The 576,716-nt window shown below is 38.9% G+C and overlaps 5 protein-coding genes, 1 non-coding gene and 1 pseudogene across 43 annotated transcripts; 2 read left to right on the top strand and 5 right to left on the bottom strand.

Moving 5' to 3' along the window:
- Window positions 1-53,068: 53,068 nt before the first annotated feature.
- Window positions 53,069-112,588, bottom strand: TTC8 (tetratricopeptide repeat domain 8). 6 transcript variants are annotated; one of them, XM_034937990.3, is made up of 16 exons: window positions 106,234-112,588; window positions 97,321-97,350; window positions 91,456-91,576; window positions 90,101-90,164; window positions 89,833-89,992; window positions 89,515-89,604; window positions 87,182-87,226; window positions 84,369-84,446; window positions 77,998-78,083; window positions 73,771-73,858; window positions 69,719-69,829; window positions 60,870-61,009; window positions 59,332-59,506; window positions 58,603-58,725; window positions 55,946-56,029; window positions 53,069-53,763 (listed from the first exon to the last, which is right to left on the bottom strand). In XM_034937990.3, exons 1-16 carry the CDS (start codon window positions 106,345-106,347, stop codon window positions 53,647-53,649), a joined length of 1,626 nt encoding a protein of 541 aa, XP_034793881.1. In that variant the 5' UTR covers window positions 106,348-112,588; the 3' UTR covers window positions 53,069-53,646. The 6 variants fall into 6 exon arrangements, with proteins under 6 accessions (XP_034793881.1, XP_034793879.1, XP_063452430.1 ...); XM_034937988.3 differs by lacking the exon at window positions 84,369-84,446; XM_063596360.1 differs by lacking the exons at window positions 84,369-84,446; window positions 97,321-97,350 and adding an exon at window positions 93,964-94,122.
- LOC112437138 (U4 spliceosomal RNA) lies at window positions 110,640-110,775 on the bottom strand. Its single transcript, XR_003025788.1, has one exon. It is a non-coding gene; the product is annotated as a U4 spliceosomal RNA (small nuclear RNA).
- Window positions 112,589-137,265: 24,677 nt separating the features above from the next.
- EML5 (EMAP like 5) lies at window positions 137,266-318,069 on the top strand. Of its 6 annotated transcripts, XM_063596357.1 has the most exons (43): window positions 137,266-137,912; window positions 174,621-174,780; window positions 182,998-183,096; window positions 185,183-185,251; window positions 188,719-188,904; window positions 190,283-190,418; window positions 192,730-192,931; window positions 202,599-202,736; window positions 214,072-214,328; window positions 216,809-217,021; window positions 224,249-224,416; window positions 225,087-225,193; window positions 225,697-225,815; window positions 228,049-228,235; window positions 233,712-233,817; window positions 235,226-235,319; window positions 236,266-236,366; window positions 242,191-242,393; window positions 243,338-243,449; window positions 245,522-245,649; window positions 251,021-251,162; window positions 267,594-267,746; window positions 268,459-268,590; window positions 269,969-270,057; window positions 271,241-271,417; window positions 274,694-274,895; window positions 275,580-275,706; window positions 283,181-283,195; window positions 288,604-288,682; window positions 290,092-290,221; window positions 294,216-294,314; window positions 298,634-298,654; window positions 305,289-305,462; window positions 306,062-306,270; window positions 307,983-308,140; window positions 310,401-310,515; window positions 311,814-312,002; window positions 312,183-312,355; window positions 314,295-314,457; window positions 314,771-314,874; window positions 316,227-316,380; window positions 316,861-316,961; window positions 317,249-318,069. In XM_063596357.1, the coding sequence occupies exons 1-43, from the start codon at window positions 137,716-137,718 to the stop codon at window positions 317,283-317,285; spliced, it is 5,925 nt and encodes a 1,974-aa protein (XP_063452427.1). In that variant the 5' UTR covers window positions 137,266-137,715; the 3' UTR covers window positions 317,286-318,069. The 6 variants fall into 6 exon arrangements, 4 of the variants coding, with proteins under 4 accessions (XP_063452427.1, XP_014203174.2, XP_054953909.1 ...); XM_014347688.4 differs by lacking the exon at window positions 283,181-283,195; XR_010109831.1 differs by lacking the exon at window positions 283,181-283,195 and having other exon boundaries at window positions 137,294-137,912; window positions 242,305-242,393; window positions 316,227-316,961; window positions 317,249-317,271.
- Window positions 318,070-319,581: 1,512 nt separating this feature from the next.
- Window positions 319,582-370,588, bottom strand: ZC3H14 (zinc finger CCCH-type containing 14). 16 transcript variants are annotated; one of them, XM_003832746.6, is made up of 17 exons: window positions 370,330-370,584; window positions 369,812-369,854; window positions 365,339-365,453; window positions 362,366-362,406; window positions 361,258-361,453; window positions 360,476-360,905; window positions 358,629-358,789; window positions 357,541-357,641; window positions 355,346-355,501; window positions 336,687-336,761; window positions 331,406-331,565; window positions 330,430-330,662; window positions 326,129-326,249; window positions 323,740-323,876; window positions 323,340-323,431; window positions 322,174-322,280; window positions 319,582-321,356 (listed from the first exon to the last, which is right to left on the bottom strand). In XM_003832746.6, the coding sequence occupies exons 1-17, from the start codon at window positions 370,363-370,365 to the stop codon at window positions 321,350-321,352; spliced, it is 2,211 nt and encodes a 736-aa protein (XP_003832794.1). In that variant the 5' UTR covers window positions 370,366-370,584; the 3' UTR covers window positions 319,582-321,349. The 16 variants fall into 16 exon arrangements, with proteins under 16 accessions (XP_003832794.1, XP_008956412.1, XP_034793867.1 ...); XM_008958164.4 differs by having other exon boundaries at window positions 323,340-323,428; XM_034937976.2 differs by having other exon boundaries at window positions 330,445-330,662.
- Window positions 370,589-373,778: 3,190 nt separating this feature from the next.
- PTPN21 (protein tyrosine phosphatase non-receptor type 21) lies at window positions 373,779-467,913 on the top strand. 4 transcript variants are annotated; one of them, XM_034937967.3, is made up of 19 exons: window positions 373,779-379,180; window positions 383,212-383,593; window positions 416,566-416,735; window positions 425,811-425,908; window positions 428,484-428,551; window positions 429,363-429,433; window positions 432,502-432,589; window positions 432,999-433,087; window positions 436,458-436,545; window positions 437,251-437,330; window positions 447,854-447,914; window positions 448,535-448,619; window positions 453,345-454,777; window positions 459,904-460,041; window positions 461,237-461,458; window positions 463,650-463,778; window positions 463,967-464,201; window positions 464,624-464,784; window positions 465,435-467,913. In XM_034937967.3, the coding sequence occupies exons 2-19, from the start codon at window positions 383,414-383,416 to the stop codon at window positions 465,561-465,563; spliced, it is 3,525 nt and encodes a 1,174-aa protein (XP_034793858.1). In that variant the 5' UTR covers window positions 373,779-379,180; window positions 383,212-383,413; the 3' UTR covers window positions 465,564-467,913. The 4 variants fall into 4 exon arrangements, with proteins under 4 accessions (XP_034793858.1, XP_008956407.1, XP_003832791.1 ...); XM_008958159.4 differs by lacking the exon at window positions 373,779-379,180 and adding an exon at window positions 379,277-382,514; XM_003832743.6 differs by lacking the exon at window positions 373,779-379,180 and adding an exon at window positions 379,277-382,594.
- LOC129393927 (U4 spliceosomal RNA) lies at window positions 420,218-420,332 on the bottom strand (annotated as a pseudogene).
- Window positions 467,914-497,572: 29,659 nt separating the features above from the next.
- SPATA7 (spermatogenesis associated 7) lies at window positions 497,573-551,101 on the bottom strand. 10 transcript variants are annotated; one of them, XM_055097924.2, is made up of 13 exons: window positions 550,897-551,058; window positions 550,122-550,560; window positions 544,493-544,567; window positions 542,472-542,567; window positions 539,753-539,800; window positions 519,057-519,190; window positions 509,359-509,831; window positions 508,364-508,430; window positions 506,598-506,713; window positions 504,822-504,875; window positions 502,835-502,912; window positions 498,436-498,490; window positions 497,573-498,195 (listed from the first exon to the last, which is right to left on the bottom strand). In XM_055097924.2, exons 2-13 carry the CDS (start codon window positions 550,549-550,551, stop codon window positions 497,611-497,613), a joined length of 2,211 nt encoding a protein of 736 aa, XP_054953899.1. In that variant the 5' UTR covers window positions 550,552-550,560; window positions 550,897-551,058; the 3' UTR covers window positions 497,573-497,610. The 10 variants fall into 10 exon arrangements, with proteins under 10 accessions (XP_054953899.1, XP_034793857.1, XP_054953902.1 ...); XM_034937966.3 differs by lacking the exon at window positions 542,472-542,567 and having other exon boundaries at window positions 550,897-551,101; XM_055097927.2 differs by lacking the exon at window positions 542,472-542,567 and having other exon boundaries at window positions 550,122-550,510; window positions 550,897-551,096.
- Between the last annotated feature and the right edge of the window lie 25,615 nt (window positions 551,102-576,716).

Below are 576,716 nucleotides of genomic sequence, written 5' to 3'. Positions count from 1 at the left end.
CATCCTTACTGTGGCCAGCCTGCTCCTTGACAATCTGAGCTTCTCCATTACATCTGTGATAATGAAAAAGACATGCTCTTCCCTACCAAGTCAAGTGGCCAACGCAGGAGTGGGAAGCATGACTTTGGCTCATACCAGCTTGTGTTTGGGGCACAGTGTATCTAACGGGAGTCTTAAAATTTGCCCACTACACATACTATGGGGCTAGAAGTCATTATTTTCTTTCTCTCCCTCTTGCAATTTCAAGTCTTCTCCACAATTCTTTCCTACTGTAATGTTGTTCACTTGGATGGTGGCCCTTTGGCACAGCTAATGTGGAGCCCGAGCTCTGTGGTGTTTTACGGAAGGAATGTCACTTGCTGTGACCTCGACTGTGTGCTGCGGCTGGGGGTCAGGCTGGACTTGATGGGTCAGCAAGTTGGGACTGAAAACAGATAATTAAGAATTGGTCCTTGGTACCAGGCTGAGTCAAGAAGCCCAGGGCAGCTCTTGGAGTCCAGAGCCCCATCTTCAGATGGACAAGTTGCTCACAGAAAAGGGTGAGCTGGGGGGTAGAAGCACTGCCCAGTTCTGCCACAAGGAGGAGAAAGTCCAAGGATGAGATTGCGCTGCTGGAGGATGGGCAACCAGCAAAGAAGAAGGAAGGCACCCGCTCTGACCATTTCCCTGTGGGCCTCATGGTCTGAGCCCTAAAGGCTCAATCACATACCGATTAGACTAGTCTGAGCTTTCACAACACTTTCTTTGAGGTTTTTTTCATCATAGGCTTAGTAATTTCGACATTATTATCTAATCTTAAAAGCACTTGTTGACCAAAAGAGTAGAAAGCAGGGTCTTGAAGAGACATTTGCACACCCATGTTCATAGCATCATTATTCACAGTAGCCAAAAGGTAAAGGAACCCAAGTGACCATTGACAGATGAATGAATAAACAAAATGTGGTATATCCATACAGTGGAATATTATTCAGCCTTAAAAAGAAAGACAATTCTGGTATACACTACAATATGGATGAACCTGGGGGATAATATACTAAGTGAAATAAACCAGTCACAAAAAGACAAATACTGTACTTTATAATTCCACTTCTATAAGGTACCTAGAATAGTTGAAATCATAAAGACAGAAAGTAGAAGGATGATTGCCAGGGACTTAGGGAAGGGGAGAATGGGTGAGTTCTTGTTTAATGTATATAGAGTTTCAGTTCTGCAAGATGAAAAGAATTCTGGAGGTTGGTTGTACAACAGTGTAAATGTACTCAACACTACTAAACTCTACACTTAAAAATGGTTAAGGGCCGGGTGTGGTGGCTCACGCCTGTAATCCCAGCACTTTGGGAGGCCAAGGAGGGCAGATCACAAGGTCAGGAGTTTGAGACCAGCCTGGCCAATATCGTGAAACCCCGTCTCTACTAAAAATACAAAAGTTACCCAGTTGTGGTGGTGGGCACTTGCAGTCCCAGCTACTCAGGAGGCTGAGGCAGGAGAATCACTTGAACTCAGGAGGCAGAGGTTGCAGTGAGCCAAGATTGTGCCACTGCACTCCAGCCTGGGTGACAGAGCAAGCTCTGTCTCAAAAAAAAAAAAAAAAGGTTAAGATGGTAAATTTTATGTTATATATATTTTACTACAATATTGAAAACAAACAAATAAGCACCTGCTGAATGAGTCCCCTTTGTTTTTCCTGCTATTCTACTGAGATTCATTGAAGACATGGGTCCTCATCCCAGGACTGTCACTCACAAATTGCGTGACCCTGGGCAATTCACAAAAGCTTTCTGCACATAACTTTCTTCATGGATAATTGGGAATAATAATAGTGACTTTGGAGGATAGGGTGGGAAAGGATTTATGAATTAAAATGGACAATATATAAGGGCTATTGGAGATTACAAATCCATTATATCCCTAAGGACACTGACACCGAGGTCTTGCATCTATCAAGGACTCAATGAATGGATGGATCCAGAAATGTGCCTTAGCCAGCAAGTGACTGACAGAACAGTAAAGTCAGTGAAATTGGCCTTCAGGCCCACCACCAAGTTGGGTATCTTCCTGCCCTCCTGAGTCCTCCATGCTTGCATTCTTCCCTTCCCAGAAAGCTGGATGATATGGTTTGGCTGTGTCCCCACCCAAATCTCATCTTGAATTGTAGCTCCCATAATCCCTGCATGTCATGGGAGGGACCCATTGAAAGGTCATTGAATTATGGTGGCAAGTCTTCCCTGTGCTGTTCTCATGATAGTGAATAATTCTCACAAGATCCGATGGTTTATAAAGGGCAGCTCCCTTGCACACAAGCTCTCTTGTCTGCCACCATGTAAGACATCCCTTTGCTCTTCCTTTGTCTTCCACCATGATTGTGAGGCCTCCCCAGCCATGTGGAACTGTTACTGTGAGTCTTTTAAACCTCTTTTTCTTTATAAATTACGCAGTCTCAGGTATGTCTTTTTTTAGCAGCATGAGAACAGACTAATACACTGGGTGAAGTCTTACACTCAGACATTGGTTCACAGACATCTTGCGAAGGTGTCCACACTTTTATAAGAAATGTTGGGAAAGCAGGGCACTTAACCCAAAAGAATAAATTTCAATGGTGGAAGTTCAGACATTAGCAATAGTGCCTTACAGAAGCTGAGTTGGGGGCAGGGACAGATGGGGAGGGGAAAGTCTTCTTGGCAATCTGTCCATCACAGCATGCAGTGAGAAAAGCCAAGGTCCTCAGCTTGGGAGTCATGCTGCCATTTTGGTGAGAAGCAGCATCATAGCTTAGTGTTAAGAGCAAGGACTCAGGAACCTGACAATCTGCATTTGAACTCTGGCTCTGCCACTGAACAGCTGTGTAGCCTTTCATGTGTATTTAACCTCTCTGTGCTCCAGTCTCCTCAACTTTAAAGTGAGGATGATAATAGCATCCACATTGTAGGTTTGCTGTAAGGAATTAAATCAATCCTTCATACAGTGAGTACTTAGACAGTGCTTGGCACATAGAAAGTGCTATATAAATATTTGTCAAATAAAATCTAGAAAAATGTGCAACACCCATATCTATTCCCTGGCTTCTACATTGGATCTTTTCCTCCCCATTGCTACTATCATCCTGATTTCCTGCATGGAAAATATATTCCCCACCCATGCCCTGGCCACAAACAGATAAGTCTTTGAGACCAGATTCCTGGCTGCTAATAAAACTGGCTTTCAGACCCCATTTTCTAGTTAGTTGCCTAATTTAGAGACCTTGTCAATTTGCATTACATAGAAATAATGCAATAAGACTTCAAAGCCACTTAGAACCATGCCCTACAGCCCGTCTCTGAAACTTCCAAAGTGGGTTGGAGCAATTTTAAATTATTTGACAGCATGAAACTTCTCCCTTGCAATTTTCCTGTGATGACAGGGGTAGGACAGTATTGGGGGTAATCACGTAGAAACTAAGTGGCCAAAAATGTGCTATGTTCTACTCATAAATGGAAGCTGAGTGAAATAAACCTTTTCATCATAATGGTTTAGATTATTCTGTTGCTGTTGCTGCTTTTGTTTATTTCTTTCCTTTCTCTTACTTCTTTTGTTTGTAATCTAATAAATTCCTGTTCAAGTTTAGATGAAATAGTTAGAATGCACAAATGAAACCCGCACCCTGATTTTTTAAAAAACAAGAACATTATGAGTGCCCTAGAAACCCTATAGCCATGATGCTTTCTAGTCACTACTCTCCCACCTCCAAGCATACATAACCTTACTTTTAAGGGCATTGAATAGTCTTGACTGTTTCTGTACTTCACATGAATGGAATTTTACAGAACCTATGGTTTTGCGTCTGTTTTCACCCAACATCATATTTATGAGATTCATCCATTTTATCACATATAGTTGTAGTTTGTTCACTCTCATTGCTGTGCCATATGCCTGCATTAGTCTGTTCTCATGTTTCTAATAAAGACATGCCCAAGGCTGAGTAATTTATAAAAGAAAGAGGTTTAATGGACTCACAGTTCCACATGGCTGGGGAGGCCTCACGGTCATGGCAGAAGGTGAATGAGGAGCAAAGTCACATCTTACATGGTGGCAGGCAAGAGGGCTCGTGCAGAAGAACTCCCATTTATAAAATCATCAGATCTCGTGAGACTTACTGAATCTCAAGAGAACAGTGTGGGGGAAACGGCCTCCATGATTCCATTATCTCCACCTGGCCCCGCCCTTGACATGTGGGGATTATTACAATTCAAGGTGAGATTTAGGTGGGGACACAGAGCCAAACCATGTCAATGCCATTGTGTGATTAGACCACAGTTGATTTATCCATCACATTGGATGGACATTTGTGTAGTTTCCAGTTTCAGTAGATTTTGAATAGTGCTGCTAGGAACCTTCTTGTACATCTTTTGGTGAATGTGTGAAATCTATTTTGTTTTGTACAAACTGTTTATCTCCCCTCTTTCTAACAAGCCTCCCTCCCCTTATCCAAGTCAGGCAGGGTAATCCAAGAGTGGGTGATTGGAAGGGAAAAGAATTCCAGCTGCCCAACTTCTGGCTCCTATCTTCCTTCCTCCCTAAGCAACTTCCTTCACCCTCCTCCCTCAGGACCTGGGATTCATCCATCCCAACCTGGGGCTGCCTTTCCTACTGCCTCCTGATGTGCTTTCCTGTGACTTCCCCCTGGAGCTCCAGCTCCTCTGCCTCAAGACTGCCACACCCTCTTTCACCCACCTGCAGGCCAGAATTCTTGTGACCTCAGGCAAGCCTTCTGAATGCCGATTCCTAGCCTCAGCTAACAGCTCTGGCCTGTTGCTGTCTTTGTTAGATGCTGTGATACACCCGCTCTGCCAGACTTCTTTCCTTCACTGAACACTGTGTCTCCTGGGCTTTCATCACCCCAGCTAACTTGCCTTAACTATTTGTACTAGTTATGAGTGTGGAATTTGAGATCAGGAAACCTAGATTTGAACTTCAGTTCTAGGTTTTAGTTGTGTGGTGCTGACAAGTGCTTTGATCTCTCTAAGCCTTAACTTCCTCATCTGTAGTAAGCTGCTTCCAGAATGTATATGAAGACGAGATTCAAGTGCACAAAGGTGAACTGTGGGGGCCACTGTTGTAGTACATATATATATATATATGTACTACATATAGTTGTAGTAGATTCAATATACCCTGAACTCATAATATGGCTGCAGAGTTATAAGAGATAATGTGCTTATTATTATTGGGGTTGTTGTTATTACATATGCCCTGCATTATATATGCTGCTTTTTGCCTTCTAAAGATAAATCACTTTGGGTTTTTTTTTTATTCAAAGTCAACAGTTTTTACCATAAAATAACATTGAGGAATGCTATCTAGAAAGAATCACAATTAGCCTAATTCCTTTGCCCTTCTTTAAATATACTGAAAAGAAGTTGGGAAATATTCACAATATATTATTAAGGGTTTCTTCTTTTTTTTTTAAAAAAAAAAGAGGTAAGACACTCAATTATATATACATATATGTAGTTTTTGTTTTAGAAAAATCAAAGAAACATATCGAGAAAGAGATGGCAAAGAAAGATTAAAAGGTTAATAGTATTTTCCTCTGGTTGGTGGGATTCTGGGTGCTTTCTATGGTAGTCCTATTTTCCTATAGCTTCTGATATATATACATACACACATATATCCTTTTATACACATATACATACAATTTAGGCTTTTAAAATAAGCCTAGAGTTTAAAGTCCTGCCTAGAACAATCAGACAAGAGAAGAAATAAATGGCATCTAAATTGGAAAGGAATAAGTCAAAGTATCCTTGTTAGTAGGTGATATGATCTTATACTTGGAAAAAACTAAAGGCTCAATGAAAAAAAAACCTATTAGAGTTGATAAACAAATTCAGCAAAGTTGCAGGATACAAAATTAACATACAAATCAGTAGCATTTCTATATGTCAACAATCAACAATCTGAAAAAGAAATCCCATTTATGATAGCCACAAATAAAATTAAACATCTATGAATTAACTTAACCAAAGAAGTAAAGAATCTCTATAACAAAAACTATAAAACAATGATGAAAGAAATTGAAAAGGAAACTCAAAAATGGAAAGATGTTCCATGTTAGTGGTCTGGAAGAATCAATATTGTTAAAATGTCCATACTGTCCAAAGCAATCTACAGATTTAATGAAATCCCAATCAAAATACCAATGACATTTTTCACAGAAATAGAAAAAATAATCCTAAAATGTATATGGAACACAAAAGACCCAGAATAGCCAAAGCTATCCTAAACAAAAAGAACAAAACTGGAAGAATCACATTACTGACTTTAAATTATACTACAGAGCTATAGCAACCAAAACAGCCTGGCACTGGCATAAAAACAGATACAAAAACCATTGGAACATAATAGAGAACCCAGAAACAAATCCACACACATATAGTGAACTCATTTTCAACAAAGGTGCCAAGAACATGCACTGGGGAAAAGACAATCTCTTCAATAAACTGTGCTAGGAAAACTGGATATTCATATGCAGAAGAATGAAACCAGACCCCTATCTGCCACCATATAAAAAAATCAAATCAAAATGAATTAAAGACTTAAATCTAAGACTTCAAACTATGAAACTACTACAAGTAAACATTGGGGAAACTCTCCAGGACATTGGTGTGGGCAAAAATTTCACGCACAGGTAACCAAAGCAAAAATGAACAAATGGGATAACATCAATTTTAAGTTTCTGCACAGCAAGGGAAACAATCAACAAAGTGAACAGACAGCCCACAAGAATAGAAGAAAATATTTGCAAACAACCCCTCTGACAAGGGATTGATAACCAGAATCTATCTGGGTGCAGTGACTCACATCTGTAATCCCAGCACTTTGGGAGGCCGAGGCGGGTGGATTGCCTGAGGTCTGGAGTTCGAGACCAGCCTGGGCAACGTTGTGAAAACCTGTCTCTACTGAAAATACAAAAATTAGCCAGGCATGGTGGCACGTGCCTGTAGTCCCAGCTACTCAGGAGGCTGAGGCAGGAGAATCTCTTGAACCCAAGAGGCAGAGTTGCAGTGAGCCAAGATTGTGCCACCGCACTGCAGCCTGGGTGACAGAGTGAGATTTCATCTAAAAAAAACAAAACAAACAAACAAACAAAAGGGAATCTATAAGGAGCTCAAACAACTCTTTAGGAAAAAATCTAATAATTTGATCAAAAAATGGACAAAAGATTTGAATAGACATTTCTCCAAAAAAGACATACAAATCGCAAATAGGCATATGAAAAGGTACTCAACATCATTGATCAGCAGAGAAACGTAAATCAAAACTACAATGAAATACCATCTCATCCCTGTAAAAAGCTTATATCCAAAAGACAGGCAATAACAAATGCTGGTGAGGATGTGGAGAAAAGGGAACTCTTGTACGCTGTTGGTGGAAATGTAAATTAGTAAAACTACTAAGGAGAACAATTTGGAGGTTCTTCAAAAAACTAAAAATAGAGCTGCCATATGATCCATCAATCTCATTGTTGGGTATATACCCAAAAGAAAGGACATAAGTATATTGAAGAGATATTTGTATTCCCATGTTTATTGCAGCATTGTCACAATAGCCAAGATTTGGAAACAACCTAAGTGTCCATCAACACATGAATTGATAAAGAAAATGTTGTACATATACACAATGAAGTACTATTCAGTCACAAAAAAGAATGAGATCCAGTCATTTGAAAGAACATGGGTGGAAGTGGAGGTCATTATGTTAAGTGAAATAAGCCAGGCACAGAAAGATAAACATTGTATATTCTCATTTATTTGTGGAATCTACAAATCAAAACAATTGAATTCATGGAGATAGTAGAGGATGGTTACCAGAGGCTGGGGAGGTTAGTAGGGGAGTAGGGGGAGGTGGGAATGGTTAATGGGTACAAAAAAATAGAAATAATGAATAAGACCTACTATTTGATAGCACAACAGGGTGACTATAGTCAATAATAATAATTTAATTGTACATTTTAAAATAACTAAGAGAGTATAACTGGATTGTAACACAAAAGATAAATGCTTGAGGGGATGGATGCCCCATTCTCCATGATGTGATTATTACACATTGCATGCCTGCATCAAAACATCTCATGTACCCCTTAAATTTATATACCTACTATATAACCACAAAAATTAAAAATAAAAAAATTAAATAAACCCAGTTTGGACAATGGAAAGGAAATTAAATTAATAGACTGGTGACCTGACGGTGAAGTCAGGAAAGAGTCTAGTATTAGCTTCCTGGTTATCACTTGTTTCTTTCTATGCAAAACTGACTTGGGCTTTTGTCATGCAATGGAGTCAAGGAGGAGTATGTTTGGCACCCAGGTGATCCACTTGGGTCCCTCTTGGTACATGCACCATTTTGACAATAAGTGCACAAGTGCAGGAAGCCCAACCTCAGAAGGGCATGGTGACCAGGGCACAGACCCCTCAGGGATACAAGTCTGGGTCACTCCACCAGCTTAACCATCAAGATCTGCAGAGGTTCTGGCTGAGGGTGAGAGGAATTGAGGATGGATGGTAGAGGAGAGAGATTATAAATATCAATTCTGATTTTAAGACCAGTTGCAGCATCAGGGGCTCAAACTTGTCTTACTGATACACTGCTTCTAGGTTCCCCCCAAGAGGCAGAAGAAGCTGCTTCCAGAATGTATATGAAGACGAGATTCAAGTGCACAAAGGTGAACTGTGGGGGCCACTGTGATACTCCATTGAGATCCTCTTTCAGAAAGGGCTTTTTTCCCCAGGTGCCTGGAGTGCTGTTGGTGACTACCTTCAGCTGTAAGTCCTTCAAGGCAGAGAAGAGACATAATTTAGAAAGATTTATCTGCCAGCTGTTAAAGGGAATGAACTAGATCTGTACACATCCACATGGGTAGATACCCCAAACAAATCTTCAGTGTAAAAAATCAAGATGTAGAGAATGCAATTATTTGGGTCGACTTGGAACACCCATTGAGCAAAACTATATATTGCTTATGGTTACACATATGTATATCAAAATATACAAAATAAACACCATACATATGTATTCTCTAGAGGGACAGAACTAGTAGGATATATGTATATATAAAAAGGAATTTATTTATTAAGGAGAATTGACTTGCACAGTCACAAGATGAAGTCCCACAATAGGCTGTCTGCAAGTTAAGAAGCAAGGAAGCCAGTAGCATCTCAGTCCAAGTCTCAAAACCTCAAAAGTAGGGAAGCCAACAGTGCAGCCTTCAGTCTGTGGCCAAAGTCCCGAAAGCCCCTCACCAACCACTGGTGTAAGACCAAGAGTCCAAAAGCCAGAGAACTTGGAGTCTGCCGTCCGAGGGCAGGAAGCATCCAGCGCGGGAGAAAGATGAAGGCAAGAAAGACTCAGCACGTCTGCTTCTACCACCTTCTTCTGCCTACTTTTTCTAGCCACCCTGGCAGCTGATTGGATGGTGCCCACCAACATTGTGGGTGGGTCTTCCTGAGAGTGGGTCTTCCTCTCCCAGTCCACTGACTCAAATGTTAATATTTTCTGGCAACACCCAGAAACACCCAGATACACCAGAAACAATACTTTGCATCTTTCAATCCAATCAAGTTGACATTTAATATTAACCATTACAAGAAATATTTGTGCACATTTTGTAAGCCTTCACATGCATAAATATTTTGACTTAGTCAGCCTTTGCTGTGTAACAAATAGCTCCGGGATCTTAATGGGTTACAATAACAAACATTTGCTTTTATTCACATTACAGGAGGGCTGTTGTTTCTCAATGTCCCTCTTCAACTCTGTCAGACTCTGTTGGACTCTGGTGGGTTTAGCTGGGCTCAGCTGGGCTCAGCATCATGTGGCTTCTCACTCTGCTACCCCAGCTGGAGGAGCAGCTCCTATCTGGAATCTGCTGTAACCATGGCAGAGGACAAGAATTCAAGAAGGGCAATATTAAATCATGAGAGTACATTTAAAGCAAGATCAGATCTGGCATGCTTCATTTTCCTTTGGCCAAAGAAAGCCACAGGACCAAGCCCAAAGTCTTTGGGGAAGTGTGTTCTGCCTTCAGGGAAGCATAACAGGGTAAGGAGGCAATAAATTATTGGGAACAAATAACATGATCTACCATACACTACAAACTCATGGTGGTGACTGCCAGGGGAGGAGCTGGAAGGGCAATGGAAAGAGGAGTCAGTGAATGAAGAGGATGTTATCTAGAACTGTAATATAATTTTATAAAAGACTTGATACAATATGACAATTCTGATAATGAAATACAGATATTTGTCTAATTATGCTTGGTATTTTGCTTTCTGTTTTCACAGAAATTATGAATTGATGAGGGGGGAGATTAAAAATGGAGTTGGAAGGGAGTAGTTAAGAGGCAATTGCAGAATTCCAGGTAAAATGATAAAGACCTGAATTATTACCCTAGCAGGAGAAATGATGTAATGGAGTTATTGAAAAACTAGAATTGACCAGATTTTCAACATCATTAGCAATTTTCATGTGTTTATTTAACACTTGTATATCCTCTTCTCTGAAATGACTCTTCATGTATTTTGCCCACTATGTACTTGGATTGTTTATTTTTTTAACTATTAGAGTTTGATAACTCTTCATATATTTTAGATACTAGTCCTTTGCTGTATGTGTAGTTTGCAAATATTTTTCCACTCAGTAGGTTTATTTCATCATCTTAACTCTGTGTTTCAGTGACCTAAAGTTTTTCAAATATTGATTAAAGTTTTCACATAAATTTTTTTTATTTCAACCATTTTACGTGGACCATTCCATGGCATTAATTATGTTTACAATGTCATTAAACCATAACCACAATATGCAATTTCTTTCATCATTCCAAATACAAACTCTGCGTCTATTAAGCAATAACCCACATTTCCACCACCACCCCAGTACCTGCTCCCTTCAATCTATTGTCTGTCTCAATTCATTTTTCCTGTTCTAAATATTCTGTAGAAGTAGAATCATACATATTTGTCCTGTTAATTTCTGTCATAATTCACTTGCAATGTGTTTAAGGTTTGTCAATGTTGCAACTTGTATCAAACTTTCATTCCTTTTTATGGTGGAATAAAGTTTTATTGTTTGTATACCCTTAAAAAACAAGATCAGATTTGATGATCAATTCAATGTGAAGGGTGGGAGAGAGGAATGAGTCAAGAATGCAAGCATGCCTTCAGAGATGAACCAAGAGTGACTGCAATGGCAGGGATGCCAGCTCAGGTGCCCGGGTGGAGGAGTAACTGCTCTCCCTGCCAGAGAACAGAGGTCACAGGGTGGCTGGGCCAGGAGGAGGTGAGGCCTGTTATTTCACGGCTTTGCTGATAACTCTGAATCTATTATTTTGCTTTTCCTTCTGTCTTTGTTTACCTATTTATTCCTTTGCTTGTTCTTTCTCACTGCTGGTTTGCAAACCAGGAGTACATACACCTAACTTGAACTGATATTATTATTTTTGGTAACAAGTCCTTTCACTTGAGAGTTTTAATTCTACAAGGGTAGGGCCAATGAAATAGTGTAGGCTGGCTAGCAACAGGTTGCTCTGGGGAAGAAAGTGTTCCCAGTGAAAACTTGGTGACTGAAAAGCACATACTCATTGCAGACTTCTTAACGTTGCTTGAGGGATTCATTTGCCATAATTAAATACATGTATTAATTTATTCAATATGAATCTGGAGCTTGCTATAAACAGATGTCTCCACGGAAGGCTGCTGGAGAGCAAACCAGGTCTTATAATTTGTAGTCTGAGTCCTTGTGACCTTTTTTTGATTTGGGGTTCATGTTGAAAGCCACCGTTCATTTCTCTGTCATTGTATCTCATCTTCAGTCATTATAGAGGGAACCACATCCTCACCCCTGGGACTTCTCGAAGGGAATTGTTCATTAAGCCAGTCAAATTTAATCTCCATATTGTTAAAAATCTCCCCAACCCTTTTATATGATGCAATAACAAACAAATGAAAAGCAGCTAGAACTTGTATGCATATAAGTAGATCTCGAACAACAAAAGGACCAGTTTTTCTGGCTAAAAGCAAGCCTGCCATTACATTGAGGCCATGCCTTCATTCCTACTCACTCAATTATACTTGAGGAAGAGATGGGAAGCTAATTCTCTACCTGCCCCACAAAACTATTCCATTTCACAACCCATCTACACTATCACTTACATCGATAGCTCATGTTGCTGGCAGTAAAGTGCTGTGATCTTATTCCATTTTAAAACAGTCCTGGAATAAATGGTGCTGAAATTGCTCAGATCTAGCCTGCTATCTTCTACCCCAGCATACAGAGAGAGAACAGAACAGATGAAGTGCTGGGCTTGCCGACCCCGTCTCTCCTTTCCACTTCGTGGTCTTAAGAAAATCACATAATCAGAAGTTCAATTACCTTCTCTATAAAATAGGAAGAAAAGGCCGGGTGCAGTGGCTCACGCCTGTAATCTCAGCATTTTGGGAGGCCAAGGCGGGTGGATCACTTGAGGTCAGGAGTTCGAGATCAGCCTGGCCAAAATGGCGAAACCCCATCTCTACTAAAAATACAAAAAAAAAAAAAAAAATTAGCTGGGCGTGGTGGCAAGTGCCTGTAATCCCAGCTAATCAGAAGGCTGAGGCAGGAGAACCTCTTGAACCCAGGAGGTGGAGGTTGCAGCAAACCGAGATCACACCATTGCACTCCAGCCTGGGCAACAAGAGCAAAACTCTGTTTCAAAATAAATAAATAAATAAAAATAAAATAAATAAAATAAATAAAATGGGAAGAATGATATCCTCAATGTAGATTTTTAAATGAGGATCACACAAAAGAAAGTAGGTGAAAGTGCCGACGTTTGTTAGAGCAGAGCATTTCAGACTTTGACGTGTGTATGACCGTGTGGGAATGGGATACAGGTTCTGGCTTTGTAGCTCAGTGGTGGAGCCTGAAATTCTGAGTTTCTAACAAGCTCCCAGATGATGCCAATGCTGCTAGGCCATAGACCATAACTGGAGTAGCAAAGTGATTACTGTGTTGTCCAGTGTGGTAGATGCTGGCCACAGGTGTTCATTTAAGTTTAAATTAATTAAAATGAAATAAAATTTAAAATCCAGTTTGTTAATTGCAGTAGCCAAATGTTTAGATGTCCACAGCCACCTGTGACTAGTGGCTACCACTACATTGGACAACACAGACGTAGAACATTTCCACCACTGCAGAAAGTTCCACTGGACTGTGCTGTGTTAAGCACCATGGTGATGTTTAAAAAGCTATTCGATAACATTCAAACAGTGTTTACTGATCATCTTTGTATTTGTCAGGGTTCTCTAGAGGCACAGAACTAATAGGATAGATGTATATATGAAGGGGAGTTTATTAGGAGAATTGGCTCACATGATCACAAGGTGAAGTCCCACAATAGGCCATCTGCAAGCTGAGAAGCCAGGAAGCCAGTCCGAGTCCCAAAACCTCAAAAGTAGGGAAGCTGACTGTGCAGCCTTCAGTCTGTGGCCTAAGACCCAAGAGGCCCTGGCAAACCACTGGTATAAGTCTAAGAGTTCAAAGCTGAAGAACCTGGAGTCTGATGTTCAAGGGCAGGAAACATCCATCACGGGAGAAAGACGGAGGCCAGAAGACTAAACTAGTCTAGTCTTTCCCTGATTCCTGCCTGCTTTTATTATGGCCGCACTGGCAGCTGATTAAATTATGTCCACCAGGATTGAGGGTCAGTCTGCCCTTCCCAGTTCACTGACTCAAATGTTAATCTCCTTTGGCAACACCCTCACAGACACATCCAGGAACAGTGCTTTGTATTCTTCAATGAAGTTGACACTCAAGATTAGCTATCACAATCTTCCACGTATATTTCTAGACACTAATGAGATAGCAGTGAGCAAAACAAAGTCCTTGCCCTTGTGGAGCTTACCTTCTGATTTGAATAAATAAGAGATTGTAACTAAATGGTCTTGGATACAGCAGCTCTCTCATAAGCAGACTCAGCTTTATCCTACAACAGCCTCACAGCAGAATTCATCACTTCCTCACAGCCCCTGAAGCAAAAGCCACTCAAATAACCATAAGTGAAGAATTAGTCTGAAGATTTTACTGAAGATTTCTTAAAGGATGCTACAGGGAAGTCTACATTGCATAGCCCAGAATACTGTTTAATATTGTTTTTCTTTTTCCTTTTAAAATTACACAATTAATACATGTCAAATAGGATTTTTACCTGCTTTCCACTCCCAACACCCAAAACGCCCTGTCTGATACTTCTTCCTAAGTCTCTCTGTTTTGGGTCACCGAAGAGATCTTCCCAATATTCTTATTTTGCAGAGAAATTAACCTCTGCCCAGTTCCTCAAGCCTTGCATGCCTGTTACTTCTATACCTTTTACTTCTTTGAGTTCTACCGCAGCTTTCATTCGAGATGAAATCCACCTGCCCTCACATTGTTGACCATGAAACATTGGTGGTAATCACCAGCTCACAAAAGCCAATGGTGCTTTTATCTTCCCAACTTTGTGTTCAGTGACCTCATATTAGAAAGCTTGAAATTCATCTGAGTGGTAGTATTTACACCATAGAAATTGGCATATGCTACAAACTAGGTCTTTTTTTTTCCCCAGAGAACCAACTGTTAAACATGTGGTAGCACACCACTGGGTGTAGAGAACATGTAGAGATGACATGGTGCCCAGTGTCATTTAGAGCTTATTGAGAGGACTCTGTTTCATTTTGTAGCCCCAGATGCTTCTTCCTCTTTGTTTTCTACTGTGGGGTCTGAAAGCTGTCTCACTCCTCTGAGGGGGACCCTCCCTTGCAAGACAGAGGAGAAGCAGCCACTCTGGCAATTCAAAGAACATCATCCCATGGCTTAAAACAGAGTGGTCCTCTGGGCCGGGAGAGACATCAGGGAGAAAATAAGAATGAACCACATCCCTCCACTCCATTCATTGATAGGAAACTTACAGACAGCACCTGATACTCACCTGCCTTCAGGTGTGCTTTCTTTGGTTTATCGTGAAACCAGCCAAATTCATTTTTCTCTGTAACTGTTAAATTGAAAATCAGTGACATAAAGAGGTGATAAAGGAAAACTGGGTTTGACTTCCGGTATCTCACAACTGCCCTTAGTGGACTGCAACCACCGTGGTAACACTCTAGAAGTATGGAACAAAAACTAGTTTACAGTCACCTCTGCTCAGAGGGGGGGTGGGGGAGATGGAGGAGTTAAATGCAATGATGTGAAAATCATTTGGGGGATTTGCAAGAAGCTCTGGCTAAGGCAGCCCCCCTGGGCAAGCTTCTCTTCAGCTCCTATTTTCTGTTTGCTGTGGCTTGAGCCAGCTCTACACTATAGCTCTGGGCACTGCCTCATAAGAGACTCTTGCCTCCCTCCTATCATTTTTGCACTGCTCTTTTCTGTTTCTTCTCAAGTCTGACTTGACATTCAGTGAAGCCTCTTTTGCTTTGGATGAAAATCCTGGAAGTGGTGAGGGAGGTGGGGTAGGAGAGGTTCCCACTATGATTTAGCCTGGGTTTCAACAGGGCCCCAGGCTCACCCCACTCACGGCAACACTGGATGTTAGGTTCTGCCCTAACCCTTCCACCCCTGCACCCTAAGGCTTTAGTGGAGAGGCCACAATGAGAGAGGCTGCTGCCACCAGCAGAGAAGATAGGAAAAGAAGGAAAAGAAGCATTCATGTGAGGAAAGCCTCCGTGGATGGTACACCTGTCCCCTTGGCCCTTGACTCATTCTTCTGTTCCTTAATGCCATCTGGATCAGCTGTGGGCTCTCTTGCCTAATTATAGTTCATAAGGGCCAATTTTGTAATGACTTGGCACCTAAATTGAGCCTGCACCTTTTTCACACTGCAGTTTGGGCTTTAATAGCTTGATTAAGTAGGACAGCCAACTCGGGTAAATCACCTTGCTTGTAAAGAGGTATTTAGGGCTATATGAGGGAAAAAATGCCTTTACAAGGTGGATGGCTTAAAGGTAGATCCAAATGCAGCATCTCGACTAGAAATTTCAAGGCAGATAGGCTGGGTTTAAAAATATGGGGCAGGGGTCCAAGCTGCAGCCCATGTTTTGTGGTATCTCCTCCCTTCTCCTCACTCTCAGCTGATGGCCTTATTTCACTGGAACAATAGGAGCAATTAGAAGAATGTCACCTGCCCCCAAGGAGACATCTTTCCGGGTAGCAGTGCCTATATCTTTATACTCTTGTCTTTCATCCTGTTGCTATGGGCAGAGCTGTCTACACTTCTATTTAAAACCAAACCCAACACTGGAAGGCTTCCCCTCTTACCTTCTGCAATAACCCTCTCTTGCTTGCATCGCCAAGTTTCTCCCCTGCAAGACAGTTCTCTGAGTGACCTTGAACCAACCCAATTTTCCCTCCCCCTTTTTTGCATGTAGTCTCAAGAATAAGAGTAGAATGTGCTGGAATGCAATATCCTGAGAAAAAGCTCAGGCTTTATTCCTCTCTCCCCTAGAAGGAAGATGTCCTTCAAAGCTTTGCCCAGGGAGTCCTGTTTCTCCCAGGGTATGAAACCCAGGGCAGGCTGCCTTTTGAGGGTCCTCAGCTGTGATACAAAATGGGACACAGGCAGTCAAGACCACGTTCACCTTGGGCAGTTTTCTTGAGCCTTGAGGGATGAGCTCACAATGGATCCAAGACTTCTGTCCCTTACTGCTATCTATAAAAAATAAACCTGCTTTACATAACTTGTGTGTATGTTCTGTCTCACTGGACTCAGACAAATAGATAACCAGTATGAGGTGGACTTAACAGTAGCCTAGGATGTCTCGGGCATAAGTACATGGACTCCTGGTTTCTGGTGCTTGGCATAATGACATTCTCTGCAATTCTATACGCAGTGGGAGTCTCTCTTGAGATTGATGATTAGTGAGCCTGCTCCATGCCCCTCTCTGCTGGATCATTTCTATCAGCATATAAACACGTCGTACACTGCCTATCTAGAAACAAAACACAATCAAAACACAGAAATAAAAACCTCCTTTGACCTAACGTCTACAATCCAGGTGCTGCCAATCCCTCCCTCCCTTTTACAGAAAAATACCTTGAAAGGGTTGGTTATCTACTTTTACGGGCTCAACTTCTCTCTTTTTGGTCTTTCTTGATCCTCTCACATAAGCTTTTCATGCCTAACACTCCAGTGAAAGAGCTCTATATCCAATGGTCAAATTTAAGTTCTCCTCGAACCCTATCAACAGATTCATGTGACCCTGTTGAGCACCTTCCTTCTTGAAACACACTTCACTGGACCTCCAGCCCTCCACTTCCTCTCTTGGTTCCCTTCTTACTCACTGGCCACTCCTCAGCCTGTTTTACATACTCCTCAGCCTCTTTTGCTGCATCCTCCTGATTTTCCCCATCTCCAAAGTTTGGAGGATACAGTCATTGGACAGCTTATCTTCTCTATCCGCATTTCTTTCCTAGGTAATGTCATCCAGCCTAATGGCTTTAAATACCATCTTGTCATTGACAATTCCCAAATGTGCCAGCCTGGACATGTCTTCCGAATCCCAGCTCTTGAATCCAGCTGCCTCCTGTACAGCTCCATTGGGATAGGAATTTCAAGCTGAATTTTAACTCCTTTTTTTTTGAGACAGGGAAGTCTCACTCTGTTGCACAGGCTGGAGTGCAGTGGCACAATCACTGTAGCCTTGACCTCCCACACTCAAGCAATCCTCCCACCCCAGCTTCCTGAGTAGCTGGGACTACAGGTGCACACCACCACACCCAGCTAATTTTATTATTTTTTGTAGAGCCAGGACCTCACTATGTTGCCTAGGCTGGTCTTGAACTCCTATCCTCAAGTAATCCTCCCACCTTGGCTTCCAAAGTGCTGGGATTACAGGCATGAGCCACTGAACTGAGTGAATTTTAACTCTTGATTTCTCCCTCCATCAACTCTTTCAGTTGCTCAGGCCAAAAAGCCATGGAGGCATCTGTAACTCCTTTCTTTCTCACACATTCGACAGCCAATCCATCAGCAAATCCCTGGCAGGTCCACTTCTAAATCATACCCAGAATCTGCTCACCCCTCCCTGACTCCACTGCCACCACCCAAGCCAAGCCACCATCCTCTCTCACCTGGATCATTGTGGTCCACTCTATGTTTCTACCCTTGACATCCCAACGGCCAGAATGATGCTTTAAAAATCAGGTCAGGTATGTCATTCCTTTTCTCAGAACCCTCACATCCTTTTCTACCTCTCCCAGATAGAATCCAAAGCCCTTACCACCACCTGCAAAGCTCTACACAACCTGGATCCTGAGGCCTCTGGCCTCACCTCACTGCACCCTGTCCCTGCTGCCTAACTCAGTTTAGGCTGCCAGAACAAAATGCCACATACTGGGTGGGGGGAGGGGTCTTAACTCATAAACATTTATTTAATCACAGTTTTAGGGGCTGGAAGTCCAAGATCAAAACGTCAACAGGTTTGGTTTCTTCTGAGGCCTCTCTCCTTGGCTTCTAGATGACTGCCTTCTTGCTGTGCCTTTCCTCTGTGCATGCACGTGCCTGTGTCCAAATTCCTCTTCTTGTAAGGGCATCAGTTACATCTGATTAGGGCCTACCCTAAAGATCTTATTTTAATGTAATTACCTCTTTAAAGACCTTATCTCCAAATATGATTACGTTCTGAGATGCTGGGGATTAGGACATCAACATAGAAATTTTAGGGGTACACAATTCCACCCATAACATCGCCATCACTCTGCTCCAGGCACACTGGTCTCCCTATTGTTCCCGCATCATGAAATGGACATAGTAATAGTACTTTCCTCATGGAATCAGTATAAGGATTAAATTAGGTCACATATACAAAGCATTTAGAACAGTGTCTGGCACGTAACAGATGCTCAAAATATGTTAGCTGTTGGGGTTGGGGTTGTTATGGTTGTTGTGGTTGCGTAATACTCTGTTTGACCAGGGGGATATTGTGCCCCTGAAAATTGGCTGCTGGAACGTCACTGCAATGATTAAATGGGGACAGAGATGGTGCAGATGGCCACATCCAATAGATAGAAAGAAAAGCTCAAATGTCCCTTTATCAGGGAGGTCTTCCCTAACCCCCACTAAAATATCAAACACACACACACACACACACACACACACACACACACACACACACGTTACTCTCTATCTTCCCTATTCTGATATGGCATTTATTACCCCATGATAGGTTATAAATTACTAGTTTCCTTATGATCTGCCTTCACTGTCAATCTTCTACCTGACAATAAGCTCCACGAGGGCCAGAACTTTGCCTGCTTTATTTTTAGAGCCTAGAATGGGAGCTGGCAATACTAGGACTCAATAAACATTTGTTGACCAAATGAATGAGTGGTGAATGAACAGGTGTGCTCTTCCAGGCCTAGGCTCCCAAGGTCCCATCCCTAGAAAAAGGCAAGTGGTGAACTTAAGAAACAAAACAGACCGAAAGAGCCCTTTTTCTTTTTCTTTTTTTCCCAACTTTTATTTTAGATTCAGAGGGTATGTGTGTAGGTCTGTTACCTGGATATGCTGCATGATGCTGAGATTTGGGGTACAAACAATTCCGTCATCCAGGTACTGAGCAAAGTGCCCAATAGTTAGTTTTTCAACCCTTGCTCTTCTCCCTTCCTCCCCTCTCTAGTAGTCTCCATTGTCTATTGTTGCCATCTTTATGTCCATGATTACCCAATGTTTAGCTCTCACTTGTAAGTGAGAACATGTAGTATTTGTTTTTTTGTTCCTGCATTAGTTCACTTACAATAATGGCCTCCAGTTGCATCCATGTTGCAAAGAACATGATTTCGTTCTTCTTTATGGTTGCATAGTATTCCCTGGTGTATATGTACCACATTCTGTTTATCCAGTTTACCACTGATGGACACCTAGGTTGATTCCATGTCTTTGCTATTGTGAATAGTGCTGTGATGAACCTGCGAGTCCATGTGTCTTTTTGTTAGAATGATTTGTTTTCTTTTGGATATATACCCAGTCATGGGATTGCTGGGCCAAGTGGTAGTTCTATTTTAAGTAAAGGAGCACTTTTTCAAATGAATGCTCTGTAACCTGTTGGGAACAAGGTCACGTGCAGCAGTAAGTTTGGGGCAATGAGCAAAGACTTCTCCAGAATACATCAGTGGGGTGTGGTATGGGTACAACGCCCCTTCAGCAACATCCACAGAGTGTGATGATGGAACCAACAACAGTGGCTGCACCAGATGGCAACTTGGCATGGTGATAGCACACAGACTCAGCACTTGGCAGAGGCGGTACCTTGTGGGGACAGGCTGTGGCTCAGGCAGCCTTGGTGGCTGATGCTGTCATCTTCAACTGGCATACCATGGAGGAACCGACAGCTCCCGGGGATGGTGGTGGCAGTGCCCTGGATGGCAGGCACAACCACGTCATGACGGCATCTGGAGCTTTCTAGTGGGTGCCAGACCCTTTCGCAGCAGGGCTGGCGGGAAAGCCGTGGGAGAGCATGCTCTTGGCACTCAGGGCAGGCACCAGCCCCAAAACTCCTCAGGCAGCAGACACCATCCAGCGGGGCTCCAGAAATGAAGACCCCAACAGCTGACACATGGAACCCAAGAGTGGTGCTCTTACTGGCACTCGAGGACAGTCTAGAGGACCCATAGAAATCATAGGATGCTATCTTACAGAGAACAGAAGCCCCCCGTAACTGTGGAAGGGGAAAGTGGCCAGAAAAATATTGTTTGTTTTTGTTAATAAGACTCTAGTGTGGACAGAGAAAACTTGGATTAAACACTGTGCTGGGCATCATCTGTGGTCCTTACCACGGTCCCACCTTGGCATGCTCTCTCCAGCAAAGCAGGGGAGGAAGCCTGAAGACCCCATTAGTTTCCGCCACAAGAAGCACTCACTATGGTTTCTGGGAAGCACTCACTCAGAAGGTGGGAAGAAACTGGAAGCTAGTTTTCTTCCTCCGCCAGTAGAATGCAGGGACCTGGACCCCTGCAGGGATGTTAGCAGCTTTCTGCATTTTCTGGGCTCTGGATAACATCATCCCTCCCTGCTTTTTGTTCTCAACAGCCCTTCCAATAATCTTGTGGCTTAATTCCTATATTAAATTCCCCTCTGCCTAAATACCTACAGCAATTTGTGTCTTCCAACTGATAACTCTAACTAATGCAAATAGGTATTAGGTTGGTGAAAAGTCAAGAATTTTGCACCAACCTAAAATATTTTCCATTTTTATTATGGTTTATGATGTCTAAAAAGCTTTTGAATTATCTAAATTCTAGAACATCACTTTCCTGAGTCTCAGTTTCTTCATCTACAAAGTAGGAGCAGGCCTGGCATGGTGGCTCACACCTGTAATCCCAACACTTTGGAAGGGTGAGGCAGGAGGATTACTTGAGGCCAGGAGCCTGGGCAACATAGAGAGATTTCCCTCTACAATTTTTTTTTTTTAATTAGCTGGGCAAGGTAGCATACTCCTGTAGCCCAGCTACTCGGGAGTCTGAGATAGGAAGATCACTTGAGCCCAGGGAGTCAAAGCTGCAATGAGCTGTGATTGTGCCACTGTTCTCAGCCTGGGCAACAGAGCAAGACCCCATCTCAAAAAACAAAACAAAACAAAAAAAGAAGCTATAAGACCTCACTTGCAGGGTTATTGACAGAATTCAGTAGGATTAATTCTAGCTCAGAATTTAGCCCGGAGTTGGTGCTAACTTTTAGCCCTGGAACCCAGCTGACAGAACTAGATCATATCTAGTACTATGATTACATTAAAAATGAAAAACAAGACTATGAAAATAGCCCAGGAGAAATAAAACTGAACTGTTTACAATACAGGAATATCAACTCAACCAAATAGTTCAAAATCTCCCCTTCAGTTGCCAGGAATTCAATGTAGAAACACTCAAGTGGCATTCTATATGCCTTGGGGATCTGAGGGTGAATGGAAAACAGCTCATATTGGAAGGGGATGTAATAACATCAAGCAGTGTGCCAGTATAAGGGTGAGAAAGTAGCCTTATTTTAAATGTCCATGTGCCATCCCACTAGGGTACTTTATAGTCAAAATATCTTGACAAGCTTCTAGTTGCCAAATACCCGCCTTCCATTTTAAAGCATGCTATTTCAGTAGTGTTGCTCTCCGAGAGGTTGTAAGCAAACTGAGATTTTCTAAATCTACTATCATGCCCCTACTGACTTAAATTATAACTTGCAGAGGTTTTGTTTCTAATTCCTGATTCTTTTCAACTCTAACACTTAGCTGAAATATCCCTGCTTTCTCTACCCAGCTTGCGCCAGTCAGAGTTCTTAGTTGAGAAAAATAGAAGGCATTTTAGCAGTGTACCCGGAAAAGGAATTTATTAAAGGACACGAGATCATTTACTGAAATTCCTGGAGGACTAGAGTCAGGTTGAGAGTCCATGCAACATGCAAGCCATGCTGCAGGGCAGCTCCAGGAAAGACATTTCTCATCAGTGGATATAGAACTGCAGCTCACACCAGAAGCTGACCCCACATTCTGGTTGCCAGACCTCTCTTTCTTCTGTTCTTGAAGGCTGGATGCCTCACTAACCCCTGCCATCTGAAAACTGGATTCTGGGATCCAGCTGTTTCCTACTATTGTTTTCTTCCAAATTAAAGTGTCCCGTGGGTGAGTTTGATTAGAGAAATCAAGATCACATGTCTGTTCCCTACCTGCAAGAAAGGCTGGAAAGGAAGATAACTTCTATCTTGGGAAGTAGGGTAGGCGACTTACATCTTGGGAAATTCATAAACTCCAACAATTATCATCTTTACACAATCCTTCTGTCAGTGTAAGCAAAGATCTTCAAGGTGGAATTAATTAATTAGAGATAAAGAAGTACCTGCCATGAAACCAGAAATGTGTTTGGTTCTTTACGGAAGTTTACATGTGCAGAAAAAGCCATTTTATACGCAGCTTCAAGGAGCTTATAATTTAATTGAAGAAATAGGCAACCAGCTGATACCTATGTGCTACGGTTTGAATGTGTCCTCTGCAAAATTCATGTTGAAATACCCTGCTGTAATGGTATTATTACTGGTGGAGTCGTCCAGATTCTTGGGCATTTTGAACAAAGAGTTGGACAAAAGGCACAAACAAAGCAATGAAAGACTGAAGCAACGAAAGCAAAGATTTATTGAAATGAAAGTACACTCCACAGAGTGGGAGTGGGCTTGAGCAAAAAGCCCAAGGGCTCTGGTTAAAGAATTTTCTGGGGTTCAAATACCCTCTAGAGGTTTATCATTGGTTACTTGGTTACACCCTATGTAAATAAAGACTTGGCCCTCGACCAGTCTGATTGGTTGTGGGAGGGGACCAGTCAGAGGTACTTTCCATTTTTCTTCTGCCCCACAGTTAAAAGGGTGGGAGTTGCAAAGGGAGTAGCCTCTGACCCTTTTGTTAATTGCACATGGAGGGGTGGGGTTTTCCTTTTGATTCAGGTCTAGGAAATCAGTGTGAATTGGCCTTAGGTTCCCTGCCTCCAGACCCTATTCTCCTGTTTCTGTATTAAGAAGTTGGGCCTTTGGGGAAGGGAGGAAGTCACTAATGTCTAGAGTGCCTTATAAAATGTCTAGAGGGCCGGGCGCGGTGGCTCACGCCTGTAATCCCAACACTTTGGGAGGCTGAGGCGGGCGGATCACGAGGTCAGGAGATTGAGACCATCCTGGCTAACACAGTGAAACCCCATCTCTACTAAAAGTACAAAAAAATTAGCCGGGCGTGGTGGTGGGCGCCTGTAGTCCCAGCTACTCGGGAGGCTGAGGCAGGAGAATGGCGTGAACCCGGGAGGCGGAGCTTGCAGTGAGCCGAGATCACGCCACTGTGCACTCCAGCCTGGGCGACAAAGCAAGACTCTGTCTCAAAAAATAAATAAATAAATAAATAATAAATTAAAAGGTCTAGAGGTAACTAGCCTAGGGCCTTTTAGCTCTTCCGCTCTTCCACCATATGAGGACATAGCAGTTGTCCCTCTCCAGAGGATGCAACAACAAGGCACCCTCTTGGAAGCAGAGAGCAGCTCTCACCAGACAATGAACCTACTGGTGGCTTAATCTTGGACTTCCTAGCCTTCAAAATTGTGAGAGAGAGAAAAAAATCTTTTCTTCATAAATCACCCAGTCTCAGGTATTTTGTTATAGCAGTAGGAACGGGCTAAGCCACTGGGGCTGGTAATTCACAGTAGCATAGACTTTGGACATTTAGGAGGTTGATATCTGTAGACCTTTGGGGTCTCCAAATTTATAAATATGGATAATATGATCACTGAAAATCACATGATTCCTGAATGTATCCTTATTGCCTTTTCAACTTTCACTTACGTTTTCTCTTTAATTTGGTGCTATTTTAAAACAAATGGAGTTTCATTTTTGAAGAATACATGAAACAAATGACCAGAGATCCACAAAGACCAGTTGAGATGAGAATGATGGGTGGTCAGATGGGCTTAGTAGTAATTTCCTCAGGATCAAATAACTGCTTAAAAGGTTAATGAGAAGAGGTCAGGGAAGGTTCAAAAGAGGAAGCAAAAATTCCAAACTTCTTTCTATGGACTAGAACAGTGGTCTCCAATCCCTGGGTTGCACACTGGTTTTATCAATGTCCAACATGCATTTATTGAGCACCTACCTAGTACTGTGAGGCAAAGGGGATATAGCAGGGAACCAGACAATGCCCCTGCATTTCTGGGGCTTCTATCCTAGTTGAGGAGAAAACACACACTAAATATTTATTTGGTTCCATGTGATAGGTCTGCAAAGGGGAAACACGGGCCATGATGAGAATTGGACAGCAGGATTTAACCTTACCAGTAGGTTCTGCTCAGGCTTTCATGAGAGTGATATTAAAGCAGGCCTCTGAGTATTCATGTCTTTACATGGAATCAACCTAAATGCCCATCAACAGTAGACTGGCTAAAGAAAATGTGACACATATACACCATGGACTACTACGCAGCCATGAAAATGGATGATCCTTTGCAGCAACATGGATAGAGCTGGAGGCCATTATCCTAAGCAAACAAACACAGGAACAAAAAACCAAATACCACATGGCCCCATTTATAATTGGGAGTACAAATGGACGCAAAGAGGGGAACAACACGGTGGGAACTACTTGAGGGTGGAGGGTGGGAGGAGGGTGAAGGTCAAAAAACTACCTATCAGGTACTGTGCTGGATGACACATCCAGCATGATATCAGGTATTGCCTAGATGACGAGATAATCTGTACACCAAACCCCTGTGACATGAAATGCACTTATATAACAAACCTGCACAAGTACCCCTGAACCTGAAATACAAGTTAAAACAATAATAAAGCAGGCATCAGAACAGCAAGGAGGAATTGGTGGGAAGGAGAAGCAGAAAGATTCCAGTAAGTGGAAACGACACGTGCTAGGGTCCAAGTTGCTTTACCTCTGTGGACTTTTAGATTTGAACGATTAAAGTAGGGACAATAGTACCTACTTTGCAGGATGATGTGAAGATAAATGACCTAAGTACCTGAAGTGAACATTTGTCACTGTTGCCACCCATCATCCAGGCAACTCTTCTATCTGGGGGGCATCCTAAGTCAGGTGGAAGCCACAGCCCACCTACCATTACGGAGGCCAGAGGAAGTAAAAAGATCCTCTCCCAGCTCCCTGACAGGTACTGCCTGGGCCTGTTATCCAGGCTGGGCCAATCAGATGCTCCTGTCCAACCTTTGAATCTGGAGGTAAAGAAGCAAAGATGAAGGATTAGAGAGATTATTTGTAACGGCTTCAGAGATGACGCAAGTCCAGCCACACAGCAGAGAAAGTCCTAGGAGCAGAAACCAAGCATAGCAGGAACCACAATGATGCTGGGTGATGCTGGAGGCAGCGTCCTGGGCAGATCCTCCCTGTGGTGTGGCCTCGACCATCCCTTTCCTCCCCTGCAATCCACTTGTCCTTTGAGTCTGGTTATCCAGACATTTCGTCATTTCTGTGGTCTAGCTCACATTCTTTTGATATATTCATTTTTCCACTCAGGTTAGCCAGACCGGATTTCTATTGTTTGCAGCCAGAAACCATGATCTCAGCACCTAAAAAACTAAAGAGATTAAAAAATGAAACCTAAAACAAAATATTTAAGATATTTAGTTGTTGCTGGAAGAATCTGATGTAGTAGTAGAAATAAGAGGTAAGCTTTCTTCCAAGTAGACAGCAATTGCAACTACATTTTAAATGGCTCTTGGGCAAAAAAAAAAAAAAAAAAAAAAAAAGTCTATATTCAGGATGAATGTTAATAAAAAGCAGCTAGAATAATAGTAAGATGCCAGGCCCTCCACACCCCTTTCTGGTTCCAATATTCCTGTAGTTTAAACCAGAGCACAATAGCCAGGTCATTGGATAGAATGAATGTTAATATATGCCCAGGAAATAGCTGAGCTTTAATTCAAAAGTCATAGGTTGCTCTGAGACATACAAGCTGGACTGCCATGTAGCAGTTAGGAGAGACAAATGGCTACAGAACTTAGATGTAAATTTTTTTAAGTGCTTAATTGGTGCAGCATGTGATGGGACATGTACTCCAGGATTTAATAAAGTATAGATTATCTGGATCAAATTGAGGCCATTTGCAAAATCGAGTTACTAGATAGCCATTTTTTAAACGACTCGTGCTACCAGGAAGGGCTATTGCACAAATGATTGTCTGCATTATCCCTGAAGGGTGCTCTGCTTGTCATGAAGCAGAGCTCCTGGAAAACCTGTCACATGTTATAAAACCCGGGTTTGTGACAACTGACTTTAGCAGTAGGGAAAAGAAGAAACTTAACCAACATAATCAAAAAGCAGGTAGAGGACAGTTATCACCCTTAACCTTGGCATCTGGCCGCTTCTTACCACTTCCAGATCTATCTCTCATCTGAGTTGCTGCAATGGTTTTCTGACTTGTTTCTGGTTAAGAAAAATAAAAACAGAGACCACCTTTTAGATATACCCCAAGGCCAACCACCTGCAGCTGCATAGCCAAAACAAGTCATTCTGATTACCCTGAAACCCTTCCTCTAGTCATAAACACAAAACCTTGCCTTTGCATCCTTGTCAGCATGATTCTTTGAAATTAAACCAATCAACTATAGACAAATCAGCGTAAAGAGCTTTGTTTGTCCTAAAAAGAATGATAATGTACAACGGCCAATCACAGGAAAGATCAAAATACCTCTCTTCTTATGCTTTACAAACTGTGCTGTCTGCCATAAGGCCAGCTTCTTACCACCTGGTTCCAAGTCTCCTGCATTGCGATCTGTAATTTTTTTTTGTATAACAGTAAACTTTTAAAAATTTTAGTTTGATCTGGTCTTATCTTTGACATCTCCGTATTTCCACTCTTCTCCCTTATGGTCTATTTCTCATCACAGCAGCCAGAGTGATCCCTTTTTTTTTTTTTTTTTTTTTTTTTTTTTTTTTTTTTTTTGAGATGTAGTCTCACTCTGTCATCCAGGCTGGAATGCAGTGGCATGATATTGGCTCACAGCAACCTCTGCCTCCTGGGTTCAAACAATTCTGCTGCCTCAGCTTCCCGAGTAGCTGGGATTACAGGCATGTGCCACCACACCCGGCTAATTTTTCTATTTTTAGTAGAGACAGGATTTCACGATGTTGGTCAGGCTGGTCTCAAACTCCTGACCTCGTGATTCGCCCACCTCAGCCTCCCAAAGTGCTGGGTTTACAGGCGTGAGCCACCGCACCTGGCCCAGAGTGATCCTTTTAAAACCTGAGTCAGATTATGTTCCTAATCACAACTCTCCAGTGCTTCCCCATCTCAAAACAGGAAATAATCAAAGTCCTTACAGTGGCTTACAAGACCCTAATGATCTGTCAATACCCACCCCCACCCATACACACTCTCTCACACACCCACACACACACTCTCACACACTCATGCACACACTATCAAACACCTCCCCCCACACACATCTCTGACATCATCTTGTACCACTCTCCCCTTCACTCAACTCCAGCCATTCTGGTCTGCTTGCTACTCCTAGAAGAATCCCAAGCTCCAAAACATGCTCCTGTCTTAGGGCATTTGCTTCAGCTGTTCCCACTGCCTGGAACTGTCTTGCCCAAGATACCCCCTTAGCTCACTCCCTCCACCTTCTGTAAGTCTGTGCTAGAATGTCTCCTCATGAGACCTGCCTTAGACTCTCTATTTAAAATTGCAACTCACAGCTCCCTCTGCATGCTCCTGAGCTGTTTTTCCCTATCATGTACCCTAGCATGTATCTTAGCATGTACCCTAGGATGTATCTTAGCATGTACCCTGCATGCCTTCTCTGCTAGTGCACTCTCTGCTTTACTTATTATCACATTTATGGATGGTTTTATGTCTCCCTCCTAGAATATAAGCCCTATAATCACAAGGATTTTTGTGTATTTTGTCCACTGTTGTATCTCCCTAACCTATAAGAGTATTTAGCATTTAGTAGATGCTCAATAAATATGTGCTGAATAAATAAGTGACTGTCTCAGGGGAGAAATAAAGCAGACCAGAAAATAGAGAAAGTCTTTCTGAGTTTCTAAAACTCTAAGCCTCTGAGCAACAGAAAGGGTAGGGTGTAGACAAAATGCTTGGGAGAAACATGAAAGAGAGGATTTTCCTTCTACCTACACACTAGAAAAATATTTGAGGGGGTTGAAGGAAAGTGACAAAAGCAGAGAGTTTGGTGAGTCCTGGAGAGTGACATTTATGCTCCATGGACAGAACCCCAGGGAAGCCTCAAGACCCGTGAGTGGGGATGCCTCACTGATGCCTCTATTCAGAGAGGACCAGAAACAGCTTCTCAGGGAGGTGCACACCCCAAGAGGGAGCAGAGCAGCAGAGAGAGACACAGGGCCAAATATGGCCACCTGTACAGAAAGGAGAGCAGTCTCAGTGGGCATCCGTGTACCCAGGCTGTCTCTCCAAAAAGCTTGTCAGTGTGTAACCCATCTCCCCTGCCAAACCTTCACACAGCTCTGAGAAAGTAGAGTGAGCCAAGCACAGTGGCTCACACCTGTAATTTCAGCACTTTGGGAGGCCGAGGTGGAGGATCACTTGAGCCCAAGAGTTTGAGACCAGTCTGGGGAATATAGTGAGACCCTGCCTCTACAAAAAAATTTAAAAATTAACCAGGCATGCAGGCATGGTGGCACATGCCTAAAGTCCCAGCTACTCAGGAAGCTGAGGCAGGAGGATTGCTTGAGCCTGGGAGGTGGAGGTTGCAGTGAGCCAAAATTGTGCCACTGCACTTCAGCCTGGGCGACAAAGCAAGATCCTGTCTCAAAAAAAAAAAAAAATAGTACAGTGATCTCTAAAGACTAACTTAACTCCCCACTATCCCATTGGAATAAAGGGAGAAATCATAAGTTATGCAAAAATGAAATTACATTTTCGGCACACCAGAGTTCAAATTTACCTCATTTTATGTTAAAAACAATCACTAATATTTTAAGGGATGGAATAAATTTTAAAGAAATGTTGGTCATGTGCCAGGCAGAGTACAACTTGGTTCCCAGGAGCCTGGGATGAGCATTTCGTATCCTCTGCTGACCTTGAGTGTGCGTCTGTAGGAAAATTAGAGACACGTGAGGCTGCTGCACACAGCTGAGTAATTGCCATGGCAACTAAAGGCCCATCACCTGAGCTTTATTCCAAACTGAGTTATCAAGAGCAAATTGCAGACAGTCTCAGAAAATAGAAAATGGAAAATTCACCTTCTCTCCCTTCTCCTTCTTTCTCATGATATTGGAGTTCTAAAAGTATCCCATCCCTCTTCCTAAAATTATTCCGAATGCCTTTTTTTTCTTTCTCGGATTTGCTGTCTGATTCATATATCCTTGTGCTTGATGGGGTGAGGGATTGGGATAAAATTAGCTCACTGCAGTTCCCTTAGCAGGGTCACCCCACATATCTCACATTGGCAAGGCTGGCAGAATGACAGAGTGTCCCCAATGAGGCCACTTTGGGACAAGCACATCTCTGGTCTGTTGAAGGAGATCCATGACCTCATCACTCTTGTCTGGAAGGGATCATAACTGAGATAGAAAAGTTGTCATGTCAGGCTGCTTCTGGACCTGAGGTTGTGTTAATGAATAAATGATGACTTTCTGACCAGATCTTTATAGTTTTTTTCTATCATTTAAAGTAGAAGATGGTACACATAAAATGATTTGGAATATGCTTCAGGTGATGGGTTCGTTAGTTGCCATGGTGATTACTCAGCCATGAGTCAATGTTCCTTCTTTAAACAGTTCCAACATCTTAATAAGCATAAAAATCAACTGCAGCCAGGTGCAGTGGCTCATGCCTGTAATCCCAGCACTTTGGGAGGCCAAGGTGGGAGGATCACTTGGAGCTGGGAGTTTAAGACCAGCCTGGGCAATAAAGGGAGATCCCGTCTCTATAAAAATATTTATTTAAAATACTGGCAGAGCATGGTTGTGCATGCCTGCAGTCCCAGCTACTTGGGAGGTTGAGGTGTGAGGATCGCTTGAGCCCAGGAGTGTGAAGTTACAGTGAGTATGATGATTGCACCACTGTACTCCAACCTGGGTGACAGAGCAAGACCCTGTCTCTTAAAAAAAAAATCAACTACAGAGTGTGTCTAAAATATTTATTCCTGGGACCCTTCTTCAGGATCTGATTCAGTAGGGCTGGGTATGGGCCCCGGGAATTTGTGTTTTTAACAAACACCCTGTCTTAGTCTATTTTACCTTCCTACAAAGGAATACCTGAGGCTGAGTAATTCATAAAGAAAAAAAGCCTGGATGCAGTGGCTCACGCCTGTAATGCCAGCACTTTGGGAGGCCGAGGCAGGCAGATAACTTGAGGTCAGGAGTTCGAGAGCAGCCTGGCCAACATGGTGAAATCCTGTTTCTATTAAAAATACAACAATTATCTGGGCATGGTGGTGTGCACCTGTAATCTCAGCTACTCGGGAGGCTGAGGCATAAGAATTTCTTGAACCCAGGAGGCTGAGGTTGCAGTGAGCTGAGATCATGCAGAGACTCCGTCTCAAAAAAGAAAAAAAAGAAGTTTATTTGGCTTATGGCTCTGCAGATTGTAAAAAGCATGGTACCAGCATCTGTTTTTGGTGAGGGCTTCAGGAAGCTTCCACTCATGGTGGAAGGGGAAGGGCAGCTGATGTGTGCAGATCACATGATGAGAGAGAAACAAGACAGAGCCGGGAAGGAGATGCCAGGCTCTTTTTAACAATCAGATCCTGAGTGAATTCATAGAACAAGAAGTCCCTCATTACCGTAGAGGCGGACACCAAGCTGATCCTGAGGGATCCGCCCCCATGACCCAAACACAACCCACCAGGTCCCACCTCTCACACTGGGGCTCAAATTACAACATGAGATTTGGAAGGGATAAATATCCAAACCATATCACACTCTCGCCCCAGGAAGATTCTCATTCAGGTGATCTTCACACCACACTGTGAGAAATACAGCACACTCAAAGGCTTTCCTGAGTAAGGTTAGTGAAATGTCACCAGTTTGTAACTAATAATGTCACAGATTTGGCAAAATGTCAATGAGTAACAGCTGACTTTGGGGTGGGAGGACCTCACTGCAGTAGAGTCTTTCTACCTGAGCTATGTGCCCTTGGGCTAGTTCCATGACCTCGGTTTTCTCATCTGTATTTCCTTTATGCAGAGGATACCTAAAATGTGTGGAAATGAATAACTGATACAAAATTACAAACCCCTGAATATCAAGTACACACACAGGTTGGCAAAAAAGAGTTAATTCCAGACTGTTTCACATTAAAATAGACATTACTTTTTTTTTTTTTTTTGAAACAGAGTCTAGCTTTTTCACTCAGGCTGGAGTGCAGTGGCACGATCTCAGCTCACTGCTACCTCTGCCTCCCAGGCTCAAGCGATTCTCCTGCCTCGGCCTCCCTGGTAGCTGGGACTACAGGTGCATGCCACCATACATATTTTGTATTTTTACAAAAACACAAAAATTTTTGTATTTTTAGTAGAGATGGGGTTTTACCATGTTGACCAGGCTGGTCCCAAACTCCTGACCTCAAGTGATCCACCTGCCTCAGCCTCCCAAAGTGCTGGGATTACAGGTGTGAGCCACCATGCCCAGCCCAAAATAGACATTACTTTTTTAGAACACTTAGAGTAATTATTTTAGGGAACACACTCCCGTTCTCCTTTGAAAGAAAAGCCCAATCTCCTACCTCGATTTTGAGATTTTATTTGGACTTTGTATCTCCTAGCCTCTAGAGATGTGGTCATAAAAAGTAATGTACGTTTTATAAAAAGTTTTCTCACTTTGCCTTAAATGTATATGCATACACATTTTCGTGTAGAAGACTTAAAATATTACACATATGGTTATACTGGACTGCAAAGAAGTGAATGGAATTGAACTAACTGTTGGAATTGAATTAAATCTGTTTCTAATTTTCCCTTGAAAAAGAGCAACCTCATGGGTCAGTTATACCTTATAGACAAAATTATGGTTTTTAAATGACAAAAATACTGAATCATGGAATTTTAGGCTGATCTAGGAGGTCCTCCATTGCTATCACTTACATTCATAGATTTTGACCATTACACCTAAGCAAAATTCTCAGAACTGTCCAAATTGTTTTGTTGTGTTGGAGTTTTATCATGTTTATTAAAATTTGAAATAGGTTCACTGGGATTCAAATATCTTTGTCATTCAGGTTTGTTGTGTTTGCTGGTTTCTTTGATTTTTAGTATCTGGATTTGACTTCTGTAAGTGCTTCAAACTAGATTTGGTTTTTTATTTGTTTTTTTGTTTTGTTTTGTTTTGTTTTGTTTTGTTTTGTTTTGTTTTAGGGGATTGATATGGTTTGGATCTGTGTTCTCACAAAGTCTCATGTGAATTGTAATCCCCAGTGTTGAGGGAGGTGCCTGGTGGGTGGTGATTGGATCATGGGGCAGATCCCTCATGAATGGTTTAGCTCCATCCCCTGGGTGCTGTTCTCCTGATAGTGAGTGAGTGAGTGATCATGAGATCTGGTTGTTTTAAAAGTGTGTGGCATCACCCCGCTCTCTGTCTTGCTTCTGCTCCAGCCATGTAAGATGTGACTGCTTCCCCTTCTGCCATGATTGTAAGTTTCCTGAGGCCTCCCCAGGAGCCAAGCAGATGCCAGCATCATGCTTCCGGTAAAGCCTGTGGAACCGTGAGCCAATTAAACCTCTTTTTTTAAATAAATTGCCCAGTCTCAGGTATTTCCTTATAGCCATGCTAGAACAAGCAAATACAGAAAATGGATTAGGTGGAGGGAGTTGTTTGAAATTATAGCAAAATAAACTGATAAGAGGACTTTAACCAAAAGGCATTTTTAAAGGAATAATCACAAGTGATTATTGCAGTCTACATTAAAACCAGTATTTCTATGTTGACTGTTCTGTGTGGTTATTCTTTTCACTAGAATGACCACCCCAAGGTCCTAAAAGAGGCACATTTATCAAATAAGTATCTAACTACATATTCACTCTTCTACTCACTAATAGAATGAATTAATAATACATATTAGAAATGTCAGCTTTTAAAGGTGACATAATTTTCTTGTTCATTCTTCCTTAACTAGAAAATGCAATTCCCTTTCATTCTATTCTAAGAATTATAGTACTTGAAGTTTACCTTTGTCTTTTGTTTGTTTGTTTTTTGAGACAGGGTCTCACCCTGTTACCCAGGCTGGAGTGCAGTGGCATGACCATGTCTCACTGCAGCCTCAACCTCCCAGGATCAGGTGATCCTCCCACCCCAGCCTTCTGAGTGGGAAGGGACTAAAGCCATGTGCCACCGTGCCTGGCTAATCTTTGTATTTTTGGGGGTAGAGACAGAGTTTCGCCATGTTACCCAGGCTGGTCTCCAACTCCTGACCTCAGGTGATCCGCCCGCCTCAGCCTCCCAAAGTGCTGAGATTACAGGAGTGAGCCACTGTGCCCAGGTTGAAGTTTAACTTTCTTTTTTTTTTTCTTTTTCTTTTTTTTTTTTGAGACAGAGTCTCACTCTGTCACCCAGGCTGGAGTGCAATGGCACAATCTCGGCTTGCTGCAACCTCCTCCTCCTGGGTTCCAGTGAGTCTCATGCCTCACCCTCCCAAGTAGCTGTGATTACAGGTGCTTGCCACCATGCCTGGCTAAGTTTTGTATTTTTAGTAGAGACAGGGTTTTACCATGTTGTCCAGGCTGGTCTTGAACTCCTGACCTCAAGCAACCCACCCGCCTCAGCCTCCCAAAGTGCTGGGATTACGGGTGTGAGCCACCATGCCCGGCCTGAAATTTAACTTTTTGTTTGTTTAGAAATGAACTCTTAGAATTCTTATTTTGGTTGTTTATACCACCTAGGGATTAGGACAAATGTCACTGCCTTGAAATTCTTTTAAATGCTCCTTTTACTTTACATGGCTCCTTCTCTTTTCATTGTCTTACTTGCTTCCCGATTCATTATCATGCTTCAGAACAATCCCAAACCAGGAGGTAAAAGGCCCTTCCAAAGGTCCAAGGGGCTCAGGCCAGGCTGTAGCTGTTCCATCCCAGGATATGCCCAGGGGTGAGGGCACAGAAGTGGCAAAATGGCCTTGTAGAAAAGTATCAGACGTGGCTCAGAAAACCTGGTTCCCCTGGCCACCAGTGGTCTTGAGCCAGGCCTTTTGGTATTCTGGGCATTTTCCTCAGCTGAAAAATAAAGGGGAAAGATGAAATGTTCTGTGCAAGCTCTTCTGGTCCCAAAATATTATGACTTTCCAGTCAGCTTGTGCTTTGCTCCTGTGGTCACCCCAAAAACATGGCCAAATGAATAGATTCTACCAGGTACCTAGGAAGAGAAAGAAACCCCCTGGCCTCTTTGAGCTTCCCTGGCCTTTTATCGAAGAAGACATTTTTGAGATGAGAGAAACATCCATGTTACCTAGCAACTTGTTCAGAAGCACAACTATTGAGATTAATGTGTAAAACTGTCGTAGTGGAAGATGTTTCCACTTTTGTCCTTTTATGAGTTGTTTTTTACATAAACCCAATAAGCAACACCTATTCCTGAATATCTGACAAAGTGTACTGTTTCTTTTCTCTTGATCTTTCCACAACACCTAATTTGACCCTGGCTGAGGAATCATCTTAGATTAGTAGATTTAACTACCATCTTTCCTAGACTTCATCCTGATCTTATCTGACTCTGAGCCTCACACAAACCCTGACATGTTCCATTTCACTCCAGGCACAATGCCTCATTATTTCATATCAACTTCCCACGCTTTAGTTAACTCAGTGCTTAAAGCTTTGCTACGTTATCCTCACATGAGCTTACTCACATTTTTTGAGTAAATAACCATAAAATATTATGCCTATATATGATATATGAGTTATATTAAAGGAGAGATACACAGTCTAATACAGTGCCTGCCACACAGTGGGTAGGCCTTCAGTAAGTGTTTGTTGAATGAATAAATGTCACTTAAATATTCTTCCCAAGACAATCCCTTCTGCTGTGCCTGGTAACATCCCTTCGCTTGCCAGCCATCCCTGCCACAGAACTTTGAGCCTATATGTTCAACATAGACCAAGACAATAGGCCCCAACTCTACAATAATTCTGTCATATGTATAATAGCCCTTATTATTAACACAATTTAAAAACAACCCACAAAAGCCTCCCAGCAGGTTTTTGTTACTCCCATGTGGACTTCAGTGTAAACATAGTCCCTGACTGGCAGCATATTCTTCCTTTGAGTCAGAGCTGTTTACCAAGAACATAAAAAAGAGGGTGAGGAGGAGGTTCATTTTTCCGGGGCTCTGCAGGGTGTACAGCCAGTACCTTTCCAATTTTCACAAACGAACTTCCGTCTCTTTTATTGAAATACCTTTTCCATCAAGGCTCACTATGCCCAAAGCCGCATTCTACACTATAACATCTACTAAGATCTTTTGCTCCCAAATTTTCCTTAAAATCCCCTTTCGGGAATTACTGACATCATTAAAAGCGATGGGGAGTGACAGACTTCATTCAGACAATTAGACCACCACACCCCTGCACATATCACCCCCTGTGGTGGAATGAATAGTGTCCCCCAAATATTCATGTTTACCTGGGACCTCTGAATATAATTTTATGTGAAAATAGCACCTTTGCAGATATAATTACTTAAATCAAGATGAGACAATACTGCAGTAGGGTGGGCCCTAAATCCAATGACTGGTGTTCTTATGGTGGTGTGCACCTGTAGTCCCAGCTACTACAGGCAGGCTGAGGTGGGAGGATTGCTTGAGCCCAGGAGTTCAGGTTGCAGTGAGCTGTGATCACACCACTGCACTCCAGCCTGGGTGACAAAATGAGACCCTGTCTCTAAAAACAAAAACAAAAAAAAGAAGGAGGAGAAGAGAGGGCACATACAGACACACAGGGGAGGGAGCCATCTGATGACAGAGGCAGAGACTGGAGTGATACAGCTATAAGCTAAGGAACACTAAGAATTGCCAGCAACCTGGGAAAAGGTGAAGAAAGATTCCCTTCTAGAGCCTTCAGAGGGAGGACAGCCTTGCTGATACCTTGATTTCAGACTGTGGGATCCCCCAAGTAAAACTGTATTAAGGTAAGAAAGTATTGCTCTGGATTTTGTACCATGACACTATAGAATGGGAGGTCATCAAAGGCTTGGGCCATTATGAGGGGAGAGAAGAGAGGATTAAGCACAAAAGCCCTGAGCTAAAGGTTTTACATGTACACACACATAATTTTATTTACTACTCAAATCAAAATGCTGTGAGATAGTGTATCAATAACGATGCTTTCGGAATCTGACAAATTTCATAGACAAAAAGGCAGTAAAGACACAAATACATTGAATAATAAAATAAATGAAATAGATAAAGCAACTTGTATGTTACAGAAAGAGAAAAGATTTGGTATCTGTCATATGGAAAACCTGCCTTTTTATTTGTCCATGGATCACATACCAAATGTAAGATAAATCTCCCGGAGAATTCATAATAAGATGTGATATGGTTTGGTTCTGTGTCCCCACTCAAATTTCCCCTCTAACTGTAATAATCCACACATGTTGTGGGAGGGACCTGGTGGGAGGTAATTGAATCACGGGGGCAGGTTTTTGCCATGCTGATCTCATGATAGTGAATAAGTCTCATGAGATCTGATGGTTTTATAAAGGTGAGCTTCCCTGCACATGCCCTCTTGCTACCACCATGTAAGACATGACTTTGCTCCTCCTTTGTCTTCCACCATGATTATGAGGCCTTCCCAGCCTTGTGGATCTGTAAGTCAATTGAACCTGTTTCCTTTATAAATTACCCAGTCTCGGGTATGTCCTTATTAGCAGCCTGAAAACAGACTCATACAAGATGTGACTAGTCTCAAGAAGGAAGTGAACAAAGACATTGGTAATCATATAGGTAAATCTAAACAATCATTAGCAACAATAGTGACAAGTGACTGCTTTGAGGGATACAGAAACAAGGTGAAATTAAAGCCCTGGGCATGTAACAGTCAGCACCTACAATTGGAGGGTTTTGAATTATGCAGGAAGAAGATGGAAATATTAAATATAGATTTAAATTGAATATACCTCTTAAATATTAAGAAAAACTACTAAAAAGACACAGAAAGAGATTGTCAAACTTCCAAATCAGTAGAGAGATGCTAAAAGCAACGCTCTTCAACTCTTCTCCAGGCCACCCTGACTCACCTCTGCCTTTCAGTTCTAGTGCACACCATCATGCTGCAGAATCAGGTTAGTGCTGAGCGACGGTGAGACCCTGTCTTAAAAAAACTGAGAGAGAGAAAGAGAGAGGACACATACAGACACACAGGGGAGGAGGCCACCTGTGTGTCTGTGACAGATGCAGAGACTGGAGTGATGCAGCCGCAAGCTGAGGAATAGCAACGATTACCAGCAACCTGGGAAGAGGCAAGGAATGATTTGAATTTGCTACTCCTCGACATTGAATTTGCTACTCCTGGTCCCATTAGCTGTGGCTGGAGGGATAGCAGCAGGGACATGATGAAACAGTGTCTGTAGTTAGGAAACAGGTATTTCCAAGACAGTGCAGGGGCTCTGCTAGCACCGCAAAAGTATGTCTATTCTATGTGGTAGATTGAGGCCTCATGATTATATTACTATATTAAAAGCAAATCAAAGATTTTTATTTCCCAAGTGTCATCTACATAGCAACTTTCAGAATCTTTAGATTAACTTGCAAACAGACAAAAAAAAGAATATGATCTCCCTCTCCATACATACACCTACACGTGCTCGTGTGCATACACACGGATACACAAAGAAAGCACCCGACAGAACCCCAAAGGTATAATCTGTGTGGCACCATGTGGGCAGAAATGGATGCATGAGCAAAGCCAGAGCAGAAAGCGTCTCCAAACACTTACGCATCCTCCCACTGTCTTCCAAGAACATTGTGTTGAGTTTACAGCTTTAAAAATGTAATTAACACTTTTACTCAAGGGAGAGTAGGTCCTGAGAGTTTTAACAGGACACAGTAGAAGCAGATTCAAACCTCAGTGAGCAATGGTTTTCTCAAAGGGTAAATCAAGTACTACAGCCATTATTTTCTGGTCTCCTAGGAACCTGGAGACCAATATGAACTAGATCCACGTTTCTTAGAAGTCCACTGTCATTGTTGTCATATCCCCCCCATCAGATTTGCAAATTAAACCCTATCCAGTACAGCTCTAAAAGCAGCCCTATGATGAAAGCCTGGAAAAGCAATTTGAATAAATAGGATCTAAAACGTTATGGCTTTCTGCTACGATAACGTCACCAAATGCTCCACTGACTTTGGAGCTTGCAAGAGCAGTGTCCCTGCCGAGGCAGTTGGTGTCATGGGGTGAGTTGAGGGATGCTGCAAGGTTTGTCTTGCCTCAAAATATCTCACATATAATTCTGCCACATTGCCTGAAGCCCCATGTGAAAATACAAGTCTTTTACTTAGGAGGGAGAATTAGATGGTGATTTGGCATAATCATGAGGAGAGACAGAATTGACACATGTCGGTGAGAGGAGACGAGGCTCTGGAACAGGACATGCTGCTCACAGGGTGGGGGAGCACCCTGAGCCCAGTGCAGGGGAAAGGAGGCTGGAGAAGTCACGGGGGCAGGTAAGGAGAGGAAGGCGCAAAACAAAGCAAGCTTCACCCACTTAATTCTTCCACCTAGAGCTGAGAAGAGACTAAGTGTGGGGACTATTGGAGAGAAACTCCCAGCTAAAATACACACCTTTGTTCTGGAACAGCTGCTTTATGTGAAGATACCATGACCACATTATTTTTACATTAAAATAAATTCAGATTTGCTTTGCAGTTAATTCACATGGCTATTTTAAAGGGGGGAAAAACAGAAGGCTATTACTTCAAATTTCATGCTAACAGTGGACCTCTTAAACAGTGTCCCAAACATCTCAGATTTTCTCAGCTCTGTCCCTTCACCTGCATCTGCTGGTGAATGTCACTGTACACTGGGAAGAGCTGCTTGCATGAGCTTCAAGGATATAAAAGCAAGGAGCCTTGTTCTGGGGAATCGGTATCAAAAAGAGGACTGTAGTCCTAAGAACACGTGTTATTTTCAATCAAAGTCTTTGAGAAATTTTTTTGCAGTTGAAACCCTATTAGGGACTATAAAACCAAAATAAGCCTGCTGTAAGCTCAGACAGGTCAGAATACAGAGATATCAACGCAGCACATTTCCATCCTGCCAGTCAGGATCTTCTCCTGCTTCAACTGATGGACACGCTCAATGTGTCTAAGAGGTGTTCAGTGCTGTTGGAGGAGACTCTGTTTCCAATTAAAGGTCTCCCTTTACTGGCAAGTTTAATTAATTCAGCTTTGCCTTTCAGTTGGTCTCTATATTATTAACAGGCTGTGGTGTGGTTGGGAAAGTGGAAAGGTACTGGTATGGTTGGGAACAGAAGATCTGTATTTAATTCCCCAGTCTGTCTCTTACCAGTTGTGTGACCGTGAGTGGATCATTTTATCTCTCTGATGTTTGTTTTTCTCATCTGTAAGAGGGGGATTCAAATTGCTGGGCTGCTAGTCCCACAGGTTGCTGAAAGGATCAGAGAAGCTTGTGAAAGCACACTGTGGCCCATAGAACTTGTGGAGCTACCAGGACCCATTCTGATGGGAGACATTGGATCATTTGTGAACCATTTATTCCCTGTGACATCTCAATGTTTATCAGACATGTGGAGAGCTGCCACCTCATCTTCTGCTTTTACCATGGTTGATCTTTTCTCAATAGGCTGAAAGAAGACAGGATGCCAAGATGCTGAGATTCCCACTATGCCTTTACCATCTCTGTAAATTAGGACAAGTTACATACCCTTTGTGAGGTTATCACCAGGAAAATTAGGATCATGATAGATAACTTGTGGAGTTGTGAAGATTACATGCAACAGGCATCTAATACATAATAATTTCTATTATGATGTTTTCTCTCTCTTCATCTGTTCACAAGTGTTTTATGGAAGTCCCAAAAGGTGGCCTGGATCATTTGGTTTAAAGCCCTCTTAAAGGATCCTGGAGCACCTCCCATTGGAGCTGTATCAGATATCTCCCACTGGAGTATTAATAGGTAGATAATAGATATAGGGCTATTTAGGTTATCTGTTTCTTCTTGAGGAAGCTTCAATCATTTGCATCTTTTGAGGAATTTAGTGGGGAGAGTGCTCTTAGAAGCCATCTAGCAAAGTGGTTCTCTAACTGTAAGGTATGTCAGAATCACCGCAGCTCTAGACACTAATTCAAACGTTGTAACAAATATTACAATGGATAAAATTGTAACCTGAGGTAACTGTTACTTCCCCACAATTCCCGTTTGCTAAAATATAAAACTGCCATATAACTAGTAGTCCTGCATTTATAAAAAGACAGCAATCTTGTTAAGAAAACTATTAGTTGCAAACTAATTAATGAAGCACCATCTGTGAGATTCAGTGTTCTTTGCATGAGCTGTGACTAGTCATCTAGGCAAATTTTTATGCTTTTTATCACAGATGGGAAAGAGAAAAGGGTGTAACCTTTGTGTGAATTATCCTATTAGATGCATATGCTACACGGTTTAGAAAATTTTATTTATTATCTGGTATAAACATATTCATTTTCATACTCTTCCTAGAAAACCTGATTTAATCTATATCTAACTTTGTATTCTCCAACTTATCCCAAATATTGTCTCCAGATCAGTGTTTACAAAATACCTGCCTCCTTTTCTATCTTCAGTTAAAACTTAAACTCTTTAGCTTGGGATTCAAAACCTACACTCCAATCCTTCCCCGTCTCACCAAACTTAGCTCTCATGACCAACCTACTCTCACTGTTATTGCTCGACTCCCTTACAGCCAAATTCATATTCTAGTGGCTCCCAAATCTGTTCACCCATTAGCTTTGCCTGGAATGCCACTCTATGGCCTCTTCCTCCTCTCTGGTTGTCAAAATCCTACTTATTCTTCAAGGTAAGGCACTTCATCCAGTGATTTCTCCCATATGCTCTCAATGCTTATTCATTTAAAAAAGACTTATGGCCGGTCATGGTAGCTCATGCCTATAATCCCAGCACTTTGGAAGGCCAAGGCGGGAGGATCACTTGAAGCCAGGAGTTCAAGACTAGCCCTGGCAACACAGTGAGACCCTGTCTCTATGAAAGATTTAAAAACATGTTTTCTTTAAATTAGCTGGGCTTGATGGCATGCACGGGTAGTCCTAGCTACTCAGGAGGCTGAGGTTGGGGGATCACTTGAGCCCAGGAGTTTGAGGCTGCAGTGAGCTATGATTGTGCCACTGAACTCCAGCCTGGGTGACAGACCCTGACTCAAAAATTTTTTTAATAACAGTTAACAATAATTTATTATATATTTCAAAATAGCTAGAAGAGAAGATTTGGAATGCTCCCAACACAAGGAAATGACAAATGTTTGAGGCAATGAATATCCTAATAACCCAGATTTGATCATTATGCATTGCATGCTTGTGTCAAAATATTATATGTGCCCCATAAATAGGTACAACTATTGTATATGCATAAAAATAAAAATCAAAACATGTTTACAGAGCTTTTAAAATTTTATTGCAGTTACACAGTCTGTAAAAAATAACATGGCATTTTAGTTAACTGGAATGTTTCTATTTTAAAAATTAGTTCTATTGAGGTATAATCAACATAGAGTAAAACTTTCACTAAGGTGCAGAGTTCTATGAGTTATTTTTTTAAAAAAACAGTTTTATTGAGGTGTAATGAATATACATGCATATATTTAAAGTGTAAAATGTGGTAAGATTGACATATGTATACATTGGTGAAGCCATTACCCTGTCCCCAGGCAACCACTGATCTGCTTTCTGACAATATAGTTTACATTTTCTAAAATTTTCTATAAATGGAGTAATACAGTATGCATTTCTTTTTGCTTAGCTTCTTTTACTCACCATAATTATTTGGAGATTCATCTATATTGTTATGTATTATCAATAGTTCATTCCTTTTTATTCCCAAATAGTATTCCATTATGTGTACATACCACAGTTTATTTATCCATTTATCTGTGACAGACATGTGAATTGTTTCCAGTTAGGAACTTTACAAATAAAGTTGCTATGAACACTCATGTCCAAGTCTTTTCTTGATTATATGATTTCCAAGTTTCATTTGTTCCACGTGCTAACCAACTCGTGATATGGGCCATCTCTTTAATTGTAGACAACCTAATTTAATCTTAATTTACATTTTTAAATAACTAATGGTGTTAGATATCTTTTCATGTGCTAATTTGCCATTTATATAGCTTCTTTGAAATGTTCGTTTAAATTATTTGCCCACTTTATAATTGCATTGTTTTCATATTGTTTTGAGAGTTGTTTACATATTCTGGATGCAAATCCTTTATCAGATATAATATTTGCAAATATTTTCTCACAGCTTGTGGCTTTTCTTTCCATTCTCTTAACAATGTCCATAGAAGCACAAAGTTTAATTTTCATGAAGTCAAATTTATCCATTTTTCTTTTTTAAATTGTGCTTTTGGTGTAACTAGGAAATCTTTGTGTAACCCAAACTAACAAAGATTTTCTCTTATGTTTTCTTCTAAAAGTTTTATACTTATAGGTAAGTATAAAATTTAACTCATCCATTGCGAGTTAAATTTTTTATATGGTGCAGGCTACAAGCCAAAGTTGATTTTTTGCGTGTGATATCTAATTGTTTCATCACACTGAAAAAATTACCCTTTGTCTTTGCACCTTCGTCAAAAATCAGTTTTCCACACATGTGAGGCTCTATTTCTGACTCTTTAGATCTGTTCCATCAATCTATTTGTCTATGTTGAGAAGAAACCCACACTGTACTGATTATGGTAGCTTTAAAATAAGCCTTGAAATTAGATAGTGTTAGTCCCAAATTTGTTCTTCTTTTTTAACAGTGTTTGGATTATTACTGGATCTTTGCATTTCTATATTAATTTTAGACCTAGCCTGTGAATTCCTACCAAAAACAAGCTAGGATTTGGATTGGGACTGTGTTGAATATGTAGATTAATCTGGGAGAAAATAACATCTTAACAGTATGGAGTCTTCCAACCCATTAACATAGTACAGTTCATCATTTATTTAAGACTTTAAAAATTTCTTTCAGTAATATTTTGTAGAAGTCTTGTATATATTTTGTCAAATGTATCCCCAAGTGTATATCATATTCTTCATATTGCTGTAAATGGTATTGATTTTATAATTTCAGTTTCCAACTCTTCACTGTGAATATGTGGAAATACAGTTGACTTTTGTATGTTGATACTCTATCCTGCAACCTTGCTAAACTCACTTTTTAGTCCTAGTATTTTTTGTAGACTACATGGGATTTTTCTACATAATCATGTCATCTATGAATAAAGGCCATTTTGTATCTTTCTTTCCAGCCTAAATGTATTTTATTTATTTATTGCTTTATCTCACTGGTTAGAACATCCAGTACAACATTAATTAATGTAGAGAAAGCCAGCAACCTTGCATTTTTCTTAATTATAGGGGAAAGTGTGTTCTTTTTCAGTCTCTCGCCTTTGAGTACGACATTAGCTAGCTACAGGCTATTTGTAGGTGCCTTTACCAAATTGAGGAAGTTCTCTTCTATTCCTAGTTTGCTGAGTGTTATTTTTTTCAATCAAAAATGCGTGTGAAATTTTGTCAAATGCTTTTTCTCAGTTTATTGAGATGATTGTATGGCTTTTTCTTTCTTGTTAATATAGTGAATTATTTTAATTGACTACTGTATATTAAAATATTCTTGCATTCCTAGAATAAACTGTACTTGCTCAGGATGTATCACTGTTTTTTATACATTCTTAAATTTGATTTGCTGACCTTTTGTTAATAATTTTTAAAATGTATGTTCTTAAGGGATATTGGTGTGTCTATAGTTGTATTTTTTGTATTATCTGTGTCTGGATTTTGGTACCAGGGTAATGCTGGCTTTATAGAATGAGTTGAAAAGTACTTGTCCTGTCCTTTTTCAATTTTTATGGAAGAGTTTGTGTAGAATTTATATTATTTATTTATTGAATGTTTAGTAGAATCAACCAGTAAAATTATCTGCGCCTGGGAAGGTTTTTGACTACAAATTCAATTTCTTTAATAGATATGGGACTATTTGGGTTATTCATTTCTTCTTGAAGAAGCTTTGACAGTTTGTGTCTTTCAAGGAATTTCTCCATTTTATCTAAATTGTTGAACATATTGCCATAAAGTTGTTTATAAATGTCTTTATTAGCCTTTTAATATTTGTAAAATTCTGGAGTAATATTTCTCTCATGCCTGATATTGGAAATTTGTGTGTTCTTTCTTCCTTATCATTCTGACTAGAGGCTTATCAACTTTATTGCTTTCTTCAAAGAATCAGCTTTTGATTTCACTAACGTTCTCTATTTCTTTTCTATTTCATAGATTTCCACTCTAATATTTGTTATTTCTTTTATTATGCTTATTTTGAGATTAATTTGGTCTTCTTTTTCTATGTTTTTATGGGCAACTTGTTGATTTGTGTATTTCTCCTTGCATTTCTATCCATTCTTTCTTCAGGTATTTTGAAGTTCTGCTATTAGGTACAGGAACATTTAGGATTCTTATGTCCTTTTGAGGAATTCACTCCCTTAAGCATTGTTAAATGGCCTTTATTTATTTCTAGTAATGTTGTTTGCTTTGAACTCTACTTGGCCTTATATTAATATAGCATTCAGCTTTTCTTTTGTTTTAGTATAATATATCTTTTCCTATACTTTTACTTTAATCCAAATGACAGATAATAACAAATGCTCATGAGAATGTGGAGAAATTTAAACTCTCATACACTGATGGTGGGAATGAAAAATGATGCAGCCACTTTGGAACTCTGGCAGTTCCTCAAAAGGTTAAGTATATAGATACCATATGACCCAGTAATTCTACTTCTAGGTATCTGTCCAAGAGAAAAACACATCCACAGAAAAACTTGTATGTAAATGTTTACAGGAGCAATACTAATAATAGCCATAAAGTAGAAACAATCTAAATATCCATCATCTAATGAGTGGATAGATAAAATGTGGTATATCCATATGATGTAATGTTATTTGTCAATAAAAAGGAAATAAATATTGATACATGCTACAATGTGAATGACATATGAAAACATTATGCTAAGGGAGAAAAGTCAGTCCCAAAAGACCTCATATTATATCATACAATTTATATGAAATATCCAGAATAGGTAGATGATATGGTTTGGCTCTGTGTCCCCACCCAAATCTCACCTTGAATTGTAATAACATCCACGTGTCAAGGGCAGGACCAGGTGGAGAAAATTGAATCATGGGGGCAGTCTCCCCTATGCTGTTCTCCTGATAGTGAGTTCCCATGAGAGTTGATGGTTTTATAAGGGGCTTCCCCCTTCACTCAGCACTGATTCTCTCCTGATGCCCTGTGATAAAGTTCCTCCTACCATGATTGTAAGTTTCCTGAGGCCTCCTCAGCCATGTGAAACTGTGAGTCAATTAAACCTCTTTTCTTTATAAATTACCCAGTCTCAGGTAGTTCTTCATGGCAGTGTGAGAATAGACTAATATAGTATGTTGGTACCACAGACAGTGGAGTGCTCCTATAAAGATACCCAAAAGTGTGGAAGAGACTTTGCAACTGGGTAACAGGCAGAGGTTGGAACAGTTTGGAGGGCTCAGAGGAAGACAGAAAAATGTGGGAATGTTTGGAACTTCCTAGAGACTTGTTGAAAGGCTTTGACCTAAAAGCTGATAATGATATGGACAATGAAGTCCAGGCTAAGGTGGTCTTGGATGGAAATGAAGAACTTATTGGGAACTGGAGCAAAGGTCACTCTTGCTATGCTTTAGCAAAGAGACTGGCAGCATTCTACCCCTGCCCTGGAGACCTGTGGAACTTTGAACTTGAGAGAGGTGATTTAGGGTATCTGGTGGAAGAAATTTCTAAGCAGCAAAGCATTCAAGAGGAGGCAGAGCATAAAAGTTTAGAAAATTTGCAGCCTGACAATGTGATAGAAAACAAAAACCCATATTCTGAGGAGAAATTCAAGCCTGCTGCAGAAATTGGCATAAGTAACAAGGAACCAAATATTAATCACCAAGACAATGGGGAAAATGTCTCCAGGGCATGTCAGAGAACTTTGAGGCATCCCCTCTCATCACAGACCTGGAGGCCTAGGAGGGAAAAATGGTTCCATGGGCTGGGTCCATGGTCCCTCTGCTGTGTGTAGCTCCAGACTTGGTGCCATGTGTCTCAGCCGCTCCAGCCATGGCTAAAAGAGGCCAAGGTACAGCTTAGGCCATTGCTTCAGAGGGTGCAAGCCCCAATCCTTGGCAGCTTCCACATGGCGTTGGTTTGCAGGTGTGCAGAAGACAAAAATTGAGGTTTCGGAACCTCCACCTAGATTTCAGAGGATGTATGGAAAAGTGTGGCAGACTTGTAACAGTTACTACTTGAGAGCATCACTATGACCATTACTACTGTTACTACTTGAGACCGTCATTACAACCGTTATTACTGTTCCTACTTGAGACTGTCATTACAAGGCTGAATGAAGCGGGACAAACGCAGAAATGAAAACTTAAAACAAAAGAAACTGTTTTAAAGGAAGGGGCCAGGGGAAGAAGAAGAGAGCTCCCTGCTTCTAGTGAGCAAAGGCAGCCGTCCTGAGCTTCTACAGCCCTTCATATTTATTGGGTAGAAAGAGCAGGGAGGAGGAAGTAATGATTGGTCAGCTGCTTGATTGATCACAGGTTCACATTATTGCTAACAGGTTTCAGATGTGCCTAATCACAAGAAACACTGTGCTTTGGGCATGACTGCCCTCAGCATTCCTTCTGGGCAGCAGACGCAGTTTGTCAGTTTGCTAACAACCTGCTTTCATGAGAACAGTTTGCTATTTACTCATATAGCCGCCAGTGGTATACTGAGTTCATCAAGGGGCCCTCATAGAGAACCTCTGCTAGGGCAGCGTGGAAGGGAAATGTGGGGTTGTAGCCCCCATACAGAGTCCCCTCTGGGGCATTGCTTAGAAGAGCTGTGAGAAGACGGCCACCATGCTCCAGACCCCAGAATGGTAGATCCACCAGCTTGCATCGTGTGCCTGGAAAAGCCACAGACACTCAATGCCAGCCCATGAAAGCAGCTGGGAGGGGGGCTGTATCCTGCAAAGCCACAGGGGTGAAGCTGCTGCCCAAGGCCTTGGGAGCCCATCTCTTGTATCAGCATGACCTGAATGTGAAACATGGAGTCAAAAAAGATTATTTAGGAGCTTTAAGGTTTAATTCCTGCCTTATTGGATTTTGGACTTACATGGGGACTGTGGCCCCTTTGTTTCGGCCAATTTCTCTCACTTGCAATGGGTGTATTTACCCAATGCCTGTACCTCCATTTTATCTAGGAAGTAACTAACTTGGTTTTGATTTTACAGGCTCACAGGTGGAAGAGACTTGCTTTGTCTCAGGTAAGACTTTGGACTTGGATTTTTAGGTTCACGCTGGAATGAGGTAAGACTTTGGGGGACTATTGAAAGATCATGATTATGTTTTGAAACATGAGGACATGAGATTTGGGAGGGGCCAGGGGCAGAATGATATGGCCTGGCTGTGTCTTCACCCAAATCTCAACTTGTGTCAAAGGCAGGACCAGGTGGAAATGATTGAATCCTGGGGGCAGTTTCCATCATGCTGTTCTCGTGATAGTGAGTTCTCCTGAGAGCTGATGGTTTTATAAGGGGCTTTCCCCTTTGCTTGGCACTCATTCTCTCTCCTGACGCCCTGTGAAGAGGTGCCTTCCACCATAATTGTAAGTTTCCTGAGGCCTTCCCAGCCATGCTGAAGTCAATTAAACCTCTTTTCTTTATAAGTTACTAAGTCTTGGGTATTTCTTCATAGCAGTGTGAGAACGGACTAATACAGTATATTTATAGAGAAGCAAAGTAGATTAGTGGTTGCCCAGGGCTACAGTCAGGGATAGGGATGGGATTGTGGGGCTATGGAAAGTGACTATTAATGGGTATGAGATTCCTTTGGGGGATGATGAGAAAAAAAATTTTTTGAGACAGGATCTTGCTCTGTAATCCATGCTGGAATGCAGTGGTGCGAACATTGCATTGTAGCCTTGACCTCCTGAGCTCAAGTGATCCTTCTACCTCAGACTCCTGAGTAGCTGGGACCACAGGCATGCACCACTGTGCCAGGCCAATTTTTTAATTTTTTGTATTAGCCTGTTCTCACACTACTAACAAAGACATACCTGAGACTGAATAATTTATAAAGTTAAGAGGCTTAATTCACTCACACTTCCATGTGGCTGGGGAGGCCTCACAATCATGGCAGAAGGTGAATGAGGAGCAAAGTCATGTCTTACATGGAAGCAGGCAAGAGAGAGCATGTGCAGAAACCATCAGATCTCATGAGACTTATTCACTACCATGAGAACAGCATGGGAAAGAACCACCCCCATGATTTGATTGCCTCCCACCAGGTCCCTCCCAAAACACAGGGGACTTATGGGAGCTATAATTTGAGATTTGGGTGGGGACACAGCTAAACCATATCAGATGGGATCTCACTATGTTGCCCAGGCTGGTCTCAAACTCCTGGGCTCAAGCGATTCTCCTGCCTTGGCCTCCCAAAGTGTTGGGATTACAGGCATGAGACACTGTACCCAACCTGAAAGTGTCTTAAAATTGATTGTAATGATGATTGCTTAACTGTGAATATATTAAAAACCACTGGGTATACTTTTTTTTAAAAAAGAGGAGTCATATAGTACATGAACAATATCTCAAAAAAGTCATGTTAAAAAAGCGACCTCTGGGTTGGGAGCTACTGGTGACCTCAGTGAAAGCAGTTTCTAGAGTGGTAGAAGTAGACTCCAGATTAAAGAGGTTGAGGAATGAATGAAAGATGAGGAAGTAGGTAACAGAAGTCATCTAGCCTTTCAAGACCTGTGACAAAGGAGATAGGGTGGTACTAGAAAAGGGGGCAGGTTTTATCAAGGATAGACTGGATGAAGAAAATGTGGTACGTATACACCATGGAATACTCTGCAGCCATAAAATGGAAAGAGATCATGTACTTTGCAGGGACATGGATGGAGCTGGAAGCCATTATCCTCAGTAAACTAATGCAGGAAGAGAAAACCAAACACCACATGTTCTCACTTATAAGTGGGAGCTGAACAATGAGAACACATGGACACATGGTGGGGAACAACACACACTGGGGCCTGTTGTGGGGACAGTAGAGGTAGGGAGAACATCAGGAAGAATAGCTAATGGATGCTGGGCTTAATACCTAGGTGATGGGTTGATCTGTGCAGCAAACCACCATGGCACACATTTACCTATGTAACAAACCTGCACATCCTGCACATACACCCTGGAACTTAAAAGTGGAAGAAAACAAAAACACACAAGAGAAATGGAAGGAATTTAATAAAATTTGCCACACTACTCTCAAGATTGTAACGATATATATGCCCATCAGTGAATTTTGACAGTACCTTCACCTCATATATAATAAACATTTCAAATCTTTGTTCTCTGAAGAGGTTAAAAATGTATCTTTTTCTTGAATTAATTTCATTCTGTTATCAAATTTTTTTTGTTACATATGTTTATCAACCATTTTAATTTCTTTTATGAGTTTCGTTTTCAGGTTATTTGCTTTTTCTTCCTTTATTTTAATAAACAGTTATATTGTCTATTTTTAAAAAGGGAGGCAGGCTTAAAGGAAATGTGATTTTTAAAAAAGACATAATCCAGTAGAGAGAAATAAATTGAAGCTATTAGACCAGAAGAGGGGTGGGGTTTGGGGGCGGTGACAGTTGCAAGGTGCTGGAGTCCATAAAAACTTGAGTTTCAAATATTGGAAGAGGGTCTCTCTTTCTGATTTAAAAAGAAAACAAAATTCTTCCTAAAATCTGTTTAGGTCTAGCCTCTTCTCCAAGATAACATGGTTGCTTTCACCAAGAGTTCCCGTTGTTTTCACTTAACAATCCACTTTCCCTTATTAGTCAGAATTAGATTCAGGTAAAGAAAAGGATCACATTGCAAGAAACATAGTTCCCAAGGATTATAACAACATGTCTATTCTTTCATTTCAAGGACTGGCTTTGACATCAAAGAAGTGAAATAATAGTCTCTCTCAAAAATGTTGTTTTTATTTAGCTAAAAATAGGACGAATGCCATCCATATGGACAGATATGAAAGTGCAGTTATTTTCAAATTGCTAAATAAATGTTTCCCCCTCAAATCTGAGCCTAGATGACCATTTTGGAACTCTGCAAGGAACATAAACGTGGAACATTCCAATTTCTCTATTTCCTAGAATACAAAATTATCTGGTGATGGCTTTTTTTCCTACACTTGTTTTCTGGGTTATTTTCTAAGGTTTAGTCCTGCCAGTCTCTCTAAAATATTTGTTTTCTGAATGCTTAAATTCAATCCCAGCTGAAAGACCCTGACAGAAATCCCTCATTGTAGTAAAGAGTTGGTGGTGGAAACTAAAAGTGTAGAGACGCTGGGTGCAGTGGCTCACACCTGTAATCCTAGCACTTTGGGAGGCCATGGCGGGTGGACCACTTGAGGCCAGGAGTTTGAGACCAGCCTGAGCAACATGGTGAAACCCCGTCTCTACTAAAAATACAAAAATTAGCTGGGTGTGGTGGCGCATGCCTGTAATCCCAGCTGCTTGGGAGGCTGAGGCACGAAAATTGCTTGAACCCGGGAGGCAGAGGTTGCAGTGAGCCAAGATCATGCCACTGCACTTCAGCCTGGGCGACCGAGCAAGACTCTGTCTTAATAATAATAATAATAATAATAATAATAATAATAATGATGATGATGTAGTGACACATTACCTTTATTAATTTTCTTATCTGCAGGCCATAAATTGTATCCTGATAGATAATCTGAGCCTGGGAAAAAGCACTCAGAAATGCAATGGAAGAGTTATCACTATGGGGACTGGCTCAGCCATGACACATTTGTAAAAAAGGAAGAACTTCTAACCTCAGTAATGTTTCAGCACAGGAAGCCTTCTTGCCAGATCTCATTTTCATCAGTTGGAAGTAAGTTCGATGATGTGAATTTTGGTTAAACAATTTGTATTTATGGATTGAGCACCTCTTTAGCCACAATGGAAAACTGGAAAACAATTATTAGTATTTTTTGTGTTCTTTCTAGAGAAATGTTGGCACAGAAGCCAGAAGTTACACAGTCCATAGGAAATGTTGTTACAAAGACATCCTGAATGTCGCTTCTGATACAGTCATCCACGGTGCTATGTCATCATTCTGCCCTGAGCCACTGTGACTCATTCTTTGCCTTCGTGCTCACACTGAATTCACATAAATTCAAGACAAAATCCCTCCAGATCACCTTAGGAAAATGGAATCATTTATTTTTTGCTGTGTTAATATTCCCTTATTATTCAATTTTCCTGACGCACACAATGTTCATTTTAAATGGGAGTAGATTTATTTACAGCAGAAACAGAGAGAGGTGATTTGACCTAGTGATTAAGAGCACACACTCAAGAGGCCACACTGCCTAAACCTGAATCTTTGGCACTTACTACTAGTTCAATAAGCTTTTTACTATGCCTCAGTATTCTCATAAGTAAAATGGAATAACAGCCTGCATAGGACCACGGTGGGAATGAAATGAATTCATTCCCATAAAGAGCTCAGAACAGTGGGCATATTTAACATCCTCAGTAAATGTTCAGCCATTCTTATTAGCTCTTAAATTAAGAAAATGATTCACATTATACCATTTGAATCTAAATATTGACTACGATATTAGGAAATGTGATAGTACCTGAGGAAATTCTCAAGGGCTAAATAAACACTAACACATCACAGAGAACCAAGAAAGGTTCAAGTCTAAGGTGCAGGAACAAGACCTTGGGCTGCAGCTATGGATGTGACGCGGGGCCTTGCTGTCTTGTCTGTAGTGAATGCTAGCCTTGAGCAAGCTATCATTCCTTGAATTCAGTTTTTTTGTTCTCTCAGCTGAGTATACAATTTATACAAATCTGAACAGAATAGAAGTATCTATCAAATAGTTTTCATGAAGTTAAAAAAAATGAAAAATAACATGGAGGTCCCAAAGTCCAAAGTATGAGTTTGAGTGGTCCTGTCCCATTAACACATTTCCTTGTGTGAACACTTTAATGAGAGTTCCACTAAATAAGGCAGAGAAAAGTTCAAGAGCCTTTCTAAGGCTGCTATGCCATGCATGGTACTGGAATATTGCTGACTTCCGTGCTGTGGCTGACCAGAAGTGGGACTCCTGGCCTGTGACTCTATTTCTAATCTGAATATTCTTATTATTAAAAATGTGACATCCCATAAATCACTTTTTAGGAAAAAACAGAATTGGTGGTATATCATTTGAAATAAAATTAAAATAATGATGATTTCTAAGATTACTGGACTTCTGTAAAACCTGTTTCACCTGAGATGACTAAAATAAAAACTCATTAAAAAATAATGAAATGATGGTGTTTTACACAATGATTTATTTTAAAGCTTAATAGGAAATCACAAAGTATTTAATAAAAAATAGTTTTAAATACATTTTTAAAGTCTTAAGGAAAGTCTCTATTTATAATCCTCCCACCTCCACCTCCCAAGTAGCTGGGACTATAGGCACATGCTACCACACCTGGCTTAAAGGTGCAGTTTTAATGGCAGATTTCAGACTCCTTAAGCTACATGATGGCTAAGAGTCAGCTTAAGGACTTAAAAAATGTACATTTATAAAACATTGAGGAAATTCACCAAAATGTTTTGTAAACATTATAAACAAACATCTACTATATAATGTGAGAGACAGTTTCAGGATCTATTTAGAAAGGTTTAAATCCTGTATTTTATAATGTTATTTTATAAAGTTACTATTACTATGAAATTTGCATTACACATTCTGTGTCACCCTTATGTGTCACCTTAACTAATATCAAGGACAGGTTTGTTAAAATATACGTATTACACTATATACATACATACACAGACATAGTACTTTTTTCCCCTTGCATAATGCTGCTTCATAAGAACATATGTGGTCTAAGGAACAATCAGAGCATAGCAAAATGCTGCCTTAATTGTTTAATTAAATGTTGTGTGTCCACATGGTCTGGAAATGCTGCTTCAGACTTCTGCGCAGCAACATAGCTTCTCTGCAGATCTCCAATCTGCAAAAAATACAAGAATAAGACCGTGGAATGAGATCAGAAAAAAATGAGTAAGGAAGTAAAAAAGAAAATAAGACATAGTATCTGCATGCTGTAGAAATTCAAAGGGTTCTTTTCTTTTTTTTAACAAACCCACAACTAACATCATAACTCAAAGGGTTCTTAAAGGCAAATTGCTTAATTATGCTACTTTGATTTTAGAATTCTAGATTATAATTCAATCTTGAAAAATACGTGAGAAAGATAAAATAACCAATTATATAAATAATTTCCAGCTGTCTGGTAATGAATTTAGAAACCTATGTTTTCTTTTCCTGTCACTGATGATAGTATTATAAACGTAAAGTGATATTTACATGCTGAAACAGCCAGCTCTAGATAGCTCAGAAAACTTAGAGAAAACTATCTGTAAGGTACCACAAACAAAAATATATTTTGATTAGAGTTGTTACCTTTTAGACAGAAAATTTAAGCAAAAACTGCTGTATTTAAGGCATAATAACATGTTTTGAGAGGTTTTAAGTGGTGCTGGCACAATAATGTTGGGAAAATATCTGGTTTTAAAAGTTTATAAAGGATGTCTCTGATTTTCAATGAACTTTATATTAATTCCCAAAGAAAAACACATATACTGTCTGAATGTATCCTTTTTATTGATACATAATAACATATTAATGAGGTACATGCAATATTTTTATACAAGCATACAAGGTATAATGACCAAATCAGGGTAACTGGGGTATCCGTCACCTCAAACATTTATAATTTCTTTGTGTTGGGAATATTTCAAATCTTCTAGCTATTTTGGGATATACAATAAATTATTAATTACAGTTGAGTATATCTTGATTCATGGATACGTTCTAAAAAGGAAGAGGCTTTTTCATGTATACACTCAAAAAATCTAGATAAATTCTGGTAGATTTCTGGTAACAATACATACATATTAAAACAGAAATTAAGTTTCCTTTTTTAAATCATAGCACTTCTTTTTAATATACTGCTTTCTGTTATGGAAGTGCAGCCTTTTGCTTAAAGAAGATATCTCATTTGAGTTATATATTATTAAAATGTGGTGCTATTCCCGAAGGTAAGCCAGCCCTCTTGGGGGTTTAATTAACTAAGCAGTAGCACAGTACAGTGGGAAACACATGGACATCACTGGGATCTGGGTGTGAATCTGAAATCTGCCACTGCCAAGGGACGCAGAAGTCTTTTAACCTCTTTAAGCCTTGGGTTCCATTAGAAATTAAGCTGCTTGAGGTACAGGTTTTTGTCTTTTACTCATCATTACATCCTCTGTGCCAAAAACAGGGCCTGGTATATAGCAAAGGCTCAATAAATAGAACATCAGTCATGAAAAAAATGAGTGAGGAAGGCGGGGTAGTTGGGAGAATTAGAGAAAGTATTTAAAGCACCTAGAACAGTGGCTGGTACTTACAGGTGCTCAATAATTACAACTCACGAATGACAGTTTATTTTATTTTCAATACAGAAATGACAGTGTAGATGACTTCATATTTATGCTATGAAGAATAACATCTTTATAAATATCTTATGGTCTATCAAGACCCTAATTTATATCACAAATATTTTTAGCCATTTCCTTATTCTCAAAACAGACTCACCTTCCAAGTACAAGCTAGTTATTAGATGTCTTTTGCTTGTTTTCTTATTGTTAAAAATGGCACGTGGTTCCTTTTAGCTTTCGGATACTAACTGACTTGCAACACAGTATTATTTCCCCCATATTCTTCACAGCTAAGATAGTTTTCACATTAGAATATCACTAATTTTACAGCAATTGTACCAGAAACTTGGTGGCAATATGATCTACAAATAATGCACAGGATTTTGTTGCTGTAAAAGCCAATAACTAAACATTTCCCAAACCAGGAGTTATTAAGTGAGTATTTCTTCAATGACTAAATGCCATATTTCAAAACATAAAATAATTCTATAATCTATAATGGAGTTTAGTCAATATTCAGCAATAAATTAAAAGTTTTAAATGCTGTCCCTTGAAGTAAAGATGTATAAATAAGTACAGTAATTAAGAGTTTTAAAAAGTCATTTCTTTCAGGAAGATGAGGTTAGAATTTCCTCATTTATTTGTACTTTTTTTAAAACAAAGAAAAAAAAAGAACAGATCAGATGATAAATTAATGAAGAAAGAGAATACCTTATCAGAGATTGTTGCAAAATTAAAATGCGGTTCATACATATGGGGTGCTAATGATGATGCAGTTTGTAATAGTGCCCTTGCCTGTGTATAAAAATAAAGAAAAGAAAAACCAAAGGCGTATGAACATATATCAGCACCATATTTGTGATTTTTTTTTTGGTAAAAGAATTCTTTACCTATGACAGGACTTTAATAACACGAGCCTGTGATAAATACAGACAACATTCCTCATGAAATACAATGACTTCATGAAATACAATTAACTACCGATACCTTGCCAAAATTATGTTAATAATAAATGCTTCATAAGACACAGAAAATAAGAGAACTGAAAATTCAGAGTACATTTAAAGTTATTTGGGAACCAATGTTCTCATAAAGGTTATATTTCAATATGACATACAATCTGAAATACAATCTTCTCAATACTACAACATTCTCCTTAATCTAGTTTTTACTGCTGTTGATTGACTAAGCAGGCTCTAATTACCTTTTCTTTAATGTAATAACAACCAAAAAAACCATTGTAAATTTCAAAGCCCAAAATTCTGTGCTGGATGACAGTGAGCAAGTATTTAATATAGTGCTGATCAGTTTTGTTAGTGAGACAGCAATTGAATATGACAAGCTTTCTGTTCTCTAAGATACTCAAAATATAACATTCACATTTTTTTGTGTGATCATAGGATCATCAATGCAGAGACCACTGAGCAGCATGAGATGCTTATACATTCATTAAGACCACAAATTCAACATTACAAACTGCTAACAACCCCTCAACTTGTAGCTACATCTAAAACTTCTATCCATGACCCTGAAGACAAATTTGTATAACTTTTTTAATGGAAAACAAAATGATATCAAGCTAATATAGAATGAAAGATATAATTTTTAATAAAATGAAGTTCATATTATGAAATCTTTCACCAAAACATTTCAAGTCAATTGCATGCTAGAGAAACTACAGTAAGTAAGAGGAAAAGAAAATTACCAATATGGGAACAGAGAAAAATCACAAAAATCACTTGTTTCATCATATGAATACAGGCAAAGTTCCTGACAAAACAAGTGTCCATTTTAGAACAGTCTGTAAACTACAAATCTATCTTCCTTACTTTGGGAGAATTTATGCAATAAAGGTAACATCCAATGACCTTTCTTTCCTTGTTGTGGTTAAAAGTTTATCATTGTGCTTAGAAGACCAGGCTAATGTACTGGCATGCTGTTCGCCATGTCTGTGACCTCGGGTAAAGTTACTCACCCTTCTCAAGCCTCCATTTCTTTATCTCCAAAGTGGGGAATGTAATAATATTTGCCCTTGATGGCTGCTAACATTGTATGAACATATTTAGTATTTTAAACTTTTTCTTTTACATATATCATTATAATAATACAATTTATTAAGCATCTATCATGTGCTCCATACTATGCTTCTACTATGCCAAGTGCATGATCTAACACTCACAAACAATCCCTTCAAATCACTACTGTTACACTCTATTTTATGTATCATCCATTCGTTCCACAAATATTGACTGAGCATCTACCATACGGCAGGTACTGTTTCTGATGCTGGGAATATAACAGTTACATGACAGATATGGTCACTCTTTTCATACAGCTGACATTCTACATCCTACACATATATATGAAAATATCTGATAAAGTGGTAAATACTGTGAAGAAAAAAAGTAAGAGATGTGATAACACCTAAGGGCTCTTTTAGACTGATGGGGGAGATGACCTTTCTAAGGAGGTGGCATTTAATCTAAGACCTGAATGACAAGAAAGAAATTTGTCATTGCAAGATCTGAAGGAAGAACACTCCAAAGGCCCTAAAGGAAGACAGAGCACTGTCTGTCTGCAGAGCAGCAAGACAGCGATGTGTCTGCAAGTCAGTGGGAAAGAAGGAGTGGCAAAAGATGTGGTCTGAGCAGGAGCCGGAGGCCAGGTCACGTGGGGCCTCAAAGGCCATAGTCACGGTTTCAAGTCCAGATTTTATTCCAAGTTGAAGGAGAAGGCACTAGAGCATTTTAAACAAAGTAGTATTAAACAGTCTTGGTTTTAAAAAAAATCTCTCAGGTTGTTCTGAGAAGAGTGTATCACAGAGTGCACTGACTTGCTGATGTAAGTGGAAACAAAAAGACCAGCTAGGAGGCTCTCATAGTAGTCCATGCAAGAGATGAGAGCAGTCTGAAGAAGGGTCATGGGAATGGAGAAAGGTGGCCGGGCTCAGAATGTGATGGGACTCTGAGGTCAGAATGACAGGGCTTGCTGAATATGATGTGGGCGCAAGTGTGGCAGGGGGAAGCAATAAAAAGAGAGAAGTTTCGGGGTGGCTCCAAGGATTTTGGCTTGAGCAGTTATGTAGTAGACAGGGGATGGTGACTGGTAGAACACTTCACTAAGATAGGGTAGACTGGGGAGGCTCAGATTTGTCCTAATAAAATCAAACATTCTATTTTGGACTCAGAATGGTTAAGTAACTTGTCCCAAGGTCACACAGCTAATACACAACAGAGCTGGGATTCAAATCCACGCCTGTCAGATTCTAGAGCTCATTTTAAAATAACATACGCTGTAATGCTACCACACATGACAGCTTTTCTCTGAAGAAAGCAGACTGCCCAGCATGCCGCTGCCAGTTCACTGACCTGTTCAACGTGGCCCTTCCGCATCTCCAGCACAGCCAGGTTGTTGTAGGCCTCGGCGTGGTTGTTGTTGTTGACCAGAGCCAGCCTGAAGCACTGATGGGCCAAATTTGTATCTCCTATTCCCTACAGAAGAAAGCCCATGTTCACACCCATGGGTCCATTTACTTCCTCCTCCTTTCTTTCCTCATAGGTATCTCTTCTGCTACCAGACAAAAAGCATCAAGTACCATACAATTACAGAAGTCAATGTGAATTCTACGTAAGTGGATTTAACCTGAGAATATAAAATGAGCCACAATGACTCCCAGAAACTTCTAAATTGCCCCGTAAGACTACTGCCAAACCTGGATTTAGGATAATTCCTGAAAATTTCTTCAAACTAACTTTTTTGTTTGTTTTGAGACAGGGTCTCACACTTTGTCACCCAGGCTGGAGTGCAGTGCTACGATCACAGCTCACTGCAGCCTTGACCTTCTAGGCCCAAGTGATCTTCCTGCCTCAGCCCTCAGAGTAGCTGGGACTACAGATGTGCACTACCACACCCAGCTAATTTTTAAATTTTTTGTAGAGACAGAGTCCCACTATGTTGCCCAGGGTGGTCTCAAACTCCTGGGCTCAAGCAATCCTCCTGCTTCAGCCTCCCAAAATGCTGGAATTATAGGCATGAACCACTGTGTCTGGCTCAAACCAACTTTCTATAACGGAAATTATATCAGTAAGACAACATACCACAGCTACATGTCCCAAGTTGTACCAGACATCAGCTGCCTCTTCTTCATTTTCAGCCAAAGAAAGGGCACGTTCAAATGAGGTCAGAGTCATATCATACTGCTGGGCATAGAAGCAACACAGCCCCAGATTGTTAAAAAGCTGGCCGTTATAAATGCCCATCTGCAGCAGCCGCCTTTTCAAAAAAGAACACACAAATTTTGGTGTCAGACCAACTTTGTAAGTTTTAAGACATATATATATATATATATTTTTTTTTTTTACACAGTTAAAAATGAATTCATCTTGTGATTTTTGATACTCCTTAAGAATATAAATACGTGTTATAGTAAATGAAAAAATGTTTAAAGCAAATACAAACACCTCTCTTTCATAATGGTACTAGTCATGGGGAATGTGTCTAGAGACAAAGACAAACAACTGATCTAAGTTTTCTCCCCAAATGCTTTGTTAGAGAACCAAAATAAGAAATAGTCACAAAAAGTAAAGCCCACACACTTCAGCTTTATAAAGCTTTGCTGCCCATAGGGTAAATTCCTAAAACCTAATCTAATTTGAGGACTGCGTTTAGCATTAACCTCTACGTTTTCAGCTGAGTTGGATCCCGTTTTTGGCTCGCTGTACTTTGTGCTTCAGCTGTGTCTACTGAACTCCAATGAGCTTCCACTGAGGAAGACAAGACCATCAGTGGATCCTTACATTATCCACTTAGCTTTCACACTGCAGCTCAAGAGCCCCATTTGCTTCTATGCATAATTAATCCCATGGGACAAAGGACAAGTGAGTTCATGTAAGCAAATGAAAATCCAGCCCAGCTGCCGTGAGAAACCCATGACCCACTTTGGGGGTTGGGGAGTAGAGTCAGCTGCAGGTGCACAGAATAGTGTTATTATTATTACATTTTATGCCTCCAACACATATTTGGAAAGAACCCTTGTCAGCTGCCAGTCATCTCTTTCTATATTACCCAAGGGCTAAAGAGGAAATCATAATTTAAAAATTAATTTCAGAAGTCATATGTAGGATGAAATAAGTACTTAAAAGAGAATCAGTGAATATAATTTATTTAGACTGAACAAATATTGGGACAAGAACCGACAATGCTGCACAAAACAGGTGATTCTGTTTCAGGTCCTCATCAAGGTTCAGAACATGAGGCCAAATGCTCTTTGCAAATCTTTTCACCTTTCAATTTCAGTGTCTTTATGTTTAACGGTATTAACGGAGGCGATGATGATGATAAGTTTTAAGTAACTATTCAACTTATTGGTTGATGACAAAATGGCTAACACATACAATGACAATGAGGTTTAAAACTCAGTCAGTTGTCCAGTGTGTTTCTGCAAGATGCCAGACATCTGCATGTTTCCAAATTATTGGATGTCACTTCAATGCTCATTATATATCTCAGTGTTGACATTTTAGTTTCATAAAGACATGGCCTATACCTTATTTCTCTATACTTTCATTCCATCTTTCTTATTATTTTATCAATATTTCACAGGAAAGTGGTTCTACGAATTGGATGTGAAGTGCACCTGTAAAACCGGAGAGCTATTTCTGGCTGATCAGAATAGAAGTGGTTGCTTCCAATGCATGCGATGGCTTCCACATGAGTATTGTCTTGTTTCAAAACTTCTTTGTAGTATTCGGCTGCTGATGACATATTGTTCATTTCCTATTCTCCATCAAGAGAGAAGAGCAATATTTTATTAATATTGGACAAGAAATTTTTTTTTTTGACTAAGTCCATTCATTCAATAAGTATTTATTGAGAGGCTACCATGTGCCAGACTCCATTCTAGACCCTGGGGATACAATATGAACAAAAAGAGAAAGTCACTGTCCTCAGGGAGGTGACATCTGGTATGAAAGGCAAACAAATATGTAATATAAGAGAAGGTTAAGTGCTGTGAAGAGAAACAGAGCAGGAGAGAGAGAGCAGGGAGAGTGTGCTTCAGAAGGGGTGGCGGAAGGGGCCACTTTGGAGGAGGTGCTATTTGAAAAGACCTGAGTGAAGTCAAGGATCAAGCCCTGAGCATATCTGGGGGAAGCTCACTCTGGGCAGAGGGAAGAGCAAATGTATGAGCCTGAGAGGGGAACGTGCTTGTCACATATGAAGAACCACATGAAGGTAAATGAGGCTGGGAAGAGGGAAAGTGGCACAAAAGGAGATGAGAGGCAGCCAGGGCCTTTGTAAGCCATGGTGAGAACTTCAGATTTTTTTTTTTCTAGTTGAGAGAAATCCATTAGGAGAGGAATAACAATCATATTTGCATTTTGAAAGAATAACTTGACTGCTGCATGCTAGACATACCAAAACAGGAAAGAGTGGTAGCAGGAAGATCAAGAGTCCAGGAAAGAAAAGACAGCAACCAAGACCAAGCTTAGAAATACATACAAAGTGAAAAACTAAATAAACCTTCTACAGTTATTATATATTCTTTCTAAAATACTGATAATCATAAATGTATGTATCTAATGTTATCAATGAATGTTATATTTCCCAAGTCCACCTTCAAGGCCCTGTTCAGGCTCCACATCCTTCATGAAGATTTCCCTAATGCCTTCATTTCACACAGCTGTCTTCTACCTCTCAACTTACATGGTGTTTATTATGTGAACTTGTTCTCATTAGAGAAGGACTCATACGTTTCTTTAAATCTTAATCATATCAAATATGAGACTCTACTGATTGTAAGAAGCACCATGCAGTGCTTTTTTTAAACAGAATTTTTATTTGATCCTCACTGATATTTAGACATACTCATACACAGATTGCGTCACAGATCACTCTTTTGCATACTTTGTGGTAAGAACATTTAAAATCCACTTTTAATATTTCTTAAAAGTGCTCCACTATTGTCTCCAAGATTTTCTTCCAACCTATGGACAGTCATTCTGCTATGCTGATACCTGTGTTTTCTTGATTTTCTTGATCTTACCAGCAGGTGTCAACAAAAGCTTTCAGGCAACAACCAGTAATAGTTACCAGGTTCACCATGCTCCCAAGAGTAATTACCCAAGTTTCCATATAAACAGACTATGACAACTACATGGCAACTGCCACTTGGCCATAAAAAGATGCTATCCATTTTAAGATGTATCTCAAGTTCAGAGATGTTAAAATGTGAAAAAAAATGTCTTTTTAGAGTCCATGAAATATGGTAAATTCCTTTAGAGCAAGATCGTATGTGCCATTTCTTAGCACAAAATTTAGTGTTCTAGAAACTGAAAAATTAATAAACAAGAATTAAACAACTCCAAAAAATGTTCTTAGCTTCCCATGTTTCCATTAGAACAGAGGTTCTCAAACGTTTTGGTCTAAGATTCCTTTTAAACTGTTAAAAATTGCTGAGAAGAAGTTTTGTTTATGTAAGTTATATAGATTAATATTAGAAATTGCAACTGAGCTATCTTTAAACATTTACTTATTAATTCATTCTAAATAACACACAATAAACCTATTACATGTTCACATACATAACATTTTTATGAAGAATAATAAGCTCTTCTGAGTGGAGAAAGTCTGTAGGTTGTACAACTATGTTTGTGACAGGGTAGATTAGTCTGTTTAACCCAGAGAGAGAAGGTTGTTAAGTCCTTTTGAGCATAGGTCTAAAGCCAAAAGCTCCACTTCTGCTTTTATCTGTAATCAAGCTAATGGTTTGACCTCTATTTGTCGAAATCTTGTATCTCTCTCTCTCAGTTGGTTCTCAACATGGAGAACAGGGATGTAACTTATCAGTCCCGTAAAACCCTAACAAAACATTCAACAGTTGACCCAAATCTATGCTTTATATATATTTCTTCATGTGCTTTATGTTTGAAATTCTTTTTCAAAGCCAACAGCATCCCACAGTGCTAGGCTTCAGTGTTACAGCTTCCAAAGGTGGCAATGCCCAACGCAAAGAAGGCTCAAGCCTCAGTAAGCCAGTTGGTTCAAGACTTTGGGTTCTATAAAATTACTTTTGAATACTTGTATACTTAATTAATGGACACAGAAATTAATTTATGTAATCTCGAGGAATTTTGGACTGAAACACCTATTGTACTGACAACCTCGTATGTAGGTCTTCAATTAAGTTTTATAAACTTATAAAATACGTGCTTATACTAAATAAATGTAAACCTTACAAAACGGTACAAAATTAAAAGTAAATGCCCCATCCCCAAATTGCAGTAGGCAGAGGCTCTGTTAATAGCTTCTTGAGTATTGTTCAGGAAATTTTGTTCATACATAAGCATACATATGGGTGTGCATATTTTAACCATAAACAGAATCATTCTATACATTCTAATATACAGTTTATTTTTTCACTCTCAGTGTCTTGACTCTTTCCATATCAAAACCAAAAGCTTTACTTCATATTTTTAAATAATACTTCTGCATAGTGTTCCATCAATACAGAGACCATAATTTATTAAACCAGTCCCTTTTTGTTCAAGCATATGTTTCCTTTTTTTAACCAAAAAACATGCTATAAAAACATCATTGCACAGATCTTTGTGCACTTGTATGAAAATATCCTTAAGGAAAATTCCTAGAAGTAATATGGCCAGGTCAAAGAGCATGCACATTTTAAAATATCATCAATAATTGCAAACAACTTCCAAATGTTCATACATGGAGCTTGTTTCTCTACACCCTTGGCAACCCTAGATAACATAGAACTTCTTCATCTTTGCTGATCTGATTGAGTGAAAAATGGCTTATCACTGTTGTTTTAGTTTTTTATATCTTTAATTATGACAGAGGTTAGGCATTTAACACATCAGATATTATTTATATTTCTCTTTCAGTGAACTGCCAATTCATATTTTTTGTCTGTTCTTCTATCCTATCCTATCTTTTGTCCCTCCACGATTGTGTGTATGGGAGTCTTGGGTGGAACACTGCCCTCCTGGACACAGGAGAGCTGGAGGCTGAGGTGTGGCTCAAGAATCCCTGGGCACTGACTGTGTTCTATTCCAGATGAAAAGAGCCCGTGTTGATGTTGACCATAGTTCAAAAACACAGGAAGGCTCAGTGTTTATAAACATTCTCTTCAGAGGAAAAGTATAGATGGCTTAATTAAGTTCTTCCAAATAGGTGTCACCAAGCCCTAAGTACTAAAGGGGGCGGTATAGTCAATGCAGCTGGAACTTGGTTGTTGTCTCATCTCTGTGGTGATTTTACTTTCATGGAGAGGGTCAATGGCCACTGTGTAGGCTGAAAGGAAACAAGAGCCTAAGGAAAAGCCACACCATGACATGGAAATACCTCGTTTCCATGTTTACATTCTTGACTAAATAGATGAGAATTTGTGTGTGCGTGTGCGTGTGTGTGTGTGTTTAAATCTCCCATTTTCAGCAATTTTTAAGCAATGTGTAGTTCGAGGAAATCAAAAGCAGTCTTTTGTCTGTCCCAGGTATGCCAACTATTTTCCCTGTTTGATATTTTTATCTTTTGCTTTGTTGTATATGGGTTTGGTTTCTATTTTTTGTTTTTGCCACTTAGAAAATTTAACTTTTACATTCTCAAATTTATCAATCTTTGCTATTATGGCTTTCTGACTTTGTGTCATGATTAGAAAAATCTTCCTCATTCCAATTTATACATATAATTCATCTGTGTTTTCTTCTGGAACTTTCAGGGTATCATTTTTTGAAGTTTTAAATTTTTAAAGTTTTAAATCTGGCAGTAATTAATAGTATAAATCATTACTCATCCAGCTCTATTTTTAAACTATTTATTAAATAACCAAGTAATGCAATTGGCTTAATAGGCTATCTTTATCACATCTTAAATTTTCATATATATGAACACACATTGACTCTATTTTGTTTCTTTATTCCTTTATCAGATTTGTTTAAATTTTACTAGTTCTAGAATAGATTTTATTAATGTAGACTTAAAATTACATTTTCAAGTATATAAATGCCATTTCAAGTATATAATAAATTTGGTATCAAGTGATTTTTAGTGGTTATTTTTGATCCAATTCACAAAATGTAGACACAAAATCTATAATTAGATTTTTAAATTATTATTATTATTATTTTTATTTTTGAGATGGAGTTTCACTCTTGTTGCCCAGACTGGAGTGCAATGGCACAATCTTGGCTTACCGCAACCTCTGCCTCCTGGGTTCAATCAATTCTCCTGCCTCAGCCTCCTGAGTAGCTAGGATTACAGGCATGCGCCACCAAGCCAGGCTAATTTTGTATTTTTAGTAGAGACAAGGTTTCTCCATATTGGTCAGGCTGGTCTCGAACTCCAGACCTCAGGTGATCTGCCCACCTCTGCATCCCAAAGTTCTGGGATTAAAATAAAATTAAATAACTGCAGAAAATGAACGCTGCAGTAGTTTTCAAATTTTGTTCTGCAACAAAATCAATCACCTAGTGGGCTTGCTAAAAATCCAGATGCCTGAGTCCCACCTTCCAGGACTTCTGATTCGGAGGAAGAGGATGGGTCATACTTCCCATCCACTCCCAAGGTAATTTCATACACAGTAAAGTTTGAAGACCCCTAGAATAACATTTCCAGGGTAAGGTTTTTAATTGCAAATGCCTTTCAACAAAGAATGGCTAAAATTAAGACCTGTCTTTGAAATGAATAAACAAAATACCTCAAGAAAAACTGAAACCACCAACAAAGAAACCTGGCAAGGATAAATCATTTTAAACAATGAACAATAAGCAGTTCAACATATTCATCCTAAAATAGACAATATTTAAAAGATATCTTCAACAATGAAAGATAGAAAAAAGAAGAGAACATAAAGGAATGGAATCCCTCCAGCCAGGGCCAAGCATGATGTATGTAACAAAAACCCTAAAGGCACACACAGTGCAGGCTGCGGTGCTAAAACCAATTTACTGATTAACTGGACATCTATTGTCACATGAAGAGAAAAAGAATACACTGGAAATCTGACTTTGGTGTGGTAAACCTTTACATAACGGAAATTAGCTATGCAAATTGAAGGCAAAAGACAGAAATACTGCCACCAACTATTTCAAGTCTGTGCTTAGTCCTTGATCACTCTATTTGTGCATGATTGTCCCTACAGCTAAGATGCTTTCCTCTCCACTCCTTTCTTCCTTCAAGTATACAGTCAACTTAGAGCAGGGAAAGGTTGAGAAAAGGAATCCACTCCAGAGCTACTCCGTATCACAGCCACAGCAACAGTGACTGTAACAGAGGCTTGGAAGGAATTCTCCCCACCAGCAACCATGCAATAAAGATGTGATAGTTCTCTAGCTCTTTCTGCTAGCACTTCCTGTCTAAGAAGAGAAGGGCAAAAGGGCTGAAATGAGCAGAAGGCAAGGGCCTAAAGGTCAGAGCTCCAACTGCACTGGCATAGTCACCATCGGAACAAGCATGAATTCCACTAGTTAAGGTTGTTGGTCAAAGTTTTATTCATACTCAATTTAGAGTCCAGAATATTTTCATTGATTGATCAAAGGCTTCTATTTATACATTTATAAAAATTACATTTCAAAAGGAAATCATAGTTTTTCTAGACAATGTTAAAATACTTTTATTTTGAAAGTAATACATGTTTATTATGGAAAATCTAGAAAATACAGAAAGTATAAAAAAAATTCATATACTATCACCTAGGTATAGAAGCTATTAATATATTCCATTCTTTTCTAACAAAATGATTTCAAAATATCATACCTAGCATTTTCAAGGAATTTCAAGAAAACAGAGATATGTCTGTTCAATATTATATTGGAAGCCCTAAGCAGTAAGACATATTTTTAAAAGTGGTAAAATAATTGAAAGGAAGAGATGAAACCATCTGTATTTGCAAATGATGATTGTTTTATTTACTTAGAATATCCAAGAGGACCTATGAACAAGATCTTACAATTTAAAGAGTTGCTAGTATCAAAAAAAGTTTTAAAAAGTAATACATTCCTATCTGCCAGAAGTAATCAAATAGAAAATAGAAGAGAAAAAATTAAGGATTCCATTCATACTTATACGTAGGAATACACCTGCATAGAAAAAAGTTAACATAGCAGGCCTGAGACCACTATTCTTAGAAAGGCCTGTATCTGGGAATTTGGCTGGTTCTCTACATTGATATGAAATTTCCCCAAATGATAAGCGTAGCTTGCTACACCTAACCTGTTTGCGTAAACAGTGTGGTTTGTGCTGAATGCCTGTTTACTTCTGGGAGTCTTTGCTGTGTGATAAACAGTGTGTGATTATATGACCAGCACCCAATAGTAACCATGGATACAGAGTCTCTAATGAGCTTCCCTGGTAGACATCACTTCTCATGAGTTGTCACAACTTGCTGCTGGAAGAATTAAGTGTGTCCTGTGTGACTCCACTGGGAGGGAGCCCTTGGAAGCTTGTACCTGGTTTCCTCTGAACTTTGCCCCAAGAGCTGTTTCCTTTTACTAATTTTGCTTTGTATCCTTTTGCTGAAATAAATCATAGCAGTGAGTACAACTGCCGGCTGAGTGCTATGAGTCCCAGTAAATCACTGAATCTCAGCGTGGTTTGGGGGACCCTCAACACACCATCTTTCTGGAGATAATTACAAAATATTTGCTGAAGAACAAAAAAAGACCTAGGTAAATGGAGAGTTATATCTTGATGGAGAATGGGAAGAAAGGCGGCCCACCCACCCACTCCCCATCATTCACACACTCAATGTAATTCCAATCAATATGCTTCCAGGGATTTTTATGGCTCTTGATAGGCCAATCCTACAATAAATATGGAAGAGCAAAGGGCCAGGAAAACCAACTGTAAACAAGAAGAAAAAGGTGGTAGAATTTGCCCAACCTGATATCATGAATTATTGTAAAACTACAATAATTAGATAGCAGGGAAGATATCTCAATGGGACTTTTCATAGAATTTGACGACATGACTCTAAAATTTATAAGCCTGATGCCAGAAGTTCGAGACCAGCCTGATCAACAAAGTAAGATCCCATTTCTGCAAAAAGTAAAAAAAATTAGCTGGACATGGGGGCACAAGCCTGTAGTCCCAGCTACCCAGGAGGCTGACGTAGGATCACTGGAGCCTAGGAATTTGGAGGCTGCAGTGAGTTATGATTACGCCACTGCGATCCAGCCTGGGCAACAGAGTGAGAACCCATCTCTAAATATATATATATATATATATATATATATATATATATATATATATATATATATGGAGAGAGAGAGAGAGAGAATGGAATGTAATGTCAGTATCAATTTTTGTCCATTTGTGGAAGATACATTTTGGGGCTTTCTATTCTGTTCCAGTGGATTGTTTGTCCATTCTTATACCAATGTTATAGCAATGCAAGAATCACCTAATACACCATCCAAGAAAGGATTAATTATCAGAATATAGAACTCAAATAACTCAACAAGAAAACAAGCAATCCAATTTAAATATGGACAAAAGACTTGAATAGACATTTCTCAAAAGAAGACATACAAATGGCCAACAGGTATATGAACACATGCTCAACATTACTAATCATCAGGGAAGTGTAAATCAAAACCACAGTGAAATATCATCTCACCCCAGTTAGAATGGCTATCATCAAAAAGACAAAAAAAATAACAAATGCTGGCAAGGATGTGAAGGCAGGGGAATGAATGCTCATACACTGTTGATGGGAATGCAAAGTAGTATAGTTGTTATGGAAAACAGTATGGAGGTTCCACAAAAAAACTCAAAATAGACCTACCATACGATCCAGCAATCCCACTGCTGAATATATACCCAAAAGAAAGGAAATCTGTATATCAAAGAGATATCCCATGTTTATTGTGGCATTATTCACAATAGCCAAGATGTGGAATCAACCTGAGTGTCCATCAGTGGATGAATGGATAAAGAAAATGTGGTATATAGACACAATAAAGCAATATTGAGCCATAAAAAAGGATGAAATCCTGTCATTTGTAGGAACATGAATGAATTGGAAGTCATTATGTTAAGTGAAATAAGCCAGGCACAGAAAGAAAAGTGCCGCATGTTCTCACTCATGCAGTAGCTAAAAAAGTGGATCTAACGGAGGTAAAAGGTAAAATTATGGTTACCAGAGGCTAGGAAGGGTGTGGGGAGACTGGAGGGTGAAGAGAAGTTGGTTAAGGGGTACAAAAATATTTAGACAGAAAGAATAAGTTCTATTTGATAGTACAGTAGGGAAATTATGGTTAACAATAATTTATTGTATATTTCAAAATAGCTAGGAAAGAATTGTAATGTTCCCAAAACAAAGAAAAGATAAATGTTTGAGGTGATAGATAACTCAATTACCCTGATTTGATCATTACACATTGTATACAGGAATTAAAATAGCATATGTACCACAAAAATATGTAAAACTATTGTGTATCAATAAAAAAAAAAAATAATAACATGAATTACCTCATAGATTCTTGCAATTCCACAGAGCAGGGTTACTTCTCCTGGAAACTTATCTAAGCCTTGTTTGAAAAGATTTAAAGCAGTCACAGGTTGATCCAATGAGACATAAACCTAAAAACAAGATACATTTCAATAAAAGTATAGGTTCTTAAAATTAATATTTGTTATGACATTTATAATTATTGATTAGTAACAAATTATCTCCTAGATATTACAGTAAAGAATTTTTAGCCAGGTGTGGTGGCTCACACCTGTATTCCCAGCATTTTGGGAGGCTGAGGTGGGTGGACCACTTGAGACCAGGAGTTCGAGACCAGCCTGGGCAACACAGTGAAACCCCATCTCTACAAAAAATACAAAAATTAGCTGGGCATGCTGGCATGTGCCTGTAGTTCCAGCTACTTGGGAGGCTGAGATGGGAGGATCACTAGAGCCTGGGAGGTCAAGGCCGCAGTGAGCTGTGATCGCACTGCACTCCAGCCTGGGCAACAGAGTGAAACCCTGTCTTCAAAAAAAAAAAAAAAAAAGAAGAAGAAGAAAGAATCTTCAAAAATGTGCAGGATTAATTTTCAATAATGACATTATAGTTTTATCTCCACATGTTATACATAAAGCATTCATTCATTTATTCTCTAACAAATGCCTACTGTGAGTTTACTATTGCCAGAGACTGGCAATAGTAACTAGACAAGAAAGAATCAAGGGAAAATCTTTTTAGGATAGAACAGGTATGATTATGTCTATAGGCTGGCATTAAGAAACCAATTAGGCGACTGAGGTTAAAGATGCTGAATAAAGAGGAGATGACCCATGGAACAAGGCCTGAGAGAGATAGGCAGTGGACAGGCCTTTCCAAAACAAGAGAGGACACAGGTTTGTGAGGTCAGGGAGTAAAGCAAGTTAGCACTTAATGGCTTCCACTTCATTAGCAATTAGAACATTAGCATGAGTAAACCATATACTTAATAGGAATTTCTAAAACAGTATTATTATTTTATGTATGGCAACATAAGATTATGACACTTTTTTTCCATGATTTTCGGATCCACTTTCTAAACAGTAAGGGTGTGCTTTGAGAAAAAATCCAAAGGAATACAATAGAAAACTAAAGTATTTATCATTAAAGTTTGAGATGAGAGAGAGAGGTATGGATAATAACTTTTCAGTTTTTACCTTATACACTATTGACTGTACAAGTTCTATATTTTAAAAATATAACAAATAATATATAATTAGTATTTACATAATCTAAAAGGTTTAATTTTTAAATTAACAATTAAGAACTTTAAAAAGCAATGTTCCTAAAATCTGCTTGATCTCTTTCCTTTACACATATACAACATATGTAAATATATATTTTATAAAAATATTTATATTATATTACTACATAGTATACATTATAACAAACATGCTATATAGTTATTATATTTATATTATATTATATATTTATTATATAATATATTTATATTATATATGATTATATATTTATATTATTTTTATATATTTATAATTATATAATCTTATATATTTTTATATAAATTAAATATGTATTGAATTTCATATATATATATTTTTTTAGAGATGAGTCTCACTATGTTGTCCAGACTGGTCTCGAACTCCAGGACTCAAGCAATCCTCCAGCCTCAGCCTCCCAAAGTGCTGGGATTACAGGCATGAGCCACCAGGGTACATGTGCAGGTTTGTTATATAGGTAAACTCATATCATGGGGAGTTTGTTGTACAGATTATTTCATCACCCAGGAATTAAGCCTACTACCTATTAGTTATTTTTTCTGCTCCTCTCCCTCCTTACACCCTCTCGGAGGCCCCAGTGTCTGCTGCTCCCCTCTATGTGTCCATGTGTTCTCATCAGTTAGCTCCCACTTATAGTGAGAACATGAGGTATGTGGTTTTCTGTTCCTGCGTTAGTTTGCTGAGGATAATGGCCTCCAGCTCCATCCATGTTCCTGCAAAGGACATGCTCTCATTCTTTTTTATGGCTGCATAGTATTCCATAGTGTATATGTACCACATTTTCATTATCTGGTCTACCACTGATGGGCATTTAGGTTAATTCCATGTCTTTGCTACTGTGAATAGTGCTGCAATGAACATATGCATGCATGTGTCATTGTGATAGAACAAAAATCTGCTTGATCTCTATTACATAATAACCATCCAGTCATACATTAAAGAAAAACTGTATATTCTACCTCTATATAGTTGTGTAGGGAATAATAAACAAATCAATTTATGGAAAAACAGGTGAAGCCATGTATTTAACAAGAGTTAAATAAAAAGCATATTTTTTCAACAATATAGTGATTATCAATTAAGATGATAGTCAAATAGTGTGACTTGAGCCTTAATTTCAAGCTCTTTCCAAAAAGTTTACTATGATGCACAGAAACTTCTTTAAGACTTTAAGCGTAAGCTGGGCATGATGGCTCACACCTGTAATCCTAGCACTTTGGTAGGCTGAGGCCAGAGGATCGCTTGAGGCCAGGAGTTTGAGACCAGCCTGTCAACACAGCAAGAATCCATCTCTACCAAAAAAAAAAAAAAAAAAATTATCCAGGCATGGTGGCCTGTGGTCCCAGCTACTCAGGAGGCTGAGAGGAGAGGATCGCCTGAGCCTGGGAAGTCAAGGCTGCAGTGAGCCGTGATAATGGCAGTGCACTCCAGCCTGGGTGACAGAGTGACACCCCTACTCAGAAAAAAAAAAATTGTTTAAGTTGAATATATCACATATAGAAGATAAAGTTAGATACCAGATAGTTTCAAACATTTTTGAAAGTCATTAAAACATACTAAGACTAGCACAGTAAATTTATATAACTTTCATTTTGCTTCTTTTTCATATGTTAATTTTTATTCCCATATTTAGGAACTAGTAGCACTTCCTTTTATATCTCATCTTCTTTTGAATCTCCTTTACCACATTTTTTAATTTAAGAAACTCTAACAGATAAAGCAAAATCATGTCATCACCACCACTTGTGTTTTTCTTTCAAAGTAGCCTTGGTGAGGGTCAAGAAGTAACTTTACTCCACTATTGAAAATTCTGGCCAGGCATGGTGGCTCCCACCTGTAACCCCAGCACTTTAAGGAGGCTGAGGCGGGAGGATCACTTGAGGCCGGCAGCTCAAGACCAGCCTGGCCAACATGGTGAAACCCCATCTCTACTAAAAATACAAAAATTAGCTAGGCATGGTGGTGTGCATCTGTAATCCCAGCTACTTGGGAGGCTGAGACAGGAGAATCACTCGAATCTAGGAGGCAGAGGTTGTAGTGAGCTGAGATCATGCCACTGCACTCCAGCCTGGGCAACAGAGCAAGACTCCATCTCAAAAAAAAAAAAAAAATGAAAGAAAGAAAATTCTAGGTGGCCCCATCATTTCTGCTGTGGCTGCAGGTGGCACTGCAGCAGTGACTAGGTCTGGAGTCAGAAAGACCTGGATCTGAATGCTAACTCCTAACCACCAAGGGACCCTGAAAAACTTACCCCTCTTTAAATTTAATTTTCCTTAAGAGTATAAAGGAAATGATAAAACTCACCTTTGCAGGGTTATCATGAGGGTTAAACTGTATATATAATGAACATGATAAAATGTTTTACACTGAGTAGGTGATCAATAAAGGTGAAGTATTATTTTTATTATTATGCCTCAGCCGAGTAACTAGGAACCTAAGTAAACACAGTCCCTGTTCTCTACTACCTGCCCAAGTGGGATACAAAGGTACTGTAGAAAATAAGGCCTCATTAGGGCCTGTTACCTATGCGAGTAGTGAGCCTATGGTATTTTCTCCTGTCCTAATGGGTAATCTTTCAAATGGGTCTTCTTATTTTTCATGGCAATCAATTTCTTATGAGACAGTTACCCTCTATATGTTCTCATTTTTTCCCTTGCTGTAAAGAAAAACAAGTTAAATCTAAACATAGTAACTTGCCAAATATTCCTGAAGAAGCTGTTTACTCTCCCCATGCAATGGCCAGAATTTAAACATTTATTCTGAGAAGGCAGATTTCACTCAAATTAAGATTTACTTACTTTTGCCAAGTACAGAAATGTATCTACCATTTCCTGCTGCTTCAGGGCTGATTTAAACTGTTTTTCTGCTTCACGATACATTCCCAACCTACAAATAGCAATTTTAAGAATTAGACATTCAACTTAAAAATAAACACTACATCATACCCTGAGGATGAATAGAGACAAATTATAAGAGGAAGCACATACCAAGGAAGGTAATGTTGCACATACACATAAATTAACATGTTTATTTATACAGCTTAGCAATAAGTTGCCTATCTCCCATATTCACTGGCTTCTAACCCCCAAATGGTATGTAAAGAGTCTGTCTGAAGCCTAGTCACAGCAGGACTAAGATAATAGCTTCTAGTAAGCCAGGTCACATCAGTTCACCACCCAAAGAGCTTATGATCAGCTGGACATATGGCAAGTGACCTGAATAAATGCTTAGAGTCTCCATATTACTGGAAGAGCTGAAGGATGACATTTATTTGAAAATCTCTTCTGCTCTGAGACAAAAGCACATTTTAAAAAGCTATCTTTAAAAGCTATTCTGATGTAAGTAATAATTAGCACTTGGGTAATATAGTTATACCATTTTATTATTCTAGAAATCTTGCTTTCCCTTATTAGATATCTGATACTGATTGTCCTAGTCTATGAATCTGAGATTTGCTCCTTGCCTAAATATGACTGTCCTGATGTAAGTAGTGCCTACCTCTTACACCCAGGAAAGAATCTGTTGCCACTAATTCAATCATTAAAACACACACAACTTTCAACAGGTCTATTCATTCATGTCCTTAATAGACCTGTTAGGCTTACTCATAACCACTCATTTTTTAGCTATCTGAGAGCTACTCAGATACGATAATGTTTTATTTTGTGAAATCAAATCAAAATGATATACAGTATGCTCCATTGTGCTACTTTCATTTAAAGGCTTGAAAGAAGACCTTTGATCATTTTTCATAACCTTAAACCTTAAGCATTGGTGTGGCTGATGCCCAAATAGCTATTGGAGGCCTTGGGATTAAAGTGGTTAAAGGCTAAAGTGAGAAGATGTGGGACATGGCAGAAGCCCCTACCTCTTCAAAGGTCCCACAGTTTCACAGGGAGTATTTATAAAATGTTATCAAAGAACTCTAAAGTTCTGAAAAACAACATATATATGTACACAACATCAACTGAACATGCAAATCTTTTTCTTTCTTTTGAGATAGAGTCTCTGTCGCCCAGGCTGGAGGGCAATGGTGGGATCACAGCTCACCGCAGCCTTGCCCTCTGGGGCTCAAGCAATCCTCTGTCTTAGCCTCCCAAGTAGCTGGGATTACTGACATGTACCACTATGCCCGGCTAACTTTTCTATTTTGTTTTGGTAAAGACAGGATCTCACCTTGTTGCCAAGGCTGGCTGCCAACTCCTGGGCTCAAGCTATCCTCCCACCTTGGCCTCCCAAAGTGCTGGGATTACAGGCATGAGCCACCGCACCTGGCCATGCATGCAAGTCTTAAACACGTGACTGAAATACAGTCACTAAATTCCATGAATTTAAATTATCCATGTGAGTCTGTGTATTTTTATCTAACTTGTTTCTTTCCAAAAATGATTTAAAAGGGATTACAATAAAAAGATACATATAAAACAAGAATATGAAAACAGAAATAGACTATTTTAAAAACAATGGAGATAGATAAATTTTAAAAATAAAAATATAATCAGAAATATTACACTGCATGAAAGCCAAAGAACCATGTTCTTTATTACTACAGCCTTAAGAGAGAACTTAATCTAATACTATCAAAAAGGAATCCACCACATGAATTCTTGTGCAAAGAAAATGGAACATGCCATGTTCAAAGAAAGTCAAGGCATAAAACATCAGTCAAGTTTATAAACACCGGCCAGTATCAAAGAGTCAGAGTCCAGCTGCCAACTTTTTCTCTCCAACTTAAATTTAACAAAACTGTAAAGTGTCAACTGCGTGCTTATTTCGTGATGGTAAGGAGATGAAAAATGAAGAAGGTAACAACCATGTCCTTAAAGCAATGATAATCAAAGAATGAAACAAAACATGTTCACAAATAAATGTAATCATATTATGGTCAATCAGGAAAAAAGTGCTTTGAGAGCACAGAGGAGGTTCAGGGAGATAGCAAACAGGCAAGATTTCAACAGCCAGATGTGGAGGGAAGAGCAACATTTCCAAAATAAAATTAAACCATGAACGTAAGTACATAGGCAGTAAAGTAAACAGCATGTTAGGGAATGCTGAATTTGGTTTCATTGAAAAGGACATAATAATGGGAGTATGGCAGGATTCAGTGGCTAATGCCTATAATCCCAGCACCTTAGGATGCCAAGGCGGGAGGATGGTATGAGTCCAGGGGTTCAAGACCACCTTGGGCAACATAGCAAGAACCTGTCTCTATAAAAAAGAAAGCTTTAAAAAATTAGCCGGGCATGGTGGCATGTGCCTGTAATCCCAGCTTGGGAGACTGAAGCAGGATGGCTTAAGCCCAGGAGATTGAGGCTGCAGTGAGCCACAATCATATAACTACACTCCAGCCTGGGTGAAAGAGCAAGATCCCATCTCTAAAAAATATAATAAAATAAAATATTATACAAAATTACCTTCAGGCTATGTGTATAAGGTTTATATGAAACATATATGAATTTCATCTTTAAACCTGGGTCCCATCCCCAAGATATCTCGTTAAATATATTCAAATATTGCAAAATCTGAAACACTTCTGTTCCCAAGCATTTCAGATAAGAAATACTTAACCCGTAATTATTTACTGTCCTCTCTCCTCCATTCTATTGTAAACCACTTGAAAGAAGGGACAATCTAATCTTTTGTACTCCCAGTTCCTGGCAGAGTAGCTGCCCATTAAATATTTTACTGAGTGAATGAATGAATGTATAAATGAAAGAATACTGAATATGTCATAAAGATGGGCAGGTATTAAAGAACAGAAAAGAAGGATAATTTAATATGACAAGGTACACTCATTTAAATGCCATCATATATGGATGGCAAAAGGAATCAGAGTTTTGCTTTCCTTTAATTATCAAGCATTTCTGAAGGTTTTGCTTGGCAGCTCAAGATTTCAAGACTGTCTCCAGGAATTACATTCATAAGAGTTTAATGATATAATGGTCTAAAATTACCTTTTAGCAGAAAACACTTTCTCCATCTAGCAGCAGGAAAAAACACTTTAGAGTTTTATGTGAAATATCTAAATGGAAAGTAGTCTTAATTTCAACGGCAGAACAATAAACATGCTTTTTATACCATTTATAGTCTTCTTTTTTCTCACAGTACTTGAATGACAACTGAAGCTTATAAATATTGAAGTGTGCTCATAGTAACTGAAGTCTACCCTATTTTAATAATAAAAGATATTTATACTTAAAAATAGAATTGTTCATTTGTTTCTATTTTTCCAAATGTTCTATATGCATTTCAATATCAGCAACAAGTTTCAGATCTTATTTACTAGTTGCTATATAAATATTCATAAAATTCATTACGACTCTTCTGATCTCTCAGTTAATTTGCTTTAAAATACATTGAAACATTAAGAGAATATAAAAATATTCAGGTCCTACAGAAACAATATGGAATTGTGGAAACAGCAAGAGAATTGGCGTCAGAAAGGGAGCTCAAATTCTTGTTCTGCCACTTACTGGTTACGTGAATTTGGACAAATCACTTTAACTTTGTGAGGCTCAATTTTTTTCATCTGGGAAAAGGACTAACAATAGCCACTACCTCCAAGGTTCTGTGAGACTTAAGTGAAATGGTATAATGTAGGAACAAAGTATCTCTTAACTATGAAGTGTTTTACAGATGTGAGGCATCAGTGTAAATAAAAAGATTTGATTACCAAGAGAACAGAACTAGAAATCAGCAGACTTGGTTCTAGTCCCTGGTCTGTTACTCACTAGCTCCTGATGCAAATTACAGCCACTGTCTTGGCCTCAGCTTCCTCATGTGAAAAGGAGAGTTGGGCCTGATGGTCTCAAAGCTTCCCTCTCCCAGCTCAAAAGTTTTATTATTCTAAAGGTATTAATTCTTATTGCTACCCTGTGATTGTTAAGTAAATGCTTTATCAAGTAAGTCAAAGACACAGTTCTCATTTCTTCATGGGAAAATCTGCCCCCCCCTCAAAAAGTATCAGATTTGAGACCCTAAAATACGTGGCCACTTCTAAGCCCTTCACAAATAATGAAATTTACCTGTAGTAACATTTTCCAATCTGTACTTTCCACCACCAGTCCTTGTACTGAGAATGCTCTGTGGAGAGGGCAGCCAGATCCAAAGCCTTTGAAAACAATTCATTTTAGATTAGTATTTTCTTTTCTAACAATAAGCAGTCAGGAAAATAAATAATGAAATAGACCATATAATTAGCACCAATCAAAACGTGCATTAGAAATCAGACAGAAACTCAAGTTGCTCATGTTTCCAGATGGCCCCACCAATTTTCGCTAATCAGTTCCAGACCAGAGGGCTAATAGCAGATGAGATAAAAACACTCATCAAAGGGAAGCAGATGTATAATATATTTGAATATAATTTTAATATACAAGACACAAAATTGATATTAAAAAATGCCTAAGTTTTTACCCACTCCCCCTGATTTATCTACTGTATAATGATTCAAAATGCCTCCAAACTCCGTGGCAGTCAAGTCTTCGGTGTGTAAGCCAGATCCAGTGGCAGTGCCCACTTTCAAGACAGATGTAGAGAAATAAAGATTAAGTAAGCAGGTAGAGAAAAGGCTTGGAAAATGGGATCATGAAGAAGAGTGAAAGGAGCTGGAGTATTTGGATAACTGTTGTCTTTAACAACCATCATTTCACTTTTCTGACATCATCTTACATCCCAGTAAATTCTAAGGAGCAGACTGCCCTTTGTCGCAAACTGAAAAAGATCTTCTCTTCAATTGTTTTCATATTTTACATTTGTTTACCCCATATCTTTAATACCCTCGAGTTTGTTCCCTCTATTGTTTATTCAAGATTAGACAAGAGGTGACTTAAAAAGAATTAGAATTTTATATAGAGGAAGTGGAAACCATTTTTGACAAAGGGAAAGCAAATCAGTCTTTGTAGAAATTTGAAGCTCAGATAAAGATGTGAATAATAGAAGCTGGGGCTACTAGTTAAGAGAGAATTCTGATTTTTTGTAATACGATTTTTCTCTCAAGGCTGAAAGTTTTTTATTCTTTAGCCAGTGTTAACATAATCATGATATCCAAGAGCTCAGTTAAAGTACCTCTTAGATTTTCAGTTCTATTACCTCAAAACACATCCCAGATTACTGTCCACTTCTTAATACCAACTCTTTTCTGAAATGAATGCGAGTTCCTTAATCTTACTGTATAATTAATTATTTTTCCTTGTGTTCCCCATCTTCTCTTGCTCCAGGGGAGATCTTTAAATATGCAAACTACTTATAAAGAAATGGTGACACCATGCTGAGCCTCTAATGGACTTGAAAAATCAGCATCTCTACTTGAAAGCTATGAAAATTAAAAACAAGCCACACAGTACTTTCATATGCTTATTTTTCTCCCCCACCACCCTGCCCCCAGCCAGAAATAAAAATGAAACCAAAAAAAATGAGGAGAAAAGTATAACTACAATTAGCATTATTTTCAGATATACTAGAAAAATATATTTTCAGCCAGCTTAATTCAGGCATACATGGTAAATATCTAAACATTTTAAGTTGATCTTTATAAAGACCTTTTTCCAGCAAACAGACCATAGTCCTTCTCATGCTTTGTATAAACAGACCTTCTATTTTTTAGAAAAAGATGTCATGCAAAAATTTTTTATGTCTTCTAACTTCCCAAGGTTAGATTCAGTGCTTCTTACAGGTTGCTGGTTTTGCTTGCATAGTTGGTCCTAAAACAACTGGTCCTATGGAGAACCCATATCTTTGTGCTAATCCAATTAAGGATATTAATATAAATTATTGATACAGAATAAAAATGGCAAAAAGAAATTATAATGATGAAGACTCAGGCTGCTAAGGACTGAACTCTGACCTTTTTTTCTCTTGCCCCAAATCCTTTCTAAGCAGACCCTACAAACCATAAAATCTCATTAAACAGTTTTTTAAAACTAACCTGGTATAATGCAGACTATTTTCCAATCTGACTCTAGTATAGCATCACAAGAGAGATGACAGACACCCCCTGATCTTAAACATCCTTATGTACTGACTTCAAGTCTTTAGACAAAGATTACCTTTCAACCAATTGCCAACTAAAGAATCCCTAAAACCCACCAATGACTTGTAAGCCATGGCTTCGAGATGTACAGAATTTTCAGGCCCAATCACTGTATACCTTCCATGTACTGATTTATGATTTTACCTGCAATTCCCATACTTTCCTGAAATGTACAAAGCCAAACTGTAACCCAGTTGCCTTGGGCACACTTTCTCAGGACCTTTTGAGACTGTGTATCCCCAGACCGAGGTCACGCATATTGACTCAGAATAAACCTCTTTAAATATTTTGACAGAATTTGGTTTTTCTGTCCTCACTGGCACTAAAGAAAAACATTTGTGACAATTTCTTTCCTTTCTTTTTTGATACAGTCTTGCTCTGTTGCCCAGGCTGGATGGAGTGCAGTGGCACAATCTCGACTCCTCCACCTCCCAGGCTCAAGCAATCTTCATGCCTCAGCCTCCTGAGTAGCTGGGATTACAGGTATGTGCCACCCTGCCCAGCTAATGTTTTATGTTTTTAGTGGAGACACGGTTTCACCCCATGTTAGCCAGGCTAGTCTCGAACTCTTGACCTCAAGTTGATCCGCCTGCCTCAGCCTCCCAAAGTGCTGGGATTACAGGTGTGAGCCACCATTCCTGGCCCATCTGGGACAATTTTAAGTGGCTGGCAAGCTCTCTGAGGACAGATAATCCTCTTTTACATCTCTGCTGTTGTTCTGGAATATTGCTGTGCACAGAAGAGGTACTCAAGAACTATCTGTTGACTGAATTAATTATAATCTTTGTTTCTGACGTCTGTTGACAACACCTTAAAAACCAAACAAAATTGTCATAGTAATAAGATTCATAATTAAAAGCTATTAACCTTAAAATTTTTAAGTAGTGACAGACCTATATTTCTTTAATCATTCCCAAATTTTTAAAATAAATAAGACTTTAATGATTTTTGGATGATTTAGTAAAACCAATATCTAGATATTAATAAAAGCTCAGAATGCCATTTTTTTTAAAGCAGTAAGTTTATAAAAGTCCAAAAGTAGGAGGAATTTTGGCAGATCTAAGTTTAAAAAAAGTCATCCTTTCACTGTTGTTATAGTTGTAACAACTTCAGGATGATGAAATTAAAGAGCATGTGGAAACAAAGATTGCAGAATCACCAACCCACATGCCACTTTAGTTTTGTCGATACCAACAATATTGTCCAAAAAGGGAAAGGTGGGGAAAGGGAGTTATTAAATACTCAAAGGCAGAAATAGTTTTCCATATATAACTTTACTTTTTCCTAACATTTAAATACCACTGCATGGCGTTCTCTGTCTCTACAGTATTCTTCCTATTAGTCTGTAGATAAACACAGAATCACCAGCCCACGTGTCACCTGAGTTTCGTTGATACTGCCCACCCCCACAACATGAGAAAAGCACTAAAAGCTCAAAGACAGAAAAATCGTTTTCCATGGACAATCAATTTTATACTTTCTTAATATTTAAACACCATTTCAAGGTATTTCTTATATTTGTCTATAATATTCTCTGTATTTGTGTTAAATACTTAATTTAAAGAGAAATTTGGAGGCCACCCAAGGTATCTAAATACGAAAACACCTCTGATTTCTTAACATGTTAAAAAACAGAATTCCTGTTTTCTTTTTCCAGCTAAAGTTACAAAATATATGTAAGATATAAAAATACATGCTTTATACTTATTATCTAAATCCTTCTTCCATTCAGAAAATAACATTTCTGGTAAAAGCAAGAATGACATTTTAATGGAACAATCTGATCCACAACAGCACTATAATGTGGCAAGACCGTACCAGAGTGAGAAACAGAACAAGACATCTGTCCAACTCAGCACCCCTAGCACCCATCAAAGTACCAATATATACAACCCAATCATTACTATTTAAAGAATAAACTAATCAACACATATATCAATATACGAATTAGTAAATAAAATGGAAAACAAAGGAACAATTTGTGTTTCTCACTAAATAAGAACAAAACAAATTGCTCCATTTTATGTTCTACAAAAAATGTATGTATATTGGGGGTAAGCAGATGAAAATAACAAGCAGAGTACAAATTGGCAGCATTTTAATATATTATTGCCCCTAATTTATAATTCATTTTACTATAACATTATTGTTGAAAAATTTTAAAACAAAGGTAAAGTTAGACTTAATCTCCGTTAGTACCATGAGGTACAACATAGGCATTCAACAAATATTTGTGGAATGAATACATCTTAACCTCAAAATACTACCACTTTAATGTTTAAGTAATACCTTCTAGTATCTGTCATAAATGCATATTTTTAGAGTTATACTTCTATTTAACATACTAAATGGTATACTTTTGGCTTAACATTATAAAATAAACACTTTCCATGTTTCTGCCTAGTGTTTATAATTATGGTTTTTAATGGCTACATAAGATTCCATCATGCTATTTATTATAATTTACCAAACTCATTCCCTATTGTTAAACAATTAGGTTAGATATAGTTTTGCCACTATATCTAAAGTTACAATGAATACCATTGCAAATACAGCACTTTAGTTTTTCCTGCAATCTCCTGAGAAGTGAAATTACAGAAACAAATTGAGGAACTATCTTTAAGGCTATCTGCTCTATATTATCATATTGTTTTCCAAATTGTGGTACCATGTGTAATATCACCTATAATGTATGACAACTAACTGTACTCTCCCTCAGGATTTTTTTTCTAATTTCATAAATATAAAACTCAAAGTCCAAAGCCTCTTTATTTTATATTTTTGTTGTTATTAAAAAAGTACACCTCTAATGTGCTATTTACCAGCATTTTTTCTAATGTAAATTTTCTGTTTTGGGGTCATTTCTATTTTCATAAAAATTTTTCAAAAATTAAGATCAGCTTTTTTTTTTTTTTTTTTGAGACAGAGTTTCGCTCTTGTCGCCCAGGCTGAAATGCAGTGGCGCGATCTGGGCTCACAGCAACCTCTGCCTCCCGGGTTCAAGCGATTCTCCTGCCTCAGCCTCCTGAGTAGCTGGGATTACAGGCACCCGCCATTACGCCTAGCTAATTTTTGTATTTTTAGTACAGACAGAGTTTCACCATGTTGTCCAGGCTTGTCTCGAACTCCTGACCTCAGGTGATCCACCCACCTTGGCCTCCCAAAGTGCTGGGATTACAGTTGTGAGCCACTGCACCCAGCCAAGATCAGCTTTTTTATACATGATAAATACCAATATTTCAAAATCATGCTTCATGTACATAATTCCCCCTTCTATTGCCCTTTTACTTCTGATTTTGTTTCTGTCCACTAGATAGAGATTACACATATGCATCAGTAAGTCTTTTTCCTTTGTGATTGTTTCACAAATCCAACCAACTTTATGAAATACCCTAATGTTTGCTAGTTTCAATTTTTTTATTCTTCATTGATTAAATATCTAAAATAAAGTTCCCAGACAAATTTTCTCAAGTGTCATTTAATGAATTATAAAGATAAAAGAGTCAACGATTTTGTTCAATATTGCTTGGTTTTGGTGTTTTAAGAGAGTCACTGTTACCAAGAATAAAAATATATAATTTATAAATGGGGACTCCAGTTCTCAATAGTTTTTACTATCACCTCCGTGTTAATGAGATATATTTGAGTCATGTTTGCTGTCTCTTTTCTCTTCATTTGCTGATTTCTTTCATTGAGACAGGTAACGCACCTCCTCTTGTTTTGTTTGCTATAGGGAGCTCTGGTTTTTGAGTTCTGCTAATATTCCCCAGGTCTATTTTACTACACAGGAACACCTGGCATTACACCCGTCTATTAACCATTGGTTTTTAAACTACTATATTCTAAGGCAGTATTTTCCAATCCTGCCTGAAAATTAGCATTGCCTGCGGAGCTTTTATTAACAACAGATTCGCCACACCTACCCTTGAGGATTCTGACTCAGAAAGTCTAGCACAGATCCAGAAGTCCTTATTTAATAATTCCCCAGGTAATTTAGAAGCAGAGCCCAATATAGGAACTACCCAACAGCCCCAATATTTGAGGGGCAGAAGATCATGGGGTGGGACGAGCAAGGAGGAGGCTGATGGATATGTTCTAAGTTTGCTAGCCCTGCTATAATTCAAGTAGCCCACCTTTTGTCTGTTTTACATATTAGGGTCTCGATAAGATTTCACTTGAAGAAAAGGATTTTGCTGCTTAAAATAAAAAGTTTAAATGTTACTACTCTATCTGTTTAAAATCAAAAATTTTTAAGTTCATATGCATGAAGAACTATGATACTAACATAATATGTAAAAATTACAGTCGGCTAATCCTTAGAATCTTTAGAATATTAAGTGCAGTAGTGCAGGGAATAAATCTTACATTTTTTTCAATGTGATTTTTATTCCTCAATAAGAATGGGTAAATTCCAAGATGTAGAACTACATCTTCAAGATGAATCTATTAATAAAAAACATTGTCACCATGACCTACAAATGGCTTATGATCTGCCTAGCTTCTAAACTCATCACCAACAACTCTTCCCCCTCACAGGCCTCACTCAGCCACACTGGCCTTCTTACTGTTCCTTAAACAACCCAAGCATGCTTCTACTCAGGACCTTTACAGTTAAAGCTCTTTGAAAATGCTCTTCCTACACATAATGATGTGGTTCCTGTCCCCCTTCATTGAGGTGTCTGTTAGAATGTTTTCTTTTCTTTTCTTTTTTTTGAGACAGAGTCTCACCCTGTCACCCAAACTGGAGTGCAGTGGCATGATCATGGCTCACTGCAGCCTCAACCTCCCTGGGTTCAGGTGATCCTCCCAGAGTAGCTGGGACTACAGCTCTATCCCTCTAGAGTAGCTGGGACTACAAGCACGTGCCACCATGCCTGGCTAATTTTTGTATTTTTTGCAGAGACAGGGTTTCGCCACGTTGCCTAGGCTGGTCTCGAACCCCTGGGCTCCAGTGATACACCTGCCTCAGCCTCCCAAAGTGCTGGGATTCAGCCACTGAGCCACATATTTTCTGTTCAGAGAGACTTCAATGACCACTCCCCACTCCATCCAAAACAGCATCCTCCCCCACGTCATTATTTATTCCCTTATCTGCTTTCCTGCTTCTTTGTTGTTACAGTACTCATTAGCCCATAAGACTTCATACATTTTAAAGTTTATTTCTATTCCTTGCCCAACCAGAATATTATCTCTAAAAGAGCAGAGACTTTGTCTGTCTGTTTCACTGTGTGATCTCAGGGCTGGAACTGTGGTTCAAACATACATTGGATGAAAGAATAGATGCCCCTGATATGCATTAATCTTCCAAATACAAGAGTATCACTTTATGATACTCTAGTAATTTGAGATTTACTAATTTATGAAATGGAATAGCATTCTAATGCTTTTTAATTACAGTTTGACCATTTAATTTTATATATCATCAGGCTGAAAGCCTCTCACCAGCTTTTTATGAAGTTAAAATGGCTGACTTTTATTTACAGAAGTGTGCATGGTTTCTCAGCTGTCCCAACCTTCATTTTTTCTTTTCCCTACATAACCACATCTACGAACACCACATTCTATATATGTGGCCCCTACATTTCAATGTCACATCTCCCAACGCATGCAATGGTATCTCCACTTAGATAGCCTTTTGTCATTTCAAGCTCAAAACGCCTTCAAGTCACTTAGTCAGCTTCTTTACAAACTGACTTCCTTCCCTAATTATCCCATTTCTGCCAATAAAACTATCACTCTTCTCACAGCATCTCTAGGAGGCAAATTTGACCTGTCTGTCTTTCCTTTGTCCCTAGCATCAAATCTATCATCAAGTTCTGTCACTTCCTTCTTTAAAATGTCTCTGTGGAACTCCCATTTTCTAGGATGAGGACGATTTAGTGATCATTCCATATCTCGTTCTTGTTTTTGCCCTTTCTTTACATTTCTTTTTCCTCCTTTCCATACATTCTACTTACTTCATGGATCTTTACTAATATCATCCCTTCTGAATTTTTCCCTTTCCTACTTGGTAACAACTTCACAGTTTGACAATGACCTCTTTAACTATTTCATTTATGTCCATTTTATTTCTTCAGCTAGATTACATGGCTTGTAGAGGCAGGAAAAAGTATCATATTTTTTATTAGTTCTCCTAGTGTATAGCTAGTGGTTGACACATAGAAAACACAATTAAGGGGATGGCTATGGTGGCTCACACCTGTAATCCCAGCACTTTGGGAAGCTGAGGCAGGAGGATCACTTAAGGCCAGGAATTCAAGACCAGCCTGGGAAACATAGGGAGAGCATGTCTGTACAGATAATTAAAAAAAAAAAAATCAGCTGGGCATGGTGGCACACGCCTATGGTCCCAGCTACTTGGGAGGCTGAGATGGGAGGATCGCCTGAGCCTGGGAAGTCAAGGCTGCAGTGAGCCGTGATAATACCACTGCATTCCAGCCTGGGTGACAGAGTGAGACTCTGTCTCAAAAAAAAAAGAAGAAAAAAAGAAAACACAATTAAGGAAAACATTTTTATTTTCCTAAATGCTTAATGTATGGACATAAAGCCTTTTTCCTGGAACTAATAGGAAAATGAGAAAACATGCAATCAGACACTGTAGAATGAACTGCATTTGATTTGACCAAAGTTGTCCCATTATTGCTCATTTGCATATAAGTATGCAAAAATCAAAACAATTTGAGAAGTCATACGCATATAACTGTAAAATTCTCTGTTAAGAGGCTATGAAGACGATTCCGTCTACTTTTGTATGTTTGAAATCTTTGATCATAAAACGTTAATGATGGGGAAAAGGACACACCACAAAAATAACAGAAATATGCGTGTTAGTAAACCTATAATATACTATATGGACTAAGGAAATAAACAGATCAACAACACCATTAGCGTAAAAACTATAACTTTAACACAAGCATGTTATGCAGTATTCTCAATAACCTGTATCTTCCCATTTATTGGAGATCTACATACTCTATGAACCAAGCATAGTTCTTATCACTTGTATATTTATACACATTTTCCCATGGAAACTGAGGGTGGATTTTAAAGTATTAGTAATTCTCCAATCTTTAATAATTTCATCTGTTTATAAGGTCAGAAATAGAATATTTCAGAATCTAAACTTCCAAAGTCAGAAAAATTACAATAAAAGAAAATAGCATGAATTCAAAACTTACAGTCTTAACATCATTTTCATGATGAAAGATATACTCAAACAAAGCCTGTGAAGAAAAAAGTGTCAAAAATACGTTAGATTTTTTTTTTTAATTTGCTGTTAACAAAAGTACTCTAAAGCCCTGGATTTATAGATAAAAGGGCCTATCCATCTTTTGTTACAATCACTCATTTTAAAATATTACTATTTATAACTGATTCTGGTTTTAACAGAATACAAACTGGAATGCACAAAGAATTAAACTTTTTTTGGTATATATATTTTATTAGAAAGACAATTGAAAAATTTATTTCTTAAAGACCAACTTCAGAATTGTCGTAAAACAGATGCACACAATTCTTTATATTCTCTACATATATTATACAGTGATTATGATATTAATAATGACAATTTAGACATAAAAAAACTGGAAGTTTCTACTGAAACAAAGTAGAGTACAAGGGTAAAGCAGGGTGTTTTTTGCTTAATTTTTAAAGCTATTTTTCCTTATATGGTATTCATAGTAACTCTATGATTCAGGATATTCAGGTTTCTTTAGCAGGGTGCTACTCAGCCAAGCTGGACATTGGAATCACCTGGCGGTGGGGCACATATCAGACCACTTAAATTAAATCAGAGTTGGGGGGATGGCAAAGCCCTGACCTTATATTTTTTAAAGCCCTCAGATAACTCTCATGTACAGCCAGGGCTAAGAACAATTATTTCCAATATTTCACTCAACTCCTCTAAACAAATAAGCATTTACTCTTATTGGTACTACCTTTTTCCATAATACCATCATGTTACACTTGCAAAGAGGCTAACAGCCCTGGAAAATATCAAGGTTACTAACAAAGAAGACTTGGAGGCAACCAATTTTTTAAAAAAATCAAGACAAGGCCTTTCTTTAAAAAAAAAACAAACCTATAACAATCCCTCCATTTGTTCTGTTATAAAGAAACAAAAGTTAAGAGTGCAATTGGTGCTATTACTGCCATGAAAATGACGTTACAGCACCAAAGACAGTGTCATAGAGTCACCCTAGACACCCCAAGCAATATGCCTTTATTAAAAATGACTCCTTTTGGGTCAAGGCAAGCTGGGGGCCAAAGACAGAAAAACCTGGCATTATTTCTACAACACACTAAAAAAGCACAAAATCTAGTTCAGGCTAAATCTAGTAACAGACCAGATCTGTCCTGGATGCATCTTAATTTAATTGAGAAAAATGCTTCCACTGACTGACTCTCTGGTCAAAAAATAGCAATGGTATCAACTAGCCAGACAGTCCCTTCAAGTAAGCGACCTTAAAGGGTAGGGAACCAGATATTCCATATGAGTTGCTTTCACTACTCCACTCTCATAAAAGAAAGGGAAGGAAGGATAGCTTTACAATTTCACTAAATGAAGTCAACAGGATTGCTGCTGAACAAGAATTTAAGAAAAAAATCAGCAGCAATTATTACTGGCTAATACCCTGTCTACCAAATGGCATCTTTTTTTCAGACTTAAACTTAAGTCTGTACAGCTAGTGTCCATTTTAATTTTCTCTAGAGTGTTTGGTATTTAGTAAACACATACGTTAAACACCATTAGAACTGAGATTAGGAATGAGCTCAGCACTTATGCTCAGAGATTTCAGCTAAAAACCTGAGCAAGGCTTAAATTAGTTTCTGGAAGATAAGTGCTCCTGTCTCTGAATTATTGCAAGCTCACCCTCAAGGTTTATATACTGAAAAGGTCATGGACACCTTCCTTTATTTTTCTTTTTCTCTTTCTCTCCCTCTGCCTCTCTTTCCCTTTCTCCCTCTCCTTCTGCTTCTCATTTTCTCTTTAATTTAAAGGAGCATTTAATCTTTGAGTAGTGATAATTACTAATGTGGCTGGCATGCCACTATGTGGTTTGAGTAATCCTTTTTGAGATGCCTGATAAATTACTAATTAGGAGTACATAATTTTTATCATCCTTTGACAGTCCTAAAAACCTACAAGGATAGAAAATTATTTCTCTGAGAATAGTCCAAGCTAAAAAGGAAAAAAATACGTACATATACAGATGACTTCTTAAGCTTCATTCTACAAAGATGATGCTGCATACGTGCTTTCTTTGTTACAAATTACTACTCTTTATCAAGGGAAAAGAATTTCCTATAATAATGGTATATGTACTTTATTTCTGACTGACCTTCCTTAACTCAATTAACTCAAAGACTAAGAGTAATTTTACATATAAAACATTTCCACTTCAATAAAGACATGGCCTTTCCTTCACAAGTTTTTATTCATTTTCTAATTTGTCATTATCATCATACGTGTAATATTACTTCAAAACTCAAAATCATTTGAAGTACATACCTTTGCCAACTTAGGTTTCTGGGAATACTTTGTTAAATTCAGCCTAGATAAATTTATAAATGGTCCATCAGGACTTGTAAGCATGGAAGCCTACAGAGGAAAAACAATAGAACAAGAGATCTGAAACTTTCTTTTGAAACATAAACAAGATTAATATGCATAAAAATATAAAGGCAACATAAATAAAAATAATCACCTTCAAAAATCTTCCATATAATTCTCCACTATAACAACAGGGGAAAATGATATACCATAATATAAAGCTACTTTGGTAATACCAAAGTAATACAAGGCTATGGGAAAGCTGATAGAATTTACCGTTCCCAGCCTGACAAATCTTCCGGAGGAGCTGGTGATAGGGCGGGCTGTGTAGGCGGTTCTGGGTGTTCTGATAGCCTGTTCCATAGTGCCTGGCCTTCCACTCTGTGTGCTGGGCCTGAGGAAACCTGTAATGGGTCTTCCAGCTTGTGTGATTGGCCTGTGAAGATTATAAATTGTTATAATACAAAGAAGATCATTTGAGGAAAGACTCTCATACAGTCCGATCAATATTTAGTGGCAGAGGATATGAAGCAGAAGTACATACCTAACGGCCTGACTAGGCCCTCCTGTCTGATTAGTTCCAGGGAGTTTCAAAGACGTTCCAGGGCCTAGGAGACAAGATGGCTAATTCAATTTATATATTATCTATTAATCTGTAAAAACTGTAAGCTAATACAATTTTCAGAATTGCGCTGGCCTGGTGAAAAAGACATTAATAGCAAGAAATGTATTTTAGGGAGATGTGTTTTAGACTAATATTTAATAAGTACCTATCATGTTACTTATGTCATCACATTTAATCATCACATTAAGTCTGTAAAGTAGGTAGTATTAACCCATTTAACAAAGGTTCACAGAATTAAGTAAACAGGTCAACCTATTAGTAGGGCTGGGATTTAAACTCAAGACTAACAGGCTCCAAAGTTCAAAATAATGGTTCTATCCTCATAGTTGAATTATTTCTCATACAAACTTCTCCCAATAAAAGATAATTTACCCACAATATCTAGAATTTAGATATTTTTAACTCTAAAAGAACAAAATAATGGTAAAGAAAGATATATTAACATAAAAATATGTATTTTTTCTCAATTTCTATTTGAAGGTTTAAAATAGCTATTACCTTCCAAAAGATATAAATGACTGAGAACTATAATTACCAGCAAGACCACCATATGTCCTGGTTATAATTCAATACCATTTTTTTTTTAAGGCTAGTCAAGTAAAGCAGTGGGAGTGGAGAAGGAACAAAGAAATCTGTAATGGGTTGTGATCAATTAGTTGTAAACACCTCTCTCAGATCAGCCATTATCCAATACCATTTGTACCACCACATCTCCAAGCTGGGTACTGTGCCTCTGTGACAATCCCAACAGACACTCACAGCCCAGCATATCACCTCATTACCTCACATTATGACTTAGAGCAAATCATGTTCGATTATAAGAATAAAGTGATGTTTTCAAACGACCTTTTTTTAAAGTGCTCTTAGAACACCTCTGTTGTTTGGATACTTCCCAGATAAACAATATTCTGATATATTAGACAAGTAGTTCAAATAGAATGTACTTTTATAAATTTTTCCCATATGATCAGCAGTTGAACATAGGTATAAATTATTTCTAAAATGCATAATATAGCTTGTATTAGAAAATTGTTATACATTGATCTCATACCTTAAGTTTAAGATAACTGAATTGTGGGGAAAAAGCCTTTGTACTATAAGGCAGAACAGAAACCATTTACTTAAAGTAATGGTTTTTTCATCATTTTTGTTTCATGTCTATAATGTTTATATATATAAAGTGTAGAAATACATAGGCATATATATTCCTCTTATACACAGTATTCTTCCTCTTAATGGTATTTCATTAACTTAACTGAAAACCCAATACTTACGTGGAACTTGAGCAATAGCATTTTCATCCAGCATCATTTCTGCAATTCCTTCCTGATCTATATCAATTTCATCTATGTATACCATTTCTGTTAGTGCTCTTGCTTTTAAGATCCAAGCTGCCTAAAAACCATGGATAAATAAAACATATATTAAAATAGCATTAGAAATACTACACAGCTTATAGAAATAGCCATCCTTCATTGTTGTTATTTCATTTTATATTAAACATGTTTACCTCTTAACACATTATTTTAATTTAAAGGGCCATGTCAAAAACTAATACAAGAAGCCATCATTATTAATCAAGAAACAACCAATGTATCAATTACATAGTAAATAAAAGTGAGGTAATTACCTGGTAGTCTTCTAACACTCCTTTTTATAAATAAAAAGATAGATCTTTAGAGAAAATTTTACTAAAATAATAATTTGAAAACAAATGAATAAAGCTACAACCACATTGTTCTTTCTGCCTTCCTCCTTCAAGGTCAAGTCCTTTATTATAAAGCCTTCCCTGATTTTCCAGTTCTAAACCTATTACACACTCTTGTCTTTCTTACAGAGACTTCTCTTTATGCCTCTATTATTACACACTTAACCACATTTGAAAAACACTCTAGCAAGCTTTTATATCTTGTTCACTTTGGAATTTTCCATAATATCTATGGTTTTTGTAGACAGTAGGTATTCAAGAAATGTTGGTTGAACTGAACTAAGATCAATTTATCCAATTCCAATAACGAAACAACACTGGTTGCTTTGTGATCTAGTCAGTAGAAAACCTGCTAGATAATGAAAAAAAGGGAAAAGGTAATCAAGAAATCTAAACTGGAAAATATTTTATCAGCTTTGCTTTACCTTGAAAAATTCAATGTAAACATGTACACAATTAAATTTCTTATTAAACATATGAAATTGTTTTATCTGAAATTTCTACCTTTCCTTTACTACAGAATAGAGGCAGAAAACAATAAAGCTTGGTGTGCTGTGGAGGATTTGAAAAGAAGGCAACTCTTGAAGCTGCAGCATATTAGTGACTCTAGAGCCTAGAGGAAGTAGCAGCAAGGGAAATTTGGGGAGGGATTAGGCTCAGTATACTAGGAATATATGGCTGTGAAGCAGGCTCAATGAAGGCCAAGGGACTGCGAAAGGAACAGGTGAGAGCTACAGGAAGTCCAGAAAGTCCCCACGTAAAGAACTCAAGATGCATTCAGTATATATATTCATTGAGCACCCCCTAATTAAATACCATCAGGCTAGGTTCTGATAAGGAAACATGAGAAGACTAAAACACGGATCCTAATTTCCCTGAATACATCACCTACTGGGTGAAATATGACAGGTGACAAGTGTGTGGTTTTATAGATGTTGGAAAGCAAAGATCCTTTTGTGAGCTCAAGTAATTGGAATGCATTCTATGAACATTTTTTTAAAAACAAAAAAAAAGAATAACATCATGCGTTCATTTTAATGGGAATAAAGATGGCTGCCTCTACAACATATTTAGGTTCCCAAAGTGAAAATACATTTGGTTAGATGATTGGCTTTTGGCTTGCACTTTTCTGGTTGAGGTTTACTGGATTATTTAAAAATTTAGAACAAACTGTTTTGAATGTTATGTATGAATTTAACACAATTAGATGAGTAGAATATAGACTCAAAAAACTTATTTGTAAAAAAATTTAAAAAAAAACAATTCCTATTGGAACTCCAATTGGAACTGTGAGAGCCAACAAAGTATAGAAAAAAAATCTCAGGTTTTCACTCATCAAAGATCAGGAACAATACCATATCTATACAACTGTTCCCAGGGATCAGGGAAGTCCTCAATGGCTTGAGCTAATGTTCTAATTTAACTTCAAAGATGGAAATAGGCAATACTGATTTATATTAAATCTCTACAGGTCATACTGCCCTGCCAGTATCTGACAGCTTTGATTTTTCAAAAGAGCATTCTTTGCTCAGCACTCTCTGATGGACAGGAAGGACTACAGCATTTTCTGTTGGAACAGCAAAGCACAACATGGGCTCTGCTTGTTCATTCCCATATTACTAGGGGGCACCTACTGTATGCTACATCCTGAGTATACAAAGAGGAGTAAATCATAGTCCTAGTTCTAACTGGAAAGAATTTCCATGTAATGAGAAAAATGTAATAACAAAAATGAAAAACAAAAAGAAGTGTGTGATAGAACAGAGGAAATGTGTCCAGCTACCTGGGAGTGGAAGGAAGGGTAGAAGTGAAGAATTGGGCCCAGTGGACAGGCAAAGTGGACAATAGGCAGGCTAGCTAGAGAGCCTATGGCATGTTTGGAAACTCTAGGAGAATTGAGTGTAGGTGAAGAATGAGGGAAGAGGTTGGAGAAAAAGTCAGGAGCCAGGTGATGGATCCTGTATGCCGCAGTGAGGTATGTAAATTTTTATCCTGATGAGAAGCTAATGAGGCTTCAGAACTATGATTTGGAGTCCTACCTAAATCAAGTTTATTTATTTATTTATTCATTTACTTTTTGAGATGGAGTTTTGCTCTTGTTGCCCAAGCTGGAGTACAATGGCGTGATCTCGGCTCGCTGCAACCTCCGCTTCCTGGGTTCAAGCGATTCTCCTGCCTCAGCCTCCCAAGTAGCTGGGATTACAGGCACGTGCCACCACGCCCAGCTAATTTTCTGTATTTTTAGTAGAGATGGGGTTTCACCATGTTGGTTAGGCTTGTCTCGAACTCCTGACCTCAGGTGATCCACCCTCCTTGGCCTCCCAAAGTGCTGAGATTACAGGCGTGAGCCACCATGCCTGGCCTTAAGTTTTAAACATCAAGTTTTATCATTATAGCAGCATTTATATAGTTGGTTATTAATATATTTTACTTTTAACTATTTTCAAGTTCATACTGTTATTTCATAGTCCAATTTATCATGATTCTTGACATCCATCCCCCAACTGATGTCTTAAATATTAAAGAGTTACACATTTTTTATATTAGGCTAAGCAAAATATAGAAAAGAAAATCCACTCTTCCTTCCCTGCAATATGAATAAATACTTCCGAAGTCGAAGTCAAATAGGAACTTTTTTTTTTTTTTTTTTTTTTTTTTTTTTTAAGACAGGCTCTCACCCTGTCTGCCAGGCTGGAATGTAGTGGTGCAGCCTCAACCTCCAGAGTTCAGGTGATCCTTCCACCTCCCACCTCAGGTCTCAGGTTCCAGAGTAGCTAGGACTACAGGTGTGTACTACCACACCCAGCTTTGTTTGTTTGTTTGTTTGTTTGCAGAGATGGGATCTCGCTTTGTTGCCCTGGCTGGTCTTGAACTCCTGGCCTCAAGTGATCCTCCTGCTTTGGCCTCCTAAAGTGCTGAGTTTACAGGTGTGAGCCACTGCACCAAGGCTAGGAATATCTTTTTAAAATTTTTATTCCATAAGAATCCACTTTTTCAAAAAGATAGAAAAATGTTAATTTCTAAAATATAATTCTTAAGAAACAATGGTATGAATTTTTGATATTTACAGCTCTAAAATAAAATCTACTCAGACTTATTCAATTTTAAATTTTATCAGTGTTTGAGAAAATTAATCTTCCTGAGTTCTCTTCTGTCCTAACAAAAATGACCTTGAAAATCACATATCACGGCTTGATTAAACATCAGACTGTTTTCAAAGAACTGCTCCTGGCAATGTGAACAATTCTTGAGATTTTAATGAAAACAGCAGAAGGAGCTTTGGCTTTAAAAAAATAATAATTTTTTTTTTTACTTTGGAAACAAGCCAAGTATGTTTTACAGCCCTAAAATCCTCTGCCTGTTTTAAAAAAACAAACCAAAAAAAAGTTTAAAACTAATCAGTGATTAAAATAAAATGAATAACAAAGCACACACAGTAATCCCAAACTACCCCTTAAAACTAAATAAAAATATAAATTTGCCTTATCAGATATGTTTACTTATTAACAAATGGGAGGGTCACACAGTTTAAAAAAATAGTTTATGTAAATTTATTTAAATATTTATGTACTAGAAGTACCATAATATCAATAAAAATAAGAATTGATGCTTTTGGAACTTTGTTTTTTAAGGGAAAAGCATAGATTCTCCCAAACCAAATGAATAATCATATCAATTTTTCCCTTTTTATCTGTGAAACACAATCCCATCTCACTCACCAACTGAGTTAGTCTATAGGACATTACTCCTGAGGCAGATACTTGCCAGCAAACATCAGGAAAATATTGACTCACTCATTCCATCCACTGTGACACTAGTTCAGTTTTAGTTATAAAAATGAACATATGAAGGGGTTAAAACTCTGCTGACTGAGCAAAGCATGTTTAAATTATTCTGTTACTCTTAATACAGAATGCAAGGCCAGTAGTTTAAAGCATGTAAGAAACAATTTTAGGTTATTATTAGAATAAGGCTATGAAAGGAACAGTCTGTCTGACCTGATTTAGACATCATAAGACTCAGTAACTATGGACACTCTGCCTACTCTATGAAAATGAAAACTTATGCACAAGATACTGAATTGTTATTGTATATAGCCTCATTCCTTTTGAAGTTGTAACAGTGTGCAAAAATAAGAAATTCCAAAAGTGGAAATAGTAAGGCCAAAAGAATCTAGTCAGCCTTGTTCCCTTTTGTATCATTATCCAGTGAATAATTAAGTCTATACAAACAGAACAGGAAAATAATGCCAAATACAGATTTTTCAGGAGTCCTTGTGCTAGTTTAAAGCTCTTAAATGCCATTTATAGTTTTAAAACCATTTCTACAATGCAAATTATTGATGTTTTAAATTTTAATCAAAACCTTCCAAATTTCCTGAGAACAAAATCCACAGTATTTATAACTTTGATCCTTCTTGAATGACTTGTACCCATATTATGCAAAAAAAAAAAAAATAGTTTTGCCCCATCTATCAGTTTGTAAATCAAGATTATGAACATTCAAAAGACAAATGTCAGCCTTTTAAAGAACACAGTGCCACATTTTAACCTATTTACAGTGTGTTTAATACTACACAAGCCTCCATAAGAGTACTTTGTAAATTGCTTTTTATTCTAAAAGGTTTGCTAATTACACATATGGACCCCTAATAAGGTTCAAGTCTTTTATTTACCTAAAAAAACCGCTGTTAACATTCCATCTCACTTGGTAGGGCAAACACCTGGCAACATTTAAGCTCTCTGATTTATAACTCTGCACAACTTCTCTCCTTAGTCCCAGACTCACTGGCAACTCTCCTGGACTAAAAGTATCACTGGCCAGGTGTCCCCCTCCTCTCTCCCAGGGTTTCCTCCCAATTCATTCTCTTGTGTTTTATCCAGTTAGCAAGGCTCTAGCTGCCTCCTATCCTTATCCAAATTGATTTGGTCGATGTGACTGTCTGGCCAGTGTCCCTTCCTTCCTCCATCACTGTGGCAGCCTCCTCCCTCTTAGAGCCACCAGGTCAGTTAAAACCAAGACCTTCCCAAGCACAGTCCACTCTTGACTCAAGATATGCCATCCCATCCATCACAGTCTTTCAGACATTTGTCATTCCGCTGACTCTCCCACTCCCTTTCTAAGCCCTTGGTTCCCCTCACCTCCTTCTTTATTTTTCATATCCTTCTAATGCATCTTGGTCATTTCCATTTAAGCTCCAAGTCCCAATGAGTAGACTGCATTATTAGTTCTACAAGGCTATCAATATACACAAAAGTATTGAAAATATAATCATTTATTTACATAAGAAGGCACAGAATGTCTGACAGATATGGCTAATTTTATAAACCCACAGGAAGATATGCAGCAAATTTTCTAATCTATAGCAACAACTAAGCAATAGCATTAAAGAATTCTCTAAACTAAAGGTTGCAGCTAAACCTTTCTTTACCTGATGCACTGGCAATTCAGGATCTGGTTCCTGGAAAGCATTAAGAAGGCAGTAAACAGTTTTAAGAAATACAGTTTCTAAAATAAAAAGTCTTAAGGAGCAACCAAGTATTTGTATTTGTAGGTGAACTCTAACTCATTCAATAAAAATCAAAAAAATTAACTTTAGTCTTCCTACAGAAGTGTTCTCAAGAGTTGTGTAAAATGAATATACATTGAAGAATGCTAAATTTTCAATGATCAGAAAATTCTAATTAATCTAACCTCATTCAAAGTGCAAAGAGAAGATAACTACTTGTTTAATGAACACACAATATATCAGAAATTGAGAATAATTCCATAACTATACCAAGGAAATATTTCCTTTTATTCAAAAATAAGTTCACGGTGGTTAAAACATTCAGACTTTAATCACTTAAGGAGAAGAAGGAAAATCCACATAATACAAACCCTTCAGATAAACTCAGCATCTGGGTTTTTCTGTACAAATTAAATAGAAACCCACTGGTTAAAAAAATCAGACTTATAACAAATTTATTTATAAAACATCTACACTTACATGTCTGTCTAGTCAGCAATGTCTGTTGAGCACTCAATCTGTTTTACTGGGGAAAGTACTAAGAAACAAAAAAAGGAAAAAAGATCCTTGCTTTCTACAGCTCTAAATCCAAAAAGAACACCTCAAATATTTTTTAAGAATATATTCTTGGTACAAGCAATGTGCAAACCATATGGTCACCATGCAAGGACAGGCAATTTATTTAACATGACGCATGGTAGGAACATGAGAAGAAAAGGTTAAGTTAGGCTAGAAAATGAGGGCCCCAAAGGATGGAAGTTACAGAAGATGTGGCAATCAACTGAACCGAAAACAAAACAGCAACTAGAGAACACATAGCAATTGGAGGTTTTCAACTCCAGTGCACCTACCAAGGATGTGGAAAAAGTATAGATTTCCTAAATACAGTCCAAACTTAAGGAAACACACCAATCCAGGGAATGACATGCCAGATGAAAGAAGTAACACATTCTATTCTTTCTTTCTTCTGTTTACTTGTATACATATCTCTATAGCCCATTATCTCATTTGAGTCTCATAACAACCATCTGAGGAAAGCAGGTAAGTATTATTATCTACTTTACAGATAAGGAAACAAATTCAGAGATGTTAAGTAATTTGTTTAAGGTCACACAAACGGTTGAGGGAATCAAATGCTCCTTCTTGCCAGTGCCTCTTGGAGATTAAAAAAAAAAGAGTTGGACATAGTAAGGCAGGAATGAAAGGTAAAGTTTAGGAGAGATACAAGATAAATCCAATATATTATAGAAAACTGGGGGAGAAAGTTTACTAGAGGTGATTGTAGACAATGCTTGAAAAGGAAAAAACAGCTAAAGGAGACAGAAGCCACTGATACTGGATGCTGTGATTTGCCAAGGGCAGGTAGATTCCTCCAGTGACACAAAATGAAACCACCAGTTCAGCCTCAGAGGATTTCTGCTCACTGAGGAAAGTCTCCGTGATCTCTCTGTCTTGTTCCTCTGCCCTTCAGGGATACATTTAGGGCTGATCATGTGGATGAAGAGTGTGTAGGGAAATTACGGGAAATCATCTATGTGCAGGTCAGAGGAGAAAATGAGAGGCCTAATGAGTAGGGAGGTTCAGAGACAGGTGAAGGATTGCATTGATGGAAAATGGAGACCAGGCCTAAGTGGGTATGAGGCCAAGAACACATTAATTCCACAACATTCTAGAGGGGGAGGCACCTAAATTACAATACAATGTGTCAAATACTATACTCACATTGTGGTCAAATTATAGATGACTTAGGTGAACAAAAGAAAAGCAGAAGACATGGAAGATAAGAGAGTCAGAGAAGGGGGAGATTATTCTGGAAATTATTGAGTGCCAATGATTTATGAACTATATTCAACATCCTTTCACCATCCATTTCACCGGACATCTTCCTCACAAATGCTTTCAGATTCCCAGCAATCATTTAAGAAAAATATAGATGATAGAATCCTGCATGCAAATATCTGTAGGTATACAGACAACAGCAGCTAACATTTTTTATCACTTACCACATGTTCATGAGCCTTATAACAACCCTCTGAGTTATAGGTATACTATCATCACCATTTACAGATGAGAACACTCAGAGCAAGATGTTACAGGACCTGTGAGCCCCCAAATTGGGGCTTAGCCCAGGAGGGTTCTTGGCTCTGCCAAGGAAATAATTCCAGGGTGAGTCAGTGGTATTAGACAGCAATCCTTTATTGGCTGGTACTGCTCCTTGCAGAGGAGGGCTAACTCATAGGCAGTGTAGCCAGAATCAGCAACTATGGGCTCTTGGCAACTGTATTTATACTCATGAAAACCCACTTTCAATTACATGCAAATTAAGGGGTGGGCCAATGCAAATTAGGGAACAAGTTATTTAGAACTTTCTAGGAAAGCGGCAGTAACTTATAGGTTGTTGCCATGGAAAGAGGTGGTAACTTCTGGGTCATTGCCATGGCACTTTTAAACTGTCATGGCAGCTGGTGGGAGGGTGTTCTACTGATGAGCAGTGAGGGCAGCGAGGGGTCGCTTTCCTTGCCATCTGCTGGTTTCTTTACTTTATCCTGTCTAGACTAGATCCTGTTTTGGTCAGCCGTGTTGTGACCAGAAAACAAGTCCTGTTGGTCTCTTACCTCAAAGGTATAGAGGCAGTATTTGAACCCAGACACTCTGGGCCCAGAGCAGGACTCTGCTGAGTATGTGGGATGACAGCAAGGATGGAACACAGACTACCATAGGATGTGGAGAGACCAAGGACAGGCATGGCTTTGTGGAGATCCATCAGGAGCAGGACTATGAAGGAAGAGTTGGAATGTTTTAATTAGGAGATAGGGGAAAACTCTTTTTTAAAAATCACTGAGCCTTTCCTCTTTGGGTCGCTCTCAGTTGTAGTTCTGCGATTTAAATTAATCCACCCGTGCAGCTTCACTTAGTCTAGCAAACTATTTCTACAGGTATCGGCGCAGTTGAGCAGAAAGCTCCAGGCTTTGCCCTAGAGTCAGAAGACGTGGGCTAGGCTTGATCCTCAGGGAGCCACTTAGCTGCATGACCTTGAACAAGTCATATAATCTACATTACCTTCTCAAATTAAAGCAATAGTACCTACCTCATAGGAGAATCTTAAGGACTAATAATAAAACCTTGCATTTTTAAGAAAACTTCACAACTTTTAGAGTTCTTTCACATATATTATCATACTTATTCAAGTATAAGCTTAACAGAAGCACCAAACCATCTATTACTCCCCCTTTCAGAACTCAGAACTGACTCCCAGTGATGGAAGATCAAATTAAAACTTCCTCTGAATCTCCCTCAAAGTGGGTAACAGGACATGGAAAGTAGAGTGCCACTTCCTAGAACCAGAAAATACCCATTAGCATCAACTTCAAGTCACATCTGTTTGCTTCCTTCCTTCCACCCTAGGGTTCAGCATTTTCTTAGCTTGTTTCTGTTACTTTAGGGAATTAAATCTCCAGATAATTCTGAATGCAACTTTCTAATTACCATCAATACTTATGCTGGCTAATGAGTCTCCTCAGCTTAAACTGCCGAGTCATTGTTCAAAATTTAGTAATAAAAGAAGGGGGAAAAAGTTTAAGAGAATAGAGGAATTGATGGATTTCAGAAGGTTAGAGAGATCTAGTGACCACGCAGCCAAGTGGGAGTGTAATCTGTGTAATTCAGCAGGAATACAAATTCATAAAATGACCTGCCCCACAGCGTGTAGAATCAAAGGATTAAGTCTGGCTAAGTCTCCATGGCCCCAAAGAGGAAACCAATTAGATAATCACACGATATGTTCTTTGGCTTGGATCACCAGATCACTGTCTCAACCAACTACTAACATACAGCTCATTGGGGAGCCCTGGTTTCATGTCTTTCATCTAAGCCAGTCATTTTCAGCCATTTCTCCTCCTTCAAACCATTTACAATAATAACCCCCTCCTCTCTGTAACATCTCTCATTATAAGCAGAGATTGGGGCAAAACGAGAATGTAAGTTAGAAAAAAGTCTTTCTCCCATTCTGATACACAGCTAATGGGTCCCACCCTCAGAATCACCGATTTTAATAATCTGAAAATCTACCAGACACCTACCCCATTAATGAAAGCATATTGTCTTTTAAAAATCCCACTGCCTGAAAAACCTTCACGTTTTATTAACTGTTTAATTATAATGGAGCTAAAAATCAGGACTGGTTTTAAAGCCATGAATCTGACATATGGAACACAAAGAACAGTAAACAGATTAAGCAACTAATCAGGATGATCAACATGAGCTGCAGAAGCAAACATTCTCTCTAGGTCACAGTGCTGTACGGAGAGGACTGTTTTGCATTTCCTCTTTTTATATCTTACAACTTTTAACCACTTTTTCAGTCACGATTTAAAGAACACTTTGAAAAAGATAATGCTTCTCTATGAATTGGTTATTCCTATTATATTTAATCAAAAAAGGGAAATTATAATAAGTTAATCAGTTATCTTTCTTTCTTTATTCTTAACAGATCTGAACTTTAATACTCTTCATGCTTACAGACCCCGGCTGGCCTCTGTCCCTCACCATTCTGTGTCTAGAAAAAGCAGTTGAGAACTCATATTCTTCAAGAACCCTTCCCCATTACCAAACACCGTATTATTATATTTAATCTACCCTTCAGTTCTTTTGTAGCCAAATTAAAATGTATTACTCTGAAGAAACATGCTGTTGCATAGTACATCATACCTCTCTGGCTAGCCTGACTATCAAAAATAAAATCCAGAAATCCTAATAGAAAATACAAGGCAATAATTAAAGACTTTTGATGATTCTACACCAAAATAGTATCCCTTAAAGGCGAAATAAATGCATATAAATAGTCTTAGAGGTGGCCTTCATCTCAATAAGCTAATGTATCAGGACCAAAATGTTATCTTTTTGAAGCTCCCTGGACCAGCTTATAAAAAGATTAACAAATAACAAATCATTTTTGAGAGGTTTTTCTCATCTGGGAGAAAAATAAGCAAAACCAAAAGTGAAAAATGACATTATTAAAAACAAAAACTATCTTTTGTAATGGGGAGGGGAAAACGTAAGAGCAAAAATGAATCCATTTGGCACTAAGAAGAAATATTTTAATTTCTGGGCTCCTCTATGTGTCCAGGAGTTTCAAACTCACTCCATACTATAATCAGTTTGGTGGCACAGAACAGTAATTCAAATAGTTATAGAGGAAAAGTACTCTCAAATGTCAAAACCTCAGTAAATGCCCATGAGGCTAAAGGGACATGAAGGTGAACCAGCTAACTGCGGAGCAGAGGACCATCTGCTCCCGCTCTGGTCACATTTCTGTTAGCTTTTCATAGATTGTGAATCTCTCCATCATTTAACTTCCTCCACCGAAACAAAGAAAGCACTGTAAGAGATAGCAATGATGATCATTACTATTAGAAACACTCTCCTGGAGGAACCTAGGAAGAATTTTAAAAATTGATTTTTAAAAACTGACCCTCAAAACAAGAATTAAGAATGTCCATAATGAAATTATATTTATTTGAAAAAGTAAGTGTACATTTAAGAACATATGGTGCTGAGAATTAAGGATGGGGCAGGGGAAGACAAAGATCATCAAGCAACTACGACGACCTTCATAGAGAGGAAGCTGACAAATATGAACAACTCCATCAAAACACACACATGAACATGATCGACGCACTCATTCAGCAAATACATATCAAAAGCCCCTGTGTGCCTGACTCTGCATCAGGTGCTTGGGATACCACACAAACCTGCCATCATGGAGTCATGTTCTAAGGAAAGATAATTTTCAAGCTTGTAATCAAAGGAACTTCCTTAAGCTTCCTTCCTAAAGCTCTTCTTTAATTGCATCAACACTCTAACATAAATATTAATTTTTTTAATGAAGAAAAAGGCAGGATTTCTTCAAGCTTGGGAAAAATCATTCTGGGAAATATTTCCAACATGAAATAACAACTGGGTGCAAAATACAGAAACTGGTGTTACAAAAAACATAGAGTAATAACAGCACAGTGTTCAAAGTTAGGTCAAAGAATGACTAACATGAGTAAGCCCTGTAAACTTTTCAATAGCCCTACCTAGTAACAAAACCTAACTCTGGTAAGATGACATCAAGTTAAACGTCTATTCCTGGTAAAATGCTACTCATTATTCTGGCAATATATACAGTTCAACCATAATAAACTACCTCAACAAAACAAAACAAACAAATAAAACAAATAAAAATTATTAGAAAGGAAAAGAATATCAAATTTCCTCCAGATCTGGTACTGATTCTCTTAGACCTACTCTGATATATATTGGAGCTGAACATATCAACCCTTGCTCATAAAAATAAAACAATAACTTTTTTTGAAACTTCTATTCAGGTCTGGTCACAAGCTTTTCGGATAAGGGATACACAATCTGTAGTAAGCACTCAATGAAAGGTCATTGAGATGAATACATATCAAGTCCTGATATCTCAATTTATAGGTGCAATACTGAATGTCACTATGAACTCAAGATTAGAGGGTCTTAACTATTAATAAAAATACTGCTGCTTTGCCTACATTTCCCGATGTACCAACATCTTCCCAGGATAACAGTGAAGATATCTGACCCTTTCCCTGGGTCAAAAAAAAAAAAGGAATCCGGTGGTCAAATAAGTTTCAGAACTATTTAATTATTTGGATTAATCAAAAATAGGCAAAATTAGTTTCCTTTTCTTCAAAACTACTCAGAGCCTTTAGGGTGCATCCTGAATCTCCAAGAAGGAACATACATTTCCCAAATGTACTTAATGAGGAAACTTGTTCTCACTGAACAGCTCTTGGGACTACTGTTTCGTGGAACACAGAATGAAAACTACCGTAACTCAATGGAAAAATTAAAATGGCACATAAAGTTCCTGCAAACCATTGTGCCTAGAACAATGTCTGGCACATCAAAGGTTCTTTTTTTTTTGAGACAGAGTCTCTCTCTGTCGCCCAGGCTGTGGAGTGTGGAGTGCAGTGGTGCGATCTCCGCTCACTGCAAGCTCCGCCTTCCGGGTTCACGCCATTCTCCTACCTCGGCCTCCCGAGTAACTGGGACTACAGGCGCCCGCCAACACGCCCGGCTAATTTTTTCTATTTTTAGTAGAGAGGGGGTTTCACCGTGTTAGCCAGGATGGTCTCAATCTCCTGACCTCGTGATCCGCCCGCCTCGGCCTCCCAAAGCGCTGGGTTTACAGGCATAAGCCACCGTGCCCGGCCACATCAAAGGTTCTTAACAAGCTTCTGTTGTACCAACGTAAAGGGTCAATATTTTGTCACAATTCCCAAACATATTTGATTGTGTATTTTTTTAAGCAATATCTATGAGATTACTATGCCAAAAAACACATTTGGGGGCTGGGCGCGGTGGCTCATGCCTGTAATCCCAACACTTTGGGAGGCCGAGGCAGACGGATCACGAGGTCAGGAATTCGAGACCACCCTGGCTAACACGGTGAAATCCCGTCTCTACTAAAAATACAAAAAAATTAGCCAGGCGTGGTGGCACGTAACTGTAGTCCCAGCTACTCGGGAGTCTGAGGCAGGAGAATCGCTTGAACCTGGGAGGCGGAGGTTGCAGACAGCCGAGATCGCGCCGTGCCACTGCACTCCAGCCTGGGCGACAAAGCGAGACTCCGTCTCAAAAAAAATAAAAAAATAAAAAAATTTTAAAAAACCTTGGAAAAATGCTTGTCTACAGAAATATAGTCCTATTAATTAATGTGAACTAACAACAGAACCTAGCTTTGTATTACCACTAACGTAGGCTGTTCTAAGAGAGATGTACTATCTGAAAGACAAAATGTTCATCTCAGCAGGTTATCATCCATCATCCATTTGCTGGGAGCTAAGGCAGAGCCTAGTAACAGCATTCACACTCAGGCCTCCGCTTTTGTAACTCCCTTCAATTTTCCATTTTTTCTAACATCTCCAAGGCAACACCACTAGAGGAAAAGCTAGGGAACTAGAACTACGTAGGTATATTCCGCACTTACTAAAAGCACTGACAAACTGCCGCAGCGCTACTTCTGTTCTCCCATTTTCTCCTTTTTTGCCTATTCCAGGAGCCACCTGCCCACCAGAATTGTACCGCTCACGTACATTGTATACCACCTTTTCCACTCGCTATACACATTACTCTAGTTTAAGTTCTCTTTTCATCAATGCCATCATTCCTTCTTGTAAGGAGCCTTTCTTTCCCATTTCTCCCTCCTACAATTAGAGCTTCCCTTGCCTAGGTAATTTTTTAAATAATGAATGTATCTTTCTCCCTCCTAGATTCTCATTCTTCTAATTTGCATATTTGCCTCAAGCTAAACTCATGGCCTCCTTCACTCTTGGACAACAGTCTAAAGATGAGGTGGGAGGATCACATGTTCGATCCAAAAGGAAGAAGGCAGCTATGTTAACAGGAGGTGGAGAGTCACAGATCTTTGTTTACGCATATTTTTTTTAGAAATTAACAACGCACACGCCGAGAGCTTAAAGCCCATCAATATGCAAGTATAAACGAATTATCAAAGTTCCTCGTCAAGTAAAGTTCAGGGCTCTCACTCTGGGACACGTATAGGGGAGGGGAGGCTGAAGATTGTGAGGAGGGGGCGGTCATGGCACAGAACTTGCTATCCCCGTGGACGTGGCGGACAGCGGACCCGCTAGTCACAGCTCCACAAGGTCTCGCTCCGGGCGCCTCCGAGGGCCGAACGGTCAGCCCCGCCTCGGGCCTTCCTCCCCGGCCTCCCCACCCGGGGCTGGGATATGCCCCAGACCCCGCAGCCTCAGCGTCAGGATGCACAGGCTGACGGGAGCTGGCCGGTACCTGGTCATAAGGGGACTTCTCCAGCATCTGCGTGCATAGATCGGCGCAGAGCTGGAACTTCCTGCGCCTAAAATAGCTCCAGGCCAGGAGCAGCGGCTCCATCTCCGAGCTCATGGCTGCCGGTGCGGCCAGCGAAGGCCCAGCGCTCCAGGAGAGAGGTGGGCGTGGAGTGAAGAACTGGCGGCGTCCGACTCTGCCCGGCAACCCGCGACGGCTGGGGCCTTGTCCGAGAGGTGCCCGCAGCGCGCCTGAGAACAGGAAAAAGAAAAACAACCGCAAGCAGAACTCGGCTACAGGGCTTGCCTAAACTTGGTTGGAAAAAGATGTCTACTTTTAAAGGCTACAGGTTTCATTGATTTTGAAAAGAAGGCACCGCGGCTAAACAAAAAGGTAGTGAGTTAGACACCTGCCCCTGGGGTCCCCCACCCTCCCAGGAGGCGCAGCTGCCTAGCAACCGAATGCTCTGCCTGCCCTGCAGGTCCGGAAGAGTCCCTGGAGTTGATATCTGTCTGGTGTCTGTCCTACTTCTTCCATTCGCTCGTTTCCATCCCTTTCGCTTTACCTTCCGATTCTAGAAACACAAACAAGTAAACAGCTTCCACAGTACCATCCACCCATCAAGACCTAAAGCCCTAAATCCTGAAATTGTCCGCTGTTTCTCGAGGTCCTTCCCACCGAATCTCAACATCTGAACTGCAAGTGGCTTGCTTTTACTCATTTTGCAGATGAGAAACTGAGATAGACTCAGAGAAGAGAAATTATTAAAATTGCATTGAGTTAGGGAGCTGGAACTGCAATCTGGTTGACTACAAGTTGCTAATACATTTGTTAATTCGACTCACATGGTGATTCCGGATTGTAAATTGGTGACAGTTTTACCAAACTAGATAATGTGTGCAAAAAAAATAATAATAATAATAATAATTTTTAAAAGCTTTGTGAAACATCGTCTCCTGGCACTTGCTGTTTGGCAAGGGTTTACTTGTGCAGAGTGATTTCTTCAAACACAGTTCTGACTTTTCTCTAGAAATTTGCACAGATGACAAATATGCTTAAAATGGCAATGGTTATGAAAAGAGAGGTGTGACCGGCTAAATCCAGGTAGGCTTTTCTCAAACCACTGGGGTCTGAGAAAACATTAGACATTCTATTTAATCCACATATTTATATTTTTCATAGGTATTAAAATGAAACTTATGCTTCTAAACTAAGAAATTTATTGTTACCTTTTATTCTCTACTAAGCAGTCTTTCTTGAATTGTTGTATTTTGGAAGTCAGTAATTATCAGGATTGTCATTGTTACAGTTAAGTGTATTGTCATTAGTCTATTTGTGTTCTCCTGGAACTGCCGGTAGAAATGTAATCTCCCTAAAGGTCCTAATGAAGCAGCCCATGGTTTCTGAGTGTCAAATTTTTAAGAACGCACATGCCGACAATTGACAATTGGGCTCAATATTTCACAGCGTCTTCTTGTTTTCTGGTACACTGTAAGCAGATTACTATGTAAGTGATTTTCAACCCTACTAGAGAAAGTGAAGCACAGAGAAACCCTTTAAAAGGGTCAGTTTCACAAATGATGCTAGATCTCAGTTCATAGATCCTTATCTTTTACTCTCTAGCATATAGTCAGATGTTCTAAATAAACTTTTTTAAAGAATAGTTTTCGATTTACAGAAAAGTCACAAAAATAGTAGACAGTTCCCATATACCCAGTTTCTCTATTGTGTGAGATGTTGACATTTGTTTTAGTGTAAGATGATACATTTGTTACAACTAAGGAATCAACAATGGTACATTCCTATTAAATAAACTCCACAGTTTATTTGGATTTCAGTAGTTTTCCCTTAATATTATTTCTCTATTCCAGGATCTCACTTAGGGTACCACATAACATTTAGTTATCATGTCTCCTTTACCTCCTCTGACACTGTGGCAGTTTTTTAGACATTCCTTGTTTATGATGACCTTGACAGTGTTGAAAAGTGCTGGTCAAGTATTTTGTAGAATATCTGAGAAGTTCTTAAAAATAGAGATGTCCCAATTCCAGCCCTAGAAATATTGACTTAAATTGTTTGAGGTAGGACTGGGGCATCGGTTTTGTTTTTTTAAGTGTCTCAGGTGATTCTGATGGGTAGCCAGGATTAATCACCCACTACATTGAGTTCTAGTCATGTATCTATTGAGATTATTGCCAACTTCCTACAGAGAAACACTATTTACATAAGTGGGGAAATAAACATGCCAATAAACATATAAATAAATGTGGAACAAATGAGGCATTAAAATATTTTACTAGCATATAATGTATGTTAACTTCTTTCAGAAGGCTGTTTTTTTCCTCTCACAAAAGTCAAATGAATGAGGAAAATTGTAGGATATTTAGCAAATTACAGGATGTTAAACATGTCCAAATGTAGCATAAAATGTGTCTTTAAAAGGATATAAAAATATGTTATTTTTAATATCATGTAAATATGTTTATGGTTCATTGATTTTATGAATTTATAGACAGACTTACATTTTTTAATAATATCTAACTGATAAAGCAGAAACCATTTTTTTAAAGATATGCTAGTAATAGGAAGAATAGACAATGTAACAATTCCTGGTGAAGGGAATAGATAAGAGTTACTAGGACCATTTTCCTCCTAGAGAAAGTGAAGCACAGAGAAACAAGCCCTTTAAAAGGGTTAGTTTCACAATCGATGCTAGATCTCAGTTCATAGATCCTTATCTTTTACTCTGTAGCAACTAGATATTTCTTTAGGTTAATCAGTCTTAAATCAAATACCTAAGGTAATTTAACTTTAAATGCCAAAGTTTAAATTTTCTTAAATGTTAAATTGGAATTATTCTGCACATTTAACCCAAAAGAAAAACAAAAGGCATAAAATGAGATATTTTCTTGGTCAACAAGTATTTGCCCGGGCTCTGTGCTTGGTGGTAAGAATGCAGAGATCAACAAGATAGATCTCCTGGCCGGAGAGTACTTACACACAAAGAGTAATTAGCACGAAGAGCACTGGACTTCAGGTTAGATTTAGCAGCCGTGTTTTCTCAGGCAAATTAGGAATCAGTTTAGGATGATGATTAAGAAGTGGGCTCTGAGGCCGGGCATGGTGGCTCAGGCCTATAATCTCAGCACTTTGGGAGGCCAAAGGCAAGGAGGATCACTTGAGCCTTGAGCCCAGGAAGTCAAGGCTGCAGTGAGCCATGAGCATGCCATTGCACTCCAGCCTGGCAGCAGAGCAAGACCCTGTCACTAAAAAAAAAAAAAAAAAAAAAAAAAAAAAAAAAAAAAAAAAAATTGGGCTCTGGGGCCAGATGTTTTGTATTTGAAACCTGACTTTTTCATGCCCTTGGCAAAGTTGTGGGGACTTTGTGGAAGGGACTTACTGGCCTGTGCCTCAGATTTTTTATCCATAATGTAACATGTATTTGCTGTATTATTTAAGAATTTTCAATTCTGCCCTAAAGAATAGGAAAAACAAATGGGATAGATGAAACTTATCTGTAAGTATATGTTACATCAATTCATGTTAAGTACAGATAATAAGTAAATCATTAACCCATGAAACATGTTAAACATAGAATAGATATTTACTTCTTAGACATACGTTAAAAGGACAAAACAAACAAGAGTGTTACTTGTAAACAGAGATGGAAAGCAAAATAAACCTTAAATATTCATAAAGCATGGATCAGTCTTGTTGCCTCAAATTGACCACCCATTGGTATCATCCATTCTAACCCACTTGTTTTGTGCTTAAAATGTATACTGCTGCTCATCAGGTCATTGCTGAGCTATAGGTGTAGCTCATACTTACCTCTATCTTTTTATTATTTTTATTGTTTGGGGACAGGATCTTGCTCTGTCGTCCAGGCTGGAGTGCAGTGGCACAATCATGACTCATTGCCTGCTCACTGCAGCCTCAACCTCCAGGTCTCAGGTGATCCTCCCACCTCATCCTCCCGGCGAGTTGGGACTACAAGCACGCACCATCATGCCCAGCTAATTTTTTTTTTAATTTTTTGTAGAGACGTGGTCTCGCCATGTTGCCCAGGCTGTTCTTGAACTCCTGGACTCAAGTACTCTGCCTGCTTCAATCTTCCAAAGTGTTGGAATTACAGGTGTGAGCCACAGCACTCAGCAACCTCGGTCTTTTTGATAGAGCAAACATAGACTGGCACCATGAACTTTCCATCTCTGAACATTCTTACCTACACTCTGGTTCTTGTAACCATGCCATCTTTGGAGAAGGCAGATGAGGCAGAGAGAGAGAGGCAGAACATGTGAACATTGAGTGACCCACAGTAGTGTGGTCCTTTCACCTGCCTGATCTAAATGTGTTCACCTACTGAATCTCTTTCCCCTTGCTTCCCACTTTTTTCTAAAACAATTCAGTCTCCATAGTGACTGTCAAAAATTGCCAGTGCTGACTATCTTGCAAGTTGTCATGGCAGGATATTGGAAATAGTTTTCAATTAGCTATAACCTAGGATAAACCTCATTGGCTACCATATTTCCACTGTACAAAGCTAAGACTGTGTGTTTTAAATTGGTTTAACAAACTAATTTATTTGACCATCTTAATCTGGCCTTTGAGCCAGATTATAATGATAGTGATAATGATAGTGAATATTTTATGGGATGACTGTGGAGATCACATCAATTTAATTCAAGTAAGGCACAATTACATTGTCTTTCAAAGAACATAGAAACACGTTGGCAGGGAATCAGTAATGTATGCAACCAGGTAGCTCCTCTATTTTCAGTCAGACTGAAATAGGAATTAAAAGAAATTAAAGAATGTGTAAGCAAAAACTCAGTTGTATGTAAGAAAACCCAATTCCCCCTGAAGAAGAGAAAGAGCTGGAGTCCTTTAAAATTAACTGCCTGTTTTTCTGTGGCTAGTGGACCTTATCTCTCCCTTTCCCAGGCATTGTGAAGACTGTTTCTCTAGCTGTGCAGCTGCAAGGTCACTAGACAGATAATGTCAAGTCGTAAAACATGTTGTTCCTTGAAAAGTAAGAAATAATGTAATGCATGTCTTAATTGAATAACTGTCTTTGTTTCTCGCTTCTGTAACATGCTTCCCCCTGCATAGATCTCCCCCCACCCCAAAAAATACTTAAAAGGTAGCTTGACTCTCTGTTTGAGGCTCAGTCCTTTTGATGTTAATCCGACTGGGTCGGTGCACCTAAATAATTAAATAATTCCTCCTTAACCCCTCGATCTCTCTGATTCCTTAATTACCCCACAGCAAGACAATGTTTATTACATGCTAGAGATAGAACAGTTTGAGGAATTACCAAAGAGATAGGAAGTTGTTCTCATTTTCCCAGTTCCTTGAGGAAGTTCTTGGAGGAAGTTTCTTGAGGAATTCCTTAAGAAAGTGCTTGATGTATATCTATTGATACTGATATTTATGCCAAAAATTCTTTTAAATACTATGAGATGCCAGAGAAATAGGGTGAAATGTGCATGTAAACAAATAAGTTAAATAAAGGGTGATAGGAGCCATGATGGAAACCTGTGAGAGAATGCGGTTATGGACGTAGGCACAGGACTGAGTGATTCTACCTGTGTGTGGGGTTCATAAACAGCTCTGCAGTCAGCCGCTGAGGAAAAGTTTCCCAACAGCATGCAATCCTGTGGACAGAAAAGGAGGGGTGGAAAAAAAAGAAGACACAAAGATTCACTGAAGCCAGATCATCAAGAATATGGAACACCATGCAGGGAAGTTTGGGTTTTAGCACATAATCAGTGAAAAGCCACCAGAGAAGTTTTACCAGTGAAACGAAACAACTTGATTGACTAAAAGTGAAGGCAAGGAGACTGGTTAGGATACTATTGCAATAGTCATGATGTGAGTTGCTGGGAGTAATGGGGATGGACAGAAGAGACCAAAACATGTTCAAGAAATAGAATCAACAGGACTTGGACACCGATTGAATATGGGGAGGGCATTTGGCTAAGGAAAGAAAAGAAGCCAGGATAACTCCCAGCTCTCTGGGTTGTGCATGTATGGATAGGGGAGCCAGTCACCAAGATGAGAGTGAAGGAGACAGAAAAGGTTGGAAAAAAACAGAGATTAAATTCATTTTGGGATATAATGATTTTAAGTGTCTCTGGGACAGCCAGATGGAGATATTCTGTTAGTAACTAGAGTTAGAAGCCAGTCAGAAACAATGGAGCAAGGTCAGGGATGGAGATTAAATTTCAGACTCATATTATTATACATCTGCTCATGGAAAGCAATAAAGAGGATGAAATCATCCCACAGAGAATTTGTAGAATGAGAAGAGAGCCAAAGACAGAAACCCTGCAGATTCCCAACATTGAGGGGCAGGTAATGAAAAGAGGAAAAATAAAATCTACTGAGAAGGAGTGGCCAGAGATGTAAGAGGAAAACCAAGTGGGTGTGGCATCATGAAGCCAAAGTACAGACAGAATTTCAAAAAGAAGAGGCAGTTCAACCATGTTCACTTCTGAGAATTCATGGAAACGAAAAGCTTTAAAAAAGTCACTGATTTGGCCATTAGGTATCTATTTGCAATATTTGTCAGAGTCATTTCAGGGAGTCAAGAGTGAATAGGAACAGAAACCTGAGTGCAATAGGCTGAGACAGAAACAGACCTGAAGAAAGAGACATGCGAATGCAGCTTATTCTTTCAAGGGACAATTACTCATGCAAATGATTTTAAAATACTTGCAAAGCCACATGCATGTGCTTGAATTCATAGAAATTTTCTACTTTTTGGACATTTTACCATGTAATAGATGCTCTCTGTAAAGCTTTTTAAGATTATCAAGTTCTATAACAGGCAGTTACATAAACCACTGATTCTGGGGTAGAGATTATTCCCTAAAGTGAATGTAGTCTGAAGTAACTTGTTTACCGTATTTTTGGTCAGGAAGAAGTGACACTTTTATACTCTTGGGCTCCATATGAAAAAGTGAACTCATTATTACATGAAAGTCCTCAGAATCAAAATGGTGTCATTTGTGTTAAAAACGAACAAAATCGGCCAGGCGCGGTGGCTCACGCCTGTAATCCCAGCACTTTGGGAGGCCGAGGTGGGCGGATCACAAGGTCAGGAGATCGAGACCATCCTGGCTAACACGGTGAAACCCCGTCTCTACTAAAAATGCAAAAAAAATTAGCCAGGTGTGGTGGAGGGCGCCTGTAGTCCCAGCTACTCAGGAGGCTGAGGCAGGAGAATGGCTTGAACCCGGGAGGCAGAGCTTGCAGTGAGCCGAGATTGCGCCACTGCACTCCAGCCTGGGTGACAGAGCGAGACTCCGTCTCAAAAAAAAAAAAAAAAAAAAGAACAAAATCCTGACAAATAGAACTGAGGAAGGCTATGAAGAGAGGGTTCTCCTGCGTGAGTGCTTTGTAACAAAAACTATCACAAAAGACTACAAAAAGCACAACATTGCACAAACATCATCACAACCTTACACAAGAAATACTTCTGTGAGGACATCTGCCAGCCAACCTTGACTGATGCCACGCTTGTTACAGATCCTTGTTATGATCCTTTGAAGGAGAATCACTTCAAAACAATTCTGTAATCCTCTTTATTTTTCCTTTTAAAACCTTTATCTTCCTTTACCTCCCTTAATATGCATATAGTTTACTATGGCACACATATTCCCATTGCAATGTCCTATTCCTGAATAAATATCATTTTCTTTTAGAGAACATCTAAAAGAGGTTGGCAACACTCACTTGTCATTTAAAAAGCCATAGAATGGCCAGGTGCGTGCCTGTAGTCCCAGATATTTGGGAGGCTGAGGTGGGAGGATTGCTTGAGCCCAGGAATTTGAGGCCAGTCTCAGCAACATAGTAAGACTCTGTCTCCAAAAAATAATAATAAATAATAAATTAAATTTAAAAACTAAAAGAATTTTAAGGCCATGGAATGAAAAATTCTCAGAAATATATAGCCAAATGTTTTTTGATATTACTTACATGAAGTAGTAATAAATGATATAAAAATGGCTACCATTTATTTATTTATTTATTTTAATTTTTATTTATTTATTTTGAGACAGTCTTGCTCTGTTGTCCAGTCTGGAGTGCAATGGCGTGATCTCAGCCCACTGCAACCTCTACCTCCGAGGTTCAAGCTATTCTTCTGTCTCAGCCTCCCAAGTAGCTGGGATTACAGGCACCTGCCACCACGCCCGGTTAATTTTTGTATTTTTAGTAGAGACGAGGTTTCACCATGTTGGCCATGCTGGTTTCGAACTCCTGACCTCAGGTGGTCCACCCGCCTCAGCCTTCCAAAGTGCTGGGATTACAGGAAGAAACCACCGTGTCTGGCCCATTTATTTAGCTCTTAGTCTGGGTAGGTTAGACACAATACTAGGTTCCACACGTGCTCTTAAATCTTCCTATCAACTCTGCAAGCTAGGTATTATTACTATCCCCATTTTACAGATGAAAGGACAGCAACTTAGGTTTAGTTACTTGCAAAAAGTCTTCCAGCTAGTGAGTAGCGCAACCAGAATTTGAACTCATGATTAGTCAAAATCCTGCACCCTCAACCAACTGTACACTTGACTTCTCACTACTCCATCTGAACTTCATATAGTGTCTTCCCATATGCTGTCTAACATCTGCAGTGTCCTTATCTCCTCTCCACATGCCTTTTTTTCTTATTGGTGTAGATAGATTCAGGCCAAATTCCCACTCTACTGTGAACCTTACGGATGCTCCAAGGGTCTGTCTGCAAGATATCATTAATACTCTTATTATAAAACTAGGCCAGGAGCGGTGGCTCACATCTTTGGGCGTAATCCCAGCACTTTGGGAGGCTGAGGCAGGCAGATCACTTGAGCTCAGGAGTTCGAGACCAGCCTGGCCAATATGGCAAAACCCTATCTCCACAAAAAGCATAAAAATTAGCCGGGTTTGGTGGCACACGCCTGTAGTCCTAGCTACTCAGGAGGCTGAGGCAGGAGCATCTCTTGAACCCTGGAGGTAGAGGTTGCAGTGAGCTGAGATCATGCCGCTGCATTCCAGCCCAGGCAACAGAGCAAGACTCCATCTCAAATAAATAAATAAATAAATAAAAATAAATAAATAAAACTTATTGTGCTACATTGTAATATCTGATTCTCCAAGTAGACTTTAATGTATTCATTCAGCAAATGGCACGTGACAATAATCATTTTATAGACGTTTGTTGAATGAATAGTTGAATGAAGTTCAATACATACTATACTTTTATACTAAGTGCAAAATTGACAGTTATATTTTAAATAAATATTGTAATGTTTGAATGTGTACTTTGGCATCTATTTAAATGCATAGGGAACCAATTTTAGCCATTTAAAAACATGGTGCTGTATAACATTTTTTATTAAAATGCCAAAGCCGTTGAAGATTAGTCTTTGTAAGTGCAGTTAACCTTAAAAATTTTGAAAATTCTTTTTTTTTTTTTTTTCAAACAGGGTCTCACTCTGTTGCCCAGGCTGGAGTGCAATGGCACAATCTCTGCTCACTGCAATCTCTGCCTCCCAGGCTCAAGTGATCCTCCCACCTCAGCCTCCCAAATAGCTGGGACTACAGGCACCGGACCACCATGCCCGGCTAATTTTTGTAGAGATGAGGTTTTGCCATGTTGCCCAGGCTGGTCTCGAACTCCTGGGCTCAGGTGATCTACCCACCGTGGCCTCCTAAACTGCTGGGATTACAAGCATGAGTCACCGCGCCCAGCCAGATAGTTTTCTTTCTAGAAAATTTTGTTATATAGGAAATCTCTTGTTTTTAAAAATATTTATTTTGTATTCTGTAATTTATTGGACACTTTGATTCAGTAACTTAGAATACTACCTTCACCCTCTACTAATTCTAGTATATACTGAATCCTATTTCTGCCTTGTCTCTTCAGTGCCATTGGTATGAAGGTTAATATTTATAACCATACAACACAATTTTAATTTCTGTAGCTTTGTTTTCAAATCTTCACTTTTTTTAAGTCTTAAGCCTATGTGAGCCTTTATTCATAGAAAAACTATTTTATGCCATAAAGTAGTCACAATCCAATATTACTGGCATTTCAAATACTTGAACAAAAACTTTTATTTATGTGGTGAGAAATACACACTTAATAATACTCTGCTGCTACTATAGTAACCTCCAAATCAAAAAAGCACTATAAAACTAGCAATCTCCCTGAAAATATGTAAAATGCTTCTCAATTTTTGTTCATGATTTGCATTACATTAATCTCAAATTACTGACCAATTGCCAAGATCTGTTTTCTGCTAGAGCTCTCCAGTGATGTCATTACCTGTTATTTTGGCAAAGGTCTTAAAGTGAAAATAAAATTATTAAACATCTCCTTTGATTCTAAATTTTCTTGTTTCACAGAAAACTTCACAGTCAGAATTTCACAGGCAATTAGACATTCACTAAGGTGATCTATCCAGGTGTTTTTAGGAATATTTATCAATTCCCTCTGATTCATATCATATAAGACAGGCTAAAGAGTTTTAAACTAAGCATATAAAGAGAGCTGATTACACTGAATTGCTTTTTCTATCAAGCTTCTTGTACTCTGAAAATCAGGTTTTGAAGTCTGAAAATAAGTTAATTTTCAACAATTGAAGTAGGCTGAGAACTCCGTTGGTATAAATTCTATTTATGTGACAGCCACCTCTGGCGCCGTTTTATCCTGATGTGATTGAACGTGATATGAAAGAGTGCCTTATTCCTATTCAGTGGCAAAGAGCCATGGCTGATTCTTTTAAAATACTTTTTAAAAAGAAAAGTAGACCTAGACTTTCTTTAGCTGAAACAATGACATTTTAATCAAAATAAAATCTACTTCCCATGTAGCATTTATATGTAAAACAGTTAAAGACCTTTAACTTTTATTTTTATTTTTTATTTCTTTTCGAGACAGGGTCTTACTCTGTCACCTAGGCTGGAGTACAGTGGTGAGATTATGGCTCACTGTGGCCTCTACCTCCCAGGCTCAATTAATCCTCCTGCCTTAAGTAGCTGGGGATACAGGCATGCACTACCATGCCCAGCTAATTTTTCTATTTTTTTTTTTAATAGATAGGGTCTTACTCTGGTGCCCAGGCTGGTCTTGTATTCCTGGGCTCAAGCAGTTCTCCCAACTCGGCCTCCTAATGTGCTGGTATTGTAGGTGTCAGCCACCAAGCCCAGCCAACCTTTAACTTTTATTGGGAATCCTGATATAAGTATTTTAAAATATAAAACTTCTTATTTGAAAAGATGTAATATAGAGGCCGGGTGCGGTGGCTCACATCTGTAATCCTAGCACTTTGGGAGGCTGAGTCAGGCGGATCACTTGTGGTCAGGAGTTTGAAACCAGCCTGGCCAATATGGTGAAACCCTGTCTCTACTAAAAATACAAAAATTAGCCAGGCTTGGTGGCGCGTGCCTGTAATCCCACCTACTTGGGAGGCTGAGTCAGGAGAATCACTTGAACCTGGGAGGCAGAGTTTGCAATGAGCCGAGGTTGCACCACTGCACTCCAGCCTGGGCAAAAGAGCGAGACACTGTCTCAAAAAGAGAAAAGAAAAGGAAAATGCAATATACAATATATTCTTACATCCCTGCCTTTTATTCTGATCTGCCACAAAGACATTTATATACATATGTAAGAGGAGGACAATGAGTTAGAAAATTTCTTTGATTTGGCTACAGTACTGCTCTTTTTTAGAAAAATTAAGTTCCAAAATGCTTTACCAACACCATCCAAACTCCCTACCAAGCTATCTAAAGGTCCTACATTTGTAGCTACTGGCTACTTCACCAACCATATCTTACCTCCTCAGCCTTGCTCATTCCACTTAAGTGACACTGCCTTCTTGCTGGTCCTTGAGTGGGTTTAGCAGGGTATTCACATTTGCTATTCGCTGACAGCTACACTCTTCCCCCAGGTATGCACCTGCCTCACTCTGCCAGTTCATAAAGGTCCCCACTGAAGTGTGTCACTTCATTAAAGAGGTCCTCCCTCCAAACCATCTGCATCTCATTTCCTTCCATATTTTTTCGTCAAAGCACCTACTACCCCAGACAAAGATCGTGTCCTTGACCAAACTGTAATCAGGCTCCTTTGAGTCCTTTTCTAGATTTGGCCTCAAACTTGGGCTTCTGTGTCCAATTCTTGCAGAGCCCAGTTTTACTGAGAATTACGCTATGTCAGTCAAGAAGAATCCTTCACCCTCAGTAGCTGATCACCCTTGATATCTGATCAAATTCCTCATCTCCCACTGTCCCCCAGGGGATGGCTGATCACCCTAGCCTGTTAAGTCAGTTCAGCAAGAGTTCCCCCTCCCTTGATGTCTCCTCTTAGTGATTCCTGTCCACCGACCACTCACCTCCCAACCCCCTGCAACCTGTTTCCTTGGCTATAAATCTCCACTTGCTTTTGCTATATTTGGAGTTGAGCCCAGTTCTATACTGTCTCTTTTCCCCGATTGTAATAGCTCCTGAATGAAAATCAGTTTTGCTGCTTTAACTACTGTCAGGCTCTGGTTCTCTTTAATATCACCAGACATATTTTAGAAGTATGATTTTATAGTGGGCCCTCCATAAGTGTGAGTTCCACATCTGTAGCTTCAAGCAACCATAGATTGAAAATATTTAAGGCCGTTCACAGTGGCTCATGCCTGTAATCCTAGCACTTTGGGAGGCTGAGGCAGGTGAATTGCTTGAGCCCAGGAGTTTGACACCAACCTAGACAACATAGAGAAACCCCATCTTCTACAAAAAAAATACAAAAAATTAGCTAGGCATGGTGGTGTGCACCTGTAGTCCCAAGCTAGGAGAGATACAGAGCAAGACCTTGTCAAGAAAGAGAGAAAGAGAGAAAGAGGGAAAGAGGGAAAGAGAGAGGGAGGGAGGGAGAGAGGAAGGAAGGAAGGAAGGAAGGAAGGAAGGAAGGAGAGAAAGAAAGAAAGAGAAAGAAAGAAGACAAGAGAAAAGAAAAGAAAAGAAAGGAAAAGAAAAGAAAGGTGCAGTGGCTCACACCTGTAATCCCAGCACTTTGGGAGGCCAAGGCGGCCAGATCACGAGGTCAGGAAATCGAGACCATCCTGGCCAACACAGTGAAACCCCGTCTCTACTAAAAATACAAAAAATTAGTCAGGTGCAATGGCAGGCGCTTGTAATCCCAGCTCTGCCTCAGGAGACTGAGGCAGGAGAATCGCTTGAATCCTGGTGGCAGAGGTTGCAGTAAGCTGAGATCGCGCCATTGCACTCCAGCCTGGGTGACAGGATGAGACTCCATCTCAAAAAAAAAAAAAAGAAAGAAAGAAAAAAGAAAAGAAAAGAGAAAGGAAGGAAGAGAGAGAGAGAGGAAGGAAGGAAGGATGGAAGGAAGGAAGGAAGGAAGGAAGGAAATAAATATTGGGAAAAAAAGGATGGTTACATCTGTACTGAACATGTACAGACTTTTTCCTCATCATTGTTCTTTAAATAATAGAGTATAAAAACTATTTACCTAACATTTACATTGTATTTGTTATTATAAGTAATCTAGAGGTGATTTAAATTATACGGGAGGATGTATGTAGGTTATCTGCAAATAGTATGCCGTTTTATATAAGGAGCTTGAGCATCAATGGATTTAGGTATCTTTGCAGGGTCCTGGAACCAATTCTCCATGGAAACCAAGGGACAATTGTACATATTATTGTCGATTTCTGCCCTCAACTTCCTTTTTCCCACAACATAAGCACCAAGAGTAGGGTCTTTGCTGTATCTTTAGTGCCTACAATAGTACTTGGCACATAATGTGTGCACAAAAGATATTTGTTGAATAAATGGCTTTCTTTCCAATAATATTATACTCAATACAAGTTATGAATCACTTTCAGCTTAAAGATCCAAATACTATTAGCATTTTCATAAATATTAACACTTGATAGTAATAGATTATTTAATTGAACACAACGTCTATACTTTCTCATAAAACCCTACAAAAAACTGTCATCTCAAGAACACACACTATATACATATACATATTTGTATATGTGTGTGTACAATATACACACACATATACGAATATGTACCAATTCAAATATAGAAACAAGGAGCATTATGTCTACAACTTATAAATGAATGTGTGTGTGTGTGCATATGGAAGGGGAGGGAAGGAGAGGGAGAGGAAGAATGGTAAAGGAAATGCAATAAATGTTAATTTCAAGGAATCAAGAAATATGGATTAAAATTAAAGTATACAGGGATTCTCTTTATCATTTATCTCAGCCTGAAATTGTTTCTAAGTTAAAAAGTTAGAAGAAAACAAAAAACTTTTTGTCAAAATAAACTAACCACTGTATATATAGTACGATCCAGCCCAAAACAATCTTTTAGCTTGTGCTGAAGAGCATACAATTGTCTTTCTACATGTGAAAAATTATTACTTTCACAGGCTTCTCATGATCTAGAGGACAGATTGAGAAATACTGCCCTAACTCACTTGTTATTATCAGCCAAATTAGAGTGACCAAAACTTTCACAGAGCCTTCAAAGGAATGATGCCTCTGTGGAGTTGACTATTTGCTTGCAAATTGCTCTTGATGCTGTTGCTAATCGAAGATGTTTAACAAACTGTTTTTGAATTACAACACCATTAATAAATTTCATTTACTTTTCATATATTGACTGTGGATATGTGACCTTTCTGAAATTACTCTTTAAGGATCTTTCAGATCTTGGTTCCTCTGCATGTAATCTTTTTCTTCAAAATTTTGTCTTTAATCTTTGGTTTTCAGTTGTTTGACCATGATATGTCCAGGGTTGCTTGTGTGTATGTTTTATATATATCCTTCTTGAGATTTTCTAAACTTCTCAGATCGGTGGTTGTTACCTTTAATTAATTTTAGAAGATTATCAGCTATTATATCCTCAAATATGTCTTTATGCCTGTTCACTCTCTTTTTTCCTTGTAGGACTCCAATTACATGTGTGTTAGATTATTTGATGTCTCAGCTCTTGAGTGCTGTTTTTTTTTTCCACTTTATCTTTTGATTTGGACAATGCTCTAATTTAAAAATCACTAATTCTTTCCACAGCAGTGTCAGTCAGTATATTGATGAATCTGTTGAAGGAATTCTTTATCTCTGATATTATATCTTATATTTTTAGAGTTCCCATTTGACTATTTTTTATAGTTTCTGTCTCTGCTGAAATTCCCATTGCTCATGCATATTGTCCACCTTTTCCCCAAGATTCTTTAACATACTAGTCATAGTAATTTTAAAGTCTCCGTAATAGTCAGGACTCTTCAGAGACTCAGAACCAATAGGATGTATGTAGGTATATATTAAGAGATTTATTATGAGGGATTGACCAGTGTGATTATGGAGGCCGAGAATTCCCATGATCTGCCATCTGCAAGCTGGAGGCCCAGGAAAGCAGTGCAGCTCCAGCCCAAACCTAAAGGCCTGAGATCCAGGGGAACTGATGATGTAAGTCCCAGTCTGAGTCCAAAGGCCCCAAACCAGTAGCATCCATTTCCAAGTGCAGAAGAAAATAGGTGTTCTGGCTCAAGTAGAAAGCAAATTTTCCCTTCCTTTGCCTTTTTGTTCTATTTAGTCCCTTAACAGATTGGATGATGCCCTTCTTTATTGGTGAAAGCGATAGAGACAGGAGACAGCCAAGGGTCCCTGGTGAAATCCCACCTTCAAGCCTAAAGCAGCCTGAAGGCTGAAAAATGGGACTGCTGGTGCCAGATGAAGCCCATCCCTTCCCAATTGACTCTCTCTGAATAATGCCCATCTGCACACTGGGAGGACAGGGTGGAGCCTCAGGAAGTTTGTGCCACTTGCAGGGGGTAGGAGCCTGGCCTCTTCAGTTCCTGGGTAATGACCTGGGATTCAATCTGTGAGGCAGGAGACCTGCTAGCAGAACTTTCTCTTGCTTTGCTGAGAGTTCCTCTTTCCTTTTTTATTTTAATCCAATAAACCCTGCCCTACTCACCCTACAGTGTGTCTGTGGGCCTAAATTTTCCTGGTTATGTGACAAGAATCTGGTTGTTTTCTACAACAAAAGCAATCTTCTTTATTTAGTGTACCAATTCAAATGCTTATCTCTTCTGGAAACACCCTTACAGACAGAAGTTGTTGGAATAATCAAATAGGGACTGTGATGATTAATTTTATATGTCAACTTGACTGGACTATGGGATGCCCAGATAACTGTAGAGCAAAAATAGTGTTTTACACTAGTGTTTTACAAAATAGTGTTTTACACTAGTGTTTACCAAAACAAAAAATAGTGTTTTACAGTTATCTGGGCATCCCTTAGCCCAGTCAAGTTGACATATAAAATTAACCATCACAGTCCCTATTTGATTATTCCAACAACTAGCCATCTCTGAACCTGGTTCTATTGATTGCTTTATCTCTTCACAATATCCCTCCCACCACTGTCTTGCTTTCTTTGTGTCTTATAATTTTTTAGTATATACTAGAACACTGTAGGTAGAAGAATAGCAGAGGATGAGGAACATAGCGCTGTTTATACCTGGAAATGGGTATGCCTCTTCTCTTTCAAGCTGTTATTATGGGAGCTGCAGTTAATCTGGTCAGGAGTTGAACTAGTTTTGGGCTTTATCGTTGCTATTGTTACCTTCAGTGCACCACAAGCTTCATATTCCTCCAAAAGTGAGCTGTTGTTACTTTGTGCATGTATTATGTCTGGGGTGCTGCAGGATTATTCCCAGTGCTTCTGCTCCACCCTCCACTTTCATTAGTCTCTGCAGGGACTGTGCCACAGTAGGGAGGGAGAGGTTTTCTCTATGTTCCTGCCCTTCCCCAAGAGCAGACTCTTGGTTCTTGTTACTCATGCTAAGATTGTGGTGGGGGCAGGAGGGTGTTTTTGGTTCTTTTGGTCCAGCCTGTCAGGCTTAAGCAGAACTTGAACCTGGGCCTGGGGACAACAGGGCTTTCTTGGTATTCCTGCCATCTCCCCATGATAGTCAAATGCTACCTTGTATCTCTGTTTGATCTTGTTTGGGAGAGTGTTTCTGCTTCTGTCCTAGCAATAAACAGACCTCTGCTTTGTATTGGTGCAGATTCCTGGGTCCCAGAGGATATTTTCCCCTCTCTAGGGACTGATTGGTTTTTATTCTACCCCTTCCCTACAAGCAGTGGATATTTGCCTCGGGCAGGCTTTACGAGAAGAGTCCAGGAAAGTAGGTGGAGATTAGCGTCTGTCCCCCAGTGGCAGTTGATCGCCAATCAGCATGTATGCTTGTTCCACTAAGGGGGGCTCTGTCCATTTTCCTGCTCTGCCCCTAATCTTTCTGATGAAAGCCCTCAAGGAACTTACAGCTGGTGGGCAACACTGACATTAATGAATTATACAAGCAAATATAAAGCTATAATTTTGATCAATATTCAGCAAGAGGAACCTGTTGTTATGAGATTGTGAGAGGGGAATGTGACCTTTTCAGGAAGGTCAGGGAAGACTTTGCTGTCCAGTGATAATTGACTCAGGTATGTAGGCTGGGTACAAGTCAACTAGTTGAAGTGTCCTGAATGAGGGGAGGATTTCCAGCCGCTGAGGATCAGCATGTAAAAAGTCCCCATCGGGCTGGGCACTGTGGCTCACGCCTGTAATCTCAACACTTTGTGAAGCCAAGGCAGGAGGATCGCTTGAGCCCAGGAGTTTCAGGCTGCAGTAAGTTACTGTGGTGCCACTGTCTGGGTGACAGAGCAAGACCCTGTCAAAAAAAAAGTCCCTATGGCAGGGTAATATGGCAAGTACTAGGAAGTGAAAGAAAGTAAGAAGTCCTAGGATAAGAAGACCCAGTGAGTACGAAAAGGGTGTAAATTGAGGGTAAAGAGACAGGAGCAAGACCATCGTGGACATTTTGGTCTTATTAAGAATTTTGGCCTTTATCTTAAATAGTGGGAAGCCATTGGAGAATTTCAAATTGAGGTTGATGGGGAAAGGGATGTAATTGCAATTAGATTTGAAAAAAATAATATTTAAGCAACATATAATTCAGATCTCCCAGTGTTTGTATTTTATATATGAATGCCTTTGAATGATGTAAATTTTGTCATATTTTTAAAGAAAAATTTTTGAAGATAACCTAGGGTATACTAGAATGGATCACAAATAAGGGAGTAAGATTTGAAGTGCTCGGTGATATTCCAATATTTTATATTGGCAGGTGACCGCCCCATACTTGTAATAATGTAAGTTATAATTTAGAAGAAATTTTAAATGAATTTATCTGGTCCCATCCAATTACACTGTATTATATTGCAGATTAAATTATGAGCAAGTCTATATTCAGAAACATTTATTACAAGTATACTTACTTTTAAATGGTGGCAAAATATGTAAATCAAGTATTATTGAATGCTCATAGGGGTATGCAGAATAAAATAAAAATATTGCAAAATGTAAAGCTATCATTTAGAGATAATGTTTCAATTGTTGACTAATAAAACAATGATTTTATTTCCCAGTAAAGTCTGTGACTTTAAAATATATGTGACATTTCACTACTATCATTGTCTTTTTTTTTGAGACGGAGTCTCACTCTGTCACCAGGCTGGAGTGCAGTGGCGCAATATTGGCTCTCTGCAACCTCTACCTCCTGGGTTCAAGTGATTCTCCTGCCTCAGCCTCCCGAGTAGCTGGGACTACAGGCATGTGCCACCATGCCCAGCTAATTTTTGTATTTTTAGTAGAGACAGGGTTTCACCATGTTGGCCAGGATGGTCTCGATCTCTTTCCCTTGTGATCTGCCCGCCTCAGCCTCCCAAAGTGCTGGGATTACAGGTGTGTGCCACCACACCCAGCCTACCATCCTTGTCTTTTATGCATCCTGACTTTATCTTCTTTTATCACCAATTATCACATCTCCTCTTTCTAGAAAGGTACTATCTAGAATTAAACTGTATTTGCCTCTCCAGGAAATATCCTCCTACATCAAAATTAGCTTTTTCTCTCTCCATACATATTTTGCAATTAAGTTTCTTTTTTTTTTCACAACCTATGGTAAATCTACTTTTATTTGCTATCTTTCCTAGATCCATTTTTTAAAAAAATATAGTAACTTTTAATGATGAGTAGAATTCAGAAATGTATCTTTTAATAAGAGCATATTTACTCTATAATTCTTTTGTAATTTTTAAAATATGGTGTTTACTTGAATTAAAAAATATATATGTAGTTATATATATTTCATTTGTTTATATATTTTTTTCACTTGTTTTTAAAGATACGTATGTCTTTATCTCATTTTCATCTTTGGAACATAAATTTCTCAAAACACAGACTGTGTATTCATTTTTTAAATTATTCCCCCATAATACCAAGCCCAATGATTCACACGTGGGCACTCAATTTATGTTTAAAAATGACTATGGTGGTGATTCCTTACCTTTTACTTTCTGTGACATGCTTTCAAATAGTAGAATTGTTGGCAATGTACTTGAAAGAATTAGAAACATGAAGGAACTTGAAACAAGTCAGCAGTGATTACAGAATAATCACCACTACAATATATAATAATGTCTTTTAGTAACTTTGCAAGCATCCACAGTTACTATATCCTCAAATATTGCATAACTGTTTGAGTAGAATCTTTTATGTCCCTGAAGGTGTTATGTTAATTTATTGAGCAAAGATTTCTCATGTTTTCCTTTATTAGATTGATGTCAAGATAGATTTCTTACTGGTAGTTTAGCTGTACTATGGCTATCTACTATGTTGCATTACCTGCCTAAGTCAATATTCTCAGTTGCCGCAAAAATAAATTTTACATATTGATCATAACTTAGTAGGATTTCCAGTCAGGAAATAAACACTTGGCTGCAGTGTGTTGGATCTGTGTTAGGACAGTGTTCTGTAGGTCTCTCACCTTTCTCATATCTTGCAAGCACAGGCACATACTGCCTTGGTTCCAGATTGTCTTTCAAGGATATTTGTGTAGTGAACAATGATGGAAGATAAAGACAGTGTGATCCTCCTCTTGAACAGGGACAGATTTGTTTATTGTCCCTATAATAAAGATGACATCTCCTTCAGGGCAAAGGTCAGACAGGTTTACTGCCCATTATAAAAGACTTAGGTTCCCTAAGCTTCGTTGTAATTCCTGCCCTGTAATGCTACTCACTGTGTGTGTAGATATCACCTGGCCCTCTGCATGTTGCCCTGTAAGAATTGGGGTTCAGGGATCCAGTGGCCAAGAAACCACAGAAGAAGCTGAACAATGAAACCTGGAAGTATGGCTATTAATTCTAACTCCTAGAGAGATGAACTTTAACCAATGGGAAAGAGGGAACAAGAGGAAGCTGGATGAATAAATTCCCATCCTCCTTCCCATGGATTACTCCATGGCATGATTTGTCCTTGCAGCACATTGAGGGACATCCTGTGTGCCAAGTGGATGTGCCTGCCTGGTGACCTGCTCTGTCTCTTCTGGCTTCTGATAAGATGGTAGCCAGGGAGTAACGTCACTTTATGTCACTTCGCATTGCTTCACAGTTTTCCTTGACTCATTTCCTTTTCCTTAACCTCACTGCCCTGGGCTTGCCCTTCCCAATTAAAACATCAGTGCCTTAATCATTGCCTCAGCCTCTGTTTTCTTGAGACTTCAGGCTAAGGTAGTAGCTAAGTAAAGAAGGAGAACTACAGATTCTAAAAGAGTAAGTGGCAAACACATGCTCTTGAGAACACATATCCTGGAAGCATAATTTCCTAAAGTCCTATAAGCGCTGCTATAAAGGTATGTATGATTGTATAAAATGTATTAGGGACTGGCTGGGTGCAGTGGCTCATGCCTGTAATCCCAGCACTTTGGGAGGCCGAGGCAGGTGGATCACCTGAGGTCAGGGGTTCAAGACCAGCCTGGCCAACACGGTGAAACCCCTTCTCTACTAAAAAATACAAAAAATTAGCCAGCCGTGGTGGGTCCCTGTAATCCCAGCTATTCGGGACGCTGAGGGAGGAGAATCACTTGAATCCAGAAGGTGGAGGTTGCAGTGAGCCGAGATAGCATTACTGCACTCCAGCCTGGGCAACAGACTGAGACTCCCTCTCAAAAAAATAAAATGTACTAGGGACTTAAATGAACACTGATTAATTCTGGAGGTTGTGTATGGGGATGTCACAGCAAACTATAGAAGAGAGGTATGTATTTGATTTCTAGGGCTACTGTAATTAAGTACCACAAACTGACTGGCTTCAACAATAGAAATTTCTCGTCTCACATTTCTGGAGGCCAGAAGTCCAAGATCGAAGTGTTGGCCGTGTTAGTTCCTTCCGAGGGTTGTGGGGGAGAATCAGTTTTATTCCCTTCTCCTAGCTTCTGGTGGTTGTGCCAGTCCTTGACAGTCCTTGACTTGCAAATCTCTGCCTTCGTCTTTACATAGAGTTTGTCTTGTGTGGGTGTCTGTATCCCAATTACCCATTTGTCACATTGAATTGGGGCCCACCTCACTCCAGTATGAATTTCATCTTAATTTAAGGAATTATAATCTGCAATGAAATATTTTCCAAATCAGGTCACATTCTAAGGCTGCAGTCCCCAACCTTTTTGGCAACAGGGACTGGTTTTGTGGAAGACAATTTTTCCACGGATGGGGTGGGTCAGGATAATTCAAGTGCATTACACTTGTGGTGCACTTTATTTCTTTTATTATTACATTGTAATATTTAATGAAATAATTATACAACTCACCATAATGTAGAATCAGTGGGAGCCCTGAGCTTGTTTTCCTGCAACTAGACAGTCCCATCTGGGGTTGATGGGAGACAGCGACAGGTCATCAGGCTTTAGATTCTCATAAGGACCGTGCAACCTAGATCCCTCTTGCGTGTGCAATCTGTTCACAATAGGGGTTGTGCTCCCATGAGAATCTAATACCCCTGTTGATCTGAGAGGAGACAGAGCTCAGGCGGTAATGAAAGCAATGGGGAGTGGCTGTAAATACAGATGAAGCTTCACTCGCTTGCCTGCTGCTCACCTCCTGCTGTGCAGCCTAGTTCCTAACAGGCCACAGATGGGTAGCAGTCCGTGGCCGGCAGATTTAAGAACCCTGTTCTAAGGTACTAGGGGTTAGGATTTCAACCTACGAATTTGGGAGGAACACAATCCAACTCATAATAAGGCAGTTCATTTGGGCTGGACATCAAAGATTCTGTAGGAGTTTAACAGGCTAACAGTGGATGGTTGAGGGTAAGGCACAACATGGAGGCTGCAAATGTATACGCAGTTCTTGAAAGGCCTGGTTAATTTTAGGAATTACCAGCAATCTAGAATGTCTACACAGAAGGGCTAGTTCAGAGCAGGGAGGAACTGGCTGGAGGTGAGTCTGTTAAAAGAGATGGGAGGCATTGTATGTCACATGAGGAGTTTGTACTTTATACGGCAATTAGATTCTACCCAATGTTTGTTTAAAATTACCTTTGTTACTTTTCCCTAATAATAAAAGCAATGGGTGTGTGTAACTGAGATGTCAGTTTCAACTTCACTACCGCTTGGAGAGTTTAACGTGGCTTGAACTCCAAGTTTACCAGTTAGAATCCAGGACTTCCCTGCCTGCTCCCCACTGACTTTATTCTTCTCTTCTTGTGGCATTGCTTCCTGCTACATCAACTCACATGAGAAGCCCATTTCTCCAGTTTCCATTTTAAGAAAGAACCCACCTAACATTTCATGAATTTAGAAATGTTATGTAACATTTGAAAGGTTTTGGAGAGAGCTACATGGCAGGACTTGCAATTTTGCCATCTCTCTTACTTTCATTCCTCTTTCATCTTCCTGGAGCAACAAATTCTTCCTCATTCTCCCTGCAGAACATTATTGTCCACATTCGGTTCCTTTAAGATCTAATTTTCTATGCCAAGCACTCATTCAGGTATTTTGTTTTTTCTATACAAACATAATTCTTTTCCCATGCAGAATGCTGAAAAACAAAATTATCTCATCTTAGTGTGTGTGTGTGTGTGTATTTTGAGATAGTGTCTGTGTGTGTCTGTCTGTTTGTTTGTGCGTATTTTGAGATAGAGTCTCACTCTGTCGCCCAGGCTGGAGTGCAGTGGCACAACTGGCTCACTGCAGCCTTGAACTCCTAGGCTCAAAGGATCATTCTTGCCTCAACCTTTCTAGTAGCTGGGATTATAGGCGTGTGCCACTACACCCAGCTGCTTTTTAAATTTTTTTGTAGAGACAGGGTCTCACTATGTTGCCCAGGCTGGTCTTGAACTCTTGGGATCAAGTGACCCATCTGCCACAGCCTCCTAAATCATTGGGATTATAGGCGTGAGCCACTGTACCCAGCTACAAACACACACACACACACACACACACACACACACGAACACATATATAATTTTTTTTGAGACGGAGTCTCATTTTGTTACCCAGGCTGAAGTGCAGTGGTACAATCTCGGCTCCCTGCAACCTCTGCCTCCCGGGTTCAAGCAATTCTCCTGCCTCGGCTTCCAGCGTAGCTGGGATTACAGGCATGCACCACTACTCCTGGCTAATTTTGTATTTTTTGTAGAGACGGGGTTTCTCCATGTTGTTCAGGCTGGTCTTGAACTCCCAACCTCAGGTGATCCACCTGCCTTGGCCTCCCAAAGTACTTGGATTACAGGCATGAGCCACCACGCACAGCCAACAAGTATATTTAAAAAGAACTTAGAAAACATAGCAAAAATAGTTGAAAAACTACCCATAATGATTATAAAGATTTAAACATAAGACCTAAAACCATAAAACCCTTACAAGAAAACCTAGGCAATACCATTCAGGAGATAGGCAAGGGCAAAACCTTCGTGACTAAAACACCAAAAAAATGACAACAAAAGCCAAAATAGACAAATGGATCTAATTAAACTAAAGAGCTTCTGTGCAGCAAAAGAAACTATCATCAGAGTGAACAGGCAAGCTACAGAATGGGAGAAAATTTTTGCAATCTATCCATCTGACAAAGGGCTAATATCCAGAATCTACAAAGAACTTAAACAAATTTACAAGAGAAAAACAACTCCATCAAAAAGTGGGCTAAGGATATGAACAGACACTTCTTAAAAGAAAACATTTATGCAGCCAATAAACATGAAAAAAAGCTCATCATCACTGATCATTAGAGAAATGCAAATCAAAACCACAATGAGATACCATCTCACATCAGTTAGAATGGTGATCATTAAAAAGTCAGGAAACAACAGATGCTGGAGAAGATGTGGAGAAACAGCAACGCTTTTACGCTGTTGATGGGAGTGTAAATTAGTTCAACCATTGTGGAAGACAGTGTGGCGATTCCTCAAGGATCTAGAAATAGAAATACCATTTGACCCAGCAATCTCATTACTGGGTATATACCCAAAGGGTTATAAATCATTCTACTATAAAGACACACGCACATGTATGTTTATTGTGGCACTCTTCACAATAGCAAAGACTTGGAACCAACCCAAAGGCGCATCAATAATGATGGACTGGATAAAGAAAATGTGGCACATAAACACCATGGAATACTATGCAGCTATAAAAAAGGATGAGTTCATGTCCTTTGCAGGGACATGGATGAAGCTGGAAACCATCATTCTCAGCAAACTAACACAAGAACAGAAAACCAAACATCGCATGTTCTCACTCATAAGTGGGAGTTGAACAATGAGAACACATGGACACAGGGAGGGGAACATCACACACCGGGGCCTGTCAGGGGTGGGGTGCTAGGGGAGGGATAGCATTAGGAGAAATACCTAATGTAGATGATGGGTTGATGGGTGCAGCAAACCACCATGACACATGTATACCTATGTAACAAACCTGCACGTTGTGCACATGTACCCCAGAACTTAAGGTATAATAAAAAAAATTGCCCATCATATTACAAAACTGTTCACATTTTGGTATCTTTTGATCTAGTCCTCATTATATTATATAAACGGGCTCATTCTATATATATGTTTTTGTATCCTGCTATAAAACATTTACATTCTATTATGGGAAATTTGCAACGTTGCCAAAATTTATCTGCAAAAAAAGCCTACTTTTTGATGGTTTATAATATTTTGTCATACTGGCTGAATCAATTTGCTTAAGGTTTTCTCCGTGGTTGGGCATTTAGGCTTCCATATTTTTTATTGTCCTAAGTTATGCTGTGATAATTTTTTTTTTAAAGACAGGGTCTCACTCTGTCACTCAGGCTGGAGTGCAGTGACATGATCATGGTTCACTGCAACCTTGAACTCCTGGGCTCAAGCGATCCTCCTCCCTCAGCCACCTGAGTAGCTAGGACTGCAAGCATATGCCACAATGCCTGGTTAATTGTTTTTTTTTCTTTTTGTAGCAATGGGGTCTCACTATGTTCCTGAACTGGAGCAATTCTCCCCCTTTGGCCTCCCACAGTACAGGGATTACTAGTGTGAGCTACTGTGCCCAGCCTTTTGATAAATATTTGAACATGAATTTCAACATGAATCCTGATTTACATTTTTTTGTTATTACCTTGTGGCAGGTATCCAGATGAGAAATCTGTGGGTCAAAGCATAAGAATATTTCAAGGCACAAGATACCTATTCCTAAGTTGCTTATAGCAAATGTTGTTAAAAGAGGGGAATTGGCATGATCAGATAAATGATTTTTTTTACAGCTAACTCAGGTGGCAGAATCTAGGGAAAAGATAATTACAGCTTGAACTGAACTGTGGCAGTGGGGATTGGGAAAGCATTGATGTAGAGATGGGGATGCGTTTTAGTAATATTTCTAAAACAGAGCCAAAAGGACTTGGTAACTAAATATTGGAGGTGAGAAACAGTAAGGAACCAAAGGCAACTGCCTATCTTTCCAACCTGCCTCACTGGGGTAATACTGATATTAAAACAGAAAGAGAAGATGGCAAGGTGTGCAGATGTGTAGGACAAGATAATTTGATTAGAGATTTCTTTTATTTGAATTATATATGGTACCAGTTTTTAAAAGCTTTAGGTGGAATCTAATAGGTGTTTGAAAATATAGTTAATAGTAGGGAACATCTGCTGGTTGTGCCTGCCTGGCATCTGGTACTAGCTTCAAGATTTTTTTTTTTTTTTTCCTGAGGAGGATCTTTGGGTGGCAATCTGGTTAGAAAGAGTACTGTGTTATAGTTGCATTTATTTACCAAACATCTGTTTTACGATTTAGATTGCAGGTGTATTTGGTTTGGTAAATGAAGACTGGGGAATGTTACAGCTCCCAAGTCAGCCCTGTGCAGCCCTGCTGGCCCCCATTCTTTCTTATTCCGGTAATACTATTTTGATTTTCTTTGAGAGGATTCCTCCACCCCTACTCCCCCTTCCTGTGGTTTTGGCGCACCTGGCACTACTCTATGGATCCAAGGGCGGCATATAAGTCAGCCAATCAGAGTTAACCAGGCTAAAGTCTAACAGTTTCCAGGGGAACTGCTGAGAAAAGCTCTTTCCACAGTGATTGCTAAGCGGGTGGGATATAGAATCGGAGTGGCTGGCAGCTGTTTTGCTTGTCTGGCAATGGAGTCTACTCAAAGTAGAACTGAGTTAATTCTGATGATCTGTTTTTTTGTTTTGTTGTTGTTGTTTTGTTTGTTCTGTATTTTTTTTTTTGAGACAGAGTCTTGCTCTGTTGCCCAGGCTGGAGTGCAGTGGTGCAATCTTGGCTTACTGCAACCCCTGCCTCCCGGGGTCAAGCGATTCTCCTGCCTCAGCCTCCGGAGTAGCTGGGACTACAGGCATGCACCACCATGCCCGGCTAATTTTTTTGTATTTTTAGTAGAGGTGGGGTTTTACCATGTTGGTCAGGCTGGTCTCGAGCTCCTGACCTCAAATGATCCACCCGCCTCAGCCTCCCAAGATGTTGGGATTACAGGTGTGAGCCACTGTGCCCAGCCTGATGACCTGTTTCTGATGACATCACTTGATCCCTAGGATTCAAGTGCATTGATGCCAGTTCTAGAGCTTTTCAGTCTTATGAGGCATTAAAATTCCCTTTTTATCTTAAGCCTTTTGAGTGGGTTTCTGTCACGTACAACCAAAGAAGTCCTGACTAACACAGTATTGGATATCAAATAAGGTTCAAGGCTGGACATAGTGGCTAATGCTGGCTCACACCTGTAATCCTAGCACTTTGGGAGGTTGAGGCAGGAGGATTGCTCAAGTCCAGGAGTTTGAGGCCAGACTGGGCAACATAGTGAGACCTCACCTCTACTAAAAAATAAAAAATTAGCTGAGTGCGGTGACAGATGCCTGCAGCCTCAGGTACTTGGGAGACTGAGGTAGGAGGATCAATTGAGCCTGGGAGGTCGAGGCTGCAGTGAAGTGTGATCACACCACTGTACTCCAGCCTGGGTGACAGAGCAAGACTCTGTCTCAAAAAAAAAAAAAAAAAAAAAGGAAAGAAAGAAAACTTTCAAGTTTTCAAAGATTTCAAGTATTCAAGATAAAACTAAGAGGAATCCTATTGTGCACAACACAATAGGATTGTGCACAACATTTTCTTTTCTAATTCATGGTTGATAAATATGTAGGGAACAGCTATTGTAGTACCAGGCACTGTGGCAGGCTCTGCATGTACAATAGGCTGATCAAAGGTAAGACTACAGATACATATATATAATATGTATATATTATATACATATTATATATATTATATAACATATATAATATATATAACTTATAATATATAATATATAACATAATATATATTATATATAACATATAATATATATAATATATATAACATATATAACATATAATATATATAATATATATAACATATAATATATATAATATATATAACATATAATATATATATAATATATATATATATATTTTTTTTGAGACAGAGTTTCACTCTTTGTTGCCCAGGCTGGAGTGCGGTGGTGCGATCTCAGCTCACTGCAACCTCCACTTCCCGGATTCAAGCGATTCTCCTGTCTCAGCCTCCCGAGTAGCTGGGATTACAGGCGCCCGCCACCATGCCCGGCAAATTTTTGTGTTTTTACTAGACATGGAGTTTCACCATGTTGGCCAGGCTGGTCTCGAACTCCTGACCACCCACCTTGGCCTCCCAAAGTGCCAGGATTAGAGGTGAGAGCCACCATGCTAGCTAGAAGTAATTGCATGAAATTTTTTTTTTTTTTCTGAGATGGTGGCCTGCACCACCACACCCGGCTACTTTTTTTGTATTTTTAGTAGAGATGGGGTTTTGCCATATTGGCCAGGCTGGGGAATTTTGGTTTTTATGTTTTCTACATTTTGCCTTAGATTTCTTTATAAACCTAAGGGTACCTAATCAGTAGCCAGCACATGATTTATTTGCCTGAATTTTAGAAATATTTCAAATATCTCAAATTCCATACTAGGAACTCAAGTTTCAGGAACTAGATTACCAAAGGGGGTGATATGGTTTGGCTGTATCCCACCCAAATATCACCTTGAATTGTAATAATCCCCACATGTCAAGGGTGGTGCCAGGTGGGGATAATTGAATCGTGGGGGTGGTTTCCCCCATACTGTTCTAGTGGTAGTGAATAAGTCTCATGAGTTCTGATGGTTTTATAAATGGAGCTCCCCTGCGCAAATTCTTCTTGTCTGCTGCCATGTGCGACTTTGCTCCTCTTTGTCTTCCACCATGATTGTGAGGCCTCCTTAGCAATGCGGAACTGTGAGTCAATTAAACCTCTTTTCTTTATAAATTACCCAGTCTCAGGTATGTCTTTATTAGCAGCATGAGAACGGACGAATACAGGGGGTATTGCAGCCTTCGTCTGGAATGCTTAACAAATGTCCATTTGTTGATGTGTATAATTTTTTGTTTCTTTCTCCCACGTCCTTATTTGCATTACTTTCACAGGATACAGATGATGGAATATCACCTAGCAATAAAAGCTTCATTAAGCTTTCTGATGTGACATTGGTAATACTGGATTATATAAAGTTGTGAGGGTAAGAACTGATCAGGTTTGTTTTTTTCTTCCTCTAGTATTCATGAATGGTTCATTTTCTAGCCACCTTTGTGCCTCGGCTGTCTCTTTTGGTCTTGAGTCGCCAGTTGAGGATGGTTTAATTAAGAATGTTTTTGCTTCGCACTCTACACTTGGGTCATTAAAATCGTAATGGAAAATATGATAATGGGAAAATAAATTACTTAAATCTCTTATTAATCTGAGTACTTAAGTGTGTATCATGGGATCCATAAGATATTGTGCTGAAAAATCCGAAACATAGAAAAAACTATATTCTTCCATCTCCTTGTCTCATAAAATTTACATGTAACCAGTAATTAATATATCACAAATGTATAGCAACAAATATTTAATGTTTTCTAAGTTCACTGCTTGAATTTAAATAATCAACAATTTTTCTTTTTTCTCACCAGGGGATTTCAAGGAACTCACTAGTGAATTAGAACATATTCTTATTAAAAAACAGAAAACGCCCTCCTGGTGACAAAGAGAAACTGTGTGTGCTTTTGCCCAGGGTACCCTACATGGGCCTTAGAGCCACTTCTCAGGCCTGATTTCTTTGTTTCTTTGCAGCAGCTGCCAGAAAGCTATTCCTCTTTTTCAGATTCTGCCCAGAATGGAAACTCTTTCAGAGTTTACTTTTCATGACATCTATGTAAATTCCTTTCAGATGGCCTTTATTTCCTGCATGTAAACTGCTTGCAGATTAGAAGTCATAATCAAAGACGAAACGGTAATCCTGTCTCAAGTTAGTAACTGGCATCTTTGAGGAAGTAGACATTGGATAACATCTATTCCAATATATCTGTACCACACAGGAGTCAACCCCTTTTGGAGTCATATTTCTTGAAACGATGGTAGTTTATTTTAGCTTTTGTCAGATTTCTGTCTTGGTATTTTCTATGGAAATCAAACAGTAATTTTTAGACAATAAGGGTTCATATTGGTATATCCTGAATTAGTATTTTTTTTGTTGTAAATCTTATGGCCATCCTGAACTTAACACTTTTTAAATTGTGGATTTCCAATTATTTTTAGAGGTATTGATAAATCTTGTTCATATTCCTGTGAGAAGAGGACACAACTGAGTAGGAGGGGAAATGACATAGTCAGGAATTGATTGCTCCCAATACTTTTATTACAGGAGTTTTCTACAGGATCACAATTGAATTTATTTAATTAAGAATAACTGTTGGTGATGTCCCAGTCATTTAAAAAAAAATCGAAGTACAATTTTTTTTTTTTGCTATTCGGAAATCAGATCTCACATGTCAGTTTACCATCTAAAGTCTACCTTCAGCTTTGCGGTCACTTAAGAAAACATACACTTAGGACCAGGCGCAGTGGATTGGGCCTGTAATCCCAGCACTTTGGGAGGCCTGAGGCAGAAGAACTGCTGAAGGTCAGGAGGTGGAGACCAGCCTGGGCAACACAGCAAGACCCCCGCCTCTACAAAATAAACTTAAAAGCAAAACAAAACATTTGCCGGGCATAGTGGTACGCAACTGTACTCCTTACTACTCCGGAGACTGAGGCGGGAGGATCGCTGGAGCCCAGGAGTTGGAGGCTGCAGTGAGCTGAGACTGCGCCACTCCACTCCAGCCTGGGCGACAGAGCGAGGCTCTGTTTCTAAAAATAATAATTTAAAAGCACATTTAGGAAGCTCGGCATCATTCCAATGTCTGGGTCCGAAAGCACTATGAGGCAGCAAGACACACAAGGTATCAAGCGTAAAAAAGAGAATTTAGCATCCCGGTGTGGATTTTCCCAGGCAAAAACGTGGCCTACGCGGGGTGCAGGGACCGTGCGGAACCGGCAGGTGCTTCCCGGTTGAGGACGCAAAGCAGCGGGAGCCCGGGGTCGCCGAGGGTCCGCCTGGGCTTAAGCAGCTCAACGAGGGAGGGCTCACCGGCCCGCGCACGTGCAGAGACGCGGTCCCAGCGACTCCGCAACTGGACCGTGGCCCCGCGAACTCCAGCCTCTTCTCGGCTCCGGGAGGGGCGGAGTGAGCGCGGGAGGGGGCGGGGCCACGCAAGGCCGCGCGCCCGCCGCTCGGCTCGGCTCGGCTCGGCTCGCTCGGTTTCGGGGTGCGCGGCGCGGGTCCGCTAGGCTGTGGCTACAAAGCCGCGGCGGGGCGCGAGCGCCGCAGGTGACCGGGGCTGGGAGCTGCGTGCGCGGGCGGCGGCTGAGGAGCTGGAGGCGGGCCCTCGCTCTCGGCCCAGGCGCTACGGGCTGAGGAGACTAGGCGAGCCGAGGCGGGCGAAGGGCTCTGGGCATCCACTTGACAGCCGGCGGCGCTCGCGGCCCTCAGCATGTTCCGCGAGGCGAGGGTTTTCCTCCCGCCTGTGGGCTGAGGCGGCGGCGGCCCCCGAAACGAGATGCACCTGACGGGCGCGGCTTAGAGGACGCGGCTGGCGGGAAGTCCCGGCAGCCAGCGGGAAGGCTTTCGTTGCCGGGCCGCCGCCGCCTCCCGTCGCCGCCGCGGGCCCGAGCGGGAGCGGCGGGTGGGCGCCCCGACATGGCGGCCCGGAGCGCCCCGAGCTGCCACCTGCGGCTCGAGTGGGTGTACGGCTACCGGGGCCACCAGTGCCGCAACAACCTCTACTACACTGCGGCCAAGGAGATCGTATACTTCGTGGCGGGGGTCGGCGTGGTGTACAGCCCGCGGGAGCACAGGCAGAAGTTCTACCGGGGCCACAGCGACGACATCATCAGGTACCGGGGAGCGGGGGCCGCCGCCGTCACCCTGCAAGCCGCTCCCGGAGTTTGCACCCGCGGGTCCCTCTGGACGCCGTGACCGCTCCTGCACGGAGCATCACCCCGAGGGGAATCCGCAGCTGTCTCTCTGGTCCCGAGTCCACCAGTTAACACCCTGCAAATGCCTTTCCCCTCTTCCTCGTCTAGGGACTCTCTCTCGGGTCCGTGCAGGAAGATCAGGTCCGCGGATCCACCGGGCACCCGGTTTGACGGCTTTGTCCCCTTTCCCACTCCATCAACATTACGAAAACTGCGAAAAGGTTATTTTGGTGGCACTTTATTCCGTTAGATCCTGTGAGAAATTTCTTATTAAACGCATTCTTAAAGCACCCGGGGTGGGGGGAAACCCTTTACCTAATAAAGGACTGATGGAAGCACAGCAAGCGGTGGGCTGCTCCCGGGGAGCGCGCCCAGGGTGGCGTCCTGAAGGGCTCTCACCTCCTGGCCGTAATTATTAGTTCAGGTTTCACCGCCTGCTATTATCAGCAGAAACCCCGGGCAACCTCCAGGCAATTCACTGGATGTTAAAATGTGCACACCTGAAGGCAATTTAAGGTAGGTCTTATCTGAAGAGGCTGCTGAAAACTTCACTGATTTCCAGTTCTCTTCATCTTCATTAAAATACTCCTAAATAAGCTACTTTTGTATTTTCTTAAAATTAAATCGCTGTTGGGGGGCTATTTTTAGTCTTCCTTGGACAATAACTCAAAGTTGGTCCCAGAGCTTGTTGACATTTCTTTAGTGAGCGGTATATTTGAAATGTAATTTTCAATCAGTGTCTTAGTACAACTTTTATGGTAAAGTCAAGAGCTTCAGAAATCATTCTAGGCCACTGATTATTGCCTCAAGCACAGCATTTTTTGTCCTTTACAGAGGAAAATATATTAAAAGCAATTGAGAATGTGTTTGTGTGGTGCTCTTGGGGTTTTATCAAAGATTCTACGATTTGGGTTTGGTTACAAAATGTTATTCCCTCATGTATGTTGCACGGGATTTAAATTGGGCATTTCAAATACGGTACCTTGGTTTGAAGTCTTGTAGGCAAGAAGCCCTGGTATGTAAATTCCACAAATAAAGTTGTTCTTCTGTTTTGCGTCTCTGTACATCTATAATATGTAAGAGGGAAAGGATGCCTAGGACAAACAAAGGTAGGGTAAGATGGAGTAAAGATAAGAAAAGACAAAATTGAGATTGCAGAGTAAGGAATGAGGTGGTGCTATGTATTCAGTTGGTTTTTTTTTGTTTGTTTGTTTTTGTTTTTTGGACACCAGAGTGCTTTTTCAGATTGTATTTAATGTATTACTTTGAAAAGGTAACTGATAAGTCATTTCATTTTTCTCAAGCTGGGACTCTGTATCGTGGTGATTAGGGTTACAGACCTATAATAGCCCAAATTGCTGATGGAAAAACAAAACTAAAGTAAACCCGTAGTAATTATTTATCTTCTTAGTTATCCCAAGAGTAGAGTTTACCCCAGTGTCTTATCTTTTTCCCTAATCCTTTCAAGTCTCCCTTCTTTTCCGTATGTTAGGTCTCCCAAAGTACCAGGCATAGTAGCTTTACCTAGCTGGAGCAGCCTTAACTGAAGCCCTGCTCCAGATAATTTAGTCTGTTAGGTTGAATTCAGCTGGTGGAGTAAATGTGAAGGATTTTGAGGTCTTCTCGTGGTACACTTGTATTGTTTTTACTCCTTGGGGGTTATGAGAGCAGTATAGCACTAAGGTCTTCTGAAACTAGATATGATTTATTTGGTGAGGTAAATTACATCTTGTTCTTCTAGCAGTAATTAGAAGCTGTGTTATATGTCACACCGCTTAAATTTCATAATTGTGTTTCAGTAAACTGTAAGGAAGGTAATGCTTTGACTTTCTTTTGGTATAGTTGCGCAACTTATACAAAACAACAAACATACTCGAATTTCTCATCGTTGAATATACATGCTTATGATTTTATCCAAATGACACATCTTTAATGTATAACAATGAAAATAAGTTTCCTGAAAAGTTTCAATGAGGGAGTGAAATCTGAATCATACAGCATCTTGAAATTGGTGGCACAAATTTAATATGATACTGAGAATATAATTTAGGAATCAGTGAAAGGGCTCTGGACATTTTATTTCAAATAGTAATGACAGATCATTCATGTTTGTGAAACATATTGAGCAAATATTAAAACCTCAATATTTTTTCAGTTCAGTGTTTGACTTGTGAGTATAGAAACAACTCTAGTAATTTTTAAATTATGCCACAGCAGATGTAATATTCACAAATGTGATGCATAGTGAAAACCAATGTTGCTGTAACCTTAGCTTTAGTAATAAAAAGTCAGTGCTGTTTTCATCATCTGTTTTGTTTCCACCTTTGCCTGAAACTTATGTAAAACTTATTGGTCAAATATTACTTAGTCTGAGGATAGAACTGTTCCAGAATGAGCAGATCATTGTCCTCAGGTTTTGAAAATATGAGTGCAATGTTGGTGGTAAAGGCTGAATCATGACTAGTCTATCATTTGCTTACTGGTTCTTTGACCATTTTATTATCACCTGGGATTGCCAATGGTGGTGCCACATGACATTTCATCATTTTCTCAGTGTTGCTTGTAGTTCTCCATCTTCTTTTTGCCATCTACTTGTGTATACTTCTCTAGTCATTTATCTTTTAGTTATATTTATCTTAGTAACTCGTTTATATAGCAATTAGTTTCAATGTCAGAAATAATATAGGGCTTTTGGGGTCACTTTTTTGTTCTTTTTCTCAAGTTATATTGATAAAATTCTCTAGTTATTCTATCAATATAAAATCTATAAATCTATAAAATCTGTATCTATAAAAATCTCTAGTCTAGATTTAAGACTAAGTTATAAAATAAGCTACTACCAGTTTTAGCATAAGATGCACATCTATACCTTCGTCTATATTTTGAAACTTTTGCCAGTTGTTACAAGAATGCGATAGCTTTTTTTTTTTTTTTTTTTAAACTGAGACAGGCCCTTGCTCTGCGTCACACAGGCTATAGTGCAATGGTGCAATCACTGCTCACTGTAGCTTTGAAATCTTGGGCTCAAGTGATCATCCCACCTCAGCCTCCCCAAGTGGCTGAGACCACAGATGTGGGCCATGATGCTGGGCTATTTTTTTTTTTTTTCGGTAAAGATGGGGTCTCTGTATGTTGCCCAGGCTGGTGTGCTGGACTCCTGGGCTCAAGTGATCCTCCCACTTCCGCCTCCCAAAGTGTTGGGATTACAGATGTGAGCCACCGTGTGCAGCCAGAGTGCATTATCTTTTCAAATTTATTATTCTAGGTACTTCCCGTAAGCAAATTTTTGCAAGATTGTTCTTAAGGATATTATTGAGAGTTTACAAATAATCTATACCAGTGAAGACCATTGATGGAATATAATTAACTTGGGGCATTTTGTTATTTGACTCTGCTTTCCTTATGGGAGTCAGAGCCCATTGTTTATGTATTAAGTAGGTATAGAATTTAGAGTACTTTTTTTTTTTTTTAACATAGCGAAAGGGTCTCACCAGTTGGTGATGAGCTCAAATGACGATGCATCTGAAATATTTTGAAAAGTATACCACACTATATGGTTGCAGGTTAAAATAATAACTTTTCATTGCTTCTATGTATGGCTTTTTTAAAAGACAAAATGAAGGGTGTAGAAGCTATTTTCTTTATTTGTGGTAAATCGTGTTCTTAAGAAAAAATACTGACCAAGCCTTATTGTGGTTTAGTAAAAGTGGTTTTTGACAGCTCAGTATTTATGGTATAGAAACTTAATTTATTCAACACAAGTCAAAATTGTAATTGGAAAAGCGATTCAGAATGACATTTGCACGGTAGATAGATTTTTTGTGTGTTTATATGGGTTCAGAGTAGCAACTTTTTAAGCTCTGGTAGGAATTACTGGAAACCTACTTGTAGTCTACTTAATGCTTCTAGATACATGCTCATGATTTCCCAAACCTGGCTTATCTTCAAAATAGTTTGAAGAGCTTTTCACCAGTTTCTAGCCTTTTGCTCAAACGCACAAAGTCAGAATCTTCTAGGGTTGGAGCCCAGGAATCTATTTTTTTAAAAGTGCCTCAGATTATTCTGTTTGGGAAACACATTGCCCCCACCATGCCTAGAATTCTTAACACAAGCCGTTTGAGAAATGGGCACAAACCCTCTCCTCAAACCTGATACCAGAGTTTTCTTAAGCACTGTGCAATATGTAGAAGTAGTGCTTCAAAAAGTATTAGAAAACATATTTAATAAAATGTCCCTGTGCTTAAGTAACTAGAATTAGATGGACTTAACATTTATTTATAGACCATGTAACAATTATATTTGGTAAGATTTCATTTTATGTGTTGCAATATCAAAATATTTATGGTTTTTTAAATATTGCATAATTTAAGGGATAAAATTAAGAGATGTTTTCCAGGAAAAGTAGGAATTAACTAGAATAATAGTTGAAATTGTAATAGATGTGTATTAAGTATATATTCTTTAGGGAGAAGCCAGATTATTAGATTTACATTTAATTATTTTCCTTTATTATTTTATAATGTCTTATGTGCAAATATGCAGACAATTAATAAAACATGTTTTGGATATACATTAAGGAAAACGTGGAATAATGAATTATTAGAAGCTATTAAGAACTTTTATTTCAAAGTTTTCTCATCCAAGAAATATTTGTTGAGCTTCTGTTTTGTGCAAAAATCCCTGCCTTAAGATACTCAGAGTTTAGACACAATCAGATGCTCAATGAGCATATGTATACTAGGAATAGCACTAATGTACCTGTGATATGGTATGTACATGGGGATATAAAAAGTTCACAATGTTTCTTATAGAATATAATACCTAAGCTAAGTCTTTGAGGACAATAGGGAGAAGGGTCATCAGAAGAAATGAAAGAAGGTATAGCATTCTTGGAAGAGGTAACATTGTGTGCAGTGGTTTTGTGTTATGAGAGAATATTTGAAGAATTTGCTTATACTATCTTCAGTTCCTTTTCTCCCATTTACTCTTGGCTTTGTTCTGTTTCACCATAGCAGTTCTTGTTGAGGTTACCAGTGACCTCTGCATTGCCAAATCCAATGGTTATCAGTTCTCATCTTATTTGATTTTTCATCATGATTTGACATAGTTGGTTCATTAGTCCGTTTTCACGCTGCTGATAAAGAGATACCTGAGACTGGGAAGAAAAAGAGGTTTAATTGGATTGACAGTTCCACATGGCTGGGGAGGCCTCAGAATCATGGTGGGAAGTGAAAGGCAGTTCTTACATGGCGGCAGCAAGAGAAAATGAGGAAGATGCAAAAGCCGAAACCCCTGATGAAACCATCAGATCTCGTGAGACTTACTACCATGAGAACAGTGTGGGGGAAACTGCCCCCATGATTCAAATTATCTCCCACTGGGTCTCTCCCACAACACATGGGAATTATGGGAGTACAATTCGAGATGAGATTTGGGTGGGGACACAGAGCCAAACCTTATCAGTTGGTTACTCACACCTTCTTAAGACCCTTTCTTAAGTGGCATTTAGGACATATCTATTTCTTGGTTTACTTGTTCTTTCAGCAAATATTTACTGAACACCTATTATTTGCCAAAGACTATTCTTATCACTAGAGATATGGCAGTGAACCAAACAGATAAAATTGCCCACCCTTATGGAGCTTTTATCTACTGGGTGGGGAGACACAGAATAAAGAAGGTAAAATTTATATATGTGTGTAAATTTTTATATATGCATGTATATATGTATAGTTTGTAAGAGCTAAGGAAAAGAAGGTGAGAAAATGCGATAGAAACTATTGGGAAGAGTTTAGATAGGTATTTAGATAGGGTGGCCAGGAAGACCTCACTGTAAAGGTGACACTTAAGTAGAGACTAGGAGGTGAGGTAATGTGCTGTGTGGAAAGGACATGTTAAGTAAAGGGACTATCAAATGCAAATGCCCTGAAGCAGAATGCCAGTATTTTTGAGGAATAGTAAGAATGTTAGTGTGGCTGGAGCAGAGTGAACTTGAAGGAAAGTAGTAAGAAATGAGGTCTGATGAGCTATGGTGGTGGGGGCAGATTTTATAGGCTATTGAGAGGATTTTCACTTTCCCATCTGACAATGGAAGTTATTGGAACTATTTAATCAAAATAGTGACATAATTTGACTTATGGTTTAACACAGTCACTCTGGCTCCTATGTTGAGAACAGACTGAAGAGAGGGAGGGGCAGGATGGAAGCAGGGAGACCACTTAGGAGACTGTTGCAGTAATCCAGTCAGGAAGTATTGGTGGCTTGGACTGGGGTGGTAACAGTGAAAGTACTGACAAAAGAGCAAATTTTTATGTATTTTGAAGATAGAGGTAGCATGATTTACTAATGGATCACATATAAATTGTGAGAGAAAAGAAAGGTCAGTGATGATCACAGAATTTTTGGTCAGAACAGTTGGAAGAATGGAGTTGCTGGCTACTGAATTGGGAAACAGTGTTGGAAGAGCAAGTTTTATATTTTGGACAGAAGGAAAGATCAACAGCTCTGTTTTATTTTACTAAATTTATTTTAAATTTTTGTGGGTACAGAGTGAGTTTATCTATTTATGGGGTACATGAGATGTTTTGATACAGGCAAGCAGTGTGAAATAATCACATCAAGAATTGGGTATCCTTCCCCTCAAGGCTTTATCCTTTGTATTACAAAGAATCCAGTTGCAACCTTTTAGTTATTCTAAAATGTACAATTAAATTATTACTGACTATAGTCACCCTGTTGTGCCATCAAATGGTCTTATTCATTCTAACTCTTTTTTTGTACCCATTAACCATCCCCACTTCCCCCTGAGTCCTCCATGACCCTTTCCAGCTTCTGGTAACCATCCTTCTACTCTATGTCCATTAGTTCAGTTGTTTTGATTTTTAGATCCCACAAATAAGTGGGAACATGCGGTGTTTGTCTTTCTTTGCCTGGCTTATTTCACTTAACAATCTCCAGTCCCATCCATGATGTTGCAAATGACAGGATCTCATTTTTTTATGGCTGACTAGTACTCCATTGTGTATATATACCACGTTTTCTTTATCCATTCATCTGTTGATAGACTCTTAGGTTGCTTCCGAATCTTAGCTATTGTGAACAGTGCTGCAACAAACATTGGAGTGTAGATATCTCCTTGATATCCTGATTTCCTTTCTTTTGGGTATATGCCCTGCAGTGGGATTGCTGGATCATATGGTAGCACTATTTTTAGTTTTTTGAGGAACCTCCAAACTGTTCTCCATAGTGGTTGTACGAATTTACATTCTCCACATCCTTTCCAGCATTTGTTACTGCCTGTCTTTTGGATATAAGTCATTTTAACTGGGGTGAGATGGTATCTCATTGTAGTTTTGATTTGGAATTTTTATTATGGCTTTGATCTTGTTATTTGTTATTGGTCTGTTCATGTTTTGGATTTCTTCCTGGTTCAATCTTGGTAGGTTGTATATGTCTAGGAATTTGTTCATTTCTTTTAGATTTTCAAATTTAGTGGCATAGAGTTGGTCATAGAAGCCACTAATGATCCTTTGAATTTCTGCAGTATCAGTTGTAATGTCTCCTTTTTCATTTCCAATTTTATTTGTATCTTCTTTTTTTTTTTCTTAATGTGGCTAAAGATTTGTCAATCTTGTTTAACTTTTTTAAAAAAAACAACTTTTTGTTTCCTTGAAATTTTGTATTGGCTTTTTAAAATGTCAATGTCATTTATTTCTGCCCTGATCTTATTTCTTTCTACTAATTTTGGGTTTGGTTTGCTCTTGCTTTTCTAGTTCTTTAAGATGTATCATTAGTTTATTTGAAGTTTTTCCTTTTTTTTGATGTAGGCACTTACAACTTTAAACTTCCCTTTGAGTACCGCTTTTGCAGTATCCCATAGGTTTTGTTATGTTGTGTTTCCACTTACATTTGTTTCAAGAAATTTTTCAGTTTCCTTTTTAATTTCTTCATGGACCCACTGGTCATTCATGAGCATATTGTTTAATTTCCACGTATTTGTATTCCTCTTGTTATTAATTTCTAGTTTTATTCCATTGTGGTCAGAGAAGATGCTTGATATTATTTCAATGTTTTTCAACACTTTAAGACTTGTCTTATGACCCAACATACAGTCTATCCTTGAGAATAATCCATGTGCTGAGGAAAAAAATGTGCATTCTGTAGCCATTGGATGAAATATTCTGCAAATATCTATTAGATCCATTTGGTCTATAGTGCACATTAAGTCAGATGTTTCTGTGTTAATTTTCTGTCTGGAATATCTGTCCAGTGCTACAAATGGGTTGTTGAAATCTCCAGCTATTATATTGGGGCCTGTCTCTCTCTCTAGCTCTAATAATACTTGCTTTATATATCTAAGTGCTCTAGTGTTGGGTGCGTATATATTTAAAATTGTTATATCTTCTTGCTGAATTGACCCCTTTGTCATTATACGGTGACTTTGTCACTTGTAGTTTTTTTACTTCAAATCTACTTTTTCTGGTATAAATATAGCTACTCCTGCTCTTTTTTGGTTTCTATTGGCATGGAATATCTTTTTCCATCCTTTTATTTTCAGTCCATGTGTGTATTTATAGGTGAAGTGTGTTTCTTGGATCAGTGGAAGCTCCATTGATCTGTTCCATTGATCTGTTCCAGTGGATCTTCCATTGATCTGTTCATCCATTCACCTACTCTATTTCTTTTGATTGGAGATTTTAGTCCTTTACATTTACATCATCCTCCAGACTGTGGCTGTCTTTTCACAGCTCTACTAGGCAGTGCCCTAGTGAAGCTGTGTAGGGGATCCAACCCCACATTTGTGTGTGGGGGCTCCAACCCCACATTTCCTTTACGCACTTCCCTAGCAGAGGTTCTCCATGAGGGCTCCGCCCCTGCAACATACCTCTACCTGGACGTCCAGGCGTTTTCTTTTCTTTCTTTCTTCCTCTTTTTTTTCTTTTTTTTTTTGACATGGAGTCTCACTCTGTCTTGCCCAGGCAGGAGTGCAGTGGCTCAATCTTGGCTTACTGCAACCTCCAGCTCTTGGGTTCAAGCGATTCTTCTGTTTCAGCCTCCTGAGTAGCTGGGACTACAGGTGTGTGCCACCACCCCTGACTAATTCTGTATTTTTTGTAAAGACAGAATTTCACCATGTTGGCCCGGCTGATCTTGAACTCCTGACCTCAGGTGATCCACCCACCTCAGCCTCCCAAAGTGCTGGGATTACAGGTGTGAGCCACCGTGCCCCATCCAGGCATTTTCATACATTCTCTGAAATCTAGGCAGAGGTTCCCAAACCTCAGTTCTTGTCTTCTGCACATTTGCAGGACCAACACCATGTGGAAGCTGCCAAGGCTTGGGGCTTGCACCCTCCAAAGCCATGGCCTGAGCTGTACCTTGGCCTCTTTTAGCCACAGCTGGAGTGGTGGGGACACAGGGCACCAAGTCTCTAGGCTGTATGTAGCAGAGGTGTCTTGGACCTGGCACAGGAAACCAGTTTTTCCTCTGAGGCCTCCGAGCCTGTGATGGGAGGGGCTGCCGCAAAAGTCTCTGACATGCCCTGGAGACGTTTTCCTTTTTGTCTTGGTGATTAGCCTTTGGCTTCTCGTTCTTATGTAGATTTCTGTAGCAGGCTTGAATTTCTCCCCAGAAAATGGGTTTTTCTTTTCTACTGCATCATCAGGCTGAAAAATTTCCAAACTTTCATGCTCTGCTTCCTCTTGAATGCTTTGTCGCTTAGAAATTTCTTCCACCAGATACCCTAAATCATCTCTCTTAAGTTCAAAGTTCCACAGATCTCTAGGGCAGGGGCAAAATGCTGCCAGTCTCTTTGCATAGTAAGATTGATCTTTACTCCAGTTCCCAACAAGTTCCTCTTCTCCATCTGAGACCACCTCAGGGTGGACCTTATTGTCCATATCACTATCATCATTTTAGACAAAGCCATTCAACAAGTCTCTAGGAACTTACAGACTTTCCCACATCTTCCTGTCTTCGGAGCCCTCCAAGTCTTTAGGAAGTTCCAAACTTTCCCACATTTTCCTATCTTCTTCTGAGCCCTCCAAACTGTTCTAGCCTCTGCCTGTTACCCAGTTACAAAGTCACTTCCACATTTTTGGGTATCTTTACCAATTTACTGAATTAGTTCGTTCTGACACTGCTAATAAAAACATAATCAAGACTGGGTAATTTGTAAAGGAAAGAGGTTTAATTGACTCACAGTTCTGCAGGGCTGGAGAAGCCTCAGGAAACTTACAATTATGGCAGAAGGGGAAGCAAACATGTCCTTCTTCACATGGTGGCAGCAAGGACAAGTGCAGAGTGAAGAGGGGGAAAAGCCCTTTATAAAATCATCAGATCTCATGGGAACTCACTATCATGAGAACAGCATGAGAGTAATCATCACCATGATTCAGTTACCTTGTCCAGGTCCCTCCCATGTCTGGGGATTATGAGAACTACAAATCAAGGTGAGATTTGGGTGGGGACACAGCCAAACCATATCAATAAGAAATGCAAAGAGGGGATAAGGATATACAAAAGAAGTGATGACTATTTTTAGTAATTATAATTAGTGGTAGTATCATTGGTATTGTTATTCTAAGTCTGTGGTGTGTGCAAGGTGGGATAAAACAAATCAGTAATTTGGGGACATTCTGATTTATAAATCTATTACATTTGAGAACCAAAATTCTCAGGATGGAAGAAAAAAAATCAGATGTAACTGTGAAGAACTGTGAAAGTTCTGCAGTTTTACCCTACTGGAAAGTTACTAGGAGCCTATCACAATTTCTTAGATGCTGACAGAACACACCAGCTTCTGGGTCAGAGACAAAAGGATTTATCACTTTGTATATGCACAGAAAACAGCATGAGCGTTGTATTTGTATCAGTCATCTTTGCCCACCTAAACCCACAGGGTGATATAGAGGAGCCTAAATTGTGAGTTATCACAGCTAAGTAACCTGGAGTTTAGGGAAACTGAATCTTTTATAATAGACTGCAAACAAACCTGCTTGTGATGGTTAGTTTTCTGTGTCATCTTGGCTAGGTTATATAGTACCAGATGATTTAATCAAACATTAAGTGAGCTGTGAAGGTATTTTATAGATATGATTAACATCTTATCAGTTGGCTTTCAGGAAAGGAGATTATTCTTTATAAGGGGCCCCACTCAGCCAGGTGCAGTGGCTCACACTTGTAATCCCAGCACTTTGGGAGGACAAGGCAGATGGATCACGAGGTCAAGAGATCGAGAGCATTCTGGCCAAGATGATGAAACCCCGTCTCTACCAAAAATACAAAATTAGCTGGGCATGATGGCACGCGCCTGTAATCCCAGGTACTTGGGAGTCTGAGGCACAAGAATTGCCTGAATCTGGGAGGTGGAGGTTGCAGTGAGCCAAGATCGCGCCTCTGCACTCCAGCCTGGATGACAGAGTGAGACTCCATCTTAAAAGAGAAAAAAAAAAGATTTTTTATAAACATCAACTGCTGCCCTGCCCTGTGGATTTTAGACCTGTCGGTCCTCACAATCATGTGAGCCAATTCCTTGAAATAAATCCATTTGTATGTATTCTATTCTGTTTCTCTGCAGAACCCTGACTGATAAAGTGTCCTTTGTGCTGGAGAGAGATACATTTATTATACTGAACAGTAAACAAATCTACCCTTTGTGCAGAGGGAGATATTATCTTTATTTTTCAAGTCTGTTTGCTATACAAATATCCTCCAAAAAATAGCCTAGAACAAAGACAGTCAATACCTGTGCATTCAAAATTTTCAGAAACATGGGCTGGGTGTGGTGACTTATGCCTATAATCTCAGCACTTTGGGAGGCTGAGGCAGGTGGATCACTTAGAGGTCAGAAGTTCAAGACCAGCCTGGCCAACATGGTGAAACCCCATCTGTACTAAAAATACAAAAATTAGCTGGATGTGGTGGTGTGCTTCTGTAATCCCAGCTACTTGGGATGCTGAGGCAGGAGAATCTCTTGAACCTGGGAGGTGGAGGTTGCAGAGTGAGCTGAGATCACACCACTGTACTCCATCCTGGGCAACAGAGCAAGACTCCATTTCAAAAAAAAAAAAATTTTTTTTTTCAGAAACATGAGAGATCCATAGAGAATTATTTCCTCACAGTAACATAGAAGTAAAAATTTTGTAGTTCTGGATTTGAATTGGAAATGTCCATATAACTCACAATGTATCATATATGCATTTTTTTTAACCTAGTTCTATCCACTGAAAGTTTACAAAACTGTGACAAAGCCAGTATAGATAGCAAGTCCCAGACTCTGGACTTAAAATTCATTCCTCAAGATAAAAACTAAGGATTAATGGAGAAACAGCTGATCCTGGTTTGCACCTAGAATATCTTGACATCAGAGAGCAGAGGATATATAAAAGACTAGTAGGGTGACAAACAAAGTTCCAAGGAGGCAATATGAAGTGACTTCTACATGGGACAATTTGAGCTTTTTAATTAGGGTAAGAATTGCAGTAAATTCAAGTTCAAGGTAATTGGTCACCTTCTAAAGATGACAGAGAACCAACTCATTTTCTTGGGAATGATGTAAATAAAAGGAAAGATGTGCCATTATCCCTTGTTAGCCTTTATTATATAAACTGTTGATACTATTGGACATTAAGTAATTAGCCATAGGTCTCATAACTTATCAGTGGCAGAAGGCAGGATCTGGTTCAGTTCCCTTTCTGTTGAGTAAATCTATATTTCTGTGCTATATATAAACTTCTGATATGATACTCATAGTTTCGCTTTTTCTTTATGGCTTCAGGAAAAAAGATATTAGAAGAAGGCTTTAATCAGTCAAGATAGACTAAATTTTGGTATGGTAACAAATATCCCCAAAACCTGGATTGCTTAATAACGAAGGTATATTTTTCATACCCATCATTAATTAATTTCCCTAAGGGTTCTGTTCTTTGTGGTTGCTCTTGAACACAGACTAATGGAGCAGTGATTACCTTGAACATTGATGGTTGCTTGCGCCAGAAGAAAAGAGAGCTCCAAAAATTCTCACATATACAATCTACAATCTAAATGCTTTAGCATGGAAGTTTCATCACATAGGCTCCTAACTCATTTGAAAGAAACCCCAAAAACTAATAACATTGTTCCAACCAACCACAAAGAAGCCCAAAAATGAAATCCTGTTATATGCTTAAAAGGGAGAAAACCCAAATATCTTTGATAAACTGCATTATTGATCCCTGAAATGTTTAACTTACCACTTTGTTTTGTTTTGTTTTTGAGATGGAGTCTTGCTGTGTCACCAGGCTGGAGTGCAGTGGCACATTCTTGGCTCACTGCAACCTCCGCTTCCCTGGTTTAAGTGATTCCTCTGCCTCAGCCTCCTGAGTAGCTGGGACTACAGGCGTGCGCCACATTGCCCAGCTAATTTTTTGTATTTTAGTAGAGACAGGGTTTCACCATGTTTGCCAGGATGGCCTGGATCTCCTGACCTCGTGATCCACCCGCCTCGGCCTCCCAAAGTTCTAGGATTACTGGCGTGAGCCACCACACCCAGCCACTTACCACTTCTTAACCTTCCACAGTTCTATGTCCAGAAACAGAAAATAACAGAATTGTCAATATAATATATACTTAACAGGGCAAACCACAGTGGCTTCTGAGAAAAGTCGTACACTCAAAATTGAAGTTTTTAACTCTTGTGTACCTGAAGAGAGCCCCAAACTTGCAGGAATCCATACAATATTAAACAAATCTTTATTGTTATTGATAAGTAAGAACTTACTCTTGCTGTTTTGTTATTTGTTTTCTTGTTGTTTCATTGTCTTTTTTTCCTTCTTTCATTCAGGTCTTATTTTAGTTAAGGTGATGTTCTCTGGTGATATGATTTAGTTTTCTGCTTTTTATTTTTTGTGTATCCATTTTATGTCTTTTGGTTTGAGGTTACCATGAGACTTGCAAATACTATCTTATCCATTATTTTAAGCTGATAACAACTTAACACTGTTTGTATAAACAAAGAGAAAACAAAAACTCTATGCCCTAACTTGGTCCCCTCATTTTTAAAAATTTGCTGTACTTTTTGAGACAGGATGTCACTCTTTTGCCCAGGCAGGAGTAGAGTGGCACAGTCTTGACTCACTGCAGCCTTGACTTCCCAGGCTCAGGTGACCCTCCTACCTCAGCCTCCTGAGTAGCTGGGACTACAGGTGTGTGCCACCATGTCCAGCTAATTTTTGTAGTTTTTGTAGAGATGGATTTTGCCATGTTGCCCAGGCTGGTCTTGAGCTCCTGGGCTCAAGCAATCTGCCTGCCTCAGCTCCCAAAGTGCCGGGATTACAGGCATGAGCCACTGTGCCCGGCCCATCCTCCTGCTTTTTAACCTTTTGTTATCTCTATCTTATTGTACTGCGTATGTCTTAAAAAGTTGTTGTAGTTATTATTTTTATTGGTTCATTTAGTCTTTCTACTTAGTATAAGAGTAGTTTACATACCACAGTTGCAGTGTTATAATATTCTGTGTTTTTCTGTGTACTTACTATTACCAGTGAGTTTTGTACCTTCAAAACCCACTTGGGATTACTTATTGCTCATTAATGTCCTTTTCTTTCTGATTGAAGTACTTCCTTTAGCATTTCTTGTAGGACAGGTCTGGTGTTGAAATCCCTCAGCTTTTGTTTGGGAAAGTCTTTGTTTCTCCTTCATGTTGAGGGATAATTTCACTGGATATACTATTCTAGGGTAAATTTTTTTTTACTTCAGAACTTTAAATATGTTATGCCACTGTCTCCAGGCTTGTAAGGTTTCCACTGTAAAGTCTTCTGCCAGATGTATTGGAGCTCCGTTGTGTGTTGTTTCTTTTCTCTTGCTTCTTTTAGGACCCTTTCTTTATCCTTGATCTTTGGGAGTTCGACTATTAAATGCCTTGAAGTAGTCTTTTTTTGGGTTAAATCTGCTTGGTGTTCTATATCCTTCTTGTACTTGGATACTGATATCTTTCTCTAGGTTTGGGGATATCTTTTTCTGTTGTTATCACTTTGAATAAACTTTCTACTCCTGTCTCTTTATCTAACTCCTCTTTAAGGCCAGTAACTCCTTTATTTGCCCTTTTGAGACTATTTTCTAGATCTTATAGGGGTGCTTCATTGTTTTGGTTGTTGTTTCTGTTTTTTCATTTTTGAGACAGGGTCTTGCTCTGTCACCCATGCTGGAGTGCAGCAGTATAATCTCAGCTCACTGCAACCTCTGCCTCCCAGACTTAAGTGAGCCTCTCACCTTAGCCTTCTGAGTAGCTGGGACTACAGTCATGTGCCACTATGCCCAGCTAATTTTTTTTTTTTGGTAGAGACAGGGTTTTGCCATGTTACGCACGTTGGTCTTGAACTACTGGGCTCAAGCAGTTCACCTGCTTCGACCTCCCAAAGTGCTGGGATTATAGGTGTGAGCCACCATGCCCGACCCACTTCATTGTTTTTTATTTTTTCTTTTGTCTTCTCTGATTAAAATAACCTGTCTTCAGACTCACTAATTCTTTCTTCTGCTTGATCAATTCTGCTATTAAAGGACTTGGATGCATTCTTCAGTATGTCAATTGTATTTTTTCAGCTCCAGGATTTCTGTTTGGTTCTTGTAAATTATTTCAGTCTCTGTTAAATTTATCTGACAGAATTGTGATTTCCTTCTCTGTGTTATCTTCAATTTCTTTGAGTTTCTTCAACACAGCTATATTTTGAAGTCTCTTTCTGAAAGGCCACATCTCTCTGTTCCTCCAGGATTGGTCCCTGGTAGCTTATTTAGTTCTTTGGTTAGGTCATGTTTTCTTGGATGGTGTTGATGCTAGTAGATATTCTTTGGTGTCTTGGCATTGAAGAGTTAGGTATTGTTGTCTTCACTGTCTGAGCTTGTTTGTACCAGTCCTAGGGAAAGCCTTTCCAAGATATCTGAAAGAACTTGGGTGTTGTGATCTAAGCTGTATCTGCTTTAGGGGGCACCCCAAGCCCAGTAATGCTGTAGTTGTTGCAGACTCATAGAGGTGCCACCTTGATGGTCTTGGACAAGATCCAGGAGAATTCTCTGGATTACCAGGCAGGCACACTCTTACTCATTTCTCTTACTTTCTCCCAAACAAATGGAGTCTCTCTCTCTCTCTCTCTCTCTCTCTTTCTCTCTCTCTCTCTCTCTCTCTCTCTCTCTGTCTCTGTCTCTCTCTCTCTCTTCTGAGCCACCTAAAGCTGGGGGTGAATGACATAATCACCCTTGTGGCCACCACCACTATGATGGTGCTGGGTCAGACCTGAAGACAGCACAGCACTTTGTCTTGCCCAAGGTTTGCTGTAATCAGTCCCTGGTTACTGCCTATGTTTGCTCAAGGCCCTGGGGTTCTACACTCAGGTGGTAAAGCCGGCCAGGCCAGTGTGCTTCCCTTCAGCGCTGTGAGTTCCCCCAGGCTTGGGTGGGTCCAGAGGTACCATCCATGAGTCAGGGACTAGAGTCAAAAACCTTAGAAGTCTACCTGGTGTTCTGTTGTACTGTGGATGTGCTGGCACTCAAACCACAAGGCGCAGTCCTTCCCACTCTTCTCTCTAAAGACAGAGGAGCCTCTCCCTACAGCCACTGCCTGCCACCACAGGCCATGGAGAGCATTACCAGACTACTGCCAATGTTCCCTTAAGGCCCAAGGGCTCATAAGTCAGCTTGTGGTGAATGCTGCCTGGTCTGGGACTCACTTTTCAGGGCAATGGGCTCCCTTCTGCCCCAGGGCAGGTCCAGAAATGCCATCCAAGAGTCAGGTTCTGGAATTGGGGACCCAAAGATCCCACTTGGTGATCTACCCACCCCTATGGCCATGCTGGTACCTAAGTTACAAGACAAAGTATTTACTTTTCACTCCGCTTTTCTCAAGCAAAAGGAGTTTCGCCCCATGGCCACCACAGTTGATAATGTGCTGTATCCTACCTGAAGCCAGCAAGCCTCAGAGGCTCACTTAAGGCCCTTGACATAGTACCCGGGTATTGCTACTGGTTATTCAGGGCCCAAGGGCTATTCAGTTAGCAGGTGGTGAATGCTGCCAGGAGTAGGTCCTTCCCTTCAAGGCAGCAGTTTCCCTTCTGTCCCAGGGAATAAAAATGTTGTCTGGTAGCTAGGGCCTGAAACAGGGGCCTCATGACTTTGACCAAGCAACTCTGTTTTAGAAGTGTTCTATTTGAGATTATCTGATAGACAACCAAGTGGGATTTTAAATTAGGCTGTTGAACATACATGTCTATAATTCAGGGAAGCAATCTGAGCTGGTATAGATTTAAATGTTATCAGCATATAGACAGTATTTAAAGCCATGAACCTAGATGAGACCACTGAAGGAGTGAGTTTAGATAAAGGATCTAATAAATGGATTCCTGTGGCACTCCAACATTTTAATGTAGGGGAGATGAAGAACTGACAAAAATGTGGCCAGAGAAACACGAGAAAAACCAAGAGTATAAGATCATGGAAGTCAAGTGAAGAGAGTATTTCAGGGAGAAAGGAATTATCAGCTGTGTCCAATAAGATGAGGACTGCTTCACCTTAGCGAAGTTTTGCTATAATTGTATTGTAATCATAAGACTCCCCAAAAGACTGTGTATGCCCAGGGGAAAAGGAAGAGCAGGAAGAAGATGAGAAAATGAGTCATGTCATTATTGGTACACAAAACTAGCCTCTTTCAAGATTCGTTCCAATGTATAACTATTATGTATTCATAACATTTCTTAAAAACAGATTTGTTCCAGCAGTTTCTGCTTTACTTGGTTATTTAAAAAATGACACATAGCTGGCAGCCCTGGATCGTTGCTTCTGAAAAGTGTGGTCTTCAGACTAGCAATGGCATCACCTGGAAAGTTATTAAAAAATACGAATTATCTGGGCTCACTCCAGATCTACCAAATTAGAAACTCTAGGTGTAGAGCCCAGTAATCAGTTGTGTGGTTTTGTTTTTTGTTTTTTGTTTTCTGTTTTTTGCTTTTTTGAGACAGAGTCTCTCTCGTCACCCAGGCTGGAGTGCAGTGGCATGAACTCGGCTCTCTGCAACCTTTGCCTCCTGGGTTCGAGCGATTATCTTGCCTCAGCCTCTCAAGTAGCTGGGACTACAGGCACCTGCCACCATGCCAAGCTAATTTTTGTATTTTTAGTAGAGGTGGGGTTTTACCATGTTGGCCAGGCTGGTCTTGAACTCCTGACCTCTGGTGATCTGCCTGCCTTGGCCTCCCAAAATGCTAGGATTACAGGCATGAGCCACTATGCCCGGCCCCAGTAATAAGTTTTTATCACCTCCAGGTGATGTTAATATAATCTAAAGTTTGAGGACACTGCTCCAGATTCCTGATTCTCAACCCTGGCTGCTTAATAGAAAGTTAAAAGAAAACAAACAAAATAAAACCACCAATGGCCAAGCCTTACCCAAAGAAATTGTGATTTAATTTGTTTAGGTTGGGGTCCAGGTATCGTTTGTTGTTTGTTTCTGTTTTTAATTTTTAAGCTTCCCAAATGATTGTAATATGCAGGCAGGGTTGAAAACCACTGCTCTGGATTTAATAGTAATCCATGTTCAGGTGCTGGGCTAGGAGTCAACCTGAAAGAACCTCAGGACCTAGCCAAATCCATTCATTTACTATTATGCGTTATATGACAATGTGGGTAAGTACTGGGACCTCCTTAAATACTCTGGGCTTCTTGCCTAAGGCCCTCCCATGCTGGATATTCCCTGTTTGGAGATTTATTACCAAGCAAAGTTTTTGTTTTCTATTGGTGGATCTGTTCAGTGTCATCATGAGCTGAAAACACCGAAAGACAGATATCCTGCATTATCAGTCCAGAAAAATGCTCACTCGCAGGGAACCTGGAAGGTCATAATTATGTGCATCCTGTATGATATCAAGTGAGGTGTACTGTGACCCAGTACACCTCAGTGAGGTAAATGATGAGATCAGATTTATGTTATTTTTAAAGATCACCTGGCTATGCTGAGAAAGCTCTAAAGGGAAGCAATAGAGGAATAATGGTAGGTAGACAGAAGGCTACTGAAGTAGTTGTGATGTAAGATGAATGCTGGTTCAGATTAAGATTGTAGCAGAAATGACGGTGATGATAGAGCCAGTAGGACAGGCTAATAGAATGCATGAGATGAGTGAGGAAAAGATAAGTAGTAAGGATGAAATTTAGCTTCTTGGTCTGAGCAATTGAATGGATGGTGATATCATTTACTAAGGCAAGGAGGAGCAGATTGGAAAGGTAAGGAGGAAATCAGATTCTCTTTAGGATGAGTTAAATTTGAGGAATGTATCCATTGTGCTGACCTAGAGATACAGGGTTGGGAGTTATCACAGTCTATATGCATTTAAAGCTGTGGGACTGGATGAAATCACCTGGGAAAGGAAGGGAAAACAGCCAAGACAAAGCCCTCATACACTTTAACATTCAGAGATGGGGTGCAGGAGATAGTGCCTACCAATGGAGACAGAGAAGGAAGGACTGATAAACTGTGAAGTCAGGAAGCCTAGAGAGGAAAGTCTTTCAAAAACGTGGGTGGTCAGTTATGTCAAACACTACTGAAAAATGGAGGGGAATAAGGACATACAGTTTATCATTAGGTTTGGCAATGTCATACATGACCTGGAAAAAACTGTTTCAGTGAAGGAGAAGAGATGAATGCCTACTTTGAAGTATGTTAACACAATAAAGGGAGTGAAAAAGATGAGACACCTCTTTTGAGAAGTTTTGCTTTGAATGAGGAGCAGAGAAATGGGATGATGGGTAATTGGTCAAGGGAATTGTTTTTTAATGGGTATATTTGAATGGTAATAGGAATGACTCAGTAGTGAGGAAGCAATAATTCCAGAAAGCATAGTTCTAGGAGTAAAGTACTTGAAACTAAGGAGAATGGGACCTAGAACACAAGCAGAGAGTTCAAGGAGTATAGACATAAAGAGAAGTCAGAGTCTGCCAGTAGTTAGATTAGTGAATTTCATGGGAATGAAGTATCTTTAATTCGATCTATGTTAATCATTAAGTACAAGACAGGCTTATCTGCTGCAAGGCAGAGGTTGATAGGGGGGAACTGTGCTCATGTGAGAGTTTGGAGGTTGAGAGAAGGATGCACATTTACCAGCTAAGTGTTTAATAGAGATGTCTACTAGTGTACAGTGCTCATTTGAGATGTGTGAGATAAATGTAAAGGAACATTGATATATTTGCATGTAAGAATGGAGATTTATGAGGAAGATGATAGCTCACTTTATGTTTGTTTAACATGTTATTTCCTTATAGTTATGATAAATTTAGAGATTAAATACTTAAAGCAACTTAATATGTAATTGTGGGATTTGATGACAGTGCTTATATCTAATTAATTTCCATTACTCAGCAATATTAGTAGGAAGAAGAACTTTTAAAAAATCTGTTCTTTCCATATATTTCAGATGATAGTGTCACAATATGGATGGGTAGTAATCTTGTTAAAATGTTTTAGAATGGGAATATACCCTCAGATGATTACATCTGTCATTTGTCTCCCAAATTAATCCATAAATGTTGAGTTTTTACTATATGTTCAGCAATATACTAGGCATGATGTGGATGAAACTTAACTGTAAGATATTAAGTTAACCTGAAGGATACCTGAAAACACTCGTGCTTTCATTCTCATTAAGAAAATTGGACCAATCGGAAGAGAATCTTCAGATTCCAACTGTCCAAAAGCAATACATTCAGCTCCTATCCAATATTAATCCTGCTGCTTGTGTACTAGATCCCACTCTTTTTTCCCTGTTTCAGAAACGTTCTTATCTTAACCTACATCAGCATTTTTTCTCTGTACTGAATGGTCTCTTGTCAACAAATGATGTGAAAAACAACTGAATATCTATTATGAGGAAAAAATGAACCCCAGCATATACCTCACCATATATAAAATTTAAAAGGTGAGAGGTAAAACTATAAAATTTCTAGAAAATGCATAGGAAATAGAACACAAAAAGCATGAATTATAAAAAGTAAAATTATAAATTGAACCTCATTAAAATAACTTATCAGACCTCCAGGTAACTGAAGACAATGGCAGGTATGTAGTAAGTAACCTCCTAAAATCTCTTCTCTAGACTTTCTGTGCAAACCATAGCCCCAGCATTACTTAAACAGAGAATACCAAAACTGCAAAATGACTGTAAGTAAAAAGAGAAAAAGAAACAAATTTCAGCGGCCGTTTCACAAGCACTCTTTCCTCTCCTCTGCTGCTGAGCTTTGTTGCGAACAATGAACCTAAATGACTGAAAAACAGTGTCTTAACAGTATCTTAACTGTAAGGATAAAGACCAAAAAAAAAAACAAAAACTGCACATAATGCTGTAATCTAGTTAGTAAAATTGTCCTCCACAGGGCTACCAATTCTGAACTGTCTTTGTGTCTACTAAAGTAAATAGACCATAGATTATGAGAGCCTAGTTTCTCACTCTTGGAGTAAGAAGTTATAAATAAAGGGAGAAGTCTTAAATGAGCCCTGTGGTTTCGGATTAGAATCTGAAGTGTTGATACGAATTCATGATTTTCAAATACTTAGATACAGAATGTATCTATGTATACAGACTATAGAATGTATGCATGGGTTAGTATACATAACTATATTTCCTAGTTGAGACAATCTGGCCTGTCACCTATTTTTTGTAAATAAGGTTTTAATTGAATTCAGATATGACTATTTGTTACCTCAGTATTTTACAACTGCATTTCTATTACTGTCCCCTAAGGAGCCCTTTTAGATATTGTCTTTTCTCTAAACACCTGTATTAGTCCATTCTCACACTGCTATAAAGAAATACCTGAGACTGGATAATTTATAAAGAAAAGAGGTTTAGCTGGCTCACAGTTCTGTAGGTTGTATAGGAAGCATAGCAGTTTCTGCTTCTGGGGAGGCTCAGGAAGCTTCCAGTCATGGCAGAAGGCAAAGGGGAGGCAAGGCACTTCACATGGCTAGAGTAGAAGGAAGCGAGGTGGGGAGATCTCATGAGAACTCACTATCATGAGAACAGCACCCAGAGGAAGGTGTAAACCATTCATGAGAAGCTACCCCATGATCCAGTTACCTCCTATCAGGCTCCACCTCCAGCATTGGGGATTACATTTCAACATGAGATTTGGTTGGGGACACAGATCCAACTATATCAATGCCCTCACCCACTACAGAATTTTAATAGCACGGATATGCTGTATATCAGTTCCTATATTGAATGTATTTCTGTGCTTTATGCAATCAGACCTCTATGCATTTAAGAACTAATTTTTGCCCCTTCGGAGATGATATTGCTCCCAATGGGAATGCATGGTTTACATATTATCTATGGCTGATTTAGTGTTATAATAGCCCAGTTGAGTAGTTGTGACAGAAACTGTATGGCCCACAGAGCGTAAAACATTTACTCTCTAGCCCTTTCCAGAAAAAGTTTGCTAACTTTTGAAATAAAATATTGATGAGTTCAAGCTGATATAAATAGATGGGTTAAATAAATAAATAGAAAAGATAACTTCCTTGTAGTAGAATTCTAATTAATAAATGTTGAAGAAAAGAGGGAAAAAAGAGAATCACATTATAGGCCAGGTGCGATGTCTCACGCCTGTAATCCCAGCACTTTGGGAGGCCCAGGCGGGTGGGTCACCTGAGGTCAGGAGTTCGAGACCAGCCTGACCAACATGGTGGAGCCCCGTCTCTACTAAAAATACAAAAAATTAGCCAGGTGTGGAGGCGGGCACCTGTAATTCCAGCTACTCAGGAGGCTGAGGCAGGAGAATCACTTGAACCCTGGAAGTGGAAGTTGCAGCGAGCCAAGATTGCGCCGTTGCACTCCAGCCTGGGTGACAGAGCGAAACTCTGTCTCAAAAAAAAAAAAGACAATCACATTACGGAAATATTTTAGTAGTAAATGTTACTGACAGAATCCGCCAATAGTTGCTAAAATTAGTGGGTGAAAGTTTGAGGAGAGAAATAGGATTTGCATAGTCTCACAGTATCTCCCCTAGCATACTTAGTGACTACAAAGAAAAACTTTGTAGTATCTTTACGGTGGCATGTACTGTTTAACCAAGGGATCGAGGTAAACATCATCAGTAATATTGACACCCTAAACCTTCTGATACGATGTGGAAAGAAGGACAAATGTAATTTTTGTGGTATTTTTGCCCAAAATGCATAACCCCACTTTAATCATGAGAAACGATGACAAATCCAAATTTGGAGACATTTTCTAAAATAACTGGTTAGTACTCTTCAAAAGTCCCCAGGTTATGAAAGGAAAGGAAAGTCTAAGAAAGTTTTATAGAGACTGGAAGTTGCTAAGGAGGAATAACAGTTAAAATGCAGCATGGGATCCTGGATAGGATCTTGGAACAGAAAAGAGACATTAGTGGAAAAAATGGTGAATTTTGAATAAGGTTTTTAGTTTAGCTAATGATATTGTACTAATGTTAATTTCCTTCTTCTTCCCGATTACTATATGGTTATGTAAAATGTTTATATTGTAATGAAGTGTGATGAGGGATATAAGAAAACTGTACTATTTTGTAACATTTTTATAAGTCTCAAATTAGTCCAAAATAAAACACTTCTTAAAAAAATTAAAATCTTTTGCTCTTTTAAATATACCATTAAGAAAATTAAAAGGCAGGCCACAAGCAGACACACATATGCAAAAAAATACAGTTGAGAAAAGAATTGTACCAAGAATATATTAAGAACTCTTACAGTGTAACAATATTATGACAAATAACCAATTTAAAAATAGGAAAAATGCTTTTTGTCCAGAGGCAGGCCCAGTTGTGGGAAGTACATGATAGTATGGAGAGGCAACATCCTAGACTCTTAGCTCCAGTATAATGAAAAGGGACCTCTGGGAGCTGGAAATTATGGGGAAAATTGTAGGGGGTACGGAGCTCAAGAAGGGCATCTTCATAAGGGTATAGTTGACTCACTTCTGTGCTGCATGTGCAGGAACTGCCTGTATATCAGGTGCTTTGAGAACTGACCTACAATCATCCAGGTTTCAGATTTGCCCCTTTGGTGTGTGTACATGTGGTAGCACTGCAAAGACTTTAAAACTGAACTAACATTGGGACCCCAGAAGGAGGGCAGGGATATGTACCTTGAACCTAATTGGATTGCTTGCTTGCTGAAATAAATAAAAATATCAGCATTCTCTGGAAAATTTTAAGAGGATTCAGAGTTTATAACTTCATATTCGAAGTGCTCAGGATATAACTGAAAATTAGCATATAAAAATTACTAAAATCTCAACAATTTATACAAGAAAAGACAACAGTTGTCAGCCCCAGGATGACCTACGTGTTGAATTTATGAAAGAATGTAAAATGTTTGTTATAACTGTATGCTATCGGGGGAAATCAGCCCCCGATACTCAACGTGGGTCCTTTTCTGTTTTCCCTAAGTGTCGGCCAGTCTGAGAAATAAAGGGAAAGAGTACAAAAGAGAGAAATTTTAAAGCTGGGTGTCTGGGGGAGACATCACATGTTGGCAGGTTCCGTGATGCCCCTCAAGCTGCAAAACCGGCAAGTTTTTATTAGTGATTTTCAAAAGGGGAAGGAGTGTACGAATAGGGTGTGGGTCACAGAGATCACGTACTTCACAAGGTAATAAAATATCAGAAGGCAAATGGAGGCAGGGCGAGATCACAGGACTGGGGCGAAATTAAAATTGCTAATGAAGTTTTGGGCATGCATTGTCATTGGTAACATCAGGAGACAGGGTTTGAGAGCAGACGACCGGTCTGACCAAAATTTATTAGGCGGGAATTTCCTCGTACCAATAAGCCTGGGAGCACTATGGGAGACCGGGGCTTATTTCATCCCTTATCTACAACTGTAAAAGACAGACATTCCCAAAGCGGCCATTTTAGAGACCTCCCCTTGGGAACACATTCTCTTTCTCAGGGATGTTCCTTGCTGAGAAAAAGAATTCAGCAATATTTCTCCTATTTGCTTTTGAAAGAAGAGAAATATGGCTCTGTTCCGCCCAGCTCTCAGGCAGCCAGACCTAATGGTTATCTCCCTTGTTCCCTGAACATTGCTTTTATCCTGTTCTTTTTTCAAGGTGCCCAGATTTCATATTGTTTAAACAATTTGTGCAGTTAACGCAATAATCACAGGGTCCTGAGGCGACATACATCCTCAGCTTACGAAGATGACAAGATTAAGAGATTAAAGTAAAGACAGGCATAGGAAATCGCAAGAGTATTGATTGGGGAAGTGATAAATGTCCATTAAATCTTCACAATTTATGTTCAGAGATTGCAGTAAAGACAGGCATAAGAAATTATAAAAGTATTAATTTGGGGAACTAATAAATGTCCATGAAATCTTCACAATTTATGTTCTTCTGCCATGGCTTCAGCCGGTCCCTCCGTTCGGGGTCCCTGACTTCCCACAACAGTATGCCATGAAGTAACTGTTCTTAAAACAAATAGAATGTTGGAAGTTCTCAGCAAAGAAATAGAAGTTGTAGAAAAATGGAATACTTAGAACTGAAAATATAAAAATATAAATAATTCTCCAGTGGACTCAATTTCTGAGTCTGCATGGTAGCCAGACTGGCCCCAAAGATATCCATACTCTAATTCCTGGAACCTGTGAATTTTTTATGTTAAACAAAGCACACATGACTTTGCAGATATAATTAAGGTAGGGATGTACCTTAAGATATTAAGAGTATCTTGAATTATCTAGATGGGCCCAGTCTAATTATGTGAGCCCTTAAAAGCAAATAATTTTCTTTAGCTGGAATGAGAAAACATGCAGCAGAAGTCAGAAAGATTCAAAGCTTGAGAAGAACTCAATGTGCCATTGCTGATTGGAAGATGGAGGTGGTAACATCATGAGGCATGCAGTTGGCCTTGAGGAGGTGAGCAGTTCCCCCTTGACAGCCAGCAGGGGAGTGAAAGCCTCAGTCCCTTTACCACAAGGAATTGAATTCAGCTAACGTTCTGAATGAACTTGGAAGCTGACTCATCCCCAGAGACTCTAGAAAGTAATTTAGTTGTGTTAACACCTTGACTTTTGGCCTTGTGAAACTGTATGCACAGGACTCAGCTGAGCCACACTGTAACCAGATTTCTGCCCTGCAGAACTGGGAGATAATAAGCTTGTATTGCTTTAAGATGCTAAATTTATGGTAATTTGTGACATCAGCATAGAAAACTAATATAATACCCTTGTTACAAACTAATATGTTACTTTTTTCTTTGGATGCTGGCAAAGACGTGAAATTCCTAGGTTAGAGACAAAGGACTTTATTATTCATGGCATAGAAAACAGCATGAGCTAGTCATGGCAGAATGCACATCCTTTTCAAGTGCCAAAACGTTTACCAAAATAGGCTATATATTATAAAACAAACCTTAACAAATTTAAAAGAATTGAAATCATATAGAGTATGTTCTCTGACCATAATGGAATCAAAATAAAAATCAGTAACACAGAACAGAAGGGAAAGTAGAATATATTATGAAAATGAAAAGAAGAAGAAGAAAGTGAAAATACAACATATCAAAATTTGTAAAATTCAGCCAAAGCAGTGTTTCAAGGGAAATTTGGAGCATTAAAATGCATATTTTTTAAAAGAAAAATAATCTCAGGTCAGTAATCTAGGAGGCTGACTTAAGAAAATAGAAATGGAAGAGCAAACACAAAAACAAACAAAGTAGGAAATAATGAAGACAATTAATGCAAACAGTGAAACAATAGAGAAAAACCTAAAGTTGGTTCTTTGAAAAGGATCAGATTGATAAATTTCTAGCTAGGCTGACCAAGAATAAAAAAGAGAAGACAAAAATTACCAGTATTCATCAGGATATCACTATTGACCTAAAGACGTTAAAAGGAGAATAAGGGATTACTATAAACAACTTATACATTTGACAACTGAGATGAAATGAACTATTCCCTCAAAAGATATAAACTGCCAAACTTACAAGAATAAATGATTCCAATTCCACACAATTGCTTATAGAAAATAGAAGAGGAAGTACTACTTCTCAACTGTGTTTATGAGGCTGGCATCACTCTAATACAAAATCCAGACAAACATTTGAAGAAAAGGAAACTACAGACAACTGTCCCTCATTAATATAGATGTAAAAATTCTCAACAAAATAAGCTAATAAGCAAATAAAATCCATCAGTAGGATAATATATCATAACCAGGTTTCATTCCAGGTAGGATTCATTCCAGGAATACAAGGCTGGTTCAACATTTGAAAATTAATCAGGGTAATTCGCTATATAATCGCTAAAGAAGAAAAGCCAGGTGACTATCTCAGTAGATACAGGAAAAGCATTTGACAGAATTTAATACTTATTCATATTTTTAAAATGCTTAGCAAACTAGGACTAGAAGTCCACTTCTTTAACCCGGCTATAAAAGCATCTGTAAAAACCTACAGCTAAGTTTATTCCTGATGGTGAGAGACTGAATGTTTTCCTTGTAAAAGCAGGAAAAAGACCAGAGTGTCTATTCTTGTCACTTCTAATTAAACATCCTGCTATTTTATTGAGTATTTTTGCATCGATGTTCATCAGGGATACTGGCCTGAAATTTCCTTTTTTTGTTTTGTCTCTGCCATGTTTTGGTATCAGGATGATGCCGGCCTCATAAAATGAGTTAGGGAGAATTCCCTCTTTTTCTATTGTTTGGAAGTGTTTTAGAAGGAACGATACCAGCTCCTCTTTGTATCTTTGATAGAATTCGGCTGTGAATCTGTCTGGTCCTGGGCTTTTTTTGGGTTGGTAGGCTATTAATTACTGCCTCAATTTCAGAACTTGTTATTGGTCTATTCAGGGATTTGACTTCTTCCTGGTTTAGTCTTGGGGGTGTGTGTGTGTCTAGAAATTTATCCAGTTCTTCTAGATTTTCTAGTTTATTTGCATAAAGTTGTTTATAGTATTCTCTGATGGTAGTTTGTATTTCTGTGGGATCAGTGGTGATATACTCTTTATCATTTTTTATTGTGTCTATTTGATTCTTCTCTCTTTTCTTCTTTATTAGTCTGGCTAGCTGTCTATCTATTTTGTTATCTTTTCAAAAAAACAGGTTCTGATTCATTGATTTTTTGAAAGGGTTTTCTTCTCTGTCTCCTTCAGTTCTGCTGTGATCTTAGTTATTTCTTGTCTTCTGCTAGCTTTTGAATTTGTTTGCTTTTGTTTCTCTAAGTGTTTTAATTGTGATGTTAGGGTGTCGATTTTAGATCTTTCCCACTTTCACCTGTGGGCATTTAGTGCTATAAATTTCTCTCTAAACACTTCTTTAGCTGTGTCCCAGAGAGTCTGGTGTGTTGTGTCTTTGTTCTCATTGGTTTCAAAGAACGTATTTCTGCCTTAATTTTGTTATTTATCCAGTAGTCACTCAGGAGCAGGTTTTTCAGTTTCCGTGTAGTTGTATGGTTTTTGAGTGAATTTCTTAATCCTGAGTTCTAACTTGATTGCACTGTGTTCTGAGAGACTGTTTGTTATGATTTCCATTCTTTTACATTTGCTGAGGAGTGTTTTACTTCCAATTATGTGGTCGATTACAGAATAAGTGCTATATGGTGCTAAGAAGAGTGTATATTCTGTTGATTTGGGATGGAGAGTTCTGTCGATGTCTGTTAGGTCTGCTTGGTCCAGAGCTGAGTTCAAGTCCTGAATATCCTTGTTAATTTTCTGTCTCATTGATCTAATATTGACAGTGGGGTATTAAAGTCTCCCACTATTACTGTGTGGGAGTCTAAATCTCTTTGTAAGTTTCTTTTTTTTTTTCCCCCGAGATGGAGTTTCACTCTTGTTGCTTAGGCTGGAGTGCAATGGCATGATCTCGGCTCACTGCAACCTCTGCCTCCCGGGTTCAAGTGATTCTCCTGCCTCAGCCTCCCGAGTAGCTGGGATTACAGGCATGTGCCACCACAACCGGCTAATTTTTTATTTTTATTAGAGACTGGGTTTCTCTGTGTTGGTCAGGCTAGTCTCGAACTCCCGACCTCAGGTGATCCACCTGCCTCAGCCTCCCAAAGTGCTGGGATTACAGGTGTGAGCCACTACGCACGGCCCGTCTCTTTGTAAGTTTCTTAGAACTTGCTTTATGAATCTGGGTGCTCCTGTATTGGGTGCATATACATTTATAAACTATCATCAGAGCGAACAGGCAACCTACAGAATGGGAGAAAATTTTTGCAATCTGTCCATCTGACAAAGGGCTAATATCCAGAATCTACAAGGAACAAATTTACAAGAAAAAAACAACCCTATCAAAAAGTGGGCTAAGGATATGAACTGACACTTCTCAAAAGAAGACATTTATGCAGACAACAAGCATATGAAAAAAAGCTCATCTCTGGTCATTAGAGAAACACAAGTCAAAACCACAGTGTGATATCATCTCATACGAGTTAGAATGGCGATCATTAAAAAGCCAGGAAACAACAGATGCTGGAGAGGATGTGGAGAAATAGGGACACTTTTACACTGGTGGGAGTGTAAATTTGTTCAACCATTGTGGAAGACAGTGTGGTGATTCCTCAAGGATCTAGGACAAGAAATACCGTTTGACCCAAGAATCCCATTACTGGGTATATACCCAAAGGATTATAAATCATTCTACTATAAAGACACATGCACATGTATGTTTATTACAGCACTGTTCACAATAGCAAAGACTTGGAACCAACCCAAATGCCCATCAATGATAGACTGGATACACACCATGGAATGCTATGCAGCCATAAAAAGGATGAGTTCATGTCCTTTGCAGGGACGATGAAGCTGGAAACCATCATTCTTAGCAAACTAACATAGGAACAGAAAACCAAACACCGCATGTTCTCACTTGTAAGTGGGAGTTGAACAATGAGAACATATAGGCATAGGGAGAAGAATGTCACATACCAGGGCCTGTTGGGGCTGGGGTGCAAGGGGAGGGATAGCATTAGGAGAAATACCTAATGTAGATGACAGGTTGATGAGTGCAGCAAACCACCATGACACATGTATACCTATGCAACAAACCTGCACATTCTGCACATGTATCTCAGAACTTAAAGAATAATAATAATTTTTTTAAAAAAACATCCTGCTAGAAGTTCAAGCCAGTGCAATCAGACAAGAAATAAAAAGGCTTATAGAAAGAAAAGGAAGAAATAAATTGTCTCTATTCTTAGACAACATGATTGCCTACATAGAAAATTCCAAATAATTTATTTTTTAAAAACTCACACAAAAAACACTACTCCTAAAACTCAGTGAATTTATCAGGGTCACAGGATACCAGGTCAACATACATAAATCAGTTATATTTCTACCTACTAGCAATGAACAATTGGAAACTGAAATTTTACAGCAATACTGTCTACAAAAGCTCAAAAATATCTATATAAATTTTACAAAATCTATGCAAGGTCTATGTTATATACTAAAAACTATAAAATGAGACAGAAAACAAAGAATACTTGAAAAATGGAGGGCGGGCATACTATGTTTATGGATTGGAAGACTCAATATAATTAAGATGTCACTTCTCTTCAAAGTTCTTTATAGATATAATACAATTCTAATCATAATCCCAACAAGATATATAGGATATACAGCTGATTCTAAACTTTATAGGAAAGATGAAGTAATTAGAATAGCCAAAGCAATTTGGAAAAAGAACAAAGGTAGAGGACTCACAGTATTCAATTTTAAGGCTTATAATAAAGCTATACTCATGAAGGCAGTGTGGTATTGGTGAAAGGATAGATACATAGGTTAATGTTGTAAAATACAGGGTGCAATTTGTGGAAAAGTAATATAGATATGGTCAATTGACTTTTGACAAAAGTGCTTGGGGAAGTCAATGGAGAAAAGATAGTCTTTTCAATACATGGTGCTGGAAAGTTAGGAATCTTACATAAAGACAGCAAAAAACAAAAAACAAACAAACAACTATAACCTACATTACACTTTATACAAAAATTAACTAAAAATAGATTGTAGCTTTAAATGTAAGACAAACTATAAAAGTTTTAGAAAATATCAGAGGAAATCTTTATTACCTTTGGTTAAGCAAAAGCATGGTCCATAAAACAAAAGTCAATGAACTAGACTTCATAAAAATTAAAAAATGTTTGCTCTGTGAGAGAAACAGAGAATGCAACGAAAAGCTACAGTCTGGGAGAAAATATTTGCAAGTCCCATGTTGGACAAAGGGACTTGTATTGAGAATATATGAAATACTTTGAAAACTCAAAAATATAAAGGCAACCTAATGAAAATGGCTAGAAGACTTGAACAGATCATTATAAGACCAATTAGTCCATGTGAGTAGTCATCAGGGAAATTCAAATTAAGAACACTGACACCACCAAATATTAGTAGGAATGTAGAGCAACTGGAACTTTCTTACATTGCTGGTGAGAGTGTAACATGGTACAACTACTGTGGAAAACTGACAGTTTCTTATAAATCTAAACACGGACCCACCCTATCCTTTTTCTCTAACTTGACTTTGAATACCTCTGTTCTATTGTATGAAGATTTTGTAGTTAAACTATGAGGACCTGCATAGTTTTTCTCCCCAGTTGTTTTTTTTTTTTTTTTTTAAGAGATGGTGACTTGCCCTGTCACTCAGACTGGAGTACAGTGGCATGATCACAGCTCACTGCAGCCTTGAACTCCTGGCCTCAGGTGATCTTCATGCCTCAGCCTTCTGAATAACTGGGACTACGGGCATGTACCATCACACCTGGCTAGTTGTTTTATTTTTTGTAGAGGTGGGGTCTTGCTGTGTTGCCCAGGCTGGTCTTGAACTCCTAGCCTGAAGTGATCCTCCTGCCTCAGCCTCCCAAAGCACTGGGTTTACAGGCACAAACCACCACACAGCCTTCCTCCCCAGTTTTCAAGCTTGGGGAAATTTCCCTCATATTACTTGTAGTAAATATATGCCCTTTTTGAAGGTGAGAAAACAAGATGAAGATAAAGAATTTGCTAAGAAGCCTGTGAAGAGCAGAGCCAGAATTTTGAACCCATGTCTGTCTAACTTCAAAGGTTTTCTTTGCATAAATCCTTATACTAAAAATATGTATACAGACAGTAATGTCGGTATTTTTTTTCACTTTTTAAAAACTGAGATATGATTCACATAACATAAAATTTACACTTTAAGTGCACAATTCAGTGATTTTTAGTATAGTCAAAGTTTTTCAACCATCACTTCTATCTAATTTCAGAATATTTATCACCCCTAAAAAATTCCCAAGCTCATTAGCAGTCCTTATCCATTCTCCTCTCCTTCCAGCACCTGGCAATCACTAATCTACTTTCTTTATGGATTTGCATATTCTGGACATTTCATAATGTATTAATATGATATGTGGCCCTTATATATGTGTTTTCCTTCACTTAGCGTAATGTTTTCAAGGTTCATCCATGTTGTAGCATGTATTAATGCTTTATTCCTTTTGTCATTTTTGTTGTGTGGATACCACGTTTTATTCGTGATTCAGTCAAACATTTGGATTGTTTCTACTTTTTGGCCATTTGTGAATAATGCTGCTGTGAACATTTGTGTACAAGTTTTGTGTGGACATATGTTTTCATTCCTTTTGGGAATACATCTAGGAATAGAATTGCTGGATCATACGGTAACTTTGTTTAGCCTTTTGAATAGCTACCAAGCGGTTTTCCAAAGAGGCTACATCATTTTACAATCCCATAATCAATGTTTAAGGGTTACGCTTTTTCCACATCCTTGCCAATACTTCATATTTTCTGTCTTTTAAAATATAGAAGTGGGCCAGGCACGGTGGCTCATGCCTGTAATTCCAGCATTTTGGGAGGCCAAGGCAGGTGGATCTCCTGAGGTCAGGAGTTCGAGACCATCCTGGTCAACATGGTGAAACCTCATCTTTACTAAAAATACAAAAAAATTAGCTGGGCGTGGTGGTGCATGCCTGTAATCCCAGCTACTTGGGAGACTGAGGCAGGAGAATTGCTTGAACCTGGGAGGCGGAAGTTGCAGTAAGCCAAGATTGCATCATTGCATTTCAGCCTGGGCAATGAGAGCAAAACTCTGTGTCAAAAAAAAATAAATACACATATATATGTATATATATGTATATTTATAGAAGTGGACTGGGAGCAGTGGCTCATGCCTGTAATACTAGCATTTTGAGAGCCTGAGGTGGGAGGATCTCTTAAGCCCAAAAGTTTGAGACCAGTCTGGGCAACATAGGGAGACCCCATCTCTACAAAAAAAAAAAAAAATTAGACAGGTGTGGTGGCACCCACCTGTAGTCTCAGCTACTTGAGAGGCCAAAGCAGGAGGATGAGTCTTAAGTATGGGAGGTCGAGGCTGCAGTGAGTGGTGATTGTGTCACTGTACTCCAGCCTGGGTGACAGAGTGAGACCCTGTCTGAAATAAATAAATAGAAAGAAAGGAGAGAAAGAGAGAGAAAGGAAGAAAGCAAGAAAAGGAAGGAAGGAAAGAGGGAAAGAAAGAGAAAGAAAAAAAGAAATGGTATATTATTGTGATTTTTGATTTGTATTTCCCTGCTGACTATTGATGTTGAGCATCTTTTTATGTGTCTTTTGTATATCTTCCTTGGGGGTATGTCTGTTAAAATCCTTTATTTGTTTGAAAAATTGGATTATTTATAGTTTTATTGTTGATTTGTAGGAATTCTTTATATATTCTTAATACAAGTCCCTTATCAGATATATGCTCTGCAAATATTTTCTCCCATTCTCTGGGTTGCATTACTATGTTCTTGATGATTGTCCTTAGAAGCATAAAAGTTTTTAATTTTGATTAAGTCCATTTTATCTGCTTTTTTTTTTGTCACTAATGCTTTGTGTTAATCTGAGAAACCACTGCTTCATTCAAGATCAGTAAGATTTATGCCTATATTTTCTTCCAAGAGTTTTAACAATTATTTTAGCTTCTGATCCATTTTGAGTTGACATTTGTATATGGTTTGAGGTATGTGTCCAAATTTATTTTTTTGTATGTGGGATATATATTCAGGTGTCCCAGTACTATTTGTTGAAATTACCATTTTATCCCCCATTGAATTGTCTTGGCACCACCCTTGTTGAAATCAGTTGACCACAAATGTATGGGTTTACTTCTGGACTCACGATTCTGTTTGATTGATCTGCATATCCTTATGCCAGTACCACACTGTCTTGATTACTGTAGTTTTGTAGTAAGTTTGTAAGTTTAGAAATTGGAAAGTGTGATTTTTCCAACTTTGTTCTTGTTTTTCAGGATAGTTTTGGTTATTTTGAGTCTTTCTGAATTTTAGAATCAGCTTGTCAGTTTCTTCAAGAAAGACAACTAGTATTTTGACAAGGATTATGTTGACTCTGTAGATCAATTTGAGAAGTATTGCCATCTTACAAATATTACATTCCTCTAAGCCCAGAAATGAGATGTCTTTCCATTTATTTAGATCTTTTAAAATGTCCTTCAGTGGGTTTTTGTAGTTTTCAGTGTACAAATCTTGTACTTTGTTTAATTTATTCCTAAATGTTTTATTCCTCTTGATGCTACTGTAAGTGGGATTATTTTCTTTAATTTTTTTATTGTTCGTTGCTAGTGTATAGAAATACAATAGATTTTTTATGTTGATCGTATATCCTGCAACCTTGCTGAACTCATATTAGCTCTTCATTTTTTGGTTGTTTCTTTGTGGATTCCTTAGGATTTTCTGTATATATGATCATATCATCTGCCAATAGAGATCTTTACTTTTACTTTTTGTTCCTTTTCCTGGCCTATTTTTCTTGGCTAGAATATCTAATACCAAGTTAAATGAGTGACAAGAACTGACATCTTTGTTTTTTCCCTTTACTTAGTGGGATTGCTTTCAGGCTTTCATCATTAAATATGTTATTAGCTTTGGGTTTATGTAGATGTCCTTTGTCAGTTTGAGGAAGTTTCCTTCAGTTTCTAGTTTATGTGTTTTTATCATGAAGGGATTGGGTTTTGTCAAATAATTTTTCTGTGTCTATTGAGATAAACATATATGGGAGTTTTTTTGACCTTTCTTCTGTTAATATGCCATATTTGTTGATTTCATATGTTGAACCAGCCTGGTATTCCCACTCATCTTCTCTCCCATTGATTACCCCTTTAGTATTCCCTGACTTGATGAATACCACCCCAAACCATTCAAATACTCAAGCCAGAAACCCGAGAGTCATCTTAGACCCCTCTCTTCCCCTTGTCCCCTGCATCCAATCTGTTAATTTTATCTTCTTTATTTACTTTAGAGACAGGATCTGACCCAGAAGCCCAGGCTGGAATGCAGTGGTGCAGTCATAGCTCATTGCAGCCTTGAACTCCTGGGTTCCTTGAACTCCTGGGTTCAAGCGATCTTCTCACCTCAGCCCCCCAAGTAGCTGGGAATAGAGGTGTATGCTGCTATGTCTGGCTCATTAAAAAAAATTTTTTTTTTTGTAGAGACAATGGTTTGCTGTGTTTCCCAGGGTGATCTTGAACTCCTGACCTCAGGTGATCCTCCAGCCTTGGCCTTTCAAAGCACTGATATTATAGGCATGAGCCACTACACCCAGCCTTGATTCTGTTTTAATATCCTCCTAATTTTCCCCTTTTAGTGATTCTCCACCCTGATGCCAGGTGTGATTTTCTTGTTCATCTCAAGGGCAAATCTGATATTGTAAATTGACATATAGAAAAAATTATCAAATAGAAATTTATATTTTCCCCGCCTTCTGCTGATGTACCTAAACTATTACCAACTGCTAGGTCTTTGTCTTGTTTTTAGAGACTCATAGATTCTTTTTTGCAAATTATGGGTGACCTTTCTGTTTCTTAAAATGGAATTTATAATTTAAGAGTTAGTGTTATAGTAGGAGTGCTACTAAATGCTGTATTTAGACATTAAGATTTGGTCTAACTTTATCCAGTGAAAGGAATAGTAAAATGGGAAAGAAGGCTTGGAAACAGGTGAATACTAAATGAGGAAAAGGCTACCAATTTGTTGCTGTGATCCAATTGCTCTCTTGTGAGAGTTCTTTTCTTGAGAAGTTTACACACAATATATTGCAGGGATTATGAAGGGTATAATTAGCTTATCATTAACTGTTTATCACATATTCTATGAAGTAGTAACTGTTAGCATGGATTTTTATAGAAGCTATTTATTTTAAATCCAAATTACCTGCTGGGCGTGGTGGCTCACACCATAATCCCAGCACTTTTGGAAGCTGAGGGGGGCGGATCACTTGAGGTCAGGAGTTCAAGACTAACCTGGCCAATGTGGCGAAACCCCATCTCTACTAAAAATACAAAAATTAGCTGGGCGTGGTGGCGGGTGCCTGTAATCCCAGCTACTCAGGAGGCTGAGACACAAGAATCGCTTGAACTTGGCGGGATGGAGGTTGCAGTGAGCTGAGATCACACCACTGCACTCCAGCCTAGCTGACAGAACGAGACTCTGTCTCAACAAAAATAATTTTTAAAAAATCCAAATTGTCTAAAGTGGATAAAGTCTAATGTTCACACTGGTATATGTGTTTTACATCTACCAAATACTATAAAATCTGTATAAGCAATTTTTAATAATACTACTTATTTATTTCCTTATTTTACAGCCTTGCATTGCACCCTGAACGAGTGTTGGTAGCAACAGGACAAGTTGGGAAAGAGCCTTATATTTGTATTTGGGATTCATACACTGTGCAGACCATATCAGTTTTAAAGGATGTTCATACACATGGTATAGCTTGCTTGGCGTTTGACTTAGATGGACAGGTATGTGACAGTTTTTCATTTTTTTCTAAATTGTATGTTAAGGTATATTATAGAAAATGATTATAAATCTATAAATATTAAATTGGACACTTGATGAAAATTATTTGTCCAAAGGTGGAGGTGGGTAGGTGGGGTGGGAGGTTGATATATAACAATGGGGTTTTTATTTCATCATGTCAAGAACTTTCTCAATTGAATTAATTATTACCTTGAAAGCCAAAGTGATTTTGATTCAGTGGAATATTACATGGTTATTATACAGATTTTTCTATATAACTCTTTTCCAGATAGGGTATTTTGACAGGACAGATGGATGATATCTTAGGAAAATTAAGTTTCTCAGAAAGCTGTATATGTTTTAATTTTATTTTTTTATTTTTAGAGACAGGGTCACGCTCTGCTGCCCAGGCTGGAGTGCAGTGACATGATCATAACTCATACTCTTGGGCTCAAGCAATGCTCTTGCCTCACCTTCCTGAACAACTAGGACTACAGGCACATACCATCATGCCTGGCTAATTTTTTTTTTTTTTTTTTTTTTTGGTAGAGATGGGATCTCATTGTGGTGCCCAGGCTGGTCTCAAACTTCTGGCCTTAAGCTATCCTCCAGTGTTGTTGACCTCCCAAAGTGCTGGAATTACAGGCTTGAGCCACTGCACCCAGCCTGTATTTCAATTTTCAGTTACCTTAAAGGTTGTCTATTAAAATTATATTTTTGTTGAATATAATGGATCAATTCCTATGAGTTATTTTTTATACAAAATCAAAGTTCACAACAAAGGATATAATTATCATTCAACTGACTAATCAGTTTCTAAATTATCATCTACTTCTAGTCAATGATTTTAAAAAGTTAAACAAGCCAAGAGCTTTTTTTGTGGTGCTTTTATGGAAATTGTTATACCTAAAAATACTTTAAAGTTACCAGTAAAAAGTTGGATCTTGCAGGTTGTTCATTTATAATCTTTAAAAGTTTTATGTTATAATTAGACTTTAAAATCATTTTAAATTTTAGAACAATTTTAGTTATCTGCTTTTTAATTCATAAAATTAGTTTTATAGACCTCAATTTTACAGAAACAAATTACAGTGTGTTCTGTCCCCTTGAACATGATAGCCAGTAGATGTTTTTATATATTACTCTGAGGAATAGCTTCTTTGAGTAGCATAGGTTAATGTGATTTTCCGGTAATGAGATGAGAGAGTTCCCTTGACCCCTTTGCAGGACTTGTAACAAGGGTGTAGCTCGTTTAGTTGGCTGCCCAGCTCAAACCCCTTGTGGGAGTGGGGCATGCAGGTGAGAGGTTGCAGGAGAGCTGGGGTGAGTGCCTTTGGGTGCTGGCTTGCCTGTGGCAGCATCTAAGGTTACCCACAACCTCTGGAGCCCCAGAGGTTACAAACAATACTCTTTAACACCAGCAGCTTAAGTGTTGAACAACTCAGTGAAGAGTCAGTGTGACAGCCTTTTTGGGTTCCTGCACTCAGTGCATCCTGGATTGTCCAGCGTCCAGGAAGAACCAGGTTACACGAACAGATTGAAGGGTGCTGTATATGGAGGATTTTATTGAGCAATGGAAGTGGCTCTAAGTGGTATGGGGAACTGGAGAGGGGATGGAGTGGGAAGATAATCTTCTCCTGAACATCCTGGGCCAAACTCCTCTTGATATGCAGACACTTCTCTTCTCTCCTTCTCTGCAGTGCTGTTTTGCTCCTCTGCCAGTGGAGTTTGGGGATTTTATGGGTACAGGGTTGGGGTTGTGGGCCAGAGTGATTTTGGCAAAGGTAACATTCGGGTGGGAAAACAGGGGTGCATGTTCTCATTGAGGGCCAGGGGTCCAGATTTGAGGGTGGAACCCTTGCCAGGGACCCCACCTTCTTCTACCCAGTATTTCCCTGCCTCCTGTTCATATTAGTAAGAGATGACTTTCTGGTAATGGATCTATAAAGACTTAATTGGAATCTCTTATTTGGAAAAAAAATGTGCTTCTAGGTTTATATCACCATATAGCAGTGTTTGGCAATTGCACAAACTTAATTCATGTCCCATTTTTGCTATTATTTTTCAAGTCTTAATGTTCTGTCAGAATTTCATTTTCTTCTTTAAAGGAAATAATACCTATTTCATAGCATAAAATGTTATAAAACAAACCTACAAAGTTATTTTTAAAAACCACTTATTTAAGGTGTTATGAAATTCAAGCCATTTTAATTATAAGCATCTATAACATTAAATATAGATATTTTCTTCTTAGCTTTAAATTTGCCCTTTCTAAATGTAATATATTGCATTGCTGAGGAATTTCTTCTATATATCCAAGGAGAAATCATGCCCATAGCTTTTACTAGTTGAAAGTGTTTAATTTCACTTACTTTGAGCAACTTGTAGGAAAAGTCTTGGGTACATGTATTTCATTATCAGAGATCTTCATGAGAACATATTACTTAAAATTTTAAGTTCATAAAAACATAATAGCTAAAGGTGTTGAGCATATACCAAGTGCCAGGTATTATGCTAAGCCTGCATTATCTCATTTAATCCTCCCAACAACCCTTTGGAATAGATGCTATTATTATCTCCTTCTTATTTAAATATTTGGTGTGCGAAAATTTTTTATGGATACTTCCAATTCAGTTAATGGACACAAATAAGATTTTGTCTGGGAATAGGATCAGGTAGGAATTTGGGAAGATGGATAGAGGCTTCTTTATCTGGTTTTCTTTCTCCCTCTCTGATTATTTTTATCTTTAAAGGAGTCTTTCCTTGTCTGCTTCTTAAATATCAGTGTTCTTCAGGAGTCTGTAGCCTTTTCTTTTCACTTTACTTACATTCTCTGGGTGAGTATATAGGCCCATGACTTTAACTTCCATATCAGCTAACAGTGGCTCTGGCTTCTCAACTCTAAATATCACACTTGAATGTTCTGTAGATATTCCATTTTCTACATTTAAAACTGAATTCTCTCTTTATTCGAACTCTATCAAAAAAAACCAACAAACAAAAAAAAACTCTTCCTCTTGACTTCTGCCCTACCTCTCCAGCCTTGTCTCTTGCCGCTTTCCAGTTAGCACTCCTTCCCTCCCCTGGATTAAATTACTGGCACTCTCTTGAAAGCACCATGATCTCTCTAATCTTGAGGTCCTTTGTTCTGAAATGTACTATTACTTTTCTACAAACTGTCTCTGACTCTCTCTTCCAATTAATGGATTAAGCATTACTTTTGCTTGAAAACTTTATTCTCTTTCTCACCTACCAAGTCTGGGTTAAAAGAAATGATAAAGTAAAAAATGATAAAAAGCTAGAAGAGGAGGTAGTATTTGCTGTGTCATTTCTACCTTGTCCTGTCTGTTGTTGCGTAATCTATGCATAGGGATGTTGGTTTGGGTCATGATATGTTTATCAAGCCTACAGAGAAAGTACTGTCAAGTCTAGTTTGTTATTGCCTGTAGATGTAGAACTAGATGTATTGAGGCTCTATTTGGATACATGGAATTTTAAAGTTTTTGGCCAATTGTGTTTTGCTGTGTGTATTTGATGAGCTATACCAGACAGAGGAGACATTAGTAGAAAGAACAGCAGTGCCCCTCTGGCTATTCCTCACTTAATATACTTGTCTTGTGAAATTTTAACCTCTACACAGTATTCTGATAGCAAGAGGTAGATACCTTTGTTCTAGCTAGATTTTTGCTGATGCCCTTTGGTTCCCAAATAGTAAATACTCTCAGGAGGTACAAATAATCTCCTCTTGTTCTCTGGGCTTTCTGCTAGCTTGATTTGATGGAGAGTCATAACAAACTGTATTCTGTATCTTTTTATATAAATTATTCATTCTACCAATTTTGGAGTTTAAATAGTAAAACTTTCTTTTCAGAAATTGTAACTGGGTACTAGATGGCATTTCTCATTTGGACAGTTAGAGGGCGTAGGTTCTTAAAGCTAATTAAGGTTATGGTAAACTAATAGTAATAATAATAACATGATGCAAACATTTATGTAACATCAGTCATATACCAGGCACTCTAACTCCTTTAAGTAGTACATATGTCAATTTTCACAGTAACCCCTGTGAGGTATTTTTATTTGTCCCCATTTAACTATGGTTATAGTAAACTAATAGCAATAATAATAATGATATGAAGCAAACATTAAATAACATTAACCATATATCAGGCACTCTAACTCCTTTAAATAGTGTATATATTGATTCTCATAGTGACCCCTGTGAAGTACTTTTATATCCTCATTTAATAGGTGAAGAAAGTAAGGTACAGGGAGGCTAAATAATTGTCCAAAGTCAGCCTGCTAGTAAGAGATGATGTTCAAACCTAGGCAATCTGCTACCAGAATCTGTGCTCCAAACCACCATTTGATAAGCTGTCTATAGTAAGTGAAATAGTAAATATTTTAAACTTTGTGGGCCATTTGGTCTTTGCTATAACTACTCAGCTCTGCATTGCAGTGCAGTGTGAAAGCAGTCATAGACAATGCACGAAGGAATGAGTGTGGCTATATTCCAGTAAAACTTTATTTACAAAAACATAGGCACAGACAGGATTTGGCTTGAGAGTTGTACTTTGCTGACCCCTGCTCTAAACCAGTACTTTTCACAGTATGTCTTGTGGGTTTTTCCTCACATTTTTCTTGTTATTTCTTCTTTGACCTTTCAGTTACTTAGAAGTATGTTGTTAATTTCCAAATATTTGGGAGATTTTCTGGATAACATTCTGTTACTCTAATTCTGTTTTTGTCAGAGAACATACTCTGTATTTTAATTTTTTTAAATTTATTGACACTTTGTAATCCAAATTTTTGTGATCTTCATGATATTTCATGTATATTTGGAAAGAATATGAAAAAGTATATTCTGCTGTTTCCTTTCTTCTGTTTATGGTGCTATCGTCATTTATTTATTAATACTTCTACATATTTTGAAAACCCCATAATAACTGTTATTTTGCCTTAAATAGTTGTTAAAATTTTTTTAATGAGAAAAATCTTACATATTTAACCACTTGGACACTCTCATATGTGTAAGTTGTTTCTATTTGGTATCATTTTACTTCTGCATGAGAAAACTTTCATGATCATATCTTGTAGTGCAGGTTTACTGATGATTCATTTTCTCAGCTTTTGTTTGCTTGAAAAAGACTTTGTTTTGACTCAATTTTCAAAGGATATTTTTGCTTAGTATACAAATTCTGTGCTGACTTTTTTCTGCCTCAGCACTTTAAACTGTTTGTCCATTGTCTTCTAACTTACATCACTTTGGATGAGCAGTCTAGGATAATTTTTAAATCTTTGTTCCTCCATACAGCAGTTGTCCTTTTTTGTCTGGCTGCTGTTTAGAATTTGCCCTTTAGTGATGGCTTCAGCAATTTGTTTGCCATGTGTCTTGTGTGTTTTTTCTGTGTGAATGATTATCCTGCTTGGGATTTGTTGAACGTCTTAAATTTGTGGATTTATGGTTTCATCAATTTAGGAAACTTTTTACTATTATTTCTTCAGTTTTTTTTTTTTCTTTTCCTCTGTCTTTTCTCTCCTTCTAGAGCCATGATTACCTGTATGTTAGACCACTTGATATTTTCCTGCAGGTCATTGAAGCTCTGTCAATTCTTTTTTTCTTTTTCTTTCTGTACTTTATTTTGGATGGGTTCTATTGCTGTGTCTTCAAGTTTATTTATCTTTTCATCATTGTCTGAGCTGCTGTTAATCCTTTGGAGCAAATTTTCATTTTAGATAATGTAACAGTTTTCTGTGTTGTTCTTTTATATCTTTTCTTTTTTTATTCTTGGTATGTTTGAGATAATTCTTGTCTTGAAAATGTTAATTTTAACAGCAAATGTCTCCTAATTTTAATTATCTCTGGGTTTCCTGAGTCTATTTCTATTGAGTGATTTTCCCCAGGTTATTAGTCACATTTTCCTGTTTCTTCACATACCTGTAATTTTATTATATCCTTTTAAAGTATATGGACACTGTTCTGGCAAATAGTCAAGTTCCTCATGAATCAGTTTCATCTTTGTGAAAAGCTTGCTTTCAAACTTTGATGAGGCAGCACTAGAGTAGCTTTTGCTCTAGAATTACTGGTATAATTTCACTATTAAGGTATGACACTCTCCTCCTGACCTCAGGATTCCTAATGACTGCCCAGCGAGTTCAAAGAGGTATCTTCATTCTGGTTATTGAGAATTTGAGTGATTCTGGACCCTTTGTGATCTCTGAGAATTTTTTGCTTTTAGCTCTCTAGTAATTGTTCTTTTTCTAGAATTACCTCATAGAGTTCATCCTATGCATGCAGAGATTAATATTCTCAAATCTTACTATAGATAGTTTTACTGGAGCTCTTTTCCTGCTCTGCAAATTCTAGGCATCTTGTCCTCTCTGAACTCCAGGCTCTGTTTGTCCAAATTAGTAAGTCTACCAGGCTCTATTTGGATTCCACCTTTCTGTGCCATAGTCTAGAAATTGCTTCCTAGATGGAAGCTCGGGTGATTACAGGACTTAATTTACTTGTTTTCCCCTCTTTCAGGGTTCACAGTGCTTTACTTCCAGTTGCAAATGTCTGAAAACATTTGTTTCATGTATTCTGTACAGTTTCTAGCTGTTTATGGCAGGGGTGGGTGGGGGAGGGTAAGTTCAGACCTTGATACTCCTTCATGGCTAGAAGTCCATCTTTTGTGTTTTTAAACCTCTCTCATACTTTCGGTCTCACTGTCCACTTCTGTTTTCAACTTTGTCTTTTCATCTCCTGCTAATCTTGTATTTAACTCTTCCATTGAATTTTTAACTTATTTTTTGTTTCTGGAAGTTCCGTTTGCTTCTTCAAGTCTCCTTGGATACTTTTTATAGTCTCGTATTCTTTGCTCATATACAGATATTTTGAATCTTTAATTTTATTTCGCACATTAAGCTTATTTCTCACATTAAGCTTATGTTATTTAACTAATAATGCCATATCTGATGTTTTTTGCAAGGCCGACTTCGCTGTTTGTTGTGACTTGCCCATTCTCACTCATGGTTTCTTATTTTGTTGTGTTTGTGTGTGTGGGTGGGGTGGTTTGTTTATTTTTTCAGCTTATTATTATTATTTTTTGAGACGGAGTCTCTCTCTGTCTCCCAGGCTAGAGTGCAGTGGAACGACCTCAGCTCTCTGCAACCTCTACCTCCTGGGTTCAAGTGATTCCCCTGCCTCAGCCTCCCGAGTAGATGGAATTACAGGCGTGAGTCACCACGCCTGGCTAATTTTTGTAATTTTAGTAGAGACGGGGTTTCAACGTGTTGCCCAGGCTGGTCTCAATCTCCTGGCCTCAAGCAATCCACCTGCCTTGGCCTTCCAAAGTGCTGGGATTACAGTGTGAGCCACCGCACCTGGCTTTTTTTTTTTTTTTTTTTTAAGCTTATTTTGATTGAATTGCTACCTGTAGGAATTCTTTGAGGGATGGATCAAAGTTGCGGTACTTCATTTAGGATTTATATTTGCTTGGGCCACATTGTTGAAGTTGCTTGAAGACACAGCCAACCCTGAAGACTACTTTGAATTAAATTTCCTAGTTGAAGGATTCATGTTTAATGAGAATTTAGGCCAGCAACCATGTGAAGGATGCTTGTGGTTACAAATGTTCAGGGAGGTGTTTCTCCCTCTTCATGAGTTGCCTCCGCTTCTTTAGGAAGGGGTTATTTGTTGTTTCCGAGAGGTGTACTGCTTTAATCAGAGGCGGTCTGCAATTCAAATCCCCACCTTAGGTAGGCCCTAGACTTTGTCTCCTATTCTTCCTCAGCCCACAGCACAGAAATCAGGGGTACAAGTATTCACCCGATGCCTTTAGAGTCCAGTATGTGTAGGTGTTTTCTCATCCTCCAGGTTTCCCACTGGAAAATTTCTTAATTTTTCGACAGCTCATCAGTCCATTTAAAAACATGATTTTACATTTTATCTAGTATTTTTAGTTTTTGGTAGGAGGTATATTTAGGATATTTTGTCAATCCTACTGTTAGAAATGGAAGTCTCTCTTCTGTTTCATAATGTGAAGATCGATACATATGTGGAAACACTAACAAGGTGAAATACATTCAGCCTTTATGAGGTCTATAAAATATAGGCATATATGTTTTATGTTTATAAAAACCCATGAGTATAATTTATTTGCTATTTGTAATTCAGTTTCTCTTTGATTTGTTTGCCTTTTTATTCCTTCCTGGACTTCTTGGACATAAATCAGCGCTTGGTTTCAGTTGGACTTGATTCAAAGAATGCAGTTTGTGTTTGGGACTGGAAAAGGGGAAAAATGTTGTCTATGGCTCCTGGTCATACAGATAGAGTAAGTATTCTCTTTTGAGATTTCTAACGAGTACTGGAAGGGAAAGACCAGAAGAGAGTTCAGGGGATTTTATTCTTCTGTATTTTGTTATTGCCAGATAGGTCATATGTAATTAAAATTTTACAATTGGTAAATAATTGTACAGATGTAAAAAGTCTTAAAGTGTTAGAGTACATATGTATTGTAGGACTTGGAAACATGATTTGATATGTATAGCATTGGCATAAGACTTTTTTTCTTTTTTTTATTATACTTTTAAGTTCTGGGGTACATGTGCAGAACGTGCAGGTTTGTTACATAGGTATACACGTGCCATGGAGGTTTGCTGCACCCATCAACCCATCATCTACATTAGGTATAAGACTTTTAACCTGGTGTTTGCTTCAGTAAAAACAATGTATTTTCTTTACATTTTTAAAAACAGTTTTATTGAAATATAATTGATACACATAGGGATGCACATATTTAAGGTGTGAAGTTTGATGGGTTTGACATATGCAGACACCCATTATTCAAATCTCAATTTAAAAATTGAATGGTTTGAGCCTAGGGTCTGTTTAGTTTGGTTTACCACTAATTTGTTACATATGTATTATGGTTAAGGTGAAAAATAATGTTGCTTGTGTGGATTTAAAATTACGTATTACTATTACATTTTTTAGAGACCTAACATTTTTAACTGATGACTTGTTAGAATATATATTCCTCATTCCAAATTGTATATAAACAATACATCATAGCCAGCTTTTAATTAAATATTATACTATTTTTATGGATGTAGATCAAAAAAGTTGTAAACTCCTAAAAGTGTCTAATTTGTGTGTATGTATATGTAGTAAAATCCTAACCTGAACCAGCACAGAGGCATGGCCAATGACTGTATTTGGTGGGAATTTATCACTCTAAAAGTTGGGTAGAAAATTTTGTGTATATTCGCATTTTGGAGAATACATTTGGTTTTTAGTAGCTGCACAGCGAGGCCTATTACACACACACACACACAAACAAACAAACACACAATTTAGACCATTATTAAAATGTTGGATATATTTTATTAGACAGCTGGCATGTTCTTACCTGCTTAGATCAAAGCATTTTGCACATGACTATTTGGAATTTAATAAATAGACCCGTTACAAAATATGACACTGTCAATGGAGTTTTTGAAAGTATTATTGTGGTTGAATATTTCAAAGTTGCATTGATATGTTTTTCATATAATCTGTATTATGGTGAGTTGTTAAATATTAACTGTAATATGTATTCTTTCTTCATTATCACTAAAGAGCATCACTTTGTAAATTTTTGGAGTATACCAAAATGTGAAGTGTACATTTTAGTATACCAAAAATGTAAACCTTTTAGAGGTAGGTTGATAAGGTGTCAAAGAAACATGACGACTACCAGAAAGCAGAATAAATGAATTATTTTTTAAATGTTAGTTCTTCTTTCATCATTTGTTTAATTACATTTCTCATTCGTATTTTATTTCACCTGGGTTTTTGCTTGTTTGCTTTTGTAACAAAATGTTTTGCATGTATTTAGAATTTATGGAATTTTAGAAAATAATGAAGCCTGGAGACTCCCCAAAATTTGAGTTAACTTTGACCTTTAGACAGTGAAAAAAATTACTGTAAAATCAGTATTTGGATTCTTTATGTAAACAGTTCTGAGTGATAGAAAGCTATAAAGGTGTTTCTTATTTCTAGACTGTATAAGTGTCATGTTCCATTCTGAATCTCTTTTCTGTAGAAATTATGCAAGCACCTCCCTTCGTGTCCTAATTCTGTTCAACCATTCTTGTTATTTATGGACCAAATTTTTTTAAAAATTAAAAATAAACAGAGGTGTTAAATTTTACTCCAGTAGTGTTTGAAGTTCATAGAAATGAAGAAATGCTTTTTATTTCTTATCATTTTCAAATTTACTTTATTTCTCATAAGATTTTGAAGTGTGGGATTCTGATTATTATTTATTGAGGAATATTATTTTATGATTAGGAGTTTGGGCCATTTGGTCTTTTGGACAGGATTTTTAAATGATTCTGGAAATAAGTATTTTAATCATGAATCTGATTTGTTTACAGATATTTGATATTTCTTGGGATTTGTACCAGCCAAATAAACTTGTCAGCTGTGGTGTAAAACATATCAAGGTACTAGAAGGGTCTTGTTTTATAATAGTCACGTTTAGTTCTCTACTGCTAAGTATATATTGCACTGTTAACAATTTAGCCTACTTTCAGAATTTTGATAGTACTTATTTTTAAAATGGCAATGTTTTTATTGTTCTTATGTTCAGTCAAACAAATATATATATTATTTGCTTTGAACTATTGTAAGGGATATAGGTATGAATAGGAAATTAATAAGCCACATTCCATAAAGAAATCTGTAGTCTAGTGAGGTAGGATTTACTGTGTCCATCCTGTTTCTTCATGTTTCACTTACAAAGTAAAATGTTGAGAATAGGAAACAAATGAAGAGTTTTTCATTTACATAGATAGAATGGTGTGGGAGAAGCAACATGAGTAGACCTGGCTTTGCCATTTATTAGCTGTTTAACCTGGTATGAGTTATTTAACCTCTTTGAGCTTTTATTTTCACATTTTAAAACTGTGACTGCTGTTACCATCCTCAAAGAATTGATGATTAAATAAGGCGGCAGTGTATATTCAAGTGCTTGTCATAGTGCCTAACACATGGTCTGCTTTCTGAAAGTGTTGCTTTTCCTTTTTCTATATTTGCTCCCTGATTTGACCTCAGCCTTTAAATTTTTTTTTATTTGACAAATAATGATAGTACATATTCATGGGTACATAGTGATGTTTTGATACATAAAAATGTATGGTGATCAGATTAGGGTAATTAGCTATCATCCCAAACATTTGCTATTTCTTTGTTTTAGGACCATTCAATATCCTCCTTCTAGCTATTTGAAACTGTGTATTCATATTACCTATACTCATTCTACAGTGGTATAGAGTAGTAGAACTTATTCCTCCTCTCTAGTTATAATTTTGTATCCTTTAACAAATCTCTCCTTGTCCCTCTCTCAGCCTTGATAGCCACTATTTACTTTGCTTATGAAAGCTCTGGGTTTTGTTTTATAATTACAGCTCAGATTTTGAAGCCTGTAAAGTCAATGGTGATATTCATTATTATGTTTATAGTTACTTTTAAATCATTGGAACAAATTGGAATTAAGTTGCTTTACTTCCACTGTCTGATGTAACAGTTCCTGGTAGCAGTTAATTCCTAGTGAATTAATTAAGGTTCTGTGTTCACATTCTTTATTTCAATATGCCTAACTCCATCCACGTTTTCTCCAGTGCATCTTTCACTGCTGCTGCAATTCTTGATTTGTTATTCTGGTATTGATTTGATTGATGGATAGTAGTGAATATTTATTTTTTGACAAATATTTAATACCAAAAAGGCTGTATGCTGGGCTTTAAGGCACATGATATAAGCACTGTGAAGGTAGAGATTTTTGTCTTGTTCATCTTTGATGGACAGTGTGTTTGATATGGTACTTGATATATATTAAGTGCTTAATAAGTGATTGGCAAATTAATTATGAATAAGGAGATCTTACTATTTTATATTATAAGTAAAGCTACAGGCTCCATTTTCAGGTTTTTATAAAAAGCTCATCTCAAACTAAATAAACTATATTTTTATAATGAGTTACATTTCTTTCCCTTTGCTAGAAGAAATGAATAGTAACATAGTTCTCTTTGCAGGCAATACATGTGAGGAAATTAATTCCCAGAGATGATCTAGAACTGCACTGTCCAACCATACATAGCTATTTAAACACAAATTAGTTAAATGAAATTTAAAATTCATTTCCTCAGTCACACTAGCAGTACATTTCATATGCTTATGTATCTAGTAGTGGTTACTGTATTGGAAAGCGTGTGTGTGTGTGTGTGTGTGTGTAATATTTTCATCATCACTGAAATTTCTATTGGTCAATATTGATTTGGATTCTAGAACAATAGTTCTTAACCCTTGCTGAGCATCAAAATAATTTGGATACCTGGGCTTCATGCTTCAGAGATTCTGTCTCAGTTCATCTCAATTGGGAGTCCAGGCATCCCATTTTATGATTTCCCAGGTGATTCTAATGTGAAGCTAACATTGGGAATCACTGATCTAGAAGAAAATAATGGATTCAAATTAGGACATGCTGAAAGAAAGAAAACAAGCCACTTATGTACACAGAAATTATGGAGATTTTAAGTTTAAAAATTACAAAGTTTAATTAAAGTACTCATTAGATCTTTGAATAATGATCATAATTTTTAGTTCTTTGAGGCTTCAAATTTTAAAATAAGAATATATGATAATAAATTATTTTAAATGTTAATTACTTATTGCAAAGTTGAATATTTTCTTTGGGCCTAATTTCTTTATGCAGAACTATTTAATGTATATATCTCTGCCCCGTCCCATTTTTTTGGTTTATTTTTTAGAGATGGGATCCTACCATGTGGCCCATGCTGGAGTGCAGTAGCTATTCACAGGTGTGATTTATAGCTCACTGTAGCCTCAAACTCCTGGCCTCAAACCATCCTCCCACCTCAGCCTCCCAAGTTGCTGAGACTACAGGCGTTTGCCACTGTGTCCACTTCCCCCCAACTCCTTTTTCTTTAAATTTCTCTCTGTGAACTATAAAAATTTACCTAATTCCACCTAATAGAACAAAAGCCCTGGTAATGAAGATTCATGGTTAACTTCTTATTTTCTCCCAAGAATGAACAAATCATTCCACATGGACATCTATCTTATTTTTTAAAGCTTTACAAGCAAAGCAATTGCTCAGCTTTGAAAATATCAAATATAGTTACAGTGAGCTGCAGTTACCATGAGGTGTAGCATACTCCTTTTTTCCTATCCTTAATGTTTCTATCAGAGAGAGTATGTTAGATTTGGTCCTTTTTCTTCTTCTTAGTCTGTGATGACTTACCTTCATTTTCATTGCTAACCGATTCCCAACTTTTTAACCTAAAATTTTTTTTTTTTTCTTGAGACGGAGTCTCACTCTGCGCCCAGGCTGGAGTGCAGTGGTGCACTCTTGGCTCACTGCAACCTCTGCCTCTTGATATCAAGCGATTCTTGTGCCTCAGCCTCCCGAGTAACTGGGATTACAGGCATGCGCCACCATACCTGGCTAATTTTTGTATTTTTAGTAGAGATGGGACTTCGCCATATTGGCCAGGCTGGTCTTGAACTCCTGACCTCAGGTGATCTGCCTACCTTGCCCTCCCAAAATGCTGGGATTACAGGCATGAGCCACTGTGCCTGGCTTAATCTAAGTTTTATGTAGATTTCTTTTCAGAAACCTAAGGAAAGCATAGCATATTTTAAAAATAATCTGATTCAAACCCCTTATTCTTACAGATAAGAATTGAAACCAGTGACTATATAGCTATGCTATAACATAGCTTTTGACAGCACTAGAATGAGAATCTGAACATTGAATGCTATTTTATCATAAGGCAATTTCTTAGTTAATTTTAGCTCACTGCTGTAATATAGCATCAAAGTATTGGGAATGTTTTACTTTATTTTATAAGAATTCTTTGGTAATTTGATTATACTATATACCTTTTAGTTCTGGAGTTTATGTGGAAATGCTCTGACCCCAAAACGAGGTGTCTTTGGTAAGACGGGTGACCTTCAGACAATACTGTGCCTAGCCTGTGCAAGGGATGAATTAACATATTCTGGTGCACTCAATGGGGATATATATGTTTGGAAAGGAATCAATCTTATACGAACAATACAAGGAGCCCATGCTGTAAGTACATTTAAGTATTTTAAACACTTTCATGTGTATTACTTAACCTTGTCTTAGAATGATAGACTGCGTAATATAGTATATTGTTTCTAGTCAGTTTGGTTGCTTGAAAATGCTTTTCTAACTGAATTATCTATTTGTTTTCAAGATTTCAATGAAGAAATCAATTAGACTCATTGATATTTATTACATTAGTATAATTAGTATCTTGTTAAAGCTATTGCTTTAGTATGGTGTCTTTCTGAAGAGTAGTGTTGAAAAAAAGCTTGTTGAGTTCAATCTATAAGTATTCTAGATTAACCACACCAGAATAAAGCTAGTGTTCTTGAGGCTAATTTACCAGAGGCAATTAAATTTTCGTGTAAATAACTTACTAAACTTAAAAAGAAATCTGCTGTTTAAATTCTTAGCGTTTTTTGGTTTGAGCTTTTTAGCATTTGGGTCCCCCTTACAAAGTAAAGGGAGCTAGATAGCACAAAGCTGCCACGTTGTTAACAGCAAGATCTTCGTGTAGAAAAGTCCTCAGTGCATTACATTTCTATTAATTGGGTTTTCCTACCCTTTGCTTTTTTACTTTTTAAATTTTTTGTGGTTGTTGAATTGGTTTTCTTTCCTTTATTCATTTGAATATTAGGGTTATTAATCTTTTGACAGTCATTCATGTTGCAAATATTTCTCCAATCTGTTTGTCTTTGCTTATTACATCTTTTCTCATATGAACAAATTTAAAACTTGTGGGTGATCTGCCATGCCTAGAAAAGTCTCTCACAGCCCAAAGTTACCTAAATGTTATTCTGAATTTTTCTAATATTCTTGTTTTATTTTTTATATTTAGTTATAAATAGTTATTTTTTAAGTTCATGTATAATTCATTTTTACATGTGGTATAGGAATTAAATTTATTTTCTTTTATGTTCTATCCATATAATTAAATACCACCTTGGTTATATATAGTCATGCCTTGATATTTTGGGGGGGATTGGCTCCAGGACCACAGATACCAAAATCTACACATACTCAAGTCTTGCCCTGGGAAACCTGCATATGTAAAGCCCTCCCTATCTATGGGTTTTGTATCCCACAAAGATTGTATTTTGATCTGGGTTTCATTGCTAATGTGGAACTGTGGATACACAGCTGACTGTATTTATTGAAAAAATCCATATAAGTGAGCCAGTGAAGTTCAAATCCACAACGAGCAACTGTATTAAGTTCTTATGGACTTACTTCTAGATTTTCTTTTGTGTTTTCTGATGTATTTGTTTATTCTTACATCCTACCAAAATATTGTTAAATTGGTTTAAAAGGGTTTCTACCTTCATATAGCAGATGTTCTTAAAAAATATTTGTTGTTAAATTATTTTATTTCCTCTTCTAGGCAGGAATTTTTAGCATGAATGCTTGTGAAGAAGGCTTTGCTACTGGTGGCAGAGATGGTTGTATTCGTCTTTGGGATTTAACTTTTAAACCAATTACTGTGATTGATCTCAGGGAAACAGACCAGGGATACAAAGGTAATAACAAAACAAATGTCTTAGTACTAGGCAAACTCTAAACTTCCCAAAGATTATCTCTTTCTTTCAGTGAGTATAAATGTAAGTTTTGTAAATATAAATAAGACTTATATTTGCCTCTTCACCCTGTATGCATTTGATTAAAATTCTTCTATTAAGGAGAAATTTTGCCTGTAAAGAGTTTAGGTTCATTGTTAGGAGAAAGATTCTTTCATAAGTCTAATATCTATTATAATGGGACCTATAGAGAGATGTGAGAGGTACTCACTTAGGTATCTTTGGATTTTGAAAGTATTTTACTATTAGAATGCTAAATATAACTATTTAACAAACTATTCTAAATAAACAGTTGGGGGTAAATATTGAGGGTTGGGAAACTTTTGTTCGGGATAATTTAAATGTGGATAGGTGTATTTTTCCTTCACCCAAATTTGTCAGCAATTGGGGGATTTTTTTTTTCTCTTGGGGATTAAAAAAAATTGATGTAATAAAACAGGACCTTTTACTATAAAAGCTACCCACAGGTTTGTGTTTAAACCATATTCCAGTCACCTACAAGTTGTGTGACCTTGGGCTGGTAATTTACCCTCACTGTAAATAAGGAAAATAAGAATAAATATATTATTTAGGATATAGGATCCTATATATGAATTGATATTTCTCAAATGTTTATAAAGATAGCACATAATAAGCATGTAAATGTTAATTGTTATTTTATTTTCATTAGTTTTGCTAAACATTATTGTGCTTTAAAGCTTACAAAATAATTTGAGACTTTTTCTTATCTAATCCTCACAAGAACATTGTGAGGTACACGGTGTCTTTATATTGGCCATGTAACACACATGAGAAAACTGAAAAACACGGTAGCTTTCCTAAGATTACAAAAGACATTCAGGAGTAGGCAGAAAAAGTAAAATTCTCTCTTTTTAATGATATTATAAGTATATTGAAGAAATATAGACAAGTAAAAAGATTATTAAAAGGAAAAGAATACAATTCTATAAAGGTAATTTACTAATTGAGTACTTATTGAACAATGCAGACTGAAGTGTTATAAGACTGGCTGAGCAAGTAGACATGGCTAGAGTTGTCTACAAGGGAGAAGGAAGAAGAGTACATGTCTTGAAGGATGGGTAGGAACTAGGTACATAAAAAGACAAATATTTCATGTAGAAAACAACATGGACAATTGAAGAAAATGTGAGTATAGATCAAGGACTTACATATTTCTTCTGTCTCACATCTAAGATATAAAAGGTACAAAATTAACTTCAATTTAGGAAGATTGGAATTATTGACACAGGATATTTTGGGTGCTACCTTGCCAGCTGGAGACCTCCATGGCGGGCGCAATGCCCCTGTCCAGGGCTGCACTGGGCTCCAGGCTCGCCAGGAGGTACCCTGCCCACTTGGCCTGGCAGGCTGCGCTTGGCTTACACTCTGGCTGGATCCCACACTTGCTGCAGGATCCATGCTCAGCCTGTGGCTGGGCCGGGTGTGCTGTGACCTGCTTCTGCCTTGGGCGTTGGCATCTGGTTGAAGGGAATGTGGTGGCACCTAAAAAACTTGGGGACTCCAGCGACCCTGAAGCCCCAAAGGGGGTGTCACAGCATGTTAATAGCTCTTTCAGTCCTGCCCAATAAATGGGGGCATGTGGTGCCCAGCGACTCCCTCTCCTGTTGCTTGTTGAGTAGGAGGGGAGTGCTGCATGGTTACAGCTCTGTCTGTACTCACTGTTTGGTGAGTTCCAAGTTCTTGTCCCACATCCAAGAAGAAAGAAGTTATACTGACAGCTGGCAGGTGAGCAAGGCAAAGAGTTTTACTGAGTGACAAAACAGCTCTCAGTGGAGAGGGTACCCGAGATGGGGTGAAGTCAGGTAGTCTCCCCTGCCCCCAACCCCCCACCCAAAGGTGGGCAGTCCCCAAATATGGCTGAGTCTGGAGCTTTTATGGGCTCAGAATGGGGGATTGCATGCTGATGGGTTTGTGAGTAAAAAAAGGCTTAAAAAAGGCACCACTCAAAGATGGGCACAACACTATAAAAAAAAATTAGGGAAGGATAAATATGTGTAAAGTAAGTGAAAGGTGGGGATCAATCAGAGGAAAGTGCACCAAATGGGAAGAGACATTCTCAGTTGGTCCGTGGATTTATCTGAGACTTGTAGCTTGGCTTTCAGGCTTTAAACTGTCTTAGGTTTGAAGGTTGGCTTTCACCGGGACTTGCCCCTATCTGCATAGGGATTTGTCTGCCTCCTGCTGCTATCATTATTACAGCATTATATATTAAATACAATTTACTTTTTACTAGGTTTGTCTGTAAGGAGTGTGTGTTGGCGAGGTGACCACATTCTAGTTGGAACACAGGACAGTGAAATTTTTGAAATTGTGGTGCAAGAAAGAAATAAACCTTTTCTAATTATGCAAGGGCATTGTGAAGGTGAACTTTGGGCACTTGCTGTCCATCCTACTAAACCTTTGGCTGTGACTGGAAGTGATGATCGTTCGGTCAGGTAAGCAAATTATAAACTAATTAATTCCATAGGCTGGAATGTATCCTTAGATAAACATAAAGAAAACATGGCCAGGCACTGTGGCTCACGCCCGTAATCCCAGCACTTTGGGAGGCCAAGGCGGGCAGATCACAAGGTCAAGAGATTGAGACCATCCTGGCCAACATAGTGAAACCCCGTCTCTACTAAAAATACAAAAATTAGCTGGGCATGGTGGCGGGCACCTGTAATCCCAGCTACTTGGGAGGCTGAGGCAGGAGAATCGCTTGAACCCAGGAGGCGAAGGTTGCAGTGCGCCAAGATCATGGCACTGCATTCCAGCCTGGCAACAGAGTGAGACTCCATCTCAAAAAAAAAAAAAAGAAAGAAAAAATACTCCGATTAAAACTTTATTAGCTCATGGTATAACAAATGAACATAAGTAATAAATACTGAAAATTAATAGAATTATTAGTAATATTTTTTCTCTTACAAATATATGATATGGAGTTTGTTCCATATCAGAATGTACAGAACTACCTCCTCCTTTTTAACAGGAATATAATATTTCACTGCATGGATATACTGTAATTTATTCAACTAATCCATTACTGATGGAAGATTAGTTTCCTCCAGTTTTGTGTATTTTAGAAATACAGGGCTTGCAGTGAATATCATTATACATTTGTCATTTTGTACATGTATGAATATCTCTGATAAATGTTTAGCAGTGGTCAAAGGATATGTGCATTTTAAATTTTGATAGATAAGGCCTTACATAGAGGCAGCAACAATTTATACACCTATTGTGAATATATTACCAGTGCCTGTTTTCTCACACCCTTAACAGAACTAATTATAATCCCAAAAGGTGAAAAATGATACCTTGTTATATTTTGAAAATATGTGTTTCTCTTATATTGAGGGTTGTTATGTTTTTATATGTTTAGAGGACATTTTTTTCTTTGACCTGTTCAAGCTCTTTGCCTATTTTCTGTTAGTTCATAGGTCTTTTTCTCTACTTGATTTTAAATAAGATCTAATGATACCTGTTTATATATTAAAGAAATTAGAAACCTTGTCTGTGATAGTGGTTCTCAAAGTGTGGTTCCTAGACGAGCAACATCAGCATTACCTAAGAATGTGTAAGAAATGCAAATTCTCAGGCCTTTTACAGGACCTAATACCAGAAATTGAGCAATTTGTGATTTCAGAAGCCTTCCAAGTGACTACGATATACTCAAAAGTTTGAGAACCACTGATCAATTTTAGGAATTGAGATTTGTTTCCCCCAGTTTGTCTTTTTTTTCCCTGATTTCATCTGTAAATATTTCTGTTTGTATCTTTAAAAGATATCTCAAACATCACCACAATACTGTTATCACACAGTGTTCTGTATCTAGCTAGTATAGAAATTCCTGATTGTCTCATAAAATATTTTTATGATTTCTTAAAATCAGGACCCAAATGAGCTTCATATATTGCGTTTGCTGATGTCTTTTCAGTCTCTTTTATTCTACAGCTTTCTTCCTTCCCTTTTTGTTCTTCTTACAGTTTATTTAGCGTTTCCCACATTCTGGATTTGGCTAATTGCATACCCATAGTGTATTTTAACATAGTCTGTGTTCCCTGTATCCTGTAAATTGGTAGTTAGATTTAGAGGTTTGATGAGATACAGTTATGAATTTTCAGGATATTTCCTAGGTGGTGATGTACTCCTGCTTGATGGTATGTAATGTGTAGTCTCCGTTTTTTCTAGTAGCAGCCATTGATGATTATTGTCTAGATTAGTATTTCCCAACCTTTTTTCATTGTCACTTTCTTACATTTTTTTTCTTGATCACACCCTCTCTTTGAAATTTTAAGACCACAGACAACTGTGTATCTCTTTTTGTATTGTGGCCCCTTAAGAGAACGCAAACCATTGTAATATTTAAGATATTTTACCCCTAAGAATTCATTTTTACCCCCTTTCAGGAAATATTGCCCCCGTTGAGAATGCATGGCCTAAATCTATCATTTTAATAAGAATTTCAAATGGTGGCATTCTAATACTTACATTTACCACTCATTATTCATTTGTTAGCTGTAGTATTTCTATAAAGAGAATTTCTTTTCATCAATTATTTGTTTATCCTGGTTATAATAAAGGCGGAAAGGTGCTTAATTCTTTCCCTATATTTACCAATTTTAAAAGTTAGGTGGTTCCCTAGAATCCTTTCTGTAAACTTTCCACATTTCTTGCCATTTTTTCTGTAGGGTTGTTGATCTTTTTCTCCTTTACTTTTAGCAGCTCTTTATATATTATGGATGTTAACTCTTTGCCTATAATGTAAATTGCAAGTAATTTCAATAGTTTGTTACTTGCTTTTTTTTTACTTCGTGTAGGTTGTTTTAGGTAAGCAAAAATTCTTGTTGTTGTTATTTTTCATATAGCTGAATTTATCAGTATTTTCTTTCATGACTTCTAGGATTGTATCATAGAGAAATCTTCCCCAAAATTATTTTTAAAAAATTTTCAATATATTCTTCCAGTACATTAGTGGTTATATTTTTATGTTTAACTCCCAATCTATGTAAAGCTTCCTTTAGTGTAAGAAGTAGGATGGGGACTCAACCTAATTGTTTCCAGATAATTACTGATGTTTTTTATGGTATGCTAATTAGTCATGCCATTTACTGTCATTGTGCCAGTCTATTTTTGGGGGATGGGAGATGGCATAGGTCATATGTCTGTAAACTTACTGTGGGGGCTACACCTCACTCTGTGCTCTGCTAGGAGCTATTCATAATCCTTTCATTGTAGAACTGCTATTACCAAGTGCCACCTAGCTGCTGCCAATAGGACAGTTGTTTCTTCAAAAAGTAATTGTTCAGACTACTGTTTCTGTTATTGGTGGGCAATTTATTTGGAATAAAACAACTTCTAATGAAAACAACTAAAGATATTAGTTAAAATGTCAATCACCTTAAAAGCTTCAAAGAACTGACAAGATAGTGAGGAGCTATCCAGCCAATTTGTGAAAGAAAATGGGCATTTAGGGGCATTGTGCCAAAGCCGCTTTTTGCCCTGAAGGCATTTTTCCTTTGGGTAAACTTGACCTTTGTTTATGGCTTTGTCTTGGAGTACAAGGGACAGACAAGACCCAGCATTTGCCAAAGGAGGATAGTCCAACGTATGGTGTTAAAGCTATAAATTAAGCTCCAAAAAATATCTGCTGCAGATTTGTGTGGGAATGGAGACCTCACTTCTTGTTTTAAGTTTTGGTAGCACAGAAGTGTATAAAGCAGCTTGATATTGTTATTCAAATAGCATTAATTGTTCAAATGACTTTACCACAATGTAAGTTTCACATTACATTGTGCTGCTTTTGCCTTATAATTTTAGGTTGAATTCATTAGGTAACAGTATTGAGTCTTCAGTAGAAGCTAATTTCCAAATCCATTCAGTGTTTAATAATATCGCTAGAACCTGGGAGGCAGAAGTTGCAATAAGCTGAGATCGTGCCACTGCACTCCAGCCTGGGAAACAGCCAGACTCCGTCTCAAAAGAAAGAGATCAATTCTTCTTAACTCGGAAAAATTTCAATCTTCGTTCTGAGATCAGAAAATCACAACAAAACTTAACCACTGCTAAGCCATTTAACTGCTGTATTAGCGCAAGTCAGGATTTTCTGCTTCTGTATCTGGCAAAAATTCACAGAACTGAAAATGGCCATACTGCCCAAGGTAATTTATAGATTCAATGCCATCCCCATCAAGCTACCAATGACTTTCTTCACAGAAGTGGAAAAAACTAAAGTTCATATGGAATCAAAAAAGGGCCCACATTGCCAAGACAATCCTAAGCCAAAAGAACAACACTGAAGGCATCGCGCTACCTGACTTCAAACTATACTACAAGGTTATAGTAACCAAAACAGCATGGTACTGGTACCAAAACAGAGATATAGACCAATGGAACAGAACAGAGCCCTCAGAAATAATACCACACATCTACAACCATCTGATCTTTGACAAACCTGACAAAAACAAGCAAGGGGGAAACGATTCCCTATTTAATAAATGGTGCTGGGAAAACTGGCTAGCCATATGTAGAAAGCTGAAACTGGATCCCTTCCTTACACCTTATACAAAAATTAATTCAAGATGGATTAAAGACTTACATGTTAGACCTAAAACCATAAAAACCCTAGAAGGAAACCTAGGCAATACCATTCAGGACATAGGCATGGGCAAGGACTTCACGTCTAAAACACCAAAAGCAATGGCAACAAAAGCCAAAATTGGCAAATGGGATCTAATTAAACTAAAGAGCTTCTGCACAGCAAAAGAAACTACCATCAGAGTGAACAGGCAACCTACAGAATGGGAGAAAATTTTTGCACTCTACTCATCTGACAAAGGGCTGATATCCAGAATTTACAAAGAACTCAAACAAATTTACGAGAAAACAACAACCCCATCAAGAAGTGGGCAAAGGATATGAACAGACACTTCTCAAAAGAAGACATTTATGCAGCCAACAGACACATGAAAAAATGCTCATCATCACTGGCCATCAGAGAAATGCAAATCAAAACCACAATGAGGTACCATCTCACACCAGTTAGAATGGTGATCATTAAAAAGTCAGGAAACAACAGGTGCTGGAGAGGATGTGGAGAAATAGGAACGCTTTTACACTGTTGGTGGAACTGTAAACTGGTTCAACCATTGTGGAAGACAGTGTAGCAATTCCTCAAGGATCTAGAACTAGAAATACCATTCTACCCAGCCATCCCATTACTGGATATATACCCAAAGGGTTATAAATTATGCTGCTATAAAGACACATGCACACATATGTTTATTGTGGCACTATTCACAATAGTAAAGACTTGGAACCAACCCAAATGTCCATCAGTGATAGACTGGATTAAGCAAATGTGGCACATATACACCATGGAATACTATGCAGCCATAAAAAAGGATTAGTTCATGTCCTTTGTAGGGACATGGATGAGACTGGAAACCATCATTCTCAGCAAACTATCACAAGGACAAAAAACCAAACACCGCATGTTCTCACTCATAGGTGGGAATTGAAAAATGAGAACACTTGGACACAGGAAGGGGGACATCACACACCGGGGCCTGTCATGGAGTGGGGAGAGGGGGGAGGGATAACATTAGGAGATATACCTAATGTAAATGACGAGTTAATGAGTGCAGCACACCAACATGGCACATGTATACATATGTGACAAACCTGCACATTGTACACATGTACCCTAGAACTTCAAAGCATAATAATAATATAAAAAAGACATTAAAGCAGCTGTTATAACTACAAAAAATAAATTCACAGAACTGAAAGTGGTTAGTTAAATCCACAGGAGCAAATGAAGTTCACCATTAATGCTATTGGTTAAAAAAAACGAGAGAGTCTTATTTTTTTCTTCACTAAGTACGTGCTAAAGAATAATACAATGAATAAGCACAGGCTTTAAACCCCTTATGTTTTCATAATCTGTGTAAGTTTCTTTAAGCCATTTTTTCTATACATACTTTTTTCCCACCATCAGTTAGTTATAATTCATCTTAGCAGATTCCAATTTAGGTTGCATTGAATTAGTGTTTTCTCAATGATTTTGAATATATTCTTGTCTCTAGTTGTTTCATGCAGACTATTCATAAAAGCAAATTCTTGTCACTTCACACTTTGCATTGACTCCCCAAATAAACAATTGAGTAGTATCTGTAATATCTGTTAACCCACGAAGAATCAAGGAAAACCACTCAAAATTATTTGTCGTGTTTTTAAATTAATTATTGGTAATGTTCCCAATATTCTCAACTTTTGGAGCAACTGTTCTCACAGAAAGGCTAGCAGTCTTAAACAAGTCTGTTTTCTCTGGACATATTAAGCTGCTGCAATTCAAAATGATTTAAGTAATTCATTACCAATAAGTAGCTTTCCTTGCTTGGCTAACAAATCAACCACTCAGAAACTTACTTCTCTTGCAACCTCATTGTATTTTTAAATTTGTGAATAACTTCTGTGATGAGATATTCTGTTTTAAATTTTCTAATTTTTCTGAGCTTTCCTGTGAGTTGGAAAAATTGTGATGAGTGCTTAGTCTGGTAATGTATATTTGTATCCTTTTAGCACAGCTACAGTGTCATTGCATAATAAACCTAATGCTTTGCCATCTAATTCAATAACAGTATAGTCCATGCTCCATTGTGCCTTAAAAATGTAACATTCTAAGTCCAGTATGAATATATACATTGGTAAACAAAAATAATAACAAAATGTCACTATATGGTAATACAGATAGCCCTCAAAATTCTGTCAAGTTGTAACTGTGTCACTGAAAATTGTAATGTCCTAAGGAGCAGTCCAAAGTGATGAGAGTGTATCATCTCTTTCCCAGTATCTCAACTCTGCCTCTGTAGTGTGATACAAAGACAGTATGTAAGCCATAGACAATACATTAAAAAAAAAAAACAAAGAAGAAACAAGACCGAGTGTGGTGGCTTATGCCTGTAATCCCAGTACTTTGGGAGACTGAGGCAGGTGGATCACATGAGGCCAAGAGTTCAAGACCAGCCTGGCCAACATGGCAAAACCCTGTCTCTACTAAAAATACAAAAATAAGCCGGGCATGGTGGCACATGCTTGTAATCCCAGCTACTCAGGAGGGTGAGGCACGAGAATCGCTTGAACCTGGGAGGCGGAGGTTGCAGTGAACTAAGATTGCGCCAGCACTCCAGCCTGGGTGACAAAGTGAGAGACTGTCTCAAAAAAACAAAACAAACAAAAAAAAACAAAAACCAAATAAGTATATGCCTATACTTCCATAAAACTTTATTTACAGATACAGAAAGTAGAATTTCAAATAATTTTCTTGTGTTTCAAAATTTTATTAAAACATTTTTTTCAACCATTTAAAAATGTAAAAATTATTCCTAGCTTTCAGACTGTACAAAAATAGGCAGCAGGCCTGGTTTGGCCCACAGGACGTGGTTTGCTGTCCCTTGTGGTAAGAGCATAGAATGTCACCAGCAAATATCATATTTAATGTTGAAGTATTGAAGATTTTCCTTTGAAATCAGAAAAAAGACAGTTATGCTATTTTCACCATTCTGTTCAGCTATAGACTAGAAGTCTTGGTCAATATAGTAAGGCCAAATGTATATGTGTATAGCATATATATGTATGTGTATATATATATACACGTACACACACACAGATTGGAAAGGAAAAAAATAACTGCCATTCTCAGTTGGTTATATATATATATGATGTGTTTATATATATAGAAAAATCCAAAGATGAATTACTGGAATTGAAAAGAGAATTTAGCAAATTTTCTGGATATGAAAACAATATACAAAAATCATTTTTCCTATAAACTAGTAACAATTTTAAAAATACTATAAAAGCATTTAGAAAATCTTAGTTTTGCTGATCTTTTTCTAATGTCTTGGGGGTAGATGCCTATTTATTAAATTGTAGCCTTTGTTTATTTATAATGTAGTTATTCCTTGCTATTTTTGGGGGAGATTACTTCCAAGACCCCCTGCAGATACCATAATCTGTGGATGTTCAAGTTCATTATATAAAATGATATATAATTTGAACATCCTCCAAAATACAGTTACTCCTTGAACAACACAAGTTTGAACTGCATGGGTCCACTTACAGGTGGATTTTCTTCCATCTCTGCCACCCCTGAGATCGTAAGACAAGCCTCTCCTCTTCCTCCTCCTCAGCCTACACAATGTGAAGATGATGAGGATGTAGACTTTTATGATGATCCACTTCTACTTAATGAATAACAATTATATTTTCTCTTCCTTATGATTTTCTTAATTATGTTTTCTCTAGCTTACTTTATTGTAGGTATACAGTATTAGTACATATAATGCACAAAGTGTATGTTAAACAACTGTTTGTGTTATTGATAAGACTTCCAGTCAACAGTAGGCTACTAGTAGTTAAGTTTTTGGAGAGTTAAACATTAGACGTGGCTTTTTGATGGCATGGGAATTGGTGCTTCTAACCGGTGCATTATTCAAGGGTCAACTGTACTTTAAATCTCTAGATTACTTATAATACCTAATACAGTGTAAGTGCCGTGTAAATAGTTGTTATACTATATTGTTTAGGGAATAATGACAAAAAAAAAAGTCTGTACATGTTCAGTACAGATGCAACCATCATAGGCCTAACTACATTTTCCTTCCATGGTTGGTTGAATCTGTAGCTGCAGAACCCATGGATACAGAGGGCCAACTGTATATGCATTTAAAGCTCCCAAAAGTTCCTCCTAAGTACTGTTTCAGCTATATTTCACAAGTTTTGATTTTAAGCAGTTTTATAACTTACTTCAAAATAGTAACAAATCATTAAGAGTTCATCTTTGTCTTTGTCTTTTAGATTATATGGAAGTATAATTCTTAATTTTCAAACAATGGGTATCTTCTAGTTATCTTTTTTGTTGTTGATTTCTAGCATTGTGGTCTGGAATAGATTCTGAATTTGGATAGTTATAAACACTAGACTGTATGTACATAAGGATGTATACATATATGTGTCTACACACACACTCTCTCCCTTTGGTCAGGGTAGAAATAACCTATCTAAAAGTGAAAGAATCAATGTACTGCATTGTTTAAAAAGGCATTGTATTGGCTGGGTGCGGTGGCTCACACCTGTAATCCCAGCACTTTGGGAGGCCAAGGTGGGTGGATCACCAGAGGTTAGGAGTTTGAGACCAGCCTGACCAACATGGAGAAACCCCATCTCTACTAAAAATACAAAATACAGGCGTGGTGGTGCATGCCTGTAATCCCAACTACTTGGGAGGCTGAGGCAGGAGAATCGCTTGAACCCGGGAGGCGGAGGTTGCAGTGAGCTGAGATCACACCATTGCACTCCGGCCTGGACAACAGGAACGAAACTCCGTCTCAAAAAAAAAAAAAATGCAGTGTATCACACTACAGATGCAGAGTTGAGATGTTGGGAAAGAGATGGTATACTCACATCCCTTTGCACTGCTCCTCAGCTCATTACAAATTTCAGTGACACAGTTACAACTTGACAGAATTTTGACCGCTATGTGCATTACCATATGGTGACATTATTATTTATCACCAGTGCATACTCATCATGTTGACATAAGAGGAAAAAGATAAAATTGGACTTTGAATGTTACATTTTTAAGGCAAAGTGGAGCATGGACTTTACTGTTATTCAATTAGATGGCAAAACATTGTGTTTATTATGCAGTGACACTATAACTGTGCTAAAAGGATACCAAAACAACAACAACAACAAAACATAGCCAGGTTGGGTGGCACATTCCTGTAGTCCCAGCTTCTCATGAGGCTGAGGCTAGAGGATTGCTTGAGCCCACAGGGTCAAGGTTATAGTAAGCTATGATCACGCCAGTGCACTCCAACCTGAGTGACAGAGTGACGTGATGTCGCCAAAAAAATTAAAAGCAAAAGATTCTATCAACTTCTGTCATTTAAGCATGAACAATTCCCATTTTCATAGATAAGAATTTCTTGCCACACAACAGATAGTTAAGATATCTAGATTTATCTTAATTAAGATGAGATTATTTTAACCAAAATATTTTTATTAAAGTATGCATTAGCTAACCTTTTTTATTTTTTAAATTAAATTTTACAGGATATGGAGCCTAGTAGATCATGCATTAATAGCAAGGTGTAACATGGAAGAACCAATTCGTTGTGCAGCTGTCAATGCAGATGGAATCCATCTTGCCCTTGGAATGAAGGATGGCTCATTCACTGTACTTAGAGTAAGGTATGGTATTAGGGTAGAAACACATAATAATTTTATCTTCAGTGATACAGAATATAAGTAATTTTCTCTTCAGCGATACAGAATATATAATACTTGTTGTTTTTACCTACTTATCCTTTTCTCTTCCCCTTCTTATTAATATATTTATTTCAGCTGTTAATTTCATCAAGTATAAAAATATATTTATAAAAATAGCTTTGTCCAAAAAATAAATTCAGAAGCCTTGGTTTGGGGGTTAAGAATGCTTAATAGATTAATGGCTAAAATTTTGAGCTATAAAGTTTGGGTCCCAACTACCTTTTCCTGTTAGTATAGATTTTCAGTAATGATCCCTCTCCGTTTAACAAGCTGAGGCTGTTAAAATGGGGTTGTTGTTGTTGTTGTTGTTGTTATTTACAGCCTTATGCTTTAAAAAATGCTTCCATCTCTTCTTTTGTTTGAGTAATTAGAAAAATTTAAAGAATTTGGTAAAGCAGTTAACATTTTGTGTTGAATTATAGATAGATAAATTCAATTGAATTCTATGCAGCCAGTAAGAAATTTGCTGTAGATCCACAGGATAAGTACTTACGAAGTCTTTCTTCTCTACCTCAGTGAACGGTAAGATCCTTCGCTCAGTTGCTCAATTCAGAAACTATTAACACAGTTCTCTCTTTTGCCTCCCCTATGTAGTTAATTAAAGAGTTCTGGAGAGTCTACTTCTGAGATAGCTCTCATATTAATCTCCTTCCTTCTATTCTCACCATTGTACTCTTGTGTAGGCTTCTGTCATCTACTAACTGGATTGGCGGAATAGCCTCTTAGCTGATCTTCTTACCTCCTGTTTTGTTTCCCTCAAGACCTTTCTTCACTCCACAGTGATGGTGATTCCTTTTAAAACACATTGTGTGCTTTCTTCTTATTTCTAAAGTATGATAAAGGCTTTGTACTGTCCTTAGGATGCAGCTCATAATCCTTCACGTGGTATGTAGTGCCCATCTTTCCAGCCTATTTCTCAGTACCCCAGTTTCTTTCATCTATAGGAAACTCCTTTCCTGTATCACCATGCCATACAGTATATGTTCAGAACTTATTCACTCATTCTAACTGAAACTTCGTACTCTTTAACTAACATCTCCCCATTATGAACAGATACATTATGTTTTCTTGTACTTCTGAGCCTCTACATGTGCTGACTCCCCTTTCCGAGACCGGTTTTTAAGTTAACATTTTTTATTGTGGTAAAATATATAATATATAAACTTCACATTTCAACCATTTTTAAATGTAAAATTCAGTGCCATTAAGTACATTCACATTGTTGTGCAACCATCACCACCCTCTAGCTTCAGAACTTTTTCATCTTCCCAAATGGAAACTCTGTACCCTGTAAAAAATAATCCCATTCTTCCATCTCCTAAGCCCATGATAACCATCATTCTACTTTCTGGGTCTCTATGAAAGACATAATTTGACTACTCTAGGTACCTCATATTTTAAAAAAATGAATATAACATTTGAATATAAATTAAAGCTTTTTCCACAGAGCTCTATAAGTATGTCATATTACTTTATTTTGTCATGCTGAAACAGCTTCTTGAAGAGAGATGCAAGACTACGAAACCTCCCTGTTGGGCTATCCATACTGTTACAATTTGGGCACTGATTTTATCTATTGATTCTGGAATCTCTGTAACTATCATCATCTAAGATTAAACATCTGTTCTTTTTCTCATTGGTTGTTTAATTTCTTTGGAGGCTGCTCTTCAGTTTTGCAGGTTAGAAATAATAAATAGAAACACCTGGTCATTACTTATGAATAATAATTAATATTCATGATCAGCTTCATTTTTTCTTTTCTGTAAGAACTGAAAGTATTGGAAGTACTGGAATTGGAGTGCTCACTTATAGAGGTTTTACAAGAATTTAAGATGCATGTAAAACACCTAAGAATTCCTATCATATCTGATACGCATTCAAAAGTAGTGATTTTTTTTTAGTTATACATTTACTTGCCCTTTCAGTTACTGAATGCAGTAGACTGGATGAAAAAGGTTTTATTCCTAATAAGACTGTATTTTAGCACCTGAATCCAACATTGCTAATAGTATTGAAAGGGTTATTCTGATTATTAAATGCCTTTAAAAGTGAACCACAAAATTCTAACTCACAAAATGGTCTTCTTAATCCATCTGAATTTATCTGGTTACTATTTCTTCTTGATTTGCTTTGTATTCTCCATATGGTAAAGCAGGATTCATTACTGAACATAACTTTTTTTTTTTTTTTTTTTTGAGATGGAGTCTTGCTCTGTCACAAGGCTGGAGTACAGTGGCGCAATCTCGGCTCACTGCAGCCTCCACCTCCCAGGTTCAAGCGATTCTCCTGCCTCAGCCTCCTGAGTAGCTGGGACTATAGGTGCGTGCCACCACGCCAAGCTATTTTTTTATTTTTTTTTATTTTTAGTAGAGATGGGGTTTCACCATGTTGTCCAGGATGGTCTTGATCTCCTGACCCTGTGATCTGCCCGCCTCGGCCTCCCAGAGTGCTGGGATTACAGGCGTGAGCTACTGTGCCCGGCTCATAACATATTAAAGTACCTGCACCAGGAGTAGGGGTTAAGTTAGAGTTGGAAGAAAATAGAATGAATTAGAATCTCACATCATGATTCTTAAATTAGTATATAAGGTGGTATGCCAGGGTAAAGCCACAATATCTTCTTAAAACTTATCTTTTCTTCATAATAAAAACTGTTAACAATTTAAAAATTATTTTGTAACCAGTCTGCCTTTTTAAAAATTTATTTTTGTGTCCCCCCAGCTTCATTAAGGCATGATTGACAAATAAAAACTGTATATATTTACGACGTACAACATGAGATTTTGGTTATACATATACTTTGTGAAATGATTACATCAAGCTAGTTAACATATCCATCACCTCACATACTTAACCACTTTAGGAGGTGAGAACATTTAAGATGTGTCTTAGCAATTTTCAAGTATATTCTACATTATTATTAACTCTAATCACTGTGCCATACAGTATATCTTCAGAACTTACTAACTCGTTCTAACTGAAACTTTGTACTCTTTAACCAACATCTCCCCATTTCCCACCTGTACTCCTAATCCCTGTTAACCACCAATCTACTCTCTGCTATGTTTGACTTTTTTAGATTCCACATATAAGCAAGATCATGCAGTATCTGTCTTTCTCTGCCTGATTTATTTCACTAAGCATAATGTGCACCAGGTTCATCCGTGTTGTAGCAAATGACAGGATTTTCTTCCTTTTCTAAAACTATTTTTTAAAATTTTTGTAGAGCCTGGGCCTCACTGTGTTGCCCAGGCTTGTCTCAAACTCCTGGCCTCAAGCAATCCTCCTGCCTCAGCTGCTGAAAGTGCTGGGATTACAGGCATGAGCCCCTGTGCCCAGCTAATTTTCTTCCTTTTTAAGAATGAATAGTGTATCTCTTTTTTATTCATGTGTACATTGATGGACACTTAGGTTGGCTTGAGGGAAGGGGTGACATGAGTAATGTAAAACTGTCCTTCCCTCCTTCTTCAAATATGTCTTTCCTTATTGCTGTGTTACATACAGATTCTGTAATCTCTCACCATGTTTTCTTAGCTCTTATGAACATTTTTTAATTTTAATTTTTATTTTAAGTTACAAAGTACATGTGCAGGATGTGCAGGTTTGTTATGTAGGTAAACATGTGCCACGGTGGTTTGCTGCACCTATCAACCCATCACCTAGGTATTAACCCATTTATGCCAGGGGTTGCAAATTTTTTTTTATGAAAAATCAGACCTTGGCAATGACCTTGAGCAGTAAGATATAAATAATTCCCACAAGCTTCGCGTTCCAGTAATGGAGCACTAGGCATAAATGGTTTGAGCTCAGTATGCATTAGCTATTTTTCCTAATCCTCCCCCTCCCCTCACCCCACCCCCAAAAGGCCTCAGTGTGTGTTTTTCCTCTCCCTGTGTCCATAGTTCTCATTGTTCAGCTCCCACTTATAAACGAGAATATGTGGTGTTTGCTTTTCTGTTCCTGCATTAGTTTGCTGAGGATAATGGCTTCTTGCTCCATCCATGTCCCTGCAAAGGACATGATCTCCTTCCCTTTTATGGCTGCATAGTATTCCAAGGTATACATGTACCACATTTTCTTTATCCAGTCTATCATTGATGGGCATTTGGGTGGATTCCATGTCTTTGTTATTGTGAATAGTGCTGCAGTGAACATACACGTGCATGCATCTTTGTAATAGAATGATTTATATTTCTTTGTGTATATACCCAGTAATGGGATTGCTGGGACAAATGGTATTTCTGGTTCTAGATCTTTGAGGAATCGCCACACCATCTTCCACAATGGTTGAATTAATTCACATTCCCACCAACAGTGTAAAAGCATTCCTATTTCTCTTCAACCTCACCAGCATCTGTTGTTTATTGACTTTTTAATAATTGTCATTCTGACTGACGTGAGATGGTACCTCAATGTGGTTTTGATTTGCATTTTTCTAATGATCAGTGATGTTGAGCTTTTTTCATATGTTTGTTGGCCACATAAATGTTGTCTTTCAAAAAGTGTCCGCTCATGTCCTTTGCCCACTTTTTAATAGGGTTGTTTTTTTCTTGTAAATTTGTTTAAGTTCCTTGTTGACTCTGGATATCAGACCTTTGTCAGATGGATAGATTGCAAATATTTTTTCCCACTCTGTAGGTTGCCTCTTTGCCCTGATGATAGTTTCTTTTATTGTGCCGAAGCTCTTTAGTTTAATTAGATCCCATTTGTCAATTTTTGCTTTTGTTGCAGCTGCTTTTAGCGATTTCTTCATGAAATCTTTGCCCATGCCCATGACCTGAATGGCATTGCCTAGATTTTCTTCTAGGGTTTTTTATAACTTTGTGTTTTACATTTAAGTCTTTAATCCCTCTTGAGTTAATTTTTGTATAAGGTGTAAGGAAGGGGTCCAGTTTCAGTTTTCTGCATATGGCTAGCCAGTTTTCCCAGCACCATTTATTGAATAGGAGATCCTTTCCCCCTTGCTTGTTTTTGTCAGGTTTGTTGAAGATCAGATGGTTGTAGATGTGTGGTCTTATTTCTGAATTCTCTATTCTGTTCCATTGGTCTACCCATCTGTTTTTATACCAGAATCATGCTGTTTTGGTTACTGTAGCCTTGTAATATAGTTTGAGGTTCAGTAGCGTGATGCGTCCTGCCTTGTTCTTTTTGCTTAGGATTGACTTGGCTGTACGGGCTCTATTTTGGTTCCATATGATTTCTTAAGTAGTTTTTTTCTAATTCTTTGAAGAATATCAGTGGTAGTTTAATGGGAATAGCATTGAATCTATAAATTACTTTGGGCAGGATGGCAATTTTCATGATACTCATTCTTCCTGTCCAGGAGCATGGAATATTTTCATTTGTGTTCTCTTTTATTTCCTTGTGCAGTGGTTTGTAGTTCTCCTTAAAGAGGTCTTTCACTTCTCTTATTAGCTGTATTCCTAGGTATTTTATTTGTAGCAATTGTGAATGGGAGTTCATTCATAATTTAGCTCTCTGCTTGCCTGTTGTTGGTGTATAGGAATTCTTGTGACTTTTACACATTGATTTTATATCCCGAGACTTTGCTGGAGTTGCTTATCAGCTTAAGAAGCTTTTGGGCTGAGACGATGGAGTTTTCTAGATATAGGATCATGTCATCTGCAAATAAAGACAATCTGAATTCCTCTCTTCCTATTTGAATATGCTTTATTTCTTTTTCTTGTCTCATTTCCCTGGCCAGAACTTCAATACTGTGTTAAATAGGAGTGGTGAAGAGAGGACATCCTTGTCTTGTGCCAGTTTTCAAGGGCAATGTTTCCAGCTTTTGCACATTCAGTATGATATTGGCTGTGGGTTTGTCATAAACAGCTTATTATTTTGGGGGATGTTCCTTCAATATCTAGTTTATTGAGAGGTTTCAACATGAAAGGATGCTGAATTTTATCAAAGGCGTTTTCTGCACCTATTAAGATAATCATATGGTCTTTGTTTTTAGATCTTATGTGATGAATTACGTTTATTGATTTGCATTGGTTGAACCAGCCTTGCATCTCGGGGATGAAGCCTCCTTGATTGTGGTGGATAAGCTTTTTGATGTGCTGCTGGATTCAGTTTGCCAGTATTTTACTGAGGATTTTTGCATTGATATTCATCAGGGATACTGGCCTGAAGTTTTTTGTTGGTTCTGTGCCAGGTTTTGGTATCAAGATGTTGCTGGCCTCATAAAATGAGTTAGGGAGGAGTCCCTCCTTATCAATTGTTGGGCTATTTCAGAAGAAAGGGTATCTGCTCCTCTTTGTATTTCTGGTAGAATTCAGCTATAAATTCATCTGGTCATGAGCCTTTTTTGGTTGGTAGGCTATTTATTACTGCCTCAATTTTAGAACTTGTTATTGGTCTATTTTGGGATTCAGCTTCTTCCTGGTTAAGTCTTTGGAGGGTGTATGTGTCTAGGAATTTATCCATTTCTTTTAGATTTCCTGGTTTATATGCATAGAAGTGTTTATGGTATTCTCTGATGGTTGTTTGTATTTCTGTGGGGTCAATGGTGATATCCCCTTTATCATTTGTTGTTATGTCTATTTGATTCTTCCCTCTTTTCTCCTTCATTAGTCTAGCTAGCAGTCTATTTATTTTATTAATTTTTTCAAAAAACCAGATCCTAGATTAATTAATTTTTTGGAAGGATTTTCATGTGTCTATCTCCTTTGTGAAGGTATTTTTATGCATGGATGATTCAAATTGGTATTTCTGCAAGGGGACTAGCATTGGAAATTCCTTTTCTACCATTTTGCTGTCCTCACTTCCCACCATTTTCTGTTTAAAAAAAAAAAGCTCATATCATAGAGTCATATGAAAACTTGCAAATATTTTAAAGTAGAAAATTATATATACACATATGGAACTTTGACTTACAGTAAGCTACACTGTGTTATCAACAGCAAACTCCTCAGAGGCACCCATTCCTTCTCATGAATAGTGAGAGAGACTTCATAATAGTGGAAGAGCTTGATAAGCAAGGCTAATGAATTATGCTGAAGATGGAGTAAGGTTTCCCACAGGGTATGGGATAGACTATTAATAGTTGTAAATACATAAAATTGTCATTTTATTTATTGATTGAGACAAGGTCTCATTCTGTTGCCCAGGCTGGAGTACAGTAGCACAATCACAGCTCACTGCAGCCTCCAACTCCTGGGCTCAAGCGATCCTCCCATCTCAGTCTTCCAAGTAGCTGTGACTACTTGGAAGTAGCCACCATGCCTAGCTAATGTTTTAATTTTTTGTAGAGATGTGGTCTTGTCATTTTGCCCAGTTGATCTCAAACTCCTGAGCTCAAGCAGTCCTCCTGCCTTGGCCTCTGAAAGTGCTGGGATTACAGGCACGAGCCACCATGCCTAGTCAAATTGTCATTTTAGATTCTACCAATGGCTAGCCACTTGTCTCTCTCTGACAGTGTTACTACCACATTTTATCAACTTTAAAAGGGATCGTGACAGTTTTTGCTGAAGAAATCACACATTCATTTAAAATTTTTCTTCAAATTATTTATATTTTTTCTGCTCTGCGTCTTGGGAGTAGTAAGTTCCAAAAGTTGTCTCCTGGCTTTAAAAAAGTAACTCTTTGTGTACATCCATTATTTTTTCACATGAAATGGTTGGTTGCACCCCCACCAAAGAGCCCTATTAGAATATGCTCAATGTGTCCCATCTTAAGTTTCATGCCTCAAACCAAAGTCTCTCTCTCTTACATCACATTTCTACTTTCCTCCCTTTCACAGGAGTATTTCTCATAAAACTGTCTAACTTTATTCTCTCTTTTCTTCTAATTATCAACCTCTATCCTCATTCCTATATGCCTTCTGCTTTCAGCTTTATGTTGAAAAACACTGACTAATTGTACCCTATGTCCCTAAAACTAGGAGACATTTTTCACTTCTCATTTAGCTTGAATTTCCAGCAGTATTTGATTCTCTTAACCACTTGCTGCTTCTCAAAATGCTTTCTCCCTTGGCTTTTAGGTGTTTCTTCTCTTTCTGTTTTCAGCTTACCTCTCTAGCCCCATTTTCTTCATAGGCTAATTATCTTTTGCCCAGCAAGTAAATATTAGAGTTCCTCAAAACTCAGGCCTAGACTTTCTCTTCTTTTTACTCTATGTTTTCTCCCTAGATAGTCTCATTCTGCCTCTGCTGTCAGTTACCACACATAGCCTAATGACCCTGGATGCACAGCTCCAGCTGTTATCTCAAAACTCGAGCTATGCATATCCAGTTACTTATTTAACATCACTTGGATGTCTCAAAGGCACCTGCAACTCAGCATTTCCAAAACTGAACTCATTATATCCCTCCCAAACTGATCATCTGTCTATGGGCCGTATCCTAGTTAATGGCACCATTATCCATGTTCCTAAGCAAAAACCTAGGTGTTTTCCTTGATACCTCTTTCTCCTGAACCCACCATCTGTAATCCATCAGCACCACATCCTGTTGATTTTGCTTTCCTAATTAATTTTCTAGGAACATTTTAATTAAGGTTTGTGAATAAGATTAGAATTATATCTTTAACCTATAGTACGTATTACGTCCTATAATAGTATGGAGTATAATACTACATTGTATTTTAAAGAAGCTCACTTTTTTCTGAAGTCTGAGAAACCATCATCTGCAGTAACCTTTTAATTGGTTTTGATCCTATTACTATGCTCCTTTAATTTGTTTTGTTGTTGTTGTTGTTGTTGTTTTGAGACGGAGTCTCGCCCTGTCACCCAGGCTGGAGTGCAGTGGCAGGATCTCAGCTCACTGCAACCTCTGCCTCCCAAGTTCAAGTGATTTTCCTGCCTCAGCCTCCTGAGTAGCTGGGATTACAGGCGGATGCCACCACACCTGGCTAATTTTTTGTATTTTTAGTAGAGATGGGGTTTCACCGTGTTAGCCAGGATGGTCTCTCTCTGATCTTGTGATCTGCCCGCCTCAGCCTCCCAAACTGCTGGGATTACAGGCGTGAGCCACCATACCCAGCCTTATTTGTTTTTTACGTTGGAACCAAATCAGTGATTTGACTGGTACATCTTATCCTAGCTTAACCTCACAAATTAAGGCCAAAAATCTTAATAAGACATATGAGGCCCCCACTTCATGATTCTCCCTCAGCAGACTGAGTTCACACCAGAGTCCCCTTGTTTGTGTCCATTCAACTACAGTGGCCGTCACAAGCTGAACTTGAATACTTTCTCTTGCCATCAGCTCTTTCACATACTGTTGTCTCTGCTGAAACAGGTCCTTTACCTCCATTTCCTATCTTCTGCTGAGCTAAATCTCATTCATTCCTCAGAACAAAATGGAGACATCATAGCTATCTACTCCACTTCCTTTGATATGTCTCCCCAGAATCACTCAGCTAGAAATGATTCTTCTGTTGTATGCTCTGATCAACTCTGTACCTTTACTTTGTGATGTATTATGAACTGTTCATGTATGAGTATTCCCAGGCTTTTGCCTCCTTCTGCTTCTTAAAAGAAACCATAGTGATCATATATTAGTCTCCCAGAGACTTAATTCAGAATGTTTTAAAAAATTAACAAATTTTCATCTAATAGTTGTCGTCTTTGCTTTAAATTTGTCAGAGAAACTCTTCATATGAGAGAGTGGTCATATAATTCATAATATTGACGGAGCAATATTATACTAAAAAACCAATCAGTCAACCACAATCTCTCTCTGTTACCTTCTATCGTGTGTGTGTGTGTGTGTGTGTTGGTGAGCAGTGGACATGTTAACAGAAAACCTTGGACATAAGACATTCTTCTCTTCTTAATTGGAAGCAATTAAGTCTCTAAACAAAAATGCTATAAAAAATACCAAAATACTTCTGAAGAATTTTCCAGAAGCATTTTAATGCAGGTCATGAAGATTATAATTATAAAATTTTAAATAAAGGAGGCATAAAAAGTAAAAGCTGCCAAATAGTGCCTTAGACTTTTCTTAAAAATCTTACTCCATATAGGGAGGGAGGAATGGATGGATGGACGGATATGGAGCAAAGGGCAATACGGTATATGGATTTAATGTTAACTTGAAGGAGTCCCTGGGAAATGCAGAGGCAGCTGTATGAGTCTATGCATAGGAAGGGGACCTTGCAAGTTGCAGAGGCAAAAGTGATGTTGACCAGGGAAACTTTAAAAAAAAGTACAGAAGCTTCAAATAATACAATCTTGGATTTATCTTGGGGCTCATTTTTCTATTTCTATTTCTAATACTATGTTGGTTAGTGTAATCAGTAAGTACTGTAATTAACAGGCCCACAGCTGTATAGTGACTCAAATACAACTGAAGATTAATTCTTGCACATGTGTAACAGAAGTCAATGAAGGCAAAATTTTTCTGGAGAAAAGTCTCTGACACTGATTGAAAATAAGAATTTTTACTTCCTCCTACCTTTTCTCCCTCCCTCTGCTTCTCCTCCTCCTGCCCACAAACTCCACAACTTTGGAAACTCCATGGTGTTTTACTACATATTTATCCATCTTTTGGTTGTTACTAATATCTGTATTATTTTGGATACTCAATAAGAAGTCATCATTGAAAAAAAGTTCCACTTCACTGGTCAACATGGTCCCTAAGGGAGGAATGTGTGTTCTATTTAAAAACGTCAAAAAAATTAGCCGGGTATGGTGGTGTGCACCTGTAATCCCAGCTACTCGGGAGGCTGAGGTATGAGGTGAGAATCTCTTGAACCCCAGAGGTGGAGGTTGCAGTGAGCCGAGATCATGCCACTGGACTCCAGCCTAAGCAACAGAGCGAGACTCTGTCTCAAAAAAAAAAAAAAAAAAGTATTACTGAAGTAATATAGATGAATTCATCCTTTATTATTTCCTAAATGTAATTTTGCACATTTAGCTCCTTACAAAAAAAATTGTTTGAAAATTATAGTGTTTAAATTAAACATTTTTCATAAACTCCATATTTACAAAGAACTTCTTTTACCATAAAAATCTATTACTTTATTTCCTTTATTCTTTATTAACTCCAGAAATTTAGTATGGATCTCTGAAGTACTTAAAGTAATTTAGAAACTGAAATTCAGCATTTTCCTGTACGTCTGGCATATATTGTTTCCATGTATTTCTGTTCAGCAACGTATTGTTGCTGAATTAATACTACTTGTGTTATTTATGTTTACTTTATAGTTTATAAACACTTGATACAGCTTCACGGTCATTTTAGACATGTTTGAAATGGCATTAATTCTGTTGTGACTTCTGTTCATGTAGTCTCATTTTTTCTTTTTAACAGAGATATGACGGAAGTTGTACATATTAAAGATAGGAAGGAGGCAATTCATGAGTTAAAATATTCACCAGATGGAACTTACCTTGCTGTTGGATGCAATGACAGCTCGGTTGATATTTATGGAGTTGCTCAGCGTTATAAAAAAGTTGGCGAGTGTTTGGGATCCCTTAGTTTCATCACTCATCTGGACTGGTCTTCAGACAGTAGATATTTGCAGACAAATGATGGAAATGGGAAAAGACTTTTTTATAGAATGCCAGGTAACAATTTCTAGCAAATTATAGATTTGTAGTGCCTATACAATATTTTAGAGTTTTACTGGAAGCAGAGTGTAAGTTACATTTCATCATAGGAAATCAAAGAAGATCTGAGCTAATATTTCAGGCATTGTAGACTTTTCTACAATATAATACAATGTATTATTGTATTCTACAATAATTCTACAATATAATACAATAAGGCTGCCTTATTATATTGAAATCCTTTTGGGTTTTTTCTCAACTCTATTGAGGTATAATTGACATTAAAAATTTTATATATTGAAAATTTACAATGTAATGTTTTGATAGATACATTGTGAAACCATTTCCACAATCAAGCTAAATGATGTATCTGTCACTTCACAGTTACCATTTTTGTGTGTGTGTGGTGAGAACATTTAAGTTCCACTCTCTTAGCAAATTTCGGGTATATCATACAGTAACAGCATTATTAACTGTACTCAACAAGCTGTATATTAGATCTTCTGAATTTATTCATCCTGTATAACTGAAACTTATATCTCCTTATATCCACCCCGGCCCCCACCAACCTCTGCCTCTCCCAGTCCCTGGCAACTACTACTATAAATCCTTTGGTTCTTAATTAAAACTGCTTTGGCTGGAGGATCTAAAACAGATTCTCTTTTTATTGAATACCATACCATGAGTATAGTGTATGGTAAAGTACCACTGTATCTTAGTCAAAAATGCCATTTTTATGGGTGGAATTAATTAAGTGAATATAATTACTAGAAATGTGTGACCAATACATTTTTTTTGTGTTTATCTCAAATAAACTTTGCAGGCTGGGCATAGTGGCTCACGCCTGTAATCCCAGCACTTCGGGAGGCCACAGTGGACCGATAGCTTGAGCCCAGGAGTTTGAGACCAGCCTGGGCAACATGGCGAAACCCTGCCTTTACTAAAAATACAAAAACTAGCCAGGCATGGTGGTATGCACCTGTGGTCCCAGCTATTAGGGAGGTCGGGATGGGAGGGTCATTTGAGCTTGGGAGGATAAGGCTGCAGTGAGCCGTTATGTTGCCACTGCATTCCAACTATGCCACAGATTAAGAGGCTGTCTCAAAAAAAAAAAACAAATAAACTTTGCAAATATTAATAATATAACTAACTAACTTTGAAAAACAGAATTGCAACCAAAGATTTTAAAAGAGAGGAATAGGCTATGTGCAGTGCCTCACGCCTGTAATCCCAGCACTTTGGGAGGCCAAAGTGGAAGGATCTCTTGAGCCCAGGAGTTTGAGAACAGCCAGGGAACATGGTGAGACCACATGTCTACCAAAAAAAAAAAAAAAAAAAAAAAAAAAAAAAAAAAAAAAAATGAGCAGGGTGTGGTGGCATGCACCTGCAGTGAGAGGATCATTTGAGCTGGGAGTTCAAGGCTGCTGGGAGCCAAGATCGTGCCAGTGAACTCCAGCCTGGGTGAAAGAGCAAGACCGTGGCTCTAACTAAACAAATAAGTAAATAAATTAGCAAGTGAGTGAGTGCATGAATGGATGGAATAAAAGCAGAATCATCAAAATATTACCTATTAGTATTTTTTTTTTTTTTGAGACGGAGTTTCGCTCTGTTGCCCAGGTTGGAGTGTAGTGGCATGTTCTTAGCTCACTACAGCCTCTGCCTCCCGGGTTCAGGTGATTTTCCTACCTCAGCCTCCCGAGTAGCTGAGATTACAGGTGCCCACCACCATGCCCAGCTAATTTTTGTATTTTTAGTAGAGATGGAGTTTTACCATATTGGCCAGGCTGGTCTTGAACTCCTGACCTTCAGTGATCTGCCTGTCTCGGCCTCCCAAAGTGCTGGGATTACAGGTGTGAGCCACTGCACCCAGCCACTGCATAGTACTTTATTTGTTGTGACGCTTAGGGAATTAGTCACTATCTTCCAATAACCTATTATATAAAATTAGCTGCATAATTCAATTAATGCATCTCCCCAAAAGTTTTTCATTAACAGTCTATATGTAATGAAGACTGACTGGGTCCTAAAGTCCTCTTACCTAATGTAAATATATTATCCTACACTCATCCTTTCTTCTTGGTCTTTTCCAGTTCTCTCTTTTTCCTCAACTATGTATCTTAGGCTTCTTTTTTAATACCTGATTTGCCACTTTCTCATAGCTTTTACCTTTTTTATAACTTACCCTGTTATGACTAATCTGTATCATTTTTTAAATAAGATTCAGTTTTATTCTCCACATAATTGAACCTGCTAAGCTAATCATTCAAGGCAATGTGTGTCTCTGAATCAGTATAATTTCTGTAGTAGCTTTTTATAAATTTCTTGCATTTAGTTTTCTTTTCTCTTAACCCAAACTTACCTACCTATTTATGTATTTTCCTCTAAGTGGGGTGGGAAGATACATTAAATTTTGGAATTTACTATGTTCTCAGTACAGTTTAGGCTTGAGAAAATCAAATGAAATAACTTCTTAAATTAAGACTCTGATTTATTTTTAGGAGGAAAGGAAGTGACAAGTACAGAAGAAATAAAAGGTGTTCATTGGGCTTCATGGACATGTGTTTCAGGCCTTGAAGTAAATGGAATTTGGCCCAAGTATTCAGATATCAACGATATAAATTCAGTAGATGGAAATTATATTGGCCAAGTTTTAGTTACAGCTGATGACTATGGAATTATAAAATTATTCCGATATCCATGTTTAAGAAAAGGTACCTTTTCTTTCAAAATATTAAGTAACCTCTCTCTCACAGAAGACTTTTGTGTTCTTGCAGAAAATTAGTCTTGAGATAAAGGATTTCATATTTTTTAAAATTACACTGATTGGTGAAGGGTTTCATTTTGCTAATTCAAAAATTATTGTCATATGCTGCATTTATTTTGGTCATGAAATTTTATTAGAAAATTCTTTTTGAATTCATATGTTGTTATGAATGCACTATATCTCTTTCTTTTCAAAGAAACATTTTTCTTTTCACTTCGTGAATTTTTTCATAGAGTCAGACTGTACAATGATGGTTGTATTTTTTTTTTTTTTGAGACAGGGTCTCACTCTGTTGCCCAGGCTGGAGTGCAGTGGTGATCTCTGCTCACTGCAGCCTCCACCTCTTGGGTTCCATCAACCCTCCTGCCTCAGCTTCCCAGGTAACTGGGATTACAGGCATGCGCCACCATTCCCAGCTAATTTTTGTATTTTTAGTAGAGACAGGGTTTCACCATATTGGCCAGGCTGTGTCTTAAAGTCCTCACCTCAGGTGATCTCCCCACGTCAGCCTCCCAGAGTACTAGGATTACAGGCATGAGCAGGGTCTGATATGGTTTAGCTTTGTGTCCCCAGCCAAATCTCATTTTTAATTGTAATCTCCAGGTGTTAAGGGAGGAACCTGGTGAGAAGTGATTGGATTATGGGGGCAGTTTCCTCTATGCTGCTGTTGTGATAGTGAGTGAATTCTCACGAGATCCAATGGTTTTATAAATGGTAGTTTTTCCTGTGATCTCATGCACTTCTCCTTCATGCCACCCTGTGAAGAGGGTGCCTTGCTTCCCCTTCACCTTCTGCCATGATTGTAAGTTTCCTGAGGCCTCCCCAGCCATGCTGAACTGTGAGTCAATTAAATCTCTTTCCTTTATAAATTACTCAGCCTTGGGCAGTTCTTTATAGCAGTTTGAAAATGGACTAATACATAGTCTTATCATTTGGTTATTTTCTATGTATTTTATATATCACCTCTTTTTCTTGGATCTCTTCTAAAATGATATGAATCATTCTGTTCATAGATCTGGGATAATTAAATAAAATGTTAGGTATCATTTATTTATTCCATGCCTATTTCATAAAGTATTTGAGTCAGCTCATAACAAGTCCGTAAGTACTAAAGTAACTGTACAAATAGAGAATCAGTATCAGGGGAAATATAAATAGAAATACCATATTCAAACTAGATAAAGAAAATGACAGTAGTCAAACATCAAATTTGATTCTGAGCTTCTTGGAAACCAAAAATAAAGCAGTGCACAAAATAGTTTTCATTGTACATTTAAAAAAAAAAAGCAACTTACTCCTCTAGCAAATCAAAGTTTCTTTGGAAAATTTTCGAGGAACTTTCCTGAGGTATGGGACTTTATGTTAGATGTAGTGAATGTGTATTCCTAGAGCATCAACACCTGTAACAGATGCAGTAGTGATTTTCACCTGGCTTGTTGATACAAGGTGTTGGGCAAACATTAAAAATGTAGCTTAGTAAAGGTGATTTTTGGAAACAGCTAAAATAGTTTGATTCAAATATATAATCTGCTGATGTCAAACTTAAGGGCTCAATTTTTCCAGAAGCCCAGGCTGGTATTTCTGTTGTGCCTCTAAGGTAAAGTGATGAGTTTAAGATCTTGCCAGCTTGGCCAGGCGCGGTGGCTCACACTTATAATCCCAGCACTTTAGGAGGCTGAGGCAGGCGAATCACAAGGTCAGAAGATCGAGACCATCCTGGCTAACACTGAAACCCTGTCTCTACTAAAAAATAGAAAAAATTTAGCTGGGCGTGGTGGCGGGCGCCTGTAGTCCCAGCTACTCAGGAGGCTGAGGCAGGAGAATGGCGTGAACCTGGGAGGCAGAGCTTGCAGTGAGCCGAGATCGCACTGCTGCACTCCAGCCTGGGGGACAGAGCGAGACTATGTCTCAAAAAAAAAAAAAAAAAAAAAAAAAAAAAAGATCTTGCTGGCTTGCCATGTTATTGATTCCTGCCTGTGAGATGTCAGCTTCCTAGGTACATGTGAAGATATTTCACTAAGTATGTTAATAAAGGTGTGTTAGTCTGTTTTCACACTGCTATAAAGAACTTCCTGACACTGGGTAATTTATTTTTTAAAAATGAGGTTTAATTGACTCACAGTTCCTCATGGCTGGGGAGGCCTCAGGTAACTTACAGTCATGGCAGAAGGTGAAGGGGAAGCAAGGCACAACTTAAACGGCAGCAGGAGAGAGAGTGGGAACAATGGAGGGAACTGCTGAACACTTTTAAACCATCAGATCTCGTGAGAACTCACTCACTGTCACGAAAACAGCATGGGGGAAACTGCCCCCATGATTCGATCACCTCCCACCAGGTCTCTCCTTCAACACATGAGGATTACAATTCGAGATGAGATTTAGGTGGGGACACAGAGCCAAACCATATCAAAAGACTGGCTAAATATCTAACAATTAAAGTACCCTATTTCTGAGTCCCACCACATAGCCAGGACATGAGAGTCACCATGCACAACAAATTTTAAGATGATACTTGCCTGGTTATGAAGTGTGAGATTCAGTAGTAGTCATGATGATCTTCCTCTTAGACGTTGCTCCTACTTATTGTTTCACATACTGACCTCTATGCAAAAACAAAAATGCTTTAATCTTCTTAGTTTTCTTAGTCAAGTGAATAGGATTTATTGATTATTTTTATCATTTGCAAGAGAGAAGTCGATATTATTGCACAATAATTTTATTTCATTTATAAAATATGTAGTAGTTCTTTGAACTGCTGTGTGAATATTTTACCAAAGCCTAAGAAAATTAGTCTTGTCTAAGAGATTATTCACTCCTTCAAGGACATAAGTATAAATTGCTTCTCTTTTTTGTTTCCCATTTGTTAGCTTTTTTGTTAGTAATTTATTTTCTAGTAAGGATGATTTCTATTTCTAGGCACTTGTGAGTCAGCTTGAGATTGTAGCTAGGTAAGTGGGAAAGACAGAATACGACTACTGCATTTTTAATGGATTAATATAAGTATTTTAAGATTTTATGTTTTGCAGACCACTTAGGCCAAAAAAGATTATGTATTAATTGAATTCACATAATTACATACCTTGAAGTTGGCAGTATTACTAGAAATATACTCTTTCTTTTAGATTAATTATTAAGTTGCATTGCTAGTCCAACTTAGAAAAATGTAGCTGGTGTATTAATATATTTTAGATATCCACTCAGGTAATATTCATTAGGTGACTTCTTAGAAGTGCAGCATTTACAAAATGTGGACTTTAAATAATAGAAGTAGTTTATGTTATAGAATCATTGTAATTGAAACAAAAAATATACGAAGTTAGCTCAAAGAGAGAATGATCATATGAACCACATATACCCTACATACTGCACTTTAATTTCAGCCCAAAGCATTCCACCCCTCTTCATATTTTTTTCTTCATTATCATCCTCTTTTTCTCTAGTTTCACCTGCTCTTGACCATATCTCTCTGAAAGAATCCAGGACTCTTCCTAGGCAGCAGCATAGGGGCTGTGGTGGACAGTGAGCAGGTCAGGGTCAGGGAGAATGGAGAGGTGAGGGCAGAGTTACGTTAGCCCATCACCTCCATCACTGTTAATAATGGCCAAGACCCCCTCTGTACTTCTTGTTGACAAATGAAAACTTATATTTGGAGAAAATATCATTTAGATTCCAGGAAATTCATAGGAAAAACCAAATATCTAACAAAGAAAAATTTATAACGGGGACTGATTCAGTGCTGTTTTCCATATTGTTGCATGTAGCTTTAATGCCTTTTTTTTCACTGCTGCAAAATATTGTGTTGTAAGTATATGCTGCAATTCATGCATTTATTCTCCTGTCATTGGACATTTGAGTCATTTCCCATCTTTTGATATTAAATGCAGGTTTCTCAAAGGAGTGAAATAACTAGGAGTGAAATTTCTGGGTCATGGAGAATGTGAACGTTATAAGAAAATACCTAAATATTTTCCAAAGTGGTTATCCAGTTTTACAAAGCCTGTTGATTCAGCACTTGATATTGCTATACTTTCTAACTTTTGCAAACCCAGTTGGTGTAAATGATGTCACATTGAGGTCTTAATTTCCATTTGTCTGACTACAAATGAGGTTAACCATCTTTTAAAATATGTTTTGGTCTTCTGTGTTTTCTCCTCTGTCAAACATGGGTTCATATCTCTTTCCTATTTTCTGTTGGGTTATTTCTTTTATTGATCTCTAAGAATTACTTTATATACTCTAATAATACAAATGCTTTGTAATTTTTATAGTTTGCAAATATCTTTTCCCAGTTTTTGGCTTGCCTTTTTATTTTCTTAATGATGTGTTTTCTTGGCCAGTTCTTAATTTCAGTGTAGTCAAGTCTATTTCTCTTTCTTTTCTTATAGGTAGTGTAGTTTTGTATATTAAGAAATTCTTACTTTTACTAGGGTCAGAAAGATATTTTCATATATTTATATATTCCCATATCTAGAAGTTTAATATCATTAAAACATAGTTAAATGGAAAAAAATCTTTTGTCATATTGATACCATATATTGAAAATATTTAGTTCATATTACCCTTGTGTGAAAATACACATTAAAACACATTAGAAAAGAAATGGAATCATTGAAACACAAATATTTTAGTATATTTCTTTATCCTTACCAAGAATTTTCATCCTCTTTTAAATTAGGAAGCTTCTATGATCATTATAGTTTGTCTTGATAAATTTTTTCTCTGAGGTATTTGTACTAATTGATGATACACTGTTTAGGCCTTAACTATTCTTATTACTGAATCATTTTTTATCATAGTTTTCATAATCAAAAGGTACCTTGTGAGCATATAATCCAATTTACATTTAAAAATGAGAAAATGGAGTCCAAAAGAGGTTTGGTGGAATGCTCAGACTTCCGTGCTATTAAATGATGCTCAAGCACTAGTCTTTTGATTTCAATTCTAATATTCTTTAAGGCACATCAAACTTTTGCCCTCTTCTGTGCATTATAGGGGTTGGAATCATGTTCATGCCCTCTCAGTTTCCTTTACTACTCTTTCCTACATTACAGTCTAGCATTCCAACTCAAAAGTCCAAGCAGAGCAAAAGGAAATATAATCTTTGCTTTTCCTTTCTTTTTCTCTTTCTTCAAATATCTAATGAGTGTTTGCTATATACCAGGCACCAGAGATATATATTAAACAAGACACCACTGCTGTCTTTAAAGAGCTTATAGTTTTATTGGAGGAGTTAACAAGTAAATAGACTATTACATTTCAGTGTTATATAAATATAATCACAAGGGGTAATCACAGAGAATTCTGGAAGCATGTAACTTGGTCTTGGTGAGTCAAGGTCATTTCATGAAAGATATATCTAGGTTCACTTCTAAGATACCCATTTATCAGAACAAGTTATTAAAAATTAAACTGGTTATTAAAAAATTAATACAGTCCCATTGACTAAAAATACTGGTTTCTCTTAGACTTATTTTACAACTTTCTTGTTTAGCTGCCTTGGTTTATCCAAGAGGGTCTTTGAGAAGTCTCAAAGAAAAGTTTGGAAGGGACTTACAGGATTATTTGTACCTCTCTCTATCACTCAGTATAGGCAGATCAGATGCTGAGATAACTCTTTAATTGTCCTAACATAACAAATTAGTAGATCTTAGAACTTGGAATTTTATTTGTTAGAATTTCTGGCTTTAACTTTTCAGACTCTCTGATGTCTAAGAGTGCTTAAGGGTTGCATCAAAGGTAGTAGAAGTAGCCAAAGCCCTCTTGACAGGCAAGTAATGCATTCCTATATAAGAGCCCTTACCTCATAGGACTTTGCTGGGCTGAACTATGCGAAGTTAAATTAGTGACTTATATTAAGCTACATAAAAAATTTATTCCTAAAATAACAGTATTACTATTAAGCAGCAGTAAATTATAACTTTAGATGAGTTTTGATTCTATCTTATGCATTAATTACGATAGTTATCTTAAATTAATGACTAAGATGAAAGTTTTTCTCCAGAATTTCATTGATGGGGCTTTGACATCCTGATATACAAGTCTTCTATAACTTAATATAAAGTGTTTAAAACAATATCAAAATGAAGCTAAGCATCATTGTATCCTGTGTATTTTAATAAGAATATCTATATAATGCCACATACCAGGAGGAGGAGATAGACAATATATTCTAAAAATATATTCCTGTCAGATGTGGTGGCTCATGCCTGTAATCCTGACACTTTGGGAGGCTAAGGCAGGAGGATTGCTTGAGCCCAGGAGTTCGAGACCAGCCTGGGCAACATAGCAAGACCCTGTCTCTGCCACAAATAAATAAATAAATAAATAAAATATATCCCTATTATCACATAGATTTTTAAGAAAATTAACCACAAAGTTAAATGATTCCTTTATTATTGGAGAAATTGGGTGTATACCACCGTAGCCAAATGATGCAGCTTAACATCTCTAATGATAGAACTGACCATATCCCCTGAAATGACATATCCAAAAGGATACAACATTGCCCTTACCCAAAACACATCACCTGAATCTAATCATGAGGAGGCATTAGACAAAACCCAAATTGAAAGATATTTTTTAAAATATCTGGATTTTTAAAATGATTATAAAGGACATTGTTCGAACAACTGGGCATATTTGACTTTGATTAATATGATGCATTACATTGATTGACTTTTTAATGTCGAACCAAACTTGCATTCCTGGCATAAATCTCATTTGATTATGTTGTGTAATCCTTTTTATATATTGCTGAATTCATTTTGCTAATATTTTATTGATGACTTAAGTCTTAAAAGGATCCTCTGGCTGCTTGGGTTGAGAATAATGGGGGTAAGGTCTAGTTGATTAGTCCTTTGAATTTCACTTAAGCCCAAAGGCCTCAGGCCAAAACATTCAAATGTTTTAATATAAAAACAGTTGATCCCCAGGTTTTTCTCAAAGTGATAAGATAATGCCTCACAGCCTTTGTGGTTCCTTGTGAATCAGCAGAGGAGATATTTGCATTCCTTGATACAGATTCATTCATTTGTTCAATTTTTGAGTCAGCATTTTTCCCATTTGTTTATAATTCAGATAGAAGGATGATACAGTGGTTCATATATAAAAATTGTTTGAAATGGTATTTTGTTTAGCATTTGTTTATCAATTTAAAGATATATTTTTATTATAGGGGCCAAGTTTAGAAAATATATTGGCCATTCAGCTCACGTAACTAATGTCAGATGGTCACATGATTATCAGTGGGTTATTTCTATTGGTGGAGCAGATCACTCTGTCTTTCAGTGGAAATTTATTCCTGAAAGAAAACTGAAAGATGCTGTTCACATAGCACCCCAAGGTGAGTAGTATGCATTAGCTAAACAGTTTCCCTGTCAAATAATTCTTCAGTAACCCCCAAATAACAATTTTATATTAAAGTATAATCTGGCCTCATAAGTTAACAGTGTAGTTTGTTATTAGTAGAAATTTCAAGTTAAAATATTAGTTCTATATGTTTAAAGTTAGATGTCACAGAGTGTGAAATACAAAGTAATTTTGATTGCGTTTTAATCTATCAAATAATGAGTGAAGAAACAGTTATATTAATAGCAAAACAAACATTTAATATATCCTCTGAGAGATGGGTATCTAGATTTTGTAAATGCTTTTATTGACAAAAATTATCTAATGTCAATTCATCTGTTGCATATAGTATTTTTAGCTATTTTTCATGTTAATTATAGGTTATATTCACTTATATTTGCACAGACATTTAAATTTGATGTAGCGGTCATTGGGGAGCCAGTGAAGGGATTTAAAGGAGCTATTGAGTTTGCAGTGAGTGGAGAGGAAGATAATCTGTAGTACAGTTTACTGACATCTGTGTCACTTGAATAGGTAATTTCATTTGATTGTTTTATGGCTTGTCTCCATGTCAACTGACATAGCTCTTAATCATTAATTTTTCAGTGCTGTTTTGAAAATGAATCTTCTTTAAACAAGTAACATTTCATTTTTAAAAATTACAGAAAGTCTGGCTGACTCTCATAGTGATGAATCAGATTCAGATCTGTCTGATGTTCCAGAACTGGATTCTGAAATTGAACAAGAGACACAGCTCACCTACCGTCGACAGGTAATTTTCCATATCACATGGTTTTTCTCTAAAAAGTCTAATTTCTTCTTTATCTTGCTCCCCGTTAGTCATCTGTTGTTATCTTTTGTGGCTTTAATTTCCCAAGCAATGTATGACTATATTAGTTTTCCCACTGTCAGTGTTAGAGTACACTTGTGTAAAATTTTTTTTATATTAAATGCTTGGTATATTAAGTATGCTTGCCTTCTATTTGCCTATAGGATTTTGTCATAGTATACTCACATTTATTCCTTTAACAATATTCTTTTATGAAGTATAAAAATTTCCTGGAACACTATGTATCTATTTGTCAGTGTGATATGTAGAAAATGTGAATTTGTTTGTTCTTTCCGAGGGAGTAAATTTCATGAATTACCTTTTCATTTAAGACTATTATTAAAGCTGTTGTTTTCAGACAATGTCTGAAAGTTATATTGGGAGTATACGAACACCTTTATTAATATATATTCTAAGAATATTTCTACTTGTATACATTTTTAAAGGTTTACAAAGAAGATCTACCTCAGCTTAAAGAACAATGCAAAGAGAAACAAAAAAGTGCTACTTCTAAAAGAAGAGAGCGGGCTCCAGGAAATAGTATTCGATTACACTTTGTTCACGGGTATAAAACAACTATCTTTCATTTATTTGTTTGAATTTTGGTTCACACTTACTAGCTTAACATCTCTAATGATAGAACTGACTGTATCCCCTGAAATGACATATCCGAAAGGATAGAACATTGCCCATGGGGAAAACACATCACCTGAATCTAATCATGAGGAGACATTTGACAAAACCAAATTGAAAGATATTTTTTAAAATATCTGGATTTTTAAGATGATTATAAAGGACATTGTTGGGACAACTGGGCATATTTGACTTAGAGTAATATATTACATTGTGTGTAATATATCATATTAATGATATGTGTGCTTTGTGACTTTAAACAAGTCACTTAACCTCTCTGTGTCTCTTTTTTTCTGTCTGTAAAATGGAGATAATAGTACTGTGTTAGTCCATTTCACATTGCTATAAAGGAATACCTGAAGCTGGATAATTTATAAGGAAAAGAGGTTTATTTGGCTCAGTGTTCTGCAGGCTGTACAAGCAGGGCACCAGCATCTGCTCAGCTTCTGGTGAAGCCTCAAGAAGCTTTTACTCATGGCAGAAGGCAAAGGGGGAGCAGGTGTGTTACATAGCAAGAGAGAGAGCAAGGAAAAAGGGATCAAAAGGGAAGGGGGTTTCTGGACTCTTTAAGCAATCAGATCTTGTATGAACTAATCAAGAGAGAACTCACTCATCACCAAGGGGATGGCACCAAGCCATTCATGAGGGATCAGCCCCCATGACCCAAACACTTCCCACCAGGCCTAATATCCCACACTGGGGATCACATTTCAGCATGGGATTTGGACAGCACAAATATCCGAATCGTATCAAGTACCTACCTTACAAGGTTCTGATGAGGAGTGAATAAGGCAATGCTAGTGGTGACTTACAACATTATGTGGCACATAATAAGCACTATGTAAGTGTTTATTAAATAAAAAATAAATTTGTCTTATGAAAGTTTCATATGTATGGAAATGGGCCTCTTTAAACAATTAAGTAAAATGTAAGAGATAATCATCTCCCCTCAATATGTCTAATTTGGAATGATATTGTGACTTCTTCTTGCATGAGCATTTTTGCCTAAATGTTTTAATTTCACCAAAATACAGGTTCTGGATTCTCTTAGAACATCTGGCAATACGGGTCTCACATTTCAGCTTGGCAGAAACAGATTTTCCAATCTGACTCTTTTCTACCATTCACCCAGCATTCATTCTCTTACCTGACTGATAATACTTATCAAGAATTTGAAAAAGGATTTAATTAGTACAAGTATTTTTTCTCTAGTGTTAAAATGGCAGTAGTTTCTATGCAGTTGTATTTTATGAATTGGGTTTCTTTGAAGTGCAAACCAAGGTTGCTATAAATAGACTTATATTGACCATTTTAAGATTTGACTACTTTGTCTTGGATGAGGATAATATTTTAAAATTGTAGTTTAAACTTATTTTTGGAATATATGTTGTATTCTCATGGTCCAACAATGTGTATAAAAGGGTACAGTTTGAAAATCTTTCTCCCACCTCTGCCCTCCCAGCCATCATTTCCCCTCTCTGCAGATAGTTACTGTTACTTAGTTTCAGAAATACTTATACAACAAATACAAATATATATTCTTTTCTATACCTTTTACTTATAAAAAGCAATTGTTTTTGTTTTATAGTATACAATTTTAATATTATACTTACGTAAATGGTAGTATACTATACATACTATTTTCTACCTTGTTTTTTTCACTCAGTATTATAGCTTAGATTTAGCTATTTGCAGTCCGAGCAGTTCATAAAAGTTTATTGGATCTGAGATGGTGGTATTTTTTTAATTGTTCAGGCTGGGCATGGTGGCTTACACCTGTAATCCCAGCACTTTGGGAGGCCAAGGTGGGGTAGAGCTCAGGAGTTTGAGACCAGCCTGGGCAACATGGCAAAACCCCATCTCTATGAAAAATACAAAAATTAGCCAGGCATGGTGGCGCACAGCAGTAGTCCCAGCTACTTGGAGGGCTGAGGTGGGAGGATCGTTTGAGCCTAGGTGGTCAAAATTGCAGGGAACTGCAGTCACACCACTACACTTCAGCCTGAGTGACAGAGCGAGACCCCATCTCTTGAAAAAAAATTGTTTAGTATCCTGTAAAACTGGAAATTGAATGATTCACCCAAAGGGTACCTACTTCTCCCCTGTATATTCTGTATTGATCAGATAAAAGGCCAAAATTATATATGATTTGTTTTCTATATTAGTTACAGAGGTTATGACTGTCGAAGTAATCTATTTTATACTCAAATTGGTGAAATTGTGTACCATGTGGCAGCAGTGGGTGTCATTTATAATCGACAGCAAAACACACAGCGTTTTTATCTGGGTCATGATGATGATATTCTCTGCCTAACTATTCATCCTTTGAAAGACTACGTGGCAACAGGCCAGGTAGGTTTGAAAGACTGACAATAAGCCAGATAAGCTACACCTTTGTTTGAGTTTAAATAAATTAATCACATATCTCTTTTATGTTCTAGGATATGAAGAGTAAAGAATTCTTTAGAATGAGTTTTATTTTCAGATTATAAATAAAATTTACCCCAAACTTTTTTCCTACAGTTTTAGAGTTTTTATTATTTTAATTCATATTATTTTAATTTAAATTTGGAACTCATAGCTCTGGCTTGTTTTATTTCTGTCATGATATTAATTTTTTAAATTAGTAAAATTAGAGAAAACATAAAGACTAGAAATCTGGTGTCTTTAGGTTGAGTTACCTAAAACAAATGTAAATTATTTAACAAATGTCCTGTGACAAACCAAAGGACTATGTCTCTTTATTTTACAACCATGATAGTAATCTATTCAGGTTTACCAAAGTAGAAAGCACAAATATTGAAATAAAAAACCCTGAGAAAATCTTAACTGATACCTCTCTATATGGATATTCTTAGAGAAGGAAGGGAAGAAATGATGTTTATAGATTCTTCCTTTGTGTAAGTACTTTACTAGTTTATTAATGTATATTTATTTTATTCTCACCTCAACCATGTGAGAGTAAAATTATTTCCTTCAGTCTACAAATGATGAGGTTTAGGTTTGGAGAAATTAAATAATTTGCTTAAGATCAATCAGTTAATAGGTAGTAAAGCCTAAAGCCTTCAGTCTGTCTGGCTTTAAACACTGTGTAAATATACCTTCTAGCTAGGATATGTGGAAAAGGGATCAACTTGCATCCTCCTATATAGCTTTCCTGAAAGGAGAGAAAACTCCTCCCTTTTTTCTTTCTCCCATTCTTCTTCCTTTTTCTTCCTTTCTTTGTGCCTCTCCTTACTTGCTCTTTCTCTCCTTCCTTTCCCTCTCTTTCTTCCTTTCTTTCATTCACTCAAAAACATTCATCAAGCACATTCTATGTACCAAGAAATGTGCTAGGAATATAAAGATAAATAAGACAACTTCTTGTCATGGTGAAAACTCATATTCTGAGTTGTGATACAGTGTCCTAAGTATAGAGCAGAGAAGCTTCTCTGATCTATATTTATGACAATACCTTAGCACTATTGATGTTTTGGGGCAGGTAATTATTTGTTGTGGGAGGCTGACCTATGCATTGTAGGATATTTAGCAACATCCCTGGTCTCAACCCATTAGATGCCAGTAACACCCACTTCCCTGAGTTGTGGCAACCTAAAATGTCTCCAGACAGTGCCCAGATGTCCCTTGGAGGGCAAAATCACCCTGTTTCTAAATGTAGAAATATGTACAAAGCCTGGTAGCAATGTAATGAAGAACTAATGATTAATTTTGCCCAGTAGAATCGAAGAAACCCTCATAGAGATGATGACATTTGAGCTGAGTTGTTTACCTGGCAGAGGGGAAGTTGGGGGAAAGCATTCTAAGTGTATTACAGCATCTGTAAAAGTAGGGCAAAAAAAAAAAACCCCAGCTTATTTAAAGAACTATGAGTAACTCACAGTGTTCAAATCTTAGAATGCATTATGGACATTAGTTGAGGAACTAATCAGGAGGGTAGGTAGAGGTTAAAATTACCTGGTTATCCTATATATTAACACAAACTGGGTCTTGGATGCACAGTTGTATTTAATGGTTTATGATCTAACCTTTCCGGTACAGGCACTTTCTGAGAAACGTTTGTCCCCATTTGGGACATTTTGTTGTCAGGTTTTTGTGTTTGTTTTTGTGGGTATTTGCCTCATTCCACCTCTGAGTTTTCAGGTAGACAGATGTGATTAAAAACTCTGTTCTAAGGTGCTTGTTGTAGTGGAGTAATGGGTTTGCAGTAATAAGTCATGCTTTTCCACTGAAGGGGAGGGCTTGGGAATCCCTGAGACTAGATAAAGTTAAGTGGTTGGAAGAATTCCTTGATTAGAAATTTTTCCTTTGTGTTTTGATGCTTTATTTCCTGAAAATAACTCAGGGATGCTCCTGGTTTGTCCATCTACTGTTTTGATTCCTTGGATCCCACCCATTCTTTCACTTTAAGAAAAAAAACCAAATAATTGTTGCAGAGGTCTCTGTAGTTTGCAGCTTCCCTTTTGTAAGAAGCACTTTTCCCAAATAAAACAATTAAAAAAAAAAAGAAATTTAGATGAAAAATCTAGAGAGTTTTGTCTTTTGGAGAATTAAATACAAAGAATAACCTCTTGTCAGGAACTGTGATCTTAAGTGGAAATGAAAGAATGTGAAAGAAACTTACCTGGAAAGTCGAATAACATGACTAATTGTACTATAATTTGGAAATTTTGTTTAATTCAGCAAATACTTGTTGAGTGCTTCCTATTCAAAAGCATTAAATGTTGTGGGGAAACACAGAGATAACTCAGACTGGCTGCCACTATCGGGAGCTCACAATGTAGTATAAGAATTGGACAAATTATTCTGTGTGTATATGTATATGTGTGTGTATATATGTGTGTGTGTATATATAGATATAATTCACTAAAAATACACTGATTTAGATGTCTTGTGGGCAACTCAGATTCAACATATCTAAAATGGAGATAAATAGGATTAATCTTCCCTTCCAAACCTGTTCATCGTTTCGTGTTTCCTTCTTAGAACATAGCAGTGTATTAACTTGGTTGCCTAAGCCTGGAAGTTAATCTTGTTCTTCACCCCTAAAGCTAGTCAGTCCTCAAGTAGCACCCATTCTTTCACCTGAATATATATTTATTCTTTATCTTCAATATTCTTTTCATCTTTAATTTTTCCATATCTCTACTGACAATCAATGCTTCACAATTTCTAAAACATTACTATAGCCATTGGTCTCCTGCTTTTTTCCTTTATCCATTTTCCCCATTCACTAGTAATCTTTCTAAAAGTCTTAAAATTCTTTCATATTTATTAGTGTTAATAGCCTGTAGGCTGTCTAAACAGCTGTCTAAATAGCCACAAGCTATAAATGTTAAGAGATAAAAAGGGGAGGTTGGAGAGTCAGACTTGGTTAAATGCAATTCAAGGCATAACATTAATGCAGAGTTGGAAGTTGACTACCAGTGCAATTCAAGGCATTTAACCAAGTCTGACTCTCCAACTCCCCTTTTTATCTCTTACTATTTGCCTCTTTGTAAACTATTTTTTTGCCTTCTGAGATAGATAGAATTTGTCCAACACGTATAATGCTATTTCACATCTTTTACTTAGTTCCTTCGTCTTGGAAAACTCTTCCCCTCCACTTCTATTCAACCTTCCAACTTTATCTAATTTCTGCTCCTTTTAAGACTTAGGCTAAGCCTATCTGAGAACTCTCCCAACCTCTCCCTTCTCCCCTTCATCCCTGAGTGAGATGCCCTAAGTGTACTTTAATAGTCTATACCTCATGGAATGTGATATTGAAATCCAAGCCTTTCCACTTATTCGCTACTGGCAAATTACCTAACCTCTCTTTACCTTCGTTCCTTCATCCTTTAAAATAAGGATGTTATCTGTTCCCATCTCGTAGAGTTGTCGTGATTGGTACATGAGTCAATGTTCGTAAGGTGCTTAGAACAGTTTCTGGCACATAAATTACTTCTCAGTGAGTGTTAGTCATCATCATAATTTCCAGGTGAGATGTCCAGTAGACAATTGAAAATGTAAGTCTTGGATTCAGAGGAAAAGTAACTGCTCGAGAGAAGGACTTAGGAGATATTTATTGATTTAACCACTGAAACTATAGAAGTGAGATACCTCAGGGCAAAAATGAAGAATGAGAAGACTGGAGAATTAAAGACCACCTTGGGAGAGGTTTGTATTTAAGTAACAGGTGAGGAAATTGAGAAGGAAACTCAGTAGTAGGAGTCAAGGAAGCTGGGTGCAGTGGCTCATGCCTGTAATCCTAGCACTTTCGAAAACTGAGGTGGCAGATCACTTGAGCCCAGGAGTTCAAGACCAGCCTGGACACGTAGTGAAACCCCATCTTTACAAAAAATACAAAAATTAGCCGGGCATGGTGGTGCATGCCTGTAGTCCCAGCTACTTGGGAAGTTGAGACAAGGAAGATCACTTGAGCCTGGGAGGCGGAGGTCGCAGTGAGCCAACATCATGCCATTTCACTTCAGCAGGGCAACAGGAGTGAAACCTTGTCTCAGAAAAAAAAAAAAAAAAAAAAAGGAAACGAGAACCGGAAGAGAGTAGTACAGTAAAATCATCAAAAGCATCAAATTCTGTAGAAGTTTTTATATAAAAAGAAAACTTAAAAGTTACTGGTACTACTGTGTACCCATAAAAAATGTTAAAAATTTTCTAAAAAGTTACTGGTAATGTTTGGCTGAATAACTTAGTGAAATATTGGCTGATTGCAGTGTTATTTGTTGTATCTTTTTATAAAATCAACCTCGGCCGGGTGCGGTAGCTCACACCTGTAATCCCAGCACTTTGGGAGGCCGAGGCAGGCAGATCACCTGAGGTTGGGAGTTCGAGACCAGCCTGACCAACATGGAGAAACCCTGTGTCTACTAAAAATACAAAAAATTAGCCGGGTGTGGTGGCACATGCCTGTAATCCCAGCTACTTGGGAGGCTGAGGTAAGAGAATCGCCTGAACCCAGGAGGTGGAGGTTGCGGTGAGCCGAGATAGCGCCATTGCACTCCAGCCTGGGCAACAAGAGTGAAACTCCATCTCAAAAAAATAAATAAATAAATAAATCAGTCTCAAAATTAACTATAATTGACAGCTCTATTAATTATTTCAGGAGTTGTCTCTATATACAAAGATATTATATCTCTTTATGCTTATGGTTAAAGAAAGCGATTACTTGAGTCTAGAGGAATAATTAAGAATTGATAGTTTACCTGTGCATTAGTGAACATCATAAACCAAGTTAAAAAATAAGTGACAGAGTGCTGCAGTAGATTTGCCTTTTCAGGTCTATAGACATGCTTGGTACTTTAACCCCCTCTGAATATTTGTTTACCCCATTATTTTAGTCTAGAATTCTTTATATTCAAGTTCTGTGCTTTCTGAAGGCCCACCTCCAGTACCTTCTCTTCTATGGACTCATTCTGCACAGCCTTTTCATGTTCATTAAGCATCTATTAAGAGGTGTTTGTCTTTCATTGATAATGTCCTGTTTTTCCAGTGAGTTTGCAAAAGTTACCTGAATGTCTTATTGCTCGTTGTATCTAGCATACAAACAATAGATATTCAGTAAGCATTTATCATCTTTATTGATGAAATATATGATAAAAGTCACATAGTTTTAGTTACATCATTCCTGGAAACACTGAGCCTAGCCTCATTAGCTTTTGAACAAGCATAAGAAAAAAAATCAGTCACTTATATAGTTTGCTTTAAATTTTTATTTAGTAAATTTCTGTGGTAAATAAGTCAAGCTCTAAAAATCTCTTGTTTTATTTCCTTTTAGTAGATATGGAAATAAATAATTTAATTGTATTTAATAGCTTCTATAATTCTATTTTAGGTTGGTAGAGATCCCTCAATTCATATATGGGATACAGAGACCATTAAACCATTGTCCATATTAAAGGGCCACCACCAGTATGGTGTTAGTGCCGTTGATTTCTCAGGTAAGGCTGTTTGCTGTCTCAGTAAGAATGAACAAAATGCAGAGGCAACACATAGCATTTTAATCTAAGTCAGTGTTACCTAAGCTTGTCATTTAGCTGTGACGTTCACAGTTTTTATCAAATGTGTATACTGTTATCCTTATCAAATACTATGAAAGTGTGGATTTGCTAGCTAGTTTATAATTATAACTTAATGAGTATAGTTTTAATACCTATTAAAATTTACATGTTTCTGTTAACATAAAAATGTTTATCTACGTAACAACCTAAATTCATCTCAGTTACCACAGATGGTTTGCATCTCCCACGGTGGGAGGGCACTGATCTCACTTACCGTTTTATAGTCAGAGTAAACTTTGAAAATGTTTAGGGTAAAAGGCTAGCAAAGAAAGAGTTGAGAATTGAAATACTTATTTTAGACATATTTATACAGTGACAATTTTAAACTGTCTTGTAAAAATAATTTCAGATCATATTAGTGCTTTTCTGTTTGTTTAAAAGTTTGACCACTACAGATAGATCTGCGGTGAAAGCTAGGGTGTGAATTGGGAAGAGGGGGGAAATACATTAATAGAGAATTCTGTATTAAGAAACAGTGAATTAATGCTTTTGCTGCTCTGACTGAAGTGATAAATTATCCATAGTAGACTTCAGAGGGAAATATATATATATATATATATATATATATATATATTCAAAGAGTTGCTAACAGTTAAGAAACTAGAAAATGAATTGCAAACTAAGTGAGTCACCACGAAAAATACCACTGGAGCAGTGAGGAACTAATTGAGCCTTGCAAAGTGTGGTAAAATGGAAAATATTTTCTTGTGGTCTGAGCCTTTACAGCCTGTAAACATGCACACCCATAGGATATTCACTGATCATTTGTCGCAGTGATTTGTCTAATATATTCATTATGTATTGCTTGAATGATTGACCTTTACTAAAAGTAGTCATATTAGTGGCAGCATGTTGTTGTAACTTACGTGTTTTTCATTTGATTAACTTTTCATAATTACTCAAAGTTCTTATATTACAGTAAATTTCTTATGATGAATTTAATTAAATATTTTCTTCATCCCTTTGTTAGTTTTCCCTTTCCTTCTATTTTTTAAATCTCTTTTTTCCATTTTTCTTATCTCCCTCCTCCCATCCCAACCTGATTGATAGATAGATAAGGGAAAAGGAGATCAGGTGCGATGAGAGCAGATACATTTAGAGCATTTGAGAAACTTTTATTCTCCCTCCCTTATAAATTCTGGTTCTTTTTATAGGTGTATGCATGCCTAACATTTAACATTATTTTATCAAATTTTAAATATAGGATGTGGGTTTAGAATATATACTGAATGTTTTCTCTCTTCTGAATGTTAATAGTCAGTTTATCTCTCTCATTAATTTTCCACAGCGGATGGGAAACGTTTGGCATCAGTTGGCATAGATGATAGCCATACTGTTGTGCTGTGGGACTGGAAGAAAGGAGAGAAACTTTCAATAGCAAGGTAGGAAAAAAACTTGATATCACATTTGCAAAATACTAGAATTACTTTGGACTTAAAAAAATTTTTAATTAAAACAATTTTGAAATCAAGCAAATATGTAACTTTTTATTGCTTTCATGTTTATTACCATTGAATAATATAATCATAGTAAATGATTTCAGAATTTCTTTGTAGATTTATCCCTTGTGAACCCACTTTTAAATATAACTATAATATGGCATTGGATATAACTATCTAAAATCTCCACGTACAGTTAGAATGTGTTCTACTGTATGATAGGCTATTATATAGCTGTTGGAGACCATGATCAAATGCTTATATTATATATTAAAGTGAAAAAAGATATATATGAATATATGTCACAAAGAAGTTATAGGTTTTTATTTTCTTATATTTTTCTTCATTTTCTAAGTTTTCTACAGTGAGCATGTATTTTATATAGTAATATTAACAATGCTTTAAAGGAGGAACTAGTCAACAGTGTCAGAGATTTTAACCTATTTATTAAAGCGATGTTAAAGCACTTTAAATATATAGATAAATGCTTTTTATGGAGCATATAGATAATGCCCAAATTAACAATAGTTTAAGAGGAATTTTGTAGTTGGAAAGGCTATCTTAAGCTATAACAAAGTATCGTTTTAAAATTGACTTTAACCCATTCATGCCACAAATAGCATCCCCTATGGCACAGTACTATAGTAGGTATTATAGATACTGTCCAAAAGGAGTTCAGTTTTGACCATTTCTGTCTCTTGAGATTCTCTGGAGCAGAGTTACCATATTAAAATGATGACAAAAGAACAAATACACAGCCCAAACCTGAGAGATAAGTGGGAGTAAAATATTCGTAAATAGAGTAATCAAGATAGGGTATGGATTAGGCAAGAGATTAATACAGGAATGATGAATCTTCAGAGCTAAAACATTTCGATGTTTATTTCAGAGGAAGTAAAGATAAGATTTTTGTTGTAAAGATGAACCCCTATGTGCCTGATAAACTAATTACAGCTGGAATTAAACACATGAAATTTTGGCGTAAAGCAGGTAAGAAAGTGCTTCTTTTTTACTCCATAGAATTTTAAGAAATTATTGCTTTTGAAAGTAATTTAGCTAAGTGCAGTGTGTACCCTAGACTGCATCCTGGAATAGAGCAGGAACACTAGGAGAAAAACTGATGAAATCTGAATGAAGTCTTGAGTTCATTTAATAATAATGTATCAAATATGTTGGTTTCTTAGTTTCAACAAATGGTCTATGGTAATATAAGATGTTAACATTGACTGGGCACAGTGACTCATGCCTATAATCCCAGCACTTTGGGAGGTCAAGGTGGGAGGATCACTTGAGCCTAGGTGTTCAAGAGCAGCCTGGGCAGCATAGTGAGACCCTGTCTCTACAAAAAAAAAAAAAAAAAAATTAGCTGGGCATGGTGGTGTGTACCTGTGGTCCCAGCTTCTTGGGACGATAAGGTGGGAGGATCACTTGAGCCCAGGAGGTTAAGGCTGCAGTGAGCTGTGATCTCCCACTGCACTGCAGCCTGGGCAACAGAGCAAGAACTTGTCTCCAAAAAAAAAAAAAAAAAAAAAAGATGTTAACATTAGTAGAAACTGAAGTGTATAAGAGAATACTCTGTAACACTTTTGCATCTTTTCTGGAAATCTAAAATTATCTAAAATTAGTTTATTTTTTAAAAGTAATTTACTGTTGTATTGATGCATTTTAAACAAATACAAGATTTATTGCCATTTATTGGCTGCATTTATGTAGTTGATATGGTTTGACTGTGTCCCCACCCAAATCTCACCTTCACTTGTAATAATCCCTATGTGTCAAGGGCAGGGCCAGGTAGAAATAATTGAATCATGGGGGCAGTTCGCCATACTGTTCTTGTGGAAGTGAATACGTCTCATGAGATCTGATGGTTTTATAAATGGGAGTTCCCCTGCATAAGCAATTTTGCCTGTCACCATGTAAGACGTGACTTTGCTCCTCATTCACCTTCAGCCATGATTGTGAGGCTCCCCAGCCATGTGGAACTGTGAATCAATTAAACCTCGTTCCTTATAGATTACCCAGTCTTGGGTATGTCTTTATGAACAGTGTGAGAACAGACTAATACAGTAGTATTCATACTTGCAAAAGAATTCAATATATGAGATTAATCAAATTATGTCCAGACTTTTTCTTCTGTTAAAGACATGTTCTATAGTCTAAACTGAAAATGAAAATTAAAAAAAAATTACTCATATGCTATTAAATGATACAAAAGTGGAATGTTATATTACTTTAGTCATTTGTAACTATAAAATAAAAAATGTCTGTTTTCTAAATAGTATACTTATAAATTCCAGCAATGTGACATCAAAATCTCAATAAATTGAAACTGTTCAGAGAAAATATGTAAATATAGGAAGAAGTAAAACATTATTAGAAAAGAATAAACTTAGTGAAGACATTTCCCAAGTTCAAGTAACTTTCAAGTTGTAAATTACATGGGACATGAATTAATTTTCAGTCTTGGATTTAACACTTTATCAAAAACTCATCAGATAACAGCATATGCGTTTACAAAGTAAAAAGAAGTATTTTTACATTTGTAATTTTGTTTCCACATGCTTAAACAAACTTCATTTGGGCACCTTAGTCAGTTGTAATTGCAAATTCGCAGCAAATAATACAGTTGTACCTCATGGCATCAGAAAATATCAGGGATTGGTTCCAGGATTCCCCAAGGATACCCAAATCCATGCTGCACAAGTCCCTTGTATAAAATGGTACAGTATTTGCATATAATTTATGCACATCCTCCTGTATATTTTCAGTCATTTCTAGACTACCGATAATACCTAATATAATGTAAATGCTATGTAAATAGTTTGTTGTACTGTTGTTTAGGGAATAATGACAAGGAAAAAAAGTCTGTATGTATTCAGTACAGAGCAACCATCCTTTTTTTCTTTTTGAAACAGAGTCTCGCTCTGTTGCCCAGGCTGGAGTGCAATGTTGTGATCTCGGCTCACTACAACCTCCGCCTCCTGGGTTCAAGTGATTCTCCTGCCTCAGCCTCCTGAGTAACTGGGATTACAGGTGCCCGCCACCACACCCAGCTGATTTTTGTATTTTTTAGTAGAGATGGGGTTTCACCATGTTGGCCAGGCTGGTCTCGAACTCCTGACTCCAGGTGATCAACCCGCCTTGGCCTCCCAAAGTGCTGGGATTACAGACATGAGCCACCGTGCCCAGCCCATCCTTTTTAAAAGGAATATTTTCAATCCACATTTTATTAAATCCACAGATGCAAAACCTGAGAACATGGAAGGCCGATTGTACTCAGTATTTCTGTCTTGGAAAAGAACTATGAATTTGTTTGAAATAAGATTTCAAGAAAGCAAATATTCTTGCAGTGAAAATACTTTCAAATGAATAACTTTCTTTCTTAAGTTTGATTAGACGTATAGTAGACCTGAAAGTGAAGCATAAAAGGATGAATGTTAAGGCTTTGGTGAGCATTTCAACCTTCCTTACTTTTGGGGTTCTGATCCACAGAGTTCATTAACCACTTGGGAAATAAGTATCCACTTACTTAACCTAACTATTGTTTAACCCTCTAAATACATAGTTTTAGGTAAAGTAGGTTGAAGGAGATGACTTAGGCTTGAGGTTAACATGGGGCTTCTTGCCCCCCATTCCAGATCTAGGCTTTGAGAATTTCAAGTTATGACTTCTTAGTCTCTCCCCTAAGGAATTTGAACTCTATTCATGGTAGGGACAGAGGGATGGGGAGCCTCTGAAAGTTTTTGATGCAATAATAATGTGAGCTGATTATATGACCTCATGTAACAGGAACGTGTTATGCTGTGTGTATCATCAAGAAAACCCAGCTGTCAATGCTCTGAACCAAAGGTGGCAAACTTTTTCCATAAATGGCCAGATAGTAAATATTTTAGGCTTTCTAGGCCAAAGGACAAAATCAAGGGTATTATGTAGGTAATTATAGAACAAGTGAGAAAACTGTCCTGCCCTGCTTACCCTGTTTGCACCCAGTTGCCATTAGACATTCTGTCTGCCAGGGAATGGGTCTGGCAGGTTTTGGTTGGGAGTGAAACTGTAGTGAGCTTCACTACCCCAGTGACACATAGATCCTAGTGTGTCCTTCTGTTCCTGGAGAGCCCAACCTTCTGAATTTGGGCAGCTGACCAGAAATGGGGCAACTACTAGACTGAGATTCCACTGCCAGATACCCAGCAGTTGCCATTAGCAGAGTCTCTAGCTTGTAGGTGGGGACCAGCCCAGACTCTGGGCAGATGCTAGTTACAGCCACAAACCAGGGAGGCAGACCCTGGGTGCAGAGAAGTAAACAGACTTGGTCTCTGCAGCTCAGAGTGCTAACCTGCTCTAGTGGACATTGTACAAAAACAGGTAGTGGCAGGATTTGGCATTCAGCCTGTTGTTTCCCCACTCTGCTCTAGAAGATAGTTTGCCCTCTAATAAAGGCCGGTTCTTCCATTTGTGCACTAGATTCTTTCTCTCATCTACTCAAGGACATCACTCTAACTCTTCTACCCTTTCTCTACTGTATCATCAATGTTCCTCTCTACAGACTTTCCCTTCAGCATGAAAGTGTGATGTGATTTCGCCATCTTAAATAAGTGACACAAAACCCTCTTTCAACTTTATTCTCCAGTTGCTGATCAATTTGTCATCTTCTATGCTAAACCACCTCTAAACAGTTGTTCCTACTTTCAATTTGCAGTTTATGTTCTCTTTCTCTTTAGAAAAGTCTAATCTAGTTTTTTTCACCTCACCACTCCACCCAGCTGCTCTTACAAGGTCACTAATGACTCTGCCTTCTATGTTGAGAAAAGACAGTCTTCTGAATACATTTGGAATCTAACCACTTTTCGTCATCTTCTATGATATCACTTTGGTCTGCCACATTTACCATTTGCCCAGATGATTGAAATAGCCTTCTAACTCCTTTCATCCTTGACCTCCCTTGTATCTATTCTCAATCCAGAAGTCAGAATGAACCTCTTAATAAATCAATTGCCAGATCTTGTCATTTCACTATTCAAATGTTTTGCATCTCATGTAAAGCAAAAGTAGGCCATCCTTACAATGGCCTGCAGTACTGCCTTAGACCTCTCCAACCCCATTTCCCATTACAGTCTCCCCTTCTTTGCTGCTCCATACTGGTCTCCCTGGATGTTACTTAGTGATTTCAGTCATGTTGTTGTATCGGGGCCTTTGCACTTGCTGCTCCCTCTGCCTGGAACACTCTTCTAGCATGGCTTGCTCTTGCTACCTCCTTCAAGTCTTCATTTAGATACACCTTCTTGATGAGGCTTACCTTAACCACCCTACTTAAAGTGGACTCCTCCCACTTCCTGTCTCCTTTTTATGCTTCTATTTTCTCCAAAGCACCCATCATCATCTAGCACAGTATATTTTACTTGTTACATTTATTGACTGTCTCTCACCATGAAGCTCTAGGGAATTTTGTTGTCTTGCCTGTTCTGTTCATAAGTCTATGCCTGGTACATTGAATAGTGCCTGGCATGCATATTTCTTTTTTCTTTCTTTCTTTCTCTCTCTCTCTTTTTGTTTGGAGACAGGGTTTTGCTCTGTCACGCAGGCTGGAGCATACTGGCACAATCATGGCTCACTGCAACCTCTGCCTCTCAGGCTCAAGCTAGCCTCCTGCCTCAGCCTCTCAAGTGGCTGGGACCACAGGTGTACACCACCATACCCAGCTAATATATTTCTTGAATGAATGAAGGAAGGAAGGAAGGAATTTGTGAGTCCAATTGGGAAAAATGGGCAAGAGATATCAATAGGTAATGATGGCCAGTAAAAATATGAAAATGTGATCTAGCATAATATTCACAGAAATGCAAATTTAAACTACAATAAAATTCAGTTGGTATTTCGTATTCCCCAGTGTGACAACACAAACTGTTCCCAAAGGTGAGAAACAAGGAATTCTTTTCACTGTTCGTAGGAGTATACATTGGTATATAAACTTCGGAAAACAGTTTGGCAAGAGCTGATACCTCTCTGATCTATATGATATGCCTTTTGCACATTACCCTATTACTACTCCCAGGCATTCCTAGAGAAACTCTTGCACTTGTATAGAAGAGGCCTTTACAAGAATGTTTAAAGCAGCATTGCTTTTAATAGCAAAAACTTGGAAGTAACTTAAATCTCCATTAATAGGAAAATGGATAAGCCATGGTATAGTTATACAATGGAATGCTATGTGGTTATGAAAGTGAGTTTTCTAACATGTAAAAAACTCTATAACAAATCATTGGTGAATAAAGCAAGTTGCAAAGAATACATACAGGCTGATATTTATAGAAAAATTTAAAACATGAAAAATGAGATTGCTTAAAAATTCACAAATATTTATATGTAAAGGAATGCATGAGAATAATCAGTATCACATTCACAATAATAAAGCGTGAAGAAGGGAGATGAGGGTGGCATGACATTTCAGTTACTTTGGGATCTTTTTGTAGGTCAGCGGATATATAGGCATTCATTGTATTGGGGTTTTTAAATGCCTTTTTGTATTCTTAAATATGTCATAATAAAAACTTTAAAAAACATCATCAAAAGTGCTAAGGGCTGATTAAAACAGACTTAGTCCAGGTCTTTGTTTATCTAAAAAGTTATGGTCTAAATGCAGCTATGCAAGGTGTTACCCACATCACTGATTGAGACACCTGTAGTTTTCAATTCTCCTTACTGTTGCATGCCTTACTATTCAAACAACAACAACAACAGTAGAAAAGAAACTTTGCTTCTTTATAATTGAGTACATTTTGAAAGTGGTACTTTCATAATATTTTTTGTGAACTAGGGGGAGGATTGATTGGAAGAAAAGGCTACATAGGCACACTGGGGAAAAATGACACAATGATGTGTGCAGTGTATGGATGGACTGAAGAGATGGCTTTTTCTGGAACATCCACAGGAGATGTGTGTATCTGGAGAGACATCTTTCTTGTAAAAACAGTGAAAGCGCATGATGGGCCAGTGTTCAGTATGCATGCATTGGAAAAAGTAAGTAACCTAAAGAGATTTTAAATTAAACAAAATTTGTCCTGGAGTGTAGAGCATTTTAAGAAGTAAAGGAACACTGCCTTTCTACTTGCCTGGACTATCCAGCAGTAGTCTGTGGGCTAGGGTCATCTTGACCTTTCTTTGTTTCTCTTTTCAAACTCCCGAACACAGAATGAAATAGGTCTGCAGTGTTTTGTTTTGAGATAGTGTCTCACTCTGTCACCCAAGCTGGAGCGCAGTGGTGTGGTCATAGCTCACTGCAGCCTCCAGCTCCTGGGCTCAAGAAATCCTCCTGCCTCAGCCTCTTGAGTAGCTGTGACTACAGGCAAGTGCCACCCACACCCATCTAATTTTTAAAAATTTTTTGGTAGAGATTATGTTGCCCAGGGTAGTCTCCAACTCCTGGGCTTAAGCTATTCTCCCACCTCAGCCGTCAAAGTATTGTGTTACAGGCATGAGCCATGGTGCCAGCCAGGTCTGCTGTTGTTGTTTTGTGTTTTTGTTTTTTTTTTTTTAAAGTTTAACTTCATGTTCTTAAGCTCATACTATGTGTCAAAAATCGGCTGTTTATATATAATCACCATATCCTATCAGGTAGTTACCATTTTTGTTTTCTCTTTTTAAGGATGAGGTTATTATGTAGACTCCAGGAGGATATATGTAACTTTCTGAGAGTGGTGATCTAACTTATAGTTACAGATTTTAGAAACTATGTTTCTAAAGCCCTATCTAAAAGTAAAATGTTTAGGGTCACTGTAAATATTGTTGCAGATTCCATGTAGACGGTTTAAAAACACAATGGATTCTTAAGCTAATTCCTATTCTTTACAAGCTGTAACTTTTGACTATGTTCTTTTTTCTAGAAGTTTTCAATATAAGGAAAAAGGTTACTATTTTAACAAATATTTAGATCTTTATTAACTTGAACTTTTTTTTTTCCATAGGGGTTTGTAACTGGAGGAAAAGATGGTATAGTAGCTCTTTGGGATGACTCTTTTGAAAGATGTCTCAAGACCTATGCTATAAAAAGAGCTGCATTGGCCCCGGGATCTAAAGGTGATTTGAGACTTAGTGGGGTTTTTTAATAGGAAAAAAAGATTAATTGCTCATTAATGTGCGTGATCACTGAGGTGGAACACATGGCATGTATTTTTCCGTCTTGTTGGGCATCAGAATTAAGTGGAAGAAATCACTTAACTGGATACCAGAATCATTGCCATCTTTTCAAAAGTCTATTTTCTATGATACACATGGTAAAATATTAGTGAAATACAAGATTATGAATCCTAATTTTAACATTAATTTTCCAAAGAAAATTTCCATGTGAACATCACATTTATCACCAGTCAGGAACTTGTGTGCAACTTTGATATTTTGTTTCACCTTGGCATTTTGTTGACCCTGCTTCTGTAGCCTCACAGGCCTTTTTTCCCTTTGCCATTTGTTTGTTGATTTATTTAAGAGACAGGGTCCTGCTGTGCTGCCCAGGCTGGAGTGCAGTGGTGCAATCATAACTCACTGAAACCTTGAACCCCTAGACTCAAGCGGTCCTCCTGCCTCAGCCTCCTGAGTAGTTGGGACTAAAGGCGCCTGCCACCATACTCAGCAAATTTTCAAATTTTTGTACAGCCAGGGTCCCTCTATGTTGTCCAGGCTGGTCTCAAACTCAAATGATCCTTTAAACTTGGCCTCCTGAAGCACTGAAATTACAGGCATGAGCCACTGTGCTTGGCCTACCTTTTTTTTTTGAAGAGGAGGAAGGGTGCAAGGGCAGCATCAGGCCCAACTCCCTGTCCGCCGACCATCCTCCGGGCTGTGGGCCCAGAGGGTGCATTTTCTTTGTTATTATTATTATTGTTGTTATTATTATTATACCTTGAGTTCTAGGGTACATGTGCACAATGTGCAGGTTTGTTATATATGTATACATGTGCCATGTTGGTGTGCTGCACCCGTTAACTCGTCTTTGAGTGCATTTCTTCCTTTAAGGCATAGCACCACACTCTCTCTGACTTCTGGGCCTTTCTACCTGTTTTTACTTTTTCCTAAAACATGTCCTTCCTCTTCCTTCCTGCCCCCTCCAGTTACTTGACAACATACTTATTTTTCAAATATCAAACCTGATTTTTTCTAGGATGATTTCCCCCACCCTCATCTCCTCTCAAAAAAGTTAGATTCCACTGCTCTGTGCTCCTATTTCAATATGCCCCTAACACAGGGTCTGTTTTCCTCACTGTATGCTCTGTAAGGGTATGAGTTGAGTCTATCATCTTTACTAATATGTTGCTGAAGCCTCCCTAGGACAAGTAGACATAAATAAATATAGTTGGCCCTCTGTATCTGTGGGTTCCGTATCCTCAGATTCAACCAACTGCAAATAGAAAATATGCTAGAGAAAAATAAAAAGTAACAATAGAACAATAAAAATAATATAAATTAAAAATACAGTATAACAGCTATTTACATAGCATTTACATTCTACTAGATATAAGCAATCTAAAAGTTATTTAAAGCACATGGGGGCCGGCTGTGGTGGCCCACATCTGTAATCCCAACACTTTGGGAGGCCCAGGTGGGTGGAACTCCTGAGCCCAGGAGTTTGAGATCAGTCTGGGCAAAATGGCACAACCCCACCCTATTGAAAAAAAATATATATGGAATGATGTATGTGGGTTATATGCAAATACTACACCATTTTATATGAGGGACTTGAGCATCCATAGACTTTGGTATCTGTGGTTGTCCTGGAATCAATCCCCCAAGGATACTGAGGGCTGACTATATATCTTGAATTGAATTAAAATTACTAATAAGAATATTGTAAATAAGAGGGGCAGGAGATGGATAAGGAAGGGCTAATATAAGAAGAGGTAAACAAATAGCTGTTGGAATGGTAGGAGGGAATGTGAGAATAGAATCATAGACTTATAAGACATAGGTGGTACTTATTTAGAGATTACTAAATTGAATGATTGAGGTTAATATAGTACATTTATTAGAATACTTAAAATACAGCAGAAAACCTTGTAATGTGATTTTCACTGTCAAAATAGCTTAATTGGCAATATATACACTGTTGTATTATAGTAACTGTATGTCTAAAAGAACATCTTCATTTAACATTTCAGGTCTTCTCTTGGAAGATAATCCATCTATACGTGCCATATCATTAGGACATGGTCATATTTTAGTTGGCACAAAGAATGGTGAAATACTAGAAGTGGATAAAAGTGGCCCAATAACACTTCTGGTTCAGGTAATTTTAAATGCTAATTTGTTTTTTTTTCTTTACATACAATTGATTATTTCAATATATAAGAGCCAAAAGTTGACAGTGATGAAAAATAATGTTAAATTAGGGAAATATTTGTTAATGTCTACAGAAAAAAAATTTAATATATACAGAAAAAAATTTTAATGTATACAGAAAAAATTAATGTATACAGAAAAAATTTGTTTTTTTCTGTTAATGTATACAGAAAAAATTTTAATTTGCTTATAATGAAATGATTGGGTGTCAGTAAATATACATATTCTTCTATGGAATAATTGCCAATATTTTGAGTAATTTCTTATCAGAAAATAAGGGACCAATGAAAAGAAAAACCAGCTGTAATTAATTTAACCCAGTCTGTTTTTAATTTTATTTATATAAGGTATATTTGTTGAGCCTAAGGCAATTATTTTTCTCTGAAACTCTTCATTAGGCCATTCTTAAGTTTCTAAGAAAAAATAAAAATGAATGTATGCTAAAATTTTATTACTGAAAATTAAATATCAGTGAAAAGATGTAAATAATAAAACAAAAATCCAGAAATATAAAAATTATGTGATAGAGATGTAAAATTAAATAGCAGGATTAGGTGCTGGTTATATGATCCTTAACATTTCCATCAGGAATGGTGGATTCGATTTTTAGATTTATATTTCTTCTGTGTATTATATTTTTCTGGAAAATAGGGAAATAACACCATAAAACAGTAAATGAAACAGGATATATCCTGACCAAAAACTGTCCTTGTGCAACTCTATATAGTAACACCAAACTTTGGCTTGCCTTTTTACCCTGAAAAAGAATTTTCTTAATACAGACTTATTTCTCCTGCAACCCCCACTTCACTGTTATGACACCAATGAGCACACATAGAGGAGAACGTGCTTTAATGTTAAAATAACATTTTGAAGGATCAAGGAAAATTTGTAAATGGATGACAAAATGTTATATACTAAATTAACTGGTGTCTTACTGTTTAATTTCACTTACATAATATGTCTTTGAAGTAAAAAGATGATGGGGTCATGGTGTTTAACATGTTTGTGATGTCTTGGAAAATATTAACACAAGTATGCTTTTACAGATGAATCCAAATATGACATTATTAAAAACACAGTTTCTTAACTGTGAAAAAAGATTTAGAAGTCACAAATAATGTCTGTTAAGAGAAAAACTCTAGACAAAATAAATTTAACAGAGTTTACCTGCACATTAAAAGAGGGCCGGCATGGTGGCTCATGCCTGTAATCCCAGCACTTTGGGAGACTGAGGCAGGCAGATCACGTGAGCCCAGGAGTTTGGGAAGCTAAGGTGGGCAGATTGCTTGAGCCCAGTATGAGCAACATAGCGAAACCCTGTCTCAGAAAAAAAAAAAAAAAACATGAATTAGGCAGCACTCAGCACTGGAAAAGGCTCAGAGAGATCTGCTGTAGCAGTGTGGGCAGTGAGATTTTATAGGCTGAGTGCAGAAGTAAGACAAAGAAAATATATTTAATTGGTTAGAGTGGAAAGACCTTACTTAGAGATTAGTTGCAGATTCTGATTGGCATAGTCTCTAGTTTCGTTTCACTGTTTACATTGGGCTTTGGTTTGCTTACATAGGAACTTAAAGTGCTGAAGCTTTGGCCTCCCAGTTAAAAATTTTTAAAATGTCCCATTGTTTTTAGTATTTATTGTAGAGTTCAAGATTTCAAATGTCTTATTATCTTCTTGAGATCGCAAGCAAGACAAGGATACCAGATCACACCATTACTGTCCAACATTTTGTGTGAGGTCTTAGCCAATCTAGTAAAACAAAACAATAATTAAGATGTATGTGTTGGAAAGGAATGGACAACAGTGTTGGTATTTCTGGATATTATAGCCCTATACCTTGAATATCAAGGGAATAAACTGAAAAATTGTTAGAACTAATTAAAGAGTTCTGTAAAGTGATTAGATGCAAAATCCACTTATAAAAATCAATAGTGTTTCTATATACTAGCAATAACTAGTTAGAAAATATGATATTAAAAATGCTACTTGCCGGACGGGTGCAGTGGCTCACACCTCTAATCCCAGCACTTTGGGAGGCTGGGGCAGGTGGATCACGAGGTCAGGAGTTCGAGACCGTCCTGGCCAATGTGGTGAAACTCCATCTCTACTAAAAATACAAAAATTAGTGGGACATGGTGGCAGGCACCTGTAATCCCAGCTACTCAGGGGACAGAGGCAGGAGAATTGGTTGAACCTGGGAGGCAGAGGTTGCAGTGAGCCAAGATTGCACCACTGTACTCCAGCCTGGGCAACAGAGCAAGATTCCCTCTCAATAAATAAATAAATAAAATGCTACTTGCACCAGGTGCAGTTGCTCATGCCTATAATCCCAGCTACTCAAGAGGCCGAGGTGGGACGATCACTTGAAGCTGAGGGTTCAAGATCAGCCTGGGCAACATAGTGAGCCCCCCGCCCCCACACCTCTAAATAAAATTAGCTGGGTTTTCTTGCACACGTGTGTAGTCCCAGCTACTCAGGAGGCTAATGTAGGAGGATCACTTGAGCCCAGGAGTTCAAGGGTGCAGTAAACTATGATTGCACCACTGCATGGCAACCTGGGTGACAGAGGGAGATCTCATTTCTTTAAAAAAAAAATAAAAGATACACAAAAAATATAATAACTGGGAATAAATATAGCTAAAAATATGCACAACCTGTGTTAAGAAAACTGTAAGATTTTACTAAAGAATAAAAGAAATGTTATATAAATTTAATCACAATCAAAATTTTAATTAGATTTTTCACAAATTCTGGAAAGATATTAAAAACCATATAGAAGAAAAAATATTCAAGAATAGTCAAGAAAGCTTTGAGAAACTCTCCATGCTAGAAATAAAAATATTATAAAATGATAGTAATTACAGGTATAGGAATGTGTATACCCTGCAGAAATGTTTACATATATTAACAACAACAACAAAAACTGTACAATGTTTGTAGCAGCACTATTCCATGATCAGTTTGGGGAGTAGTGCCATCCTACACATTAAGTCTTTCAGTCCATGAACATGGGATAGCTCCCTATTTAATTAGATCTTCTTTTAACTTTTTCTGAGTGTTTTGTAGTTTTCAGTGTACAGATCTTGCACGCATTTTGTTAAATTTATTTTTAACTTCCATTATTTTTGATGCTGTTATAAATACAACTGTTTTCTTAATTTTGATTGCATATTGTTCATTTCTAGTGTATCAAAATGCAGTAGATTTTGTACATTAACCTTATAACCTGTAAACTTGCTGTCCTCATTTATTAGTTCTGATAGTTTTATAATGGATTATTTAGGGTTTTCTGTGTACAACATTATGTCATCTGTAAATACACATAGTTTTACTTCTTCTTGTCCAATCTGGATGCCTGCTATTTCTTTTTCTTGTCCAATAGTCTTGACTAGAACCTCCAGTACATTGTTAAATGTAAGTGGTGAGAACAGAACATCCTTGTCTTCTTCCTGATCTTAGAGTGAAAGCATCTAGTCTTCCACCATTGAGTATAAGGTTAACTGTGGGTTTTTCGTAGATGCTCCTTACTAAGTTTAAGTTGAGGAGTTACTACCCTTTTATTCCAAATTTGTGGAGCATTTTCATCAAATGCTTTTTCTATGTCTATTAAGCTGATCATGTGTTTTTCATTTTTAATTCTGTTGATATAGTGTATTACATTAGTTGATTTTTGATGTTATGTCAATCTTGCATTCCTGGGATAAATCCCACTTGGTTGTGATATCTAATGTTTTATGTGTATTGGATTTGGTTTGCCAGTATTTTGTTGAGGATTTTAGCATCAGTATTTATAAGAGATATTGGTCTTTAGTTTTCTTGTGATATCTTTGTCTGGCTTTGATATCAGGGTAATAATGGCTGTATAACATAATTCAGGAAGGGTTCCCTCATCTTTGTCTCTTTCCCTGACCACACCCAACTGTTAAACTCCTTTAATTGGTAGCATATTGCTCTATTGTTTTCAACATTTTCCTTGGGTATAAATTGTGCCACAGGCTAAACCAATCAAATTCAGGCTCCTTTAAAGGGATACTTCCCTAGATTAGTGTTTGAGGTTTGTTTCTGACTCCAGGCAGGCTCCTCCCAGCTATCTCTGCGAGTTTACTGGTTCTCTTGGACAAACTAGCTGGCCTACGGTTTAGCCTATATTTCCAGTTAGCCTACCAGTCTCCTCCCAATTACTTTTTATTAGATTTTTTACAAATTCTGGAAAGATATTAAAAACCATATAGAAGAAAAAATATTCAAGAATAGTTAAGAAATTTTCAAAACAATTTTCACTGTTTTTGAGACGTACTTATGCATGAGCTTTTTCACACTCTGCTGTAAATGAAGTCAGTTCCTTTGAGAAGAGATTAGGAGCTATCTGGTTTTCTGGATTGCCTCTCCCTCCAGGCAGAATCTCTGAACCAGGGCTCTGGAGTTGAGAGTGAGGTCAATGGAATCCTTATCTTTGAGTATCTCAGGCTTTAGGCCCTGAGTACTTGGTAAGGGGAGAGGGGACAGTAGTCTCAGCTTTTCCTGGGTTACCCCAGGACCCCATTATTCTCAGAGGCACCACATCCAAAGTAGAGCCTCCATCTGGAGGAGGGGCTGGGCAGAAGTTATCTCCCACCTGTCAGCTGAGCTCAACAAGAATTTAGCCTCAGCAACAGGAGGCTGAGGGCAGGGTGAGAAATGCTGACATCCTGCCCTACCTGGAAAGATAGTGCTCTGACCGCGAGGTGGGGGGAGAGAGAGCCTAGTGTTCTTGGTTGCATCAGTCTCGGAGTTTCCAACCAGATGAGGAGGGAGGAAGGGAGTGGATCTCAGTTTAAATACCGTAGACTCTCACTGTTCTTAACAAATTTTAACAGATTTTCTTGAGTAAATGTTCCTTCCTTTGTTGCATCTCCTTGGAACTATTTTCAGAGACTTTAAATGGTTGCGTTTTTTTTTTAAATTGATTTTTACTAGTTTCACTGGTGAGCAGGTCTGTGGAGCTCCTCACTCTCTCATGCAGGAAAGTACCTCCTGTGTGGCAATTATTAACATTGCAGAGCAGCCAATTCCTATTCTCTCCACCCAGAGAAAGTTTTAGGATTATAAGCTAACTTTAATTGTAGCTTGATTATATGGTAATTGTGGAGCTAAAGTTGTTACAGAGGTCTTTTATTGTGTTTCCCAAAGATAAACAGAAAAGTTTTGATAGATTTACTCACTATTCGGTATCCTATTATCGTATATTATTGAATGGTATCTTTAGCTTTATTCTAAATAAAACTGTGTATAAATATACACACACATACACTAAATTGATCCTATGTTTTCTTTATAGGGACACATGGAAGGAGAGGTGTGGGGTTTAGCTACACACCCTTATCTGCCCATCTGTGCTACTGTAAGCGATGATAAAACCTTAAGAATATGGGATCTCTCACCTAGTCATTGTATGTTGGCTGTCCGGAAGCTGAAAAAGGGTAAGAGGCTCTCACACTTGAACGTAGATTAAACTCTCACAGTTTTCTAACCTTTACAAATATAAGAAAGCAAAACTAGGCACATTTTAAAAAGGCTTTAAATATGTTGAAATATTTATTCAATGTCTACTTGCTTATGGTGCCACATAGAGAAACGTAATTGTACTCAGTCTTGGCTTTATGGGACCTCCTATCATCATGCCTAAAGTGAGCAAATTTCCAATAACTTGTTGAATAAAGAATATAGAAGGTAAACAGAAGCTAAGTTTTTCTCTCCTTTGTGACTATACATACATAATTTAGAACTGGAAACTTTTCTAAGGCATAGTGGGGACTAAAAAAAATTCAAAAAAGAACTAAAAACTAAGGGTAGACAGTTGAGGAAGGATATTGTAAATAGAACCGAGCCCATTTGTAGGAAGCAGATGAAGCTGTCAGGGTAGAGAGACAGGGTTTCCCCATCTTGGCCAGGCTGGTCTCAATCTCCTGACCTCATGATCTGCCCACCTCGGCCTGCCAAAGTGCTGGGATTACAGGCGTGAGCCACGGCCCCCGGCCAATTCCAAGTTTAAAATGAACTTTCTGTTTTTTAATTCTACACTATTAGTCCTTGTCTTGTTCATTTCATGTTTTCTGTCTGTCTCTATGTGGCGTCTGTGTGATTTTTTCAGATCTTTATTCTAGTTTTTAATTCTCTTTATAGCAGTTCATTCCCATCTGTTTTTTAAGCTGCCCATTAGTTAATTTTGATAATTGTCATTTTTATAACTTCTATTTGTTTTCAAGTTTGCCTGAGATATTTTAACATCATACTTCTTGTTTATATTTTAGATTTACTCTTTTCTATCTTTAATCTTAACTACCCGTTTCAGATAAAGAATATAAAATCTAATTGTCTCCAAGGATCTCATTATGCTGTGTTTTTCTTACCATTCTTTTGGATGTTTTCTTGTTTTTTGTTTTGGTTTTTGTTTTTTTTCTGCTGACTCCCTCCTAGTGGTCCATCTTCTTGTGCATTTTAAATTTGTATTGTAAGTTCATGTTTGATTGGACTTTACCTGTGGGAATCCCATGATGTCTGGATCGAGGGTGTGGGAATCCCATGATGTCTGGATCGAGGACTTTTTTTTGAAAAACAATATAACCCGTGTTTACTCTGGATGCTAATGATTCAGAGATCAGATTTTTTTTAAATTTGGAAATAATGGTATTAGATTATCACTATGAGTATTTTGGAACCTAAAATTAACATAAAAATTTGAAAGCTGGTACTATAATGAGTACAGTTAATGTATGTCCCTTCATGAATTCCAGAGATTTTGTGTTTCTCTCTTCAGGTGTCTGGGGTGCTACCATCGAGAACCACTGAAAATTTATTTAACTGGGATTACATAAATCATGTAATTAGAATAAATTTGAATCTAAGGTTTATGAAAGCCACCCTGTGTTTGTGAATTCTCAAGTATGATTTTTCCTTCTCTGTGGAGAACCCAGGCCAGGATAGATAAGCTTGTTTCATAAAGTCTTTATTGCCAGACACATTTTAAAAAAAAGGTTTCTCTGTTTTTTCTCCTGAGATATGGTTGTAATACTAGAAGAAAATGACAATATGCTGTTTGGAGAGTTTTTGCCAAAAAAATTGCATGTAATTAAATAACTATTTTATTTCTTAAGATATTCATGAGTCAAAAAAATTTAAAGTAAAAATTAGTGAAACTAAATATGTAATTTAATGTTTAGTATATTGAAATACAAAAAGACAAAATCATAATATAAGTATAGCTGTGCAGTATTTTAATTGGTAAATTACTAAAAGTAAATACTTCATAAAATGAAGAAAGTTTCAGCATAAAACACTGAAATAAAATAACTGATGTTTCTTTTAAAGCAACCTTAAGGAGCAAAGTTTATTAATGATAGTATTATTGAGTTGAAAAGTAATTAATTTTGAGCAAATTTTTCCAATGGCCTAAAAGGCCCTTACTATACGCTACACTATACTATACACTATTCTATACACTAGTCTGAGTAATGATGAAAATATAAGTATAATCCAGTTCTAAATTTCCTGTGACTCTTGTATCATCAGATAATACTATCTCTTGTTTGATGGCTTCAAGGACATTTTTTTGAAAAAGTTTTTTTTTGTAGGGACTATAGCACCTTTATTTTTTTACTTTTTATTTTTATTTTTTGAGACAGTCTTGCTCTATCACCCAGGCTGGAGTGCAGTGGCATGATCTCAGCTCAGTGCATCCTCCACCTCCCGGGTTCAAGCGATTCTTCTGCCTCAGTCTCCCGAGTAACAGGGACTACAGGCGTGCGCCACCACGGCTGGCTTATTTTTGTATTTTTAGTAGAGATGGAGTTTCACCATGTTGGCCGGGCTGGTCTTGAACTCCTGACCTCAAGTGATCCGCCCACCTTGGCCTCCCAAAGTGCTAAGATTACAAGCATGAGCCACCATGCCTGGCTATAGCCCCTTTATTGATAGCAAGCTATAATATTTATTTTAAAGAAAGCATTTCCAGGTTACATTGTCTTTAAATTTATGATTTGTAGAAGGAAATTATAATTCATTACTATTGTATTTGTTGTGAGTTGAGTTGTGTCCCCCTGAAAAGATATGTTGAAGTTCTAACCCCCCAGTACTTGTGAATGTGTCCTCATTTAGAAATATAGAGTATTAGCAGATATAATCAGTTTAAGACAAAGGCATACTAGATTTGATTGGGCTCTAAATCCAGTGACTGATGTCCTTATAAGAAGGCCATGTGAAGATATAGGAACACAGACACACTGGGAGAATGCAGCATGATGATGGAAGCAGAGGATTGGAGTGATGTACCTATAAACCAAGGAGCACCAAGGATTGCTACAACCACCAGAAGCTAGAGAGAAACAAGGAAGGATTATTCCCAAGAACTTTCACAACGGAGCATAGCTCTGCCAACATCTTGATTTCAGATTTCTAGTCTCCAGAACTGTGAGAGAATGGGTTTCTGTTGTTTTAGGACACACAGTTTGTGGTCATTTGTTACAGCCTCTAGGAAGCCAATACTGTGTTCATATTCCAGTGTTCAAAAAGTCTTCAAGCTAGAATAAGAATTATTCTCACAGTATTAGTTTTGCTTAGTTGACCTTTATTATCTCTGTGAAACTTGAGGGAAGAAAATTTTTTTCAAAACAATATAACCCATGTTTACTCTGGATGCTAATGATTCAGAGATCAGATTTTTTAAAATTTTGAAATAATGGTATTAATCACTATGAGTATTTTGGAACTTAAAATTAACAAAAATTTGAAAGCTAGTACTATAATGAGTACAATTAATGTATGTCCCTTCATGAATTCCAGTTTTGTCTAGGAGGTTCAGGTGCAAGACTAGTCTCCTATGCCATTAGGGCAGATGTGGCTTTAAAATTTTTTTTTATTTTATGTTATTTTAAGTTCCAGGATACATGTGCAGGATGTGCAGGTTTGTCACATAGGGAAACGTGTGCCATGATGGCTTGTTGCACCTGTCAACCCATCACCTAGATATTAAGCTCCATGTGAATTAGCTATTTATCCCAATGCTCTCCCTCCTCCCTGTCCCCCAAGAGGCCCCAGTGTGTGTTCCTCTCCCTGTATCCTTAGTTCTCATTGTTCAGCTCCCACTTATAAGGGAGAACATGCAGTATTTGGTTTTCTGTTCCTGTGTTAGTTTGCTGAGGATAATAGCTTCCAGCTCCATCATGTCCCCACAAAGGACATGATCTTGTTACTTTTTATGGCTGCATAGTATCCCATGGTGTATATATACCACATTTTCTTTATCCAGTCTAACATCGATGGGCATTTGAGTTGATTCCATGTCTTTGTTATTGTGAATAGTGCTGCAGTGAACATATGTGTGCATGTATCTTTGTAATAGAATGATTTCTATTCCTTTGTGTATATACTCAGTAATTACATTGCTGGGTCAAATGGTGTTTCTGGTTCTAGGTTTTTGAAGAATCACCGTCTTCCACAATGGTTGAGCTAATTTACATTCACACCAACAGAGTAAAAGTGTTCCTATTTCTCCACAGCCTTAGCACCATCTATTGTTTCTTGACTGTTTAATAATCGCCATTCTGACTGGTGTGAGATGGTATCTCAATGTGGTTTTGATTTGCATTTCTCTAGTGATCAGTGATGTTGAGCTTTTTAAAATATGTTTCTCAGCTGCATAAATGTCTTCTTTTGAGAATTGTTTGCTTATGTCCTTTGCCCACCTTTTAATGGGGTTATTTCTTGTGAATTTGTTTAAGTTCCTTGTAGATTCTGGATATTAGACCTTTGTCAGATGGACAGATTGCAAAAAATTTTCTCCCATTCTGTAGATTGCCTGATCATTCTGATGACAGTCTTTTGCTGTGAGGAAGCTCTTTAGTTTAATTAGATCCCATTTGCCAATTTTTGCCTTTTTGCAATTGCTTTTGACATTTTCATCATTAAATCTTTGCCTGTACCTGTGTCCTGAATGGTATTGCCTAGATTTTCTTCTAGGGTTTTTATAGTTTTGGGTTTTACATTTAAGTCTTTAATCCATCTTGAGTTAATTTTTGTATAAGGTGTAAGGAAGGGGTCCAACTTCAATTTTCTGCATGTGGCTAGCCAGTTTTCCCAGCATCATTTATTAAATAGGGAATCTGGCCAGGTGTGGTGGCTCATTCCTGTACTCCTAGCACTATGGGAGGCCAAGGTGGGCAGATTGTGTGAGCTCAGGAGTCCGAGACCAGTCTGGCCAATATGATGAGACCCTGTATCTACTAAAAATACAAAAATTAACCAGGTGTGGTGGTGTGTGCCTGTAGTCCTAGCTACTTGGGAGGCTTAGGCAAGAGAATTGCTTGAACCCAGGAGGTGAAGGTTGCAGTGAGCCAAGATTGTGCCACTGCACGTCAGCCTGGGAGACAGAGCAAGACTCTGTCTCAGAAAAAATACAAACAAACAAATAAATAAATAGGAAATCCTCTCCCCATTGCTTGTTTTTGTCAGGTTTGTCAAAGATCAAATGGACATAGATATGTGGTCTTATATCTGAGATCTCTATTCTATTCCCTTGGTCTATGTGTCTGTTTTTGTACTAGTGGCCATGATGTTTTGGTTACTGTAGCCTTGTAGTATAGCTTGAAGTGGGATTAGCATGATGCCTCCAGCTTTGTTTTTATGGCTTAGCATTGTCTTGGCTATATGGGCTCTTTTTTGGTTCCATATGAATTCTAAAGTAGTTTTTTTCTAATTCTGTGAAGAATGTCAATGGTAGTTTATTGGGAATAGCATTGAATCTATAAATTACCTTGAGCAGTGATATAGTTTGGCTGTGTCCCCACTCAGATCTCATCTTGAATTCCCACATGTTGTGGGAGGGACCTGGTGGGAGGTAATTAAATCATGGGGGCAGGTCTTTCCCATGCTGTTCTCGTGATAGTGAGTCTAATGACTTCTGATGGTTTCATGTGTCTGGCATTTCACCTACTTCCACTCACTCTATCCTGCCACCCTGTGAAGAAGGTGCCTGCTTCTCCTTTGGCTTCTGCCATGATTGTAAGTTTCCTGGGACTTCCTCAGCAATGTGGAACTGTGAGTCAGTTAAATCTCTTTCCTTTATAAATTGCCTAGTCTCAGGTATTTCTTCATAGCAGTGTGAGAACGGACTAATACAGTAAATTGGTACCAGTAGAGTGGGATGCTGCTGAAAAGATACCTGAAAATGTGGAAGCAGCTTTGAAACTGGGTAACAGGCAGAGGTTGGAACAGTTTGGAGGGCTCAGAAGCAGACAGGAAAATGTAAGAAAGTTTGGAACTTCTTAGAGACTTGTAGAATGGCTTTGACCAAAATGCTGATGATGACACAGGCAATGAAATCCAGGCTGAGGTGGTCTCAGATGGAGATGAGGAACTTGTTGGGAACTGGAACAAAGGTGACTCTTCTTATGTTTTAGCAAAGAGACTGGTGGCATTTTCCCTCTGCCCTGGAGATTTGTGGAACTTTGAACTTGAGGGAGATGATTTAGGGTATCTGGTAGAAGAAATTTCTAAGCAACAAATTATTCACGAGGTGACTTTGGTGTTGTTTGAAGTATTCAGTTTTTAAAGGGAACCAGAGCATAAAAGTTCAGGAAATTTGCGGCCTGACTGTGACAGAAAAGAATATCTCATTTTCTGAGGTGAAATTCAAGCCAGCTGCAGAAGTTTGCATAAATAATGAGGAGCTGAATGTTAATTCCCAAAACAATGGGGAAAGTGTCTCCAGGGCATGTCAGAAGTCTTCACGGCAGCCCCTCCCATCACAGGCCTGGAGGCCTAGGAGGAAAAGATGGTTTTGTGGGCCAGGCCATGGGCCCCTCTACTCTGTGCAGCCTAGGGACTTGGTACCCTGCATTCCAGCAGCTCCATCCATAGCTAAAAGGGGCCAAAGTACAGCTCGGACTGTTGTTTCAGATCAGAAGCCTCAAGCCTTGGCAGCTTCCATGTGGTGTTGAGCCTGCAGGTGCACAGAAGTCAAGAATTGAGGTTTGGGAACCTCCACCTAGATTTCAGAGGATGTATGGAAATGCCTGGATGCCCAGGCAGAAGTTTGCTGCAAAGGCAGGGACCTCATGAAGAACCTCTGCTAGGGCAGTGCGAAAGGGAAATGTGGGGTTGGAGCCCCCATACAGAGTCCCTACTGGGGCACCGCCTAGTGGAGGTATGAGAAGAGGGCAACCATCCTTCAGACCTCAGAATGGTAGAACAACTGACAGCTTGCACCATGTGCCTGGAAAAGCCACAGGCACTGAATGCCAGCCTGTGAAAGCAGCCAGGAAGGGGGCTATACTCTGCAAAACCACAGGGGCAGAGCTGCCCAAGACCATGGGAACCCACCTCTTGCATCAGTGTGGCCTGGATGTGAGACATGGAGTCAAAGGAGATCACTGGAACTTTAAGATCTGACTGCCCTGCTGGATTTTGGACTTGAATGGGGCCTGTAACCCCTTGGTTTTGGCCAGTTTCCCCTATTTGGGACAGCTGTATTATCCAATGCCTGTACCCCCATTGTATCTAGGAAGTAAGTAACTTGCTTTTGATTTTACAAGCTCATAGGTGGAAGGGACTTGCCTTGTCCCAGATGAGATGTTAGACTGTGGACTTTTGAGTTAATGCTGAAATGAGTTAAGACTTTGGTGGACTGTTGGGAAGGCACGATTGGGTTTGAAATGTGAGGACATGAAATTTGGGGAGTGCCAGGGTCAGAATGATGTGGTTTAACTGTGTCCCCACCCAAATCTCATCTCGAATTCACACGTGTTGTGGGAGGGACTTGGTGGGAGGTAATTGAATCATGGGGGCGGGTCTTTCCTGTGCTGTTCTCGTGATAGTGAGTCTCACGACATCTGATGGTTTTATGTGTCTGGGATTTCACCTGTTTGTACTCACTCCATCCTGCTGCCCTGTGAAGAAGGTGCCTGCTTCTCCTTTGCCTTCTGCTATGATTGTAAGTTTCATGAGGCCTCCTCAGAAATACAGAACTGTGAGTCAATTAAATCTCTTTCCTTTATAAATTACCAAGTCTCAGGGTTTTTATTGTTGTTGTTGTTGTTGTTTTTGAGATGAAGTCTCACCCTTTTAGCCCAGCCTGAAGTGCAGTGGCACAATCTGAGCTCACTGCAACCTCCACCTCCTGGGTTCAAGTGATTCTCCTGCCTCAGCCTCCTGAGTAGCTGAGATTACAGACATGCGCTACCATGCCTGGCTAATTTTTGTACTTTTAGTAGAGACAAGGTTTCACTATGTTGGCCAGGCTGGTCTTGAACTCCTGATATCAAGTGATCCGCCCACCTCAGCCTTCCAAAATGGTGGGATTACAGGTGTCAGCCACCACACCCAGCCAGGTATTTCTTCATAGCAGTGTGAGAACAGACTAATAACGGGCAGTATGGCCATTTCACAATATTTATTCTTCCTATGTATGAACATGGAATTATTTCATTTGTTTCTGTCCTCTTTTATTTCCTTGAGCAGTGGTTTGTAGTTTTTGAAGAGGTCCTTCACTTCCCTTGTTAGCTATATTCCTAGGTATTTTATTCTCTTCATAGCAATTGTGAACAGGAATTCATTCATGATTTGGCTCTCTGTTTTCTGTTGTTGGTATATAGGAATGCTTGTAATTTTTGCACATTGATTTTGTATCCTTTGACTTTGCTGAAGTTGCGTATCAGCTTAAGAAGCTTTTGGGCTGAGATAATGGGGTTTTCTAGACATACTATCATATCATCTGCAAACAGAAAACAGTTTTATTTCCTCTCTTCCTATTGGAATACACTTTATTTCTTTCTCTTGTCTGATGGCCCTGGCCAGAACTTCCAATACTATGTTGAATAGGAGTGGTGAGAGAAGGCATCCTTGTCTTGTGCTGGTTTTCAAGGGGAATGCTTCCAGCTTCTGCCCATTCAGTATGATACTCACTGTGGGTTTATCATTATTATTTTGAGGTATGTTCCATCAATACCTAGTTTATTGAGAATTTTTAACATGATGGGATGTTGAATTTTATCAAAGGCCTTTTCTGCATATACTGAGATAATCATATGGTCTTTGTCTTTAGATCTGTTTATGTGATGAATTATGTTTATTGATTTGTGTGTGTTGAACAAGCCTAGCATCCTGGGGATGAAGACAGCTTGATTGTGGTGGATAATCTTTGATGTGCTGCTGGATTCAGTTTGCCAGTATTTTATTGAGGACTTTTGCATCAATATTCTTCAGTCATATTGGCCTGGAGTTTTCTTTTTTTTGTTGCATCTCTGCCAGGTTTTGGTATCAAGATGATGCTGGCCTCAAAAAATGAGTTAGGGAGGAGTCCCTTTTTTTCAGCTGTTTGGAATAGTTTCAGAAGAAATGGTACCAGCTCCTCTTTGTACCTCTGGTAGAATTCAGCTGTAAATCTCTCTGGTCCTGGGCTCTTTTTGGTTGGTAGACTATTTATTACTGCCTAAATTTCAGAACTGTTATTGGTCTATTCAGGGATTCAACTTCTTCCTGGTTCCGTCTTTGGAGAGTGTATGTGTCCAGGAATTTATCCATTTCTTCCAGATTTTCTATTTTATTTGCATAGAGGTGTTTATAGTATTCTCTGATGGTTGTTTGTATTTCTGTGGGATCAGTGGTGATGTCCCCTTTATCATTTTTTATTGTGTCGATTTGATTCTTCTCTCTTTTCTTGTCTAGCTAATGATCTATTTTATTAATTTTTTTCAAAAACCGACCCCTGGATTCATTAATATTTTTTGAAGCGCTTTTCGTGTCTCTATCTCCTTCAGTTCTGCTCTGATCTTGGTTATTTCTTGTCTTCTGCTAGCTTCGGGGTTTGTTTGCTCTTGGTTCTCTAGTTCTTTTAGTTGTGATATTAGGGTGTCAATTTGAGATCTTTCTAGCTTTTTGATGTGGGCACTTAGGGCTATACATTTCCCTCTTAAAACTGCTTTAGCTGTGTCCCAGAGATTCTGGTATCTTGTCTCCATGTTCTTATTGGTTTCAAAGGACTTCTTGATCTCTGCCTTAATTTCATTATTTACCCAGGAGTCATTTAGGAGCAGGTTGTTCAATTTCTGTGTAGTTATGTGGTTTTAAATGATTTTCTTAATCTTGGGTTCTAATTTGATAGTGCTGTGGTCTGAGAGACTGTTATGATTTCAGTTCTTTTGTACTTGCTGAGGAGTGTTTTACTTTCAATTATGTGATCGATTTTAGGGTACGTGCTATGTGGTGCCAAGAAGAAAGTATATTCTATTGTTTTTGGTTGGAGAGTTCTGTAGATATCTATCAGGTCCGCTTGATCCGGAGCTGAGTTCAAGTCCTGAATATCTTTGTTAATTTTCTGTCTTGATGATCTAATGTTGACAGTAGGGTGTTAAAGTCTCCCACTATTATTATGTGGGAGTCTAGGTTGTCTCTTCGTAGGTCTCTAAGAACTTGTTTTATGAATCTGGGTGCTCCTGAACTGGGTGCATGTATATTTAGGATAGTTAGCTTTACTTGTTGAATTGATCCCATTTCCATTATACAATGCCCATCTTTGTCTTTTTTGATCTTTTTTGGTTTAAAATCTGTTTTGTTAGAAACTAGGATTGCACTCCCTGCTTTTTCCTGCTTTCCATTTGCTTGGTAAATTTTCCTCCATCCCTTTATTTTGAGCCTGTATGTGTCTTTACACATGAGATAGATCTCTTGAATATAGCACACCAATGGGTTGTGACTCTTTATCAGCATGCCATTCTCTGTCTTTTAATTTGGGGCATTTAGCCAATTTACATTTAAGGTTAATATTGTTATGTGTGAATTTGATCCTGTCATCGTGATGCTAGCTGGTTATGTTGCACACTTAATGTAGTTGCTTCATAGTATCATTGATTTTCGTACTTCAGTGTGTTTTTGCAGTGGCTGGTAACACTTTTTCCTTTCCATATTTAGTGCTTCCTTCGGGAGCTCTTGCAAGGCAGGCCCGATGGTGACCAATTCCCTCAGCATTTGCTTGTCTAAAAAGGAGTTTATTTCTCCTTCACTTATGAGGCTTAGTTTGGCTGGATATGAAATTCTGAGTTGGAAATTCTTTAAGAATGTTGAATATTGGCCCCTAGTGTCTCCTGACTTGTAGGGCTTCTGCTGAGAAGTCTGCTGTTAGTCTGATGGGCTCCCCTTTGTAGGTGACCTGACTTTATCTCTGACTGCCCTTAACATTTTTTTCCTTCATTTTGACCTTGGAGAATCTGATGATTATGTATCATGGGGTTGATCTTCTCATGGAGTATCTTACTGGGGTTCTCTGGATTGCCTGAATTTGAATTTTGGCCTGTCTTGTTAGGTTGGGGAAGTTCTCCTGGATGATATCCTGAAGTATGTTTTACAACTTTGTTCTGTTCAGGTACCCCAGTCAGTCATAGGTTCAGTCTTTCTACATAATCCCGTAGTTCTCAGAGGTTTTGCTCATTCCTTTTCATCCTTTTTTTTTTTTTCTCTAATCTTGTATGTGTATCTTATTTCAGCAAGATAGTCTTCAAGCTCTGAAATTCTTTCCTGTGCTTGGTCTATTCAGTTATTGATACTTGTGGTTGCATTGTAACATTCTTGGTTGTGTTTTTCAGCTCCTTCAGGTCATTTGTGTTCTTCTCTAAACTGGTTATTCTGGTTAACAGCTCCTGTAATGTTTTATCATGGCGCTTAGCTTCTTTGCATCGGGTTAGAACTTGTTCCTTTAGCTCAGCAAAATTCATTATTACCCACCTTCTGAAGCCTACTTCTGTCAATTCATCCATCTCAGCCTTTGCCCAGTTCTGTGCCCTTGCTGGAGAGGTGTTGTGTTAATTTGGAGGAGAAGAGGCACTCTGGCTTTTTGAGTTTGCAGCATTTTTTTTCTTTGATTCTGTCTCATCTTTGTGAGTTTATCTAGCTTCAGTCTTTGAGGCTGCTGAACTTTGGATGAGGTTTTTGCAGGGACTTTTTTTGTTGATGCTTTTGTTGTTGGTGTTTGTTTGTTTTTCTTTTTTCTCCTTTTTTTTTTTTTTTTTTTTTTTTGAGATGGAGTCCTGCTCTATCACCCAGGCTGGAGTGCAGTGGCGTGATCTTGGCCCACTGCAACGTCCACTTCCTGAGTTCAAGCAATTCTCTGCCTCAGCCTCCCAAGTAGCTGGGATTACAGGCACCTGCTACCACACCCAGCTAATTTTTTTTGGTTTTTTTTAGTAGAGATGGGGTTTCACCATCTTGGTCAGGCTGGTCTTGAACTCCTGACCACATGATCCACCTGCCTCGGCCTCCCAAAAGTGCTGGGATTACAGGCATGAGCCACTATGCCTGGCCTGTTTTTCTTTTAACAGTCAGGCCCCTCTTCCTCTTCCAGCTGAGGTTTGCTGGAGGTCCACTCCAGACCTTCTTTGCTTGGGTCCCTCCCACACCTCGAGGTATCACCAGTGGAGGCTGCAAAACAGTAAAGGTAGCTGCCTGCTCCTTTCCCTGGGATCTCTGTCCCAGAGGGTCACTGAACTGATACCAGTGGAAACGCCCCTGTATAAGGTGTCTAGCAACCCCTGTTGGGGTGGTCTCACCCAGTCAGGAGGTACAGGATCCAGGACCCACTTAATGAAGCACTCTGACTACCCCTTGGCAGAGGGGGTGCATTACACTGGGGGAAATCCCACTTGTCCTGACTGCCCAGATTCCTCAGAGCTGGTAGAGGGAAAGACTAAGTCTGCTGATCCATGGAGACCACGGATGCCCCTCCCCTCTAGGAGCTCAGTCCCTGGGAGATCAGAGTTCTGTCCACAAACCTCTGGCTGGAGTTGCTGAAATTCCTGCAGGGAGGCCCCGCACAGTGAGGGGTTATGGTCAGGGTCCGACCTAAAGAGGCAGTCTGGCCACCATCTGCCACAGCCTCTGTGCTGCACTGTGGTGAATTCCTCCTGGGTCTAAACTGTCTATTTTCCCAGGCACCGTCAGAGGAGAAATGGCAGACTAGCTGCAGTGATGTCTGCTGCCCCTCGCCCAGGGAGCTCAGTCATCTGAGGCAGCAGACAGCCAAAGTGATGACGGCTGTCCCTTCCCCCAGGAACTTGGTAGTCTTCGGCAGTCTGTAGCTAAGTGGCCACTGAGAATCTGTGCAGCTCTATGCTTGGGACTCAAGGAACTGGTGGCATGGGCTCACGGGGGGGATCTCCTGATCCACCAGTTGCACAGATCCATGGAAAAAGTGTGGTTTCCCGGGCAGGATAGCACAATCACTCACTGCCTCTCTTGGCTGGGAGTGGGAGCTCCCCTTGTCCTGTGCAGCTCCCAGGTGGGCTGTCACTCCACTCTGCTTTTCCTCACTCTCCATGGGTCATGCCAACCACCTTGTCAGTCCCAATGAGAGAACCTGGATACCTCAGTTGCTGGTGCAGGATTCACTTGCTGTTTTCGGTCTTCTTGGTGGGAGCCTCTGACCACAGCTGTTTGTAGTTGGCTTTCTTGGCCCCTCCCCTTCCAAATGTGGCTTTTTTGCTCTGGTTTTCTGCTCCCCTTTTAATTTTGATAACTAGAAAATGTTTCTAATTTTTCAATGATCTCAGCTATGAATTTTAAAGGATACTTACTATATTAATCTTCCCTTAAACTCAACTTTCTACCTGCTTTATGCCTGCACCCAACCAGCAGAATAAGCATTGAGTAAAACAGGGAACTGTGATAATTGACCTCACTACTATTCTGTTTCTCTTCCCTCTTTTGTAGCAGAACTCCTCAAAATAGTTGAGGCGCCCTTCTCTGTGTGTTCACATGACAGTAGCTCCATAACCCACTCCAATTAGGCTTTTTTCCCTACTTGTCCATTTAACCTGCTGCCAATCTGTTGATCACTTCCTGGTTCTCAGTGTATTCACCTCACAGCAGTTTTTGACACAATTTATCATTCCCTTTTTTTTTTTCTGAAATACTTTATTCACTTGTCTCTGGAACCCGTGCGTGTCTGTTTCTTCTCTCTACTTCACTGACTCCCTTTTTCTGTTTCCTTTGCTAGCGGTATCTCTTCTTCCTGCACTCTGCATTTAGGACTGCTCCAGCGCTTCTCCCCGGACTTTTCTTTTCATATGTACACTCACACTTTAGATTCAGTCGGTCACTGTCCAGTCAGAAGATGAGACTACAAGGCTTATTTGAACAGTGGGAATTTAATAAAAAGAATTGCTAACTAGCAAAAAGTGATTACCTACTGAAAAAGCCTTAGAGGTAGCCACCATAGAAAGCAGCTACCAACCCTAGTACTAAGGGAGAGTGAACAAGTTAAAGGTGATTCAGACCTGTTTGGAAATGGTGTGGCTGCCACCAGAACATTCAGTGAGCTTGTGGCAAAAAAGCTTGCCAGAGGGTGCAGCCCTCAGTGGAACAGTGAGAGTAGTCACTTGGTGAAGGAGAAGCTTGCCAGAGGCAGCAGGCCAGAGCTGAATGGTCAGAACCACTGCTTGAAGAGCTTAACCTAGGGCAAAATCATTGAACTGTGAGCACTCCTGCCAGAGAATCTTCCTGAAGTCCGCAAATTGCAGCTAAATCGTTAGAGCCATTACAGTGATGGTGGAGAAACTTGCTGAAAGAGGCAGTTGGGGCTGCCACTCTGGTGAATGCTATCAGGCCCCCTTCATGCCAGTGCCCTGGTTCTGTTAGTAAAACAGCACACTGGAGGAAGGGAGTCACTTCTATTTTGGCCTTTTAGTGTCTCTCCAGCTCCCTCTACTGGCAAGCTAGCAAAAAAGTCTGTGAGGCCCAAAGTGGCAGATTTGGAACTGAGAGGCAATAAATTAATAACCAGCACAGTCTTCCCCTCTGGCTAGTCAGGATCCACATGAACCTTTATACACACATTTGAATTTCAGTACAATCACAGAACTAACCTTATGTTTCTACCCAAAGAGATGCAGCTACCCTTGGTACAAGTGAAGTAGTTCTCACCCCTAAAGAGAGAAGACCTACGCTATTCTCAAATTTAGTCACGGTCTTATATTCTTTTAACACAAGGAATATTCTTTTAACACAAAATTGTAAAGTTAACCTCCAGCAAACTTGTATAAAATATGAAGGAGAAAAAGGAGAGAAAAGTCAAATAGTTAATATACACAAATAAAGATATACATATAACAAACGTTATATGCAGCTCCTGAAAAGGATTCATATATTAAATTGTCTCCTTCATGTCTTCACTTAAACTTCTCATAGGCATCTTTAACTTAATTTGTACAGAACTAAGCACTGGTTCCTCCTCTAGTTTATCCCATCTCAGTAAATGGCATCACCACTCAAGCAAAACCATGCCCTTGACGCGTTTCACCCCACATCCAGTTGGTCAAAGTTCTGCCAGCTCTATCTTTGAAATATATCCAAATCCTTCCTCTTATCACCTCCACTGCTGCCACCCAGCTCCAGGTCATCATCATCTCTTGACTCTCAAATCTGAGAAATCACATCTTAGATTTCTTCATTTCCAATGTATGCTTGATAATTAAATGACTACTTGTTCTCAACTTATGCTATAACTTTTCATTCTGTATATACCCTGTCCTTTCCTCATCAGATTTCATACAAGATACCAAAACCCTTAGGGCTTTTGAATATGTTTGCTGCAACCCTTGCTGTTAGGGTAAGCCCTTTTTTGTGTTTATCAATGCAGCACTAACCCTTATTTTTACAAATGTTAACATCATTAATGACATTAATGAATGATATTAATTTATCATTAATAACAAAAATATCATTTCATATATGGTTCTGAAACTTATATATATAGATGTATCTTCCTACCTTTAATAATGGCCTATTAGATTTTAAAAAATATTTTAGTTTCATAGGCCAGGTGCTGTGGCTCACGCCTGTAATCCCAGCACTTTGAGAGTCTGAGGCAGGTGGTTCACCTGAGGTCAGGAGTTCAGGACCAGCCTGACCAACATGGTGAAACCCCATCTCTACTAAAAATACAAAAGTAGCCAGGCCTGGTGGCACATGCCTGTAATCCCAGCTACTTGGGAAGCTGAGGCAGGAGAATCACTTGAACCCAGGAGGCGGAGGTTGCAGTGAGCTGAGATCATGCCATTGCACTCCACCCTGGGCAACAAGAGGGAAATTCCATCTAAAAAAAAATTACTTTTATAAAGATGACTTATTTCTTAAATTTCTGTTTTTTTGGAAAGAAGCTACAAAGGTAAAACCTACTCTGCAAAACTTCCACATATATCATTGGCTTTTTATGTTAATTAAAATCTCTCATTCTTTTTCATCAACTTAATTTCTTTTAAGGTAAATATCCATACTTGCTTTTGTTGTATTCAGAAGTGAGTTTCATTCCTGCTTAGAATTCCATACCATTGACTTCTATAGAAAACTTAATCTGTATCTCGACTCCTTTTTAATATTGATTTGAAGCCATAATAAAGAGGCAACCTTTTTAGCAAATAATTTTTTTTTTTTTTTTTTTTGAGGCAAGGTCTCACTCTGTAACCCAGGCTGGAGTGCAGTGGTGCAATCATAGCTCACTGCACCCTCAACCTCCTGGGCTCAAACAGTCCTCCCGCCTCAGCTTCCTAAGTAAATGGGACTACAGGTGTGTGCCACCATGCCTGTCTATTTATTTACTTACTTACCTGTCTTCCCTTCCCTCTTCTCTCTTCCCCCTTCTCTCTTCCCCCTCGCCCCTTCTCCTTTGCCCCTTGCCCCTTCCCCTACTCTGCCTACTGGCAGAGATGGGGTCTTGCTATGTTGCCCAGGCTGGTCTTAACCTCCTGGCCTCAGGCAGTCCTCCTGCCTCAGCTCCCCAGAGTGCTTGGATTATAGGCATGAGCCACCACACCTGGCCCATACTTTAAATTAGAAAAAAGGGAAAATTGCCTAATATACTCTTTCTCTTTCAGGTGGGAGGTGTTGCTGTTTTTCTCCTGATGGTAAAGCTTTAGCCGTAGGTCTCAACGATGGAAGCTTCTTAATGGCAAATGCGGATACTCTAGAGGATCTTGTGTCTTTTCATCACAGAAAAGATATGATTTCAGATATTCGATTTTCTCCTGGTAAGATCCATTGAAATTGTATTTGAGTATTAACTTGGGTCTGGCAGTGTATAAATGTATCAATGTATAATTTTTATTAACTGTTATGTTATCTCAGAACTTAACTTTTTTACTAGAAGAGGCAGTGTAGCAAGAGGTAAAAGCCCTGTTGTTAGATTGGTGCAAATATCTGTCTTAGTGCCAATTCTGTTACTAAATTTTCTGTGTGACTTGAGCCAGGATGCTTCTCTGAGCTTTTGTTTCCTCATTTGTGATATAAAAGGGGTTGGATAACTGTTTTCGTTATATTCTTAATGCTTTTGAAATTGCACTCATTTTACTCCATTAATTTCCATGTATTCATTATCTACTACAAACCTACTGTAATGTAGCAATTACTAATGTTAAGGCAAAATTTACTTATGTTGGTTTAGTTCCATTTTTTTCTAAATTTAGAGGGAGTTTTGTTAAATACAAAGTATCAAAACTACATCATACATAGCTTTTGACATTTGCTTCCCACTGAACTAATTTGTTACACTAAAAAATTATTTTGTTAAGTATAATATACTTGAAAAATGTTATCATTTGTTATTTAACACATCTGTTTTATTATAATTTATGAAACAACTAAGATTTCTCCATAAAGAAAAGGAAAATTAACTCTAGTTGCAGAGTGTAAAAAAGTATTTCCAAAGATAGAAAATGTCAAGCAAATATGTTTCTATTATAGGTTCTGGGAAATACCTTGCTGTAGCATCCCATGACAGCTTTATAGATATATACAATGTAATGAATAGTAAACGAGTAGGAATATGCAAAGGAGCTACCAGTTACATAACCCATATTGATTGGGATATTAGAGGTAAGACTTTAAATAACTTAATATTTGATAAAAGTTTCATTTGATTTAGTATAGCTATATTAGAGAAACAGAAAAGTGATTCAACAGATGAGTTAAAAAGAATTGGGAAAAACAACCATTATTCTCAAAATTATTTTTTACTATTTTACATCTGAAGATGAATACTATAGAGTTGAGACTTTTCTTTTTCCTTTTTCTTTTTTTTTTTTTTTTTTGAGACAGGTCTCACTCTGTCACCCAGGCTGGAATGCTGTGGTACAATCACAGTTCACTACAACCTTAACCTCCTGGGCTTAAGTGATCCTCCCAACTCAGCCTCCTGAGTGCTGGGACTACAGGCATGCACCACCATGCCTGGCTAATTTTTAAATGTTTTGTACAGACAGGTTCTCACTATATTGCCCAGGCTGGTCCCGAACTCCTGGACTCAAGCAATCCTCCCACCTTGGCATCCCAAAGTGCTGTGATTATAGGCATGAGCCACTGCACCCAACCTACACTTTTCAATACTTCACCTAATATCGTTCAAATAATAGTACAGTAAGTGATTAGTTGTTTAATTTGTAAAGTGATTTAAATATTATGCAAAAAAATTGTTGTGAAGATGTCTTGATCTTTGTCATATAAATTTGACATAAATAGAATATAGAAATGTTGGCCAGGTATGGTGGCTCATGCCTGTAATCTCAGTACTTTGGGAGGCCAAGGCTGGAGGACTGCTTGAGCCCAGGAGTTTGAGAGCAGCCTGGGCAACACAGTGAGACCCCATTCCTAAAAAAAAAAAATAATGAAATACATTTTTAAAAAGAAATGTTAATGAAGATTTTAAAGTCATTTTTCTCATTGTTTGATATGAAATATATCTTCAAAAAGAGTCATAATCATATAACATAAAGAACTTAATTAGTATGTTTGTATTTTAGCAGAATGCATGGCATATGACTGAGTTTAATATGTTTGATAAATATTAAGTATTTTAAATCCTCTCTTTTTAAGGACGTTATTGTTTCATGTATTCAACTATATTGTATTCAACTATATAAATTGAGCATCATAAAGTTTTTCTAAATATAGTTAAACAGATACTTACACTTTAAAAAATATTTTAACATTTGTTTCTAGGAATTTTTTACATATGCATAACCAAAGAAATCATTTTTATGTATATACATATACAAAAATCAAACCACTTATGAATTTAGTTACTTAGTAATATGGAATTATAAAAATAAAATGTTCTTACTATAAGTTGACTGCAGCAGAAAATGGTTTTTATATTTAAGCTGATTTTTTCCCATAAAACTTAAACATCATACTGATGGTATATATATTTGTATGTATTTTATATGTGTAAATATTTTTAAAAATTTTTTTGAAGGAAAGCTTTTACAGGTCAACACTGGTGCTAAGGAACAATTATTCTTTGAAGCTCCCAGAGGGAAAAAACAAACCATCCCCAGCGTGGAGGTAGGACAACAGTGGTGCTTGCAGTGTTGTTCATGTGAATAAAAGTGGCTAGAAAACTGATACCTACTTTCTATCGTTTAGTTACACGTGAAGTCTGTTCTCAAATTATTAAAATATTGGATATTATTGAGTTTATTGAGTCAGAATACATGGGTGAAGGAAGAAACACTATATTAATAAAAGGAGTCAGCGGGCATGGTGGCTCACGCCTGTAATCCCAACACTTTGGAAACAGAGGCAAGCAGATTGCTTGTGCTCAGGAGTTCAAGACCAGACTGGATAACATGCTGAAACCCCATCTCTACAAAAAAATACAAAAAATTAGCTGGGCATGGTGGCATGTGCCTATAGTCCCAGTTACTTGGGAGGCTGAGGTGGGAGGATTGCTTGAACCTAGGAGGCGGAGGCTGCAGTGAGCCATGTTCATGCCACTACACTCCAGCCTGGGTGACAAAGTGAGACCCTGTATTTAAAAAAAAAAAAAAAAAAGGAATAAATCACTTGCATGGCTAGCTGTGCTCCAGTTGCTTTCCTCAAAAGACAAGAAGCGTGAAATAGCAAATAGAAGACATGCCATCTAAGATTGGAGTATTGCATATCTGCCACGTCCTTAGGAATCCATATGCCTAAGAAGTTTGTTGCCAGATTACTGTTTTTGCTTCTTAAAAAAAACAAGAAAAATTGTGTTGCATTTTGTGCCTGACAATATTAGCCTTTTTTTTTTTGTATTTTTTATCTTGGCCTAGGAAGAGAGGCTTAACAAATTTAACATGAAAGTGTCTTAATGAAGGGAGAGAACATAAGTAAAAGTTCCAAATTTCTAGTAAGGGTTAGTTGGAAAACATAATGCATTATTAGAAATTTAAACATGAACTTTAAGAATCTTACTTGATTATCCTAAAGTCAGAAACGGTTTTATTATTAACACTGTATGCTTAGCATCTAGAACACACAGTGGATATATAATTATATTCTGAATAATACTATATTAAAATTTTTCTGCAGCAACTAGTAGGCTCTGGGGAGTTACAAAACCAAGACAACTAATAATTTAACTATTTTTTCATTAAAACTTTCATTTTACTTGTGACACACATAACTACAAAGAAAAATGTTTACATTTTGGTCGTTAATACTTTAGGTTTGGATAATCCAAACTTACAGCATTGTTTTTCGTTTTTAGGTAGAAAAAATTGCTTGGGCATCATGGACAAGTGTACTTGGTTTATGCTGTGAAGGAATTTGGCCAGTAATTGGAGAAGTTACAGATGTAACTGCTTCTTGCCTCACCAGTGACAAAATGGTTCTAGCTACCGGGGACGATTTGGGATTTGTGAAGTTATTTAGATATCCTACTAAAGTATGTGTTTTTCTTTAACTTTCCTAATGATCATAAATTATGAAATGGTTAAGGTAATGTCCTGTCATAGCACTTCATTGTTATTAATTGTACATATGTAATATGTAATGTTGTAATATGAAAGGTTCAGAATTATGTTTCATATCTATAGCTTTTAAGTATTGTAATTTATAATCCCATACATTAAGTTATATATCATATCCTATAGTGTTTTTCAATATTGACTAATACGAATATCCCTTTTACAAGAAACATCTTGGCTGGGGACAGTGGCTCATGCCTATAATCCCAGTATAGTACTTTGGGAGCCTGAGGTGGGAGGATCACTTGAGGCCAGGCATTTCAGGCCAGCCTGGGCAGCATAGCAAGACTTCCTCTCTACAAAACAGAGAAAAAAATTAGCCAGGCATTGTGGCACATGCCTGTAGTCCTAGCTACTCAGGAGGCTGAGGTGGGAAGATTGCTTGAGCCCAGGAGTAGGAGGCTACAGTGAGCTGTGGTCATGTCATTGCACACCAGTCTGGGTGACAGCGCAAAACCCTGTGTCAGAGAGAGAGACACATTCCTTTTATCCCCAATATTAACTTCAATAATTTTTGAATTTTTAATTAAATATATACTATTAACAATAAATATAAACTCTTTATAGTTACAGCTTCAAACTTGAAGTTGTTTTAACCAATTAAATAGAAAATACTTAGACTTATAAAATTAAGCACCATTGATTTAATGTAATGAATGACTTTTTTTGAAACCAAATCATACAAATTTTTTCTGCTTTCGTAGCAGAATATATGTGCATTTTAAATCATCAGCATCATTTGTTGATGATTTTCTGCTTAAAATTGGTATTTACTTCCTGCTTATGTATATTAAGTTTTTTTTTTCTTTTTTCTTTTTTCTTTTTTTTCCCCCGAGATGGAGTCTCACTCTGTCGCCAGGCTGGAGTGCAGTGGCACGATCTAGGCTCACTGCAACCTCCACCTCCCGGGTTCAAGCTATTCTCCTGCCTCAGCCCCCTGAGTAGCTGGGATTACAGGCGCACACCACCATGCCCAGCTAATTTTTTTGTATTTTTCGTAGAGATAGGGTTTTACCATGTTGGTCAGGCTAGTCTCAAACTCCTGACCTCGTGATCCGCCCACTTCGACCTCCCAAAGTACTAGGATTACAGGCGTGAGCCACTGGGCCTCGCCAACAGATTCTTTGGCATTCTCCGTACCTATGCTAATGTGTGCTGTGCAAGTACTTAATTCTTTTATCACTTCCCTCTGTTCAAACTACTGTAAAATATTAGGCTTTTCCTTAACACGGAAATAAAATTTATATATCAAGTCCAGATACAATGCATTCCTTTCTTTTTTTTTTTTTTTAAGACAGCGTCTCTCTCTGTGACCCAGGCTGGAATGCAATGGCGCAATCATGGCTCACTGCAGCGTTGACCTTCCAGACCCAAGTTATCCTCCCACCTCAGCCTCTTGAGTAACTGGGACCACAGGCACATGCCACCATGCCTGGCTAATGTAAAAAAAAAATTTTTTTTTGTAGAGATGGGGTCTCCAGATGTTGCCTATGCTGGTCTCAAACTCCTGAACCCAGGTGATCCTCCTGCCTCGGCATCCTAAAGTGGTGGGATTACAGGCGCGAGTCACTGTTATCTGGCAGCATTTATTTCTTAATTCACCAATTAAGTTATATATTATACTCTGGCACCAACATGAACATAAAGATAAATTTGAAATACGGCACTGAAATGATATTGTGGTATTCAGTTCCTGGTGATCTTGAGTAACTGCTCATATTAATATTTTTAGATCAGCATTGAAATGAAAACACAGGTTTAAAAATTCTCATTGAAAACTCAGACACCCAAGAAAATATTCCACTGATTTCTGTTTTAGATACATGTAAATGGTAGAGTCTTAGTTGTTAACAATGTGTTCCACTAAAATATTTGCCAGAAACTTCACTTCCAGCATTCCAGATGGTGTAGATCCCTTAGGAATAGGTTCTGGAATATTGATCTGCAGATTATGTTTTCACCTTAGTGTAGCAAGAACCACACAGTCTTAGAGAAACTACCTTCTTGCCATGCTTTGATGACAGATCCCTCACCCTGACTTAATTATTAAGAGTCATCATTCCTGCCGGGTGCAGTGGCTTACGCCTATAATCCCAGCACTTTGGGAGGCCGAGGCAGGTGGATCACCTGAGGTCAGGAGTTTGAGACCAGCCTAGTCAACATGGTGAAACCCCGTCTCTATTAAAAACACAAAAAATTAGCTGGGCACGGTGGCGGGTCCCTGTATTCCCAGCTACTTGGGAGGCTGAGGTAGAAGAATCGCTTGAACCAGGAGGCGGAGGTTACAGTGGGCCAAGATCGTGCCACTGCACTCCAGTATCAAAAAAAAAAAGACAGTCGTCATTCCTAGGCAATTCACAAATTTTGCTATCACTGTGTTTTGTATAAGACATCTCTCATTTTAACACCTTTGAAAAGATGTTAACGGAAAACCTGCTTTATGATGCTTTGATCTGAAATTTATGTAACTTGGTAATGCTAGACTTTAAAGTTGCCAGTATTTATAACTTAAACTTTATTGTTATTTAAAAGGAAAATACATTTCTATGTGTCTTGCTTACAAACAAAAGCACTAATGAATTGAGATGAAAGATATTTACATGGGTATATAAATATGTGTGTACCAAAGCAATCAATCGATAGTTACTTTTTGTTAACATACTCATGCTGTACATAGGCATGTGTATCCTTTCTCAATTATTGTATCTATTTCCAACAGTACATCTGCATAACCATTGTCTTTAATATATATACACTATTCCATATACATTGTAATTAACTATTACTTTGAACATTTAAGGTATTTAATTTTTTCACTACTATAAGTAAATACCATGGTAAGTATTTTTTTACACAGATAGCATTTCTTAGCATAGATCCCTAAAAGGGAGATGGGTGAGTCAAATACAAGAACATTTTTATGCTTTTAATGCAGAATACCAAGTTGGTTTTTTAAAGAGTTTTGCCTGGGGTACCAGCATTTTGTGAAACTACTGGTTTTAGATCTTGTCCTTAACAGGTTTAGGAATTGGTATCTTTTATTCTGCTGAGTTTCAGTATTTTCTCATATTTTTTTTAACACATTGCACTTGAAATGATTAATTTTTAATTATTAACAAAATTCAAAATCATAATGGAAATATTTAAATAATGAAATTTCTCAGAAAGATTGTTTGAATTTTCTTCCTCTTTAGGGGAAATTTGGAAAGTTTAAGAGGTACGTGGCCCATAGTACACATGTCACAAATGTTCGCTGGACTTATGATGACAGCATGTTGGTTACCCTAGGCGGTACAGATATGTCTTTAATGGTGTGGACAAATGAGATGGAAGGCTATCGAGAAAAAAGGCCTTGTGATAGTGAAGAATCCGACATTGATTCTGAAGAAGATGGGGGTACGTCATTTTATAATACTTGAACAAAAGTATAGGGAAAATTTAGCACAACTTGTTTAAGCTGTAGAAGTTAAAGCAAGTAATAATAATGTTTGAATAATTGTAGTGGTACTGTTTTTAGTCTGTTTAACATCAAAATCCATTTTGTGACTCAAGAACAACAGGTTGCCATGAATTTATGACTTTGATATTATTTATCTACAAATGAAAAATATCTGAATTTTAAATAAGTACTGTTAAGGTAAATTTTATATTATTAAACCTCATATTTTAAAATAATTTTGATTTTCTTCTAATATACCAGTAATATCAGCTCATTATAGAAAATGTATTTTGCCATAAAAATTAAACACAGCCTCCATAATTTGACCACACAGAGGTAACACCTCTTCTAATATTTGGGGTATATCCTAAGATGTATGTAGCTAATATTTTTTTAAGAAAAGTATGGTCATATTGAACTTATTTTTTAACCTGCTATTATTACTTAGTAATACTTTGAAAACATCATTACGTATAATTAAATATTCTTCTACATCGTTTTTTCTGGTTGCATATTACTTCATAATTTGCTTATAACAACTTAATTTATTTCATATTGTTGAACATCTTTGTATCCAATTTATAAGATCATAATTGATCTCGGTTATTGCTTAAAGAATTACTCGTATATTTTTATTGTAGGCTATGACAGTGATGTTACAAGGGAGAATGAAATCAGTTACACCATCAGAGCCTTATCAACAAATATTCGCCCAATGTTAGGAATCAAGCCTCATTTACAACAAAAAGAACCCTCAATTGATGAAAGGTAATAATTTGGTTTAGTATTAGATGAAGAAAAAGATATTGTCATTAAAAATGGAATTTATTATTTAAGTGGCTTTTTTACACAAACTAAGTAACAGTGATATTCTTGCTTTAGACAATTCACAGCACCTCTTAGAAAGTATGTCTGTCTTTAAATACCTTTTGGTATCAGCCTGGGTGATGTAGTGAGACCTTGTCTCTATGGAAATATAAAAATAATCCAGGTTTAGTGGTGTGTGTTTGTAGCCCCAGCTACTTCAAAGGCTGAGGCAGGAGCATTGCTTGAGCCCAGGAAGTTGAGATTGCAGTGAGTTATGATTGGCGCCACTGCACTCCTACCTGAGTGTCAGAATGAGGCCCTGTCTCAAAAAAAAATACCCACAAAAACAAAACCCTATTGATGGTAACACTATGTGTTAACACTAGTGGTTTAGGGATTTATACATGTTTATAAGGTTGATATGATTCATCTTATTTGCTAACTTTTATAAATGTGTGTGATGAGGTTGGAGGAGATAATAAAAATTGAATCCAACACCGAGTACTTTTTAAGAAGTATGTGAGCAGTATTGTGATTCAATTTTGAAAAGGCCTGCCTATCGATGTGCCTTTCTTTATTCAAGCATAGACAATCCTCATTTCAAAAATTTTTCTAAAAAGGCAGGTTGTCTTTAATGGGAATTATTGGTCTTAGTCTAGAATCAGCAAATAAAAAAGTAAGGACATATGCAAGGCCATTTTATGAGGAGAGATCACTTTTTTTTTTATTATACTTTAAGTTCTGGGATACATGTGCAGAACGTGCAGGTTTGTTACATAGGTATACATGTGCCATGGTGGTTTGCTGCATCCATCAGCCCATCATCTACATTAGGTATTTCTTCTAATGCTATCCCTCCCCTAGCTCCCCACTCCCTGACAGGCCCCAGTGTGTGATATTCCCCTCCCTGTGTCCATATGTTCTCATTGTTCAACTCCCACTTATGAGTGAGAACATGTGGTGTTTGGTTTTCTGTTCCTGTGTTAGTTTGCTGAGAATGATGGTTTCCAGCTTCATCCATGTCCCTGCAAAGGACATGAACTCATCCTTTTTTATGGCTGCATAGTATTCCGTGGTGTTTATGTGCCACATTTTCTTTATCCAGTCTATTATTGATGGACATTTGAGTTGGTTCCAAGTCTTTGCTATTGTGAACAGTGCTGTAATAAACATACATGTACATGTGTCTTTATAGTAGAATGATTTATAATCCTTTGGGTATATACCCAGTAATGGGATTCCTGAGTCAAATGGTATTTCTAGTTCTAGATCCTTGAGGAATCGCCACACTGTCTTCCACAATGGTTGAATTAATTTACACTCCCACCAACAGTGTAAAAGCATTGCTGTTTCTCCACATCTTCTCCAGCATCTGTTGTTTCCTGACTTTTTAATGATCACCATTCTAACTGATGTGAGATGGTATCTCATTGTGGTTTTGATTTGCATTTCTCTAATGACCAGTGATGATGAGCTTTTTTTCATGTTTGTTGGCCACATAAATGTCTTCTTTTGAGAAGTGTCTGTTCATATCCTTAGCTTTTTGATGGGGTTGTTTCTTTCTTGTAAATTTGTTTAAGTTCTTTGTAGATTCTGGATATTAGCCCTTTGTCAGATGGATAGATTGCAAAAATTTTCTCCCATTCTGTAGGTTGCCTATTCACTCTGATGATGGTTTCTCTTGCTGTGCAGAAGCTCTTTAGTTTAATTAGATCCCATTTGTCAATTTTTGCTTTTGTTGCAATTGCTGTCAGTGTTTTAGTCATGAAGTGTTTGCCCATGCCAAGTCCTGAATGGTATTAGCTAGGTTTTCTTTTAGGGTTTTTATGGTTTTAGGTCTTATGTTTAAGTCTTTAATTTACCTTGAGTTAATTTTTGTATAAGGTATAAGGAAGGGGTCCAGTTTCAGTTTTCTACATACGAGTAGCTAGTTTCCCCAACACCATTGATTAAAGAGGGAATCCTTTCTCATTGCTTGTTTTTACCAGGTTTGTCAAAGATCAGATGGTTGTAGATATGTGGCATTATTCCTGAGGCCTCTGTTCTGTTCCATTGGTCTATATCTCTGTTTTGGTACCAGTACCATGCTGTTTTGGTTACTGTAGCATTGTAGTATAGTTTGAAGTCAGCTAGCATGATGCCTCCAGCTTTGTTCTTTTTACTTAGGATTGTCTTGGCTATATGGGCTCTTTTTTTAGTTTCATATGAAATTTAAAGTAGTTCAATTCTGTGAAGAAAGTCATTGGTAGCTTGATGGGGATAGCATTGAATCTACTTTAAACCAACAAAGATCAAAAAAGACAAAGAAGGGCATTACATAATGGTAAAGGGATCAATGCAACAAGAAGACCTAACTTTCCTAAATATATATGCACCCAATACAGGAGCACCCAGATTCATAAACCAAGTTCTTAGAGACCTACAAAGAGACTTAGACTCCCACACAAAAATAGTGGGAGACTTTAACACCCCACTGTCAATATTAGATCAACGAGACAGAAAATTAACAAGGATAATCAGGAGTTGAACTCAGCTCTGGACAAACGGACCTAATAGACATCTACAGAACTGTCCACCCCAAATCAACAGAATATACATTCTTCTCAGCACCACATCACATTTATTCTAAATTTGACCACATAATTGGAAGTAAAACACGCCTCAGCAAATGCAAAAGAACAGAAATCATAACAAACAGTCTCTCAAACCACAGTGCAATTGAATTGGAACTGAGGATGGAGAGACTCACTCTGAACCATACAACTACATGGAAACTGAACAACTTGCTCCTGAATGACTACTGGGTAAATAACAAAATTAAGGCAGAAATAAATAAGTTATTTGAAACCAATGAGAACAAAGAATATAGCATACCAGAATCTCTGGGACACAGCTAAAGCAGTCTTTAGAGGGAAATGTATAGCACTAAATGCCCACAGGAGAAAGTGGGAAAGATCTAAAATCAACATCCTAACATCACAATTAAAAGAACTAGAGAAGCAAGAGCAAACAAATTCAAAAGCTAGTAGAAGACAAGAAATAAAGATCAGAGCACAACTGAAGGAGAGAGAGACACAAAAAACCCTTCAAAAAATCAATGAATCCAGGAGCTGGTTTTTTGAAAAGATTGACAAAATAGATAGACCGCTAGCCAGACTAATAAAGAAGAAAAGAGAGAAAAATCAAAAAGACACAATAAAAAATGTTAAAGAGGATATCACCACTGATTGCACAGAAATACAAACTACCATCAGAGAATGCTATAAAGACCTCTACGCAAATAAACTAGAAAATCTAGAAGTGGATAAATTCCTGGACACATACACCCTCCCAAGACTAAACCAGAAGTGGAATCCCTGAATAGACCAATAACAAAGTCTGGAATTGAGGCAGTAATTAATAGCCTACCAACCAAAAAAAAAGCCCAGATGGATTCACATCCGAATTCTACCAGAAGTACAAAGAGGAGCTGGTACCATTCTTCTGGCTATTCCAAACAATAGAAAAAGAGAGACTCCTCCCTAACTCATTTTATGATGTCTGCTTCATCTTGATACCAAAACCTGGCAGAGACACAACAAAAAAAGAAAATTTCAGGCCAATATGCCTGGTAAACATCGATGTGAAAGTCCTCAGTAAAATACTGGCAAACTAAATCCAGCAGCACATCAAAAAGCTTATCCACCACAATCAAGTCGGCTTCATCCCTGGGATGCAAAGCTCATTCAACATACCAAAATCAATAAATGTAATCCATCACATGAACAGAACCAATGACAAAAACCACATGATTATCTCAATAGAAGCAGAAAAGGCCTTCGATAAAATTCAGCACCCCTTCATGCTAAAAACTCTCAATAAACTAGGTATTGATGGAACATATCTCAAAGTAATAAGAGCTATTTATGACAAACCCACAGCCAATATCATACTCAATGGGCAAAAACTGGGAGCATTCCCTTTGAAAACCGGCACAAGACAAGGATGCTCTCTCTCACTACTTCGATTCAACATATTGTTGGAAGTTCTGGCCAGGGCAATTAGGCAAGAGAAAGAAATAAATGGTATTCAAATAGGAAAAGAGGAAGTCAAATTGTCTCTGTTTGCAGATGACATGATTTTATATTTAGAAAACTCTATGGTCTCAGCCCAAAATCTCCTTAAGCTGATAAGCAAGTTCAGCAAAGTCTCAGGATACCAGATAAATGTGCAAAAATCACAAGCATTCCTCTACACCAATAATAGACAAACAGCCAAATCATGAGTGAACTCCCATTCACAACTGCTACACAGAGAATAAAATACCTAGGAATACAACTTACAAGGGATGTGAAGGACCTCTTCAAAGAGAGGTACAAACCACTGCTCAAGGAAATAGGAGAGGACACAAACAAATGGAAAAACATTCCGTGCTCATGGATAGGAAAAAATCAATATCGTGAAAATGGCCATACTGCCCAAAGTAATTTAGAGATCACTTTTTAATAAAGTCTCTGAGCTAGATGACAGATTAAGAAATAAATTGTGAAACTAGTGTTTCAAAATCAAAGGTGGTAAACAATAAAAAGGGATATGGAGCATTGAATGGCATGGACTTCAGAAGCAAAGAGGTTTAAAGAACAAAAAAGGAAAAGATCCAGAAACAGTAAGAAGGAACAGAGGGAGTGGGAGGTGGGAACAGCAGTGGGAGGTGAGAACAAGGTTGTGGTGAGGAAAACTTTATTATGAGAAGTTAGTGGACAATTTGAGGGAGAAATTAAAAGGGAATTCATTCACAGTTGAACAGGATTTGTAGAAAATTCAAGCGAATTTGTGGCCATTTAGGATAGTGCTGAAGAGTTTTGGAACTCAGAGAGATAGAAATGACATTACAGGAAAGCTTCGTCAGAGGGATTTGAGTTTGCACCTATGGATTTTATATTCGGGGAAAGGGATGAAGTTAAGGTGAAAAACACATTAGTAATGGGGAAGGGGAGAACTGAGAGATTTTGTAAATTGACTGACCCCAGCGTTGCCAGGGAAGCTCTAGATGGAGTGTTAAGGGCACAGTGCCTCCTCAGCTCCTTTTCCAGGTGTCGTTTGCTGATGGTATACCTCATGTACCTCAGATCATAGCAATGGGAGGTCACCTAAGGAAAGGGGATGGAGAGTGATCATCCAGTTTTTCATTATGTATAACGAGGCAAAGTATTAAATTAGGGATATTTTTAAGAAAGCACAGTATACCATAATCTAAGTACTTGTACAGAATTCCATGTTTCAAGTAACTTGCTAGAATGCAGCATCATATAGTGCAAAGGACATGAATTCTGGAGTCAGACAAATGGGTAAAATACTCATTTTTTTCATTACCAGTTGTGTGACTTTGAAAAATTATTCATTCTTTCTGAACCTCAGTTTCCTCAGTGGCAAAATGAACATTATAATCCCTAATTTATGGTATATTTCAAGTTTTAAATGAAATAATGTAAATCAAGAATTTAGATAGTAGGTCTTCACTAATGACACCTTATCCCTTGGAATGAAATGAAAGTTAACTGAGGAGATACCTGGTAAATACTTAAACATTATTTCTGAAATTAAATATTCACAAAGCAATAACCACTACATATGTATTTATTAGATAAATACAGATAAATATGAAAATATAATATTATTTAAATATTCTAATTAGAATATTTGAAGTGTAGTGTTTAATATGACTTAAGGAAAATTATGTCTCCTAAGTAATGAAAAGTGAAAAGTGTTCTATGGGGAAGAAGGGGCTCTAGACATTCCCATAAATTTCTTTCATTTGTTATATTGATTTTTTTAAAAAATTATTTATTGGATAAATTTGGTATGTCAGAAAATGTGACCTAATTTTAATCTGTAGTCTGCTTCATTCACGGTAAAACACTTAAATGTAAATTTCCACCCATTGCTGAAGTGAGGCATGTTCTGACAGATGGAAATATTTTACTACTCATGAAGAATGATTAACACTGTCATAACTGAAATCTTTGATGTTAGCTTGTATATTCTGCAGCTAACTTTTCCAAAATAATTTTTCAAATTGCTTTGCATTTTGTTCTCAATTTACTTTACAATTTCAACCCTGCTAAATATTTTGAAAATGACAAGGTGTGGGGAGGGAGAGAGAGGGTCTGTTGGCCCCCGTAGCAGAGTCCAAGCTCTACTCTTTGCCTTAAAAAAAAAAAAAAGAAAGAAAATGACAAGGCAGAAGTCATTAATGTGATTTCATTTTCATAAAATGAAAAAAAATCAAAGGAGATTACAAATGAAGAGGTTCATATCTCTTTTACCAACTTAGAATATTTGTGAGGAGATAATATGGTTCATGGTTTATTTAAATAATTGCTTTTTAGTAACATATATTACTGTCATAAATATGAAATAAAACACTTTATATGGAAAACAGGCCAGGTGCTGTGCCTCATGCCTGCAATCTCAGTGCTTTGGGAGGCTGAAGTGGGAGGACTGCTTGAGACCAGGTGTTTAGCACCAGCCTGGGTAACACAGCAAGACCCCCTTTCTACAAAAAATAGAAAAATTAGCCAAGAATGGTAGTACATGCCTGTACCAGGAGGTTGCTACTCAGGAGGCTGAGCAGGAGGATTGTTTCAGCCCAGGAGTTGGAGGCTGCAGTGAGCTATGATCACACCCTTGCACTCCAGCTATGGCAGCAGAGTGGGATCCTGTCTCTGGGAAAATAAATAAATGAAAAAAAATTTAAAAACAATTAAATACTTATCAAATATCCACTTAAAAGGAAAAATGCTTCTGATGACAATAACCATTCTATTTGGTTGATACTTTTGTGGATGTTTTTCCTAAGCGATAATTTTACCTTTTTCTTTTTAAATAAATGTTTTTGTTTTTATTTTTTTGTTTTGTTTTGTTCTTTTGAGACAGAGTCTTGCTGTGTCGCCCAGGCTGGAGTGCAGTGGCACGATCTTGGCTCACTACAACCTCCAACTCCTGGGTTCAAATGATTCTCCTGCCTCAGCCTCCTGAGTAACTGGGATTACAGGCACGCACCACCACGCCCAGCTATTTTTTGTTATTTTTAGTAGAGACGGGGTTTCACCATGTTGGCTAGGCTGGTCTCGAACTCCTGACCTCAAGTGATTCACCCACCTCAGCCTCCCGAAGTGCTGGGATTACAGGCATGAGCCACCTTGCCCGGCCAATAAATGTTTTTATAACAAATATTATGTATTTAAAGTAGTTAATTTTTGTCAAATTTCCAGTATTTGTGAATAAAAATATTTAAATCAATGTTTAAACCAATGTGACATAAGTTAGACATTTTTGTATTTCCTTAAAATTCTGTTGACATGTTGCCTTTCTTCTGTTTGCTAAAATGCTGTATTCTATTCATCATCAATTTTTATATGTTTTCCTACTTTTTTCCCCCTTGCTCCTTTTGAAGGCAGGGAGTAGTAAGGTAAGTGTTTTATAAAAGAAAATATTTTATTCAAAAATTTACCCTTTATTTTATTCTTTATGGTATTTTAAGGTATTTTTTCTCTATAAAACATTTAACTACATTTGTCAACAAAGCATTATAAAATGAAGTAGGACAAATTCTATAAAGGAGTTGCATTTTTAGATAGCATATATGGTTGTTATTATAAGGGTCTTCATTATGATAAATTGTTTTACATATGACTGTACAAACTACTACAATGCAAATGAATAGTTTTGGTTTTCTTTAAGTTTCAGAGGCTCGTAAAAACAAACCTAACCACACATATATTTAAGTGAAAGACTATTCAATTTTAAACCTGTTAACATGATTTAATGCATGTTTAATCCATTCATTTAAAAAGATGAAAAGAGGGTAACTATGGTATTTGTATGTTTAATAAAATGACATGTAGGTAAAGACTCTTTGGGTTACTTTTATATCTACCTTTGGTGATGTGAAAATGTCTTGAAAGAGTTTCTGAAACGACAGTGTGGAAATGGCTAGTCTGTTTTATAAATTAAAAAAGGTATCATGGCTGGGCACGGTGGCTCAGGCCTGTAATTGTGGCTCAGGCCTGTAATCTCAGCACTTGGGAAGGCCGAAGTGAGAGGATTGCTAGAGCCTGGGAGTTCAAGACCAGCCTAGACAACATGATGAGACCCTGTCTCTACAAAAAATAAAAGTAAAAATAAATTAGCTGGGTGTGGTGGCAGCCCTGTGGTCCCAGCTACTTAGGAGGCTGAGGTGAGAGGGTCTCTTGAGCCTGGGAGTTTGAGGCTGCAGTGAGCTGTGATGGCATCACTACACTCCAGCTTGGGCAACACAGCAAGACCCTGTTTCGGGGGTGGGGGGTGGCAGGGGGAAGGTATCACTAGGAAAATGCTGGGAGATAAGGATGAAAACAGTAGACTTGAGACCAGATTGTGCAGAAACTCAAATAATAGACACCTGTTAATATTATATCTACAGCAGGAATCCATCATCTGTTTTAAGCAGAGTGGTGTGTACAAAGATATGAGTTCAGAGTATGAAGCAACCTCTAAAATGGGCCATAAAATCTTATACTATTTTACCAGAAATAAAGCACCCAGATCTAGCCTCACATCTAGAATAGCTTACTCAGTACTGATCTCTACATTTTAAAGGAGACTTGGATAGTTTATAATGGGCTAGAAGAAAGCACTGGAGGAAGGGAGGTTGGGAGGCCACTTCATATAAAGAATAGTTAATTGACCGGGTGCAGTGGTTTATGCCAGTAATCCCAGCACTTTGGGATGTTAAGTTTGAAGGATCGGTTGAGGCCTGGAGTTAAAGATCAGCCTAGCCAATCTGTTGAGGCACCGTCTCTACAAAAAAAAATTTTTTTAATTAGCAGGGTGTGGTGGTGTGCACCTGTGGTCCCAGCTACGTGGGATGCTGTGGCAGGAAGATGTCTGGAGCGTGGGAGGTCAAAGCTCAAGTAAGCCATGATCACACCACTGCACTCTAGCTTGGGTGACAGAGCAAGACCCTGTCTCAAAAAAAATAATTATTATTATTCTGGGAATCTTGTTTCAAAACAAGAAAACTAAATGGAGATATCATTGTTATCTTGGATATGAATGGCTTTTTATGTAGAAGAGACCTGTCACAAGCAGTATTTATACAGAGTTTAGATGATCAGTTGTCATCAAAGCTGTACAATGATTGTTCTAGACATGTAAAGAAGGTTCCTGGTCTCAGTGGGAAAATGGATGAAATGACTTTCATGATTCCTTCCAATTTTGTTTTGATCATTATGCTATTAAGAGAGAAAAAAAACTTTTTAAAGATTACTTTTTTTACTAGCAAAATTCTAAATTCAGCATAGTCCCGAGTGACTATTTCTGCCTGCTTGGATTCACTGACTGGGGAACCCTCTTAGGTCAGAACAGGTGGAACTTAGGCTCTTTAGACAATTTCCTTTGAAGTATCTCCAGTGCTACCAGCTTTTTAAATTAACATTTTAGTGCCAGTGCCCATTCTTAAAAACAAAAATAAGCTTAAATGTTTTGTTTAAAATTCAGATTACATTGCAGAAAAATAAGAATGGCAAGCTTTAAAGTTCACAACATGAAATATATTGAATTCTCATTTATTTGTTTTTTTCTTTTTTCACCTTTCTTGTGATTCCCTGTTATTAATGGAGTAACCCTTTTTTTTTTTTTTTTTTTTTTTTTTGAGATGGTCTCACTCTGTTACCTAGGCTGAGTGCAGTGATGTGATCACAGCTCACTGCAGCCTTGACCTTCCAGGTCAAGTGATTCTCCCACATCACCCTCCCATGTAGCTGGGACTATAGGTGCATGCCACTAGGCCTGGCTAATTGTTGTGTTTTTTATAGAGGTGGGGTCTCACAGTGTTGCCCAGGCTGGTCTCAAACTCCCAGGCTCAAGCAATCCTCTTGCTTTGGCCTCTCAAAGTGCTAGGATTACAGGTGTGAGCCACTGTGCCCAGCCTTATGCCTTTTCTTTATTCTTTTTTCTTTCTTTTTTTTCTTTTTTTTGAGATGGAGTCGCGCTCTGTCGCCCAGGCTGCAGTGCAGTGGCGCATGCAGTCTTGGCTCACTGCAACCTCCGTTTCCTGGGTTCAAGCAGTTCTCCTGCCTCAGCCTCCTGAGTAGATGGGATTACAGGTGCGTGCCACCATGCCTGGCTAATGTTTTTTGTATTTTTAGTACAGACGGGATTTCACCATGTTGGCCAGGCTGGTCTCGAACTCCTGACCTCGTGATCCTCCTGCCTTGGGCTCCCAAAGTGCTGGGATTATAAACTAAAAACAACAGGCCTTTAATATTATGCAATATAGCTGTCTGCATTAAACTTGTTAAAATATTTTATTACAGGAGGTATTTCACTAGTGTTTTCAATTCAAATTTATGTTGTAATCTTTTTCCCTCTTTATCTGCTGCTGAAAAGAGGTTCCAGGTAATCCTCTCTTTGCTGTGTTTACAAAGCCTAACTTTGTATTTTTGTCATCTTCCATATTTAGCATTAATGGGATACTGTTACTTAGTGTTCTTTACCTCTCTTCACAGTTTTGCACATTTTTTTCCTTTGGAATTGGTATCACTGAAATGAATAGCATCTTAATTATTGGACTTACTCTGTATAAGTAACTGCTTTACTAAAACTTATCCATTCAACTTGTATAATTTTATAAGTTGTATAATTTTATTTTCAGCAATGATATACCTTATATAAATGATATTTATAAAAATTAAAATATGCTTAAATGATCTTTATAAAAATTAAAATGTGGTTAATTGTTATATAGGATTATATAGATAAAAATTACCTGTTTATTGTTTGGGTTACATTTAAAGCTGTCAGACAGTAACAAAGAATAATATTCACCAACAAAATTGACTTGGGGAAAAAAGCAAGGCTTCTATCATTCTTTGAAATGGTCCTATCAGAAATATTTTTAAATGTTAAATATGATAAATTCAATTTTATTTTTACTTGTGGGCATCCAAAAAAGTATATGAAGAAGGTTTGAAAACATTGTTTATATATTCTTGAAAAGGATGTTTACTTTTTATGACACCAGTCATGCTTATATATTTTACATGCTGCCTCATATTGCGTATCAACATCCCATTCATTTCTTATTGGATGTTTAAGATATAGCACATTTACTTTTATTGATGTTTAACTTGACAACCATTTTGAAAATGCAAGTATATTTTATGCCTTTAATTTTATGAGACTTGTTCATAAATGTTGGAGTCTTTTACATGGGAAGGTTAATTTGTATTATTTCCTGATTTAGGTGTTACAAATTGAATATTAACTTAAAATTTGGAAAGGGATTGGTGCATGATTGATTTAAATTCAATGTTCCGGTTATTCAGTATTTGAATAATGGTTGAGATAAAAATAATAAACTAAATTGCATTTTTTTAAAAAATTAAAGGTTCTAGAGAAGAGCTTCTACATTTAAATAATTCAAAATGTGAACTCAATATACCTGTTGGGACACGGCACATTATAAATAGATCCTGAACAGAGAAGAGGGGCTAGATTTGAGATTTGACAGCTACTGTGTAGGTAAAGTTGATACATTTTTAGTAAATAGTGAGAATAAGGGAAGAGAAAGAGTTGGAAGCAATAATAATAGTTATTTCCTTTTATAATGTGTTGTATGGTTTACAGTGCTTTGTGACTATAAAATGTATTCCTTGAGTAACCATCTGATGGCAATGCCATTAACCAGTACTAGGGACTTCAGCAAGTAGAGAAGGTGAAGGGCATGGAGAAACAGATAAATACAAATTTGAACTCGGATGTGATTTATGTTGCTAACAGTGTGGAACGTTCATAGAAATATTACGAAAATTCACTTTCAAGAAGGATGTATTCAATACCTGCCATGTGAAGATACTCTGTTAGATACTTTAGAACAGTAATCCAGGCTTTGTTGTTAATGTACCCATCAAGAAATATTTGAGTATGTTAAATTAACATTTTCACATTTGTTTATAAACAATCTACTCTTGTGCTGTTATTTACATTATGACACGTACACCAAAGAAATTAAAAGTGAGGCTGTGCACAGTGGCTCACTCCTCTAATCCCAGCACTTTGGGAGGCCGAGGTAGGCGGATCACTTGAGGCCAGGAATTCCAGACCAGCCTGGCCAACATGGCGAAACCCCATCTCTACTAAAAATACACAAATTAGCGGAGTGTGGTGGTGCACGCTTGTTGTTCCAGTTACTGGGAAGGCTGAGGCACAAGAATTGCTTGAACCCGGGAGGTGGAGTTGCAGTGAGGCGAGAGTGTGCCACGGCACTCCAGCCTGGGTGACAAAGTGAAACTTGGTCTAAAAAAGAAAGAAAGAAAGAAGAGAAAAGGCTGGGTGTGGTGGCTTACTCCTGATCCCGTAATCCCAGCACTCTGGGAGGCCGAGGCGGGCCGATCACCTGAGGTCAGGAGTTCGAGACCAGCCTGGCCAACATGGTGAAACCCCGTCTCTACTAAAAAAATACAAAAATTATCTGGGTGTGGTGGCACACACCTGTAATCCCAGCTACTCGGGAGGCTGAGGCAGGAGAATCGCTTGAATCCAGTTGGCAGAGGTTGCAGTGAGCCAGGATTGCACCACTGCACTCCAGCATGGGCGACAGAGTGAGACTCTGTCTCAAAAAAAATAAATAAATAAAATGAATAAAAGTTGTAATATTTTCTTTCTACCTTCCTGCTTTAGAAGCTCTCAAGATGAAGAGGGCAGTCTAGTGGACCACAGAATGGGTCATCTTTGGGAAGGTGTGACAAGACACCTCTCTGGGAGGGATGGTGTGAGAAGCTCAGTGAAGGCACTGAGTGCTGCATGCCTTTCCTCCTCCCCACTTCTCTGTTGCAGGCCTCCAGTGAGCAGGGCCCCACCACAGCCAGAGAAACTCCAGACAAACAATGTAGGCAAGAAAAAGAGACCTATAGAGGTAAGGAAAACTCACTCTCCAGTGTTACTGAAATGTATCCAGAGTTCTTTTTTATAAAACACCCAAGTTTTGTCATTAGTTTTCATGAAAATCAGTGTATTGAGTACTGTTTTTTGTTTGACTTAATTCTTATGTAAGTCTGAGTTTTGGATGGATATTCTCTGTTTCTCTTAATTTTTTAAATTAGTCTTCCTTTTACTTTTCTGTGAATAATACCCTAATTGAACTGTATCTCAGAGGAGTCCTAAACCTAAGTATGTGTGAATGATCTTTTGCTTATAGAAGCACAGACACCTTGGCAGTATCTAAAATTCAGTGGCTTAAATTTGTAAATTAAAGAGTAAGTACTTATACCAAATAGGAATTTTGACCCTGTGCGATATATTCACTGTACAGGGTTCATGAAGCCTGTTTCTCCTTCTGTCTCTGCTTCCAGCCAAAGTAACCTTACGTAATAATTGAGGAAGAAGGAAGGCTCTTCAGGCATTTCATAATCCCGGTAGCAGCAGCAAACAACCAAACTCTGCTAAATCAAACGTAAACAAGGCGTAAAGCTGTGCGATGGTGATTGCTGTCGTTCCCTCCCCAACCTAGTCCTACAAAGTCAATGAAATGTACATTTTCAGTTGCAGAATTATCTGCCAGAACTTCAGCATGAATTGTCAGAGACAGTATACTTAGTTTTTGTCCACCGATGATGAATGTACTGTTTGAGTTCTTCGAAGTATGTGACTTGGACATAATTTATCCTGACTCTTGTATGTAGGTCAGATACTTTGATTAACAATGAACATAAAATTTTCTTCTTTTGGACACAAGAAATACAGTCCCTCTATGTCCATGGGGGATAGATTCCCCCTGGGGATGCCAAAATCCACAGGTGCTCAAGTGCCTTATATAAAATGGCATAGTAATTTGCATATAACCTATGCACATTCTCCTGCATACTTTAAACCATCCGTAGATTACTTATGATACCTAATACAGTGTAAATGCTGTATACATATTTGTTATACTATATTGTGTTTTAAATGTTATTTTTTATTGTTTTTTTCCCCAATATTTTCTATCTGGAATTGGTTGAATTCTTGGATATGTAAGGCCAACTGTACCTCAGTGTTTACATGTGAAATCTTAAGAACTAAAGTTCTTGGAATCAGACTACCTTGTGATTCCATTTTCCTTTTCATAACTTTATATAGAAAAGTATAGAATGTATGTTTAAGCTGCCCAAAACAGGTTATATAAAGAAGTATGAGTAGCTTAATTTTGTATATTAAGTTTGTAAAACATCAAAAATGCATACTCCATTTTGACTGCAGACACTACTAGTATTATGTATACAACAAAACAGTGGTGAACATTTAGACATGAGGAAGAATATAATGGTTTTATTATTATCATTATAGGACCTTGTGTTGGAGCTCATTTTTGGTTATCGAGGCAGAGACTGTAGGAATAATGTTCACTATTTAAATGATGGTGATGATATAATTTATCACACTGCATCTGTTGGAATTCTGCACAATGTTGCTACAGGTAGGAAACCCTGATTCTCCATCCCTCTATCACTTTTTTTAACTTAGAAATTTTGATCTAGCAGCTTAAAATCTTTGTTAAAGCTATAAATAGTAATTGAAATGTAGGAGAAACACTCCAGAATAAAAATATTTCATATTTCAGAACTTTCTAGTAATATTTCAAGTAAACAAATTTCAGTTTTAAGAGAGTATAATACAGCAGAAAAGGAATTCATAATGCAAAGTGCTCATAAGTCTCTATTAGAAGTAAAGGTTTTACTGTATGTTAAAACCATGTTTTATATTGAAACCATTTGTAACTTTAATTCTATTTTCCCATAACCTCATGATGAGAATAGATGGTTTGGATGGTGGTTTCTGATAGTGATTGAATGTAGCATGTTGGGTGAGTGATTGCTGGGGCTGGAAGTGTTCTTACTGAGGCCTTGGAAAGCCAAGGAAGAAAGGCTAAGAAAGCTGTTTATCTGTGGCTCTATGATGATACCTTGTTTGATCCAAGAAGGTGAGAAAATTATTTCTTGATGTTCATTTAACTGATTGGATTATTCAGTTGGATTATTCAAGAGCAAATAACGTTCTGTTAGCATCATTTGATGAACAATGTGATAATGCTACTAGTAACATTAAGTATTTAATTTTGAATTGTTTTATTACAATTTAATGGCAAACTTCATAAAAGTCTGAAAGTTAGAAGTAAAAATAAAGGTTATCTAGTTCATTCTGGTTTTCCTCTGATAGCTTCATCCTGAATGGGTAAAGAGTAGATTGATGATGTGAATTATAATCCACCACCTCTTGTCGGTATTAACCATCAATATGATCTTTCTATTTTGGTTTCATAAAGAAAAGGATTCACCAGGATCACACAGAAATCAGTGGCAATTTTCTATTTAATAATTTGGGCCATTTAAAACATACTGATTAGAGAGAAAAATCCTTCTTAATCGAGGTCTGTCTGTCCTTCAGAGAGAATGAGGAAGAGTAAGATAAACAAGAAAGGAATGTATGTGTAAACTCTCATGTTTATACTTATAATTTTATTTTTACTTTTCTGATTTGTAATTAATCACTTTTCTAGTGGTGGGGTGTCTAGAGAGAGGGCAGATGGAGGTAGGCCACCTGCTTTAGTTTTTATTATATTTGGTTTCTCACCAGTTTGAGGATACATTGTGCATAGTGTAGGAAGTGGGTTTGCCATAAATGCTTCATTATTTTGAGGTGTGTTCCTTCAATTCCTAGTTTGTTGAAGGTTTTTAACATGAAAGGGATGTTGGATTTTATCGAAAGCATTTTCCATATCTGTTGAGATAATCATATGGTTTTTGTTTTTAATTCTGTTTGTATGGTAAATCACATTCGTTAATTTGCATATGTTGAACCAACCTTGCATGCCAGGAATGATGAAGCCTGCTTGATCATGGTGAATTAATTTTTTGATGTCCTGCTGGATTTTGTTTGCTAGTATTTTGTTGAGGCTTTTCGCATCTATGTTCATCATAGGGATGATGTTTTGTATGGGAATGATGTTTTGTATGGGATGTTTTGTAGTTTTCTATGGGAATATTGGCCTGTAGTTTTCTTTTTTCAAATGTCTTTGGCAGGTTTTTGTATGAGGGTGATGCTGGCTTCACAGAATGAGTTAGAGAGGAGTGCCCACTCCTCTATTTTTTAGAATAGTTTCAGTAGGATTGGCACCAGCTTTTCTTTGTATGTCTGGGAGAATTCAGCTCTGAATCCATCTGGTCCAGGGCTTTTTGATAGGTTTTTTATTACTGATTCAATTTTGGAACTCATTATTGGTCTGTTTAGGATTTCAGTTTCTTCCTGATTCAATCTTGAGAGGTTGTGTGTTTCTAGGAATTTATCCATCTCCTCTAGATTTTTCTTCTTCTTTTTTTAGAGGCCCACAACTAACATCATAGCCTCTAGATCTTCTAGTTTGTGTATTTAGAGGTGTTCATAATAGTCTCTGAGGGCCTTTTGTGTTCTTGTGGGATTGGTTGTAATGTGATCTTTGTCATTTTTTATTGTGTTTATTGGGATCTTCTTTTTTTTGTTAAGCTAACTATTAGTGGTCTATTGATCTCGTTTATCTTTTCAAAAAACCGATTTTTTTATTTTGTTGATTCTTTGTATAGATGTTTGGGTCTCAGTATTGTTCATTTCTGCTCTGATTTTGTTATTTATTTTCTTCTGCTAGCTTTGGGGTTACTTTGTTCTTGTATTTATATTTCCTCCAGGTGTGATGTTAGATTGTTAATTTGGGATCTTTCTAACATTTTGAGATAGGCATTTAGCACTGTAAGCTTTCCTCTTAACATTTAACATGCTTTTGCTACATGCCAAAGATTTTGGTATGTTGTGTCTCTGTTTTAATCTACTTTGAAGATTTTTTTTAAATTTTTGCCTTAATTTCATTGTTTACCCAAAAGTCATTCAGGAGCAAGTTATTTAATTTTTACGTAATTGTGTGGTTTTGGGAGATCTTGTTGGTATTGATTTCTATTTTCCACTGTGGGTAGAGAGTATGGCAGAGATGATTTCAATTTTCTTGAATTTATTGAGACTTGCTTTATGGCTGAACATGTGGTCAATCTTAGAGTATGTTTCATGTGCAGATGAGAAGAATGTATATTCTATGGTTGATGGGCAGAGTGTTCTTTCTGTTATGTCCAATTGGTCAAGTATTGAATTCAAGTCCAGAATTTCTTTGTTAGTTTTCTACCTTGATGATCTAACACTATCAGTGGGTTGTTGAAGTGCCCCACTTGTTTGATTTTTGTTTTGCTTTTTGGGGGGCCTAGTATTATTCATGGTTTCTCTATCCTCTGGATCCAACCTACTGCTCTGAACTCATTTTCCACCTCTTCATTTTACTTCCACAAGTCTATCTTTTTTCCCTTCTGCATGGACTACTGTCATAGCCTTACAAGGTCTCTTCACTGTTACTACTACCAGATGAATCACATTATACTTATTTGATCAAAAAACTTCAATTCCTGCTGGGCACGGTGGCTCACGCCCGTAATCCCAGCATTTTGGGAGGCTAAGATGGGCGGATCACTTGAGGCCAGGAGTTTGAGACCAGCCTGGCCAACACAGCAAAACCCTGTATCTACTAAAAATACAAAAAATATATAGCTGGGCATGATGGCACACACCTGTAATCCCAGCTACTTGGGAGGCTGAGGCATGAGAATTGCTTGAACCGGGGAAGTGGAGGTTGCAATGAGCCAGGATCACGCCATTGCACTCCACCCTGGGCAACAGAGTGAGACTGTCTCAAAAAAAACAAAAACAAAAACAAAAACAGATTGCAGTTCTTCCTCCACTGACATAAGAACAAATATAAAATGTGGCTCAATATGGCCCAAATTATTAAATGGAAAATTACTACTGGTTTCTGTGTGACTCTGGCAAATCCTTTTCTTTAAGAAACCAAAACAGAAGGATCATGGGCTGACACTCAAAATCCTCCCTAACTCTAGTCCCAAGCTGCCTTTCCAACCATGTTACTCATCTTTCTTCTTCATGACCCTACACTTCAGCCAAATGAGCCTGTTATATGGATACACAACACTTTCCTGCCTTTAGGCCTCTGCTTAAAGTGTTCCTCTGTCTAGAAGGCCCTTCCCCACTGACTTTTTGTAAAAGATTTGTAAAATCTATCTGGGTCAGTCCAGGAGTACCATATTCCCATGATGAGATTAATCTTTTCTGCTCTGAATTCCCATAGCATTTTGATCCCAACTCTCTTATGGCACTTGGAATCTTCAGCCTTGTACTGTATTGTTTATCCCTTTTACGGCTCTATCCCATTACATAATTCTGAATCATTTTTCTATCCTTATGATGCTGTATACATAGTAAGTGCTCAAAAACATGTTTTGAATAAGCAAATAGGTTAAAGAGTAGTTTATTGTTCTGGGTAAGTGCTTTTGGCTGTTACATCTTAAAATTTTCAAACTTAATTCTCAAATTCTTTTTTGTAGGTTCTCAGAGTTTTTATCAGGAACATAATGATGATATTCTGTGCCTCACAGTAAACCAGCACCCCAAATTTATCAACATAGTGGCAACTGGCCAAGTAGGTATGTTTCTGTATTTTAAAAAGAAACAATTTAAAGCATTTGCTTTGTTCAAATAAATTCAATATCCAAGGAAAAAATCAAAATCTTATTGATTTATCGATTGTTCAAAATCTATGTATACATAAAGCCCTACCCAATTATACCATATTATTTGCTTTCAGGTACCTTTTTCTCACTCACTCTGGTTATCTGAGTTGGTCTTGACAATCCAAAATTTAAAGGAAACTAATTGTATGGTAGTTGAAATAGTTGGATTTAGTCCTTTAGCAGGAATTTCTGGTCAGCAAAAAGGTTTAAGTCAATAGCATATAAAGCAGAAAAGAGGAGTTTGAAGAGGAAGTAGTAAACAAAGGGAAGCTAAGAAATAACTAGACTGGGCGGGGTAGAACCCTGCTTCCATGGGGATTCAGGCTGGAAAGAAGAGAGGACCCAAGTCTGTTTGTTGTTGGTAAATCCCTTCTGCCTTTTTCTTTTCTTTGTCATTGACCTAATTCACCAACTGTTTTGAGCTGTTTTGAAATATACCTGTATTCTTTTACCTCTGTGAAAAACTGTTAAACAAAGGCCATAACTCTACAGTCAAACTGATGAGAGGATGGCAGGTCTGTTTAGGACATATCTGCCAACCTGTGATTACTAAATATGAATATGGCAGAAGTTTCATAAACTTCAATACGTTTGTAAAATTTATTGAAATCATTGAGTTTGTTGGAATTTATTGGGCCTTGATGGCTAAGCTAGCTTTCCAGATCCCTTTTCTTCTTGACTAAGATAATTTATACTTTTAATATCTTTATTTTTCACGCGAGTACTAAGTTGATAGTCAGGAATTTGTTGTCTGGGTTGCCTGGTTCTGAAGCTATGCCACATAGACCCTTGTGTTTTTCCTTTTTGTACAGTTTTCTACTTTTAAAAGTAAATGGAACATTACCCATTATACAGAAAATATTCTAATCTTTGCATATAAATACATAGGTCTAGCTTCTGTTTGTGCTAAGATTTTGGAAAGTGAAGTCTTATTTTCACTGTGCACAAGGAACAAGGCCCATCTCCTTGAGGAATGAAGAAACTATGTTACCTAAGTACCTAGCTCAATGCCTCTTGGTACATAGTTACTGTTTAGTTAATTTTTATTGAGTAAATTCACTTACTCAACAAATTTACTGAACACCTGCCATGTGCGAGGTATTGTTTTAGGCGCTGGGGATATGGGCTACTTACAAAAAGGCAAAATCCCTGTATTAATGGGATTTACGTTCTGCAAATAGAATTCTAGAATATGGTTCTTTCATTTCCCACCTTGGCTTCTCCTTTTCTTTCCTTTGCTCTCCCTCTGTTAGGCAACTTATTTATCATTTTAGTGCTGTGGTTTTCTTTCTTAGTTAAGAAATGTCATGGTCACAAATTAATCTTTTAGGAATTTGGCCCTTTTCTCCCCTTTATTTTGAAAGACAACACTATAGAAAATATGAAATGTTTAATTATATCCCTCCTCTTTCTTTCCAAGTCAAACTCTGGGGAGTACAGAGGTAAATTTTAGATTATATATGTAGCTCCATTCCTTACACCATTTGTACCCTTCCAGAAGATAGATAACAAAAATTACTGGTGACTAATTAAGATAGACTCAAGGGAAGACTAAAGAATAAGAAAGGATTTTATTTTTCTCCTCACACATAAAGAGAATTGTTTTGTTACTTTGCTGTCAGGCTTGTTTAATACCCACAAAACACAAAACAGCATTTACAATGTTTATTGTTCCTTCTGTTAAAAATCATATAGATCATAGAAGAATTGAAATGTTTGATTTTGTACTATTTTAGCCAGTTACATTCAAACTTTTTTCCTGGCTAGAATCTTGGAATTTTAGGGCCAAGTATATCATTTTGTCCTCTCTGTTACAGTGTGTTTGAACCCTGCTGCCACTTAATACCTAATGAAGTAAACGTTTCCCTGGGAAGCTTAGTTATAAAGTGGTTCTTCATATACAACAGAAATCTGTCTGTGATTGCTACTCTTTGGCCCTCATTCTTGGTGTATCTAGAACATCTAATCACATTCCCATGGCATTATCTTCCAGTTTTGGAGACAGCTAGCATATTCTCCCTGAGTCTTATCTAGTTCTTATCTTTTATTTGTTTCTTTGTTTGTGACAGAGTCTTGTTCTGTTGCCCAGGCTGTAGTGCAGTGGCACAATCTCGGCTCACTGCAGCCCCCACCTCCCGGGTTCACGCCATTCTCCTGTCTCAGCCTCCTGAGTAGCTGGGACTACAGGTGCACGCCACCACGCCTGGCTAATTTTTGTATTTTTAGTAAAGACGGGGTTTCACCATGTTGGCCAGGATGGTCTTGATCTCTTGACCTTGTTATCTGCCCGCCTTGGCTTCCCAAAGTGCTGGGATTACAGGCATGAGCCACCGTGCCCAGCCTTTTGCTTCTCTTTTAAAAGGTCTCCTTTGGCACCCTCCAACTACATTCCATGGAACAAGGTGTACATGAGAGCAAGGGGATTGCTTTCCATGGGGGAGCCTACTTCTCCACTGGACCATGTTTTGGGTATATGAAATCCCAGAATTCTCTACCAGATGGTCCTGAACCTACTAATGGCCCTGCATGAGCCTTTTCTCTGCGTCTGTCCTCCCAGTGACAGACTGTACAACCAATGTGTATACTCTTGAGGGGTGGCCAAGCTGTTCTTTGTGTAGGGGTGGATGGAGTTCTAATGCAGTAGCTAGGATAACCACATGTCTTAAGAAATTTGAGCTGCCATGACAGATACCACAGAGTTTGTAGCTTAACAACAGAAATGTTATTTTTCACAGCTCTGGAGGTTGGAAGTCCAAAATCAGGGTGCCAGCATGGTCAAGTTGTGGTGAGGGCCTTCTCTGTATTTGCAGATGGCTGTCTTCTCATTATATCCTCACATGGTGAAAAAAGATTATCTTTCTCCTGTCTCTTATAAGAACACTAATCTCATTGTGAGGGCTCCATCCTCATAACCTTCACACCTCCTAATACCATCACACTGGTGATTAGGGTTTCAGTATATGAATTTTGGGGGAAGACAGACATCCAGTTCATAGCACCACACATGAGCTTCCATGGTTCTTTGTGGTGTGGGATGGAAGAGAATGAGACAGGTTGTCTCATGCTGCCCAAACTCTAAGGAGTTCTAAATTGGTATCTGCCTTCCAGATCATTATAGGAGTGTACTCATCAAGGTAAGAGGCTAGAATATATTTTATTTGATAAGTTTTATCTTGATGGATAGCTTTAAAATATTTAGGCCGATGACATTCAAGCCTTCATTTGTACTTCTGTCCCAGACCCTGTTAATATTCAGAGACAAACCTAGTCTCTCCAGACCAAACGCTCCCAGTCTTTCACCCAGGCTTCAGGTGGCAAAGTTCCAAGCCCTCTCACCATTTGGTTGTTAATAGAGCATATTCATAACTAAAAATGATATTTCCTATATGGTCTGCTCAGCAGAGTTAAGTACTTTATTCTGTTTTTCCTCATGTTCCAGGTCAAGGCACTATGGTCCTATGTTATCAATATGTTTTTTAAATCATTATTTCATATGGATATAAAGCTTTGCCAAAGCAAAAAACAATCACCTGTCTTCAATGGATTCCTATATTTTTATTTTCTTTCTTGTTCTAAAGACTGCTACTTTGAAAAGTTTGGTTATTAGGTATTTCTACCACAAATATAATGAGCATGAGCTTTCACATTTTCTTTCTTGGCAAACTTGTACTCATATGGAAAATCTTTAGCTGAAAGAAAGAACTTTTTTCCTTTCTTGAGTTATACAGTAAGCTTTGCCATCATGTCTCTCAGCTCAGAAGGTTTAGATCTAATTCTTCCCTGGAGACAAAGATGCATTAAAAGATGCATATGGAAAATCTTTAGTTGAAAGAAAGAACTTGTTTCCTTTCTTGAGTTACATAGTAACCTTTGCTGTCATTAAAACTCCAGAGAGTCTATTATTAGCAGTACATTTTTATAAACCAAAATGAGGGTAATATAATTTTAAATCATATCAGTATCATTTTAAAAGTTATTATAATTAAAAGTTTATGTAACTCATTAAATGCAAAGAAAACAAAATTTTTATCCAAAGGAAGATTGAAAGATCATACATAGCATGTTAATAAGTATGTATGATTGAAATGAGTGCCTTCTCTTACAGTTTACTCAATCAAATGTAATAAAACCAATTTTGTATATAATAGTTTAAATTATAATTAATATGATATTTGGGTTTTTACAGATTTTACAGATTTATGTTATTTATAGATAATTATTTTCCATTATAGGTGATTCAGCAGACATGTCAGGTAAGGAAAACTAAACATTTTCTGCTTTATTTATATTGTTTGGTAATGATAGTGCATATTAAACAAGTTCAAGTATATTAGTCCGTTCTTGCATTACTATTAAAGAACTGGGTAATTTACAAAGAAAATGTGTTTAATTGGCTCACAGCTCCACAGGCTGTACAGGAAATGGGGCTGGGGAGGCCTCAGGAAATTTACAATCATGGTGGAAGGCAAAGGGCTTGAGCAGGTATGTCCTGTATGGTGGAAGCAGGAGGAAGAGAGAGAAAGGGGAGGTACTACACGTTTAAACAAGCAGATCTCATGAGAACTCACAATCACAAGAACAGCAAGGGGGAAATATGCCCCCATGATCCAGTCACCTCCCACCAGGCCCCTTCTCCAACACCGGGGGTTACAATTCAATGTGCGATTTGGGCAGGGACATACATCCAAACCATATCATCAAGTATCTTGTTACTCTATAAAAAACTTGCGGATTTTTTTTAATGAAGAATACATTATTTTAATGTCATGATTCTGAACTCAATCTGTGGTAATAGTAATGGTTTTTTTGGACAAGCATGGTAGCTCACACCTGTAATCCCAGTGCTTTGGAAGGCCAAGGTCTGAGGATCACTTGAGCCCAGGAGTTCAAGACCAGCCTGGGCAACATAGTGAGACCCTGTTCTCAGCACTGTTTTAAGCACTTTAATAAAAGTATAAGCATTTTAAATAAAAGTTTTATTTGACACGACCATGCTTATGAAGTTATATATGTTCTGTGGCAGCTTTCGTGCTACAATGGCAGAGGTGTGTAGTAGCTACAGAGGCTATAGATGACACTCATCTGTTTGCACTGCTTTTTGGTACTCTGCAAGTTCCAGTAACACAATTATAATTCACAGACTTTGAGCACTATCTGTTATCTCTTGTTATTTTATTTTGGTTTTTAACTAGTAAATCTCCATCATGTCAAGACAAGGGTACAAAAAACAAAAATAGTTTTTGAATATCACACTTTTAAGGCACAGTGAAGCATGGATTGTATTGTAATCAAATGAGATGACAGGTGGGGTATAGTGGCTCACACCTGTAATCCCAGCACTCTGGGAGGCTGAGACAGGAGTTCCACTTGAGGCCAGGAGTTCAAGTCCAGCCTGGGCAACAGCAAGACCCTGTTTCTACAAAAAAAAAAAAAAAAAGAAAAGAAAAACTAAAATACCTTGATGATTTGAGATGAGATGGCAAGAAATGTGTTAAAAACAATAAATGAGATGATGGCAATAAAACAAAGTATTTGTTTTTTCAGAGGTGGTAACATTCAGCTATGCCAGGAGTAGATAGCTGAGGCATGATCTGGGGGCTGCAGGCTCAGACCAGTTTCAGGGGTCCCAAGACTTCCCACACATTCAGCAGTTCACTAGGAGAAATCACAGGACTCAGAGGTACTTAAGGCTTTAGTTTATTACATTGAACAGAAAAGGGAAAAGACATATGAGGTGGAATCCGGAGCATCTAGTTACAGGGTTTCTATGTCTCTCCAACACCCTCGTGCCAGGGATTACACAGAACCTGCTTCTTCCTCCAGCAGTCAAATCCAGCAACACACATGAAGTGTTTCTGCCTAGGCAAGCCTACTGAAGTCTCAGAGTCCAGAGTTTTTATTGGGGGTTGGTCACATAGGGATAAAGACCAGCCTTAACTACCAAAATACCAAACGCCCTGAAGAAAGCAAGTGTTCAGCGCCCCAGGTGGACAAAAGAGCTTTGTCAACATGGAGAACACTTCAGAAGTTCTTACACACTGGCCAAGAGCTAGCCCAGCAAGCAGGCCCTTCTGATGACAGTAACCTTGGGCCTTTGCACTGCTTTTTGGTACCCTGCAAGTACCCTGCTTATATTAAATCTTTCCTGCATAAACCCTGAGGCTGGATCAAGAAACTGGAAGGTCAGTGTGACTGGAGGAAGGCCTCTGAGATGAATGTAGAGAGGGATAGTGGTCATCTCATGCAGGATGCTGTAGCTCAGGGAGAAGAGTTTGGGTTCATGCTAAGTGCAGAGGCTGTCACTGGAGAATTTTAGACAAGGGAGTGATATGACCGAATTTATACTTTGAGAAAACCACTCTCACTATATTATTGAGAATGTAGAGGGGGAAGAGAGAAAATTGGAAAATTAGGGGGCCGTTATAGTAGTCCAAGCAAAAAACAGTTAAGCAGGGTGGCAGGAGTGAATGTGGAGAGAACGAGACAAATATGGGGTGTATTCTGGAGTAAAGCCAGTTATCCTTTCTGATTAATTGGGTATGGGCGTATGACATAGTGAGGAATCAAGGCCAGTTGAACTTTTTGCTTGAACAGTGAGCTAAATGGGATGGGGAATACTTTGAGAGAAATCAGTTTGACAGGAAGAAATTATCCACAGGTATAAGGAGCGAAATTTATTGGACATTCTTTCTTGTACAAATATAAGAAGACTGGTAGATTTGGGGATGGAAAAATAAGGAAGTACTGTCTGATGACTTCCATTTTCCCTGTATCATCAACTGAGATTGAGGAGGTGGGGAATGGGTATTAGGTTGGAACAAGGATAAAGATTTTAAATTGTCACTTTGCAATGTGGGAGAATAAATACATTAGAAGAGATATGAGCTGGGCGCAGTAGCTCACACCTGTAATCATAGCACTTTGGGTTTTTCTGTTTTGTTTTTTTCTTTTTTTGAGATGGAGTTTCACTCTTGTTGCCCAGGCTGGAGTGCAATGGCACAATCTCAGCTCACTGCAACCTCTGCCTCCCGGGTTCAAGCAATTCTCCTGCCTCAGCCTCCCAAGTAGCTGGGATTACAGGCGACTGCCACCACGCCCAGCTAACTTTTTGTATTTTTAGTAGAGATGGGGTTTCACCATGTTGGCTAGGCTGGTCTCGAACTCCTGACCTCAGGTTATCCACCCGCCTCAGCTTCTCAAAGTGCTGGGATTACAGGCGTGAGCCACCGTGCCCAGCAATCCTAGCACTTTGGGAGGCTGAAGTGGGTGGATTGCTTGAACTCAGGAGTTCAAGACCAGTGTGGGCAACATGGCAAACCCCATCTCTACAAAAATATACAAAACTTAGATGGGTGTGGTGGCATGTGCCTGTAGATCCAGCTACTCGGAAGGTTGAGGTAGGTAGATCAATTGAGCCCAGGAATTCGAGGCTGCGGTGTGTCATGATCACATCATGGCACTCCAGCCTGGATGACAGAGTGAGACCTTGTCTCAAAAAGAAAAAAGAAAAGTTACCATTGAATACATTAGATATGTTTTCAGTGGACACTATGGGAATATCTTTTGTCTCTGATAAAGTAATTTCAGCCCTCCTAAGACTGCACCTCAGAATTTGATATTTTTGATCCTTAAGGCAATTAAGCAGAGAAAACTCACTCTCTGGTAGTATTTGTAGTGACAGGCAGTTGCCCATCAAATAACTTCAGTGGGTGTCTGCATTTTACAGCAGAGGATAAGGAAATTCCTTAGCACACAAGAATGAAGAGGGAGGGTAGCCTCCGGAGTGTGCTGCTTCAGGAGTTTCATGATGTCATCCAGAACCCAGGGACTTTCCGTCTCTTCTGCTCTGCTATCCACGGTGTTGGCTTCACCGATAAGGCTGGTTGCATTTGTGGTCATGAAAATGGCTGCAGTAGCAATTGGAGTTATGTGCTTCCTTGCTGTTATCCAGTGGGAAAGAAGCAAAAAAATCCATTTCAGAGCCATGACCTAAAAATCCTTCCGTTTAGCCTGACTGAGTCATTTTAGCCTGACTTTGCATGAGGACACAAAGCAAACTGGGAACTGAGAAGATACTAGGGGAATACCATGTGCTGATTGGTTTAAGTCTGGGTTATTAAACTAATCACTGAGGTCTGGGTTGGGAGTGGAGGCAGTATTATCACAGTGGGCTCAGACTTATTAGTTGAGCATGCAGTTTGTTTCCCCTGAATCACTTACGCTCTAGGAAGGAGTAGATTCCTGAATAAAACTGGAGCCTTGGTAGGAAGAAAGGATGTAATGGATGCTGAGTATGCAGTAAGGAGTTACTCACTACAGAGACTAAAGGGCAAAATACACTTGGCATACCTAATGACCCATGTTAAAATTTTCTTTTAAAATACAGTTTTTATTAGGCCAGGCATGGTGGCTCATGCCTGTAATCCTAGCACTTTGGGAGGCCAAGGCAGGCAGATCACCTGAGGCCGGGAGTTCAAGACCAGCCTGACCAACATGGAGAAACCCCATCTCTACTAAAAATACAGAATTAGCCAGGCGTGGTGGCAGGTGCCTGTAATCCCAGCTACTCTGGAGGCTGAGGCAGGATAATCACTTGAACCCCAGAGGCAGAGGTTGCAGTGAGCCGAGATCATGCCATTGCACTCCAGCCTGGGCAACAAGAGCGAAACTCCATCTCAAAAAAAAAAAAAAATACAGTTTTTATTATACTGCATCAAAGGCAAACTAGGGGATAAAGAATATCCTTTAAAACTTTGATTCTTGTAAGACCCAATTAAAAATTTAAAGAGACACTTATGGCATCTCTATACTGGAAACTAAGAGTGAAAAACGGTAGTGAAAAGTTACTGGGATTGATTTTCTGGAGGGAGCTACATATGGGGAAAAGAGCAAGAGTGGAACCTGGATACTGAGAACGGCATACCTGTGCTGCCTCTCCCAGCTCTGAGTTGTATTAGGGCAAGTCAGTTATCTTCTCTGAGGCTGAATTCAGGAAAAAACGTACCTACCTAGAAGGTAAGCATTAGAAAATATGCGATGTCCCCAGTAACATGCCTGCCATGATAGGTACTTAATACCTCATGGCCTCCTGGAACAGGTGGAGGAAGAATTGTTTATGTGTTACCCAAGCATCAGGAATGACCATTTCCAAATGATAGGAGAAAATATAATATACTTAATAAACATAGTTTCATCTTTAGTAACTTCGAGAGGTCCTGAAAATTTGCAGTAATTTTAGTTTTAAATACTGTTACTGATGTAAGTTTAGAACAGTCTAAGTGTGTGACAATTCCATTACCTTACGTACCTATACGTTTTAAAACATAAATTCTGGTTTCACCTTCTTGCCATCTCCTTTAATTTTTTATAAAAATATGAGAAGCTCAGTCATTGAATTTAAGATTACTTGCTATTTAAATTTAGATAAATAAAACTTTAAAACTTGTGGCATATTAAATTTGGAGGCAAAGTTAGTGATATTTCTTGAAAATCTATTGTCTACCTCATCATGATTTGGCAAATATAACATGTGAATTGCCTAGAGGTGCATTTTGTAAACATATAAAAATATTTATATAATATTTATCACTGGCAAAATGTATAGAGTGATCTGGTATATATTTACATTTTAAATTTAAGCCACCTAACATTCTTTATTGAGGTTAAGTTTACCTATGCCTTGGGGTACTTTGACTTTTAATGAATGAATAATATATTAATTTTAGTTCAATACTTACATTATTGTCATAAATTTTACAAACATAAATAACCTATTTTATTATATGATAAACTTTTATGTATGTTCCCATGTAGTTTTGATATTTTACAGTTGCATAAATCTTTGAACAATTTCTACTTAATGATACTCTAAGTCTCTGGTTTAATATATTTTAACTGCTTTGAAGAACTGCCAGATTTAATTTATCATTGTGTATTACAAATAGCAGATGGTATAAAATATAATCTAAACTTATCAGAATATTTTCTTTAGAGACCAACATTTATTTCTGCATTGAATGATTTAAGGCAGCTTGTCTTAATGTTTCTCTATTTCTAAAACATTTATAATTTGAAGCAAATGCACTTTAGTATTTTTATTGCTTCATTAAAAGTACTTATGTTCTGAGATTGAATTAACTGCTGAACTGACCTATCCATTTTTATAGGGTGCAGTTCATAAAAAAGAAAATATAAAACTATAATTTTTTTAATTTAGAAAATATGGAGAACTGGGATAATTTTTTAAGCAGCAGAAACAAGCTACACAAGATTAATAATAACCACATTTTTAAAAAGATTAGCAGTTTTATCTTTCTCATGAAATCCTTTTTAAGTAAATGTCTTATAAAGTGATATGAACTTAGCTTTTTACCAGATGTCTATCTGTATGGTTGAAAATTTCTTTTGAGATCTATTCAGGTGGTTTCCTATCTACTGCCTTTGTCTATTTGTGTCTGCTTTTCACTTCTCTTTCAGGTAACATCAGTACTGAATGTATACTTGGTGTTTAATATTTATTGTTTAATATTTGTATAGTTCTCCATATAATTGTATAAAGATTAAAAGTATACATAAAACATGCATTTGTTTTGAATTGTTTAAAGTTGAGATTGCCTGATTTGCTTGTCTAAATGCTGTTTTTCCAAAAGTGCAATTTGGAATATAGCCTGAAGAAGTGTTCTATATTTTTTCCTTTTCTTTCCTCCCCACCCCCAAAACTCCTTTTCCTTTTTAAAATTTAGTTTTAGTTTTGAGCTGTTCTTTGTTAAGTACAGTTTTTGTTTGGTACACATTTGTCCATGTTTCAGAGATGAATATGCATCAGCTTTAGAAACAGAAATATTTATAACAGGTAGATTACAACTTTTTGATACTATCTTTATTTAGCTACAGCTCCTTCTATTCACATCTGGGATGCAATGAACAAGCAGACTTTATCTATCCTAAGATGCTACCATTCAAAGGGAGTATGTTCAGTCAGCTTCAGTGCTACTGGCAAACTATTGCTGTCTGTGGGACTAGACCCAGAACATACTATTACCATTTGGAGATGGCAGGAAGGTAGGATTCTTTTGTGTGTTTGATTTTTAAAAAAACAAGAATACAAAGATAGTAGGAATTCTGTATTTAATATTCGTCTTAAAGTTGGTGGTTGAAACAATCATTCAGTGTAGGCCTATGCAATATACTGTACACAGTGGTACGGTAGGTATATTTCACTTTAAAAGCCCAGTGGAACTGTAACCTCACAGAACAGATAAATGAATGAAACCATTATTAGTATTATAAATGATTCACTGCTATTTTCTTCCAGCAAGAAACTATGTATTTATTATTAATGATTTGATTGGTTTTGGAGATTCTTATGAAAATTATGTATATTTCTAATGATAATGGCAGATCAGCAGGATAATATTACCTACCACACTTTAGACAAAACATTTAAGTTATATAAAGAAAAGTTAATGGAGCGAAGATAAGCGAAAAGGACTCAATACACAAATAATTGTAAATCATGTATTGCTAGGTAGTAGAGCAGGGGCCATTGGCCTCTCTTCTAAGCCTTTGTTTTTTGAACTATGTATTTTACATATTTGTTTGATGCTGTTGATTAGCTTGGTTCTTGTAATAACCTAGATAATTTTGTTGTATCTTGTCAGGTGCCAAAATTGCCAGCAGAGCTGGTCACAATCAACGTATTTTTGTGGCAGAATTCCGACCAGATTCAGATACCCAGTTTGTCTCAGTGGGAGTAAAACATGTGAAGTTCTGGACCCTGGCAGGAAGAGCTCTTCTTAGCAAAAAAGGGCTACTGAGCACACTGGAAGATGCCCGGATGCAGACCATGCTCGCTATTGCATTTGGTGCAGTATGTCTCTTAAAATGCACATAGTGTGACTTTGACTACTTTACATTCTCTTGCCTTAGATCATCAGCCACATGAATGTTGTTGAGATGATACTGTGATCTGCTAATCATTACATGCCCTGGTCAAGCATATATTTCATCTTTCAAAAATCTAGTTATTTCAGAAATTAGGGAGTGAAAAGAATGTTAATGAGAGGGGGAAAAGGATTTTTTTTTTTTTTTGACACAGTATCTCACTCTGTCGCCTGGGCTGGCGTGCAATGGTGCGATTATAGCTCACTGTAGCCTCCATCTCCCAGGTTCAAGTGATCCTCAGCCTCCTTAGTAGCTGGGACTACAGGGCAGGAACCACCATGCTAGGCTAATTTTTCTTTCATTTTTAGTAGAGACAGGGTTTCGCTATGTTGCCTAGGTGGTCTCAAGCTCCTAAGCTATGTGATCCTCCCATCTTGACCTCCCAAAGTGCTGGGTTTACAGGCATGAGCCACCATAATAAGGATTATGACGAACATTTGATTCCTTGGACTACTGTTATACTCAAAAGCCTTCCTTAATCTTCTAATTGTCACCCTAAATATCCTAAAATTTCTGTCTTCCTAGTAGTTCTTCATAGTCCTAAAAATTTGTCAGAGAGAAAGGTAAATCAAGAAACATGATTTTCGAATGATTTAAGGTGGTACTAGGGTTTAGGATTTCCTTTGCTTTTTATCATTTAACATACTGCTTATCATACAGCTGGAAGTGCTCTGGGCCAGTGTCTCTACTTCGAGGGAAGAAGGAGGTAGTGAGACAGAAGGAAATAGCACAATTCCTGGCCCTGACAGAAGGGTGTTCAGGAGACCTGCTCTCCTCTCACTTTATTCCATCTCATCTGGACCTGTGGCTTCCAATCCACATCTCTTTCCTTTAATATCCTGCATTGGCTAGGCTGTATAAATCCTTTGGTGCATCGAAAAACTAAGTGCATTTTTTGTTTTTGTGATTATGCAATACTTACAGGAAAAGTTATAATTTTAGAATATTTAAGTACACTTAAACATTTTTGAGAAAAAGACCATTGAAATGTTTGTGCCATGTCAAATTTCAGTTGAACATTTTGGGTATTCTTAATATAAGACCAGGCCAGGCACCGTGGCTCAGGCCGGGCACAGTGGCTCACGCCTATAATCCCAGCACTTAGGGAGGCCAAGGAGGGAAGATCACCTGAAGTCAGGAGTTCAAGACCAGCCTGGCTAACAAGGTGAAACTCTGTCTCTACTAAAAATACAAAAATTAGCCGGGCGTGGTGGCTGGCGCTTGTAATCCCAGCTACTTGGGAGGCTGAGACAGGAGAATCACTTGAACCTGGGAAGCAGAGGTTGTGGTGAGCTGAGATCGCACCATTGCACTCCAGCCTGGGCAACAAAGAGCGAAACTCCGTCTCAAAAAAATAAAAAATAAACCCTAGAATTATAGTATGTTAGAATTGGAAGGGAAGAATTGTCTAAGGTTATTCTAGCTAATAAGCAACAGACTTGGAAAGGAAAAGGTCCTGACAAAGCTAAGCCTCCCGTTCAGGTTTCCTGACTCGTGAATTCAGTGCTGCTGCCACTACACGATGCATGCTCTTTGTATCAAGGGTGAGACAGCATTACACATACATAGAAAATTATCTATTTAAACTCTATTTGAACTTTTGATGAGTTTGTCTCCCCCTCCCCCACTCCTTTTCAGAATAACTTGACGTTTACAGGTACCATCAGTGGTGATGTCTGTGTGTGGAAAGATCACATATTGTGTAGAATCGTGGCGAGAGCTCACAACGGGCCTGTGTTTGCCATGTACACCACCCTGCGAGATGGACTTATCGTGACTGGGGGAAAGGAAAGGCCGTGAGTCCTCTTTCTTTTCACAGAATATTTATGCATTTGTGACCTACCTGAGGTTTGCAGTTAATTATTCTAGTTGTTTCTAGGCTACACAGAGTGTCCTCTCCGACCTTCCTCCTCATATGCTTCTCCTTTATTACCTTTTATGTGCCTTCTATTTGATTCTCATTTCTGGTCTTAATTCGCTTCCAATTTTTTTCATGTTGGGGTGATACTTTTTCTGAGGTGTGGATAGGTAGTTGTCCTACAAGTTGAGTTACTTTTCTTAATGTCTGTATGCCTGTGTATGTATTTGCTGAGTAGGAGGCCCATGGGGGAATCTGGAGCCAGGGTTGTATTTTGACTGCCTGCTCTCTTTTTGTTCAGAATGCATTCTAAGGAGTAGAATGCACATTGTTGCTTTAGAAAAGGATGAGGGAACTAGAGAGAACTGCCTTGTTTCCTTTTGCTTGAGGCAAATTTAAACTGTTTTATACAAGACCTCAAAATTTGAGAAGAGGTCTCTTCTGAGTGATTTTCAAATCTCCCAACAGTAACCAGATACTTATGATTTGATTTGTCACCAACATAGTCATATGCATGTTGAAACATGACATGTAGGCCAGGCACAGTGGCTCACACCTGTAATCTTAGCACTTTGGGAGGCTGAGGCAGGTGGATCGCTTGAGCCCAGGAGTTCAAGGCCAGCCTGGGCAACATGGTGAAACCCCATCGCTATAAAAAACAACAATTAGCCGGGTGTGGTGGTACATGCCTGTAGTCCCAGCTACTCAGGAGGCTGAGGTGGGAGGATCACTTGAGCCTGGGGAGGTCAAGGCTTTAGTGAGCTGTGATGCTGCCACTGCACTCCAGCCTGGGTGACAGAGTGAGACCCCATTTAAAAAACAAAAACAAAAACAAAAAAAAATGTGACATATAGTTGACTAAGAAGTACATTTCAATACAGGATTGAAAGAACCCACATATGTTAATTAAACACAAGCGCAGAATTTGTGCCTTTTACATAAAGGAAGAATGCACATAGGCATGCTTTCAGACAAGCAATTCATCTAGCAGAAAAGGAAGGAATACATTTTTCAGCCCTTCCAGGAATAAAATCCATAAATGGGCTCTATTTCGTCCTCCAACACTTGTATTTTCCACGTCATTTACTCCTGCACACCCCCACTCACTAGAAGCCTGCTAAACTGTTCCAGTGAGATATTTTAACACCTGGTAGGGAATAAATATGCTTCTGTTTTGGCCTTCAAAAATAAGCTCTGGGCCAGTTGCAGTGGCTCATGCCTGTAATCCCAACACTTTGGGAGGCCGAGGTGGGCGGATCACGAGGTCAGGAGTTTAGGATCAGCCTGGCCAATATGGTGAAACTCCATCTCTACTAAAAATACAAAAATTAGCCAGGCATGATGGTGCACGCCTGTAATCCCAGCTACTTGGGAGGCTGAGGGAGAAGAATCGCTTGAACCTGGGAGGCACAGGTTGCAGTGAGCCGAGATCACACCACTGCACTCCAGGCCAGGTGACAGAGCGACACTCTGTCTCAAAAAAATAAATAAATAAATCAACTCTGTAGCATAGCATTTGTAATTCTATTATTTTGCCTTACATTTCCATTATCCTTTTAATAAAATTTTTTTTTACATCTTCCTAATCAGTAAGTATTATGAGGCCAGGCACAGTGGCTCACACCTGGAATCCCAGCACTTTGGGAGGCCGAGGCAGGCAGATCAGCTGAGGTCAAGGTATTTGAGACCAGCCTGGCCAACATGGTGAAACCCCATCTCTACTAAAAATACAGAAATTAGCTGGGTGTGGTGGTACACACCTGTAATGCTAGCTACTCGGGAGGCTGAGGTAGGAGAATCGCTTGAACCTGGGAGGCAGAGGTTGCAATAAGCCTAGATCATGCCACTGCACTCAAGCCTGGGAGACAGAGCGAGACTCCATCTTAAAAAAAAAAAAAGTATTATGAGAGAGGATAATGTATTGTAATGTATTGTAGAGGCTAAATAAAATTATGCTCATGTCAGAAAAAAAGAGTATTTCTCAAAATAAAATTCACTGAAACTGGATGTTTATTTTGACTGAGATATAGTATATCCTCAAATTGCCATAGAAAGTTTACAAGAATATTAGAAGTAAATTATAAACATCAGGGCCTTTTTTAAAAAAAAAAGATTCTGCTTATAACTTGGTATTTGTTTATAATAAAAATTATAGTAGCCAATAATGAACACTTACTCTGGCTTGGTTATTTACTTAGGTCAAAAGAAGGAGGAGCGGTTAAACTGTGGGATCAGGAACTGAGGCGGTGCCGTGCCTTCAGGCTTGAGACAGGACAAGCCACAGATTGTGTTCGTTCTGTGTGCAGAGGCAAAGTAAGATGTTCCATGAGCTGATACAGTGCAGCAGAAAACAGAAAGTGGTTATTACTGTGATTCCCTCACCCTTTGCAGCCTAATGAACAATACTTAATAATGCATAACGATGGATTTGCTTGCCAACATTACTCTGTCTTTGCTGCTTTCTTTGCCAAAGTTAGCACCAGTGTGGTGCATAAGCTAGGAAGCTATTCTGTCTAAATACTGTATGTAAACCTCCAATATTTTCTAGAATCTGCCAATTCAACAACTCTAGTAGACATAATTGAAAACCCTTGGCAGTTGACTCATATTAGGACAGCTGTCTCCATTTTTTAAAAAAAAAAACACATTCCCTAGATAAAACCTGCAGTAAACAAACAATGAAATACTACTCAGCCATAAAAAATAATGAAATTCTGTCATTCTTGGTGGCAACATGGATGAGACTGGAGGACATGATGTGAAGTGAAATAAGCCAGGCACAGAAAGATAAATACATGTTCTCACTCCTGTGCAGAAACTAAAAAAGTTGATCCCACAGAGGTGGAGAGTAGAATAGTGGTTACTGGAGGCGGAGAAGGGGGAGGGGGAGGGGGATAGGGAAGGACTGGTTAAAGGATACAAGTTTACACAGCCAGATAGGAATAGTACGTTTTAGTATTCTGTAGTACTGTAGGATGACTATAGTTAAGAATCACGTATTTATGTATTTTCAGGTATTTACAAGAGAGGATTTTGAAAGTTTCCATCACAAAGAAATGATAAATGTCTGAGGTGATGGTTATGCGTATTACCCTATGCCCTATAGATATGTATGTGTCAATTTCAAAATAAAAATTCAAAACTACAACTCCTATGAAAATTTGTGAGCGTGTTTGTACTTATTAAGTGTATTTATAAATCATACGGATATTATCTTCAGTCTGCATATTAAATTGTAGTTAAGCTTTTACTTTTTAACTAAAAAATAAATTCTATTATTTTTTCCTATATCCCACTGCACTGACCCCAGTTTGGAAATCCTGAGATTATCAAATAAAAACTTTGATTATTGAAGAATCCAGGTGTACTGCCACAGAAAAGTTCTATTCTGTAGCATGGACTCTAATATGTAATCTAGCCCAGTGTGCTTACAGATAGATGTGTGCCTGTAGTCATAGAAAAATTTGCATGAGCTAATGACTGCCTTGCTACTAGATTAGCTCAAAGCAAAAAGTTCTCTGAAAGCAGGTCAATAGGGTCATTTTTATATTATGAAGAAGAAAAGCAGCTGTTGTATTACATTCACTGTATTGGTCCTGCTTGTGTTTCAGGGCAAGATCCTTGTTGGGACAAGGAATGCTGAAATAATCGAAGTTGGAGAGAAAAATGCAGCTTGTAATATTTTAGTTAACGGTCATGTGGATGGGCCAATCTGGGGACTAGCAACACATCCTTCCAGGGATTTTTTCCTTTCTGCTGCAGAAGATGGGACAGTGAGACTTTGGGATATTGCTGATAAAGTAAGTACAGATAATTTTTTTAAAAGAGGTTACAACTTCTAAAAAGAAAAGTTGGAAGTTCTAAATTGCTAGTAAAGAACTACCAGAATTCTGTTGAGCATTTTGAGGGGAAACTGGTATAATTTAGAAGTACTTCACTTAATGTTTCCTATGACTCTTTTTTTTTTTTTTTAAATGCAGAAGATGTTAAACAAAGTGAATTTGGGGCATGCTGCTCGTACTGTGTGTTATAGCCCTGAAGGGGACATGGTGGCTATTGGAATGAAAAATGGAGAATTTATCATTTTACTAGTGAGTTCTCTAAAAATATGGGGAAAGAAGAGAGACAGGAGATGTGCAATCCATGATATCAGGTTAGTGAACAAATGGAATAGAGTTTCTAGTATATACTTGATTTAACTTCCATTTGTAAAATTTTCCATAGCCTTGCCTTCAAAAAGAGGTCCCCAGGGCCTGTAGCATTTCCCATATTATAAATTGTATGCTAAAATATGGCTGTTTGTATACTACTTAATTCTTCTTGCTAAATTATAAACCCACTGGGCACCAACTATAATAGCAAGTACTAGTAGGTAATGTTTGATGAATTCATGTTAACACTTAGCCATGTCCATTAAGTTCATCCCACCAAGAGGTATCTCCCACTGTAATACAAGAGAGCTATCTGCCCTTCAAAAGTTGTCACCCTGGAAAACTGAAGTTGTGATTTCAAACATATCTTCTCTTAGTAACCTCAGTTTGGGAATATGTAGTTCATTAATTTAATCAATACCTATTGATTAAATGTTCCAGAATCCAAATTAATTTAAATGTTTCTTAAACCTTTGTTTTTCAGTGCTTAAGCATTTTTCAACAGTGGCTACCGTTTACGGAGTACTTCTATGTGATCAGTAGATAAGATTATTGAATCTAGGTCTGTCAAAAGCTTGTACGCTTTTCATCAGTAAAATCCTTTTACCAATGAAACCTTCCTCAGAACTTCAATATATAAAACAGTAACAGTAGCTTCCCTTAGCTTTTACAAGTCTCTATCGTACCTCAGTAAGACTCATGGGCCATTTCAAGAGACTGAATTGTCCCATATGACTCCAAAGATTGCTAGGCAAATAGCATTTCACTTTGTCTTTTAAATAAGTTCTTCAGGCCGGGCGCGGTGGCTCATGCCTGTAATCCCAGCACTTTGGGAGGCCGAGGCAGGCAGATCACCTGAAGTCAGGAGTACTCGACCAGCCTGGCCAACATAGTGAAACCCCATCTCAACTAAAAATACAAAAATCAGCCGGGCGTGGTGGCAGGCGCCTGTAATCCCAGCTACTCAGGGGGCTGAAACAGGAGAATCGCTTGAACCTGGGAGGCGGAGGTTGCGCCATCGCACTCCAGCCTGGGAGACAAGAGCGAGACTTCGTCTCAAAAAAAAAAAAATTCTTCTTCCAAGATTCAACTTGTGTCATTTCACCTTAATAACTGGAGGTTAGTTAAGCTGGGCTGTGTTCTTTGCTTAATATTAAGACGTTTTTTCCAGATGGAAGAAAACTATCTTAATGAATTGTTAGCTTATTAATTATGTAATGCTAATGGCTTTTAAAAGCTGAGATGTTCTGACTGGGTGTGGTGGCTCACACCTGTAATCCCAGTACCTTGGGAGGCCAAGGGGGAAGGATTGCTTGAGGCCAGGAGTTTGGGACCATAGTGAGACCCCGCCTCTATTTAAAAAATTAAATTTTGTTTTGTTTTGTTTTGAGTTGGAGTTTTGCTCTTGTTGCCCATGCTGAAGGGCAATGGCGCAATCTCGGCTCACCACAACCTGTGCCTCCTGGGTTCAAGCGATTCTCCTGCTTCAGCCTCCCGAGTAGATGGGATTACAGGCATGCACCGCCATGCCTGGCTAATTTTGTATTTTTAGTAGAGACAGGGTTTCTCTATGTTGGTCAGGCTGGTCTCAAACTCTCGACCTCAGGTGATCTGCCCGCCTCCGCCTCCCAAAGTTCTGGGATTATAGGTGTGAGCCACTGGGCCTGGCCTAAGAAAGTTTTTTTAAGCCATTAGATGTTTTTAAAGGAATTGGGAGATGACAATTGGGGAAATATTTAAAATTTAAGTAAAATATAAAGCTTCCTTATTTCATGTAACCCAGACAATCTCAGTATACATAATCAGTTGTGTCTGTCAGGTAAATCTATTTGAGGCCTTATCACACGTTACTTTTAAGAACTAGAAAGGAAAAGTCACTGATCTTAAGTATTTATAATACTTCATGTGGTCTAATACTTTTTACGTTTTGTTTTGATTCAGATTTAGTCCGGATTCCCGGTATCTGGCAGTAGGTTCTAGTGAGAACTCAGTGGATTTTTATGACCTAACCTTGGGCCCCACTCTTAACAGAATCAGCTACTGCAAAGACATTCCAAGCTTTGTCATTCAAATGGACTTCTCTGCAGATAGCAGTTATCTCCAGGTACAGTGCCAATACTGTATACCCAGGTGGCAAGTTCTTCTGCTTTTACATTTCGTGTTAGTGAATGCATTTAAAGTTCCTGAGCTCCAGAGCTCCAGCTTCTCAACTCCTCCCTTTGTACCTTCTGACCTACAGCTCCCCTTTCCTCCCCCACTTATCAGTGCTTTTCTCAAGTTTTTGTAGTGATCTTTTGCATACTTAATAATGTTAGACATGTAAATCAAGTAGCAATATGCTAGTATTCTGTAAACCCCCTGTGGATTTTGTCTCTCACCTAATGGAATTCTTGTCCCATTTTAATCTGATGAAAAAGGTCTCTAGTGGCTGCTATAAACGGCATGTCTATGAAGTGCCTTCAGGAAAACATCTTATGGATCATGCCGCTATTGACAGAATTACTTGGGCCACATGGACTAGGTAAATACTTATATATTCACAAGGCAAGAACTGACTTTGAAGGCCAGTTAGAAAATCCTATTTCTGAACTGTTAGAGCCATTCCAATAAGGAATAGTAATTGAGTTTCAAGTTTTTGTTACCATATTTTGAAATGGTATGTTCATGTTGGGACCCCTTTTTATTGAATATATTTCCATGTTTTATCAGTTTCCATGATTTATCACGTTTTTTTTTTTTTTTAAGGAAATCAAAGTTTTAACTTTAAAGATACCCTGATATTTTTCTTAATGCTAAATTTAATGACTGGCAAAAAGGTATTGGGTGCTGTTAAGCAACTGTTATTAATTCTCTATCTAAAGGAATGCTATCTTGAATCTATTAGAAGTCAAAGCTTCCAAATTTGTTCAAATTTTCTGGCTGTATGACAGGTAACCATGACTATCCATTTTTTTGGCCAATGAAAAATGCCATCAAATTCCTGTATCAGCCAGGCATATAGTGGCTCATGCCTGTAATCTCTGATGCAGCAGGCCGAGGTGGATCACTTGAGCCTAGAAGTTTTGATACCAGCCTGGGCAACATAGCGAGACCCCATCTCTGAAATTTTTTTAATTCCTATGTCATAAGTCATTTTTATTTTTGTAGAGATAGGGATCTCACAATATTGCCCAGGCTGGTCTCAAACTCTTGGCCTCAAGCAGTCCTCCTGCCTCAGCCTCCCAAAATGTTGGGATTACTGGTATGTGCTGCTGGACCCAGCCAAGTAGCACTTTTAATTTGAAAAATAGTTCTATCAGTTTTCAGCCAGGCGTGGTGGCTCAGCCTGTAATCCCAGCACTTTGGGAGGCTGAGCGGAGGTGATCACCTGAGGTCGGGAGTTCGAGACTAGCCTGACCAACATGGAGAAACCCTGTCTCTACTAAAAATACAAAATAAGCCGGGCACGTTAGCGCATGCCTGTAATCCCAGCTACTCGGGAGGCTGAGGCAGGAGAATTGCTTGAACCCAGGAGGCAGAGGTTGCGGTGAGCCGAGATCATGCCATTGCACTCCAGCCTGGGTAACAAGAGCGAAAACTCCGTCTCAAAAAAAAAAAGAAAAAATAGTTCTATCAGTTTTCGTAAAGTACTACTTTAATCTTAAAAAGATTAATCTAGAAACCCTTCAAATTATAAAATGTCATTTTTAAAAGGCAGGAGTTGATATCCTGATGAAATTCAGGTCTCCAAACAACTTAACTTACCATAATTTACTTCCTGTATTTTAAGTAACATGATAGGGTACTTAGAGATTAATTGCCAAGAAACTTTTTGAATATAGTCAACCTGCCCGCACTTGCCATAATGAGTTTTCTTTTGTTCCTTCCCTCTAGTATTCTAGGAGATGAGGTTTTGGGAATCTGGTCCAGACATGCTGAGAAAGCTGATGTCAACTGTGCCTGTGTATCTCATTCAGGAATCAGTCTTGTTACAGGAGATGACTTTGGCATGGTTAAGTTATTTGACTTCCCATGTCCAGAAAAATTTGTAAGTTTGTGTTTTGTTTACTATTATCAGTTTACTCCTAATTTTGATATCTTATCATCAGCACTTTTCCCCATATATTTAAAATGTTTTGTCCTAATTTCTAAATTTTTCCCCAAACTTTCTAAATCTATTTACTTTGAAATAAAAGCTATTAGAAACAAATCCTCTCCCTCGAGTAATATCATCTTTGGAACCATCCTACAAAAGCTGTAATTAGCTTTTCACCAAACCTATAATCAGTTATCAAATTTCAAATGCTTTTCCTTAGAGAAAAATGGTCAGAGTACCTGGAGACATCTGACTGCCCACACAGCCTGGTTTTGCAGATCCACTACTCATGCTGAAAAGCATTCTAATCACTGGCTGCGGTGCTAACTCCTTACTCTCTCCACAGCTCTTGTCATAGAGATTATAGTTCCTAAGAGCCTTTGACTTCTGTGTGCACCAAATGCCCTGAGCTTGTCTGTCATTGTTTTTTAGGCAAAACACAAAAGGTTCTTGGGTCATTCGCCCCATGTGACAAATATTCGATTTACCAGTGGTGATCGACATGTTGTTAGTGCTGGAGGTGATGACTGCAGGTTAGTAACTTTCTCAGCCCATGAAGAGCAGACTATGTTACTAGTTAAGAGACTTAATACAACAACTCCTACAGCTTTGGTTTATGAAATCAGCTAGTCAACATTAGTAGAAGGTAGTATAACCAGATGGCTCTTCAGAATCTCATATTTATGCAAATACAGAATAAAAGGAGTTAAAGAGGAAAAATATTACACATGTAACCTGAAAGCGCAACTGAAAAATATTAAACTGTTATGAAAATCTAAAAACATAATTAACTCCCTGCAATTTTCTTCTCTGATTGCAGCTTATTTGTCTGGAAATGTGTACATACACCTCACTGAGAGATGCTGAGATGACTACAGAAATTAACTTTGAGACCAGAATTACAGAGAAGAAAAACCAAAACCCAACCCTGCATGGTCAAGTGGTGCTAACCCAAGACTGTAACAGGGAGAAATGCCCAGAATCATCAAAATAGTGAAAGACTGTTCAAAATATTTGCTATATGCACTGGGTATAATCCGTAATCCATACACTGCCAGATAATGCCATTTCAAGGAAGGATCGAATACTTGATGGTAAAGGCCAAGTCCCCCTGTATTGGGAAGTGTGTGATTTCGGCAGACCTGCTGGGAAAATTTAGGGTAGAGCACTCTTTACAGAAGAACTCAAAAACCCAATTTGGATAATTTTCATTATCTTTTTAGCAAAATGGTTTCTTAATGTTTATATTTTATTTTCAAGGTTCATTGTTTAATGAAATATTTTATTCTTGCATTTCCATAAGGAAAGGGAAAGTCATGATCATCCTAAAGGATCACAGTTTTTAAAAGGCAAACATTTTCCCTAAGGAAACAGACACAAGCTTTCCTAGAGAATATGATGTTTTTTAGGCATTAATAAGGTCCTTTTTTATAAAGGACACTTTTCTCCTAGTAGTTTTGAATTCAGGAACAGATCCAAAGTTAGGAGTATATGGCTGCTACATTTCCATTTTCATTTTCGAGCCATCAGTTTATGTTCAGATGCCATCTCTGTAATCGCACATTTAAAACATAACTGTAGCCTCACTAATGGAAAAGTAGTATGATGAACAATCATTCCCAATGGTGTACAATGTAAGGGTTTTAGGGAGCAACAGTATTTAACTGGAAGAAAGAATTGCATATTTAATGTAGTCTAATATATACACATTTGTTTAACATGTAAACAAAAGTGTTAAATTCACATATACAACATTATACAATTACTCTTGGAATAAAATTTTTATAGCCTTTTTTCTATTGGGAAAATTTGTTTAGATGTGTGCCACTCCATAGGTTTATTTCCAAAATGAATGAGCCCAACTCCATTTGTAAAAACTTGTCAGTTAGAATTCCTTTTTTTAGTGGATTAGGGCTGAATTCTTAGATCCTTATTTCTTTTCACTTTAAATGCTGCCAAAGATCACTACTCATCATTCAGGAATTCGCTGTCTAGCCTATCTGTAGTTTCCTGAAGATTGAAAATTATGTAGACTATTTAAAAATATATTTTTCTAAGTGTGAGGTTTAAGATGCTGTATTGACCCTATGAGTTTTTAATGTGTTAATTATCTTTATAGCATAATAGATTGCTTTAGGTTCCTGGAATCCCATTTGGTCTGACAGGATATATGAAGATTCTTAATACCTATTTTCTGTGTCTAATACTTGGTTAATAGTAAAAATAGAAATGACTAAATTACATCACAGAAAGCATAACCAGTGATTGAACCTGGTAGTTTTAAAGCTCTAAATAGCTGTGGCTGAAGGACTGATTATGGGGCTAAGAAGCTTGAAACGTAAGTTGGTACTTGTTCATCAGTGGATTCTCCTAAATTAAGCCAAATTTTGAAATACATGACTATTAAGTTTCTACTCATGTATTTACAGTCAGTCAATAAATTAAAGGGGGAAAAAAAATCCCTGAACAACCTGCCCATAAAAAGAAAAATACTCTACATTTGAGCCTGCTGCAGTTTTAAATTTTCCCTCTGGGTCAAGTTTGCCAGCTTTTGGCTACAGAGAAATTATATTTCCATTACAGTGCAGGTAGAAACTCTGTAACCTTAAGCATGTAAACTACATAGAATAAAACTGTTTCCACTGCATTTCTGTCCTTCAAAGTGGCCAACCTGATTAAGTCAGCCTTAATCACTGCTGCTGTCAGTTTCACGACTAAAGGTCATATTGACTAAGTAGTCATCAGCTGACCACCTTGCTGTATCAGCCAGCAACGAGGGGAAGGTGAAGAAACATGATAGGCCATATAGAATCTGCCCTATGTTTACTTTTTTAACCCAGATAATTATTTTTGTGTGCAGTATCTAAGCTCCTGATTGTGTAACCTGGGACTTCTGGCACCTTTTGTTCCATTCATTTTATGTATAAAATGCATGCCAAAGCACACTGTGCCCTCTGGTACCCTTGCTTCCAATCGCCAACCATGCTCATTTCCTTCGTTTTTTTGTGGTCCCTTTTTGTGGTGATCATTTTAAACCACGTCATCCAACAAATGTTTTATGGTCAACCTTAGCTTGTTCATAAGCCATAGCAACTGAAAGATTAAACTCTTAAATATGTGTCTGGGCAGTGTCTATTAAATAGCAAAAAACAATCAGATTTTAGTATTTTATTTCCTTGTAAAATGGCTGAACTAAATTAAACCCTTGTTTCCCATTTGTTCTATAATTTATAGTGAAACTGAGAACAAAACTATCTTTATAAATGATAGCTAAAAGTATTTCCAGATATTTAAACAATTTAAAATACATTTCTTCTGCAGAGATGCAAAGCATCTCAACACTGGAATGAACAAATGCCTTAAATTCAATGGAGTAAACCTTTAGAATGAAGAGGAACTGTCATTTCACCCAAGCCGAAGACAATAGCCTTATGCACTTGTGTGCTCTGTCTTTGCTGCTTCTCGTGTTTCAAGCCTTTCCTGTGGGATCAGCACAGCAAAGTGCAGCTTACCAAATGGTTTAATGACTGGTTGGTTAATTAATTAATTCTTCTCCCAATGGAAAAGCAATGGCAACACAACAGTAGACTGCTGGCTTGACAATCTATCTTAAACGTGAGCCTTTGCACATGTAGGTTTATCATCATTTGGGTATACGACTAAGCAAGTCAATGAACTTTTTTTTTTTTTTTTAGCAGTTTAATTTGGTCCTGAGAATGTTGCAGTCTTTATTACCCCTTTTGCATTAATCCACTTTTCTAACCACCTTTTAAGCTTTAATTTTTAACACTATACACCAAGTCTTTGAAATCAGTGATCTGTTATTTAACTCTAAAGCATTTGACACTTCTTGCCTTAACAGTTTTAAAAACCACACACAAAAAAACTCTGTAAGTAATACAGTAGGCCAAAAGTTTCATCCTATCTTGCAGTTTACCTATCTGATCTGATCTCTGTAATTATAGTTCTGTCATTTAAAATATACTATTTAAATCTAGTTTTTACATTTCAAAAATTATCTTCAGTAGTAACTAAGTATATTTTCTGTGGATTCTGAGAATGTTATTTTTCAGAATGTGAGAATACATATGTACATTTATAATCTTGTGACTTTAAAGTCTGTTTTCAGATACAGTATGTAAATACTTGTAAAAAAATTTGTATAATTTTGTGATAATGTAGTTTCCCAAAAAAATTATTTAGAAGGCATTATGTTATTAGTAAATGAGAGCACTGTATAGAACTGTTCCTATTTTCTGCACTTGCCATTCCAGCTGCCTCCACCGTCCATACCCACCTCATTCATCCTGTCACAGAAGGCAGGAAAACTGGGAACTTTACCAAAGTAGCACTCAGCCTGAGAGGCCTGTATAATCATGCTTTTCAAACTAAATTCACTTAAAAATTAAAAAGCAGAATTGAATATTTTAAGCAGCCTCAGTACCTTTGGCCAATGCTGTTTTCATGGTGGATTATGAACATTATATAATCTTTGGGAAAAGTGAAAGTAGTACAATTTTTAGAATAATGACAACTGCCTCACTGCATCTCTCCACTCACACAGCAACCGTGTAGCCCCCTAAGCTGCAGTACCATGACTAACCATGATGTCAATTTCATATGCTGATCCTCACAACAGCAGTGCACAAACATGCCCCAAATATTTTAACAGAATTTAGCTCTTCCTTAAGCTGTCTTTTCATAGTAAAAACAAAACAAAAACACCCAATGTTAAAACCACGTAATAAACTTACAAACTTGAAAAATTAGACACTTCAGATAGATAGATAGGCAATAAAACTTCATATTATGAAAGCAATATATTCCAAGTTTCAAAGATTTGACAAGTTCTGTAGAGTATCTTTCATCAGTACATGAAAACTTCCAAACTGCATGATCTTCTGCCAGGCAGGACTGGGTGCTATTCGCTGAATGAACAGAACCAAAAATTGTTTTAATTATCTGCTTTGTATCCATATATACCATATATCTCAGTTTAAAAAGTTGACTAGTTTTAAGCAATAAATATTTGGTCATAAGATTACAATATAAATGGCAGATTTTTAAAAATAATTCAATTATGTCAGGTAGATAAAAGATAATACCATATGTAATTAAATTTTCTGGCCACACTAAAATATTTTGAAACTTCCTTTCAGTATTTCCCAGTTGCTAATGTCGAAGAAAATGGATGTGAAATTCAAGTACAGTACACATATATATACTCCTGCTGGCCTTAGTATATGTTTGCGTAGTATATAATGAGAAGTTAAAATCTGGCTGGGTGTGGTGGCTCATGCCTGTAATCCTGGTACTTTGGGAGGCCACGGTGGAAGGATATCGCTTCAGCTCAGGAGTTCAAGACCCCATCTCTACTTAAAATAAAAAAAATTAGCCAGGTATAGTGGCACACGCTTGTAGTCTCAGCTACAAGTGGGAGGCTGAGGTGGGAGGATGGATTGAACCCAGGGGTTTGAGGCTGCAGTGAGCTATGATAGTGTGACTGCACTCCAACCTGGGCAACAGAGCAAGATAATCTAGGTTAAAAAAGTAACCACTGGATAATGTAAAATTTAGCCCATGTAGTAAATTATTTTGCCAAAGGAGCCTTGTATAATTAAACAGCAAAGAAAAAAATTCAAAGTAACAGTCTAGTTTCCAATTTTGTGTGCTTATAAATTAAGAAACTGCAAATTAGAAAAAAGAATTTGAACTGACATGAGAAAAACGAATTTGAATGTTTACCTGGTTTGAGGTCGAATCCATTTCAAGGCATGTCGTGGTGGGACATTAATGGTGGGATGGTAGAATGTGCAGTCCGGTCTTGTACACTGAGTGTTAAACCTACAATGCTGAATAGAGATAACAGAGCTTCAACAATATCCACAAGGCTAATATAAGTAAACACATTATTTTATTATTTGAGACAGGGTCTCACTCTGTCACCCAGGCTGGAGTGAAGTGGCATGACCTCTTGCCTCAGTCTCCTGAGTAGCTGGGACTACAGGCGTGTGCTACCAAGCCTGTTTTTTTTTGTTTTGTTTTGTTTTTTTGTTGTTGTTGTTTTAAGAGATGGGGTCTCTTAAATGTTGCCTAGGCTGGTTTCAAACTCCCGGGCTCAAACTATCCTTCCACTTCTGCCTCTACCTCCCAAAGTACTAGGAGAGCAGGCCTGACCCACCTCACCTGGCCAACATACAACTTAGGAGACAATAACCAGCCCACCCTAACCATTAACAGAGTAAGAGATTCCATCTATAAGGACCATTTTAATACTAGTGAAGCCTTGAAAAATGGACTTAACCTTGAGACACAAAATTCTAGTCAAAGAATCACAGCAAGTACAATTTCAAAAGGTAGTTTAGCATACCACAAAAACTTCTAATTATCCCTTACACTCTTCACTGAGTACCCTCATCTACGCCCAGTTACAGATGGGGGCAAGTGAAGGCCTTCATATGGTCCTCAAGCTACCGGGGCAAGAAGGAGATAATTCATTTTGACCAACTAAACATCTGGAGATTCATCAACCATCATCAGTACAAGTTTGGATGGTTTTAAGCAGTACCTACTGGATTTCTTCATCTCAGTTCTGACATTAGGTTCAAACTGCCCCCCAGCCCCCGCTAAAACCCATCCATATACTTAAATGCAGGGAATAATGGAAAATGTGACCAGCAAAGATATGCTTCCCCCCACTGAGTGCTTGGGATACTAACATTGAACAGTTTCAGACCACTTGGCCTAAGGGGCCAGATGGAGGTTCAGTGACGAGGAACAACTTAATAGTTTTACTGGCAAAAATCGCAATTACTTTTGCACCAGTGTAGTGACTCTGACAAAAAAGAAGTTAAATGAGGAAATTGAGATGTTGTCACTAAATTGATTTTTGAGAAAATAGAAGTTCTTACTTTTGGATGATAGAAGGGACATTCCATCTTCTTACAAGCAGGGAAGTAACGGCAGAGCTGACTACTGGAAGGTGGTGCTGGTGGTGCAACTGCTAACAAAATAAAAACCAGGACTGATCTCCAATCTGTTTGGAAAACCCATTTTTAATGCAGTCTACTGATGTTTTTTTTGAAAGTGAAAACCATTTTTAAATTAGAATGGTAAGGTTTATATATTCACTAGTCAAAATACTTCGGAATACTACAGATAGGCACACTTGCTCTTTAAAGACTGGTTGGATTAACTGATCCTGCCAAAATTATTTCTGAAACCATCTTTTGTTTGTTCAATTCCATTTACAGTCACAAAATGCCATTTTATATTTTTTACCCAAATGTAGTAGCACAGTCACTCACTCACCTGGTTTTGGAGACAGTACTGGAATTCTTCTACTCACATGAGTGAAGGGACAATCTGGTTTAGTACACTTTGCATCATATTTACAATTTGGGTGAACAAACAAACATTTTTCAGCAAATTTACAATTGGGGAAGGCTCTACAAAACAAAAAAAAAGCATATTTCATATTCAATCTTCTCAATGCATTATTAGTTTTGTGTATAAAAGGGCTCTTTACACTCCCCATCACTACTTGTTTTGAGAAATGCAAAAAAAACAGCAACAAAAAGAATATTTTAAAATAAGACCATATATCAAAATAGGACACAATCATTTATTCCAAAGCTTGGGATAACACAAACACAGGCTTTTAACTCAAGCCAAGCCACCAAGAAAGACAAGCTTTTGTGATAAAAATCACACCACTTAATAAAAAAGGTATATATTTTATGCAGTGAACTCATTAATAAAATAAACACATCCTCTATGCAAGGCTTTGTGATACAAAAAGACTCATCCCATACTCTCCTTATATGTACAGCTGTATTATTCCCACATCATTTCCTTAAAAGAATTAAAAATGAAGATTCCATCCATAGGACCTACCCCCGGCAAAAAAAAAAAAAAGGCCCCAAAAAGCCATCTCATAAAGCTCATTACACTGAGCCAGCCAGCTTGTAAGGAAAAATTTAACCCAAGTCCAAAATATTTTCATTACCCATAACTAACTTTTCCCTCAACTCCTCAAAATCTGTGTATACTGTGTGTGGCCAAAATGCATACAAACTGGGGCAGTTACCATATACCCATCTGCTTAAACGTACAGAATTCTTAAGGAACCCCAGGTATTTCAGTATCTCACAGGTCCGAGGCACAAACAAAGCCCCCCCACCCTTGCCTCTCAACAAACATACATGAACAAGAAATACGCTACTCTGGAGAGGGCCATGGTAATTGTCACTCTATTTAGTTATAAAACTAAAAACTTGTCCACAGAAAAACAAAAACAAAATAAGGTGTAAGATACAGACACTAAACTGAAAGCCAAAATCAGCTGGCTATGACTTGCAGGGTGAGATGGGGATGGTATTCACTTGCAGGATGAGATGGGGATGGTATTCACTTGCAGGGTGAGATGGGGATGGTATTCACTTGCAGGGTGAGATGGGGGATGGTATTCACTTGCAGGGTGGAATGGGGGATGGTATTCACTTGCAGGGTGAGATGGGGATGGTATTCACTTGCAGGGTGAGATGGGGATGGTATTCACTTGCAGGGTGAGATGGGGATGGTATTCACTTGCAGGGTGAGATGGGGGATGGTATTCACTTGCAGGGTGAGATGGGGATGGTATTCACTTGCAGGGTGAGATGGGGGATGGTATTCACTTGCAGGGTGAGATGGGGATGGTATTCACTTGCAGGGTAAGATGGGGGATGGTACTTGCAGGGTGAGATGGGGATGGTACTTGCAGGGTGAGATGGGGATGGTACTTGCATGGTGAGATGGGGGATGGTACTTGCAGGGTGAGATGGGGGATGGTACTTGCAAGGTGAGATGGGGGATGGTACCTGTAGGGTGAGATGGGGGATGGTACTTGCAGGGTGAGATGGGGGATGGTACTTGCAGGGTGAGGTGGGGGATGATACTTGCAGGGTGAGATGGGGGATGGTACTTGCAGGGTGAGATAGGGGATGGTACTTGCAGGGTGAGGTGGGGGATGATACTTGCAGGGTGAGATGGGGATGGTACTTGCAGGGTGAGGTGGGGGATGGTACTTGCAGGGTGAGGTGGGGGATGGTACTCACTTGCAGGGTGAGATGGGGGATGGTACTTGCAGGGTGAGGTGGGGGATGATACTTGCAGGGTGAGAGGGGATGGTACTCACTTGCAGGGTGAGATAAGGGATGGTACTTGCAGGCTGAGGTGGGGGATGGTACTTGCAGGGTGAAGTGGGTGATGGTACTTGCAGGGTAAGATGGGGGATGGTACTCGCACTTACAGGGCGAGATGGGGGATGATACTTGCAGGGTGAGATGAGGGGGTGGTACTTGCAGGGTGAGATGAGATGGTACTTGCAGGGTGAAATGCAGGGATGGTACTCACTTGCAGGGTGAGATGGGATGGTAGTTACAGGGTGAGATGGGGAGATGGTACTTGCAGGGTGAGATGGGGGATGGTACTTGTCAGGTGAGATGGGGGATGGTACTTGCAGGGTGAGATGGGGGGATGGTACTCACTTGAGGGTTGAGATGGGGGGATGGTACTCGCAGGGTGAGATGGGATGGTACTTGCAGGGTGAGATGGGGGATGGTACTCACTTGCAGGGTGAGATGGGATGGTACTCACTTGCAGGGTGAGATGGGGGATGGTACTCACTTGCAGGGTGAGATGGGGGGATGGTACTCACTTGCAGGGTGAGATGGGGTGATGGTAGGCACACTCATCCCCATTTTTACAAGCAGGCCAGTACTTGCAGCGCTCCAAAAGTTTTTCTGGTTTCTGTGCCACACTCAGTTCACTCATCTCAGCTACAAAGGGAAAGGAAATAAAAGTATTTCATTCATTATGATCAATTCAGTACACAGCACCTTTAACATATTTCCCTCAAACCCCAGTCTTAGAATCTTCTGTTAAATGTACAGTCATATAAAATAAGTGAGCTCAAATTATGGGATTAACACTGGCCATAGAATCCTATAAAAGGTTGCCAGGAAGAAGACAACAGTTCTCACTGTGAAAAGGAAAGAGGACAGTGACTCTGCAACTACGGCCAAATTTTTCACCAAAAATTCTAATTCTCAATACTAATTCATAGCTGAATTAAAAATAGAGAAGGACGCCAAGTGGGGAACTAATAAAATTAAATACAAACTGAAAACAGGTAAGGTGATAAGGAGATGTGAATCCTCACACGCCAGCAAGATGATGAGTGGCCCAAATACAAAAGGATTCCCACCTGCTGAGCTGTACGTCCAGGTGCGAAACTCAGCAATGTCTTTTACTTTTTTTTTTTTTTTTTTTTTTTTACGACAGGGTCCTGCTCTGTCACCCAGGATGGAGTACAGTGGTGTGCCAGTGGCGTAATCTCGGCTCACTGCAACCTCTGCCTCCCAGGCTCAAGTGATCCTCCCACCTCAGCCCCTACCAAGTAGCACGTGCCACCACGCCTGGCTACAGGGTTTCCCCACGTTGCCCAGGCTGGTCTTGAACTCCAGGACTTAAGCGATCCACCCACCTCGGCCTCCCAAAGTGCTGGGATTATAGGCATGAGCCACCGCACTCAGCCAGCAATGTCTAAAAAGGGGAAAACATTTTTACCTACAATGGGGTCACAAATGCCATCACTTACAGAGACTGGGCAGTTCCCCTAACATAGCAAGACTGACTGGGCTGAAGATGATAAACGCAATAAGGGACAGACGGGGAGCAGCAACCTGGAAAGCAAGTGCACACCCATCCACTCCACTCCCTGTGCCACATCCAATCACAGCTTCGATTACTATGACAGGGCAAAGTGGGACCCCTGTTGCCAGATTTTTATCCTGTTTCAGTAAGCCAAAAATCTGCCTTCATCAAAATTGTAATGTTGGCAATTTATTAAATAACACTGAATAAGTAAAATTACAGCTACAGGCAATAATCAGCTGCTAATTTCTGGACTGAGACACCTTAAACTCCCCACAAAATAGCATCATGGGTATTATGTATTATGGTTCACATTCATGTTCATGAAAGCAAGTATCACTTCAACTATATTCCTCTAGTCCTCTTGCCAGAGGTCAGTTAAAATCTGACTCTGCCACTTAGTTGCTCAGCCAGACACTCTGTGCAAATGTTAGCTAACTTTTCGGAATTCTGTTTTCTCATCTATACAAAGAGAAAATAATGTCTTCCTTAGAGTCTGATGATTAAACGGAAAAAATGCAAAACAGGCAACCAGTCGTAATAGCAGCAGCAGCTAGTTCTATGAGTACTTACTGTTCCAGTGACCCACATTCTGTCCTCACTACAGGAGAACAAGGCACCCAAATGCAGTCATGCAGCCCAGATAGGAGCAGCATCAAAGAGCAATTATGACTATGCCTGATACAAACAGTTTTCTATGCTACTTTAAAAATAGTAAGAGTCCTATTTAAGCTTTAAATAGGATGTGGTGGCTCATGCCTGTAACCCCAGCACTTTGGGAGGCCGAGGCGGGCAGATCACTTGAGCTCAGGAGTTTCAGACCAGCCTGGGCAACATGGTGAAACCCCATCTCTACAAAAAATACAAAAAATTAGCCAGGCATGGTGGTGTGCACCTGTAGTAACCAACTACTCAGGAGGCTGAGGTGGGAGAATCACTTGAGCCTGGGAGGTGGAGGCTGCAGTGAGCCATGACTGTGCCAATGCACTCCAGCCTGGGCAACAGGAGGGAGACCCTTTCTAAAAACAAAACAGTATAAGTCATTTTAGTTCTAAGATACAAGAATAATTGGTTCCAAAGAAAATGTGAGATGACTGGAAGTTTCTCTAATTTTTACAGGTTTTTTGTGTCATCCCTGCAGAGTAAATGTGTCTTACCCTTTTCCTATAATAAATTACACACAGCAGACTATAATATATACACAAGAACCCAGTACAAATAAAAGATTAAGAGAATACCCAAGAGAAGCCTAGCTGGAAAGCAAAGTAGCTAGATACTCAGGAACAATATAATACTTTACAAAGAAACGTGATTATTACAATAATACCTTACAAAGAAACTTTATCTTTCTTTTAAAAACATTAAGTCATATGAAGGTCATGCCCCTAGTCTTCACTGGCTGACACCGACTTTGTAAACTATTAAAACTTTCTGTTCAAACCTTAAGAGGCAAATTCACCTTTTATTGAAAGCTATAGGCCAGGCGCGGTGGCTCACGCCTGTAATCCCAGAACTTTGGGAGGCCGAGGTTGGTGGATCACTTGAGGTCAGGAGTTGGAGATTAGCCTGACCAACATGGTAAAACCCCGTCTCTACTTAAACTACAAAATTAGCCAGGTGTGATGGTGCATGCCTGTAATCCCAGCTACTTGGGAGACTGAGGCAGAAGAATGGCTTCAACCTGGAAGGCAGAAGTTGCAGTGAGCTGAGATGGCTCCACTGCACTCCAGCCTGGGGGACAGAGAGACTCCATCTCAAAAAAAAAACAAAGAAAGCAAGCTATAAAATCTGTGCTGCCATATGACAGTGAGTGAAAAGACAGCAGGTTAAAACAGATGTTGCTGTTGGTAGCATCCTTGAAACAACCCAACATAAAACCAACCAGAAGCAATTGCAGTTTCAAACTCCCTGCTCACAGGGGAAGTGGTGCAGAGACTAGAGACTCCTGAGAACTGTTCTGCAGGAGTCTCTCCAGCCACACCCCTATGCTAATCTTACAAAGCTTCATCCTTGAGCAGCAGGGAAACACTGAGTCCCCAGTCAAAGCAATGGGAAAGGAGGCTCACCACTCATCATGGCTGTCAGCACAATGGCCACAGCACTGGCAAGAATTTTTACTAACATATTATTTATGGTGTCACTGCTGCTACATGTATACCCCATAAAGCCTCATATGGACACCTACATTTAAATGAAACCAGATCCTAATAGACCAAAAAATTAAGGTACCAAATTGAAAATCAAGAGTAGTGAAAACACTGGAGTCTTCTCTTTAGACAAAACATACAGAGTCAATAAATCGGGACTGCCTACTGCAGCTTTTACTATTTTTTAAGTTTTTCTTCCTGTTGATAGGGTCAGATTTTCAACTCCCTCCACTAATCAAAACCACGACACTACGTCATTGATTCACAGCAGGAAACGCAACCAATTAAAATAAAGCTAAGTGTTATCGCTCCACTAACATGATTTCCCTCTAAAGTCTATTCTATTTTTAATGATTGAGAAAGGTATTCAATACATTTTCATATCTCTTCCAAGAAGAGGATTACTCAAGGAAATGTTTCAAAATCCATTACTGTTTTTCCTTTGAATCTGTACGCTTTTAAGATTGAGTAATTATCCCTCCTGCCAATGAAGAGGTGCTTCTAAATATTTTAGAAGATATAAGGAACATAATTACCATTCTCTATCATGAATGGAAATGATCAGTGGCGTTGCAGCTACCACTGATACCCAGTGAAAGAAACGGTGATAAGAAACTGTCACCTGCCAAAAACTATGGTGCTATCTGAAATGAGTTCATCTGAGTTCTGCTAAATATTACTCTTCAACATCAATTTAAACAGTTCCAAGATCTTGATAGATTAGGTGAGAAACTCCTTTCAAAGAAATTTCACTGAGGTAGAAATAGCATCAAATCTAAATTTTTCTCTCAAGTTAATTGCAAGAGACTATTGCTGATAAAAGGGCAAAGTGGCAGTACAGTTTCTGAAGAAAATACAAAGGTAAAGAAGGCAACAAGAATGGTGGTTCATCCTTTAGCCAGCATAAGCGGAAGAGGTCTCTCAGGTTCCATGGCTGAACTCCGTTTTCAAACTGGAGTAACAGCCCACCTATGAAAAAGACACAGGAAAAAGAGTCTGAAATGTACTTGGTGGGTTTGTCTGAAAGAAGAAAAAAGGCCATTACTGAATATAAATAAAAGCAAGGCCTTTAACCAATATTCATTCAAGGTAGAGAAACAAGTCAAAGATTCCCTTCACAATGACAGCACCCTGAAAATCTGAGCTCTCAACACACCGTTAGAAAAGCTACCATTTGGGTCCTCAAGCTGCCTGCTCAGCAAGTGCAACTGCTGTGGGTGGAGGAGACCTCTGAGTCCCTTGTTTGAGGCTGCAGTTTGGTTTACGGGTTTCATTCCTTCAAAGCACATGTCCTCCTCTTGATCTGACATGTATCCTGGGGGGCTGGGGACACCATCCAGCGTCACTATAAACTTGGGACTTGCAGGTTTATCTGGTTGTACAAGATCTCTGCCAGACAGATAAAAAATACCATAGAATTAGGGAAACAAACACAAAACGCTGAGCCCCCTAAAGTGCTCTTCAGCAGAACTATCACTCCCTTGGCTTTGCGTTTGGTTCAATAAAAAAGACTAGGTAGGGCTTCCAGGTGCAGCACTGGCGGGTTCTCTGCTAACACACGATGGCCATGAACAGTCACAGTGGCATCACCAGTGACCCTCCAGCCTGTACTTACTAAGGACAATCTCCCCTCAAGCCTGACCCCATCACCCATTCGATCTTCATAGGGTCAACATGGAAACAAACCAAAAAATTAGCATCAATGCTCAGAACACAAGGGCCAGCAGCATTTATGCTAATTATCTGTATGTTTCTTCTTTTATAGAAACAGTCCATTTTCTAAACGAAAAATCACCCAAACCTGATCTGCCAACTCTCTTTAGAGTTGACCTGATTATGGTCAGCTGGCTTTTAAACTTGCATTTCCTGAATTTGCATAAAGAAAAGAATCTTTAATAGAGTTAAATCATACACTGAGTTGTAATTTGTAGGTTAATGGATTTCTGAACAAGAAAGATGAACTGGAATTCTTGAAAACTGAATTTGGCTAACTATTCACGGGCTAGCTACTGAATCAATGAAAGCACTCTACGCTAGCGGGTAGGGTGGGGAGGAGGGAAGCTGCAAACGAATGGTTAACCTTTACTATCTCATCACACAAATTAACTACACAAGAAAAAGAAACCATCTACCGTGTCTGCATAAGGTGTCCTGAAAGTACCCGAAGGGAATCTGCAGTCTTCATCCCCGACTCTTGGTTTGGTGCCACTACTATTTCCTCAGACAGCTTTGGCTTCTTCAGAATAAATGATCTTGTGTCTGCATGGACCATGGATTCCATGTCATAGTAATCTGAGCCAAAAAAATTGGCCACAAATGTTTACTTTTGAATATACCTTACATTCCCAACATTATACATGTGAGAAGAATGTCAATCTTTTATATATTCAAATTATTTCAAAGGAAAATCACAACTGGTTCCACTCAGGAAAACAGGGCTATAATTCTATTCCAAACATGTTTTCAAAGAACTCAAGGAGTCCTTTTCGCGTAGGGCACGGCACAAGTGATTCTGATTAACACTCCCTATCCACAGCAGAGAAAGGTTCTCAGGTGAGGCATCTCAACAGATATTAACAATATACCCTTAAAGTACAAAAATCTTTTCTAAAAACCTGGAGAATTTGAGTCCTAATGCTCCCTATAATTAGAATACACAGACGGCTGAACCACTTTTCCAAAATCTGGTTTGTTCACTTCGCACAGTACCACTTAAGAATCATGTCCTGATAAAAAGAATTCAAGTGGTATAATTTCCAGTTGGTTATAAACCGAGGACTACTTTAAAAGGTAACTGAAAGGTGAATGGACACTTAAACATATGTATCAAGAAAAACACTGGCCTTTAATGCAAATAACCATAAGCTCACATCATCTACTATTTTACAAAATATGCCAAGACCTACAACCCAGAATGGCTGACCTATCAATACGCCATCAACGGACTAAAGTTAATACACTTCTTTTAAAGCTTAGAGACCAAAATTTACAGGATATTCATTTATGTTCATTCACTGAGTATTTACTGAACAACTAAGAGAACTGAGCTAGATACACAAAGAAAAAAAGAAAAACAGACACATATACAATTTCAGAATAGCATGACCCAAAAGGGATGTGAACAAGGTGCTGAGAATACAGAACAGCCCACTCCACCCAAGAACCAACGAAAAGCTTAGCAAGGAGGAACATCTGAAGTCAGCAGTAAAGGAACAAGCAGGAATAAACAAGGAGAGAGACTCGGAGAAACAAACACAGCACTTCAGGCAGAGGAAAACGCACGTAGAAGGAAAGGGGCTTTCACAAGGCCGAAGGCATCTGAGAAAGGTTAGAATGTGGAATGGCTGGAAGGGTGTGTGTGGTGGGCTCAGCGATACATACCAAGGAAGGCTGACACATATAATAAAGGTTCTTCTATGTCTCAGTGACTCTGGATTCTGGTCTATAATTAGTAAGAAATCAAGTGGCCTGGTGTGGCGGTTCATGTCTGTAATCCCAGCATTCTGGGAGGCCAAGGCACAAGGATTCCATAAGCCCAGGAGTTTGAGACCAGCCTAGGCAACATAGTGAGACCTCCCATCAACCAGAAAATAAATAAATAAATAAAATTAGCCAGGCTTGGGAGCACATGCCCACAGTCCCAGTTACTTGGGAGGCTGAGGTGGGAGAAGTGCTTGGGCCCAGGAGGTCAAGGCTGCAATGAGCAGGATTGTGCCACTGCACTCCAGCACGAGTGACAGAGGGAGACTCCATCTCAAACCAAAAAAAAAAAAAAGAGAAAAGAAATCAAGAGAGGTTCCTAAGGAAGGAAGTGGCCTGATCAAACTGGTTTTTAGAAAAACAGTGTTAAGAAAGAACCAGAGTTCTCGACCTGCTGTTGCCCGGGACAGAGGGTGAGGCTCTGAATGAAAAGATTCTCTGCTGTCTGTCCTGGTCTCACACACCTGACAGGAAGAGAAGACACGCTCCATCCTGGGAAGGGGCGTGCCCGCCTTCCCCAGCAAGGGCAGTACAGATGGTAAAGGGAGACAGGCGGAAGAGAAAGCTGGGATGAGAAACTTAGCAAAAGAAAAAGAGCAAAGTTAAAAGGGGCAAAGATACATTTCAATGTTAGATTTAAAGTCTTTGTGGGACTCTCCCATGTTTAAGAGGAAGTAGAAAATTCAGATTTGACCTGTAGGTGGGGGGACAGAAATAAGATGCTGAGTCAAAACCGAAGGTGACAGAAGTGTTTAACATATTCAGGGTGGCCGTCTCTCACTGAATCCTCACTCAAAGCCTACAAAGTCGGTTTCCTCCCATGTTACAGATGACTGTTTGCAGCTCGAAGTTATTAAATGATTCACCGAGGTCTCACAACTGTCAAAGGTGGGTCCCAACAGTGGCCCAGGGGCTGCTTCACTCCTTCCCACCACTCTGCACTTTCTGAGACGAAGGAGTTCTACCAGTTCATAGGTTGGGTGAACACAGAAGAGATGAAAATAATGCTGAAGGTGGGAGAGAGCAAAGCTAACCTTTTGAGGAGGAATGGAGGAGATGAGCTGACACATGAGAATGAAAGGGAATGAGAAGAATAAAGACAGAGTGAACTGGAAGCCGAAAGGTCAAAGCTTGGAGAAAGTATGGGAACCCAAGTGTAACATGCTCCAGGGTTGAGGAAAGCGTGCACCGGTCCCTCCCGCACACCTCTCTGCAAGCGGAACGTTAGCAGCCCAGGTCACGTGGAGACCAGACAGACGGGGGAGTAAGTAACATCTTCTGAGTAGAGACCACAGAGGCTGACCCCATGCATTTACTTTTTGTTCCCTCCTGAAAGCCCACAGAAATGTCAATGAGAGTTTTGTTCTTGTTTTGAAAGCATAAACTCACAAAGAAAATAAGTGTAAAAAGAAATTTTCAAAGTGGAAAACAGATGATTAAGAACTCAGGGGATCTGTAAAAGCTGAATTCTAAGGCAATAATGAAGCAATCCAATTCAGACCACAAGATTCTCCAAAGGCTCAGGAACTGGCAGTAAAAGGGACCTTAGGAAGAAATGGAAGAAATGACAGGCAAAAAAGAGGTGTATTAGATGTGTCCAAGAAGCAGTTAGTTCTTCTTCAACTCTAATTCCATGTATCTGTTTTCTTTGTTTGAGACAGTCTTGCTCTGTCACCCAGGCTGGAGTGCAGTGGTGCGAGCTCAGCTCACTGCAACCTCTGCCTCCTGGGTTCAAGCAAGGCTCCTGCCTCAGCCTCCCTAGTAGCTGGGATTACAGATGTGCAGCACCACGCCTGGCTAATTTTTGTATTTTTTAGTAGAGACTGGGTTTCACCATGTTGGCCAGGCTGGTCTGGAACTCCTGACCTGAAGTGATCTGCCTGCCTTGGCTTCCCCAAGTGCTGGGATTATGGGCGTGAGCCACCGCACCTGGCCACTGTTTTCTTGGTTTTGATGCTTGCCACACCAATCCCGACCTCTACACTGAAGACACCTGGGACGACTGGTGATGTGCTTTCCTGTAGATAATCTTCGGAGAGGCCTATGGATGCACCATTAGGGTCTCTGCCAGAAAGATGCTACGACAAAATCACCTGAAGGTACACTGTTAAAAATTTTTAAAGGCAATTAGATTTCCTGATAAATCTTTACCCACTGCATGCATTCTCCCTTGGAGAAAGTGGAGCTTTAGACTCTTCAGAGGATAAGAACAGAGTCCCTGGACCAAGAGACACCAGCCATGATGAAAGAACTACTGGACTGACAATGGTTGGGGGAGGGTTAAATAAACATTACATAATAATTAATGGTGAGGTGTCTCCCCCAGCCTTCTTTCCCCACTTAAGCTCGCAGAACTCTGACTACCAGGCTATTACTTGAAAAACTTTGTTTTGGAGAAGCTGACCAGCCTGAGAGGAAAGTCTTGAAGGCAGTGACATCAGGGTGCCCACAAACCAAGACAGGCAGGACAAATCACTTTCCACCACAGGGTCTAGTTTCAAACAGAAAGTCAAAGTGCCCCATGCCCCAACTCATGAACCCAGAATACCAGTGACCTTCTGAGTGCTCCACTCTTAAATGTAAGACCACCTAGGATCCCCAGACATCAGAGGGGAACCTCCAGCATAAAAGACAGCCAAAACAGACCACTTAGAGAAAACAAGACCAAGCAGGGAGGGGAAAAATGTCAAAACTACCTTTCAGATCCACAGAGAAATAACAAAGAGTATTGTGTACACAAAATCAGTATGTTTTTAGAAAATTAATAGAATATGCAGAAACAAAGGGATCTTAGAATAAAAAATGTGATAGGAGCTAAGGACTGCAGTCATTCATAAGCCTCACAGAACTACTTGCTATTTCAAACTGCATGCACCATGGGTACAATGAAAAGCTGAAGGAGGCAGAAGAGAAAACATGCACAAGAGCTGATGAAGTGGATCCCACACACAGATCTCGGCTGTCAACCTTTTCAAATACTCCTGTGGAGGAAGCAGGACGGACTGCTGGGAGATGAGAGAGCAAAATCATGGGCAGAGAATGTCTGAACACCTCTACAGAGAGAAGACAGGAGGCAGAGAATGAAGTTGGAGGAGTGGGTGACATGCCAGTGGCTCACCAACCCGGTGGGATCTGGCCTCTGGTGGAGGCTGACCCTTAGGGAGGAAAAGCACACTTTCTGAGCTGGAAAGCTGGGGGAGGGTAGGGGAACAGAGTGACTGACTGTGGAGTCCTGACTGAGAGGGGTCTAGGGACCAGAGCTTCCCACAAAAGACAGACTTAGGGGAAACAGAAGGACTGAGATGATTCCGGGTCTCTCATGGTTGCCTGTGTTTATCCTGCAGTCATTTTTAAGACACTGAACATGCATCTGGCAGGGGCTGGGCACTGAGGACAGAGATAATAAAAATGAAGGCGTCAGCTCCAGTCCTGGAGTAGCCCCTGGCATGTGTGTCTGTGGGGAGAGGAAAGGAGACAGGCAAACTAGAGTGGCTCTAGAACACTAGAACAACAAGTTCCAGGTGTGGCCCTGGTGATAAGACTCCAAAATGAAGTACAAGAGGATAAGGCTAACCAGGTGAAAAACAGGATACAAAAGCCACTCATGGCAATGACAAAAGCTGGGTAGAGTGGGAGGGTAAATCAGAAACGCAGGTCACTCCTGACAGCAGGAGAGTGACAGCCGACAGTGCTAGGGACACACTTGGAATGGTGTGAAAGGAACAAAGTTTTCCAATGAGGCAAAAAATTATAACACTATATAACATGAAAGAAATGCAGATCTTATCTCCTGGCCCTAAAATATTTTCACAGATCTAAATATAACATCTTAGGGCAGGATCTAAGAGATCCGAGATACGTTAAATGGGGTGTAAGAAATGGAAATGGCAACTGAAATGGCTGGATTGCAGTACAACTCGAAACATTACCAACCTTGACTCATCTGCAGAGTTTCTGCCATTACTGGGTCGATTTGCAGTCGGGATAATAATTGCCTCTGTTGAGTTCCTAGAATATAAATTTTAAAACTTCACTAAGCTTACAACACAGACAATACCAGCATGTGGTTCCCAAAAATCAGTCCTTCTGGGTTCTTAACTTGAAGTCTTAAAAGTAACTTAAAGCTTCAACAATTCAATTTAATAGTATTTATAGACCAAAGACATATCCTGTAAGACAAAAAAGGCTGTACTCAGGGTTAAACCAAAAATGCCAATTTAAAACACTCCTGGTTCTCCCTCTGTGAGGACATCAGTTTTCCTGAATTTGAATTCTGCGGGGAAAGTAAAGGTGGCAAACGGGTGGAAAATCCAGGAAAAGGCACCTTGTGGCCCAGCAGCTCGCATCACAGCCAACTGCACAATAAGCACGGCAAGCACCTCCCTCCATCACCTGAGCTCTTACCATCACGACTCACTCATGACCTTTGAAGATAATCGAAATAGCAAAACAAAACACTCTCATCATCTAAACAAGAGTTCCTAAAAGACAAACTCTGGGCTTCGATGCATGCAAAGAAAACAATAAGACACTCAGCTCTACAATCCACACCCTATGTTAGCAAAGCATGATAATAATTCTTTGCCTCTCCCACAAGAAAAGATGTTCAACTACTTATTTCTTCTAAAATAGGCTCCTAACATTAATTCCTATTAGGTTCACTATTCCTAACTATAATATGCCCAGCAGTCTGACTGCACAAAATAGGGACAAAGAACTGATTTTTTTCCATCCTCGATTTGATGTTAAGCTCCTTGAGGATGGGAGAATGTCACACTTTTCTGTAGCCCCCACAGCGCTTAGCAGACATCAGGCACTCACTTGCTCATTATAAGGTACTGCACTACAGTGTACAAAGGGATGTAACTGATAGGGTTGCAAATACTGAAATCTTACTAAGATGCCCACATGCTGATTTTGGGTATATCCATTACAGGTGGCTTCACAAGGACAGGCTTTGCTTACTCAGTGCAAAGATGTTAAGTGGGCCATCTCCCACCAAGTACCACATTTCATTAAAAGGTGTTTTTAAATTTTAAAACCTATACTCGATTTGAAATTGTATCAGTTAGTTTCCTTTAAAACATAAGTTATATGAAATTTTACTGGTGCGTCCCAAAAAAGTGAATTCCTTCCAGAATTATTACCATAAAAAAACACACATTCTGAGGAACTGTAACGAAGATGACACTTAGGTCAAGTTGCATTCCTGTGGGAAGCTTGGAAAACTGAGGTGAAAAGTTACAGGAAGAATGCTCTTTCCATCCAAATACTGCAACAGGTCTCCTTCACATCAACAGTACATGATGAAAGAATGAGACATTTTAAAATAATTTCACAAGACACATGAAAGACCACACTTCCACATTTCAAGTTTTGCTTCATCGCTCTAGGTTCATCTGTCTTTTCAAAACATCGTTTTAGAGAGCTCCATTAAAGAGGATGGAATTCTGATCAATTCTAGATTGCTAAGCTAAATCAAGCAGAATCCAAATTTGTCATTAAAGGTCCATGAAAAATTCAAGTTCTCTGTAACTTGCTCCCTCCACATCAGAGCTACAGTCAACATACGTGGAAAGATACAGATCAAAGGATGGGTACCTAGAACATATCATATATTAAGAGTTTACCTTTCTCAACGTTTCTAAGGAAGCCGATTATTTTTACATCAGTAGTTCTTGACTGTGATTCAGTATCTTCTTCTTGATCTTCAAACTGTCTGTTGCATTCATATGTTGTTGAATATTCATTCATTTTAACCTCCAAAGATGAAATTTTTGCTTCATTCTTGGACACTCTAACATTTAGATCAAAAAGATTGGCTTCCACTGTCAAAATAGCTGCTCTCATTCCTTTAATTTCATTGATATCAGCTGATATTTTCCTTAAACGGTGGGAAATATTGTCTGGCTCATTCAGTGAACAAGAGGAGCTTGTTATGGAACCTAAGTCCACTGGCTCCGGTGGAAGAAAAATTGGTAGAGGTGGTGATGGAAACTTTGAAGACATTCTCATAAAGGTGATAGGAACCTCAAAGACATTTTCATAAAATTCTCTCCCTTAAAATCTGATAATTTTTTCTTCACAGCTCATTAAGTTATTTCATCGAAAGTAAAAGCAGTGATCAAGGCTGTTACCTTAAGACGTATTAAGAGCAAATAACATCTTAAAACCTGTAATTCAAAAGATGGGGTTGTACATTTCTAGAGTCAGAACTCAAAACTAAATATGAAAAAGCTAAACGTACCAGACCAATTGCTCTTTGCTACAACTAAGAAGCCCTAATACGTAGGGCCCTACATCCTCTAAGTACCATCTGTATAGCTCCTCTTCCAGTAAACCCTATTATTACATACAAAATAATCCTGGTTTCTGATTGGCTGAAAACAGACATGTGTCACACAAAGAATTTTCTATTATTTACTTCATATGATGAGAGCACTGAAGCGCTACTTGATAAGTTAAGCAATATAACATTAACTGCTTTACATCTAAATATGATATGAATTAAATGTACTTTTCCCTTTTCATCATCTAAACCATAACATTTTTAAGCTTCAGATTTCTGATTTGTTTTGAGTTGTATTTCCCCTTGAAATTAGTATATAACATTATTGAGATTGACAAATCCTCTGGAGGGAAAGGGCAGAGAAAGTAACTGGACCCGTGATCCACACAAACTTCTTTCAAGATACATGTGGTAATGACAGAATTCAACTTCACTAATATAGTATTGTGTAAACTTAAGGATGGGGAAATAAGAACTCAGCCTTGGCTTAATACTAGACCATTATTAGACAGGTGTTTCTTAAATATTCTCTCCCATTTTGTTGTCTTTTTTTTTTGATAGTATCTTTTGAAACACAAAAATACTAAATTTTGATGAAGTCCGAGTTATCTTTTTTCCTTTGGTTGCTTGTGCTTTTGGTGTCATATTCAAGAAATCATTCTGGAATCCAAGACATACCTATTTTTTTCCCTAAGAGTTTTGAAGTTTAGGTTTTTGATCCATTTTAAGTTATTTTTGTTTATGACATAAGGTAAGGTTCCAACTTCATTCTTTTCATGTGGATATTCAGTTGTCCCAGCATCACCTGTGGAAAAACCTATTCTTTTGCCAATAAACTGTCTTAGCACCGCTGCCAAAAATTGATGGGTCGTGAAAGTATGCATTTATTTCTGGATTCTCAATTCCGGTCCACGGGTCTGTATGGTCATCCTTATGCCAGTACCACACAGTCTTCATTACTCTAGCTTTGTAGTAAGTTTTGAAATCAAGCAACATAACCTTGCCAACGTTACTCTTTTTCAATAGTTTTGGCTATTCTCAGTCCCTTTTTATTTCCATATGAATTTTAGGATCAGCCTGCCGATTTCTACAAAAAAAAGCAATTTGGGGTTTAAACAGGGATTGAGTTGAATCCATAGATCAACTTGGGGACTACTGCCATCTTAAGAATAGTAAAGACATCTAGGCTGGGCGTGGTGACTCACGCCTGTAATCCCAGCATTTTGGGAGGCCAAGGTGGGCGGATCATGAGGTCAGGAGTTCGAGACCAGCCTGACCAATGTGGCGAAATCCCGTCTCTGCTAAAAATACAAAAATTAGCCAGGTGTGGTGGCGCACGCCTCTTATCCCAGCTACTCAGGAGGCTGAGGCAGGAGAATCACTTGAACCCGGGAGGCAGAGACTGAATAAGCAGAGATCGTGCCACTGCACTCCAGCCTAGGCGACAGAGGGAGACTCCATCTCAAAAAAAAAAAAAAAAAAAAAAGAATAGTAAAGACTTCCAATCCATTAACACAGAAAATCTTGTAAGGTCCTTAATTTGACAAAGGATGTTTTTACTTTGGTTTACTCCCCAAGCAAACAAATAAGATATGCAACATACAAGGATGCAAGTTAGTAGATGCTGCTCACTATAGCCTCTTAAAAGAAGAATCCTGGCCTGGCACAGAGGCCCACACCTGTCATTCCAGCACTTTGGGAGGCCAAGGCAGGTGGATCACTTGAGGTCAGGAGTTCAAGACCAGCCTGGCCAACATGGCAAAACCCTGTCTCCACTAAAAATACAAAAATTAGCCAGGCGTGGTGGCATATGCCTGTAATTCCAGCTACTCGGGAGGCTGAGGCATGAGAATCACCTGAACCTGGGAAGGCGGAGGCTGCGGTGAGTGAGATCGCGCCACTGCACTGCAGCCTGCGTGACAGAGTGAGAATCTGTCTCAAAAAAAAAAAAAAAAAGGAATCCTTATAAAGAATGGTAGTCTTTGGTTTCCCAGTCAAATAGATGTCACAGTAACAGTAACAGAATAAAGAAAATGCTAAGTGCTGGAATTTGTAAAATAAAAATCTTTATTCATTTCTCCACTTTATGAATCAGTTCTTCAAAATTCCAGACAGAAAATAATGTTCAAAATTCAAGGCTTTGGATTCACAGCCTTTTTTTTTTTAACAGAACCAGCTGGCATATGACATCCATAGTAACTGTTAACAGCAAGACACTCTCAGAAAAGCACCACCTGCAAACCAGCTGGTTCACTAGAGGACAGATAAACAACCTCAAGGAAAAAAGCAGGAAAGAGGTCTAACAGAACGGGTCACAGAGAAACAAGAGCCCATCTGATGGCACCCATATGGCCCACTATGTCCAGCCCAACTTTAGAATAGAAAATAAGCAAGGACCCTTCCTAAGACTCCAGTGTAAATATTCATCAGCAGAGAAAGCTTATGTATTTTAACATTTACTCCTACCAATAACTCTGAAGTAAATGCTACCGTTATTCTTCATTTATAGATTAGGAAACTAGGGTACAGAAAGGTTAAATCAACTAGTAAACTGCAGGGTCTGCACCTTCGGTAGTCTGGCTCCTAGGTCCACACTCAAGGACTCTCCCATGATACATTAAGTGGAACAAAAATGTCACAGAGAACTCTGGGTGGTATAATTCCTGCTTTATATGTACATTTGTGTGTGTGCGTAAGTAAACATATAATTCCACTTTATATAGAAAGGGTGCACATGTTCACAGATATAAGAAATGCCTAGAAGACGACACCAATACACATCAAACTTTTAAGTGCAGTTCTTCCCTCCGAGCAAAGCAGGGGGATTTTCCATTTTCTTTGAATATAAAATCTCCCCTTGACTAAGAATCCTTCACAGTGCTTCCAGTCCAACACAATGTATCAAGTATATACAATTATAATCTCTCCTTCTGAAGAGTCCATAAAAGTGAATTAAAGAACTTAATATCTACATCTCTACCCTATGATCTTTGGGTTTCTGTTCTTTTTTTATTTTATTTTCCGAGATGGAGTCTCACCCTGTCGCTCAGGCTACAGTGGAGTGGCGCAATCTTGGCTCACTGCAACCTCCGCCTCCCAGGTTCAAGCAATTCTCCTGCCTCAGCTTCCCAAGTAGCTGGGATTACAGGCACCCATCACCACACCCGGCTAATTTTTGTATTTTTAGTAGAGACGGCGGTTCACCATGTTGGCCAGGCTGGTCTCGAACTCCTGACCTAATGATCTGCCCGTCTCAGCCTCTCAAATTGCTGGGATTACAGGCGTGAGCCACCAAGCCCGGCAGATTTCTATTCTTATGTTTTCTAATATTCATATCAATATAGCATGTGTACGTAAGTAAAATACATATATTGGTATACATACTTAAAAATGGCTACTGTACAAAAATTTTCAGGTCAAAAATATGATGGAGATCACTGGTTTAGAGATGGGGGTTACAAGGTGCAGCAGATGAGATGTCAACAATCTCTGGGTAATAGAAAATATATGGACAAATACTGGCTGTAAGGCACAGCAGGCAAAAACACAAATGAGCCCCTGTGAAAACTGCAGGTTAGATGCAAGGCAGGAGTGACATTTACTCAGACAACAAACACTGACTGAGCTCCTGCTACTATATGCCAGACACTGCTCTGGGCACTCAGTAACAGCCATACAGAACACACACATAAATCCCTGCTCAAAAAGGACAGACTCTGTTGAGATGGGGAAGGAGGTAGCTCTCAAGACCCCCAAATAAATACATGTTAAAAGAAAACAATTCACGTTAAAACATAAAGACCTACGTTCGGATAAAAATACCTAAACTACAAAAACATAAAATATGTATTTGATGGTGACAAACGTTATGGGGAAAAATAAAGCTTCAGAAAAGAGGGAGTGTGGGGATGGGGCCAGAGAAGGCCTCGAAGATGACACATGGATGAGATATGAGAACATCCAAAGTAAACATTCTCAGGAGAGGGCAAAAGCATCTGAGACGCGCAACTCTTCCAACGTCCTGAAGGACAAGCAGGCCAGTGTGCAGGAGCAGCAGCAAGCACGGGGAGCCAGAGCAGAGGGAGGCAGGTGGGTGATGAGAAGGCAGAACACTGTGACTTACAGTGTGACAGGGAGCCCCTGGGGGGTTCTAAGCTGCAGAGTAGCATGATCTAATTTACAGTGTAAAGGATCACTGCTGCTGCTGTGTGGGATGGACTGAAGGAAGGCAAGTTTGAAAGCAGGCACACCTTGTAAGAACACACTATTCCAATAATCAAGTAACCAAGGCAAATCACAGACGGTGACTTTTTTTTGCCTTTTTTTTTTTTTGAGACAGAGTGTCACTGTGTCACCAAGGCTAGAGTGCAGTGGCATGATCTCGGCTCACCGTAACCTCCGCCTCCCAGGTTCAACCAATTCTCGTATCTCAGCCTCCTGAGTAGCTGGGACTACAGGCATGTGCCATCATGCCCAGCTAATATTTGTATTCTTAGTAGAGACGGGGTTTCACTATGCCGGCCAGGCAGGTCTCAAACTCCTAACCTCATATGATCCACCCGCCTCGGCCTCCCAAAGTGCTGGCATTACAGGCATGAGCCACCGCACCCGGCCAGACAGTGACTTTGATGGGTGGTAGAGGCAGAAGTGATAAACGGTAGTGAATTCTATAAATCTGGAGGTAGAGGCTGACAGGTGGAACAAGGGAAGGAGGGAGACAGAGGTAGAGAGGGAAGAGGAAGGAAAGGAGAAGGAGAGAAAAAAAGAATGGCAACAGGATTCTGTCTCAGAAACTGGAAAGGTGAAGTCACCAATAAACTAAAATGAGGAAGACTACAGGAAGAACAGACAGGAGAGGAAAATTCATAGTTGAGCTTTGGACAAGTTTGAAATGATTTATTACACCTCCAAGAAGAAATATAAAGTGGTTGGACAGAAATGAGGAATTCAGGGCAAGGTCCAGGCTGGAGATATAAAAATGTGAGAGTCACAGTGCAGAGATGATATATCAAGCCTTGAATTTGGATGAAACAAAGGGCCATCCAACTGTGAGAGATTGCAGCAATGAGTAAAAACCAAGAAGGATGTAAGGCAGAGAAGAAGGCTTGTGAATGGTACTGCCAGAGACAGACATTTAAAAGACAAAATTTTAATATTTTTAATAGACAACTAGTAGGAGTGTAAGCATACCAACCTGCTCCCCCAAGAAATTCCTCTACAACTGCAAGGCCAATTGCAGCTCCTTGTCTGCTTCATTGAAAGCTAAACCTGCCTGTAGAAAAGCTCAGCCCACAGCACAATTCTAGGGAAGCCTCTGCACTACCTTTCCTTAAACTAGGAACCACTATCTGCAGATGTTTTTGAAAAAAATTCCATAATCGAAAGAGCAAGAAAAAAAGCATAAAATCTGATTCTGACTCCATTAATTAGAAGACAAGAGTGAATTCCTTGAAAAGAAAAAAAAAAATCCCTTTAATTAGGATCTTCAGACAGTTGAGATGATACTGTATCCACAAAGTAAGATACTATGAAAAATAGAACAAGAAAAAGTTTGTGGAAATTAAAAAATACGCTTGCCTACATTTTTAAAATGTTCGGTAAGGAGACTAAAGATCAAGTCAAGCAAGTATTCAAGAGTAGACCAACAAGATCAAGTCAAAAATCAAGAGAGAAAAAATATACAACTGACCGATTAAAGTAGGGGCTTATCATCCAACTAACAGAATTTCCACCAGAGAACAATGAAAACAAGGACAGCAAATTTTAAAACAAATAATGCAAGAGTATTTCCCACACTGAAGAGAATGAATTTTCAAATTAAAAGGGTACCTAATGTACCTAACTAGCATCTAGACATACCACAGTGAAATTTCAGACACCAGGAACATAGAAAAAAAAAAGTTCCGGAAGAAAAAAATCCCAGGTATTACACAATGGAATAAGATGGGCAAGCAAGTTCTCAGCATCAACACTGAAGCCTCAAGATAATGAAACTATGCCTTCAAAGTTCTGAAGAAAATGACTTCAACCTATAATTCTGTACCTAGTCAAAGTATCAAACAAGTACAAGGATAGCTTCAGATTTCCAAGAACTCAGAAAATTTACCTTCTATACTTTCTTAAGGAGTTTCTTTGTGACGTGATTACAAAATGGAGAAATGCACTGAGAAGACAAAATGGAATTCAGGAATTGCAGAGCCGACTCAGGGGAGGAGGGCACCCCGGGATGATGGCCTTGAGCAGGCCTAGAGCAAGCAGTGAGGTCAGAAAAGGAGGAGAGAGGCTCCAGGAGGAAGGTACCTAAGAACAAGTGGGAAACCCAAAGATTTCAAAGCACAGAGTGATAGACTTTTAGGCTACAGTACAGGTAGGCAATGAAGGAAGGGAAAAAAGAAGAACCTAAGGGAAACAAAAAAGGGGGAAAAATTTAAAAAACTCTAGAGAGTTCCCACAAAACTGTACAAGAAACAGAATGTAAATTTGGCCTTGTAATATTTATATAGTCTTTAAAATTTTTTTTTATTTTTAGAGACAGGGTCTTGGTCTGTCACCCAGGCTGGCACAATCACAGCTCACTGTAACCTCGAACTCCTGGGCTCAAGCAATTCTCCAGAGTAGCCATGACTATAGGTGCACATCATCACACCCAGCTAATTAAAAAACATTAAAATATATATACATGAGGGTCTCGCTATGTTGCCCACGCTGGCCTCAAATTCCTAGGCTCAAGCAAATCTCCCACCTCAGCCTCCTAAAGTGCTGGGATTACAGGTGTGAGCCACCAACCATGCCCAGACTAAATAGTCTTAACAGTGTAAATGCTTACTGTTTCTCAACTTAGAGCCAATCGACTAAGTCTTAACTAAAGTAGGGAACAAAATGTAAATTTGATCAGCTTTGACAATATAAAAGTACAGGTGACAATTTAGAAGGTGGAGGCAGGACAGAATGTAGGTGGCGGCAAGAAAGAAAATATAAGACTTGAAAGAAAGGCCTGGCATGGTGGCTTATGCCTGTAATCCCAGCACTTTGGGAGGCCAAGGTGGGCAGATTGCCTGAGCTCAGGAGTTTGAGACCAGCCTGGGCAAGATGGTGAGACCCCGTCTCTACTAAAAATTTTATTAAAAATTCCAGGTGTGGCAGGTTGTGCCTGTAGTCCCAAGCTACTAAGGAGGCTGAGGCAGGAGAATCACTTAAACCCAGGAGGCAGAGGTTGCAGTGAGCCAGGATTACGCCACTGCACTCCAGCCTGGGTGACAAAAGTGAGACTCTACCTCCAAAAAAAAAAAAGGAATTGAAGGATACATATCTTTCAGAAGTCAAAATATACTAAATATATTGAAATATAACCAGACAAGAAATATTTAGATTACTACTTAAAATTACTAAAGTAACCAATAAATGAATTAAAAATGGATTTTGCTGTATGAGCTTGGAAGCAAGGGAAAAGTATAAATGGGCTAGATCCTGACATACAGCAAGAAATCAACAGGTACTATCTAGTTGGTCAATGAAGAAACAGTATAAAGCATATTATTACAACATGGAGAAAGAAACAGAAGCATTTAAAAGTGGGGGATTCTGCGGAGTGGGACTAATATAGAGAAGAATGAAGTAAGGAATGTTGCTTTTTATTTTTAATCTTTTTTATACTATTTGATTATTTTCTCATCTATCAGGAGATATTACATTGATATGCTTTCTTTTTCCAGATTTTCTATGGTGAGCATGTATTTCATAATGCATTTTATTTCAAATATATGGGATGCTTCCATACATTATACCAAACAGGAAAAATAAAAGGAAATCCACGCCTAGACACATCGTAGTGAAACTGCAGAACATCAAACACAAAGAGAAGATCTTGAAAGCAGCCAGAGAGAAAGGACAGATAACCTACAAAGGAACGACAGACAATTAGAATGACAGAAGTCCACTCAACAATGGAAAGCAGAAGACAATGGGATAATAATATATATAAGCTGTGGAGAGCAAATAACTAACAACCTAGATTTGGGTATCCAGCAAAACTACTGCACAAGAACACAAAGAAAGAAAACACTCACAGGTGAATAGACTCTTGGAAAATATATTGCCAACAGACATGTTTCAGTGAAACTTCCAGAAAAATACTTCAAAAATACTTCAAAATATTGGAAAATAATGATCCCCAAATAACACTCAGAGATGTTAAGAATAAGTAAAATGATAAACAGGAGGTAAACCTCAAAAAACATTGCCTGGAAAAAATTACAAAAATGTTGTCCAACTTGTGTATTTTATTTTACTTATTTTTTTTTGATAAGGAGTGTCGCTTTGTCGCTCAGGCTGGAGTGCAGCAGCGCAATCTCAGCTCACTGCAACCTCTGCCTCCTGGGTTCAAGCGATTCTTCTGCCTCAGCCTCCTGAGTAGCTGGGACTACAGGTGTGTGCCACCATGCCTGGCTAATTTTTCTATTTTTAGTAGAGACAGGGTTTCACCATATGGTCAGGCTGGTCTCGAACCCCTGACCTCAGGTGATCCACCCGCCTCAGCCTCCCAAAGTGCTGGGATTACAGGCATGAGCCACCGCACCCGGCCCAACTTGTGCATTTAAAAAAGATCAAATTGAAACACTGGAAACAAGTAAATCAGGAGGGTAAAGACTGAAGCTCTTCATAGGTATTCAAAAGTTCTTTTACTGTTTGAGAATGGGGTCAGGATATTAACTTTTAGAATACTAAATTAAATATGTGTGGTAAAATTTCACTGGTAACGACTAAAAGAACAGAAATGAGGCCAAGCATGGTGGCTCACACCTATAATCCCAACACTTTGGGAGGCTGAAGCGGGCAGATCACAAGGTCAGGGGATCAGAGATCAAGAGATTGAGACCATCCTGGCCAACATGGTGAAACCTCGTCTCTATTAAAAATACAAAAATTAGCTGGGCGTAGTGGTGGGCGTCTGTAATCCCAGCTACTTGGGAGGCTGAGGCAGGAGAATCACTTGAACCAAGGAGTCGGAGGTTGCAGTGAGCCGAGATCGCGCTACTACACTCCAGCCTGGCAACAAAGTGAGACTCCGTCTCAAAAAAAAAAAAAAAGAACAGAAAGGGAAGGTTTAAACAGTAAACTAGTTTAAAATTGTAGAACCAGGGTTAGGGTTGTCAACAATAACAGTAATTAATGAACCTTAAAAAACATGAGAAAAAACAGAAAAGCAGGCAAATGCAAATCAGAAATGATGACAGAAAGTAATCCAACTATACCAGTAATTGTAATAAATGTGACTGGTCTAAACTCTCCAATAAAAGGCAAACTCAGATGAGACTAAAAAACAAAATCCAGCTTTATAATATTTAAGATATAATATATAGTTGACCCTTAAACAATATGAGGGCTAAGGGAACCAATCCCCCAACAACAGTTGAAAACCCACATACAACTTTTGACTTCCCAAACATTTAACTACTTACTGTTGCCAACGTAGCTGCAGTGGCAGCTTCATACATTTTTTTCTTTTTCTTTTTTTTTTTTTTTAACCATGGTTCTTATGTTAAATTCATTTATCCTGAAATGGTGAATAACTGCAGCCACAGTTGTAACATGTATCTTTGGTACATACTGAGCAATGGTTTCTTGTAATGTCATGACTTTTCTCTACTTCTTGGGAGCACGTCCAGCATCACCAGTAGCACTTCATTATGGGTCCCCTGGTGTTATTCAAGGTTTACAGTATTGCACTAAACATGATGAAAAATATGCAAGAACTGCGAGATCACCTTTCACTGCAATTCACAATTTACTGGAGAGCTGAACTGTCGCAGAGATGGTTGCATCACACAGCATTTTAAGTGGACACTCAAAACACCTTAGCTTACCATAAAGCAACAGGAGGTAACTACAAAATTATTACAGTAGTACAGTATGTACTATAGTAAATCTTATGTAGCTATTACTGCATCTTCATGTTTGCTTACATTTCTCTCAACTACAAGCGGTATCATGTAAAGTCTGTGTTTGTGTGCATATATTTTGATAAATTAAACTTCATAATAGATGTGTATGTTTTAAGATAGTAAATGTTAGTCTAGTAGCTACATATATTTTATGTGTTCATGACATACCTAAATTTTTCTTAATTTTGTCACTATTTCTAGGCTATATAGTTTATCTACAAGTTTTTTCAAATTGCCACATATCTCAAAAGATATTTCCAATATATTTATTTTCAAAAATCCACATATAAGTGTATGAGTGGACCCACACAGTTCAAACTTGTCTGGTTCAAGGGTCAACTGTATATACCTAAAGCATGAGAGAGAAAACTGAAAACAAAGGCAGGGAAACCAGATATATAAAGCAAATATAATTAAATGGCTATATTGATATCAGGCAAAACTGACTTTGAGATAAAAACATCTTTTGCTGCAGAGGGTCATAAATCAAGATAAGGGATTCAATTTGCAGAGAAGATATAACAAATTTAAATATGTATGCACCTAATAGTATATAACAGCCTAAAAATAAAGCAAAAACTTGATATAAGTACAAGAGAAATTAAGATAAATCTGTCATCATGTTGGGCAATTTCAACACCCTTTCTCAAGTGGTAAGTCAAGCAGCACAAAAACTCAGCAAGGTCAAGATTTGAATAATGTTAACAGTAGAGCTTTATCTACTGAATAAATGTAAAATTCCCCATCCAATAATTAGTCCACTTTCTTCCAAAATGCATGTGGAAGATGCATAAACTTGATTATGCACTAAGCAAGTGTTAACAATTTTCAAAAACTATGCATTGTAAAAATTACATTATCTAACCACAATGCAATTAAGTCAGGTGTCTATAATAAAAAGGATTAAAAGACAAAAACACACACCACTTCCAAATACTGTATAGAAAACACACTTTCAATGATGAAAATTATAATGGAAATTAAAGACACTCTGATAATGAAAACATGATGAATTAAAACCTGTCATATGTATTCTTCTCAAATGCTTACATTTGAGAAGAAGACAGCCTGAGGTAAATAATTTTTAAAATATGGAAGGATAAATTAAAAGAGAAGTCGGGCCAGGTGCAGTGGCTCACACCTGTAAACCTAGCACTTTGGGAGGCTGAGGCAAGAGGACTGCTTGAGCTCAGGAGTTCCAGACCAGCCTGGGCAACATAGTGAGACTCTATCTTTACAAAAAAACTTAAACATTAGCTGGGCGTGGTGGCGTGTGCCTATGGTCCCTGAGGTGGGAGGATCATTTGAGCCCAGGCATTTGAGGTTGCAGTGAGCTACAATTGTGCCACTGTACTCTAGCCTAGGTGACAGTGAGACCTCGCCTCTTAAAAAAATAAAATAAAAAAAAAAGCACAAGTCAATGAAATAGAAAACAAAAACACCAAAAAAAAAAAAAAAAAATCAATAAAGCCAGAATAATGTTGTTAAGTCTTTGAAAAGATCGGCAAAATAAACTTCTAGTGACAGACTGATGGCAAGACAAAAAGCAAAAAGTACACATATTATGAGGTGGGTGCGCTAGTAAAAATAAAGACACCAGAGAAATGAGAGAATGCTATCTGCTCAAACAAAAGAAGAAAAAAAATTAACAACTTATGCCAATACGAGTGCATGTTTATATTTTAAAAACCTGCCCCAGATTATACTGTACAACAGTGAGTAACCACATTAACAGATAACAGTTGCTTGCAGTATCACTTCACACTTGTGAATATATCTAGTAATACCAAACTCCTCATCAGCAAAGGTACCTGACACCATTTCAATTATCCCCTTTTAAAACACAGTATAGAAAACCACACAAACATATAGCTTAATGAATTTTTGTAAGGCAAAACACCCTTCTGACTACCATCCAAGTCAAAAGAGAGAACGTCATCTGCCACCCCAGAAGCCTCTCTGTGTGCTCCATCTTTATCAGTCCTCTTCAAAAGCAACCACTGTGTGCTTTTTATATTAACGCCTAGAGGTTCTTTATAATTTCACACACACTGGGTATCCCTAGCCACTACAGTTTAATCCTGCTCCTTTTATTTTCCTTTGATTTGCCTTTTAATCTCAATTTCTCAGGCTATTCAACCCACAGTGTCCCAAACACTATTTTTCCGGCTGCACACTCACGGTGAAGCTCAACCAACATACTCCTCTGGCCTCTGCAACTTCTTGCAAACTGACTGCTGGACTGGGAGCTTGATGACTTAGGTTTACATTTTTGGCAAGACAAAAGTTCTGTTCTTTTGTATCAAGAGGCACAAAACAACTGGTTTTCACTCTTAAAAGCATAACTCTAATCCTACCATCTTGTTCTCTTATCAGCTGAAATCATTTTAAAAGAAAATGTTCCTCTCATCTACTATATCAGAGGTTGGCAAATCTTTTAGGCTATTTTAGGCTATGCAAGCTATATGGTCTGTTGCAACTATTCAACTAAGGCTGTAGTATGAAAGTAGCCACGGACAATACATACATGAATAGGCACGGTTTGGTTCCAACAGATGCCAACTCCTGTCCTATGGGGTTACCCAGTGGTATCATTCTCACAGAAAAGACAGCATAAATGTTCAATTATTTTATTTACCCAGTTTTCAAGACAATGAATGATTATCTACTATCTTCCAGAAGGTGACTAGTTAGAGCTTATTTTTTTTAAATGTCATTATGAAATTGTGGATTTAAATGGGCTTTAATTCACCGCGATATTTACACCTACTGAATCTCAAATAATTCCATTTTTGGCCAATGGAAACCTCTAAGTTGGCTCCTGCATCCTTTGGACGTGGTCTACCATTCATTGACAGCTTCTTTGCTATCTGGGATGTTGAGCCATTCCAGGACCATGTTAACATTTCCTGCCCCAGACCTGGAAAAAGACATTTCTCAAGAAGCCTAGTTCTTTGTTTTTTTATTTTTATTTTTTTTTGAGACGGAATCTCACTCTGTTGCCCAGGCTGGAGTACAGTGGCACAATCCTGGCTCACTGCAACCTCCGCCTCCCGGATCCAAGCGATTCTCCTGGCTCAGCCTCCTGAGTAGCTAGGACTACAGGCGCACGCCACAACACCCGGCTAATTTTTTTGTATTTTTAGTAGAGATGGGGTTTCACCACACTGGCCAGGCTGCTTTTGAACTCCTGACCTCAGGTGATCTGCCCACCTCGGCTTCCCAAAGTGCTGGGATTACAGGCGTGAGCAACTGCACCCAGCCCAAGAAGCCTAGTTTTTTAAATAGGAAGTATTCCAAGACCACAATCTGGGAACTACAGATGATGCTAACGGTTGATGAATGTTTCTATGCCTTCTAGCAGACAGAACTAGAAAAAAATGTATTTATATATAAAATACATTGTGAGTTCCGAAACATTTCCAATGTAAATTCAGGACAACAGGCTTTTACTTGTCTGAAGCTCATCCTCCATTAGATTTCCTAAGAAAAGTTCACGGGAATGAGTCTCTGAATTTCTGCATATAGATAACAGTTGGTGCTGGATCACTTCTAAAGGTCACTTTTGCGGGACATTAAATTCTTGGCTCACATTTTCTTTTCTGGAGTATCTTAAATATGCTAGTCCATTTTCTTCCAGCACAAAAGTGACGCTGTTGAAAAGTTTGATGATAATCTACCTTTCCTTTTCTTCTAAGTCATGTGCCCCTTTTGCCTAAATGTCCAAATCATTTTTTTCTTTTTAAAATTTCATTAATTATATAATACATCTTAGTGTTATGGTTCTGGGCAAATATTCTCAGGTATACTGTACAATTTTTCAGACAACAGTTTCAAATATGTTTTCACTTCATGAAAGTTTTCTTGAAAGACAGTTAATGTTTGCTCTGTTCCTCTGAATATTGTTTCTTTGGAGATTCCTATTATAAAAACACTGTATTTCTATTGCCTATTATCAATATTTGCCACTTTCTCATGAGCCCTTTTAGACTTTTAAAATGTTCTTGTCTTTTATCTTCAATTTCTCTGAAGATGTTTTAATTTTATTTATTTTTAAATTGCTGTTTTCTGTAGCCATAAGGTTTTGCTATGTTGCCCTGGCTGATCTTCAACTCCTGGCCTCAAGTGATCCTCCCGCCTTGGCCTCCCAAATTGCTGGGATTACACGCATGTTTTATTTTATTAAGACGCACTAATTCTTTTGAGTTCTTTCTAATTTAGTCTTCATTTATTTTGAGACACAGTCTCACTCTATCGCCCAAACTAGATGGCAATGGCATGATCATGGCTCACTGCAACCTCAGCCTCCTGGGCTCCAGCAATCCTCCCACCTCAGCCTCCCTGGAGGGCAATGGTATGATCGTGGCTCACTGCAACCTCAGCCTCCCGGGCTCCAGCAATCCTCCCACCTCAGCCTCCCAAGGAGACAGGACTACAGGTGTATACCTTGCCCAGCTAATATTTTTATTTTTTGTCGAGACAGGGTTTTGCTATGCTGCCCAGGCTAGTCTCAAGTGATCCTCCTGCCTCAGCCTCCCAAAGTGTTGGGATTACAGGCATGAGCCACTGCACCCAGCCTCAAAGTTCTTCTGTTTTATGTTTTTCTTGGCTTTGTCTTGTATTATTTAAATAATGTCTTCTAGCTCACTTTGAAATTGTATTTCTTTTTGGTATACCTTTCAGCATGCTTTCATTGAAACAATGCTGTTTTGTCTTTTATTCCCTTTTATCTTTCAATTCGGCACAGGACTTGACCTTGATACTTTTCTGTTGTTCATTTTAGGGGAAAGTTTGCTTTGGATAGCTATTCTAACTTCAGAATCAACAACCTTCTTCTGTTGATTTTGTGATGTTAAAAAATATGGCACCTTGCTTTGAGATTTCCTATTGTTTTCCTCTCCTATTTTTATCTGACATTCTTTCCTTTTCTCTATTGTCTGTTTCCCTGCTCCATCTGATTCCACTCCAAGACTCTCACGTAGAGTCCTGTGTTTGAAGAAAACCTTGGTGCAACACACTACAGACTCCATAGGGAGTAGACCACTGCAGTCCTTTTAGATCAGCCTCATCTGCCACTGCACTGAGCAAAATCCCTCCTCAGTTTCAGCTCCTCTTCTCAATTTGGCCCATTCACATTTTCCAATTGGTACCTATCTGCTGTTTGGGGACCAAACAGGTCTTGTCCTCAGGCCTATCAATTATCAGAATAGTATATAATGCTGTCATGGCAAACTGAACAATACAGTCAAAAATTTTTAAAGAGACACAATGAGGAAACAAATACAGAATTGACAATTCTGAAATCATAAGGTTTCATGAAACCTGGAACAATTTAAAGGACAGTTTTGAAGAAATGAAAAAACATATTCCAAGGTTCTTGAAAAGTATGTGAGAAATAACATAATAAGCATATAGATTTTTTTGGTGGGGTCTTAAAATTCAAATCTTAGTAGAAAAAGAAACAGAAGAAAAAAGAATCCTTCTTGATGACAAAAGAGACAAAAGGTCTGAAGAGTCATGGAGAAGGGCTGTGCAGGCCCAGGGGTCAGATAACAGAGACACCAAAAGTCCAAACTAACAGCGTTATTTCTGGGTAATGAGGAGGAAGGGAGAGATACTTTCACAAAGGAGTCAGAAGATGAGAGACACACTTTCAAAGTCAAAAGATTGTACAGGAATTGGGGGAGAAAGCTGAGAAAAAAGCAAAAAAAAAAAAAAAAACCTGGAAGCAAACTGAAGTATGTTAGGCACGAGGGGATAAATTAGGGTTGCTGGGACACATATGGGAGGTCAGAGACAGGATGCTTAAGAGACGGGAGATTTAAAGGTAACTAAAATTTCAAGTTCAGGTAAACGGGTAGGATCAACAAAAAGAGAAAAAGAAAGAATGCAGAAATAAATATATCTTTAAGAAGGAGCTATCTAAAGACCAGCAAAATTCTGATAATAACTAAGGCTTAATGACTGGGTTCATGAGAGTTCACTGTACTAGCCTTTCCATTTTTGAGAATATTAAAAATTTCCACAATAAAAAGACTTTCAAAAATTTCTAGAAAGGGCTGGGTGCAGTGGCACACACTTGTACACACCTCCAGCTACTAAGGATGCTGAGGCAGGAGGACTGCTTGAGCCCAGGAGTTTGAGGACTGCCTGGGCAACACAGCAAGACCCTACCTCTTTAAAAAAAATTTTTTTTTCTGAAGTGTTGGTATGAACCTTCCTCATGGTATTCTTCTCATTCTATTTCTGGGCTTAATCATCACTTTTTTCATAGTGTAATATTTCATAAAAATCCATTGGAAAATATTCAATGCCTCATGAAAAAACTGTAGTAAAGAGTGAAACATCATTTAAGTTATTACCTTGATTTTTTTCTACAGAATCTCCTTTTGTTTCCTCTTCTTTAATGGGGGGACTTATTCTGGGGGTCCTACTTTGTCCCTGGACCACTTCTGCTAGCAATTCTTCTTGAGAAGTTCGAGTTCTGGGAGCAACTGGAAGTGTCTGTTTCTGTGGGACTTTCACATAAAAGCAAAAAAGATAGAAATACAAATGCGGTAATACGTCAAAACTCCACAGTGACTATGTCATAGTAAATATAAATGCCTCCTTTGGTTTAGGACATATGAGTTCAGGCTGGGCGCAGTGGCTCATGCCTGTAATCTCAGCACTTTGGGAGGCAAGGTGGGTGGATCACTTGAGGTCAGGAGTTTGAGACCAGCCTGGCCAACATGGTAAAACCTCGTTTCTACTAAAAATACAAACACTAGCCGGGCATAGTGGCACACACCTGTAATCCCAACTACTCAGGAGGCTGAGGCAGGAGAATTGCTTAAACCCGGAAGGCGGAGGTTGCAGTGAGCCGAGATTGCACCACTGTGCACTCCAGCCTGGGCAACAGAGTGAGACTCTGTCTCCAAAAAAAAAAAGAAAAAGAAAAGAAAAGAACATATATATGAGGAGTTCGATCCATAGATACCATTCATTTTTTCTTACATTATTGAGATAGATACCTGAACCTATTTATCCAAACATATGTAAACAATATCCATACAACCACATACCATGAATACAATATAGTACATATGTATTCATTTTCAACAAAATGCGGTTTATTTAAGCTTAGCTTCATGATCTTATATGAGTTTCAAATTGTAATTTAGATAACCTAGGTAAAGAAAGAAAATTTCAAAGTCATGGAACTTCTCTAAACTTCTCATCATTCTAGACAATTAATATTGCTGATAAATCAGGAAATGAAATGTAGATATATCATTAGGTCAAGAGTGCGCCTTTGCCTGATAATCTTTATTCTATATGCCAAAACCTGTTGAATTTTGTGTTCAAGGTTAAATTAGGGATGAGGAGAACCAAGAGGACAGACAAGTATCAGGATCAAAAACTGATGGTGCCAGGCGCGGTGGCTCACGCTTGTAATCCCAGCATTTTGGGAGGCTGAGGAGGCAGGTGATCACCTGAGGTCAGGAGTACGAGACCACCCTGGCCAACATGGTGGAACCCCGCCTCTACTAAAAATACAAAAAAATTAGCCTGGCATGGTAGTGGGCGCCTGTAATCCCAGCTACTTGGGAGGCTGAGGCAGGAGAATCGCTTGGACCCAGGAGGCAGAGGTTGCAGTAAGCCAAGATCACACCACTGCACTCCAGCCTGGGCAACAGAGCAAGACTTCGCCTCAAAAAAAGAAAACAAATAAAAAAACTGATGGCTACAGTTTACCTCATTTTAGGAAGGGGGGGTCACAAAAAAAAGCGAGAGAGTGGATAAGCAGGGCAATGCTGTAAGTACACCCACCAAATCCACAGCAAAACTTAAATCTTTTTAGAGTAGCTCATTACCATCAGCTTCTTAACACAAGTTTACACATTGTCTACAACAGGTCGGCCAGAGAGTACAGAATTTAATGACACCCACCAGTTGTTTGCATTTCAGAATCAGCTTTCCGTAAGACCAGCTTACAGCTGATTCATCTCCTGTTTTGAAAGCGTAATACTTTTATATTCTCTCATAAAATTATTCAGTACTTCCACTAGAATTGGAGCAGGAACATCACAAATGAGTCAATTCTCTGTCTTATATTCTACTAATGAGTTCCGCCAAAAGGGAAGAAACCAACCTTGTTTATATACTACTGTTTAACAAATTTCTATAACTTCAGATACCTATTATTGTCCAATTGTACTCCCCTTTACACATCGTAAATTCGTACCTAATGTTGAATCTAATGCTACTAATATGAAAGTCCCACTTCATCAAAATTCTCTTCAAAATATTTACGTACTATATATTTTACACACACTGGAAAGATATAAAAGGCATTATATGGTGCTTGAAAAACTACAGTCCAATAACAGTTGGGGAAGTTTCTCAAACTTGTCAATTTCCTTTTAAAGCCATTTTTCTATAGGGGAACCTCATCTTGGTCTTGACATCTGACAGGCACCTTTATTTTACCACAATTTAAGGAGCAATCATTTTCACCTTACTCAAGAATTACAGAAATGTCTTACCAAGTGTAAACATAATACATTTAAATTACCTGTAGAGTAGTTAGTTGTTTTTGTTACGGATTCTTGAGCTTCAGATATAGCCTTCAAAATCAGATTCTTGTTAGCTTGTTTAGAAGGTGGAAGAGAAGGTCTAAAAGAGTTAAGAAAGGTATTTTCATTAAACTTTTAAATTTCAGTTCCTCACAGGCCAGCCATCTATTATGCCTTTACCACAACCTTCTCTAGGTTTTAAACAGACTAGCTGCAGTTTTTAGAAAATGCCAACTACACTGGAACCTTATTTTTTTTTTTTAGACAGACTCTTACTCTCTCACCCAGGATGGAGTGTGATGTCACTGCAGCCTTAAACTTCTAGGGTCAAGCAATGCTTCCACATCCACCTCTCCAGTCCAGGACTACAGGTGCCTGCCACAATGACCAACTAATTTATTTTAATTTTTTTTAGAGACAAAGACTCATTACATTGCCCAGGCTGGTCTCGAACTCCTGGTCTCAAGCAATCCTCCTGCCTCAGCCTCCCAAAGTGCTAGGTACAGGCATGAGCCACCATGCCTAGGCCCCTTTTAGTTTTTTTAAATAATAAATCTGAATCTTAATTGATGTTGTTCCTCCTCACCCCACCATATTAGTCAATATTCTCTGCAATCCTCTCCAATGTTAAGCAATTTCTCTCATTAATGTGTTTCTCAAAACCCAATGGAAAAGTCTTACACGGTATTACATTAAATATTTATGTCAGGTGCGGTGGCTCATGCCTGTAATCCCAACACTTTGGGAAGCTGAGGAGGGCAGATCACCTGAGGTCAGGAGTTCGAGACCAGCCTGGTCCAACATGGTGAAACACCATCTCTACTAAAAATACAAAAATTAGCTGGTCGTGGTAGTACACACCTGTAATCCCAGCTATTCAGGAGGCTCAATCAGGAGAATCACTTGAACCTGGGAGGCAGAGGTTGCAGTGAGCCGAGATCATGGCACTGCACTCCAGCCTGGTTGACAGAGCGAGACTCCGTCTCAAAAAACAAACAAAAATTATTTTCGTGATTATTCTCTTCAATAAATCAGGAAGACTCCACCAAGGCAGTTAAAGATTAATTTACAGCCATGTTCAAGGTACCTCCTTTCAGGCTTTGCAGGCACAGACACACTGCTGGAGATGCTTCCTGTTCGAGACCCGTAATCATCATCTTCTTCCTCCTCTTCTCCATCATGATTGAATTTTTTTACTTTAACAACTGAACTTACCACAGGCAACTTTCTCTTCCGAAAGTTTTCATCCTGCAATCAGATAAAATTTATGCTTACCTAATCTCAGAAAATAACGAAAGTTCTACCACAAAATGTTTCCATTTTAAGAAAAAAACAGTACACAGTAATATGAGAAATTCACAGAGTATTTCTTGGTTTTATGTAAAAATATAAATCTGAGGCTGGGTGTGGTGGCTCACATCTGTAATCCTAGCACTTTGGAAGGCCAAAGTGGGCGGATCACAAGGTCAGGATTTCGAGACCAGCCTGGCCAATATGGTGAAACCCTGTCTCTATAAAAATACAAAAATTAGCTGAGCGTGGCGGCATGTGCCTGTAGTCCGAGCTACTCAGGAGGCTGAGGCAGAAGAATCACTTGAACACGGGAGGTGGAGGATGTAGGGAGCCAAGATCATGCCACTGCACTCCAGCCTGGGCGACAGAGTGAGACACCATATCAAAATAAATAAATAAATAAATACTATAAATATAAATATTATCCCTAACAGTCAACCTTTAGCTAAAACAAAAATTAGAACTTTACATTTATTTTATCAACAGCTGCATACAGTGCTATTGAGGAAACTAATAAAACAGAGTTAATTGGTTGCTCACTAGCAATTACCATGAACAATCTAAAATTGATTGAAACCCCCCAAATTAATTTAAGATTAATATCTCAAATGCTGGAAATCCCAAAAAGGTATACAGATGTGATACAAAAGAACTCTAGGAGCAAGCCATGGAGAGGAAAATCTGGTATAGCATGAGAAACAGCAGATAAAACAATTTAAAAATAAACTTGGGGCCGGGCGCCATGGCACATGCCTGTAATCCCAACACTTTGGGAGGCCAAGGAGGGCAGATCACCTGAGGTCAGGAGTTCGAGACCAGCCTGGTCCAACATGGTGAAACACCATCTCTACTAAAAATACAAAAATTAGCTGGTCGTGGTAGTACACACCTGTAATCCCAGCTATTCAGGAGGCTGAATCAGAAGAATCACTTGAACCTGGGAAGCACAGGTTGCAGTGAGCCAAGATCAAGGTGGGTGGATCACAGGGCCAGGATTTCAAGACCAGCCTGGCCAACACGGTGAAACCCGGTCTCTACTAAAAATACAAAAAATTAGCCAGGCGTGGTGGCGGGTCATCCCAGCTACTCGGGAAGCTGAAGCAGGAGAATCGCTTGAGCCCAGGAGGTGGAGGTTGCAGTGAGCTGAGATCGCGCCATCACACTCCAGCCTGGGCAACAAGAGCGAAACTCCTTCTCAAAAAGTAAAATAAAATAAAATAAACTTGGAATATGTGGTTTTTTTTGTTTTTTGTTTTTTCTTTTTTGGTTGAGACGGAGTCTCGCTCTGTTGCCCAGGCTGGAGTGCAGTGGCACGATCTTGGCTCAGTGCAAGCTCCGCCTCCCAGGTTCACGCCATTCTCCTGCCTCAGCCTCCCGAGTAGCTGGGACTACAGGCGCCTGCCACCATGCCTGGCTAATTTTTTGTATTTTTAGTAGAGACGGGGTTTCACCGTGTTAGCCAGGATGGTCTCAATCTCCTGACCTCGTGATCCACCCGCCTCGGCCTCCCAAAGTCCTGGGATTACAGGTGTGAGCCACTGCGCCCGGCCTTGGAATATGTGTTTAGTTACTTCATATATTATTTGGTATCAAGAACTGCCGATTTTTAGCCTAAGCCAGAATTTAAAAGTACATACAAACCTCCATACTCATCTTCTCCGAGTTGTTTCTAAAGAACGGACTATACGTTTCTTCTAAGCTGTTAAGCACCTCTGGTTCACACAAACGTCCTGTTTCATATACCCAACTACTCTGCATATCAAGCTGCTTGGCAGCATGAATACTATTCTGCTGCTGTTGAAATTGCAACCTGTTTAAATGAACACCACTATCTGCATTTCTACTTGCAGGTGGTCGATAAATTTCAATAGAAGGGCGAGAAGAACCATATGTAAGTGTCACTGTAGGTTTTTTCTGAGATAAGGGATTCTCCTGCACAAAGTTGAGGTCTTCATCAATGAGATCATCTGGTTCTGGCTTAATATCAATCACATCTTCAGAGGGTGCTGGCTCCCTCAAAGGTTTCACTGTTGACATTAGTCGGGTTGCAGCTCCATCATCGTAAGTCTGTCTATTTAAAAGAACAACAAAATGTATTACAGCCAAATTAGGGCAATTATCACCAAATCTTTAAAGAATGTTTACTTGAAAAATTTCAATGAAAAAACTGAGGATACTCCCTTTACATATTCCATTCAAAACTGCTTTGAAATTGCACTTTCTTTAAACTTTGATTTACTAAATTTGTGATAAAAGATAATCATACTTAGATCTTATCCATTATTTTATTCAAAAAACTACTCATGATCACTTCATTGTTTCTAAAAATTGCTGAGAACAGCAAACTGAAAGATATAAAAACTAATATAAATGTCACATACACAGAGCCATCTGCCCCCAGCAGGTCTACACCAGACTCTTACCTGACATTTGTGGTTTTTGACTCCTGCGAACTTGTAGAAACTCTGGAATCTCTTTTTTCAGGTCTCGCGCTAGGAATGGCAAGTGGTGGCACTGCAGCTTCATGCCTCCTCTCATCTCCCCGACTGAAATTGCTCTTGTTTGAAGGCACGTTACTATCAAAGATGTTGGTATCAGAAGACTTCAGACTAGAGGGTTCTGAAAAGAAAAATACAGTCCTTTTAATCTATTTTTATTTCTTATTTTTATTTATCTATTTATTTTTGAGATGGAGTCTCACTCTGTCGCCAGGCTGGAGGGCAGTGGCGTGTTCTCGGCTCCCTGCAACCTCCAAATCCCTGGTTCAAGCGATTCTCCTGCCTCGGCCTCCCAAGTAGCTGGGATTACAGGCATGTGCCACGATGCCTGGCTAATTTTTGTATTTTTAGTAGAGACGGAGATTCACCATGTTGGTTGGCCAGGATGGTCTCCATCTCCTGAGCCCATGATCCGCCCACCTTGGCCTCCCAAAATGCTGGGATTACAGGCGTGAGCCACTGTGCCCGGCCATCTATTTTTATTACTTTAAGTCGTTTCCTTCCTCATCACCAATTCAAAAGCAATATGTTTATTGTAGAAAATTTTAAAAATATAAATAAAAATCACCAATTATCTCAAAGGTGATTTTTCGGGGGAAGAGCATATATACACATTTTTTAAAACATGTTATCTTATGCGTGTATATTCTGTTATTCTTCCACAACATTATTTTTAATAGTTGAATATTATTCCACACATGGTAATACAACAATTTCGTTTATTATGACTGAACTTTTAAATTGTTTTCAATTATAAAATACTGAAATATCCTTGAGGCTAAATCTTTGCACATATATGTAATTATTTCCTTCGGATAAAGTGCACTGCTCCCTCTCCCACACTTAAATTATCTTTGAATTATGTTAAATTTACTGCTCTTAAGTTCATAAAAGTATGTGCTTTCTAAAAAAGTTCAAATGAACCACTGTTTTGAAATTGATGGGTTTTTCCCAAAGCACTATGACTTTAGAAAGAAACAAATCATATGCCATAGCAAGCAGAAATTAAAAAATAAAATGTTATGAATCTTACCAGTTGTAACAGAGCGAAGTTTATCTAATACACCATGAAGCCTGAGGAAAAAAACAAAAAACAAAAATAAACCTTCTGTTAAGAAAGATTTCAATTCAACTGTCACTCTAAATTTATGACATTATATTCAGAGATAATTTTTTAAATTTTTTAATATTTTTATTGTTTTTAAATAGAGATGGGGTTTCACTGTGTTGTCCAGGCTGGTCTTGAAGTCCTGGACTTGAGAGAACCACCTGCCTCAGCCTCCCAAAGTGCTGAGGTTACGGGCGTGAGCCACTGCACCTAGCTGAGATAAATACTGATAAGCTGTATTTAGTGAATAAATGGTATTAACTTTCAAACTTCACATTTTTAAAAAAGGGTTTTGTATAAATCCTACAGAAGTCAATAAAAAATTGTATTTTTTTCTTCACTGTTTTCAACATCTAGCCTCTGCAAAAATATGGGAAAGAATATCATCTGACCAGTCTTAGTCTACAAAATATGTCACCCTGTTTGTAAGTACTAAAGATTTACTGTAGCTTACAGTAAAACAAGTATCATAAACATGTAATATTGCTTATTATTACCACCATTTAAGCAGCTTATATTAACTGCTTAAACTAGATGGTGTCTTGGACAACTTAATTCTGAGAGGTTAAAACAAGTTATAATCTCAAACTATGCTATATCATTTCACTCTATTACTTTGAAAACTGATGCTGTAAGGCTGTAATCTTGCTTGTAACATAACCTGTTTTGGTAGTTATAAATGAGGTACTTTGCCTTACATCCCTTCCCAGTACCTCTCAAAAAATGCCAGAAACCTCATGTTTCAATGAGAACCCTAGTCACATGCTACTGTCCCCACGGACACAATTACTTCAAGGCTCCAAATAATCACAATAGTCTGTTTGGGGCTGGTGTTAATGAACACTAACTTAAGAAAGCAAAGTGCCAAAATGGGGACATCACCCTTTGCTTCACTACATGTTAAAGAACTCAATTTATGGCCAGATGAGAATGTTGAATTAATTTGGTTTTAAATTCATTTGGTAGTCTGTTTTAAAAATCTAAGTATTCTATCAAGTTATCGGAGAAAAGGATCTACTCGGTCACTTTAGAAAAAAAAATAGTACTCACAATAATGGTAATTTCCCCAGTCAAAAGACCCACAATCTTTTTTTGCAGGGGGGCTGGGAGGGAATAACCTCTGGGGACAAATTGTAACAAATGGGTTGGGTCACCCACAGTGAGGCAGCAGTGTACGATAACAACTGATGACCACTATACAATGTTCTTCAAATTTGTGCAATGTATAAACCCAGAGAATTCTGTGCAGAATTTCAAGAAGGTTGATAAGCATACAGTTGCCTACTTGGGCAAAAACACCTTGAAGATGACCTTTGGTATAAAGGCAAGAACTTAACCAGGCTCATCTCCCCACTCAGTGCCTCCTCTTGCACTCAAATTCGGCAGGCCACTTGCTCACTTCTGCTACATCATCACCTTTCACGGTAACTGGTAGTTTCTAGCCTGAGAGGCCTAATAAAGTATTTCGTCTGTCTATTCTCAGCTACATCATTATCCTCCAGCCCTCATCCTCACTTTACCTCAAACCTGGTACCAGGACCTAGCACCTTAAGTTGAATCTTACTCTTCTAGTCAGTATTCTCAACTAAAGGCATATAACAGTAATTTATGTATAAAAGCAAAGTTGCCTATTTTAAAATTCCAAACTTAAAAAAACTTATAATCTCAAAATATGCTGTAACATTACACTACAATTATTACTCAAAATGAAGGTGTGAGTTTAACAAAAAGCTTAAAAAGTGAGAAACAGAAAAGTGAGAAACCGAAAACCTTGCCCTCTAAAAGGTAACTCATTGTAAAAGGCAATATAAGAAGCCAACCCAGTTCAAAAAAACATCTGTAACTGGTTTTGGTGGGGGAAAAGGAACTATAAGATACAGAAGCTGGCCAGCTGCGGTGGCTCATACCTATAACCCCAAGACTTCTGAAGGCCAAGGCAGGAGGACTGCTTGAGCCCAGGAGTTCAAGAGCATCCAGGGCAACATACTAAGACCCTGTCTGAACAAAAAATTTAAAAATTAGTCAGGCATGGGAGTGCAGGAGGGAGGGGACTGCAATGGGATGATCACTTGAAACCAGGAGATCGAGGCTGCAGCGAGCCATGATTGTACCACTGTGCTCCAGCCTGGTGACAGAGCAAGACCCTGTCTCAAAAAAAAAGATATAGAAGTTTACAAAAGAAACATATTAAGTATAGCCGACATATACTAAGAATTCCTTAGGAAAATGCTAGGGACACCTATAAGTACTTTACACATATTAGCCCATTTGATCCTCAATAATAATTTTATAAAGCAAGTGGCCATACTATTTCCATTTTATAGCTAGAGAAACCAAGGCAAGACACAGCCAGGATTCAACTTTGGCTGTCTGGCTTCAGAGGCTGATAAGGTTTGGCTCTGTGTCCCCACCCAAATCTTATATTGAATTGTAATCCCTACCTGTCAAGGGAGGGAGGTGACTGGGTCATGGGGGTGGTTTCCCCCATGATGTTCTCATGATAGTGAGTTCTCAAGAGACAGTGAGTTCCCGAGTTCTCAAGAGACAGTGAGTTCTCACAAGATCTGATGATTTTATATAAGTCTCTGGAAGTTCCTCCTTCACTCTTCTCTTTCCTGTCGACTTGTGCAGAAGGTGCTTGCTTCCCCTTCCTGGGGCCTCCCCAGCCATGTGGAACTCTGAGTCAATTAAACCTCTTTCTTTTAGAAATTACCCAGTCTCAGGTATTTCTTCATAGCACTGTGAAAATGGACTAATACAGAGGCTGTGCTCTCATCACTCACAAACTGCCTCTCCAAAGTAAACCTAACTCAAGTGTCAAGAACCTCTCTTTGGACAGAATATCAACTCAGGCTTGTGCCAAACTTTGGTCTGAGGCACAAAAATTCAGAAACATACCATACGGTGAATCGAATTGTGTTGTTCCCTAGAAACAGGGACAGATCCTCTGTCATTTGGTCCTGACTTTTCTTGTTGGCCACCATCACCATAATGTAATCAGGAAGTTCTTCATCTATTTAAAAGGAAAGGTAGATCAAAACTTTGTTTCCTCAAAACTTTCTTCTTAAAGTTGATGTGCTTGAAAATATAGATGTAGCTCTAAGCTTTAGAGTCGCAGAGCTCTACTGGAATTACATTGGACAAGATGGCTTAGCTTTAATTTTTTTCTCTTCATTCCACAGGTATTTCAATTACTAGAAGAATGGAAATTAAGAATAATTGATACCTACAAAACTAAACATTCTGAATTATAGGGTCAAACTTGAGCGTGCATTCACTTCCTTGAATCTTTTTAATAATGCTTATTAATTTCAAAGAAGCATATGGGAAATATTTGAACATTCCCCAAGAAAAAGAATTGAGTTTTGTTTAGTTTTAATTTGCAATGTTTCAAAATAACACTCATTTCTCAAGTGAACATCTTTACCCTTGCTAAAGGCAGGTTTCAATTACTCACGGTAACAAACTTGTAGCAACATCGAATAAACAAATAGACCCAAAAGCTCCACATCATTTAAAAAACTCAATTTTAACATTAAATAATGTCAACTCAATGCACGGTTTTACCCTCACAGTGGTAATCCTACAATGATTATAAGGGTGAGGTCTAGGATAAAAAAAAAAAAAAAGAAAAAGAAAAAGAAAAAAGGCCGGGCACGGTGGCTCATGCCTGTAATCCCAGCACTTTGGGAGGCCAAGGTGGGCAGATCACAAGTTCAGGAGATCGAGACCATCCTGGCTAACACAGTGACACCCTGTCTCTACTAAAAATACAAAAAATTAGCTGGGTGTGGTGGCGAGCGCCTATAGTCTCAGCTACTCGGGAGGCCGAGGCAGGAGAATGGCGTGAACCCAGGAGGTGGAGCTTGCAGTGTGCTGAGATCCTGCCACTGCACTCCAGCCTGGGCAACAGAGCAAGACTCTGTCTCAAAAAAATAAATAAATAAATAAATAAAATAAATAAAAGAAGCCAAAAAACACCCTCCTAGTGGTAATCCTACAGTGATTATGAGAGTGACGTCTAGGATTTAAAAAAACAAAAAAACAAAAACCTCACTAAGAAGATAAGGAAGCAAAAGCTGTTATCAGGAACTCTAATCTCTGACCCTCAAAACTCCATTCGAGTTCTCTTTTTTTTTTTTTTCTTTTACGACAGAGTCTTGCTCTGTCTCCCAGGTTGGAGTGTAGTGGCACAATCTCGGCTCACTGCAAGCTCTGCTTCCTGGGTTCAAGCGATTCTCCTGCCTCAGCCTCCCGAGTAGCTGGGATTACAGGCACCTGCCACCACACCCAGCTAATGTTTGTATTTTTAGTAGACACCAGGTTTCAGCATGTTGACTAGGCTGGTCTCAAACTCCTGACCTCAAGTGATCCACCCACCTCGGCCTCCCAAAGTGCTGTGATTACAGGCGTGAACCACCATGCTGTGACAAATTTCTTTAATACCTTAAATACTTGTAATATTTCTATGCAGGCAGAAAGGTTCATTTCAGAAGTACTTTTTTTGTTTCAAAGAAAACTATAAAAAATGCAGTTCAAGTGTTGAAAGAATAAAAGAATAAATAAATCTTGGTTCAGCTTTATTTTCTCTGAGCCTCAATTCTCTCATCTGTTAGTCTTCCAACAATCCTGACAACAAATCGTTTATGAAAGTGCCCAGCAAGTGGTGGTAAGTACTCCATAAATTGCCAATTCTCAAACTGTTTGGTCTTGGGCCCCTTCTTTGGTTTATGCAGGTTCTATTATTTATGGTGTTCAAAATTAGAACTGATCATTTTTAATTAAAAAGTATTTATTAATTCATTAAAAAATAAATCCATCACGTGTTAATCACAAATCCAATTATATTAACACAAGTAACATTATTAAATTTTCCAAAAAAAAATTTAGGCAAGGCACAGTGGCTCACGCCTGTAATCCCAGCACTCTGGGAGGCTGAGACAGGTGGATCACCTAAGGTCAGGAGTTCGAGATCAGCCTGGCCAACATGGTGAAACATCGCCTCCACTAAAAACACAAAAATTAGCGGGGGTGGGGAGGGGTGGTGGCAGGTGCCTGTAATCCCAGCTACTCGGGAAGCTGAGGCAGGAGAATTGCTTGAACCTGGGAGGCGGAGGTTGCAGTGAGCCAAGATTGCACCACTGAACTCCAGCCCGAACCACAGAGTGAGACCCCATCTCAAAAAAAAGAAAAAGAAAAATTTACTGCAAAGACTGGCCTTGTTTCATATTTTTATATATCTTGTTCTATGTGCTTATGACTGAAGAATATGAAAAAATCTGGTCTCACAGATATGCAGTTGAAAAAGGAGTATTCTGATAGTCTTTTCAGATAAGGTGGATATTCTTCTGTGACACTACACCAAAACTAAACAAGTGGTAGCTTATTAAATGTTAAAGCAACGTGGAATGTCAAATACGTCAATGACCTTTTTGAACTGTTGCACAGAAATCCACTGACCCACCCCAGAGTTTAAATAAATCTTTAATCCACTGCATAATTTTGTAATATTATGCATTGGTTATTTAGAAAAGATTGGTTCACTTAGCTACAAAAACCACTGACACGTTGATATATTTCATTATGCAATATAAAATAATTATTTTTTAATATCACCATTGAGTTGGCCGGATGCAGTGGCTGACACCTGTAATCCCAGCACTTTGGGAGGCTGAGGCACGCGAATCACAAGGTCAGGAGTTTGAGACCAGCCTGGCCAACATGGGGAAACCCTGTCTCTACTAAAAATACAAAAAATTAGCTGGGTGTAGTGGCAGATGCCTGTAATCCCAGCTACTTGGGAGGCTGAGGCAAAAGAATCGCTTGAACCCGGGAGGCAGAGCTTGCAGTGAGCCAAGATCACGCCACTGCACTCCAGCCTGGGTAACGAGTGAAATTCCATCTCAAAAAAAATAGTAATAATAACAAATTTTTTTTAAATCACCATTTATTTAATCAGAATTTTTTTAAGTACTGGGAAGCTGTGAAATTCATGGAGGCAGGCTCAGATTTTCCAAAATTCTAATTTTCATTTGAAAGCTCACATGTGATTGGCAACAAAGACTATGGATTCTTCTTTGCTCACTTTCAAGTAAATATCTGCCAAATATCCTAGTGTATGTAACCAGTTTGTCAGTACTTTGAAGTTAAAAATGATGTTCCCTGAAAGAGGTGGCTAGCTTAGTTCTCAACTAAAATGATTTTCCTCAGAACAACCGTATTTCAGTATACAATAAAAATGTTTTATGAGCATTTCTATTTCCTCGCACTGAATACTAAGAAGATAAAAAATATTTTGTAAACCCTGGACTTCACATCTTCATCAATGACATTTTAAGTGTAATTGGCTCAAAAAGAAAAAAAACTACAAGGGGGGAGTGATTTGAATATGATTTCATTATGGTGTTACTATGCTGACAAGTTTTATCAACCATTAGTTTTACACAATCCAAACACCACCACCACAGTGAAAAATAACAAATACCATCTTAGTATTAATATGAAAACAGTTTTGACTTCAGAGGCCCTTGGAGTCTCCCACACTTTGAGAACCACTGTCATTAGTGGTAGCTATTATTTTTATAGGAGGCACCAGCTTTGGGGGCAAACCATAAAACCTTGCTCAAGTAGGCAAAGCCTCAGTTTCCTTGTTTACACAGTCAAAGATACTGCCACTTACCTTCCAGGATTCTCGTAGGGATTATCCTGAGTTAATGCATATACAATAGTTAAGCACAGTACCTGACCCAGAGTAAACACTCAAATTATAAAAGAATAAAGAGACGGAAAAAGCCTTACTGTTTCAGAGAGAGAGGGAAAACATAAAGAGATCGGAAAATAAAACTCACTGAACCATTACAGAAGCAAATGCCAGAAAGCATCAAACATTCACATCCAACAACAGAGTTCTAAAAACAAATGTCAAGAGGAAAGTAACAAGAATAGGAAACTTTAAACAGGCATGGTGGCTCACACCAGTAATCCCCGCACTCCCAGCACCTAGGGAGGCTAAGGTCAGATAATTGCTTGAGCCCAGGAGTTAAGACCAGCCTGGGCAACGTAGCGAGACCCGTCCCTAGAATTTAAAATGAGAGAGAGAGAGAATAGGAAAAACATAAAATAAAATTCGGTCAAACAGAGCCTTAACGGAGGAAACTAAATTTCAAAACACCATAACAGAAGGAGGTTTGGGAGAAAAAAAACAAGGTTGCAAAAAGATGATAAAGAAGTAACCAGGGAGTATAAGATTTGAAGAAGGTAGAAGGGAGTCTCTCCCAATGTCCAAAGTACGGTGAGAAATATGCATTGACTAAAATTCTATTAGCTGCAAACTCTAAATTCTGTAAGACTAACAACCAAAAAAACACTTACCAACATAAGCTCCTAATTCTTGTAATTTCCCCTTAATGGCACTCTGAGAGAAAAAGAGCAAACGTGCATGTGAGAAAGGCGGCTCTAGGAAAAGAAGACCGGACTCTGCAGCGGCTGAGGCCACTTTGCTGGTGCGCGCACCTCGGATCCCCCGGGCGGGGGCGGGGAGGAGCCTCGCCTGCACCGCCCCCCACCCCGCACCCCACTCCAGCTCCAGCCCCGCGGCGCCCACCTCCCGCAGCGGATCCAAAGCGGCGCCCTGCGCCGCGGTGGTGGCTCCAGCCGGGCCTGCGCCTGTCCTTCCATTTCCCGGCGGCTACTTCAGCCGCAGCCACGCTCCGAGGCCGCAAATGTCCCCAGGCCCGAGGCGGCCTGGACGAGGAGGAGCCGCAGCCCGCCAGGAGCGTCCAGCGGAGGCCAGGCCGCGGCGTCCACCCGGGCCCACAGTCCCCGTTACTCCTGACAACCGCCCGCTCGCCGAGACCTGGCTTCCCACCCCCGCCCGGCACGGGCCTCACCCGGATCTTGCGGCTGATCTCGGTGCCGATCTCCATGGCTCTGCGGCGTGCGGGAACTCAGCACTGCGCGGCGCTTGGCTTACCCGGAGGCTGCCGCGGACTCCTACCCCGCAGCCGGGCCACCACCGCCTCCTCCTCCGTTCCGCCCCCGGCCGCGCACACGGCGTATCCCCGCCCCGGCCGGCACTGCGCGCCGGAGTGAACGCGCATGCGCCCGTGTCCGCGCCTGCGCACGCCTTCTACCCGCGAAACCTGTGCTCAGGCAAGGAGGGCGGCGGCGTGCGCGTGCGGGTGGTCCTGCAGCTCCGCCTCCCGGGCCCTTCGGGGACCTTTCGTTAGTCTCTCGGCTGGCCCTCCGCTTATTCATTTTATTCTCTCTTTGATGTTAAGAATGAATTAAATGTGTAGCAGAAAGATCTTGGGCTGTGATATGAGACGCGAGTTCAAATCCAGCCCTCACTTACTGTCAGTATGGTGTCGGTCCAGGTATTTCAACTTTTCTTACCTGTAAAATGGAGTCTGCCCCTTAGAGGTTGCACTGCAATTACCTTTGAAGGGAAAATGGACTATCCAGAGCAACAGAGCCAATCCGTCAAGTCTTTGACTCTGCAGTACACTGGCCCTCCTGGGTTTGGTTCTGCCTTCCTTCTTCCAGGCCCACCCGTGGCCTCTCCCCGAGACGAATCCCATCCTCCTGCTTCTCTGAACACCCTCCATGGGACAACACTTTTGTTCTTAGGACTTAAGTTGTCAACTCTGTGCTGATAATGACCGAATTTTCCATCAGCCTTGAATTCTCACACAAACCCCACTCCCAAATTCTAAGTAACTACTCTTTTTTTTTTTTTTTTTTTTTTTTTTTTTTTGAGACGGAGTCTCGCTCTGTCGCCCAGGCTGGAGTGCAGTGGCGCGATCTCGGCTCACTGCAAGCTCCGCCTCCCGGGTTCACGCCATTCTCCTGCCTCAGCCTCCCGAGTAGCTGGGACTACAGGCGCCCGCTACCACGCCCGGCTAATTTTTTTTGTATTTTTAGTAGAGACGGGGTTTCACCGTGTTAGCCAGGATGGTCTCGATCTCCTGACCTCGTGATCCGCCCGCCTCGGCCTCCCAAAGTGCTGGGATTACAGGCGTGAGCCACCGCGCCCGGCCAGTAACTACTCTTATTTTCTCCCAACTCAGCGCTTAGACAGAAGTCGCCTTCATCTCCCCTTCCTCCACTCAATAGGTTACTACTCTTGATTCCCCTATTTGTATCAATAGCCGAATTCTCCCTATCCCTGATCACAAAACCTGGGAAACAGAGGAGGCACAGAGAGGTCTCCTTTCTCCCTCATATCCACTAATTCCTGAGAGTGGTCTCTGTTATCCATTGCTGCATAACAGATGACCACAAATTTAGCAGCTTAAAACACAAACGTTTATCATCTCATGGTTTCCGTGGGTCAACCTCACTGGGTCCTCTGCTCAGGGTCTCACAAGGCTACAGTTGTGTCAGGCAGGCTGTATTCTCATCTGGAGGCTTGACTGAGGAGGAATCTATGTTCAGGCTCATTCAGGTTGTTAGCAAGAATTCATTTCTGGCTGAGTGCGGTGGCTCATGCCTGTAATCCCAGCAGTTTGGGAGGCTTAGGCTGGCGGATCACTTGAGACCAGGAGTTCGTGACCAGCCTGGGCAACATGGCAAAAACATGTCTCTTCAAAAGTACAAAAAATTAGCTGGGCGTGGTGGCATGCACTTCTAGTCTCAGCTGGTTGGGAAGCTGAGAGGGGAGGATTGCTTGAGCCTGGGAGGCAGAGGTTGCAGTGAGCCAAGATCATGCCACTACAGCCTTGATGACAGAGTGAGACCCTGTCTCAAAAAAAAAAAAAAAAAATTCATTTCCTTGTGGCTTTATGAGTAAGGACCCAGATTTTTTTCTGGCTATCATCTGGAAGCCACCCTCAAGTCCTAGAGGCTGCCCACAGTTCTTTGCCAAAGGGTTCACTAACATGTCTGTTCACTTAAGCCAGTAAAGGCCAGGCACAGTGGCTCATGCCTGTAATTTCAGCTCAGTGAAGTAGAGGTGGGAGGATCACTTGAGACCAGAAGTTTGAGACCAGCCAAGGGCTTTCATTTAATTAAGTTAGGCCCACCCAGGACCTGACCCCAAAATCAGCTGATTCACGACCTCAATTACATCTGCCAAACCTCTTATTTTTGCCATGTTTATTACCTAAGCAATCCACACTAGGGGTCAGGAGTGGGTTGTGGGGACAGCAGAAGCAGGAGTTGTGGGGCTACCTAGGGTCTGTCTTGTGGTCCTTTAATAATCTCATATAATCCTTTCTTGTGAATTCCTATGGCATCTATATGGAAGCTATTAGTATAATAATATATTCTGTGCAATGTTATTTCGTGTGTGTGTGTGTGTCTTCTCTAACAAAATTATAAACTCTCTGTAGGGCTTTATATTTCTCCAACCTTTCAGGATGCTGGACACATAGTAAGCACTCATTAAATATTAATAGGGTAAAAGAAATTAAAGACCTAATTTACAAAAGCATTCCTCAAGGATAAGTCCAGTGATCATACACTCATTCAACATTGATGACAGGCAGCAGAGCAGAATGACACAGAACAAGGGCACTGCAGCCAGACCGTCTGGGTCTGAATCCTGGCTCTGCCACTCCCTCTGAGACCTTCGGCAAATTGCTTCTCATCTCTGTGCCTCAGTTTCCTTATCTGTGATATAGGTATGATACTAGTTTCACCTGCAAAGGGTTACTATAAGGATGAAATAAGTTAATATTTGTGAAGCATATTGAACTGTGCCTGGCTTATAGCAGTACTATGCTTGCTGATTAAAAATTAAGTACCTGCACTGGGATACAGTGCTAGGAGCCAGAGCGCAAAGAGGAGCAAGACCAACTCCCTGCTTTCATGACACTCACAATCCAAAAGACAGATGAATTACTTTTATTCCTTTACCAACCATTTCAGAACTAAGAACAAAAACATGTTTTACCATTACTGGGTACCCAATTCTCAGTCAGTATTAACATAATATTGAGAATAACATTTAATAAAAAGTAATGTTTTCATTAAAACATATTCAGAGTAGGGAAACTTATTAAAATATATTCAAGAAAGCGTTAACTTTTAGGACAATGAGCTGACTTTTAGGACAACTGTGGAAAAGAGACTGAAAGGCTGCTTGAGACCTCCCACCTTTAGATCTAAGATGTTATGATGTCTCGATCACAGGAGGGGCAAACCCACTAAACCAATGGTTCATTTGGTGTTCCAGTGCAGTTCCAGGCACTTCCCTGTAAACTGCAGCTTCACAAACTACATCACATCTCGAAGAAGATGTTCATGACAATGCCCTAAGAGAAGCCATTAGAGGGAGTAGGAGTGCTAGGCTTGAAAAAGACTATACTGGACAGTATTTTTTTTTCCCCAGCTTGGAAATGTTCTCTGATTTAGGGGAAACAACATGTTTTCCTCTAGGGGACAGTGTGAAGACCAGATTTCAACAAACCCAAAGTGCCAGCTAAGAGGGCTCTGGGCTGTCTTCCAAAAAGAGAAGATGACTGAAAAGAGCATTGGCTTTGAAGTCAGAAGGGCTGAGTACCAACCCCATCTCCATGGAGCCATGAGTCTTCTAACATTGCCCCCCAACCACGTCTGCAATCTCTTCTCAGGTTGTATTTCAGCTGGATGTTGCACATCCTTTGCACGTGTGTGCGTGTGTGAGTGTGTAGAAGCACTAGGGGATGGGGGAAGGTGGGGTGGGAGTGGGGGTGTCTTCCTGCTTGAAAAGCTTTTCTTTCTTTCTTTTTTTTTTTTTTTTTTGAGACGGAGTCTCACTCTGTCGCCAGGCTGGAGTGCAGTGGCGTGATCTCAGCTCACTGCAACCTCCATCTCCTGGGTTCAAAGGATTCTTCTGCCTCAGCCTCCCGAGTAGCTGGGACTACAGGCGCGTGCCACCACACCCAGCTAATTTTTGTATTTTTAGTAAAGACAGGGTTTCACCACGTTGGCCAGGATGGCCTTGCTCTCTTGACCTCATGATCCGCCCACCTCGACCTCCCAAAGTGCTGGGTGTGAGCCACCGTGCCAGGCCCAAAGCTTTGCTTTTCTTTGAGTACTCAGTCAACCTTTTTTTGTCAGCCTTTTGAGTCTGCTTTTCCAGACTCAAGCAGAAGCTGATCACAGTGATTAATGAGACATTACCAGTCCATTCAGACTATAAAGTATAACCATGTATAAATTTCCTCACCTACTACAATTACATATTCACCTGTTGTTCACGTGGTGAGTCTTTGAGGACAGGGGTATGCATCTATTTACCTTTCTCCTTGCAGCACCTGGCTTCTAAATATATGTGGGCTGAATGGACAAGTGTTTTCCAACAGTGATTATCACATGGCATAGACATACTTGGATCAAAGGCCCTAAGTGTTGGGAATTACAGTCACAGCAGTCACTTGCTACTGAGGCAGACATGCTTCTCCATTTCAACAAACACACTGCCAAGATAATCATTTCTCTGATGTCCAGGGGAATCTATCCATAAAATGGTTGCTCTTTTGCAACTGAAAAGGTGTTGCATGTGACACAGTATTGAGTGTGGTAGGCAGAACTTAAGGTGCAGATTCAGAGACCAAAGACTTCACATTTCTATTTTTTTTTTTTTTTTTTTGAGACGGAGTCTGGCGCTTGTCCCCCAGGCTGGAGTGCAATGGCGCGATCTCGGCACACTGCAACCTCCACCTCCCGGGTTCAAGCGATTCTCCTGCCTCAGCCTCCCAAGTAGCTGGGACTACAGGCGCCCTCCACCACGCCCGGCTAAATTTTGTATTTTTAGTAGAGACAGGGTTTCATCACGTTGGCCAGGCTGGTCTCGAACTCCTGACCTCGTGATCCGCCCGCCTCGGCCTCCCAAAGTGCTGGGATTACAGGCGTGAGCCACCGCGCCCGGCCACACATTTCTAGTTCTAGCCCTCACTGTCCCCTTCCTCAGGGATCATCTTTTTTTTTTTTTTTTTTGAGACAGCGTCTCACTCTATCACACACGCTGGAGTGCAGTGGTGCGATCTCGGCTCACTGCAATCTCCGCCTACTGGGTTCAAGCAATTCTCCTGCCTCAGCCTCCTGAGTAGCTGGGACTACAGGCGTGTGCCACCTGCCCGGCTAATTTTTTTTTTTTTTTTTTGAGACGGAGTCTCGCTCTGTCGCCCAGGCTGGAGTGCAGTGATGCGATCTCGGCTCACTGCAAGCTCCGCCTCCTGGGTTCACGCCATTCTCTTGCCTCAGCCTCCCAAGTAGCTGGGACTACAGGTGCCCACCACCATGCCTGGCTAATTTTTTATATTTTTAGTAGAGATGGGGTTTCACCGTGTTAGCCAGCATGGTCTCGATCTCCTGACCTTGTGATCCGCCCACCTTGGCTTCTCAAAGTGCTGGAATTACAGGCGTGAGTCACCGTGCCGGGCGTAATTTTTGTATTTTTTTAGTAGAGACGGGGTTTCACCATATTGGCCACGCTGGTCCCGAACTCCTGACCTTATGATCCACCCGCCTCGGCCTCCCAAAGTGCTGGGATTACAGGCGTGAGCCACCGCGCCCAGCCAGGAATCATTATCTTTGCGTGGCAGGGCATTCATTCAATTTGGATTTTTGCAGATGATGATATTTATACGGTGGGTATTCACCATGCTATCAAAACAGATTAACTTTTGAACTTCTAAGAAAACACTAGTCAGTGCACCCACCAAACCACAATTTCCTTTCCTTTTTTTTTTTTTTTTTGAGACAGAGTCTTGCTCTGTCACCCAGGCTGGAGTGCAGTGGCGTGATCTTGGCTCGCCACAACCTGTGCCTCCTGGGCTCAAGCGATTCTCATGCCTCAGCCTCCCCAGTAGCTGGGACTACAGGCATGCTCTACCACGCCCAGCTAATTTTTGTATTTTTAGTAGAGACGGGGTTTCTTCATGTTGGCTAGGCTGATCTCGAAATCCTGACCTCAGGTGATCTGCCCTCCTAGGCTTCCCAAAGTGCTGGAATTACAGGCATAAGCTACTGTGCCCAGCCTTCTTTCATCTTTTTGTCTTTCATCATTTTATGTGCTGGGCTTTCTTTTTACATTTTATTTATTTTAGTAAGAAATCACTTCCAGTGTAAAAGTATGTGTAAGTATGCCACCTTCTGGATAACAAGAGGGGGTAAAGATACTTATATGTAGTTTCTTGTAACTCTGCAGAACATCTTTGTAAGGATACAGAGGAATGAGGGAACACTGGTTACCCCCCAGGAGAAGAGCTGGGTGTCTAGCAGGCAGGGTGAGAAGGGGACTTTTTACTTACACCCTTTTGTATCTTTGGGGGTGGCACCATATAAATTATCTCACTTCCTTAGATATGCAACACAAGCTAATAATTTTATGTCTAATATTTTGAAGGTGTTATTCAAGTGCCTTCCCATGAATGTTCCTGCCAAATTAACATAGCTGAGGGAAAATAGGGCTTAGGTACTTGGTCAGTAAATGACATCTGTGGACTGTGAGGGAGGAAGTTCAACTCAGTTGTCTAACATCTCTTGGGTTTTACGGTCATTTTCTATTTTTAAAATTCTTTTATTTTCTTCCTGATTAAATTAACAAGTTTTTATTTAGTGCCTACTCTTTGCCCAGTACTGTCCTAGGAATCCTAGGAGATATAAAAGAAGCCGTCATGAAACAACTTTTACAGTTCTTGCCAAATGTGGAGATCACTGTGGAATGGTGTGGCTAGAAAATCATCCTGGAAGCAGAGTCTTACTTGCAGAGAAGCAGAAGGCTTAGACAAGTGGAAGGAGGGCAGGAGGGGCTGCTGGCCAGGGGCAAAGCTTGACAGGGGCAGAAAGCGATATAGGTGGTCAGAGAGGCCCGTTTGGAAAGTCCCTATAGGTCAGGCAGAAGAACTTAACCTTGGGAGTCCAGTAAGGGTGATAAGAGAAGGAAGCCTGGTATTAGCAAGGAAATAAGAGAGAACTGAGAAACCAGATGTCAGGCGACCACCCTTGTTGCAATAATCCGGATGTAAAATGATGAGGGTTTGGATTTAGAATGTTCCAGGGGGAACAGAAAGGAAACAAAGAATTCATGAGACATTTCAAAGGAGGAAATACCAGGTCTTGATGACAGGCTGGAGATGATAATGGGAGAAGTCACACATGATTCCAGTTTTTCTACCTTGGGAAGCCAGCAAAGTGACTTCTTTTTAGATCTCTTTTCTTTGCTCACACACAAATTGACCCCCTCATAGAGTTCAGTTGAAATATCAATTACAAACAGAATTGATCTATTTTTTTTCCCTTAGAAACACAGGTAATCTTATTTGCCTTTAGCTAAACGACCCAAGATGCACCTTGCTGGGCTTTGCTCTTGGATAGCACTCATACCTCTATGACAATGCTCCCCACTTTGGCCTTGTACTGCGTGTGTGGTGTGCAGGTGCATTTATCACCCACTAAACCAAAAGTCCGTGTTGTGCAGGGACCACGTCTCATGCAGAGTTAAGTATTCAAAAGTTTTTGTTAATTGTTTAAGAAAATGAGATTTACATGAAACAATACTTTAAAAAGCTTTCCAGAAACAACAGCATTAAAACAAAATCACTGAAATTAAAATTTACATAAATTAAAAGGTTCTGTGTTCCACATGCCAAGAAAAGATCTTACACTATTGTAATAGTGGTAGGGTCACACAGTTTTATTCCTCAGCTTAAGTGCTGCAATACAGTAATAATAATGCAGTACAAGAATACTGTATAATAAACGTTAAACGAAACACTTCATATATACTTTACACAAGTTATTGGCTATTGCTTAGTATTTATTTCCCCCACCCCTGCGGTGCAAAGATATTAATATCCCTGTTTTATAGGAGAGGAAACAGGTAAAGAGAAGTTAAGAAATTTGCACAAGGTCATCCAGCTAGTAAATGTTGGAGCTGGGATTTGACAACTTTGTCAAGTCTCCATCCTTAACAGTTCTGCTCTGTATTGCATAAGCAGACAGCTCCCTTTTGGGGATTGACAGGTTATTTGAGGCATATGAACCATTTTTGGTGGGGGGGCTTTCCCACCCAGTACTGGAAGTGTCTAGTTATATGGGGCATAACCTTAGGAGCAAGCAGGAAAAGAAGAAATGTATTCCAATAGTGTTCAGAAATATACCAGAGTAAACGAATAACCATCAATAACAGCATTTTACAGCCTACCTAATAACACAGGAATAAAACCCTTTATCTGGAACCTAAATAATACCCCCTCCACTCATTTTATTAAAAGCCTTGCTTTATTTGGAAACTCTTAAAATAAGTGATCATACGATTAAAAAAAGCAGCGGCGCGCCCCCTCCCCGGCGGCCGGGCGCAGCTGTCCGCGCCTCCCCCGCGCTGCTGCCCGCATTCCAACTCTCTGAGGTCACGGGCCGCCGCCGCCTCCCCGGATCCGCCCGCCCGGCTCAGGGGGAGGGACGCCTGGGCCCGGCCGCCCCGCTGCTCCGGCCGCGCGTCCCGCGTCGGTCCGACGGTCTGTCCGTCCTCCTGCCACCCCCCGACCCCACGGGGCTTCTTTGTGCGGCGCTCCTCGCCGGCCGGTCCCACCTCCAGGCCTCGCCCCTCGCCGTCGCCACCGCCGGACTCTGCCCAGGGGAATGGTCTGCGAGCCGGGTTTTTGGAGACAGGAAGTGAGGCGTGCGAGCCCCATGAGCGCGCCGCGGCCCGGGCTGGCGTGCGGGTGCGGCTGCGGCGGCCGCGCGGCGGGGCCCCGGGAGGCGGGTCGCTGAGCGGGGCGCGCAGCCCCGAGGATGCGGGAGCGGGAGCAGGTGAGGGCGCGGTCCCCGGCCGGCGGGAGGGGCGGGCGCTGGCCCGAGCGGTGGGGTGTGTCCACTCGCCCGGACCCCGGAGCGCGCCCGCGGCCCCGGAATCCCGGAGAATGGGGCGCGGCGGCCAGACCCGTAGCGGGAGTGTAACAAAGAGAAAAGTCTTGTTTTTCAGGTTCGCTCTCATGTACTTGAGTAATTTCTAAAAGGAGTCTTGAACTTCTATTCTGAACGCCCTGGCCGATTGTTGCGGGTTAATTCTGGATCAGGGTTTTAAATGTGTTAGGCATATTTGTGCCTCTCAGAATATGTAAACGTGAAATTCGCCAGATAACTTTGGCGAGAAGGGGCGCAGGGAAGGACTGTTTGGTAACGCCTGGGTTTGTTTTTGGAGTAGAGTATTTACTCTGGAAACAAGAATTCTTGGATCTGCAAATTCCGACTTGTGATTTCTGCAAATCCTGATTAGATTGGCCGCTCTTGGCATGCTCGTCCTATTTTCTTTTTTGCTGAGAAAGCCTTATACTAATAGCGTATGCTCACAAACACATTCAGAACATTCGTGTGCTCCAAGTGACAACTGCTGTATGCCTAATAGTTGCTGACAGTTTATTTATTTTTTTAAGTTTGGGACACGACAGTAATTTTACTCTCAATATAGTCCGTTTCGTTTCTAGGGCATTTTATTCTGGAGCATCTACGCACAGATGTTTTCTCCGTGAGAAACATGGGTTTAATGCTATAGCTATAGATATTACTCTAAAAATGTCACATACTCTCTCCTTTTAGTGCTTATTTTATTTTAAAGCAACGTTGGCAAAATTACATGTGGTGAGGACCTTAATAGGAAAGGGGAAACGCTGTAAGATTGAGAGGTAAAGTGTATTTGAGGAACTTTTGGAAAGGGTTGTAGAGAGGGAAAATTAAAATGAATTCACAAATAGTTCAGACTGCCTTTTGTAAACTTGTACTGAAGCAGAATCTAGTATGTATCTGTTTACTTACCACAAAACGGAAAGATTTTGTAGAGAAAAAATTATATCCTAGTTTTCCTTTAATAGCTATTTATAAATTATGTTTACTTTAGTAAATTATAATTCCAGACCCAATCACTTTCATATTATTGCATATTATTTTATACCTGAAACAGACTTCCCCAAAGAACTCTTAAATTTCTACTCATCTTGGTTTTATTATCTTCAGACATTCATAATTGTATTACACCATTTGGCAACAAATACTGCATATTACTGAAAATTAAGTTGTGTAAATCATTGATAAATTTGTAAATTATTAAACAAAATCATTGTTTTAACATAGTGGGTTTTATATAAATAAGCAAAAAGCAAGCCATTCTTATGGATAGATCTTGGGGGAATGCACCATGTACACACACACTGCAACTTTTTCAATTTCATCTACCAAAATAAGAGATAATTTTGACTTTTCCTTTATCCCTGATGCAGTAATACATTTCAAGTCTGAGGGACAATTGAAAGTTTTACTGAGTTTGCTTAATCAGAGCTTAAGTTAATAATTAAGTTATACAGTGTAGTATCTATTGCTTTCAAGGCATAGTTCTATGTAGTGAAAAGACTACCATATTTGAATGGCACCTAATACAAATATTTATCTTTCCTCTACACATATGCAATATCTTGTCTGTTCATCTACACTACTTAATCCGCCCGGTTTCCAGTTACCATAATTTTTATATAAAATTGAAACCCACCATCTGATCTCATGAAAGGGTGTTTAGTATGCATATTTATAATCCTTAAATATTTACTCTTGATCAATTTTCTAGTTAAAAGCTTATTATTTAAAGTTGTCATTTGCTAATTTTTTTCCATCTTGCTTTACTTATTTAGTTTATACCCCTGAAACAGCAAAGAGCATTGAAAACTACTGGAAGTGGAAACCATATCTTTTAATACTTATTTTCTGTTTCCCTCCATAGTATGGTGCTTTTACCTACAGAAGGCACTCAGCAAATGCGGTTAATTAACACAGCGCTTTAGGTAGTTGCAGCGTTGTTTTTTTCTTCTGGCCTTCCCCTATCCCTTGTTTTTAATATTTTGATTTTCCTGGCTATGGGAAATAACCAGAGCTCAAAACAAACAAAAAAACTAGCCAGATAAAACCGTGGTTGGGTCCTTATTAGAGTTACAGCTCTGTATGTAATTATAGCATGGTTGTAATCTCTTTAAAGACAGCGACGGCTTAGGGATTCGTCTTAGATTTCTCACGATGCTCATTACGCTGTCTTGTTCCCAGAGACGCAATACACATTTGTGGAATGGAATTTCAAAATGTTAAGTTTGGCAAAGCCGAGGGTAGTAGCGGAACCCTTTTCTCCAGGTCTGCCATTCCCTAACCCTAAGTGCCCCATCACCTCTGGGCCTGAGACGCAGTCAGGAGAGCAGGACCCAGGAGAGGACTGGGACTGTGGAATTTGGGATCGATTCCCAGCTCAGCCCGTCCTAGCGTGAAACTGCGAAAGCCGCTTCTCTTCCTGAAGCCTGGGTTCTGTCTGCCAGATGAGAGGGTCGGGAATAGATCCTGCCTCTCCGCGCGGTCCCGGGCCGGAACTCAGCGTAGCCAGCTATGGCTGGGTCTCGCTAAGCGATTCATCCCCAACAGGCAATCTCTGCGCAGAAGGAAGGTAGGGAACCGTCTCAGGACCCTGGAAATGTCCGGGATTTTGTAGACTCGTTTAGGGGGAAAAAACTAATCCAGCTGATATAAAAATCCCCAGCTAGTGCTCGCCCCAGAAACCATCAACAGGTCTGGTTAAAAACTGTTAGAGCCCGGCTTGGTGGCGCGCACCTGTGGTCCCAGCTACTCGGGAGGCTGAGGCGGGAGGATCGCTTGAGCCCAGGTGTTCGAGGCTGCGGTGAGCTACGATGGCGCCACTGCACTCCAGCCTGGGTGGCATAGCAAGACCTCGCTCTATAAAACACGTTGTAAGGAGCGTATTTTGAGGTCCTGTGGCTCCAAAGCGGGCATCCTACGGGGCCCGCCCAACCTCTCCACCGCCAGTAGGGCTCGCGCTGGTCCCTTTAAATGTTCCCTTCGGGAGCCGAGGGACCGGTCCTTTTAGAGCGCGTCCGTCCAGAAACGCGGCTGCAGAAAGAGGGTTCCGGGGCCTCCGAGTCTACTGGTTGGCCTGGCAACGCCGCGTGCTCTTCCCAAGGGGAGGACGCGGGAGAAGCCGGGGCCTGAGTGCTCCAAGGCCCCGTGGGCTTCTTGGGTCTGTTGCCTCCGGCCGCTCATTAACTCAGGATGGCGTGGAAGACCTCGCCCGCCTCCCCTTCTGGGCCGCGGCTCTGCTTAGGTGAAGGAAGGCCTGTTTGGGCGTCCCCACCCTGGAGAGGGGCCGGGGTCTGGATTTTCAGAACTGCCACTCTTCTAGTGGTAAATGGATAACGAGCATTTGTAGGGTCTTTTATGATGTTTATCAGTTAATCAATTTGATGACGTAAATACTTCCACAAGCGCTTGTTAGGCACCTCACCGCGTTTGAATCACACACCTGCCATTCTTAGTGGGGATTATTCCTCCCATTTGCCTTCAGGGTTAATTTTCTAAAGGGATTGGGACTGAAACCTAGCTCTTTTGGAGGTATTTTGCACTTTTCTCACTTAAGGACTAAAGAACTCTGACATTTGGAGTATTACAACCTGAAAGAGTTACCTATGAAAAAACAACACCTTATCCAAAATAGGAAGAGGATCACAATTACTAACTACAAAATTTGGGATTATAGTAGTGCTGGCTATTATCTCATTTAATCCTGAGGATGGCCCAGTTTGCTACCCCTATTTGTAGGATACAGTGAAGGGTGGAGTCTGACCCTGAGCCTAGCACAACTCTGAGATAAAATTCCACCCTGCCTTCCGGGTCCTGTTAGTGCCTTTTTTCCAGCGGAGAGGGACGGCTTGTTCTTTGGCCACAGCTTGACTGGCTTTTCTTTATATAAGCAAAGCCCAGCGTTACGTTTGCTTAACTAACGGCGTTCCTCTTTTCCCCAGCGCTGGCGTCAATGCTCCCTTCCTCGGGCCATTGGAGACTCCGTTGCTTTTTAATGGCGGCAGCGGCTGCTGGGTGAGCAGCTGGAGGCCGGACAGTGTTCGTCCCATCCGGAGAGGATCGCTTTCTCCTGGCGTCACCAGCGCTGGGTTGGTGGGGGTAGCTTTTCCCTCTTTGCTCCTCCATTCTTGAAGAAAGAAGAAGATGCCACTGCCATTTGGGTTGAAACTGAAACGCACCCGGCGCTACACGGTGTCCAGCAAGAGTTGCCTGGTTGCCCGGATCCAACTGCTTAATAACGAGTTTGTGGAGTTCACCCTGTCCGTGGAGAGCACTGGCCAGGAAAGCCTCGAGGCCGTGGCCCAGAGGCTGGAGCTGCGGGAGGTAAGCCACCTAAAGACACTGCAGGCCAGGCGCGGGTGGCTCAAATCTGTAATCCCAGCACTTTGAGAGGCCGAGGCTAGTGGATCACCTGAGGTCAGGAGTTCGAGCCTAGCCTGGCCAACATGGTGAAACCCTGTCTCTACTAAAAATACAAGGCCGGGCGCGGTGGCTCACACCTGTAATCCCAGCACTTTGGGAGGCCGAGGCGGGCGAATCACAAGGTCAGGAGTTCGAGACCAGCCTGGCCAATATGGTGAAACCCCATGTCTACTAAAAATACAAAAATTAGCCGGACGTGGTGGTGGGCGCCTGTAGGGTGTGGTGGCGGGCACCTGTCGTCCTAGCTACTCGGGAGGCTGAGACAGGAGAATCGCTTGAATGTGGGAGGCAGAGGCTGCAATGAGCCGAGATCGCTCCACTGCACTCCAGCCTGGGCTACAGAGCGAGACACCAGCTCAAAAAAAAAAAAAAAAAAAAAAAAATTGGCTGGGCGTGGCGGTGGGCGCCTGTAATCGCAGCTACTGGGGAGGCTGAGGCAGGAGAATCACTTGTACCCAGGAGGTGGAGGTTGCAGTGAGCTGAGATCACACCACTGCACTCCAGCCTGGGCAACAAACTCTGTCTCAAAAAAAATTAAAAATAAGTAAAAAAAACACGACAGGCTTCTCTGGCCCGCATGCTGGCTGTGTGTTCTAGCCCACTGGCCACTCACTGTGTGTCCCTGGCTGGGATGTCTGAGTTGAGCCTGTAGTCCCCTCCTCATGAAGCAGGAATAGATTAGATTAAGAAGTCTTCCCTTGGGGTGCCCTATAAGAACTAATGGTTCTTATTTTGAATATGTTTATATTCCCCCTCTAAGGTAATCCAGAATCAAATGTGAATACACTTTGGGTTGTTCAAATTTCCATTTTCTAATATACCCCCAAAGGTCATCCTGATCTCTAGTACAGTTTACTGACTTCATTCTTTCTTTTTTGTTCATTTTTATTTTTTTAGAGACAAGATAGGTCTAGCTATGTTGCCCAGGTTGGTCTCAAATTCCTAGGCTCAAGCGATCCTCCCGCGATAGGCATGTGCCACCATGTCCGGCTCTTGACTTCGTTCTTTCAACATTCATTGAGTAAAATTCATTGACTATATTCTCACAGGCCAGATCGAGGTTCTAGAAACATACCGCCTGAACTCAGTTTGAGTTCTAGTTTCCTCACCATCTGCTTCTGTTACCTTGGGCAAGTTATGTGATATCTCTGAGCCCCAGTTCTCCATCTGAACCATGGGGATGACTGTGACACCTAATTCTCAGAGTAGCATAAGGTTGTAAGCTCTGCTAACTAGTCTATTAGAGTACCGATTGGGAGGTTTGCCCAGGAAACCCCTAATCTAGTTGGTAGGAAGTTATGGAGTACTCATGTATCCATATAATGTCTTAAATTTAAAATGTTATGCAAGGCCTGTGAAGAAAGGTCTCTAATTAAACCTAGGACCCTCCCTACCTTTGGCTACCTGGTTCTGGGGTAAGGGAAAGTTAGAGAAACTGGTTATTCCACCTAAAAAGTCAGGAATAGATGAACTTTGCTCCTGGTGACCATCCAATCACTTATATGATCACTCAGTACTGAAGATGCGTAAGTGCCAAGCACATACATACTTGGAAGCTCACCCTAGTGTTGTTGCCAGTAAGAAAACAGGCACGATGCATGCTGTGATAGGGGAAGTAGAGGGTGTGCTATAGGCCAGAGGGAGGTGCAGCAAAGGGAAGGCTGCTCAGGGAGGTTGATTCTGAGCTGTGACCTGAGGATGGGGCAAGGGAGTCCTATCAAGGGCTGGAGGAGTTCCAACAAAGAGAACTGCACAGGACCAAAGACGCAGAGGAAGCTGGTCTGCCTGAAGCCTGAAGTGCGTGGAGGAAAGGCCAACTGTAAGGGCCACACAATGAGGATTTTTTTTAAAAGGATTTAGATTTATCCTGAGGGTAGTGGGGAAGTTAATGAAGGGTGTAAACAGGTGTGGTACGATTGTTTCTGTGAAGAGTGAGCCCTTTGGCGAATGATTTGAGGGGAGTGGTTCAGGTACAGATGGTAGCCACCTGGAGTTGGATAGGGTTGGAGAGAGGTGGTTGGAATCTGGATCAGGACCTACCGAGTAATAGAGAAGGGTTAGCATGGGTCCTGGTTGATATTCAGGTTTTCAGTAGATGGTGGGGCTATAACAGAGAGGAAACGTGAAAGGAAGTGCAGATCTATTAGGGGCAAGGAGGAGCGTGTGGTGAGTTCAGTTTTAGAAATACTGAGTTTGAGGTGGCAGTTGGAGGTTTTGAATAGACAGATGGATCTGCTGATCTGGAGTTCAGGCATGAGATCCAGGTTGGAGGGAAGATATTGGGAAGTATCAGCCTAAGTGAGTTCATTAAAGCCAGAAGATTGTATGAGGCTCTCCAGGGGAGAAAAAGAGGACATCGCGGACTCCTCATGGTAGATTAGAGGAGGGGAAAGTGTTGGAAGGAAACTGAGATGAAACTGCCCAAGAAGAAGAAAGTAAACCAGAACGGCAGGCCTCAGTAACCAGTCCCTGCTTACTTGCATTTATTCTTTTTTAGGGATGGGGTCTCACTCCATCACCCAGGCTGGAGTACAGTGGCACCGTCATAGCTCAATGCATCCTCAAACACGTAGGCTCAAGTGATCCTTTTGCCTTAGCCTGCCAAGAGCTGGGACTACAGGTACACTCCACCACACCCAGCTAATTTTTTTTTTAACTTGTGTTTTTGAGATGGAGTCTTGCTATGTCGCCCAGGCTGGTCTGGGAGTTGTTTCCTCTAGTTATCTTCCTGCCTCAACTTTGTGAGTAGGTGGGATTATAGGCGTGTGCCACCTTGCCTGGCTTAGTGGCTTATATTCTATTTATTTATTTATTTACTTTGGTTGCTTCGACTTTTTTTTTTTTTCCTATTATGGTTTCTTCCTGTAATTTTCTTCCTCGTGCACCAGGTCTGTCTATAACGCCTAGAGAGTCAGTTTCTTGAGGAACTGTGGTTTATTTATTTTTATACCAGGTGTGGAATGTGTTCAGTAAATACAGGGAGAACTGAACCCACAGGCGTTGCCTTCCTTCTGTTAATAAGTCCAGAGAAATTGCCATCCCTTGTTAGAAGTTATCAGTCTCAGGGAACAAGTAACTTTATATAGCTGTGGGTATATTTTGAGCCTGATTTTTAACAGAAGAGGAAACAGGCATGGTCCCTAGAAAATGTTTTGCCTTTGGAGAGTCTGTCCCACAATTTCCGACATAAATGTAACAGTCATGGGTAGAAAGTTTGTATAGCAAACTTTTTCTTTGAAAGCCCCAGAAGCTCTGCTCTGTAGCATATAAACAGATGGCTCAGGCATCGGGCCTAATCTTAACAAATGACTGTTCAGAAATAATCTGAGTGGGGTCACACCTGTTTCTAGTTTGTACATATAGTCTCTGTGTGATTCATACCAAGAAATATCGGTATGTTGGTTTCTTGCACTGTTCTCCCACCAAGCAAATCTGGAATTATCGCATATAGATTTGGGTGAAAAACTTTGCTACTGTCCAAATATAAATGGAGGAAAAAGTCTTTACTCTTGCTTAATTGAATACCATTTCACTTCTATAATGACAATTTTTTTTTTTTTTTTTTTTGAGATGGAGTTTCACTCTTTTGCCCAGGCTGGAGTACAATGGCGCGATCTCGGTTCACTGCAACCTCTGCCTCCCAGGTCCAAGCGATTCTCCTGCCTTAGCCTCCCCAGTAGCTGGGATTACAGGTGCCTACCACCATGCCCGGCTAATTTTTGTATTTTTTTTTTTTTTTTTTTTTTAAGTAGAGACGGGGTTTTATCATGTTGGCCAGGCTGGTCTTGAACTCCTGACCTCAGGTGATCTGTCCACCTTGGCCTCCCAAAGTGCTGGGATTACAGGAGTGAGCCAACGTGCCTGGGCCTATAATGACAGTTACAAGGGCCGCACAATAGTATAACACTATACCCAGGGGTTTCAGCTATATCAGTAGTGTTTCTTACACTGGGTATATGGGTATTTTTTTTGTTTGTATTTTTAGCTGTCATATTTTTACAAGTGTCTAAGATATTTTGTATTAAATTAAAAGCAACGTGGTTAATATACATGTATCCAATGTAGTTAACTTAGGTTGCTAACTTTCTTTTAAATTCACCATATTTGAACTACAGAAAGTAACTTCTTTTTTTTTTTTTTTTTTATTTGAGACAGAGTCTCGCTCTATCGCCCAGGCTGGAGTGCAGTGGCGCGATCTCGGCTCACTGCAACCTCCGTCTCCCAGGTTCATGCCATTCTCCTGTCTCAGTCTCCCAGGTTCATGCCATTCTTCTGTCTCAGCCTCCCAAGTAACTGGGACTATAGGCGCACGCCACCATGCCCGGCTAATTTTTTGTATTTTTAGTAGACATGGGGTTTCACCGTGTTAGCCAGGATGGTCTCGATCTCCTGACCTCATGATCCGTCTGCCTCGGCCTCCCAAAGTGCTGGGATTACAGGCGTGAGCCAAAGTAACTTTTAAAAATGGGAAAATGAATTATTCCCTTAGGAAAATATTGCTGTTCGTTATAGCAGTAGTTTCTCAAAGCTGTTGAAATTCCCTGCCTATCATTCTTCTGAGTTTCAAAACATTTTTTCAAGAGAGGCTGTGAGTCCTTATGGAATTTAAGGGGAGCTAGAAAATTTTCTCCAATTTTAAAAGCATATGCTGTAGAGGCTTGAAGGAGGTGGTGAGACAAGTGGCCACCTGGGCATGGGCACTGCCTGGGGCATCACCTTGATGGAATCAGCACAGTCCAGAGTGCAAGAGTCAGGCTCAAAAATCTCATGTCATGGGAAGACCTGATTTAATCTAGCTCGCTAAAAATGATGTGTAAAACCAGGACCCAAGTTTAGTAATTTATAAGCAGTAAGGAACTGCCAAGGGTCCCAGGTATGTGTGCCCTCTGCCTAGGCCAAGATTTTCCTATAGTTAGGGCACATGGGAACCAGAACAAACCAGAAGTTTCTTGGTGAACATGGAATCAGAAGAATGTTACCTTGAAAAAGTAGATATTTTCATAAGTCGGCCAGGCGCGGTGGCTCACGCGTGTAATCCCAGCACTTTGGGAGGCCGAGGTGGGCAGATCACCTGAGGTCAGGAGTTCAAGACCAGCCTGGCCTGGCCAACATGGTGAAACCCCATCTCTACTAAAAATACAAAAAAATTACCCATGCGTGGTGGTGTATGCCTGTAGTCCCAACTACTTGGGAGGCTGAGACAGGAGAATCACTTGAACCCGAGAGACAGAGGTTGCAATGAGCCGAGACTGCGCCACTGTACTCCAGCCTGGGCGACAGAGTGAGACTCTGTCTCAAAAAAGAAAAGAAAAGAAAAGAAAAAGTACATATTTTTATAAGCAGAGAATTGCTGCCTCCAGGACCAGACAAATTCCTTTGAGTCAGGGCACCCTTTCCTCTGCGCGGTGCTTCAGTGGTGCTTCAGTGCCTGTCTGCCTCTTGAGATGGCTGCTTAGTAAAGTGGTTAAGACAGTCTGCAGTATTCAGAAACACCTAGGTTGCATCCAAGTGCTGTCATTTAAGTAATTATTAAATCACTTAATTTCCCAAGTTCATTGATTTTTCATTTGTAAGTTGGGGATAATAATAGTACCTACTTGATAGTGGTTATGAGGATTCGGTGTTAAATGTAAAACATTTAGCAAAGGACCTGGTATTTGGGAAACTCTCAATAAGTGTTCTTCTTTATTACCATTGTTGTTGATGTTATGTTATTGTTATTAGTGACTCCTATCCCCTGTTGTAGTAACTGACCAAATTCTCTTCATAGGAATTCTTTTCTTTTCTTTTTTTTTGGTGAGATGGAGTCTTGCTCTGTCGCCCAGGCTGGAGTGCAAATGGCGCGATCTCGGCTCACGGCAACTTCCGCCTCCCGGGTTCAAGCGATTCTCTCACCTCAGCCTCCCAAGTAGCTGGGATTACAGGCACCTGCCACCACTCCTGGCTAATTTTTGTATTTTTAGTAGAGATTGGGTTTCACTATGTTGGCCAAGCTGGTCTTGAACTCCTGACCGCAGGTGATCCACCCACCTTGGCCTCCCAAAGTGCTGGGATTGCAGGCAGGAGCCACCGCACCTGGCCTAAAAAGTTTTTTAATCCTCAGGATATGGGGAAGTTGTGAAACCATGGAAGTCTCTTCAAGGTTATTTTTTTCATGTTTTTGCTATGGTATATTGTGTTAGTTTTATAACTTAGAGGACAGTTTTCTTTCAGCTGTTTCTGAGGGGGGTGTGTGCATGCTGGGGCGTCTTTATTGTTGTTCCCATATATGGCCTTCATACGTAACTATTGTTTTGAAGTTGAGTTAAATACTGAGCCACTGCTAAAAATTACCTCCAGGGTATTTTGTTGAAGATGAAAGTCTAGCAAAATGTATATAGTGGCCTCTCATTTCTTAATTATAGGCTTTGGTTTATCATAGATCTTTACGAAATGTTTTTTAAATTGTGTGTTTAGTGTGTTACACACAATGTCAAGTTTTTGTTCCATAGACTGTAAGCTCCATCAAAGTAGGACTCTTGTTGACTGGAGCATTGCCAGGGTCTGGGATAGCACCTTGCACCTATGTTGTTGCTGAATAAATGTTTACTTAGTTTAAAAATTAAGAGTTTAGTTTTGAATTTAGATTGATAAACATGGACAGCAGTACAATTAAGTCAGCCTTTGTTTGCTCTGATTTTATTTCCTGGAGAGAGGTAAACATTTCCAAAGTTTTGTATACAGATAGAAAAGCACCATTTTCTTTAGACTCTTCTTTTTCACTTTGGGGCTTCTTCTGAAACACTTAGAAAGTGATCTAGTTGTAGTGGCTCCCTGATGTAAGATTGCTGTGTCAAGGGAGTGTCAGCTTCCTCACTGGACTTTGAACAGATACTTCTCATAGCACCTTATGGCAGATGGGGATATTTTTTCGCTAGGGGATTTGTTAGAATAGAGAGGAATCAAGCATATAACGCAAACCATAACCCTCAAGCACAACTTTAGAAAGTGTTCTTGGCCATCAAAGTGTTTTATTTTAAATTAGTGTCTTAGGTATTCCAAATATCCTCTGACCTTATCTTGACTGTTATCTGAGTAGACATCAAGAATTTCATGCTTATTTCCTTGTGTACTAGCTGTTTTCATTTGGACTCTAAAAATAGCTGATATATGTGTAAAGTAAAAGTCTAGTACCCAGAAACTTTTTTACCTTTTGGGCCAAGTAGTTATTCATTTAGGTATGTACGTTATAAAACAAGTAAGACTGAGGTAGAGACAAGAATCTGTGAATATTTTCAGTTAGAGCTATTGGACCGTCTGAAGCAAATATAATGTTAGGTTGGTTGGCCTCTCACCTAGATAGAGAAAGCTTTCCCAAGTCTAACACCAATTATAAATGATCAGGGATTTTTCTTGATGTTTAGGTTTTCTGTTACTTTTCTTCTTTGGTCTAGGTAATTAAGAATTAGCCATATAAATAAGTATGGAAATTACACATACAGACATGGAGGATATGCATTTTAAAGTCTATTCTGCAATCACAAGTTATTGCAGAATTTGGAAACCTGTTTATTTGAAGAATAGAGTATTATTCAACCTAGACTTAGTGCCTAATAAACTTAAAGGCTAATAACCTAAGATGTTTTCCTTTCAGTATTGGATTTTTCCCTTGAGATACCAGATGTCCTTATTTTCTTACCATCAGTCTGTCACAGTAGTGTAGTCTCAGGGCCATGTGGAATTAAGCATGAATTTACTCATTCGAGATTTGTAAGGTAAATTACAAAATGGTGGACATGAGGGAACTGATGGTGTTTTGGGGGCTCTAAGTGCTGTCACTGTCTTTGGTGTATAGAATCAGATTCCATTCCTTCTAATATCTCTAGAAGCTTTGACTTTCTGCTGTCTCCATTTGGGTAAATGAGCGTTACTGTGCTGGAAGCTTTATTTACCTCATTTAATCTTCACAATGAGTTAGGCATTGCATTATCTTTTCCATTTTCAAATTAGGAAACTAAACTTAAGAAAAGTTTGAGTGATTACGTAGCTAATAAGCAAAAGACCCAGGATTTGAGATTTTATGTCAGACTTCTGCTCGAACTTTGACCTTTAAATTTGTGGCGGTCATGGACCCCTTTGAGATCTGATGAAAACACAGAATTTTGTATACAATTTCAGGTGGTTCATAGCCACTCTCTCCCCCAAGTCCATCCATGGGCCTAGGCTGTGGGCCTGGAGGCTTCCTGGTTAAGGCAGCCTTTCCCTTTCTCTCCCCTTGTCACAGAGCAGGATCTTTCTTCCTTGGTCTTCTGCTTCCCAGAGTGAAAGATGCTGGAAGGATGGAATATTTGTGAACAATTCAAGACCTTCATAATTAAAAAATAATAATTTGCCTCTGAATATAGTTCCTCCCCTCGCTGACCCTTCTACTACAAATGCCCTTTTTTTCTTTGGCCTTCATCTTTAGGTCTCAGGAAGGGCCATTCATTGCTCAGTGGGACAACTTACTATTAAGGAAAAAGCCCCTCTCAGGGGGGACAGAGGGGAGGTCATGAGTGGGAATTCCCCCACTGTCCTGCTGATGGTAGATCCATGTCTGTCTTCCCTGCTAGGCAGCAGGTATGTGATGCATCTTCAGGAATTGAATGGATGATTCATTCTTCCTTTATACATTAATCAAGTTCCCAGGCCAATTGTTGAGCCCTCTGTATCATTCTTCTTGTCAGATACACACTTTATGTGAATATGGCATTTTCTTTTCTATTAACAAGGATTCATCATTCTTTTAACAGTATGCCAATTTAGCGAATATTTTCCTATTCAGTTCTCTGAGCAATTTGTTCATAAACAAATGTCACTTAGATTTCCTTTATCTTTTAATGAATTGACAGAACATACAGAGGCAATTTAAATTTTTGCCTAAGATGCTAACATTACTAGAAGAAACTGTGTATGTCACAAATCCTTCATGAGGATTGGCAGCATGTAGTAGAAATAACTTCCTATCAAGGGTTTGTACCACTTTCTATAGTAGATTACCCAAATATGATCATTAAAAGGTGTATAGTGTTGAGATTTATATATGGGGCAGAGTAGTTTTGTTATTTTAAATAAGTTTTGACTTATTTTGCCTACTCAGGCTAAGAAAATATACGGGTAATCTCATGCTGAGTGGCAAGCTCATGTGAATCTAAAAACAACTTATTGGCCGGGCAAGGTGGCTCATGCCTGTAATCATAGCACTTTGACAGGCCGAGGCAGTAAGATTTCTTCAGTCCAGGAGTTCACCACCAGCCTGGGGAACATAGTGAGACCCTGTCTATACAAAAAATTAAAAAATTAGCTGGGCATGGTGTCATATACCTGTAGTTCCAGCTACTCTAGAGGCTGAGGTGGGAGGATCACTTGAGCCCAGGAAGGCAAGGCTGCAGTGAGCCATGATCATGCCACTGCACTCTAACCTGGGTGGCAGAGCAAGACACTGTCTCCAGAAAAAATAAAAATAAAAACAACTTGTTATGTTACAGTTACTTAGATGGCTCAGACTTCGTTGACTTGTCAAATGAACCTCAATGTCAAGTGAATTTTCAGCACATTGAACTTTATACCATTTGATTCAACTACATTTGGCAAAGTGGGGTTTTGGAAGCAAAGAGGTAAAGTTTTGGTGCTCAATGGACTTGGGTTCAAATCCCTGCAGACTACCTGTGTGAACTAAGGAAACCAACTTCCCTGGGATTTGTTTCTTTTGTATGTGATATGGCTGCATGTAATAGTAAGAATGATAGCTCTGCATTGGGTACTGACCATATTCCATGCCCGGTGCTAGTTGCTTTACATATGTGTAACCCTGTGTATAATCAACTTTGTTTCCTCCCACCATCTCGTTGATGGAGTGGACCAAAGACCAATAGCATCCATAGGACACTCATTAACTGGCAGCTCTTTTTTAGTATTCTTTAGCCGTTTCCACTTTCTGTTTCATCATGTAAATTTGTTAGTTGGAATAATACACTGAGGGATAATAATGGATTGGAGAAAAATCACTGGAGAGGTATTATTGTTAAGTCAGGCAACTGAGTTCAGAGCTACACTGCTGAGAATTAAGATATTCACCATAACATCCTTTCTCTTCCTGCAAGTTTGGTATGAAATATCTAGAAAATAACCTTCTCAGTCCCTTGTATTTTGCACTTAGAAATAATATGTACACACTTGCATACTTGACTCGCCTGTGTTTTTATGATTGACACCTATTTTGAAGTCAAATTTATGCTTAGTGACTTAAGGAAATAACACTTAAACCATACAGTATGATAACAGAAAAATGAAGCATGTTTAATAGTGAATATGTCTAAAATTGTATTATTATTATTTGTATAATGTATGCTACCCTTCAATAGAATGCAGATTTCGCTGTATGATGCTATACAACTAATGCCTGGCTAGGGCAGCTAGTTGGTGACAGCCCCCTGCTAGAATTCAGGTCTTCCAGCTCTTGTTTTAGCACTTTTCTCTCAATATACTGCTTTTCCATGGAGCCATTGCCATTTTCCTAAAAGAAAAGCAATCCAAGTGTTGATATTGTCTATTTACTTTAAAAGGAAATAAAGGGAAAGAAGGCCAGGCGTGGTGGCTCATGTCCGTAATCCCGGCACTTTGGGAGGCCAAGGTGGGCGGATCACCTGAGGTCGGGAATTCGAGACCAGCCTGACCAACATGGAGAAACCCCATCTCTACTAAAAATACAATATTGCTGGCCATGGTGGTGCATGCCTGTAATCCCAGCTACTCAGGAGGCTGAGGCAGGAGAATCGCTTGAACCTGAGAGGTGGAGGTTACAATGAGTCAAGATCATGCCATTGCACTCCAGCCTGGGCAACAAGAGCAAAACTATGTCTCAAAAAAAAAAAAAAAAAAATTAACCGGGCGTGGTGGCAGTCGCCTGTAATCTCAGCTACTCGGGAAGCTGAGGCAGGAGAATTGCTTGAACCCAGGAGGTGGAGGTTGCAGTGAGCTGAGATTGTGCCATTGCACTCCAGCCTGGGCAACAGAGTGAGACTCCGTCTCAAAAAAAAGAGGAAAGAGAAGGAAAAGTTCCCAAAGATAGAATCCTATTAGTGAAGGAAGTATTTAAGTGTAGGATCTCCTCTACTAAATAAATGTAATATGAAATTTTATACTGTTTAAAGGGACTAGAAAACCATGATAAGAAGATCTCGTATTACTTGAGCACTTCTTTGCATGAGACACTTTTGTAAGTGCTTTAAATGTTTTTGCTTATTTTGATCTTCACAAAAATCCTGTATATGAGGCACTGTTATGCTCATCTCCATTTTACTGATGGGAAAACTGAGACACAAAGGTATTAAATGACTTGCTCATGGTTACATGGTGGAAACCACAGCTAGAGTAGTTCTGACTCCTTGAACAGCATCTTTCTTCCTGGTTTATAACCTTTGACAAATGACAGGTGGCCTGCTCTGGAGCTCATGCCCTTGATGACAGCCTGGCTCAGAGTGGCCTCCTAAATGTGACAGTAGTTTTTGTAAGTACTCTGGAGATATTTGTTATCATTTAATTTTTGTATTTTTACAATTATCTTGCTTAAGATAGGTTTTTGCACTCACGTCAGGCAAAGAAAGGTAAGCATGAGAAGGAACATGAGTGTCATTAGGCCCGCAAGACACTGTTGGGGAATTCCCAAGGTGTTTAGGGCAGAGCTGTTTGATGAGAAGCCTTTGGTGAGCTTGTTCCCTGGCAGAGTTGGAAGTATCAGACTGATGAAATACATCCCAGGAGTGTTCTCTGCTGAGATATTTTCCAAAGCAATATCTGCTTGCACTACTGTTAGATGAATTTGGTGGGCTTCTAGATTCAGATTCTTCATCCAAGCAAGGAGAAAGGTAGAGGCAGTGAGTCCGTTGAAGTGCTGGCTGCCTTTCGTGATGAGCCCAGGCTGTGACTGAAGAATAAGAAGTTCTAGTTTATCTTTGGTTATGTGGGTCGTAAACTAAACAACCTTTATATGGTAGCACATAGAGCACATTAGCTTTTGACTGTATTGAAACTTTGTGCAGTAACATCTCAATTATCCCTGTCATTCTTGTTGGTTATATATATACAGTCATGTGCTACATATGACATTTTTGGTCAATGACAGACTGCTTATAAGATGGTGGTCCCATAAAATTATAATACTGTATTTTTACTGTACCTTTCCTATGTTTACATAAGTGTAGATACACAAATACCATTGTGTTTCAGTTGCCTACAATATTCACTACAGTAATGTGCTGTACAGGCTTGTAGCCTAGCAGCAAAAGGCTATATCACATGCCCTAAATGTGTAGGAGGCTATACCATTTAGGTTTGTGTAAGTACACTCCATAATGTTCACACAATGAAATAGCCTAATGATGCATTCCCACATCATTAAGGGACACGTGACTACTAAAATTTCCCCTTTAATCCTAGTTTACTCTTTAAAAACATGTTGATATTGTCTTAATCTTATAATTCAAGATCTTTCTCCATAGCACTTATGAGTATCTGGCATAATATATATTTTGCTTGTCTATTTTTCCCTATTGGAATTAAGTTACGTGAGGGCAGGAATTTTGTTCTCATGTTCAATGCTGTATTCCTAGTTCCCAGAACAGTGATTGACATGTAGTAGGTATTCAATCAATATTCATTGAATGAATAGATGAATCTTTCTAAACATTAGTCCAGTTAAAAATAGAGTATATTTATTTGTGTTTCAGAGGCATCATATTCATAGCATCTCATTGTCCAAGATAGTAAATAGAAAAGAGATAAGCAGTTCATCCATGTGGACAGTGATCTCAGTTTGTGCCTCCTACTGTCTTTCAGTCCCTGAAATTGGCTTATCATTTGACTCTTCCTTAAAGATAAATGCTACAGCAACAACAAAAATCTAGCCACACGAGAAGTTCAGTTACTTGGACTTCAGTATAATTTCAGAATAATTTAGAAGGTCAAGATGTACTCTTGATTATTTTCTTGAGTCTTCATTTAGTTGTAATAGAGTATAATGATATTGCATATTACCACTTTGGCTGTAAAATATATATTATTTGATCAAGTATAGAAGAAAACTGATTAAAATTAAACAGAAAAGGAAAAAATGCTGCCTGCTTTGAGGCAATGTGACCGCCACTATCTGTCACAAGGAAGAAGTACGATACTTCATTATTTACGGCAGACTCTGTAAAGGTAAGCTCCAGGCTTGAATTAGGTTAATACTTGTTAACTACCCTTGTTAGATGATCTCTTCCCGGGATAGACTTTATCTAGTGCTATCTTCTGTCATCTCTTTCCTGATGAAAAGTCTTCTGACTTCTGCCTAGTCTAAGAAAGGCATCAGGATGAAATTATATTTGCAATTTTAGATGGGATTAACTTTTATCAACCCAATGCATCAGTGGCTTTAAAAACCCTTCAGCTAATTTCTGTGTCCCTCTGCTCTACTTTAAAAATAGTACAACCAAAAAGACTCTTAAAATAATTAGATGAGAAATGACTTAGGGATTAGGAAAGGGTTTACATTCTGACAGGATTTGGACCTGCTTTTAATAGCTGACGTCTCCTTAGGGGACTATGATTTGGGTGCTGCACATTTTTTCCCCAGCTCAAATTTGTAAACTCTCTTTTGCTTTGAACAAAACCTTGGTTATCAAATCACTTTGTTCTCAGTCAACATCAGTTCATGTAAAGTAAGTCAACCATATTGTGCTGAAAAGAAGCCAAGTTTGTTTTAACTTTTATTTTTACTGTAGTTTACAAAGCAGGCACAGTTATCTGTACAATTTTAGAAGAGTAGCTATGAAAAAATTTTAAACAACTATGAAGAAATCATTGAATAACTTTTTGAAAACTATCCTGATATGTTTGTTCATAACAAAATAGGAAAGGAAGGGAGAATGTAAACACACCTGACAATGAAAGTTTCACAAAATTCTCTACAGTGACTATTGAGAATTGATCTAGGGGATGCTAGAAGATTCAGTGATTTAACAACTTCTGCTGGAATGAGTTTCCCACAGGTCAAGTCAATTTGCTTTGATCACCAGTGAGAGTGGATGCAGCTGTGGAGAAAGAGAAGCCACGTGGAGGTAAAGTTTCTTATCAGGAAAAGCACTGGGAAGTTATATAACAAAGTGTGGCAGGAGACATGAACTGAACACCAATAACTAAAGGCTAGTCTGCTGGAAAACTTCTGTTACAATTGAACGAACTCCATTAACAGGACGTGCATAGTCCAGAAGATTTGGACTCAAGGAAGAGAGGATGTGTGCTTCTGGGAAGATGTCCTAGACCAAGGCAGTAGTTAAAATTTCAGGCACATGGGCCTGTCTGTAGCAAAGTTTTTGCCTTTCTTTTAGTAAAAGTCCTGGTATGTTCAGACTTTAAAGGAAGAAATTAGTTTGACTGTTATTTGAATAGTGATATTTTCAAGGAAGAAGCATGCTTGATTCAAGTTTTATTCTATTTTCTATCATACCTGAAGAGATCCTATCTGCTAAATATATGTACCATGACAAAGGTAAGAGTGCTTTTCAGTATTATCAGTACGATTAGAACTTACAAAGTTCTTCACCACAATTTTGAGGAAGGAAGGGTACATGTTAAATTCCCTATTAAGAAACAGACTCAGTGAGGAAGTGAGATATTCCAGAGCTGCTGAGTGGTAAAGCCAGGACTCAAAGGCTGAGCCTTTTGCCTGCAAATCTAGTGCTCTTTGTACCACACCATGCTAGTGGCAGCTATTGGAATCTCAGGCATTGTCACCCGGGGGAAATACAGCCATGTGTCACTTGAGGACAGGGAAATGTTCTAAGAAATTCGTTAGGCAATTTCATTGTTGTGTGAACATCACAGGGAGTACTTAAACCTAGGTGGTATAGCCTACTGCACACCTGCTATGTGCTGTGGCCTAGTCCTGGTAGGCTATAATAAACTGTCCAACATGTTACTGTACTGAATACTGTAGGTAATTATATATATATAACAATGGTGAGTATTTGTGTACTTAAACATATCTAAGCGTAGAAAAGGTGCAGTAAAAATGTGAGGTAAAAGATTAAAAAGGTACACCTGTATAGGGTACTTACCGTGAATGGCGCTTGCAGAACTAAAAGTTGCTGTGGGTGAGTCAGTGAATAAGAAGGCCTAGGAAGTTGCACTATAGTAGTAGGACACTATTGTAGCCTCTAGAAACACTGTACAGCTAGGCTACATTAAATATATCACAATTTTTTAATTTTTTAAGACAGAGTCTCACTCTGTTGCCCAGGTTGGAGTGCAGTGATGCAATCATGGCTCACTGCAGCCTCGACTTCCAGGCTCAAGCATTCTCCCAAGTAGCCTCAGCCTCCCAAGTAGCTGGAATTATAGGCGTGCACCACCACACCTGGCTAATTTTTGTAGTTTTAGTAGAGATGGGGTTTCAACATGTTGGCCAGGCTTGTCTTGAACTCCTGACCTCAGGTGATCCTCCCACCTCAGCCTCCTAAAGTGCTGGGATTACAGGCATGAGCCACCACACCTGGCCTTCGATAATAAATTAACCTCAGCTTACTGTAACATTTTTGCTTTACAAACTTTCAAATTTTTAAAACTTTTGACTCTTGTAATAACATAGTTTAAAACACAGACACATTGTACAGCTATACAAAAATATTTATATCCTTACCCTATAAGCTTTTTTCTATTTTAAAGTATTTTTTTGTTTTTTACTTTTTAAACTTTTTTTTTTTTTCTTTTGAGACAGTCTTACTTTGTTGCCCAGGCTGGGGTACAGTTGCGTGATCTTGGCTTACTGCAACCTCCGCGTCCTGGGTTCAGGCCATTTTTGTGCTTCAGCCTCCCAAGTAGCTGGGATTACAGGTGTGCACCACCAAGCGCCCCCCGCCCCCACTTTTTTTTTAATTTTTAGCAGAGGTGGGTTTTTGCCGCGTTGGCCAGGCTGATCTTGAACTCTCCTCGCCACAAGTGATCCACTCACCTTGGCCTCCCAAAATGCTGAGATTACACGTGTGAGCCACTGTGCCCGGCCACTTTTTAAACTTCTGTGTTGAAAACTAAGACACACATATTAGCCTAGCCTTAAACAGGGTCAGGATCATCAATAACACCTTCTTTCACCTCCACATCTTGTCCTCCTGGACAGTTTTCAGGGGCGGTAACATGCATGGCTCTGTCATCCCCTATGATAACAATGCCTTCTTCTGGAAACCTCCTGAGGCTGATTTCCAGTTCACTGTTTTTTTTATTTGAAAGAGGGTCTCATTCTGTCACCCAGGCTGTAGTGCAGTGGCTCAATCACAGCTCACTGCAGCCTCGAACTTCTGGGCTCAAGCAATCCTCCTGCCTCAGCCTCCTAGTTGGGTCTACACCACCACACCTGGCTGATTTTTGTATTTTTTGTTGTGATGGGGTCTCACTATGTTGCCCAGGCTGTTCTTGAACTCCTTGGCTCAAGTGATCCTCTGGCCTCAGTCTCCCAAAGCACTGGGATTACAGATGGGAGCTACTGCACCTGGCCTACAGTTAACTTTTTTATAAATAGGAGTACACTCTAAATAAAAAGTATAATAAATGCATAAATCAGTAACATGGTCATTTATTATCATCCAGTGTTATGTACTGTACATAGTTGTATGTGCTGTGCTTTTGTGCAATTGGTAGCATGATAGGTTTGTTTATACCAGCATCACTACAGACATGTGAGTAATGCATTGCACTGCAACTTAACAACTACAACATCACTATGTGATAGGAATTTTTCAGCTGTTACAGTCTTAGGGGACCACCATCGCATTTGTGGTCTGTCGTTGACTAAAACATTGTTATGCGGCACATGACTGTAATTAGCTTCTATGCTACTAGTTAAACCTTTCAAAAAACAAATAACAGCAGGTACCAAAACAGAAATGGAAACAGCTTTCATGTTTGGCTTTGGAAAATATGCTTGTACTTGTAAGTAAAGTAATGAAACCACAATTAAATTGGCTAGAGTACTGTAAAGCTTTATACAAAATAAGTTATTTTTGGAAAATAAGTTATTTCTTGGAAATAAGTTATTTCTTTGGGAAATGAAGCGCTTCATAACTAACTTTGCCTGATAAACAAGGTTGACTCCTTTGTCCAAACTATTTGGAGTGCTAAGTTTTGGAAACAATTTATAAACTTCTATCTGTCGTAAGTAAAGGATACTAACTCTGCTTTTAGGAACAGTGATTGTTGTTAAATACATGACTAATTAATGTTTGGAGTTATTTGTTTCTTTAGTAAGTAACTCCAGACTCCCATATATTTGTAATTCTTTGTAAATTCTATTTAAGGGGTTTTTGTTTATTATGTACGTGTTCTCCTTTGCTAAAAAGAATATTGCCCATCACTTCCCTCTACTGCCAACTTGCTATTATTAAATAAGCCCTTTTCCTTTAATTTGTCATCTTTCAATCTGCTTTGGATTGGATTACCAAATCGCTAAACTCATTAAAAGTATGTATAAAATAAGAAAAAAAATCCATAAAAGAGATAGGAGAAATTTCTTCTTTGTCAAGGGCATATACTTTATAACATTGACTTTAACATGTATTTTTGATTGCTCAAACACATTTTTCCCTATTCTCTGTTCTTCAATTATGTTCACATGAGGTTGCCAGTTAACTGTCAAACGGCACAAAATCTTGACGTAAGTATAGATATTAGAAAATAGAAATTGTAATGAACTCATAGGCTCGTCTATTTCTGGCTCATTTTTTTTCTTAGACTTAATGAACTGAATTTGTTGTATTTAAATATTTTAAAAGAGCTGAAAATATCTGTACTTGTTATGTCCTTTCCTGGTTTTGGTATTAGGGTAATGCTGGCTTCATAGAATGATTTAGGGAGGATTCCCTCTTTCTCTATCTTTTGGAATAGTTTCAGTAGGATTGGTACCAGTTCTTCTTTGAATGTGTGTTAGAATTCAGCTGTGAATCCATCTGGTCCTGGACTTGTTTTTTATTGGCAGTTTTTTTTTTTTTTTTAATTACCGTTTCAGCCTCAATACTTGTTATTGGTCTGTCCAGAGTTTCTGTTTCTTCCTGGTTTAATCTAGGAGAGTTGTCTATTTCCGGGATTTTATCCATCTCCCTTAGGTTTTCTAGTTTATGCACGCAAAGGCGTTCATAGTAGACTTGAATGATCTTTTGTATTTCTGTGGTATTGGTTGTAATATCTCCCAGTTCATTTCTAATTGAGCTTATTTAGATATTCTCTTTTCTTGGTTAATCTTGCTAATGGTCAATCAATTTTGTTTACCTTTTCAAAGAACCAGCTTTTTGTTTTTGTTTTGTTTTGTTTTGTTTCAATTTCATTTGGTTCTGCTCTGATCTTTGTTATTTCTTTTTTTCTGCTGGGTTTGGGTTTGGTTGGTTCTTGTTTCTCTAGTTCCTTGAGTTGTGAGCATAGACTGTCTGTGTGCTCTTTCAGACTTTTTGATATAGGCATTTAATGCTATGAGTTAATATATATTTAATGTATGTTTAATGCTCTTAGAGCTGCTTTTGCTGTATCACAGAGGTTTTTTGTTTGTTTGTTTTTTTGAGATGGAGTCTCACTCTGTTGTCCAGGCTGGAGTGCAGTGGCGCAATCTTGGCTTACCACAACCCCTGCCTCCCTGGTTCAAGCAATTCTCCTGCCTCAACCTCCCGAGTAGCTGGGACTACAGGCATGCACCACCATGCCTGGCTAATTTTTGTAATTTTAGTAGAGATGGGGTTTCACTATGTTGGCCAGGCTGGTCTTGAACTCCTGATCTCGTGATCCGCCAGCCTCAGCCTCCCAAAATGTTGGGATTACAGGCGTGAGCCACTGTGCCCAGCCATATCCCGGAGGTTTTATAGGTTGTGTCACTATTATCATTCAGTTCACAGAATTTTTAAATTTCTGTCTTTATTTTGTTGTTGATTCAAAATTATTCAGGAGCATATTATTTAATTTCCATTTATTTGTATAGTTTTGAGGGTTACTTTTGGAGTTAATTTCCAGTTTTATTCCATTGTGGTCTGAGAGAGTACTTGATGTAATTTTGATTTTTTTAAAATTTGTTGAGCCTTGTTTTGTGGCCTATCATATGGTCTATCTTGGAGAATGTTCCATGTTTTGATGAAAATAATGTATATTCTGCAGTTGTTGGGTAGAATGTTCTGTAAATATCTGTTAAGTCCATTTGTTCTAGGGTATAGTTTAAGTCCATTGTTTCTTTGTTGACTTTCTGTCTTGATGACCTGTCTAGTGCTGTCAGTGGAGTATTGAAGTCCCCCACTATTACTGTGTTGCCATCTATCTCATTTTTTTGGTCTAGTAGTAATTGTTTTGTAAATTTGGGAACTCCAGTGTTAGGTGCATATATATCTAGGATGGTAATATTTTCCTGTTGGACTAGACCATTTATTATTCCATAATGTCCCTCTTTGTCTTTTTTAAGTGTCGTTGCTTTAAAGCCCGATTCGCCCAATATAAGAATAACTACTCCTGCTTGCTTTTGGTTTCCATTTACATGGACTATCTTTTTCCACTCCTTTACCTTAAGTTTATGTGAGTTCTTATGTGTTAGATGAACCTCTTGAACACAGCAGATACTTGGTTGGCGGATTTTTATCCATTCTGCCATTCTGTATCTTTTAAGGGAAGCATTTAGGACCATTTACATTCAAGGTTAGTACTGAAATGTGAGGTACTGCTCTATTCATTGTGCTAGTTGTTGCCTGAATAATTTGTTTTTTTTTTCCCCCATTGTGTTACTGTTTTATAGGCCCTGTGAGATTTATGCTTTAAGGAGTTTCTATTTTGGTGTATTTTGAGGTTTTGTTTCAAGATTAAGAGCTCCTTTCAGCATTTTTTGTAGTGCTGGCTTGGTAGTGGCAAATTGTTTCAGCATTTGTTTGTCTGAAAAAGACTTTATCTCTCCTTCATTTATGAAGCTTGGTTTTGCTGGATACAAAATTCTTGGCTGATAATTGTTTTGTTTAAGGAGGCTAATATAGGACCCCAATGCCTTCTGGCTTGTAGAGTTTCTGCTGAGAAATCTGCTGTTAATCTGATAGGTTTTCCTTTATAGGTTACCTTGTGCTTTTGCCTCACAGCTCCTAAGATTCTTCTTTTTCTTTTTTTTTTTCTTGAGATGGTGTCTGACTCTGTCGCCCAGACTGAAGTGCATGGTGTGATTTTGGCTCACTGCTACCTCCACCTCCTGGGTTCAAGCAATTCTCTGGCCTCAGCCTTCCAAGTAGCTGGGATTACAGGTTCCTGCCACCATGCCCGGCTGATTTTTATATTTTTGGTAGAGATGGGGCTTCACCATGTTGGCCAGACTGGTCTCAAACTCCTTGCCTCAAGTGGTCTGCCCACCTTGGCCTCCTAAAGTGCTGGGATTACAGGAGTGAGCCACCACACCTGACCTTTAAGATTCTTTCCTCTATCTTGACTTTAGATAATCTGATGACTGTGTGCCTAGGTGATGATCTTTTTGTGATGTATTTCCTGGGTGTTCTTTGAGCTTCTTGTATTTGGATGTCTAAATCTCTAGCAAGACCAGGGAAGTTTTTCTTGATTATTCCCTCAAATAAGTTTCCCCAAGTTTTAGATTTCTCTTCTTCCTCAGGAATACCAATTATTCTTATGTTTGGTCATTTAACATAATCTAAAATTTCTTGGAGGCTTTGTTCCAAAAAAGGCTACAGACCAGTATCCCTGATGAACATAGATGCAAAAATTCTCAACAAAATACTAGCTATTTGAATCTAACACCATATCAAAAAGATAATACACCATGATCAAGTAGGTTTCATACCAGGGATGTAGGGTTGGTTTAATATCCTCAAGTCAATAAATGTGATAGACCACAAAAACAGCATTAAAATCAATATGATCATCTCAATAGATGCAGAAAAGGCATTTAACAAAATCCAGCATTCCTTTATGATTAAAACCCTCAGTAAAATTGGCATAGAAGGGACATATCTTGAGGTAATAAAAGCCATCTATGACAAACCCAGAGCTAACATTATACTGAATGGGGAAGAGTTGAAAGCATTCCCCCTGAAAACTGGAACAAGACAAGGATGTTAACTTTCACCACTTCTCTTCAACGTAGTACTGCAAGTCCTATCCGGAGCAATCAGACAAGAGAAAGAAAGGGCATCCAAATCGGTAAAGAGGAAGTCAAACTGTCTCTATTCACTGATGATATGAACGTATACCTAGAAAACCCCTAAGACTCATCCAAAAAGCTCCTAGATCGATAAATGAATTCAGTAAATGTTTTAGTCTGTTTTCATGCTGCTGATAGTCATAGCTGAGACTGGGCAACTTACAAAAGAAAGATTTAATGGACTTACAGTTCCATATGGTTGGGAAGGCCTCACAATCATGGTGGAAGATGAAAGGCACGTCTCACATGGTGGCAGACAAGAGAAGAGAGTTTGTGTAGGGAAACTCCCATTTTTAAAACCATCAGATCTCATGAGACTTATTCACTATCACCAGAAAGAGCTGCCCCCATGATTCAGTTACCTCCCACCAGGTCCCTCCCACAACGTGGGAATTCAAGATGAGATTTGGGTGAGGACACAGCCAAACCATATCAGTAAAGTTTTAGGATAACAAAATTCAGGTACACAAATCAGTAGCACTGCTGTACACAAACAGTGATGAAGTTGAGAATGAAATCAAGAACTCAACTTCTTTTATAACAGCTGGAAAAAGAATTAAAATACTTAGGAATATACCCAGCCAAGGAGGTGAAAGAACTCTGTAAGGAAAACTACAAAACACTGCTGAAAGAAATCATAAGATAACAGAAACAAATAGAAACACATCCCATGCTCAGGGATGGGTAGAATCAGTATTGTGAAAATGACCATATTGCCAAAAGCAATATATAAATTCAATGCAATTCCCATCAAAATACCATCATCTTTCTTCACAGAACTAGAAAAAACAATCCTAAAACGTATATGGAACCAAAAAAGAGCCCCCATAGCCAAAGCAAGACTAAGTAGAAAGAACAAATCTGGAGGCATCACATTACCCGACTTCCAACTGGACTACAAGCCTATAGTTACCAAAACAGCATGGTACTGGTATAAAAACATAGGTCAATGGAACAGAATAGAGAACCCAGAAATAAAGCCAAATACCTACAGCCAACTGATCTTTAGCAAAGGAAACAAAAACATAAAGTGGGGAAAGGACACCCTATTCAGCAAATGGTGCTGGGATAATTGACAAGCCACATGTAGAATAGTGAAACTGGATCCTCATCTCTCACCTTATACAAAAATCAACTCAAGTGGGATCAAAGACTTATACCTAAGACCTGAAACTATTAAAATTCTAAATGATAACATCAGAAAAATCCTTCTAGACATTGGCCTAGGCAAAGAGTCTGTGACCAAAAACCCAAAAACAAATGCAGCAAAAACAAAAATAGATGAGATTTAATTAAACTAAAAGGCTTCTGCACAGCAAAAGAAGTAATCAGTAGAGTAAACAGACAACCCACAGAGTGGGAGAAAATACTTGCAAACTATGCATCTGACAAAGGACTAATATCCAGAATCCACAAGGAACTCAGACAAAGCAGTGAGAAAAGAACAAATAATCACATCAAAACATGGGCTAAAGACATGAGTAGACAATTCTCAAAAGAAGATATACAAATGGCCAAGAAACGTATGGAAAACTGTTCAACATCACTAATTATGAGGAAAATGCAAATCAAACCACAATGCTATACCACCTTACTCCTGCAATAATGGCCATAATAAAAAAATCAAAGAATAATAGATGTTGGTGTAAATGTGGTGAGAAGGGAACACTTTTACACTGCTGGTGGGAATGTAAACTAGTACAACCACTATGGAAAACAATGTGGAGCTTCCTTAAAGAACTAAAAGTAGAACTACCATTTGATCCAGCAATCCCACTACTGGGTATCTACTAGGAGGAAAAGAAGCCACTGTATGAAAAAGACATTTGCACACACATGTTTATAGTAGCACAATTCACAATTGCAAAAATATGGAACCAGCCTAAATGTCCATCAACCAACTAGTGGATAAGGGAAAATGTGACACACACAAACACGCACACACCATGGAATACTACTCAGGAATGAAATAATGGCATTTGCAGCAACCTAGATGGAGTTGGAGACCATTATTCTAAGTGAATAACTCAGGAATGGAAAATCAAACATCGTATGTTCTCATTTGTAAGTGGGAGCTAAGCTATGGGGATGCAAAGGCATGAGAATGATGTAATGGACTTTGGGGTTTCCAGGGGAAGGATGGGAATGGGGTGAATGATAAAAGACTACAGATTGGGTACAGTGTACACTACTCACGTGATAGGTGCACCAAAATCTTAGAAATCACCACTAAAGAATGTATTCATGTAACCAAACACCACCTGTTCCCCAAAAATTATTGTAATAAAAATAAAATTATTTACTTTATTATGAATATTTCTGATCTTTAAAAACATTTTTTTACTGAGATGAAATTCACATAATGTACAACTAACCTTTTTTTTTTTTTTTTTTTTGAGATCATCTCGCTCTATTGCCCAGACTGAAGGGCAGGCAGTGGTGTGATCCTGGCTCACTGCAACCTCTGCCTCCCAGGTTCAAGCGATTCTCCTGCCTCAGCCTCCCGAGTAGCTGGGATTACAGGTGCACACCACCATGCCTAGCTAAGTTTTTTGTATTTTTAGTAGAAATGGGGTTTCACCATGTTGGTCAGGCTGGTCTTGAACTCCTGACCTCATGATCTGCCTGCCTCAGCCTCCCAAAGTGCTGGGATTACAGATGTGAGCCACCGTGCCTGGCCACAACTAACCACTTTAAAGTAAACAACTCATTGGCATTTAGTACGATTACAATACTGTCTATTTCTAAAACATTTTCATCACCCCCAAAGGAAATTCTGTATCCCATAGGCAGTCATTTTCTATTCTTCCCTGCCCCTAGCAACCACCAATTTACTTTCTGTCTGTCTCTGTGGATTTATATATTCTAGTCTTGAACTCCTGGCCTCAAGCAATTCTCCCACCTTGGCCTTCCAGTGCCTTGGGATTACAGGTATGAGCCACCACACCTCTGGGATTTATTCAGATGTTTCATATAAACAGAATTATACAATATTTGACCTTTTGTCTTCTGGCTGCTTTTGCTTAGCATAATATTTTTGAATGTCATCCACATTGTGGCATGAACCAGTACATCATTGTGTTTTATGGCTGAATGTTCATTGTATGTATACACCACAAACTTGTTTATCCATTCATCTATTGATGGACATTTGGCTTGTTTCCACCTTTTGGTTATTGCAGATAGTCCTGCTGTGCATATGCATATACATGTGTTTCTTGAGCACCTGTTTTTCAGTTCTTTTGGGTATGTACCTAGAAGTGGAATTGCTGGATCATATGGTGATTCTATATTTAGTGTTTTGAGGATCCACCAAACTTTTCCACAGCAGCTGAACCATTTTCTGCTTCTACTAGCAATGTATAAGGGTTCCAGTTTCTCCTACCAGTGTTTACTTCCTATTTTTTAAATTATAGCCATCCTAGTTGGTGTGAAGTGGTATCTCATTATGGTTCTGAGTTGCATTTCCCTAATGACTAACAATGTTGAGCATCTTTTCATGTGCTTGTTAGCCATTCATATCTTTTTTCAAAAAGTGTGTAAGTCCTTTGCCCATTTTAATATTGGGTTGTTTCTTTTTGTATGTAAGAGTCATTTTATACGTTTCAAGTAGTAGACCTTTATCAGATACATAATTTGCAAATATTTTCTCCTTTTCTTCTGTTCTGTAGGTTGTTTTTTTTACTTTCTTCATTTATTATTATTATTTTTTGAGACAGGGTCTTGCTCTGTTGCCCAGGTTGAAGTGCAGTGGCACAATCATGGCACATTGCAGCCTTGATCTGTTGGGGTTAAAGTGATCCTTCCACCTCAGCCACTTGAATAGCTGGGACTACAGGTGTGTGCCACTGTACTCAGCTAATTTTATCTTTTGTAGAGGCAAAGTTTCACTATGTTGTCCACGATTGTCTCAAACTTCTGAGCTCAAGCAATCCTCCTGCCTCAGCCTCCCAAAATGTTAGGTTTACAGCTATAAGTGACCATGCCTAGCCTGATATGGTTTTTTTTGCATGAAAGTTCTAAATTTTGTGCGTGTGTATGTGTGTTTTTAAGAGGGTCTTGCTCTGTCGCCCAGGCTGGAATGCAGTGGTACAATTATAGCTTACTGAAACCTTGGTCTCCTGGGCCCAAGTGAGCCTCCCACTTTAGCCTCTTGAGTAGCTGGGACTACAGGTGTGTGCCACCACACCCAGCTAACTTTAAAATTTTTTGTAAAGACAGGGTCTTGCTTTGTTGCCCAGGCTGGTCTTGAACTCTTGGCCTCAAGTTTCTCCCACTTTGGCCTCCTAAAGTGCTAGGATTACAGGCATCAGCCACTGTGCCTGGCAAGTTTTGTAATTTTGAAATAAGTTTATCTATTTTTTTCTTTGTTGCTTATGTTTTTGGTGTTATATTCAAGCATTTATTCCCAAATTCAAGATCACAGAGATTTACCCTAATGTTTTCTTCTAAACTATTTTACGGGTCGCTTCTTATATTTACTTAATTTTTATATATGGTATGGAGTAGGGATCCAACTTCATTCTTTCGTATGTGGATCTTCAGTTGCCCCAGCACCATTTGCTGAAGAGAGTATTCTTTTCCCCACTAACTGGTCTTGGCACCCTTATTTAAAATCAGTTGACTGTAGATGCATAGGTTCATTTCTAGACTCTCTATTCTATTTGTCTATATGTCTCTCCTTATGCCAGTACCACACAGTTTGGATTACTATACTCTTGTAATAAGTTTTGAAACAAGGAAGTGTGAGTCCTCCAATTTTGTTATTCTTTTTCAGTATTGTTTTGGCTATTTGGAGCCCCTTGCAGGCCCATGTGAATTTGAGGATTGGCTTTTTATCTCTATGAAAAGGCATATTGGGATTGTGATAGGTATTGCATTTGAATTTGAAGATTACTTTGGGTAGTACTGCACCTTAACAATATTAAGTATTCCAGTCTATGAACATGGGATATCTTTCTATTTATTTAGATTTTCCTTAATTTCTTTTAGCACTGTTTAGTTGTGTTCAGTATATGCCTTTTCACCTTCTTGGTCAAATTTATTCCTACATATTTTGTTCTTTTGGATATTACTGTAAATGGAATTGTTTTCTTTTTTTGACATGTACATTGCTGGTATATAGCAGCTGATTTTTGCATGTTGATCTTGTACCCTGCAAACTTCACTGAATGTATTACCTCGAGTAGGGCAGGGGTGTGTGTGTGTGTGTGTGTGTGTGTCACGGTTGGGGGGTGGATTTGGAGGATTTTCTTTGTCTAGGATTATGTCATCTGTACATAGATATAGTTTTACTACTTCTTTCCACTTTAAATGTCTTTTATTTTTCTTGCCTAATTGCTCTGGTTAGAACCTTCAGTACAATGTCAAATGGCAGTGGTGAACATGGGCATCCTTGTCTTGTTACTGATCTTAGGGGGAAAGCTTTCAGTCTTTCTCCATGGAGTATGATATTAGCTGTGGGTTTTTCCTAAATGCTCATTGTCATGTTAAGAAGCTCTTCTCTATTCTTCTATTCCTAGTTTTCTAGGTGTTTTTTATCATTAAGGATGTTGGATTTTGTCAAATGCTTTTCCTGCATCAATTGAGATGATCATGTGTGTTTTTTTTCTTTTGTCTTAGTAATATGGTATAATGATTTTGGGGGGTGTGTTTTACCACCCTTGCAGTCCTGGGATGAATCCCACTTAGTCGTGGTGTATAATCCTTTTATTGTGCTGTTAGACTCAGTTTTTTAATATTTGCTTAGGATTTTTGCATCTATATTTACAAGGGATGTCGGTCTATAGTTTTCTTGTGGTTATCTTTTGTCTGGCTTTGGTATTGGGGTAATGCTGGCCTATAGATTGAGTTAGAAAGTATTCTCTCCTTTTCCTTGATTTTCGTGCTCACTCCCCACCTTGTTTGTTTTTTGAATGGATTTTAAATTATTTTGGAAAGTTAATTATTCAGATTCTTAAGGTCATTATTCAAGATGAGCCAAAAAAAGAAAAATGGTCTTACCCAGGAAAAATCTTTGCTTGATGAGAATTTAATCACAATACTTTGCTGCTCAAGCTCCACCTACCTATTTTAGAAACAGATGATATTGTAGTCATAAAATCTCATGGAATCAGATGTTGTGACTTGATTATGTATGTGTAGAAATTCTAAGAGAGCATTCAATCCAGGATTATAATGTTACAATAATTTAGTGACCCATATGTATATAAACATTTCTAGCAGCAATTTTAGAAATATAATACCTCCTTGGAGGTATTTAACAAGATATAAATTTGATTTTTGGCTAGCTTTCACTACTTCTTAAGATAGAACTTGAACATTGGGGCAGGTCCCAAAGCAAATACTTTAACTACAATAGTTACGCACGAGAAAGTCATGTAAACAATCTATCCTTGACAAGCTACAAAGTCAATATTCAGATGTCCCAAATCTTAGACTCCTTTATTTAAAAGAGCTAACCAACAAAGAATTTACTAAGCCCACCATTCTTTTTTTTTTTTTTTTTTTTTTTTTTTTTTTTTTTTTTTTTGAGACAGTCTTGCTCTGTCGCCCAGGCTGGAGTGCAGTGGTACAGTGGCATGCTCTCAGCTCACTTCCACCTCCTGGGTTCAAGCAATTCTCTTGTCTCAGCCTCCTGAGTAGCTGGGATTACAGGCACCCACCATCATACCCGGCTAATTTTTTGTATTTTTAGTAGAGATGGAGTTTCACCATGTTGGCCAGGCCAGTCTCGAACTCCTGACCTCAAGTGATCCACTGGCCTCAGCCTCCCAAAGTGCCGGGATTACAGGCACAATCCACCATGCCCGGCCTAAGCCCACCATTCTTTTCAGCTGTTTGTACCTTTAGATAAAGTTCTCGCTACTCTCTTCTATGGTCTATAATTTGTGAAAAACTAATTATGATGCAATTTCAACAAATGTATTTGTTCAGTTCTATTTGATTTTCTAATTCATGTTGCATGAGTAATAGATGCACTGATAAAGTTAGCATATTTTAACAGTTTTCCTTTCAGAATGTGCTTTTTAACAGAATACTAGCAGATTGTTCAGCTGTTATTTTTTAAAATTATATTACAGTCCATTCACAAAAGGTACAACCACAAATTATACAATAAACCAGAAATTTTATAATTCTGTTTTTGTATTTGGAACAGTCTACAGTCCAACTGTATTTAAAGGGAAAGTTAATGTATTCAAAGGGTATTTTTAAGACCTTTTCATTTTGGTTAAAAATGATGACATACAGCCAGGCGTGGTGGCTCACGCCTGTAATCTCAGCACTTTGGGAGGCCGAGGCGGGCAGATCATGAAGTCAGGAGTTCAAGACCAGCCTGGCCAACATGGTGAAACCCCGTTTCTACTAAAAAATGCAAAAAAAAAAAAAAAAAAGTTGGGCGTGGTGGCGGGTGCCTGTAATCCCAGCTACTTGGGAGGCTGAGGCAGGAGAATCGCTTGAAACTGGAAGGCAGAGGTTGCAGTGAACTGAGATCACACCATTGCACTCTAGCCTGGGCAACAAGAGTGAAACTCCGTCTCAAAAAAAAAAATGACCTGCTGTTAACTTACCAAAACAGTTTTAGATCCTAGAGGATTCCTAATCTGGCATTATAGACCGAATGTGGTACATTCAGTCCAAAACTTGTGTTCTAAGATGGAACAGAAAACAAACATAGTAACAGAAATGTATTTTGTTGTAATCAAATACATGTAGGTAATTTTAAAAGTCTTTTGAGGGGAGGAGTCAGTAATTGATTTTGTTGGTGGAGAGAATGGGTGAAACTAAATGATATTTTTTAAAATATAGTGATTTTCAGGCTGGCACAGTGGCACACTCCTGTAATCCCAGCACTTTGGGAAGCTGAGACGGGAAGATCACTTGAAGCCAGTTTAAGATCAGCCTGGGCAACATAGTGAGACCCTCTCTTGACCAAAAAAAAAATATATATATAGCCTGGTGTGGTGGCATGCACCTGTTGTCTAGCTACTTAGGAGGTTGGGGCAGAAGGATCACTTGAGCCTGGGAGTTTGAAGTTGCAGTGAGCCGTGATCATGTCAGTACACTCCCGCCTGAGTGATAGAGTGAGACACTCTCTCAAAAAATAAAATATAATGGTTTTCTAATAGGAAAATGTACTTAGGTAGTTTTCCCGTATCCAATCCTCATGATAGGATTGTGAGGGAGATATTACTTTATTTTACACTTGAGAAAACCAAATTAGATTGGTTGACTTTACCATTTCACTCCTAGTAAATAACTGTTGGAAATCAAACTCAGAACTTTGGACTTAAGCATCAAGCTCTTTCTATTAAACCAGATTTTTGTTTTCTATAAGTTGCAGTTTAAAAAAAGAAAAGAACAGTACTTGTTTTCTATAAATGTATGATACATATTCTATGCTTACAGATAATAAGCAATTCATTTTAAAATGTCATAACCTCAGAATATAATTAACAATGGGACTTGGCCTTTCAGATATATTACAGTGTGCTTGGATTTTCAAAAATTTTATTTGCATGCAGCTTGTCAAGGATTTTTTTTTTTTTAAGGCAGAGTCTCACTTTGTTACCCAGGCTGGAGTGCAGTGGTGCAGTCTTAGCTGACTGCAGCCTCTGTCTACCTCCTGGGTTCAAGTGATCAGCCTGCCAAGTAGATGAGACTACAGGCACACGCTACCACATCTGGCTAATTTTTTGTATTTTTTGCAGAGACAGTGTTTCGCCATGTTGCCCAGATTGGTCTCAAACTCCTGGGCTCAAGAAGTCTTCCCACTTCAGCTTCCTAAAATGCTGGCATTCCAGGTGTGTGCCACCACACCCAGCCAAAGATAAGGTTTTATATAACTTTCTCTTGCATAACTTTGGAGGAGCAGTGTAGTGTAGTGCAAAGTTATCAAACTTTAAAGGACCCAAGAAATACCTAGGAGATTAATAGCTTTTTAGGGCCCAAGAAACCCTCTAGGTACTTCTGGTAGAGGTAGTCCAGGGACAATACCTGGGGGAAACACTGGCTTTGAGGTTTTACACAGATAAAAATACCTACTTCATAAATTAGTGATGGTGATTTAATCTATGGTATCTCTACAGTTCTTGGAATACAACCTGGCACATAGGAAATGTTCAAAATATTCCATTCTTGTGTGATGTCTTGGGTGGCAACTAAGAAGCAAGAGAATATTCCTTCTTTACATTCAACAAAATTTATTGAATTCCAGCAGTATTCTAGGGATTTGTGGATATAGGGGAAAATGGGCACATTCTTCACTCTTGTTGAATTTATTTGATGAACTCATTTTAAAGGTATAGTTCTTACCTTGTTAAAAAATAATAAAATGACTATTGAGTGCATGTTTGCATAATCTTTTCCCTTGCAAATTAAAGTTTTATTTTTTACTTGAATGAGGATTGCAGGTCAAAGAAATGTTCTATTATTTCTCAGTTTTCTTGTTGCTTTAAATCTATACTATCCAATACAGTAGCCACTAGATACTTGCAGCTATTTAAGTCAATTAAAATTGTATAATATTAAAAATACAGCTCCTTGGTGGCACTACCACATTTCAAGTACTCAGTAGCCACATGTGGCTAGTGGCTGCTTTATTGGACAGTGCAGATGTAGATAATTTCCATCATCACACTAAGTTCTGTTGGGACAGTGTTATTCTGGAGTGTGCAACTACAAAGCAGTGATTTTCCAATTGTCTTAATCTGTAGATTGATTTTGAGGCAAGTATTAGCAGTGGCTTGAGGCTGTCATTTCAGCTCATAAGTGCATTAATATCCTTTCAGGTTGACCAGGCCCAGGGCTAGTATTGATTTATCTTAACAGTTTCATTTCACAGCAAGTGAGATCTAAATGCTAAGACATCTGGGCATTTTCTTTAAACTTCTGAGTAATACACTAACGTTATTTTACTGCATTAGTCATAGCTTTTCTCATGCACTCTGTGTGTGTGTGTGTGTGTGTGTATGTGTGTGTGTGTAGGGAGAGAGAGAATTCACCTTCACAGCATTATAATTGTTTTAAATGTGCATCTAATGAAATTTTGGGGACAAAGGGATAAAGAAGAGTTGGAATTGCATCTGAATACTAGAAATCATGGTACTTACATGAAATAATTTCTTTTATAGAAACCAAAACTAAGAGTAGTGAAAAGGTGGTTTAACACTGCTTACTCAGCATTCTACTGGGTAGAACCCCAGTTATGATTACTTAAAAATATTAATTATGAGGCTGGGTGCGGTGGCTCATGCCTATAATCCTAGCACTTTGGGAGGCCGAGGTGGGCGGATCAACTGAGGTCAGGAGTTCGAGACCAGCCTGACCAACATGGTAAAACCCTGTCCCTACTAAAAATACAAAAAATTAGCTGGGTGTGGTGGTGCATGCTATAATCTTGGCTACTCTGGAGGCTGAGGCAGGAGAATAACTTGAACCTGGGAAGCGGAGGTTGCAGTGAGCTGAGATTGCGCCACTTCACTGTAGTCTGGGCAACAGAGTGAGAATCTATCTCAAAAAAAAAAAAATATATATATATATATATATACACACATACACACACACAAACGTGTATGTATATATACACTTATACACATATATGTGTATATATACGTATATATACACATATGTGTGTGTGTGCGCGTATGTGTGTGTATATATATATATATATATTTTTTTTTTTTTTGAGATAGATTCTCACTCTGTTGCCCAGGCTCACTCTGTTGCCCAGAAGAACAACAGCAAAAACTGAAGGAAAAAAAGGAGGTAAGACCTATCTGTAACTAGCTACTCATATTCAGGAAACAGAGGCAAAAACTCAATTGCTCTTGCATATCATTTACTGAACTCTGAACCAAAAAAATACATTCACGACCTAGACACTGGAATGTAGTGGGGGCTACTCAATTTTATATGCAGATTTTAACAACAACAAAAATACAGAAGAATTTATCCTTGGTTTTTCAATTACTAAAACACTAGATTTATCATATATATATACAGGTGTATATATACACATACACACACATGTATATATAGTATATATACATATATACACACATATATACCATATATAGTGTATATATAGTATATATACACATATATACACATATACACATATATATACCATTATATATAGTGTATATACACTAGTATATACACACGTCTATATATAGTATATATACATACACACATATATACACATATGCACATATATGTATATATACATATGTGTGTGTATGTGTATATATACGTATATATACACCTGTATATATACATATATATGATAAATTTAGTGTTTTAGTAATTGAAAAACCAAGGATAAATTCTTCTGTATTTTTGTTGTTAAAATCTGCATATAAAATTGAGTAGCCCCCACTACATTCCAGTGTCTAGGTCGTGAATGTATTTTTTTGGTTCAGAGTTCAGTAAATGATATGCAAGAGCAATTGAGTTTTTGCCTCTGTTTCCTGAATATGAGTAGCTAGTTACAGATAGGTCTTACCTCCTTTTTTTCCTTCAGTTTTTGCTGTTGTTCTTCTCTGAGAAGAAAGGCAATAAGAGACTGCTGTCATTTGGTCACAGGTCAGGGATTAGTGCGACTGAAGTCATTGAAATCCTTTTGTATGTTATTGCCTCCTTTAGTGACCTTCTGTCTTTCCAGGTCACTTACTTCAGCCTCTGGTACTACAACAAGCAAAATCAGCGCCGGTGGGTAGATTTGGAAAAACCTTTGAAGAAGCAGCTGGATAAATATGCATTGGAACCTACCGTCTATTTTGGAGTGGTGTTTTATGTGCCTTCAGTTTCTCAGCTGCAGCAGGAGATTACCAGGTGAGAAATTACATGCCGTTTGTTTTTAGGAAATAGTCTAGTGAGATGTAAAAAGTGAAACTAAGGTTGAAGTCAGAAGATAAGTTTGAAACTTTGCCCTCTCGCCCCACGTTTTTAGCCACGGTATTACAAAGAGATTCTCATATGTGGCATGTCAGAGTGTTTTACTGCATGTTGGGTAACTTATGGGTTCACTAGGCACAAAGGAATAATTAAAGGGAAAAATGATGGATTTACTCTCTCTGTGAACTCTTCTTGTAGTGATGTTACCTTTAATGTTTTTGTTGTTTTGTTTCTGATCTTTTGTAACAAGGAAAGGAGAGAAGAGATTTTAGAAAATTAGTTACAAAATCTGTCTTCATTCCTCAAGGAAATGTGCTGAAAGGCTCCTAGAATTCTCTGCCTCTAGCTATATTCTGTAGACCGGTTGGGGAGGGAGTACAGAGGAGAGGGAGGGAAGTGTTTAAGATCAGGAAATTTTGGCCAATAAGTGCACTTAATAGGGACAAAAGCAGAAAGGGAAGATGATATTAAGGAGCAGAATAGAGGAACTAAGTGTTCTTATTCTTTTTCCCCCTGAAGACAATGAAAAAAGGAATAAAATTTGAGTTCTTGAGCCTGCCTTTCAAAGTTCTGTGAATCCCATCACTACCTTACCTTTTTAACCCTATTTAATGTTACTTTTGAACGTTAAATATGTTCAAAAATGAAGTAGCTGTGCTACTTCAAGGGCCCGAAACATGCTGCACGCCCTTTCATCTTTGTGTCCTAGATCTTTCTCTCACATGTATTTACTGGAATCCTGTTTGCCTCCTGAGTTGTGGTTCAGAAGGTACCTCCTCCATGAAGCATCTATGACCCCAGGATAGAATGAGTTTTGGCTTACCACCTAGAATTTGATTCTACTTGTGTTAAGATGGTAATTGTCATACCCTGTTATTAGGATTGTGCGTGTATCTTTTTCCTAGGTTTTAAGCCCATGTTTTCTTTAGCTTTACTTAATGATATCTTACACAGTGCCTTGCAGATAGTAAGAACCTGGTACTGTCCCATGTTTGTGGAGTGCTGTTTGAGTCTGCCAGTTAATGATTAGGAGAGAATGGAAAGTCAAAGCAGTAGGATCCAGTGGTAGGATAAACACAAACTGACTGTAAAAGTCTGAGATAGAAATATTGAAGAGAAAAGTAGAAGCCAGAAGGAAAAAGCCTGAACTGATCACTTTAACTCATTTAAACATTTACTGAAGATACGCTCTAAGAATTGTGTTGAATAGAGTGGGAGGTGAATATGCTTTAATCCCACCCTGGAGGAGCTGCTCACAGTCTGGTGGAATTGGCAGTTCATATAAATAGTTACAGTATCCTATGATAATAAATGCTTTAATTAAAGCTGTGGATTCCTAGGGGTGGGGCAAGGGGAACTTGAACAGGAAGTTCAGAGACTGACTTTTAAATTGACTTTAGAAATGTTCTAGAGGGAATAGTTTTTGCAAAGCAGGGGGAATAATCAAAATGATTACATGTCTTCAGGAAGTTTCAGGTATTACCTAAGGAGGTTTTAAAAATAGACATTAGCAATAAAGTCGTGGTACAATGAGGAAGAGATTTTCAAATTTAATGGAATCATTAAATTTATATTTCACAAAGATCACCCATCATAGAAGGTAGATCAGAGATGGCAAGACTATAGGCAGGACACCAGTTTAGGAATACCTGTGCCATAATCTAGGCATAGGTTTACAATATAGAACTGAACAGAAAGGCATTAGCTGGATTGAGAGAGAATGGGCCTATTAGAGTCAATCAATAGGATTGCTCATCGATTAGGTATAGGAGCACCTGATAGAGAAGTTGTATCAGTAAGGATTAAGTATAGCTATATATAACAAAAACCCTAAATATCATTGACTTCTGTGAAAGAAGTTCAGAAGTCAGCCTTGCAGAGCTTGTCTGACAGCTCCACAGAGTCTTCAAGGATGCTCGCACTTTCTCTTAGTGCTCCAGCATCCTCAGCGCATCCTTCCCATGCACTAGGTTACCTCTTGGTCCAAGATATCTAGAGTTCTGTCTATTACATCCATAGTCAGAAAGCAGATGAGTGGTTTCCTAGGAATGGGGTAGGAATTGGAGAGAAAGATTATGAGGGGTGCAAGGAAACTTTTGCAGTTGGTCAGTATGTTCCTCATTTTATAGTGCTGGTTTCATGGATATATATATGTGTCCAAATTGTACACTTGAAATTTGAACAGCTTATTCGTATGCCAATTATATCTCAAAAATTGTGTTCTAAAAAAACCCACTCAAAGATATTGGAAGAAAACAAAGGGGGAGGGCCAGGCGTGGTGGCTCACACCTGTAATCCCAGCACTTTGGGAGGCTGAGGGGGCCAGATCACCTGAGGTCGGGAGTTCGAGATCAGCCTGATCAACATGGAGAAACGCTGTCTCTACTAAAAATACAAAATATGCCAGGTGTGGTGGCACATGCCTGTAATCCCAACTACTCGGGAGGCTGAGGCAGGAGAATTGCTTGAACTCGGGAGGCAGAGGTTGCAGCGAGCTGAGATGGCACCGCTGCACTCCAGCCTGGGCAACAAGAGTGAAACTCTGTCTCAAACAAAAAAAAAGAAAAAAGAAAACAAAGGGGGAGAACAACAATCTGAATAATGCATCTTCAGAAAGTGCAGACTTAACAGAAAAATATGACCAGAAAGCAGCAGAAAACTGCCACCTGATACTACAAAATGAACTTAAAAAATTAAGAAAATAACATGATATGAAAGAACCATTTAAATCCGAATTAGAAAAGCTTGGGAATAATTCGTCTGTGTAACAGGTGAATATGAAAATAGCTGCAAAAACAATTAGAAATTTTGAAATGATAGAAACTATAAAAGTATAGAAGACAAGATAAAAAATAGATGTAATAGGATTCCCTGAAGGAAAAAGCCAAAACATTCTTCTAACAGTATGATCTAAGGCAAAACATTGGCAAAGAACAAATTCCAAAAACTATATAACAAATTGTATATTCTAGCTATAACACATTCTAAAAACTTCCTTGAAAGGAAAATGACTTGAAGCTCTCTATTGAAAAGGCATACTGTGTACCTGGTATGGTCAGTCCAGAGCAATCAGCGCCAACACATTCTGCAAAGTCACCAGAAATTGGGCATCCAGACTAAAACTGTTATAAAATTAAGAAAATAAGATTGGTATCAGACTTCTGGAAAAACACTTCATGCCAACAGACAAAAAAGTAACATTTAACATCCTCAAGGAAAGGAAATATGAGGCAATGATTATATATCTAGCAAAAACGACCTGCAAATGTATCTTAGCATGGGCTGCCATAACAAAATATTATAGACTGGGTAGCTGATGTATTTTCTCAGTTTGGAGATCTGAGCATGGTTGAGGTCTCATGAGGGTTCCCTTCCTGGCTTGCAGAACTTCTGGCTGGGTCCTCACATGGCAGAGCGAGCAAACACTTTGGTGCCTGGAGTTTTTACTTGCAAAAGAGGACATTTTGTTTCAATTGTTGATAATCATGCCTCAGATAAACCTCACTGGCTATGATACTACCACTGCACAAAGCTTGGAAATTTTGACCATCATAAAGAATACAACTGGGCTGGGCACAGTGGCTCACGCCTGTAATCCCAGCACTTTGGGAGGCCAAGGTGGGTGGATCACTTGAGGTCAGGAGTTTGAAACCAGCCTAGCCAACATGGTGAAACCCCGTCTCTACTAAAAATACAAAAATGAGCCGAGTGTGGTGGCGCACGCCTGTAATCCCAGCTGCTCAGGAGGCTGAGGCAGGAGAATCCCTTGAACCTGGGAGGCGGAGGTTGCAGTGAGCTGAGATCACGCTACTGCACTCCAGCCTGGGCGACGGTGAGAGCCCATCTCAAACAAAACAAAACAAAACAAAAAAAAGAATACAACTGCATGGATTAAAACATACCAAATATATCTTAAAATTCATGAATTCATAATACTTTTAAAAAAACCTCATTGGTCACCTTTGAAACTTACTAGAGTACAATTCATTACTCTGAATGGCAGTAAGTTTATCCTATCTTTTCTTTATAGACTATATAAAGAGGTAACAATCATCAGTATTGGCTAAAACCTTTGGGTAAAGGGAACAGGCTGGCATCATCTGAACTCAGTGGGCAATGTCAGCGTCACTGTAAGTGGGACAACCAAATACCATTTCTTCTGATGTGATGCATCAGGAAGTACCAGGCACCACCGATGAAAATGACTAAAATGAACTTCTATCAAAGCAAGCTTCTAGTCTGCACTGTTCAGTAAGGTAGTTGTTAGCTACATGTGGCTAAAGTTAATTAAAATTAATACAATTAAAAATTTTCTTGCACTAGCTACAGTTCAGGTACTGAATAGCCACATGTGGCTAATGGCTACTATATTGGGCAGTGCAGATATAGATAATTTCTATCACTGCGGAATGTTCTGTTAGACAGTGCTGCTCTAAATCTAATGATTAGTTTTCAGGAAAGATGTGAGAACATGTAAACTTGCCAAATGACCCCATGAGCCTACAATCAGAAAAGTCCAGAAGGCAGGAAATTCTACATGACAAATGGCTCCATTTCTGTTAATAACATGAAAATAAAAGGTAATAAAAACTTTCTTTTTTATAGCAAGAGAGATTTAGAAACATCCATTAAATGTAATCTGTAGACCTTGTTTGTATTCTAATTTAAGAAAATTGTAAAAATGCATTTTTGAGGCAATCATGAAAATTGCATATGAATCAGGTATTGGGTATTATGAAGATGTTCATTTTGTTGGGTGTGATAAAAATGTAGTTACATTTTTAAAAAATAAAGCTTACCTTTTAGGGATATGTACTGAAGTACTTACAGGTGGCACGATGTCTGGGATTTGCTGTAAAACACTGGCGGTGGAGGGGGCAAAGGACAGGATGGATGCAGAAAACGTGGTAGGCATAAGGTTGATGGGTGAGGCACCATGATAAGGAGATGGGGTGACTATACTTAATGTCTATACATATGTTTCAGAATTTCCAAAATAAAACTTAAAAAATAAAAATGCCGATGCCTACACATTGCCTTCTATTACTAGTCTAAGAAAAACAGATGAAGAAAAAAGGCTGCCTCTTCATACAGTATTTGGAATTTCTGTTGTGCAAAATGGGGTCACCTAATTTATTATATAATTATTGTCATATATTGTATGAAATATTTTATATTGGAAAGTTGATCAGTAACTTCATAAAGATTTAGATAAAATATTTAATCAGCATATTTTGACTTTCGGGCAAGTTTATGGAATACTTGCTTTTGAATCAAAACGTACAATTTCTTTTATTCCTTGGCTGACAGTTTTGAATTCAGGTCTGCATGTTACATTTTATTACTGCTTTGTTTTTTTCCTATTATTTCATTCTTCTTGTTGCTTGGTTGCCAGGCTGGAGTGCAGTGGCGCTATCTTGGCTCACTGCAACATCCGACTCCCGGGTTCAAGCAATTCTGCCTCAGCCTCCAAAGTAGCTGGGATTACAGGTGCCCACAACCATGCCCAGCTAATTTTTGTATTTTTTAGCGGAGATGGGGTTTCACCATGTTGGCTAGGATGGTCTCGACCTCCTGACCTCGTGATCCACCTGCCTCAGCCTCCCAAAGTGCTGGGATTACAGGCATGAGCCACCGCAGCAGGCCTGCAAAAATATTGAAATAACATATTTATAAGCCATCTTCAGCCCCACCAATATATAGAAATTTTAGCAAAAAGGTTTTTTTAATCACTTTAGTAGAAAGTGATAATGTCATTGAAGTGTAATTTCTTGGCCATCTGCTCCTACAGTAAATACTTCTTTAAGAAAAACATATTTATGGCTGGGTGTGGTGGCTCATGCCTGTAATCCCAGCACTTTGGATGGCCGAAGTGGGAGGATCGCTTGAGCTCAGGAGTTTGAGACCAGCCCAGGCAACATAGAGAGACCCTGTTTCTACAAGAAATTAAAAACAATTTAGCCAGGTGTGGTGGTGTACACCTGTGGTCCCAACTACTCAGGAGGCTGAGGCTCAAGGATCACTTGAGTCCAGGAGGTTGAGGCTGTAGTGAGCCCTGATTACACCATTGCACTCCAGCCTGGACTATAGAGCAAGACCCTGTCTCAAAAAAAAAAAAAATCTATCTGTCTGTGTATCCATCCATCCATCCATTCATCCATCCTTAGTTGCTTCCATTAAAGGATTTGAGGGATAATACAATAACATATAATAACAACCACTTATGTTTTTTACTGTATATTAGACACTGTCCCAAGTACTTTATTAATTTAATTCTCATAACAGATCCTGTGATGTAGGTGCTATTATCTCTATTTTGTAGATGAGGAAACCAAGACACAGAAGGGTTGAACACCTTGCCCAAGGTCACACTGCTAGTATGTACTGGAACTGGGACTCAAGCAGGCTGGCTCCTGGGTCCTTGCTCTCAACCATTGTGTTTTGTGGACTGTCATGTAAAATACTAAATGAATAAAAATACTAGAAATATCTATAACTGTAGATTTGTCGTGGTTAAGAACAAGACCTTTGGGTCATTGAGACCTGGGGATTCAAACTCCAGCTCAGTCTGGCTCTGTGCATTTGAGCATGTTGCTTAATCTCTGAGCTCCAGCTCTTCATCACTTAAAGGTAACTATTATTAAATAGTGGAGAAAGCAATTAAGAGGGATAGTAATGAGTGTGATTATGCCTGGATTTTAGCTGTGAGCTTAATGGCAGCCAAAGCAAAAGAAGAAATATGAGTTCCATCATTCATTATGTAACACAAAGAAGCATACCTGTTTGCAAGTATGATACATTTTCCTGGTATAGCATTTAAACAGAAACTTTGAGGTGTGATTTTTATATAAGACATTGAACCAGAAATGAATGTTAGAGCAAATATGGAAGAATCAATTCTCATAACAGTATAATGTAAGGCAAAAATATTTTTGTGGAAGGCTACATTAATTGGGTCCAAGTATGTTGCTTTTTCATGTTTTTTGTTTTTTGTTTTGAGACAGAGTCTCTCTGTGATGCCCAGGCTGGAGTGCAGTGGCACCATCTCAGCTCACTGCAACCTCTGCTTCCTGGGTTCAAGCGATTCTCCTGCCTCAGCCTCCCAAGTAGCTGGGACTACAGGCATGTGCCACCACGCCTGGCTAATTTTTGTATTTTTAGTAGAGATGGGGTTTCACCATGTTGGCCAGTCCGGTCTCCAACTCCTGACCTCAAGTGATCCGCCCGCCTTGGCTTCCCAAAATGCTGGGATTACAGGCATGAGCCGCTGCACCCAGCCCTTTCTAGTGTTTTTGATTTAAGGAAAAGTCCTAGAATATTTAGAATGGAATATGTGAATAGCATGTTCAATAGACAGACTTCCCTAAACACGCTGTCCCTCAGATAAGCTTCTGAAAGGAGCTGCCATATAGAAAATTTCAAGTTTTTCTCTTTGGTGGATCCCAGAACTGCCAGCATCCCATTAGCTGTAGAGGGAAATCCATGGGTTTGGCTGTTAGCAGGTGGAAGGAGAAAAGCTGGATCCAAATTCTTCTTACTTGAATGCATGGTGTTTTGGTCAGGTTCTTTGGTAATAAAGAACAGAGGTTTACATGTCTGTGGCTGAAATAAGATGATAAAGACTCATATGAAATGATTAAAGGGGTGGGCTGTCAGAGGAATTCAAACATGAACTGTAACTGGGTTGCACTTCACAGGCACCAAATACGGAGGACAGTTTGGATTCCAGATGGCTCCATAGACTGCACTGGCAGAGTGTCTGTGATTTCCATTTAGTACGGTATCCCCAGCATCTAGAATAATGCTTAACATATAATAGACCCCAGTAATTACCTGTTGAGAAAATAAATAAAAGGAAGTAGTAAATCTTCACTCTAGAGCTTTATCAAAATGGAGAAGTGAGTGGCTTCAAGTACGTGATTGATAAGAGCTGCTGTTAGCCGGCTATGCTCTTGGTCCTTCACATATATTATTATTTGAGTATGTTCAGTCCTGTGAAGGGGTGATGGTACCCTCATTTTACTGGTGATAGAATTTAAATTCACCAGATTATGACTTGCCCAAGTTCGTGCAGAATACTAATTTGGAGAGTTCAGGTCTACTTGACTCTAAACCTTGTTCTGGTAACTGATGCCCTATATATTGAAAGTACAAACAGGGTGGTAAACAGAAGTAAACCCACATTACCAGATATTAAGAAAGCATCTTAACAGCTGTTTTGAGGGATTTCATCAGAAACATTTTAATATCAGCCTGGTCTGAAATATCAGAAACCATTTTTCTCTGGCTTTACTTTCCAGTGCTAGGGAACTTCTACCAAACAAGGTAAACAAACTCTTATATTACTAAGTTACTAGTCAGAGTTTTTAAAGTAAAGATTAGCCACTGGCTTTCCATTTCTCCAACTAAAAAGAAATTGTAGGGACTGTTTTACAGGGCATGAAGCAGATGACTAATTGTCTTATAGGATCGTTTTAATTTTGAAATAACTATAATCTGGGATAAGTAACTCATCACATATACTTTAATATGTGTAAGTGTCATGTGGTTGAGGACTTTCTCATCCTTGTTTGAAACCGTCTAGGGGCTCTGTGTGGTGGTTCATGTCCGTAGTCCCAACATTTTGAATCCAAGCACTAGGATTGCCTGAGCCCAGGAGTTCGAGAACAGCCTGGGCAACATGGTGAAACTCCCATCTCTATAAAAAATAGAAAAATTTGTCAGGCATAGTGGTGTGCACCTGTAGTCCCAGCTACTCAGGAGGCTGAGGTGGGAGGATCACCTAAGCTTAGGAAGGTTGACGCTACAGTGAGCAGTAGTCATGCCACTGCACTCGAGCCTGGGCAACAAAGGGAGACCCTATCTAAAAAAAAAAAAACACACACACACAACCATGTGGGATTAAGGTTTTATTTCACTGGTTTATGCTTCTCTACCAAATTATGGTTAGATGCATTGTGTCTCAATGAGATAATATTGACATTGACCTTATACAACTGACATTTTTTATAGGTATCAGTATTATCTGCAACTGAAGAAAGATATCTTGGAAGGAAGTATTCCTTGTACCTTAGAACAAGCAATTCAGCTAGCAGGCTTAGCTGTTCAAGGTAAATAAGATCAATTCATAATGAAATGGTTCTATCAGATTAAAATGTGTTACAACAAAATAGCAAGGGATTTTTAAGTTAACTATCTATATACATCTTTAGTAGTGTTTATATATTAGTGAAATATTCTGTTATCTAAGGGGCTTCCTTTTGGGAAAAAATGAACTTGGAATACCTCAATGAAATATGAGACTTCTGGAAGTTAATCATGTTATAGGTCAACAGAGCAAACAGTACAATAAATAGAAGTATGTATATATGTGTGTATACACACACATATGTACAATCATATGCCGAATGACATTTCGTTCAACAAAAGACCTCATATAGGACAGTGGTCCCATAAAATTATAACACTATTTTTAGTGTACCTTTTCTGTGTTTAGATACACAAATACCATTGTGTTACAGTTGCCTACAGTATTCAGTACAGTAACATGCTGTATAGGCTTCTATGAGCAATAGGTTATACAATATAGCCTAGGTGTGTAGTAGGCTATACAATATAGCCTAGGTGTGGAGTAGGCTGCACCACCTAGGTTTGTGTAAGTATACTCTGATGTTTGCACAGTGACAAAATCTAATGATGCCTTTCTCAACACATTCCCATCCTTAAGTGACACATGACTATATACATATACATTTATTAATACTATGCTATGTATTCATCTAGTTCAAAGACTTTATCTGCTAATAGGTCATATTTTAAGAAGAAAGATATGCTAGTCAGTGAGTTTGATGAGGTTATATTCACTTACAGTTTAAGTACACTTCATATGTTTGGTTTCTTTTTATTTATTTCAATAGGTTTTTGGGGAACAGGTGGTGTTTGCTTACATGAATAAGTTCTTCTTATTTATATAGTTACTTTTTTTTTTTGAGATGGAGTCTCGCTCTATGGACCAGGCTGGAGTGCAGTGGCACGATCTCGGCTCACTGCAACCTCCTCCGCCTCCTGGGTTCAAGCGATTCTCCTGCCTCAGCCTCCCGAGTACCTGGGATTACAGATACCTGCCACCACACAGACCCAACTAATTTTTGTATTTTTAGTAAAGATGGGGTTTCACCATGTTGGCCAGGCTGGTCTCAAACTCCTGACGTCAGGTGATCCACCTGCCTCAGCCTTCCAAAGTGCTGGGATTATAGATGTGAGCCACCGTGGCTGGCTATGGTTACATGAATAAGTTCTTTAGTGGTGATTTCTGAGATTTGGCTGTACCCATCACCTGAGGAGTGTACCCTGTACCCCATGTATAGACTTTTATCCCTCACCCCACTCCCACTTGTTTGGTTTCTTAAATGGTTGTCCTGAATTATGCAGTAATATCATCAATCATAATAGATAAAGATGGCTGGGTGCGGTGTCTCACGCCTCTAATCCCAGCACTTTGGGAGGCCAGTGTGGGAGGATTGCTTGAGTCCAGGAGTTCGAGACCAGCCTGGGCAACATAGCAAGCCCTCATCTTTAAAATGTACATATATAAATAAAGATTCTGCATTTCACCAGCATTTTTGAATTGTTTATTTTTTTCATTTTTACGTGTCTGATATACATGTATTTACATGTATGTGTGTATTTTCCTTTTTTTGGAGACAGTCTTACTCTGTTGCCCAGGCTTGAGTGCAGTGATGTGATCGTGGCGCACTGCAGCCACAACCTACTGTGCTCAAGTGATCCTCCCACCTGAGCCTCCCAAGTAGCTGTGACTACAGGTGTGCGCTACCATGCCTGGCTGATTTTTAAAATTTTTTATAGAGATAGGGTCTTGCTATGTTGCTAGGCGGGTCTCAGACTCTTTGGCTCAAGCTATCCTCCCTCCTTGGCTTACTGAAGTGCTGGGATTATAGGTGTGAGCCACTGTGCCTGGCTGGGAAGATTTCTGATGGGGCATTATTTCAAACAATAACTGGCATTTAGCCTTGGGAGTGAAATTTAATCAGAATAATTATTAATAAAACTCAGCTATAAGCAGGCATGGAGACATGTATCATTTTTAAACAAATGCCTGATGCACATGGAGCCACATTCCTTTTCAAGGTACTTTAGATTTTCTTAAGTATCATTTTTGGCTTTAAGAATTACTTTTTCGTAAGCATTTTGCTGAATTGTCAATTTTTTAAAAAAAATTAAAAATTTCAACACAAATATATCTTGCTGTAATATATTCAAGTGGTCCCAGTGGCCTCAAGTGTAATATATTCAAGTGACCCCAGAGGTCATCAGTACTGTTGACAATTTGGTTTCTCCTTGACATTTTCCTGTACATAAGCAAGCATATATGATTACAGGGTAGGTTTTGTTTGCATTTTAACTGTAAAATGAGATCATATTACATAGAGCTTGCAACTTTTTTTTTATTTAATTCATAGGCATTTTTCCAAGCCAAGACTCATATCTGCCTAATTAACATTTTTAAAAAGATACTTTAAAAATATACTTTATATAGCTATAACAAATTTGACTTCTGAAATATTAGCATACCGTCTAGATATACTGCATATTGAATTTTGTTGTGCATATTTTGCAATGCAATTTAAATATAATTAACATGTGAATATTTGTCATTCTATATAGCGGATTTTGGTGACTTTGATCAGTATGAATCCCAGGACTTTCTTCAGAAATTTGCCTTGTTTCCTGTGGTAAGACTTCTTTTGACACTGGGCCTTTTAAAAGAAACAGTTTATTCCTATACCCTTAATAATCCCTGAAATGAAATCCGTATGATAGACTTACTGTCAGGAATAGGATTATAAAAAAAAATTCCCTCTTATAAACATCTCAAGTGTGACTGCTTTCCCTGTTGTAGTCATCTTGGTCCTTGTGAACCCACAGAAACTGAAGGGTCTGTAGTCACTGCACTGTGCCTGGAGACATTTGTTTTCTATTTGTGAGTTTAAAAAGAAGGATTCGTTTTCAGCTTCTCAGGAAGCATGCACAGGTTTTACTTTTAACTGAAGGTTTGAAACCTTACAAAATTATATTGAGGAATGAATGTCGCTTCTCATCAGCAATTTAAAAAGTAGATGACAAAGACACTGCCTTCTACTTTTATAAAGTCATTACTGATGGAAGGGACATGGAAACTGCATTGCAACAACTAAGGAAGGTGTGGTATGCTGTTCTGAGTGTCTACACAGCGCCAGAGAACGCACAAGATGTTTTTATCTTGCTGGGCTCAGGACTGGCTAACTACTGTCACCAACTTGAAATAACTCAGCTGAAACTTTCCCTGGGATTGAGAAGGTGGGGCAAGTTTTTTTTTTTGGCTCTTGTGAGAAGCCAGTTAATTCCTTAGAAAGATGATTACCTATGTAAACAAAGCTCCCATATAGTAACAATAGTCATAATTTTGCCTGATAGTGACGAGAGTCATTAACAGTCAATGGCCATGATTCCTTCTAAGAAATTGGGGTGAATTGTCACATACTTACCACTGTGTGTTTTCTTCAGGGATGGTTACAAGATGAAAAAGTATTGGAAGAAGCAACCCAAAAAGTGGCCTTACTACATCAGAAATACAGGTAACTCTAAGAAATAAGACATGGAAATAGCATAGAACCAATGTCTGCTTGAATTTGAAATATTCAATTAAATATTTAATTTACATGATTAATATTTATTTGCCCAACTAAATTTGGAACATTACTGCCACTACTATTACAAGTAGCCAACATTTATATAGCACTCACTGTGTGTCATGTGCTGTTCTAAGTAAGCACTTACCCATATTACTCATTTATTGTCCATGTTTTACCAGTGAGGACACTGAAGAAGTTGAAAGCAGCCAGTCATTGAAGGGTGCCCATTTTTTACTGCATGTAGTAAAGGTTTGTTTGATAACCTCAAACAAACCTGTATAGGTTAACGTAAAATTAGGATGATTTGTTTTCTTTTATGATACAGCTTAGCAAGTACAGGGTTACTTCCCTCTCTATACCTATGGAAGCTGTGTCTGTCACCTGGGGAGCTATGCTAAGAGCTATGGTGCTTATTACTCTGAACTATGCTTCTGCATACCTTTGTATACTTGTACATATTGACGTTCTTTCATGATGAATCTCTGTGTTGCCTGTAAGAAAAAATACTCTTCTGGATAATGCTAAGTCTTATTCTAAACCAGCTACCACACAGTTCCACATACAGATGCTCCTTGACTTGTGATGGGGTTAAGTCCTGATAAACCCATAGTAAGTTGAAAATACTCTTAAGTCGAGATGTATTTAATACACCAGTCCTGCTGAACATCATAGCTTACCCTAGCCTACCCTACGTGTTCTCAGAACACTTATATTAGCATACGGTTGGGCAAAATCATCTAACACAAAGCCTGTAATATATTTTATAATGTTGACTATCTCATATAATTTGTTGAATACTGTACTGAAAGTGAAAAACAGAATAGTTGTGTGGGTCCTCAAAGTACAGTTCCTACTGAATTTGTATCACCTTTGTACCATTGTAAAGTTGAAAGTCATTCAGTTGAACCATCATCATAAGTTGAGGACTGTGTGTACTCTATCATTAAATTCTTATAACTACTCATTAAGATAAACATTATTATCTCCATCTTACCAGATGGGGAAACCAAGCTCAAAAAGATTTTGTTATCTCTGGCTGGGAGCAGTGGCTCACGCCTGTAATCCCAGCACTTTGGGAGGCTGAGGTGGGCAGATCACGAGGTCAGGAGATCGAGACCATCCTGGCAAACATGTTGAAACCCTGTCTCCACTAAAATACAAAAAATTAGCCAGGTGTGGTGGCATGCACCGGTAGTCTCAGCTACTCAGAAGGCTGAGGCAGGGGATTCGCTTGAACCTGGGAGGTGGAGGTTGCAGTGAGCTGAGATCGTGCCACTGCACTCCAGCCTGGTGACAGAGCAAAAAAAAAAAAAAAAAAAAGATTTAGTTACCTCTACGTGTGGTAGAGGTGGGAATTGAAAGCAGATCAGTTTCATTAGAACCTATTGCTTATCCCCTTCCAAATAAAATAAACTTTTGCCTCTAGTCTCTCTCCACTCAAATCCACACAGTGACTCACAAAAGATTAATCTCCCTAGAATATCAGTTTCCTCTTACCTCTCTCCTTCTCCTTCCACGTGCTCATGGGTATTTTCATGCTTTCTACTAGCCCAAGTTCATTACCCTGGGATTAAAGGCCTCCTACAAGTTGGTTAAATCCTGCCTTCCCAGCTTTACCTTCTGCTGGACAGCAGAACCACATGAACCATTTCTTTTCTAGCTTAATTGGTCCCTCAGGCACACATTGTCCTGCCTTTTGTCACTTCCATTTATTCATTTGTGCATTTCCTTAAAAGATAGCTTAGTGTTCTTATTCTGCATTAAGCAGAGGAAGAGTGCTGGATGCTATGGCACAAAGATAAATAGAATAATTTCTTGTCTTCTAAGAGTGCATTCCCAGCCCTGCAATATGAGGGCTGGCAGGACAACCCACTATAGTAATTATAATACATATAAGAAGATAATGAGTGCAGTTAGAGGGGTATGGGCGGAATGTGTTGGTACTGCATGGAGCTGCGGCATTGGAGAATCCCAGAAGGTGATCCAGAGGAAATGATGCATAGACAGAGTCTTGAAGGATATTAGGGATTGGCCAGGTCCACAAGTGAGTCACAGGCACACCAAGAAGAGGGATTCTCATGTGCAAAAGCCCAGAGGGGCTAGGGAACATATTCTATCTGAAGAGATGCAGAGTTTGGAATGGCTGCAGTGTGGGTGCCTTGAGGACAGCGGGGAGCATCGGAAGATGAGGCTGGAGATGCAAGTCTGCATGCACTTGGGCACTCCTCCTTTACCCACACTGCCTTCCTACCCATCCTAGTAGTGTTGCACTCACCTGAGCAAAAAGGGGTTTTCATGTAGCCTCCTCGTACCCTTATTCCCTGCGTTCAACATTTAGCACATAATTCTCAGTAATGCCTGATATTTTGTTGTTTTTATTTTTGTTTTTTTTTTTGTTTTTTTGTTGCCCAGACTGGCATGCAGTGGAGCGATCATAGCTCACTGCATCCTTGAACTCCTGGGCTCAAGCAGTCTTCCCACCTCAGCCTTCCAAGCTGCTGGGACTATAGATGTGCACCACCATGCCTGGCTAATTTAAAACTTTTTTTTTTTTTTTTTTTTGTAGTGACAAGGTCTCACTATGTTGCCCAGGCTGGTCTCAAACTGCTGGCCTCAGGTGGTCCTTTGTCCTTGGCTTCCCAAGGTGCTGCGGTTACAGGCATGAGTCACCATGCCCAGCCCTGATATTTGGGATAATAAGCAATTACTTGGTGGTTTAAGAAAAGTTCAAGATTTCACCCTAAGATTTTTTAGGGAGTTGTTTTATCCCCCACCTTCCCACTCATCTGCCTTAAGTATGGAGAGCAGGATCTCATGTGATACCCTCAGCATTCAGCACATACTGGTTTTCAGTAAATATCAATAGATTGATATAGCCAATTATAGATGCTTAGAAACGTGAAATGTTTATAATGTCTTATGCTAAATTGACATATAGGTTTTAAGAAAAGCTTTATTTTAAACCATTTTAAGCTTGCTTTGTGAACAATCTTGCTTCTTTTGGGTTGCAGAGGGCTCACAGCTCCTGATGCTGAAATGCTGTACATGCAGGAGGTAGAGAGAATGGATGGCTATGGAGAAGAGAGCTACCCTGCTAAGGTAAGTGTGGCTTGGCGGCTGGGGCTCTTTAAAGTTAGGCTTACAAATTTGAGAAAATCATGGGGAAATCCAAGGATGTCCTTATGTGCAAAGGCTGAGGACGTGCAAAACTCTGGAAACTTAAAAGCTGAGGTCCTGGTGACCAAAGTTTTCTGGTAAAACACATTCCCATTTTGTGGTTCATACTTTGAAATGGTCTTGAAATAGAGTTCCTAAGGAGGGCCAAACTTTTTCAATTTTTATACTTACCTATAAGATCATAGATCTCATTCAGACTTTTGTCTTCCTGAATAGTTACTCTGTAGGTCTTCGGAACTTTCCACATCTGGGAAACCAGTCCAGGGAACTCTAGCAGCAGTTCCTCTGCATCTGCTTCCTGGGTGTTTCTTCTTCTGCTTTCTCCTTGTAGGATAGCCAAGGAAGTGACATATCCATTGGAGCGTGTCTTGAAGGTATCTTTGTGAAACACAAGAATGGAAGGCATCCTGTGGTATTTAGGTATTTTTCTTACCTCTTTTTGTATGTTTTCTATGGCTCCTGTTGGTGATACATTTTTTAGTACTTACAGCAGTTAAATTGTTCACAAGTCTATACCAAGGTCTCATTAAAAAATGGAAATAATTCCCTTCCTAGGAAAAACATACCATCTGAATGCAACAGTCCTTTTCAATAAGCCGCTTTCTTCAAAACTGAATGTCCAGAGTATAGTGCCTATAATGACGGCCTATTATAAAATGCTTAAAAATGTGTGACCCTTTTTGTGCCATATGGAGGCCATTCTTTGCTTTGATATGAATGTTTAATTTGAGCTCTGGTTTCCAAGGCTATTTATTGGTTAATTTATTTATTGTGAGGCAAGGTCTCACTCTGTTGCCCAGGCTAGAGTGCAGTGGTACAGTCACCACTCACTGCAGCCTTGACCTCCCAGGCTGAAATGATCCTCCCATCCCAGCTTCCTGAGTGGCTAGGACTACAGGCTAATGCCACCATGCCTGGCTAATTTTTGTATTTTTTGTGGAGACAGTTTCACCATGTTGCCCAGGCTAGTCTCAAACTCTTGGGCTCAAGCTATCTGCCTGCCTCCCAGAGTGCTGGGATTCCAGGTGTGAGCCCACTGTGCCCAGCCTGAAGGGCTCTTTCCTATGAAAAATATAGAGCTTTGTTTTGACTCTAGTTTTGTACCAAAATTCCTAAAATACCAGTATCTAAGCAAATTTCAATTATTTTTTATAATGTTGGTTTTTTTTGCTGATATGAAAAAAGATACTATTCATTTGTGGAAATCTTGGAATGTGAAGCAAGTTGGAAAGAATATATAGCGATGTGCTAATAGTAACCGACTCTGAACAATGAAAGTACAGGTGATTTTAATTTCCTTTATAGTATTCTGTGTTCTAATTTGTATCTTAAAGATAGTAAGTTGGACCATATTGTACAATCCCCTACCTTTAATTCCTTAAAATCTGTAATCTGGAAAACTCAAAGTTCATGTCCAACCAAAAGCTTATATTGTTTTCATAAGGCAGGAAAACATATTCTATCACTTTTGTTTTTTGGTTCCTTTGTGTCTACCATTTGTTGAGTGCTTATCATGAGTCAGATAAACTATGCTGAGCATTTTTTGTGAATTTTTTTTAGTGTAATCTTCATAACACTGTCAGCAGTAGGTATTACCACCACTTTGCACGTGTGATAATTGAGGCTTAGAAAAGTTGTGATTTGTCCATGGTGACCCAGTTATTAACTGGCATAACTAGGACTAGAACTTGGATCCTCCACTTTATGCGTGGGCTCTTAATCGCTGTATTAAACAGCTTTTATTCTCTCCACCGCCTACTCACTGCCCGCCCCACAACACACACACTACTCAAGCTTTCTAAACCACTCCTACCATTTCTTCTTGAGAACTAGTTTGGCCTTTGAAGAGCTTTTTCTCTAAACTGACATCTCCTCCCTCACTTCCTTTGCTTTACTGCCTCTTGAGCCATGAATTCTCCATGGTGATTATGACCTCAGAGAGTACGCATCACTTGGGGAGCAGAACCCCATTCCTAGAATGCACTGCCCTGGGCTGGGTGGCTCCCCTTTGGCAGTTGCTCTCTCGTCCCCAAGCCACTTATATTAACCCTTCCCAACATGCTGAGTTGGGGGTCAGGGAGAGGAGAGGAAAATGGATCCGTGGCTTCACCTGAAGAGCAGGGCTCTGATGGTGCCCAAAGTGTCACATGGAAACTTGAGGCATCTACCTGGCTTCCTTTATCACTGGATAGGAATTTTCACAGTTGCCTTAATGTGATGCTAATAATCTTTAGATTTAACAAACAACGGAATCCGTACTAAGTTGATTTTATTTTAATACATTTAAAATAAATAAATCTAATGGAGAAGGATAAAATTTTTTCTTCCATAGTTTTTTCTTTTTATAAAATTCTGTGATTAATAAAATCAAATATTAACATATAAAAGCTAATATGATAAAATTAGAAAGTATAAGATTTTGAATCCTAGTGATCACTTCCAGCATAGTTCACTCTTTGAGTTCCTGGCATTTCAAATTTATCTTCACCCTGAAACTTTTCAGAGCACACCTTCCCCACTTTTGTGCCTTATTTTAATACCTGCAGCACTTAAAAGTTTTTGTTTGCTTCTGTGTTCTTTCTCCCACCTTTCCCCTCCAACTGTGCGAATTTGAGGGAAGCACTGTAACTCACTAATCTTAGTGTCCCTAGGACCTACTGCAATTTCTGGCATTGTTATAATAGGTGTCTTTTATTTTGTTGAATGAATAAATGGGGCATTGGCAATCAGCTAAGAGAGGGATCTTCCATCAAGCAAATCTGACACATGAGAATGATACATTTTACATCTTTTAAATTCTCTTTCCCTCATTTATTATACATGAGTTTACTTTTTGAACTAGCTGCTGTTACTTCAATTAGAACATTCATGCTAGCTGATTAAAACCACTGATTTTTTTTTTCTTTTTTCTGTTTTGGTTTTTTTTGAGACAGAGTCTCGTTCTGTTGCCCAGACTGGCATGCAGTGGCACAATCTTGGTTCACTGCAACTTCTGCCTCCCGGGTTCAGACAATTCTTCTGCCTCAGCCTCCCAAGTAGCTGGGATTACAGGTGCCTGCCACCTCGCCTGGCCTAGTTTTTGTAATTTTTTTTTTTTTTTTTAGACAGAGTTTCATTTTTGTTGCCCACGCTGGAGTGCAATGGTGCTGTCTCAGCTCACTGCAACCTCCGCCTCCTGGGTTCAAGCGATTCTCCTGCCTCAGCCTCCCAAGTAGCTGGGATTGCAGGTGCCCACCACCATGCCCAGCTAATTTTTTTTGTATTCTTAGTAGAGACAGGGTTTCACCATGTTGGCCAGGAGTCTGAAACTCGTGACCTCAGGTGATCCACCTGCCTCGGCCTCCCAAAGTGCTCGGATTGCAGGCGTGAGCCACCATGCCTGACCTAGTTTTTGTTTTTGTTTTTTATTTGTTTCTTTGTTTGTTTGTTTGAGGCAGTGTCTCACTCTGTCGCCCAGGTTGGAGTGCAGTGGTGCGATCTCGGCTCACTGCAAGCTCTGCCTCCCGGGTTCACACCATTCTCCCGCCTCAGCCTCCCGAGTAGCTGGGCCTACAGGTACCTGCTACCACGCCTGGCGAGTTTTTTTTTTTTTTTTTTTTTTGTATTTTTAATAGAGACAGGGTTTCACCATGTTGGCCATGCTGGTCTCGTGTTTCTTGTTTTTTGTTTTTCTCAGAAATGTTACCAAATGCTAACTTACACGTCAGGCTTAGGGAAAACTTGTGTATTCTATCTCCTTGTTTCCCCCATGGGCACTCACATTGCCAGTTCTCTATTTGCTGTTCTTTAGGTGGCATGACATTGCCAACATGTCCCACAACAAGGCCTTTTTTGCATTAGAGCTGGCAAATAAAGAGGAGACCATCCAATTTCAAACTGTGAGTAAACATTAGGGGTCTGCATGGAATGTTTTTCCTAAAAGTTAACAAGTTCTACTTCTGCGTGCCTGTATGTGTTTGGAGGCAGGGCAGCATTAAAATGACAATATTTTGTAATTGTATAAAACATGCAGTTTTATCATATAGCATTTTGCAAAATGGCAGTTAGCAAAAAATGGCTGCTCAGTAAATGCTGAGTGAATGAGTCTTTGGATAACTACTGTCTGATCATGATAACCTTTAAACTTCAGGGATTATGTGGGGGAGAAAGTAAGCACTGATATCTTAAATTTCATTGATAAATGAATAGCTCTGAAGAAATGTTATTTAACAGTTACTTGCTTTTGCTGTCTTGACAAAGGCAATATTGAGTTACTGAGTCATATTTTTGTTTAAAAATGTCTTTGAGTATATTTAGCAAGAATAAAAGTTGGTATTTTTATAGTTTTTAGATTCCCAAGTCATTTTGAAACTGTTTAATATGAGAATCACACTGTTAGAACAGATTGTTTTGTCTTCATAAATTAAATCCTACTTGTGGTATTCATACCATGGGCACAGTGTTGGAAAATGAAAGGCTTATAGTGTTCTGAAAGTGACTTTGTCATATGATGTCACCCATTATGTCTTTAGACAAACTCTGCATTAAACGTATCAAGTTGTATGTGTGCTTTCATATTGCTTTATGCCTATTTTGTTTGCTAGGAAGACATGGAAACAGCAAAATACATTTGGAGACTCTGTGTTGCGCGACACAAGTTTTACAGACTAAACCAGTGTAACCTGTAAGTATGTCCTGCTCATGGAAATTATCAAAAATAATGAATTTAGAAATTGTAATCTTGAGTATACTGTATCATCAAGAAAGACATTTTATCAGTTGACATCTTTTTTTGATCCTATAGCTGTTTTCCTAGTTTAGCTTTGGACCAACTTCTAATAACTACATTGTATGCCTCTGAGATTTATTTCAACTAGTTACAAGAACCATTGTAATTCTTGAAAGGTAAAAAGGGAATAATATCCTTTATTTGTTTAAATCAATCCTCTGGTAAGCATTTTGAGTCATTAAAGATTATTCAGCTTTTCCAGCTATCTGAAGAATTTTTGCCCCTCCTTCCTGGTGTGCATTTTTCTTAGCCCACATGGGTTTCTTACTGTTTGCCAGATCAATAAAGCACATGGTGATATTGCACATATAAAATATTGTCCTTCATCTATACTCCCCTCCAGCCTCTGCACCATATCTCTGCTTTCCTGAATAGCAGGTTTCCTCAAGAGAGTTGTGTATGCTTGTATGTTTCCTTCCTTCCATCCCATTTTCCCTAAGCCTCCACGTTACTGATGCTGCTTGTTGTGGTCAGGTGACTTTCGTCCAGTGATCATTTCATGAGTTCTCTCACTTGACCGCTCCGCAGTACTGATCCTCCGACAGCTCCTTCCATCCTTCTGGAATCCTGCTCTTCTTCGGCTGCCAGGACACCACCCCCTGCTCGGCTTCCTCTTTCTAGGCTGTTTCTTCTCAGTCACCTTTGCTGGTTTGGTCCTGAGGCCTTTTCTCCAAATCCTTTCCTCTAGGGGGCTTCTCCTGACCTGTCCTCCCCCTGAGCCCCCGGTTCAAGTGATTCTCCTGCCTCAGCCTCCCGAGTAGCTGGGATTACAGGCATGCGCCACCACACCCCACTAATTTTGTATTTTTAGTAGAGACAGGGTTTCTCCATGTTGTTCAGGCTGGTCTTGAACTTCCGACCTCAGGCGATCTGCCTGCCTTGGCCTTCCAAAGTGCTGGGATTACAGGCGTGAGCCACCGTGCCCGGCCCTCCTTGAGCTCTTGACTCCTGCATCCTACCGCAAGCATTTAGTTTGCTTAGTCCTCAATACCACTCTGAAAGTTGTGGTGAATATATACTACTGCCTGTATATTCTGAAGGTAGAGCTGGCAGAACTTGCTGATGAATTGGATGTGGTATGAAACCTGACCATTTTTACCACTCGTGTTAACAGCTTAGTGCTGGCTGCCACTACTTCTCATCAGAATACTGAGGTAGCCTTCTGACTTTCCTGTTTCTGTGCCTTCGCTGTCTGTAGCTTATTTTCCATATGTCAGCCAGAATGATCTTAGTTTAACCTGAATCAGATCCTGACACTCTTTTTTTTTTTTTTTTTTTTTTTTTTTTTTTTGAGACAGAGTCTCGCTCTGTCACCCAGGCTGGAGTGCAGTGGCACGATCTTGGCTCACTGCAACCTCCGCCTCCCGGGTTCAAGTGATTCTCCTGCCTCAGCCTCTTGAGTAGCTGGGACTACAGGCACATGCCACCACGCCCAGCTAATTTTTTGTATTTTTAGTAGAGATGGGGTTTCACCATGTTGGCCAGGATGGTCTCGATCTCCTGACCTCGTGATCCACCTGCCTCAGCCTCCCAAAGTGCTGGGATTACAGGTGTGAGCCACCGCACCCTGCCCAGATCCTTTCACTCTTCTTAACCCTCCTTTGGGATTCCACTTCTTTTTTTAAGTAATTTTTTTAGTTTGTTTTTGAGACAGCTCTGTCACCCAGGCTGAGTACAGTGGCATGATCATGGCTCACAGCAGCCTCTCAACCTCCCTGGGCTCAGGTGATCCTCCCACCTCAGCCTCCTGAGTAGCTGGTACCACAGGTGTGTACCTGGTTAATTTTTTGGTGTTTTTTATAGAGGCAGGATCTCCTTATGTTACCCACACCGGTCTCAAACTTCTGGACTTTAGGGATCCTCCTGCCCCGGCCTCTCAAAGGGCTGGACAGGTGTGAGCCACCAGGCCTGGCCCCATTTTACTTCTAATAAAAGTACGAGGCCATACACAGTGTGGTCCTTGCCTGGTTCCAACCTTATGTCTTTTATCCTCCTCCCTGCTTGCTCTGTTCCAGCCACATTGGTATCCTGGCTAGGCTGCAGATGTGCCTCACCCTAGGGGAGGCTGTCCTTGCTCTTTTCCCAGGTCTCCACCTGCCTTGCTCCCTCATTGCAGCCTGCTGTCTGGTCAGATATGACCCTCTTCAGAGGCTGTCCCTGATTGTCCTATGGTACCCCCCTTCCACTATGATCTGTCTCTTTACCCTCTAACTTTGTTTTGTTCTTTATAGCACTTAGCACCACGTGAATTTCTATATTTGTTTGTTTGCTTGTTTGCCTGTATCCCCTGTCAGCAGGTTAGCTCTAGAGCAGTGCTTGAGGACAGACACTCTTCCCTGCCTTCAGTGCTATATTCCCCATGCCAAGCAAGGGCCTGGCTCACTGTCGGCCTTAATGAATTTGTTCAGCTAATCTATAGATACAGGTGTTAAGAGCTCTGATTCAAGATGTCTTGGTGCTGTAAGATCCCTTAGGAAAATGGTACGTCACCCAGAACTGCCAAGATAGGAAAGGCTACCCAGCCAAGTGACATCTAAGCTGAGACCCGAAATGTTGCACTCAATTCCCACAACCTTTCTTTAAGCTGTCCTTGTCCCTGGTCCATGTCTGGAGGCACCTCCTGGAGCTCCCTCCCACTTGGCCCCCCACGCCCTATCTCATCTGTATGCAGTCAGTCTTCTGGATAGATAAGCAAAATATGTAGCACTGCTCTTGAAGTTACATGTCAGGAACAAATCTGAGCATGTGCCTCTCACCCGCCCCATCCTGGGTACAGGATTAAGGGCAGACTCCTGAGGTCCTTCTCTGGACTTAGCTGCCCCAGCCCAGTTGGCCTTGGAGTCTGACTCCAGGAAGGCATCTTTCCTTATCATGTGAATGCCCCCAGCCCAGGCCTTTGCTAAAATGTCCTTCCTTCCCTTCTCTGACAGACTCTTAGTCATTCTTCAAGATTGAGTTTAAAATACAGCCCCCATAGACACCACCAAACATTCAGTTTGCTTAGTCCTCGACACCACTCTGAAAGTTGTTTTTTCTACCTCTTTTATAACAATGACCTGAATAATTCATAACAATAATTTAGTAAATGCTTGCTCTGTGTCAAGCATTATACTGAGAGCTTTTATTTTCTTTAATCCTTACAGTAACCCTGTTGGGCACAATTATTACTATCCCATTATTGATGAAGGTATGGAGACTTATAGAAGTGAAATGTCTTGCCCTGCCACACAACTAGTAAGTGGAGCAGCAAGACTCGAGCCTGTGCTCTTAGCCGCTGTGCTAGCCTGTTAGAGTAGTTCCTGCCTGCTTTTTTCATATTGACAGATATCAATTGACAGATCATTTTCATTTGATCTGTCTCTCTTGTTTGATGAAGCTCCATGAGGGCAGGGTCTCCTCTTTCTCATCTTCGTGTCCCCTGTCTGGCAAGGTGCCCGGTGCATAAGGGCTTAGTGAACAATGGGAGCCGGAGTGTGGCAGTGATGGGAGTCACAGGGGAGAAGAGCACTTTTGCTCCTTTGTCTCTTCCTTTTATTACAGATTGTAAATGAGGCATGGGGTGGAGGCAAAGTCTAACAAGGGCATTTTGTCCCTTAGCACCAGGAAGAAAGGAGAAAGGCTGTGGAAGTGCCTTCTGTCTTGCAGGGTGTGAGAGAAACTCTGGGCAGGAGCAGCAGTGTAAAGATAACATGCGGGGATGCCCACCCGGACGGGGAGCTGGCCAGTGGTTTGCATGTATGGCCCAGTCCCTGTCTCTTCTCTGCCTTCCCCTGCACCATGTTTGCATCCGAGTCCCCACCGCTGGTCTGGTGATGGGATTTTCGTAAGCACTGACAGGGAGGAGGAACCTGCTTTCTTTGTAAATATGGGAAGCAGTTTCTGCTAGGGGCCTGGGTGTATTTGCATATGAAAGTGTTCCCCCTGGTGGTGATATTCAGTAGTGCTACTTGCCTTTGGGGTTCCCTGGGGCTGACCTGGTTATCCAGCCATATGTGGCATGATTTCTATGCAGAGGTAAGTTCTAAGATTCAAGCAGTAGATAATGCAGTCTGTTGGACCACAGCATTTTCATTTTAAAGACTTTAATAAGTTAAGAGTGTTCATAATATTGAGCCATTATTACCTCAGTTCGTTTCTTCTCTGGAAAATAGTGGAGAATCTACATTTTGAATAAACCATAAAACATAATCCCTTTCCATGAGGCATCCATATTGGTTGGTGGTTAGTGCCTGTTTTTTGTTTGTTTGTTTGTTTGTTTGCAAATTAACAACTTGTAATAAGTAAAAGAGGGAAGAGGGAAAAGCAACAAATGATTGATTATGGTGAATGAGTCTTAGAAATTCAGCTCTAGTTTTTGGAATATTGCTATTTATTGGCAAGTGTGAACAAAACTACATTAATGTCATCAGTTGCATATGCTATACCTAAATAAGGAACACCTGAATCTTTTTAAAATGGAACAGTTATGTTTAAAGGGCTGTTTTCCAAAGTTTGCTTTCAATCTCTATATATCCAATAGATTGTGGCAGTTGATTTCCATGAGCTATTCCTATGTAATTACTTATGATTCATTCTGTAGGGAACTAATATATTTCATTGTGAGCGTTTGTTTCCCACATAAAGTAAATGAAGCTTTTAATATTAGCTTTTAAAATTTTGCTTGATAATAAAATGAAAAGAACTTTAATTGTTATGGCCATGTTTTAAAGGCTCTCAATATAGACTGTTTAGTCATGTTCCAATATTAGGATTCTGAAGTATTGGTAGACTTGTTGTCATGGGCCAGATGGGTAAACTAAAGCGTGATAGGCATTTAACAAAACTGCCCCTGGCCTGGAACTGGACAGTGGCTTCTGGACATCTGGTTTGGGCTGGGGTGACTGGTGGCCCAGGAGATAGACTCGACTTGCACAGAAAGGGGAACTGTAATCCCAGGGTGTCCCCTTTACCCCCAGTCCTGATCTATTGTAGTTTATTGCTGCTTGGGATGGCCTTATGTGACTCATCTAATCTTGACCCAGATAACTATATTTTAGTATTTATACAATGGCATAATCCAACAGCCTTCTCCCTCCACCCCCTAACAAAGTGCATTAGATAACAGAATGATCGTTATCCAAACCTTAAAAATGTTAGATGGATAACAGTCTGTCTTTTTAAAATTATAAAGTGAGGATATTGAGACTTTTATACTTAATATTCCTTTATGGTTGAATTGGGAATTAAATGACATAATAATGTCAACCTGTTAGATCAGAAATCTGCTTCAAACCCACTGTCTCTCACTCTAAGCCCCAGAACTGGTCATGCTGTAATCACCCTCCCTGATTTATATAAGGAAAATGCCGGGAGAGTTGGGGAGTCATGGGAGGCCCCTTGGTGTAGGTGGCTCCCCTGCTCTTTTCTGTGAGGAAAAGGGAGGATGGTATCCTTCAACCTGCAAAGCCAAGTGATAGAGGGTTCAAGAGACTTTCTCCAGAAGGGAAACTTGTATTTCAGACTGCAGCAGGCCACTCGCTGAGCGCAGTGAGTGCTCCCTGCAGCTCAGGGGTGTTGGTGAACATAGCAGCCGGTGTCCACCTTGGTTCCGGAGACTTTTGTAATCAGGAGACTGACTAGAGTAGGCCCTGCCTGGAAAGGGAAAGAGTTTACCCATCTTCTTGGCCTACTGCAGAGCTTGAAGAGACTATAGGAAGTCTGGAAGAAGATGGAGCAGCCCCTATCCCATTCCAGTCCCCTGAGCCCCAGAAGTGTAGAGAGGACCCAGTAGTTCCCATGGATCCATGTGAAGGAGCAGGGCAGGAAGAGGTGGGAGGGGAGAGGAGGAGCAGCCACAAGGCCAAACAGTGGGACCTCTGGGTATGGGGACATGGACCCCTGGTGGAGCCGAGGAGAGGCAGCGGCTTTTTCTGAGTAGGTTCTCATATGGATAAAGGTCAGTGTCACCCTGGAAAACCACACATGTCGGTCGGTCGCGGTGGCTCATGCCTGTAATCCCAGCACTTTGAGAGGCTGAGGCAGGTGGATTATCTGAGGCCAGGAGTTCAAGACTAGCCTGGCCAACAAGGTGAAACCCCGTCTCTACTAAAAATGCAAAACTTAGCCTGGCGTGGTGGCGGGCGCCTATAATCCCAGCTGCTCGGAAGGCTGAGGCAGGAGAATCCCTTGAGCCTGGGAGGTGGAGGTTGCAGTGAGCCAGGATTGCACCACTGCACTTCAGCCTGGGCGACAGAGCAAGACTCCATCTCCAAAAAAAAAAAAAAAGAAAACCACACATTTCATGGGGCTGGAGTGACACTAGGGCCTCTCCCTCCATCAGTATTCCTTCCCAGTTACCTGAGATGGTCTCTGCTGGCTTTGTTCCTCTCCCATCCCACAATGCCAGGAAGCTACACCTAAGGCGGGGTTTGGTAGGGGGGTGAACAGTAGGAGCAGGCATCCCAGAGCCAAGTCAGTGACCTGTAAGCAGCTTGGATGCAGCCCTGGTCTACCCAAGTGTAGGCTGGGAGGAGAGCATTTATTCTTCCTTACCCTTACTATAGTGAGCTCAAAAGGTGTAAGTCATTGAGACAAACATTTGCTAGGTATTTCCACCATCTAACACTTTTATTTATTTATTTTTTAAAGAGACGGGGTCTTGCTCTGTCTTCCAGGCTGGAGTGCAGTGGTGTGATCATAGCTCACTGTAACCTCAGACTCCCGGGCTTGAGGGATCCACTGGCCTCAGCCTTCAGCTTCTGAAGTAGCCAGGATTATAAGCGTGTGCCACCATGCCTGGCTAATTTTTTTTTTTTAGTTTTTTAGAGATGGGGTCTTGCTTTGTTGCCCAGGCTGGTCTTAAACCCCTGGCCTCAAGTGATCCTCACATCTCAGCCTCCTAAGTACCTGGGATTACAGGAAGGAATCTATTCCTTGAACTATCTATTAGTGCATGAGCTATCAATGGCATCTTTTTGTTTATCAAAATCTTAACTCCCTTACATCGTATAAGAAAGGAAACTTACAAAGCAAAATTCAGACGAGGCTTAGAAATACAAGCTCAGCTGTAAATGCTTAGTAATAAGCATCACTTTAGTCCTCACTTGTTAGTCATTCATTTGCTCAGCAAAGGCACCAGGGATACCACATCTTGCCTCCACGGAGCTTACGATTAGTTGGGGTTGGGGAGCAGGTTGGACACATGATTGTTAGACACATACACTCAGGAATCTGACAGACCTGCTGGTTCAAATGCCGGTTCTACTACTTGTTTGCCATGTGACCAGGAGCAACTTACTGAACCTACGTATCACTTTCCTTATCTGTAAAATCAGGATAATAACTGGACCTCCCTTATGGGTTTGGTGTTCACATTCCACGAGATAATCACGTACAGTCCTTAGCACAGTTTCAATAAATAATATTGATTTTACTTGGGCTGGTAGACTTTTTTCTTTTTTTTAAAGACACCAGGTCCTAGTATCCCAGTTTCCCAGGTGGAATATGGTGGGAATTCGCAGATGGGATCGTAGTGCACTACAGCCATGAACTCCTGGATTCAAGGGATCCTCCTGCCTCAGCCTTCCAAGTCGCTGGCACTACACAGGCATGTGCCACCACGCCTGGCTCACCCTTTTTAATTTTTATTTTGTCTTCTTTGGCACACAGATTCTAGTGATTTCTTCTCAGTTATTTAGCAGCACCCATCAACATAGTAACTGCCCAAAAAGTTTGGAAACCACAGCCAACAGTTACAAGGTTTTCTCTTGTATGCCAAGTTGAGGATAGCTGGTCTCAGAGTAAACTGCATTTATAAGAACAATGCCAAGAAGAAAGAGAAGGTTAGACTATTAGAACTGATGGCGTGGCTGCCTGGGTCAAGCACTTTGGCAGGTACACGCTTTTGTAGTTTGTTTTCTTAGTAGAGCCGGCTACTACAGTGGGCAGTGTTCGCCTCCACACTGGGTGCTGCGGCAAGAGCGCCAAGATAAGCTCTCAGTGTGGGAGGGCCGCCCATGTGCTGAAGCTCTGCATCCTTGGGTTTTGTGTTTTATTTTTGCCCCAGGCTGGGCAACTGTGGACATGTTGTTGGAGTTTGTTGACAGAGAATTCTGTTGGCAATCCTTGTGAATTTGTAGTACTTTAAAAGTTTAAGTTCAGTCCATCTAGACAGTGAGTCTCTGCTAGACTGAACACAGGGTTCAGAGGACCCAGTTTGCCTAAACCTAGTCCTGACAATGAAGAATAACCAGAGACAAAGTAAATTTCAAGGCTGCAAAAATGCAGCGTCTTCAAATTCTGGGCACTATTTTTTTTTTTTTTTTTGAGATGGAGTCTCACTCCGTCGCCCGGGCTGGAGTGCAGTGGCGTGATCTCGGCTCACTGCAACCTCCGCCCCCTTGGCTCAAGCGATTCTCCTGCCTCAGCGTCCTGAGTAGCTGGGATTACAGGCGCCTGCCACCGCGCCTGGCTAATTTATGGGCACTAATTTTAAGGAATATATTAATGTGCAGTTAAGGAGTATTTTTTATTTTTTATTTTTTAAAACCCAGACACGCCATGCAGACTTGTGTCACCAAAATAAATACTGGAAGAATGGAATATCTTTTGGAAAAGAGACATTTATTTTTCATAACAGCCTGAATACTTTCCAGTAACAAAGAAATGAAATTATTTATAAAAGCCAGTAAAAGCAGTTGTAATCACCTGATGTTAAAACTAGTATGTACTAGTTTTCTTTTTATCTCAAGAGTCTTATAAAAATAAGCTAATATTCAGGGTTTTTGAATATAAGATACTAGTTTTCAGAGTGCTAAGAGTAATATTAATTTATGAGACATGAGGCTTGATATTATGGTAAATTTGCTTAAATGGATTGAATATTCACTTTGTCATGATGGATTTTCTAGTAATTAGTCCTTAGAACACTGTAACCAAAGGTCACAAAATATTTTTGTAATCAGTGATTATGTGTTACATAAGTACATGAACCAGGAATAGGTGGTAAAAGGTCTAAGAAAAAGTGCTTTGACAAAACTACATGTCATCAACAAAGCCAAGAATCCAGTGTGTTTAGGTTCCTAGATCTTGCAGTAAAACTGACCACACAGAAGAAAAAAAAAATCTTGCCTTTATTTGAAAACAATAGTTACAAATGGGCTTTTCTGTGTCTGTTTCCTTTTTTTACCTTATTGTTTTTTTAAAGATAGAACTTGCTGTGTGAATAGTTGAAAATCTCACATTATCACATTAGTATTTGTCAGCACTCCCTAATACGTTTAGGTACTTTTTTTTTTTTTTTTTTTAGACTAGAATCTCGCTCTTGTTGCCCAGGCTGGAGTGCAATGGCGCAATCTCGGCTCACTGCAACCTCTGCCTCCTGGGTTCAAGTGACTCCCCTGCCTCAGACCCCCGAGTAGCTGGGATTATAGGCACCCACCACCATGCCCAGCTAGTTTTTGTATTTTCAGTAGAGATGAGGTTTCACCATGTTGGCCAGGTGGTCTCGAACTCCTGACTTCAGGTGATCCACCCGCCTTGGCCTCTGAAAGTTTGGGATTACAGGTGTGAGCCACTGCGCCTGGCCTTAGGTGTTTTTTTAAAAAGTATATTCAAAACAAATCAGAAATTTCTTGCAAAGAAAGGTAAATGGGTTTACCATCAGCTCACTGAACCAAGTCTTGTGCTTTGCTTTCCCTTGGTTCCTTAGAGGAAATGTAGATTTAAAAAATACGTATGTTTGAAATTTTTTTATATTTGAGTTTTTTAAAAGATGGGGTCTCACTATGTTGTCTAGGCTGGTCTTGAACTCCTGGGCCCAAGATGCTCCCAAGAGGCTGGGTCTACAGGAGCATGCTTACTGCACTTGGAAATGTAGATTCTTATCACTAAAATCATAAATTCATTTCTTCATTATGTTTGTAGTCTGTGGTTAACAGACTTTTAATTAAAGGCAGTTCTTACTGCTTGAGGCTTCTGGGTTGACAGTGGATGGTTCCCCGGGAGGAAGGTTAGTGGGGGGACCTAGGGCTCCCCCAGCGCATAGGAGAAACACATTTGCATTTGCACTGAATCCAGCTTCTCCTGCGACAAGTGTGTGGGTGATGCAGCCTTGTCTCTTTCCCCACTGCTTATGGCTAATCCAGAGGTTTATTGGATGGGCCTGGGAAGGATGCTCTGATCCCTTTGTGGGTCCAGGCGATGATGCTGTGTGGGGAGCCTGAAACCACAGGGCAGGTTGAGGGGTTGGGGCAGCAGGAAAGGGCTGAGGCCCCACGGGCCAACAGAGAACCTCCCTTCTTTTCTTTGACTTCATGACTTAGATAGCTTGTGTTTTTTTTGCCTGAGAAGATTTATTATTTTACGTTCCTATATCTTGTTTTGGTAGAATTTAAGAGAGAGTGTGTATGTGCCCTTCTCAGAGTCATCCTATTTTATAGGCAAACTCAGACCGTCACAGTGAACCCAGTCAGGAGGAGGTCTTCTTCAAGGATGTCTCTGGTGAGAAACAAGGAAAGCGTGATGCTTTTTCATTTCAGTGATGGTTTTCCTCAGTCAAATATGCTGTCAATACTGTTAATTTTGAGTCTGAACCATAAAAGTGTATTGATATTTCATCATTTTTAACCAAAGAAATGGTAATTTTTTCCCGTACGTCCAACCTAATATTTATATTATTATATTATACATATTTGAATATTAGGTCTGACCTTAATATTAAGAACTTAGACTATTGGCCAAGAGTAATCCTAAGTTGGTGTATATTTAAAATACTAGATGCCTTTAATAAGATTGACTATAATACCTATAAGCTTCTTATGTTGAAATGTTTCTACAAGGAAATGTGTATCTATTGCTTCTTGCTCTTAGCTTTTTAGATGCAGATTTTCTTGTGGAGCCTAATGTCCTTGGTATCAGTCATAGGGCTTGACATTGCCATTTGGGGAAACAGAAATGCTAGATATGTTAAGAACTACTGTGTCTTCATGTTTATTTTCCATATATAATATATTTGATTCCTTTAGAAGTTTTTTTAACAGAAAGAATCCAGTGGATAATAACTTTACCTGTATTACATAAGGAATATGTTTCAACCCTGTGTCAAACTCTCCATTTCTTAGCCTAAACCCCAGCCCTACGTGATGCCTCCCCCACCGCAGCTGCACTATAATGGACATTATACAGAACCATATGCTTCTTCCCAAGGTAAAGTACACTGTTTCTGCCATGCCTTACATAGTTATGACTATGGATAAATCTGTGAATGCTTGGAGATCGTGAAGCCTGGACAGTTTTTGGCTGAAGTTGCACCCCAAATTGCATCATGATAATAGCTATCCTGGATTCATAAAAGAAGCCAATACATTGTTTTTTGTTTGTTTGTTTGTTTGTTTTTGGAGACAGAGTCTCAATGTGTCACCCAGGCTAGAGTGCAGTGGCGTGTCTCAGCTCACTGCAACATCCGCCTCCTAGATTCAAGCAATTCTTGTGCCTCAGCTTCCTAAGTAGCTGGGACTACAGGCACGCCACCACGCCTGGCTAATTTTTGTATTTTTTGGTAGACACGGGGTTTCACCATGTTGGCCAGACTGGTCTCAAACTCTTGACCTCAGATGATCCACGTATATTTGGGTTCTTGAATGTATGTAAAAACATGCAGTATCAAATTTTGATGCTCCACTGGTCTCAAATTTGGCCAATGGGAAACTATCAAGCTGGTTCCTGTGTCCTTTTACCACCACCCTATTAGCCTTTAAGTGCTTCTTTGCTATCTGACAAAGAATTCCCAGGGTTACTTTTCTTTCCCTGCCAGAGGCTTTCCTATTGTAAAAGTTAAACACATGACTACTGCAGTTTTCACATGAGAAGTATAAGGAATTGTATTTATAACAAACCCCCAAGCTGAAGTTTAAGCAGTCAATTAACATTTACTCTATACTCTCTCTGTATGGGGCTATACCAAATGCTAAGGAGGTTTATGCAGATGAGTATTTCCACATCTTAAGAAGTTTATCTTCAGCCTGGACCACAGGGCCAGACCCTGTCTCTACCAAAAAAAAAAAAAAAAATAGCTGGGCGTAGTGGTATGCACCTCCAGTCCCAGCTACTCAGGAGGCTGAGGTAGGAGGATTGCTTAAGCCCAAGGTGGGGGTGGAGGTTGCAGTGAGCCAAGATTTTGTGCTACTGCACTCCAGCCTGGATGACAGAGGGAGACTATCTCAAACAAAACAAAACAAAACAAAACAAAAACCACCTTAGAATCTAATAGTTTAAGATAAGACAAGTGCACAAATAACTTTGTCTTTCTCCCCTGAACCCCTTTTTTGTGGAGAATGGGGTCTTGCTATATTGCTCAGGGTGGTCTCAATCTCCTGGGCCCAAGCTATCCTCCTGCCTCTGCCTTTCTAAGTGCTGGGATTATAGGCCTGAGCCACCACTCCTGGCACAAATAACTTGAATATGATAGTTTTTCTGAGACAGCATGTGCAATTACCATGCTCCTCAGTGGAAGAGAGACTCATCACATTGGGGAGATTGAGAAGAACTTTCTGTATCTGAAAAGATGGGTGGATTTCAGCAGGTAGAAAGGCAGGAACTTGACCGGGGTTGCTGTTCCTAGTTTTGGGGATAGTGAACGCCAGGCACAGAATGAAGCAGGGTGTGTTTGGAGAGTAGAGTGGTCCAGGTTTCCTCTCGGGTAAGGAACTGGTAGGGAGTGATGCATGAAGGGACCAGAAGGTGGGATGTGACTGTATTGTTTGTGTTGGCCCTGGTGTAAAAGATGAGGGTTTTCATGCAGTGAGGTGGGTAGTAGAGAGCAGGGCTTTGGGTGTAGAGCCTGAGAGCATCCCCCTCGCCATGTTCTTGTATTTCCTCCCTCTTGCACCCTGCCCTTGTCTGGTATTTGCAATCCCGGCCCCTCCCACTTCCAGGACCTGGCTGTCCTCTGCATTGTTAGTCTCACTTTGCCACTCATTCTCTTCCCTCTGTCTATAAACATCTTAATATTGTTCATTCTCCTCCCTTTAAGTAATGGTTTGAGTGATCTGCTTTCTTTTCTCACTGACTTTTTTTTTTTTTTTGGAGACGGAGTCTCACTCTGTTGCCCAGGCTGGAGTGAAGTGGCGTGATCTCGGCTCACTGCAAGCCCTGCCTCCTGGGTTCACGCCATTCTCCTGCCTCAGCCTCCCGAGTAGCTGGGACTACAGGCACCCGCCACCACGCCCGGCTAATTTTTTGTATTTTTAGTAGAGACGGGGTTTCACCGTGTTAGCCAGGATGGTCTCGATCTCCTGACCTTGTGATCCGCCCGCCTTGGCCTTCCAAAGTGGGGATTACAGGTGTGAGCCACTGTGCCTGGCCCTTTCTCACTGACTTATAAGAGTACTCTCTGTGTGCTGCTTCTGCTTGCTGGTTACCCGCCCACTCCTCTGTCTTTGCCACTCTGTTAAAGCGGCCCTCTGGGAGGCTCCCAGCACCCCCACATCCCCTCACCATCACATTCAAGCCTTTGTACCTTCTGGAAACTCTCCTGGCATGCTAGGTTTTTCCCTCCTCCTTCCCATCAGTATTGTTTGGTGGGCTCTGCAGGTCTGTCCTGTGGCTTTTTCCCTCCCTCTGTGAGCTTCCCAGGGATCTCATCTACATTTAACATTTCTTTTCTTTTCTTTTCTTTTGAGATGGAGTTTCGCTTTTGTTGTCCAGGCTAGAGTGCAATGGCATGATTTTAGCTCACTGCCACCTCTGCCTCCTGGGTTCAAGCCTCAGCCTCCCAAGTAGCTGGGATTACAGGCATGCGCCACCACGCCCAGCTAGTTTTGTATTTTTAGTAGAGATGGGGTCTCTCCGTGTTGGTCAGGCTGGTCTCAAACTCCCGACCTTGGGTGATCTGCCCACCTTGGCCTCCCAAAGTGCTAGTGTTACAGGTGTGAGCCACTGCACACGGCTGTGTGCAGGATCATTCTTTTGCCTGGTGTTCGAGACTCCACACAATATTCCCTGAGCCTGCCCTTCCAACCTTACTTCCCAAGTTATTTTACTCCTCTGTAGCTATCTGACACTCTAGCCACCCCAGCTTGCCCAGGGGTGCACCCTGGCTTTGCCAGTGCCGCTCTGCACCCTCAGGTGCCCTTACCCCATGCACCCTTCCGTTCACATGCTGCCATGCAGACCGGATAGGCAGGGCTATGCTGTGCTGACAAAATACTCCATTCCAAACTCTCAGGGAAGTAATAATAAAGGTCACCTGTCCATTGCACACTGTACTAACAGGAGGGCTCTGCCCCGTCTGAGTCTGCCGTAGGGGCTTGAGCTGGAGAGGCTCTTCTCTCTGGAATGTTGTTGGTCAGTGTTGCAGTTGGAAGAGAGCCTGGAAGCTGGCTTTTAACCCTCTGTGCACTTTCCCTTGACCATTACTAGTCGCATTGTTGTGCCTGATATCAAGGGGTGAGGAGGGGTAACCCTGCGTGCTCTGAGAGGTGGAGAGACCTCACTTCTGATGGAAGCTGGACACGCCCACCTCACCCACTTACCCCTCAAGTCCCCTTAACTGCCATATCTTGTGAGGTGGTTCTTGGTTCTCTCTTCCTTGTCCCCATCAACCCAACCCAGGCTGGAAATGAGCATTTCTTCCTCTGGACTCCTGTAACCCTTCATCTCTTCTCCCTTCCTTGAATTATGGTGATTTCATGCATACCTTTCCCCTTTTCTTGCCTGTATTCCAACCATCTTTTCCTCCTTCTATTCTTAGTATTGCCTTTTCCACATAACAGTCTCATAAATGGCTAGATGGTTTGTGAGGTGCAGAAGCAGGGAGACTAGGTGTATATAGAGCTAGTTCAGACAAGCTGGGGTAGGGGCCCGAGCTGTGGCAGCAGTGAGGAAAGGGGGATTGCAGAGATGGAGCCATGACCAAGCTTTGCATAGATGAGGAAAGCACAGTGACATGGAAGTGCTGTGTGTCAGCAGAAGAATACCGTGGAGATTTGAGTGCTATTTCCTCACAGCTGCATGTGCCACCAGAATAAAGTGTACCCACTGGATTGTGGTGTATTACTTAAGTATCACCATGATCACATAAATCACCATGGAGCTTTCGAAGCACAAAAAGAATGCCTTTCAGAGGAAATTGTTATTTGAAGGAGCTGGCTGCTGAGTGTTAGAAATCATCTAGGGTTAGAAATCATCCTCAGTAACAGAGGGCAGGTGAGCTACAAATTGACTAGAAGAAACATGGCCCCTGTCATCCCTGGGCAGGGACACATGCATAACTATTGTAAGATTAGGTTAAACTGATTCTGTTAGCTGCAGGTCTGGATCTTCCTGAAACATGGGGGCCAGGGCAGGGGGCAGCTGCAGCTGTTTAATGTGGCTCCTCTTGGCTTCTGGACACTTTATGGGCTGTGTGGCTGCTGGTGACACTGTTGGACCAGAGAAGTTCAGATCCTGCTATACCATTACCCTTTTACAGTCGAAGCTCTCATATTCATTTGGGAAGAACAATAAAAAATTCCACCTTGCTTACAGACAGTTGGTGCTTGAACTAGCTCAGCAGCAGCAAGGCCACATCCCTACCCAGGGAAGAAAGGCAGAGTCCCCAGCCCAGTGCCTTGAATGGTATCTCTGCCTCAACTTCCCCAGAGTTCCAAAAAGTCTGCTAGTCTGCTGTGGGTGTGGTTCGTTTAAGACAGGGTCTCACTTTGTCATCCAATGAATGCCACCCCTTAAGCAGGCAGAGCCATGCCCATCCTATAGATGAGGAAGCCGAAGCTCCCAGGGTCACTCAGATAGTGTGGCTAAAGCTAGGTCATTCTAGCGGGGATTTTTACAAGCTGTGTTAAAAATGTCATCAGAGGTAAGGGCCGATCTCAGTATTTGGTTGGAGTAATTAGTCCATTTTTAAAAATCTCATTTCGAACTCATTTTTTCTAGATAACCTCTTTGTGCCCAACCAGAACGGATACTACTGTCACTCTCAGACAAGCTTGGATAGAGCCCAGATTGACCTCAACGGTCGGATCCGTAATGGCAGTGTCTACAGTGCACACAGCACCAACTCCTTAAATAATCCTCAGCCCTACTTGCAGCCCTCGCCGATGTCGTCCAACCCTAGCATCACCGGGAGTGACGTCATGAGGCCTGACTACCTCCCGTCCCATCGGCACAGCGCCCTGATCCCCCCGTCCTACCGCCCCACCCCAGACTATGAGACTGTGATGAAGCAGCTCAACAGGGGCCTGGTGCATGCGGAACGGCAGAGCCACTCGCTGCGAAACCTCAACATCGGCAGCTCGTACGCCTACAGCAGGCCCGCGGCGCTGGTCTACAGCCAGCCCGAGATCCGCGAGCACGCACAGCTCCCCTCGCCACCGGCCGCACACTGCCCGTTCAGCCTGAGCTACAGCTTCCACAGCCCGTCTCCCTACCCCTACCCTGCCGAGCGGCGGCCCGTGGTGGGCGCGGTCAGCGTGCCGGAGCTGACCAATGCGCAGCTGCAGGCGCAGGACTACCCGTCCCCCAACATCATGCGGACGCAGGTGTACCGGCCACCCCCACCCTACCCGCCCCCCAGGCCCGCCAACAGCACGCCAGACCTGTCCCGCCACCTTTACATCAGCAGCAGCAACCCCGACCTCATCACGCGGCGCGTGCACCACTCGGTGCAAACGTTCCAGGAGGACAGCCTGCCCGTGGCGCACTCGCTGCAGGAGGTCAGCGAGCCCCTCACCGCCGCGCGCCACGCGCAGCTGCACAAACGGAACAGCATCGAGGTGGCCGGGCTCAGCCACGGCCTGGAGGGCCTGCGGCTCAAGGAGCGGACCCTGTCCGCGTCAGCGGCAGAGGTGGCGCCGCGAGCCGTCTCGGCGGGCTCCCAGCCCAGCGTTTTCACCGAGAGGACACAGCGAGAAGGGCCGGAGGAGGCGGAGGGCTTGAGGTACGGCCATAAGAAGTCCCTGTCGGACGCCACCATGCTAATCCACAGCAGCGAGGAGGAGGACGACGAGGACTTCGAGGAGGAGAGCGGGGCCCGGGCGCCCCCTGCACGTGCGCGCGAGCCTCGGCCCGGCCTGGCCCAGGACCCACCTGGCTGCCCTCGCGTCCTGCTCGCCGGGCCCCTGCACATCCTGGAGCCCAAGGTCCACGTCCCAGACGCGGAGAAGAGGATGATGGACAGCAGCCCCGTCCGCACGACCGCAGAGGCCCAGCGGCCCTGGAGAGACGGGCTGCTGATGCCCTCCATGTCGGAGTCCGACCTCACCACGTCAGGCCGCTACCGAGCCCGGAGGGACTCTCTGAAGAAGAGGCCGGTGTCGGACCTTCTCTCTGGGAAGAAGAACATCGTGGAAGGGCTCCCGCCTCTGGGGGTAAGCCACGCGGCGAGCAGTGCCGGGCCAGGGGACCGCGCGTTCACCCTGGCGCTTCTTTCACTCATCACGTCCCGTGTTTTTCAGCTCCTCTTGTTCTTTTAACGTTCTTCATTCCCCCACGTCACTCTCTTCTTGTCTAATTTTGAACACATTTAAATTTATGGAAATCATGGGGATCCACTTGAATTTTAGTGGTTTTACTGGAGATAATTATTATAGATGAAGTGAAAAGGTAAATTCACAGGGCTTTGTCGAAAGGAATGGAAAAGATGAATGAAATGTTTTAGTAATGCAGTGTTAAGGGAAAGACAGTTAAGATTTCATGACTTTAGCCACGATTGCTTTAGCCACCCATTAAAAATACTGTGGGTGATGTGGCACCCCAGGGGTGCATTTGTTTAGTTTGCTCAAGAGATATCTGAAAAAAGCATCCAGGAAAGTGTACCCAATCCTAATATAATTCTCCAGGTTGGAGTGTGTGTGGATACAGCTTACATATCTTGGCCGTGATTCTCTAGAGTGATTCTGGAGTTGGGAAGGTGGCACTTTGTTAAGGCAAATCCTGAGACGTCCAGGTTTCTTAAATTTAAAAGAAAGATGAATTCAGCTGAGAATCTAAGGAAAGTCCCCGGTAGAAGATGCAGTTCTTTAATATTCAGCCTAATAAATAAATATGAATTAAGCACTTTTTACCTACTTTGAAGCAAAATATAAAAAAGCATAGTAGCATCATCTCTAGCTGCCATCCTTGGAGCACTTGCCATGGGCCAAGCATTTCCTCTACTTTTGCGGCCTATTTACAGTAAGCCTATTGTTATGCCTGTTTTACAGATGAAGAAACAGACTTAGATATTAACTAACTTTTCCAAGGTCACATGACTAGTGAGTGACTGAACTGGAATTTTAAACCCATACTTAGAAGCCCATTCTGTTATCATCTACACTGTAGATGTATGTTCTGCATTGAAGTATACTGTATATGTTCTATTAAGTCATAATTGCTTGTTGAAGCCTTGCTAGTCTTTCACTGAAACTTTTAAACTCAGTCCTCAACCTGGGACTAAGCATCTGCGGCCTTGTCATGAAGTGTGTCTACCGAAGTGATTTTGTTGCAGTGCTCAGGCTTCCAGCTCTTCCTGGCCCACATCTCCACTCCTCATGCCCTGCACTTGAGCCAGGCTAACTTGATTAGGGCCTCCATCCTATCTCCTGTTGGCTTCCAGTGTCCTGGCAACTAGGGTTCTCCTCCCCCCATCGCTGCTAAACTGCAAACTCCGACAGGACGGCTCATCTCAAGTGTGGTTCTGCCCTAGTGTATGACATCCTTTAAGATGCTGCAAACATCTTGCTAAACAGGAAAAAATGCACACTATTATAGTACTTATGAAAGAGATTAATGTACATAGACAAAAACTACTTAACAAAAAAAGTACCACAGATTTAAATTTGCTTTTTTTTTTTTTTTTTTTTGAGAACAGTCTTGCCCTGTTGCCCAGGCTGGAGTGCAGTGGTGTGATCTCAGCTCACTGCAACCTCTGCCTCCTGGGTTCAAGCGATTCCCCTGCCTTGTGATCTGGCTGCCTCAGCCTCCCAAAGTGCTGGGATTACAGGTGTGAGCCACCACACCTAGCCTAAATTTGCTTTCTTTTAAAAAGTTTTGGGTTTGAATTTTAAGTTGATTTTTAAATTTTTCACAAGTATGCAACACAACTCACATCCCTGAACAGTAAAGGCCAATGCCTTCAGTGGACACAGATTTAAGAGTGTAGGGAGCAGTGATTCAGGATAAGGTGTGGGTAGATTTTCCAAAGTAACTCTACCTGAATCCCTGAGCCAGCTGGACAGGGTCCTTTTATAGTTAACACCCTTCCCATTGCATTAAGAACGGTCTGTTTTTATGTGTGACTCACGTACTTTCCCCAAATGCTATCTGAGTACAGCTCAGTACTCAGGCCTATTTTATCCCTGTATGTTTTGAATGGGGTCTGGTAGGTTCAGTTAAATCTGAGGACTTTGATCAATTTGGTTCTCTTAAAAGAACTTTTCTCTCCCATTGACTTTTAAGACCACAATACTAGTAAAATTATGTGATTTGATTATGTTTTTGGTCCTTTTTGCTTAAAGGATTCTACTTAAGGAATGGGTATGGCAGCTGTGGTCACGAGGAAAGAGCAAAGGTCCTACGAGTTAAGAATGTTGGGGCTGAGTCTAGAGCCTGCCATTTGTTAGTTCTCTGTGACCACGGTCAGGACCCTTCATGCGTCAGAACCTCAGCTTCCACATCAGATAACCTCAGATCATGAGGACAGTCATCCCTTCGCTGCCTGCTTCGTGGCATTATGTCCCACATGCAGTTAGGCATGAAAAAATGCCTCCTGAATTACATGATTCAGGGTAACTGATTTTAACCAAAGATTTGCTTTTATTTGTTTTGACACTGATTACCTTGTAAAAGAGGCAGCCATGTGACCTCAGACAAGCTATTTAATCTCTCTGTGACTCAGTTTTTACATTTGTAAATGAGAGGACCCCAGAGAGTTGTTGGGGGGATAAAAATGAGGTTCTGGCACATTGAAAGAGATGAGTCAATATTAACATTACTGTGAGGTGGCATCATATATTTAACTTAATGGCTTTCAAGAGTGGAAGAGGCCAATTCCCTATTGTACCCTCTGACCTTTCATAGTAACATGGGGTTGCCATTATCTTAATCGTTACAACAAATTTCCTAATGTGAATTAAGGTTATGGAGGTTTAGTATTAAAAACAGTGAAATAAACTGTAGACAAGTAGGAATGATTTTAGAATTCTCCACCCATCTCCACCTCCAGCGACCTGATTCTTATCTTAAAGGCAGACTGGTTTGGGTGCTCATATATCTACATAAAGATTTTCTTTTTGTTGTACCCTTTAGTGCAGTGGTTCTCACATAAGAAATCACTGTGCAGGGTATGCATTAAAATCCTGTGCTTATATTCTCAGGGCTAATTAAGGCATATTCAAGGCTAGTTTTGACTACATACAGCATTCTTCCAATACTGGCTTTTGAACTGACCTCACAGCCAATCAACTTTATCCAGCGTGTCCCAGTGTGGGATATTTTGAGTCATTTTCAGGCAGAGAAGTGCCAGAGCTAGTTCATATTGACTAGCAAGAGCCGACTTAAATTTTCAGGAATCTTGTGAGCCAATTGATGTGACATTAACAGTTTGAAATGGGCTGTGATGGGAGTATTTACACCATGGATATGGGCAAACACCGATCAAAACTTCCTTCCAAGAGCCAGTTGTTAAATATTACCAGCACATCACTGTTTTCTGCACGTTAGAATCATTAAATTTCAGCCTAAGCAGGAAGTGTTTAGTCTGTATGCCTGTGTCTGGATGTATCTGTCTCTTTCTGTCTAGGTGAGGCTTACAGAGGAAAGGTGACTTGCCTGAAAGAAGTTGGTCAGTTAGAGGCCAGATGTGAACCCAGGCCTCTGCTGTTTATAGTCTAGACTGCATTATGTGGGGAGCTCATGATCAAATATTAATTATAAAATTAAAAATTAATCCACTTAGCTTATTGAGTTAGGTACCAGTCACAGTCTCCAATTACAGCAGCAATCTTTTAGGATTTTTTTCCTCTCTTACCAAGTTGCCTTTTCCCTCTGTTCTTGCACCATTATCGTGGGGCTTCATGGCCTGTTACAGGCTGAGAGAGCTGGAATAACACTGATTTTGTTTACAGGGCAGAACCATTATTTTCCAGTTGGGGCTACTCATTATATTGATATCATCCAAGGAAGTGTAGTATATCCAACGAAACTTAGTGTTCTTTTTTTTTTTTTTTTTTGGAGACGGAGTCTCACTCTGCCTCCAGGCTGGAGTGCAGTGGCACGATCTCAGCTCACTGTAATCTCCACCTCCCAGGTTCAAGCCTTTCTCCTGCCTCAGCCTCCCGAGTAGCTGGGATTACAGGCATGCGCCACCACGCCCAGCTAATTTTTGTATTTTTAGTAGAGACGGGGTTTCACCATATTGGCCAGGATGGTCTCAATCTCCTGACCTCGGCCTCCCAAAGTGCTAGGATTACAGGCGTGATCCCCCGCACCTGGTCAACTTAGTGTTCTTATGCTTACTATTCTCAGAGAGGAAAATCATGCTCTAATAATAACTTTAGGAAACACTTGATTTCAGGAGACAAGATTTTGTTGATGCTTTCTCTTCTGTCCTATCCTCCTGGTGTCATGATGGAGATTTTAGCCCTGTTTTATTTTCCTTGTTTAAAAACATAGCCGTTCTGAGAGGTAGCGTGATCTAACCCGGGTCATCTAAGTCTGCACTAGAACGCAGAGTAGCATATGAGGAGGGGGCTTAACACACAAAGGGGGCTGCTGCAGAAAGCATTTAATTTTTTCAGAATGACTTAAAGAATTTATATATTTTAAAAATTATAAAAAGCTGTCCGGGCATGGTGGCACACGCCTGTAATCTCAAGCACTTTGGGAGGCCAACACTGCTTAAGTTCAGTTGTTTGAGACCAGCCTGGGCAACATAGTGAGACCCCATCTCTACAAAACACACAAAGATTAGTTGGGCATGGTGGCATGTGCTGGTAGTCTCAGGTACTCGGGAGGTTCAGGTGGGATTGCTTGAGACTGGAGGTTGAGGTTGCAGTGAGCTATGATGGTGCCCCTGCATTCCATCCAGCCTGGGTGACAGAGTGAGACCCTCAAAAAAAAAATTTATAAAAGCTTACTATAGTCAATTGATTGCATTTAAAGCTTTTTTTTTTTTTTTTTTTTTTTTGGACTTCAGCTGATTTTTTACGTCTGTCTTGTTTTAAAAGGAATGCAGTCTGCCTGGAGCCTCACCTTTCATTACAACAGAACTTTGTAACCAATAGTGCTTTCAAAACCTTCTATCTGGAAGACTTTATCAGGGCTTTGGCCTTGAAAGGAATGTCTTCCTACTAATGTTTGTTAAACAAGTGGTGTGTGAAGGAGTGTAATCTTTCTGGGTTTATTGGCAAAGGAGAACACTCCCTCTGTGTGTTCCTGGTCTTCAGTGCATTGAAACTTCTTTTCACAGGGGTTGTATTTGTGTGTATTTCATATATACATATAAATCCTTTTACAGGGAATGAAAAAGACTCGAGTAGATGCAAAAAAAATTGGTCCTCTTAAACTGGCTGCCCTAAATGGACTCTCCCTATCTCGAGTGCCTCTGCCTGATGAAGGAAAGGAAGTGGCTACCAGAGCAACGAATGATGAAAGGGTATGTATGGGACACACAGGGCTTTGTGCCTTCTCTGGAACAACCGGTAAATACTACGCAAATGCCTTCATGAGATTTTGGTGAATTTTCTGACACAATTTAATAATAAATGAGTGTTAAGGAATTTTGTAATATGGGCCTCAAAATTGGGGCAAATGTATAGCTAATGTCTTAATAGATAATTTCAGGTTCGAATGCTGATTTTTTGTTTGTTTGTTTCTCAGTGTTCTTTTTTACCTTCTCCTGGCCTTTTGGAGCAGTCTTGATTTTGATGGCCTTAAAGTGAGAAGAAATCTACAAAAATACAGGAGCATACATAGGAAAAGCAGCAGACGTTGACTTTTATTATACTGAAAGTTTATCTCGAGAGTAGTTTCTCAATTTTTCAAAACTTCCTTTGTGCCTGAGGTGTATTTTCTATGAGGTTTTATTACATCAAAATCAGATAGGCATACATTTGCTTTACAACGGGATCCTGGAGGTAGTTTCCAATATTTCCTACTGCTTTAGTCTTTTATATATCGTATGATATAAAATGGAAACATTTGTTCATAGCTGTTGGAACTCATTATCCGTCCCCTAGATTTACTGTTCCCCAGGAGAATTCCATCTATTAGGGGTCACAAAATTGACCACAGATCTAGAGAAAATGAATTCAACAAATTTCTTTAGGCCAATTTTCAACTTTAAACAAAAGTTTGCATTATATTTCTCACCAAAATGATTGTCTTTTGTTCTTTTAACTCTTGTTGTTGTGGCTTTTTAAAATTTTAACTTCATTTTCACCTAGAATTTTGTTTTTGTTTTGGTTTTGGTTTGGTTTTTTTGAGATAGGTTCTCATGGTTCACTGCAGCCTCAACCTCCTGGGCTCAGGCAATCCTCCTGCCTCATCCTCCCAAGTAGATGGGACCACAGGCATGCACCACCACACCTGGCTCGTTTTTTAATTTTTTGCAGAGACGGGGTCTCACTGTGTTTCTCAGGCTGGTCCTGAACTCCTAGGCTCAAGTGATCCTCCCTCCTTGGCCTCCCAAAGTGCAGGGATTACAGGCATGAGACACCGTGCCCAACCTAGAATTTTCAATATTATACAGTGCTAGATTTGAAGCAGAAAACAAGATTTCAAATATACAGTCAAAAGGTAGCCACGACGTGTGGCTGTATTCATGTTATTACACATATTCTGTTTTATAGTGTAAAATTCTGGAACAACGATTAGAACAAGGAATGGTATTCACAGAATATGAAAGAATTCTTAAGAAACGGCTAGTTGATGGGGAGTGCTCAACAGCACGACTCCCTGAAAATGCAGAAAGAAATCGATTCCAAGATGTTCTTCCTTATGATGATGCGAGAGTGGAGTTGGTCCCAACTAAAGAAAACAACACTGGTTACATCAACGCATCACATATTAAGGTGAGAGGAACGCCTCAAGTAATCAACAGCACATGCAGTTTCAGTTAAGTTACAAGAATGGTAAGAATTGTATTCATGTCTGTTTAGAATTCAGATATTTTAAAATTTATTTTTATTGTATTGTTTTAGATAAACACCCAGTTTTAAACATTTGTGACAAACTGTACTGCAAGCTGGGAAATCCACACACCAGTGCTAGATAAAAAGTGTCTATCAGACAGAGCCAAAGTCATGTCTACTCTCCATGTGCGAAACCACTCTGCCCCCAACACTGTTACCAGGACTCAGGGCGCACTTATTTGCCCGGCTTTTTTTTTTTTCTTTTGCCTTTTTTGAGATAGAGTCTTGCTCTGTCGCCCAGACTGGTGGAGTGCAGTGGTGTGATCATGGCTCCCTACAGCCTTGACCTTCTGTTGCCTGGCTTTAGAACTTTGTCCTTCTAAATCTGAAGACCTCTTTTTAGCTCATAAATTCTGGGAGCCACTGAATTGCTAGTTTTTCCTCATCACATACTGACATGCATTTTTATGTAACAAAAGTGTCTGGGCTTTTTGATGGTGTTCACAAAAGCTTTCAACTTACCGAGGTGCCATCTGTTCTCTTTACATACTCTTTATAATAATTTTTAAGTATCATTTTGTTCTTTGAAGAAGTGCTTTTTTCCTGGAACCAGTATAATGCCATTAAACTGGGGTAATGTTTATGGTGAGAGATAGGGGGTCCAGTTTTACTTTTCTGCTTATGGATATCCAGTCTTCCCAGCCCCATGTATTTAAGAGGCTGTCCTTCCCTAGTGTATGTTCTTGACACCTTATCTGGGGTAATATCACTCCTATGAAAATGGACAAAATGATGATTCACAACACATGATGGAATAAAGCCAGATGTTCCCTCTTCCTCATTGTACCCTTTGTTCATGCTGGCCACATTCAATTCTTTATTTTGGGAAGGAGAAATCTCATGGTGAGTGAATGAGTAACTGTGGACAGGTGGTGGTTTTTTTCTTTAGTTTGCAAGTATTATTTGAGAAGGGAACAAGCTGACACCAAGGCTTTCTGGAGACTGGCAGTCTGCCTGTGAATGCCAGTACCCCTTGATGGCTTTTGGGAATCTATGCACATACTATTTTGTTTTTAAATATAATATCAGCATAATTTACTTAAAAACCGAGCATTTCTTTGAAATAACTCATCCAGTCTCTCACGACTAGATGGGTAAGAATGAATGATACTGTAGTTCTGTAGTGATATTTCAAAATCTTCAGCAGCCACTTGCAGAATAGAGGAAAGAATTTGATAGACCTGGGTCTGACTCCTAGATCTAAAATGAGGTGGGACCTCACTTTATAAGCTGTGTTGTGGGACCTCATCTCACTTACATGGAAATAAATAAATGATGACACCTACCCTGCCAGCTTCTCACTAGTCCCCTCCTCCTCCCTAGTGCTTGTTCACTGTTATAACCTGGTACTCATCCACAGTGGCAGCCACTGGGTGCTCAGTGAGACGATGTGGAGCGGTGACTAGGGGGCTGGCAGCCCTGAGTGAGAGTGCGTGTGGCACAAGGCTTGGCACTGGGTTTTACGTTTAGTGAGTGTTTGGAGACAGTTATTGTCGTCACTCAATATTGGTGAAGCCAAGATTTAACCCAGGTCTCTTAACCACAAATCTAGTAATTACTGTTGTATTAGACTGCTCTCAAGGAAGTTAAATCTTAAGTGGAAACTTAATATTATTGTGGAGAGTGACCTTGACTCAGAAGTTCAGAGGTGAGACTATCTTAAGTAGGAAGGTTTTTTTTAAAGAAGAGGCACCATGTCTGCAATAACAGCTACTTATTGAGTTATGTGCCAGGTACCATAGATACTGACTCAGTCCTCACAACGACCCTATGACGGTAGGCAGTATCTTTATTGTATAAATGAGAACTGACATTCAGCAAGGTTAAACAGGTTGCATAGATATTATGTATATTCACAGTACCTAAGTTTATAAAAATGTCAGTAATGCAAATTGTATTCACAAGGGAAAAGATGAAAAGTCTTTCCTTATTCTGCTGAATAATCCAGTTTACTACTTTTTTACTTTTTACTTTTTTAAAAAAACTTTTTTAGTACTACCATGAATGCATGCATACATACCTATGTATATTATACCCACACATCAATTTTTTTAACCTTTTCTAATCCCAGGTCTCTGTCAGTGGAATCGAATGGGATTATATTGCCACACAGGGACCATTACAGAATACCTGTCAAGATTTTTGGCAGATGGTATGGGAACAGGGAATTGCAATTATAGCAATGGTGACAGCAGAAGAGGTAGGTACTTATTTCTCTTAAGTGATTTTCTCAGCCTCTGAAGAACAGTTAATGTTAATCATCTGGAATCCTGACCTGTGGAGAAAAAGGCAGGGTAGGGTTGTGGTTCTGTTTCAGATGTGCCGTCTATGTGAGAAAGGCATCCATTGCCGGATCTCGAGTCATTTAACCATGCTCATCTTTAACAGGAGGGTGGAAGGGAGAAGAGCTTTAGGTACTGGCCACGACTTGGTTCCAGGCACAACACTGTCACCTATGGAAGGTTTAAGATCACGACCCGGTTCCGCACAGACTCTGGCTGCTATGCCACCACAGGCCTGAAGATGAAGCACCTCCTTACCGGGCAAGAGAGGACCGTCTGGCACCTCCAATACACAGACTGGCCTGAACATGGCTGTCCAGAAGACCTCAAAGGATTTTTATGTGAGTGACTTTAACTTTGTTCCGAGGACAGCTGCCTCTGGAGGTGTTAAACAGAGAGGAACATTTATGTTTCTGAAATATTTCCTTTATGTTATCTCATATAAGCTTCGGACTTGTTTTAACATAAAGAATACAAGTGTTTTGGGGAGGGTTAACGAGGTTTATAAATTATGATTTGGTAGTGAGTAGAATGCTACAGCTGACTCAGTATCTCCGTCATTTCATTTTGTAGATCAGAAAGTGGACAGAGGTAGTGACTTGCTCAGGGTCACACTGTCCCTTGGTGGTTGGGTTTGGTTCACTGGCACCCAGTGCTCTTTATCTGCAGTCCTCTTAATCAGTGGAGAGAATATGAAGATTGAGTCAACAATGTGATACGCCTTGATCCTTGAGTACTTTTCTATTTCATTGATTTTCCACAGCATATCTTGAAGAGATCCAGTCTGTTCGACGCCATACAAATAGCACAAGTGATCCCCAAAGCCCCAACCCTCCGTTGTTGGTCCACTGCAGTGCTGGGGTAGGAAGGACTGGCGTGGTGATTTTGTCGGAGATCATGATCGCCTGCCTGGAACACAATGAGGTGATGGCGCTTATGATCATCTGGCCTTTTTGGGTGGAAATAAGGCTGGGGAAGAGAGGGACATAGTGACTTAATAGCTCTTTTTGCGCACATTTCCTTGGACTGTGGTGGCCTCAAGATGTTACTAATGTTCCCTACAAAAGGCTGTGTCTTCTTGGAGAGTCTCAGTACCAATTAGCATATTAAAGACTAAGAAGTCATACGATAAATAAAGCTGTTTAATTTTGTTTTACTTGCCCAGGGTTTTTCAAATTTGAGCTCAGAATTCTTTTTCTGTTTACATTTCAAGGATGATTCATGCTGCCCAGAGCCCTTGAGGGAAATAGCTAGATACTGATAGCACTTAGCACACTATGTTTTTGTATAATTTTGGTATTTAGTGAGACATGGTAATTATGTCCAACCATACAAAGTCAGTGAGCTACACCTGGGGAATGTTGAAGAAATAGTCTGCATGGACATTCTATTTATAGTTAAAACTAATCAGAAAATCAGAAGTAGGCAATCATGGCTTATTTCTAGAAGACGCTAAGGTGGAAAAGAGACTGTCCATCTCCTAACCAGGTTTCTGCCAGGACACTAGTGTCCTCCTATCCTTTCTGTCTCCCTAGGGGAACACATTATCTTCATTACCGTTTCTCTCAACCTAGGTGCTGGACATCCCGAGAGTGCTGGACATGCTGAGGCAACAGAGAATGATGCTGGTGCAGACTCTTTGCCAGTACACATTTGTGTACAGAGTCCTCATCCAGTTCCTGAAAAGCTCCAGGCTCATCTAAGCTCCCACAATTTCTTACGGGGCCAGTCATGTGAAGCGTTTACAGCTTAAAAAAAAAGCGCTTGCCTAACTCATACTTTCCCGTTGACACTTGATCCACGCAGCGTGGCACTGGGACGTAAGTGGCGCAGTCTGAATGGCGGCACGCTGAAGGAAACGTGCGAAGCACAGGCTGAAGAGGGGTTTCTAACCTGGGAAAGGTGCTCAAGGAGGACTTGGTTTCAAGGGCCTTGCCCTGCCCCGGTCTGTCCGGTTTGCAGTACTTGCACACATTTTGGAGATTGTATTTTCTAGACAATTCTCTATTTTACTGAAGCTATGCTGGGCAATTCTGGCAATCATTAAAGTGCATAGATTTATATCTTAAACTAATTTTTGATAATGGAGTTTTTATTTTATGACAAATATTTAGGGATTTTCTAGTGAGAAACAACTTTGTGTAAGGATGATCCACAGATATGAGTTGCTCCTATATAACTTTGTATTTAAAAATCATGTTATTATCTTTTGTTATTTTTTAAAAACCTTGGGTACTTAATGGTTTAGTTACCAAACTGAAAACTATACTGAGAATCTGTGTTATTTTGAAACATCAAAAGGATTTTTCTATCCAGAACATTTTTTATCCTAAAAATTCTATATAGTTGTACCCTCTCTATTTTTCAAATGAGAGCTCAATTCATTTAGATACTGAAATGAGTCAGTTAATGTAAAGTTGAAGATGAAGGCACATTATTTAAAATGTAAGAGAATAAGCATTATTTTTTCAGTATTATTCATAGATCTAAATGAATTTGATTTTATTGGTTGAAAATGAAGTGAAAAACAATTGCCTAGGGTGGTTTTAAGCACTTTTTTGTTAAAAACAAATCTGAGTTTTAATATATGTGTTGCTTTGTAGATGACACAATAACAATGGGCGCTGAGAAGCGTTTTGGGAGAGATTAAGGACTAAGAGTATGTAAGATGACTAGGACAAGAGTAGGTGGAGTGTGATGGTAAATGCAGGATGCCTTCGTCTTTACAAAAATGCAGTATTATCTATACTCAGACTGAGGTGCTGGGATGGCGAGCAGGGGACCCCACAGCACTGTCCCCAGGGAATTCAAGTCGTATGACCACCAGTGACTTACTCTGTTTCCTTGGGGCTTTTCCCACCTCAACCTGTATTGTTTCTTTTTCATAAATAAATTCAGCATTATAGTATCATTAAAAGAAGCCTTAAAGAGGCGTATTTTTCCTTTTGGTTGAAGGAAGGGAATAGTTAATAATAGTTTTCACCTCTTCTCCCAAAAAGTACAGTCCAAATTTGTGCACAGAGATTGCTGTGGTATTCAAGAGGTACTTGCATTTTAGCTCCTTAATTCCCTGGCCAGTGTTAGCTGTTTAGTGCCTCCTCACCCATCCCATTTAGGCACATCCCAATAGACAGAGCCAGGTTGAGTTACAGGGGGAGAGTGTCATCTCTGGCCCCGATTAAGATGGCCTTGTCACAGTGACCGCTGAGTAGGCATGGATGAGTGGGATATTTAGCCGAGGAACCCTTTCCCTTTTCCTTCTTTTTGGGGTCTCTTCTTACAGTGAACTTCCAAAATGTCAAATCTAGGGCTGTTTCCCAAATTACACTATTCTAGGCATCATTTTGATTCCCATGTCACTCCTTAACTCACTTCCTTGAGCACTACATGTATGTTGTCAGCCACGAGACAGGACTTCCTAAATAGTGTGTGCACCAGCCTAACTCTGCCTTACCCAGAAACCAACCACCTAAGAGGAAAACTCAGAAGATATTAATGAAAACTAATTGAAAGTACGCACACTTCTCATGTAGGAACAAAATTAAAATTTTACATTTTTATTTTACAAAATTAAAAAATTACATTTTGTAGGAACAAAATGTAAATTTTGTAAATACAAAATTCTTTTTAAAGTCCTGTTTAAAGAACAGTAGAACTAAGTGAAAATATTCAGAACGAGCTCCTTAGAAGAAAGGAGTAAGAACTTTTTACTGGAACTATTTTCCATCTCTAGAAAAAGTGCTTCTTCCCCTCCCCCTCCCTCTCCATGGTACGTTTTTGTGAAAATGCTTTTCTGTCAGGTTTAAACAGTTTGACATAGCTCGTTGACAAGAACATATTGTAAAACAAATCTAATTAAAGAGTAATATATGGTCTATTTGTGTTCCTGTTGTAATAATTTGATAAGTAAACTTCTGAGGGCAAAATTACTGTTTAATATTACTCTTAAAATGTTGCATGTTTGGCGTCATTCCTAAGAGCCATGTAATTTTAAACTTTTAATTGCAGTTAGTGAATATGAAAGGATTTCTGAATAAAAATCTATCCACATTACTGAGCTTTGAAATAGTATCATTTTCAAGAGCAAACTAGAACATTAAGGGTTCATAGGTTTACTGCCTCTGAAATGAGTATATTAATGTCTGCCAAACTTACACAATGCTTCATGTATCTTAGTGTCTTTTAATACAAGTTATCAAAATGTGTACTTCCACAAAACGTAGAGTTATAAACCACTGTTTTCCACTGATCAATTTTGGTATCTCTGGTATCAGTTTTCCTGATTAGTGGGGTCTTTTGATGAAATAGTTTAGTTTAGTTGATAGTTTTGAGCACAGAAAGTACTCATTTTATTTTTTATTTTTGAGATGGAGTCTTGCTCTATTGCCCAGGCTACAGTGCAGTGGCATGATCTCGGCTCACTGCAACCTCTGCCTCCTGGGTTCGAGTGATTCTCCTGCCTCAGCCTCCTGAGTAGCTGGGATTACAGGCATGCACCACTATGCCCGGCTAATTTTTGTATTTTTAGTGGAGACGGGGTTTCACCATGTTGGCCAGGCTGGTCTCCAACTCCTGACCTCAAGTGATCTGTCTGCCTCGGCCTCCCAAAGTGCTGGGATTACAGGCATGAGCCACTGTGTCCAGCCAGAAAGTCTTCATTTTAGAATATCATTTGGAATGCTTATTGTAGTCATTAATTTCTTCTGGAACATCTACTGTGAAGCATTCAGAAAATGCTAGAACTTCTTAGACTTTAAAACCCTTTGGTTGAATTAGAAGCTGGGCCTGTGCTTCCTTAGAAACGTCCAGAAAGCAATGTCTAGCCAGAAACAGAGGAGGAGGAGGAGGGAGGAGAGTGTGGTGTTGTGGGACTGAGTGGCGACAGCATGACATGGCCAGCTTTTCTGTGAAGCTTTCACCATCAGTCATTTCAGATGGGTTGAGATGTTAAATGTTCACAATATTAAGAAAATTTAAATATACAACTATGTACAGTAATATAAACTGGAGATTAGCTGCAGCTTGCCAAGAGCAGGTTTATTACTTGAGATTTGCATAAAGAAATGGAAACAGGAAATTACTGTAAATAAGACTTTTTTTTTTCTTTTTTGAGACGGAGTTTCGTTCTGTCACCCAGGCTGGAGTGCAATGGCACGATCTCGGCTTACTGAAACCTCCGCCTTCTGGGTTCAAGCAATTCTCCTGCCTTGGCCTCCCAAGTAGCTGGGATTACAGATGTGCGCCATTACGCCTGGCTAATTTTTAATTTTTAGTAGAGATGGGGTTTCACCATGTTGGCCAGGCTGGTCTCGAACTCCTGACCTCAGGGCATCTGCCCGCCTCGGCCTCCCAAAGTGCTGGGATTACAGGCATGAGCTACCATGCCTGACTGTAAGTCAGACTTTTTAAAGGAACTCTTTTGGATAGAAATGTAGTTGAATTTGCTTATCAGCAAGATTTCATGTGGAACAAGCTAAAACTATCCCTTTCCAGTTTAAACTTAATTTTTTAAAAAAATAATCTAAATTGCAGGGTGCTTTCTTTTGAGCTAAGGGATGGACATTTCAAAAGTAGAGGAATAGCTGCATTAGAAATTTGCCTGGGAAAACATTTCTCAAAAGAATATGAGCTTTTCAAATTCCTGGAAATAAGAACTCCATTTACCCTACTATCTGAAATTATTTATAGAAAAATGAGGAAGGCCGGTCGTGGTGGCTCACCCCTGTAAATCCCAGCACTTTGGGAGGCCAAGGCGGGTGGATCACGATGTCAGGAGTACGAGACCAGCCTGGCCAACATGGTGAAACCCCATCTCTACTAAAAATACAAAACTTAGCTGGGCATGGTGGCACGTGTCCAGCTACTCAGGGAGGCTGAGGCAGGAGAATTGCTTGAACCCAGGAGGCAGAGGTTGCAGTGAGCCGAGATCTCGCCTCTGCACTCCAGCCTGGGTGACAGAGCAAGACTCTGTCTCAAAAAAACAAAACAAAAACAGAAAAATAAGGAAATGTCAGGAAATTCAGATCAAAGTTTGCATGTCTACTTGGGTAGAGAGAGTTTTAGAAAACATTTGAAGTCCTTGGATTGTTAAAGTGGTGGCATAGTTTTCTGGGTATTTCAGGTAGTTCCCAAATAAAAAATATGCTCTAAAAGTTCACTTGTATGTTGACTTTTAGTAATATTTACCCATGCAAACAATACTCTTGGTGTTAGCCTTCTTAGTTTGTGCCGCCAAAGCTTACTGAAACCATAGGGGCCCTGAAAGGTAAGCAGTGGTACAGAACCAAACCGTATCTGTATGTGTTCTGTACTCCAAGAAATTATAGGGCAACCTTTCTCCCTACTGCACCCTGCTGGTGAGATCAGAGAATAAATACTCCTGTCGGGCAGTGGCAACCAAGACTCAGAAAGCAACTGAAGTTAAGTGTCAGTGTTTTATGGGAAACTTTTCAGAACGTATGCCAGCGTTTGTTGCAGAAACTTGAGCTGTGCATGGGTAAGGAACAGAATGGGCCTTATAATGTGAGCAGGGATGTTGCTAATGAAACTGTCTGAAGTGGGGCAGGGGGTGAAGGAGGGCAAATTGGCAAAACTGTCCCCTACCTTTCCTGTTGCCACTTATATGTCCTCCTTAATATTACTGGCTTGAAATGGGAAGTAAGGGATGGCCCAAGAAGGAAGGTGAAGGTCTTCAGCACCCAGCTGAAGGAGCAGTAGTTCCAAGGCAAATGCTATTATACAGAGGGTATCCCTAGGTCACATACAAGTAAAATTAAGGTCTGTCTGCACATCATATTTCCAAAAATGTTGACATTACCCATGTGTATTCTAAAAAATACTTAATTTTCAAAAATCTAAAGAACATCTAAACACCTTCCAACATTTTATGGGTTACTAAAGGGATAGTAACCATATACTTTTGAGTTATGCTTTAATATTATAAATAGGGACAAACGGATGACAAGAAAGGAATCATTGTGTTTGAACTTCTGTAGAACTTCAGTAATAGTATGGCTTGCGTACTGTTCCAAATTTCTGAAAATTACTTATTAACTAGATAAATGTTTTGATCATTATTCCTTAACTTTCATTAAATGACTTTGTGGTGTGTCAAATAAACGCACTTTAAAATCTGTAAAATCCCTTGGCTCTGAATCGACAATGTGGTGTAGCTGCACTGGATAGAGCAGTACACAAGCGACATAATTTCAGTGTTAATAGACCTACAATTTTAACTGAACTGGTAGGTGGTTTTTAAAGTGTGTACAAAGACTACTACTTAATTTCAGTTGTCAAATGTGAAACCATTGACATTTAAGTGTGCGTGTGTAATTTAAATTCACACTCTAAAAACTTGGTAAAACAAACATCTTCAGTATTCACTCTTAAAAACAGATGTCCATTGCCAAAGAAATTCAGAAGGTTGGATGATTACCTGGGTTAGACAGGATATGAGTCTGTCAGGCCTCAATTTTTTTAGTAGGTTGATGAGACTAGTACAGATTCAATAACTAGTTTTCATTTCTGTCTGCTCATCAGCTGAGAAAAACTGAACAAATGAACAGGGAATAGAAACGTATTCATTTTTCATAAAATACAGATATTACAGGTCAGACTGTGACCATATGCTGAGACGGTCCAAATTTTTTTATCCTGGAAGTTTATTAGAAATCACTTGAAATTAATGGACCATTGAATGAGACAAATATTTTGTTACTTACAGTGATTAATATTTATTGAAATGTAATTTAATCTTAGAGTTAAGTGTCCTGAAAGGATTTTGGTAAGGTTTTGTAGTTTTACTGAAATAATACCAGTGCAACACTGGTTCAGACCAACAAATAGGTTGAAAAAACTGAATATTCTCCAGAGACAACAAGTTTATTTCTAGAACAGGTTTAATAAAAACAAGATAATACAGAATACTTAAACCCCTGTAAGTCAAACAAAAAGGTAAAGGAAAAAATGTAAGAAAAACATACTGTTTGCGGTTCCAAGATAGCCGAATAGGAACAGCTCCAGTCTACAGCTCCCAGCGCGAGTGACGCAGAAGACAGGTGATTTCTGCATTTCCAACTGAGGTACCGGGTTCATCTCACTGGGGCTTGTCGGACAGTGGGGGCAGGATAGTGGGTGCAGCCCACCGAGCGTAAGCCGAAGCAGGGTGAGGCATTGCCTCACCCAGGAAGTGCAAGGGGTCAGGGAATTCCCTTTCCTAGCCAAGGGAAGTGGTGACAGATGGCACCTGGAAAATCAGGTAATTCCCACCCAAATACTGAGCTTTTCCAATGGTCTTAGCAAACGGCACACCAGGAGATTATATCCCACACATGGCTCGGAGGGTCCCATGCCCACAGATACTCACTCATTGCTAGCACAGCAGTCTGAGATCTATCTGCAAGATGGCAGCGAGGCTGGGGGAGGGGCATCCACCATTGCTGAGGCTTGAGTAGGTAAACAAAGCAGCCAGGAAGCTCGAACTGGGTGGAGCCCACCACAGCTCAAGGAGGCCTGCCTGCCTCTGTAGACTCCACCTCTGGGGGCAGGTCATAGCCGAACAAAAGGCAGCAGAAACCTCTGCAGACTTAAATGTCCCTGTCTGACAGCTTTGAAGTGAATAGTGGTTCTCCCAGAAAGGAGTTTGAGATCTGAGAATGGACAGACTGCCCCCTCAAGTGGGTCCCTGATCCCCGAGTAGCCTAACTGGGAGGCACCTCCCAGTAGGGGCAGACTGACACCTCACATGGCCAGGTGCCCCTCTGAGATGAAGCTTCCAGAGGAACGATCAGGCAGCAACATTTGCTGTTGAGCAACATGCGCTGTTCTGCAGCCTCTGCTGCTGATACCCAGGCAAACAGGGTCTGGAGTGGACCTCCAGCAAGCTCCAACAGACCTGCAGCTGAGGGTCCTGACTGTTAGAAGGAAAACTAACAAACAGAAAGGACATCCACATCAAAACCCCATCTGTACGTCACCATCATCAAAGAGCAGAGATAGATAAAACCACAAAGATGGGGAAAAAACAGAGCAGAAAAGCTGAGAATTCTAAAAATCAGAGCGCCTCTCCCCCTCCAAAGGAACGCAGCTCCTTACCAGCAATGGAACAAAGCTGGATGGAGAATGAGTTTGACGAGTTGAGAGAAGGCGGCTTCAGACGATCAAACTTCTCTGAGCTAAAGGAGGAAGTTTGAACCCACTGCAAAGAAGCTAAAAACCTTGAAAAAAGATTAGATGAATGGCGAACTAGAATAAACAGTGTAGAGAAGTCCTTAAATGACCTGATGGAGCTGAAAAACATGGCAAGAGAACTACGTGATGAATGCACAAGCTTCAGTAGCCGATTCGATCAACTGGAAGAAAGGGTATCAGTGATTGAAGATCAAATGAATGAAATGAAGCAAGAAGAGAAGTTTAGAGAAAAAAGAGTAAAAGGAAATGAACAAAGCCTCCAAGAAATATGGGACTATGTGAAAAGACCAAATTTATGTCTGGTGTACCTGAAAGTGATGGGGAGAATGGAACCAAGTTGGAAAACACTCTGCAGGATATTATCCAGGAGAACTTCCCCAACCTAGCAAGGCAGGCCAACATTCAGATTCAGGAAATACAGAGAATGCCATAAAGATAATCCTCGAGAAGAGCAACTCCAAGACACATAATTGTCAGATTCACCAAAGTTGAAATGAAGGAAAAAATGTTAAGGGCAGCCAGAGAGAAAGGTCGGGTTACCCACAAAGGGAAGACCATCAGATTAACGGCGAATCTCAGCAGAAACTCTACAAGCCAGAAGAGAGTGGGGGCCAATATTCAACATTCTTAAACGAATTTTCAACCCAGAATTTCATATCCAGCCAAATTAAGCTTCATAAGTGAAGGAGAAATAAAATCCTTTACAGACAAGCAAATGCTGAGAGATTTTGTCACCACCAGGCCTGCTCTACAAGAGCTCCTGAAAGAAGCAGTAAACATGGAAAGGAACAACCGGTACCAGCCACTGCAAAAACATGCCAAAATGCAAAGACCATCAATGCTAGGAAGAAACTGCATCAACTAATGAGCAAAATAACCAGCTAACATCATAATGACAGGATCAAATTCACACATAACAATATTAACCTTAAATGTAAATGGGCTAAATGCTTCAATTAAAATACACAGACTGGCAAAATGGATAAAGAGTCAAGACCCATCAGTGTGCTGTATTCAGGAGACCCATCTCACATGCAGAGACACACATAGGCTCAAAACAAAGGGATGGAGGAAGATCTACCAAGCAAATGGAAAAAAAAGGCAGGGGTTGCAATCCTAGTCTCTGATAAAACAGACTTTAAACCAACAAAGATCAAAAGAGACAAGGCCATTACATAATGGTAAAGGGATCAATTCAACAAGAAGAGCTAATTATCCTAAACATATATGCACCCAATACAGGAGCACCCAGATTCATAAAGCAAGTCCTTAGAGACTTACAAAGAGACTTAGACTCCCACACAATAATAACGGGAGACTTTAACACCCCACTGTCAACCTTAGACAGATAAACGAGACAGAAAGTTAACAAGGATATCCAGGAATTGAACTCAGCTCTGCACCAAGCAGACCTAATAGACATCTACAGAACTCTCCACCACAAATCAACAGAATATACATTCTTCTCAGCACCACATTGCCCTTATTCCAAAATTGACCACATAGCTGGAAGTAAAGCACTCCTCAGCAAATGTAAAAAAACAGAAATTATAACAAACTGTCTCTCAGACCACAGTGCAATCAAAGTAGAACTCAGGATTAAGAAACTCACTCAAAACCGCTCAACTACATGGAAACTGAACAACCTGCTCCTGAATGACTAATGGGTATATAACAAAATTAAGGCATAAATAAAGATGTTCTTTGAAACCAGTGAGAACAAAGACACAACATACCAGAATCTCTGGGACACATTTAAAGCAGTGTGTAGAGGGAAATTTATAGCACTAAATGCCCACAAGAGAAAGCAGGAAAGATCTAAAATTGACACCCTAACATCACAATTAAAAGAACTAGAGAAGCAAGAGCAAACACATTCAAAAGCTAGCAGAAGGCAAGAAATAACTAAGATCAGAGCACAACTGAAGGAGATACACAAAAAACCCTTCAAAAAATCAATGAATCCAGGAGCTCCTTTTTTGAAAAGATCAACAAAATTGATAGACCACTAGCAAGACTAATAAAGAAGAAAAGAGGGGAGAATCAAATAGAGGCAATAAAAAAATGATGAAGGGGATATCACCACTGATCTCACAGAAATACAAGCTACCATCAGAGAATACTATAAACATCTCTAAGCAAATAAACTAGAAAATCTAGAAGAAATGGATAAATTCCTCGACACATACACTCTCCCAAGACTAAACCAGGAAGAAGTTGAATCTCTGAATAGACCAATAACAGGATCTGAAATTGAGGCAATAATTAATAGCCTACCAACCAAAAAAAGTCCAGGACCAGATGGATTCACAGCCGAATTCTACTAGAGGTACAAGAAGCTGGTACCATTCCTTCTGAAACTATTTCAATCCATAGAAAAAGAGGGAATCCTCCCTAACTCATTTTATGAGGCCAGCATCATCCTGATACCAAAGCCTGACAAAGACACAACAAAAAAAGAGAATTTTAGACCAATATCCCTGATGAACATTGATGCAAAAATCCTCAATAAAATACTGGCAAACTGAATCTAGCAGCACATCAAAAAGCTTATCCACCATGATCAAGTGGGCTTCATCCCTGGGATGCAAGGCTGGTTCAACAAACGCAAATCAATAAATGTAATCCAGCATATAAACAGAACCAAAGACAAAAACCACATGATTATCTCAATAGATGCAGAAAAGGCCTTTGATAAAATTCAACAGCCCTTCATGCTAAAAACTCTCAATAAATTAGGTATTGATGGGATGTATCTCAAAATAATAAGAGCTATTTATGACAAACCCACAGCCAATATCATACTGAATGGGCAAAACCTGGAAGCATTCCCTTTGAAAACTGGCACAAGACAAAGATGCCCTCTCTCACCACTCCTATTCAATACAGTGTTGGAAGTTCTGGCCAGGGCAATTAGGCAGGAGAAAGAAATAAAGGGTATTCAATTAGGAAAAGAGGAAGTCAAATTGTCCCTGTGTGCAGATGACATGATTGTATATTTAAAAAACCCCATCGTCTCAGCCCATAATCTCCTTAAGCTGATAAGCAACTTCAGCAAAGTCTCTGGATACAAAATCAATGTGCAAAAAATCACAAGCATTCTCATACACAAATAACAGACGAACAGAGAGCCACATTATGAGTGAACTCCCATTCACAGTTGCTTCAAAGAGAATAAAATACCTAGGAATCCAACTTACAAGGGATGTGAAGAACCTCTTCAAGGAGAACTACAAACCACTGCTCAATGAAATAAAAGAAGACACAAACAAATGCAAGAACATTCCATGCCCATGGATAGGAAGAATCAATATCATGAAAATGGCCATAGTGCCCAAGGTAATTTATAGATTCAATGCCACCCTCATCAAGCTACCAATGACTTTCTTCACAGAACTGGAAAAAACTACTTTAAAGTTCATATGGAACCAAAAAAGGGCCCGCATTGCCAAGACAATCCTAAGCCAAAAGAACAAAGCTGGAGGCATCATGTTACCTGACTTCAAATTATACTACAAGGCTATAGTAACCAAAACAGCATGGTACTGGTACCAAAACAGAGATATAGACCAATGGAACAGAACAGAGCCCTCAGAAATAATACCACACATCTACAACCATCTGATCTTTGACAAACCTGACAAAAACAACAAATGGGGAAAGCATTCCCTATTTAATAAATGGTGCTGGGAAACCTTGCTAGCCATATGTAGAAAGCTGAAACTGGATCCCTTGCTTACACCTTATATAAAAATTAATTCAAGATGGACTAAAGACTTAAATGTTAGACCTAAAACCGTAAAAACCCTAGAAGAAAACCTAGGCAATACCTTTCAGGACATAGGTATGGGCAAGGACTTCATGTCTAAAACACCAAAAGCAATGGCAACAAAAGCCAAAATTGACAAATGGGATCTAATTAAACTAAAGAGCTTCTGCACAGCAAAAGAAACTACCATCAGAGTGAACAGGCAACCTACAGAATGGGAGAAAATTTTTGCAATCTACTCATCTGACAAAGGGCTAATATCCAGAATCTACAAAGAACTCTAACAAATTTACAAGAAAAAAACAAACAACCCCATCAAAAAGTGGGCGAAGGATATAAACAGACAGTTCTCAAAACAAGACATTTATGCAGCCAACAGACACACGAAAAAATGCTCATCATCACTGGCCATCAGAGAAATGGAAATCAAAACCACAATGAGATACCATCTCACACCAGTTAGAATGGTGATCATTAAAAAGTCAGGAAACAACAGGTGCTGGAGAGGACGTGGAGAAATAGGAACACTTTTACACTGTTGGGGGGACTGTAAACTAGTTCAACCATTGTGAAAGTCAGTGTGGCGATTCCTCAGGGATCTAGAACTAGAAATATTATTTGACCCAGCCATCCCATTACTGGGTATATACCCAAAGGATTATAAATCATTCTACTATAAAGACACATGCACACGTATGTTTATTGTGGCACTATTCATAATAGCAAAGACTTGGAACCAACCCAAATGTCCATCAATGATAGACTGGATTAAGAAAATGTGGCACATACACACCATGGAATACTATGCAGCCATAAAAAATCATGAGTTCATGTCCTTTGTAGGGACACGGATGAAGCTGGAAACCATCATTCTCAGCAAACAGTCGCAAGGACAAAAAACCAAACACCGCATGTTCTCACTCATAGGTGGGAATTGAACAATGAGAACACTTGGACACAGGAAGGGGAACACCACACACTGGGGCCTGTCATGGGGTGGTGGGAGTGGGGAGGGATAGCATTAGGAGATATACCTAATGTAAATGATGAGTTAATGGGTGCAGCACGCCAACATGGCACATGTATACATATGTAACAAACCCGCACATTGTGCACATGTACCCTAGAACTTAAAGTATAATAATAATAATAATAAAAGAAAAACATACTATTTAATTTGCAACCACTTATTTTTACTTCTTTGAGGCAAGGTCTCACTGTCACTCAGGCTGGAGTGCAGTGGCACAAGCACAGCTCACTGCAAATCCTTGAATGACAGGTGCACATCACCACACCTGGCTAATTTTTAAATTTTTTTTTTTGTAGAGATGGGGTCTTGCTTTGTTGCTCAGGCTTGTCTCTAACTCCTGAGCTCAAATGACCCTCCTGCCTTGGGACAACAGGCATAAGCCACTGTGACCAGCCTGCAACCACTTGTAGGTTGGTAGAGCCCTAATGGGTTTTACTTGAGTAGTTTGGTTTTTGTGGCACAATAGAGAAATGAAAGTAGTTGTGTAGGGATGATTCTTGATGTTTTTGAAAAATTTCTTTAATATGAGCAGTTTAGACCCTCGCTATATGAGATTTTTTAGAATTCCATATGAAAAGAAGCCTAGTTTCTAGTAGAATTTAGCTATTACCTATTAGTATACTCAATTTCTAAGCAACACATTGAAAATGGGAGTAAAATTTAAAAATTGTCATTGTATCAAACCTTTTTAAAAAAAACTCAGATATACAGTCATTCCTTACTCAAAGGACTGGCACTGGAATGACATATTTTTGCTTTTTACTGTATTCTCCAGTAGTTTTTTACATTTTAAAACATTTTTATCATGCAAATGTTAATACGTTACATGTTAATTGAATATTTTCTATGCAGTCACCACAGTGTTTTAATTTATTGTACTTAACAGAGGGAAATATTCTGATTTATAACAAAGCTCTTTAATTCACATAAAGAATTGCATTGTAACCAGAAATTTGTAGTATATTTTTGTGTTGTACTATCTGGTTAAAAATTGGAGCAATCTGGCCATGTGCAGTGGCTCACACCTGTAATCCCAGCACTTTGGGAGGCCGAGGTGGGCAGATCATGAGGTCAGGAGATCGAGAGCATCCCAGCCAACACGGTGAAACCCTGTCTCTACTAAAAATACAAAAAATTAGCCGGGCATGGTGGCGGGCACCTGTAGTCCCGGCTACTCAGGAGGCTGAGGCAGGAGAATGGTGTGAACCCGGGAGGCGGAGCTTGCAGTGAGTCAAGAATGCGCCACTGCACTCCAGCCTGGGCGACAGAGCGAGACTCCATCTCAAACAAAAAAAAATTGAAGCAATCCAAACCCTAAACATAACACATTTAGCAAAGCATAGTTTTAAAATATATAAACAGCAAAGCTATTTAAATAAAAATTCCAAGAGATGTTATTATGATTTAATATGCCTGACAAACGTAAAACCAAAATTCGGATAAAACTTATATAAAATACATTTTCTTAGAAACCTGCTCCATAATTCAAGCAATGCACTGGGAATTCTACCTTTTCAAAATGGCAGTATAAATAATTGTCTAGTATTTTCTAGTTTAAAAAGCAATTTTTGAACTCAAACAAATTTACAAGAAAAAAACAAACAACCCCATCAACAAGTGGGTGAAGGATATGAACAGACACTTCTCAAAAGAAGACATTAATGCAGCCAAAAGACACATGGAAAAATGCTCATCATCACTGGCCATCAGAGAAATGGAAATCAAAACCACAATGAGATACCATCTCACACCAGTTAGAATGGCAGTCATTAAAAAGTCAGGAAACAACAGGTGCTGGAGAGGATGTGGAGAAATAGGAACACTTTTACACTGTTGGTGGGACTGTAAACTAGTTCAACCATTGTGGAAGTCAGTGTGGTCATTTCTCAGGGATCTAGAACTAGAAATATCATTTGACCCAGCCACCCCATTACTGGGTATATACCCAAAGGATTATAAAATATGCTGCTATAAAGACACATGCACACATGTTTATTGCAGCACTATTCATAATAGCAAAGACTTGGAACCAACCCAAATGTCCATCAATGATAGACTAGATTAAGAAAATGTGGCACATATACACCATGGAATACTATGCAGCCATAAAAAATCATGAGTTCACGTCCTTTGTAGGGACATGGATGAAGCTGGAAACCATCATTCTCAGCAAACTATCGCAAGGACAAAAAACCAAACACTGCATGTTCTCACTCATAGGTGGGAACTGAACAATGAGAACACATGGACACAGGAAGGGGAACATCACACACCAGGGCCTGTTGTGGGGTGGGGGGAGGGGGAGGGATAGCATTAGGAGATATACCTAATGTAAATGACGAGTTAATGGGTGCAGCACACCAACATGGCACATGTAGACATATGTAACAAACCTGCACGTTGTGCACATGTACCCTAAAACTTAAAGTATAATAAAAAATGGGATAAATGGAGTTTTCATGAAGCACAAATAAAATTATTCATGTAAAATACTAAAAAAAAGCAATTTTATGTGCTACTGTCTGATCAATAATGTAAAAGTTTATAATCAGAAGAGCTTAATTCTTCTAAACTGTTATTGGTTTGTAAAGGTGTGTATATTTAATGGGCAAAAAGGCTTGAAGGGTTAAATGTTATATATGTGAAATCAATATATGGTCTATTTTTGCCATAAAACTGTTTGAAGCAAGATATGATTTGTGTGTGAACATTACAGTGCAATTAAAGCTACTGCCTCTATTTTTCAACTGTGGATCTTACTGCATAAAGGCATGTAATTAAATTAGTCCTATTTCCCCACTGGATTATTTTTAATAATGTACCAGACAAGAGATGTTTCCTTAGTAGGTGCCAATCTGTCATCACACATCTCCACAGTAATCAATCACTTTAAGAGTTAGAATGCATCTTGCCAAACTAGCCAGCTTCATTAATCAGGATATTTGTGGGTCAATTAATACACTTGAATAAAGATTTGCTATCAATTTCACAGTGGGCTTGCAGAGCTCCTCATGTGGCCACCTCTATAGTAGAACATATGCTATTTGTTGTGTCCACTTTATTCATCTTCCAGTGGGGTTGTTTTCGGACCAGTAGTAGCAGCATCTGGAATCTGTTAGAAATGCAAATTCTTGCGCCTTGACCCAGATCTAAATATTTTGAGTCAGAAGCTATGGGGATGGGGCCCAGAAATCACTTTAGTTTTCCAGGTGATTTTGATACACATTAAAGTTTGAGAACCACTGCTTTAGTAATTAAAAATCAATGGACATTTAATATATGTCCTAATTTGGGACTCATTGTATAGCCAAGCTATAATTAATACAAACTAAAGTCTATCTAGGCTTTCTTTTTTTTTCTTTTTGAGATAGGGTCTTGCTCTGTCACCCAGGGTGGAGTGCAGTGGCCTGATCACAACTCACTGCAGCTTCCATCTCCTGAACTCAGGTGATTCTCTTGCCTTAGCCTCCCAATTAGCTAGGACTACAGGTGTGGGCCACCACACCCAGCTAATTTTTTTTTGTGTGTGTGTAGATGGGGTCTCACTCTGTTGACCAGGCTGGTCGGTCTTGAACTCTTGAGCTCAAGCGATCCTCCCATCTTGGCCTCCCAAAGTCCTGGGATTATAGGTGACCCACCACAGCCAGCTAATTTAGGCCATTTTAATTAGGTTAATGATATTTATAGTCATGGTAGGCTGAATAGCAGCTCCCCAGATATGTCCATATCCTAATCCCCTGAAGTTATAAATTTTACATGGCAAAAGGGACTGTGCAGATGTGACTAAATGAAGCATTTTTGAGTTGGGGGATTATCCTGGATTATCCAGGTGGACACAAAGTAATCACCAGGGTCTTTAGTAAAGAGATTTAAAGATCCTCCACAATTGGCTAGAACATGGAGGAAGATGCCACAAGTGAAGGAACGCAGGCAGCCTCTGCAAGCTGGTAAATGCAAGGAAACAGATTCTCCCCTACAGCCTCCAAGAGGAATGTGGCTCCAGCAATAGCTTGATTTTAGGACTTGAGTTCCAGAACTGTAAGATATGTTTTTTAATGTTTGTGGTAACTTGTTACAGCAGCAACAGGAAACTTATACAATGGTATATTCTTTCTCTCGGGAGAAACTTGAGGGTTTGTTGGGTTGGAAAAACTAGGTGATACGGAGGCCTCATGTCCCAAACTGCTAGGTGTGTGTTTTTGCCTCAAAACTCGAATATGAGCACAAAGCAGAATGCACAAGGCAACAAGCTTAGCCTTGGTGCAAAACTTTCCTTACTCCAACCCAAAAAGATCTTCCTCCCAGTCTTTAAACATGGATTTGTTCTTTTAGGATATGATATTCCTTACTGGTTCCATCTGGCTACTGGGGAAAGTAACTCAGGGTGGCATCTTCTATTACTGAAGTATGAATCGGTTTAGCAGACTGATTTCCAATACTACACCAGCACATGAAGAGTGAATAGGTGTTTCTACTTCAAATATAAATTATTTCCATTTTAATTTCTACAGACCTTAAGAATTAAAGTAGAACTAATTTTAGTAACAAAAAGAAATCTTTGAATCATTTAGTCTGAGCTCTTTAAAACCAAGGCCCTTCATCCCCGTGAGGTCTGAGAAAACAAAAACACACAAGGTCTGGGATAAAGTAATTCACTGGTGACCATACAGCTAATTAGTTCACTTGGCAAAGTATAGTCTTGCCCACAAAAGCTGCTCTGTTCTTTACTTATTGACTTCCTAGAGACCATGTGACTTTTTAAGGCCAGCCTTCTAATGATGATGTTAATTTATATTTTACACCATTTAAAATGTGAGCAAATACATTTTCATGTAGCTTAGCAATCTGCTACATTCTTCTTTCTACACGGGGAACCTGAACTTTCTGAGTATAAAGAGAAGAGGAAATATCCTGTTTTCCCTATAACCTTAACTGAAGCTAAACCTCCCATTAAACTCAAACTATCTTCCTCCGTGAACAAATGCATTCATTGTCAAGCTGGGTATTCAAAGAGAAACAGGTCCTTCCTCTTGAGAATCTTACAGTCTAGAGACAAATTGGGTAAACAGTATTATAAAACTCATGTAGTAAGACAGATTTCAGATCACAGAGTTGGGGTAGGAGGGACAAATGTTAGGGCAATCCCTCAAGGTTTCACAGGAGGTGTTATATTCAGTCTGGGATTTAAATGAAGACTCCAGGGTGCCAAAGAGAGGAAATGATACCCTGAGCGGATACATGGAGAGAGAGGACCTCTATGTGTGAAGAACAAGCGAGTAGGTGTGATTGACACAGGGTGCTTCGGAGAGGATGGCAGGACATGAACTGGGAAGGAAAACATAACATAGAAAATGCCAAAAGGCCTGGACTTTATTGTGTTAGCAAGTGCAAACTCTCACAGGTGTTTTAAAGAAGAGAGTGGCATGGTTTGTTTAAAAATAGTAGCAGCAGGGGGTATACTGGAGGGAAGATGGTAGATAGGAGGCAGGACTAATTTGCAGTTCCCACTCAGATGGACAGAGCAGCGTGTGGAAACCCACATTGTGAACTTTTGCTCCAAGAACTACTGCAGGAATATACCAGGAAAGCCAAGAGAATTGAGCAGACAGAAGGAGATGGATTGCTGCTGTAGGCTCTGCGGGACAGCAGAAGAACTCCAAAAAAATGGACATAATCTCTTGGGAGCTCTATGGCCCCGCCCACAGTGTGATTTTCCCTATAATACCACAGCTGATGCACTCTTGAAAGCGCCACCTCCTGGCTGGAGGCCAACGAACACAAAATCAGTAGTACACTTAACAAAAATACAACCAAGGACCCTCACAGGGTCCACTTTACTCTCCTGCTACCTCCACTTGAGCAGGTGCTGGTATCCATGGCTGAAAGACCTGAAGATGAATAACATCTCAGGACTCTTTGCAGACACTCCCCAGTACCAGCCCAGAGCTTGGTAGCCCTGCTGGGTGACTAGATCCAGAAGAGAAATAACAATCACTGCAGTTTGGCTCTCAGGACATGCCATCCCTAGGGAAAAGGGGAGAGCACCACATCAAAGGAGCATCCTGTGGGACAAAAGAATCTGAACAGCAGCCCTTGAGTCCCAGATCTTCCCTCACATTCTCTACCCAAATGAGAAGGAACCAGAAAAGCAATTCTGGTAATATGACAAAACAAGGTTCTTTAACATCCCAAAAGATCACACTAGCTCACCAACAGTGGATCCAAACCAAGACAAAATCTCTAAACTGCAGGAAAAAAGAATTCAGAAGGTCAACTATTAAGTCAATCAAGGAGGCACCAGAGAAAGGTAAAGTCTAACTTAAAGAAATAAAAAAAATGATATAGGGCCAGGTGTAGCGGCTCACACCTATAACCCCAACACTTTGGGAGGCCGAAGCAGGTGGATCACTTGAGGTCAGGAGTTCGAGACCAGCCTGGCCAACGTGGCAAAACCCTGTCTCTACTAAAAATACAAAAATTAGCTAGGCATGGTGGTGGGTGCCTATAATCCCAGCTACTGGGGAGGCTGAAGCAGAATTGCTTGAACCCAGGGAGGCAGAGGTTGCAGTGAGCCGAGATTGTGGCACTGCACTCCAGCCTGGGTGACAGAGCAAGACTCCTTTTCAAAGAAAAAAAAAAAAAGATATAGGATATGAATGGAAAAATCTCCAGTGAAATAGCATAAGTAAAAAACAATCACGGCCGGGAGCAGTGGCTCACGCCTGCAATCCCAGCAGTTTGGGAGGCTCAGGCAGGTGGATCACCTGAGGTCAGGAGTTCAAAACCAGCCTGCCCAACGTGGTGAACCCTGTCTCTACTAAAAATAGAAAAATTAACCAGCTGTGGTGGCAGACGCCTGTAATCCCAGCTACTCGGGAGGCTGAGATAGGAGATTCGCTTGAACCCAGGAGGCAGAGGTTGCAGGTAGCCAAGATTGCGCCATTCCAGTCCAGCCTGGGCGACAAGAGTGAATCTCCATCTCAAAACGAAACAAAAACAAAACAAAAAGCACAACTTCTAGAAATGAAGAACACACTTAGAGAAATGCAAAATGCAAAATGCATTGGAAGGTCTCAGCAATAGAATTGAACAAGTGGAAGAAAGAAACTTCCCAGCTCAAAGACAAGGCTTTCAAATTAGCCCAATCTGACAAAGACAAAGAAGAAAGAATTTTTTAAAATGATCAAAGCCTCCAAGAAGTTTGGGATTATGTTAAATGACCAAACCTAAGAATAATTGGTGTTCCTGAGGAAGAAGATAAATCTAAAAGTTTGGAAAACATATTTGAGGGAATAATTGAAGAAAACTTCCTCAGCTCTGCTAGAGATCTAGACATCCACATACAAGAAGTTCAAAGAACACCTGGGAAATTCATCACAAAAAGATCATTGCCTAGGCACATAGTCATCAGGTTATCTAAAGTCAAGAAAAAGGAAAGACTCTTAAGAGCTATGCGACAAAAGCATCAGGTAACCTATAAAAGATAACCTATCAGATTAATAGCAGATTTCTCAGCCGAAACCCTACAAGCTAAAAGGGATTGGGGTCCTTCCTATCTTTAGCTTCCTTAAACAAAGCAATTATCAGCCAAGAATTTTGTATCCAACAAAATTAAGCTTCATAAATGAAGGAAAGATACAGTCTTCTTCAGACAAACAAATGCTGAATTTGCCACTACCAAGCCAGCACTAAAAGAACTGCTAAAAGGAGCTCTAAATCTTAAATCCTCAAAATCATCAAAATAGAATATCCTTAAAGCATAAATCTCACAGGACCTATAATTTTTCATTTTAACACAATGAAAAAAAAAAAACTAAGGTATTCAGGCAACAAATAGTACGATGAATAGAATAGTACCTCACATCTCAATACTAATGTTTAATGTAAATGGCCTAAATGCTCCACCTAAAAGATACGAAATGGCAGAATGGATAAGAATTCATCAACCAAGTATATTCTATCTTCAAGAGACCCACCTGACACATAAAGACTCACATAAACTTAGGTAAAGGGGTGGAATAGCTACTCCTGCTTGCTTTTGATGTCCATTTGGATGGAATATCTTGAATGGAATAACTAGAAAACCTAGAGGAGATGGATAAATTCCTGGAAATATACAACCCTCCTACATTAACCCAGGAAGAAACAGAAACTCTGAACAGGCCAATAACAAGCAGCAAGATTGAAATGGTAATTAAAAAGTTACCAACAAAATACCAATGGGATATTTGTTACCAATGGAATATCTTTCCATGCAAATGGACAACAAAAGCAAGCAGGAGTAGCTATTCTTGTATCACACAAACTTCAAAGCAACAGCAGTTAAAAATGACAAAGAGGGGTATTATATGATGATAAAAGGACTAGTCCAGCAGGAAAATATCACAATCCTAAATGTATATATGCACCTAACACTGGAGCTCCCAAATTTACAAAACAATTACTACTAGACCAAAAAAATGAGACAGATGTTAATACAATAATAGTGGGGGACTTCAATACTCCACTGACAGCAGTAGACAGGTCATCAAGACAGAAAGTCAACAAAGAAACTATGGACTTAAACTGTACCCTAGAACAAATAAACTAAACAGATATTCACAGAACATTCTACCCAAAAACTGCAGAGTATATATTCATTAATCAGCACATGAAACATTCTCCAAGATAGACCATATATGATAGGCCACAAAACAAGTCTCAACACATTTTAAAAAATAAAAATCTTATCAAGTACTCTCACAGACCACAGTAGAATAAAATTAGAAATCAACTGCAAAAGGAACCCTCAAAACCATGCCAAATAAATGGAAATACAATAACCTGATCCTGAATGATCACTGGGTCAACAATGAAACCAAGATGGAAATTAAAAAATTCTTTGAACTGAATGATAGTAGTGACACAAACTATCAGAATATCAGAACCTCTGGAATACAGCAAAGACAGAGCTAAGAGGAAAGTTCATAGTATTAAATGCCTACATCATGAAGTCTGAAAGAGTACAAATAGACAATCTAAGGTCACACCTCAAGGAGTTAGAGAAACAAGAATCAACCAAACCCAAACCCAGCAGAAGTAAAGAAATAACTAAGATCAGGGCAGAATTAAATGAAATTGAAACAAACAAAAAAAACACAATATAAAAGATAAACAAAGAGCTGGTTCTTTGAAAAGAGAAATGAAATTGATAGACCATTAGTGAGATTAACGAAGAAAAGGAGAGAAGATCCAAAGAAACTCAATTAGAAATAAGCAGGACAAAAAAATGTCCCAGTCTGACAGCTTTGAAGAGAGCAGTGGTTCTCCCAGCATGCAGCTTGAGATCTGAGAACGGGCAGACTGCCTCCTCAAGTGGGTCCCTGACCCCTGACCCCCGAGCAGCCTAACTGGGAGGCACCCCCCAACAGGGGCAGACTGACACCTCACACGGCTGGGTACTCCAACAGACCTGCAGCTGAGGGTCCTGACTGTTAGAAGGAAAACTAACAAACAGAAAGGACATCCACACCAAAAACACATCTGTACATCACCATCATCAAAGACCAAAAGTAGATAAAACCACAAAGATGGGGAAAAAACAGAGCAGAAAAACTGGAAACTCTAAAAAGCAGAGCGCCTCTCCTCCTCCAAAGGAACGCAGTTCCTCACCAGCAACGGAACAAAGCTGGATGGAGAATGACTTTGACGAGCTGAGAGAAGAAGGCTTCAGACGATCAAATTACTCCGAGCTACGGGAGGACATTCAAACCAAAGGCAAAGAAGTTGAAAACTTTGAAAAAAGTTTAGAAGAATGTATAACTAGAATAACCAATACAGAGAAGTGCTTAAAGGAGCTGATGGAGCTGAAAACCAAGGCTCGAGAACTATGTGAAGAATGCAGAAGCCTCCGGAGCCGATGTGATCAACTGGAAGAAAGGGTATCAGCAATGGAAGATGAAATGAATGAAATGAAGCGGGAAGGGAAGTTTAGAGAAAAAAGAATAAAAAGAAACGAGCAAAGCCTCCAAGAAATATGGGACTATGTGAAAAGACCAAATCTATGTCTGATTGGTGTACCTGAAAGTGACGGGGAGAATGGAACCAAGTTGGAAAACACTCTGCAAGATATTATCCAGGAGAACTTCCCCAATCTAGCAAGGCAGGCCAACATTCAGATTCAGGAAATACAGAGAACACCACAAAGATACTCCTCGAGAAGAGCAACTCCAAGACACATAATTGTCAGATTCACCAAAGTTGAAATGAAGGAAAAAATGTTAAGGGCAGCCAGAGAGAAAGGTCGGGTTACCCTCAAAGGGAAACCCATCAGACTAACAGCGGATCTCTCGGCAGAAACTCTACAAGCCAGAAGAGAGTGGGGGCCAATATTCGACATTCTTAAAGAAAAGAATTTTCAACCCAGAATTTCATATCCAGCCAAACTAAGCTTCATAAGTGAAGGAGAAATAAAATCCTTTACAGACAAGCAAATGCTGAGAGATTCTGTCACCACCAGGCCTGCCCTAAAAGAGGTCCTGAAGGAAGCACTAAACATGGAAAGGAACAACTGGTACCAGCCGCTGCAAAATCATGCCAAAATGTAAAGACCATCGAGACTACGAAGAAACTACATCAACTAATGAGCAAAATAACCAGCTAACATCATAATGACAGGATCAAATTCACACATAACAATATTAACTTTAAATGTAAATGGACTAAATGCTCCAATTAAAAGATACAGACTGGCAAACTGGATAAAGAGTCAAGACCCATCAGTGTGCTGTATTCAGGAAACCCATCTCACGTGCAGAGACACACATAGGCTCAAAATAAAAGGATGGAGGAAGATCTACCAAGCAAATGGAAAACAAAAAAAGGCAGAGGTTGCAATCCTAGTCTCTGATAAAACAGACTTTAAACCAACAAAGATCAAAAGAGACAAAGAAGGCCATTACGTAATGGTAAAGGGATCAATTCAACAAGAAGAGCTAACTATCCTAAATATATATGCACCCAATACAGTAGCACCCAGATTCATAAAGCAAGTCCTGAGTGACCCACAAAGAGACTTAGACTCCCACACATTAATAATGGGAGACTTTAACACCCCACTGTCAACATTAGACACATCAACGAGACAGAAAGTCAACAAGGATACCCAGGAACTGAACTCAGCTCTGCACCAAGCAGACATAATAGACATCTACAGAACTCTCACCCCAAATCAACAGAATGTACATTTTTTTCAGCACCACACCACACCTATTCCAAAATTGACCACATACTTGGAAGTAAAGCTCTCCTCAACAAATGTAAAAGAACAGAAATTATAAAAACTATCTCTCAGACCACAGGGCAATCAAACTAGAACTCAGGATTAAGAATCTCACTCAAAACCGCTCAACTACATGGAAACTGAACAACCTGCTCCTGAATGACTACTGGGTACATAACGAAACGAAGGCAGAAATAAAGATGTTCTTTGAAACCAACGAGAACAAAGACACCACATACCAGAATCTCTGGGACGCACTCAAAGCAGTGTGTAGAGGGAAATTTATAGCACTAAATGCCCACAAGAGAAAGCAGGAAAGATCCAAAATTGACACCCTAACATCACAATTAAAAGAACTAGAAAAGCAAGAGCAAACACATTCAAAAGCTAGCAGAAGGCAAGAAATAACTAAAATCAGAGCAGAACTGAAGGAAATAGAGACACAAAAAACCCTTCAAAAAATTAATTAATCCAGGACCTGGTTTTTTGAACGGATCAACAAAATTGATAGACTGCTAGCAAGACTAATAAACAAAAAAAGAGAGAAGAATCAAATAGACGCAATAAAAAATGATAAAGGGGATATCACCACCAATCCCACAGAAATACAAACTACCATCAGAGAATACTACAAACACCTCTATGCAAATAAACTAGAAAATCTAGAAGAAATGGATATATTCCTCGACACATACACCCTCCCAAGACTAAACCAGGAAAAGTTGAATCTCTGAATAGACCAATAACAGGATCTGAAATTGTGGCAATAATCAATAGCTTACCAACCAAAAAGAGTCCAGGACCAGATGGATTCACAGCCGAATTCTACCAGAGGTACAAGAAGGAACTGGTACCATTCCTTCTGAAACTATTCCAATCCATAGAAAAAGAGGGAATCCTCCCTAACTCATTTTATGAGGCCAGCATCATCCTGATACCAAAGCCGGGCAGAGATACAACCAAAAAAGAGAATTTTAGACCAATATCCTTGATGAACATTGATACAAAAATCCTCAATAAAATACTGGCAAACCGAATCCAGCAGCACATCAAAAAGCTTATCCACCATGATCAAGTGGGCTTCATCCCTGGGATGCAAGGCTGGTTCAATATACGCAAATCAATAAAGGTAATCCAGCATATTAACAGAACCAAAGACAAAAAACACATGATTATCTCAATAGATGCAGAAAAGGCCTTTGACAAAATTCAACAACCTTTCATACTAAAAACTCTCAATAAATTAGGTATTGATGGGACGTATTTCAAAATAATAAGAGCTATCTATGACAAACCCACAGCCAATATCATACTGAATGGGCAAAAACTGGAAGCATTCCCGTTGAAAACTGGCACAAGACAGGGATGCCCTCTCTCACCACTCCTATTCAACATAGTGTTGGAAGTTCTGGCCAGGGCAATTAGGCAGGAGAAGGAAATAAAGGGTATTCAATTAGGAAAAGAGGAAGTCAAACTGTCCCTGTTTGCAGATGACATGATTGTATATCTAGAAAACCCCACTGTCTCAGCCCAAAATCTCCTTAAGCTGATAAGCAACTTCAGCAAAGTCTCAGGATACAAAATCAATGTACAAAAATCACAAGCATTCTTATACACCAACAACAGACAAACAGAGAGACAAATCATGAGTGAACTCCCATTCACAATTGCTTCAAAGAGAATAAAATACCTAGGAATCCAACTTACAAGGGATGTGAAGGACCTCTTCAAGGAGAACTACAAACCACTGCTCAAGGAAATAAAAGAGGATACAAACAAGTGGAAGAACATTCCATGCTCATGGGTAGAAAGAATCAATATTGTGAAAATGGCCATACTGCCCAAGGTAATTTACAGATTCAATGCCATCCCCATCAAGCTACCAATGACTTTCTTCACAGAATTGGAAAAAACTACTTTAAAGTTCATATGGAACCAAAAAAGAGCCTGCATCGCCAAGTCCATCCTAAGCCAAAAGAACAAAGCTGGAGGCATCACACTACCTGACTTCATACTATACTACAAGGCTACAGTAACCAAAACAGCATGGTACTGGTACCAAAACAGAGATATAGATCAATGGAACAGAACAGAGCCCTCAGAAATAACGCCGCATATCTACAACTATCTGATCTTTGACAAACCTGAGGAAAACAAGCAATGGGGAAAGGATTCCCTATTTAATAAATGGTGCTGGGAAAACTGGTTAGCCATATGTAGAAAGCTGAAACTGGATCCCTTCCTTACACCTTATACGAAAATCAATTCAGGATGGATTAAAGACTTAAATGTTAGACCTAAAACCATAAAACCCCTAGAAGAAAACCTAGGCATTACCATTCAGGACATAGGCATGGGCAAGGACTTCATGTCTAAAACACCAAAAGCAATGGCAACAAAAGCCAAAATTGACAAATGGGATCTAATTAAACTAAAGAGCTTCTGCACAGCAAAAGAAACTACCATCAGAGTGAACAGGCAACCTAAAAAATGGGAGAAAATTTTCACAACCTACTCATCTGACAAAGGGCTAATATCCAGAATCTACAACGAACTCAAACAAATTTACAAGAAAAAAACAAACAACCCCATCAAAAAGTGGGCAAAGGACATGAACAGACACTTCTCAAAAGAAGACATTTATGCAGCCAAAAAACACATGAAAAACTGCTCACCATCACTGGCCATCAGAGAAATGCAAATCAAAACCACAATGAGATATCATCTCACACCAGTTAGAATGGCGATCATTAAAAAGTCAGGAAACAACAGGTGCTGGAGAGGATGTGGAGAAATAGGAACACTTTTACACTGTTGGTGGGACTGTAAACTAGTTCAACCATTGTGAAAGTCAGTGTGGCAATTCCTCAGGGATCTAGAACTAGAAATACCATTTGACCCAGCAATCCCATTACTGGGTATATACCCAAAGGACTATAAATCATGCTGCTATAAAGACACATGCACGTGTATGTTTATTGCGGCATTATTCACAATAGCAAAGACTTGGAACCAACCCAAATGTCCATCAATGATAGACTGGATTAAGAAAATGTGGCACATACACACCATGGAATACTATGCAGCCATAAAAAAGGATGAGTTTATGTCCTTTGTGGGAACATGGATGAAGCTGGAAACCATCATTCTGAGCAAACTATCTCAGGGACAGAAAACCAAACACCACATGTTCTCACTCATAGGTGGGAATTGAACAATGAGAACACATGGACACAGGAAAGGGAACATCACACTCTGGGAACTGTTGTGGGGTCGTGGGGTGGGGGGAGGGATGGCATTGGGAGATGTACCTAATGCTAGATGACCAGTTAGTGGGTGCAGTGCACCAGCATGGCACATGTATACATATGTAACTAACCTGCACATTGTGCACATGTACCCTAAAACTTAAAGTATAATAATAATAAATAAATAAATAAATAAATAAATAAATAAAAGAAATAAGCAGGACATATTACAACCGATACCACAGAAACAAAAAAGATGATTCAAGGCTACTATGAACAGCTTTACATGCACAAACTAGAAAACCTAGAGGAGATGGATACATTCCTGGAAATATACAACCCTCCTAGATTAAACAGGAAGAAACAGAAAACTCTAAACAGACCAATAACGAGCAGTGAGATTGAAATGGTAATTTAAAAATTACCAACAAAAATAGGCTGGGCACAGTGGCTCACGCCTGTAATCCCAGCACTTTGGGAGGCCAAGGCGGGTGGATCACGAGGTCAGGAGTTCAAGACCAGTCTGGCCAACATGGTGAAACCCTGTCTCTACTAAAAATACAAAAATTAGCTGGGTGCAGTGGCAGGCACCTGTAATTCCAGCTACTTGGGAGGCTGAGGCAGGAGCGTTGCTTGAAACCAAGAGGTAGAGGTTGCAGCAGTGAGCTTAGATCGCACCACTGCACTCCAGCCTAGGTGACAGAGCGAGACTCTATCTAAAAAAAAAAAAAAAAAAAAAAAAAAAATTACTAACAAAAAAACAAAAATTCCAGGACCAGATGAATTCACAGCTGAATTCTATCAGACATTCAAAGAAGAATTGGTACCAATCCTATGGACACTATTCCAAAAGATAAAGAGGGAATCCTCCCTAAATCATTCTATGAAGCCATGATCACCCTAATACCAAAACCAGGAAAGGACATATCAAAAAAACAAAACTATGGACCAATATCCCTGATGAACACAGATGCAAAAATCCTCAACGAAATCCTAGCTAACAGAATCCAACAGCATATCAAAAAGATGATCCATCACGATCAAGTGGGTTTCATACCAGGGCTGCAGGGATGGTTTAACATCTGAAAATCAATAAATGTGATATACCACATAAACAGAATTAAAAACAAAAATCACATGATCATCTGAATAGACCGAAGCATTTGACAAAATCCAGCATCCCTTTATGATTAAAACCCTCAGCAAAATCAGCATAGAAGGAACATACCTTCTATGCTGGAGTTTGAGACAGCCTGGCCAACATGGCCCACATGGTGAAACCCCGTCTCTATTAAAACTACAAACTACAAACTAAAACTACAAAAATTAGCTGGGCATGGTGGCAGGTGCCTGTAATCTCAGCTACTTGGGAGGCTGAGGTAGGAGAATCGCTTGAACCCAGGAGGCAGAAGTTGCAGTGAGCCCAGATCGCGCCACTGCACTCCAGCTTGGGTGACAGAGTGAGACTCTGCCTCAAAAACAAACAAACAAACAAACAAACAAAAAGGCATATAGACCAAAGGAATGGAATAAACAACCCAGAAATGTAGCCACATATTTGCAGTCAGCTGACTGTCAACAAAGCTATTCAACAAATGGTGCTGGGACAATTGGTAAGCCACGTGTAGAAGAATGAAACTCGATCCTCATCTCTCACCTTATGGAAAAATCAACTCAGGATGGATCAAAGACTTAAATCTAAGACCTGAAACTATAAAAATTCTAGAATATAACATCAGAAAAACCTTTCTAGACACTGGCTTAGGCTAAGTGTTCATGACCAAGAACCCAAACGCAAATGCAACAAAAACAGAGATAAACAGATGAAACTTAGGTAAACTAAAATGATTCTGCATAGCAAAAGAAATAATCAGTAAACAGACAACCCACAGAGTGAAGAAAATCTTTGCAATCTATACATCTGACAAAGGACTAATATCCAGAATCTACAAGTAACTCAAACAAATCAGCAAGAAACAAAAACAATCCCATCAACAATGGGCTAAGGACATGAATAGACAATTCTCAAAAGAAGATATACAAATGGCCAATAAACATATGAAAAAATGTTCAACATCACTAATTATCAAGGAACTGCAAATCAAAACCACAATGCGATACCACCTTACTGTTCCAAGAATGGCCATAATCAAAAAATAAAAAAATAGTAGATATTGGTGTGGATGTGGTGAACAGGGAACACTTTTACACTGTTAGTGGGAATGTAAACTAGTGCAACCACTATGGAAAACAGTGTGGAGATTCCTTAAAGAACTAAAGGTAGATCTACCATTTGATCCAGCAATCCCACTCCTGGGTATCTACCCAGAGGAAAAGAAGTCATTATACAAAAAAGATAACTTGCACACGCATGTTTATAGGAGTACAATTCACAATTGCAAAAATATGGAACCAGCCCATATGCCCATTGATCAACAAGTGGATAATGAAAATGTGATGTGTGTATATATATATACACACACACACAATTGAATACTACTCAGCCATAAAAAGGAATGAAATAATGGCATTTGCAGCAACCTAGATGGAATTGGAGACCATTATTCTAAGTGAAGTAACTCAGGAATGGAAAACCAAACATTGTATGTTCCCACTCATAAGTGGGAGCTAAGCTATGAGGATGCAAAGGCATAAGAATAATACAATGGACTTTGGGGGCTGAGGGGAAAGGGTAGGCGGGGAGTGAGGGATAAAAGACTACACATTGGGTACAATGTACACTGCTTAGGTGCTGGGTGCACCAAAATCTCAGAAGTCACCAATGAAGAACTTATTCATGTAACCAAACATCACCTGTTCCCAAAATCCTACTGAAATAAAAAATAAATAGCAAAAAAAAAAAGTAGTAGCAGCCTGTATTTATCATGCAAGCTCATTTAATTCTTGTATTCTATGATAAAGGCTCTATAATTACCCCCATCCAAGATATGAGAAAACACACACAGGCTCAGAAACCCAGCTCAAAGTCACAGCTCAAAAGGAATCAAATCCAGGCAACCTGGCTCAGAAGACACACTCACATTCATCATGCCTCTCAGCCTCAGTTGATGGGCTGTGTGAGAAGGAAGAGGCGAAGATATAAAGATGTTGCTTGATGCTGTAACAAGATGTCTTAGGGATAAAAAAAGATGCTGCTAGAAGAGTTTAAATGCTGTTTCCCAAACTTACCACCCACATCCTACCTTCATACTATAATACTTTTGCCACATTCAAGAACCATTTTTAATATTTCTTTAAATCAACTCACCTTTTAAAACTTAAAGGGAAACTAAAGGATAACAACAAATTGTCCTAATAGGTATGCAAATTAGGATGGGTCATGGCCCCAGAGACAAGAAGCTGTACCCAGAGTTAGAGCATGAAGACTGAATGTCAAATAGGGCAGGTCTGGGGCTTGGACCAAAGTGTTGGAGAACAGCAGCCAGGAGATAGTTTCTGAGAATGCCTCCGGAAAGACAGATGGTAGCTCCAGCCAAGGAAGGAAAATTTGGGCCAGGCCAGTAGGTCTGGGGTAGTTACATGGGGAATGGGAAGAGGGGGTTTGTGAAAGAGTGAGGCTGGGACTGAAGAAAGGAACCCTGGGGCTGAGGAACAACAGAACCCAAGAAGCAAATAGAGGGGTAAAGATCTAACAGATGGGGAGACCCAGGCTGGGGACCAAGAATAGAGCCAAGGTTATTTCAGGAGGTTTAAGAGGACTGCAAGAGGGGATAGACGGTGTTGCTTACAGGGTTAAAGGGAAGAAGTCCAGAGGTGAGGGCTGAGGGGCAGGTGTGCCAAAAAAGGGTTGTAGCAGGGTGAATTGGGGATTCCGACAGTGGAGGTGAAAAGTGGGTTGGGTGCTCAGTCCCACCATATTGTGCTTTGCAGGTTGTACCTGTGTCTTATCCTGAAGACAGTGGTGATGGTCAGCATCCCATGAATGAGATGGACCTGTCATCCACATACCACTAAAATCAACTCTCAGGTCTCCAGTGGTAAGTACCACCCTTTGGGAAACACTGCTATGGCCAAAGGATGATAAAAACCCGAGTTAAAGAACAGGATACTTGGAAGTCACTGTTAAGTTTTTAGAAGAATACCTGGGTTGTATTTTTTTAAATATAAAATTAAAATATAGCTTATAAAAACAAAATGGGTTATTGTTTTTATCCTCCACAGTATCTAGGCATGAAACTTTGTACATAACGGGCACACAAATATTCAATTATATTATTGTAAATAGTTAAAAAGGTATAATTAGAGATGAATCTGCTGGGCCATGTTCTAATAGTAAGGGTCTCATTCATGAGCTACAAGGGTAGGAGAGGGCTTCAGACAGGTCTGACTAAATGTTTGCACTCACAACAAGAGACAACATCTCAGCCAGCTGACAGAATTCCCTGGGTCACTGACAACTGAAAGGTCCTTGAGGCTTTAGATATTGCAGGAAAAGTGAGAAAACAAAATTCAAGATATTGCAGACAAGGTCCAACGCTTCAAGACTCACACCAGATCATAAACCATTTCCCATAGCCTACAAAACCGCTTATGTCTGGGTAAAATATGTTCCTCTGAAAATATGGGTAAAATATGTTTTCCTCTGAAAAGTGATTTTAGAAATTGTGGCCAGCAGGTCCTCAGATGACCCCAGTGATTCCTGTGTTCTGGCATTCACACCCTTGTATATATTCCCAACCCTTAAGTGTGGGCAAGACCTGTGACTTGCTTCTACCCAAAAGAACACGGTAAAGGTGATAGAAAGTCACTCCTGTGATTATGTTACATTATATAAGACTCCATCTTGTTAGCAGAATATCTCTGGTTTTCCTGATATCCTTAAAAAAGCAAGCAGCCATGTTATAATTTCCCTAAGGAAAGGGCCAAGTGGCAGAGAACTATAGGCAGCCTCTAGCCACTGGTCAGCAAGACAACGAAGCCCTCAAATCTATAACTGCAAGGAGGATAATTCTGCCAACAAGCCTCTAAATGAAAACATGGCCCCAGCCACTGCCTTGATTGTGGGGTAGCCTTGTGAGACCCAGGACAGAGGACCCAACTAAGCTGTGCCTACACTCCTGATCCACAAAACTGTGGGATGAATAATAAATGTGTGGCACGTTAGGCCGCTAGGTTTCTGGTAACTTACTATTGCAGCACAGAAAACCAATACAGAAATCTTATACATACATTTTAAAAAAGGAAGAAAAGTAATATTGAGTTACTGGCCATTTGAGGTATTTATTAATGAAGATTAAACATCCAAAGGACAGTCCTCAATGCTCATTTCCATGATTTTAAGAGTTGATAACTCCATGTCATGATTATTGTCGCCTTTGACACTGGAGAACTGAACAGATTGGGAGAGTGATGTGTTAAGACCACATAATCCATTTGAAATCTCAACCTTTTCAGGGTCACTATCACCTTCAATGACATTCACAGAAGTTTCCTGATCTGTTAAACTGTCTGAAATACTTGGATGATTTTCATCCAAAGTTGAAGTTTCAAGATTTGTTTCATCATTCACCTGTTGAATCATAACCCCTTCTGAATGCTTTGATTTATAAATAGGCATGAAAAATTCAGTTGGTGAAGGGAATATCTCGTTCTCATCCTTTGGTGCCGACAATAACATATCCAAAGCCTTTTGGTATTGTTGACGTTCCTGCTGAATTGTTACTTCACTTTCATTTTTTAATTCATTTGGTTCTGAATTCCCAGGCTTTTCAAAATCAAATACATTCAACATATCAACAACATTTTGCTTTACCGAGTTTTCCTCCGATGTGCAGCCTAAGTCTACTTTCAGGACATGCAGCAGGTGGCGCATTTTTTCCTAGGATTAAGAAAAGATGAGACTAATTACATTAATTGAGTCAAATTAAATTTTGACTGCAGTGCTGAAAATCTCACAGGATTAATACTTTTCCTTTCACTTCTCCCACCACCACCCTCAAAAAAGTTCAAGGGAAAAAAAAAGCACTTGCTTTTAATGTATTGTTTGAAGGTATGAAAAAAACCATAAAATTATTTTTACATTATAATTTTTCTAATGAAGTTATAAGGAAAGACAAACCTCCTCCAAATGTTTATTTTGTTTTATATGTCGCTCGAACAGTCGTTCTAAAAACCTACAAATGATAAACAAAAATGTTAATGTCTCAAAATCAGAAAATCATCTAAATATAAACTAGCCACGTAACACTGAAACTACAAAGGTTGAAAAATGTTTTTCAGATTTTTCTTTTTCTCTGTAAAGCTGAAGACTAATCCTTTCCTGTTCTAAGTTCTTCCATTATGCATTTGCTTCACATTACATATTTCTGAAAGACTGTATGCTACTTTTATTTCTTTGAATAAAATTCTCCTTTTTCTCACCCCACCACCAAAAAGCTGTTTTCTCTCACAGACATAAGAGGCAAACACCCAAAGCCTCTCTACCCCGATATTTACACACACACACACACACACACACACAACCAAACCCTAAAGAAAAACCTCTTACAGAGATATTTTATAATCCTTCCTAAATTATACTTTTAAAAATTCCTATATTAAAGTATAAAACACCAATGAACAAAATGGAAAAGGACACCAAAAAAAAAAAAAAGGAAAAATATTCCAAATTCATGGATTGGAAGAATCAATATTGTTAAAATGCCCACACCACCCAAAGCAATCTACAGAGTCAATGCAATCCCTATCAAAATAGCAGTGACATTATTCACAGAAATAGAAAAAAAAATCCTAAAATGTACATGAAACCACAAAAGACCCAGAATAGCCAAAGCTATCCTAAGTAAAAAGAACAAAACTGGTGGAATCATGTTACCTGACTTCAAATTATAGTACAGAGCTACAGTAACCAAAACAGCATGGTCAGGCATAAAAACAGACACAGACCAATGGAACAGAATAGAGAACTCAGAAACAAATCCACACACCTACAGTGAACTCATTTTTGACAAAGTTGCCAAGAACATACATACACTGGGGAAAAGGCAGTCTCTTCAATAAATGGTAATGGGAAAACTGGATACCCATATGCAAAAGAATGAAACTAGACCCCTATCTCTCACCACATACAAAAATCAAATCAAAATAGATGAAAGGCTTAAATATAAGTTCTGAAACTATGGAACTACTAAATGAAAACATTGAGGGAAAATCTCTAGGACACTGGTCTGGCAAAGACTTCTTGAGTAATATCCCACAAGCACAGGCAACCAAAGCAAACATGGACAAATGGGATCACAAATTAAAAAGCTTCCACACAGCAAAGGATATAACCAACAAAGTGAAGAGACAATCCACAGAATGGGAGAAAATATTTGCAAACTAACCCTCTGACAAGGAATTAATAACCAGAATATATAAGGAGCTCAAACAACTATTTACTATTAGATTTATAGGGAAAAATCTAATAACCCAATCAAAAAATGGGCAAAAGATTTGAATAGACAATTCTCAAAAGACATACGAATTGTAGACAGGAATATGAAAAGGTATTCCACACATCACTGATCATCAGAGGAATGCAAATCAAAACTACAATGAGGTATCATCTCACTCCAGTTAAAATGGCTTATATGCAAAAACAAGCAATAATAAATGCTGGTGAGGATGTGGAGAAAAGGGAATCCTTGCACACTGTTGGTAAGAATGTAAACTATTAGTTCAACCACTATGGAGAACAGTTTGGAGGTCCCTCAAAAAACTAGAAATTGAGCTACCATATGTTCCAGCAATCCCAAAAGGAAGTAAGTCAGGATATCGAAGAGATACCTGCACTCTTACGTTTGTCGTAGCACTGTTTATGACAGCTAAGATTTGGAAGCAACTAAGTGTCCATTAACAAATGAATGGATAAAAAAACGTAGTACATATACACCATGGAGTACTATTCAGCCATTAAAAAAGTGAGATCCTGTGATCTGCAACAATATGGACGGAACTGGAGATCATTATATTAAGTGAAATGAGCCTGGCACAGAAAGACAAACATTGCATGCTCCCACGTATTTGTGGGATCTAAAAATCAAAACAATTGAACTCATGGACATAGAGAGTAGAAGGATGGTTAACAGAGGCTGGGAAGGGTAGTAGAGGGCTGCAGGTTAAGTGGGGTAGTTAATGGGTACAAAAACATAGAAAGAATGAATAAGACCATTTGACAGCACAACAGGGTGACTACAGTCAATAGTAACTTAATTGTACATTTAAAATAACTTAGAGAATGTAATCTGATCGTTTGTAACTCAAAGGATAAATGCTTGAGAGGATGGATACCCCATTCTCCGTGACGTTCTTATTTCACAATGCTTGCCTGTATCAAAACATCTCATGTACCCCTTAAATATACATACCTACTGTGTACCTCACAAAATTTTAAAAAATAATAAAAAAATTTAAAAACTCCCACTGATGGTAAATCCACATAATAATTTAAAAGTTATCACCTATTAATTTCCATTAAGTGCTACTGTGCTAGTCATAATAATCATTTTACCTCTAGTTCTGACCAATGTAGGGAGGGAAAGATAGTGTAAAAACCATTTTAAAGACGAGAAAGCCACATCTCTAAGATGATAATTTCCTCTCCCCTGAGGTCAAAAGCCTTTAGGAGAATTTAACCCAGATGTGTCTGGCTCCACAGAATTTCTTCATTCTAGAACACCATGCTCACCTCTCTATCACAGGAATGTATCAACAGTTTCTTAAAAAACAACTAATTTCCTTTGTTATCATTTGCTAGCATCAGTGAAGTTATGAACCAACCTCAGAGTTAGTAGTTCTGAATTATTTCACAATTTTTTTTAAAACCCAAGAAATCTGTATTCTACTTTTTACAACTATTGTTAACATTTTAGAATATTCGCTACTAGGCATTTTTTCTATTCATTTGTATTTCTTTACCAACTTGTAATTAAACAATACATACTATTTGGGTATCTATCTTGTTTTTTCTTTTTCCTTTTTCTTTTTCTTTTTTTTTTTTTTCTGAGACAGAGTCTCACTCTGTCGCCCAAGATGGAGTGCGGTGGCGCGATCTCAGCTCACTGCAACCTCCGCCTTGTGGGGTTCAAGCGATTCTCCTGCCTCACCCACCTGAGTAGCTGGGACTACAGGCGCACACCACCACGCCCAGCTAATTTTTGTATTTTTAGTAGAGATGGGGTTTCACCATATTGGCCAGGCTGGTGTTGAACTCCTGACCTTGTGATCCGCCCACCTTAGCCTCCCAAAGTGCTGGGATTACTGGTGTGAGCCACTGCGCCCAGCCCTATTTTGTTTTTTCTAATCAATGACATATATCTTTAACATCTTTCTGTATCTGTAAATTCACTTCAACATCATTTTTAATCCCTAAACAGACCTCACATTTCATATATATTCCACAGTTTATTCAACCAAACATTTACCATTAAACATTTAGGTTGATTCTGGTTTTTGGTACAATTATAAAAATGCTGTAATAAACAGTCTTATAATCTTGAGAAAAACATAAAACTTTAAGCATAAATACATATGATTTTGTATGTGTACTTTTTTTCTTGTGGTGGCAAAAACTAACCAAACTTATCATCTTAACCATTTTTAAGTGCACGATTCAGCAGTGTTAAGTATATTCATATTGTGATACAGATTGCCAAAACTTTTCATTATGTATCCTGAAACTCTTTACCCATATTATGCAAATATTATTAACAAACTTTTTAAAATGAAAGGGGTCAACAGAATTAATGCCAAAAATCTTAGGTCTTTTTGATATGCCTTTTTATACCAATAATGAAAATGTTTGCTTTAATTTTTTAAAAAACTTGATGTAGAGGATAGAAATAATTTATTAAAAATGTCTATGCTTGGCATATTATTATGACAGAGAAAGCAAGTAGTATACATAATAGGGTCCTAGGTTACATAACATAAAGTAGAGCTCAGTGCTCAATGAATCTTAGATACATAAATGTTCAAGCTAAATTCAGGACACACAGTTTCCTTAAGCTATGCAATAGCTAATCTGGTTTTGCAAACTTTCCATTTAACTTACAGCGTGCAAACCTAGCTCTTAATTTGTTCTCATTTTACTAGATCTAATACTAATAATGGTTGCACCAAAAATGCTTGCTTTTGATTCTCATGACAATTTTAGGTAGTAAAATGGGATTATGGAGCTTTGCAAATAAGTGATAAAGATCTTCCTTCACTAGTCACTTATAACTCAAGGGATATAATATTAACATGAATAAAAGCTCTATTCTTTAATTCTCCCAAGTGGCGAACTTCCCCTAGAGTATGAATTAAACATTCTTTACAACTTGCTATCAATTATAATAATAAGTTTCCAAGAAAGCAATATATTTTTTCATTTCCTAATATGGGAAAATAACTTTAAAATTTTAACATCATATGAAGAAATATGAAGAATATTTAATGTACTCCTGAATTAACATAACACAATTAAAAAAACTAACCTGTTTGAAAATAAACCAAGTTTCAAAATTTCATCTGTTACATCTTCAATGAAACTCAGATACAACAGTTCTTCTTCACTGTAAAAGGAAGGCAATATATAGCATAAAAATTATTCCTTACTTATTCTGAAAACTGTAAGAAACATTAGTACCTAATTAGAAATATCTATCTCTACCATTACCAATGTACTTCTATCTCATATTACTAAGGGGAATATTACAAAACAAACATGTCTACCTTCTCAAATTATGCAAGGATAAATATTTACTAAAGGTGATGACCTAATAGAGTAAAATTTCACAGATATCTGCAACATCCATAGCAGTAAAAAACAAGCAGAATTAAACAACACAAAAAGAAAGCAACGAAGGACAAGGCGCAATCAAATGCAATCCACTGGGAGCAAGCACTCCCGAGGAATGTTTTAAATTTCCTCTTGCTCCTGACCAGGTCCAGCAGCAGAGGTGCAAGTCCCTCTGCAAAGCATTTGCAAGAAGGAAGAGGAAAGTTGTCCAGAGAAGCAGGAGCTTCAACTAAGAAGTCCTCTCCTAGCCCTAGGCCAGCATCTTGTTTTAAGGTTGAGAAATTTACTAAGCAGAAAAATTTATTTTTTCTCTCAAAACGTTTGGAGACGAAAAATTCTCATAGGAAAATTTGTGAACATAAATCTTGTGGTAATTTTTAACTACTTGAACACACTTCTCTATTATAACTATATTTTAGTAGCTATTACAAGAAAATTAGGATATTATTGTATGTTTGATTTTAATTAGCTGAAATTAGTGAATTAATACCAAATGTAAGTAGCAAGTAACTAAATTACTGAATAAGCAAATATAAGGGAAGAGTTAATAAGCAAATCAAATAATAGATTTAAATGTTTAATAAAAAGTTACACTTTCAAACTGATTCACAGGGTCTTGCTTATTTAAAAACAGCATATTTGAAAATAAATAAAATTTTATAAATTATTTTCCCTAAAAAGAGTAACTTAATTAAAACAACATTAAAATCTACAAATAAAATATCTGCAAAGAACTGCTGAGGTTAGAAACCTCTGGAAAGAGTATCCTGAACTATTAAAAGTCTGCATTTCTCTAAAACTCTTCTTTATTATTTTATTATTTTTACTTATAAAATAAGTAAGAATCACGGATACTGATTATTAAAAAGTATCAGGTAATACCTGGGGACAAATTTCTACTGGAGATAAAAATGATGTGATTGATAATTATTCCAGAAAGTTGTTATTATTTCTCAAATAAATTCAAGAAAATTATTCAGGTCAGTTTCTCAAATTTAGTATGTATTATACGATTGATATCCCAAAGCTGGTTGTAAGAGAGATTAGTGTTCACAGATGAATGGATAAAGAAAATGTATATATACACCATGAAATACTATTCAGCCATAAAAATAAATAAAATCATGTCATTTGTGGCAACATGGATGGAACATGGATGGATGCTGGTGAAATAAGCCAGCAACAGAAAGTTAAACATCGCATGTTCTCACTCATATGTGGAAGCTAAAAACAGTTGATTTCATAGAAGTAGAAAGTAGAACAGAAGGTACTGGAGGCTGGGAAGGGTAGACGGGAATGAGGGACAAGGTGAGATTTGTTACAAGATACAAAATTATAGCTAGATAGGAGGAGTAAGTTCTAGTGTTCTATACCACTATAGGATGACTACCATGGTTAACAATAATACATAGTTTCAAATAGCTAGAAGAAGGATACTCAATGTTTCCAACACAAAGAAATGATAAAATGTTCGAGATGATGGATATGCTAATTAAACTGTTCTAATCACTGTACAGTATATGTATCAAAATATCACTAGGTACTCCATGAATATGTACATTTATTACTTGCCAGTTTTAAAAAAAGAGATTATTGTTCAATCCTGACTTATTTAATATGGTTTCTTTGATTCTTAATCCTTGATTCCACTATGCAAAACGAAGACTTAAAAAAGATCTTACTCAGAGTAGATTTTACGAGTTGAAGGGGACTTCAGGGAATACCGACACATTGCCCTAGAAAGAGGAAGTTAAAGTAGTTGAGCAAAACAGTGGTTGGCATACAATAAGTACTCAATAACATTGTATATTAGTACACACTGAATAGCCCTTATCTTAGATGTTTGGAACCAGAAGTGTTTCAGAATTTGGATTTTGGAATATTTCCATTATATACTTAGTAGTTGAGCATCTCAATCCAAAAATCTGAAATCCAAAAAGGCTCCAATGAGCATTTCCTTTGGGCATCATGTCGGATTTTGGAGTATTGTGAATTACAGATTTTCAAATTTGGGATGCTCAACCTGTAATTACATGTTTCAGCAATTTTTAAAGCACTCTCATACCCATATCTAATTTAATCTTCTAAACAACCCAGTCAGGCATGTGGGCTGTGTATTATTTTTCCCATTTACTGATGAGTTCACCAAGGGTCAGAAAGGCTAAGTAACTTTCCAAGGTTAATGTTAGTAAGCAGCAAAGACAGGTTTTTAAACTACTTTTCTAGGTATAAATTCACAATTCTTTTTAAAACTACACTATGGCACTTCTCTAGTATAAACAATGACAATTTGACTAAGGTTAATGTATAGATAATGCTGGATATAGATACATTATTATGAAAATATTTTTAAAGGTGGTCATCATGATAAATTTTGTTATTATTCAGTTATGTTACCAATAATTAATTTGAAGCTAAATTTTATTCAGGTATACTCAATTATACTATTCTACTTTACTTCTTTTAGAAAGTATTAGAAAAGATAAATATTCCTTTCCTTAAGTCATTCTTAATATTCAATGAAGACTGGCTCAAGAGCAGTTATATTAATAAATAATAAGTTATATGTGTTGAAACACCAGAAATTTCAAAGACAGGGTAGTTAACAATGAACTCTCCATGGCCTTAGCAGGTGAGATCTCCCTAGCAAAGGCCTGAGGGAGAAGCCAGAGCCTGAGGGGATTGTGTGTACTTCCCTAGTGGTCTGCTACATAACACCTTATTCTTGCCCTCTTTTTAATCTCTACTCCTTCCTTTCTTCTACCCCTTCCACCGGCATTTCATATCCACTCTCTGACACTGGAAATACATTTGACAACTGAAACTATCGAGGCATCTTTTAGGTTTTCTACTACCTGCCAATTAATGTATAATATTCCTTAATTACTCAACATGATGAGTAGTTTTTAAAGAGTGCCTCCATTGCAGTGAGCTCAGACCGCACCACTGCACTCCAGCCTGGACAACAGAGAGAGACTGTCTCATAAATAAATAAATAAATAAATAAATAAATAAATAAATAAATAAATAGTGTCTTCATATAGCACAGATTGGTCAAGCACTAGGATATGATGAATATTAAAAATCAAAAATTATGACTCCTCAAATGGTAAAGCTCTTCAGTACTATTTGTGGCATGTAAACTGGTTAGCATCACTGCCAGAGGACTTGTCTTGGGGAAAATCATTTTTTTTAATGAACAGTGATAATAAATAATACAAGTTGGTGTGGTTTTTTCCTTTACTAATGAATTAGCAAAATTAATTCATTTCAACTTTTATTAAGCACTTCAATTTGTAAAATTTCCTTGGTAAAACTAAAACTGTTATTGAATTACATAACACCAAAATAGATTAGAGCATGCAATTAAATAGTACTTATGCGGCAAATACTATATGTCTGTTATACAAGAAGGCAATTAAAGACAGTTGAAATTATTTCTCCTGTGAACTGTTTACCTTGGTGAGGAATGCTGAAGAGCATCATCCTTAATCTCATCCCATGTTGAGTCATGCCCTTCTAAAGGTAAAGGAGCTATTTTTTCTTTGGCAGCATATGTCACACAATTAGATGCCTGGGGATGCAATAAAAAAATCTTTATTTTTGCTTAAAAATACATTACGAAAGCAGAATATAACACAGCAAATTTTAAGTGATTGAACAGAGATATCCAGTAGATAAAAATTATACAGTACAACAAAGAATATTTTAGAATACTTTTTCTATCCATCCAGCACTTTTTTCTTAAACTTAAAGATAAAATGACTTATTTCTTGTATTTTAATGAGTGGCATTTAAATGACATTAAGAAATTGCCACAAATAAACATATAAAGGGAAAAATGAAGCAAATTTTCAACTTTTAAGTAAGTTTGAGGGAACAAAATCTCATTATTCAGAAATTCAAATAGCTCATCTGTTTTAAATGCCAACATGTCAAATATGTAGAAGCAGTGGTAGCGCTGGCAGCATGAACAATAATATTAACAAACAAAAATAATGGCAGCTTACTTTTATAGACTCCTTACTACGCACCACAAACTGTGCCAAGCATTTACTCACATCATTAGATTCAATCTTTACAATGACAATTTATGTATAGTGCTTTACAGTTTTAAAGGTGCTGTTAAAATATGGATCTACTGCAGTTAATACTCTACTGGCTTCTTCAAGTCAAGTACTGATGGCACTATCTATGGAATATGGGGACACACATTTTCTTGCAGGATTGTAAATAAATATTTTTTCATGTTTATGTAGTTATCTGCAAAGCTAACTCTTTCCAAAAATTTCAAGCTAGTAATAGCTATCATTTATTAAGCCCTTACCAGGCTAGGCACTTTGCCTACATCATTTACTCCTCCTAATAATCCTGCAAGTTAAGTACAGTTTTTCTAGATGAGGAAATTCAGCTCTCAGAGGATAAGTGATTTGTCCTTGGGTCTTAAGTGGCAGGGCCCTATGTCAAACAGCGATTAATAGCTGAGATGGAAAACTACCACCTTCTACCCATTTTCAGAAGGGAAGGGGGAAGTTGAGTATGATTATATTTTATTCTTCTATCTCTGGATCTGTGTTTGACATTTTAATAGACAAACCATTTTTATAAGCAACAAATTTAAGTCAGGACACAAGTGCAAGACTGACACTCCAAAAATAAAACAATTTATCTCAAAATCAGACTCAAAGTTGCAATATTTTAAAAGAAATGATGCTAAGAATTCAAAATATAAACCCTGTAATAAACAGCTTTATGGTCTAGAAAAAGCAGAGGCAAACATAAGAGAATAACAGCTACTTATTCTTATAAAATGTATAATTTCCAATTATATAATATGTGGCAATTCTTTACAAAAAAAAAAAAGGTATAAAAACTCAACTTCTGCACTACTCTGCTGGCTCCTCTAGTAATCCAGGTCTGCATCTTTGAAAACAATACTTAAGGTATTTTACTGATCCTTCCATCTGTCCAGCCAGCCAACCAATCATCTAGGAAAGATGTTAGTAACAAATGACTTCCCAGATTTGGCAGGATCCACCTGGCCATTCAGAGAGAGCTATAACCATTTGTAAATAGGCAGATCTTCTGTATACTGGCTATATCATGTATGATAAGTGCCACCAACAGATTATTCTTCACAGTCTAAATAGCTGTACATATTCTATTTACAGAAAAACATCTGTAATTCAAATGTAGCAATACCAAAAGATTTCATACTTATTACCTGCTTTATGTTCATTTCTGAATCTGTCATGTTTTTAGTCTCAGCTGTCCCCAACTCAGATTTAAAGCTGTAATAATTTAAAATAAATAATTGTTAATCCTTCAAAATATAAGCACTGTGGTAACAAGGTTTACTGGCTAGAAAAAATAAACTCAAAAAGAATGAGATCCATCTATTCTTATAAAATACATAATTTTGAATTATTTGATTTTATTTGATTAAATATCTGCAGACTCATCTGATATCACTGTACTTCTTATCTATATTCAAAGAAAAAAATACTAATCTTAAATTGTTTTTACTTTCTAAAACAACTAAAACCTACTGCCAGATAAATTGTTTATGTAATACTAGAAAAACAATCACAATCACAAATCTGCTAAATCTCAAAACTTGACAAGATTTGTTTTTTTCTTTAGTCATCTGGCAAACTTTTATTGAACATTCATCTTGTGCCAGGCACTATTGTATTTGAAAACATTATTGAGGCAAATTATACTTAATTTCCAGAAATTATCCCAATTTAAAATTATTCTTGGCAGTTGTTGCTATGAAGACTGGCCTGAATATCTGCAGGAAATGGAGCAGAGGGTTAGATGGATAAAGGGTTAGTTTCTTCCCCTCTATAGCCCATTGTTTCGCCACTTTTAACATGAATCAATATGCATATTTCCACAAATGCTGTCTGATGACCTATTTTAAGAATTCTCTGAAAGTATAATATTTAAAAACATACACAATTCTTGAACCACGCTTGAAATAATAAAATATGTAATTCATACGCATAAGGTGCTCGACCAGTTTAATAGCTATTTTTCAGCAATTACTCTGATAGTTCTAGTGATACATGGAAAAGGAAAAGTCACATTCATCTCATTCCAATCAAAAGGGCACTATCAGATCTTAAGGCTGGCAGCAGAAAACAAGGAATATTAATTCATTAATTTTCATTTAATTTCCTGAAGGATTTACTGTTGGTTGCTGATGTGTCATACCTTAATTCAGTCTGGGTTTCAGCTTCTATCCGTTGATCTGTAAAATCCTTTTTTCTTTTGGCAGGTGTATAATAGCGATACTGTGACAGGAAAGATTTTGCTTCTGTTTTTAAAGTGCGAGGAGTGAATGGCAATTGTCTGTTAGAAAAGAGTTCAGAATGTTTATCCAAAAGATCCCCACTGGGTGCTTTCGAAATGACTAACTGAAACCGGTGGGAATTTGGGAATGTGCTTCTGGGCCTTCTGCCATACAGGGCTCCAGAGCCCAGTTTCCGGGGCCCGGAGGCTGCATAATCCACGCTGGACGGGGAGGAACTGGAGTTCTTCTCAGGACCATTTGTGATGACTTTATTGGATTTATGTAGACTTAGGTGTAGTCTCTCTGAAGAGGGTACTAGTGACCTTGCAAAGGATGAAAATCCATTCATTTCTTCTTTTAACATGTCATCCTCAATTTGCGGTTCGCCTGAGGGCTAAGAACATTCGATATGACAGTCATCAACTGCATTACGAATTCATGTAATTGGGGATTTTGAGATTATACATTAAAAAAATGATAGCCTCAAGGGTTTACAAAATTAACTGATATGTTCCTGAAGATGTTAATATTTTATTTGAAGTTCTAGTCAAGTATTTAAACTAAGATATTAACATTTAATTCCAAATATAAGTAGTAGAGCAATCAATTTCCTTTCTGAAACGAAAAAAAGATGAATAACATATCTATATTTGGGATCTTAAACTTGCATATTAAGATCTATTGGGAGATGTCAGTTTTATCTGAAAGCTTCCACACAAATTGTGAGCACCAATGCCCTTCTCAACCACTATTAGTGACATCATCCTCACTGTCCTGTCTTGTCATTATTGGAGAGTGCAGTGTAAGCCATCCCTTTGTGATGTTAAGCCTTTAAAGAAACGAAAAGGAACTTCTCCTCATAATGTATGGAGCCCTGATTTAGGTAATTGATAATTTAAATATAATTAATAAATATTTATTCCATAATAATTTCATATATATTTCTCAACTTCTTTTCATTGGGGTGGGGGTAATACTTTGAAAAGGGAGGCATTTTGACTTGCTCCATTTCTTTTTGGCTTTACTTTAGGAGAACCATTTCTACAGGTTATTTGTAAAGTCTAAAAACACAGATAGTATTTTATTGTTTTATAAACTGAAAATGTCTAAGAAGCTTTGCCTATGACTTCAGCCCTTACGGACACATCTGTATATCCTTTGCAAAACTCTGAGGCACTTTCATTAGGTAGAGGGGAAATTACATGGAGGTTACAGAAATTGAGGTTTAAAATCGCTAGGATTTAGCCAATTATATCTGTCTTATTACCTCATTGGGAGGAATAACAAGGGAAAGATGGACAAGTTGAGTAAGGAAAAAGGCTTCCTGTATGAAAGGTACTGCTCTTGACATTGAATAGAAGAGGAATAATAAGAACTTCTATCACTGCTACTAATATGTATGGTGTGCTTACTATGTGCAAGGTACTGTACTAATTTTCATGTATAGCTCATTTAATCCTAACATCAACTTCTGAGAGGTAGTACAATTATTACCCTATTTTGTAGGTAAAAACACTGCTCTGAGGTGCAGAGTCTCACAGATTTGAACAGGGGCAGAGCCCATGTTCTTTGCCACTTTATCATATTGTCTACTTAAAAACTTATTTGAAAATTATATGATTTTAGATTTTTTTTACAGCATAAAAATTTTAAAACTGATTTTAACTCTTTTTCTGGGAACAAATAAGTCAGCTAACCTAAAGTGCTGATTTATCAAAGCAAAAAAATTGCAGATACCTGGACATTGTGACTACTATCTAAAATATGTCAAATCACCTTTCCTTTCCAACTGTTTTATAACCTTATTCCAAATACAAGACAACATTACTCAAAGCAAGTAAGTATGCTGGCATTAAATTTTGAGTCACTAGGGTACTATTTGGTAAATGACTTCAAGATGTTAGTTTTTATAAGTAGTCCTAAATGATACTCACACTACAGCTTATGTACCAGAAGAGTTTAGCTCTCAAAGAAGAAATTTCTAAGTACAGTCTAAAAATATCCTATAGGGCAATTAATTAATAAGCACAGGAATTATTTACACTTTGAAGAACAGCACAAACTGAGATCAGAGGAAGGAGAAAGAATAAGCCATTATGATTGCCTGTAAAGAAATGTTATCAGTAATGGTTATTTAATAAACAAAATGAACCACTGAAGAAAGTCTTTTTAAAAGGTAGAAGTATATGTTAAGCTATCTCTCTGAAATGGGATGGAAAAATTGCTTCTGAACTTATAGAAAGCATGAAACTTTTCCCATTTTTGTATCTTATAATTTCTACCTTGTATCCTATTTTTTCTTTCCTTGGAAACCAGTAGACTACAGTATAAAATCCACTGTACCAATCTGCATCTTGTTTCCTTTAGCTATGAATATCATAAAACTTGGATAAAGATATTTGTGCAGAATATATGTAACACACTGGTAGAATCCCAAAACATGAATAGCAGATCACTGTAAAGTTCTGAAATCAGAAAAGGGTTCATCAATTATGTGCCAATGGAGCAAAGAGTCTGGTGGTACCCTGAACACTCACTTTCTTAGGTTATTCTTAGTTTATGAGGTTTGTTGTGCACTGTTTCTGTGATTTCAAGATTTATGTAAAGTAATAACCATAACATAGTTTATATACTCATCATACTTTCATGTCAAGAATTTTACAATACAGAACTCAGTACTAAATCAATCTTTTTTAAGGGTGTCAGAAGACATAACGTACAATAATTTTCCAATTGTCGGATTTTTAAACACTTGAAGAGTCAATTCAATTGTAGAATTGGATGGGCATAAATTATTTTAAAATCTAACACCTGTTTGCAAAAAAGTTTCAAATTATATTTTATAAAACAAATATAGCTCTTGATTTTCACTATTTTGTACTGTTTTTAAAAAGTTTCCCAGATTTTTTTTTTTTAATCTTACTTTGTTACCCAGGCTGGAGTGCAGTGGCCTGATCATGGCTCACTGCAGCCACGACCTCCTGGGCTCAATTAATCTGCCTGCCTCAGCCTCCTGAGTAGCTGGGACAACAGATACACACCATCATGCCTGGCTTTTTTTTTTTTCTTGTATTTTTTTTTTTTTTTTTTGTAGAGATGGGGTTTTGCCATGTTGTCCAGGCTGGTCTCAAACTCCTGGGCTCAAGTGATCTGTCTGCCTCAGTCTCTCAAAGTGTTGGGATCACAGGTGTGAGCCACTGCTCCCGCCTCTTTTCTAGATTTATTCAGAAATATAGCTCACACCCACATATTCACTTAATCTTAAAAGCACACAGTAAGTGCTACACCAGTGAAGCAAATGAGTAGTATGGGAGCATTGACTAAGTAGTGAATGACTCAAGAGTTACAGGGTGAAGACTGGAAGGGCTTAGGAGGGTTCTGAGGGTGACAGCATGTGAGTCAGAGTATGGGAGAAGAAAAGTGGCAAGAGAATTGGGCAATTATCATAAAAGGTTTTTGATATATGACCTTTATAATGTATATAAAGGGCTAATACATTCAGAAGTTAAAGCCAGCATTTTAACTATAGCAGCCTTTACAGTGAATACAAATTATAACCATAACAGGTGTCTGTTAACCATAACACCCATTCAATTATCAAAATACACTACCCAAAATAAGGCTCTTAAGACAATCTGAGTGTATCTAAAATATTTATTATCAGGGCTTATCAAAAATGTAGGCAAAGTGCAAGTTACTATGAATCCTAAATGGAGTCAATAAAAATACAGATAAAATAATAAATTAACAACTTTATGGAGGCAAAAAGTTATATAGGGTTATAGTTGCTATTGGAAAAATGAAAACATCTAACATTTACAGAAATATATAAAAAATATATAATATGTAAGTAATATATATTTTTACTTTATTATATATAAATAGATATATAAAATACATTAAAAAGATACATTAAAATATATGATTTGTATTTTCAAGAAACCCCATTCTTATCTCAAAATTTAATTAGTAATTTATACTCATGCTGAATAATAGAAACAAATTTTAAATTTTCTGTTAAAAAGTACAATCACTAAAAATGAAAATACACCTGTGATTCAAATATTGAGGAACAGATTCCCAGATAGCAAAGTATAATATAGAGCAGATAACAGATTTATTCTAAAGGAAGCAGCTCTATTGCTGGTCTTTTTATCTACATAATAGCCCTGGGGCTCTCAATCATATTCACAGCTTCCCCTGATGACTCCCAAGTCTATTTTCAGCCCAGACCTCTTTGCTAACACAGATGCTTATATCCAAGTGTCTACTAAATATACTAGATGTTCCAAAAGCATCTCAAATCAAACACAGCCAAACAATAAACTCCTATCTCTTATTACCTCCAGCCCCAAAGAAAACCTGCACCTCATCCTATTATATTTCTGTGAATGATATATTACTATTCTCCCAGTTGCCCAAGGCAGAAACTTAGGATTTTAACTCCTGCTTCTTGCTCTTCACATCATCCACTCAGTCACCAAGTCCTGCAGATTCTACTTTTTTTTTTTTTTTTTTTTGAGATGGAGTCTCGCTCTGTCGCCCAGGCTGGAGTGCAGTGGCACAATCTTGGCTCACTGCAACCCCGCCTCCTGGACTCAAGCGATTCTTCTGCCTCAGCCTCCTGAGTAGCTAGGAGTACAGGCGCATGCCACCATGCCCAGCTAATTTTTGTATTTTTAGCAGAGACAGGGTTTCACCATATTGGCCAGGCTGGTCTCGAACTCCTGACCTTGTGATCCACCCGCCTCAGCCTCCCAAAGTGCTGGGATTACAGCCATGAGCCACCACGCCAGGCCGAGATTCTACTTTCTAATTATTTCTTAAACGTATTCCTTATGCTCTCTCTGCTGTCACAGAATCAAGTCTTAATTACTGCTTCCCAGATTACTGCAACTGTCTCGTAACTGTCCTCCACTGTTGTCGGTGTAGTCTGTATAGTGTCAGTATGATGACATAACTTCCCAACTAAAAACTGGTCTATGGCTCCCAGCATTTCTCAAGGAAAAAAATCCAGACTCATTATTACAGCCTTGGTATTTGGTAAGCAGAGCAGTCAATCTGGCTTTTGCCCAGCAGTCCATAGTTTTTTTTAAACCACATCATGGGTGCTAGGGGCAGAAAACAAAGCTCTTAAGAGATCATGCTTGAGAATCTGGGATTCTCTCAATGGCTACTCCTCAACTAGATGACTTGCAAGGAAACTTCCCCATCCTGAACCCTGGCACTGAGTTGAAGGAGACTGCCGGCCTTCTAATACCAACTCTAACAAACTCAAAAAGGAGACAGTGGGGAAATCTAAACATTAGATATTTATTATTAAAGAACTGTTATTAATTAATTATTATTTTTTTGAGACGGAATTTCGCTCTGTCACCAGGCTGGAGTGCAGTGGCGTTAACTCAGCTCATTGAGACCTCCCACCTCCTGGGTTCGATTCCCCTGCCTCAGCCTCCCGAGTAGCTGGGACTACAAGTGCGCACCACCACTCCTGGCTAATTTTTTTTTTGTATTTTAGTAGAGACGAGGTTTCACCATGTTGGCCAGGATGGTCTTGATCTCCTGACCTGGTGATCCGCCCACCTTAGCCTCCCAAAGTGCTGGGATTACTGGTGTGGGCCACCACACCCAGCCTGTTATTAATTTTTAAGGCATAATAGTATTGTTGTGGTTTTAAAAGTCTATCTTTTAGATATATACTCAAATATTTATGGGTAAAATTATATGGTGTCTGGGGTTTGCATCAAAACAACCTAGGAGAGTGAGTGGGCATATAGGTGAAATAACACTGGCTCTGAGCTGATCATTGCTACAACCTAGGTGATAGGAACATGTGGGCTTATTATACTATATTTTTGTAAATGCTAAGGTTTTCAAAATTTAAAAGTTCAAAAAATGAAACCACACATAAAAATAAAACAAATTTACTGTTTCAGCTGAGAGAGAGAGATGGAAAGAACACAGCTCTCACCATTACAAGAAGAAAAAAGCTGAACGATCTGCACATTAATGATTTTTCTTGAACTAATGAGAGAACTGAGGTCACAGAGCAAACAACTAACCTGAAATATGGAGAGAGATAAGTATCCCAGCACTTGCTTACTTGGGAAAGATGCTATGGAATGCCACATAAATTGATAAGATTATGTTATAAATGTTTGTTAATTTCCTAAAGACTGAGTGTGGACTAGTGATGTGCTCAGGTCTGTACTGGACCTGAGGACTTGGGGAGTTTGTACCTCTTGCAGGCTTTTCCTCCAGGAAACCTACTCGAAGCTTATAGGGAAGAGTAGAGAGAATCCCTTTCCCACCTTCTCTTGGTGTGGCTTGGGGAGAGAAACAGCAGTCACTGTGGAAAATCTTCCCAGACTTATTTTTCCATTCTCTTTTAAGGAACAAAAACCTTAATCTGCAGGGGAAAGTATCCCTTCACTTTTGCCACATAACAGAATCACAGAAGTGACATCCTATCATCTTTGCCATATTCTACTGGGTAGAAGCAAGTTACAGGTCCTACCTGCACTGAAGAGGAGGGGATTGCTTAAGGGTGTGGGTCACTGTGGGGGTGTTGTCTTCAAATTTTGTCTACCACATTGAGACAAATAGAAGGTATGAAATAAGAAGCCAGAAATAAAAACATATTAAATGTCCCATTAAAAAGACAATGATTATCACAGCACTTTGGGAGGCCAAGGCGGGCAGATCACGAGGTCAGGAGATCGAGACCATCCTGGCTAACATGGTGGAACCCCGTCTCTACTAAAAATACAAAAAATTAGCCAGGCGTGGTGGCGGGTGCCTGTAGTCCCAGCTACTCGGAGGCTGAGGCAGGAGAATGGCGTGAACCCGGGAGGCAGAGCTTGCAGTGAGCCAAGATAGCGCCACTGCAGTCTGGCCTGGGTAAAAAAGCGAGACTCTGTCTCAAAAAAAAAAAAAGACAATGATTATCAGATTGAATAATCTGACCCACCAAATACTAACCTAAAACATTGAGATTGGCAAGTGACATTAAAAAAAAAAAGAAGAAAACATTAAGATCAAAAAATGGAAAATGATATAACAAGTAAATACTAGTGAAAATAAAGCTAATTTAATTATATCACTATCAGAAAATATTAATAGAAAAAGCATTAAGGTAAAGAAATTCAAAGCACAGTGATAACAGGTTCAGTTCACCAAGAAACTACCTCCTTCAGGATTTTCTAAATCTGTATTCTGTATCTCTAATATCTCTAATGTAATAACATGCATTCAAAATATGTAAATCAAAAATTAATAGTACCACAAGGAGAAATAGCTAAATATGTAAGTATGTGGAAGATTTCTCTCAATAACTGATAGATTAACCAGACAAAAATAATCAATATGATATAAAAGATTTGAACATCTGGAAAATACAAAGTTTAATGAATATACTATATATCAAATACTACATGCAAAAACTATAGAATATATTTTATTTTCAAACATATAATGACGGGACATTTTTAAAAAATTGTCCACCTACTGGGACATAAAACAAGTGCTCAATAAATTTCAAGAAATGGATATAATATAGATGTTTCCTAATCACAATACAATTAGGCTAGAAATCTGTAACAAACAGATACTAAGGAAAAAGCAGATACAGAGATTAAGAAACAGTTCTAAATGATTTCTGGGTTAAATAAAAAAATCATAATGAAAACTGTAGGCCAGGCATGGTGGCTCACGCCTGTAATCCCAGCACTTTGGGAGGCTGAGGCAAGCAGATCACTTGAGGTCAGGAGTTAGAGACCAACCTGGCCAACATGGTGAAACTAGACTCTACTAAAAATACAAAAATTAGCTGGGCATGGTGGCAGACACCTGTAGTCCCAGCTACTTGGGATGCTGAGGCACGAGAATTGCTTCAACCCAGGAGGCGGAGGTTGCAGTGAGCGGAGATCACACTACAGCATGCCAGCCTGGGCAACAGAGCAAGACATTATCTCAAAAAACAAAACAAAAACAAACAAACAAACAAAAAGAAAATTGTAAAATACTTCGAATTGAAACATAATAAAAATACCACCTATCAAAACTTGTGGGATGCAGCTAAAGCTGTACTTGGTGGAAAATTTATAGCATTAAAAATGCTTACACTAGCAAAGAAGTAAGGCAGAGAATTAATAAATTAAATAAAATTAGAGATAGTACAGCAAAATAAACCCAGAGAAAGTCAAAGAGGGAAATAAAGAAAAACACAGATATTAACAAAACAGAAAACAAAATACAATAGAGAAGACTAACACAATAAAAAGTGTGTCCTTTAAAAAAACTGACTCAATCTCTGATGAGAATGATGAAGAAGAATGAAGGCACAAATAAACTACCTTAGGAATAACAAGGGGAAATAATACATATTCAGAAGAGATTAAGAGAATAGTATGAACAATTCTCTGCCAAAAATTTACATAAAATGAACAACTTCCTACATAAATCTAACATTGAAATCATTCTATAATGACTTAAAAAATTGAATCAGTAGTCAAAATCTTCTCATAAAAAATACTTTAGGCCTAGACAATTTTAATGTTGAGTTCCACCAAATTTAAGGAACAAATAAACCAAATGTACACAAGCTAGAGTACAGAAAGAAGAAATAGTGCCCAGTTTATTTTATGAGGATAGCATAACCAGACACAAGGAGTACAAAAAAAGAAAATGACAGGCCAGTATCAATAATGGACAGATGCCAAAATTCTAAACAAATATTAGTAAGTAAATCTAGCAATGAATAAAAAAGGTAATGTACCATGACTAAGTTCTGTTTACAACAGGAATGCAAAGTTGGTTTAACATTACAGTCAACTGTTTGTAATTCATTACATTAACAGATTAAAAGAGGCTCAGCATAGTGGCTCATGCTTGTAATCCTAGCACTTTTTGGGAGGCCGAGGTGGGCAGATCACTTGAGGTCAGGAGTTTGAGACCAACCTGGCCAACATGGCGAGACCCCATCTCTACTGAAAATACAAAAATTAGCTGGAGTCGTGGTGGGTGCCTGTGATCCTAGCTACTGGGGAGGCTGAGGGAGGAGAATTGTTTCAACCCAGGAAGTGGAGGTTGTAGTGAGCCAAGATCATGCCACTGCACTCCAGCCTGGGCAACAGAGTGAGACTATATATAAAAAAAAAAACCCCACAGATTAAAAGAGAAAAATTATATCATAATATCATCATTCCAAGAGATGCAAAAAAGCATTTCATAAAATTAATATCCATTCAGGAGAAAGGGAAAAAAAAACTTCACAAACTAGGAATAGAACTTATTTAACCAGATGTTCGAAGGTATCACAAAAAACCTATAACTGGGGTCTGCAAACTATAACCTTCAGGCCAAATCTGACTCAATGTCTTCAGTTAATAAAGTTTCAGCAGAACACGGCTATACCCATTTATTTATGTACTGTCTATGTCCGCCTTCCAATGGCAGAGTAGTTGTGACAGAGGCCTGAACAGCCTTTTAAAATATTAACTATCTGGATCTTTACAGGAAAAATTTGCTGACCCTAAACTATAGTAAACAAAGTCAGATTGTACCACTAAAGAAGTACCTTAGAAACATTTGCTTTTAAAAAATAAAAATACTATCTTACCTTTTGTAAGGTATTAAAAAGTGACTTGGAATTATTTTTATAATTGGCTCGCATTGCAGTTTTAGTTAATTTGAACTCTTTTTCACATCGTGCTAATTCCTTTTTGAGTTTCTCTCTTCGTTGTTGGTCTGCATCTAAAAGGGAAAACAAATCTTTCAAAATATGGAACAAAATAGAAAATTGGTTTTTTGGTCTTGTTAGAGTAATAAATGGAACATTTTTCTTGTTAAAATGTTATGATATGTAAATAAAAATCCATTTATTTTCCTATATAAAGAGTTACTAACACATTTTAAAAATTATTTATTTCACATGTGCCTCTAGATATTAACTAACACATTTAATTTATAGAAATTCTAAATGGATTAACTATTTAAATAATACAAACAATATAGTGAGATTTGTGTAGTTACCAAAAAAAAAAAAAAAGAAAAAGAATGCCAACAAGATATGACAAACTGGCCAAGCCTAGGGGCATAAGAAAGCAATTCTTAGCAGTTATTCACAGAGATATGAAGGTTACAAATGCTTAACCATGTTATTTATGACTATGTAATCACCAAATACTAAGCTTCACAAACAAAGAAGAAATAAAGTCTTTCCTGACAAGCAAACGCTAAAGGAATTTGTTATATCTAGACCTAGTGTGTTAGGCTGTTCTTGCATTGCTATTAGAAATACCCAAGACTGGGTAATTTATAAGGAAAGAAGTTTAATTGGCTCATGATTCTGCAGGCTGTACAGGAAGCACAATGCCAGCATCTGCTTCAGGGGAGACCACAGGAAGCTTTTGCTCGTGGTGGAAGGCGAAGAGGGAATGTGCATTTCATATGGCAAGAATGAGAGGGGAAGGCTGTGGGGGCATACACTTTTAAACAACCAGATCTTGCAAGAACCCACTCACTATCACAAGGACAGCATCAAGGGGGTGGCGCTAAGCCATTCATGAGAAATTCACAGACATGATCCAATCACCTCCCATCAGGCGCCAACTCCAACACTAGGCGTTACATTTCAATGTGACATTTGGGTGGGGACAAATACCCAAACTACATCACCTAGCCTATAAGAAATGCTCAAGGAAGTTCTAAACATGCACACATAAGAATGATACTCACTACCATAAAAGAACACATAAATACAGAGGTTCACAGATCCTATAAAGCAAATACGCAATCAAGACTACAAAGCAAGCAGCAAACACTACCATGACAGGATCAAACCTCACATATCAATATTAACCTTGTAAGTAAGTGGTCTAAATGTACCCAGTTAAAAGGCACAGAGTGGCAAGAACCACTTTTTTATTTTTTTATTTAAAAAATAAAATAATATTTTATTTAAAAAAAAAAAAAACAAGACCCAACCTTCTACTATCTTCAAGAGGCCCATCACACATGTAATGACACCTATAGGCCTGAAGTAAAGTGATGAAGAAAGACCTATCATGCAAACAGTAAATAGAAGAGCAGGGGTTGCTATTCTTGTATCAGATAAAACAGACTTTAAACCAACAGCAATAAGGACAAAGATGGGCATTACATAATGACGAAGGATTCAATTCCACAAGACTTACCTATCCTAGGTATATTTGCACCCAACACTGGAGCACCCAGATTCATACAACAAGTACTTCTAGACCTATGAAAAGATTTAGACAGCCACACATTAATAATGGGGGACTTCAACATCCCACAGGCAGTGTTAGATAGACCCTCAAAGCAGAAAACTAACAAAGAAATTCTGGATTTAAATTTGACACCTGACCAACTGGACCTAATAGACACCTACAGAAGAATACTCCACCCAACAACCACAGAATAAACATTCTTCTCATCTGCATGTGGAACATACTCTAAGATCAACCACATGCTCGAAGACAAAGCAAGTTTCAATAAATGTAAAAAAATTGAAACCACGCCAAACATATTTTTGGACCACAGTGGAAAAAAAGGTAGAAATCAATACCAAGAGTACTCCTCAAAACCACATAATTTTACATGGAAATTAAACCAACTTGCTCCTGAATGACTTTTGGGTAAACAACAGAAGGTGAAATTAAAAAAAAAAAACTCTTTGAAATAAATAAAAACAGAAACACAACATACCAAAATTTCTGGGATGCAGCAAAAGCAGTGTTAAGAGGCAAGTTTACGGTGCTAAATACCTACATCAAGAAGACAGAAAGATCTCAAATTAACAATCTAACATTGCAACTAGAGGAAGTAGAATAACAAGAACTAATCCCAAAGCTAGTAGTAGAAAATAATTATCTAAAAGCAGAAATAATTGAAATTGAGATTCCAAAATCCATATAAATGTTCAATGAAACAAAAAGTTGGTTTTTTGAAAGGATAAACAGATCAACAGACTGTTAGCAAGATTAACAAAGATAAAAGAGAAGATCCAAATAAGTACAACCAGATATGACAAAGGCAACATTACAACAGACCCCACAGAAATAGAAAAGATCCTTAGAGACTATTAAGAAGACTTCTATGCATAGAAACTAGGAAATCTAGAGGAAATAGATAAATTTCTGGAAACATACAATTTCCCAATATTGAATTCAGAAGAAATTGAAACCCTGAAGAGAAATACTGAGTTCCAAAATTGAACCAGTAATAAAAAAAACCTACCAACCATAAAAAGCCCTGGACCAGAGAGATTCACAGCCAAATTCTACCAGACATACCAATAGTTGGTATTAATCCTACTGAAACTATTCCAAAAACTTGAGGAAGGACTCTTCCCTAACTCATTCTATGAAACCCAATCTATGAAACCAGCATAATTCTAACACCAAAATCTGGTAAAGACACACCAAAAACGAAAGCTATAGGCCAATATCCCTGATTAACATAGACACAAAAATGCTCAACAAATAGTAGCAAACTGAATCCAACAGCACATCAAAAAGTTAATAAACCACAGTCAAGTAGGCTTCATTCCTGGAATGAAAGGCTGGTTCAACATATGCAAATCAATAATGCGATTCACCATATAAACAGAATTAAAAACAAAAACCTTATGATCATCTCAACAGATGTAGCCAAAACCTTCAATAAAATCTAGCAATCCTTCATGATTAAAAAAAAAACCCTCAACAAATTAGGCATCAAAAGAACATACCTCAAAATAATAAGAGCCATCTATGACAAGCCCACAGCCAACATCATACTGAATGAGCAAAAGCTGGAAGCATTCCTCTTTTGAACTGGAACAGCATAAGGATGCCCACTATCACCACTCTTATTCAACATACTACTGGAGTCCTAGCCAGAGTAATTAGGCAAGAGAAAGAAATAAAACACATCCAAATTGGAAAAGTAGTAGTCAAATTATCTCTTTCCTGATGATATGATTCTATAATTAGAAAACCCTAAAGATGCTGCCAAAAGGCTTCTTGAACATAAACGATTTCAGTAAAGTTTTAGGATACAAAATCAATGTGCAAAAATCAGTAGCATTTCTATACACCAATGATATTCAAGCTGAGAGCCAAATCAAGAACACAATCTCATTTACAATAGTTACACACACACAAAATAAAATACCTAGGAAAATATCTAAGGAGGTGAAGGATATCTAAAAGAATTACAAAATACTGCTGAAAGAAATCAGAGCTGACACACACAAACGGAAAAACATTCCATGCTCGTGGATTGGAAGAGTCAATATCATTAAAATGTCCATACTGCCCAAAGCAATCTAGAGATTCAGCACTATTCCTATCAAATTACTCACATCATTTTTCACAGAAATTGAAAATACTATTCTAAAATTTATATGGAACCAAAAAAGAGCAGTCCTAAGCAAAAAGAACAAAACTGGAGGCATCACATTACCCGACTTCAAACTACACTACAAGGCTACAAGATGGATTAAAGATTTAAATGTAAGACCTAAAACTATAAAAATTCTATAAGAAAACCTAGGATATACTCTGCTGGACATTGGCCTTGGCAAAGAATTTGTGACCAAGTCCTCAAAAGGAATTGCAACAAAAACAAAAATTGACAAGTGAGACCTAATTAAATTAAAAAGCTTGTGCAATGCAAAAGAAACTATCAACAGAGTAAACAGACAACCAACAGAATGGGAGAATATATTTGTAAACTATGCATCTGACAAAAAACTAATATCAAGAATTGTGATGGCTAATACTGAATGTCAACTTGATTGGATTGAAGGATGCAAAGTATTGGTACTGGGTATATCTGTGAGGGTGCTGACAAAGGAGATTAACATTTGAGTCAGTGGGTTGGGGAAGGTAGACCCACCCTTAATCTGGGTGGGCACCATCTAATCAGCTGCGAGCGAACATAAAGCAGGCAGAAAAACGTGAAGGGTTGAGGCTGGCCTACTCTCACAGCCTACATCTTCCTCCTGTGCTGGATGCTTCCTGCCCTCAAACATCGGACTCCAAATTCTTCAGTTTTGGAACTCAGACTGGCTCTCCTTGCTCCTCAGCCTGCAGACAGCCTATTGTGGGACCTTGTGATCACGTGAGTTAATACTTAATAAACTCCCCTTTATATATATATTCCATTAGTTCTGTCCCTCTAGAGAACCCTAATACAAGAATCTATGAGGAACTTAAAAAAAAAAAGCAAGAAGAAAAACAAATAACCCCATTAAAAAGTGAGAAAAGGACATAGACACTTATCAAAAGAAGACATACAAGCAGCCAACAAATAAAAAAGTACTCAACGTCACTAATCATCAGAGAAATGCAAATAAAATCACAATGAGATACTATTTCATACCAGCCAGAATGGCTATTACCAAGAAGTCAAAAAATAGTAGATGTTGGCAAGGTTGCGGGGAAAAAGGAATTACACACTGTTCTTGGGAATGTGAGTTCAGCCACTGAGGAAAGCTGAAGACTGAGCCACTGAGGAAAGTTTGAAGACTTCTCAAATAACTAAAAATAGACAGACCTACCATTCAACCCAGCAATCCCATTACTATGTATAATCCCCCCAAAAAAAATCATTCTACCAAAAAGACACATGCCCTCATATCCACCACAGCACGATCCACAATAGCAAAGATATGGAATCAACCTGGGTGTCCATTAATGGTGAATTGGATAAAGAAAATGTGGTACATATACAGGATGAAATACTGTATATGTGCAGCCCACGGAGGGCGAGCTGAAGCAGGGTGTGGTGTTGCCTCACCCAGGAAGCGCAAGGGGTAGGGGAACTCCTTCCCCTAGCCAAGGGAAGCCATGAGGGACTATCCTGTGAGGAACGGTGCACTCTGGCCCAGATACTATGCTTTACCCATGGTCTTTGCAACCCACGGACCAGGAGATTCCCTCAGGTGCCTACACCACCAAGGCCCTGGGTTTCAAGCACAAAACTGGGTGGCTGTTTGGGCAGACACTGAGCTAGCTATAGGAGTTTTTTTCCATACCCCAGTGGCGACTGGAATGCCAGTGAGGCAGAACCATTCACTCCCCTGGAAAGGGGGCTGAAGCCAGGGAGGCGAATGGTCTCTAGCTCAGCAGATCCCACCCCATAGAACCCAGCTAGCTAAGATCCACTGGCGTGAAATTCTCCCTGCCAGCACAGCAGTCTGAAGTTGACCTGGGACTCTAGAGCTTGGTGGGGGGAGGGGCATCCACCATAATTGAGGCTTGAGTAGGTGGTTTTTCCCTCACAGTGTAAACAAAGCCGCCGGGAAGTTCAGACTGGGCGGAGCCCACCACAGCTCCACAAGGCCACTGTAGCCAGACTGCCTCTCTAGATTCCTCCTCTCTGGGCAGGGCATCTCTGAAAGAAAGGCAGCAGCCTCCCTCAGGGGCTTATAGATAAAACTCCTGTCTCCCTGGGACAGAGCACCTGGGAGAAGAGGTGGCTGTGGGCACAGCTTCAGCAGACTTAAATGTTCCTGCCTGCCAGCTCTGAAGAGAGCAGCGGATCTCCCAGCCAGTGCTTGAGCTCTGCTAAGGGACAGACTGCCTCCTCAGGTGGGTCCCTGACCCCCATGCCTCCCAGCAGGGGTTGACAGACACCTCATACAGGAGAGCTCCAGCTGGCATATGGTGGGTGCCCCTCTGGGACGAAGCTTCCTGAAGGAAAAACAGGCAGCAATCTTTGCTGTTCTGCAGCCTCCACTGGTGATACCTAGGCAAACAGGGTCTGGAGTGGACCTCCAGCAAACTACGGCAGACCTGCAGCAGAGAAGCCTGACTGTTAGAAGGAAAACTATCAAACAGAAAGGAATAGCATCAACATCAACAAAAAGGACATCCACACAGAGACCCCATCCAAAGATCACCAACAGCAAAGACCAAAAGTAGATAAATCCACGAAGATGAGGAAAAAACAGTGCAAAAAGGTTGAAAATTCCAAAAACCAGAACGCCTCTTCTCCTCCAAAGGATCACAACTCCTCGCCAGCAAGGGAACAAAAAACGCAGGGGTTGCAATCCTAGTCTCTGAAAAAAACAGACTTTAAACCAACAAAGATTAAAAAAAAGACAAAGAAGGGCATTACATAATGGTAAAGGGATTAATGCAACAAGAAGAGCTAACTATCCTAAATACATATGCACCCAATACAGGAGCACCCAGGTTCATAAACCAAGTTCTTGAGACTTACAAAGAGACTTAGACTGCCACACAATAATAGTGGGAGACTTTATCACCCCACTGTCAATATTAAAGAGATCAACAAGACAGAAAATTAACAAGGATATTCAGGACTTGAACTCAGCTCTGGACCAAGCAGACCTACTAGACATCTACAGAACTCTCCATCCCAAATCAACAGAATATACATTCTTCTCAGCAGCATATCACATTTATTCCAAAATTGACCACATAATTGGAAGTAAAACACTCCTCAGCAATTGCAAAAGAACGGAAATCATAACAAACAGTCTCTCAGACCACAGTGCAATCAAATTAGAACTCAGGATTAAGAAACTCACTCAAAGCCACACAACTACATGGAAACTGAACAACCTGCTCCTGAATAACTACTGGGTAAATAACAAAATTAAGGTAGAAATAAATAAGTTCTTTGAAACCAATGAGAACAAAGACACAATGTACCAGAATCTCTGGGACACAGCTAAAGCAGTGTTTAGAGGGATATTTACAGCACTAAATGCCCACAGGAGAAAGTGGGAAAGATCTAAAATCGACACCCTAACATCACAATTTAAAGAACTAGAGGAGCGAGAGCAAAGTAACTCAAAAGCTAGCAGAAGACAAGAAATAACTAAGATCAGAGCAGAAATGAAGGAGATACAGATGTGAAAAACCCTTCAAAAAATCAATAAATCCAGGAGCTGTTTTTTTTGAAAAGATGAACAAAATAGATAGACCACTAGCCAGACTAATAAAGAAGAAAATAGAGAATCAAAAAGGCACAATAAAAAACGACAAAGGGGATATCACCACTGATCCCACAGAAATACAAACTACCACCAGAGAATACTATAAACACCTCTATGCAAATAAATTAGAAAATCTAGAAGAAATGGATAAATTCCTGGACACATACATCCTCCCGAGACTAAACAAGAAGAAGTCGAATCCCTGAGTAGACCCATAACAAGTTCTGAAATTGAGGCAGTAATTAATAGCCTACCAACCCAAAAAAGCCCAAAACCAGATGGATTCACAGTCTAATTCTTCTATAGGTACAAAGAGGAGCTGGTACCATTCCTTTTGAAGCTATTCCAAACAACAGACAAAGAGGGACTCCTCTCTAACTCATTTTGCATCATCCTGATACCAAACCCTGGCAGACACAAGAAAAAAAAATTTCAGGCCAATATTCCTGACTAACATTGATGTGAAAATCCTCAATAAAATACCAGCAAATCGAATCCAGCAGCACATCAAAAAGCTTATCCACCACGATCAAGTTGGCTTCATCCCTGGGATGCAAGGCTGCTTCAACATATGCAAATCAATAAACATAATTCATCACATAAACAGAACCAATGACAAAAACCACAGGATTACCTCAACAGATGCAGAAAAGGCCTTCGACAAAATTCAACAGCGCTTCATGCTAAAAACCCTCAATAAACTAGGTGTTGATAGAATGTATCTCAAAATAATAAGAGCTATTTATGACAAACCCACAGCCAATATCATACTGAATGGACAAAAGCTGGAAGTATTCCCTGGAAGCATTCCCTTTGAAAACCGGCACAAGACAAGGATGCCCTCTCTCATCAATCCTATTCAACACAGTAACGGACGTTTAGGCCAGGGCAATCAGGCAAGAGAAAGAAATGCAGGGTATTCACATAGGAAGAGAGGAAGTCAAATTGTCTCTGTTTGCAGATGACATGATTGTATATTCAGAAACCCCCATCATCTCAGCCCAAAATCTCCTTAAGCTGATAAGTAACTTCAGCAAAGTCTCAGGATACAAAATCAATGTGCAAAAAATCACAAGCATTTCTATACACCAACAACAGACAGACAGCCAAATCATGAGTGAACTCCCATTCACAATTGCTACAAAGAGAATAAAATACCTAAGAATAGAACTTACAAGGGATGTGAAGGACCTCTTCAAAGAGAACTACAAACCACTGCTCAAGGAAATAAGAGAGGACACAAACAAATGGAAAACCATTACATGCTCATGGATAGGAAGAATCAATATTGTGAAAATGGCCACACTGTCCAAAGTAATTTATAGATTCAGTGCTATCCCCATCAAACTACCATTGACTTTCTTCACAGAATTAGAAAAAAACTATTTTAAATTTCATATGGAACCAAAAAAAGGGCCCGTATATCCAAGACAATCCTAAGCAAAAAGAACAAAGCTGGAGGCATCACACTACCTGACTTCAAACTATACTGCAAGGCTACAGTAACCAAAACAGCATGATACTGGTACCAAAACACATATATAGACCAATGGAATAGAACAGAGGTCTCAGAAATAATGCCACACATCTACAACCATCTGATCTTTGACAAATCTGAGAAAAATAAGCAATGGGGAAAGGAGTCCCTATTTAACAAACAGTGTTGGGAAAACTGGCTAGCCATATGCAGAAAACTGAAACTGGACCCCTTCCTTATACCTTATACAAAAATTAACTCAAGATGGATTACAGACTTAAATGTAAGACCTAAAACCATAAAAACCCTAGAAGAAAACCTAGGCAATACCATTCAGGACATAGGCATGTGCACAGACTTCATGACTAAAACACCAAAAGCAATGGCAACAAAAGCCAAAATTGACAAATGGGATCTAATTAAACTAAAGAGCTTCTGCACAGCAAAAGAAACCGTCATCAGACTGGACAAACAACCCACAAAATGGGAGAAAAATTTTGCAATCTATCCATCTGACAAAGGGCTAATATCCAGAATCCACAAGGAACTTAAATTTACAAGAAAAAACCAACCCTATCAAAAAGTGGGCGAAGGATATGAACAGACACTTTTCAAAAGAAGACACTGATGTGGCCAACAAACATGAAAAAAAGCTAATCATCACTGGTCATTAGAGAAATGCAAATCAAAACCACAATGAGATACCATCTCATGCCAGTTAGAATAGCGATCATTAAAAAGTCAGGAAACAACAGATGCTAGACATGATGTGGAGAAATATGAATGCTTTTACACTGTTAGTGGGACTGTAAATTAGTTCAACCATTGTGGAAGACCGTGTGGCAATTCCTCAAGGATCTAGGACCAGAGATACCATTTGACCCAGGAATCCCATTACTGGGTATATACCCAAAGGATTATAACTCATTCTACTATAAAGACACATGCACACATATGTTTATTGCAGCACTGTTCACAATACCAAAGACTTGGAACCAACACAAATGCCCATCAATGGGTATATTTCTTTCTGGATAAAGAAAATATGGCACATATACACCATAGAATACTATGCAGCCACAAAAAAGAATGAGTTCATGTCCTTTGCAGGAACATGGATGAAGCTGGAAACTATCATTCTCAGCAAACTAACACAGGAACAGAAAACCAAACACTGCATGTTCTCACTCATAAGTGGGAGTTGAACAATAAGAACACATGGACACCAGAAGGGGAACATCACACACTGGGGCCTGTTGGGGGACTGGGGAAGGGATAGTATTAGGAGAAATACCTAATGTAGATGACAGGTTGATGGGTGCAGCAAACCACCATGGCACATGTATACCTATGTAACAAACCTGCATGTTCTGCACATGTATCCCAGAACTTAACGTATAATAATAATAATAAAAAAAGAACACCTGGACATTTTTTAGTCAATATTTTTCTTCTCTAAAGAAACTGTATACAAATGCAATTGTGGAAACTAGTTACAAATTGATTAAAGATCATTTTGATTTGTAAATATATTTATTTAATAGAATTTCTTCTTTTCCCAATAACAAAAAATAGAATGCTAAAAAAAAAAAAAAAAGTAGATTAGTGGTTGCCTGAGGCTAGGGGTAGGAATTTGCAGCGTGGCTGCAAATGGGTACAAGGGATCTTCATAAAATGATGAAAATGTTCTAAAATTGGTTTGTGATTGCACAATTCTGTAAATTTAGTAAAAAATCAGTGAATCTTATAGTACGTAAATTATTTTCCAATAAAACTTCTATAAAAATTAAATTATTTAAATAATTCAATAAACTATATTCCAGGTTAGGAACTGATCAAGTCAGTAGTCTGCTATGACAGAAAAGTACAGAGTAGCTTATAAAAACAGAGATGGCTCAAATCCAGAGACTTCTCTTTTTATGTGTCTAGAAAGCCTGTTTCTAAGCCAAATTCATTATAATGAAAAATCATATATAATGAAGAATGATTATTAATTACACTTAACTTGGTGATTATAATATTTGCAATTACTCTAAGCCATCACAATTTGGTTTATATAGCAAAAAGGAAAAATTCCTGCCTTAATTGACTAAAAGCAGAAAATACCGTGGATAAATAAGCACTAGCTAAATCTACATTTTAAAAACAAAAAGTGTAAGCAATTCTTTAAATACCCCCTATATGCTGTCAAATCCCACATTTTTAGCTCTATCCTGAAATTGTCTCTTGAATTCCAGACTTGCACTCCAACTGCCTCCTAAGGGTTGCCAACTGGCTATGTAATAGGCATTTATTTCAAATGTAATGACCAACACTGAACTACTGCTTTGCTTTCTCCTCTCAATCTTTTCCTATGGCATTGCTCACTTCAGTAAATCATAACTCCATCCTTTTGGCTGAGAGGTTCTAAGTCTTGGAAGTCATTTTTGACCCAATCCTCTTTTCTCTCTCACACTACATCTACATCCAACCCATCAGTAAATACTATGGACACACATTTGAAATGTTTCCAGAATCTGATTATTTCAATCTCTCTCCACTGCAACCACTCTGGTCCCAGTCACCATTATTTCTCATCTGGATTATTTACTGTCTTCTAACTAGTCATTCTGCTTCAGACTATTCCCAACTATGAAGCCAAAGGGATGCTTTTAAAAGTAAAAGTAGCCCTGCTACTCCTCTCTTCAAGACCCTCCAATGGCTTGCAATTTCATTCAGAGTGAAGGCCAAAGTCTTTGCAATGGCCACTGCCTTTTATTCTCTGCATCCCTCTGTCCCATCTCAGTGACTTCATCTATTACTCTTCGGTTGGCTTATTCCATACTAGCTACACAGCCCTCCTTGCTGTTTTTTGAAAACACCAATCATGACACCATTTCAAGGCTTTTAAACTTGCTGTTTCCTCTGTCTGGATTGCTTTTTCCCCAGATAGCCACATGCCTCTTCCTTAATTCTTTCAGGTCTCTGCTCAATTGTCACCTTATCAGCAAGGGCTTCTCCTCCAAGGGACTCTCAGTCATTTTTTTTCCATTGCATTTATTACCATATGACATATTCTTTATTTATTTGTATTTGCTTATTGTTTGTCTTCTCCAACTACAATGTAAACTCTACAAAAGCAGGAAATTTGTCCTGTTCACCCCTTTAGTCCCAGCCCTTAGAACAATGTCTAGCACATAGCAGGGGCCCAATAAATATATGCTGAATAAATCAATGAATAAACTCTAGCAAACTAAATTAAATGTTATTTTGTTACTCTAGCAAAATAAATTAAACGACCATTTTAAATTTGTGATTTTGACTTTATTTTTTTTGAGACAGAGTTTCACTCTTGTTGCCCAGGCTGGAGTGCAATGGCATGATCTTGGCTCACTGCAACCTCCCCCTCCCAGGTTCAAGTGATTCTCATGTCTCAGCCTCCCGAGTAGCTGGAACTACAGGTGCATGCCACACCTGGCCAATTTCTGTATTTTTAGTAGAGAAGGGGTTTCATTATGTTGGCCAGGCTGGTCTCGAACTCATGACCTCAAGTGATCCTCCCGTCTTGGCCTCTCAAAGTGCTGGGATTACAGGCGTGAGCCACAACGCCTGACCTAAAATACTTTTAAATACTTAGTAGGGCTACTCTACTACTCTTTTCTATTCATGTTCAGATTATTTCTGGCTATTTTCTCATATATATGTAGGTTAATTTTGGAACATTTTGTCAAGTAGTATATGAACAATACTCATTTTTGGCATCTTAATTGAGCTCACATTGAATTTAGAAATTACTTTAAAAAGTATCAATACTTTAAAGAGTATGTATCAATATATTTGCATTATATAGAGTCTTTCTATCTTATAACAAGATATGCCTTTTCTTTTGGTCCAGTCAATACATTAACCAAATATATTTGGTTAATATATTCTTTCCAGTCATGACCAGATGGCCATTCTATTTAAGTTTATATATATATCAGGTTGCTTAGGTAATAATTTTTTCAGCTTTGTTAAGGTATAGCAGACAAATTGTATATGTTTCAGGCATTTAATTTGATATTCTGATATACATTGTGAATGATCATAATCAAGATAATTAATACATCTATCACCTAACATAGTTGCTACTTTTTCTTTTTTTTTGTGGTGAGAACACAGATGTACTGTCTTAGCAAATTTCAAGTATATTATACAGTACTGTTAACTCTAATTAATGCTGTACATTAGATCTCCAGAACTTACTCAACTTGCATTAACTAAAACTTTGTACTCTTTGACCAATGTCTCCCCATTTCCTCCTTCCTGTAGCCCCTGGCAACTTCCATTCTACTCTCTGCCTCTCTGAGGTTGCCCACTTTAGATTGCACATACACGTTTAATAATCCAGACACAGGCAAGTACCACGTGATCTCACTTATATGTGGAAGCTAAAATGAACCTTCAGGTTCATCTGTGTTGTCACAAATGACAGAAATGACAGGATTTCCTTCTTTTTAAAGGCTATGTGGTGTGGGTTTTGCATGTGTCTGTGTATGTTATAAATGTGGTGTGGGTTGTGTGTATGTGTGTGTAGTATTTCTTTATACACATACCACATTTTCTTTATCCATTCATCTGTCAACATTTAGGTTGTTTCTATATCTTGACTATTTGCTATAATGCTGTAACAAACATGGGAGAACAGATATCTCCTTGACATACTGATTTCATTTCCTTTGGATATATATTCAGAAGTGGGATTGCTTAATCGTATGGTAGTTCTATTTTCAATTTCTCAAGGAGCCTCTATATTGATTTGCCTAATGGCTGTACCAACTTACATTCCTAGCAACAGTGCACAAGGGTTCCCTTTCCTCCACATCCTTGCCAACACTTGTTACATGTTGTCTTTTTGATAGCCATTCTCACAGGTGTGAGTGATATCTCATTAAGGTTTTGATTTGCATTTCCCTGATAATTAGTAATGTTAAGCACCTTTTCATACACTTATTGGCCACTTGTATGTCTTCCTTTGAGAATGTCTACTCAGGTCCTTCATGCATTTTTATAGCAAGGTTTTTTTTTTTTTTTTTTTTTTTTGCTATTGAGTTGTACTTATTACTTACACAGTTGGGATATTAACCTCTTATCAGATACATGGTTTGCAAATATTTCCTCCCATTCTGTAAGTTGCCTATGCACTCTGTCGATTGTTTCCTTTGCTGTACAAAAGCTTTTGAGTTTGGTGAATTCCACTTGTCTATTTTTGCTTTTGTTGCCCGGCTTTCAGAGTCATATCCAAAAATATTATTGCCCAGACTAAAGCCAAGAAGCTTTTTTTCTATGTTCTCTTCTAGTAGTTTTATGGATTAGGACCTTATATTTAAGTTTTTAAATCCATTTTGAGCTGATTTTTGTATGAGTTGATTTTTGTCTATGGTTTAAGAGTCCATTTTCATCCTTCTGCATGGGACTATCCAGGTTTCCCAGAGTCATTCATTGATGACACTATCCTTTCCCCATTGTGTGTGTTTGGTACCCTTTTGAAGATAAGTTGACTATAAATACATGGATTTATTTCTGGGTTCTCCATTCTTTTCCATTGGTCTGATATGTGTTTTTATGCCAGTTCCATACTGTTTTGATTATTGTAGCTTTGAAATATATTTTGAAATTTAGAAAGTGTGATTTCTCCAGCCTTGTTTTTCTTGCTCAAGATTGTTTTATTTGTGGTCTTTTGTGGTCCCACATGAATTTTACGATTTTTCTATTTCTGTAAAGAATGTCTTTGGGATTTCTATAGGGATTGCAGTGAATTTATAGACTACTTTGGGTAGTACAAAAATTATAACAATATTAATTATTCCAATTCATAAATATGGATGTCTTCCATTTATCTGTGTCTTCTAAAATTTCCTTTATTGATGTTTTATAGTTTTCAGTGTACAAGTTTTCAACCTTTTTGTTTAAGGTTATTCCTAAGCATTTTATCCTTTCTGTTGCTGTTGCAAATGGCATTGTTTTCTTAATTTCCTTTTCAGACAGTTGTTTGTGTACAGAAATGCCACTGGTTTTTGTACATTAATTTTGTATCCTAAAACTATATTTAATTTATTGCAACAGTTCTTTTTTATCGGGCATTAGGGTATTCTACATATATATCATGTCATCACAAACAGAAGTAACCTTACTTTTTTTTTTTTTTTTTTTTTTTTTTGAGACAGGGTCTTTCTCTGCTGCCCAAGCTGGAATTCAGTGGCATGGTCAAAGCCCACTGTGACCTTGAATTCCTGGGCTCAAGTGATCCTACTGCCTCAGCCTCCAATGTAGCTAGGACTACAGGTATGTGTCACCATGCCTGGTTAATTTTTAGTTTTATTTTGTAGAGGCATGGTCTTACTATGTTGCCCAGGCTGGCCACTCCTGGCCTCAAGTGATCTCTCCACCTTGGTCCCCCAAAGTATTGCAATTACAGGAGTGAACCACCACACCCAGCTTTACTGCTTTCTTTCTAATTCGTATGCCTTTTATTTCTTTTTCTTGTCTAATTGCTCTGGCTAGGACTTCCAATACTATGTTAAACAGAAGTGGCAAAAGTGAGGAATCCTTGCCTTATACCAGATCTTAGAGGAAAAGCTTTGTTTTTCTTCATTAAGCATCATGTTACCTGTGAGATTTTCATATATAGCTTTCATGCTGTTGAAGTAAGTTCCTTCTATTCCTATTTTGTTGAGAGAGTTTATCATGAATGGATGCTGAATTTTGTCAAATGGTTTTTCTGCATGTATTGAGATGATTGTGTGGTTTTTAATCTTTCACTATGTTACTGTGGTATATCACATTGGTTGATTTGCATATGTTGAACCACCTTTGTATCCCAGGGATAAATCTGACTTGGTCATGGTGTTTGATTCTTTTAACATGCAGTTGAATTCAGTTTGCTGGTATTTTACTGAAGATTTCTGCACTTATATTAATCAGATATATTGGCCTGTAGCTTTCTTTTCTTGTGGTGTCTTTGTTTGGTTTTGGCATCAGGGTGGTGCTAGCCTCATAAAATGAGTTTGGAGGTATTCCCACTTCTATTTTTATAAAAGTTTAAGAAGGACTGGTGCTATCCTTTCTTTGAATGTTTGGTAGATTTACCTATGAAGATATCTGGTCCTGGGCTATTCTTTGTTGGGAAGTTTTTTTTAATTTTTAATTTTATTTTTTGAGATTTTATCCCATTCTGTCACCCAGGCTGGAGTGCAGGGACATGATCTCAGCTCACTGCAACTTCCACCTCCTGGATTCAAGTGATTCTGCTGCCTCAGCCTCCTGAGTAGCTGGGATTACAGGTGTGCAACACCACATCTGGCTAATTTTTTGTATTTTTTAGTAGAGTCGGGGTTTCACCATGTTGGCCAGAGGGTCTTGAACTCCTGACCTCAAGTGATCTGCCTGTCTTGGCCTCCCAAAGTGCTGGGATTACAGGCATGAGCCACCACATCTGGCCTCTGTTGGGAAGTTTTTGATTACTGATTCAATCTCCTTTTTTCTATTAGTCTATTCAGGATGTTTCTTCTTGATTCAGTTTTTGAAGGTTGTATGTTTCTAGGGATTTACCGAGGTGGGCTTAGTTTATTCTTCTTTTTCTAGTTCCTTGAGGTATACAGTTGAGTTGTTTGAGATCCCCTCTTTTAATGTAAGTATTCATCACTATAAACCACTCTCTTAGTACTAATTTTGCTGCATTCTGTAAGTTTTGGCATATTGTGGTTTTGTTTTCCTTTGCCTCAAGATATCAAAATTCTGTTTTTATTTCTTCTTTGACTCAATGCTTGTTCAAGAATGTGTTGTTTAGTTGCCATGTATTTGTGAATTTCCCATTTTCTTACTGCTATTAATTATTAGTTTTATTCCATTCTGGTTGAAAAAGATACTTGAAATGATTTTTATCTTCTTAAATATGTTACGTCTGATTTTATGGCCTAATATGAGATCTATTCTGAAGAAGGTTTCATGTGCACTTGAGGAGTGCGTATTCTTCAATAGGGTATAAAGGTCTGTATATATCTGTTAAATTCCTTTGGTCTATTATGTTGTTCAAGTCAGCAGTTTAAATGATTTCTGTCTGGGTCTTATAATATGTATCCATTATTGAAAGTGGATTATTGAAGTCTTCTATTATTGTATTAAAGTCAATTTCTCCCTCAGATTTGTCCACAATTGCATGATATATTTAGGAGTTCTGATGTTGGGTATGTAGATAATTGTTACATCTTCCTGTTAAGTTGACCCTTTAAAAATTATATAATGGCTGTCATTGTCTCTAGAGATCATTTTAAGGCCAGGCACGGTGGCTCACGCCTGTAATCCCAACCAACTTAATTCAAATGATCCAGATATTTAAAGCATGTAAACACTGAACCAGTTTTGTGCTACAAAAAAGTTACTAATATGATACAGAAGAAAAAAATGTAAAGCACAGAAATTAAAAATCTGGAAGGGTCCTTAGAAATCATCTAATTACCTTTCATTTCACAAAAAAGGAAGGTCAGAGGTAAAATGACTTGCCCATATAACTTGTATGTAGTGACCAAACTGGTCTTTAAAAATATGTACTAAGAAGTCTCTACTCTTGCCTAACATGTGTTTTTTCCTCCTTTAAAATTATTTGAATCGAATTTTCCTTCAAAAATATGACAGCCTACACGAAGGTTTGTTGCAAACATAAAAAGAATAGAAAAGGGAGAATACATTGCAAACATAAAAAGAATAGAAAAGGGAGAATACAAAGTGTCAAGCACAAGGCCTGAGACAGACACTGTGTTTGTAGCTATGACCTATAGCTGGTAGTTACTTTCTCCCCTACCTTCTATCTCTTCAACTAAGATATACAAGCAGAGATGAGTTAACCATTCCTACTGTTTGTGATCTTTCCTAGATTGCACCCAAAAGGCATTTCCCTATGTATGCTTTTATTCATTTATCATTTAGCATGAACTAACCTTAGGTTGATATTTACTTTTTTTTCTTTTTTTTTTTTTTTTTGAGACGGAGTCTTGCACTGTTGCCCAGGCTGGAGTGCAGTGGCATCATCTCGGCTCACTGCAAGCTCCGCCTCCTGGGTTCACGCCATTCTCCTGCCTCAGCCTCCCGAGTAGCTGGGACTACAGGCGCCTGCCACCATGCCCAGCTAATTTTTTGTACTTTTAGTAGAGACAGGGTTTCACCGTGTTAGCCAGGATGGTCTCCATCTCCTGACCTCGTGATCCGCCTGCCTCAGCCTCCCAAAGTGCTGGGATTACAGGCATGAGCCACCACGCCTGGCTGATATTTACTTTTTTAATGTAGAAATGTTCTCAAACTCTACATAAATTCAAATATTAACTTAGAAAACTTAGAAACTTAGAAAACACTGAACTTAAAATTTATAACACTGATTTTATCTTTTTTTTTAAAATTTTATTATTATACTTTAAGTTTTAGGGTACATGTGCACATTGTGCAGGTTAGTTACATATGTATACATGTGCCACGCTGGTGCGCTGCACCCACTAACTCGTCATCTAGCATTAGGTATATCTCCCAATGCTATCCCTCCCCCCTCACCCCACCCCACAACAGTCCCCAGAGTGTGATGTTCCCCTTCCTGTGTCCATGTGATCTCATTGTTCAATTCCCACCTATGAGTGAGAATATGCGGTGTTTGGTTTTTTGTTCTTGTGATAGTTTACTGAGAATGATGATTTCCAATTTCATCCATGTCCCTACAAAGGACATGAACTCATCATTTTTTATGGCTGCCTAGTATTCCATGGTGTATATGTGCCACATTTTCTTAATCCAGTCTATCATTGTTGGACATTTGGGTTGGTTCCAAGTCTTTGCTATTGTGAATAGTGCTGCAATAAACATACGTATAACACTGATTTTTATATGATTAATAAGACAATCAAAGGCTGTGACAGCCATGTTTTTTGCCTATTTTTAAAGGATACATTTCTTTTTTTGTTTTTTTGAGACGGTGTCTTGCTCTCTCGCCCAGGCTGGAGTGCAGTGATGCGATCTCTGCTCACTGCAAGCTCCACCTCCCGGATTCACGCCATTCTCCTGCCTCAGCCTCCAGAATAGCTGGGACTACAGGTTCCCACCACCACACCCAGCTAATTTTTTGTTTTTTAGTAGAGACGGGGTTTCACCATGTTAACCAGGTTGGTCTCGATCTCCTGACCTCGTGATCCACCTGCCTCGGCCTCCCATAAAGTATACATTTCTTAATTGAAATCAAAAACAAAGGTTTCAAATGGTATTCTTCAGAAATTTTTAAACAGGGTTTTCAAATTTTTGGTCTGATGATTTAAAAATGAAGATAACCTGGTCAAAGGGTAGATATATAAGGATTCTATATATCCTGTGTCAACATTATGGGTTTTCTTTTTCCTTTTTTTTTTTTTTCTTGAGACAGCATCTCCCTGTCACCTAGGCCAGAGTGCAGTGGCATGATCATGGCTTACTGCAGCCTTGACCTCCCTGGCTCAAGTAATCTTCCCACCTTAGCCTCCTGAGTAGCTGGGACCAGAGTTGCATGCCACCACATCCAGCTAATTTTTGTATTTTTTGAAGAGACAGGGTTTCACCGTGTTGCCTAGGCTACTCTTAAATGCCTGGGCTCAAGTGATCCACTTGCCTCTGTCTCCCAAAGTGCTGATTATAGGTGTGAGCCACTGTGCCTGGGTATTTTTGGATAATTTTTAAGTTAGAAATGCTTTCTCAAAAGGCAATGTGTCAACACCTTTTAGTATGGCTACTATTAAACAAATAGAAAAAAGCAAGTGTTGGGGAGGACATGGGGAAATCTGAATACTTGAGCATCATTAGTCATAATGGAAAATGGTGCAGCTGCTATAGAAAGCAATATGGTCACTGGGTGCAGTGGCTCACGCCTATAATCCCAGCACTTTGGGGGACTGAGTCAGGTGGATCACTTGAGCTCAGGAGTTTGAGACAAGCCTGGGCAACATGGTAAAACCCTGTCTCTATGTAAAAAGGCTGTGGCAAAATTAGCTGTGCGTGGTGGCTTGCGCCTGTAGTCCCACCTACTTGGGAGGCTGTTGGGAGGCTGAGGTGGGAGGATTGCTTGAGCCCAGGAGGTGAAGGTTACAGTGAGGTGAGATCGCTCCACTGCACTTTAGCCCCAGGGCAATAGAGTGAGACCCTGTCTCAAAAAAAAAAAAAAAAAAAAAAAGAAAAGAAAAGAAAAGAAAATAGTATGGTAGTTTCTCAAAAAATTAAAAATAGAATATATGATTTAGCAATTCCACTTCTAAATATACACCCAAAATCTTTAAAAGAAGGTTCTTGAAGAGGTATTTGTATACTCATGTCCATAGCAGTATAGTTTATTCACAACAGCCAAAAGGTGACTGTAACTCAAGTGTCCATCAACTGACGAATGCATAAGTAAAATGTGGTATATACACAGAATGGAATTTTATTCAGCCTTTAAAAAGGAGATTCTGACTCATTACAATATGGATGAACCTTGAGGACATCATGCTAGGTGAAATAAGCCAGTCACAACAGAAGAAACACGATATGATTCCACTTATATAAGGTACCTAAAATAGATTCATAGAGATAGTAAGTACAATGGTGACAGTAGTCAAATTCATAGTGATAGAAAAGAATGTTGGTTTCCAGGGCCTATGGGAGGAAATTATTGTTTATGTGGCATAGGAATTTCAGTTTTGCAGTATAAAGAGAGTTCTGGAGGTAGTAGTTATCACTGTACCACAATATTAATGTACTTAATATTGAACTGGACACTTAAAAATGGTTAAGACAGTAAATTTTATGTTATGTATATTTACCTTAATTTTTTTTAAAAAGGTAATAATGTCCAAAAATTACTTACACTTTATGCTGGTACTCATGCTTACTGGAACTGAGCAGTCTACTGCAGCTGAAAGAGAAAGTTAATAGTTTAATAATATTGTCAGTATTTATAAATGACAAATACCAAATGTGGAAATCACAAAATGTTCCAGACCTTGCAGCTGTTTATCATACTTCTAGAGATGGAAAACACAAGATCCTTGATTAAAAATACACTGTTGGGATTAATAACTCATTCGATACTGCAGAAGAAAATACTAGTGAACTTGAAGACATAGCAATATAAACTACTCAAAATGAAACAGACTTAACATACTTATAATGTAGTCCCAAAACAAGCTTGGGGAAAAAAAAAGCAAAATGGAAGACTTATACTACCTGATTTCAAGACTTACTGTAATGCTACAATAATTAAGGCAGTGTGGCATGGGGCTTAAAGATAGACATATAGATCAACAGAACCAAGGAGTTAAGTCCAGAAACAGACCCACACATATGGTCAACTGACTTTCAAAAAGTACTAGGACAATTAAATAGAGAAAAGATAACCTCTTCAACAAATGGTACTGGGAAATTTGGATATGAAGAGGCAAAAAAACAAAACAAACAAAAAACCTCAAAACCCTTATATCATACCATATACAAAAACTAACTCAAAATGGATCACAAATTTAAATGTAAGGGCTAAAACTTTAAAACTTCTAGAAGAAAACATATTAAGAAATTCTAAGTGACCTAAGGTTAGGCAAATATTTCTTGAACAGGTTATGAAATAACCTGTTTAGTTTATAAAACTAAAAAACTAAACGACTTCACGATTTTCATGTCACAAAATATTTTTCTTTTGTTTTTTTAGCCATTTAAAAATATAAGCATCATAAAATATAAACTAAAATTTAAAAACTTTAGCTATTTAAATGAGAAAATAATAAAAATTTAAAAGACATTAGTCAAAAATTGGTGAAATTCAAATAAGGTCTGTAGTTAATGGGATTGCATCAATATTGATTTCCTGGTTTTGATAACTATACCACGGTTTTTAAGATTTTTAACATTAGTGGAAGAGCAGAGTACAGGGTATATGGTAATTCCCTACACCATTTTTAAATGTTTATGTAAGTCTAAAAATTTCTCCAGAATACGAATTTTAACAAGAAAATGAAAACACCAGCTACAGATTGGGAAAAAAATATCTGCAAAACATATATCTGATATAGAATCTGTATATAAAGAAACTCACAACTTAATACTAAAGAGACAAACAACCCATTTTTAATAATGGGTAAAAGATTTGAACAGTCATTTCACCAAAGAAGATATACAGATGGGAAGTAATAAGGTAACATCACTAGAAATCAGGGAAATGCAAACTAAAACTATGAAGTGATACTATTTCATATTCACTAGAATGGTTAAAAAAGGACTGTCAACACCAAGGGTTGGTAAGGGTGCAGAAGTAATGGAAATGTAAATGGTATATTCACTCTGGAAAACTGTAGTTTCTTATAAAATTAAACTTATACTTAATATATTACCTCACAGTTCTACTCCTGACACATAAATTTACCCGAGTGAAACGTAAACACATGCGCCAAAATTATATGTGAATGTTTATAGCAGCTTTATTCCTAATGGCCAAAAGTGAGTCAAAACAATCCAAATGTTTAACAACTGGTGAATCATAAACAAATTGTGGTCTATTCATTAAATGAAATACTCCTTAACAATACAAAAGAATAAATGGTGGTACACAGAACAGTGTGAATTAGTCTCAAAATCATTAAGATAACTGAAAAAAGCCAGACCCAAAACGATACATGATTCCATTTCTATGAACTTATAGAAAAGGTAAAACTATAGGCGAAAGAGCAGATCAGTGGTTGCCAGGGATTTGTCAGGAGGGGACTGACGGCAAAGGACTAGGGGGAACTCTTTGAGGTAATGGACTTTTTCTATATCAAGGGTTGGCAAATTTTTTCTACAAAGGGCCAGGTAGTAAATGCTTCAGGATTTGCAGGGTGATACAGTCTGTTACAACTGGTCAACTCTGCTTTTTAGTGTAAAAGCTGCCACAGACAATATGTAAAAGATTGAAAACGATTGTTTGTCTATGGATAACTAAATTTGAATTTCATGTCACAAAATACTTTTTTTTAAATTTTTTGCTATCATTTAAAAATATGAACACCATTCTTAGTTCATGGGCTGTACAGAAACAGGTGGTAGGAGGGTTTGGCCTGAACGGTGTAGTTAGCTGATTCCTGTTTTACAACATGGTTGTAGTAGTATTTACACAAATGTGTTCATTTTTCAAAATATTTATCTGTACACATTATAATCAATGCATTTTATAATGTAAGTTTTATCTCAATAAAGCTGACAAAAGAAAAAAATTAAACAGAAAAATAGCATCTTCTTTGTGCAACTTCCATAGATGTGTAAACAAAAAAGCAGATTATATATTTTCATATTAAAAGCAATATCTAACAAAATATTATTAGCAATAGAGATAAAAAATGAAATAAAATAGGCAATATATAGATTTCAAATATAGTTAACAAAAATGGGTATGAATTTGCTAAGTACCTAGAGTCAATAGTTTGTATCACACTAAACCAAACAAATACAAATCCTCTCATATATATAAGGTATTCATTTTTGCTATAGATATATTTTAATGAGAAGTGAAGCTGGAGGTTTAAATTGAGTACAGAGAGTTCACATTTGCACATTTTTACCTTTGGCTGAAAGGATTTTATTATAGTGAACAGCCATGTGATTCTTGACCAGCTGGAGAGTGCTTAGTCTGAGAGAAGAGGAGTCAGTGCAAAAAGCTAAAAATTAAAACATAATCATTATATATTTAAAACTAATATAAAAATCATGAGATAAACAAGGCACTGATTATTTAACTCATTCTTATAAAATGTTCTGAAATTCAACCAGAGATACTGATATATGACATTGTGATGTGAAGCTTTAATCTTGCACTGATAATGCCAATGAGCTATTGACCATTTGGGTTCAAACCTTCCTGAGAATAAAATTTTACAAGCCTGAGACTCTGGGGAAGAGATTCTAGGATACAATCTGTCATTACATTTACAGAACTATTTTTTTTTGACAGCTCTCAATCTTGTAACTAAGGATGTTTAGCTGCCTGCTTAATTAGTTACCATTGTTAATACTTAATCAACGGAATTTCAGAAATTCAATGACTACCAAATCCCAAAACCCTACATACAAAAATTCTATTCCAAGAAGCAAATTTCTAACTTAAACCTGAAAACAAGATCTACATATCAGTTTACTACATTCTTTTTGAAGTACTAAAACTATCTTATAACAAGTGTAATCGCAAAGAAATTCCATGACATTAAACTCCTTGGTCCTCATTCAAACTGTTTAAAAGAAATCTTAGAAATAGTTAAGCACTTACACACAAGTATAAAATATAAATATAGGCAAAGCTTTTTTAAACATTAAAAACAGTTTTTGAGAAGTAATACATGCAATGTGGTTAAAAAAATTCAACAGCTAAAATGGCATATGGAGTTTGAAAAAGAAGTGATTTCTCTACTCTGACCTTTAGTCTCCCTTCCCAGAAATATACTGTTACTGTTTAAATGCATCCTTCCAGAGACTCTGTGCATAATACAAGCCTATGCAATAATTACGAGCTTGATGCCACTACTAAAAATATTTACTGAATGCCATTTACCATAAATTGTTCTAAACTCTTTATATGTATAAACTTATCTAGTCATTATTATTATCATTTAATTGAAGTGAAAACTGAGGCACAGAGATATGAGTTACATCTTCAAGGTTACACTGCTGATAAAGGATGCAGCTTCCATGTGACCCAAGGCAGCCTCATACTTAAAACCACCATACCTATACCAGCTCTATACATATATTCTTTAAAAGAAAGTTAGAATACATATTGTTCTTTATCCTGATTTCTATGTATGTATATTTTAAATCTAGTTTTAACTTTTTATTTAAAATTTAGTTTTTAAAGTTTATCATTATGGCTATGTTACATACATATATATGTTACATACATATATAGCCACAATCATAAACTTTAAAAAATACACTGTAATACAAAGAAATAAGTGAGGCAACTGAAAATGAGATCCTTCCACCACATTTGGAGGTAACAGTATCAAAGATTTTTCCTGTAAATAAGGAAAATAAGGCTTTAATTATTTTGCCTAAGGACATAGACTTATACTTCTAAGGTATAATTACAAAAATTTATTTTAAAACCTACCTTAAAAATGTACCTTGAAAGCTTTAAAATATAAAAATATCACAGCACCTAGAAATCCAGTTGGATAAAGAGGCCCATAGGCCTTTGCTCCTAATAGGAAATGTATTATTCAAGTGCTCTTTTTCTCTGCACAGCTTTTCCTTTTCAGTGCTTGCGTCTTTAATACCTGCTACTTACCATTTTAACAAGGCAGGCATGCCTTAAATCAGGGTAGTTTCCTGGCAAAAGTAGAGCTGGGCTGCTGTAGCAGCTGGGAGCAGGAGACAGCCAAGCCCACATCCAGGGCACAATAATAGTTTGAAATCATAGACTCCAAAATTCTCTAATCTCAAGAACGCCTATGTTTCATTAAAATTAATAATATGAAGTTCAAATATTCGTCAAATGAAATAATTTTTCCATCATGTCATATAATTTGCCAGTAAAGGAAACACTCAGACAATCTTCTAACAAAGCTGCCATTTTAAGCACCTCACTTACCATTACTTTTGGTGCTCAAGTGTCCTTTAAATAGGCACGGTGGACCATATCTGGGAAGGACAGAGGTTGCTCTGACTTTTAACAAGAAAAAAAAATCATAAATTAGGATAAATGAAACACAACTTTTACAAAAACAACAATATTCAATATTTTTTAAATAATAAATTCATCACAAAATAATTTCTTTCCTAAAAGGTGATTGCGTTTTTAGTAGTAATCTCCAAAACAGGAAGTCTGAGTTACGGCATTAAATGTAATTTAATATGCAAAATATAAATGCTTTATCCCCCAAACAGAGATGTTTTAAGAGGGTAAGATGGCTAGTTTGCTATCAGGTGGGCTGTTAAAAGCTATAACAAGGAGGACACATAGAAAGTCTAGAAGATATATGGATGACTAAATATAGAAAAAAGAAGTATCGAGCTAGGAGAACTAAAATCTAAGACCAGAGAACAAAGCTTGTCAGAATAGATTAAAACAGAAAAACAAACTGAGGTCAGAATATCTATGAAGCTCTTTCTATGTCACAAGTCAGAGTGCAGGAAGGAAAAAAATATTTAGGACAATACAAGTCAAGGTGATGCCATCTGAACTGGGAAAAAAGATAGTCATGAAATGAGCACAGCTTCTACCAAGAAAGAAGGAGGGTAAGACCTAAACATAAGAAAAAATACCAACAAACTCTCAGAAAAACCTCATTTCTCCAGATAGAAAGAACTGTGACCTTTTTCTTGTCCAGAATTCAATGCCTCTTCACCTGGAAATGACAGCTCAACTTTCCTTTGGGCGACTCTTCCCTTACTCTTAGCCCAGGTGGTTCAAATAGAGCTGACCCCACTGTCAGGGTTAGGCATAAAACCCAAATTTGGACAGCTGTGTTGACAGCTTCAGCAATGCTATGCAATCCAAGTCCCAGCATGAGATACACAATCCTGGGCCTTTGACAGGAACTATTAGGAAAGGTACTTTCATTTCACTAGGCTTGCTAAACCCAGTGAAGGGTCTAAGCAAGCCCTGTATTGCTGGTGGCCATCCTGAACCATATAAAGGAACCTGTCTGAGAATGAAGCCTACACAGTCAAGTGGAACCAAGATAGAAAGAGATTTCTTGGTGACATCATTTGAGTACCTGAGGCCAACCATGTTTGAAGCTCTTCCTTCCCTAGACGTTTCTTTACATTAGCCAAAAAAAAAAAAAAAAAAAAAAAAAAAAAATTCCCATTTTAGCTTAAACCAGTATAAGTTGATTTCTTCATTTGTAGTCAAAAGGCTAATTTATTGAGTGGTAACCCTGCCAGGCAGTGCTCCAAGCACTTTGCTGGTATAAATTCATTTAATCCTTACAATACTATAATTCTCCCTACTTTATAGATGAGGGTAATTGAAGCACAGAGGTTAAACTTGTAATTTGCCAAAGATTACACAAGAATGTGACAGATTTGGGATCTGAACCCAAGCAGTCTGTTTCCTGGGTCTTAATCATTACACTATCTTGACCAATATAAACTGCTCAGTACTTGAACCATGCTCTAAGCTACTAAATCATGTGAAACAGACCAAGAAGATATCTCAACTGTATGCAGTTTATTCCCTCCAAATTCCATTCTATTCTATGTATGTTTCACTATAGGTCACAGAAAAAGGAAAAACAGGTATACCCAGAGAAGTGTGAAAGGATGAAAAGAGAATGAAAAAAGGTTGGAACCTAGTGATAATGCTCTGGATAGAAATGCTTCCCCACCCATCTGTAGGTGACAGCTGTGAACAAGGTGGTTAATATCTGGCCCCAGGAATCAATCCAGCTGCTCTTTAGCATAAGATGGTGATAAGAACAAACATGGAATTTAGATGTTCCTTGATGTCTATGTTCCCTTGTCTATTTACCATCAGATGTACACCAAGGCATATACTCATTGGTTTCTAATATTCCTATAGATACATGTCATATTAAAAATGACAGAATTAGGGCTGAGCACAATGGCTCGTGCTTGTAATCCCAGCACTTTGGGAGACCGAGGCAGGCTGATCACCTAAGCCCAGAAGTTCAAAGACCAGCCTGGACAACATGGCGAAACTCTAACTGCATAAAAAAATACAAAATTAGCTGGGTGTGGTGGTGTGTGCCTGTAGTCCCAGCTACACAGGAGGCTGAGATGGGAGGATGATTGAGCCCAGGAGGCTGCACTGCACTCCAGTCTGGGTAACAGAATAAGACCCTGTCTCGAAAAAAGAAAAAAGAAAGAGAAAGGAAAAAAAAAAAACCTAACAGAATTGAGGGGAGAAATAAGACGATTTAATTCATCTACCCTCTCATAGTTTCTGGTTCCTGCTTTGTGTCCTGTGTATAGGTCACATTTTCCTGTTTTTTGTTTTTGTTTTTTTGCATGACTTGCAATTTCTTTTTGTTGAAAAGTTAACATTTTAGGTAATATATTGCAGCAACTCTAGATACAGAATCCTCTCCTGAGCTTGTTTTCATTGTTGTTCACTTGTTTGTTTAGTGACTTGGCTAAGCAATTTATCAAAGTCTATTTCCCATGGAATGTGAAGCCTCCGATTATCACTCCTCGGTGATGAAGCTTTGGGCACGTGCACAATCACGCCTTCTCTAATGAGGTCTGAACCCCAGTCTTTGGGAGAAACTCTCTTTCAAATTGTCCTTCTTTGAGTACTTTCCCTTAATTCTAGGTATCAAATACAGTTTTCTTATCTTTTTATTTTAGTTAATTCATTAATTTTTTTTATATACTAGAGACAGGGTCTTGCTATGTTACCCAGGCTGATTACAAACCACTGACCTCAAGTGATGCTCCTGCCTCAGCCTCCTAAAATGCTGAGATTACAGGCATGAGCTGACACGCCCAGCCCCTTACATCTTATAGTTACTCTTTTATGAAAGTATAACAATTCTTTAACTTTTCCTTGTATAAATCACTGTATGGTTTCTATCTCCTGACTGGACCCAGAATGAGCCAAAGGGGCATGGAGAAGTAGCCTCAAACCAAATGCCAAGGAAAAGAACATCATTCTCTAACTATTAGGACTAAAATCTTGTCAATGAGATTGAAGGTCTTAGTGGTGAAATTCACTGGTATATGAGAGCAGCCCATTTTCCTACACAATTTGATTAAAATAGCCAGAAGAAAGTCCAGTGAGGAAAGATGAAAGTGTTTCTTGTGGCAGGGTTTCTCTGGAAAACCAAAGGTTTGGAAATCTACCATTGATAAGTGTCTCTATGAGACCAACAGATCAAAACAATTTTTTTTTTGAGATGGAGTCTTGCTCTGTTGCCCAGGCTGGAGTGCAGTGGCATGATCTTGGCTCACTGCAACCTCCCCCTCCCAGGTTCAAGTGATTCTCCTGCCTTAGCCTCCCGAGTAGCTGGGACTACAGGCGCACGCCACCATGCCTGGCTAATTTTTGTATTTTTTGGTGGAGACAGGGTTTAATTCTGTTGCCCAGGCTGGTCTCAAACTCCTGACCTCAAGTGATCCACCTGCCTCAGCCTCCCAGAGTGCTGGGAAAAATTTTTTTTTCAAGTTACTTTCAGTAATACACTAATAGGTTGTCTCCTCTCCTTCCTAAAGGTCATTGATATTAGAGTGAATGGCAGTTTGTTATTCTCAATCTTTTCTTCACCTTCCCCCATAGGAAGCTGGAAACCATGCCTTATATATACCTAGTCCAAGCCCCCATTTTATAAATAACTGAGGCCCAGGGACGTACAGTGACGTGCTGAAGATTACCTAGTTAGTTAGTAGGAAACAAAGATTACAAACAAGACTAACCGTTTTTCAGTCTGGTGCTGTACTATACCACCATTTAGAAGGCTTGCCTTACAAAAGAATGTCTAAAACGTGATTACAGTAAGAGCATGACAAAAGATAATTTTTCTTTAGATGTTTTAATATTTTATGCTCTGAAATAACTAAAAGCACCTCCTAATGAAATCTAAGAAATTTATTCTCAATTATTTTAGCTGTGTCTAAAATTATTTATGGTTTCCTATTAATTTACAGTACATGAAAGCTGACTGCCCCAGTTATTTGCTGATTACATTTATTTTAAAAATTCAAAATAACAATATTTGACATTATCATATATTATTTCCTAAAAATGAAGCTAATTAAATTGTGCAAGTTGTAAAAATATAAACCTTTTTACATTTGGCATGAACCCAATTTGTAAAATAATTCAATAAACAAATACTGACAACTTACTAAATCTACTATACTCTAAATTTTACATATATCCTTTCCCCCTGCCCATCCCTACCATGGGATAGTAAGTAAATGCATTGGCTTCAGATTTATATTCTTCACCTAGATTCAAATCTTGTTCTGCCGCTGTGATCTTGGCAAGTTATTTGTGATCTTTTGCTTTAGTTTCTTCACGATGAAATAAGGCTAATGCCTATCAAGATATTTTTGTACATTAAATGAGATAATTTGGAAATAGTTCCTAGTACATAGCAAGGGTTTAATGTTAGTTTATGTGCAAAATTTCTTAAGATCATAAAGCGTTTTGATTTGCTTTTTCTGAAACCTAGGTTGGTGAAGTGTCAGAATAGTTTGCTGATCAATGAATAGTTATCTCCTACATTCAGAGTAGCACTTATTTTGATCAATGACTATATGATAAAGGCAGACTCATTCAAAGAAAGACATCAAGGAATCATCTAGCAGCTTGGTTTAAAGGCAGTCTTTTAAATAGATAAAAACACTGAATTGGGAGGGGCGGGGAGTCTAAAGATTGCCTCATTTGACTCGAGGAAAGAATGATACTGGCTCAGAAAGTGTGAAAATGCAAATTATTTGGTTTGGGCCGATTTGTAGATATTTAAGATTGTATTTCCCCATCCCCAACCTCACCACATGATGTCCACCTGACTCAAGAAATCAGTAGAGAACAGGTGTATATGATGATTACGGATTGCTGCTAAAACTGCAGTCCGCTGACCAGCAACACTGCATTACTTGGAATTTATTATAAATGCAAAATCTCAGCCACCCCCAAGGGACCTACTGAATCATAATCTGCATTTTAACATGACCCTGAGGGGATTCCTATTCACATAAAGTTACAGAAACCCTGGGTTACTCAGTAGCTTTGGGGGAGGTAGTTCGTTACTGGGAGATTTCGTATTTACTGACCACTTCAAATGCGCCAGGATCTTCTCTATATTATCTGCATTTAATCCTCAAGAACTCCATGGCCTGGGTATTTGACCCTCACGTTCAAGAGATGAGAAAACTGAGGGTCGTCTCCATGGAGAGCAGAGGGGTTTGATTTGGGGCCCGGGGAGGTCTGACTCCAAAGACCAAACCTGGTTCCTCTGCCTGGGAGCTACTGAGGTTTTAAAGGCTGCACGACCCTGAGTTCAGGAGACAGGGGCCCCTGGTGTCAGGGCGACAAATTCAGGGCAAAGAAGCGGACCTGCGAGGCTGGCAAGCAGGCTCTCCCTCTTCCTTTGCGCAGGCCTGGGCAGCTCCAGGCAACACTGGCGACTCAGCCAGGGGTAGGAAGCGCCCAAGGGGCGGCCTTGCACTCGGCTGCCCGGACCCGAGGCTGGGAGCGCCGCCTGGAGCGAGGGGCGAGGCGGCGGTAGCCCCTGACAGCTGCCCTTTACCTCTCCGGCTGCCATCCATGCTTAGTCCTCTTGCAGCCGCCGTAGGGACACGCTGTATCCCCTTCGGTCCTTCCCGCGGCCGGGCCCAGCCCCGGCAGGGAGGACTGGAAAAGAGGAGCCGACGGGGGCTGCAGCAGCAGGGAAACCGTCGCCAGGCCGTTGCTAAGGGCTGGGTCCAGTGAGTCGCTATTGTGACGTCACGGCGCAGGGGACGTGCGTTCCGCAGCCCCGCCTGCGGGGTACCCGGTACTAGGAGGACAGTTGCGGACGGAGAGACCTGGCGGGGAAGGTGCATCGAGCCCCAGTCTGTTGCTCTGGGATCCTGCCAGTCTTCCGCAGAGCGACCTCCTGTCAGGATCCGAGTCACCAGCACCTGGCAGGCTCTGTCCCTGCGGGAAGAGCAGGGAGAGGAGGTGGACTCATCTGGCATCCACGTCCCCTGGGTCCCGGAGAAAAGTGAAACACAAATGTTAGTTGAGGTCAGGGTAACATTTAACCAGTTCCAAATAATTAAATTTCAAAGCAGTCCGTGAACTTTTGGATTAGTGAAAATCCTAGGGGTGAAAAACATCTACATATTTACATCTTAATTCTTAACCTTAATAATAAGTTTGAATTTCCTTTCTGCTCGCCAAGCTTCCCCGCTCCTGTCCCTGCCTCCCTTTTATCGTAAGTTTCAATCCATTTTTATTTATAATGGAAGAGAGCTGCAACATGAATAAGGGGTTGATTTATTGATGGCTTTCTATAATTTGTTTAATTTTGAAGCAGTTACCTTTGAATCCTTGGAAATAACGTCAGATCAGGGTAGGAAGCATTCTGTCACGTAAGACTTCTCAGCCCAAATGTCCATTGACATTTTGGGCTGGTTGTATAATTCTCTGTTGTGGGGGTGCTGTCCCTGTGAACTGTTTTGTAGCATCCCTGGCCTCCGTTCACTAGAAGCAAGTAGCTTCTCAGAAGCAGACCCCACCCACTCCACCTCCGATCCTGACAGTCATAAATGTCTCCAGACATTGTGAAATATTCCCTGGGGGGCAAAATCGCAACTCTGTTGAGAACCACTGCTGTAATGAAAAGAGTCCTGGTTTTGGAGCCAGATATGTAGAACTTAATTCTAAATTTTCTGCTACTTACCAGCTTGATCTTGAATTAGTTTCTAAAACTTTCTGAGCCCCAGTTTCCTCTTCTCTAATGTAGATTGTGAAAGTTGTCAGAATCAAAATAGAGTCACATGTGTTAGAAAACCTGACAAGTGGAACTGGGGAAGGCCATGAAGGAGAGTTCTCATCCATGAATGCCTGATAATAAAACTATCACAAAATACTGCGAAAACCACAACCTTGCACAAAGACCTCCACCTTACCCAAAAAGATACTTCTATGAGGACATCTGTCCAGCAATTGTCTGTCCAACCTTGAACTGACATCACCCTTGTTATTGATGCTTGGAGCCAAGGCTAATTACCTCAAAACAATTATGTAATCCTCTCCCTTTTTTATTTTTTTAAAAAACTTTTTTTTCCTTTAATTCCTTGAATATGCAAACAGTTTGCCATGGCACGCATATTCCTATTGCAATGCCCATTCCTGGGTAAATGTCATTTTCTTCTGTAGAGTTGAGGACTAAGCTCTAATTTTTTTATCTTGCCCAAATTCCTATCTAAGGGGTCTAGGGAGTCATGCCCTAGAAACCATAAATTCTTATCAGATGGGTTTTATTTGACTCTATATACCATGACTTTCCAATCTGATTCTGGCATAATATTATGAGACAAGGGAAAAAAAATCAAAATATTTAACCCCAAGATATATTTCCTTGCCATATCTTGAAATTGCCCTGCAAAGTCTCTTGTGGGAAAAAACCACATTCTATAGAGAATCTCTTTTCCCCTTTGTTTTCCTTCTTTCCTTTCCAAATCCAGGAGATAACCAACTAAGAGCCAGGCACCCTTTTAGGTCCGACAAGACAAATTTTACAACCTGCTCTCTCTCTGAGGTCTGCTATCTGAGAGCTTCCTCTGCACAATAAACTTGGTCTCCACAATCTTTTATCTTAACCCCAACATTTCCTTTTTATTGATCCCAGGCCTTCAGATAAATTCAACCAATTGTCGACCAGGAAATGTTTAAATTTACATACTCATTGAGTTGTCCCACCTTTCTGAACCAAACCAATGTATTTCTTATTTGATTGATGTCTCATGCCTCCCTAAAATGTATAAAACCAAGCTGCACCTCAACCACTTTGGGCACATGTTCTCAGGACCTCCTGAGGGTCACTCATATTTGGCTCAGAATAAATCTCTAAAAATATTTTACAGAGTTTGACTCTTTTCATCAACAGTCTACCTCTCTGTTGCTTGGGATGAAAAAATGATGCTACTAATTTTATAGTTAAAAGAATTAACAGTGCCTGGCAAATAAAAGAATGTATTCAATAAATGTTAGCTTTCTCTCTTCTGAGATTCCTATCTCAGCAGAGCTGGGTATCAGGGAATTCAGGCTTGAGGGAGTAAGTCAGAAACTCTGTAACAAGGAAGGAGAAATAAATCAGAAACCCGGTTATAATAACGCTTGAACCCCTGTTTTCCTAAAACCCAGGGTAGGCAGACAATGATTCAAAATTGGAGGCATGTTGAAGTGTGTGTGATGGCTCTGTGGCCCCAACAACAAAAGTAATTTGGAAGGATACAGGGGCAGGGAGTCAGATGTTATGCAGTCTATTAGTTCATTCTCACATTACTGTAAAGAACTACCTGAGACTGGGTAATTTATGAAGAAAAGAGGTTTAATTGACTCACAGTTCCATAGGCTGTACAGAAAGCATGGCTGGGGAGGCCTCAGGAAACACTATCATGGTGGAAGGGCAAAGGGGAAGCAAGTAGCTTCTTCACATGGCAGAGTAGGAGGGAGAGAGAGCGAAGAGGAAAGTGCTACACACGTTTTAACAAACATATCTCATGAGAACTCACTATCATGAGAACGGCAAGGGGAAAATCCACCCCCATGATCCAATTACCTCTCACTAGGTACCTCCCCCAACATGGGGATTACAGTTCAACATGAAATTTGGAGGGGGACACAGAGCCAAATCATATCATGCAGAGAACAAAAACTCCTTCCTAGGTACTCATTATTGCCTGAAATCCATTTCTAAGATCATGAAGGCCTTTATTTCACTACTGGCAGCTAGCAAATACTTTGCATATAATAGGCCTCCAGTAAGCATTTGTTAAATTGAATTAGAAACAAGGAACCCAAGGCAAACACCCTTGGGATAAGCAACACAGTGACTTGACTCAGGGAAGGTGATACCAGCTCCTCTTAGAAAAGGAGACTTTAGGATGACAAGTAGATTTTGTTTTCAAGTAGAACGGGGGGTCCGTGATCTGGAGAGGGCAGCAGAATGGGAGAAACTTCTGGAGACCATATTGTCTGGTACCCAACTTTGTCTGAAGCCATCTATTTCATTATTTCCCTTTCAATATTTTGTTCCAATTATTTCAAGAATGTGTGCATAATAGGGTCTATGTCTCTCCAATTTTAGCAATGAACATGTTATCCTAAGTGCAATTTAATTTGTCCTTTGCTTTGGCTCTATGTATGTAAACAAGAGAGAATTCTTTCTGGTTGCTATTCCCAGGAAATAATTCATGATCATGGGTGATGGATACAGCTGGTATGAGTTTATTATAGGGTAAGCTCCCAAGAAACGCCCTTCTATTGGGAAAATCATCACCAGCTGCAATGGCCTTGGAGAGTAGGCATTCTGAAGACCTTTTGTTGAATATATATGTTTACACCTGAATTTCATGTTCTGAAATTATTCCAATGCTATATTCTTGTTATTGACATTTAGAAATCTGCATATGTGTTTTTGTTTGTTTATTTATTTATTTATTTTTGTAGAGACGAAATCTGGCTCCGTCGCTCAGGCGGAGTGCAGTGGTGTGATCTTGACTCACTGCAACCTCCACCTCCCGGATTCAAGCAATCCTCCTGCCTCAGCCTCCCGAGTAGTTGGGACTACAGGTTCATGCCACCACGCCCAGCTAATTTCTTTTGTATTTTAGTAGAGACGGGGTTTCACTGTGTTGCTTAGGCTGGTCTTGAACTCCTGAGCTCAGGCAATCCGCCTGCCTCAGCCTCCCAAAGTGCTGGATTACAGGTGTGAGCCACCATGCCTGGCTAATTTTTGTATTTTTAGTAGAGACAGAGTTTTGCCATGTTGGCCAGGCTGGTCTGAAACTCCAGGCCTAAAGTGATCCACCTGCCGTAGCCTCCTAAAGTTCTGGAATTACAGGCATGAGCCACTGTGCCTGACCCATATGTGTGTTTTAGACGGAAATACTTTGTTTCCCTTAATGAATTGGCATGAACTAATCAATTACTGGGTTTCTTTTTTTGTATTAGCTTACAGGAACCTCAAAACTAAGATTTGTGCTCAGTTGAAATAAATATTCGTAGCCTTTTAAAAATTTATCTCGTTAATTCCCTTTATTAGGAATATGACTTCTTCTTTTAATGGTTTAATTAGGCCTGTCTTATTGGATGAGCTCTAAGCCCTTTGGAAATGGGCTTTTATATATTTGAAATATACAATATATTTCAATTTTATATAAATGAAATAAACTATATATTTTAATACCATAACCTATAATTATGCAAATAATATATAGTTTATTGTTTATTCTGTTTTATTATATATTATTATTTTAATCATTATGTTATTATTATATATTTAATCTATGTCTTTATGGATGACCCTTAGTTTCATAATTCAGAGGATTCCTGGAATTTATATTTGTGTGTTTAGAAAATGTTCCAGTAAATACAGTGAAAACAACAAGAAGCCAAAGATCAAAACAACATTTTTCTATTTATTGAGTTATTGAGAACATATTTTAACCCTGAAAGTTCCTGAAAGACAAAAATGAAGGAAATTTAGGGAATCTTTAAAAATTATATGTACGAGGGCAGAGTAAAATTATAGAGTTAAATGTGTACTGTGCTGACCTCGGTCTCAAAACAAAATTGCTTAGGTTTCAGTGATTTAAGAATGCTTGAGAATTTGAGCTATTAACTATTTCTCAGTCATTCTCTAATTGAAATAATGTAGCAATTGATTCGTCTAATAACTAGATGAGAAAATGGAACTTTAGAGCTTGGAGGTATTTAGAGCTTGGAGGTATGAAATAATGGATAATAATTTGCTGTTTGTCACTAGAGGGGGCTTTAGGAAAGTTTTAAGCTCCATCCCTGTGAGGAAAGCAGCCATGCCAAGGCAATATTACCTACAAATCTTATTCAAGCAATGTAAAGTGCAACTGACAAACATTTTAAAAAGTGACTCCAGGGGAGGGGCGGAGTGAGATAGCTGAATAGAAGGCTCTGCCAATCATTCCTTCTCAGGAACACCTAGCTTGACAACTATCTACACAAAGGGAGTAACCATCATAGGAACCAAAAATCAAGGGAGCATTTTCAGTGCCTGGCTTTGATTTCACATAACTGAAAGAGGCACCAAAGAGGGTAGGAAAGACAGTCTTAAATTGCTGATGCCATCCCTCTCTCCTCCCCCATTCCCCAGCAGCAGCTGCCTGTTGGAGAGAATCTCTGTGCTTCAGAGAGGGGGAGCACAGTGGTCATGAGGCTTTGCATTAGACTCAGTGCTGCCCCATCACAGCAGAAAGCAAACCGAGCTGTACTCAGCTGATGCCTGCCCATGGAGGGGGCATTTGGATCGGCCCAAGGCAGAGGGTAATTGCCCATTCCAGCAATTGGAGCTTGAGTCCTGGCAAGCCTTGCCACTGTGGGCTGGAGGCACTGGGGCCCTAAGTGAACTTGAGGGGCAGTTTAGGCCACAAGAACTGCAATTCCTGTGCAAGTCCTGGTATTGAGCTGGGCTCAGAGTCAGTAGATTGGGTTGGAGGGTGGGACATATGACCTATTAAGATACCAGCTGGGGAAGCTAAGAGAGTGCTTGCACCTCTCCCTCTTTGTCCCGCCTCACCAACCCCAGGCTACACAGCTGATGAAGAATGCATCAGAGTATCTTAATAGCAGAATTGATCGAGCAGAAGAAAGAATTAGAGAGCTTGAAGACAGGCTATTTGAAAATACACAGTCAGAGGAGACAAAAGAAAAAAGAATAAAAAAACAATGAAACATGCTTACGAGATCTAGAAAATAGCCTCAAAAGGGAAAATCTAAGAGTTATTGGCCTTAAAGATGAGGTAGAAAAAGAGATAGGGATAGAAAGTTTATTTGAATAAATAATAAAAGAGAACTTTCGAAACTTAGAGAAAGATGTCACTATCCAAGTACAAGAAGGCTCCAGAACACCAAGCAGATTTAATCCAAAGAAAACTACATCAAGGTATATAATAATCAAACCCCCAAAGGTCAAGGATAAAGAAAGAATCCTAAAAGCAGCAAGAAAAAGAAATAAGTAACATACACTAGAGCTCCAATACATCTGGCAGCAGACTTTTCAGTGGAAACCTTACAGGCCGGGAGAGAGTGGCATGACATATTTAAAGTGCTGAAGAAAAAAGACTTTTACCCGAGAATAGTATATCCAGTGAAAATATTCTTCAGACATGAAGGAGAAATAAAGACCTTGCCAGATAAACAAAAGCTGAGGGATTTCATCAACACAAGACTTGTCTTACAAGTACTCCCCTAAAGAGAGCATCTCAATCAGGAAGAAATGGGCATTAATGAGCAACAAGAAATCATCTGAAGGGACAAAACTCACTGGTAGTAGTCAATATACAGGAAAACACAGAAAATTATGACACTAACTGTAGAGTGTAAAGTACCCTTCAGTAGAAAGACTAAAAGATGAAATCAAAAATAATAATTACAACTTTTCAAGACATAGACTGTACAATAAGATATAAATAGATACAACAGAAAGTTAAAAAGCTGGGGGATGAAGTTAAAGTGTAGAATTTTTATTGGTTTTTTTTTTGCTTGTTTATGCAATCAGTGTTAAGTTATTAGCTTAAAATAATTAATGATAATAAATACAAGATAATATTTGCAAGCCTCATGGTAACCTCAAATCAAAAAACATATAACAGATACACAAAAAATAGAAAGCAAGAAATTAAATAATACCACCAGAGAAAATAAATTACCTTCACTAAAAGGAAGACAGGAAGGAAGGAAAGAAGGGAGCAAAGACCACAGAACAATCAGAAAATAAATAGCAAAATGAGAGGAGTAACTCCTTACTTGTCAATAATAACATTGAATGTAAAAGGTCTAAACTTTCCAATCAAAAAACATAGACTGGCTGAATGGATAAAAAAAAATAAGACCCAATTATCTGTGGCTGCAAGAAACACACTTCACCTATAATGACACACAACAACTAAAAATAAAGTGTTGGAAAAAGATTCTCCATGTCAATGGAAACCAAAAAAGAGCAGAAGTAGCTATACTTATATCAGACAAAATAGATTTTAAGACGAAAACTTAAGAAGAGATAAAGAAGGCCATTATATAATAATAAAGGGGTCAATTCAGCGAGAGGATGTAACAGTTGTAAACATATATGCCCCCAACACTGTAGTGCCCAGATATATAAAGCAAATATTATTAGTATTGAAGATAGCCTCCAATACAATAATAGCTGGAGACTTCAACACCTCACTTTCAGCACTAGACAGATCTTCCAGACAAAAAAAAAACAATCAAAAACATATTTAATCTGCGCTATAGACCAAATGGGCCTAACAGATATGTACAGAACATGTTATCCAATGGCTGTAGAACACAGCTTTTTTTTTTTCTTCATCACATGGATCACTCTGAAGGACAGACCATATATTAGGTCACAAAACAAGTCTTAAAACATTTGAAAAGTTGAAATGATATCTTCTCTGGCCACAATGAAATAAAACTAGAAATCAATAACAAGAGGAATTTTGGAAACCATATAAATACATGAAAATTAAATAATATGCTTTTGAATGACCAGTGGGTCAAAAAAGAGATTAAGAAGGAAATTGAAAAATTTCTTAAAACAAATGATAATAGGCCACAATATGCTAAAACCTACAAGACACAATGAAAGTGCTACTAACAGGGAAGTTTATAGTTATAAGCACCTACATCAGAAAAGAGGAAAAACTTCAAATAACCTAATAATGCATCTTAAATAGAAATGCAACAGCAAATCTAACCCAAAAGTAGTAGAAGAGAAGAAACAATGCAGATCAGAGCAGAAATAAATGAAATGGAAATTAAGGAAAAAATACAAAAGATCAATGAAATAGTTGATTTTTTTGAAAAGATAAAATTGACAAACTTTTAGTCAAACATGTAAGAAAAAACAGAAGATGGATAAAATCAGAAATGAAAAAGGAGACATTACAACAGATACTGCAGAAATTCAAAAGATCATTACTGGCTACTATGAGCAACTATAAGTCAATAAATTGGAAAATCTAGTAGAAATGGATAAATTCCTAGATATAGACTACCTACCAAGATTGAACCATGAAGAAATCCAAAACCTTAACAGACAAATAACAAGTAATGAGATCAAAGCCTTAATAAAAAGTCTGGCCGGGTGTGGTGGCTCATGCCTGTAATCCCAGCACTTTGGGAGGCTGAGGCGAGTGGATCACCTGAGGTCAGGAGTTCAAGACCAGCCTGGCTAACATGGTGAAACCCCATCTGTACCAAAAACACAAAAATTAGCTGGGCATGATTGTGCATGCCTGTAATCCCAGCTACTCAGGAGGCTGAGGCAGAAGAATCACTTGAACCTGGGAGGCGAATGCTTCAGTGAGCCAAGATCGTGCCACTGCACTCCAGCCTGGGCAACAGAGTGAGACTCCATCTCAAAAAAAAAAAGTCTCCCAGTAAAGAAAAGCCCAGGACTTGGTTTCACTGCTGAATTCCAGCAAACATTTAAAGAAGAATGAATGCCAATTTTATTCAAATTATTTCCCAAAAATCAAGGTGGAGGAAATACTTGCAAACTCATTCTACAAGGCCAGTCTTACTCTGATTCCAATAACAAAGATAAATCACAGAAAGAAAACTCCAGGCCAATATCTCTGAAGAATATTAATGCAAAAATCTTCAACAAAATACTAGTAAATTAAATTCAACAACACATTAAAAATATTATTAACCATGACCAAGTGGGATATATCCCTGGGATGCAAGGATGATTCAACATACACAAATCAACCAACGTGATACATCATGTCAACAGAATGAAGGACAAAAACCATATGATCATTTAAATTGATGCTGAAAAAGCATTTGAAAAAATTCAACATCACTTCATGGTAAAAGTCTTCAAAAAACTTGGTGTAGAAGAAACATACTTTAACATAATGAAAGCAATATATGACTGACAGACAGCTAGTATGCTGAATGGGGAAAAACTGAAAGCATTTTCTGTACAATCTGGAACATGACAAGGATGCCCACTTTCACTACTGTTATTCGACATAATTCTAGAAGTCCTAGCTAGAGTGATCAGACAAGAAAAAGAAATAAAGGGCATCTAAATTGGAAAGGAAATCAAATTATCCTTGTTTGCAGATGATATGATCTTATATTTGGAAAAATCTAAAGACTGAATTAAAAAACTATTAGAACTGAGATATATATATTCAGTAAATTTGTAGGATACAAAATCAACATACGAAAATCAGTAGCGTTTCTATATGCCAACAGTGAACAATCCAAAAAAGAAATCAAGAAATCCCATTTACAATAGATTGTAAATTTTTACAGGCTAATTTTTTAAATTATACTTTAACTTCTGGGATACATGTGCAGAACGTGCAGGTTTGTTACAGAGGTATACATATGCCATGGTGGTTTGCTCCACCCATTAACCCATCATCTACATTTGGTATTTCTCCTAATGCTATCCCTCCCCTTGTCACCCATGCCCTGACAGTCCCTGGTGTATGATATTCCCCTCCCTGTGTCCATGTGTTCTCATTATTTGACTCCTATTTATGAGTGAGAACATGCAGACTCCTATTTATGAGTGAGAACATGCAGTGTTTGGTTTTCTGTTCCCGTGTTAGTTTGCTGAGAATGATGGTTTCCAGCTTCATCCATGTTCCTGCAAAGGACATGAACTCATCATTTTTTATGGCTGCATAGTATTCCATGGTGTATATGTGTCACATTTTCTTTATCCAGTCTATCATTGTTGGGCATTTGGGTTGGTTCCAAGTCTTTGCTGTTGTGAATAGTGCTACAGTAAACAAACGTGTGCATGTGTCTTTTTAGTAGAATGATTTATAATCCTTTGGGTATATACCCAGTAATGAGATTGCTGGGTCAAATGGTATTTCTGGTTCTAGATCCTTGAGGAATTGCCACACACAAATGGCTGAAGTCATTTATACTCCCACCAACAGTGTAAAAGCATTCCTATTTCTCCACATCCTCTCCAGCATCTGTTGTTTCCTGACTTTTTAATGATCACCATTCTAACTGGCATGAGATGGTATCTCATTGTGGTTTTGATTTGCATTTCTCTAATGACCAGTGATGATTAGCTTTTTTTCATGCATTTCTTGGCCACATAAATGTCTTTTGAAAAGTGTCTGTTCATATCCTTTGCCCACTTTTTGATGGGGTTGTTTTTTTCTTGTAAATTTGTTTAAGTTCCTTGTAGATTCTGGATATTAGCCTTTTGTCAGATGGATAGATTGCAAAATTTTTCTCTCAATGTGTATGTTGCCTGTTCACTCTGATGATAGTTTATTTTGCTGTGCAGAAGCTCTTTAGTAGATCCTATCTGTCAATTTGGGCTTTTGTTGCCATTGCTTTTGGTATTTTAGCCATGAAATCTTTGTCCATGCCTGTGTCCTGAATGGTATTGCCTAGGTTTTCTTCTAGGGTTTTTATGGTTTTAGGTCTTACGTTTAAATCTTTAATCCACCTTGAGTTAATTTTTGTATAAGGTGTAAGGAAGGGGTCCAGTTTCAGTTTTCTGCATATGGCTAGCTAGTTCTCCCCACACCGTTTATTAAATAGGGAATCCTTTCCTCAGTGCTTGCTTTTGTCAGGTTTGTCAAAGATCAGATTATTGTATATGTGTGGCGTTATTTCTGTGACCTCTATTGTGTTCCATTGGTCTATTTACCTGTTTTGGTACCAGTACCATGCTGTTTTGGTTACTGTAGCCCTGTAGTATAGTTTGAGATCAGGTAGCATGATGCCTCCAGCTTTGTTCTTTTTGCTTAAGATTGTCTCAACTATATGGGCTGTTTTTTGGTTCCATATGAAATTTAAAGTAGTATTTTCTAATTCTGTGAAGAAAGTCAATGGTAGTTTGATGGGGATAGCATTGAATCTATAAACTATTTTGGGCAGTATGGCCATTTTCACAATATTGATTCTTCCTATCCATGAGCATGTAATGGTTTTCCATTTGTTTGTGTCTTCTCTTATTTGCTTGAGCAGTGGTTTGTAGCTCTCCTTGAAGAGGTCCTTCACATCCCTTGTAAGTTGTATTCCTAAGTATTTTGTACTCTTTGCGGCATTTGTGAATGGGAGTTCACTCATGATTTGGCTCTCTGTCTATTATTGGTGTATAGGAAGGCTTGTGATTTTTGCACATTGGTTTTATATCCAGAGACTTTGCTGAAGTTGCTTATCAGCTTAGGAGTTTTAGGGCTGAGACAGTGGGGTTTTTTAAATATACAATCATGTCATCTGCAAACAGAGATAACTTAACTTCCTCTCTTCCTATTTGAATACCTTTATTTCTTTCTCTTGCCTGATTGCCTTGGCCAGAGCTTCCAATACTATGTTGAATAGCAGTGGTGAGAGAGGGCATCCTTGTCTTGTGCCAGTTTTCAAAGGGAATGCTTCCATCTTTTGCCCTTTCAGTATGATATTGGATGTGGGTTTGTCATAAATAGCTTTTATTATTTTGAGATATGTCCCATCAACACCTAGTTTATTGAGAGTTTTTAGCATGAAGCGCTGTTGAATTTTGTCGAAGGCCTTTTCTGCATCTATTGAGATAATCCTGTGGTTTTTGTCATTGGTTCTGTTTATGTGATGAATTACATTTATTGATTTGGGTATGTTGAATGAGCTTGCATCCCAGGGATGAAGCCGACTTGATTGTGGTGGATAAGCTTTTTAATGTGCTGCTTGATTCAGTTTGCTAGTATTTTATTGAGGATTTTTGCATCAATGTTCATCAGGGATATTGGCCTGAAATTGTCTTTTTTTGTTGTTATGTCTCTGCCAGGTTTTGGTATCAGGATGGTGCTGGCCTCATAAAATGAGTTAGGGAGGAGTCCCTGTTTTTCTGTTGTTTGGAATATTTTCAGTAGGAATGGTACCAGTTCCTTTTTGTACCTCTGGTATGATTCAGCTGTGAATCCATCTAGTCCTGAGCTTTTTTTGGTTGGTAAGCTATTAACTACTGCCTCAATTTCAGAACTTCTTATTGGTCTATCAGGAATTCGACTTCTTCCTGGTTTAGTCTTGGGGGGGTGTATGTGTCCAGGAATTTATCCATTTCTTCTAGATTTTCTAGTTTATTTGCATAGATGTGTTTATAGTATTCTCTGATGGTAGTTTGTGTTTCTGTGGGATCAGTGGTTATGTCCCCTTTATCATCTTTTCTTGTATCTATTTGATTCTTCCCTCTTTTCTTCTTTATTAATCTGGCTAGTGGTCTATCTATTTTGTTAATCTTTGCAAAAAAACCAGCTCTTGGATACATTGATTTTTTTGAAGGTTTTTTTGTGTCTGTATCGCCTTCATTTCTGCTCTGATCTTAGTTATTTCTTGTCTTCTGCTAGCTTTTGAGTTTGTTTGCTCTTGCTTCTCTAGTTCTTTTTGTGATGTTAGGGTGTTGATTTTAGATCTTTCCTGCTTTCTTCTGTGGGCATTTAGTGCTATAAATTTCGCTCTAAACACTGCTTTATCTGTGTCCCAGAGATTCTGATACATTGTGTCTTTGTTCTCATTGGTTTCAAAGAACTTCTTTATTTCTGCCTCAATTTCATTATTTACCAAGTAGTCATTCAGGAGCAGGTTGTTCAGTTTCCCCGTAGTTGTGTGGCTTTGAGTGAGTTTCTTAATCCTGAGTTCCAATTTGATTGCACTGTGGTCTGAGAGAGTGTTTGTTATGATTTCCATTCTTTTGCATTTGCTAAGGAGTGTTTTACTTCCAATTATGTGGTCAATTTAAAAATAAGTGCTATGTGGTGCTGAGAAGAATGTATATTCTGTTGATTTGGGATGGAGAGTTTTGTATATGTCTATTAGGTCTGCTTGGTTCAGAGCCGTGTTCAAGTCCGGAATATCCTTGTTAATTTTCTGCCTCGTGGATCTGTCTAATATTGACAGTGGGGTGTTAAAGTCTCCCACTATTATTGTGTGGGAGTCTAAGTCTCTTTGTAGGTCTCTAAGAACTTGCTTTATGAATCTGGGTGCTTCTGTATTGGGTGCATATGTATATAGGATAGTTAGCTTTATTTTTGTTTCATTGATCCCTTTACCATTATGTAATGCCCTTCTTTGTCTTTTTTTATCTTTGTTGGTTTAAAGTCTGTTTTATCAGAGACTAGGATGGCAACCCCTGCTTTTTTTGCTTTCCATTTGCTTGGTAAATCTTCCTCCATCCCTTTATTTTGAGCCTAATTGTGTCTTTGGACGTGACATGGGCCTCCTGAGTACAACACACCAAAAGGGCCTCGACTCTTTATCCAATTTGCAAGTCTGTGTCTTTTAATTGGGGCATTTAGCCTGTTTACATTTAAGGTTAATATTTTTATTTGTGAATTTGATCTTTTCATTATGACACTAGCTGGTTATTTTGCCTGTTAGTTGATGCAGTTTCTTCATAATGTCGATGGTCTTTACATTTTGGTATGTTTTTGCAGTGGATGGTAATGGTTTTTCTTTCTCTATTTAGTGCATCCTTCAGGAGCTCTTGTAAGGCAGGCTTGGTGGTGAAAAAGTCTCTCAGCATTTGCTTGTCTGTAAAGGATTTTATTTTTCCTTCATATATGGAGCTTAGTTTGGCTGGATATGAAATTCTGGGTTGAAAATTCCTTTCTTTAAGAATATTGACCCCCACTGTCTTCTGGTTTGTAGCATTTCTGCAGAATGATCTGTTGTTAGTCTGATGGGCTTCCCTTTGTGGATATCCCGGCCTTTCTCTCTGGCTGCCCTTAATATTTTTTCCTTCCTTTCAACCTTGGGGAATCTGACGATTATGTGTCTTGGGGTTGCTCTTCTCGAGGAGTGTCTTTGTGGTGTTCTCTGTATTTCCCAAATTTGAATGTTGGCCTGTTTTGCTAGGTTGCAAAATTCTCCTGGATAATATCCTGAAGTGTGTTTTCCAACTTGGTTCCATTCTTCTCGTCACTTTCAGGTACTCCAATCAAACGTAGGTTTGGTCTTTTTACATAGTCCCATATTTCTTGGAGGCTTTGTTCGTTTGTTTTCATTCTTTTTTTTTTTTCTAATCTTGTCTTCACACTTTATTTCATAAGTTATTCTTCAATCTCTGATATCCTTTCTTCTGCTTGATCAATTCAGCTATTGATACTTGTGTATACTTCATGAAGTTCTCGTGCTGTGTTTTTCAGCTCATCAGATCATTTATGTTCGTCTCTAAACTGATTATTCTAGTTAGCAATTCCTCTAACCTTTTATCAGCATTCTTAGCTTCCTTGCAGTGGTTTAGAAAATGTTCTTTAGCTCAGAGGAGTTTGTTATTACCCACCATCTGAAGCCTACTTCTGTCAATTCGTGAAACTCACTCTTTGTCCAATTTTGTTCCTTTGCTGGCAAGGAGTTGTGATCTTTTGGAGGAGAAGAGGCATTCTGGTTTTTGGAATTTTCAGCCCTTTTGCAGTGGTTTTTCCTCATCTTCATAGATTTATCTACCTTTAGTCTTTGCTGTCAGTGACCTTCGCATGGGGTTTTTCAGTGGTCGTCCTTTTTGTTGATGTTGACGCTATTGCTTTCTTTTTATTAGTTTTCCTTCTAACGGTCAGTCCCCTCTTCTGCAGGCCTTCTGGAGTTTTCTGGAGGTCCACTCCAGATCCTGTTTGCCTTGGTATCACCAGTGGAAGCTGCAGAACAGCAAAGATTTCTGCCTTCTTCTTCCTCTGGAAGCTTTGTCCCAGAGGGGCACCTGCCAGATGCCAGCTGGAGCTCTCCTGTATGAGATGTCTGTTGACCCCTGCTGGAAGGTGTCTCTCTGTCAGGAGGCACTAGGATTAGGGACCCACTTGAGAAGGCAGTCTGTCCCTTAGCAGAGCTCAAGTGCTGTGCTGGGAGATCTGCTGCTCACTTCAGAGCTGGCAGACAGGAATGTTTAAGTCTGTTGAAGCTGTGCCCACAACTGCCTCTTCCCTCAGGTGCTCTGTCCCAGGGAGATGGGAGTTTTATCTATAAGCCCCTGACTGAGGCTGCTGCCTTTTGTTCAGAGATGCCTTATCCAGAGAGGAGGAATCTAGAGAGGCAGTCTGCTGCAGTGGCTTTGTGGCATTGTGGTGGGCTCTGCCCAGTCCGAACTTCCTGGCAGCTTTGTTTACACTGTGAGGGGCAAACCACCTACTTAAGCCTCAGTAACGGCAGACACCCCTCCCCTCATCAAGCTGGAGCATCCCAGGTCGACTTTAGACTGCTGTGCTGGCAGGGAGAATTTCAAGCCAGTGGATCTTAGCTTGTTGGGCTCTGTAGGGGTGGGATATGCTGAGCAAGACCACTTGCCTCCCTGGCTTCAGCCCCTTTTCCAGAGGAGTGAACGGTTCTGTCTCGCTGGCATTCCAGGCACCACTGCGGTACAAAAAAAAAAAAAAAAAAAAAAAACTCCTGCAGCTAGCTCAGTGTCTGCCCAAACGGCCACTCAGTTTTGTGCTTGAAACCCAGGGCCCTGATGGTATAGGCACCCAAGGGAATCTCCTGGTCTGTGGGTTGTGAAGACCATGGGAAAAGCATTGTATCTGGGCTTGATAGCACTGTCCCTCACAGCAGAGTCCCTCATGGCTTCCCTTGGTCAGAGGAGGAAGTTCTCCAACCTCTTGTACTCCCTGGGTGAGGCAATGCCCCATCTTTCTTCTGCTTGCTCTCTGTGGGCTGCACCCACAGTCTAACAAGTTCCAATGAGATGAACTGAGTACTTCAGTTGGAAATGCAGAAATCACCCACCTTCTGCATTGGTCTCGCTGGGAGCTGCAGACTGGAGCTGTTCCTATTTGGCCATCTTGCCAATCATCTGTCTAGTACTTACAGGCTAATTTTTGCAAGTCAATTTTACAATAGCTTATAAATCCCAATTACAATAGCTACAAATAAAATACAATATCTAGCAATTAATTTATCCAAAGAACTGAAAGATCTCTGTAGTGAAAACTATAAAAGAAATTGATGAAAGAAATTGAGGAGGACACAAGAAAATGAAAAGATATTCCATGTTCATGGATTGGAAAAATTGATGTTGTTAAAATGTCTATACTACCGAAAACAATCTACAGATTCAATACAATCTCTATCAAAATACCAATGACATTCTTCACATAAATAGAAAAAACGATCCTAAAATGTATATGCAACCACAAAAGACCCAGAATAGCCAGAGCTATCCTAAGCAAAAAGAGCAAAACTGGAGCAATCACATAATCTGACTTCAAATTATACTACAGAGCTATAGTAACCAAAATAGCATGATTCTAGCATAAAAACAGACACATAGACTGGTGGAACAGAATAAAGAGCCCAGAAATAAATCCATACGTTTATGCTAACTCATTTTCAACAAAGGTTTCAAGAACACACATTGGGAAATTGACAGGCTCTTCAATAAATGGTTCTGGGAAAACAGGTTATCCATATGCAGAAACTAGATGCCTATCTCTCACCATATAACAAAATCAAGTCAAAATGCATTTAAGTAATAAATCTAACACCTCAAACTATGAAACTACTACAGGAAAACATTGGGGAAACACCAGGACATTGGTCTGGGCAAAGACTTTTTGGGCAATACCCCATTAGCACAGGCAACCAAAGCAAATATAGACAAATGGGATTACATCAAGTTATAAAGCTTCTGCACAGCAAAGGAAAAAATAAAGTGAAGAGACAACCCACAGAATGGGAGAAAAGATTTGCACACTATTCCTCTGACAACGGATTGACAACTAGAATATCTAAGGAGTTCAAACAACTCAATAAGAAAAAAAAAATCTAATAAACTAATTAAAAAGTGTGCAGAATATCTGAATAGGCATTTCTCAAAAGAAGACATCCAAATGGCAAACAGGTATATGAAAGTATACTCTGGGCAAAGATTTCATCAAAGACACTAGAAGCAATTGCAACAAAAGCAAAAATTGACAAAAGTAATCTAATTAAAGAGCTTCTGCACAGCAAAAGAAATTATCAACAGAGTAAACAGGCAACCTACAGAATGACAGGAAATTTTTGCAAACTATGCATCTGACAAAGATCTAGTATTCAGCATCTATTAGAAATTTAAACAAATTTACAAGAAAAAAACAAAGAACCTCATTAAAAAGTGGGCAAAAGACATGAACAGATACTTCTCAAAAGAGGCATTCATGTGGTCAACAAGCATATGAAAAAAAGCTCAACATCACTGATCATTAGAGAAATGCAAATCAAATCAAAACCGCAATGAGATACCATCTCACACCAGTCAGAATGGTGATTATTAGAAAGTCAAAAAATAACAGATGCCAGTGAGGTGGTAGAGAAAAAGGAACACTTGTACACTGTTGGTGGGAGTGTAAATGAGTCCAACCATTGTGGAAGACAGTGTGGAGATTCCTCAAAGATCTACAGTCAGAAACACCATTCAACCCAGCAATATCATTACTAGGTATATACCCAAAGGAATATAAGTCATTCTATTATAAAGATACATGCATGCATATGTTATTGCAGCACTATTCATGATAGCAAAGAGATGGAATCAACCCAAATGCCTATCAGTGATAGACTGTATAAAGAATGTGGACATGTACACCATGGAATACTATGCAGCCATAAAAAAGAACAAGATGATGTCCTTTGTAGGGACATGGATGGAGCTAGAGGCCATTATCCTTAGCAAACTAATGCAAGAACAGAAAAACAAATATCACATCTTCTCACTTATAAGTAGGAGCTAAATGATAACACATGGACCCATAGAGGGGAACAACACATACCGGGGCTTATTGGAGGGTGGAGGCAGGGAGGAGGGAGAGGATCAGGAAAAATAACTAAGGATACTCAGCTTAATACCTGGGTGATGAAATAATTGGTACAACAAACCCCATGATGCACGTGTGCCTATGTAACAAACCTATGATTCCTGCACATGTACCCCTGAACTTAAAATAAAAGTTAAACAAAGTGTGCTCAACATCACTAATCATCAGAGAAATGCAAGTCAAAACTGTAATGAGCTATTATCTCACCTCAGTTAAAATGGCTTTTATCTGAAAGATAGGTAGTGACATATGCTGGCAAGGAGGTGGAGTAAAGGGAACCCTTGTACCTTATTGGTGGGAATGTAAATTAGTACAGCCTCTATGAAGAACAGTTTGGACATTCATCAAAAAACTAAAAGTACTGCTACCATATAAATCAGCAATCCCACTGCAGCATATATACCCAAAAGAAAGGAAGTCAGGATATCGAGGAGATATCTGCACTCTGAAGTTTGTTGCAGTACTATGTACAATAGCCAAGATTTGGAAACACCTTAAGTGTCCATCAAAAGATGAATGGATAGGCCGGGCGTGGTGGCTCATGCCTGTAATCCCAGCACTTTGGAGTCCTAGATGGGCAGATCACTTGAGGTCAGGAGTTCGAAACCAACCTGATCAACATGGTGAAACCCTGTCTCTACTAAAAATATACACACACACACACAAAAATAGCTGTGGGTGGTGGCAGGTACCTGTAATCCCAGCTACTCAGGAGGCTGACGCAGGAGAATTGCTTGAACCCAGGAGGCGGAGGTTGCAGTGAACTGAGATCGCACCACTGTACTCCAGCCTGGGTGACAGAGCGAGACTCTGTCTCAACAACAACAAAAAGATGACTGGATAAAGAAAATGTACATATACACAATGCAGTGCTATTCAGTCATAAAAAAGAATGAGATTTTGTTATTTGCAACAACATGGATAGAACTGGACATCATTATATTAACTGAAATACACCAGGCACCGAAAGACAAACTTCATATATTTTTACTTATTTATGATCTAAAAATCAAAACAATTGAACTCATGGAGACAGAGAGTATAAGGATGGTTACCAGAGACTGGGAAGAGTAACAGGGTTAGAAGGGGAAGTGGGGATGGTTAATGAGTACAAAAAATAGTTAGAAAGAATGAATAAGGCCCCATATTTGCTAGCACAAAAGGGTGACTATAGTAAAAAATAATTTAATTGTACATTTAAAAATAATTATGTGAAAGGAAAGTAAATCTCAGTACCCCAAAATCACTAAGCCAAAGGGAAGACTCAAGCTGGAAACTGTATCAGGCAAACCTGCCTCCCAATTTATTCCTAAATAAGACAGCTACAAAGATAAAAAAGCTAACACACCTGCCTCACAATTTGTCCACTGGGAAATTCCTTGTGGGGCCCAAGATATTTACCCTAAAATAGCTCTGTTGAATTTTATCCCAACAATGTAAACAATAGCTTATCTTCCCAGGTACAGGACAAAGGACAGAACTCTAAGTCATCCCTCTGCTCCTCTGAGACATGTGAATATCTGATTGCTTCCTCTGATGTAAAAATGCAGATCACTGAGCTAGAGAAGGCATAAGGGATTATTCTTCTATCCCCCTCACATGTACATTTTGTAATTGACGACAGGCTGATCAAAGATTCAGAAGAATGCAACCACTTGTCTCATCTATCTACACCTTTTAAAAATTTCTTCCTCTTTCCCCTTTAAAATATTGAAACCCTCAAAATCATCTTTGGAGAAAAGCACAGATCTGTTTCCCAGGTGCAGCTTCCCAGGCCCACGTCCTTAACCTTGGCAAAATAAACTTTCTAAATTGATTGAGACCTGCCTCAGATACTTTTTGTTTTACAATGAAAAGAGTATAATTGGATTATTTGTAACATAAAGGAAAAGTGCTTGAGCAGATGTATATCCCATTCACTCTTATGTGATTATTATCCATTGCTTGCCTGTATCAAAATATCTCATGCAACTCATAAATACATGTACCTATCATGTACCCACAAAAATTAAAAATTAAAAAAAAACCCAAGCAGACAAAAAAGCTCTGCTCCAAGGTAGAGCTTCTCCAATTAGATAATATATGTGTACATATACATACATATATATATGGTAAATCAAAAGAAAATTCTAAGTCCCCCCAACTGACTGAATGGATCCTCCTCTTAGCCAAGGGGACCCAAAGGAATCTGAAAAACCAGTTCAGGCCATCACAGGAAGGGGAAGGTAGGACATATTCATTATACCCGCCTCCCTTTGAAGTTCAGGCACAACTGACCAGCATTAATATGAAAATAGGAATTCTAAGACTGACAGAACAGGCTCTGTAGCAATAAGCCAGCAAGTTCCAAACAGACTCTAGTATAGCATCACGTGACAGATAGTAGGCCCTGAAGAAAGCGAAAGTATTTTACCCCAAAATATATTTATTTGATATATTTTTAGATGGTCCTGCAAAGCTGTCTCTTGTGGGGGAAATTTGCATTCTGTAGAGAATCTCCTTCCTTTACTAGGTCTTTCTGAATAGTCTGACCGACCTTTAAAGTTCCATAGGAAACATTCACATCTATTGTCTCTGAATTCTCCTACTTGGAGGCTTCATCTACATGACAAAAACCTTGGTTTCCACAACCCACCCCTCCCCAGTTACCTTCACTCAAGCTGATTTCAACTCTTCAGGCAGAGCTTACCCCTTTCAACCAAGTGCCAATCAGGAAAATTTTAAATCCACCTATGACTTAGAAGCCTAACCCCCACCTTCAAGATGTCCCACCTTTCCTGGCTACACCAATATATACCTTACATGTATTGATTTATGTCTTTACCTGTAACTTCCGTCTCCCTAAAATGCATAAAATCAAGCTATAACCCAGCCACCTTGGGCACATGTCCTTAGGACCTGCTGAGGCTGTGTCATAGGTCATGACCCTTAACCTTGGCAAAATACATCTCTAAATTGATTGAGACTTGTCTCAGATACTTTTTCTTTTCTAAAATATAAATACTGAGTTCTTTTTTGAGCACAGGCAAAAAGTAGTCTATCATCTAAAAATCCTTAATGAATAAAAAATGTCATCATTACCAAACTATACCTTGCTTTTTCTTAATCCTTAATGAATGAAAAATGTCATTATTACCAATCTATACCTTGACTTTTCTTAATTTTATTGTTAAAAGCAGGAGAGAACAGAGGTGACCACAATTCTCTATAAAGCAGTATGTGCCTGATGGTATTAGACCGAAGAGAGTTGTGATAGGATATACTGACCCCAAGTGCCTATTTTGAGTTCTCTGAAAGAATAGAACTCTGATATCTGAACACAAATATAATCTTGTCCACAGAAAATGATCATTCTCAGAACTATAACACCACACAGTTTTCACTGCACTTTCTAATATGTGTAATTCCACACCTTATTTTCATTTTTCCTACAGTTGAAAAGTGCACAAAATTGTGACTCTGTAGGTAGCTTCACTGACTTCTTTGTACTAACAGAAGATTCACTCATATTGTGACAATTTGGCTAAGGCTGCTGGTCAGGTCCATTAATAATGGCCACGGTCCTCCATCTTTCCATTTCTCCCCAGCTGCGCTCTTTAAATCTTTTTGTCCAATTAAGAGAACAAGTCTCTGTGAACAGAACTTAATCATTCAGTGGTTACCAGGTAACCTGTCCCCATAGCTTAAGAAGAGCATTCCATCTATTCTTCCACTGTCAATCAATCTCCACAACAGTACATTTGGGAGGATGCTCACCCTAAAGCTTTGATAATCTCCACCAAATGCATTCTCTGTTTACAAGTGGCTTCACCATGAAAAAACAAAGCAAAACAAAAAGCTTAACCAATCTGTTCATTTATCCTGATAATATCTTTTCCACTTAAAGAAATAGAATCTGAAGTTTTAACAGTTAATGAATTTTTGAAAAGCTCTTATAAGTGCATCTACTATTCACAAACTGCCACGCCCAAATCAATTTTTAAAAGCCATGATTTATGTAAGCTACTGATGAAAACCATTCTTTTTTTTTTTTTTTAATTATACTTTAAGTTTTAGGGTACATGTGCACATTGTGCAGGTTAGTTACATATGTATACATGTGCCATGCTGGTGCGCTACACCCACTAACTCGTCATCTAGCATTAGGTATATCTCCCAATGCTATCCCTCCCCCCTCCCCCCTCCCCACCACAGTCCCCAGAGTATGATATTCCCCTTCCTGTGTCCATGTGATCTCATTGTTCAATTCCCACCTATGAGTGAGAATATGCGGTGTTTGGTTTTTTGTTCTTGCGATAGTTTACTGAGAATGATGGTTTCCAATTTCATCCATGTCCCTACAAAGGATATGAACTCATCATTTTTTATGGCTGCATAGTATTCCATGGTGTATGTGTGCCACATTTTCTTAATCCAGTCTATCATTGTTGGACATTTGGGTTGGTTCCAAGTCTTTGCTATTGTGAATAATGCCGCAATAAACATACGTGTGCATGTGTCTTTATAGCAGCATGATTTATAGTCATTTGGGTATATACCCAGTAATGGGATGGCTGGGTCAAATGATATTTCTAGTTCTAGATCCCTGAGGAATCACCACACTGACTTCCACAATGGTTGAACTAGTTTACAGTCCCACCAACAGTGTAAAAATGTTCCTATTTCTCCACATCCTCTCCAGCACCTGTTGTTTCCTGACTTTTTAATGATTGCCATTCTAACTGGTGTGAGATGATATCTCATAGTGGTTTTGATTTGCATTTCTCTGATGGCCAGTGATGATGAGCATTTTTTCATGTGTTTTTTGGCTGCATAAATGTCCTCTTTTGAGAAGTGCCTGTTCATGTCCTTCGCCCACTTTTTGATGGGGTTGTTTGTTTTTTTCTTGTAAATTTGTTTGAGTTCACTGTAGATTCTGGATATTAGCCCTTTGTCAGATGAGTAGGTTGCGAAAATTTTCTCCCATGTTGTAGGTTGCCTATTCACTCTGATGGTAGTTTCTTTTGCTGTGCAGAAGCTCTTTAGTTTAATTAGATCCCATTTGTCAATTTTGGCTTTTGTTGCCATTGCTTTTGGTGTTTTGGACATGAAGTCCTTGCCCACGCCTATGTCCTGAATGGTAATGCCTAGGTTTTCTTCTAGGGTTTTTATGGTTTTAGGTCTAACGTTTAAATCTTTAATCCATCTTGAATTGATTTTTGCATAAGGTGTAAGGAAGGGATCCAGTTTCAGCTTTCTACATATGGCTAGCCAGTTTTCCCAGCACCATTTATTAAATAGGGAATCCTTTCCCCATTGCTTGTTTTTCTCAGGTTTGTCAAAGATCAGATAGTTGTAGGTAAGCGGCGTTATTTCTGAGGGCTCTGTTCTGTTCCATTGATCTATATTTCTGTTTTGGTACCAGTACCATGCTGTTTTGGTTACTGTAGCCTTGTAGTATAGTTTGAAGTCAGGTAGTGTGATGCCTCCAGCTTTGTTCTTTTGGCTTAGGATTGACTTGGCGATGCGGGCTGTCTTTTGGTTCCATATGAACTTTAAAGTAGTTTTTCCAATTCTGTGAAGAAAGTCATTGGTAGCTTGATGGGGATGGCATTGAATCTGTAAATTACCTTGGGCAGTATGGCCATTTTCACGATATTGATTCTTCCTACCCATGAGCAAGGAATGTTCTTCCATTTGTTTGTATCCTCTTTTATTTCCTTGAGCAGTGGTTTGTAGTTCTCCTTGAGGAGGTCCTTCACATCCCTTGTAAGTTGGATTCCTAGGTATTTTATTCTCTTTGAAGCAATTGTGAATGGGAGTTCACTCATGATTTGTCTCTCTGTTTGTCTGTTGTTGGTGTATAAGAATGCTTGTGATTTTTGTACATTGATTTTGTATCCTGAGACTTTGCTGAAGTTGCTTATCAGCTTAAGGAGATTTTGGGCTGAGACGATGGGGTTTTCTAGATAAACAATCATGTCATCTGCAAACAGGGACAATTTGACTTCCTCTTTTCCTAATTGAATACCCTTTATTTCCTTCTCCTGCCTGATTGCTCTGGCCAGAACTTCCAACACTATGTTGAATAGGAGTGGTGAGAGAGGGCATCCCTGTCTTGTGCCAGTTTTCAACGGGAATGCTTCCAGTTTTTGCCCATTCAGTATGATATTGGCTGTGGGTTTGTCATAGATAGCTCTTATTATTTTGAAATATGTCCCATCAATACCTAATTTATTGAGAGTTTTTAGCATGAAGGGTTGTTGAATTTTGTCAAAGGCTTTTTCTGCATCTATTGAGATAATCATGTGGTTTTTGTCTTTGGCTCTGTTTATATGCTGGATTACATTTATTGATTTGCGTATGTTGAACCAGCCTTGCATCCCAGGGATGAAGCCCACTTGATCATGGTGGATAAGCTTTTTGATGTGCTGCTGGATTCGGTTTGCCAGTATTTTATTGAGGATTTTTGTATCAATGTTCATCAAGGATATTGGTCTAAAATTCTCTTTTTTGGTTGTGTCTCTGCCAGGCTTTGGTATCAGAATGATGCTGGCCTCATAAAATGAGTTAGGGAGGATTCCCTCTTTTTCTATTGATTGGAATAGTTTCAGAAGGAATGGTACCAGTTCCTCCTTGTACCTCTGGTAGAATTCGGCTGTGAATCCATCTGGTCCTGGACTCTTTTTGGTTGGTAAACTATTGATTATTGCCACAATTTCAGATCCTGTTATTGGTCTATTCAGAGATTCAACTTCTTCCTGGTTTAGTTTTGGGAGAGTGTATGTGTCGAGGAATGTATCCATTTCTTCTAGATTTTCTAGTTTATTTGCGTAGAGGTGTTTGTAGTATTCTCTGATGGTAGTTTGTATTTCTGTGGGATCGGTGGTGATATCCCCTTTATCATTTTTTATTGCGTCTATTTGATTCTTCTCTCTTTTTTTCTTTATTAGTCTTGCTAGCGGTCTATCAATTTTGTTGATCCTTTCAAAAAACCAGCTCCTGGATTCATTAATTTTTTGAAGGGTTTTTTGTGTCTCTATTTCCTTCAGTTGTGCTCTGATTTTAGTTATTTCTTGCCTTCTGCTAGCTTTTGAATGTGTTTGCTCTTGCTTTTCTAGTTCTTTTAATTGTGATGTTAGGGTGTCAATTTTGGATCTTTCCTGCTTTCTCTTGTGGGCATTTAGTGCTATAAATTTCCCTCTACACACTGCTTTGAATGCGTCCCAGAGATTCTGGTATGTTGTGTCTTTGTTGTCGTTGATTTCAAAGAACATCTTTATTTCTGCCTTCATTTCGTTATGTACCCAGTAGTCATTCAGGAGCAGGTTGTTCAGTTTCCATGTAGTTGAGCGGCTTTGAGTGAGATTCTTAATCCTGAGTTCTAGTTTGATTGCACTGTGGTCTGAGAGATAGTTTGTTATAATTTCTGTTCTTTTACATTTGCTGAGGAGAGCTTTACTTCCAACTATGTGGTCAATTTTGGAATATGTGTGGTGTGGTGCTGAAAAAAATGTATATTCTGTTGATTTGGGGTGGAGAGTTCTGTAGATGTCTATTAGGTCCGCTTGGTGCAGAGCTGAGTTCAATTCCTGGGTATCCTTGTTGACTTTCTGTCTCGTTTATCTGTCTAAGGTTGACAGTGGGGTGTTAAAGTCCCCCATTATTAATGTGTGGGAGTCTAAGTCTCTTTGTAGGTCACTCAGGACTTGCTTTATGAATCTGGGTGCTCCTGTATTGGGTGCATAAATATTTAGGATAGTTAGCTCCTCTTGTTGAATTGATCCCTTTACCATTATGTAATGGCCTTCTTTGTCTCTTTTGATCTTTGTTGGTTTAAAGTCTGTTTTATCAGAGACTAGGATTGCAACCCCTGCCTTTTTTTGTTTTCCATTTGCTTGGTAGATCTTCCTCCATCCTTTTATTTTGAGCCTATGTGTGTCTCTGCACGTGAGATGGGTTTCCTGAATACAGCACACTGATGGGTCTTGACTCTTTATCCAACTTGCCAGTCTGTGTCTTTTAATTGGAGCATTTAGTCCATTTACATTTAAAGTTAATATTGTTATGTGTGAATTTGATCCTGTCATTATGATGTTAGCTGGTGATTTTGCTCGTTAGTTGATGCAGTTTCTTCCTAGTCTTGATGGTCTTTACATTTTGGCATGATTTTGCAGCGGCTGGTACCGGTTGTTCCTTTCCATGTTTAGCGCTTCCTTCAGGAGCTCTTTTAGGGCAGGCCTGGTGGTGACAAAATCGGTCAGCATTTGCTTGTCTGTAAAGTATTTTATTTCTCCTTCACTTATGAAGCTTAGTTTGGCTGGATATGAAATTCTGGGTTGAAAATTCTTTTCTTTAAG

This window comes from Pan paniscus, chromosome 15 (assembly GCF_029289425.2).
Source record: "Pan paniscus chromosome 15, NHGRI_mPanPan1-v2.0_pri, whole genome shotgun sequence".
Taxonomy (NCBI): Eukaryota; Metazoa; Chordata; class Mammalia; order Primates; family Hominidae; genus Pan; species Pan paniscus.
This window is presented reverse-complemented; position numbering and strand designations above follow the sequence as displayed.

Excerpts from the sequence above, each read along its gene's own strand:
- EML5 (XM_063596357.1), top strand. The coding sequence starts at position 137,716 with ATGGCGGCCCGGAGCGCCCCGAGCTGCCACCTGCGGCTCGAGTGGGTG. Across the intron at positions 225,194-225,696 it reads AGCTCACCTACCGTCGACAG|GTTTACAAAGAAGATCTACC; the intron begins GTAATTTTCCAT and ends ACATTTTTAAAG. Across the intron at positions 314,458-314,770 it reads CAGATAGCAGTTATCTCCAG|GTCTCTAGTGGCTGCTATAA; the intron begins GTACAGTGCCAA and ends CTGATGAAAAAG.
- TTC8 (XM_063596360.1), bottom strand. The coding sequence starts at position 106,347 with ATGAGCTCGGAGATGGAGCCGCTGCTCCTGGCCTGGAGCTATTTTAGG. Across the intron at positions 61,010-69,718 it reads GAATTGCAAGAATCTATGAG|GAAATGAACAATATGTCATC; the intron begins GTAATTCATGTT and ends GATGGAGAATAG. Across the intron at positions 56,030-58,602 it reads GGAAGGGCCACGTTGAACAG|GCAAGGGCACTATTACAAAC; the intron begins GTCAGTGAACTG and ends TTTTATACACAG.
- ZC3H14 (XM_003832746.6), bottom strand. The coding sequence starts at position 370,365 with ATGGAGATCGGCACCGAGATCAGCCGCAAGATCCGG. Across the intron at positions 358,790-360,475 it reads CGGAGAAGATGAGTATGGAG|GATGAAAACTTTCGGAAGAG; the intron begins GTTTGTATGTAC and ends ATCTGATTGCAG. Across the intron at positions 355,502-357,540 it reads AACAACTAACTACTCTACAG|TCCCACAGAAACAGACACTT; the intron begins GTAATTTAAATG and ends TTTATGTGAAAG.
- SPATA7 (XM_055097924.2), bottom strand. The coding sequence starts at position 550,551 with ATGCCAGATGAGTCCACCTCCTCTCCCTGCTCTTCCCGCAGGGACAGA. Across the intron at positions 519,191-539,752 it reads CATGAGTACCAGCATAAAGT|ATGCAGACCAACAACGAAGA; the intron begins GTAAGTAATTTT and ends TTTCCCTTTTAG. Across the intron at positions 498,491-502,834 it reads CTTGGTTTATTTTCAAACAG|GTTTTTAGAACGACTGTTCG; the intron begins GTTAGTTTTTTT and ends TATCATTTGTAG.
- PTPN21 (XM_034937967.3), top strand. The coding sequence starts at position 383,414 with ATGCCACTGCCATTTGGGTTGAAACTGAAACGCACCCGGCGCTACACG. Across the intron at positions 461,459-463,649 it reads TCAACGCATCACATATTAAG|GTCTCTGTCAGTGGAATCGA; the intron begins GTGAGAGGAACG and ends TTCTAATCCCAG. Across the intron at positions 463,779-463,966 it reads CAATGGTGACAGCAGAAGAG|GAGGGTGGAAGGGAGAAGAG; the intron begins GTAGGTACTTAT and ends CATCTTTAACAG.